Source organism: Gopherus flavomarginatus, chromosome 9 (assembly GCF_025201925.1).
Source record: "Gopherus flavomarginatus isolate rGopFla2 chromosome 9, rGopFla2.mat.asm, whole genome shotgun sequence".
Lineage (NCBI taxonomy): Eukaryota > Metazoa > Chordata > Testudines > Testudinidae > Gopherus > Gopherus flavomarginatus.
The window spans coordinates 3,413,641-3,818,170 of record NC_066625.1 but is presented as its reverse complement, the minus strand read 5'-3'; the positions used below and the strand labels follow the sequence as shown (position 1 = coordinate 3,818,170).

The 404,530-nt window shown below is 51.8% G+C and overlaps 3 protein-coding genes, 1 long non-coding RNA gene and 2 other non-coding genes across 12 annotated transcripts; 2 read left to right on the top strand and 4 right to left on the bottom strand.

The window, feature by feature from the left end:
* The first annotated feature begins 37,103 nt into the window (after nt 1-37,103).
* RAB26 (RAB26, member RAS oncogene family) lies at nt 37,104-270,888 on the top strand. Its single transcript, XM_050968623.1, has 9 exons — nt 37,104-37,375; nt 43,006-43,116; nt 191,294-191,335; nt 194,860-194,926; nt 207,267-207,319; nt 264,280-264,345; nt 267,556-267,612; nt 268,197-268,273; nt 268,906-270,888. Exons 1-9 carry the CDS (start codon nt 37,154-37,156, stop codon nt 269,006-269,008), a joined length of 798 nt encoding a protein of 265 aa, XP_050824580.1. The 5' UTR covers nt 37,104-37,153; the 3' UTR covers nt 269,009-270,888.
* Nucleotides 270,889-274,648: 3,760 nt separating this feature from the next.
* LOC127058508 (uncharacterized) lies at nt 274,649-276,154 on the bottom strand. The gene is made up of 3 exons (XR_007776391.1): nt 276,103-276,154; nt 275,393-275,424; nt 274,649-275,064 (listed from the first exon to the last, which is right to left on the bottom strand). It is a non-coding gene; the product is annotated as an uncharacterized LOC127058508 (long non-coding RNA).
* LOC127058688 (small nucleolar RNA SNORD60) lies at nt 275,225-275,309 on the bottom strand. Its single transcript, XR_007776439.1, has one exon. It is a non-coding gene; the product is annotated as a small nucleolar RNA SNORD60 (small nucleolar RNA).
* LOC127058690 (small nucleolar RNA SNORD60) lies at nt 275,490-275,570 on the bottom strand. Its single transcript, XR_007776441.1, has one exon. It is a non-coding gene; the product is annotated as a small nucleolar RNA SNORD60 (small nucleolar RNA).
* Nucleotides 276,155-276,525: 371 nt separating the features above from the next.
* On the top strand, nt 276,526-324,600 carry TRAF7 (TNF receptor associated factor 7). 5 transcript variants are annotated; one of them, XM_050968586.1, is made up of 22 exons: nt 276,526-276,636; nt 279,006-279,099; nt 293,388-293,506; nt 293,753-293,810; nt 295,346-295,437; nt 300,780-300,896; nt 302,793-302,885; nt 305,772-305,805; nt 307,451-307,634; nt 308,392-308,526; nt 309,527-309,744; nt 314,500-314,573; nt 315,867-315,915; nt 316,170-316,297; nt 317,963-318,045; nt 318,946-318,985; nt 319,655-319,771; nt 320,924-321,046; nt 321,850-321,969; nt 322,319-322,450; nt 323,262-323,381; nt 323,767-324,600. In XM_050968586.1, the coding sequence occupies exons 3-22, from the start codon at nt 293,426-293,428 to the stop codon at nt 323,779-323,781; spliced, it is 2,013 nt and encodes a 670-aa protein (XP_050824543.1). In that variant the 5' UTR covers nt 276,526-276,636; nt 279,006-279,099; nt 293,388-293,425; the 3' UTR covers nt 323,782-324,600. The 5 variants fall into 5 exon arrangements, with proteins under 5 accessions (XP_050824543.1, XP_050824541.1, XP_050824542.1 ...); XM_050968584.1 differs by lacking the exon at nt 279,006-279,099; XM_050968585.1 differs by lacking the exon at nt 276,526-276,636 and having other exon boundaries at nt 279,003-279,099.
* An 8,162-nt stretch (nt 324,601-332,762) lies between these two features.
* On the bottom strand, nt 332,763-389,330 carry CASKIN1 (CASK interacting protein 1). Of its 3 annotated transcripts, XM_050968544.1 has the most exons (20): nt 389,284-389,330; nt 376,510-376,607; nt 375,715-375,860; nt 374,662-374,757; nt 373,590-373,720; nt 367,929-368,037; nt 366,686-366,794; nt 365,682-365,776; nt 364,234-364,351; nt 360,258-360,476; nt 353,113-353,220; nt 352,698-352,816; nt 351,536-351,623; nt 348,895-348,992; nt 346,348-346,458; nt 344,640-344,741; nt 343,484-343,622; nt 338,476-340,668; nt 336,057-336,450; nt 332,763-334,255 (listed from the first exon to the last, which is right to left on the bottom strand). In XM_050968544.1, exons 3-20 carry the CDS (start codon nt 375,856-375,858, stop codon nt 334,159-334,161), a joined length of 4,470 nt encoding a protein of 1,489 aa, XP_050824501.1. In that variant the 5' UTR covers nt 375,859-375,860; nt 376,510-376,607; nt 389,284-389,330; the 3' UTR covers nt 332,763-334,158. The 3 variants fall into 3 exon arrangements, with proteins under 3 accessions (XP_050824501.1, XP_050824502.1, XP_050824500.1); XM_050968545.1 differs by lacking the exon at nt 360,258-360,476; XM_050968543.1 differs by lacking the exons at nt 332,763-334,255; nt 336,057-336,450; nt 389,284-389,330 and adding an exon at nt 336,935-337,175 and having other exon boundaries at nt 376,510-376,601.
* Between the last annotated feature and the right edge of the window lie 15,200 nt (nt 389,331-404,530).

Here is a 404,530-nt window from a genome sequence, read left to right as displayed (position 1 = left end):
GGAGAAAGAAGCAGCTCTGCCCGGCGGTGCCGTGTGCCCCAGATCCCGTCTCTCCTGTGGGCTCCACAGACCCAGGGCTTCCCTGTAAGAACTAGACCCCCCCCCCCGCCCCAGCCACACACACACGCTCCCCTATGGCCCCTGAAAGCAAGAACACGTGGAGCGTAACCTCTTAGGGAGTGACAGTGCAGCTGTGCAGCCCATCGCCTTGGCATCCAACACTCACCGTCTAACATAGATTGGCGAGAGCCAGGGCCTATAAGACGTCAAGGAATCTGTGGCCCTTCTCTCTTTTTAGGACATCAGAACAGCTGTACCAGGTCAGACCAAAGGTCCATCTAGCCCAGTATCTGTCTACCGACAGTGGCCACTGCCAGGTGCCCCAGAGGGAGTGAACCTAACAGGTAATGATCAAGTGATCTCTCTCCTGCCATCCATCTCCACCCTCTGACAAACAGAGGTTAGGGACCTCATTCCCTTTTCCTGGTGTAGCTACACTGGTCGGGTAGGTGGGGAGGGCTTGGGCTGCCTAAAACCCCCAAACTTCCATTTTTCCCCCGAGTGCACAACTGACTGGACCCACCTGCGAACAGACGCACACTCGGATTTGCAAGGCATTTGGCAGCTGACGTCATGGAGCTGACGTCCATTCTACAGGGCACCTACAGGTCTCTCCTGCAAAACTCCCAGATTGCAGCTGGAGTGCTGGGTTAGCGTGTGTCATAGCTCTGCAATTCATTAGGCATTTCAGACCGTGCCTGGAAGCAGGGCTCAGGTACTGCATGGAAGTGGTGAAATGGAAGGGTGTTTCCTTGCTCAGTGCTATGTCTGAAAAACCAGTGACAAAATAATCCAGAGCTTTGAACACAATTTACGTGTTGCTGCTCATTAACGTAGCAGATAGAAACAGTGGGGAACTGGCTGGCCCAGGGTATTAACAACTAAATAGACTTCTCAGCATTGGGTCACTGGTTCAGATGCAGCCCAATTCAGTTGAAACTGAGCCCTGTCAGCATCTGATGATTGTACAATGGCCTGTGGGACTCATGCCAGTTCCTGGGGGCACTAAGGGTCTCCATTAAAAAAAAAAACCAAAAAGCCGTCAAATAGCGCTAATTATCATCATGAAGGCATTGCTGCACAAAGCCAAGGAAGCTGAACTAACGCCATATCTCTAAAATCAGCTTGCCAGGAAAAGGGTTGAAGCACCTGTTTTGTTGCTCTCCAGGTCTGTCAACGCCAGCCCAATTCAAAGCACACCGGGGGCCGGGGGGAGAATCATAGATCACATCCTCCTAGTACCCTAATGTTAATGTGGGGTTTTAGGCCTAACCTTCTGTATGGTGGTAAACAAAGAGGAAGTCTTAGGTGTCGGAGTCCAGCAGGATATAAGAAAGCCTGCATAACATAGAGAAGGAAACTCTAGCTACTGGAAAAGCCCTTCTTGTTCCGTGCCAGAGCGCTCACTCTGGAAATGAGAATCCTTATTCCCAGTCCAGCCCAGCAGGAATTCCTCACTGTAAACATAACAAATGTGTATGTTTGTTGTAGTCTCTGGGAGAGGTTAGCACATGGCTCGAGCTCACAACCTGAGGAAGCCTGCCTGACCCAGGAAAAGAAAGAGGAGACTTAGCAAGTATCTGTGGTGTCTTCCATAGGGGCACAACGCTTTGGAACACAAGTAGCATGTGCAGGCGTGATGGGGCAGCAGGGAGGGCAGACAGCAGCCTCTGTGGGAAGTGCAGGAAGGGAACTGCAGAATCAGATGGACCCAAGGAGGTTGGAGGTGGAGAGGTCTCATAGACTTTTAAGGCCAGAAAGGGCCATCATGATCATCTAGTCTGACCTCCCGCACACTGCAGGTGGCAGAACCACACCCACCCACTCCTGTAATAGGCCACTAACCTCTGGCTGAGTTACTGACATCCTCAAATCTTGATTTAAAGACTCCAAGTTACAAAGAATCCACCATTTACATTAGTTCAAACCAGTAAGTGACCTGTGCCCAACGCTGAGAGGAAGGTGAAAAACTCCCATGGTCTCTGCCAATCTGACCTGGGGGGAAATTCCTTCTGAACCCCAAATGGCAATCAGCATGTCGGCCCTTGAGCCAGACACCTGGGAAAGAATTGTCTGTAGTAACTCAGAGCCCTCCCCATCTAGTGCCCCTTCTCCAACTGTTGAAGGTATTTGCCAATAGAAGTCGTGGATGGGCCTCATGCCATTGTAGGCAGTCCCATCACACCGTCCTCTCCACAAACATATCAAGCTCAGTCTTGAAGCCAGTAAGGTCTTTTGCCCCCACTGCTCCCCTTGGATGGTGTTCCAGAACTTCACTTCTCTGTGGTCAGAAACCTTCCTCTAATTTCAAGCCTAAACTTATTGATGCCCAGCTCATATCCATTTGTTCTTGTGCCAACGCTGGTGCTTAGCTTAAATAACTCATCTCCCTCCCTAGTATTATTCCTCAGATGTATTTACAGAGAGCAATCATATCTCCCCTCAGTCTTCTTTTGGTTAGGCTAAACAAGCCAAGCTCCTTAAGTCTCGTCTCATAAGATAGGTATTTCATTCCTCTAATCATCCTAGTAGCCCTTCTTTGCACCTGTTCCAGTTTGAACTCATCTTTCTTAAACATGGGAGATCAGAACTGCACACAGTATTCCAGATGAGGTCTCATCAGTGCCTTGGATAATGGGACTAACATTTCCCTATCTCTACTGGAAATGCCTCACCTGATGCATCTAGGATTGCATTAGCCTTTTTGACAGCTGCATTACATTGGTGGCTCATAGTCATCCTATGATCAACCAATACACTCTGCTCTTTCTCCTTCTCTGTCGCTTCCAATTGATAGGTCCCAAGCATATAGCAAAAATTCTTATTGTTAGTCCCTAAATACATGACCTTACACTTTGTACTGTTAAATTTCATCCCACTTCTATTACTCCAGTTTCCAAGGTCCTGCAGATCTTCTTGTATGACATTCCGGTCCTTCTCCCTACTGGCAATACCTCCCAACTTTGCATCATCTGCAGATTTTATTAGCACTTTTTGTGCAAAGGTCATGAATGAAAATGTTAAATAAGATTGGTCCCAAGATTAATACCTGAAGAACTCCACTTGTAACCTCCCTCCTGCCTGACAGTTCAGCTTTCAGTATGACCTGTTGTAGTCTCCCTTTAAACTAGTTCCTTATCCACCTTTCAATTCTTTTATTAATCCACATCTTCTCCAATTTATATAATAATTTCCCATGTGGAACAGTATCAAATGCCTTACTGACATCCAGGTAGATTAGATCTACTGCATTTCCTTTGTCTAAAAACTCAATTATCTTCTTAAAGAAAGAGATCAGTTTGGTCTGGCATGATCTGCCTTATGTAAAACCATGTTGTATTTTACCTCTATGTTCTTAACTACTTTCTCTTTCAAAATTTGTTCCAAGACCTTGCCTACAATTGCGGTCAAACTAACGGGCCTGTAGTTTCCTGCACCACTTTTTTTCCCCCTTTCTTAAATATAGGTATGACACTACGCCCCATATTGTTCATAGAGATATTGTTATGATATGAATATGGCATAACTAAGATATGTTTTATGCAAGATGGATCATATGAGATATCATTGGAAAGACTATGATGTACTGACTATGATTGTCCTATTTGTAGGCATGTATCATTTTTGTATCTGAAGTTGGGAATATTGTCTATGTACCTTTTACAACTGTGTTTACACCTGGGGAAATGTCCCACCAGGCAAAATGCAATCAACCTGGCTGGGCCATTAGGGGAACAATAGGACTTTGAAGATGCTAATCTCCCACCTTCCTGAGAAGCTTCCTGGGATGTTGCAAACAACCTTTGACTCCTGGCTGCTTTGAAACACTGCAGAGACATGTGATCATGTCGCCTGGTACTGTATTCCATTTTTGGCTACTTGTATTTTTCCACTAATAAGGGATGGGGATCAAACTGGGACACAAAGGATTCCTGCCATATGTAAATCCTATTTAAGGTGGGGAAGTGAGTTAATCTTGGTTCATTCTTCACTGAATCCCTGCCCAGGATGGCTGCTGGAAACATCTAAGAAACAAAGACAAAACAGCGAGAAGAGCTGAGGCCAGGCTGGAAAAGGTGCCTGGCCTCTGAAAGAAATGCCAAAAACAACATTTAGGGTGAGAAATTACTACTTGGAACCAGTTTCTTTTGTGTCTTAAATTTGTATTGGGGTTTTTGTTTTATTTGCTGGGTAATCTGCTTTGATCTGTTTGCTCTCCCGTATAATCCCTGAGAATTTACCATTTGTAGTTAATAAACTTGTTTTTGTTTATTCTAAAACCAGTTTGTGGATTTCAGGACTGGGGGGCAAAAAGCTGTGCATATCTTCCTCCACATGGAGGGAGGGGGCAAATTTCCTTACCTTACAGTGTATACTTTTCTATGCAGTGCAACACAATACAATTTCAGGTTTGCGCTCCAGAGGGGGAGTGCACTTGAGTGCTGGGCAAATCCCTAGCTAAGTCGTCCCATGCAGAGCTGATTTCAGGGTCTGTGTCTTTCTGCGGCTGGGCGTGTCCCTACCTGTGTGTGTGCTGGAGGAGGCTTGAGAGCCTGGCTCAGCAGGGCAGCATGAGGGAGCCCAGGCTGGTGGAATAGGCGGGCTCAGTGGCACCCCAGTACATCAGTTGGCACCCCGGAGTGGGGCATAACATGTCACAATAGGCAATTCTCCAGTCATAGAGTACGACCCCCGAGTTTACTGATTCATTAAAAATCTTTTCTATTGGGCTTGCAATTTAAGGTGTCAGTTCCTTTAATATTCCATGGTCACTGTGATGGGACAGGAGAAATCTAATAGGATATAGGCCCAAGGTGCTCCTGGGTTCAAATTCAGACGTTCCCCAGAGTGAGGGGACTGCTCTAGATCTAGCGTTCTGATTCAAGTCTTCCTCTAAATTTCCCCAGAGACAAAATCAGCTTTGTTTGGAGTTCAGTCTCTACGCTCAAACCAGCAGCAATTTACTGGAATTGCATTTGCAGCTGCAAACTTCTCATCACGACTGGCTCTTGTCTGGAGAACTGCAAATGGTCTGAGACTGCTGATTGTTGTTGCAGGTGTGTTCAGTGGGAGAGGGCACCAGGGGGGCAAGTGACATGATTTGTGGCCACTTGTCCCACTTCTGGTTTCAGCAAACACCACACAGACTTTCATGAAGCCAACCAAACTGAGTCTTGCTGCAAGCTCACAAAAAAAGTCATGCATGAGACAGCTGGGTTCAGACTAGCTGGAAAGTCACGAGGGCTCAAGCCCTGAATCTGTGCTGCTGCAAAGCATTTGCTAAATGGCTTCAAATCAAACCTGGGAAGAGTTTGCTCGGCTAAGTGAGATCCAAACCCTTAGCGGCCGCCGAGAGATTGCAAAGCTTCTGGAACTAAGTCAGAGGGACCATAGCTCCCTCTGGGATGTCTCTGGATACTTCTGTGGCATCAAAGAACATCTACCGTGGGCGACAGAATCCTCTTCCTGTGAAGAGAGGGGTTCCCTCAAGCCATTTCAAGAGGCACAGATAGATAAATATTACTCTCTGGGGCGGCAGACTTTTGTCCCGCCAGCTATGTCCACTGAGCCATATCCTGAAATCCCTACGTGAGACTGGTGCCACTGAGGTCAGTGAAGGTTTGATGACTTGGTGGAAGTCCAAGACTCTCAGTTCCTTGCGTGATTGGCCCTGCCTCCGACTCCTTATCAAGACAAGTCTTGCAATGAGATTTTTGACTAGATGAGGATGGCAGTGTCTGGCCTACAGTCTCTCTTGGCTGGTGGGATTCCATGAGTTTTACTGTCCTCCCTATTGTATAGTAAATAATTAACATGAGAGCACCAACGAGCCAGTGACTGATGCACAAAGGGTCGAATGTGGGAATGGTCCCATTGACGGCCATGAGACTGCTTCTGTGCTCTGCTGGATTGGGGCTTTTCAAGCGCTTTACAGATGCAAACTGAAGGGTCCTCCAAGCCCTGCTGCGAGGTAGAGAACTGTATCCCCACTGAACAGATGGGGCTGGCAGCAGATCCGCAGGTGGGTTGTCAATGGGCACTTTCTCAGTCCACGGGAGAAGGGGCCTGAAAGCTGAGTGACACTGGTCCCAAGCCCACTGAAGTCAGTTGGAATTTTTCCCCTGGCTGTAGTGGGCTTTGGATCATCAGGCCAGCTGTGAGCATACTCCTGCCCTCTGCAGTGGTCTGTCCATCTGGCAGGCATCTCCTCAGAAGTATCAGGAACTGATTAGCAAGGGATGGGGCCCAGTAGGTCTCTCGGGAAATCTGCCTGGCAGCTGTCAAGAAAAAATCACAAGAAAAGAGGGAGTGGGAGGAGAGAAATGCTCTGCAAGCATCTGACCAGTGTAAAGAGCAGGCAGACAAAGCAATTGGCCAGGATGGTACAGGAAGATATACTCAGAGGAATAATGGAACCTATGCTGCCTCTTTCCAGGGGATAAATTGCAAGGGGAGGGAGGAGATTTCAGGGTTTACCTTTCTCCAAGACGAAACTCCCCTAAAATGGTTGTGTCTCTCTAGGTATGGGAGTAGGACATCCCAACTTCAGGTTTCTTGAGTTTCTGTGCACAGTTTTGTTGCCAACTCATGATTTTATCGCAAGTCCCATGCCGTTTTGTATCGGTCTTAAAGCCCCAGCTTCTGGAGTCAGGTGAATGCCTCTGAATTTCAGATGTCATTTAAAAAAATAAGTTTCTAGTGCCTCTTCCTTGTAGAGAAAAACTTGAAAATGCAACTCTCAATAGCTTAAAAGAAAAAAACAGAAGGCAAATAAAAATAACCTCTGTGTGTTTTATCTCATGATTTTTTGGGGGGCTGGGAAGACTCATGATCTTTGAACCGGTGGGGCTGGCATTAGAGTGTGTGCATTTGTGTCCGTCCGTCATCAAGCCAGGGCCATTTACACTATATTACTTCTATAATCTATCTATTCACTATCTATCTAATCTGCCTGTTGAGACACAGGGCTCAATCCTGTAAAATGCTAAACTCTGCCCGCTCTCCAGCAAAGCATTTAAGCACATGCTTTATCCAATTGAAACCAATGCAATGCCAACTGACAGTGACCAAGATGCTGGCTTTTCATGTCTAAAGCACTGTGCAAACCTTAACTAATGTCACAGCACCCAGTGTCACTCCTTGGCAGGATATTCAATGTATGTTAAATTTACTCTGTGAAAACATTTGTGCCTTTTGTCACAAATTCTGCCGAAATACACAGCATCCATCAGTGCTAATTGCATGATGAATAGGGCCATACATAACACAGTGTTTACTACTTCCTTATTTGACTGCAAAATTTTATCTCTGTTTTCCCCAGCTGTAAATATTTCTTTCTCCAACCTTCCTGCTTTAACATCCATATGTTCCCCGTCTCTGCTTTCAGATATCAGCAAGGAGAAGAAACCCCCATATGGAAGGACTGTATCATTATTAACAGATCAGCTAGTTTGCTAATGTGACCCAACAGATGATGGGCTTGCCAGGCAAATATGAGGATTATAAACAAATCATTACTCAGGGGCCTGGGCAGGTATATAGGGAGGCTCACGAAAGTTTCAAGCGGGTAACTCTTCACATTGATTGATTAGTTTTGATATTGTAGGAAGGTCTCATTACCAAGTCAGAATATATTCAGGAAATAAAAATGCAAAGCACAGAAAAGTATGGAGGGGAAAAATGCATTTTGGGGCTGGGATGTTATTGCCTATTTACTGCCAGGGAGCGGGTGGATGTGGAAAAGGAGATTTTTCTGTCTCCTCACCATCAACAAATTGTGAATTTCTCAACACTGTTTAAACAAACTAAATTAACATCTGGTTAGATGGACACCATGACTGCTCAGAACTTCAGTGACAGCATAGCTACAACCCAGAATCCTCTGCTCCCAAAGTTTCTAGCACTCAGACTCTCCTGGCTAGTGAGGGCATATGACACCTAGTTGAGCATTTCTTCTCTATCCAGTAGAGGGCAGTGGCGCACTTACACAGCCTATTCATGATGCTGTTTATATTGCAGGAGCTGTTTTTCCTGGCATTTCGCAGAATGTTTCTCTGTTAATAAAGAATGCATACCCTAGAACAGGTGCTTCAGCTGTGAAAGAAAATAAATCACCTTAATGCAGTAACAGAGAGATGACATGTAAAACGTAATCACTTTTATCACAAGCACAATGCGCACTTTCTTTTGCTATTACGTGAGGCCTCCCAGATTGGAGAGTGGGTTATTTGATAATGGTCACATGGCTTGAAGTTTACCAGATTGCCATCCCTCATGATTTTATCACAAGTCTCATGATATTTGTTGTTCAAGGCCTAGATGTTGGAATCGTGTTATTAGCAGAGAATCTCAGTTTTCCTTTTTAGAATGAGTTTTTAGCTGGTGTGGTTGCAGAGAAGAGAGAGAGAACATGACCCCTAAGGCTCCAAATAAGGGGGCCAGTAAAAAGAACCCCAAATGGGTTGCCAGAAGGGAAGAAGAATCTAGCACCTACCTAGCCTCTCATTTGTAAGCAGGTATAAAGCAGGCAGCCTTCATTCAGTGGCTGTGTATGCTGAAGCAGCTGTTTTGGTAGGGTGTGATTAGCCAGTGTCCCTGCATTTGGAGCACGGCTTCCTCAGATGAGAACAACTGGAGAAATAATAACAAGGCCAGCAAATATTGCTCTTGGAACTGTGGGAGTCACCTTTATTAGGAGCCAGCCCGCAGCTCACACAATCTGTTGACTGTTATTGCTGCAAAGTGGAAATGATGTCTGGATAAACACAATTAATCAGTGTTTGTCATTTTGCTCTTATTTGTCTACTGAGAGTGACCGCGTCATATTTAAGAAGGAGAACTGATTTTCTAATGCCTCGTGCTTGCTCATTAGCTTTGCCTCACTGTGGTCTGTGACCCTGATCCTGCACCATTTAAGTCAAAGGGAGTTTTTCCATTGACTTCAATGGAGGTTGGTTCACACAAGGGAGCTGCAGAGAAGTCTGCATACACAGAAGTGGGAGTTGATACACGAGGCGAGAGAGGAGATCCCTAAGGGTACAATAGAGGATCCATCCCTTCAAAGAAAGAACCTGGGCTCTCATCTTTCTTCCATTCCAAACTGTAACCTCATCATTCAGAGAGCTGTGTGGTTACCCCATAGTTGCTAGGGTGTATCACCCAGATCTGCCTGGAAAGGTGAGAGAAAAGTGCCAAGATGTCAAGGAACGGCAAACGTCGCATCGCATCCGGATGAGGTGTTGTGACATGACAGCCCAGCTTTGTTGTATAATAGTATACGCTGTGACACATGCAGCCTGGGCAGGATGATAAAATATCCCCAGGTGAATCCAGCCATGCAGTGCCTTCCTCGTGCTGCACGTCTCAGGGTGCTGTACTGTTGCACAATGAAGGCTGTCGATGCTGCATTGCAGCAGGATGATGTGATGATCTGCGGTCTCATAAGCAAGACATGGTGACTGAGGGGAAAAGGGACAAGCTTATGGCACAGTTCCTAAGGATTCAGTCTTCCACTTGGAAAGTTGCTGCACCTAGACCCATACAGATCCAAGTCTGAGCCTGACGCGCAGTAATGAGCAGAATGCACAAAAACGACCATGCCACTGGGCACATGATAGGGCCACTCTAGGAGCTGGGCACCAGATGCAACGACTGTAACTGTCCAGCCTTGTGTTAGCAGGGCCACTTGGGGGGGGGGGAGTGGGGCAATTTGCCCCAGGCCCTGGGCCCCACAGGGGCCCCACAAGCCCTGGCTGAGAATCCCTTCCCTGTCTAGAGGTGCCTTTTTCATTTTTACTCATCTGGTGGCGGTCCAGGTCTTTGGCGGCACTTCGGCAGCAGGCCCTTCACTCGCTCCGGGTCTTCGGCGGCACTTCGGCAGCGGGCCCTTCACTCGCTCCGGGTCTTCGGCGGCACTTCGGCAGCGGGCCCTTCACTCTCTCCGGGTCTTCGGCGGCACTTCGGCAGCGGGCCCTTCACTCTCTCCGGGTCTTCGGTGGCACTTCGGCAGCGGGCCCTTCACTCGCTCCGGGTCTTCGGCGGCACTTCGGCAGCGGGCCCTTCACTCGCTCCGGGTCTTCGGTGGCACTTCGGCAGCGGGCCCTTCACTCGCTCCGGGTCTTCGGTGGCACTTCGGCAGCGGGCCCTTCACTCTCTCCGGGTCTTCGGCGGCACTTCGGCAGCGGGCCCTTCACTCTCTCTGGGTCTTCGGCGGCACTTTGGCGGCCTTCAGTGTTGCCAAAGACGCGGAGGGAGTGAAGGACCCTTCGCCGCCGAAGACTCGGAGCGCCGCAGCGGGTGGTGTCTTTTTTTATGTCCAGTGCCCCGCTTTCCCGCTTTGCCCCAGGCCTCCTGAATCCTCTGAGTGGCCCTGTGTGTTAGTGAAGACTAACTTTGTTCCTGGGGAAATAAGAAGAGATTCTTCCTGATGAACATTGGTAGGTTCTGCTCACTCAGATCCCACTTTGGGTGAACACATGAAACAAACTAAAAAGGAACTAGAGTCTCTTGTCCCCTGGAACCTCAAAGGAGGCCTTCCCCTACACACAGGCTCCTTTCATCTCACTGCTCGCAGGTCACCGGCCATCGCTCAGTTTATGAATGGACAGCGCCCTCTAGCACTTCATTGATTTACTGTTCGAAAACATTGTTTAAAAACCTGGGTCTCAGTTGTCTCCCTGTAAGCATGCAACTGCTACAAACCGCTGCAAAGTGAGAGTTCCAGGTCTAACAGAAAAGGAGGAGTCCTAACCCCAGCTATCGCTGTTACACACAACATACAGTACGTCACGTGGGAGAGGGAAGAGACCCTGAGCTTCTGCCACATAACTGAAGTCACAGAAATATGACCATGTCCGCCTGTGCACAGACACAGAGCATCTAATAATCCAGGAGAAGTGAAGAAATCATTATTACGTCTATTATGGATAATGCCACGCAGCTCTAATAGATCATGATCAGTGCTTAGATGCTGCATTGGCATTTTTACAGCACTCACCGAAGATCGAACTCGGCTCCCCCACCATCAGGCTGAGAGAGCAAAGGATTTCACACCGTGCCCTGGAGGTCAACAGATTCTCTCTCCATTGGGTGAACTGAGGAAACCAATTCCAAAGTCAAGGATCCTCAGCTGAGATTGCTCTGTCTGGAGCCCTGCAGATGTTCAAATCTAAGGACCACTAGTATGGGGTTGTGGATGACCTCAGCTGTCGCAATGGTGCCTGGGGAGAGAGCTGGTGTCTCTGGTAGCTGAGACCCAAATTATATGGGACTTTAGGGCACAATCTAATTTCTGTTGAAGTTAATGGAAAGGCTCCCATAGGAGTTCAAGTCTCATTGACTTCAGAGGGAGCTGGATTGACCCCTTAAAGAGCAAAACATGCCTTGTGTTGCACCCGGACATGCAGTCATTGGCCTGCTAGTATGACATGCTCCTTAGGGACCAGGGCTTTCCCCTGACATTGGTCAAATCCACTTTTATTGAAATGTTACAGGAAAGGCAACTCCAGCAGCACATTATTTCTTCCTTCCGTGGTGCCTGAAGTTAAACTTCAGCTGGCAAAGGGAGTGGTTGACTTTCAGCGTTGACTTTTCAGATGCTCTAGCCAGGGCTGATTTCATAATCCCCTAGCAAGCCCCTGTAGGGACATTTGACTCTGTCTGAATTATTTCTGCACAAGGCTTCAGCTCAGGAAGGGAATTAATTCATAGCAATTATTTTAAAGCACTTTTATGTTGTATGACTGCAAAAAGATTATGGGCATTTAGCCATCTCAGGTGATATCTTTTTATACTCAGTAACTAATTGTTCATGTTCTAGTTTCTATTCACCAAATAACCTTTTTTAAGCAAACAAGTTGTCTTTGATGATTTCCCTGGCTACAGTATTTTGAGCAGTCCAAAACGTTCTCCAGCCTTTGGCGCTCAGGTCTGAAGTCAGAACTCCTGGGTTCTATTTCTGACTGTGTTGCTGTATGTGACCTGGGCTGAGAGCAAGTCATTTAAATTTGCATTTTCAAAAGCGGCCTCTAACTGATGCCTCAGTGTTGGGGGACCCAATATTCAACACCTCGGTGTCTAAAGTTGGACATTTAAAATCAGAGTCCAATTTTGGCCTTAACTTTTATGTCTCAATTATCCATCTGTCCAATGCAGATGGTAATACTTACCTTCCTCCAGCGATGTCATGAGGCTTCCTCAACTACTGGTGATAAATTGCTTTGAGGTCCTCCAGCTTTACTGGCTGGCATCTCAATTTCTGTTGCTAATTCGCATGTGGTGGACTTCTGAAGGTCTCACTCTGTTTTCACTCAGGTTTCACGCCCAGGCTTTGAACACTGTGGTCCAGATTCTCCATCGCCCTATGCCAGCTATGCCATGTAGCATTCAAGTGTTGACAGTTGCTTAGTGGCCAACTCTCTGAGGCCCTTGATCAGTTGTGACTCAGGCTTTACCCAGGCAAACCCTCGACTGAAGTCAAAAAGGCCTGGCTGGAAGCTTAGCAAGGGCTTCGGGATTTGGCTCGTGGTTAAACACTGTTTCTCTTGCTTTCAAAAGGATGGTAGCTGCACACTGATCTGGAGCTCTGGAGAATTCCTGCATTAGCAGCTCCAGTGAGATCAGTCACTGAGATCACCTCTCAAAGCTGCACTCTTGATCTTGAAGTGAGGGGGACCCGCAGCTCATCCGTCGATGCCCAGCGTGAGCTGGAGCAACATCTCCCTTGCTGTGGAGAGCGCTCAAGGCATGGGTTGCTCCCTCAGGGAACTGGAGAAGGGAAGACAGTTCTGATGAGCTGAGACGCTACTTGCTGTCCTCCAGGTCAGACAGCCGTATGGAGAGCCTCACTCCTGTCATTTAGAGGGGAGCGTCTGCAGTGCCTGGAAATAAAAGGCTGGATTTTTTTCAGACCTAAGGAAGTTGTTACTCTGACACACTGCTTGCTCCCTTGCACGGCTTTCCCTAGCTAATCTGCATGGTCCAGTCAGGACTGGCCTAGGTGGGATATTGACTAAGCCTCCCTGGGAGTCTGAGCAGAAGGAGGGGACAGAGGGAGCTCAGAGAGCAGATTCTTTAAAGGCTCCTCTCACACAAACTAGGACTGTCTGCTGCATTTAGCCCTTCCCTAAGGATGCCTAAGGAACCCATATGAATTGAAGGAATCAAAGGCTTCGGTTATCAGTTAGGCCCTGATGGTATGTTCAGTGCTATATATGAGACCAAACGGAGACACCCTGAGTCCTTCAGAGCAGGGGCTATGTCTACACTGCAATGTAAGCCCAGGGTTCGAACACAGGCTTAAGCCTAACACCTCCTTTCGTCTACACAGAAATCATGCTACCCCAGGGCTTGGACCCAGGGTCCCAGAACCATGTGGGGGTGGAGAGTCCAAGCCTGAGTCAAGTCAAGATCCAGGGTTCGAGCCCTATTGTTTTGCAGTGTAGACCCAGCCCCACCTGACTTGTGCTCCGGGAGTCAGGCAAAAGTATCCCACAATCCCACAGGCTGACTTCCTGTGTCCTCTGGACAGTCCAGTTTTCCAACACTGGACCACAAACAAAGGGCTGAGTGGTCACATTTTGGGAGGGCACTAGGAAGTCTGGGATGGGGTGGCTGGACTTAGGCCCACATAATGCAGTGTAGACACTGGAGCCTCAGGTTGGGACCAAGGGTTCAACAATTCCACACCTGGGGTTACAAATGAGTGTAGATGCTCAAGCCCTAGGTTAGCAAACCCAGTGTCTGCTAACCCGAGTGCTATTAACTCTAGGTTTACGCTGCAGTGTAGACAGACCCTTGGCTATGGAGCCTGAGCTCTGAGAAACTCCCCACTCATGGGGTCTCAGAACCCAGGCCTGAACATCTACCCTGAAATTTATAACCTTGCAGCCCAAGGTCTGTGAACCGGAGTCGGCTGACATGGGCCAGCTGCATGTGTTTTATTGCAGTCTGGACGTACCTTCAGAGGAATCTGAAAACCCAGCGTGCTGTGAGGCGCCCAGCAGAGGGGATGAGTGGGCTTTTCTGTATTTCATGTATTTCTCGGTGTATTCTCATTGTGGGCACCAGGGAAGAAGTGAGTCTTCAGGTGGGATTTGAATGAGGGCTGGGTTGGCTTGGTGACTGCCAAGGGGGAAGGTATTCCTTGCCTGGGGGTCAGTGCGGATGTTGTCTCAGGTTTGATCTTCTCATATCGGCACCCTCCCACCTGCAGCTCTTGTTCCTGCAGGTTTTGGACACAGGACACCTCTCTCAAAACTGGCACGGGGCAGGCAGCAGCAGAGGAAACAGCCCTCACCCCACCCGGAGAAGTGCTTCATACTGAACTGGGGAGACCAGCTCTGGGGACAGGGCGCAGCTCAGTCTCCATGGCCCATTCACACTTTGGCTTCTGACGAGGCTGCCCCCAAGGGTGCTAATCTCAGCACTGCTGAGTGTGGGCCGAGGCCACTCACTCACATTGCCTCGGCTTCCCAAAGCTGTCAGCCGTTGACTCCCTACAAGTGCCGCTGAACTGGGTCACATTCAGGCCATAAATGGTTTCTTAGTCTGCTGCCAGGCACCTGAGTCAGGAGGCCCCCAGACTTCCCTTGGTGTTGTCTCAGCTGGGCCTCAGGTGGGATACAGCCCCCATCAGCAGGTGGCCACCTCTCTGCAGCATTGGGAAGACATCAGCTCCTTCAAGCCCAGCTTCGCCATACCCACAGAGAAGGGACAGCGCAAACGTGGTGATGTGGCACACACTCTACTCTGGGTCAGGTCCATTATAAAACTGCTCCCATTCCCCTCTTGCTGTGTATGAATAATGAGTGCATATGGAAAGAGTTAGATGCCAGATATTTATCTTCTATCCCCCCTTTTGACAACTGTGGCAGAAGATCAGCTGGCACTAGAAAGTTAGCTCATTATACAGGTTGATCTCCTTAGGGGATAATCTTCTCTAATGTGCTGCTAGCTCAATAAGCACATGTCATCCCCCTACACAGAGAGGTTTTATTTTTGAATCGCTATAAATACAGTTGTCACTGCATGCATGAAAAAAATGTTGCTTCCACTGAATCATTTAGATCCATCTACAATTGATGTTCTGATTTATTCTCTTTAATGGGAGGCTGCAGGACACCCGTAGCTTCTCTGCCTCCACTCTTACTTGGCAAGCCAAATAACATAAGTCAGAACAGTGTCAGCTACCTCTGCATAAGTTCCTCTCCTCTTACAGGGAGGCAGTGTGGCATAGTGGATAGCGTACCAGGCTGGGAGCAAGGATCAATGGATTTTAGCTCTTTCTGGTCTTGCTGGAAAAGTCTAGAGGGGGGGTTAGATGGTGAACTTGGATAGTGGACTCTAGAGGTTAAGGATAGTATTGTCTTTGTGTCTATACAGCGCCCAGCACAGTGCCTGGCTGGAGCCTCTGGACACTGCCATAACATAAAGAATAAGGGTGAGACCGTACCACCATTGCCACCTGGAGCAGCACCTTCCTCCGCAGACTGTCTCATTCATTGTAGTGACGCTCTTTGCAGAGTCAGCCTGAGTAAGGGCAACAGAACCTGGCCTCATCTAATGCTGATTAATGCATTTGCTAGCATGCGTTCAGTGGTTGTGTCCCAGGCACTGCTGTGTGGTAAGTGCTGTACGCACAAGCAATGAGAAAGTTGTGGTGGATCACACCTTCAACACGAGTCAGCAATGCGACGCTGCTACAAACAAAGCAAATGCATTTTTAGGTTGCGTTAGCAGAGACATAACATGCAAGTCATGGGAGGTGATGGTGCTGTTCTACCCAGCGCAGGTTAGGCCTCAGCTGGAGTACTGTGTCCAATTTTGGTCAACAATGTATAGAAAGGAGGTGGAGAAACTGGAAAGGATCTAGAGGCTAGCAACAAAGATGATCAAAGGGATGGAATGCAGCCAGATGAGCAAAAGCTGAAGGAACTGGATGTGTTTAGTTTGGAAAAGAGGAGATTAAGGGGGGATATGAGAGCGGTCTTCAGATACGTGAAAGGCTGCTCCAAAAAAGACGGAGAAAAGTTGTTCTCTCTTGCCATGGAGGGCAGGACAAGAGGCGATGGGTTCAAACTACAGCACAGCAGATTTAGATTAAATCTCAAGAAACACTTCCTAACTGTAAGAACAGTTGGACAATGGAGCAGATGCCTTGGGAGGTCGTGGAAGCTCCTTCACTGGAGGTTTTCCAAAGGAGACTGGATAGAATCTGTCTGGGATGGCTTAACACAACAAATCCTGCATCTTGGCAGGGGGGTTAGACTAGATGACCCTTTCAGTCCATTCTAACCTATGGGTCTATGGTTCTATAAAAGACAGTCCCTGACCCAGAGAGCTTACAGCTGAAGCACACGAGGAGAGGCATGGAGGTGGATGTTTACAAACCGCCAGAGGGAGACAATGTGACAGTGACATGATCATATCTAGTGTAGCAAGCAGCAACTGCAGCACACCAGCTTGCTAGCAAGACAGCTTTTCCTAAGTTCTCGCTGCGCTCTCCGGGTTAGTTACTATAGTGATGACGAGGTCGCAGTACAACTTAACAAGCATTTCTCATTCAGGTTGTTAGTATTTGTTTCCTTCATTTTAAAATGATTCTAAGTGGTTATTTTCATTTTTGTAATGCTGGTGAAAGGTGCCCCCGTGAGCCCGAGATCTCTGTTTATTCCCAGGACAGGTGCTCCGGGGTGGAGGCTCTCCCCCCCACCCCCATCCCATCCCACTCATCCACCAACCGGCCACAACCCTGACCTGTCGTTCTTCTTGTGCTGAATAGCACCTAGTATAAAATCCCACCTGAAGTGGGGTGGGAAGCAAAGAGTAGCCCTAATCTTGGCCCTCTCTCGTTAGGTGTTGGAGAAGATGTTTGACAGCAATCTTGGATTCAGGGGTTTGAATTCCCCCTCCCTGCCCCACTCTGGCAATTCTTGCTGTTTTGTGCAATTTTTGCAGCCTCCCTTCCCCACCCTTTGTTTTGTTTCCATTTGTGGCTATTTTTGCATTTGAAAACTTGAAAAAAATGGGACTCTTCACCTCCCTTTGATGAGAAAACCATCATCTCGCTTCAGAAATGGGCCCGGCTTGGCTCAGGACCTGGGCCCCTTTCATGGAATGGTGTTGTAAGACAAATGCACACTCCTAAGCAACACTCCCACAAAACCAGACTCCAGGGTCAAGTGTGCAATGGGGTTTTGCATTTTGCTGTGGATATTTCACACCCCTCTCATCAGGGCCTTGCTCCCCTGGCTGACACGGGCACTGGTGTCTGAGCAGCCTGTCACAGCATCACTGCTCCGGATCCGTATTGGAAAGAGATACAGTGGAATGGTGCTGGAATTTAACGATATTCCAGGGAGTTCAGGTAAAGCAGTCGCTGGCACGATACACGGGCTGTCTTGGTTCCAGCATTCATGGCATCACATGAAAGGACTGGAGCTCTCCTCTGGGAGATCTGAAATCACTCGAGGGCTGGAACTCAGTTCTTTGAAAAAGAAAATGGCTGTGATTGATTCTTCAATACCTCCACTCTTCTGTGTTCTAGAGCCCCCTTCTCCCCCACACCTTTTCACATGGATGACAATGCAGCAGAAGGTGACCTTGGATGCTAGGGGATCTGAGTAGCATCAGCAAGGAGGTACAGGCATGGAACCCTCTGCTCAAAAAGCCCAGGGCTCAGATGCTGGATCTAACCTCTCTCCACGCTGACAGAGCATGAGACTCTGGAATGCTGCAGGCAGCCAAGGAAGTGTGGGGAGGCACTTCCAGAGCTGACACATAAAGATCTCCTTGAAAAGCCAGGACTGCAGCTTGGGTTGGGATACATGGCGTCCAAGACAATAAGTCTCCTTTTTAAAAGCCAGCTCTGAGAAGTTGCTAGTCAACAGCTGCTTGCTTTGTACAGAGCTGGTTTCCCTGCTTCCTTAGGGCCTAACTCTGTGATCACTGATACAAGGGAATAACTTTTCTCATGTGATTAGTGCCTCTGATTTCCATAGAGTGACTCACATGAGTAAAGTTATCTGCATGCCTAGGTGTTTGCAGGACTGGGCTGTTCATGAGCTTTGCGTAGGGCAGTGGGGATTCAACAACAACAACAAGGGAGAAAATTTTTTAGAAACTGGGAAATATTTGAATTGTAAGACCACGGACATTGGCAGAAAGGTTCAGGGGCAAGAGGAGAACCTGGAAGTGCTTTGAACTAATTTATCAAAACTAGCTAGATTTCAAGTCAACAGTGTCTTTAAACTCGTGTGTCTGTGGTGCTGTCCAGTCAATTAAATAACAGTCCCCTAAAGCTCAGAATCATCAGTTGCCCACACCTGTATTAGAGTTTTGCCAAGAGGGAAAATTAGAATTGTCCTGGAAAACAATAACGAGCACTAAAAAAAAACAACCCCAAAGCAAACAAACAAAAACACCAAACAGCATCTTCAAGCTCTGGATCTGAATGAACGGAATCGATACCCGCTGCCTGCAGTCCAGTTCACATAAAAGTTACAGATGGCAAGAGAAGACACGGTGCAATGCAGGGAAAGGAGCAGAAAGAAGGAAGCAATTAAGAACATAAGAACTGTCAGACTGGGTCAAACCAATGGTCCATCCAGCCCGGTGGCCAGCCCCAGTGCTTCAAGGGGACTGTACAGAACAGAGCAGTGGAATGTTTCACTCCTCGCTTCCTCTCCTGGCTTCTGGCAGTCAGAGGTGTAGGGCCACTCTGGGCATAGGGCTATATCCCTGACCATTGAATAATAGCCTCTGATGGATCTATCCTCCATAAACTTATTTCATTTGTTTTAGGCCAGTTATACTTTTGGCTGTGACAATGCCCCATGAAAAAGGACTTCCTCTTGCTTGTATTAACCGTTCCCTGTTCATTTCAGTGGGTGACCCCTGGTTTTGGTATTGTGGGAAAGGCAAAAGAGTGCTTCTCTATTCGCTTTCATGATTGTATAGACCTCTATCATCAGGGCCGGCTCCAGGCACCAGTGGAGGAAGCACATGTTTGGGGTGGCACATGCGAAGGGGGGCGGCATTCCGTCCATTCTTGGAGTGGCACAGTCTGAGCGCCTTTTTGGGGGGGGGCAGCAAAAATTGTAGAGTCAGCCCTATCTATCATACCCCCCTTAGTTGTCTCTTTTCCAAGCTGAACAGCCCTCATCTTTTTAGTCTGTCCTTGTATGGACACTCTCGAAACTCCGGATCATCTTTGTTGCCCTTCTCTGAACCTTTTTCAGTTTCACTATGTCCTTTTTTGAGATGGGGGGACCAGAACTGGACACAATATTCAAGGTGTGGGCACACCATGGATTTATATGGGACAATTGGAACATCTTTCTGTCTCATTTTCTATCATTTTCCCAACAGTTCCTAACATTTTGATGGCTGCTGCTCATTGAGCTGAAATTTTCAGAGAACCATCCACGGTAACTCAAAGTCCCAGCTGATCTTGGGACTTATTAATATTGTTAGGAGAAAGGCTGCCAATGACTAATCATTGTCCTGTTGCCAAGGGATTTGCTCTGGACTCTGATGAATTGCTGACAAAGCCTAGCACTTAGATACTGTTTCTCCCCAGTCATCTGGAAATGCAGATCATCCATTTGCTAACCGAATGGATGCTGGAAAAAGGGTTGTGCAGTAGCACTGTGGTGCTAACCATACTGTGCAGGTTACTGGCTAGCCAGATTTGTATTGTCCTACGTAGGACTTGCCACCAGACCAGGGGTTCATCGAGCCCACGATCCTGTCTCTGACAGGGGCTCGCACCAGATTCTTCAGAGAAAGATGCAGAAAACCTCATAATAATGGACAGCTGTGTAATAGCCTGCCATTCATGGAAGTTTCGCCTAATCCCCTGCAGTTAGCGGCTGCTTTATGCACTGAAACATTAGGCTTTATAACACTTATACATTTTTATTCAGGCTTATTACCATCGCTTATTATTTTACAGGGCCCCAAGGTGTGCTAGGTGCATTATGGAACCGTGGATGCTCTTAGCCAGATAAATGTCTAATCCTTCATTGGCTCCTGCTAAGCTCTTGGGCCTAATGATATCTCCAGATCTGTGTTTTCTGTGCAATTTCAGATGTGTTGTCCTTTTTATTCTCACCTGCTATCCCCTTGTTCTGGTATTCTGAGGGTAAATAGAAGCGCCCTATCTTCCTAGCTACTGTCTCAATCGAATTCATTATTCTGCATACATCTAGCATGTCCCCTCTTATCCCTTTATCAGATTTAGCCAACCGCATGCTTAACGTTCAGCACATGCTTTGCTGAATTGCACATTGCTGTCTAACCCGTGCAATCTCCCCTCATTTGGCAGTCTTTCCAGGCCTCTGAGCACTTCCCTCACCTCTCTCTCACCATTCAGCTTCGCCATAGCTTTCCTTTTTTTTGTGAATGGAAGCTTGGAACAAAACGCAGCAATCCAGGTGAATTGTTATGGCCCTCTAACAATCTCAGTATTGTCTATTTCATTCCTTGTACACGTGATTTGCTTTTATTTTGACTGTCTCTCTGCATTAAACAGCTGTCTTCGCTGAGCTATCTTTCCGTGGGGCTTACAATTAATTCAGCGCCAGCCTATCTCATCCCATGTACTGTCTCTGCAGCTGAGCTCAGTAGGGGAAGGATAGACCACTGATTAGGATGTTAGGATGAGAGACCTTGATTCAATTCCATACTCTGACAGAGTTTCTGGGTAACTTTGAACAAGCCCCTTAGGGTATGTCTACACTACAAAGAGAAACCAAGTCTCAGAGCGGTGACAAGTCTCAGAGCCTGGATCAATTGAGGGCTCAGGCTGCAGAGCTCAAAAGAGCAGTGTAAACATTCCTTCTTGTGCTGCCATCCACCCAGGCTCTAAGACTCTTCCCCGTGCCCAGGTTTCAGAGCCCTATGGCCCTATCTCCCCAAGTCAGTTGAGCTGTGCTCTTGAGACTTGATGCCAGGGGTTTTTCTTTGCTGTGTAGCCATACCTTGAGTCTTTCTGTGCCTCAGTTTCCCAGATGTGCAGTGGGGATGAGAGCACTGCCCTGTCAGGATAAATTTATTACAGGTTGGGAGGTGCTCAGATGTGATAGTACTGGAAGCCATATGTACCACTGATAGCTTTGTTTCTCCATGGGTACTAGCTTATAAGGCTCAGATTTTTGGTGGGGGATTCTCAGGTCTGAAACACCCTGTTTGTTTTTAAGTTGATATTGGTTCAATAATTTTTTTTCCTTTAAAAAAGATGCATCTCTGTGGCCAGAGACAACTGTCATGGAAGTGCTTTGGCCTGGGCTTTGCAAAGGGAGTTAGGTACCTAAATGGCCTTGAATTTCAGCAGGATGTGGGTGCCTGAGCACCTGAGACTCCTTTGAATTTCCCAGCGCTGCAGCAGCAGGGCTCGAGCCTCACAAGCGCATTGACTGCAATGGGAGCTGCGGGAACTGAGCACTTCCAAGAGCAGCACAGGGCCTTGCCACGTCCAGCTCTGAACAGGTATTTGGCAGGAGTCAAATCAAGGTTTTGCTCCAGTTAGCACTGCAGATAGCTGAGCACAAGGCGGCTGTGACAGGGTGTACTTACCCCGCTCTGGACAAGGAGGGGTTAACCCCGTACTCTGAGCAGAGGAAACCACACCCCCTCGCCCCTGCTGGGCATGCTCCATCTGGAGCCTCAGTATAAAAGGGAGCAGCCCAGCTCAGTTAGGATGGAGGATGCTTGTTGCAGGCTCCTGGGCAGATACCCGGCTACCTGTGCACACCCAGGAGGTGTTGGAACCATCAGAAGCTTCACAGGCCAGAGACCCAGGGGACCGGTGGACCATGCCATGGCAAGACAGGGTGGGAAGTAGCCCAGGGAGACTAGCCAGTGATCTGGTCTTAGGTCCGAGAACTAAGTCATTGTGTTTCAGTCTGATCCCTGCTGACCCTGTGGTTAGTACCACTCACTGCTGACAGGGCCTGGGCTGGGACCCAGTGGAGTAGGGAGGGCCTGAGTACCCGACCCCAGCCACCCCAGCTTGGGTGTTGGCCCATCCCCTCTGGCCATTGGGCCACACAGCCCTGTGAGGGTGGGCAGCCTATGACTCGGGCCAGTGGGCCCTACTCCCTTGAGGCTGAGGTTAGTCAGGTGGACTCAGTTGTGGGGTTATAATGCTCCTTTCCCTGCCCCAAAGCGGGGACAGGCTGTACTTGGCCTGTGGCGGCAGCCATGATCCCTTCTGCCTTGTGTATTGTAAGGCAGCTGGCTAAGGCGTTGACCCGGCAAAGCACTTCAGCACATACATAACTTTTTAAGCACATAACCAGTTCCGTTCATTGACTTCAGTGCGACTACTCACGTGCTTTGAGCGATACGCACCTGAGTTGCCAGAGCTGCTATTCAAAGTGGCTCGGTTTAACTTTGGTGGATCTGTTTGAGATGGAAGTGGCTGACTTGCAGATAAATATGAAACACGGAGGTGACATTTTTACAGCTGTTTTTATAACTGCAGCCAGTTAATCCTTCTCCATCATGAAAGGTGCCTATATCTTGCTACCAAAAGTCTCCTGACAATTTTAAGCTATGGTTATATATGTAACACTTGGTGCCACCGAGACACATGGGGAAAAGCACTGAAAATGCCCCAATGCTTCAGAAAATAACTTCAGCCCTTGCATTCAGGGAGCTGAATAGTGTCAGTTTTCCACTTCCCCAGCAGCCAATATTAAAAAATGACACATTTTAAAGACCTTTTAAATCTCCTACTCCAAATCTCTTTCCCTTATTACATTTTTGGATCTCTTAGGTCATAAAAGTGGAGGTGTATAGGAACAAAGTAGATTTGAAGGCTAGGTGCTGAAGGGGTTTTTTGCTAGCTCCTCACTGATGGAAACTTTGACTCACTTTTGTCTCTGTTCATGAGCAAAATTAGTTTGCTGGCCTCCATCTAATCCTGGCCCCGTTACAGTCTGGCAAGATTAGCAGCCTTTGCTGAGGCGAGCACAAGGAATGGGAGGGTAAAGAGACCAGGCCAGGAGCGACGTTGTTTGGAAGACATCTGTGGGGAAATGCTATTTGCACAACCTCCCACCCACAGGCGGCAGCACCTCTCAGATCATGGCACATACTGAATCACAATGTAACTGTTTTCTTTTGAAAAGAAATCAGTAAAAAGTCAAATTCTATAGATTTGTTCCATATCAGAAACGATATTGGCGTCCACCTCTGTTTCCTTTTCAATCATCCCTAAGTTGCACTCTCTCCTGACTCGATACCAAGGTGTGGCCTCTTCAGCCTGGAGCCCTATATCTGGCAAATGGAGATCCACAGCTGCCGTTTATTGCAGGAGCTTCAGAAGGTGTGGTCGGAGCATAGGACTGGGAGCCAGGAGCTCCTGATTTCTAGTTGCTCCTGATACTGACCCACTGTGTTGCCTTGGTCAAGTTATGTCGCCTCTCTGCCCAGTTTCCCCAGTTATAAAGTAGGGAATAGGCCCAGTAATACCTGCCACACCGGTGTATCGCGACGGTTAATCAATGGCTGTATTTTGTATAATAGGAGCACCGAGCTCAGGGCTCCATTGTGCTAGGTGCTGTACATACACCCAGTACAAGAGTCCCTCCCTGAAGAGCTTGCAATCTAACTAGACAAGCCAGACAATTAGCTGGTATTATTGTCTCCATTTTATAGATGGGGACCTGACGCACAGAACGGAAAATGAAGTTGTCCATGGTCACAAAATAAATCTGTGGCAGAGAATGGAACTGAACCAAGACCTCCAGAATCCCACTGCTTTAACCACAAGACCATCTGTCAAGTGTTAAGTATTGTTATTAGAAGCATTTTTAAGGTGTTCTGATGAAAATTGCTGTGGGCTCAATCCTGCCAGGTGCTGGGTGCTTCCGAGAGGTGTTGAGCACTCTTCGCCCCAATGAAAGTCAATGTGTGGAGGGCACGCGACATCTTGCAGGACTCAGCCATCTGTAATATCGTATGCTTCGAGTGCTCGCTCATGGCCATTGCATTCCATGGCTTGGGTACTACTACCCTGACTTTGACAACTGCTAATGCATCACCTTATCTGTGTTGCTCGGAAGGAACAATGTTGGGAAACCTATAGAGTAACACTGATCTATTTTGTAGCCAAAGGAATGAGCAGCCAGCACGGGGACTGCAAAAATAGAGAAACCACCTCCTGTTTCAGAGGAAACCCGGCATCTGGGAATGTGCTAATTCAGCAGATTCCACTGTACTTGGGACGCCTGGAGAGTGATGCATTGGAAGGAGTGAGAGTACCCACCAGAGCAGGGGTGGGAAAGGCGATTTGCAGGAGAAAGGACGGGCTCTGCTGTTGTGCATTGGAGGGGAAGAGGGCTAGGCATGGTGTTTGATTAATACTAAGCTCTGTTACTATTGACTTCCTGAGACTGTGGGTGGATTTCAGACTTAGTCTTCTAGAGAAGTAAGCTCAGGGCAAGCACTATACATGGCGTTCTTTCCACTGACTTCAGGGATCTTTGGATAATGTCTTTGAACTGTGAGCAGTTGCGGTCAGGGGCCTCAGGGCTTATCTGTTTGGGACATTTCACCTCTCATCTGGTCTGTGTGCCTGACCACTGTGTCAGCGGTAGCCAGTGCAGAATCTCAGCAGCATTTAGTTGCTAATATTTTCATTTCCCTTGCCTAAATGGCAAGAGGAGAATCCCACTGTGGAATCTAGGGGACCCACTAAGGAGCCCATAATGTGCTGTGCAAGCCCACCAGAGATTAACCTCCTTAGGTACAAGGACTGAAAGCTAGAGGCATGCCACATGTGTAGCTTTCCTGTTGAACATGTTACAACCAGCCATTATATTAAGGGCGGAGAATGTAAAATATTTATCTCTTACCCTGGGTTTTAAGGAGGAAACTCAATTGTATCTCATCCCTGTCAGCTCTCTTTAACTGGCGACTAACTTGGCTGCGCTTACTCAGAGTTTAGCAGTTGCCTTTAATTGGCTTGACCTTGCAGACATTTCAGAAAGCCCTTACCTCAGATCTGCTGGTAGAGGCTACTTTACCCTTTGCTTTGTGGCTAGCTTGTTTTCCTGTGTCAAAAACACAGACCTACCCTCTGCAGCATCATTCCCTGCACCCTTAGGGAATTATGCATTTAGACTGGAACAAAGCTGTGGTCATTTATGATAGGACTTCATGGCTGTTGCTGCGCTTCGTGCCATAGCAGAGTGGAACTTTGACAGCTTGGCTAGAACTCAGCTTCTTCTGATTGGAAAACCCAGCCAGAGCTTCCATTTGTAGTTTGTGGCGTTACTAATCTCTAGGCTCTAAGGGCCCGAGCATGTGAGATGCTGAGAGCCCCTGGTAGTCACTGCGCAGAGAGCACTCAGCTGCATATCCTGCTAGTTGTGTGAGTGCAGCAGAGCTGGTGTTCCCAGCTGTGAGTACTGGATCGCCCCCCTACCTTGCACTTCTCACAGATGGGAAGGCCAGAAGGGACCTTTATGATCATGTAGTCTGACTTCCTGCCTCACAGGCCTGAGGACCTCACCCAGTGGTTCCTGCCTCCAGCCTAATAACTCTTCTCTGAGCCAGAGTGGGTCTTTTACAGCGGGAGACCCTCAGTCTTGATGCAGAGACTCCAAATGACGGGGGACTTTGCCGCACCCCTGCCATCTCCAGTACACTCCAGCCATTACGTGCAGGATTTCCTGTTGAATGACGAGTCGTTTCTACAGGGGACACAATCTATGGATAAGATCGTTCGGCCTTTACTCACATGAGTAATCCTTACTCCCCTGAGCGGTCCCTCTGAAGTCTAGGCATCTAGACGCTATAGTGATTGACGGGAGGATTGGATTGCTCAGAGGAGTAATGTCTGCAGTAATCAGGTCCTGCAACTATTTAATCCTGGAAGGTAGATCAATGTCATCACCACCATTTCACAGAGGGGGAAACCAAGGCACGGGGAGGTGAAATTCTGTGACCACACACGGAGTCAGTGGCAGAACCAGGGTTAGATCACAGCACGTCTGAATCCCAACCCCAGCCCTTGTGACTCTCATCCCACAGTGATAAATGTCAAGCAACCGCCTATTCCTTTACACAGGCTGTCACTGTTGCAGATCCAAGCTCCGGTGTCTCATCGCCTCCCTGACATTTCCTTTCGCTAGATTCTCTGGCAGAATCATAGGGCAAGGGCCCTCCTTATGCTTGAGTGGCAGCTGGAGACGGAGTTTATCGAGAGAGATGGATGGTTCTTAGGACACATTATGGCAAGGAATGAAGGCCCAGATCACAAGGGGACTTGAGCATTGCGACACTAAGCACAGGGGTGCCTGAATTGTAGACACTGGTGTGAGTCCAGTTACAGACCAAGGTGCTGTAGCGCCTCCGATGCAGTTTCCAGTGTAGACGTGCTGCTGTAGTGTAGAATGGGCTGGCGGCTGGGACAGTGTCTTTGCTCCAGTACAAATACATGGCAGTGGTTCCACTGGTGCACATATCCCTAAGCTAGACAAGCCCCAAATGGTGGCACAAGACACAGGCCTAAGGTTCAGGCAAAGGGTAATGACTAAGGGAACCGTTAACTAGGGAAGGCAACTGAAGCCAAGAATATGAAGCCAATCCAGCTGGCAAGCTCTACCTCACATGGCTCATTAGGACTAGTCATGTGTGTAAACATTTTGCAGGATCAGGCCGTATCAGAGGTGGTGTTGCCTAGTGGATACTGCATTGGACTGGAACTCAGGAGATCTGGATTCTGTTCCTGGCTCTGTCACTAGCCCTCTGGCTGGCCTTGGGTAAATCACTTCATGGCTCCGTGCCTCAGTTTTCCCATCTGTAAAAGGGGGATAATGCCACTGGCCGCCTTTGTAAAGTCCTTTGAGATCAACAGAAGAAACAAGCTCTGTAAAAGCTCGGGATGGTTATGTTGCTGAGTCCAAGCCATTTTTAGTTTGTTTCAGGGATGGATGGGACAGGAGTAGTAGGTTTTTCCTTAAGAGCTTGTCTTCACACACTCTAGTTAAAGCAGTGGAAACCCCTGGAATGGATACAATTATGCTGGTATAAAGGTGCTTTTACTGAAACAGCTTATTCTTCTGAACGTAGGAGAATACGTTACCTGGATAGTGGCAGATAGCTGCATCCACACTAGGCGTTGTACCAGTTTAACTATACTGGTAAAAAAATTACCCCCTAAGTCACATAGCTAAATCAGTGCAACAACTGTAGCCCAGGACTTGGCTGATCCTTCCTGCCGGACAAGCTTGTCCCACTGCAGTGCAGCTCTGAAAGGGGGAACTAGTTTAGTGCGGGCGGATTCCACAGCGACAGTAGAGAGTGAAGGCTCTGCTTTCCCAGAGAAGAGTGCTAGGAGGCAGCTGTCGTACTAGCATACCTCCATCCTGAGCTGGGGTGAGGGGAGTTCAGGCTCCATGACCTCGCCAGTCCCTGGCCTCTCTGCTGGCACTGCCAGGAAGGGGCCAGTTTTGATGCAGATGCCTTTATCCATTAGGAAGAGGCTAGAGAACCCAGTGATTCATTTCAAAAGCTGCCCAAAGAAGAACTGAATATTGGTCTGAGCAGGGGTGTTGGTTTAATGCTCAGCTTATTGGGTGTGCCTCGTGTGCTCTACTGCAAGGGTCAGAGCAGATGGCGAAGGGGTAATGAAAACATCCAGACGTGTGCCTGGGGGAAAAGAATCTAGCCTGGAAACGCAATATCAGGGGCAGGTGAGCTCGACTGGAAGTCGGTGGGTGGAAAGTTTGAAAACCCAAGCGTTACTGGGCTTGAATTCTGTGTACAGCAGGTGAGAAATAGTAAAGGGAGGAGACGGGGGTTGGGGAAGAGAGTAACGAAACGCAATGAGTTGGTGGACAGGAGAATCCTCCTGGGAGAACCCAGTCTGCATCCTCCATCTCAGGCAGCCACCTGCGCCAGCCAGCTCTGGCGTGGTTCTGTACTGACACCATAGGCCTGATTCTCAGCAGGGGCCAAGCACCCTCAGCTCCAAGTGAAGTCAGCTGGGCTGCAGGTGCTCAGCAGAGCTGAAAACCCTTTCTCCTTGGCTACAGACACATGTTGTTACTTTTTTAAAATAGAATTTGCCTTGCAAACAAAATATGTGTTTAAATGCCAGGAAAGGAAGACTTGGCAACCAGCCCCCCTCTGCTTCCCATCCCAAGTAGTCTGAGATGTTGACTAAACCCCTCTGATTACCCATGTATCCGTGCTCCAAAGATAACCCAGCAGATCCTGTTAAGGACAAAGTGGTGGGGGGGAGCTTGTAGGGAGAAGCTGCCCTTCAAGACTGATGATAGAAATAAGCCAAGGACCCTAAGATCCAAACCACAGGGAGACAGAAACTAAAACAGAGACAAAGGAAAGAGGCTTGGATTGACCTGACAAAATAGGAAAGGGAATAAATAGGACAGATCTTCCAGCAAAATTTTGGAATTGAAATGTTCACAGCTGCAAAAAGAAAACAGTAAATTCCTGCCTGAAAATAATTGATGGGCTGCACTTGAGGAGCTGATGTTTGAGGAATTTCAGTGGAAAACCAGAGTGACACTGACAAAGGAAATGAGATTGAAGTGTGAAAGGGATGTGAGCAGTGGGATGGAAAGGGGGAGGAACAATAAATGGAAAAGAATAACGGCAGCTCAGAACTGTGTGGGCTGCTGCATTTCCAAGGAGAAAGAGACAAAGAACTGTGTATCGTCAAGATGCCAGAGTGCTAGAAAACTAACTCTCTTCCCCACCTTACCTCTGCACAGGCACTCTGCTAAATTCATGTCTTCGTGCATATGCACTGCTATACACAGGTACCTATGCACATCACCAAACACACATGTCTCTGGGCATTTATACACCCCTAGCCATGCACATATATATCAAGGCACATTTAAAAAATTGCTGCGTGAGAAGAACATGTTCCTTCTGGAATATGACTTAGCGCTCTCATCCTCCTGGCAGACTCAATGAACTTGCTTGTCTTACAGACCTTGATTCTGATTTATGGAAGCCGCTCCCAATTCATCTTAATCACCACACAGAAGGGGAGGATGCACTGGTTAGGCTAGCAGAGTTCACTCTGACTGTTGCTTTGTGAAAGCCAGGTTATAAAATTAGCTTTTATTTACAAACTCTTTTCAGGCTGGGCCCAGTCCCAGCTCTCATTGAATTTCAATGGGCTCCTTTGCAAAGCTGAACCTAAGTGACTGATGAATAGATCAAGGACTACATTTACAAATTTATTGGGGAACCTAAAGATGCAGAGAGGAGCCCAGAGGGTCTTACAAAAGTGCCTAAGTGACTTAGGCTAGCTCCCATTGACCTTAATGACTTTAAGTCCTGCAGCTCAGGGCAGCCTTCTAATCCTTCTCTTACATTTTGGCTAGAAAGTTTCAATTCAATTGCTAATTGCCAGAAGGAAGAGAGCCTGTTCGCTACAGAATGGTCCACGGGTTTCGTTCCTAGCACTTCTCTGAATGACAAGCCTGCTAGCTCTCAAAGCCATTCACAATGGCAGGTAAAACCTTTATCCCCATTTCACAGCTGGGGACAGTGAGGCGCAAAGAAATTAATTGACTGGCTAATGTCACAAAGTAAGTGTAGGGCAGAGCAGAGAATATAACCCGGGTTTCCTGAGTCCAAGGCCTAGCCATGCTCACTGCCTACCAAAGAGACCTCTGGAAATAGGAGCAGTGGGATGAAATCAAGAAAAGGCTAGTTAGTGGGAAAGAGTCCTGACAATGAGCTGTATTCGGCTATATTTATCCCTGATCTCATTCCAGTGGAGCCAGGGATGCATTTGGCCCTAAGGCTGTAGCAGAACAGGATCCCAAGGGAAGTGGTGGACAGGACATGTGCAGTTAGACGGGGCAGAGCACTAGAGATGGTAGGGCTGGGCGCTGGCTTACCTCGTTGAGGGGAATGGTCTGGTTTTCTCCTTCCCAACTCTAACTTCTGCAACTCCTGGGTCTAATCTCCCCACTTGTGTGATCAAAAGGAAGTCGTGTCATTTCAGCCCCTTTGGAAGAATTAAATTCCCCTTCCACACTCAGGTTTAACTAAGGGCTGGTCCACACTAGGAGGGGGAAATCGATCTTAGATACGCAACTTCAGCTACATGAATAATGTAGCTGAAGTCGAATATCTAAGATCGGATTACTCACTCGTCCACACAGCGCGGGATTGATGTTCGCGGCTCTCCATGTCGATTCCGGAACTCCGTTGGGGTTGATGGAGTTCCGGAATCGATATAAGCGCGCTCGGGGATCGATATATCGCGTCTACATTAGACGCGATATATCGATCCCCGAGCAATCGATTTTAACCCGCCGATACGGCGGGTAGTCTGGACGTGGCCAAAGAAGTTCACATGGTACTTGCTGACACGTGCAAACCCTTTGTAATGTAAGAGGAAATGAAATTGTCCGTGATTCCTCAGCAAATGAGCTTGCAGTCATGTTAACAGCTTGCTGCCGCCAGTTACTAGCTAAGTTCTGTGCAAAGCTTCTGGCCTGCCCCAAATTGCAAAGGATGTAATAGGATGGATTTGTAAAACCCACAAAATCCCTCCCGGATTTTTACAGAAGTGAAATTGAACTTGGAAAATGCAGCCTATGAGCAAGAAGCATTGTCAGCAAGAACAAGGGCTTGTGGTTCCAAGAATTGCGCCAGAGCTTATAGAAAGGAAATCAGGAGGGAGCAGCGAGAGGAAAACTGGAGTCAGGAATTACATTCACTGGGTGTGTGGGCTCTTGGCAGTGCCTGTGGCATGTTGCAACAAGGTGTATAAACAATGAATTACCTGGAGAGCTGAACTCTCTCTGCAGAGAGGTCAGCGGTGAAAAGGTATCGGGTTTATTTACAGCCAGCAAATACTCTACTGCATAGAAAGAGGCCTGGGTTTCTTTTTATAAGGCATTTGTTGGAGGATGGGGCTAGCATGTAGCATCACTTCTCTGTGTGAAATGCTCTCCAGAAACTGTAGTGCATAGGTTCTGCCAAAGGCTTACGGGGCTGATCCAAAGCCTACTGCAGCCAGTGGAAAGTCTGCATTGACTTCAGTGGGCTTTGGATCAGTAAGAGCCCAGCACCACGAGACCCATTGACTCATGTGAGCCTGGCTTGCAGGATCTGGCCATGTGAGGCTATCTAGGAGGGCATGTAGAAATGCAGGGTAATACGGACAGCTGGGTGACTGATGGGTCCTGTCTAAGAGGTGAATCGCTCGCCTCTAGAGAATACATTTGACAATAACAAAGAATGTGCCAGTAAATCCTTTAATTCTTGTGTGAAACAAGCGTTGCAGGACTGACTTGCTCTGGGCTGGCAGGATGGGCTATGGGCCCTCTGACCTCTAGGCCACTCGTTCCAAGCTTAGAAAAAGGAAAAGTGAGAGATCGCCCCAGGCTTCAATAGCAAGTGGTGCTGAAGGTCGGGATTGTACAGAACAGCCAGGACTGGGCTAATAGGGGGAGTTGCAGGTTAGAGGGAGGTTGGGGGTGGGGAAGACTCTGACAGGGTGGGGGCTGGGCCTGGAATAGCCAAGTGAGAGAAGGCCACTAGCAAAGCAGTGAGAGAACTGAGGTTGAGAAGGGAGCCTCAGAGCAGGACTAAAGGGTGTTGTTAGAGATCTCTGGGAGAAGCCTGTGTTACGCTTACACCGTGAATGCAGTTACAGTTACCCCTGGTGCCTTGGCCAGCAATCAGGAAAATTAATACGTCTCAAGACTGTGCTGCCAGTGCCGTGTACAGATGTGTTTGATGGGAATAGATTGTCCTTGAAGCTATCCAGCCGGGAAGTACCACACTCCACATCAGGGCAGGAAGGAGATTGGTTCTCTTTTTCCACACATCCCTGTGGTCATGGCTCAGAAGAATGGGTATGTGTAGAATTATACTCATTAAGGAAAACAATTGGCTTTAAAATCCTTCTGTTTGTGCTTGTGTGTGGACAGAACAGTTGTCCAGATCCCAAAGTATTAATCAGCAGCTCTCTATCCAGTGCATGTCTCTGCTAAAAGGAGCAGCTCCCCACTTGTGCCAGAGGTGATGGAATGCCACGCAGTCAGCAGGTGGCACTTGCTAATTAACTGTTTAATAAAGGATCCAATGAATATTTCAGCTCACACGAGAGACTTCGCTGGTACGCTCAACACTGTTATTGTTACGTGCAGCTGGCCTCAAGAGGGCACCCTCACAATGCGATGCGCCTCTGTGCTGGTCAGGAGATGAAGCAGGCCGGAGTGTTGGACTTATCAAAATCTTTGCTTGGGAGCTGTTGTTGCCCCGCTTTCTAGTTTGCCTAAAATCCTACCTTTTACCAAGGTATGTTGGCAGTGCCCTGCTTTACATGTGAGGGGATGTCGCTGCACCTCAGCCTGGCAAGGCAAAAATACCAAATATGGGGCGCTACCTTTGAAATGAAAGGAAAAGCCCCAAAGGGGCTGCTGAAAGCTGCTTTTGAGGGCTCGATCCAAAGCCCACTGCATTTAAAGTCCTTCCAAGAAGATGCATGAAATTTCTTCTTCAGCTTCGTTTTTATTACAATATATTTGTTGATTGTTTCCTCTCCTGTTCCAGGAGAAAGGTGGCGTGTGTTTTCCTGAACTAGGCTGGATTTTTGATCCAGTGACACAGAAGTAAAGGCTATCGTAACATGCAACCATTACGGAACGTCTGGCAACTCTGCTGAGGTCCAGCACATGCATCCCTCTAGCCTGAAGATTGAGTTGCATTTCCCCCCAGGATTTTTCTTGAACAGAATGCTTCACTTTTGCTAGAAGATTGTAGTGTCCACCACATACACACTACTAGTTAATTGCAGATGGTCAATTACATCATAGGTCTTTGTCATCTAGCAAGACCAAGAATGATTGAACAACACATTGAAAGCTCCCAGCAATCTGCTCTCATGTCTTGACAACTTTACCAATCCTTCTTTGACCAATGCTGGCAATAGTGGCTTCTAGGAAAAGTTCCAGGTGATCTGTTACATGGCTGGGGTAGCCAGTAATGCACTTAGGCTGCTCCTGGGTTATGAGCCTCAGGTCTGGGCTCCTGATGTGAGAAGTCTGTAACAAAGCCACCCCTGGCTATGGAGCGCCCCATCTCTGGTAAGGAGAAAAGGCAAGAGCAAAACATGAGATGGCTTCAGTGCTTCCCCCACTGCTGCTCTTGCTAACTCACTGCCCCAGTTTCAGGAGCGTTCACCTGATGTGACTGTGAGAAGCTGCTATCTTTGTTTATTTAAGCTTGTGAAGCCAGTCAGGTAGATTCACATTTTCATCTCCTGCAGCTGAGACAACGGGAACGTGTACTTGCTGGGGCATGGACCACACAAATATTACAGAGATGAGGCTCTGGACCACTTTTCTCCATGGGCTGCTGGTGCCGCTAATTTCTACCGATGTGCTTTGCTGTCCTGTGTCCTACCTTCCAGGCTGGGAAGGGACGTAGTCTATTGGCCTGATCACAAGCCTGGGAACCAGGAACGCCTGGTTTCTCATCTCAGCTCTGTCATAGCATCCGTTGTGGCCTTAGCTAAATGACCTAATTTTCAGTTCCCTCCTGGTATTACAGTTATTTTGCTCCCCTCCCCGGGGCGTTACGAATGTTAAAGGGCCTGATCCTGCAACCCTCTGCTCACACAATTCATCTGAGTTCAGTGAGCCTCTGTGAGCAAGGATTACTCAGATAAGATTTCTGGTTTCAGGCTCAATGAGCTTTAAAGGTGAACTGTGCTGTGTACGGTCTAAGGATTTGTATGCATTAACATGACAATGCATTTCCTGCCCCCTCTTTAAGAACTTAGCCCACCGATGTGCCACCTTGCACACAGATCTCTGAAGCATAGGCCATGATCGCTCACGTCCCCGCCTGCCCCTCCTCCACTCGCTGCCTGCAGCGTGGAATCATTCCTCCTGCTGCTTCATGCTGCAGTGGGGCTGACGCAGGCTGGGTGGGGGAGCGGAGTGGGGAGTAGCATCCCTATGTTATGGGCCAGCTGGGGTGGAAGCTTCCTGCAGTACCTGGTCAAAGGGGTGTGACCTATGGCACCAGGAGTAAGTGGTAGCAGGTGATTGCACACCCTGCTACTTTGCTGTGGGATAGCTGCTGTGCAGAGGGGGCCACACACAGGATCTGTTCTAGAAATACTAAGATTCCACAGCTAACTCCGGTGCTGCTTTTTCCTTATGGCCTTGACCTCCAGTGACCTCTCACAATCAAATCTTTAGTGTGACCGAGGATTGGATGGGCCAGGGAGGGATCCGTATTAAAAGCTTTTGCTGAGGCCGTTAAGATAAGGGCAGCGAAACCAATACCAAGTACTTCAGTGATGAAACCCTGAACGGGTCAGGTCGTGGCTTTCCTTCTCACCAGCATTAAAGGGTGGTGGAAGCAGGGGGTAGGAGTGGGGGTGGGGGTTCATTGCACAGGAATACACAGAGATACGGTGCTCGGAGTTCCCAGTTTCTCTGTCTTGTTTATGATAAATAATTGCAATGAACAACAAGTGGTTTGCTCCCCATTGGGAAGCCTCCATGTGGCGTGATCTAAGAAACCATTAAACAGAATATGGTTGCTGGAAATGGTACCACAAAGGGCTGTTTTGGACAGTCAGTTCATCCCTTTCCATCCCAGGATCTTACAGTGCTCTAAACATACCAGTGATTGGAGCCTCACACCAGCTGTGGGTGGTGAGGCTAGTACCATCCTCCCCATTTCACAGAGGGAGAAAATGAGGCAACAAGAGAAGTGATTTTCCCAAGGTCACACAGCGGGGCCCTGATGCTGTGATGTGGCAAGCACCCTCAATGCCTGCTGCTGAGGGCAGGATGGTCAGAAAGGTTCAGTGTCTGGGGCTGAGCCTTCTTGAAAATCTATCCTGCAAAGGCCAGCTCAGGGGTCTGCTCCCACTGCAGCCAGGGACAAACTCCCCATTGATTGCAAGGAGAGCAGGGTCAGCCTCTTTGATGGGGAGATGTCTGGGGTTGGCACTTTGCAGGATCAGGCCCAAAGCTTGCACTAAACCCCAATTCATCTGCCTCCCAGTGTTGCTCTTGACCCATCAGCTCCTGGTGGCCTGATCCAGCACTAAAGGAAGCTCTATTGCTTATTTGCATCATCCTTGTCTGTCCAGTCACCCTTTCACTAGAGTAACTGGCTGGCTGCTGCCAGGGATGGGAACCTGTAGCAGGACCAACTGTGCCAACAGCCTCTTTTCCAAGGGCTGGAAATGTGTCAGGAGAGCTGCACCCACTGGCTTCAGCAGGGCCCAGCTGGAGTTCTGCAGCTGACATCTCAGTTGCACTGTCACAAGGCGAGAGGGAGAGAAACAAGGCTTCTCGGGTAATAATCAGTGACCCAGGGCACACTGGAGATCGGGCAGGTTGCCATTTGAAAGAGAAATGTCACCCCAAATAATTATTGTCCGTGGAGCAAGAATGGCTTCTCCTCCGCCAATATTCATAGGTTACATTTATGGACAGGGAGGATGGCCTGCGAGCCCCAGCTCTGGGACTTTTCCTCCCCCTTCCCGGGTGATATACTGCCCGCAGCCCCGACGTGGTCCTAAAATCCCCTCAGCGAATCAGTGCAGAAGGCTCCTGCCCCAGTCCGTCCACCCCAGCCCTGTCTCCAGTGCTAGAGCCCGAGCGCATTTACATTCCAGCGCCGGCCTGCAGGGAGGCAGGTGCCAGTGTGAAGCGAAGCGGATCTCAGAGCAGGCTGGGGCTCGCCTGGCAATTGCAAACCCGGCTGCGGCTCCCATCCCGGCGGACTCCCGGTCCATCTGTCAGACCCGGCGCTGCAGCGTCCTTCGCCTGCTGGATTGTAACAGTAAAACAAACACAGCTGCGCCCTCTGATTCCGGGCTGTTTCACCTGCAGGACCCCGCCCCCGGGCAGACCGATCCCAGCCCCCCCCCCGCCGGTGTCGGCTTTAGGAGTGACGTTAGCTAGGGATTGAGTGTTTCCTCGGCAGGATTTGAATGAAGCCCCACGTTGCTCAACCCGTGTGGAAGGACCCACGTGTGCGTGCTGGGGTGGGGTGTTACATGCAGGGGGGAGGCAATCTGGACTGCTCTCGGGGGGAGTGTGTGGAAGTCAGTGTAGGATGCACTGCTCCCGGGGAGGTGGGGGGTGCATGGTCTAGTAGTGGAAGGGGATCCGTGTTACTTTCGGGGCGCGGGGGTTAATGTCATTCTATGCCTTGTTTTCCGGAGGGGTAGGGGGTGTCAATGGATCATGCCCTGCTCCCTGGGAAAGTTCATGCAGCACGCGCGGCTCTCTGGGGGGAGGGTGGGGGTGCAAAGGCAGCACGCGCGGCTCTCTGGGGGGAGGGTGGGGGTGCAAAGGCAGCACGCGCGGCTCTCCCGGGGAGGGTGGGGGTGCAAAGGCAATAAGCGCGGCTCTCCCGGGGGGGGGGGGTGGCGGGGGTGCAAAGGCAGCACGCGCGGCTCTCCCGGGGGGGTGCAAAGGCAACAAGCGCGGCTCTCGGGGTGGTGGGGTGCAAAGGCAGCACGCGCGGCTCTCCCCGGGGGGCAGGGGGGGTGCACAGGAAGCACGCGCGGCTCTCCCCGGGGGGCAGGGGGGGTGCACAGGCAGCACGCGCGGCTCTCCCGGGGGGGTGCAAAGGCAGCCTCGCTCCACTGCGCGCCCGGGCCAGGGGCATTTTCCCCTCCGAGGGGCAGCGCAGCGAGGCGCGCAGTAACTTTTGGCGCCGCGCTCGCAGGCAGAGCCGCTGCTACCGAGGGAGGGAGGCGGGTCAGAGCGAAGCTGCCCGGCTCCCTGCCCCGGCGGGGCGCATTGCCGCTGGAGCCCCGGGGCTGGGTCCCGCCCCTGCCCGGCTGCCATTGGCCGCCTGCCCCGGCTCGGGCGCTCCCAGTGGCTGCCGGAGGTGCCCGTCAGCGGGAGGCTGCCCGGAGCCGGCAGGGGCAGAGCTGCAGCCCGGCGATGCGCTGGGGCCGGCGCGGTGGGGCCGGGGCCGGGATGCTGCGCCCGCTCCCCTGCAGGCGGCTGGCCCAGGCTGCGCGCTGAACGCGCCGCTCCCGCCAGCCCAGCGCGCCCGAGCCGGCTCCGGGAGCCCGGCGCTGCCCGGCCGGAGCATGTCCAGGAAGAAAACCCTCAAGAGCAAGGGGGGAAGCGGCTCCTCGCCCCCCGCCGCGCTGCCCCCCGCCAAGGAGAACGGCCAAGCCGGCGGGGCGGCGGCGGCCAGAGCCAAGGGGGGCAGCAGCCGGCCCCGCCCGGAGCTGCCCCTCAACGGGGCGGTGCTGCCCAGCCGGCCCTCCCTGAGCAGCAGCGGGGAGTTCTACGACGTGGCCTTCAAGGTAAGGGGAGCGCCAGGGCTGCGACCCCAGGGCGGGACCCTGGAGCCCCGAGAGGGGCGCACGGAGCCCGGGGCTGGGGAGGGGACCCTGGAGCGCCGGGAGGGGCGCACGGAGCCCGGGGCTGGGGAGGGGACCCTGGAGCGCCGGGAGGGGCGCACGGAGCCCGGGGCTGGGGAGGGGACCCTGGAGCCCCGGGAGGGGCGCACGGAGCCCGGGGCTGGGGAGGGGACCCTGGAGCGCCGGGAGGGGCGCACGGAGCCCGGGGCTGGGGAGGGGACCCTGGAGCCCCGGGAGGGGCGCACGGAGCCCGGGGCTGGGGAGGGGACCCTGGAGCGCCGGGAGGGGCGCACGGAGCCCGGGGGAGGGGAGGGGACCGGACCCCTGGGCCAGGGCGCGCAGCCCGCAAAGTTTAGGGGGAGGACTAGGATGCTTGGAGGGAACCAGGGTGCCGGGTTGGGGCGCACCAAGCCCGGGGCTGGGGAGGGGAGCCCGGAGTGCACGGACCCGCTACTGCTGGGCGGGTCCCGGCGCGCACAGATTCAAAGGGGGTCGGAGGACCCCAGGGCGATATGTGTGGGAGAATTTGGCCCCGGAACTTGGAGCGCGCTGGCCCACCGGGAGAGCCCGACTCCGGTAGCGGGGACCAGGCCGCCCCCCAAGTTTTAAGGCGCAGGAACCCGGCGTTGGTTGGCGCGGGCTGTTTGGGGGCTCAAGGAGGCTAGAGGAACGACCCGGCAGCCCCAGAGACCAGGAGAGGCCAGCGGGGTTCAGGAATAGGCTGCAGCACGAGGCCAGGGTGTCCTGGCACACGGCACAGCCTCGGGGGAGAGCCCTGCGCTGGGTGCCGGCTCGGGGTGCCGGCAAGTGGGGTGCAGTCGGGGTCCGTCCGGGAGTAGGGTGCAGAGGGTCAGGCTGTGGCTGCAGACAAAGGGAGCCGGGGGAACCATCTCTATGGGGGAATGGCAGCGGGGTACATATGGGGGCGGGGTGGCTGGACATGTTAAATGAACCACTCCAGAGACCCCCCCCCGCCCGCAGTCAGGCCCCTGGCAATGGGTCGGGGAGGCTCGAGGAAAGGGAGGGGATCCGCACGGGGATCAGCAGCTTCCCAGCCGGGAGTCTCCGCTCCAACTTTGATCCCAGGGAGGCTGGGCAGGGTCGGAGACGGGTGGGAAGGCGGGGCTGGGACCGAGCCCTGCAGCTTCACTCTGGCGGTGGAATAGAGCCCGGGAGCTCGGACTGAGAGCCGTGCAGCTGCACCTTAGCAGCCGCCGGGGAGGGGGGGAGTTGGGCTGGATACAGAGGAGGGTCTCCCTGGAACCAGGTGGAAAGGGAGTTAGTTGAGAGGGTAAGGGGCAGATCTTCGTGTCACCCCCACCCCAAACTTGACCCCTGGCACCCAGCCTGCTACTGCTATGACTTCCACCTATAAGGCTCCAGGATAAGTTCTCCTACTCAGCCCAGAACCCTGGCTGCAGTGAGCCCTGCAGGGCAGAGATTTCCCTTTGTTTTTCACCTACACTTTATTTTACTCTGGACATCTGTGCTAGTGTGTGCAGCAACCCCTCTTGGCTCGCACGCCCCCCCCCCCCCCCCCCCTGTTAGGCAGTTCCCAGCGTGGTGCCCTGCTAGCTTCCAGGCTTCTGCAACCTCCCTGGCCCTTGCCCCAATGGGTCTGAAAAATGGGGTTGAAAAGAAATAGTTGAAGATGTTCCTGTCTTAACAGCCTGGTGACAAGATAACTAGTCAGTTATATGCCATAGGGAACATGGGCATTAAGGGGTGCAGCGTTACCCTTTGTGATCTTGTAGCTTTGTGGCTTTCACTGGAACGTTAAAAAGTCGGTGTCCCCCTGTGTACAGCAGCTGCTCTTCCTTTGCCTCTTGAATTCTGGAAGTGAGCTGCATTCTCTGTAGGGCAGTGGTGCCTCTTGTCCCCAGGCACTGGGCTAGGTGTGGTACCAAGAGAAAATTAGAAACCTGCCCACAGTCTCTTGTGCAGGCGGCTACTGCAAATACAGTTCTTCTTTGTGCTTGTGGGGGAGAAGCTCCCTGAAAAACATACTTTGAAGGGGCACTGTTCAGATAATCTCGCCTCTAAACTCCGAAACATGCTCATTTCTCTTCTGATTCTTCATCCCTGGGCTGCAGCAGTGAAATTAGATTGGCCAGTTTTGCTCTCTGAGTCTCAGGCACAAGTGACTGGGATCCAGCAGGTGGTTTAAATGCAAATCCCTTCCCACCCCCCTTAAAAATCCTCCTTTTCTACTGACCTTTTACAATGACGAATCCAAAGCTTTCTGTTCCAATTAGGTATTGGAACCCTCTGGTTCCCCCTTAACAACATCTAAACTTGGCTTCTAAACCGAGATGACAGTGTTCCTCTAACCAGCTGCAATGTGCTGATTCTGCCTGCAGCTGATGGAATTTCATTAGTTTGTACCTTTTGCCTGGTCTGCGTCTCCGTATTTCTGGGGCACCTATCACCACTGGATCTAAATGTCAATTCCAGTGTAGTCACAGGGCCTTCTGTTTGCCCACCTTGGAGCCCCCTGGTTTTGTTTGGCCTGAATCTGTAATTTCTCATGACCCAGCCTGCTCTGAGCCTTGCCTTAACCCAGTTCCCTCTGGCGTTGAGGATCAAGCTGTGTGGAAGCCAGTGCGGGTTGCAGCAAGGTGCGAACCTTGGCGCAGTGTATAAAGAGACTCGGTGCCTTTGGCACCCTGCACAGCCAGGACATGATAGAAATTCAGTGTGTGGCGTGACAGATCAATTGCCTTTGGCTGAAGTGAATTCAGTGCTCCTGACACATCCGCAGCCCTGGAGCCTGAACGGTTCTGTTTCCTCTCCAGAGAAGGTGCAGCAGAGGCAGAGGCAGCAGCTCAAGCTTCCCTACGCTCAGCTCTAGCTTGCAAGGCTCCTCTCTTGCTATCCATCTCTCTGACCCATCCTGTCCTTGGTCTCTGCCGAGATGGCCAGCAAGAGGGCCAGGGACTGTCCGTTACCATGCTTTTTCCTGACTGGGACACCTGCTCCGTTAGGAACTGGATAGAAAACATCAAAGAGCTGCCAGCAAGAGCTACCAGCCTCTGATTGAATTTGGTCTGGCTTCGTGTTTGAACGAGTGACAGAGATGAATGCCCCCGCAGCCCATAAAGAGCTGATTTGTAGGACTCTTATTCCCAGTCACTGGAGGGCTCTAGTCCTCATCAGAGATCGTTGCTGTGTACAGGAGCGCAAGGCAGAGGCTACACTCTGACCTTTAATGCACTAGTGTACAACGGGCCTCACTTCAGGTCAAACGAGCGATGTCAGCATATAACCTGAGATCAGACTCTGACTCCGTGGACCTTCCCCATCTCGCATTCTGGCATCTGCCCAAGATGATGAGAAACTCAGTGCATCTGTCCGAATCCAAGTGACTTGCTAGCGAGCTGGTGTCTGTAAACCTATAAAGATTAAGCTCTTGTCCTGTCCTGTCCCCAGTTAATGAGTGGCACTGGTGCAAGTCAGATTTGTCCTGCTTGGCCGTTTGTTGTGAATAACAGCCCCATGGGAACGTTGCTGATCCCACTAACTCCCTGCATTTGGGCACACTTAGAATTCCAAGGCTGGAGTTGAAAAGTGAACTTGGAGCTGGCCCTCTTGCCAGACATCTAGACCAGAACTCCCTCCTGCTATGCAGGCAGCTATCTTAGCCGGAGAAAGAAGATTGTTTATTACAGGACACCAAGTGAGACTGATTTGCAGAGAGCTAATCTTTGTAAGGGAAGCCATCTGCTGCCTGGCTGGATTGACAAGCTCCATTTTTAAGGTTATAGTGCATATAACATTGGGGTGTGTGTGCGTGTATCAGACCTTGGAACACAATGCTTTTGGGTACTGTTATGATTTACATACTAAGTCATAAGAGCAGGATGGGGGTGGGGGTGGATGGGCTGCTGCTCAGGCACAGAGCTCCCAGGATGAAATCCTGGCCCCGTCAATGGGAGTTTTGCCACTGAATTTGCACCCCTGGTTTCTAGTCCATCTTTGCCAGTGTCCCCACCGAGTGATCCTCAATAAGTCAGTTGTGGCCTGATCCAAAGCCCACTGAAAGCAAAGCTAGTCAGTCGGCTCACTTCAGTGGGCTTTGGGGCAGGCCCGCAGAAGTACTGGGCATCCACAAATCCCAGTGAAGCTAATGGAATATGCAGGTGCTCAGCACCTTTAAAATTAGCCCACTGACTTCTCTTGGCTGCATCCTGCTCCACTGAAGTGAATGAAACCTGAGTATAGCTGTTACCGTTCCCCTATCTGTAAAACGGAGACGTGGCCCAGATCGTCCAAAGCTTTCAGGCCCCGTTACTGACTTGTGCACATGCTGCTGTTAATAGTGTGTAGCATCTAGGCTTGAGGACAATATCTCCAAACCGTACATACTGGCTGTACGTCGTAAGAGCCCCCTGAGGATCTTTCTAGGGTTATTAATGTGTATTTTAAAAATTGCCTGGTTACATGGCACGTCTGGTTAAATAACATACCTTTGTACACGCAGAATAACTAGGGGCCAGATTCTGTTACCCTGTTACCCTTACTCCTCCTGCAGTCCCAGTGACCTGCATGTAATGTAGGAATTGCCATAATGGATCAGACCCAAGGTCCATCTACCCCTGTGTCCTGTCTCCAAGAGTGGCCAGTGCCAGATGCTTCAGAGGAAAGTGGAAGAACCGCACAGTAGCAGATATGGGATAATCTGTCACCCACATTAGGTGTCATCCTGGTCTCTAAAAGTCAGGGTTTGGCTTAAATCCTGAACTATTAGGTTTAATGTCGCTAACAAAAAATTTGGAAGGATTAATGTGTCAAAATATAACCGATCCCTTTTGGAATCTTGCTGAATTCTTGGCCTTAACAGTTGGCAATGATTTCCAACGTCTAATTACATGGTGGGTAAGAAAAAAATAGTCACTCTTATCAGTTTTGCATTTACCACCGTTCTATTTCATTAAATGGATCACTTGATGATTACCTCCTCTGTTCATTCCCTCTGAAGCACCTGGCACTGGCCGCTGTGGGAAGACAGGATTCTGAGCTAGATGGACCTTTGGTCTGACCCAGTATGGCCATTCGTATGTCGCCTTATTTTTGTTTTATAACACAAGGAGAACAGAAGCTCTCAAAGCATCTCTCTCTAATGAAAGTGGTTGAGGTTTGTAGCATACTGTCTTTTGCCAGGGTCCTAAAGTTATCTGCTGTAAGTGTCATGTGAGCAGCAGCATTTGGCCATTGCAAGGCAGATTTGTGGATGTCGTAGCAATCCGTACAGGGGATTTTTCTTCCCTTGGTCTAAGTCAGACACCAAGGGGGTGTCTCTTTAATCTCGGACAAGTGATAACTTTTAATAACATTTTTTAAAAGTAGAAACCTTGTTCTCACTCCTGGCCTTGAGGAAAAATGAATCTAACTGTAGCCCCAAGCCTGCAAAGATGGAGGCATGTGTTTAACTTTGAGTGTGTGAGTTCCCGTTAACATCAGTGGGGTCTTTGGTGCTGGGACCAGTCTGGGTAGTTAGGTTTCCCTAAGGAAAGCCCTCCTCCTCCTTTTTACAATAATGTCTAACTTGCGTTGCACTCGGTTTTTTGTCATAGGTGATGTTGGTTGGTGACTCTGGGGTTGGCAAAACCTGCCTTCTGGTGCGGTTTAAAGATGGCGCTTTCCTGGCCGGCAGCTTCATTTCTACGGTTGGAATTGACTTCAGGGTAAGGTGCTGTTGAACAGCTTTATACAATGTTGCTTTTTCGTGGTGTCCCTCCCTCCCCTGACCCTCCTTCCTGTATTTAACTATTCCATGAGTAGCAAATGCCAACCTCCAAGTTCTCAGGGTGAGGAAGATTTCCTCCCCAGCTGCTGCTAAAGCACCGTCAGGGTTACAACACATGTGCTTTGTAAAGCCGTTGCTTTATCTGCTCTAGTGGAGTTTCAGAATGTGATGTATTGCCATCTCAGGGTGTGGGGAAACGGGTTTTCTGTTGCCATACGCTAGTAATAGCCTGGGAAATTCGGATGGGAGAAGCGGAAGCTTCATATTTTCTGTTTTAAGATGCTGCTTTGATGTATGTGTATTGGGATGTCATAATCACAGGCATATGACCTCACTGCAGGGTCCAGCATGAGTTGAAAACCTCAGCGGGTAGGAGAGAGCTTCATTCAGACCCATATAGCTAGGCTGTTAACAATGGGAGCAGTGCTTGATGTGTGCCAACGCTGAGCCCCGGCACCTCTGGGCTTGGCAGTCCATAGCCCCGGCACCTCTGGGCTTCCTGCGTAGTTATGAATGTAAAAAAATTGCTTGAGCTGCAGCACCTCATCCGTTACAAATTAAGCGCTGAGTGGTTCATAGGAAAATACTGGCAGAGGGAATGTTTCGTTTAATCTCCACCCTCCCCACTGCTTGGGGGCAGTGCTTCCTTTTCGGGTATGCCTGGTGTCTGTGCAGTGCATCAGCCCCAAGCTGTGGGAAGGGCTCTCTGATATGCAGGAGGCCGCATCTGAAAGTGTGTTTTGTTTGTCTGTGTTACAGTGTGGGTTACGCTGCAGCAGCCACACCACTTTAGGCTGATCTCAAAAGCAAAGTAGAATCAGGCCTGGTCCCATGGCATAGGGACCCACCGGCAAAGCAGACCAGGGCACTGCTGGAAGTGATGTTGCTGACACCGGGACATACTTGTCCCTCCAAGCCTGTGTGACCCTGGGTCCTAGCACAGTTCTGGGGAGCCCAGGTGCTGATCAATATTGGCTTCACAGAAGATCTGAAACTGAGGTCCTGATTATGCATGGTTACTAAAGGGCCACATAGCATCCTTCATTCACAAATTTCTGATAGTGTCTTGGGGAACTACATTCTATGTGCCTGCATTCCTCCTATTATTTTAACTTAATACAGTAGCTGCACTCCAGGAAGTCATGTGCTTTTCAGTGGACATTGATCAGTGAAATTTGTCCCCAGATTTAGGTTTTATATTATAAGCTTTTTTTAAAAAAGAAAAACAGAAAACCAATCAAAATATTTCTATCGATATTTAAAAAAATAACTTAAATGGAAACTCTTTTTGCAAACAGAAAATTTGCAACCAGAACTCTGCAGCACTGTGCTAGTGCTCGGGAGTGAAAATTAGTGGGAATTGACTGTAACTCTCCAATCTATTTTCTTTGTCTGAGCTGAGAAATGCAAAAAATAAAGAGGCAGCATAAATTGTGCCTAGTTAATGAGATGTGTAACATTCTTTCAGTTTTAGTAATCCAAGGTGGTGTGAGTAAGAGAGAGGAAGAAATTCCATTCCCTTAATAGTATGATTATTATTTTTAGACCTGACTGTCCTTTTAAACAGCTGCTACATTTCTCCTCAAAGGTGCTTGCATTTGTATGGTGTGTATATATTGATTGGCAAGAGGTTCCTGGGCAATGTGCAGTGTTTCCTATTGATATAGTACTTCTCATCCCAATCCAGGATATTAAAGAAGGCCTCCTGTTTTATAATGGGTCTTCCTTGGGTTCGAAATCGGGGGTTCACAACCACCTGCCTGTCCCATGTTGCTAAAGGGGAGGGCAGTCCCAGCTAGAGCCTGCTACATGGAGTTGAAGGGCAGCTCTGGCGGACTCTCATATGGAAAAGCTTGCGCGTCACTAGCATATCACTGTATCAGTGGGAGCAAAGCCTGCTCGAGCAGGTCAGCATGAATACAGAGTCCTTCAAGGCTGGAGGGGCTGGGAAAGGAGCCCGCCTTGGAAAGGTGGCTGGTAGAGCTGTCGTTTCTCAATGCGCACATCCCCTAGTCACCCGTGAGACGCCCAGCACGCAAACGGAGCTGGGATACTTTGCTCTCCTGCAGCCCCACCTCTGGAGCCTGAAAAGAAACGTGCTGCGTGAGCCGCTCAGCCAAAGATACCCTCACTGAGCCCATCGGTATTCCAAACCTGTCGTGTCAACAGCCTGGATACGAATGCGAATAATGAGGGAATGAAATGGATTTGTCTCCCCTCATTAGCACCAGACATAGTGTTTACCTGAATGTTAAACGTAAATAAACAAGAACCCAGCAATCCGAGAGAAGGGCTGATGGCAGCGCGGGCAGCGTGCTTTGGTGAGATGGAGCTGGAGAGCATGTTGCAGCAGATCCTGTGTTGGTGCTTATGGCAGCCTTGTGCTGTTGAGTTGCACGTTTCCTGAGTTCTCTCAGCATTTCAAAGCCCCTCGGCTCCCTGGTGCATTGACTTGGCGTATGCCAGCTCCTCAGCTGCCAGCTGCATTCTTCCCGTTCAGGACTGAGAACTGCCACCACAGGTACCCCCGTCTAACTCAGGCTTGCTGCTAAATTTCAAGGAGCCCTTTCAACGTGCCACCGCACAGGCCCAGCTTTCCAAACAGCCAGCCAGAGAAAATATGTCTCTTTAAACGTAATAGTTTGTGTATGTTTCATGCTGGTGACAGCCCTGGAGGCTGGAGACCTCAGCTGATCTGCAGAACAGTTAAACCACGGGCAACCACAGCGCACACGTGCCATTATGTGTCTGCTGTTACCTGGACGTGACCAATTCAGGGAGCAAGGGAGGTCAGCGTCCGTGGCCCACTCAGCCTCTGGCCTCCTGTAGGCAAGTTGCAGCCTGGACAGGTGGTAGCGGATTCTTTCCAAACACCCCATGTTTCTAAGTGGCAGTTGTGTCCTGTGAAGACACTCTCTGTTGTGAAGGGCTTGTTCTTTAGGGGTGACCATACCACGCTGCTGGTGAGCCGGGATCGAGCTCCTGAAGGCTGGACGCCCATCCAGCATGAAGAGGTGAGTAATTCTCTTTGGCATTAGAGATTTGTGCTGCCATTTCTCGGGGCAGCCCCCAGGACGTCAGCTTCTTGCCACCAGGGCCCTGCCTGTCTCGAAAATGACCTGTTTGTATCATTTCATGTTTTGTTTAAGGGACAGCAGTCCAGAGAGAGAATACAAGGCTGTGGAACCAACTTTTTATGAGAGAGTAAATGCCCAAGAGTAGCCATTTAATGGCATTTGGCTCCGTGAACGTTGCAAGGAAAACTGGTTCATGAAAGTTCTTAAGCATGTTTTTGTGTCCTGTTGACATCAGTGAAGTGGATCAGGCCCGCGGACAGCAATTCCGGTCCCCAGGCAGACTAGTCAGTGGGCCCCCATGCACGTACAAGCCATGACCGCACGGACGTGGTCCACCTGGCATTTGGGAGATGCTGCATGTGTGCTGGCTGGTGCCACTTCCGCCTTGATTCGTTAGCACTGACCCCCTCACTTGGTAAGGCAACTCCCATCTTTTCATGTGCTCTAATGCATATACTGCCTACTGTATTTTTCACTCCATGCATCTGATGAAGTGGGTTTTAGCTCACGAAAGCTTATGCCCAAATACATTTGTTAGTTTCTAAGGTGCCACAAGGACGACTCCTTGTTTTTGCTGATACAGACTAACACGGCTACCCCTCTGAAACCTGTCATGAATGCTAACCCTGTCATAAGGTGACAAATACAGGGTCATTTGCTTAAAAAAAATAAATAAATAAACAGCCTTATCCAAAATAAATACAATATAACGCATTCCAGCAACTACACACATCTACATACAAAAGAAAACAATATAAACCTTATTGTCTTACTATCTTTGTACTTATAACTTGGAAGCAGAAGATTAGAAAGCCAGGAGGTAGAAAAATCACTCTCATAGCCTAGAGGGTCAGACCCAAGACAAAGAACTCGCACCCAAAACTTCCCTCCACCCAGATTTGAAAAAGTCTTGTTTCCTGATTGGTCCTCTGGTCAGGTGTTTCAGGTTACTCCTTTCCAGGTGAAAGAGACATTAACCCTTAGCTATCTGTTTATGACAAACCCATGATGGACTACAGTCATTCATGTACTATTCCTGATTTCTGCAGGGGTATTTGTTGTTCATAAGGACTCTCCAGGCTCTGGATTGTTTGAAATTCATGTTTCTTGTTGTGAGATCGGTTCTCAAACTCGCACAGTTTTGTGTCTACTCCTTGACTGAGTGAGCCGTTTTTTTTTAAACAGCAGAACAAGATATAATGAGCTGCTGGTTTGAGTGTTCAGACATTTGTATTAAACATTGTAAATCTGGGATTTGTGAAGACTTTCACAACCATGTAGCAGTCTCGTGAATAGCTGATAGCTCTGTGACCAGTAGCATGTTGAAATTAGTGCTTTATCTGTGAATCAGTTTTGCTGCTTGACTAGCTGTACTAACAGCCTGGACTTGGGGTATATAGCACCTTTCATAGCATGATGTCCCTCCTTTTGCATCACTGTAACAGCAGCTTTTGGGCCTGTTTTTCACATTGCTATGCTGAGTGATATATCTCGCTGAATAGCGATTGTGACCCTATAATAAATCAGTGACCTGTTCTTTATCTGTTACCATCGTACAACACCTTTCCTGCTGTGCCTGTCTGCACCTTCCTTTTCTTTTTTTGGTAGGCAGTAGCTCAAAATGTGTAAGAATCTTGCCCTAAGTGTAGATAGAAGTGTTAGGTACTTGCTGTGCCTATGATCCAAACCAAGCAAAAATATGTCCTTGTCAGCTTTGTAGTGTCCTTAATGCCTCGATCCAGCACAGAGCATTTAGATTCATTCTGTAGCAAACATGCACTTTTCCTCTAATAACTTCTTTCCCCCCTGGATTCTTCTCAGTAGTTCCTCAGATCTCTTCTATTTCTTGGAGCATTGCCATGAGATCAATGTTCCTTTCAAGCTGCTAGTAAGCAGGTGTATGAACAATATCTTTCTAGTATTTGCCTTTTTCTGGTACAGTGCCTAGGATAAGACATAAAAGGATTGGTTCGAAATCTCTGTGGAAATCCCAGAGATGGTGCTACCTGCAAATAGAGTAGCCTTTAGGGACAGAGCAGGTGGATGAGTTTTACATAGCTGCCAAGTTACAGCTGGATTTGTAAAACCAAATTTAAGTTATGGATTCAGTTTTGCTGAAAGTAATTGCTCAATATTGTATTTTAAAATGGAATGTGTTTTACTACCCAATGCAGTGCCTAAAACACTGACTTTTGATACTGAAGTCCGATGAATTATTCATTGGAATGCCTTCTGCGTTTTCTAGTGCCGGTAGAAAATCAAATTATGGTAACTCACTTCTCTAGCATATCAGTTTATGCAACATATATTGAGTAGTCATGTGGCGAAACAATACAAAGAAAACTATGTAACTCTGCTGAAATTTATTACGGATTTTGAAAAGAACTAATGGGTTTTGGACATGGAGATGTACAGCCAGAAGACTGTCTTATCTGCAGCAACTGTGTAATTGTACATCTCTTATAGTTTGCATTGCAGGGCTGCTGAGTCTGTCACTTAATAAGATGGGAGGTTTTTGCTGCATGAGTGAATGTGGTTTTTAATTTGTGTTTTGTCTAATAACAAAACCATTGCATCACAACTTTGTGTAACCTAGGGATTTGGCATCAAATTTTCTGACTAAAGTAAATTAACTATATATTGTTTTCAGTAAGCTATAATTAAGGGACTCTATACTGACAAATGGTGGGCTATCGCTGTTTAATGAAAAGGGAAATCAATTAATTTCATGGTAAGGCTGTTGTAAAGTATCTTGAGATTCAGCTGCAAACGTAAAATGTTGTTGCTGCTTCAACGGAGGCGCTAAAACTCTACAAAATTAAGCCACTCGCCAACCTGTGAGATAAGTACTGTCTTTCATTGCACAGATGGGGAAATCTGAAGCACAAGAGGGTAGGAAACTTATCCAAGGTCACAGCTGGGGTCATTGGCTGTTGAGAAGAAAACCTAAATCCCCATGACGCAGAGCACCAGGTCTAAATGCTCGCCTCCGCTAAGGTCCAGAAAACCAGACCAGAGGTCTGCTGGCGGCTTGGTTATACCCTCCAAAGCTAGAGATTCCAAGAGAAGGCAGCATGTCCGCCTAAGCCATGCTGATGTATCACCTGGGGTGGTTAAGACTCTCGGGTTTCTGGGGAATTCTGCATCCCGTTTGGATTGTAATAATCCAGAGGTGGCCAGACCACGGCTCACGAACCACATGTGGCTCTTTAAGTGTGGCTCCCTGTTATGTGTCCTGCCCACCACAATCTCCGCCTAGCAGACTTGGGGAGAAGAAGCTCAAGGTTTCCACCCTGCGGCAGGGCTTCTGCCAGAGACGACTGGTACCTGCTGAGAAGGGGTGGGGGGCACAACATGAAGATTTGCCTGCTGCTCCCAGGTGTTAGCGCTGCCTGTGGCGAGGCAGCAGCGAACAGCTGGGTGCTGCAGGGAGGGGCCACTGCTTTAGCTCCAGAACCAGCAGCAAAAGCAGCGGCTCTCTCTGCAGCTCCCAGCTGTTTGGTGCCACCCTTCCCCAGGGCCACAGCTCCCAGCTTGTCAGCTCCAGCAACTGCTGTGCAAGGAAGGGGCCTGGCGGCACCATGTGATTGAGTGGGGCCAGCAACCCTAGCAAAAATATGTGGGGGCACGTGACCCCATGTGCCCTCCCCAGGCATTGCCTCTGGCTTCTGCCCAGCAGGGAGGGGGGCCTCAGGGCTCCAGCCCCCTGGAACATGCCTGCTGGGGCTCCCAAACTTCTGCAGATCGTTGTATGTGGCTCGGAGGGCCACTAAGTTTGCCTGCCCCGGTAAATAATCAATGAGTGATGCACTTGTACATACAGATGTCACAGCAGGGAACTCAGCTGCATACAGAGGAGCAAAGTCTGGGACCGGTTGTTCCAGAATTCCAGGCGTACCCCACGAGCGCGTAACTAAAATCTCCTCCTTTAGGTACCAGTACAATTACGACTTATGTCCACTCTGCAGCCGGCCCATAGTGAATGACAGAATCGCCCAAACTCCGGAGTTGGTCTGAATCCACCCAGCAGAGGGAAGAGGCTGCAGCCGATTCCTCAATGGGACCTTTGAGTCTGCATCTCTTTGCAAAGTGAGCGCCCAATGCAGTGGCAGTTCAAGAAAGGCCTCGTGTAGCCGAGTGCGTCTGTGCTGTCGTGACTGCCCAGCCAGTCCTCCTGATTGCTGTCTCTGCACTGTGGAGGAGTGGTGAAAGGCGCGCCAAGAGCAGCTTTGCAGAACTGCTCCGCTCTGAATCAGTGCCCCCCTTCCCCTCACAGGAGAGCAGAGATGCAGGGCCGGTCTAGTAAGCACCAGAGAGGTGCTGGTCCTATGCTGAATCGTACAGCCCTGTCCTCGCTGTGCGTGTGCCGGATTGCGTCTCTCTGCTTAATAAAACACGATGAATAAACAGTTTGTTTATGTCTCTGTCTGGCATGCAAGCCCTGCAAACATACCCACGGTGTCTTCCTGTACAGCTCACCCTGGCCAGAACAGCAGCTCGCCAACAGAATGGACAGTCTGCAAAGTCCCTGCTGCTTCTCTCTAAGGAGGAGCGATCTGTCCAAGGTGCTTCCGTGTACCCAGGTGGCTGCCTGTAACATTTTTCATGCAGCATCCAAGGCCCTCTCTGGCATCTGATTTCAACACTACATTGGAAGAGAGGCAAGATGATCCTCTCTCCTCCCAAAGAGGATGAGCTATGGGGCTACGGTCTAGTGGTCCCAGCCGCTATTAATTTCAAGAATATTAAACCGTTAGGTCTCCACAAAGCTATTTTGTAATGGTTTACATAATACTGAACAAATCTAAATGAATGAAACCCTTTAAAATTAATCTGGCATTGTCATTTCTAATGGACTATTAGTTTTTCATCATTCTGTCATGTGCACAGCCCCTTTGCCAGGTTTGTTTTTTAGAATAGTCTCTGAGAACAGTATCCCTTTGAGTTTAAATACATTGTGTGAAGTAGAGCTGTGGTGATGTAGAAATACGAGTGGCCCAGCAAGGATTCAGTTTTTCACAAAATGCATCAAACTGTGTCCATTAATTTTTAGTTTGGGCATAGAAATTATTTCAGCATCTTTTCTTTTTTTAAGCTGATTTTATGGTGGGAGCATTTTGAGTCCATCAGAAAAGACAGCGATCGTCTCCTTTTAGGTGGGGAGTGCCAGAACTCTCCAAGGCTCTGTACACCCTGGGGTAGCCAGCCCAAGGTGTTTGGGTATGGACGGGGGCTTATGAAAACTGATCCTTTACACATCGCTGTTGTTAATGGTAGAGCTGCATCTAAAACAAATCCAGAGCAGAAAGTAAGTGTGTTTAGCCTGATCATTTGAAAGGACAAAACCCAGTGGCTTTTATAGATACCATTGACTTTCATTAAGTGACAGAAATGTCTGTCCAAATTCCTATGCTATTTTCTTGGTTTCCTTCCAAAGGATAGGCCTCCCATCTTGTATTCTAGTTCATCCCAATAGGCTCCATTGGTGTCTCTTTAAAAAGAAATTAACTCTTTCCATAATTGAATCTACTGTTTCCTCTTTTTAGCTCAAGCATTTAGTTAATTTTGGGGGTCTTGCCAGTTGTTTCTGCTAGGAGGAGAAATTGGCAGTGGTGTCAGGTATTTCTGTGGTGCGATCCTGTTTACTTACAAAGAATGTACAAAGTTCTGTTTCCCTGAACACAGTAGGGATCAAACAGGGGCCAGTTTCCTTACGTACCTTTCCAAGCCTGCCTTTCCAGCCACCACTGTGACCAAAAGCTGTCTCTTTGCTTTCTCTGAGTCATGCTATAAATTCTTCTTTCGTTGTCTCCTGACTTTCTGCTGCTTTCCACCAACTTTCTGGCTGCCTCTGCCTCGGACATGCAATCAGATCAGTCCTGAGCCCTGGCATTGGCATTGTTTTGTCTATGGGTGGTAGCTTCCATTTTTTCAGCTATCACTAACCAAAGGGGCATTCACTACATCCCTCGTTTTGAAAATTGGCTAGAAAAGCCAGCAGCTCGATAGATCCAGACATGCTTGGTGAGGGCCATGCATCCTCCAACTTAACAATACTATAGGGGGCAAATCATGGATTTGGAAAAATCCTGTTAGTTCTGTTGCTCATCCTATGACTGACAAAATTCTACATCAAGCCCCCCTTTTTAAAATGTATATGTGCTGGACTCTTTCTCATGGTAACTGCTGGTGCGAAATCGGGGAAGCAAAACAAAATCCCGGAGTTTAAATTGGAGCTGAGGTGAATTTAATTACTTGCTTATTCAAGATGTGTCCTCCACCCCCACATCTCCCTCCTTTTGTAAATTGTCCATGAGCTGATCACGTTCCCCCAACCCCACATATGTTTTAATGGTTAGTTGTTAGAATGTTGCTTGGTTGTTCCGAGTATTCACAATCTGAGCTGTGTGTGCACGTTCTGTTCTCTGGTGGGTTTAACCTGACTCATGGAATCCAGTCTGCAGTGGGATCCGTGCAGGAAGTGACTATAACATTTGCATTCTGGGATAAAATTCTCCTCCGTGCAGAACGCTAGCAGGAGGCCTATGCACCATTTAAGGCCAAATTGGAAGGCTTAAGTTGCACCTGGACATTGTGCTGTTGCTTTGCACAGAGCTGAATTTCACCCTCTCTGCATACCATCCAATACTGGCTTAACATCTGCTGTTTTCATGGACATTCTGGCCTGAAAAGCCTTTTCACTAGAATATTCTGAGGATGTGAATATGAGGATACTGAATAGAAATAAAGCAAATTAATTTAAAAACTGGATTGACCGGTCATGGAATTTTAAATTATTTTTCCAGTTTTCACCCAGCTCAATTTTCTCTTTTCCCACTGCTTGCAACAATGACACCTTCTCTAATTATGGAGCTTAACAAGCATTGTCCGAGGTTGTTCGTACTCCAGTGGTCTCTGAGATAAGATTTTGTGTGCTGTGTTGATTTGAATGGCCCAGTACTTACCTGTTGCATCTGAAATTGCTGGTAACCATCTTCCAGAAAACCTCTGGGTACTCTGCCCTTCCATCTAGAGGCCCTGGTGCCTCCAGCCCAAATGCTAGCGTGTCCATCTGTTTTCTAAACCTTCATTTGTTTGGGGTTTTTAAACCAGATTATCTTCTTCCAATTTGCATCATTTTAGTTATGGATGCATTGCTTTCAGAGATTCCTTGCTCCACTGTGTTTGTTCCGTTTCTAATTAGACTGAAAGGGGGAAGAACGTCCCGCGATTCCAGCTGCATTTCCCCCCAGTCTTGCTAAACAACTTGATCCCAACTCTCTTCCCATAAAAGCTCACACCAGACCTCCAGACTTGGGGAAAAGGATTGACTCTGAGCTGTTCCACTTGGGCTCACCCCAGTTTCCAGGGCAGGAGACAGTTTCTTCCTCTGCCTTAGGCATTTCTCTACCTTTGTGATTTTCACTCTGGGCTTTGGAACTCCAGAGCTGTAGAACGGGTTTCCGCTCAGGATTTCCAGCCTCCTTAGGAATATTCAGAGCTCTTTGATTCAGAGCTGACTGCCATTTCTCTGTGCAAAGCCTGTCTGTAGCGCCTCCTTCTCCCTCAGTTCCTGTCGGACCGGGTGTTTGTTCCATTCCTCTGTGATCCCACCGTCTCTGTCACATGTTGCTCTGAAGGGAGGGTTGCACCTGTTCACGCTCTCCCCCTTGCCTGTTTATCTTCAACTTCTCTGAAGCTCCTGGATTTCTGGCTGTCATATTCATGTCCAAACTTCCCCTTCTGAAGGGCCGTGGTTGGCTTGGTTGGGTTCATAGCAATACAGCATTGTCTTTCCCCTCTAGGTGAGCGGTAATAGGAGGGTGTGAACATCTCTCAGCTGTTTGTGGGTCTGTGCAAATTGCAGAGGGGGTTCTCTCTTCATAGTGTAGAGGTGCATAGTGCATCCTTAAAAGCTCTCACAAATGTCAGCGATTGGCATCATCTGCAGAGCCCTCTCCTCATCCCTAGACACGAGGCATCTTCCAGCCAGTCTTGGCTGACACTGATGGAGCAATGGGCTTGTGGTGCCACTGCCAGGGCTGCACTTGTTCTGTATCTAAATAAGACTCTGGCCTCAGTGTTGTCAAGCTGGCAACCTTCCCGGGTCACTTAATATTCTGAGCAGGGCAAGCCTGCGTCCTGGTGATTAAGAGTCCTGAGAAGATGAAATTTAAGTGCCTCGCTGTAAATCAGAGGCAGGCGTCCTGCACCACACAGTGACACTGCGCAAGCAGCATCGTGGGGGTAATTACAAGAACACAGTGAAAACCCTAATTGAAATGAGAGCTCCATGCTTTGCTGTAGTTCTATTTCATTTTCACAGCCAGCTGGAGGGAGAGCATCATACCAAAGCCATAAAGTCAAAGGGCCAGTTAATTCCCAAGTTTATTCCTTTTTAGCTGATGGGAGTGATGCAAATGTTCTAATTTGGCTTTCCTTTATTCTGTCCGATCCTCTGTCCATCCGAGTGGCTGAATCAAGCCCACTAGCATCTCACTTAACCAGTCTTTGAATTGTTGGCTCCTGGATCATGAGGCTCTTCAGAAACTGTATCTTGCTTCTCCCTGTGAATCTCAGTGCTAATTAGAAGCTTATACCTTTGTGTTTTCCTCATGCATTTGCCAAGTTGTGCAAATTAAGATTTTTATAACTGGACCTGACATTTTAAAAGAAATGCAGCTTTTTAAAAACTTTTCTCCTTGGAACTCGCATTGTGATAAGAACTTGTCTGTCTCCTTGCATTAGCAGAGGAGATGCTTTCCATATTAATCGATGTTCTTCATCAAGAAGGTGGTGCTCTCCTGGCTGAATTTGGGAGAAGAGCTTTTTGGAAGCCCTTGTTTTTCTGAGCTCTGTAACTGGACGCTGTCCCCTGCATCCTCTTAAAATTTTTTTGCAAACCAGACATGTCCTGTTTCTCTCTGGTTCTGTGGGAGAATGTGGCTGTGATGAGAGCACTCGGCTGGCCAGCATGAGCTCATGTTGTAGGGATATATTTCATTGCAAAACCCTATGCCAGTGGCACCCCTCTGCGCCTTTCCCCCATTTTGCTTAGGGAAGATCTAAAGTGCAGTGAAGTGCATGGTGCAGGGCTACAGACGGAATCGGCATCAAACCCAGAATTGAGTGCTGGTGACCCTGACTCCCAGTCCTCTGCTCAGGCAACTGGGCCTTGTTTCCTGTTTCTGTAGCCAGCCTGCCTTTGCCTTGGCCCAGGAATCCATGTGCCTCCTTTCAAGTAAAACTTCAGCAGAGACGTCAGCTGTCGGATAGAGGTGCTGTTTCCCAAAGGAGCTCCTGCTCTGAAAGGACCCTGCCCAGTGTCCTGAACAGCCAGGCTTGGTGGCTTTCGCTGCCTTCAGACTTTGCAATGACTCGAGTGAAGCCTGATGGGTGTCAGACTGTACCCTGGCTTTTGTGGCATGGCCTTAATATGCCCAGAACAGATTGTTGCATGTGAATAATAATTCCCATTGAAATGACTCTACTCGAGCTTTTACAGCAGAGAGTCCTGGGAATTTTAACTGGTTTGCACGGAAAGCATTCCTGTCTGCATGCATTGTTGCACCTGGGCAGTGTCTCTAGCTCTGAGACACACAAGCTGTGATGTCTATGTGTGGGCACAACACTGAATCCCATTAAGCAGGCTTCTCGGGGCTGGTAAGTTGAGTTCATAACGAGAGCGCTCTTTGCTTTCGCCTTGGCTGTGCAAGGGAACTGTTGCTGTACACCATAAATAAAAGCGATTGCTTATGACCCTAAACTGTAAAGGCTGTTGATTTTCACTGCCCCCTTCTCCTTCCTAGAGCCAAAAGAGGCTGCATTTAATGTGACTTTGTTGATTTTTTTTTTTAAAAAAGGTGCAGTATGTATCTTTCCTCAGCAAAATTGCTGATGCAGTGTGGATGTATGACTATCAGAGAGAGAGACTAGCATTGCGAGGAACATGATAGTGTTTATTCCAAGCGCACAGGCTGTGCAGACTAGGATTACTGACCTTGCCTCAGCTAGCCAGAGCCTGGATTTACCTGAGATAAGGGGAACGGACAGTGTTGGCAGATGAACGAGCAGCCCCAGCATGGATCCACCTGTTAATATAAATTCTACATATTGAGCAGAACTTGTACATTTCCATTGCAGGTGACACTGATCTGCAGTGAATGTTATTTGATTCTCTCTCTCCAAGGGCTGTGTCAGGGTTATGGGGCTAGCTGCACCTCTTTCCCCATTCTGGTCTGAACCCCTTCAGGGGTTTGGCCTGTTGCTCTTACTTGTCTCAAGGTGAGATCTCACCGTTCTTCCACTCTGACTGGAGCCTGAGGGCATTATCCTGTGCACAGCAGACGCTTGCACCCTGCAGGTCTAGGTGGAGGCAAATCTACACTTAAAACACTGCTTCGGTCCTGGTGCAGCTGCGCTGCTAGAGTGCTTAATAAAGACGCTCTAGGCCAACGGAGGAGAGCTTCTCCCTTCAGCGCAGTTAATCCACCTCCCCTAGAGGCGGTAGCTCTGTCTGTGGGAGAAGATCTCCTGGTGACATAATCCCCCGGGGTAGATGGTGCTAAGGTAGGTATAATGACATCGCTCAGGAGTGTGAAAAATCCACACCCCTGAGCGACGTAGTTATAGTGATATAGGTCTGTAGTGTAGACCAGACTTGCATTTCAGCATTGGAGTTTTTTCCTCCTTTGGAAACCTGAGACCAGTGAGATAGTGACCAATGGCCGCCTTCAACCAAATCGTTTTATTTAACGGTTGGAACAATGTATTGAAGACAGAGGCTAACCACAGCCAAGCCTGCATGCATGGTTAGTCTCCTCTATTCTTGCACTTCTCCGTGAGCTAAGTAAGAGAGGCTTCCCTCGTGAGCTACCGGAGCAGAACAGAAGCAATTTACATTCTCCTGGCAAATGGTCTGGGAGCACAATGTAGTAAAATCTCCTTCTGTGAGCAAAGTAGTGATTGAAAGAACAGGGAAGTGGCATTTGATTCATAAAAATCTACAGAATCAGAGTTTCAGAGATGTCATCTTCTGCTGTGTGGTGGGGGAGGAGGGGACTCACTCCCCGCCCCCCCCATCCCTCTGGTTCCCTCTTCCAGGTCCTCCAGTTTTGATAATTACAGTGTTATTGGAAATGGGTCAAGTTGGGTATCATTTGAAAACCCTTTCTCCCATGAACACCGTGGTACAAAACATGTACAGTTATGAACAACTACATAGCTGTGTTGTTTGGAAAAACATTGAAAAATCAATGGCTTTTTAATTCTACTTTGATACAGGGCTGCATTGCGTACATAAAAAAGGCATTGATTGTGGTTGATCTTAGGGACATTAGTCTTGACATGTGGGACTGAAAACATTTATTCATCAAAGTCGTCATCATCAGGGTTGTCTCTGCCTAGAGCCCTGCTGCTCGATGCATCACACTGATCCTCATGCACGCCGCGCTCACACATCTCCGAACGAAGCAGACTGTGCTGGCCGAACATTGGCCATTAGCTCTGTAACAGCACCTGCCACCCCACGCTACTTTCTTTGCATTTGAGCACAGCCTTAGTCTGTTCTTCTTGATTGGAGCCTCCGGATTGATGTACCCTTGGTTAATTCTTTGGGTTTTGAAGGCATCAGACAAGTCACAACCCAAAGTATCCATTTGACTGACTCATAAGAACTTAAGAACGGCTGTACCAGGTCAAACCAAAGGTCCATCTAGCCCAGTATCTGTCTACCAACAGTGGCCAATGCCAGGTGTCCCAGAGGGAGTGAACCTAACAGGCAATGATCAAGTGATCTCTCTCCTGCCATCCATCTCCATCCTCTGATAAACAGAGGCTAGGGACCACATTCCTTACCCATCCTGGCTATTTCATCACGGAAGACTGCTTTTGTCATGATATTAATGAACCCGTGAGCTTTACACGTGGCCCCAGACTGAAAGTCCAGATCCTTTTGTGTCTGGGACTCTGACTCGGGGGGAGGTGCAGATAGGTTTGGGCACTCTGCATGGTGGCAGGCAGGATCACTGAGGGTACATCTGCACAGAAGGGGAAAAAAAACCCTGGCACCAAGTCTTGGAGCTCAGGTCAGCTGACTCAGGCTTGCACTGTGGGGCTAAAAATGGGAGTGCGGACGTTCCCGCTCGAACTCTGAGACCTGCTGAGGGAGGGAGGGTCTCAGCGCCCAAGCTCCAGCTGAGGGGGATGTCTGCACTGCTACGTTAAGCCCCTTAGCGCTAGCCCGAGTCAGTTGACATAGGCTCTGAGTCTTGCTGCAGGTTGGTTGGTTGGCAGTGCAGCCGGACCCTAAGGCGCCTTGCTCTGGCATTGTTTCTTAATGACCTTTTTAAGCGTAAGTCATTAGGCAACGGTTAGAAGGGGACCTCCTTCTGCCTCCCTAGGTGCAGGGCTCTGCTACCTGCACTGACTCTCAGGATAAGATACAGGCAGACCGTGGCGGTGCCAGGTCCAGTTATGGTGGTAATAATCCCCAAAGAACACCCCCCTGTTTGTCACACTCTGGCCCCTTCATACCTGGCCTCACAACTTCTAAGCTAAGCAGAGCTGGGGCTGCTCAGTGCTTGAACGGGAGACCTCCTCCCAGGAAACCTCTTGTGGAGTATTGAGGGTTCTCCCTGGGTTGCCTCCCCCGCTGCCTGCCCTGCACAGCAAAGTTCGCTGTCTGTCAGCACGGCCTTGCATTGTGTCCACGCTCAATTTTGAGGCCTGCCAACAAAACCTTGAAGTGTTGCCAGTGAAGTCACACCAGTTCCCCGAGTGACATAAACCCCCCATCGATACAGTCTACAGCACAATGCCTATGTGGACACAGCAGTATCTGTATAGATACAGCCAGTCCTCCAGCAGCAATCTCAGAGTGTAGCATTGAGACCAAGAGACCTTCTCCGTTGGATCATATGAACTGGAACCGTAAACTCCCTGAACATTAAATCTCACCAAATGAGGGTCAGTCCATCCTCCTCCTCATATCTACTCATACTCTACACCCGAACATAACCACTTTATGAACTTCATACCATCATGGGGGAGGGACAGCTCAGTGGTTTGAGCATTGGCCTGCAAAACCTGGGGTTGTGAGTTCAATCCTTCAATCTGTCTGGGGATTGGTCCTGCTTTGAGCAGGGGGTTGGACTAGATGACCTCCTGAGGTCCCTTCCAACCCTGATATTGTATGATTCTATATCTCAATGTCTGTACTTTGACCCATCAACCTTTTACCCGCAATCAGGGATATTGCAGATTATGTATTCCTCATGCCACCCGATATTAAACCAAACTTTGCACCCTCGGTAATCTGTATGTTGTTCCCGGATAACCAGAAACGTCTATGCTTAAACTCTACCGTTCACTTTTTTTTTAACATCATCTTAATACATTTTTTAAATCTGCTCTGGTTGAATTTTTGAACTCTGCTGCCCAGGGATCACAGGGACCCGACGCCTGCTCCCCAGTTAAAATCTCTAGCATGTTTTGGGAAGCTTTGTTCCAATTAGTCCACCTTTGCGAGTGCAGCAGTTTGACATAATTTGTGTAGTTTGCTTAGGAACAAGTGAAGTTGGCTGCCATGTTTGCAACCTGGCCACTGCAGCCTTTGGTGTCCTCTACTCCATTACCAACTCGTCTGTTTCCTTTGCCCAGAGGAGAGCAGTGCACTAGCAGCCTGACAATGGAAAGTGACTGGATCTGTTTAAGCTTTCCCTTGGAACGAGGGAAGGTGCTAGTGGGAACACAGGGGAATATTTCCTGAAGTTCTAACTGTTAAGATGACAGAGTCGTTAGCTGCCCCTGCTTCCATTTTCCATGATGGGCTCTCAAAGGGTGAACAGGAACCATTCTCCCTCAGGGACACCCTTTATTTTCAGCTGCTGGGACACAGCTTCCCCTCCCATGAATACCAAAGCCTTTCATTTGCATGCAGGGTCTCAGTTGCCAAGTGATGCTGAGAGTGGAGGGCTGCTTCCTCCCTTGTTCTCATCTGCTAGGATTTTATTCATGTCTCTTTGGAGCTTGCATTTGGAGAATATCAAAGCTTCTGGATGTCTCCTAATTCTGCAGTATGCCGATAACGTGCCAGTGCATGTGTGCTGCCCATAATCCCCCTGAAGTCCTAGTGGGGAACAAACTCGCTTCCTGACTCAGGCAAAGAAGGACTTGAATTCATGTCCCCAAAGTCATAACATACCCAAGTTGTTCTTGCTGCCTGGTGAGAGTGGGTCCGGCCTGGCAGTCCTGCGGCTAGTGCCTTCTTTTTCCCCACAAGCTATGGAACCACGGACAGGGCTGTATGTGAGGGTTGAACCTCAGTCATGCTTCCCCGTGCCAGTGAGCCTCGCCCCGTCCCAGGGGGCTCCCCTCTAGGATTGAATCTCTGTGGCCCATTCAGTCCTTGGCCTCCTCGCTGACACGTTTCCAGCTGAGATACAAGACTCACGCCCATTCTGAGAGGAATGGGTCTGAACGCAATCCCATGCATCACAGGAGTCATCTGCTCATGGGGACTTAATTTTGGCAACTCCCAGGCTGACCAAGACTTAAATCGCTGTCCAGGAAATGAAAAAAGCTCCATATCCCATTCCTGAGTCCACCAGCCTGTCCAGTCTTAGCAAACACACTGACAGTGGGGATCTCAGAGAGGGAACATGTGGCGTATCAGCCTGCATAAAATCACACGCGGTCTGCAACTCGCCACTCTGTGTGGCACTTTGAATTATTCATACGCTGAGTGCTATAGGAAACCAAACTGTGTTCTCTTCTGTCTGATTGACTGCGATAGATGCGGTCACACCAACGCACACTTGGAATAAGTAAGGCACAAAATGCGGAGAAATTTCTGCATAACTAAGAAACCAAACCTGGGTGAATTAGCTACAAAGTGGCTAGATATTGAGACAATCTGGGTTTGATGTGCTCTTGTACCATCCCAAAAACTACCCTATGGGGAAGCTGAATGTTTTTTTCAGAGTTGCTCTCATGGGGGAACGAATGGCTTGTAGCTGTCACCTCGGCTTGCTGATGCTTGGGCTCTACTCAGAGCATAAAACCACAGGGTTTTTTATTGTGCATTTTGTAGGATGTATTACTTTGCAAACTGAGCAAATCAAGCAGGGTAGAAAGAGAGAGGAATCTCTATCGTCCTGCCAAAACCCAAGTGTATCAGTGCATGGGATGGCCAGGGGATTATCTGTATTAACATTTGTGACGAACTGGGAAAGTTCTTAATGTTTTCTCTGAATACTGTATTGGTGCCTCAGTGTCCCCATGGCAGTTCTTAAGTATCTGGCAGAGCCAAGGGCCAGTGCACCTAAATGCCTGACCCTCTGTCTCCTAGCAACGGATGGCCTGGGCCCCTCCTCTGCAAAGGTGCCAGCTGAAGGTGTTGGAGACAAAGGGATCAGGTGACCTCCTGGCCCGGGAAAGGAGCTGAGGAGAGAGGAGGGGCTGGGAGGGGTTGTTAGTCTGGAGTTGGCTGGGGACGAGGAGTGAAATGCAGACGTGGGGGGGTCTGGCTCACTCCCCCCCCAGAATGGACCCGGCCGAGGGGTCCGGTTCGCTGTATCTACAAGCTCTGTTTTAGACCCTGTTCCTGTCATCGAATAAACCTCTGTGTTACTGGCTGGCTGAGAGTCACGTCTGACTGCAAAGTGGGGGTGCAGGACCCTGTGGCTTCCCCAGGACCCCGCTGGGGTGGACTCGCTGTGGGAAGCGCACGGAGGGGCAGAGGATGCTGAATGCTCCAAGGAGAGACCCAGGAGGTGAAGCCGTGTGAGCTTCTTGCCCTGAACAAGTCTGCTCCAAGGGAGAGGAGGCTCCCCAAAGTCCTGACTGGCTTGGTGGGGAGCAGTTCCAGAACATCGCCCGGGGACTCCGTGACAACTGGTGGCAGCGGTGGGATGTACTGCACCCCGTGAATGGCGCTGCTTGCAGTAAGTGACTGGGGAGCAGTAAAATAAAGGAGGGATAATGAGGACCAGGCGTGCTGAAGGCTCAGAGAGGGACGGTTTCAGGGGGCAGTTAACCTCTGGGAGTGTGTGACCAGCGAGAAGGACTGTTGGAGTAACAGGGTCCCCCTGAGGACTGCAGCCAGCAGTCTCAGGGGCGGAGGAGCTTGCCGCTCGACCCTGGGAGAGAGAAGGATTTTTGCAGTAGCAGGGTTCCCCGGGGGATTGCAGGAGCAGTCCCAGGGGCGGAGGAGTCTGCAGCTCGACCCTGGCAAAGAGGTGGTGATCACGAGAAGGGCTGGCACACCAGGGGTTCTTCCTGGAAACCATGGGGGAGCCAAGAGCACACAGGCCTGTGAGTCCATAGCCACTTGGGAACGGTGAAGTGATGGCCTATCACCATCTCCTTGAGAAGGACATTGTGATCCTGTGCACAAAGAGAGGGTTACGCATGGGGAAATTCACCAAGGCACAGTTAATCGTGCAGTTGGAGGAGAAGCACCGCTCTGAGGAGCAGATTCCTGGCCCAGATGGGGCTACAAGAGGATCTGAGAGCAGCTGGAGCATCAGCCAGGCATCCCCGGGAGTCTGGTCCCCAATCAGACGAGGGTCTTCACGATTGGGTTCCCCATCAGGAGATTGGAGACGGATGGGATGGGAGCAGAGCCCGAGAGAGCGAGAGGACCATGAGAGAAAGGAAGAGCCCGAGGAAAAGCTGCAGAAGAAGCAGCAGCAGCGTGGACTGGTGATGGTGGAGCAGAGAGACATAGGGGGCTGCCCAGGGGTCAGTGGGGAAACACGCCTGCAGGGGCGAGACCCTGGGACAGAGAGAACTGTGGTGGTGCAGCCCCAGATGCTGAGGGACTGTGGGACCTGGGTGCAGTTCCCTGGGGTGAAGCCCCTCGCCCTGCCTATGGCCCAGATCCCTGTGCAGACCCAGAAGGGGTCGGGCTGGCTGGTGGTTGGGGTTCTCCAGGATATCGGCTGGGGGGCCCTGTTGGGGGGTGACTGTCTCCCCATGGGACAGGATCCAGGCCCCGCTCCTGTAACGGCCGAGGGTTTGAATTCAAATCCAGGGAACCAATTGGCTAGGATTGAAATGGTCAGTGAAAATGCAAATAACCTGGCTGGCAGGGGGGAGGGGCTGCTGGGCTCAGGATACCTGCCTACCTGTAACCAGCCCCCTGGGGCTGAGTGGGAGGGAGAGATGCTCCCCGCCCCCCTGCACACCGGAGAGGGGGCTCACGCTGGCTCTGATGCTGTGACCAGAGCAGAGAGCTCGCTGCCTGCCCCCACTGGGACAGCAAGGGCAGCGCTGAGCACGGGGGGAGCTGAGACCCCAGCTGAGTGCGGGGACACCCAGGCAGGGCAGGTCAGCTGCCAAACAGGTTTGCCTGGTCCAGACGTGCTGCTGGGAAGTGATTACACAGCAGGAAGGGAGCTACCAGGGACAGGGCTCAGGGGGGCTGTGACCCCAGGCCCAGCCAGCGAGAGGGAGCAGGTCCCACTCCCTGCCCCAGCTGCTGGATCCCAGACCGAGCTGCAGAAGGATCCCTCCTTGGAGAAGCTGAGAGAACTTGCTGGCCACAGCGCTGCAAACCCCCTTGGGGAAGGCTGCAGGGACAGAGTCCTGCAAGAGAAGGGATTCCTGTACCGGGAATGGGCTCCCCAAGGGGAAGTAGAACTGGGGGGAATCGGGAGACAGCTGGTGGTGCCCCAGGAATCCACAGGGTTCTTCCCTTTCGAGCTGCTGGATGGGAGGAGAGTGAGGGGACCCCTGAACCTGGAGAGAGAGGTCAGGGATATGCTGGCTTTAGATGGGATCCAGCCATTTTACAGCCCATGGGCCTCACCCGTGGGGCTGATCCCCAAGCGAGACAGGATGATCTGGTTTTATGGGGGCTATCAGAAGCTTAAAGCCATCACAGTGTCCGATGCCGACCCCATGCCTAGGCCTGGGGAGATTCTAGACAAGCTGAGAGGGATGGAGAACTTGGCCCTGGCAGACACTGATAACATGTGCATCTTTAGCCAGACCTGGGAGGAACAGGTGTCCCAGGTGAAGAGGGGGCTGGGCTGCCTCAAGGAGGTGGGACTGACGTTAAAAGCTGGAAAGTGTAAGGGGGGGACGGCAGAGGTGTTGTGTCTGGGCCACAAAGTGGGAAGCGGCTGCCCAAGCCCAGAGCTGGCAAAGGCCAAGATGGGGGCTCTTAACCAAGGGAGCCCGAATCACAGACCAGAGTGCTGGGAAAAGACCCAGTCCCAGCTTGAAGCCCAGGGGTACTGGGGTGGCAAAGGGTGTGGGCTGCATAAACGTTCCCACATGCGGCCTGCAAGTGCCATCAAGCACACCGACCTAAGGGAGGGCGTAAGACTGGACTGTCCTGGTGTAACTCAGACCAAGGGATGGGAGAGATGCTGGGGCATCCATGGGAACCTTGGTGGGTTCGAACTTCCCCAGGTCACTGGCTGGAGTGACCTCGCTCAGTTCGATCTCGAAGGGGGGAGAGATCTGACGAACTGGGAATGTTCATAATATTTTCTCTGAATACTGTATTGGTGCCTCAGTGTCCCCATGGCAGTTCTTAAGTATCTGGCAGAGCCAAGGGCCAGTGCACCTAAATGCCTGACCCTCTGTCTCCTAGCAACGGATGGCCTGGGCCCCTCCCCTGCAAAGGTGCCAGCTGAAGGTGTTGGAGACAAAGGGATCAGGTGACCTCCTGGCCCGGGAAAGGAGCTGAGGAGAGAGGAGGGGCTGGGAGGGGTTGTTAGTCTGGAGCTGGCTGGGGTCGAGGGTGGAGGGCAGACCTGAGGGTCTGGCTCACTGACCCCCAGAATGGACCCAGCCGAGGGGTCCGGTTCGCTGTATCTACAAGCTCTGTTTTAGACCCTGTTCCTGTCATCGAATAAACCTCTGTGTTACTGGCTGGCTGAGAGTCATGCAAAGTGGGGGTGCAGGACCCTGTGGCTTCCCCAGGACCCCCGCTGGGGTGGACTCGCTGTGGGAAGCGCACGGAGGGGCAGAGGATGCTGAATGCTCCAAGGAGAGACCCAGGAGGTGAAGCCGTGTGAGCTTCTTGCCCTGAACAAGTCTGCTCCAAGGGAGAGGAGGCTCCCCAAAGTCCTGTCTGGCTTGGTGGGGAGCAGTTCCGGAGCATCGCCCGGTGACTCCGTGACAACATTCTCTTAGGTTCTATTTATTTTAAAGATGGACACGTTTTAATCTTACTAAGAATGGCAAACATTAAAGGCCCGTGCCCAGCTGGCAAAGGCTACTGAAGACCCAAGTCTGGCCATGTCATGAAGTGAAACCTGATTAAGGTGGTTATGTGCTGACTCAAAGGCTAGCCACTCCTCCGCTCCCAGTCATATGCTAGTGAAACGTTGAAGTAGAAAACTCCCATCATAATAACTGACTTGGTCAACTTGAAGCAGATTCCCCCAGACCTTCTGTCCTTGGAACCCACGGCGTGATTGCATGGAGCACATTGGGAACCCATATATAGGGCCCTATCAAATTCACAGTCTGTTTTGATCAATTTCACAGTCTTAGAATTTTAAAAATAGTAAATGTCATGATTTCCCCTATTTAAATCTGAGATTTCACAGTGTTGTAATTGTAGGGGTCCTGACCCAAAAAGAAGTTTTGGGGGGGGTGGGGAGTTGCAAGGTTATTGTAGGGCGAGTTGTGGTACCGCTACACTTCCGCACTGCTGCTGGTGGTGGCGCTGCTTTCAGAGCTTGGGGCAGCTGGAGAGTGGCGGCTGCTGGCCAGAAGCCCAGCTCGGAAGGCAGAACCATGATCATGGCATGGCTTGGTATTGCTACCCTTACTTCTGCACTGCTGCTGGTGGGGTACTGCCTTCAGAGCTGGGCACCTGGCCAACAGTTGCTGCTCTCTGGCCACCCAGCTCTGAAATCAGTGCAAAAGGGATAGTGGCAATGCCGCAACCCCCTGAAATAACCGTGTGACTCCCTGCAACTTCTGTTTGGGTCAGTACCCCCGATTTGATGCACACTGGTCTCTCGCTTGAAATCTGTGTAGTACAGGGTAAAAGCACACAAAAGGCCAGATTTCATGGGAGGAGACCAGATTTCACGGTCCGTGACATGTTTTTCATGGCCGTGAATTTGGTAGGGCCCTACCCATATATGAACCCTGTTTTTCTACATCTCAAAGATAATGTACAGAACACATTCACTGTTTAGTCTTGGGCTTGAAATCTTGGCCACACTGCAGCCATCTGCAGAACTTTTAATAACTTTAACAAGGCCAGGATGTTACCTAAGGTGCTTATGAAGTGCTAAATCACTGGGCTCTAATTTCTAGGCCAGCTGGTTTTAGACATGACAGCATATTCTGTGGTGCTGTTTTGTCTGTGGCAGTCTTGAGAAATGTCTCTCTTAAACGGCCTTGTCCTAGGCGATCTTGAATAAAAGGTTTAATTAACTTTTGCCACAGGATGGAAGGCCTCAATCACTGATTGTTTTGGGCCCCGGAGGAATTTCAGAGTTGGTGCATAAGCATTTTTTAAAAATTACTCATAAGGTACTAGCAAAACCCCATCAAAAATGAAAGGGATGGGACTATTTAGGAAACCAAAATAGATTATTTCAGTGGGATTTAACGATAATATTGTACATGGGGCTATCTAGCTATTGACTGATGTGCTCATTAAAGCTCTGAGATTGGTCCCCATCCTTACAATGACTTTTTAAACAATGTGATGGAAACTAAACAGGAAAATATAAAGGAAAAAATGTGTGTGCTGCCTATTGAGAATAGCAAAGTTAATTTGCTGTTGCTGATTAGTTTTTTAATTGCTGCTACTGCTTTTTCTCCTGAGCACTAGCCTGACCCTCTCTTCCACTTTGCAACTCATGAATGGCAACCCACAAGGGTGCAGAAGGAAGTGACTTCTTTACTGCCCCCTATGGTACTGTTCTGCATATGTGGGACGTGGCCATTCATAATGGCTGAGCTCAAGAGGTACTGAGTTGCCTCCTTTGCTAGCCGGGGGAGAGGAGACTGCTCAGCACGCTACAGAGTGGGATTTGTAGTGTCTTTGTCTCCCACCCCGGGGCAAACATTCGAGAGAGTCCTGGAATTTACATGCTACGCTTCATCTTGATGACGATGCCTGGAATATCTAGTCCTTGAGCTTAGCTAATTCCATGTGCTGGACAGAGAACAGAAATTTCATCCCTTGTGACTCATGGGGGCAGGTGGTCCAACCCACAACCAGTACAGGATTTGTCCCAGTAGCGCACATTCCAGCATTTCATCTGCATATCAATCCTACACTCATTACTATATGATTCTCTGTGTGTGCGTGTTTGGGTGTCTAGGAAGATAAGATTTGCTGTATATTTATTTCCCATAGTCTGATAAAAGCCCATTTCCAATAGTGCTTCTAAAAATTGTGGGATGATACACTAGGGGGTGACTGGAGATTTGGGGTTCCTTCCTGACCTTTCCTGTTAAACAGCATGTTTTCATTCTCAAGCCTGAGATCTGACTTGCTGGGTAGCCTTCACTCCCCTTCCCTTCCATAGCTAATAGTCATATATTTTGTCTAGCTCTTCTTGAGTTCTTCTCTTGCTCAGACCTCATGGACCAAATCCTGCACTGACTTTATACCCAGAAGCAGTTCTTTGCAATCAGTGAACTTGTACAGACTGTCAGAGCGGGAAGCATTCATCCCCGTGTACTAACTGGAGAAACATTAATCTCTGAAACATATTTCACTTCTCCATTTCAGTGGTGGTTCTGTGTGGCTTCTATGTAACAACTCTATTTTATATTCAGTCTTGTGGGGCTTTCAAGTTTTATTTATTCTTCCCTAGTGTGTTGTAACTGCCAAAGACTTGCAAATGAAAACTCTTTACGTAAGGTCTTAAACTCTGCTTACCAGCAGGGTCGATGTGCTGTCGTGTTGGGTGCTGCGCAGATCTGGATGTATGGTACAATACCATGGAGGATGCCGATGTTGAGCTGATTGGCTGAACCTAAACTCCTTGGTGTGATCAGCCGCTCCACGATCTCGTGTGCTGTAGTCTGGGTAACGTGGCTCTGGTAGGAAGGCTGCTGCAGTCAGGTTGCTGCTGTTGAGGACCTGTCAGCATTTCTCTTGAGCATTGGGTCCATGGGTTCTGTACTCGGTTCTTGGGGCAGGCAGATCCGAGTGTCACCTTGTAACCTGCCCTGCCTCCAGCAAGACATGGACTTGCCTATGGTAACCGAGTGTCAGCTCCCTCACACCACCAGCCTGTCAGCCACTCAAGCACTCACCTCTAAGCTATGCCTGCCTTGGCTTTGCCTTGCGGGTTAACAATAGGGATACCCAATCCCTGAGTTCCTTTGAATCGTTCCTCTGGGATATCCAGCCCTGGCACTAGCTACTCACAGGAATCCCAGCTTCTCTGCCCCCACAGGAGCAGCATGCCCTAGTTTTACTGGTTTTACCTTAACTCACCACAGAGAGTCCACTAGAAACAAGGGAGCGTGGTGGAAACAAATGGTTACAATAGAAAGCAAAATCTAAAATGTGAACTAGGACCTACACTTTATTAATAATTACCTTTTCCTCTAATAAAGTAGATTTCCCCCCCCCCCGAAGTGCGGTCTGTTGCAGGGCTGGCTGGGTTCACAGGAACCAGGATCCAACCTTTTTTGAGAACACCCCTGCTCCACAAGATGTTCCCCCGGTGAATGGATGCAGAGCCTCTCTCCACCCTGTGACAGACTGAAATAATCTTTTGTTGTCTTATCCCCTGTCTGGGTTAATATTCCTCTTACCTCCAACTGGTTTTGATTGTTTGCAATTGTCTTTTGATGGTTTTCCATTGACTAGTGTGGGATGGGGCAAGGGAAGGCAGTAGAACTTTGCATCACATCACTGGCTGACCAGAGAGGGGTGACAACTCCCTCCCACTCGAATGGGCCATCACAGACACATACAATTGCCTGGTAGTGATGACTATCCTTTATTCCAGGATGATGAGGGCATAGTTGTCAGCAGAGTACTTTTATTCCTTAAATAGTCCCCGTACACACATTTCACAGTGATTATGAGTATTGATAAGTTACAAGCTTTCAATAGAGACCTCGCATGCTACCCTTCATGAATAAATGCCATGAGTGGTGCATTAGGTGTAGTGAGTTTGTCAGACAGTTGCTTATAAAGAACATGGACTGGCACCAGTGGACCTCTGTGTCATACCGTCTTTCACCAGGAATGTACAGAGATAGCTAGAGTGTCTGTCAGTCACTGGCCTGAGGGGAACCCTCTTCTTCTCCAGAACGCCATCTGCTCAGAGCCCCCCTGCCTCCAGAGCAGCCCATGTCTGGCATCTTTTCAACGAGTGCGAGGATGTAGCATGGGCCAACCTGTGCTGTGCCACCTGGCCTCCTGCCGTGCAGCATTCTGCGCTGCGCTGTCTCCCTCCGTCTCGCAGAGAAAGGCAGAACACGAACCAGTGGCTGGACACAGAAACAGATAAATTCCTATTAGCAAAAAGGCACAAATTGTTAACAGTGAGGGTGATTAACCATTGGCACAAACAGCCAAGGCATGTGGTGGATTTGTCCATCTCTTGATGCCTTCAGATCCAGATAGGAGGCCTTTCTGGAAGTTAAACATGCTGTTGGACGCAGGACCGGGGTAACTGAATGAAATTTAACGGTCTGTGCTGGGCAGAAGGTCAGAGTAGGAGTATGTCCGAACATCAGCGGGGCGCTGTGTTTCCCAGCCCGTGCAGACCTTCATGCAGACCTCTGCTTGAGCAAGTGCATTCAACATACCAGTGTGTCAAGTGCAATCCTGCCTGACCCCCCTGGTGTGGACTCAGCTGTGTAGCTTGAATTATTCTTAGCATGCTATGTTTAGCACAGTAGTGCCAACTGGGAATCAGACCTCCCACTGCTGGGTAGATGTACCTCCAATGATCTGATGGTCCCCTCTGACCCTGACCTTAAAATCTCTGACTCTAAACTTCTCTGTGCTGTTGCTCTCCTCCTTTCACACTGTGTATCACAACACATGTGGGTGGAATCTGCACACCAGGGCTGAGCCCTCTTCTTCAAGGGAAATGTTGGTTCTTACTGGCTGATTTCTTTTCTCTGAGAGGCTGCTTTCAGCTTCTTCAACCAGCCCCGTTGCAGGACTGTTGACTGCAGCCAGTAGCTGGAGCCCGCTCTCTGAGTCATTCATGTCCTCAAGGTAAAATATTTGTTGTTTGAAGTTCTAGTGCAAGACAGATTAAGCTAATGGAATTCTTTTTGGGCCCGTGTGCACTGGGGAAGTTTGTACCACTGGAGCTGTCCAGATGTCACCAGGTCATGTTAACCCCCAGCATATATACCCAGCACTGCCATCAGATGGGGTTTCCACCCACATCTGTGCAGCACTTCACCCTGGGGGTTTGCAATGGTGTAGCTGCACCAGTCCAGCCATCCCCCAAGTAGAGGGCCTCTAGTTCCACTTTGGAAGCCGAGGGGTTGGGCCCCTTTGTCCAGAGAGCTCCAGGTCCACCTGCCTCCTTACTCTATGGGGGAAAGGGGAGATCGGTTTGGGAGGAGCAGACCAAGTACATGGAGAGAAATTTAATATGGCAAGAAAAAAATGCTGGTTTTTTTGTTACAAATCCCCATTTCAGGGGCCTCTTGCTCTGCCCAGCATTCAAACGGGGCACAGAGAATTGGTAACTTGAGGGTGCATTAAACACTTACTTGAAGCCTGTTTATTTTTAGATGTACAAAATGCAGGTTTCCCTGATTCAGCTCTTCTGTGTCTGGGACACAAACAGCTTAATTCCTGAACCTGACGTTTTCAGGCTCTTGAATCTAATTTATAATGGGAGCTGGCCTGGGGCCAGGAGGAGCTTTAAGACTTGGCCACTGTGCACGGACATTTTATTCGTCATTGAAGCTTTTGCATAGTACAGATGGAGACAATGCTGGGCTTGGGACAGAGGGCTGAGGTGAGAGCTGTGACACAGCCAGTACAGATTCTATCCATTGGGTGACACAGCATCGTCGTCCTAGGCAGAGGCTCAAATGTTTCATTTTTAGCTTCCCTGTAGGAATCCAGCTGATCCATTTCACTCTTGGATAGCTATCATTCTATTAGGTTGGGGGTGGGGGGGACACTAGAAGTAATGCTGTCTATCACAGCCCTGTCCTGACTGGGAGTCAGTCTGGAGGACCTAAAGGATCTAATGTGTATGATTCTGTTACCACAGGTCGGGCTGAGAGGTCCAATGGAAGTTATGGAGAGTTACCCACAGGTTCTAATCTTAGCAGGGTTGGCTTGTCCTGTCATCCTTTCAAGGCTAGATCAGTTTAACTCCTGCAGTTTACTTGTGTGTCGGTCTTTCAAATGAGGCCTTAAATCTCACCTTCCCAGAGAGCGGAGAGAGCTTCGAAAGATCCCTGAATATCCCACAGCTCAGTAGTTGGCTGTAGTCCTCCACCCCAGAAGTAGCTGCATAATTCCTCTGTGCTTATAGCTGTGCCTTAGGGAAGAAAAACGTGAGCTACAGTCATGAAGTTGTCTTTTTAAGGTGCCCACTGTGCCTTATAGAATTACAGGATTGACTGTGTTTGGACATGACCCAGCAAAGGCAATTTAGTTTTATATTTTCTTAAAGAAACACAGATGATCAGTTACATTTGAGCTGGGAATTATCAGTAGCGGGAGAGAGGGGAATATTACAACATGGATGCAGGCAGCCACTGAAAATTGTGCCTTAAGCCTGAGAAATATTACTGCATTGGTGCTCAGGATTTCGTCTTTCTCCGTGAGCAATTGATCCATGGTGTATTCTAAATCACTTGCTTACTTCTCCAAACCTTTCTGATTTACCAATGTGCAATCTCTGCTCCTTGTATTAACAAATTAAACTTGCTTACAAGGGGGTGCCCCAAAGAGTGATGTGCTTAAAAAGTTTTAAATTTCTGTGAAACAGTCTGCAGCGATGTTATTGAGAGCCTATATTCTATAGTGCATGCATTTCAGCTGTGCGAGCCTGGTAAAGGGGAGGGCTGGACTTTGTGCTGAGATGATTCTTTTAAATGTTTGATATTTTAAATTGTTGATCCTTTGAAAGTTGCACTGCTTGAATAATGAAGAGTTTAAATTCCTTGGGGGGGTCTGATGGGACGGTGTTTAAAGAGCCGTGTTCTGTACGGTTTGTGAACGGTGCAGGCAGATGTTTAGCAGCGAGGCAGCTGTTCTGCCTTTGTATTACCGAGCTAGGAGCTGTACAAACAATAGGAAGCCCACAAAATGCAGTTGCCCTGACCAGTTCCCTGGTTAGAGAAGCAAAGTAGCAGGTTGCTTTTCTTTGGGATTTCTTTGATGGCAGTTGATCCAGGAGTCCTGATTCCTGCTTTCTGTCCCTAGCTGTGAGAGACTGTAGAGCAGCCCAGGGATCTGGAGTCGGGGCTCCTAGATTCCATTCTCCACTCTGCAACTGGCTTACTTTGCAGCTTGGAGCCACCGACTTACAGCCAAATGGCCTGAAGTGGCCACTGATCTTGGGTGCCCAGATTGAGATTCATAGACTTTAAGTTTAGAAGGGTCCATCATATTCATCTAGTCTGACCTCCTGCGCATCGCAGTCCACAGAACCTCACCCACCCACTCTTGTAATAGACCTCTGACCTCTGGCTGAGTTACTGACATCCTCAAATCATGGTTTAAAGCAGGGGTAGGCGACCTGCGGCACGGGTGCCGAAGGCAGTACGTGAGCTGATTTTCAGTGGCACTCATGCTGCCCAGGTCCTGGCCATTGGTCTTGGGGGGCTCTGCATTTTAATTTAATTTTAAATGAAGCTTCTTAAACATTTTACTTTACATACAACAATAGTTTAGTTATATATTATAGACTTATAAAAAGAGACCTTCTAAAAATGTTTAAATGTATTACTGGCATGTGAAACCTTAAATTAGAATGAATAAATGAAGACTCGGCACATCACTTCTGAAAGGTTGCCGACCCCTGGTTTAAAGGCTTTGTTACAGAGAATCGGTCCCCACTGTTTAGAACTGGGAGCCTTACCCTCCCTGGGTATGCTGCGCCTCCGTCAGATAGTGTCACGTTGTCAGCCCTACAGGGTGGGGCGAGCAATAATTATTTGTAAAGTGCTCTGAGGCCCGGGGATGAAGGCCATAGAGGAGTGTGTTTAGGTGCTTTTGACAATTTTATCCACATCCCAAGGGGTTTAGATTCTTAAGTCACGGAAGTATTTTTGAAAACGTTAGCCTCTGTTGTTTGTTTTAGTCTGTTGTGGTGGGCTGGTCATATTCTGGTATAATTACAGTCCCTAGCTCTTCGAGGGCCTTTTTCATCATAGATGTCAAAGCACTTTACAAAGGAGGTCAGCGTCACTACCCCTATTGTATAGATGGGGAAACTGAGACACGGGGCGGGGAAGTTATGTGCCTGTGTCACCCAGCAGGCCAGTGGCAGAGCTAGGAACAGAACCCAGATCTCCTGACTCCCAGTTAAGAGCTCTATCCACGAGGCCTCAAATCATTGTATTTTGCTTCCATAGAGACAAAGCCAAACCCACCATGGTCTTTTGGGAATGTTCCCAGCCTACTGGAACATGGATTAGGTTACATTTTCCAGATTTCCTTGTTAGCCTATGACCTCCTCAGGCTAAAACAATAGCCTCTGGTCCCTGTTTGAGGATATGTCTACACTACAGGATTATTCCGATTTTACATAAACCGTTTTTGTAAAACAGATTGTATAAAGTCGAGTGCACGCGGCCACACAAAGCACAATAATTCAGCGGTGTGCGTTCATGTACCGAGGCTAGCGTCGATTTCCGGAGCATTGCACTGTGGGTAGCTATCCCGTAGCTATCCCATAGTTCCCGCAGTCTCCCCCACCCATTGGAATTCTGGGTTGAGATCCCAATGCATGATGGTGCAAAAACAGTGTCGCGGGCGATTCTGGGTAAATGTCTTCACTCATTCCTTCCTCCGTGAAAGCAGCGGAAGACAATCATTTTGCGCCCTTTTTCCCTGGATTGCCCTGGCAGACGCCATAGCATGGCAACCATGGAGCCCGTTTTGCCTTTTGTCACTGTCACTGTATGTGTACTGGATGCCGCTGACAGAGGCGGTAGTGGAGTGCTACCCAGCAGCATTCATTTGCCTTTGCAAGGTAGCAGAGACAGTTACTAGTCGTTCTGTGCCGTCTGCTGTGCCATTGTAAATTGGCGATGAGATGACAGTTATCAGTCGTTCTGTACCGTCTGCTGCTGTCATGGGTGCTCCTGGCTGGCCTTCGCTGAGGTCAGCCGGGGGCGCAAAGACAAAAATGGGAATGACCCCCCGGGTCATTCCATCCTTTGTTTTATCTAAAAATAGAGTCAGTCCTGCCTAGAATATGGGGCAAGTGAACTAGAGAACCAGTGTATCAGAGAACCAGAGAGCTCAGCTGCGCCATGTCAGATCCCGCAGAAATGATGAGCTGCATGCCATTCACGGGGGGTGCCCTTGCAACAGCCCTACCCGTTGCTTCCCTCCTCTCCCAACCTTCCTGGGCTACCGTGGCAGTGTCCCCCCATTTGTGTGATGAAGTAATAAAGAAAGCAGGAATAAGAAACACTGACTTTTTAGTGAGATAAAATGAGGGGGAGGCAGCCTCCAGCTGCTATGATAGTCCAGGCAGGACAGAATCTTTTCTTTAGACATGAAACTGGGGGGGGGCTGATGGAGCTCAGCCCCCAGTTGCTATAATGAGGACGGTTACCAGCTGTTTTGTACCATCTGCTGGGAATGACCGGGAGTCATTCCTATTTTTTCCCAGGCGACCCTGGCCAACCTCACCTGAGGCCAGCCAGGAGCACTCACGGGTTGATGATGAGGACGGCTATCAGTCCTTTTGTACTGTACCGTCTGCCACCGGAGACAGGAGGGGAGAGGATGCTGCTGTCCAGTGCCGCAGCACCGCGTCTACCACCAGCATGCAGTAGACATACAGTTACATTGAAAAAAGTCAAGAAACGATTTTTTCCCTTTTCTTTCACGGGGGGAGGAGGGGGGTAAATAGACGAGATATACCCTGAACCACCCCGGACAATGTGTTTGACCCTACAGGCACTGGGAGCTCAGCCAAGAATACAAATACTTTTCGGAGACTGCGGGGACTGTGGGATAGCTGGAGACCTCAGTCCCCCCTCCCTCCCTCCATGAGCATCCATTTGATTCTTGGCTTTCCGTTACGCTTGTCACACAGCACTGTGCTGTGGACTCTGTATCATAGCCTGGAGATTTTTTTCAAATGCTTTGGCATTTCATCTTCTGTAACGGAGCTGTGATAGAACAGATTTGTCTCCCCATACAGCGATCAGATCCAGTATCTCCCGTACGGTCCATGCTGGAGCTCTTTTTGGATTTGGGACTGCATGGCCACCCGTGCTGATCAGAGCTCCATGCTGGGCAAACAGGAAATAAAATTCAAAAGTTCGCGGGGCTTTTCCTGTCTACTTGGCCAGTGCGTCCGAGTTCAGATTGCTTTCCAAAGCGGTCACAATGGTGCACTGTGGGATACCACCCGGAGGCCAATTACTGTCGATTTGCGGCCACACTAACCCTAATCCGACATGGCAATACCGATTTCAGCGCTACTCCTCTCGTCGGGGAGGAGTACAGAAACCGGTTTAAAGAGCCCTTTATATCGATATTAAGGGCTTCGTGTGGACGGGTGCAGGATTAAATCGGTTTAATGCTGCTAAATTCGGTTTAAACGTGTAGTGTAGACCAGGCCTGAGCAATGCTTGCCCTGCTTGTGGCAGAAGGTGTGGAATAAAACGAATACTTTGTAAATCCTAGGCTGCCTGCTATGTATGGCTTGTGATGTAAGCCAGTCCTCAGCACTGCCAGAGTGCCCAGCAGAGCTGATGGTTAGGCAGACATTGGCATTGGCCATACATAGAATTGGATGCCACGTGACTTCAGTTTTCCAGCTCAGGGAGAGCGCGGCTCTAAAATGCTTTTTGTCTGTCCTGCGTCACGGAAGGGAAGAATGCGCTTGGCCCGCGCATGGCGTCACTGCAGCTTAAGGTGAACGATGCAGTGGAGGTACCAGCTCTTTGTAAATGGCAGCCTGCTGCCCCATCTGCAAGGCACGATTTTCCTCCTCCCAGGTGCAGCCAGGTATCTAATAATATCAGCCCTTGCACATGTGAAGAAAAGATTGAGACACTCTCTCCTTGAGGCAGTTATTGTTTAACTCACTTTCCTTTCACAAAACACCCGGGGTTTTATTTAAGGTACTGACATGACAAGCAAACCTCCTGTTGCCCGGGGAAATAGCTCGATAAAAGCACCCTTTGCTGGTATAACTGAGTCTACACCACTGCTTTTGATGGCAGAGCTATGTCCTAAAACCCACACCTCTAATCTCTATAGCTCGACTGGCACAACCTCGAAGGATAGACCTGACTTCAGTGTCAGGTTGAGGCCCTTGCCCCCGGGGAAGCTCTTCCCACAGAACTCTGAGGCAGTGACATCCAAAGGGGTCGGAAGCCAGGAGCTGACATCTGAATCTGCTCCTGTTTTCAGGACCCGAGAACCTAAAACGCACGGATCCAGAGTGAGTTTAAACGAAGTGAATATTTAATAGGATAAATTTGGTGCAAATCCATTTAAATCATTTATTTGCCATAAAACACTGAGTTAAGCTCCTCAGTGTGGGAAATGGGTTTGATCCAGGCATTGCTCGGGTCCTTGGTGAATGGTTACATGGGGAGTGTGGGAGCGCCCCCCTGTGCCTGCCAGGGACCTGCTTTGAATTGTGACTGCTGGGACGTTACCTCCATCTCTTGTCCAGAACCCAGAATGCTCCAGCTTTAACCAGCACCAGCCCTTTGCGAGTGTCTTTCCTCCTTTGGCCCAAAACAACTCCCCGCTCCTACCCGAATGCGAGCCCATAGCTCTGTCTATCAGCTTCCTAACTAGAGACCCCACCCCACAACCCCTCCCTGCTGGCAGTTGTGCAGGGGGCCCAATGCGGGAAGTGGCCGCAGGCCCTGTTGAACTCTATGTGCCTGTGACCAGAAACACATGCTCCAGCCCCCTGGGGAAGGTCTGCAGGATCAGGCCCTGTCTCAGATAAATGAGTTCTCTGGACAACGTTCACGAAGCTGCCTTCAATATTTGTCCTTGAGCCTTCTCCCCGATACATTACTGAAGCCATAATGAACCCACTCAGGCTTTTAGCAGCAAGTCAAGAGGAAGTCTCTAGTATTATACGTAGAAATAAAGACCCTTTTTTATTGCTGAGTGCAACCTCTAAGGAAATTATGTTCCAGGACGGGGCTCTATCAGACCACATTGCAATTGTGGCCATTGATTGATTGCATCTTTATGTGTACGCGCCTTGGCAGCAGGCCCGGGAAGAGCACGCAGTCCATCAGCCTGGGCCTGTTGCCGTGACGGCCATTCCGGACGCCCTTATCTCGTGAGGGTTCTCTCGCCTGTTCTCAAGTGCGCTGAGATTTATTTCTGTCGCAAGTGTTTGTGTTGGCAAACGGAAAGGAAAACATTCATTTAAAAATGTTCCCAGTGCCCTCAGAATGCTTTATGGCGAGCCCCCTGCCCATTTCACGGACTCATCAGAAATCCTTCGTCAATGAGAGGCAATGCAAATTCAGTGTGAAGATAAAGCCATCCAGATGAATTCATCTCTGCAGTGAGAGAGGTGGACTTGCATTAAACTCTGAAGTCAGAGGATTTAGTCTGGATTAGCACAGGGCTTATGGCTGCAGTCCATGATGGAGCAGCTGGGCTGTCAGGGGGACTCTAGCCTCAGATACTCACTTTTCAATACTGTAACCAAGCCGGCTGAGGGAGTCCTGGGGAGAGCCGGGGGATACCACTCCTCTGGCCACATGTTCAGAGGCAGACGCTGTAGTCGCTCCATGCACTAAGTCCTTAAGGCTCTGGCTTCGATTGCTGAGTGATGAATTACAAAGGCTGCATTGCTGGGACTGCCACAAAGAAACAGTGCAATTACACTGTGCCCGTTGGCTTTCGGGATTAACCTGACACATCCCAGCTCCCAACCCATCCTTTACCCACTGCCATCTACAAGGGTGTGACTCTGCCTGGTGCTGCAAATGTTTACTCTAGGACCCCCCTCTCCTGGTGGTGTCACAGCGGCCAGTTGCTCTCCTAGTCGGAGTCCGGTTCTTACGTCTGGCACCCCGTAGTCTTGCTCAGACCTGTCTGCATGGCCACTGTTTGCAGGCCATATGTGGCTGTCCGCCTGCCATGGCCACTGCTGGCCCCTGTGCCCACAATAGGCAGCTTTCCCCACGTCTGTCCTAACGTGAGAGTTCCCTCTTTAACGCAACTCAGCACTACAGAGAACTGATGGGGAGCGTGGAACCAGCAAAGCACTGTCGGTGGAGGATGCTCCAGCTAAATGTGATTGAAGCATTCAGTTACCAAAGGATGTGCCACCGGATCACAGAGAGGAGGGATTTCTCCCCTAAAGTGGGAAACTAGCAATACTTCCTCACTCGGAGCAACTGAATTGCAGCCACTTATTTCACACTGGTTTGGTTTTTTAAAAGCAGGATAAAATGGTGAGAGAACCAGCCTACAGCTCCTTCCTGACAATTTGAGGGCGAGGGTCAGTCCCATGTTCCTTAACTTAGTGGGATTTCTGCCCGAGGAAAATCTGCATGATCTGACTTGCAGTTATTCCCATGGGTTTGTGCAGTACGGCATTTGCAACTTGCATTGCTTTGCGCAGAAAGAAAATGCCAGGATTTGCCCATCTCTAGCTAGACTGCCTGTAACTGCACGCCACACCCAATGTTATAGCCAGGCATCCAGACCTTGGGACATCTAGTGCCTAGGTGAATAGATCAGAAACTCAAACCTGATGACAAAGCAACATGGCCCCAAACGTTCCAAGATCAGAGTGAGAAATATGCCTAATGCCTCCTCGAAATCCCATACTAAAATCACTTGCAAAGCACAAAAACTAGGGAGGCAACAGCCTTAATGAGCCTGGGGCGTCTCTAACCAGAGGAAACTCTATTTGTTGATGCGCTGTGTGTTTCTGGTGACTTCCCATTCCCACCATCTCTCTCTCCCCTACAAGCTGTAATTCCTAAGGCACCTCTGTCTCCAAAGCTTTCGGGACTGTGTGCGCTGGATTCCTCGTTGTGATGCTGCTCATAGAGAAGATGCACACAGTGTGTTTCAGCAGGAGCTGCAGTTGGTTTGTCATTATCTGCGAAGGTGGCATGGAGGGAAGCAAGCCCACCAGAGAGATGAGGTTGGAAGTTGCCCACCTGTTCCACGCAGGGCTCCACGGAGCCGGTCTCTTGTTGTGCTTTAGATGACAATGTTAAACACCATGTGACAGTCAAAAAATCACTCTGCTCTTTTACTGTGCGAATCTGCAAAAGGTCAGGAGATGGCCCTGAGAGATGGAGATAATCACCTGGTGAATGTCTCAGTCATCGGGCTGTTGAAGTGTCCTACATAGATAATATTGAATGGTAGCAGAGCAAATGGAAAGGTGTGTAATCAGTGTGCAGTACTGGTCTGGGACTGGAGTAGGAGTGTCTATCAAAAATCTTTCTCTTCCTTTAAAATATACACTCGTGCATTCAAACTCTGTCCATAGACTGCCAGGGCTGCCTGAGTCTTGCATGTTTTTGCCTTGCTGTAGCATCCATGTTCATACAGTACCACTGGTTTCTATGGTAATGGTGAGTTTAAAGATCAAGTGCTTGTTTACCTGCAGAAACTTGCCTCCAGGAGTCTAAAAATGATGCAGGTTGTGTTGTGGAGGGGTAGGGGAGAAATAACCCTTTAAAACAGAAAACTGCTGGGCAGTTTGGAAGAGGATTGCATCCCCCATGATGCATTGCAGCACAGGCTTCCTGGCCCAGTGAGATGGAGCAAGACTTCTGTTGCAGGTGGCTACAGAGAGGAGAGCTTGTGGGTGGGTTTCTCTGAGCACCACGAAAGGGGAGGGGAAATGTCAGAGTGGGTCAGCTCCTCTTACTATAGCTCAGTGCTGAGGGCACTAGCCTAGAGCTTGGCAGACCCAGTTTCAATTCTATGTGCTGTCACAGAAATCCTGTGTTACTGGGGGCAGCCTCCCATTCCTGAGTTGTCCAACGGCTCTGCCGCTCAGGGGTGGTGTGGGAAAAATGGTGTTCATAGACGGTGAAGCGCTTTGAGGTGTATTGATGACCAGTGCTCGGTACAGGTGTTACTTGTCTCTGGGGAGGGATTTCAATGAGGGATCCTGGCTATATTGTCCAAGCACCGTCATGGCAGTAGGGACGGCTTCCTTCCCACTTCCTTGCATATTGTGAGCAGCATAGGGCTCACAGAGTGCCAACACTCATTGGATGATGGGAAATGTTCCCTCACCAGCATCTTACTTTCCTGTGGGTCTTTCCCCAGCCTCCTTCAATAAGGCTGCAAGAATTGAGGATTTTGCACCTGGCTTCCCTGGTCGTCTCTCTGCTAATGTGCCCATCCTTGTGGCCTGAAATATTAAGCTGCTGCTGTGCTGGTGGGAGAGGGAAGGGCTGTCCATTAATTGCCACCTATTGGCTTATCCTGCATGTACTGCATCTTCTGCCAACTCGGGCAGAGTGAGATTGCAATTCCCTGCCTGTCTATGCCTCCAGCCAGGACGTGGTGCTGATGCTGTGTCTCAGATGGCTCTGGGTAGCCGGGTTCTTTTGGACTCAGGCTCATACTATGGTGTCCGTTGTTATTTCTTCAGTGCTCGGCTTTTAGAAGGCAGTAGCTGGATGCCCTGGTTTGTGGACAGATTCTGTGTACTATTGGATTAGGAGGCATGGTCTATCGCTTGGGAGCCAGGAACAACCAAGCTGTTCCCATGGCCCTGCTAGGAACTTTCTCTGTGTCCTTTTGCAAATATCCTAACGTCTCTGCATCTGCAAACCGAGGGTGAAATCCGCTCCAGAGTGGTGCTGGGTGACAGGGTGCACAGGCTCAGATGTAGAAGGCTGTATGATTGCTGCAGGTTGTTGGTTTCTGTGGTACCGATTGCTTTCTAAAAGGCTGAGGTTAGTACAGCGATCGCCATGCATCTTGAATATTAAAAAGCCAGCCTTTCCTATCCAGTGTATCCAGCTCTTTGGAGCAAATTGGTAGCAGCAGTATAGGGTCGTGCCGAGAGGCCTCACCAATAGCACGGACGCATTGTGCTAGGGATGGAGCAAACAGAGTGAAAGATGTTCCCTGCTGCAAAGAGCTGGCAATCAAGGCAGGCAAAGGGGGAAAAGGGACGTAGTACTTGCTCTGTTTTACAGATGGGGAACAGAGGCCTCAAAGTTATTCAAGTGCCTAATAGCCGCTGAAATGATTAGGAGTTAGGTGCCTAAACACCTGAGAGGATCTGGGCCAGAGAGACTAAGTGACTTTCCCAGAGTCGCACAGAAAGCCAGTGGCAGAACTGGGACTTGAATAAGATCTGCTGGGTCCCAGTCCGGTGCCTTGACAGCAAGATCATTCTTTCTCTCTTCTTCCATTCCAGTGACAATCCAGAGCAAATTAGCAGCCCCCCTACTGAAAACCCGGAGGGACTGGAAATCTGATCATACAGCACGTCCACACACGTGCATAAACCCCTCCATTTAACTATATGCTGTAGGGAACAATCTTATCCTGCCTAGGACATAGAGTAGGGGATTCACTCAGGTTCCAGAATGTGGTTCTGGTAAAGCATTAAGAGGTTGATCTTGTACCAATGGGGACAGTGAGGTTTTGCTGTTGACCTGAGCGAGAGCAGGTCCTGTGATCCGATCCGGAGTTGGAGAATAGTTACCAAATATCATCTCTGTTGCCAGCACTGTAGCTGCTCAGTAGCTGAGAACAGAGGCGAGGCAGTGATCCTCCAGCTTCCCTTATTTACTGCTAGGCATCTTCAGCTTGGAGAGAGGTGAAGCTGCCAGCATTCACCCCTCTAACTGATCTCCTAAGGAGGAGTATAATTCATCCAGCTTTGTTTGTCTGACAGGAACACGATGTAGCTTCAGTCCCGGATAAGCACCAAATCATCATCATGAAGGATTGCAATACCCCTCGAAAGCAGCACCAAATGGTGACGCCTATGGTGGAAAAGAAATCTCCCCAAACACCATTAAACGCAGGCAGGAACCTGGTGTTCCTTAGCCTTTCAGTGGTGATTCGTGTCTCCTCAGACCTTGCAAAATCTGCAGAGATACGAGGCTGAGGAGTGGGGTGGGGGATACTGTAGCAAACTGGCAAAGCGTGACCAGAATAAGGAATTGAAATGGAGGATGTCTCAGGTGCCTTGTCTCTCCATCAGTTGGGTGAGTGACTTAGTGCTTAAGGAACTTGAGTGGGCGTATTAAATAATTGCTACCTCATTGACACGGCGCTCTTTGCTACAGCCCCCGATGCAAAGCAGTAAATGCTGAAGTCTGTAAAAACAGTCAGTGAGAGCAACGTGGGCTAGTCCTGAAAGCGAGGAAAAGAGAATGCATGTACATTAACATGAGTAGCAAAACCAGAACGCAAGTGAACAGCACGGTTAACGGACAAGCTGTAGAAGCAGTAGGTGAATTTATTGTCTGGGATCATATATATGTCCAGCCAAGGAGGCTGCTCTAAGGAAATCCGAAGACGAGGGGTGGCTTGCTCAGGCATGGCCTCCCTTAGGAAAGCATGGGAAAACCGTTGCAGCTCGAAACGTACAAAAGTGAATTGTGAGAAGTTAATGCTGCTGACAGGGATTGAAGCTTTTAGAATGTGGTGCTGGTGAAGATTCTTGTGTATCTCCTGAATGGGGAAAAAAGTTGAATACCTGTGTTAAAAGTAGTGTTGGAAAGCAGCAGACCCTGCTCTTGGAAATTGGCAGATGCAGACTTTTATGTACTTTGGTCACATTTGGCATATAGATGGAAATAACCTTTAGAAAGTTTATTGTGGAAACAGGCACTGACTTTTATTTTTCCCTGTGGGTGCTCCATCAGGGGCAACTCTAGCTTTTTTGCTGCCCCAAGCACAGCAGTCAGGCAGCCTTTGGTGGCGCGCCTGCAGGAGGTCCCTGGTCCCATGGCTTTGGCATACCCGCTGCCGATTGCTGCCGAATCCACGAGACCAGTGGACCTCCTGCAGGTGCGCCGCCAAAGGCTGCCTGACTTCCATCCTTGCAGGGACCAGCAGGACACCCCCCACGGCTTGCCGCCTCAGGCACGCGCTTGGAGTGCTGGTGCCTGGAGCCACCGCTATGCTCCATCCTTGCTCATCCTCAATGCCCCATCCATGCGCTGAGGCCCTGCCCCCACTCCACCCCATCTCCCAAGGCCCCACTCTCACCCCATTCTTCCCACCCCCCTCTGCCATTTGCTTCTCTCTGCCCTCTCCAACTGCCTGCTGCCAGTTGCCAAACAGCTGATCGGCGGCTGGCTCCGGTGCCCCACCCTATAGCTGTGGCTGGTGAGTGAATACCCCTGTATTTTTTTTTCCATGGGTGCCTGAGCCCTGGAGTACCCACGAAGTTGGCGCTGATGATTATGGAAGGATTGGTGGAGGGTCATCCTAGTAGGGGATGACCAGCGGGGAGATAGATGGATGATGTGGAGCAGATCACTGGAAGATCCGTTGCTGAGTGCTCAAAGTTAGCGATGGATTGTGAAGGCTTCTGAAAATTCTGCTTCCATGTCCCAGATATCCAGACATGAATAAATGGATTTACTTACTTCATCTCACCTGGCTCATTTATTAGTTCAAATGTGAATGTCAGTTTTGAATGTAATACATGGAAAAAAAATTACCTTCAGTCTAATTTAGAGAGAAGCATAGTTTTAAAAGGATTCGGTACCCAAAATGTGGGGCATGTTTCTAGGAATCACCAGGCTTGGGGCTGAGTAGAGCTGGATGAAAGTTTTCATTGAAACTGTTTTCCTATGTCAATCTGGGTCTTCAACTATCCAAAATCTTTCATAAAAAGTTTCTCGTCAGAAAATTTCAGTTTGTTGAAAAGCCAAAGCCCCGAAGCTGAAATTTTGGCATTTGAATTTCTGATGAAATATTTGAAATTTGTCGGTGGAAAACTTAGACCAAAATGAATTATTTCAATCTCAAATTTCCAGGGGGAATAAAATCGTTTTTCGACCATCTAACATGAGTCCTTTTGACTATCTAGCCCCAGTTGTGGGTGCCAAGCATTATCAATATGTCCCATAAGCTCCTTGGAAATCTGTCCCATAGCTACTCCAAGGGAGTGGCACTCAACCACACGTCCCAGCAGGAGCACAGCAGCTGGGGATGAATTTTGTATGCCCGAGCAATCTGACTGGAGGGCTGAGGTGTACATAAACTTTGCAGCAACCATGGCTGTTTTATCTGTCATTGTTCAAAGCCTTAATAAGCACGACTGTGCATTTTGTAAATAAAATTACATTACGATAGAGTGTCCAGAGTCTATGGCTACTCGTTTCTATCCCAACAAAGAACTGACCTAGCAACTGACTTCTTGATTGCTCAGAATCTGGGACAGTATTAAAGCCAGCTCCTTCTGAGAGCTCAAGGGATGACATGGCAGTGGTCCTTGATAGGCTATAAGGGTATAGATGTTTACTCTCAGCTTGGTCTCTATCCCTGCCTATTATAGGCCTAATCTTAGCGAGCACGTGCCTCATCATGAGTCCTGCATGTCTACACAAACACTGACTGTGTGCAAACGGGGTTGTAAATCTGTGACTGGCAGGGAACTTATGTTCGTGTAAGGTTTGTTCACGGTGGAGCTTCTCCTGTGAACCAGGTCGCTGGGTTGTTAATGAGTAGAACTAGTTGGAAGTGGAAAGGAAGCTGCAGAGAGGTGGAGTCACTTGGAAAATGAAAGCTCCAGTGTGTGGTTAGCCATCTGCTTCCCCTCATGTCCTGCCCGGGGTGGGAGAGGTTTGTTCAGTCTGGGACTCTCCTTATTAAACAGAGCATACAAGAAAAGTGCTGGGCAATAGAGAGATTGCTCTGTGACCAGGACCCATTTATACCTACCTCTTATCTCCCCTGGACTTCGCCCAGAATGGATCATAGTGTGGCCCTGGCCTCATACCTCATTATTGCCCATCATGGGACTTGGCTTTAACTCTGGGCCACTTCCGCTTTCCCTCTGTGTTGGTGGCTCCAGAATTCCCTAGGGCAGAGTTTCTCAGTGGCCGGTCCCGGACCGGCACTGGTCCTTGAGGTCTCCCTGATACAGTTTAGGAAGGCAGCAAGCTGGTTGGTCTCTGGTATCAAAAAGGTTCAGAAACACTGCCCTAGAGGGCTGATGGTTCCTTTTGGACTGCAACGCTGTTTCGGGAGGTGTCGTGAATTGGGAGGGACTCCCTCCTTGGGGAGATGCCCAGGCTCCAGTGGCCTGAGGAGTGAGAGACCAACTCCTGAATTTTTCTCTCCTGTGCACCTGTTTTCTTATGAAATTCAGTCTCTGAGGTCCTGTCATAACATTTCTTCCCAGATCTGGACCTTAGCGTCCAAAATATGGGTGTTAGCATGAAAACCTCCAAGCTTAGTTACCAGCTTGGACCTGGTATCGCTGCCACCAGCTAGGGATTATACAGTGCCTAGCTCACTGTGGTCTCCCCAAAACCTTCCCAGGGGGACCCCAAGACTCAGATTCCTTGAGTCTTACAACAAAGGGAAATAACTCCCTCCCCTTGTTTCCTTGTTATTTCCTCCCAGGCTCCCCTCCCTGGACGACCCTAGGAGATTCCCTGCTTCCAGTCCTGGAAACACAAGTACCGAGAGATCTAATCTCTCTTCCCCCTCACCCAGAGGGTATGCAAAGTCAGGCTTAGTAAATCTAACACAAAGAGATTTTCCCCCTGACTTCTTCCTCCCACCAATTCCCTGGTGAGCTGCAGACTCAATTCCCTGGAGTCCCCACTAAAGAAAAACTCCAACAGGTCTTAAAAAGAAAGCTTTATATAAAAAAGAAAGAAAAAGACATTAAAAATAGTCTCTGTATCCAGGTGACAATATACAGGGTCAATTGCTTAAAAGAAAAATGAATAAACAGCCTTATCCAAAAAGAATACACTCCAGCAACTACAGACATGTAAATACAAAAAAACAATATAAACCTATTGTCTTACTATCCTTGTACTTACAACTTGGAAACAGAAGATTAGAAAGCCTGGAGATTCCTGTGGTCACTCTCAGAGCCGAGAAAAAGAACAGACCAAGAACAAAGAACTCACACCCAAAACTTCCCTCCACCCAGATTTGAAAAAGTCTTGTTTCCTGATTGGTCCTCTGGTCAGGTGTTGTTTGTTACCCCTTTCCATGTGAAAGAGACATTAACCCTTAGCTATCTGTTTATGACAGGTCCACCCCCCGCCCATGAGCCATGGCACGCTGAGTTTTCACTCAGACATGACTCCTGTCGTGTTTGCAGATGCACAGTGACATTTTTCAGTAGCACAGCACTTACCAGCTGAGTTTCTTACTGCTCTGCAGCTACTAAGCCTGCCAGCAGCAGCTGGGGTAGGTAAGTAGCTCCTTTCTAAAAAGGAAGGTGAGAGGAACAGAGGCAGGGAGAGGTGAGGTGACTTGCCCAGGGTCATGAGTGACTCGGTAGCAGGGCTGCAGCTTGGGGGCCAAGCCCCAAAGATTCACCTTCCCTTGCCCTGTGTTGATGACTGGCCCGTGTCCCCTCCAATCAACAGTTGCCTTTAAAGCAGAGGCTTTCAGGCACTGCTGATTATTACCAAATTGTGGACTTGACTATTTCTCTCCCACAGGCTAATGCAAAGAATCCCTCCTCCACCTTGGTGCTAATGGAGGTCATGAGTATGAATAGACCGGAGCATGTGCCGTCCAGCAGGCAGGAAAAGGACTTTCTTTAATGGCAGTAAGGACCAGCCCTATTGTGCAATCGAGTGCTTAGCTGAGAGGGCACTAAATTTAAAAAACAAAACCAAGCAACCCCTCCCCGCCAGCACCTAAATGGAAGTAAAAGATTCCTGCTTGCGTTCAGCCAACCAGACTCTCAGCAATGCTGTGAGGACACTAGCCAGTTCCAGCAGACCCTGAGCTTTGCACCTTCGTGAAATCTTTGTCTCGGGGTGTCTTGTGTGTGTGCATGTTGTTCCCCCCCATCAAGCCGCAATGATCATATACCCAAGTGACACATTTGGGAAATGGAGGCTTTTGCTTTTCCAGCATTGCTTACGCCAATGTCTCTATGGAAACCACTGAGCTACCTTCCCCTCTCGGTAACAGGCTCTTTAATAGAGTTGTTCTAAGTGAAAAGCTTGTCTAACCTGCACCATTTTACAGAGCTGAAGGCATCATTAGTGAAGCTCTGCCAGGTCTGGTTTTCTTTTTAAATGTTTCTCTTTTCTTTTTCTGTTTTTAATGAAAGAGAAATGATTGAGCTGCTCCTCAGCTAATCCCACTTGTGCTCGTGCCCTGGTCTAGTGCTGGGGTCCGTCCCGTTGTTACCGATTTCCGGTTGTATCAATCTTTGGTGGCACGTCACAGGGTGTTCTACCCCTTTCCAGGGTCAGGGGCCTGTGGTCAGCCAGCCCTGGTAATTATCAGTCCCAGCTGGGAAAGGAGTAAGTGATTCTGAAAGCCAGCAAGTGGCTTCCTGGAGGGGAAGTGCAGGGAACGCTTCAGGAAGGGACAGGCTTCTCCAGAGCAACCTGAGCCAGGGAGACTGCAGATGGCAAGCCCTGTTAGTCATGGCTGAGTCGAAAGCTTTCGACCCCACCTGAAAGTCCTGCTTTCCTCTTGTCAGTTTGTGGCCATTTGAACAGGCAGTGGAGCCCAGAACCCAGGGCTAAAGATTTATTTGGTGAGGCCAGCAATTCCCCAGGCTTGTAAGGAAGCCAGCACCTCCCGTACGGCGGGGAATGCAGGCATAGCAATTGGCGCAATACAAGGGGAGAGTGCAGTCAGTTGTGGGTTTAAACGAGGAAACTGAGGCACAGTGCTGCATAACCGCTCCAGGCCATGAGCTGGTGCAGGGATGGTCCACACATTTACCAGCAAAATACTTGGGGTTGAACTAAAACCAGCTCCTAAGGTACTAATGTTTTGGAAATTGTTTCCTGCATTGTGAATTCCCCAGCTATCCTGCTTGCATTGGCCATAGCCGTTAAACACCCCCTGATTACAGGTTCCTTTTGCTGGGCTGTTCTGCCTAGACCCAGCTGATAATGCTCTGCACGTCGGCTCCTAGAGCCTGTCCTCTGGAGGAGCTCAGAACCCAAGATCTTTCAAGCCTCTTCACCCTTGCGTGGCACAGAAGTGACTCCCATTTTAATGGGAGATTCTGATGTGTTTGCTAACTTTGAGTAGAACCTGACTGAATGGAACTAGTCATGGAGGAAGATATTACTCAGTGACAGGTTTCAACAGTCTAAGTCGTTAGGTGACTTGCCCAGGCCTGCCTGGGGAGTCCCCGGCAGAGCCAGTCGTAGAACCCAGGAGTCCTGCCTCCTAGTCTCTTCATCTGACTCTAAGCAGAAGCTCATTCCACAACACCCACTCCTTTGCTAGTGCTCCCTGGGGTTCCCGACGGAACTGTGTCTCTGGAGTATGGGGCTACAACTGGGAGGGGAAAGAAGCTTCTGTGGCAAACTACCCAGGAAGGAATCTTCTTGGGCTGGGAGGCTGCGGCTTGTGGAATTGAATGGAGATGCCAAGTGTTGGGTGTAAGCATTTCACGGGTTTCTCTCCCTGTTCTGTTAGAAATCTCACTAGGTTCGCTGTGCCCAAAGCGCCTTGCTGTGGTGCCACTCCCTCCAACAGGAACAAAGTCAAAGGGAGAAAAGGAATTGCTCCCTGGCTGGATGAATCATAAAGGGAAGTTGACGGTCCATGGAACCTGTCCAGGGGCTCTCCCTGTGTGGGTCCCCTCCTTGGACAAACGCAGTCCCTGCCTGGAACTCGGATGGTTTGGGGTTAATGCATGGACCCTTGGGGATCCGGTTTCAATTCCTGGCTGTGCCATGGACTCCCTCTGTGTGACCTCAAAGGAGATCCTGTCCTCTTTCTGGGCCTGTTTTCTCCCTCTTACCCTTTGCCTGACTTCTCCAGGTTGTGAGCTTTGCAGGGCAAGATCGGTGGGGTGTGCGATGCCCTGCACACAATGGCTTTTCATTTGGGGCTACTAAGCCCTACTGTACACAAACAACAATAGTGAATGTGGGGTCTGTGTCCCTGGGACATCTCTAGCGTGTAATGGGGAGAGCCTCCCATGGCTGCAAAAGTCAAACTATCCCCATGGCAGAAGCATGAGCACCAGGAAATGTGCTCTTAGTGGATCGCCCTGGGTGGAAACCTTTGCTGTTCTCGGCGGACATGTTAATGAGCAGCGATGTCTCCGCTGGGGTTGGCTAGGATGCTCCATGGCACCTGAAGGCTGGGAATGCAGCCCTGCTCACAGATCAGGGCACAGTGAGAGCGCCTATGCTGACCTCCCCTTGGTTGCTGTCTTACGTGGCTTGTTTAAACAAATAATAATCTAATTTCCAAGCTCTTGATCTAATGCTCATCATCAATAGAACTCCAAGTGCCTTACAAAGGAGTTCAGTGTCATTACCCCCATTTTATAGATGGGGAAACTGAGGTACAAATTGGGGCAGTGATGTGCCAAAGCTGGAAATAGAACCCCAGTCTCCTGAGTTCTAGTCTTGTGCTCTATCCCCTAGGCTGTGCTGCTTCCCATATTCTCAAATGCCTTTTCTGTGATCCTGGGAAACAGTTTCCTGGAGAGAGGTTGTTTCTCTGGTCCTCTCATCGTCGCTATTATTTCTTTTGCCTTTTCTACGGTGAAAGGGGTCAGCTGGGCTTGGGATGGAGGAAGCTTCTGGGGTCTGTCCCACCCACTCACTCACGGCTGCCCATTTGGGAGGGTTGGTGCCAGCACTGCTGTTTGGGGCAGGGAGGAGCTATGCCACTTCCTTCCCAGTTTGCACACCAAATGATCCATGGGGCAGGCACAGCACAGGTGGCACCTTGGGCCAGCATCCCCCGCACTGCCCAGAGTGCCTCAACCCTGACCTACTAGGGCCACCCGTTGGCATCTAGGAGAGTTCGCTCCTTGTCTCTCTCCAGGGACTGACTGTAAGGGGAACTGGGCATGCTAGCTATGGAGGTCGGTTTACTTTTCAAGTGATGCAGGCCCTGTCCACTGGCAACTGGACTGAAATAGCCGAGCCATTCCCCTGGGGTCACTGCGTTGGCTCAGCAGCTGAAAACAGCATTCGCTCTGCACTGGCCTGGATTTGAGCAGGGGGCTTGGCGGTTGGCTCTGGTTCCAGTCCCTGAGCCAACCCCTCCTGTTGTAGCTCCTACAGACCTCTTTGTTGTTTAGCCCCGTTGTCCGCAAACCGTGGCCCCTGGCGGAGGGGCTGGGGGCTGCTCTGTGCATCTCGTCTGGAAGCAGAGCGCGAGTTCTGGCAGCAGAGCTGCCATCCCACACACAGCACAAGAGCGCTCGTCGTCTCTCAGGAAGGACTTGTTGCTCTGCCAGCCTCTAAGGAGATGGGGAAGGCGGAGGCCACGGGCGCTGCGCAGCGAGGTGGCAGTGTGCCACTAGGATATCTCCCAGAGGCAGCGGGGGTATGCAGCAGTGACCCTGGCCTAGGCAGGAGCAGCAAGTCTATTGTGTGTTCTCCGATTACTGCCATGGAGGCAGAGAGGGACAGTTTGAAGATGTCCTGTTAGGTCTGTGGCAGTGCCCTGCCTGGTTCTGGCACTGGTGTTTTTACAAAAAGCACGACACTGCCTTAGCTTCTCACCCTCCCACACTCCCTGCTGCAGTGAGCAGCGAGCTACTGCAGAAGCCTCCTCGCCGGTATCGTTGTCTGTCTACACTGCAGTGTGCGCCCAGGGCTGGTAGCGCCCAGGGCTGGTAGCACTCGGCTTAGCAGACCCTGAGTTTGCTAACCTAGGGCGTGAGTGTTTACGCTTCTTTGTAACCCAAGGTGTGGGATTGTTGAACCCTGGGTCCCAGCCAGACGCCAAAGCCCCAATGCTGCATTATGCAGACCTGAGTCCAGCCACCCCAGCCCTGACGTCCTAGTGCCCTCCCAAAATGTCAGCGCTCAGCCTTTGTTCCTGGTGCAGTGTGGGAAAACTGGACTGTCCAAAGGACAAAGGAAGTTGGTCCGTGTGATTGTGTGATATTTGTGAACTCCCAGAGCACGAGTCCAGTGGGGCTGCATCTACAGTGCAATACAATAGGGCTTGAACCCTGGGTCCTGGCTTGACTCAGGCTCAGACCCTCCACCCCAGTGGGGTCCTCAGACTGTGGGTCGGAGCCCTGGGTTAGTGAAATTTGTGTGTAGACGGAAGGGAGAGTCAGGCTAGAGCCTGAGTTTGAACCAGGACTTACACTGCAGTGTAGATGTACCCATCGGGCTTGTGGGAGGGGAGGGAATGGCCTTGCTCGCGCTGTTAGATCTGGCAGCGCTGTTCAGCTCCCAGCTGACTCCCCACGAGGACCTGGCAGGATCATGCGGAGCACAGAGCTGGCTTCCCCTTGGACAGAGCCGCAGGGTTTGTGACAGGCACAGAGTTCTGCTCTGTGGCCTTACACTCCATCCTTGCCCCATTGTATTGATTGTCTGTATTCAATCCCCGGGGGAGCCAGCCACGCACAGGCGGTACACAGCTCCACGACTCTATCGCATCAGCACCGCTCAGCTCTTCAGGGGCCTGAGCGACAGAATTCCCCAAAGAGCAGCTGAGTGAGAACCGGAGCCCGTGAAGCTCGGAAGCGTTGGCCTCACGCCTTGGTCTTAGAGAAGCCCCCCACCGGCTGTAAGAGCTGGGCCTGCAGCTTGTCGCACCTGTATTTCTGCTCTTCCTGTTAGCTGTCAGAGTGGTGGTGTGGCTGGCTGCTGCATTGTTACAGGGGCTCGCAGGTGGGATAGTCAGTAACTGACCCAGAAGTTCAGTGGCAGAACCACGAAGAGAATCTCAGTCTTCTGAGTCCCAGTCCAGTGCCTTGGCCCTGGGCCACACTGCTGTAGGCAAGCGTCTGGATTGGCTCAGTACCTCTTCTAAATTACCCACGATGACTTACGGCTTGGCCTCTGCACTGCGAGATTGGCTTTCTAACGATGCGCCTTTAGTTACTGGCGTGATGGATCTTTTAATATTGACTACATGATATAATGCCTGGGTGGGTTTGGCCTTCGAGTGGGCCAGATTCTCAGCTGGTGTAAATCAGAATAGCTCCATTAAAGTCAGTGGAGTGGTGCAGATTTACACCTGCTGAGGATGTGCCTGGCCAGGGGAGGGAGCGAGAGTGTGTGTGTGTGTGTGTGAGAGAGAGAGAGACAGAGAGAGAGAGAGCGCGTGAGCAATTTGAAGGTGTCTGAAAGCATTATGCTTCTGGCGTGGGCTTTTCAGACTTGTAACTTAAATGAGTCAATGATTTCTGAAAACTGATTGAAGAAAATCGTTTCCAAGCCAGAGATCATGCAGTGCAAGTTTCAGATGAGTGGGATTTTTCATTTTCCTTTCGGTGCCAAGGTGCACAGTCTGACACTGCCTCTGAGCAGTGTGATACCGAGCAGAGAGACCGAGGTGCTGCGGGTCGTCTCCTCTCACCCTTCTGCCCACCTTCGGTTCTGGGTTGGCGTCCCGCTGCTCCTCCCTCCACCTCACGCTATGTGCCTGCCCGCCCGTCCCGCCATCATCTCTCACTACTTGCAGTTTGCTGACGTTGCTTGTGGAATGAACCCGTGGAAATGTGGCTGCATTGTGATGTGGTTAGAGCAGAGGACAGAATCAGGCCCTCTTGGGTTCTTACCCTGGTGATCCCTCGCTACAGGCCTGTTCCCATGCACTTCTTGGTCTTTGCCCCAGTTCAGCGAGGTGACCAGCATTCTGCTTCCTAGAAAGCCCTTTTGTGGATTTGGGGCAGCAGATTAAACTAGGCTGCCCCCGGCAAACCTGCTGCTAGATAGGAGACGTAAGGTGTTGCCATGTGAAGGCAAGAATGAGGGAAGGATGATGCTGAAAAGGCTGGGCTGCCTTTTCCTCTTGACTGGAAGCCAAAGTTATTTGATGAGGCAGAATAGGGGATTGCAAACCAAGCACTGATTTAGCAAACTCCTTGAAGATGTGGCTAAGGTTTGTGATTGCAGAGCCTCAAAGTCGGGCACAGTCTGAGTGGGGATGAGGTTCTTTGCAAATATCATGAGTCCTCCCTCTTTGGGTCTTTCTTTTTTTCCCATGTCTGTTTAGTTCTCACCATTTTCTTCCTTGCTTTGCATGCAGGGGCTTGGGATAGACATTGGACTGGGTGCTGGACTCCAAATTACTGAGCAATTTGGTGCTCAGCAGTGGATGCTCAGGAAATTGATTTGCAGAGGTAAAGGGGCCTGATACACTTCTGTGGGGCTCATGAGTATTAGGATCAGGCCCAGAATCCCTTGCCCTGTGTCTGCCTCAGTTCCCCACCCCAAGAAATGTCTAGTGTGTGTGTATCTCCATGAGGATGCTGATCTTCAAGCCCTTTGAGATCCTTGGATGTGGGATGGAAGCACCAAGTGTCTCCTACGAGTTCCTATCTGACAGCCTGGTCAGGAGACCGTTCTGCGTCAGTCCTGTTTACTGGTATGTTTCTAGCACTGGTAGATGCACGCCTAGCAATGCCAGCGGCAGCAGCCATGGTCCAGGGAATATTTCCTTATTTCAGCAGGTGTGTCTTGCCTAAAAGAATCTGCCAAGGAACAACTGTGTTGGCAGCTTTTGAGCTGAGACTCCTGCATAACTGTCTGAATTTTGTTTCTTCTCGGGATACGGTTTCTCCCGTGATCAGTGTTTCCTCTGGGGAGTTAACTCTGGCCTCAGTCAGGCTGCTTTCAGGCATTTCTTGCTGTGTGTGTCAGTCCCAAGGTAGATTTCCCTTTTCTTAAAAGCAAGGGAGTGCGAAACCGGCATTGGGTTGATTATACTATTTATAGAATTGCTCATTGTCACGGACCCCCTCTAAGAGAGGGGAGCTTTTTAATCTCTGTATTGTGTGCAGAGAAACCAAGACGGAAATGCTGAGTGACTTGCCCAGGGTTGCACAGCGAGTCAATGTCAGAGTGATCAAAACTGGTAGACTTCAAAACCAGAAGGAACCATTGTGATCATCCAGTCTGACCTTCTGCCCATCGCAGTCCACAAAACCTCACCCACCCATTGCTGTAATAGACTCGGACCTCTGGCTGAGTTACTGATGTCCTCAAATCTTCATTTAAAGACTTCAAGTTACAGAGAATCCACCATTTAATCTAGTTCAAACCAGCAAGTGACCCATGCCCCAAGCTGTAGAGGAAAGTGTCACGGAGTGTGGGGGAGTCCGGCCCTGCACCCCTCTTCCTGGGACCCACAGTGACTCTCAGCCAGCCAGTAAAACAGAAGGTTTATTGGACAACAGGAACGCAGGTTACAGCAGAGCTTGCAGGCACAGTCAGGACCCCTCCACCGAGTCCTTCTGGGCTTTCAGGGTGCTTGGATCCTAGCTAGGATACCCTGAATTCCGCCCACACAGCCCCAAGCCCAAACTCGAACTGCTCCCCTCCTGCCACACCCTTCCTTTGTCCCCTTCCTGGGCAAAGGTGTTGACCTTTCCCCTCCCTTACCTAGCTCAGGTTACAGGCCCTGGCATTGTCCATCCCCTAAAGTCCTCCGCTGCTCTCCCACTCCCCACACAGACAGTCCCTGCTGCATCACAGAAGGCAACCCCCCACCCCCAGGTCTCTGCCAATCTTACCTGGGGGAAAATTCCCTCCTGACCTTAAATATGGTGAACAGCTCCACTCTGAGCTTGTGGGTGAGCCCCACTAGTCAGACACCTGGGAAAGAATTGTCTGTAGTAACTCAAAGCCCTCCTCATCTAGGGAGATATTTGCTAACAGCAGTCATGGATGGGCCTCATGCCATTGTAGGCAGTCCCATTGCACTGTCCCCTCTATAAACGTATCGAGCTCAGTCTTGAAGCCAGTTTGGATTTTCCCCCCACTGCTCCCCTTGGACAGAGTTCCAGAACTTCACTTCTCTGATGGTCAGAAACCTTCGCCTAAGTTCAAGCCTAAATGTGTTGATGGCCAGTTTCTAGCCATTTGTGCTTGTGCCAACACTGGCCCTTAATGTATGTAATTCCTCCTCCTCCTCCTCCTCCCTGGCATTTACCCTTCTGATGTATTTATAGAGAGCAATAATATCTCCACTTAGCTTTCGTGTTGTTATGCTAAACTATCCAGGCTCCTTGGGAGGTCCTGACTCCCAAACCTACACTCTGCCCACTTCATCATGCTGTGCTCTTGTGATGCCCGTTTAACCGGGGACTCTGCTGAAGTCTCTGGTTTGTTTTTTGTTTTTTTGCAGTAAAACCCCCAAGACTGAATGTTTTATTTGCCAGTTAGCTCCGCGTGTTTGTTTGAACTCAGAATGGGGAAGAGAAATGGGCACAGAAAGTTGAGGACAGACGGCTCCACTGGAAGAGCTCCTGGTGGGGTGTTGGGAGCATGTTACTGCATGCAGCCCATCTCAAGATCAGCACCTAATATGCTTAATTTAGCTTGTGACAAGCAGCTGAATTTAGACTGAGAGAGGTCACGCTGCAATGTGGGTGTGCAGTGTACCGTTTTCATAGCAGGATGAATCACGGATTTTTACAGAGTGCGTTCAGACCCAGCTATCTAACTATGCAATGGCCCTAAACCCCTAGAAACTGAGAAAGGCTTGGATCCTGATTTCAGACATATGAGATTGGGAGTGCTTGGCTCTGGGATTTTGGTTCATGCTAATCTTTAATAATTACAACCTAAAAGCTTTTGAAATACGTTACCATACAGTATTTATAAATGTGCGTGAATTAAAATGAGTGTTTGAGAATGCTTAACATAACTTGTCCTTGCTCCAGGAAGCACTAATGTGTAGCTTAAGGGAGATGATGTGCTCTCCTCTCCTGAAAAATAGTGAGGTCAAGTGGCTTAAATAGTGTTCGCAATTGGACCCTGCAGAAGTGTTGAGGGATAGTGAAGGGGGAACTGGAGAGGTGGGGGGTATAGTTTTCTTCGCTGCATTCTGAAACTTGTCTCAGAATTATCAGCTCTCTCCTAAAGTACGATTGTCCCTTTTGGCCCAAGCGATTTGCCAATATTCTGGGTCTCGCAGGGTTGTGCCTGTGAAGATGAGAAATCAGAGATACCAGTCTGGTCTGTTCTTTGGTGCTATCTTGTTTGTGTGTGCACACGGTCCTGTTTCCCTGAACAGAGTAGAAACAAACAGCAGCAGGCAGTTTCCTTTCTCTGAGATCCCCATGTCTGCTACTCCAATGAGTCCAGTGCCCAAGAAACCCTGTGTCGCTGCTTCCTCTCAGGGTCGTGCTCACAGCTGCTTCTCCTGGTTTTTCTGCCTCTTAACGCACCCAGGCAGCATAACCAGTCGCCTAGCTCCTGGATTTGCTGTCTGGTAAACCCTTCAGCTCACACAATTTAGTCCTGACCTGTCATGTGCCTTGGCCACTCCCCCGCCAAGGCAAGGAACGAACTTGTTTGCGTTTGGAAGAGTGCTCAGTGCAGCTATCGACTTCAGTAATGAGGCTGGCAGTTGTCTTTGGGTCAAAGACTCACCTGATGGCAGCCATTAGAGCCTTTCAACACGACAGTATGTTCCAGGCCACTTATTTTATTGTGCGAACCGTTCATAAAGCCTGCAAGCTTTTCTTCCCAGCGGGCCCCGTCAGGGAGGTGATTGTAGAGAATACCCTCGCCCCAGGTAGTAACAACGGCTGAGATGTTTAAAAAGAAAAGCAGTTTTAAAGACTTCTTTCTCACCACTCCTCCTGCTTTGCTTACCTCTTGTACCTCGCTCTCCGGCACTGACCTGCTTAATTGTATGGTCATTTCACTTTCTGGTTCCCATAGCAACAATGTTGTTTGGGTTTCTGCCAGTGCAGGGGAAGGTTTAAAATCCACGACCAGGTGAGATGTATTTTTAAATCTTGAAAATGTCTCTACTTGTATTGCGGTTTGGAGCCCCTCTCTGCCCCCCACCTATCAAGGAATCTACACTCTGGGCCGAAGCTGCTTGACGATGCCCTGCTCATTTCCCCTTCTAAAAGAAACAATGGAAGGATTTTGTCATTTAATTTTCCCTCAAGGCTTGTCCACCTTAGCTGCTTTCCTCTGCTGTCCAGTCGACCTGGCTAGAGATTTGATGCAACTGATGCAATGGAACCTCACCCAGCTGCTTGGGAGAATGAGCTGTTAGCTTTTAATTAATTGTAATTACACTGTTTCTTTCAAGGACTGGGTCTCACCATCCTATTTATCCTCGTGTGTCATCTGTGGAAGAGAGCTGGCTTTGGTGAATGCAGAAGTGAGGTAATCAGCTGCTCTCCTGTTTTACACACATTCAGAGATCCTGCTCCAGCACTCTCTTCCAACCGTCTTCCTCATTTTATTATGGCAGGTGCTGGCTTGGAAGAGCTCTTTAAGAACATGGTAGAGCATCCCCTCGTGAGGGCTGACGAAGGCTGGCTTAGAGCTGCCTGTGGAAAAAAAATCACGTGGAGGAACACAGATGTGTTTAGCTTTGGGGTGCTACAGGTGGTGTGTGCACCTAGGTGATTGGTTCTGATATGAATCAAACCTGTTGTTTAACCTAACTAGTGCAGCTTTTACCTATCTAAGAATAGATAGAACAGGTAAAAGATGCCAGAGTTTCAGCTTTGGAAACTGAAGTCTTAATGTGCACAGAACAGCTGCAGAATAGGCAGGGGCAGTATAAGCTCTCTAATGCTAGGGTGGATTGATTTAAATCTAAGGTGGGAAATTACCGATTTAAATCAACAAGCAGAAAACCGTGATTTAAGTAATTGATTTTAGTCTTGTTTTGCCTAAGGAAAGGTTGATTCTCATTGGTTGGTAACCATTAAAACATGTTGATTTGCAATTAAAAAGAGCCTTACACTAGATTTGGTGCTTCTTTTTGCTAATGAGAAGGATACACTATATCTATATACATTTATTTAAGCTAGTATATTGCTTAACTTATTCCGATTCTAGATTTTTACATATTTGTGTATTAGAAAATGGAGAATGGTGAACTTTTTATTTACTAGATAATTTTTTGTTTTTACCAAGCTCTACTTGGATGAAATTAGCATTCAATTAAAATGCACAAAAGAGCAATTTAATTTTATCAGTTAAATAAAACAACTTTAAATGTGATACAGAAGAAAAAAATATCAAAAGTTTATCAAAACATGATTTCCTTTTAAAACTGTTGATAAATAGTATAGTCAATTGCTTGGTTTGTTATGAAGTACTGCATATTCAAGAGGCCAAATAACCAATATCAGTCAAGTTTATTGCTCGAGCCAATAATAACATAGTACAGGAAGAAGGTTCTGCGAAATACCAGTCTCTGGGAAACTGTCTCGTGCAGTAATGTTCTGTTCACCTTATGCAGAAGGTGTGTTCCCAAAGTTACACCCCTAAAGTTCTCTTTATTCCCCATTTTTTTGCCAGTAAAAGGTACTATACATGTCATCTGAAACTTGACTTAACCAATTAGCTTTTTACCTGGTTTTTCGGGTACTATGGTGTACCGTTATCTTTGTTCTGAACACGTACATTTCACATACTAAGGGGCGTGCAGGCACCTCCTAGGTCTGTACCAGAATAGATTGGCTCATGAGGGTAACTCCCTTTCTGTTGCTATGATAAAATAATCATATGTCCTGAGACTAACAGTTCTCCTATGTACTTAAGCCAAAACTTACATCAGATAATTCAGGGTGTTATGGGATATGTAGCATAAGTGAACAGGATTGTAATAAAGGCATAGGCCAATCTGAGCTATATAACAGCTATATTTATGCTTAAATATTTGTGCTGAATGTGTAATATATATGGCACAGATAATACATATTATCTGTATAACATATATGTGTGCTACCCAGTGTATATTGGTCAACATAACTGATTAATGAAACAAAGGAACCATTAACAGTAGTCAGTGAATTGAACTCCTTGTGATTTGAAACATTGTCCTTCAAGATCTTAGAATTAGTAGATCTCATCCTCCCCCATCATGGATTGGAAGAGGGAAAACAAGCTTTCCTGCTTTTTCAACTCCCAATCGATTTCTTAACTTTGAATGAATTAGTCATTGAACTGAATTAGTTGAATAAACTGAAATGTAGAAATTAATCTCTCTGTACCTGCGGAAGAGGCTATTGCTGTCAAAAGCTGCTTTAGCACTTCAACAGACTCTGATTCCAGCTGCTCAGTCAATGACTTCCACCAGCTCAGTGGTTTGTTTCTTTAAAACTTGGCTGTGAACATCTATTGCTTAATATCAATTTAAAAATTGAATTTAAACTATTTAATAGCTATAGTAAGTTTAACAGTTGTCATAATTTCAAATAGGATTATTTAAAAAAAAAAATAGCCCCAATCCAGTACAGTAAAAAGTTGTTTTATCCAGCATGTTGGGGGAATGGGGAGTGCCAGTAAGTGAGAAATGCCAGTTAACTCAGAGGGAGGGAGTTTGGGTGTGGGGCTGAGGGTTGGAGAGTGGGAGGAGGCTTGGGGTGTGGATGCCACAGCTCCCATTGGCTGGGAACCGCTGCCCCGATCCCCCTCCAGAGCCTGCGCTCTGCACTCCCTCCTGCGCTCCGGCCCCACGCTAGCCGGACTATAAATCGACATTTCAATGAAGATCAGAAAAACCAGTTTATAGAGTTTTCCGATTGGTGAAGTTCTGGATAAAACCGCTTTTACTGTACTTACTGTCATTTGTTTATCTGATTTTATTCATTTATTTTATTTTGAAAAAATAATTGATTTTCTTTTTTTAATCCACTCTGCCTAATGCTGACCAAGGAGAACCACCTCTACCAGCGAGTTCAGTCTCCGGAGCTAGCCAGTCCTTGGCTACCTCCAATGCTTCATTGTGATGATGACTTGTGTAGCGTCTGCTAGGGACCAGACAGACAACACTCGAGTCGTTTCATGCTGGTCACTGAACAGGCATGAAGAAGTAATGACTTTCAGTCACTACTGACTTCGACAAGACTCAGAGTGTGTCCTGGGGTGACAGGCTGTGTCACTGCCAAGCCGTTAAGGGTATGTCTACACTGCGATAAAACAACCACAGCTGGTCCGTGTCAGTTGATTCACTGGGGTCAGACTACAGAGCTATAAAATTGCTGGGTAGATGTTCGGGCTGGCTCCCAGGCTCTGGGGCCCTTGTTCCTACATGGCAACTTTAGAGCCCTGCAGTGCAAGCCCCACGAGCCAGAGTCAGCAGACACGGGCCAGCCATGGGTGTTTCGTCACGGTGTAGACGTACTAAGAGAACTCCTGGCTGCAGATTTGACCTTTAGTGATCCCTTTTCAGGACTATTAACAACGCAGGCATTGCTGCGGGAACCTCACCCAGCTTCACTGGCCATCAGTAAGCCTTTAGCCAGCATAAAGCTGAGATGCTTGAGCTGTTAACTCGTTAGCAATGTTATTAATCAGTTTTAGTTATTTGTAAGTGCTAGGTGGGCGCTTCCCTATACAGTGGGGGGGGGTGTATGTAGGGGCAGGAACTTGTGTCCAGGGCTCCCAGTCTAGATGTTGCATTAGTAATTAACTCTTTCAGTGGTGCTGTAGTGGGTAAGCGTGCACTGCAGCTCCCCACGCTGTTCCTGTTACCAGTGGCCCAAGGTTTAGGGCAGTAGCCTTGGAATTGTGAGACCTGAGTTCAGTTCTTGCTCTGCTGCAGGTTCCCATCTGACCTGGAGCAGTTCGTTTAGTCTCCGTGTGCATCAGTTCCCCATGTGTAAAGTAGGGAGAACAGTGCTGCCCTGCCTCACAGGGTGTTGGGAGGAGAAGGGGTTCGCGCTCAGCTCCCATGGGAATAGACACTTGGATTAGGCTCGTTTACAAAAAGGATCCCCACCGTTGTCACAAATTAAAGCTGTTCCTGTAATCAGATCCATCCGTGTGGAGCCCCATCGCAGTCACTAGGGCACTGCACAGACACATGAGGATCAGGGCCTAAAATCCATCACCATTTCTTCTTTTAAAGAATAACTTTTAACACAGTCTTGATAGCAAAGGCTCTCATGATTCATCACTGAAGCTGACTCAGTATCTGCCACGTTCCTTTCAAAATGATTGACTGGTTTGGGATTGTTAAGGCAACATTGCTTGAAAGTCGAAAGCGAGTACAGGACGTTTTTAGCATTGTATATTTTGGAGGGCACGCTGAGGTGCTGGATTGGCAGCTTGAGCACAAACTGCAGCGATTGACAAGATCAAAACAAACCCTGTAATTAGAACTTTATTATGGTAAATAACAATATCTAGCTCTTGCATGATGCTTTTCATCAGTTGATCTCAAAATGCCTTGCAACGGAGGTTAGTGTCATTTATCTCCATTTTACAAATGGAGAAACTGAGGCAGTGAGATGAAGAGACTTGGCCAAGGTCACCCAGCAGACCAGTGGCAGAGCTGGGAATGGAACCAGGTCTCCTGAGTCAGTCTAATGCTCTACCCATTAGACCACACTGCCTCCCTTTATAATTTATAAATAAACATCATTTATTTATTTATTTATTTATTTAAGAAAAGCTTCACCAGGTACTGAACCAGCCTAGGTTTTGTGCAGCTTGAGGACACCTCAGCGCTCTGGGCAAACAAAAGCTTGCAGATATGGCTGAAAATTGGATAATTAAAGACAAGGGGGTTAATTAAAGGAACATAAGAACAGCCAAACTGGGTCAGACCAAAGGTCCATCTAGTCCAGTATCCTGTCTTCTGACAGTGACCAATGGCAGGTGCCCCACAGGGAATGAACAGAACAGGGAATCATCAATTGATCCATCCCCTGTCGCCCATTCCCAGTTTCTGGCAAACAGAGGCTAGGGACACCATCCCTGCCCAGCCTGGTTAATAGTCATTGATGGGCCTATCCTCCATGAATGTATCTAGTTTTTTTTAATCCTGTTATAGTCGTGGCCTTCACAACATCCTCTGGCAAAGGATTCCACAGGTTGACTGTGCGTTATATGAAGAAATACTTCCTTTTGTTTGTTTTAAACCTGTTGCCTATTAATTTCATGAGGTGATCCCTAGTTCTTGTGTCATGAGAAGGAGTAAATGACACTTCATTATTTACTTTTCTTCACATCAGTCATGATTTTATAGACCTCTGTCATATCCGCCCTTAGTCCTCTCTTTTCCAAGCTGAAAAGTCCCAGTCTTTTTAATCTCTCCCCCTAGCCAAGAGGGGGTTAAAGAGTTGCAGTGGTCACAATCTCCCCAACCTGCTGCACCTGTGGGGCTTGGCGAGCCCCTCAAAGAGAGGAGCCAAGCCCACTTAGTGTGGTGTTGTGAACAAAGCAGACCTGGAGCATGGGATGCTGGGTGCTGGCTGCTCACTGAGGAACGGCTTGAGACTGCCTGAGCCCTCTGAGGAAGCAGACATACTGGGTTTTGTTCTTTTGTTGGACTGCACACAGGATTAGCTGAGGCTTCCTTTGTTCAGGGATCTAAAGACTGCTTCCCCTCCCAGGCGTGTGGCTGCGGGGAACTCAGTCTCCTGCGGGTGGTGAACATTGGACTGTCCTGTCCCCTTGTGGACCCTGTCTGGGATGCAGCCCGAGCGCCTCACCTCAGACCCCGGCACCAGTCCACAGGACAACTGCCCATCAGGAACGGGTGAATGAGGTGCCCGTCCTCTCCGCAGGGGGGGAGCCCGGGAGACATCTCTTTTGATACCCCCTCAAGCCTGCTGTGAGACAGGGAAGGGTTAAAAATAAGTCTTGTGAATGAAAATACTTGTTCATTAAATATTGTGAGGGGAGGAGATGAGCCTGCCAAAGGAGGACTGATCCCCTGTGGCGCTCAGGTGCTCTGAGCGCCTGCCACTGCCTCCTACAGAACAGCAGGGCCTGCTGCGCCTCTGCCCTACATCGCAAAGTCAGAAAAAAATCCTCTCCCCTTTTATTTATGAGCAGCTGGAGCTTTTCTATCTGAATGTCAGCGCTCAGATGCCTGATAGGCAGGATTATAGCTGTTAATTGCCTCTGAGGTTTTCAGAGATGCCAAAAATAAGCACCAAGAATAGGTTGTGCGCGCCCGCTGCGTTGGGTGTGAAGTGCGAGCCCAGCAGAGACAGGACAGTCTGATTTTTAAGAACACTCCTTCTTGTCCCTCTTGGCTCTGGAGCTGTCTCTCATCCGGCTGCCCGTTGGGTTGTGAGCCGGCCTGGTTCTGCAGCAGCTTGTAGACATGTGGTTTGGTTTTCAGTTTGATCAGCATGGGTACATAATAACAAACTCTTCCGAAAGCGAGGAAATCCAGCTGGCAGCACCTTTATGAGAGAGCTGTGTTCGGGGAGATGTAAGGACCTCTGAATGTTTGGAACCATTGCAGAATCCATGGTTGGGATGTTGACTCCCAGGCACTGTTAATTCTATGTATCTAACTCCCTTCAGTGTTGGTGGCTTGGAGTGGTTCTTTATTTCCTGTTCTATTGTATTCAACAGTTGCCGTGTTCTCCCACAAAGGTGGTCCAGCTCCACCCTTGGCTCGTTGTGCTCTGCCAGTTCTGACCAGTGAGGTCCTGTAAAATGTGCTCTTGCTTCCATTTGATGTGGTCCTCTTCTGAGCAGAGTCTTCTGCTGGGTTGCATTGGGTTGCCTCTGGTTGCTGCTGACAGAACAGGGTGGTTGTAGATTCTGGATTAGATCCTAGTGCAAGTGGATAAGGAAACTTGGGTATCTGTTTTGGGATTTTTATATCTCCAGTTAAGCAGAGGGTAGGACTGCTCCTTTACATGATAGCATGGTGGTGTGATGCTTCTGAGTGTCAATGCATTGCCCCTCTTGGCTCACTCGGATCCCAGCAGCTAGAGCAGGATTGTTATAGCTCTCACCAAGCAGTGGAAAGGCAGGTCCCATCAGTAGCCTGGACATCCCGCAGGCCTCTTTTTAAAATTAACTCCATTACTTGGTTTCTCTCTCCTCGTTTTTCTTTCAGCCTCCCAAGATCGTGGCAGGCCGCACAACTGAACACAGTCACGTGCAAGCTTGTGTCTTCAGGCTCAGTTGAGCTTACCCGGTCCTACTTGGAGGCATAGAACTGGTGTGTCTTTTATGGGATCAGTGTCCTGTGGTGTCAGCTGGTCATTGTCTTGAGCTCACTCCATGCATGAGAGTGTCTAAAACTTCTTTAATCAGCTCTAGTAATCACTGAATTATTTGGAATTCAATTATCATTCCTCACAAGTCTGCTCATTCCTGTGGTGCCGCATGCTGTCAGCGATGGATAGATGTCACGATTTGGGGTGTAAGCTGTCCTCGGCCACACGCAAAGGGGCCACATTTTAATTTTTGTTTCCAGCGTAGTCTGAGCCCAGAAATAGACAGTCAGCACAAAATCCACATAACAGCAATAACACTGTAAAGTGGCAGTTGCAAGTCTGTGAGGATTTGCAACGCTCATTTCACGAAGATAAATGGGTTTGCAGACGTGTTGTTCTGAGCCTGAAATCTAGTTAGGCAAGAAAATGAGATTGCGCATAGCACCAGCTCTTTTGCAGATGCCAGGCGGCCCTCTAGCAGATTTTCTCTTGTTTCCAAAAACCTGTTTGGGGCCTGGACTAAGATATTGGGTAGCCTAGTATCACCTGCTAGCTCTTCCGTGTGCTGTAGAGAGACACTTTTTTCCCCTGTTACATATTTTTTTCTATTTCAGTTGCTATTTCAAAAGGAGGAGGGGGAAGGAAAGGGAGCTAGTTTTATGAAGTTTTTCAGTAATTCTGTAACTTAATAAAGAATTTGCTCCTATTGTGCTATAAACACATGTGAGATGCAGTTTACTGGGAAGGGGGGGAAATTCTAAAAGATCAAAGACAGCACTTTAATTAAAATATATCGTGACATTTGATAGTGCGCTGCGCTCAGCTTAGCATTCATGAGAATTCATATTTTCAGGCCTTTTCTTTTCTGTATAATCAGGCGCTGGTATTGAATTTCAGCCTCCGTGGCTTGGCGCGCTAAGTCTAAGACACAAGAACTCTTTCTAATATTCTGGGTTTATCCAGAGATCTGGCTGAGGTTTATTTGGGCCTTGCTCCTCTGTTGTGTACATAGATCTAAAGTGGAAATGGTACGGAGAACACAAACACTTTTGTGCTGTATGTGTTTTGTGAACAGTCTCAAGCGCTTTGTGATGAATTTACTAGACAGCACAGAACACACTGTCCGTAGTTTGATGATTAGGTGGAAGCTCAAACAAGCTTAGACATAGGAAAGCATGCTCCAAATAAGCATTTCATTCTAGATGGACAACAGTCTCTTATTTATCGGTGGCTTTCCCCTAGCCGCCACACTGGCCCCTCAGTTGGAGTTAGGTGTCTATTGTCTCCTGACTGATCCAGCTAAAACTCTAACAGTCTTTGGCTGAAGTATTTCTATGTGCCTTAGAGATGGATCAGAAGCCCAATGATGCATTTGGTATACCCAGATGATACATGATGTATCGTTCGCAACATTTTGATGGAATTCTCTTCAGGAACTTGCACAGGATACAGGAAAATATCTGCTTGGAACTGTTTCAGTATCTTTAATTTTCTGCTTCTCTAAATTCTCCCTCTTGTAGATTCACTTGGCATGGAGCTCTTCACTTCCTGTGTTTAACTGTTGCATGGGAGCTGATAAACTGCTGCTGCGTTCCACCCCAGAGCCTTCTGCGTTTCAGTGGCGGGTGAAGTAATTTTATGTGAGTGTTAAGCATATCTATATAATACTTCATATGCTGCCATACAGTAATTTGTTAAAGTGCTTTGGGATTTCTTAGGGATGAAAGGTGCTCTGTAAGAGGGTTGCTTTCCAAACTGCAGTATGTTCAGAGAATTTGCTCTGATTGCCGGAGACCGCTGTTTTCTAGCTATTCAAACCCTGATTTTTAGTTGGAGAGTCAGCCTGACCTCCAAAATCGTTGGCACAATTGCACGCATTTAGATACCTAACTACTGATGTGCAGTCAGGCAGCAGCTTGGTACCGACGCAGTTGTGATGGCAGGCCTGGCTGATTACACCCACACTGGTGAATGTGTAGGTCTCAGATGGTAGGCTTTGAGAGCTGGATTCCAAGTTCAGTGGCATCTGCATCAATGCGGGGTGACTCCATTGAATTCAGTGGAGTGACACTGCTATAAGGGAGATCACTTCCAGGCCATGTGACTTTGTCTTCCCAAGTGGCTGGCTTCGGAGCTCTGAATAATATTTTTAATCAGTTTCTGACTTCAGCAGGCCAAATAGAAAATGACTAGCAAGGACTGCGCATGACCCCATGAAAAATTAATCCGTGCTAATTGCCTCCAGTGCCTGAAAGCTGCTCACATGTTTGAGTGCTGAGCCAAGAAATGGGCCAGCTTTGGAGCGGTAGAACAAACCAAAGCAGAGTTACTGAGCTGAAGGCTTTCTACAGCAGGCTGCTGCTTGATGGCTGTTTCTCTTGGCAAACCCAGCCAATCTCCTGCTCTTTCTGGTGTGAGCTCAACAAGACTTCGTATGAACTCAGAAAACAACGTTTGTGTTGTAAATAGTCCAGATGCAAAAACAGTCCAAGTGTGACTTTCAGGTACGTTGATGTCTGTCATGGCATAGATGGGCCAAACCCTGCTTCTGTCCCCCAGACCTCCTCACACGACAAAGAAAACGGGATTTATAACTGTGTTGTGCTGTTTTTATAGGAACGTAGACCTTGCCATCCCGGATGAAACCAATGGTGCATCCACTCCAGTATCCTGTCTCTCTGATGCCAGCCAGACTCCAGTGCCTTAGAGCAGGGGTGGGCAAACTACGGCCCCGTGTGCCGGATCCGGCACATCAGGGCTTTGGATCCAGCCTGTGGGATTGCCATCCCTGTGGTGCTGCGGGCCCCACACCGCTCCTGGAAGTGGCCAGCACCACGTCCCGAGGGGGCAGGGAGAGGGCTCTGTGTGCTGCCCTCGCCTGCAGGCACCACCCCTCACAGCTCCCATTGGCCAGGGGCCTAGGGGCTGTAGGGACATGGTGCCAGCTGCTTCCCAGAGCAGCGTGGGGCCAGGGCAGGCAGGGAGCCGCTCCAGATAAGCGGCGCCAGGCTGGAGCCCACACTGCAAACCCCTCCTGCACCCTGTCCCCAACCCCCTGCCCCGAGCCCCCTGCCGCAGCCCTCCTGAGCCCCCAGCCCCCTGCCATGAGTACCCTCCCATCCGTCGCACCCCTCCTGCACCCTGCCCTGAGCCCCCTGCTGCACTCTGCACCCCTGCCCTCAGCCTCTTCCTGCACACCGCACTCCCTCCCGCACCCTCTGCCCCAGCACTACATTCATGGCTCTGCATGCAATTTCCCCACCCAGATGTGCCCTCGGGCCAAAATGTTTGTCCACCCCTGTTTTAGAGGGAGGGGCGTGACACCCTGCTGTGGGCAGTTATGGATTGTCTGCTTCTCGAACATCCCATTTGATCTCATTCATCTTTGAAATGTGTTATGAAAACTTTCTGAGGCTGCCTAGGAATGATCAGAGAATGGGAGTGTGGTTGGAGATGCTAGGAAGGCAGGTTTCAGATCCCTGGCTTTTCTGGTGGACTGACGTTGTTGGCTAGCTCTTCTAAGCACCTACCAGCACACTCTTAGAAATAGCTTTTCTACATTTTCTTTTGACATCCCTGTGATTAACTGAATGATCTGTTTGGGGAGTTCTTCGTGTCCCCTGCCTTGTTAGGATTCGTCACCATGCCAGATGGAGTAGGAATGCCGCTGTCAATAGGTAATTATACCTTGTTAGTTTGTTCCTGATGCCCCTCAGACGCGCTTTCTAGGCATGTGGTTTCCTTCGTCCTGCGGCTTCTTGGTTGGTTGGTAGAGAGAGGAACTTCGTGTAGCCTCTTGGGTGCTCTCCACGGGAATCAGTAGAGCTGGTCTGGTCAGTTATTATGGCAGATGGTGTGTCCCCCGTCCTCCAGCCCTGGTTCACAAATAATTGGAGCAGGAACAGATGACTAGATGGAACTCAGGAGTCCTGTTGCCCAGCCTCATGCTCTGAGCACTAAGCCATATGTTTTTCAAGGCCGTCCCTGGGCTCTCCTGGGTGGTGCCTTTTCTTCTTAGACAGATGTTTATATTGACTGCTAGGCCTTAGTATAACGCTCAGCTGTCTCAGTTTGTGGAGCAGGAGCCATAGCCAGCTGGGTGACAGAAACCAAATCCAGAGGTGGAGCATTCTTGCAACACCCTGTAAGTTAACCCTTGTGAATGAATCATACCAATTGTTGTACTCCAGTGAACAGAAGGAAATGGGGGCCGGCAGCACAGCATAGCCGAGTGACGGGCGCCTTTGCCAGCGTTATCTGCTCAGAGAACTTTAAGGTGTCCAGCAGTCAGTTACTGCCGCAGTCCAGAGCTGCTGTTGCAGTGGAGGAAATGGAAGTGCCTTAATGAACAGATGCTGTCTACCTGGGTAGAAAGTGCTTTCACCCGAACTTCTGCTCTAGTCAAACTCCACCAAGTATACAGGGAATTTGGATACTTTTAAAAAATCTTCCTCTATTAAGGATATGGAGCCCTGACAATTCAATAAGTCCCTGCTAGTCATGGGTCTTGCCTCGTGTGTTAAGACACGTTGGTATGTTATTGAGGCCCAAATTTAAAAACAAATGTTGCCTTCCCTAGGCCAGCACAGCTGCAAGGATCAGCGAGTAAAATCATCAGGGTTTCTGCTGTCTGCATTCGTGCTTTGGGTCCCTCGTGAGGATGTTGAACTCACTTTGGTCATATCTGAGGGTTGCTGAAGCATGATCTGCAGGACACATGGCTCAGGAGCTTCAGTGGTGTTCAAAAATTGTCAGCACCTCCCCTCCCTAGTCATGAGACTGGCTTAAAACCCATGAGATTTCGGTAACATCATACATTCTGGGTTCGTTACTTACCCTTTGGCATTTGAGTCTTTAGGGGTCACGTTTTCAAGGTTTTTCCCCACAACCATGAAGGCTACAAGCTTGAAAGTGGAGATTCTCCCATCATCACATGACTCAGGAGCTTGGGCTTTAAGATAAACACCAACTATAATGACTCATCTGCAGCCACCCTCTTCTTCATCAGAGAACTGTGGCCTATGGAGAGAACAAGGCCCAACATGCTATGCTATTGTATTCTGAGCACCCTGCAGGTAGGACTGTGAGCTGGGAGACTGGGTTTCTATTCCTGGGTCGTCTTGTGTGATTTTGAGCTAGCCACCTAACTCCTCTGGGCCTCTGTCTTCCCCATCTGTGACATGGGGATAATGTCGATCTTCCCTCACGGGGGACTGAGAGGCTGAACTTGTAATATTTGCCAAGCGCACTTTGAGATCCTGCTAGGGAAAGATCCAAGTTTCCCCAGCCCGAGAGGTCAGCGGTGATGGAGTGAACTAGAGAAGATGTCCCTGAGTGCCTTGTACTGCACCAACCACATTGTCAGCGTAACTGGTGAAGCAACAACACGTGCAGCTCGTTTGGTATCAATTGCATGTTTACAAGATCTTCCAAGGAGGAAAGTAAATAGATGCCATAAGGCAAAGGAACTGTGAAGCAGGTTATATGTTCTAATATGAGACGAAAACCCCGGCTAATTGAAAAAGAGAGCCTCCAATTCCCCCCATTAGCACCTCTGTCTTGTTTCCAATCCTAGGAGCTGTCATTTGCCTAATGAAGAGATTGAAAGTGGAAGAATAATTCTGGGAAATTCTGAAAGATTGTATTTTTTTTGGGGGGGGAGGGGATGACGTTAATCATAAAAATGATGGAAGATTTTATTTCCCTACAGGGCTAGTAAATGATTCACTACATCACATTAATTTATGACCTATTTTTTTTTCTTTTATGTAGCATTGATAAACACTGTGTGTACGGTAACTGAGAAATTAGATCAGAATAAATACGCTGTAAAGCTCCTTGTTCTGGCTGTCTTGACAGTGTGTCCTTGATGAGGAAAATAAATATGTAGATCTCTGAATTATTTATTCTTTGTATTGACAAAAATCAACACAAACATCTCCCCCGCCCCCAGTTTCCAAGGCTGCCTCTTTTAGGAACACTTATTTGCTTTATACAGAGAAGATAAGATTTCATGAGTGAATAACGTAGCTAGAGCTAGTTAAGCTGAAGTGAGCCAGTTCCTGTTCTCCATCTCTGGTGAGGGGAGCAAAAAGAGCCGGGGGGGGGGTCTGTTGCTGATTTTCAGATGCAGGGCGGGGAGCCCTTTTGGGCCAGATACAGATCAATTTAAAAAAAACCCAAATGTCTGTATTTTAAGTCCTGATCCTGCAAAGAGTAAAGCAAGTCGATGGGGTTGACCACTTTTGAAAAGTTAGGCATGTGTGTCGCTGTTTAAGGATCGGGGCCTTATAGAACATTGTTCATCAGGATAAGAATGAGAGAGAACTTTGCAGAATCCTCTTCCTTGACTGTTACCTGCCCCCTAATTGGGAGTGTGGGGAGGGGGGCTAGGAGAGGGCGTATCCAACCTGTGTTAATACTTCCCCCTCAGCGTGGAAATAGCCTCACTCCTTTATAAGCTAAGGACATTGTAGGGAAAAGCTATTTGCTACTTTTGCAAACTCTTGCTTTAACTTAGTGTGTTTTTAGCGCCTAGCTCCGTGGGGTCCTGCTTTCCACTGGGGCCGCTGGATGCCCTGGTAGCTTGCTGCTGTAATGCAGGTTGATAGATTCTAGTCTGACCTCCTGCATAGCACAGCCCATTGCATTTCCCCCAGTTCCTCCTCTGCTGAGCCCGAAATGTAAGCCCCGGTGCTGCAAAGACATACATGCTTCCCCATGGACGAGCGTGGCTACTCACGTGCATAAAGCCAAGCACATGCGAGGGTCCTTGCAGGATCGGGGCCCTCGTGGTCACATTTCAGCAAACTAGCTGGAAAACATTGCACAGCTCCTGCTTAGGGCATGTCTGTGGCACGGCATGCCCATGATGGAGCCACGCTCTACAGCAGCAGACAGGGTTTTTCCATGGCTATAGGTATTCCACCTCCCTGAGCTAGGCTGACAGAAGAGTCCTTCCACTGACCTAACTGCATCTACCTGGGGTTCGGTTGGCTTAACTCCAGCCCTGTGGAGTTTGAATTTGTTACGCCCCCGAGTGACCTAGCCAGGACAGTCTCCATTTTAAGCGTAGACCAGGACTCAGTGCCTGCTTGCTGCATCCCTTACTGGGCTGGGATGGGGGTGGGCAGAGCTCTTGCAAACTTCAGTGCACTGTGGTTTTAAAAACGCTCTCCTGTCTGCATTGGCTTAGATGAACCATTCCCTTCATCAGGACCGACGATGTTTCAGCTAAACTGCCCTTGGCGTTTCCCAGCGGTGCTGATTAACTCATTAAAGAGAGCAATTCATACTGGAAATGGAAATATTTAGTGATCAATAAGCGCTGGGACTCTTAAGTTTTTATTATTCCTTTTTTCCACCCTTTCTTGCACCAAACTCAGCTGAAGAGCTGCTCAGGCTGCTGGGCGAGACCTGCAGCGGGATTTGCAGAGGAGCTGAGTATGACTTTATTTAAAAAAATATGATCCTGAACAGATCCTCTTACTCCTAATCCATCAATAACAAGCGGTTCTGTATCTGTTGCCAGAGAACCCGTTTATGCATAGACAGATGGGAATAGTAGAAGATAATTCACTAATATCTTAATCTATCCAGCCTAACAAGAGAATTGACTTTTATCTTGGACAGGGCTTGTGGTCCTGGGAGTTATTAATGTTGCTTTAATGCAGCATATATGTTTCTTTGTAAAGACTAACAGACCTACTTGTTTTCCCTAGATTTTGAGTGCTGCAAACACCAGTCAGGTGCTAGAAGCTGTCCTGTTTGTTCTTTACTCCTTTTCTCCCTCCAGGTAGGAAGGTTTTGAAATGGCTGTTTTGAAAATAAGAATATTGGCAAGGGGCCAGGAGCTGTAGGTCTCACAGTGACAAAGGGATTTTATAGAATCCAGTTGTACCTGTAAAGCTGCCAGTTTATGTGATCCATGTGGCTTATTTGTATTAGGTCTTTTGGGGAGGCTTGTGCAGTTATATCTAGTCTTACGCCCACATCCTTTATTTCCTATGAAGTTAGGCATGCGCTGGGACTGACCCTTAGGTCTGCGTTTCCCTTTGCAGAGCACAATGGCAGGGATCTCTCGAGTGCTGTTCTGTAGCACGACTCCCAGCGAGTTCCTTGTTCTACTGTCTGCGGAAGGTGCATTGTCCTGATTCTCGTGGTGGTTCAGACCTCTCTTTTGGGCGTCATGAATAGACTCCATAGATGTTAGTGCTGGAGAAGACCTTGTTGATCCACTAGCCAATGTAGGATTGTTCTCTTCTCTCTCTCAAGTTCCCCCAACTATGCTCTGACTTTCAAATGTTGCTCTTTAGCTCTGTTGGCACCTTGGGAGCTTCCAAGCTGCCATTTTCACAGGTCTGTTTTGATTATCGCCAGGCCGAGCCTCCCAAGAATGAAGCTGTCTCTGCATATAAGTTGGCTTGGAAGGATTAGATTTTTATTGGTAAATGTCAATAAATGTCAATTTCACCATACACACAGAGAAAGTATTTCCCTCAGCAATCACTGAACCGTGCAGCTAGGCAAAGTAAGAAAAAGGCTGCTTGCGAACGTATGTATTCAGGTTTGGTTTAAGGCTGTTTACTTTGTGCATCTTGACACATGATACTGAGAGTTTGTGTTTTATTGGTTATAAAACTTTCACTTTTTGAAGCCCAACACTTACTGTTATTAAATAGTTATTGTCTGACCCTCATTTCCTGACTCCCCCCATAATTTTGTGCAACTGTGAAAATTTAAATAGATAAAAACTGAAAACAATTCTTAAAGAAACATAGATATCACTTGAAATTCTTTAAAACAAAGAATCAATCACATTCTGCCACAGCTGCATATAATCCACCCACTCTGAAAGCCGTCTTTGTTATTTCACTGGGCAGTCCCTGGAGAGGACTGTGTGGGAACAGCTCCCCAAAGGGAGCAATGGGGAGTAGAGAACCGGTGGTGTTTTGGTGAATGGGAAGGGGAGTGAGAATTCTAAGGAATTAGTTGGCCCAGGAAATGACTTCAACATGAGCTGTGTTTGCACGACCTGTTGTTGAGTTGGGTAGCAGTTGTTACACACTTGTTTCTGAAAGGCTTTTGGCACTGGGCATTGGTCAGTCTGCTCTGAAGTTCATCTGCTGCTGACAGGAGTGCATGGGTTTTTAAAAAACAAAGCATCTATTTTTAGCTGCAGAGTGCAAGTGCACAATCCTGCTGAGAGAATAAATCAACCTGCGCTGGAAAATAAATGATGCTTCTCCCTGCAGAAAGTTTATTGGAAGAATGTGGGAAATTATCTGATTTATATGTGAGCTGAGAGCACCACCAGTGTGCAGTGGGAATCCATCATTGTACCATATATATTAGGGCTGTCGATTTAATCGCAATTAACTCAAAAAATTAATCACGACTAAAAAAAATTAATCGTGCTTGTTCTCAGTTTTAATCACACTGTTAAATAGAATACCAATTGAAATTTATTAAATATTTTAGATGTTTTTCTACCTTTTTGCACATACTGTATTCTGCGTTGTAATTGAAATCCGTGTGCGTTAGTTTTTATTACAAATATTTGCACTGCAAAAAGGATAAACAAAAGAAATAGTATTTTTCAATTCACGTCATACAAGTACTGTAGTACAATCTCTTGCTCATGAAAGTGTAACTTACAAATGTAGATTTTTTTAGTTACATACCTGCACTCAAAAACAAAACAATGTAAAACTTCAGAGCGTACAGATCCACTCAGTCCTTCTTCTTGTTCAACCAGTCGCTCAGACAAACAAGTTTGTTTTCATTTACAGGAGATAATGCTGCCCTCTTCTTATGTACAATGTCACCAGAAAGTGAGAACAGGCATTCGCATGGCACTTTTGTAGCAGGCATTGCAAGGTATTTACGTTCCAGAAATGCTAAAAATTCATATGCCACTTCATACTTTGGCCACTCTTCCAGAGGACATGCTTCCATGCTGATGATGCTGGTTAAAAAAATAATGCGTTAATTAAATTTGTGACTGAATTCCTTGGGGGAGAATGGTATGTCCCCTGCTCTGTTTTACCCGCATTCTGCCATATATTTCATGTTCTAGCAGTCTCGGATGATGACCCAGCACATGTTGTTAGTTTTAAGAACACTTCTACTGCAGATTTGACAAAACACAAAGAAGGTGCCCAACGTGAGATTTCTAAAAATAGATACAGCTCTCGACACAAGGTTTAAGAATCTGAAGTGCCTTCCAAAATCTGAGAGGGACGAGGTGTGGAGCATGCTTTCAAAAGCCTTAAAAGAGCAACACTCTGATGTGGAAACACAGAACCCGAACCACCAAAAAAGAAAATCAACCTTCTGCTGGTGGCATCAGACTCATGATGAACATGCATTGGTCTGCACTACTTCAGATGGTTATCAAGCAGAATCCGTCATCAGTATAGAAGCACTTCCTCTGGAATGGTGGTTGAAGCATGAAGGGACATATGAATCTTTAGCGCATCTGGTACATAAATATCTTGCAACTTCTTAATGTCTTAAGCTTGTAAAAATGCCAGAAACAAGGTTGCATGTGCACCCGTAACTCAGTCCCTTGTGCGTGGGCATTCTGACACAGCCTTTAATTCCACACTTACCTGAAGTTGCTCAGAGTGTACCAAGCAGATGGGGGCATTAGACCGATGACCACGTACCTTTTTAAAAATGTCCTCAAGTTGTGACCCAGAATGTGACCATCAAAATGGCAGTGGACCCGCTTGGCAAGTGGGGACTGCTGGTTGTACAGAACTAGCTTTGAGATGTCCAGTCCAAGCACTGGCCGTTCTTGGCCTTTCTAGGCGCCTGTGGATTGGGCAATGGAGCAACACCACCCATTGACCGCAGGTGTAGCCAGTGGAGTGGATGAAGGACGTGTGCTCTTCCTCTGTCTCCATGCCCCTCCCCCTTAGAATCCACATATCTGCAAGGAGCCCATATATAAGCTCCCTGAAGCCTTTATCAATGAGCTTGGTATTTTTCACGTAAGCCCAAGAGTTTGCATGCAGCACTAGGATCGTTTGATTAACAGTCTTGTGGTTTAAAAATGAAGCCATGGCTACAAACCCAAGTAATTGCCATTTTATTTCCCCCAAAGGCTCAGCAAGATTTCTGCTAAAAGGCCTATCCCCAGAGAAGTGGAGTACCTGTGCCAATGCACACCAGTTTAATAGGGAAAAAAAGCTAGGGAAGTTTACAGGGGAGATAAAAACAAAACAATCCCATCAGTGAAGAACAGACAAGCATACAAATCTGTGAAACCTCAGCGTAACAGCAACATTTGTCATTATTTACAGCTGCACAATCTCTGTCTGAATGGCCACCATACTTTTAAAAAGACTCTTACCCTCTTGGTTTTGTGAGTTTTTTAAATAATATAGCCAAGGAGAATGAGTAAATGCCAATATGCCCTCAGTCAGTCAAACAAAAGTCACTATCTGCCTGTCTGGGGAGTGCGCAGTTTCCTCTGGGAAGAATGCGTGTATATGTAGGTGGTCCCATCTCCGGCGCTTGGAGAGTGTTCTTTAAACATCAGCTGTCCTGCCAGGTGGACTAGACCTGATGTTCTTCTGGAAGGGAGGTTGCTCAGTCTCTCTTCGTAACTGAATTCCTGTGGGTTTTTTTTTTATATTCCATACGACTGTTGCTGTAGGATAAATTTGATATTAAAGAATTAGAGTTTGTTTAAGGAAATATATGTTCTGTAGAGAGAGGCCCTGGCTAGCTAGCCGAAGGAAGGCCTTGAACATGGAGTTGTAGGGCCAGAAGGAATGGAGTAGGGAGGATGTCTGGTTCACAGAATAACCAATGAAATAAGAGGAAGTTTCTGAAAAGGCCCCTGACTGATAGGGGTGACTGCAGATGGTTTTAAATAAGACACGGAATCGGTCTTGAAATGAATCAATATGGTGCTTGCCAGCCCACATATCAGTATAGCTCCTATGTAAACCCAGGTGCAAAGGAAAAACGGTTAGTCGGCCAGAAGGAGGGGAAGAAACAGAAAGGAAAGGCCTTGGGGAGAAGGGAGGTTGTAAATCCTTGTCTGGATTGAGACAGGAAAAAAGGGCGAACTATCTGAGCCTTGGTTTTTAGCTGAAGTTGGTAATAGGCAATGACATCACCTGTTTGTTAAAGGGCATAAAAAGTAAGTTCTTCAAGGTTTCATTGCTCAGACCAGCCTGAGCCGGTGGGAGCTGACCAACCAGGGGCGGGGCTAAGCACCACTGGCTTTAGCCTGTTTGTAAGTCTCTTCACTGAATGCTTATAAATGTTTTTTTAGAGTTTGGATGCAGTAAATTGCTTATTGTTTAGGCTTTGGGGGCATGTTTAGGGCAATTGTAAACATACCATTTGGCCTTTAGATTTAATAAAGGAATTGATGGTTAAACTGCTGTCTGGTGGTTTCCCATATTAATAATTTCTAATATTATTAATAATTCCAGCAGTTGGCCCCCGACGCTGCTACTTGCTGCATGTGCTCCATTTGCTATAGCACTGTTTTCTACCATCTGAACTCAAGTCTCTGTCCGTCCTTCTGGCTCACTTCCTACATCAAATGCTCATTCTCATGTATGAATTATTTTGCTGAATGAATTTTGATTCAAACGATAGTTTCCTTATAAAGTCCCTGCTTCCTGCTCTTCCTTTCCATTCTTCTTAGCATGAATTCATATGTTCTAAATCAGCTCCTGCCTACCCAGAGAGTCTCTCTGAAAACGATGGGGACTGCTCTTTGTTTTAAGGCCAGACGTAGTTTATCAGTTCCTGGGTCGGGCTGATGGTTTCTGATCAATCCTTCATACTGGGTGTGATGCAAGTGACTGAAAGGAACAATTCTTTAGCCTGCATGGTCCTGCTCTCTGTCATGTCAGCTTTCTGCTCCTGGCGAGGTGATGCCTCTTGGCTCTTTGCAGCTTGATTGTTAATTGTTCCTGTACCCGAAAGAAGGCACAGAGGAGGGTGGTGGGGTGAAAATCAGGCTGTGATGTTGTATTAGTGGGTTTGGTGCTTCCATGCTGTACCCGTCTCATCGTTCTCCTTAAGGACACCTTCCTTCTTTGGCTTTCTGGTGGTTTGTGCCAAAATGGGTTACACAGGTGGTCGTGGGAGGTGGTTGGTGAGCACCTAATGGTGCTGTTCTGCTCTCTGGCTTGTGGCATATTTCCCATGTGTATCTGCTCTGTGGCTGATCTCTCTGTGCACCTCATGCTCTCCCCTTTCTTAAAAGCAGCAAAGAGTCCTGTGGCACCATATAGACTAACAGACATATTGGAACATGAGCTTTCGTGGGTGAATACCCACTTCGTCGGAAGCAGGTTTCTTTTCTCCAGGAGTAACCCCTAGGAGGAGGAGAATTTGGGCTATGGAAACTCACGGCTCAGTATGCTTCTGATCAGGGAGTCGGCCGAATGCTGTCCCCACTAGCAAGCAGATGTCCCAGAACCAACAAGAAATGTCACTGAGCCCAGAAATGGGTCATTTAAAGAGTTTTACTCTGGTTAAAACCGTCTCAGATTCCAAGGCCTCTGGGTAACGCTCCTTCCTGAGCACTGTGGCACCAAGTGAAGTGCTGCTTCAGGTGGCTGAGAGGCCACCTTTCCTGGATACCTTCAGACACGCGGTCGTTAAGAGCACAGGGCATTGATCGTCGTATTCTGCAGGACCGAATAAGCAGCAAGTGGGTGCTGCTGCCTCGGTGACTTCGACTTTGAATTCTCAGAGCAGTTGGGGGGCATCGGCATAGGAGGAATTTTGAACGTGTGCAAAGGGGCCCTGGATTGATAGCACGGTCGCTGCGCACAATATAAAGAAGGGATGTGCGCACGTGGTAGGGAGAAAGTGGAGCCAAAAGCTCGCCCTGCAAAATGGTCACTTCTCTTGTCACTGGGGCAGTAGTCAAGGCTCCATATATACAGCAGGTGGATTTGGAAGCCTCTGATATCTGTGGTATTACCGGGGAAGCTGTTAGCTTCTTAAAATTTGCTTGAAATCCCAGGCTAATTGATTTGAGATATTCAGCTTGATGAATTGCAAACTAGGGGGATTTCATACGTGTATGTTTCAACAGCTGCTTATGGGGTGGGAAAGGTTCCCTGATGTATGTATTCTGTGAAATGCACAGGGCATCAATTGGATTGCCTGTCTAGGGGTTCAGCCTAGCCTTAGAAACTGGCTAGCACCTATGGCTCACCGACAAACTATACAATCAAATTCTGCTCTCAGCAGAACAGCTCAGTTAAGGGGGTTTATTGCTGCAACTCAGCAGAGAGGACCAGGACCGAATCACACATGGAGATGGGACTTTACTATGTCTCGTTTTAGTTTTCACTAACTGCTGCTGTTGCAAACCTGTAACGGGAGACCCAAGTGATCCTGGGCAGAGTGTCCAGTCTGGCGGAAGCCTGTGACTCTGTTGTAGCTGTTGCAGAACACCTCTCCTCCCCTGCAGCCTTGATCCTTTCCTGTTGCTATTGGTGGCCCACGAATCCCCTTCTGCATCAGGTTTATACGCTGCTCCTGCATGTGATCGCAGCTGTCTGCAGCCTCGCCAGCCCCAGTCACTGCTCTTGCTGCCCCTGCAGACCCACTCCCCACGGGTTCCGTCTGTCTCCCTCGCCCCCCCTACCGCTCACCTCATAGGTTCATGCGCCTTCTCCTCCTTTGCTTGTCTCATGAGCCCGCCTGGGGCTGATCTCCCTGCTGACTCCAGTGCTCTGGCCTCCTGCTTGTGGATCCGTTCCCCTGGGTACTGTAGCTGTCTGAATTAGATTCTAAGCTCATTAAGACAGGGAGCTGCATTGGTGCCGTTGTTGTTTAGCTAGCTAGAATAAAGCCACCTCTCGTGTGTCTCTCCTGGCTGCATTCACACCTCTGACCGCAGTGTAGGGTACTCTGAACAAAGGGCTAGAGGGGAGGCTGAGCCTGGAAGAGGGGAGGTGAACAGGGCCAGACGACGTCTATGGGGCTGGCAGGCGCAAGTCCATGGAGGGATGTAAATAGAGGGAAAGTGGTCTGGGTCATTGTTGGCTGCCTCCACTTCATGCAAGTTGGGCAAAGACTTAAACAAAAGGGATTTGACTCTTCTACTTCCTTTCTGCCTCCTTTCCCAGGATTCTTTGTTTGTTTTGCGGGGGTGTTTTGCCGATAGCCCCTTTACTTCTGTTGCCTTCGTATCTGAAGCTCCGTCACTGCCAGGGTATCGTGTGCAAAGCTTATTTGCTGCCCATCCCCAGAGGTCTACGCAAGGCAAAACGCAACTCTAATCCTTGAACCTGCATCCTAGTCCAGGTGTCTGCCTTGACGGAACGGTTAGCTGGTGTCTCTTGAAAAGCCCAGTGGAATGACACCTTACCAGGCCGCGGTTGTCACGGAGTGTGGGGGAGTCCGGCCCTGCACCCCTCTTCCTGGGACCCACAGTGACTCTTAGCCAGCCAGTAAAACAGAAGGTTTATTGGACAACAGGAACACAGGTTACAGCAGAGCTTGCAGGCACAGTCAGGACCCCTCCACCGAGTCCTTCTGGGCTTTCAGGGTGCTTGGATCCTAGCTAGGATACCCTGAATTCCACCCACGCAGCCCCAAGCCCAAACTCAAACTGCTTCCCTCCTGCCACTCCCTTCCTTTGTTCCCCTTCCTGGGCAAAGGTGTTGACCTTTCCCCTCCCTTACCTAGCTCAGGTTACAGGCCCTGGCATCGTCCATCCCCTAAAGTCCTCCCCTGCTCTCCCACTCCCCACACAGACAGTCCCTACTGCATCACATCTCTCCCCCCTTCGAGACTGAACTGAGCGGGGTCACTCTGCCCGGTGACCTGGGGAAGTTCAGGGCCCCCTCTCCGGGACAACGCATCCGCTGTCAGGTTGGCACTTCCCTTCACATGGACCACGTCCATGTCATAGTCCTGCAGGAGCAGGCTCCACCTCAGGAGCTTGGCGTTGGCTCCTTTCATCTGGTGCAGCCAGGTCAGGGGAGAGTGGTCGGTGTACACGGTGAAGTGTCGCCCAAAGAGATATGGCTCTAGCTTCTTAAGGGCCCACACCATGGCCAGGCATTCCTTCTCTATGGCCGCGTAGCTTTGTTCCCGGGGTAGCAGCTTCTTACTCAGGTACACGATGGGGTGTCTCTCCCCCTTTTCATCCTCCTGCATTAACACCGCCCCCAGTCCCGTGTCTGAGGCATTGGTGAACACCATAAAGGGTTTGTCAAAATCTGGGTTTGCCAGAACTGGGCCACTAACCAGAGCCTCCTTCAGTGCCCGGAAAGCCTCCTGGCACTGCTCAGTCCAGATCACCTTGTCTGGCTTCCCCTTTTTGCACAGTTCAGTGATGGGGCCGGCTATGGCACTAAAGTGGGGCACGAACCTTCGATAGTACCCCGCCATCCCAATAAAGGCCTGGACCTGCTTTTTGGTTTGGGGAGCAGGCCAGTCTCTGATCACCTCCACCTTGGCTGGTTCTGGCTTCAGGCAGCCGCTCCCCACCCGATGGCCCAGGTAAGATACTTCAGCCATCCCTACCTTGCACTTCTCAGCCTTTACTGTTAACCCAGCCTTTCGGAGTCGGTCCAGGACTTGTTTAACCTGGGACATGTGGTCCTCCCAGGTCTGGCTGAAGACGCAGATGTCATCAATATACGCCACGGCAAAACTCTCCATCCCCCTCAGTAGCTGATCCACCAGGCGCTGGAAGGTGGCCGGCGCTCCCTTGAGGCCGAAGGGCAGGGTCAGAAACTCATAGAGCCCCAGAGGGGTGATAAAGGCCGATTTCAGCCTGGCATCTGCATCCAGCGGCACTTGTCAGTAGCCTTTGGTAAGATCCATAGTGGTGAGGTACTGAGCACCTCCCAGCTTGTCTAGGAGCTCGTCAGGCCTGGGCATAGAGTAGGCATCAGATACGGTGATGGCATTGAGCTTTCGATAGTCCACACAGAACCGGATTGACCCATCCTTCTTGGGGACCAGCACCACTGGCGAGGCCCAAGGGCTGGAAGACGGCTGGATCACCCCCAAAGCCAGCATGTCCCTGACCTCTCTTTCAAGATCCTGGGCAGTTTTACCAGTGACCCGAAAACGGGAGCATCTTACAGGGGGATGTGAGCTGGTCTCCACCCGGTGGACAGTCAAATTAGTGTGTCCAGGCTGGTTGGAAAACAGCTGTCGGTATAGATGCAGCACCCCCCTGATCTCAGCGTGCTGGCCCGGGGTCAGTTGATCAGAGAGGGGAATCGCCTCCAGGGGGGAACCAGCTTTTGTCCCAGGGAATAGATCTACTAAGGGGTCATCTCCCTGCCCCTCCCAATGTCCACACACGGCCAACACCACATTCCCCCTGTCATAGTATGGTTTCATCATGTTCACATGGTACACCCGACGGTGATGTGCCCGGTTTGACAGCTCCACCACATAGTTTACCTCATTCAGTTGCTTGATAACCTTGAAGGGCCCTTCCCAGGTGGCCTGGAGTTTGTTTCTCCTCACGGGGATGAGAACCATCACCTGATCCCCGGTGGCGAAGGCACGGGCTCGTGCTGTGCGGTCATACCAGACCTTCTGCCTCCTCTGGGCTCGGGCCAGATTCTCCCTGGCCAGGCCCATGAGCTCGGCCAGTCTTTCCCGGAAGGTCAGGACATACTCCACCACTGACTCTCCCTCGGGAGCGGCCTTCCCCTCCCATTCGTCCCTCATCACGTCTAGGGGCCCCCTTACCCGCCTTCCATACAACAGTTCAAAAGGTGAAAACCCGGTAGATTCCTGCGGTACCTCCCTGTACGCGAACAGCAGGTGAGGTAAGTACTTGTCCCAATCCTGCGGGTGCTGGTTCATAAATGTTTTTAGCATCATCTTCAGCGTCCCTTTGAACCTTTCTACCAGCCCGTTGGACTGGGGGTGATATGCTGAGGCCCAGTTGTGCTGGACCCCACATTTCTGCCATAAGGACCGGAGCAGGGCCGACATGAAGTTGGACCCCTGGTCCGTTAAGACCTCCTTGGGGAACCCCACCCGGCTGAAAATTGTCAGCAGCGCATCTGCCACTGTGTCTGCTTCGATAGAGGACAAGGCCACCGCCTCGGGGTAGCGAGTGGCAAAATCCACCACCACCAGGATGTATTTCTTCCCTGACAGGGTCGTCTTGCTGAGGGGTCCCACTATGTCCATGGCCACCTTCTGGAAAGGTTCTTCTATGATGGGTAAAGGCCTCAAAGCCGCTTTCCCCTTGTCCCGGGCCTTCCCCACCCTCTGGCAGGGGTCACAGGATTGGCAGTACTGTCGGACATGGGTAAAGACCCCAGGCCAGTAAAAGTTCTGTAGCAGCCTCTGCCTGGTGCGCGGATTCCCTGGTGCCCTGCGAGAGGGATGTCATGGGCCAGGTACAGCAGCTTGTGACGAAACTTCTGGGGAACCACCAGCTGCCTCCTGATCCCCCATGACTCTACTTCCCCTGGGGGAGCCCATTCTCGGTACAGGAACCCCTTCTCCCACAGGAACCTCTCCTTGCAACCTCTCCTCATGGTCTGTACCGCACTAAGGTCAGCCCGGTCCCTGTGCTTCCGCAAGGAGGGATCTTTCTGCAACTCGGCCTGGAACTCAGCAGCTGGGACAGGGATGGGGACCGGTTCTCTCTTGCTGGCTGGGTCTGAGGCTGCAGCCTCTCTGAACCGTGCCCCTGGGCATTCCCCGCTCCCTGGGTTAGTGTCCTGCACCTCGGGTCGAGTACCTTCCCCGTTTTCGGGGTGCAGTGCCCTTCGCCGACTCTGACTACGAGTCACGACCAGGGCACTCTGGGTGTTACTAGGGCAGTCCTCGAGGTCCCCTCCCATTAACACGTCAGTGGACAAATATCGGTGTACCTTCACATCCTTGGGGCCCTCCTTAGCCCCCCATTTCAGGTGTACCCTTGCCACGGGCACCTTGAATGGGGTCCCGCCCACGCCCATCAGGGTTAGGTAGGTGTCGGGTACCATCCGATCTGAGGCCACCACCTCGGGCCGGGCCAGCGTCACCTCTGCGCCCGTGTCCCAGTACCCAGTGACCTTCCTCCCATCCACTTCCAGGGAAACAATGCACTCTTTCCGGAGGGGCAGCCCCGCGCCCACCCGGTAAACCAAAAACCCGGAACCGGGAGCATCCACAGGCGGTATGTTGCCAACCCCCCTTTCCTGGGAATGTAGCCCCTCCTCCGATTGGGTTTTTACCCAGTCCACCCTCTGCGGGTTGGGTCTGCTTGGTCTGTCCCTGAGCTTGGGGCACTGGGCCCATATGTGACCTCGTTGGCCACAGCGATAGCAACCCATGTCTCGTGGGTCCCCTTGAGTGGGTCGGAGGGACCTGCCGCTGGATGTTCCCCTTTTGGGGGGGTTCTCCATAGGCCCCCTTTGGGAGGTCCCATGATGACTCTCTCTCTGCGTTGAGGCAGGCCTGCTCCTTCGAGACTCCTCCCTGCCATCCCCTGCCCGACTGTCCACAAATTGGTCGGCCAGCTGGCCTGCGGGTTTTCCGGCTTCTGGTCCATCAACCACAGCCTCAGGTCGGACGGGCACTGCTCATACAGGTGCTCCAGTATGAATAGGTCAAGCAGGTCCTCTTTAGTTTGGGCCCCAGCTGTCCACTTGCGGGTATACCCCTGCGCCCGGTTGACCAGTTGTAGGTATGTGACCTCACGGGTTTTACGCTGGCTCCGGAACTTTTTCCGGTACATCTCAGGAGTCAGCCCAAACTCGCGGAGCAGGGCCTGTTTGAACAGTTCGTAGTCCCCTGCCTCCGCCCCTTTCAGTCGGCTGTACACCTCCACGGCTGTGGAGTCCAGTAAGGGGGTGAGAACTGCGATCCTGTCTGCAGGGTCAACCCTGTGCAGCTCGCAGGCATTCTCAAAGGCCGTCAGGAAGGTATCTATGTCCTCCCCCTCCTTACGCCGGGGCAGCAAGTGCTTATCAAAGCTCTTTGTAGGCTTCAAGTATCAGAGGGTAGCCGTGTTAGTCTGGATCTGTAAAAGCAGCAAAGAATCCTGTGGCACCTTATAGACTAACAGACGTTTTGGAGCATGAGCTTTCGTGGGTGAATACCCACTTCCTCAGATGCATGTAAGCTCATGCTCCAAAACGTCTGTTAGTCTATAAGGTGCCACAGGATTCTTTGCTGCTTTGTAGGCTTGGGTCCCCCCTCACTCACCGCAGCCGGGGCCTCACTTCTCCTCAGCCGGGCCAGGTCCAGCTCATGTTTACGCTGTTTCTCCTTCTCCTCCAGCTCTTGCCTCTTTAACTCGAGCTCCTCCCGTCTCAGCTCCCTTTCATATTCCAGCCGCGTCCGCTCCACGGATGCCGAGCGTTACCGGGAGGATCCCCTGCTGGGGGGTGAGCTTCGCCGTGAGGCTCCCCTGCTGGCCGGGGGTGTCACGGTGCCCTCGGTATACACTGGGCTCCTCCCCGCCCTTCCCCTACGCCTAGGAAGGGGGGGTCTCGGGAAGCCCTCGTCCGCCGGCTGATCACTCCCAGCGGGGACAGACACTGGTGCCTGCGCTGTATCTGCCCGGCTGCTTCCCTCAGAGACAGGGCTCCGTTCATTCACGTGGTCTCCCTGCTGCAGCTGGGCAATCAGCTGGTCCTTGGTGCGTCTCCCCGGGCGCAGCCCCCTCTGCTTGCACAGCTCCAGCAGGTCGCACTTGCGCCGCTTGGCATACATCTTCCTGCTGGCCACTCACAGGCCGGGGTGCTCGCCGCTCCCCATGGTTTCCAGGGGGACCCCTAGTGCACCAGCCCTTCTTGAGGTCACCACCTCTCTGCCAGGGTCGAGCTGCAGACTCATCCACCCCTGGGACCGCTCGCTGCCATCCCCCGAGGGACCCTGTTACTGCAAAGTCCTTCTCACTGGGCACACACTCCCAGGGGTTAACCACCCCTTCGTTTTACTGCTCCCCAGTCACTTACTGCAGGAAGCGCCGTCCACGGGGTGCAGTATCTCCCACCGCTGCCACCAGTTGTCATGGAGTGTGGGGGAGTCCGGCCCTGCACCCCTCTTCCTGGGACCCACAGTGACTCTCGGCCAGCCAGTAAAACAGAAGGTTTATTGGACAACAGGAACACAGGTTACAGCAGGGCTTGCAGGCACAGTCAGGACCCCTCCACCGAGTCCTTCTGGGCTTTCAGGGTGCTTGGATCCTAGCTAGGATACCCTGAATTCCGCCCATCCAGCCCCAAGCCCAAACTCAAACTGCTCCCCTCCTGCCACTCCCTTCCTTTGTCCCCTTCTCGGGCAAAGGTGTTGACCTTTCCCCTCCCTTACCTAGCTCAGGCTACAGGCCCTGGCATCGTTCATCCCCTAAAGTCCTCCCCTGCTCTCCCACTCCCCACACAGACACAGCGGTGAGAGCAGAGGAGAGCAGATGAATAAGCCGCTTGCTTTCCTTGCTTCATGTTTGGCTGGACGTTTGCATACGATGACGTGCTGACAGTCAGAGGTCATTTGTGTAATGGTAGTGTCTATGGGCCCCACTTGGTATCGGGCACCCCCAGTGCTGGGTGAGTGACATGCAATCACTAAGAGCTCAGTCTAAATAGACAAGCAGGCAAAGGGTGAGAGAGGAAAGGTCTCCGCAGGTGGGCAGAGTTAAGGGTAGAACCCAGGCCTTGAGTCTAGTTCAGTCTTCTCTCTACTAGACCATGCTGCCTCCCCAAGGTCAGATATTACGAGACAGCTGGGAAAGCTTTGCGGATGAAATGCAAGCGATGACTGGACCCAGGTCAGAGAGCATGGGATGGAAATCTAGAGAGAGGATGAAAATGTCGCCCACTGTGTGTCACCAGGGATGGATCCTTTAGCTTGCAGCGGGCCGTGTTTCAGGTTGCAGCGACACAAGCCTGTGGAACTGCCTGTGCGGTGACTCTGGTTTCAGGCGTTAGCCCTCTTGAGAGTCTAGGGAGTGAGGAGGGATTGGAGGTGTGAACTGAGGCTGACTCTGGTCAGCATGTTTATTCTGCTCCTCTGACTGTGAGCAAAGCCCTAGGTTTGGGATGTGGCAGGTTCTGTTCTAGCCACAACATCATATCCTCTGTCCAGCTAGGGTTGCCAGGTGTCCGGTTTTCGACAGAACGCCTGGTCGAAAAGGGACCCTGGTGGCTCCGGTCAGCACCGCTGACCAGGCCATTAGAAGTCTGGTCGGCAGTGCAGCGGGAGCCCAAGGCTAAGGCAGGCTCCCTGCAGCTCCTGGAAGTGGCTGCCAGGTCCCTGCGGCCCTGTGGTGCATGGGGAGCCAGAGAGGCTCCGCGCACTGCCCCTGCCCTAGTGCTGGCTCTGCAGCTTCCATTGGCTGGGAGCTGCGACCAATAGGAGCTGTGGGGGTGGCCCCTGCAGTTGTGAGGGCAGCGTGCGGAGCCTCCCTGGCCACTCATGCGCCTAGGGACTGCAGGGACTTTGCGGCCACTTCCGGGAGCTTCAGTAAGGGCTGCTGGGACCCCGCAGCCCTGCCCCAGTCCAGAGTCTCCTCCTGCACCCCAACTTCCTCCTCATCCCCACCCCCACCCCAGAGCCCACACCCCCAGTTGGAGCCTTTATTCCCCACCCCCGCACCCCTGCCCAGAGTCCCCTCATACACCCCAAACCCTTCATCACTGACCCTACCCCAGAGCCCATACTCCCTGCCACACTCCAGAGCCCCCTCTTGCACCCCAAATCCCTCCATGAGTCCACACCCTGCCCACAACCCAACCCCCTGCCCCAGCCCGGTGAAAGTGAGTGAGGATCGGGGAGAGTGAGTGACAGAGGGAGGGGGGATGGAGCGAGCAGGGGGTGGGGCCTCAGAGAAGGGGTGGGGCAGGGGTGTTCGGTTTTGTGTGATTAGAAAGTTGGCAGCCCTATAACCAGCGTTTGCCGGGCTATGCTACAATTCGTTGGCAGGGAGGTACTATGACTTCTGGGCACAGATCGGTGGCCGCTCTGCGCAGACAGGCCGGCTGCAGGCAGGGGATAACCTCGAAGGGGACCATATGTTCATGCCGAGTTGTTGTCACACTCTCCGAGCTGTACAAGCTTGCCAAGTTTCCACATAGATGCTATAAATAATTCAGCATTGGAGGATTAGACAAAAAAACCCTGTCAGTTTCCTATTTTAATGATACATATTTAATGTCTGACATTTTGGCCATTTTCTACCTTGCTTTGTTCCTCTCCCTCTCTTTCTGCCCCTCCCTGTGTGTCTTGCATATTTCAGTCCCTTTTTACACCTAGTATTTACTAATTGCAGATGGCAAGTCTAGCACATTCAGATCTGCCAATCCCTGACCAGACTGTGAATCAGCACCTATTGCGCAGTAATTCTTCTTTCCCTTATGCGGTGGGGCGGGACACGAAAGGGACTGAATGGATTCAAGGCACTGGAAGTGGGATACCCAGCCACTGATTTCCCCCCACCCCCAGCACGGTTACTAGTTTTAACAGAAAATGTCTTTGAGGCTATTTGAGCTTTCTTCACATCTCCCCATCATTCGGTGGCCTCTGTGGAACGAGTTGGTGCACGCGTTCTGCTGAAACGGATGACCGTGTTGTGACTAAACCCCCTCGCAGTTGGCATGCTCGAGCAGAAAGGCCAAATGCTGGGACAGATGCACAAATGGAGTTTTACAGGCCAGATCCTCACGACTGTTAATTGGTGCATCTCAACTGTAGTCAGTGGAGCTCTGCTCCCTTACTCCAGTTAATGATCTGGCCCTGTGTGGCTCATTTGTTCCCAATGTAGAGCTCCAGCTCACATGAGTCAATCCCCAAATTTACACATTCTAGATAACATCATCTGTGCTACAAAGCAGGCCTGGTGCCCTGCCAATCAGAAAGGATTTGGCAGCCCGCCTGGCTTAGCGTAGCCTTTTCCTTCCAAAAGAGAATGGAGTGTTTTTCTATGTGATGGAACAGTTTGTGCTAGATAACTGAAAGACAGGTATTACACTAAGAATCAATACTGCGTGTGGGACTCTTTTCTAAATGAGGTTTGCAGTACCCTGGGGCTCTCAGCATAAATGGATTTTGGGTCATTAATTAAAGAGAGCGCTGAGCAAACTGTACACCTGTGTCAGGAAGGAAATGGGCACATTCCTCTGTCTTTATTTTGCCTTCCTGATCAGGCATTCCTGTAATCATTCTGCAAACCCGCAATCTCGAGAGGAGCACGGCATGATGCAAACCCTGCTCACCTCCTGCTTAATAAACTTGTACAACACTTTTAAGATGACCCTGGAGGGGCCTACTGCATACGATCTAATGTCCTGGGAATGATTTCTCAGTGAAAGGCCCCTTGTATTTTCCAGGGATCCATTTGTCTGACTGGGGTACATCGACAGTTGGAGGAGGTTGTTGTTATTTATTTAATGTTTCTTTCATCTGAGGTAGTTCTTGGCTAATATTTTTGTACTCTCTGAGGCAGGCCAGACTTACCCAAATCCCTTTGAAACTTCAGCTCAACATGCCAAATTGGGGGGAAAGGTCACATGGGATTTATTTTTTCCTTGTAACAAGTATTAAAGAGGCGTTGGGGTTAGTGAAGGGGTTTGTGATTCTGCTTATTATACAGCTCCAATCAGGATGAAAGGACATAGCCATTGCAAGAGTCCAGAGTAGCAAACTCCTCACCTTCTGCTCTTTCCTCCCTCTGGTTTTCTCTGGCCTCAGAGTTGGTGGATCAAATTGAAGTCAATAGGAATTTTGCCATTGACTTGATTTGGTGTAGGACTTCATCAGCATGGGGAGCACAGATAGGCAGATACTGAATGTGTGTTAAATTGTTCCCCAAGTTACTGGGAGCATGGAGACTCCATAATGAAGTCAGTAATTGTGCTGCAAGCTTTACTGGCTGTCTCCTCTGCATGGGTATCCACACTGTGCTTTCTGAACTCCCCAAACTCTGTCCCAGCATGCACTCGGGTCACCAGGATGGATTCTTCACAGGGCAGGTTCTTCAACTGGTTGTTCCCAAATGCTGGTTAGGAACCTGGAGGGGGTGTTAGATGTCACACAGCAGCTCAAAGAGGGGCCTCTGAAGAGGGAGACACTATTTCAGGATCATTCAACCCAGGACAAAGTTATTGAGGGAAAGTCCAGATACAGAAGCTAGAATAGCCAGGTGGGTAGTAGACTACACCTAGCAAAGACAGAGTGGTGGTCAATGCGTAGAGAAAACTTATTGATTTAGTCCTCAGTGGAGCACAGGATCTGGTGCAAGAGGTGGATAGAGCTCAACCACTTGGCTATAGCGACCATAATGTAATTAAACTTAACATCCTTGTAGGGGGGAAAATACCAAAGAAACCCACCACAGGAGCATTTAACTTCAAAAAGGGGAACTACACAATAATGAGGAGGCCAGTTAAATGGAAATTAAAAAGAACAGTCACACGAGTGATGTGTCTGCAAACTGCATGGAAACATCTTAAAAGCACTATAAGAGAAGCTCAAATTAAATGTATACCCCAAATAAAAAAAAATACCCTCAGAGGACACCCACCTCCAAAAAGGTCCCCTGGCTAAATTGCAGAGTAAAAGGCATTTACAGGTAAAAAGGCATCTGTTAAAAATGGGAAGTTAGATCCTACTGTGGGAAATAGAAAGGAGCATAAACTCCGACCAGGCCAAAAAAGAATCTAAAGAACAACTAGCTTAAGGGATAAAAACAGCAAAAAAAAAAAAAAAAAAAGACACTCCCCAGCCCCCCCCCTGCTTTTTTAAGTACATCAGAAGGAGGAGGGCCTCATCAATCTGTTAGAATTCTTTCAGGGTGTCAACAAACAGGTGGACAAGAGTGATCCAGTGGATATAGTGTACTTGGACTTTCAGAAAACCTTTGACAAGGTCCCACACCAATGGTTCTTAAGCACAGTAAACAGTCATGGGGTAAGAGGGAACATCCTCTCATGGATTGGTAGCTGGTTAAGAGATAGGAAGGGTAGGAATAAATGGTCAGTTTCTGAAAACTTTATTTTCAGAATGGAGAGAGGTAAATGTTGGTGTCTCCTTGAGGGTCTGTAGTGAGACCAGTCCTATTCAACATATTCATACATGGGAAATTTAAACCTGGAAAAAGGGGTAAACAGTGAGGTGGCAAAGTTTGCAGATGATACAAAATTACTCAGTATAGTTAAGTCCAACGCGGACTGTGAAGAGTTACAAAGGGATCTCACAAGACTGGTGACTGGAGAAGAGAATGGCAGATGAAATTCAATGTTGATAAATGCAAAGTAATGCACACTGGAAACCATAATCCCAACTATGCATATAGAACGTTGGGGTCTAAATTAGCTGTTGCCACTCAAGAAAGAGATCTTGGAATCATCATATATAATTCTCTGAAAACATCTGTTCAGTGTGAAGCAGCAGTCGAAAAAAAAAAGGCCAACAGTGTTGGGAACCATTAGGAAAGGGATGGATACTAAGACAGAAAATATCATAAAGATACTATATTGAGCCATGGTACGCCCACATGTGGAAAGCTGTGTGCAGTTCTGGTTCCCCCATCCCAGAGAAGATGTATTGGAAGTGGAAAAGGTGCAGAGAAGGGCAATAAAAATGATGAGGGGCATGGAACCACCTCCGTATGAGGAGAGATTAAAAAGACTGGGACTGTGCAGTTTAGAAAAGAGATGACTAACGGAGGGTAAGATGGGGGTCTATAAAATCATAGATGGTGAGCAGAAGTGACTAGGAAAAAGTTACTGACTCCCACTTAACACAAGAACCTGGGGACACCCCATGAAATTAACAGGCAGCAGGTTTAAACAAACATCAGGGAGTACTTCTTCACACAATGCGCCGCCAATCTGCAGAACTCATTGTCAGGGGATGTTGTGAAGGTCAAAAGTATAACTGGGTTCAAAAGAGAATTAGATAAGTTCATGGAGGATCACTCGAAAATGCCCTGTTCTGTTCATTCTCTCTGGGGCACCTGGCATTGGCCACTGTCGGCAGACAGGATACTGGGCTAGCTGGACCACTGATCTGACCCAGTGTGGCTGTTCTTATGTCCTAAGACCACATTAGGACCCTGGCAGAGAGAAGTCATACACATTGCTGCTATTATGGCTCCCTGCATTTCTAGTAGAAAATTCTATGTTCTCTGGTTTTTTGCTCTGCTATAAAAATGTGCCCCCTGCTGAAACCCAGCCAAATGAGGATCTCAGCCAGGAAGTGAACACTCTCTTCACTTGATTTTTCTCCACAGTGTTGAAAATAATGTGGTTGGCTATTGTATTGCTTTTATTTTAGGGAGTAATGCTCAGAGGACAATGCTGTGTGCTGAGGTAGCAAGGGGGAGGGGGCTTGGGGCAATATTACGTACAACTTCCTTTCACTCCTTTTCTCGGTGAGGACTTTTCTGAAAGTTAAGGGCTATTGTCTGTAAAACCCTGATAAACAGGTGCTAACAGTGTCCAGTCAACTTCAAAGAGAGAGCACCATACTGTTTCCTAGCCAAACATACATTTAATGCACACAGAAAACATAAATAGTATAAAACCTTGTAAATAGTATTTGGAATCCTGTGAGTAGCTTTGAAACAAAAGGTGTTAGGCAGTAAATCTACTGGTTTCTTTGTACAGATTTCCCCATTTTGTTGCTGTTTTGAAGATCTAGTTCCAACGTAACAGTCTATAACTCTCCATTTTAGTGCACACATCCAAACGTGTTCCCTTCAGATCATCTCGGAAATGATCTCAGTCTTGATAGCATGGCCACACTATGTAGCGTGTCTCCATCCTCGGCACCTGAGACGAATGGCAGTATCTCAGAGCTTTCAAACAGTCTGCGCCCTGTCAGAGAACAGAGAGTCTCCCCAGCTAGCAGCAGGGAGCCCTTGCCTGCAGAGTGGACTGCTCCTCTTGGCTGCTGGTGAAACAGCAGTCGGTAGCCTGTATGCACCCTGGGACAGGAGTTGGGATCCATTCCCTGCTTCCCTAAAAGGCTCTTGCTCTACAGGGCTTTGTCTTCTCCCAATAAGCCCAGCTGTCAGGCAAGAATTTATAAACTTTTGCTTTGCTGAGCTCTGCCTCAGTCCTCTCTCTAACCAACCGAATCCCAGTGTAAAGCAACTAATTGTTAATTCTTTAACCTCCCAGCTCTCTTGCAATGGATGAGATGTTATCCTAACTGAGAAATAGCACCAACCTGTGTCTGACATGATAGAGGGATTGGGACTCCGCCTTCATAGCACACCCATCTTATGGCCTTGCCTTAATCAGCAGCTAAGTGCACTGCTGTCTTTAACTCCTGCACTTATAACTGTTCCCCCCTCCGCACGTTCGCGCTCTGATTGGCTTAGCTCTTGGAGGGTGGCTGAGTGTGTGACCTGCCAGGTGGATTGCCCACAATAAAAACTTCCCATACAGCTTCAGACTCTATTTCTGAATGTTTTTAGGGCCTTCTCTGTGAGCTGCCCTGCCTTCCACATGTGTGCAGAGCCAGAGTATCCCCCTGGAGCCCATGTCTCCTCTCCGGCGTTCTCGCCCTTTTGGGGGCCAGATAAAGTCAACTGCAGCAGTATAAACCAGGTAGGTTACGTGGACCTAACAGAGCAGGGTTTGCTTTTAGGAGCTGGAATTTGGCAGGCAGATTGGCTTGCCTCTGGGTCGAACCGACTTCCTTTTGGTATTTAAATGAAATTAGGCAGGATATTGAGGTGTGAACATCAGCACGCTATGAGGGGGAGAGGGAGGGTATGTGTAATGGAAAACTTGTTCAGGATTTTTAGCGAGCAGGTTTTGTGAAGAATCCTCTCTTTTGGGGGTGTGCCAGATGACCCAATAGCCCATTCTGGTATTAACTTAAAAGAAGCCATTTTAGGGGCGCTCCCATGTCAGCACTTTGTGTGCACTTCCGTGGTAAGTTTCTCTCTGAAACAGTCTAACAGGAGATGCACAATAGAAAATATCCCACTTCTCCTGTGCAATCTGCCTTCTGTCAACACTAGGTGAAAAGGTGCAGCAGCAAACAGCCTTCAGAAGGGCCACTAATACAAATGTGGTTTAGATACCTAGCGAGATGGGATGTCTTGTTCTTTATGGGATCTCCCAGTGCAGGCAGGTGCTGTCACAAGCATTTTACTGGCTCCGACTGTATTGGTTGGTACCTGTGCCTGGGGCGAGGCCTTCAGCTCAGCTTGATATGGTGTTAACACTGTTTAATATTTATAGAACCGTAGCTTACAGAGCCCCGATCAGGATTGGGATCCTTGTGTGCTAGGAACTGGACCAAGACCTAGAAGGATCCTCCCCCAAGAGTTGAGTGGTTTCTCCAGGAAGCCACACACGTTGCAGCTGACTCCAGGAGTGAACCCTGCCCAGCGTGAGGGTTCCTCCAATGCAGACTTGCCTGCTGCAAACTAGTGGTAAAGGTTTTTCACTTTGTCATCTCCTCCAAGGACTCTGTGATCAGAGAAGCAACCTGCCCCTCGCTTCCCTGTGCTCTAATCCATGTGCATGTGAAATACCAACAAATGAAACATGCGGGTTACAGGAACTGCAGTGCTAACTCTCTGCAGGGTCGGAGCTGGGCTGCCCGACTCGAGCAAGGCTGGTCTATTACTCTTCCCTCCTCTCCCCCGCTGTAAACAATGGAACTTGCCTGAAGCATGGCTGCTAAAGTCCTCTGCATTTAATCTGTGCACCTCTGCCAATAACTCTGGCATACCGTGGCTGGGGTTGCTGCTATGTCCCCTTCCCTGGGGTGCACTGTGTACTTCTCTCTGTGGCTAATGAGGCTTTGCTGGCAGATGGTGCAGGGCTGGGGCCTGGCCTCCCTGTTCTGTCTGGGGAGGCGCAGACACTTAGCCCCTCTTTATGCAGTGGCTGGTTATAATCTCGCCTTTGAGTGTCGGAATCAGTTGTGGCTGCTTCCCTTTCAGAGAACAGGAGCAATCTTCCCATTCTATTTCTGCGCTCTCGGAGACAAACTGGCAATGGCAGACAAGCAAATTCATGTGTTCTTCTCCTGCGTTTCCTTTCTCAATTCAGGACCGTTTCAGGTCACCTGTGGCTGGAGGTCTGAGAGTCGGTGTTTCCAATGGGATTGCTCTGCCTGGGGGTTGACTCTCTCACTAGTGCTTATCTGCTCTCTGCAAAGTGAATGAGGCCGATGCTCGACATGCTGTTGTTTTCCACCTGGGTTGGTATTTGAAGACTTTTTCTTGTTTTTCTAGAAGAATTAGCAGTGTATCTTCCAGGGTTGTGAACGTGCTTGGGTGTCCCCCATGCATCCGCTCCACTAGTGCTATGGGACAGCAAAAACAGTCATTTTCTTGGTTTGGACATAAACTGTAGCAGTCCCTTCTTGATCGTGCTACATCAGTGACCGCAGAAGAGGGAAAGCATCTGTAAATTACAAATCATCTCCTGGCTTTTTACCTACAGTCAGTAACACCTGCTGTGCCTACAGGCAACTCAATGCAGTTGCTTAAAAATGGCTATTAGATCTTGCTCCTCCTGGATCACTGATTGCTTTAATTAGTTTCAGGTTAAATAAATTGTCTCCATATAAATGAATTAGTTTCAGCACATGCTATAAATCGCCCAAGCAGCCTGGTGCTGTCATGTGCTTTTTTAAGCTAGAGCATTAAAGCAAAATTAATCTTAACTGTTAGCTGAGCATGTGGCCCCTCCATTGACAGTCATGGGTTCTGCCCACTGGCGAGAAACGATTCACCCTTTGGAACACGGCCCGTTTGCCAATGTTCTCTTGCGTGTGCATGCGACGCTCCTGCTGATGGACATTAATATGAAAGGAGGGTACTTAGGATGCAGGCTCTTTGGGGCAAGGATTGTCTGTTCTATGAGCAACGCTTCGCACGCTAGAGTCTTGCTCCATGACTGGGGCTTCTAGGGGGCACCACGATACAAACCACGATGATGATGATTTACCCTTCTGCATTGCACAAGGATACTGCTTCTGTGTAGTTTTGCCTGCAAAACAGAACAGCCCCGCCCCACAAAAACGTCCAGATCTAGTCCACGCATAATGTTGCAGTAGTAGTGAGGTTTGCAGCCAGATAGAATATTGTCCCTGTGCCGTTACGTCTGGCAGAGGGAGCTATTGTTACTGGTCATTAGCTCAGCAGCTGCCCCACCCTCCTTAGCCTCTCTCACCTATGCTGTTCATGCACCTTTTCTTGTTTTCTCCTTCTGTGGGTCTTGCAAACGCACCCACATTTTCATTCATTACCAAGCTGCCAACACAGATGTAGGATACTCAAGGGCTTTAAATCAGAGTCATGAAATCTGGCATTTTCCCTGCTTCATCTGAAATAGATGCAGCAGCAGCAGCCATAACACCGCCCCCAACTTTTCGGCTGACTGCCCCAGTTCTCATGGACAAGACACTGCCATGCTAATGGCAGTAGCAGATGTACAGTGGTTGTGCTAACTTCCTTCTTCCCCTGCTGTCCTGGCTCTACTCTGACAGGGAAATCAATTATCCCCGGAAAAACTCTGGGTTTCTATTTGGTGTGTTTCCTTCTGTTCACTCTGTTCTGACGAGCCAGGAAATAATGGAGATGATTGAGGATCTTGCTCACAGCTCTTGAGCCTCCTTGTACCTCAGGCAGCCACGTCTCCCTTGAAGTCTCTCTTCTGATGCCATCCTCAAGAGGTAGGAGAAGGGGCAGGAGATGCCCAGCAGATGACAGCATTTCAGTGTCGGGGGGTGCCCAGCACCCTGGTGCTGCAAACTTTGGGTGCAACAGGCAGCCTGTGAAGAAGCTATGTCTGCAGACAGTTGCTGGGTAAATAGCACATGCATGGGGAGGTGGGATTAGAGCCCTTCTCCACACAGCTTTCTCGTTGTAGTTACAGAAGAATGCTGGTAGCTAGCATTCCTCGCTGGTGCTGTGTTCTCTCTGTGGGCCCCACCATCAGAGCGCACCATCGTCCGCTCATACACAGAAAAGAGGCGTTTGCGGCGTCCATGAGCTGTGGGTCTATTTCCCTCGTGTCCGCTTTTCAACCCTCCCCCACAAGACAGTGCACTTGGAAATGCTGGACTGCATGTTCACACCTGTGCTCTAAGCCAGCGGCTGCAGCAGCTCTCATTTTCAGACAATAGAAATGCCCGCGCGTCCGAATGCAAATGGAATTAAAATGGGGTGATGTAATGTGCACAGAAATCCGAAAATTTGATGCTGAGCTCCGACGTCTCGTGTAATTGGGAACGTCGTACACGTCTACTAAGGCATTAAAGTTAGCAACATATCCAGAAACAAAGAATACCACGTATGTGCAAGGGCACCGGGACGTCCTGACCCTGACTCATGAAGAACCTCAACCAGCTTATTGCATGAACATAACTTTTTTTCTTTTTTGCATTTGATGGAATTTAACTGCAAACAGCTTGGACAATGGCCACGCGGAAGGCTCAGGCCATAGAGTTACCTGGAACATAATGCTGAACATATGTTTGATTAAAGAGAGATGCTGGAGCAGTAATAAAGTTAACGAACAAGGCTTGGTATTCTGATTTAACTGGCAGTCTTCAGATTTGTTGTGAAGCCAGATTTGATTTTTTGTTGGCGCCTGAATGGGTTTTTCTTAGAAGCTTTTGATTTGTCAATTTAATTATGAGCCGAGTTAATCCATGTATCTGGTTTAATTCTTAAGGCTTTAATTAATGAGCTAATGTGTGAAAAGCTGTGAAGAGATCCAGAGCCATGAATTCTGGGTCTTCTGTGCCGTTGCTTCGTGCATCTTTCATTGGAGGCAGATTTGGTTACATAAAGAGTTAATCTACGTGTATCTGTCCCTCTAAAGCACCTGCTCCTGGGGTGTGTATGCAGGTAGCAGTGCTATATATTGCACTGAGTTTGGTTTATTGGTAATGTGAGTATTTTGTGGATTTGTAAAGTTAGATTAACCAATTAAAACCCTTAAAACTAAGTTTAGGAGACCAGCATTTAAAAATTGTCTGGCAGTTGTGATGGGAATTGGAGCCTCTCAGCACCAAAGGAATTGTTGGGTGCCTTCAGTAGAAGCTGGTTCCAAAGTACAGATCTTTGGGGTGAAGTGGGGACACACACAGGCTGCTGCCATGGGCTGAGGAAAAGGACCAGTTCCTGGCTGTGGCATGGTGGGCTGTACACTGCTGCTCCATTCTGGAGATGGTCTCTTCCCCACAACTTGCTAGGGGAATGGGATCTGCCTTTTTTTTTTTTTTTTAAACTAAGACTGCTTTCTGTACCGTGCCTCTGATTGTCCGGCAGGAGGAGCCAATTCCCTAGCGTGCCCCCATGCCCTGCAGTCTAAGTACAGAGCGCGCTCAGCAGGGATCCCCTCTGTCCATGCAGACATACACATAACTCCTTACCTAGTCTCTCTACATACATCTCACAATGGTATTAATGACCCTGGTTGTCATATGAGACCTCACATGACATTCACGTGACTTGGCATGACATTCTTTGGTAAACCGGTATGTACCTATCAGAGTCAGGACATTCCTGTAGCCCCCTGGCCAGCTGGCAGGGAGGGGTTCTTGGGTCACACACTGCCATAGTGTTTGCTGCCCAACGTTGTGTATGTTCTATCTCTTTCCCTATCTGTGTCTGTCTTGTCTATTTACATTGTAAGCTCCTTGGGTCAGGGACTCTCTGACTCTGTCTGTATAGCTGCTAGCACAAAGAGCCCCATTCCCAGTTGATCACTGGGAGTTACCCTGATACAAACAAAATTGATCATCCAAACTAGGCTGAAGTCCTGTTTCTGATTTGGGATGCCAGCCTGCCTGTTGTGCTGGGTGTACCATAATGTGTATCTCAGATACGGCGTCTCAGCTTGCATCATTGATCAAAGCAACTGTGTGCCTGAGGGCAGAAACTGACCCTGGAAACTGTGTGCATCCACCCTGAACAGGAACAGAGGCGTGTGCTGGTGTAAAAATGCATGGCACATGGCATTCTAGCAGGTTACTACGTCTGAGATTAGTCCCAGTGCACTAGTTGTGTATGGCCTGGTATCCTAAGAGGTTCCTTCATTTCGTTTCATGTAGGAATTCAATTTTAAAGTAAATGAAAATAACTTAGCACCATATGGAGTCCAGCATCTATTTCCCTCCACCCCCAACTCCCTAATCCATCTTGTTTCTTTCCAGTGCCACCACAGACGACGTTCAGTGGCCCATCTTTTCCCAGTGTGCTCTCTGCTTTGACATCACAGCGCTTCAAAGGAGCAGGATGGATGGGACTGCAAGTCCAGGGAGAGTTTTGTAAATCTAAAGGGGTCTTTTGATTATTCATCCCACAGCATAACAGCTCCACTGTGCAAAACACCAAAGTGTTTGGTGCCTTCAGTTGGGTAGAAATCTTCCCGAGTTGTTGCCCAAGCCTCTGTCTCACTCCTTAGAAATGCTGAGGCATTGCAGCAGAGCAGAGAATTCTGGGAGTGTTATTCCCACAATGCAAAATGGCCTCTCAAAAGGCATCCAGCAATTGTTTGGGGCTTCGTGCATCTGCGAGCCCCACGTCTAGGCTGCGTATCCATAGAGGAGGGGCAAGGAGGGACTGGATGGCTCCCACAAGTGTTCCTTGGCAAAGCCTCCTGTAAAAGGCAGCACCAGATCTTGACCCAAATATAAAAGCATGCAAACTCCTTACCCGCTCCAGTTGGCATGTGCAGATCATCTAGCGGCGGTTACGCTGACTTGCATGGAGCTACAAGCCCCAAAAGCAGTGGTGTTTCAAACAGGCTTGCAAAAAAAAAAAGGTTATAAAGAAATTCTACTGAATGGGGACTTCAGTTTCTCTGGTTGTGGCAGTTTGCATGAATAATAATTTTTTTTAAAAAAGGTCTTTGCATCTCTTCCCCAGCCTCAGCCGATTTGCATGAAGAGAATTCTGGGCCATGTTGTTGTCTCTGCTATTGATAGTCTGACCATGACTCTGTTTCTGGAAGATTGAAGCTGGCAGGATATGGGTGTGCTGGGAGATCTGCACGTTAATCGTAACCGAGTTGGAAACTCAGTTCAGGAGCTGTGTGTATCATCTCTGCAAACACAGTCATAGTGGCACCTGCAAAAACCTACTGATTAGATGTTAGACGCTTGGATGTTTTTTAAAAAGTCTCATTATGAAATACGTGTGTTCGACAAGATGTGTACATCTGCTTGCCATATTCCACACAAATGCTTGAGTAATGAGCAATTTCCTTTGCTAATTCTCACCTTTGCAAATTTCCTAAAATTCTGCTGTGTCCCATGAGCTTTGGAGAGCGAAAATGGCTTTAAGTAAACTAAGTGCTCCAAGGGTTGTTGCTACAGGGGTCCCAGGTGCTAATCACCACTTAGCAAGAGTGTACGGATTTGAATGGATTCCCAGGTGGGAAGAAATCCATGTTCACAAATAGGGAAATTGCATGTTTTCAAGTGTGTATGTGTAGTGTAATGGTAATTCCTTATCTTAATCATACAGAACAGGGCATGGCTTGGCTGAGCCGTCATCCAGGGGTCAGAGATGTGGAGTGGAGTTCTCCAGCGCTGCAGTGGCCGGAAGTGCTGCAAGTTGGTGAGGGGTCAGAGTTATGTGGCATACCAGTTCCTACCGCACACCAGCCCTACCCCGCCATGTGTAAACGTGATCACTGATCCTGAGGGATTAGGGCTTGGTAGGTGGCGACACTCGGGCTGGATTATATATACATGGTCTGGGATTTTCTTCCCAGGAGCCAGAGACTAAGATGCCCAGAAAGCACCCGGGGCTACGTTTTCAGAAGTGGCCCGTGATTTTAGGTGTCTTCATTCTGGGGTAGCCCACTTGGGACACACAAAGGGGACCTGATCTTCAGAAAGTGCTGAGCACTCACCTTCCAAATATCAGGCCCCTTTAAGGCATCTCAAATTGGGCAACCAAAAGCACTGGTCACTTTTTCAACTGCGGGGCCCTGGTCATCTTCCTTCCAACCATGTCTAATGTGAAGAACCTTAAAGTAGCATCTGAAAGTAGCCGTCTCTTTCCAGTGCCATCGAGTAACTGTCCAGTTTTGCCCCAGACGCTGGTCTGTGGCTTTGCAGTAACAGCTAGACCGGGTGCCAACCACAGCAGCAATGAAAACAACACGCTCCAGGATCGGGGTGGGGCTGATTTTTCTCTATTTCATAAACCTGCAGCAAGCTCTTCTGGGCTCTGTTTCTGTTCCACCCACAGTAATAACGGCTGCAACATTCCCAGCAGCTAGTACCCAGTAAATTACACTCCCCCCCCGCCCTGCCCCAAACCTACTTGTGCTAAAAGTTCTGCTTCATTTACCTCTGTTTTAGGGAGGCACCAGACCAGGGGTGGCCAGCCTGAGCCTGAGACGGAGCCAGAATTTACCAATGTACGTTGCCAAAGAGCCACAGTGATACGTCAGCCGGCTCCCCATCAGCACCCCCGCCCCACCAGCATCTCCCACCCACTGGCACTTCCCCTCCCTCCTTGGGCGTCCCAATCAGCTGTTTTGTGGCATGCAGGAGGATCTGGGGGGAGGAGGGGGAGTGAGGGCACGGCAGGCTCAGGGGAGGGGGTGGGAAGGGGTGGAGCTGGGGGCAGGGTCTGTGGCAGAGCCAGGGGTTGAGCAGTGAGCACCCCCAGGCACACTGGAAAGTTGGCACCTATAGCCCCAGCCCTGGAGTCGGTGCCTATACAAGGAACCGCATAGTAACTTTTGAAGAGCTGCATGTGGCTCTGGAACCAGAGGTTGGCCACCCCTGCACCAGATGATCAAGGGCTCAGTCCTGCAAAGGGAGCTGCAGGAATTCTCAGTGAATTCTGTCCCTTTGGATTCCTTTGCAGGACCTGACCTAGGGAGCACAGCCAAGTTTAACTGCCACCTGCCTTTTGTATTACCCGAACCTCCCAGCCCAGCCCTCTGAGCCTCCTGCTCAATCGTGCGAGGGAACCCTCCACCCCAGCTCATTGGTGAAGCCATTAAAATCAGATTGTGATACAATTTGTAACCATGCGGCTGTTTTAAAAGCTGCAGGTTGATAATACTGCCCCTAAATTTGGACCCAGTAATTTCATTTTTCTCTGTATCTGAGAGATTCTGATTTTAATTCTCCAAACACCATAAAATTGTTTAATGTATAAGGCACCTCATTCCCCCTATGAAGGTGCTCAGGCTACTGTATTATAATACATACTTAAAAAGTGGCAGAACTGAGGGTATAATGCAGGAGTTCTGATAGCCCAATTGCCCGTACTGATCACGAGATGACACTGCCCGGTTGTCTGTCCCACATACCAGTTTCAGAAGAGTGCGCGGCTCCCTTTGCATTGTGATCCATTTGTGGAAATGTCCTGGTGTCCCCTCAATAGAGCAGAGTCTTCACATCTTGCACAGAATCTCAGCTCAGACGCTCTGCAGATGTTCTGGGCTTTTTTCCCTTCTCCTAATTGGAAATACCCACTTACCAGAAGGGTTGCAAAAACAGATGCAACAAAAGGGTGTTTGGGGCTAGCTCCTGGCTTTTGCACAAGCTGGGGCATGGGCTCATGGTGGAGCCATGTTGCAGAGGGGATTGCTGGATTCTCTTCTGGGATCTCCAGAGAGGAGTGCAGTCTGCAAGCAGTGTAGAGTCAGCACCGGCTGGTGTGGAGCCTGAACGTATCCTCATTTTGGGGGGTTGGCATCTGCAGGGTGCTAGCGGAGGTCAGTGCTTGGATTGTGGAGGGGCACTTGCATCACGTCACTCTCTGCTGAGCAGGGCTGGCTGCCACTTTGGCATTTCAGAACTTTGACACCATTAAAGCTACATGGGCCAGTAGGATCCTCTCCACTGCCTTGGCTCGACTGGCTTCTGAATGGCACCAGGACAAGACTGTGCTCCATTGCTCCATGATGAGCTTTCTGGCCTGGCTTCTTCCATTCATGGCATGCCCTCGCACACGCCTGACTTCATCATAATGTCCATAAAATAAAGGGGCAAGAGTACCACAAATGACTCTTCCGGGGAAGGGGCACCTGGATAGGATTTTATTGTCAGGAAGTACTTAACAAAATATGCATTATTGACTTGCAGCTGCTGAGTCCAGCCTCTGACTGTGATTTCCCAGTAGTTCTAGCATGACCCTCTCCTCTAATTTCCACGTCCGTGCGGTCTCAGCACATGGGAATGGGATCTTGGTGAGTCATGGAAGCCCACAGTCATTTCACCCCACCCTGCGAGTGCTACGTCCTTGCCCTCCAGTCTCTCTTCTTGGCCAGGGGGTGTTGCTGCCTGCCCGCCCAGATTGACACAGGACCTGGCGTTTGCAGGATTGTGCTGTGTCCTGCTAGACCATCTGGAAGGAATCCGAGAACTCCCATGCAGCAGGCAGTCCTTGCAATTCCGTGTGCGCCGTGACACCGCGACGGGTCCTTGGGTCACTCTGAAGTGTCATGAAAGTCCATTTTTGCCCTGGGCTGCACTGGAACTGGTAGCGGTGAAAGGCTTTGTGTCCTGTTGCCACTCCCCCTTCTCTTGGTACACGACTGGCCCTCAGTTGAGAGCCTGAGTCACTCCGTGCTCCAGTCTGCTCTGAACTGGACCTGTTGCCCGAGAGTCCCATTGCCATCCTGTCCTGTTGCTGTTTATGTGGCAGAGGCCACACTGCTGTAGCCGGACCAGCTTGGTTCCGCCATTCAGTATCCTAGGAGACCGCCCAGTGTGAGGTCCCCCGGTGCCCAAGGCAATGGGGGAGGAGAAATAAGAGAGTACGCTATTCGCAGCAGTGAGAGGTGAAATAGTTAACAACGGGGGAAGGAGAGGGTGCCAGGAATGAAGGAAGAATGGAAGGGTGATGTGATTGCTGCAGAAACCATTTGCAAAGCTGCTTCAATTTTAGATGCAGCCTCTCCGGATTTCCATTCTGAAGTGTCATTTTGCCAATGTGAATGAGAATTCTCTCTGCAGAAGGGGCTCTGAGCTCCTCAGGAAATGTACAAGGAGGAGGGAGAGAAAAGAAGGTCTTATTAAGCGCTAAGTGATGAGGGATTGTGCCCGTGAAGTTGTTTGAAGGCAGATTAGATTAAAAAGCAGCTGCCTTGATAATGAAGCGGCATTAGCTCTCATGCCACATCAGTTACCAGGACCCCAAGCCCAGATTACTAGCCCACTCAACATAGAGATCGTAATGTCAGAACTAAGAGCAACGCCAGTTATAAAGGGCATGGAATAGTGCTTCCCTCGGCTCCAGACATGGTTGGCAGAGTCCATAGTCCCTGTGTGTCACGGAGTGTGGGGAGTCCAGTCCTGCACCCCTCTTCCTGGGACCCACAGTGACTCTCAGCCAGCCAGTAAAACAGAAGGTTTATTGGACAACAGGAACACAGGTTACAGCAGAGCTTGCAGGCACAGTCAGGACCCCTCCATCGAGTCCTTCTGGGCTTTCAGGGTGCTTGGATCCTAGCTAGGATACCCTGAATTCTGCCCATCCAGCCCCAAGCCCAAACTCAAACTGCTTCCCTCCTGCCACTCCCTTCCTTTGTCCCCTTCCCGGGCAAAGGTGTTGACCTTTCCCCTCCCTTACCTAGCTCAGGTTACAGGCTCCAGTATCGTCCATCCCCTAAAGTCCTCCCCTGCTCTCCCATTCCCCACACAGACAGCCCCTACTCCATCACACTGTGTGATCCCAGCCGGGGCACAATTCTGGATCCAGGGCCTACAGAAACGGAGCTGCGCTGTTGGAATGGGAAACCCAGAAACCTAAAGTGCTGGGCTGTAATCCTGGCCCCCCTGATGTCAATGGCAAAGCTCCCATTGACTTCCCCCTCCCGCTTCTGATGTAGCAAATAAAAGAAACCAGCACGTGGTGGGGGGGGGGTGAGGTGCCCCAGCTGTGACCAATGCTGGGAAAGGGACGGGCTCCCGGAAGGGCCGGTTGCTGGGTGGACCTCCCAGCAGAGGTGTGGAGGACAGAGAGGGAGAGGAAAGTGTCCCTTTGCCGGAGCTGAGTCTGCACAGAGAGGCCCCTGAAGGTGACAGCCGATTAGCAATGCGGTGCCTAATCTAGCATTGCTAAAAAGCAAAGTCACACCGTATGCAGGCTGACTGGTCTCCCCTTACCGAAAACACCAGCTGTGGTATTGTACAGTAAGAGCGCACAGACCTGGGCTCTTGTCCAGCGCTGGAGAGCGCTCTGGTATTTTTCCTTATAAGGGTGAAGACAGACTCCCCTGGCAGTGCATTTGCACACCAAGACAAGCTACACTGAACTCAGAACTCCTGTGTGCCTCATGTAACCACTCTCAAGCCGGACTGACCTCGCAGGGGTGCCCGACGTGGAGGTCTGATTGCAGCAGTGGGTGCGAGGCGGCCCAGCCATCCCCACAGTGGGAGAGCGTTCAGAGCCCATGGTGCAGTTTGGTTGAGGCTCAGGAGGATTTGTCCCCGTGTGCAGGGGAAGGTGCTAAGAGTGCTTGCAGTAGGTGGTGGTTCTTGTGCAGTTTGGCCCATGGGAGAAGTGTGCGCCCTATGTGGCTCTTCCTGTGTGTTTTGCAGAGCAGACGTTACCTAGGACAATGCACAGCTCTGCCCTGTGCATTTCCTTCCCCAGTGATGCCGTCACACAGATGATGCCTCTGGTTATTGCACCCAAATACTATTCCATGGCTTGAGACCCTTCAGTGCCTTAGCTGTCAGGCAGGTGAGGCCACAGCACCCAGCTTTGAGAACCGTCATCTCCCGCAGGTAGCAGTGCAAGGTCCATCCCCAGAGTCACTCTGAAGCTGACCTAGGCAAAGCACTGGAGGGACCACTCCTGCACTGGCCAGGAAGCTGGGCTGCTGTGAATGATCTGCTAGGATTCCCCTTTGTCATTTTGGTTTCAGTGGAGAATCTTTTATCCTGCTGGCTGGGCAATGAGACTGGTAATTCACTGGCCTTGCAGAGGGTGGAGAGAAGTCTTTGTCGCTTTTCTCATGTTGCTCCAGACTCCAATACAAAGGGCCCCAGTATATGACAAGTGCAGACTTCTATCATCTCCTCCAAAGGCAGGTTAACGTTTCCTCCCGGTGGCACATGGATATCAATCTCTCCAGAGCTCATCTATGATCTAGAGTCCCATTAGCTCTAGAGCAGGGCAGACTGGGGTCTGGATTTGGGCTGAAACTTCTGGTCAGACCCGGCAATCTACAGAAGCATAGTCATTAGGGTAGAGCACAGAGCAGATGGCCCTAGGAACATGGAGATGCTTCTAGGGGAACTGAGATGTCAAAGGGACAGAGGGAAAAACAGGAATCCAGCCCTGCTTACCCCAGGGCAGAGCTCACCATAGTGAAAACCATAGGCAGGCAGGCAGTAAGGATTCACTCTTTGGAAACATCCCCGCTGAGTGCACACCTTGGCAAGGGGCGTCTGGTGTGGTGATAACCTGGGTGTGACGAACTGGGAATGTTCATAATATTTTCTCTGAATACTGTGTTGGTGCCTCACTGTACCCTAGACAGTTCTTAAGTATCTGGCAGAGCAAAGGGGCAGTGCACCTAAATGCCTGGCACTCTGTCTCCTAGCAACTGATGGCCTGGGCCCCTTCTCTGCAAAGGTGCCAGCTGAAGGTGTTGGAGACAAAGGGATCAGGTGACCTCCTGGCCCGGGAAAGGGGCTGAGGAGAGAGGAGGGGCGGGGAGGGGTGGTTAGTCTGGAGCTGGCTGGGGTCAAGGGTGGAGGGCAGACCTGGGGGTCTGGCTCACTGCCCCCCAGAATGGACCCGGCCGAGGGGTCCGGTTCGCTGTATCTACAAGCTCTGTTTTAGACCCTGTTCCTGTCATCGAATAAACCTCTGTTTTACTGGCTGGCTGAGAGTCACATCTGACTGCAAAGTGGGGGTGCAGGACCCGGTGGCTTCCCCAGGACCCCGCCTGGGTGGGCTCGCTGTGGGAAGCGCACGGAGGGGCAGAGGATGCTGAATGCTCCAAGGAGAGACCCAGGAGGTGAAGCCGTGTGAGCTTCTTGCCCTGAACAAGTCTGCTCCAAGGGAGAGGAGGTTCCCCAAAGTCCTGACTGGCTTGGTGGGGAGCAGTTCCAGAGCATCGCCCGGGGACTCCGTGACACTGGGCAAATCAAAGAAAGCTAGAGTCTGACAGAGGTGCCAATCAGGTCTGCAGGGAACACTTGCCTGGAGGGAAGGTCCATTGTCTGGTATGCTGCCAGGCATATTTTCCTTCTTCCCTGTAATTACATGGGTCATGCCGCTCTGAATGACTCTTTGCAGTGTGACAGATGACGTTTTATGCAGGCGGCTTATTATTTCTTTGGCTTTCGTATGATTTTTTTCCCCTGGTTCTCAATTAGTCTTGTTTTTCTACAGCGCATGTGGCAATGGTCTCTGATTTGAGAGCATCACAAAAATGTCTCCTTCAATCTCTAGGGGTAGGCAGTGAGGAAAGGTGGCCTGATGCCTGTGTCGCTTGGGATTCTCAGGCCAGAAGGCTGTGGTTGGGAAATTTGGTTATGTGATTTTAACCTGATTCAGGTAAGCTAATTTCAGATCCCATGGGGACATTCTTAAATTGATGTAACCCTGGTTTATGTTGTTTTAGTTTGCTTTGGCAAATTTCCAGAGCTCTAACCAGTTTGAAAGAGATCTAAGCACATCCGTGAGGGGCTTACACTTGTTGAACAAAATCAGTTCTTAAACCAGTTTTAGTTTAACTGGTGCAATTCCAGTGTGCAGGCAAGGCCTTAAAGGGCCTTTCCCAGAAGGTGCTTCACTGAGCCACCGGTGTGGTCTAGTGGTTGGGGCCCTGGACTGGACCTCAGGAAATCTGGGTTCTGTTTCTCACTCTGTCATGATATTCTATGATCTATGAAGCATCTGTGCGACCCTGGCAAGTGACTCCCCCTCTCCTGGCCTCCATTTCCTGCCCTGCCTGTGGGCTTATCCATAAACTACATAACACACTAGTGGGTGGCTCCATAATTTTGCATGTTGGTTTCAGCGTTCCAAGGGGGCAGGTGGATCTTGAAAATCGTCAAAAAATGTGTGACGTAATGTGTGGACAGCCCCTTTTGTCTGTCTTGTCTATTGAGCCTGGAAGCTGTTCAGGGCAGGGGCTGTCTCTTACTATGCGTGTGCCCAGCACATAGTGCAGTGAGACCCTGATCTCTGTTAGGGGCTCTTGGCTGATACAAGTAATAATAACCGCGGGCCACAGTTCTAATACTGCCTAGGAACGGCTGGTAACTGGAATGAGGACACAGTCTGTGGGGCGTAGGATGGTGGGCTCAGTCTGGTGCCTGTTGCTGCCACATGGCGAGTAAACCCAGGGAGACCACGGTAAAATAAGAGTCTGCAAATATTAGTCCTAAAACACCAATATACTTAACACTGAAAGCCCAGAGGGTCTAATTTTTCATGTCATGGTCCAGTGGCAATAGGATCACGTGCTGCTCATTGTTCTTTAGGATTATAATTAGGTTTCAGTAATTTTTTTCTCTGTGCAATGTAGGTCAGTGGTAATTAGCGTAAATCCCATTGCTCCTCGCTTCCCTTTTAACTAAGCATCTCTGGAAGACAAATGCTGCAAAAGATATGATGCCACCCTTGTAACTCCCATTTCCTGATCGTGGACAGATGCTTTCCCATTGGTCTCTGCTGGACGTGTCTGTCCTGTTTGTCCCGCTGAGACAGACAGGAATGCACTACGTTCTGCTGAGCCGGGTCTCTCATTGGGGAATTAAATGTTCAAGCAGTCGAAGCCTGTATCTGGAGAGCAGTTTTTGTTCAGCCATCTTGTGAACTGTAATATTCTTATTTTTTATTAATTTTTGCAGGCCATTACATCTGCCTATTAGCTCAGTTAAGTGAGATAAATTGCATTGTCTCCTTCTCCCCTGAAGCTCGTTGGCTTATGTGACGCTAGAATATCCACTTTTTGAGAGCAAACAGGTGCACAGTTCTGCAATCCCAGACTTTTTCTTTACAAATCTAGGCTTGCTCCTTGGGCTGCAATTCTCCCCCTTCCAGGGGGCCTGCACAATGCTTAGGTGCTTCTTTTGCCTTCAAAATAGGGCTTACGTGGAACTTTGTGTGCATAGGGTCCTTGCACAGGGGTGAATTCCATCCTGGGAGAACAGCATCAGAAAACATCCACCCTGGTGTCACTCCGTTGAATTCAGTGGAACTCCACTAGGGATGAAGTTGTTTTATTGCTCTTAGCTGCAGAAATGGTTTGTAAACACCCAGGACTCTATTCTCCCCTTTGTTAAATGCACAAAACACCCATCAACATTGGTTGGGGGTCACTTGCTCAAAAGTCAGTGGGAAATTGATCCTCCTGATACACATGTAGGGGAAACCAGCCCCTGGTTTTTGGATTATCTCTGTGTGTGTCATCTTGGAGTTTAAAGACTCGATGAATTTTGATGCTAGTCTCCTAGTATCTTGAGTCAAACGGTGACCCTTTAAATTGGGGTGAACCTGACACAGGAGATTATTTGGACTCCAGGAATGAGACATGATTCTGATGAAAGAAACATCATGAATCTGGGGCGGGGGAGTGCACTTTAGATTTTGGAGCCATTCCCTTTGGATACAAGGTTAAATCTTTCAAGGGGTGGGGCAGGGAGAGGGGGATTTGTGTCATGCTTAGTTTTCTTTTTTAACATAAGACAGTAAGTCCCTGTGTTTAGCAGCCCTAACTCATTTGCAGCTCCAGAGCTGGATTAATTATCCTTGTCATTCTATCTTTGTGGCAGTTTATTTCAGTAATTCATTTTTGGTGACTATTGAGATTTCCAGCACAACCCAGAGAGCTGCACGCTTCACCAGCGCTGATCTGTGTCTGCAGCATGGAGTTGCTTAGGGAACATGCTTTCACTTGTCAGTTTCAATCGTTTTGATTTGTATGGTGTCTTTTGGCCGAGAGTCTCTCCCAGCCCCCAATTGATTTCTCCCTCCCCGTCCCGCCCTTTCTGGGCCTGGAATGATGTTGTGTGCGGTTACTGAATTGATGGCCCGTCCTTGGAGAGCAGGCTCTAGGATGGAGAGCTTGTCTCTTCCTGCTGGAAGTGGCCTGTGCTTGAGAGGAGCCGAAGAACAGCGCTCTGCTAGATTGGCGCTCAGCAAGCTGCACTGTATCAAATCATGAAAAGCTCCCGACACCGAGCTGGACAGGCAAAGCGTTTCTCTGATCTCTGCATCTCCTGGAACACTGAAGCTCCGCTGAACAGCCAACAAATGGGAGTGACGTTTGATCACCACTGATCTGGGGATGGATTCAAACCAGAAACCTACAAGTGAAAGGCCCTATCAGGCCTCCTATTGTACAACAGGCTTTAGGGCCAATTTCTATGTCCTGCCTCCTTATCCAACCTCCAGAATAAGGCACATGATGGCCAAGAACTCATCAAAGTTTGAAGATGGATTGGACTGTTCCATGGACAAAGTCACAGGCTGTGCTGGCCTGTTAAGAGAGTTTGGGCTGAGACTCACCTATGCTAGGGCTAGCCCACCCCCTAGGTGGAGGGAATGAGTCCAGGGGTCATGTGAGGGGAGCATGTGGCTCAGAACCCAGCCAGCTGGAAGACACTGAGGGCAGTTTGAGCTCTGAAATGGACTCAAAGGAGCAGGAGAGCTGTGGGAGCAGCTGACTGCTGGCATTGGCCCGGTAAGTCCCCTGCCCCAGAGAACAGGACTAGTCACACCTTTTACGCTTAACGCTAATAAGTTTTGAAAGGAGGGTGGGGGCTTGTGACAGGGCAGGTTCCTCACTGCCGTCTTCCTGCATAAATGGCTCTAACACCACCTGGCATTTGGAGGCTGCAACGCTACTGGAAACTTGCCCTGCCATAGATTTCCAGATGCCAGATAAGCTCCGAGTATTGTTATTAAGATGGACACTGGAAATGGATTTGAAATGGAGGGCGAAGATGAGGGAAGAGTCAGGGGCCATCCCGTTTGTCTTACATATTGTCTCTCTTGCTCATCTTGGTTTTACCTTTCTGCCCTGAGCCATCCCGTCAGGGGCAATGGCTGATGGGCTCACTGCTTCCATGGCCTGAGAGACTGATCCTGGTTGATCTCTAGGTGATTAATAAACAATGCCACACTTTTGCACATACGCCCTGCTGCCTTCTCCTCAGCGGGGCTGACGGCTGCTCCCCAGCGCCATTCCAGGCAGCAGAGTTAGTGAATCGCTGTGGAAGAAACTTTAATTTTCTTGATTTAGCCCTGCTCATTTAAACCAGGTGGAAATCTGTCCGGCTTCTCCTTTGGAGTGACTGGCCTGCTGGGGAATAGCCTCAGAGCTCATGCTTGCTTTGAACGGGGATGAGAGAAGATTCCCAAGAGAACCCAAGAAGCCTCTGCATTTATCCGATCAAATTATAATGTGAGGAATTCGGGTTTTGACTGCCTGAAATTACTGTCTGGATGCAGCATGTTCACTCCCAGCCCGAACCTGTTATGTTGCGGTGTGCTTATTCCATGGCTGTGGTGGCTGCGTTCAAGGGGACAGTGGAGTAATTCCCTTGGATACAGTTTAGAAAGCGCTTTGGGATCTTTGGGGATGATAAATATTTAATTACTTAGAGTTTTATATGGCCTGTCCCCCCCGCACAAGTGTCTGAGCACTTCACACACGTCAGTAGCTCCCGACGCCCCTGCGAGCTAAGGAAGGGCTCTTTGCCCCATTCTAGGCACAGGCAGATGATGTAACTTGCCCAAGGGGACACAGGGAGTTTATGACAGAGCTGAGAATTGAGCCCAGATCTCCTGAGTCCCCGTGGGGTGCTGTAACCACAAAGTCTTCCTGCACCTGTTGCTATCTTCGCTTTCCTGCCCACCCGAGTTATATTGATCTTGTACCAGGTCCATCTCTGGAGAATATAAGCATACCTGTAACCCTATTGCTTCGGTTATAAACTTCCCTGAATCCCAAGCGCCCCTGGACAGCAGGCTCTGAAATAACCACAGCCATCCCAGATGGAATATTGGGCACATTCACCCACCAAGACAGAAGAACGAAGAAAGCAAGAAGCGACGCTTGGTGAAATTGAAATTGCCAGTGGAATGAAACGCAGATGTCGGATTTTGTGTCTCCCAGATACTGTAACTGCTGGAATGGAGATAACTCCAGCCAGAGGGCTCCTTTTCCCAGCTAGCAGGAGCAGTGGGAGCCCTCCTATGCCGTTAGCTCTCAGCTCTAACATTGAATTGAGGGTCTGATAGGTGCCAGTGCTTTGGTTAGGATGATGCTGATTTTCTGACAGCTCTTCGTTAACTATGGGGGGGGTGAAGGGGGAGGGGAGAGATCCTGTCATTGGTCCTCTTCCTAAATGAAAGCCTGGTGCAAACCACTTCTCTGAAAAGGTATGGCTGCGTCCTGTTTGTTCCCATCGTGGAAACGTCTCCTGGGAGCTGAGCCTTCCATCTGTATTGAAGAGGTTCAGTAGGAAAGTGATTGAACAGGCCGTAGACTTTCATTTCTCCAGTGATAAATATGATGGATGAGCAGCAGAGCACAGGGGTTGGCAGGGCTGGTTGGCTGCAGATTTCTGAGTGTCTGATAGGGTCTCAGTCTCAGCACCAAGCCTGCTCTGCCCAGGTCCTCTTCTGAAAGTGCATGCCCCTTACGTAAGGGGCTCTTCTGGGACCCATTCATTTTTTTCTGCTGCGTGGGGTTTTTTCACCATGAAGTAGCCTGTTGCGGGGTTCATACTGGGAGTGACAGGAGCTCTGAACCCTGGAGGGGAAGGAGGAGTGCGGAAAAGAATGGCATCAAAATCTAGTTGCTGATTAAGGAATGTCCTATTTAAAGCCCTGTCTGCAAAGACGAGCATGTGAGTTTGGCGGGGTGGGGGAGGAATGGGCAGACTTAGTTTACGCTAGTGGAGCACCTTCGCCTGACACATGTATCTACTTTGAGAGCAGCCCTGCACTTTCTCCCGAATTCTTGAGGCACAATGCAGATTTTTCTAGCTGCATCGGACATGCACGTTGATTGGTGCCAGTCAGGCTTTTCCTCGTACTTCAGATACTTACCACCAGCTGCAGTCAGTAATTTCCACTTGCCATTTATTTTTGAGTTCCCCAATGTACATCTGGCGTGAGCCCAGCGTGTGTCTAGAGGCACTGAGGTTGGAAAGCATCGAAGGGTTCTTCGCAGTGGCCTGTAATCATAGGAAGCATGTCATGCAGAATATGCCTCCCTGACCTGCACAGATAATTTGTGCGATACGCTAGGAAGGAGCTATCAGTGTCTGAGTCATGGATAAAAGGTACAGATAAGTTGTTGGTTCCTCCCCAGTTCCTCTTCCTTGGAGAGGAAGCTGTCGGCTGCATTGACTGAGTGGTCTGTACTGCAGGGTAGAGTGCAGGACCAGTGACTTGTTAGGGGGTCTGAAAATGGCCTAGAGCAGGAGTAGGCACCTATGGCAAGGGTGCTGAAGGCGGCACGCGAGCTGATTTTCAGTGGCACTCGTGCTGCCCAGGTCCTGGCCACCGATCCGGGGGGCTCTGCAGTTTAATTTAATTTTAAATTAAGTTCCTTAAACATTTTAAAAACCTTATTTACTTTACATACAACAATAGTTTAGTTCTATATTATAGACTTATAGAAAGAGGCCTTCTAAAAACTTTACAATGTATTACTGACACACGAAACCTTACATTAGCATGAATAAAGGAAGACTCGGCACACCGCTCCTGAAAGGTTGCCGACCCCCGGCCTAGGGCATCACTTTTATTGCCTTCCAAGTCTTGCTCATGTGCCACGAGAGAGCCGAGATGCAACGTCAGTACAACCTGCCCCGCACGCTTTGAGATTCTTGACGGCTTGGCTGCAATAAGGGCTACAGTGGCTCGGCATACAGACAGAAAATCTGGCAGCTTTTCAGCTGGGGAGGTGCTGGGCTGCCTGCTGTCCTGGGGATCCCTAGTGCGATCTGGGACAGATGAACAGCTTCCTTGCTTGTCCTTTCTTTAAAGTTTTCCTGCCAGTCCCGGCTTTGACAGGGCAGCTCGCATCCTGTCAAGTGCCGTGGGCTCACCTGTTGTGATGAGACACATTAGGGCTGCATTGGGTACTGCACAGACGCCGTGCTCCTCCTTTTCCTCTTTGTCTCCAAGTCCTTCTTGGCCTGTTCCTCGCTGCCGATCTGGTTTGCTTGCTGGTGTCTGCACACGATGCATGTTTAACTCCAAGTCGCCTCTGCCCAAGTCACCAATCACATGGCTTTTGCTCATCACTTGCTCCAGCTTCCCTGCAACAATACAACCTCCTGGGGCAACACTTGTATGTGTATCCTCGCAACAAAGACATGGATGGTATTATCTTGGTTCCCTTGTGTTTCTAGTATTGGTGATCTGTGTCCAGGCAGGGGGGTGAAAACACAACCACCCTTCTGTCGAAATCAGTCTGGAGCCCAGCAGCTTGCAGCAGGCCATCGAACGCGGTGCCTACCTGAACGGGCCAGATATCCTGATGCTGGGTGAGCTCAAGCCACCCAAACAATCTGTCCTCTCTAGTCCCTTGTGACAATTCTGTTTGAAAAGGTGATCACCGGACAGGACTGGAAGTTGAGACACGACTTTCACTGCTGGCTGTGCTGCTGGTTCCATCATTCCTCATTGCCTCCGTTCCCCATCTGCATCGAGGGAATACTGCCTGCCTCACAGCAGCGTTCCCCATCTGCACGGAGGGAATACTGCCTGCCTCACAGCAGCACTCTGAGGCTGATTTAATTCATGTCCATAGGACGCTGTGAGATCTCCAGAGGGAAGGCATAAAGGAAGTGCAAAAGGTGTTGATTTGATGATGATTGTTACATTTCTCATTTATTAGTGCAAAAACATAAATAATTCACGCTTCTTTCTTCCAAGCTTGCTAGGTCTGAACACCTCTGTGATCTTTCCTCTGAGTGTCTTCAGATTTTGTGTTTTAGCTGAGACTTTATAGTGAAATCTGCTTCATGGCTGTCTGATATTTATCTACACAGCACTAGCCAGTTTAGTATGGCAGCATACCAGGACCAACCAAGCAGGTGACCCCAGTGTGCCAGGTGCTGTACAAAACCAGAGTTGTAGATGGCCCTCGCCCCATAGGGCTTCCAATCTACATAGACGAGACAGACGCAGGGTGGGGGACGAGACATCACATACAAAAATCTTCTCACTGTTCCTAATGACTTTTTTAATGTGTTTTTTCATAGTGTTTCCTCTGTCAGAAAAATTCACTCCACAACTTCATTAACGGATAGTTAGGGTAATAAACACAGACTCTGAAAGCCGGCTGGGGGAATGGCTAGAAAAAGAGTCTGTCTAGACTAGAGCATCCTTCCTGTTTGCAGTAGAGGCATACTGCCCGCATAGTTGCGTCTCTGCTCCTCCAGGAGTCCAGCTCCCTGGGAGGGGCCTGATCTCTGAGTACAATTAATTCTGGTCTCTCAGCGTCGGCATCTCGGGAGGTTCTGCTCCGTAATGCCCAGAAGGTAAAACGGCATTCATAGGAGGTGTTTATCACTTTTGGGAAGAGCAGGTGTGCAGTGGATACACTGACTCATCTCAGCCGTAGACCCACACCTGAGGCTGCCTTTAATCTAGATCCAGTTGCTTCAAAAATGTCTTAATTTCAGTAGTTTCAAGTCAGTGCCTTTCCCTGCATTTTGTCCAAGTGAGGATCAAGCCAGAATTAAACTGACAGGAAGTCTTTTCTCCAGGAACCAAGTGTGTGATTTACAGTTTAAATATGCAAATAGCCTTTCCTACAACACTGTGTGGGTTTGTTCTAGGTAACTCCATGGCCTGAGAGCCAGATCCCCCTCTCGCTTACATGGCAGCCAGGTGATGGAGTAACTCAGGGGAGTTGCACTGGTGCCGGTGAGTGAGATTTGTCCTGTTGCAGGAACGCTAAAATAACATGGCCTATCAAGAGGTTGTCAGGAGTTGTTGAACCAACAGGAACGCTGGGTTAGCTGCATATACTTGCAACTAGGAATTATAGGCCTCAGGGAGCTGGGGAGCGTGTCCAGGGATTAGAACTGGGGGACAGGAGGGATTTATTCCTTTCCTCACTCTCAATATTGGCCTTGACCTTGAAATGAGGCTGCAATGTGACTTTCAGGGAAGGGGTTTTCTTTTACTACATGCCTGAGTTTCTACAGATAACAGTACTCATCTACAACTGACACCCTGTCTTCATCGCAGTCTGAAAATACTGGGTGAACAAGGCTGCTGCTGTCATTACTACTTACGTTACTGTAGCCTCAGTTGGACTCAGGGATCAATCTTCTAGGCCCCGTAGGAGGCACATAGGAAGAGACAACTCCTGCCCTAAGAGCTGACGATCTGAAGAGTCAAGACAGACTAAAGTCACGGGTGATGATCCCCCTTGTACAGATGGGGGAACTTGCCAGTGGGTTCCACACAACTGCTGCTGCTGTTTTGTTTACTAAGAACGGGAGAAACAAACTGGCAAGGCAGATATCACTGTCTGGATGCCGATGGCAAATGCGGCCCTTTAATACAGCCAATGATTTTCTGCCATCAACAAGCGGTACTTGTGACATTCGAGCACCTTCTGCACCCTGTCTTGTATTGCTCACAGGCTTCCATGTCTAGCAGAAGCTGCCGTAAGAGTGAAAACCCCGTAAATGCTGAAAAGTCGGCTAATTAATATCCAGGCAGTTGCTCTGAGACCGTGTGCTTTTTACGTTTGAATGCACGGGTCAATAATTCAAACACTTACCGGCTTTGTTCCAGAGAAATGCACTTTCCTAAAAAGATCTTTGGAGATATTTTTCTTTTTAGATGTTAAAATACCAATAACTGTGTTCAAAGGGAAATGCTCAACTTAAGCATTGCATTTCTTGCTGAAGATATTATACCTTGTACTGCTACAAGTACACAGCGAATGGCTAGAACCTAAAAAGATTAGAGAATTTAAAACAAAAGACTCTCTCATCAGTTTGCTTATGTGGGCCCAATTCAGAATACTTAAGTGCATTCCCAAACTGGGGCTTGGTGCGTTTGATAGCACTCTGTACATTGTCATTTCTGTGTTGGGGATAGAACAGGCTGGTCCCGAGGGGTCTACCAGGATCCCACCGCAGCAAAACTGAAAGTGACCAGGCAGGGGTGCGCACGGGGAGAAACGGGAGGTGGGAGCAGGACTGAGCCAGAAAACGCTTGGTGTTGCCACAGCCTTTATCCAAAAACCCTTTAAAGCATAACAGAGGAGCTCATCTTTCCGCTCCTTGGTGCAAACCCTGGTGTTTGCATTTAAAATGAATAGCCTTCACAGCCACCATATAAAAGTGATGCTGTTAATATGGGAAATATTGTTTAAAGGCCCTTGCAATCTGGAGGAAATCTGTGACTTTGTTGTTACAGGTTTCAGAGTAGGAGCCGTGTTAGTCTGTATCCGCAAAAAGAACAGGAGTACTTGTGGCACCTTAGAGACTAACAAATTTATTTCAGCATGAGCTTTTGTGAGCTACAGCTCACTGTAGCCCATGAAAGCTCATGCTGAAATAAATTTGTTAGTCTCTAAGGTGCCACAAGTACTCCTGTTCTTTTTGTTGTTACAGCCACTCCAGAAAAAGACTTGGAGAAAAAAAATTTTTTGCATCCTCTGGAGTCTGGAGATGAGAAATTGTTCCTAACAGTTGTGCTTTTAAAATCTGTTATTTTTAAATGCAAACAAAAAAATATATCTCAACCTGCAATGTGTTTCTGCCAAGCACCAATCTGCTGCTGCTGGCTGGTAGAAAGAAAACCAGACCTCTGGAACATATAATCAACTTCACTGTGTGACTGACTGAGTCACTACCGAAAGCTACCCTCGCTCGCACAATCAGTATGCCGGGCTCAACTTCCACGCAGCACTCAGAATTATATCGTTGGGCCCATTTAATAGCAGTGAGTGCTGATATCAAATCACTGACGTTAAATGTGCTGTGTCGCTCTTGCGGTTGTTAGTACATTGATTCCTGAATTATGAGGGACGGTGTGATAAAGGTGTAAGTGGATAAGATTAGTGAGTGTGCATTGAGGAACAAAGAGCTATGTCTCCCTGATAGCTGCCTTGCCTTGTTCAGAACAATCTTTTGCTGATGCATTTCATACTTGGATATCACAACACTGCGTTTCATGTGTTCTTAGGGTTGGATTCCATCAATTGACAGCAGCGAGAGGTGATGTTGGTTTGGGCTCTGCCTCTCACCTGGGAGGTGGGTTGAGTCTGACTCCCGAGCTGTGTGAAATTGATAACTTTCTTTTGCTGGGAGTTTGTGGAGAGGGGAGTTTATTCCTGAGAACACACAAACGTCAATATAGGGACAGACTTCTTAACTTCTGCTGGTGAGCAGAGCTTTTGATTGGACGTCTCTCCAAAAGATCTGCCCAAGCGAGTTATGGGCTGGAAGTAGGAGTCACTGTTCAGCTTAGAACAGAGACGACTTGGGGGAGATCTGGCAGAGGTTTATAAAATCATGCGTGGAGTGGAGAAAGTGAATAAGGAGTAAATACAGCACAAGAAATTTGTGTGTTTTGAAAAGTGCTGCCCCCTGCCCATGGCCTTTGCCTAGATCTGAAGGGACCACAAGGCCTGAAAGAGAATTTTTTCCATAGCCCACTGCTTTGTACTGCCAAGATGGAACGAAAGGAAGCATGGCCCCAATAGTTAGGGCAGTAGCCTAGGAGACCCGAGTTCAAGTCCTTACTCTGGCACTGATTTCCTGTGTGTCACTGGACCTCTGTGCACCTCAGTTCCCCATGTACAGCCCCACCTTGGGGTGTGTTGAGAGGGTAAATACGTTAAAGATTTGGATATTATTTTTAAAAGGAGGAGGGGGGCTCAGATGGTGGCTTTAATAAAGTGGATGCTGGCTGACCCCATGTGGCTGGACTGTGACCCCCCCCATTCTCATTCGACAGAACCCTGGGGACAGCCACCGCCTGGTGGGACTATGCGGCATTGAACCTGAGCAGCGACAGTTTCCCCCTCCACTTATGCAGCTTTCAAGGATGCTTTGAGGCCCCTCTAGGGTCGGCACAGCCGCATCTGGTTTCTCCTGCCAAGTCTAGCTTGTAAGGCTTTAGGTTGCGTGCCGCCCAGTCAGGCATCGATGCAGGGAGAAAACAAGCAGACCATTTTTTCTGCTGTAACATCAGCAAGCGCACGGATGATGGGGCTCACTCTTGGGGGCGCTTGTCCTTGGGTTCTGTTCCATTTGTGTTAACAGCAGCAAGTTGGCAGCTGATGTGTAGCCACAGGTCTAGAATGCTGAATTGGACCTGCAGAGAGCGACAGGTGCTATCCCCTTTATTTCCCAGGGGAAATGCACATGCTGTACGTTTGACATGGCCAAGCGGGACAGGATGGATCAACTGACAAAGACAAGGTTTCCTCCGAGACTTACAGAAGAGGAGTTAGGCCCCAGTTCAGCAAAGCACTCAAACAGGTGCTGAATCAGGGCTTCAGAGAGACCCTCTGGGATTAGTGAAACTGCTGTCGGAGGAGATAGATGTAGGTAGGACCAAGTGTGTCACCTCCCACAGTGTCAGCGAGTCCATAATGGTTTGGGCTGTGCAGAGCAGCTACAGGTGGTGTTGACCAGATGTCCTGATTTTATAGGAACAGTCGTGATATCCGGGGCTTTGCCTTATATGCATGCCTGTTACACCCCCCCACACACACACAGTCCCTGCCCTGATTTTTCACACTTGCTGGTGTGACTGGTCACGCTAGCTACAGGGTCCCTGCCATGTTGGCCAGCGCAAACCTGAGCCTCCTGTTGTTTATTGTTTTGTCTCTTTTTGCAAAGTTTGTGTCGCTGCTGAATGGAGAATGAGCAGAAAACATTGGATTTGGGGAGGAAGAGTAAGGTTCATCCACAGCCCTGCCTAGCAAAGGGGGTTTGATGCCCCCTCGGCGCTATATGATGGCCCCAGAGAGTTAAATTCTTTATCCACAGATCACCTGGTCTTGAGCAGCAACCACAATGCAAGTGGCCTGCAAACATGCCTCCGCCCTCCCGTGCAGTAAGACCCTTCTTTAGGGATGAGGAGGGGAGTCCGGCCTCTTTGTATGCTCAGTGTGGGCCTCTCAGGTGAGACTGCCAGCAAAGGGCCCCCTTTGGTTTCGGCTTTCGGAGTGAGCCATCTGTCTCCTTGGCAGTGGTCTGACACAACCAGCATGTTTTGCACAGGCCACCAAACAGCCATCCGTTGATGATCATTTTAAGCTGCTTCCAAACTGGGCTAGAGTTGAAAATGAGCCTCTGATGTAAAAGATGCCAATGCCCAGAGTTGCCCCCTTCCCTGGCACCTGGCGCGTACGGGGGTCCTTTGCTGATGCTGAACAGGGGTCCAGAAAGCAAGAGGGTTGCAGCTGCCTAGAGAGGCTTCTGCTGTGCTCAGGAAAAAATAACGGCATAGGCAGCAGCAAGCATCCCTCTTCTGAGAAATTATGTTCAAGTGCCAATAAAGATTTTCTTCTCTTCATCGAGCAATTAGGTTTGTGTTGTGAAATATTTAGCGGGAATCAGCTGTCCTTTGTAATTTGTTTACAGCCATAGTTTTGTTTCGTTACAGATCTGTCTATCTTTTCGTTATTGTTGCAATGACTAAAGTAATTAAAGAGAATACTGGCTGGAATGAATTCAGCAGGGTAGTGATTTGTAGGGAGAGAGCCCATTCTTGTCTAGGAACTACATGTTCGTCTGTAAGTAGCTGTGCTAGATTGCAAGTAGTCTGCTCCTGATTCTCCTGGGACTGACTCCTGTAGGCCACCTTAGCTGGCACATTGGTTTTTGTGCATTAGGAGTACGGTAATTCACTAAATACAACGTATGTGCTCTGTACAACTGTGCATTATCATCTCTTGCAGTAGTGCTCATTTAAAAAAAAATCCTTGTGGATCCAGACAACAAGCTTGCTGCTGATTGCTCCTTCCGGTAAAGGATTTTAAAATAAACAATGGTTTGGGTAAAAATGATGCTAAAAAGTAGTAATGGGGCCTAGATGGAAACTCAAATCCAAAAGCCTTTGAAATGTGTGTGGGGTTGTTAGCGTTCCAGTCGCTCTACAGATATAAAATTGCTATAAACGTTGTAATTTTAAAATAAATGTGTGTACTAAGACGGGGTGGGAATTTTGTGCACGTGCCTGTTCATGCTTATTCCCGGAATTCATGAGCGTGAAATGTAAACAGACTGATCTGTAAAGCTCATCAGGTGTTGATGAAATCCCAAAGCTAGGGAGCTGATCATGTATTGGGTTAACGAACCTCCACAACCCTCCCACTGAATGATTCTCTGAGCAGCTCAGGGTGAGGAATTGAGCCCTCTCTTCCTGGGAGTGCTCCATACGTAGACATACTTTGTGTGTTTCATCCTAACTGATCCTGAGCATTTAATGAGCTACCTACAGATACTGCCCCTGAAACGCAGCCACCTTGGGGAAAGGCAGCAGACTCATAAGAAAGGGAGATTTTGGCAAAGGCCGTCATAGAAGATCAGGGTTGGAGGAAACCTCAGGAGGTCCTCTAGTCCGAACCCTGCTCAAAGTAGGACCAACCCCAGCTAAATCATCCCAGCCAGGGCTTTGTCAAGCCGGACCTTAAAAACCTCTAAGGAAGGAGATTCCACCACCTCCCTAGGTAACCCATTCCAGTGCTTCACCACCCTCCTAGTGAAATAGTGTTTCCTAGTATCCAACCTAGACCTTCCCCACTGCAACTTGAGACCATTACTCCTTGTTCTGTCATCTGCCACCACTGAGAGCAGCCTAGCTCCATCCTCTTTGGAACCCCCCCTTCAAGTAGTTGAAGGCTGCTATCAAATCCTCCCTCCCTCTTCTGCAGACTAAACAATCCCCAGTTCCCTCAGCCTGTCCTCGTAAGTCATGTGCCCCAGCCCCCTAATCATTTTTGTTGCCTTCCGCTGGATTCTCTCCAATTTGTCCACATCCTTTCTGTAGTGGGGGGCTCAACACTGGAAGCAATACTCCAGATGGACTGGACTTCCTGGATTTCTTCCTCTCTTAGGAGCGTTCAGATCCGGAATAACTGAGGCTCCTTACCCACTCAAAGCACAGCTGGGCTGCCCTTTATTCAATAGCTTGCCAGGGTTTTCCTACTGGTTTTGTGCCGTGGTCCATCGATTTCCACCACTCATCCTCTGAACTGAGCACTGTGTTGTCCCCAGCATTGTTCATGGGCTCAGTGAAGCCAGGCCCAGCCCTAGTCATAAGCTTTAACTTGCGCTCTCTCTGTACCTGTTTCCTCTGGAGCAGAGGAGAGTATCGGAGCGGCAGGGCTCATGCTCACAGGGCAACAGCTTTGTTTTGTGCTGTTCTTTGCTGTTCTAATTTCTTGGAGGACGTTCCTGGCCAGATTAGATCAGTTCGGCCCTACATGCCTTGAGCAGTGTCTGTCCCTTTTAGATCGTCTGATGTTCTACCAACTCATTGCAGTCTGTCAGCAACTAACTCTTGGCACCTAAGATGACATCTCTGTCATGCACAGACTCCAGCTGTCCATTGCTGTGAAAACACTAGACAATACAAGGTACAGAACAATCTTGTTTCGGCAGGGGAATGCACTGCATGACCCAACAGATGACCAGTTGATCTACTTCTTCAGGGCCAGCCCAGGGCTTCTAGGGAGGATCATGGAGCTAAATGGCTAGTCAGAATGGGTGATAGCAGCTCCCCATCTCTTCGCCTTTGCAGTTGTTGGGCAGTAGCTGAAAGGGGTCTCTGTAAGGGCTTATTTCCTTCTCCTTCCTGATTATTGTTTTGTGGTCGTGCCCAGGACTGCTGCGAGCTCCTGTGGCAAGGCACGTCCTGGCATTGGGGGTGGAGACGACTCTTGGACTGAGATTTTCAAAGCTGCCTAAAGGGATGTGGGTGCCCAATTTCTATTTAATTTTGGGTGTCCAACGCCCTGGGAAATGTTGGGGAAATTACAGCTGCTAGGTATGTGTCAAGGAGGGAGAGGGAGCAATTTTTAGGGCTTTGTGGCCCAGTTGGAATGAGTTCTCTGCGGATGAGTCCTCTGGAGGTGGGACTGCTTCCTCAGTCAATTGGATGGGATATTTCTTTGTTTGGCTGCCTTGAGACACCCGAGCCCATGGAAGCCTGGTGGTTCCCATGCAAACAGCAAGCAGGCTTTGGAAGCAGTTTTGAAAGGCCTGCTTTGCTCCAGCCGTAGTCAAGTCTCTCTTGATGAATTTAATCAACGCTTACAGAAAATGCTGGGATTGGAACAGTTTCATGTGACTTTACCCTTGAATTTATTCCATTTTTAATCAATGGAAAGTACCTGGTGCGGCCTGACACGTGGCTGTCTGCACTGATGGCTGTTTAATTGACTTTGGTTCAAGACTTTTTTTGTGATTCACGAGAAAAGGCATTTAAAAGAAAATACATGAGGATCCTACTTTGTCCTGTAGGAGATGGGAGAACAGTGGACATAACTGGATCTGTGTGCCCTAGTCCTAGACACTAGCTGGTTTAAAGACAACATTTTGCATCTTTGGGGAACTCAAACTTGTCAGGGGGGTTATTTGTGCCTGCTGGGTTCTCAGAAACTCTGCTCATTATTAGTAATTCAAGCCACCTACCTGCATTTAATCTGAGCAGAGTCATCTTTCTCACCTCCTCAGAAACAGAGCCCCAGCCCCGTCACTGCCTGCATGCCAGCAAAAAACCGGCTTGATTTATTCAGCCGCAGAGTTAGTCTTTTGAAAGGTACTTCAGGGAACTTGGAGGGAATCTTGCTGGGGTTTGAGCTGTCTTGGCTCCTTTCCCTGGATGGGGAAGGGTCAAATCTCTATTGATAATGGAAACCCATCACTTTGGAGCTAGCGCTGACCTGTGCGGGTCTGATCGCTGGCTTGGGACTCTTGTTCTGCAGCTTTTGGTGGCGGGAAGCCCCGAGTGTTTGAAGGCCTGGCCTCTACTGCCAACTTTCTGGCTTTGCCACATGTACTGCCTCCCTCCTGCCCTTCAGCCAGCCTCCACTGCTGCATTTAAATCCTTGCTAGCCTCTGGAGTCTGCACTCAGATGGCCCCACAGCTCCCATGCATGTACAGGTAGTAATAATGGAGAAAATACTGCGCTATTGAAAAGTGCCTTCCACAGCACCACTGCGAGGCAGGGACAAGTGAGGCATAGGAGAGATGAAGAATTTACTTGAGTGCCTACAGCTGCAGAGCTTGAGCCCTAACACCCATTTCCTTACTCTAACTGCTGCAGCCCTCTTTGCCTGGCTGGATAATCTGTGTGTTCTCTAGTCTCCTGCTTGCCTAGCTCTGAGCACATGGATTCTGGTATCTAGACTTGAGGTTTTCTGTAGCTCCCCATTGCTCTAGTATCCAAGTTCTGCACAAGTAAATTCGATCTGAACTGGGATCCAGGGGATTTCTATGCACTCGTTAGCTAGGAACTGAGCAACGATTGTGCATTGTTGCAGCTGATGCTGTAGCTTGCACAATGCCTCTTTAATTTGGCTGGTGGCAGAGGTGTGGGAGAGCTAGTAGTGAGAAGCATGTGCCTTGTAGGCTGATGAAACTGCTCTCTTTTCCTCTGGCACCTTGGAATTTTCCTCTGTGTTTAAGTGGAAGATGACCATTTCTTAAGAGAAGTCAAATGAGTGGCTTGTGTTTCTTCAGTATACCCTGCTCAGAGTGTGTCTGTCCTGCAAAGACCAAGCTCCTCTCTCTGTCTGAATGTTCGTCTGAGAGCCTGGGGCTGCTGGGGATCACAAGGACTCATGGGAGAGAGTCTGCTGTTTCTAGTGTCCCAAACTCCTGCGTGTCGTTCCATGAGCCACCACTGGCCCTTCCCTATCGGTCTCCATTATTTTTCTAAGCATCATTTCCCCCCCTTCACCACCACCACATACTTAATGTATCATCCTCGTTTCAGCAGTACCTTTAATATTTCTAATGCAGTGAAGTATCTCGCTATACTGGGAACAAAGCTGTATTTAACTAGCTAACATAGGAAGGATTATGTTCCTGTTTCTTGAGGACCCTTGGTGTTTCTTGGTTTGACATGATGCCCATATAGGCATCACAGCTGCTCCTTATGTTTGTGCATGTGATATATTTCTTGCTCATATTTGGCTGAAAGTTGGGGGTTTTTCCCTTAGAAATCTCAAGGAATGATAATTAATCATGATCTCATATGATGGATGTGGTAACGGCTCAAGATTGTATTTATTCTGGCTTGATACTGCAGGCAACAGAGTTTAAGTGAGCGTTTGAGATTTTCATCAGGAAATGTTTACAGATAGAAACATCTGCGCAGGGTTTGGTGAAGACAGACTGCTGTAGTGAATTCATGAGAACACAAAGGAAAGCCGATTACCCAGGATACATTAGCTTTAATGCTGAACAAAGGAACAGACTTGCTAATCAAGACATGCTGCCATGTTATTGACTCGTTTTTCTGCTCTCACTTTGGGTGCACGTTCATTTTCTCTTCAGCCCGTGGAACATTGTGGGGGCCCTGGAAGTTCTGCAGATGGCAGATGGGATGCAGAATATTTTCCACATACAATAGCTCACTGGATGAAGTGCAGCTCAGGGCAGGGATTGAACATGGCTGTCACCTCACGTGGCTTTGGCGGCCTGCGTGAAATGGCATTGGTGGAGATTGGTCCTGTGCTCAGTGAGTCAGAAGTTCAGAGTGCCAGGGAGAATTAATTTGCATCTTCTGGTAGTATCAGCAGAGAGTCTAATGGAGAAGGAATTTCCTTTCCACCACCCCTACAGGAGGGTGAGAATTGAGATGTGGCAAGGGGTGGGTGGGCGGGCAGGGAAGCTTGCACTGCTGCTGCCTGCAGTTATAATCCAAACCTCTGAGGATGTCAGTCTCCTGGGCTGATGCTCAAATGCTTTTGGACTGCGCTAAATTCATGTATGTTTCCAGGAAGGAGAAAGGGCCTGTCTCCTAGAGACCCAAGTTGTGACCATCCTGTTGCTTTCCATTTCCATGTAAAATTTGAAAGTAAAATAAGAAACTGTCTGTTTAGGGAGATATAAAAGCACTGCTCTCTCTTGTAGCAGATTTCTCAGTGTTCTAGTCTGAAAGGGCCCAGTTTTTCCTCCCTTACGTTGATAGAACCATACGCTCACAGTAAGGCCTGGGTACAGGCAGCGAGATTGGCTTTCATGGGGTACCATGGGTTTGAGCCTGCATTTTAAAACATAGTTTCTGGATTTGTGGTGCTTCCATTTTTAGATGTCCAGCAGAAGTTATCTTGAGTCTTATTTCCAGGGGTGCTCTGGTGTCAACCGGAGATGCAGCCTTTGAAAATCAGGCCAGAGGGGTCTGGAGTTATGCAGTTAAAATCAACGGTCACTCTTAAAAATGGTTGCTTAGCTCTTGGGTTTTACAGCTGGAAGTACTTCCTCCCTGACAGACACCGCAGGATTTATCGCTGACCACATCTTACTAGCTGGCTTGGCTGTCACAGTGAATCTAAAGAGACAAGCCTGTTGTTAATGTCGGCCTCATTTTTTGGTTTTTGTTTTGTTTCAAGCACATCTTAGTAATGGAGAGAAAGCGCTGATGTTAATTTCCCACTGCGGAGCCTGTCTTGTTGCTATGCACTGTGTGTGATGGGAAAAGAAGCAGGAGCCCTGCTTGTTTTAGATCCATGGGACTTTTAAAACGCTGGGAAACCCGCTTCTCCAACCGGCCATCTTGGAGGGGAGTTTCTCGAGGGAACCCGGGGAGGGGGGAATCAGCATTCTGGCAAAAAAAGGCTTAGCTGATATTTAGGAGACAAGGAGCTGAGCCAAAGGACTGGTCCTTGCAGCCCTACTGAGTGGATGGGTCTCCTGGCATTTCCCCCTGACTTTATCTTTGCACACGCATTGCTGGAAGGGCCTCCCACGCTCTCCCATTGCTGTTCCATTGTTGTGTTGCTCTAGCTTCTGGGAACTTGGCCTCCTCCTTTGTTTTAGTCCATTACGTCTTGAAGAATGCCCGTGATCATCCGTCCAGAACCGCCCCCATCCTCTCTACCATTGCTCTTTAGCATTGCATAGAAACCTCTTCAGCAGCAGCAAGACGTGATGACCCTGCGGTGATGCAAGTCTGTTTTAAGCGGTCAGATTAATCAGTGTGCATCACGCATCCCGGCCTGCATCCTGAGCAGGAAGTGGCTGCTAAGAGCATATCATGCCCATGCTCCCACACTCTCTATTCCCTTTTCTCCCCATCACTCCTACCTATAAGTCAGGGACCTGGTCCTGATCTGAAAGGCCTTTAACCAGGTCCTAACCCAATGTGCCTGACCCCGGGAAAAGGGAGATTGATGGTGTTGTGCTGCCCAGTGACCTGCTACTGCATCAGGGATGGACAGTAATGACAACTGGACATGGGCCCAGCCCCCAAAGACATACAACCCTATCCTAGCGGGTCTTACCCCGCCCAACTGATACTTGTTGGTATCCTGCACTTTGGCAACTCTTGAATGGCTTACGTAGTCTGTACAGTCTCTTCTTGGATTGGTTTGCCGATATTTCAGGTTCTAGCTGATTAACGAGCCCGGACTTCAGATGTGACATGTGGGTGGGGGGCATGCAGGGTCACGTGCCCCCCTCCCCGCTGTGCTGTTTGGCTTGTACGGGGAAAAGAGCATGCTCCAACGGGTTCCCACCACTGTCCGCTGGCCCGGGTCGTCTCTGCCAGACGGAATGTGAATATGAATGCCTTGGTGTCTGGTGCGGACTGTGAATGTCAAGGCTGCATCCTTCAGAAGAGCTTTGCTTGTATCTCTGTGTTTAAAGAGCCATGTGAGACGTCCTTGTAGCCACCCATGTCTGGCACGTGTCCCTCTTTGTTCTACTCAGACCACAGGGGGAAGTATTCAAAGCAGCCTAAAGGACCCAGGCACTCACCTTCCATGTTTCAATGGGAATTGTGTCTAAATCCCCTAGTCGGCTTTGAAAATCTCCAGTGGAGACTTTGACCTTGCTCTCTTGTCCATCCTTCCACTGGAGAGAACAGCGGGAAAGAGCTTTCCTGGAAGGGGTATGTTCCCCCACCCACCCCCATGAGAATCCTCTCTCCTGACCCTTCGGGGGGGGGGGGGCAGAAGACAGATAGGGATGGCACCAACTCTTTCAGGAGAGCCGAACCATCCAAACGTAGCCTAACTGTACTGAGAGCAGCACTGCCAGCTTTGCAGGAGTCTGCAGACCTCATGCCGTTTGCAAAAAGAGAACAGACCCCAGAGCCTGTTACGCTCGCTTGAGTTTGAGCATGTGGGTCAGGCTCTCAGCAGTGGCCCCTTGGCTCAAGGTGGAGCATTGCATGCTGGGTGGGGCCTGGACGCCCTGTGCTAAAGGTGTGGGTGGCCACACTGTAGGAATTAGAACCTGTCACTATGCTATGGAGGCTTGGTCCCATGGAGGGATAAGCCTCTCTCCCAGGGAAATCTCCAAGGTACACCTGGCATCCTCATGTTAGCAGTAGAGGCAATGCTATCCTAAGCAGACAGCGGCTGATCTGTGTACTCTTAGTTTCCCTCGCTGATAAACTGTCTCTCCGGTCCCTCATACCCTGCTCTGTCTTGTAGCGTCAGAGGGAAACAAGAGATTTGCTGCTCATCTGAGACCCCAGCCCCAGGGGCTATTTTCAAAACCGTCCCATGTATAAGCAGCCCTCCCAAAACTCACCTTGGCATTTGGATGAAACTTTCCCTGCTTGTACACAAGTCTATAAGGGGAAAACATCAGCTGTCATCCCTGCGCAGCCTGCAATGAGAACCTGCAGCAGAAACACTGCTGTCCCCCATCAGTAATACGTTTAGAATAAAAAACCGTTTTCTCAACCTGCTTTCAGATAACAGAAACTTCCTCACATTCTCCCTGTGTTTTCCATCTTTTTAGACTATAAATGCCATGTAGCCCAGGCCGGGTCTTGTACAGGGTTAGGGGAGTGTGTATAGAAGAGATATTATGTGTACAGGCAGCTAGTTAATATAAAGAGCACCATCTGCCGGTGCATAAGCAGCATTGTTCATGAGTTCAGAGGTTCCGTAAGGCTGTTGTTACATCTGGCCCATGAGTGGCTTCCTGAGTCCAGCTCCTACAGTTGCAGGCAAATTATACTGACCCATCGTAAAGCCCTTTCCCCACTCTGATTCCTGAGAAGGGAACACATGAGCGTAGGACAGCATGGAGCAGCCCTTCTCTGCAATCCCCTGGGCACCACTAATAGCTGGAAGAAACTAACTGGACAAAGCGAGTTCATCGGTTCAATGATACAGTAGGCTTCAGTGATCAGAGGAGTCCTGATGCTACACCATCCCCCCACACCAGAGGTGAAAGAAAGTTAAAGGACTTACTCGTAGGCTGGAGTCCTGAGCAGGGGTGTGGCTTCAACCTTAAGAGACGGGGCCTTTAAATCCCCAGGCACTTTAAATCAGGATTTAAAGGCCCCGGGGCTGGGGCTGTGGTAGTTGCAGCTAGGAGCCCCAGGGCCTTTAAATCACCCCCGAGCTACCAGCTACAGAGACGGCTGGGAGCCCCGGGGTTCAGGGGCGATTTAAATGGCCCGAGGTTCTGGACATCACTACTGCGGCGGAGCTCCAGGCCCTTTAAATTGTCCCCGAGCCCCGCTGCTGGAGCCCTGGGGTAGCGGCAGCAGGGCTTGGGCAGCGATTTAAAGGGCCTGGGGCTCCAGCCGCTGCAGGGAGCCCCAGGCCCTTTAAATCGCCAGCCTGGGGAGCCGGTCTGGTCTAGCACAGCATACTGGCTCTTGCCAGTCAGCCGTACCAGCTTCCTTTCACCTCTGCCCCACACTAACATCTCGCTGTGCGGCACATCTCCCTTGGGAACTGGTTCCTTTTGCTTTAATAGGGTTCAAAACTTTCTCCCAATATCTCCCCAAAACTTTTCCTTCCTTTTTACCTTCAGGCCAGTGCTCCTATTTTAACCAGCTTCCGAGACTGTGAATCATTCCCTTCCCTCGTTCAGATAGCCGCTTTTTGAAGGTATTTATAAACTGTGAACATACTCCCCTGCGTCGTCTTTAGTCTCTATAAATTTAGCTCTCTCATTCACTCCTTCTACGTCTTCTGCTCCCAATCCTTTCTCTCGCTTTTCTGCGCAGATGTGTTTGAAATAGAAGATGAGATACCACTTCTGCTCTAATTAAAAAATCAATTACCCTACCGGGCCATGTTCTGAGGGGAATGGTGTTAAATGCCCAATGTAGGGGTGCCAGGTATCTGTTATTCACTGTCTCTCTCTACTCATCGTTGATTAGGGTGACTTTTCTATGTAGGAGATGCGGAAAACGTGAATTCTTTTCCTTGGCCTGTCCTAGTACTGTGAGATGTTTCCCTGCAATGATAGGTTACTTTAATTGATGTTTTATTTATCTGTATGTAAAATGCAGAGAGAGAGAGAAACTACAGATCAGAAAAGCACAATGAGCAATTCAGAGCAGGGGTGTACAGGCTTGCATTGGCAAACTGCCAGGAATCTAAATGCTGTGCCTAATAAGCAATTGGGGTAAGTAAAATTTACTGAGCTATATCAAGAATAAACACAAACAGCCCTGTGCTTTGCTAACAGTAGCCTTCAGCATTGCCAGTTCTCTAGATTTTATTGCGAGTCTTGTGATATTTGGTGTTTTTTTTCTTAAAGCCCCAGCTTCTGGAGTCCTGAGGGTTACATGAGACTCTGCTTTCATTTAAAAAAAGAAGAAGTCTCTAGCCCTCATGGTTGGGAAGAACAGCTCAAAAACTTGATCCCCAAAGGCTCAAAAACTAGAAGGCAGATTAGGAATACTTGGGGTGGTGGAACAATGTATATAGTGGGAGTGCTGAGAGCCACTGAACCAAATTGTAAACCTTGTCTATGATGAAAACCCTGTCAAACCACGGGGTGCGGCAGTATCCCCAGCCCCCCTAGTTCCAGCACCTATGAACAGAAACCCACATTTGTGAAGTCTGCCAGGACACCTCCAGGATGAAAGGTGTACACAGGCTGAGGGCACAGAGGGCTCTATCTCTGGGTCCCATAGCAGAGGGGCTGCTGATTCTTAGGCTGTGTTATCCATGGCTTCACAAAGTCCTGAGATGTCCTCCTGGCCCTGACAAAGAAAGCCATCCATCTGTTCGGGGGGAGGACTCAGGAGGGGAGATTCGCTGTGACTAGGGCCTTTTTCCACTCCTGGGTCAGTGCCTGCATTCGCACTGACTCCTCAGAACAATGGGCCTTGTCTAGGGGTCTCTACTCATACCCCCTTCAGGTTCTCTCGCTTTGACCCTGTGATCTGCAGCTCGGTCCCTATTTGTTCATTTTTTTTGGTCCCTCTTACTCCATTGATGTCTGAGTTCCGTGGCTCCGCCCTCTCCTCAGGGGCGGGCCTTCTGTTGTTTTGGTAGGCTCCTCCCACCAATCCCAATCACCATCAAAAAGGCTTAGACAGCATCTCTCCTCTTCTCAGCTGGGGATAGGGAAAGCTGCAGGGCAGGGCAGTGCCTCCTGTAACATCATGGGCTCTCGCCAAGATCCTCCAGCTAAGAGGGACAAAGGGAGACCTGATCGTATTAATGGGTTGAAACATGGGGAAACACCTCAACAAATACAGGCGTCTCCATGAAGCCTAGAGGAGCAGGGAAGGGCAAAATAAGGGAATGGGTTTTTTTGCCGTTACAACACGGCTACATACTGGGACTCAGAGACTTCACAGCCCATGTAATAGGAAAAGAGGGAGCAGCTGGGGGTGGAATAAAAATCAGACATAAGGAGAAAATGAAAAGGAGGGGAGGACAAAGAGCCCTTTCATATCTGGAGCAAGTACAAAACAATGCCTTACACTACGTCCTGTAGAAACCCTCCCCCTGCTCAGTCTGCCCCTGTGGGTTTCCTTGCCTGGCAGGAGCAGTGTACTCATTAGCTGTGTGTCGTGTGTTCGGCAGAGAGATGACCGTGGGATATCTGTAAAGGCTCGCCCAGAACCGAGAGGATTACTCCGATGGGAGGCTTGACTGCTGGGCTCCCAGATGGTGACAGTATATGATGGGTTTTTAACTGGTCAGCTTCACATGCTGCAGTTCAGCAGCCCGAAGCCCACAGTACCTAGGGGGAACACTTCACATTTAAAGCCTTTCACACCGTGTATAGAAATCCGTCCTGACCCTCTGCGCTGGTTCCTGTCACCGTTTGAAACACATGAACTTTTCATTCTATTCCTCGTATGGAAAATGACAAGCGAGCGGTTTCTGGGGGGCTGACAGTGCCCATGGGTTCCCAGGGTTCAGCTTACTGCTCCAATGTGTGGTGTTGCCTGACTAGAGCTGGGTGGCTAAGATTCATTATCAGAGCCCTTCACTATTCCATTCCCATGGACTCCCTTGCAGGCCCAGGCATATTCCTCCGGACGATTTTTAGAGGCCTAGGAAGACTATATTACTCCAGTTGTTCATTAAGTGCCAGATCTCTCACTGGTGAAGCCACACCAGCCTAATTCAGCCTCCTCTACAGAACCAATTAGTGCATGAAAATTGTATCACGAGATCTCTGTTTCCTAACTTGGGATGCCGGCGCGTGGGCTGGGAGGTCAGGACTCCTGGGTTCTATTCCCAGCCGGAGCTTGTCCCAGCTTTATCATTAGTTTGCTACCCTGGGCAAGTCACTGACTCTCACTGGGTCTCTGCCCATCTGTACAATGGGGATTACAGTTTATTTATCTACCTCCTAGTGGGGTTGAGGTTTATTAAAGTTCTGTGTGTAAAGCTCTCTGAGATCCTTAGGTTAGAGCTGTTGTTTTTATAATCCTAGAAGCTTCTTAAAGGAGCCTCCAGGAATTAGGTACCCAAATCCCAATTATATTCACTGGTGATCGGGAGCCCCTTTGAAAATCCTTACTAGAGATGTTAGAGCTGGGGGAAAAAACCCTACTGGCTTCTAGGTCCTGCTCTAAAGCTCAGAGGTCACTGGGGTTTGGTTCAGGCTCCCGGTCAGGGCAGTACTGTGCCCTACATTACACAGTTTCCCCTAGTGCTTTATCCATTGTTACCTAAGCCAAGGAATGGGGCTGCCATCCTGTCTCTGAGGGGAGAGCGCCCCTCACCTCACACTGAACAAATGACGTTTAAATCATGTCACTAATGCAGCATTAAATTGCTATGCAGAACCATCAAGTCCTGTGTAATGAGGCTGGTTCCTTGAGCCGGTTCCATCTGTGCGGGGGGTGTCTCTGTTTGAAGTCAGCAGGGTTATGCCAGTGCGGATTTAGGGTCCCTTGTCTCTTTCCCTTCTGTATTCAGGACTGTGCCTAGCTGTAAAAGCAATTCCATCAGAGCAGTAATAAGGCACCTTGAAGTGCTGTCTCTTGTGGGTTTGTGTTTAAATTGCAATCTTAGAAGGTGGAGCATTAACATGCATGGAACTGCCTAGCTGCTCTTGGGATATTTAGTCAGAAAGAACAAGCAGACAAGACTGATGTCGGTGGACAAACTGCACGTGTTGGTTTTTTGTCTGTCCTCGAACCCAAGATGTATTCCTGGCCACTCGCATGCTAGGTGGACTTTTTCTTACTCAGAAATGGTGCATCGTGATTGCTTAGAGTTTTTTTAATGACACCGTAATTGTTACTGCTACTAATTTTAGTGACTCTAGTGGGTAAATTAATTTCCTCCTGGCTCTTTCCCTTGGGGTTTTTAAATGTTGTTCAGGATTTTATTTGTTTGTTTGTTCAGTTTTTAGAGAGATATGTTTAGCATGTCACATGGTTGTTCACTACAAAAAGTAACCGGTTCAGAATAGACACTCCCATCCCCACTCTCCTGTCAATGAGATGAGGATGCGTGAGATAGGGAGTGACTTTCTGGCCCCAGAGAAGTCAATGGGAGTCTTGCCTTTGACTTACTTGGGGCCAGGATTTCACATTGGATGCTTATTTGAAGCTTAACCCAACTCCTTGAAGATTCCCTCTCTTCCAAACTCAGTCACATCCTCCTCTGTTTCCCACAACTTCAGTCCTCTCTCCCTTGCATCCCAGATCTTTCCTTGACTCCAGCTTTGCTGATATCACATCTATGGGTTGAGATCTTTCACTCTCTCCAGCTCTTGAGCAATCTGTTTTACATCTTTCTGGATTTAAAGGTGCCCCAGAATGCAGTGCTTCCGCTCCATTCCCACCAGCCCTAGGTCAACCTAGAGCTCCTGTTGTATGCAGAGAACATCTGGCCCAGTCCAGCTTGCTTAGATCCAATGTGACGATGAAATGGACTTCAGGGAAGGCTGGAGACATCAGGAAGGGAAGTTGAGAGGGAAGAGCATGAAATGAGGACTAAATTTACCTGAACTTTTCCAAATTACAAACAAAAGTTTGGGCTTAGCTCTAGTCCGGTATTTTCCCTGAATCCCTTCACTCAGCCCTTGTGATGGAGTAGGGGCTGTCTGTGTGGGGAACGGGAGAGCAGGGGAGGACTTTAGGGGATGGACGGTGCCAGGGCCTGTAACCTGAGCTAGGTAAGGGAGGGGAAAGGTCAACACCTTTGCCCGGGAAGGGGACAAAGGAAGGGAGTGGCAGGAGGGAAGCAGTTGGAGTTTGGGCTTGGGGCTGTGTGGGCGGAATTCAGGGTATCCTAGCTAGGATCCAAGCACCCTGAAAGCCCAGAAGGACTCGGTGGAGGGGTCCTGACTGTGCCTGCAAGCTCAGCTGTAACCTGTGTTCCTGTTGTCCAATAAACCTTCTGTTTTACTGGCTGGCTAAGAGTCACTGTGGGTCCCAGGGAGAGGGGTGCAGGGCTGGACTCCCCACGCTCCGTGACAGCCCTATAAGTGGCATTTGCCAGAAACCCCACTAATTCCCTTCTGGCTAGTTTATGCTGTTTGCCTAGTGGGTCCATATGTTGACTGAGCTCTCTAATGCTACTGTAAAACAAATAATTAAACAAAACCTAATATGAACAGGAGGAAAGAAAGAAAAGCTCTGTGTGTGTGTATTGGTGTGTGTGTCTAAGTAATTAGAGCACATGTAATGAAGTTGTTGGAGCAGAGAATTTAAAATAAAAAAAGTTAAAAATCACTTGATCTCTCCTATCAAATGTAAAGCTTTTCATTGACTCCAGGCTTACTCCACAGATATTGTAGGCGACGCACAGTGATTTATCTGTGACCTCAATTTAAAAAACATAAAAAAGTCAGCAAATCCAATTCTTCGTAATGGGCATTCTCATGAGTTTCCCCATCAGCTCAGATTGGGCTTCACACAGAGTCATTGTTGCAGGTCAAATTGGCCACACAGTAGGAACAGACCTTGGTTTTTACTAATCTGTTCACTTTCCATAACTGATGGATGGATGGACGGACAGTGGGTTATTCCCCAGCTGGTCACTTCAACTACTCTTTGTGTGATTGGTAACTTAAATCACATGGTATCATTTCCACTTCCTAACTTGGTGACTGGAACATGTTTTGAACATAAGAATAACAAATATTCTTCCTTCCACATGAGCAGAGCTGCTCATGTGAAGAGAAATCGGTTCCCACTCGTTTGTGCTAAGGGAAACCATTTGTGTGAATGAGCACAACAGCAAGGTACAGGAATATGGTCAAGTCGAATACTCGGGAGCGCTTTTTTACAGTGTTTAACCTGCCCTAGGTTTACCTGTCCTCCCCCTGACTTCCTTGTGTGCTTGCTAAACATCAGCAACTGACCAGGCCCCACGGAGACTCTAGTATGGTTTAGTGCATGTCAGCTACAGCTGCCATGATTGTCTACCATCAGATCCCATTTCCAGTTTACTCTGAGTGCAAAGCAACTGGCCTGGTTGAAAATACGTCTTGTGGTCACAGGGTCCTTCGCCCGGTGCTCGGTGTTAGGGAAAGGCTCTCCCCCGATTTATATAGAGACAAACAGAAATGCCATTTTTGTTTTCCGAGGCTGTTTACGTCTTGGCATCCAGTCAGCACTAATAGTTGCAGAGCATCTCTTGAGCCCCGCGCCGCACCCTGATGGGGAATGGGAGAGTCAGACATCTGGTGTGCACAGCAATGAATTCCCTCATGGACTTGGGTTAGAAGAGACAATTCAGACAGATGCTCCACAGACCTGAACCCACCTGGGCAAGCCAAGCAGGAGCGGCAGGACACTTTTATTCAAGTCCCGGCAGTTTGTTTCCAAGAGAGCTGCATGAACGTTCGGTACGCAGACCTTAGGACTAGGTTTTTGATCCCCTCAGTAACCACAGTGAATTCAATTTAGCTCCTTGGTTATCCACCAGAATCTGGGAGGCTCAGATGTCTGATATGTTTTAGCCTGCCACATTAGGGGTCCAGACTGGCAGCAGTAGCTATGCCACTGTAACCCCGTAGCGTAGACACAGCCTACAGTATTGGAAGGCATTTTTACCGTTGCCGTAGGAACTCCGCCTCCCTGAGCGATGGTTGCTAGCTTGGTGGAAACATTCTCCCGACAACCTAGCTTTGTCTGCACTGGGCATAGCTACGGTGCCGAGGAGGGTGGATTTTTCATACCCCAGAGTGCTGTAGCTATGTCAACCTAAGTTTTAAGAATAGATCAGGCCTCAGTCTCTTCTCCAGAGCTGGAAACCCTCTGCACTGGCCAGCTGGGAGCTTCAGCGTGTAGGTACATATGCTTGGAGTGTGTGTGATTTTTCTCTTTGCAGTGCAGAGGCCACTTGTGTCTACTAGTTGACCCTTTGCTTTCAGCCACGCATACCAACCTAGAGAGTGCACCCCACAAATGCCTGGGGGAGCCTTGCTTTGGCCCTGTGTTGGGAAGGAGAAATCATTCCGAATGGCTGAGGTTTGGTAGCCTTCCCCAGCTCATGGCTGAGTGTTGCCTTGGCCTTCCACACACGACAGGCTCTAGTGAAGCCCAGCGATCAGTTAATAACGAGCACCGCTGGTCACTTAATGTGGCAGGTTATTTGCTGCTCACGGTTCATTGGAGAGGCTGTGACAGGGCAAATAATTTTGTATTTTTTTAAATAAGGAAAAAAGGATGCTTTGTGGCCTGTGTAGCTTGGATTTATTACAGCCTTCTTTGCCAAGTACAGAGGAATCCTTGAGGAAGAGCAGGAGGAGTGGTAGTATGGCCTAGTGGATAGGCTGCTGGATTGGAAGTTAGGAATCCTGGGTTCTGTTCCCAGCTCTGCTACTGACCTGCTGGGCAAGTCTTTTCCCCATCTGTGCTTGTTTCTCTCCCTCACCCCCCAATGTGGCCTGTCTAGTTTATTTACAGTGCATGCCCTTTGGGGTTAGAGGGACCATGTCTCCCTATGCACAGCACCCACACAACGAGGACCCCATCTCAGCCGGAGCCGTTACACACTCCCACAATATACATAAGAGAAAAACAGAGGCAAGTCTGGGATAGGGTTCAAAATGAAAACTCTTGTCTAGCCCCTTTGGGCAGTGAAATTCCATGTGCTGGGGGTGTCTCCCCTGTAAACCATCCCCAAGCAAGCAAACTGAAGTCAACAGAGCTCTGCCTCTTTGTTACCAGCCTCAGCACAGGGGGAGGGACTGGATGACCTCTTGAGGCTCCTTCCAGCCCTATGTTTCTGTAATCAGCTGAGAATCTGGTCCAAAGGATGGCCAATGTAGGTTAAAATGAGCGGACGGAAAGCCAGGGAGAAGACAAGGGCAGAGAAAGTATGACCGTGTAGTTGCTTTGTGGGGCAGTAAACGTGATTACGCTGATTTTTACCATATCAGTTTACAGGACTAGATTTAATTAGCTTCCTTAAGTGACTTGACTTTTGTGTGTGTGGGCACATGTGCATCTAAAGGTTGGTTCCATGCAGCGATCAAGGCATATCTGAAAAGAGTTCAGTGGTGAATAAAAGTTACCTGCCCTCAAAGAGAGAGAGAGAGAAACGCTTTTGTCCTTCTCCCTGGGGAGACGCCTACCATAATGGGAAGATGCAAGAAACTGCTTGATGTAGCGCAGGAAGTTTGGCTTTGAAAAACAAAAGTGAATCAGTCAGTCACGAATGCTTGACTAACTTCATGAATCTTGTCTGGGGCTATTCATCAGAAAATAAAAATTGAACTTTCTTTTCCATAACCTGCTGCGTCTAATGTCCCAGTGAGAAGCAAACTGGTTTTGGATAAATAATTTTCCTCTCTTTAGAGCATGCTTCATCCAGAGTCCTCAAAGTGCTTCAGACTTTAGTCAAATAAATGCTCACCGCTCCCAGGTGAGGTAGGTAAATATTTCCAATCCCTATTTTAAAGGTGTTGAAATGGAGGTTCATTGTCATTATGGGACGTGCTGAGGGACACAAGGAGCCAGTGGTAAAGTTTGGGACATGTCCCTGGAGTCCTGGTTACCAGTTTGCTCTGCTAACTGCTAGATGTTGCTTCATCATAGACCTGAACTTTCAACCCAAGATTCTGAGTCAAGCCTTGGGCGTCTTCTGAAGCTCAGACTCATTGGATGCGCTTTTGGGGCCATGTCCAGGCCCTGTGTGACTCGCTGTGTAGCTCAGCTGGAGGTGAATTAGGATTTTATTCATTTTCATGCACTTCTCCACTTCCTGCCTTTCAGCAAGACGTGAAGCCACAAGTACCAAACTACTACAGGGGGGTAACTGCTGCAGTGTTTGTGACCTGCATGGAATGGGAAGCCAGTAAGAAAGGAAAATCAATAAATATTTGTAAACTCCACTGGCAATAGTTCTAAGAATTCTGAGATCCAAACCCTCAAGATCTTAAGGTTTGGAAAAGGGCTATTTAAATGGGTGAGAACATGCATAGTGACTTCAGTTAGGATGAAAATACAGAGCAGGTATATAAACCCCACCCCTTTTGGGGCGTGAGCCAGCCACTCACTGTCTGAGGAGAGGAAGAAACTTCCGCTGTAGGCAGATTACTCCGTAATTGTCCCTTATGGGCCAGATTCTCAAAAGGGCTTAGCATTGGAGCGTGCTGAATGCTGAGCTCCTCTGAACATCTAGCCCTGAAAAGCCATCCTTGTCCAGTTCTGGTATCTTCCCTGCAACATCTGGTACTGGCCACCACCAGAGACAGGATCTCAGACTAGTGAGGCCCCTGGTCCATATTCTGATTCCTTTGTTCATGTGGGAGAATCCGCACCCATGACCAGGGGCAGCTCTAGGTGTTTTGCCTCCCCAAGCACGGCAGGCAGGCTTCCTTCGGCGGCTTGCCTGTCGGAGGTCCCCAGTCCCACGGATTTGGTGGCACGCCTGCGGGAGATCCGCCAAAGCCGCGGGACCAGTGGACCCTCGCAGGCAAGCCGCCGAAGGAAGCCTGCCTGCCTCCCTCGCGGTGACTGGCAGAGCACCCCCTGTGGCTTGCTGCCCCAGGCACGCGCTTGGCGTGCTGGTGCCTGGAGCTGCCCCTGCCCATGACCCTGATGCACAGGTGACCTTGGACAGTCAGGAATCTAAATTTCTACTTTAAGAGAACCCCTGTGGACAGCTGCCCGAGAACTCTTGCAAGATTCCCTCCTGGCTAGTGCTTTTGTGGGGGATTGTCAGTAAGAGGCGCAGAGTTAGACAACTGCAGAGTAATGAGTGCAACCAGACAGCTGCTTGTTCTCCAAGAGAGAAGTTTGGCATTGTGGGGTTGTGAATCTCACTTGGACTTGAATACAGCAAATCTGCGGCGAAATCGCCCTGTGCCAAAGACACAGAACAGGAGTTTGAGGGACTGGTTTCTTTGCCAAACGAATACATTTATTCTCTCTGTCACATAAGAGCAAAACAGTTTCCCTGATTAGAACCAGGAATTGCTGGGAGGTTACATACAGCCTTGCACATGTTGTTCTGCCATGCCAATATCCACAGTGCAGAGTCCCATAAAGCCAATGCATGAAAACACTCCCATAACCCCGAGGCATGAAATATACAACTTAATAACGAATAGCATTTAATCTTCCTGGAGTTGCTGACTCGTTCACCACAAGCAGAAGCTATTGGGATAAATTTGAGCCTTTTAAACTGATAAAACTGCAAAAGTTGTGAGGCCAATTGATGGTTAAGGTGGCTGGCTGGGCTGCATCTCACATGGATACTGTTTCCAATGTGCAGAGGAATCCTCCCACATGAGCAACCTTGCTGTGTGCTAATTCAAACCATTGCTCCCAGAGGAGGAATTACTTCGGAGAGCTGCTTGGAGCAATAAGGACTCCTTTGCATGCTTGTTACTCTTGCCTGAAAACATTATCCTGGGGCATAGCATGGCTCCATTGTGTCCCATGAAGACCTTCACCTTTGGCCTCAGGCCATGAACAGAGCAGGATTCTCAAAGGCAGCACATGGCACCCAGCTCCCATAACTCTGACAACCTCTCCCAGAGCCGGCACAGCTGCAGATTGCTTGGCGGGCCCTATACAAAATAAAGAGTTGGTGTCAGTGACGTTCCTAGCATGCAGCAGCCCCTGTCCTACAAACACGTTCCCCACTGGCTGCTTTGCTGTCAGTCTCAGCAGGGAGGCCAAGGACCAACGCACTCTCCCACCCCTCAGGAAGGTCCAAAGTTCCAGGAAAGGCTGGCAAGGGATGTCATGGGGGAAGCTTTCTCCTCTTGCTGGCCCTGCTCTCTGGACCCACAGGTCTCGAGTGGCTCCAGCCCTCAATTTAAACTAAAATGTGTTTAGTCATGCAGCACCTTGGCACACTGATGCCTAATTACGGCTTCCTTGGCTTTCCCATCAAGGGGTCTGTAATTAATACCAGCTTGGTTCCAGGCCAGCAGGGAGAGTGGAATTGAATCTCCCAGGTTAGTTCCTTTCGGAGAAGGCTTAGTGTAGTGCAGGGGTTCTCAAACTGGGGGTCCGGACCCCTCAGGGGGTCACAAGATTATGTGGGGGGGTCATGGACTCCATCTCAAACCCCACTTTGCCTCCAGCATTTAGAATGGTGTTTGTTTTTAATTTGAAAGGGGGGTTGCACACAGAGGCTTGCTATGTAAATGGAGTCACCAGTATCAAAGTTTGAGAACCGCAGGTGTAGTGCAAGGCTCCATTCAGCAGAGAACTCCACGGCTCTGTCTCTCCAGGTTCCCTTTGACCTGCCTTTCCCAGCTCCCGTTAGATCTCGGGGGCATATCCAGCCACTCTTAGTGCACGGAAGGCCAGGTCTGCCTTAGCAGCACGCTGCCCCTCGACACACTTCTCCTCTCCCTCCCCCCCCCCATGCTAAAGCATCCTACTGGTTCCTGCCGGCCCTAAGGGGACTTTTTAATGGCATGGATAATAGCTGCCTCCCTGCTGCTGGTGGAGATGGCGAGGGGTGGTGAGCTGGGATTAACTGCACACTTGATCCATGGCATACGGCATGCAGAAATGATGCACATGAGCGAGGCAAAGTGAGACGATAGAAATTCCTCTAGCTCTCCTAGGGATCGTGGGGAATAGCTCCCAGATGGGCATTGCCAGGGCCAAGATAATGCTAACTGGCACGCTACGGGCACTGAGATCCTGTCTTTCTCCTTAGGCCAGGGGCACTCAATGGCAGGGCACAGTTCTGACCCCTCTGCCCTTCCCATATGGCTAGATGGGAGGGGGGTCGTGGTGGTTACTAGGGGGCTGGAGTCTGTTATTGAAAAGGGGCCCTGGTATGGAGGCACTTGAGAACCACAGTCTTACTAAGCATTGGGGAGGAATGTGGCACTGTGGAGACTAAATTGGGCCCAATCCGATATCCCCTACTTGTGCTGTAGCCCTGTTGGAATCGTTGGCTCCTGAGCAAGCCTGCAGGATTGGGCCCAGAGTGCCAGCTGTTGCCTTTTGAACGGTCTGCTCGGGTTCTGCCTCCTTTACGGCTGGGCATGCTGGAGCTCTGTGGCTGGCTCTGAACCGGGCACTTCAGATTGTGGTCCCTGTAACCTCAAGCGCCAGCATCAGGGTTAAAAATGGGAACAACTGCTATTATTGTTACTTGCAGCAGCATGCAGATCACCTCACCATGCCCATCTGGCATGGTGCTGCAGGTGATCCCCTGCCTCAGTTTCCCTTCACCTGGGGTATAAACAAGTTAAAGTCGACCTTTCCAGTATTCAGGCGCGCCCTCTTGAGGAGGTCTCATTTATTTATCAGAAGAGGATAACACAAAAACCTAAACAAAAGCAACAGTCAGCTACTCCTCTGGATTAATCAGCCTTTCGTCTTGGCCCGGAGCCGAGAGTCCTTGCGGGCTGAATGCCCCACTTGCACCTTGGGCCTTTGCTGGGCATTCGGCCGGACACCAGGCTTCCCTGACAGTGTGTGGCTCTTTGCTGAGCTAGTCCCTAGCACCTTCCCTGGCAGGGCAGTGCCCAGTTTATTCTCTTGGGCTGCTACGGTCCCTTGCCTGGGAATGGAATGCTGGCTGTGGGTCTGCTCCTCTCGCCATCAGCCTCTGCTTGCCAGGGAGACCTGGCTGGGAGTAGCCAACCCATTTCCCTGGGGAGTCTCGCTCCGCAGGTATTTCCCCTATTTGGGCTTCCTCACTGCACTCTCCTAGGCCCAGGGGTTCCCTGACTAACTGCCACCCAGGCATTAACTACTCACCAGTGGGTCTGGGTCAGCTCACTCTCTGTCGCGGAGCTTTTCCCAGGTGTGGGGGGGTGCCTGAGCCCCTCTCGGCCAGCAACCCTGTGCCATTGTTATAAGGCTGACAAAAGGCTCTGGCCAAGATCGGGCACCGCACATGCTCGCTGCGAGAGGCAGTCCCTGCCCTACAAAATTCACCTTCTGCACAGACAAGCCCAGCAAAGGGTAGGAGAGGAAGGGACTTGCCCAGCATCACAGAGTCGGGAATGGAACCTAGGTGTCCTGACTCTAGCCCAGAACTCAGGCCACTAGGCCACACTGCACCTCAACTAATTGGCTTTCTGCTCCTGGGGCTGGGCAGGGTGGTGGTGCCCAGGATGTGTGTGGTGTGTGTAGTGACGAGTAACAGTAGCTCTGCTGACCTTTGCTCCTTCAGAAGCTGGGGGACAGGGGCTCACGACGTGTTTGTCCGTCCAGGATTCTTGCATGACGAAATGCTGACTGGCTTGCAAGGCCGTGCACATGGCGCTGTGTGATTCCTGTACTGCTCTTCTTCTTCCCTGGCAGGCAGCCTGCTGTTGCCAGAGGGCATTTGTCGAAGAGCTGTGCCAGCACCTTGAACATCTGTATGTCCTCCGCCAACATGCAGCCAGCGGCTCTGCTTGTTTATCAGAACAACACAAGGCTCGAGATTATGGTCCATCCTTGCAATCCATCCAGAAAACAATTGTTACTAGAGTCAGTTAATTGGCTGAGTGGTGTGTGATTGCTTTAGCCGACAGAACATCATTACCAGGCAATTATGTTACAAACACACAGAGAGAAAACACCTTCTCTGAGAAATGAGTGAACTTGTCCTCCAGCAATCACGGGGCCCGGAATAGACTCTTCCAGAGAGCTTTTCACTGAGGCAGCTGTCTCCTCCCCATCCACTGTGCTCTCTAAATGCATGCAGGATTGAAATGGAATTCCTGCTGGTTATTGTGTGTGAAGCCAGCTTATGTAGCCCTTTGCCCACCTCGAAAAAGGAGGCTGCGAATTCACAATTTAAATGGGAAACTTGTCATCTGCCTCGGCGGCCCACGTTGCGGCTGGAGAGCGAAGTGTCGCCTTTTCAAGGGGATCCATATGCTAGCAGATTGCTTCTCCTGGCACTTTGCTGTGGAGCCAGGGTGACTGTTAGAAGGGGCACTCTCAAGACACAGCTGATGCATTACATTATTAACGAGGAAAGATTTTTTTTAAAAATCAAAGGCGCTTCTCACTGGAACTGAGGTTCACCTTGGTTTTCTATTTGCGAATAGTTCGCAAACTGTTCCTACTTTCCATAATGGCATGGATGGTCGCGATGGTCCCTTCTGGCCCTATGAATCAGTTTAAAAAAGGAGGTACCAGCAGGATGGTATCCACCAGTGCCCTCCACTTTGAATCCTTTTCCTCCCCTTGGGCTGAACTCGCCCTGGTTTGTTTCCCTTGGGGGCATGCTATGTAAACTGTGATATGTAACTTCTATGCAGGACAAAGACTGACTCCTTTTTGGGGGGAGGGAGGGGAGCTTTGTCCTTTTGGAGACTGGGGGTAAATAAGCTGCTGCCTTTGGTCCACTGGATAGTGCACTGGGCTGGGACCCTGCAGATCTGGTTTCTGGCTCTGTTACTGACCTGCTGTGTGACTGTGGGCAAGTCATGTCGTCTTTGTGGCTCAGTTTCCTGTCCTGAGTCTGTCTGTCTGTCTGTCTTTTTGGAATGTAGGCTCTTTGGAGCCGGGGCTGTGTTTTGCAATGCCTAGTGCAATGGGACAGCGTCTAGGTGCTGTGCTACCAGCCAAAGGTGCCCAGAGTAATAGAGATTTGAGGGGGGTTGCATGTTTTTATTATAAATTTAAATAAAATCTATTGACAAATCCCAGTCTATGGGCTGTTCTAACCTTTCGCTTGGGTGTGACTTTGACTTTTCATTAGATTCATTTGTTCATTGCAGTCAGAGCCATAAAGGGACCATTATAATAATTTAGTCTGCCCTCCTGCATGCCCCAGGCGTAGAATCTCACCTGTCAACCTCATAACTTCTAGTTGAGTTATATGGAACTTTACACAAAAAAATCCATTCTTGATTTAGAGATTTTAACAGACAGAAAGTCCACGCCAGCCCTTGGGAAGTCATTCCAGCAGTTAGTTACCTTCACTGTCAAAAAATTGTGCTTTATTTCGGAGTCTGAATTCGTCTAGCTTCAGTTTCCAGCCCTTTGATCTTGCTCAGCCTGTGTCTGCTACATTAAAGAACCTTCTGCTAAAACTTCTCCCCGTGTAGGTACTTATGACCTGTGATCCAGTCACCTCTTAGCCGTCTCATGGATAAACTATATAGATTGAGCTTTGCGGTTGTGTGGGTTTTGAATCGTTCTTGTAGCTCTTTGCTGATTCTACCCAATTTTTCAACAAGGAGATATCCCCACCCTCTTTTCTGTGGGCTTAATGGGATTTTAAGGTGCCAGGTCAGTGCAGAGTCATATTGTGGTGACAAAGATATTCTGAACACATTTTTCTGGATTCAGTCTCTGGATACCGAAGGAGATTCTCTCTTAGGTATTAGTATTTTTCATAGGGTGTGATTGATTTATCCAGGACATAGGTAATCTGGACGTAGGACATTCTGCTCTTTGGTTCCAACTGGTTCTTTTTCATTCTTCTCCTGATTAAGGATCAATAGTGACTAACAAGCGCCCATCTGAGATGAATCCTTCTTTGGACCATTGTTGGCTGAACACTCCCAAGCACTGAATAACAACAGCAGAGCAAACCAACCACGCTGTGTTTTATCAAAATCACTTTTTCTGCCAGCTCTGCTTCTCACTGGTTAGTCTGTTGATTTTACTTGATAATCTCACCCATCTCGAACTGTGCTCTGCCCTGAGGTTGTTTCCGTCTTGGACGGGCTGCTCAGAGGGGCTCTGAATTCTAGGCACTGGTCTCTGTGCAGCTCCCCCCACAGCCCCGAGATGCTCCTATCTTCTCTGCTCCCCACTCCCTGCACATCTGTGACTTGCTCAGCACTGAAAGTGTCCAACTGAACAGCTGGGGCAGGCAGTGCAGAGGCTGGTGCTTCCCCTTCCCAGAGGCAATGGGGGCAGCGTGGGAAGGGAGCAGGGCCAAGGGGAACTCCCGCCAAGCAAGGGAGGGATGTAGAGCAGGGCTTGGGGTGCTCCCTGGCCCGTTCCCACAGGCAGCCCATCCTCAGCCGGAAGGAAGAGCATCCATTTTCCTTCTGAAAGCAGCTCATTCCTTTCATACGTGAGAGGCAGTAATTGAGACTCAGCCAGTCACCTCCAGTCATCCTAACCTCTCACCTCCTGGTGCCTCCTCTCCCTGGGGATCTCAAAGCACTTTACAGACTGAGTCCTGGGAAGGGGGTTACTTTCCCCAGTGAGTCAGAGGCAGAGATGGGACTAGAAGCAGGTGTCCTGGCTCCCAGTCCCCTGCTCAAACCACTAGATACACTCCCTCTTCATAACCATCAGGCCTCTAATGGGGAGCTTTCGCCCTCACCCTCTCTCTCTGCAGAAGTGATCTGACAGCAGGCCCTTGAGGATTTGTCCTGCTGCTGCATAGCAGCCAGGAGAGAAGCAGAACTGCACCGCTGGGCTGGCGTGAGCTGCCCCTTCCCACCAGGCAGTTTAGATGTGGAGATAAAGTTGTTATGGGTTTGTTGATTTGGTTGATCAGCATGGCACAGGGTGAAAGCAGCAGGGACTGCCATAAAAAGGAAATAGGAGCATTAGAGTCTTGTTAATTGCTAGGATGCATCCAAAAAAATGGATAGCGGTGATGCAGCCTGTCTGCTGTTGTGTGCAGCAATAATGTTTGTGTAAAGGGAGGGTTGGGAAGGTGTTGCTAACCTGTGCGTCAAGAGGAGAGCGGAACCGCTGCTCATCAATGCAGATACAGCACAGCCAGCAGCAATTCCGATCCACCCTCAGCTCAGTATGTTTATCTACCTTGGGTACCAGAGCATCTGTGCACCTCACAATCGTCCTCTCAGCACCCCTCTGCTGTGCTGTTCTCTCCATCCTCTATGGGGGACAGGCTGGATTGCCTGTCTGGTCCCAAGTCTTGCAGGTCTTTCAATTCCCAAACTAGCACCATAATCTCTGGCCCATCCTTCATCTCCTGAAAGTTCTGTCCAGCACAAGGGTAGTATGGAGAGACAGTGCAGAAAGTCTGACTGCTTCATCTCGTTTTCTTATTGATTTTTATGGTCCAATCATTTAAAACACAGACAAAATTAACAAAAAGGGGAGTGTGTGTGTGTGTGTGTGTGTGTGTGTGTGTGTGTGTGTGTGTGTGAGAGAGAGAGAGAGAGAGAGATCATCTCTGTGAAGAAAAAGCAAAATTGACAGGAAAAGAAGTGATTTTTACGTTTCTAAGGGTGGTTACTAACTGGATATTTGTAAGTAATTGGCTGTATCTTTTTTAAGCCATTAACATTGCATACTGTAGCTCATTAATTTATTTCCTGAGGCCCTCCAGTCAGAGCTGTGCGCAATAGTATAAATTAGCACCAGTGATACTGGAGTTTAAATTGCCAAGTATGTACCTTGCAGTAGACATTCACATTGAAAATGATCTTCCAGCTGCACCACAATATACATTGTTTCCACGGGTGATTTTTATATAAGGGAGGAAGTTTTTAAACAAGTGCTGAGCACTTATGAATAAGAAATAACGCCTGCAGCTAGGAGAGCCGTTCCCAGGACTCCCCATTCTCATGCTTCAGGGCAGACGTTGATCAGCAGCTGGAATCAGGGAGAAATTCCTTCTCCCATATGGTGCACAGTTAGTGCATTGTAGATCGTTGATATCGTTCTCCAAAGCATTTGTCATTGGTCGCTGTTGGATGCAGGTTCCTGGGCTAGTTGGACCATTGGTCTGCTTTGGCACAATGGAAAGTGAGATACTAGGGCTTGGGATTTTGAACTAGCAGGTGTCAGTCTACTCTGGTAAAACTCGGGGAGAGGGCAGGCTTGATGGACCGTCTGGCTGTTCTGAAATGGCAGTTGCTAGGTTTTTAAGAGCTCTGCTAGGTGTCGGAGATGGATACGAAGGGATGTTTTCACTTGTATTCAGACCTCCATGCCTCCCAGGATATCCATCTATTTTAAGAAAGAATCAGATGAGGGCCTGTCAGAATCCCCCGGTCGGCATTAGACACAAATGATCCTCTGGGTTCAGCCTGTCTGCCAGTCCCTGCTGCTGTGACACCCAGAAACAGACACTAGTGCTGTCTCTGGAGGGCTTTGGTTTGAAGGTGGGAATTTTCAAACTCTGGGATGGGCCTTGCTCCTTGAAGGGGGTCACTAAACTTATGAGCAAACTTTCGCTAGCATTGCCCCACCAGGTGGGGGTCATATTGAGAGGAGCTGGAGATGCGTATACACAAGGGCAGCATGAGTAAAAGAGAACTGTAGGAACACGAGTCTCGTTTGTGAAATGTTTGTGTGTCACCTAGCCCGACGGGGCGGGGGCTGTAGGCGCTAGCTCAGTGCAAATACAGAGTAGCATCACTCTAGGTAGACAGGTCTGTAATCACAGCCTTAAGCAGTGAAACCCATGCTTCCAGTTATAGCCCCCTGCAGACTCCTTGTCCAAATAATGATGAGGAATCACTTGAAAATAGTCTCTCTCTCTACAGTGCTTGTGGGAAAGAGCCACCTGAAGGGCCATAGGATTTACCAACTTCCCCCCAACCCACAGTCGAGGGGAGGGTGGAGAGCTGACAGTCCATCCATACCTCGCTGAGAACTTTCCAAGGGCGAGGTCAGGCCAACCCTCCAGCCCCTCAAGCCAATGGGCTGGCTCTGACCTCTTTTAAGTGGCTCTACTCCAAAGACGTCGCCCCTGATTTGCACCCTCTCCAGTGTCCTCTGCCTGCCAGCTAGTGCCCCTCAAGATGTGCAAAGCCAGGTGGCATTGGTATCTCTGGTCACGGGGGGTGAGGGGGGCTGTGGCAGCTTTGAGAAGGGCTGTCAGGGAGGAAATCACCAGTTAATTTCCAGAGCCCTAGAGAGTGGGACCAAATGGGCAGGTTGGAAATGGAGGCCTCTGAGCCCATCAAAGCAACATTTTATTTGGGGGGCAACAGCGGCACGGTTAAAGTCGAGCAGCTGCGTGTGGTCACACTTTAGGCAACTTCCATCCCAGCAGTCCTGGGGAGCCTCTCCAGAGCAGCAGCGCCCCAAGCTGCCACTGGATTTCAGCTGCATTTTGCTAACTTGTGGTCAGGGAAGCTGCAGCTGGAGTCGCACTCGTTTCCCTTTTCCTTATGGGTGGTGCAAAGTGCCTGCTGCTATGAGACATCCCCAGGGATAGGCGCTTGCGTCCTGCTGCAAAGCCTCTTCAAAGGGGATGGTCAGAATTAATCTGTCTCGACAACGTGCCCGTCTGCTTTAGCGGCTGCCAGTAGGCTGGTTGGGTTTGTCTGTAGGTGCCCAAGACTGGCACGGAGCTGGGGTTGGTTTCCTCTCCGATGCATGCATGTCCCTGCTGCTGAAGGAAAGTGCCTGGATTCGGGTGGAAAACGATCATTTTTCATATTTATTCTCCTGTTGCAGTACGAATATCCCAAGAGTGACTGTGTCGCTTCTGACACGTCTGTCAAGTTTCCTAATCATAACTAAGAGACCTCCCTACACTGGGAGCTGGACATGACTTTGGAATAGCTCCTAAGATGGGTCTGTTCCATGGGGGAAGTGCTGATGAGCTCTGCCAGGCTTTTGCGTCGTGGAGGCACATTCTGAGCAGGGCTGGGCGAGTTGCAGATCTCACTCTATGGCAGAGGAAGACGGAGGCCGTGTCTGCCTGCAGTGCAAGGTGTGGGTCAGAACACTCCCAAGGCAGTGAGAGAGGGAGCAGGGCCTAGCACTGTCTATACAGACCCGACATAGCTTATATGTAGCCATTAGCTGCACAGTGCACTCTGCACCTACTGTCATCTTAACTACAGAGATGGTGACCCGCAGAGACTCCAAAATCCAGGGTGCAGTGCTGTGTCTTGATTTGAGCAGCCAGGCCTCATGGCATGCTAGGTTCTGTAGACTGAGGACCCTCACCACCATACTAAGGACATGGATTTGTTCTAATGACAGGTTTCTAATGCATCCATTGCCAAGGCACCACCGTACCCCTTCTTTGGGCATGGAGAGAGCATCCATGATCTATAGGACAGGAGGAGTTCACCTCCAGGATGCCCGTGCAGGCCTAGCCTTTGGGACTAGCCGTCCAATCTCTCCTGTTCTTTAAAGGCAGGTGCTGAAGTCTTTGGATTCCTGGCCAATGACTTGAGGGGAGACTCATGATTGACACTGCTCCTCAGATGGTGTCATAAACAGATAGCTAAGGGTTAATGTTCTTTTACCTGTAAAGGGTTAACAAAAAGTGACCTGAAACACCTGACCAGAGGACCAATCAGGAAACAAGACTTTTTCAGATCTGGGTGGAGGGAAGTTTGGGTGTGAGTTCTTTGTTCTTTGTCTTGGTTCGGTGACCCTCTCGGCTCTGAGAGTGATCTTTCTATCTCTAGGCTTTCTAATCTTCTGTTTCCAAGTTGTAAGTACAAGGATAGTAAGACAATAGGTTTATATTGTGTTTTTTGTATTTACATGTGTGTAATTGCTGGAATGTGTTAAATTGTATTCTGTTCGGATAAGGCTGTTTATTCATTTTTCCTTTTAAGCAATTGACCCTGTATATTGTCACCTTGATACAGAGACCAATTTTATGTCTTTTTCTTTCTTTTTATATAAAGCTTTCTTTTTAAGACCTGTTTAAGTGTTTTTCACTGGTTAAGGCTAAGAAACGAAGGGAGGGGGAAAATCTCATTGTGTTAGATTTACAAAGCCTGACTTTGCATACCCTCTGGGTGAGGGGAGAGAGAGATTTGATCTCTCGGTATTTGTGTTTCAAGGACTTGAAGCAGGGAATCTCCTAGGGAACCCAGGGCGGGCAAATCTAGGAGGAGGTAAAGAGGGGGAAGGGAAGTGGGTTATTTCCCTTGGTGGTGAGACTCAGGGCATCTGAGTCTTGGGGTTTCCCAGGGAAGGTTTTGGGGAGACCAGAGTGAGCCAGACACTGGAATTCTGGCTGGTGGCAGCGATATCAGATCCAAGCTGGTAATTAAGTTTGGAGGTTTCATGCTAGCTTCTCATGTTCTGAACTCTAAGGTTCAGATCTGAGTAGGAAAGTTATGACAGATGGTCACTAGGACATCACGGCTGCAGGTCTGACAAGGTTATGCCAGTCTCTCCTGTGACCAAACGTCTGAAGGTGTCCTGTGCCTGTACTTATGGAGTAAAAGGAATGAGGAGGGCTTGGGGCACCTTAGAGACTAGCAGATTTATTTGGGCATAAGCTTTCGTGGGCTAAAACCCACTTCATCAGATGCATGCGGTGGAAAATACTGTAGGAAGATCTATATACACACAGAGAAGCTGAAAAGATGTGTGTTGCCATACCAACTGTAACTCTTACGGACTGTTTTCACTGACACGTCTCATTTGTGCCCACTTCAGCAGCTAAATTGACACATCTCTGTATCTTCCCCCAATGCAACACCCCAGCAAAGAACATGCAGCCTCTGACGGTCGTGACCTTGTTTGTAGCCTTGCGTTTAATATTATGCGTTAACACCATGGACTGTGCTGTAGAGGCAGTGCTGGGGCAGGCTTACCAGGAATGGAAGAAAAACTTCCTGTTGTGGCTGCAAGGACCTTACTGAGAATCAAATCCGACAGCCCTGTGTTGGCTGAAAGCCGGTGTAATGCAGATGTATTTGCTGGTGTGCTTTGAATGCCCTCTAGCACGTGTTCTCTAGCACACAAGGCACCGGAGGAATGTGTAATGACTTAATCCCTCCTGCAAAGAAGTTTGGTATGATCTCCCTTTTGTAGATGGGGAAGCAGAGGTGTGAGAGCAATGGGCCGGTGGCTGAGAACCCAGAACCAACTCGCAGAATGTGCTGCCAGAAACAGTCTTTCTTTCAGAGGGGTTAAAAAATCAAGGTCCTGACTGCTGACGGCCTTCATAAGGGTCAGTAACCCCACTGCCCTGCTAACTTCTACACTGAACAATTACATTCTGCCTCCCTAAAGTTCTCTCTACATTATTGTGTGGGGTTGACGTACACTGCTAAACCATTGCTGTGTTCTTCTCCAGCACTGGCTGCAGCGATCTCTCTCCAGGCATTAGTTGATAAAGTGCTTTGGATGAAAGGGGCTGCATAACTGAAAGGCGGCTGTTCTTAGTCAACACAATACGGAGATGTGACAGTTACCCAGGAAAATCTGAAGTATTTGTTGGCCAGTTCTGTACAAACTAATAAAATGTCAGTGCAACAAAACAAGATGAGGTAAATCCACTGCTGTCGTAACTCTGTCTAAATCTGTTTTGTACAGAGGATACATTTTTTTCATCATTCTTCTGTTCTCTCTTTCAGAATAAAGTCTTAAATGTGGATGCAGTGAAGGTAAAGCTGCAGGTAAGTCCCTGACCCCGTGTTCGTCTGCTCTGCGTGAACCTGACCTCGTCCATGTCAGCTTGTTGGCTGTGGGACTAGTGCTGCTGGCTATGGTAACTAGAACCCTATGAATACCCAGGGTTGATTGAGGGCTTCATGAAACCCCTTCTGCACATTAGTTTGGGTTGGGTTTATGTGAAAGGAAGCTTGTTTGGGTTGTTAAACATCTTTATTAATTACCTGGATATAGGACTAGAGAACACACTGATCACATTTGCGGATGACACTAAGCTGGGGGTGTTGATAACATTTCGGAGGATAGAGCTAAAATTCAGAGGGATTTTGATACATTGGAGACCTGGGCTATAGACAACAAAATGGAATTCAACAAAGGCAAATGTAAGGTGCTGCACTTAGAAAAACCTAATGCATAAATAGAGAATGGGAGATAATTGGCTTGGCAGCACGGCTGAGAAGGATCTAGGAGTTGTGGATCAGAACCTCAACATGAGTCTGCAATGTGATGCTGTTGCAAAAAAAGCAAATGTATTTGTAGGTTGCATTAACAGAGGCATAGCATGCAAGTCACAGGAGGTGATAATACCACTCTACTTGGGGCTAGTTAGGCCTCTGTTGTCGCCACCACAGCATAGACCAGGAGACCATCAGTCAATCACAAGTATGCTGGCGGAGAAGGACATTGCAGACCTCTGAAGTCATGTAGTGGGGCTGAATTCAGATCTGCTCAGGCTGAAGAATTCCCAGCAAGTTGACTTTTGTATCTGTTGGGCTTTCTTAACTCGGTTCCCCAACATATGGTCTCCCCAGGGAATCTGTAAGGAAGGTACCAAAGTGCTCTCTCCCGTCTGCAAGCGACTTTCAAACGTGCTGCAGGGTAATGAAATCAGCAATATCTAACACCAAACAAAGGCTCAGCCACACGCTGGGGAGCAGCAGTTCGCGGAATAGCTTTGGCAGTTCTGATTTGCATTAGTTCCTCTCCGTGTCTATATACCTGTTTCTTTATCTTTATAATAGCTTTAGTGGGAATTTCCCTCAGCACTGCTGAGCGGCAGCTCTGGAGACAGGCCTCTGTGCGCCATTAAACAAGTACAGCGTAGCTGGCTGCAGTGCAAGCTTCCCTTGCCTTCCATGCTAATGCCCCTCAAGCCTGATTGTGAAGGGTTCCTTGGGGAAGGGAGGGGAGGCGAGTCTCCATGGTCCTTGACCTCCCTGCTGGTTATTCTTGTGCTGGGGACACTGGTCCAAACCCAGCAGCTCCTTTCACGTTGGTGACTGAACTGCAACTGGGTGAGAATGAATTCTGATTGGACACAGCCCCGATTCAAACCAGTTACTTGGATCTTGTCTATGCTTGGAATGAGCCTTGCTTTCAGCTACTGATTTAATTCACCCATGCAGACAAGGAAAGCCACAACTGAAACTGCTAGAGGCGATCCCGACTTGAACTTGTATATTTAAAAACAAAAAGCCTACCTTAAAACTCTACCAGAACAAGACAGTTCATTGTACCCACCTCTCCCCCAGGGAGAACAAACAACAGGTGACAGATGTGTAGTCATGTTGCTTAATACACTACTGGAAGATGCTCAGATGTTATGGTGATAAGCTTTTGGTATAAGAACCTATATAGAACAGAATAGAAACCAGGGCTCTACTGCTCTAGATCATGTCTTTCCTTATCTACAATGGCAGTGCATTATGATAACTGAAATCCAGACTAATTCCTGGTGCAGACAAGACCCTCAAAGTGAAAGACTCTATGGTGAAAGACACTGTTACCTGGTCCCCTGCTCCATCCCAGCCCTATGATACCTCAACTCAACATTTTCAGTTCTAAAGAATCTGAGCTGCTGGAATGCTTCAAGGTCTGGCTGTCTTCTGTGATCTCTGTGCCGGAAGCTAACTAATAACATTAGCTCTCCTTTCCCCCAGCAGGATTGTGTGTTTCTGCATGAACACATCACTGCATTAAAAACTGCTAAATTCAATTAGTAGGTCCCCACAAATCCATCCAGCAAATAGATTTTCGATTATGGAGGCATTGTAGGCCATTTGTCAAATGCCATCATTTCTGTATTCAGACATGCTGAAGAATGGTGATGCGCCTCTTAAATATTTATTGTGCTTGTCGCTTTTTCTATTCTTATCCCTACAAACATCCCCTTGTTGCAAATTAATCATGTGCAAATACATCAGACTATGAATTGTTGTTGAAATGAAACGTTAAAGTCATTTTCTCAGGAGTGCGCATTGGCACTGGATTTTATATTTATTTTTTGAAAGCATATCTGGTTGGGTCTTAATTTTTCTCCCTTCGTTGCTGAAACCCGCAATGCTTCCTCTGTCGCTTCGACAGCTGGTGTTGCTCACATGTGAGCAGACTGCTGAACTCCCAGCTATGAGTCACTTCAGCCTGTGGTACGTGGCCTGGCAGGACATGAAGCCATCAGGAGCTGAGTGAACCATTTTCCACGGTGCTTCTCTTGGAGGGATGGAGACATGGAACAAGTAGCTTGTGGTGATAGCATGAGTGAACCAGAACCTGCCTGTGGCCAACACCTAGCAAAGAGCTAATAACTAATAGAACTAACTGGCTAGATCTGCAAAGGGAGATGGGCTGAAAGGAAAGAGATTCTGATCACTAAGTACAAAGAACAAATCTCTGAAAAAGTGGCTTCCATACTATTATGGGTTGGGTGTGACCACAGCCCTTCACTGAATAGAGTGGTAAGAAACAATTAAGTTACCAGGTAGCTGAAACAATAACAATCTCAACCACATACACAGGCCCATGTCACCACCCACAGAAAAGGCACTTGGGCAAAGGGGGTTCACTGGCTATTGTTTTGTGAAGGCACATGTGTCTGAGAAAGCATCAGAAAGACCAGAGAAGCTGAGTGATAAGAGGCAGAAAAGCCAAGAGCAGTCACACTGGGACTGTGGCACTGAGAAAAGTGGAGAGAGCGCTTTTGGGCAGAGTGTTGTCTAAAAGAGGCTTGGAGCAATGAGCAAAGACATGGTCTCCAGTTGCTTGATTCCTGCTGCGTTCACAGAAACAGGACTTCGAATCAGGTGCTCCTTGGATGCAATCCTGTTTCTTTACAAAGGATGTGCAGTCATAATTTCTAACTGGACCGACCCACAGGACACCAACATTTTTGGCTAACCACTTGAGTCAAAAGGAGTAACGTTATAGTAGAATTAAAACAATAGTTAGCAGTGCAATCAGAAGCTGCCATCTTGATAGCACACTGGGGCAGGGATGATTTGGGGACTGCAGGTCCCTTCTAACATTTGACTAAGCAGGAGACTTCCAAAATCCTCATTCTATTACTTCTCTGGAGTCCTCGGATCAGCTCCATCCAGCCCCTCCCCCTTAATTCATTTTAAACTTAAAAGAAACGAAACATCTTTAAAAGGAAACCAAAGGAGCCCGGTGTATCCTCCCGGCTCTTAGAGCAGCCTGGGCTGGTTTGAGCATCTAGCATTGTCTGATGGTGTCCTGTCTTTGCCCTTTTCAGATCTGGGACACCGCGGGGCAGGAGAGGTTCCGCAGTGTCACTCACGCCTATTACCGAGATGCCCATGGTAAGAGCTTCTCTGCGTTCGCTTCTTTCTAGGTGGGGGAGGGAAATAAGAGTTTAAAGGGACAGTGTCAGGAAAATGTCTGTTGTTCTGTGGGGCCTTAAGGGCTCCCAGGATCATGGATCCACACAGAGCATCATGCTCCTTTCTGGTCCCTGTTGCTGCTGTTTGAGTCGGGCTGGTCAGTGAGTCTAGTCAGCTCTGTGTTACCATCACTTTCCCCTCCCGGTTTCTGTGCCCCAGCCTGCTGCTGGTGTGTCTGGGGCACAACTAAGGTGACCAGATAGCAAGTGTGAAAAACTGGAACAGAGGATGGGGGATAATCGGCACCTATATAAGACACAGTCCCAAATGTCAGGACTGTCCCTGTAAAACCAGGACATCTGGTCATCCTAGGCACAGCATGGCAGGAAGGGAGTCCATCATTTAAAAAAAAAAATCTCCCAGAGACATTTAAAATGAGCTTCTCTATACTGTCCAGCTCCTTGGTGACTGAACAAATCTCACCCCTCGCACGTCGCTATTTTACGGAGCTGTTATTGAAAGAGTGTGATGCAGTAGGGACTGTCTGTGTGGGGAGTGGGAGAGCAGGGGAGGACTTTAGGGGATGGACGATGCCAGAGCCTGTAACCTGAGCTAGGTAAGGGAGGGGAAAGGTCAACACCTTTGCCCGGGAAGGGGACAAAGGAAGGGAGTGGCAGGAGGGAAGCAGTTTGAGTTTGGGCTTGGGGCTGTGTGGGCGGAATTCAGGGGATCCTAGCTAGGATCCAAGCACCCTGAAAGCCCAGAAGGACTCGGTGGAGGGGTCCTGACTGTGCCTGCAAGCTCTGCTGTAACCTGTGTTCCTGTTGTCCAATAAACCTTCTGTTTTACTGGCTGGCTGAGAGTCACTGTGGGTCCCAGGAAGAGGGGTGCAGGGCCGGACTCCCCCACACTCCGTGACAATGGGCTGCTATCGCTGTGGCCAACGAGGTCACATACGGGCCCAGTGCCCCAAGCTCAGGGACAGACCAAGCAGACCCAACCCACAGAGGGTGGACTGGGTAAAAACCCAATCGGAGGAGGGGCTACATTCCCAGGAAAGGGGGGTTGGCAACATACCACCTGTGGATGCTCCCGGTTCCGGGTTTTTGGTTTACCGGGTGGGCGCGGGGCTGCCCCTCCGGAAAGAGTGCATTGTTTCCCTGGAAGTGGATGGGAGGAAGGTCACTGGGTACTGGGACACGGGCGCAGAGGTGACGCTGGCCCGGCCCGAGGTGGTGGCCTCAGATCGGATGGTGCCCGACACCTACCTGACCCTGATGGGCGTGGGCGGGACCCCATTCAAGGTACCCGTGGCAAGGGTACACCTGAAATGGGGGGCCAAGGAGGGCCCCAAGGTTGTGGGGGTGCACCAATATTTGCCCACTGACGTGTTAATGGGAGGGGACCTTGAGGACTGGCCTAGTAACACCCAGAGTGCCCTGGTCGTGACTCGTAGTCAGAGTCGGCAAATGGCACTGCTCCCCGACAACGGGGAAGGTACTCGACCTGAGGTGCAGGACCCTAACTCAGGGAGCGGGGAACGCCCAGGGGCGCGGTGCAGAGAGGCTGCGGCCTCAGACCCAGCCAGCAAGAGAGAGCCGGTCCCCATTCCTGTCCCAGCTGCTGAGTTCCAGGCCGAGTTGCAGAAAGATCCCTCCTTGCGGAAGCACAGGGACCGGGCTGACCTTAGTGCGGTACAGACCATGAGGAGAGGTTTCAAGGAGAGGTTCCTGTGGGAGAAGGGGTTCCTGTACCGAGAATGGGCTCCCCCAGGGGAAGTAGAGTCATGGGGGATCAGGAGGCAGCTGGTGGTTCCCCAGAAGTTCCGTCACAAGCTGTTGTACCTGGCCCATGACATCCCTCTCGCAGGGCACCAGGGAATCCGGCGCACCAGGCAGAGGCTGCTACAGAACTTTTACTGGCCTGGGGTCTTTACCCATGTCCGACAGTACTGCCAATCCTGTGACCCCTGCCAGAGGGTGGGGAAGGCCCGGGACAAGGGGAAAGCGGCTTTGAGGCCTTTACCCATCATAGAAGAACCTTTCCAGAAGGTGGCCATGGACATAGTGGGACCTCTCAGCAAGACGACCCGGTCAGGGAAGAAATACATCCTGGTGGTGGTGGATTTTGCCACTCGCTACCCCGAGGCGGTGGCCTTGTCCTCTATCGAAGCAGACACAGTGGCAGATGCGCTGCTGACAATTTTCAGCCGGGTGGGGTTCCCCAAGGAGGTCTTAACGGACCAGGGGTCCAACTTCATGTCGGCCCTGCTCCGGTCCTTATGGCAGAAATGTGGGGTCCAGCACAACTGGGCCTCAGCGTATCACCCCCAGTCCAACGGGCTGGTAGAAAGGTTCAACGGGACGCTGAAGATGATGCTAAAAACATTTATGAACCAGCATCCGCAAGATTGGGACAAGTACTTACCTCACCTGCTGTTTGCGTACAGGGAGGTACCCCAGGAATCTACCGGGTTTTCACCTTTCGAACTGTTGTACGGAAGGCGGGTGAGGGGGCCCCTAGACCTGATGAGGGACGAATGGGAGGGGAAGGCCGCTCCCGAGGGAGAGTCAGTGGTGGAGTATGTCCTCACCTTCCGGGAAAGACTGGCCGAGCTCATGGGCCTGGCCAGGGAGAATCTGGCCCGAGCCCAGAGGAGGCAGAAGGTCTGGTATGACCGCACAGCACGAGCCCGTGCCTTCGCCACCGGGGATCAGGTGATGGTTCTTATCCCCGTGAGGAGAAACAAACTCCAGGCCGCCTGGGAAGGGCCCTTCAAGGTTATCAAGCAACTGAATGAGGTAAACTATGTGGTGGAGCTGTCAAACCGGGCACATCACCGTCGGGTGTACCATGTGAACATGATGAAACCATACTATGACAGGGGGAATGTGGTGTTGGCCGTGTGTGGACATTGGGAGGGGCAGGGAGATGACCCCTTAGTGGATCTATTCCCTGGGACAAAAGCTGGTTCCCCCCTGGAGGCGATTCCCCTCTCGGATCAACTGACCCCGGGCCAGCACGCTGAGATCAGAGGGGTGCTGCATCTGTACCGACAGCTGTTTTCCAACCAGCCTGGACGCACTAATTTGACTGTCCACCGGGTGGAGACCGGGTCACATGCCCCTATAAGATGCTCCCCTTTTCGGGTCACTGGTAAAACTGCCCAGGATCTTGAAAGAGAGGTCAGGGACATGCTGGCTTTGGGGGTGATCCAGCCATCTTCCAGCCCTTGGGCCTCGCCAGTGGTGCTAGTCCCCAAGAAGGATGGGTCAATCCGGTTCTGTGTGGACTATCGAAAGCTCAATGCCATCACCGTATCTGATGCCTACCCTATGCCCAGGCCTGACGAGCTCCTAGACAAGCTAGGAGGTGCTCGGTACCTCACCACTATGGATCTTACCAAAGGCTACTGGCAAGTGCCGCTGGACGCAGATGCCAGGCTGAAATCGGCCTTTATCACCCCTCTGGGGCTCTATGAGTTTCTGACCCTGCCCTTCGGCCTCAAGGGAGCGCCGGCCACCTTCCAGCGCCTGGTGGATCAGCTACTGAGGGGGATGGAGAGTTTTGCCGTTGCGTATATTGACGACATCTGCATCTTCAGCCAGACCTGGGAGGACCACCTGTCCCAGGTTAAACAAGTCCTAGACCGACTCCGAAAGGCTGGGTTAACAGTAAAGGCTGAGAAGTGCAAGGTGGGGATGGCTGAAGTATCTTACCTGGGCCATCGGGTGGGGAGCGGCTGCCTGAAGCCGGAACCAGCCAAGGTGGAGGTGATCAGAGACTGGCCTGCTCCCCAAACCAAAAAGCAGGTCCAGGCCTTTATTGGGATGGCGGGGTACTATCAAAGGTTCGTGCCCCACTTTAGTGCCATAGCCGGCCCCATCACTGAACTGTGCAAAAAGGGGAAGCCAGACAAGGTGATCTGGACTGAGCAGTGCCAGGAGGCTTTCCGGGTGCTGAAGGAGGCTCTGGTTAGTGGCCCAGTTCTGGCAAACCCAGATTTTGACAAACCCTTTATGGTGTTCACCGATGCCTCAGACACGGGACTGGGGGCGGTGTTAATGCAGGAGGATGAAAAGGGGGAGAGACACCCCATCGTGTACCTGAGTAAGAAGCTGCTACCCCGGGAACAAAGCTACGCGGCCATCGAGAAGGAATGCCTGGCCATGGTGTGGGCCCTTAAGAAACTAGAGCCATATCTCTTTGGGCGACACTTCACCGTGTACACCGACCACTCTCCCCTGACCTGGCTGCACCAGATGAAAGGAGCCAACGCCAAGCTCCTGAGGTGGAGCCTGCTCCTGCAGGACTATGACATGGACGTGGTCCATGTGAAAGGAAGTGCCAACCTGACAGCGGATGCGTTGTCCCGGAGAGGGGGCCCTGAACTTCCCCAGGTCACTGGGCAGAGTGACCCCGCTCAGTTCAGTCTCGAAGGGGGGAGAGATGTGATGCAGTAGGGACTGTCTGTGTGGGGAGTGGGAGAGCAGGGGAGGACTTTAGGGGATGGACGATGCCAGAGCCTGTAACCTGAGCTAGGTAAGGGAGGGGAAAGGTCAACACCTTTGCCCGGGAAGGGGACAAAGGAAGGGAGTGGCAGGAGGGAAGCAGTTTGAGTTTGGGCTTGGGGCTGTGTGGGCGGAATTCAGGGTATCCTAGCTAGGATCCAAGCACCCTGAAAGCCCAGAAGGACTCGAGGGAGGGGTCCTGACTGTGCCTGCAAGCTCTGCTGTAACCTGTGATCCTGTTGTCCAATAAACCTTCTGTTTTACTGGCTGGCTGAGAGTCACTGTGGGTCCCAGGAAGAGGGGTGCAGGGCCGGACTCCCCCACACTCCGTGACAAAGAGGATGCCGTTAGCACCTGAAAACACCCTTTATTCCTAGTGTTAGCACTAGAAATGCAGGTGATTTTAAATGGAAAGAATTTTAAAAGATCAAATGGATTCCTTTTCAGCCTCATCCTGCCTCTGTTGGAGTCAGCGAGGAAACCCGTGTCTGCCCTTCTCCTGGGGCAAGGGACATAGGCTGGTTAGCTTCATGTTTAAGATCCTCTGCTGGTGGAAATCGGCGAGGCTCCATTGAAGCCTGTCAGGGTGAACTGACCCTTTAAGGGAGCTGGGGGTCATCCTCACCTGGGCTGGATTATCTTGCTCCTCATCTGAAGGAAAAGAGCCCTGGGGTCATGTCATGGGAACACATGACTGCTGGGGAATATAAGGGCAGCTGAGAGAGTCCAGAGAGTAGGTGAGGGACCTGCGAAGAACAGGAGTCTGCTGGGGGATAAACTTCAGCTGAGGGACCTGCTGGGTGAGAAGCCCTGGCTAGGAGGGCCCTGAGCCTGGAGGGAGGGCGCTGATACCCACTGAAAACTGAGAGGAGTAACTGAACCCGGGGGGAGACTTGGAAGGTGCTGAGTGTTTATGGTAACATACCACCCCCAGAAGGGCAGGGAGCATTGTTGTGAAAACACCAGTTGTGGTTTCATTGATTAGTGATGGAAGGTAAACTGAGGCAGTGGACAGGCCTCAAGCCAGGTCGCATCAGCCCTGCTGCAAAGCCTGGAATTCTGAGCGTTACGGGAGGGGGACGTGTTGAGTTATTTACACGCTCTGTACTCACTGCGATTTTTTTCTTCTAAGTGGTTCCATGTGAGCAGCAGTTGTGAGGGGGAAGCTGTGGCTGGGTCTCTGTCTCAGACGCCCTCCTGCTGGCATTTATAGAATGGATAAATCAGCAATAAGCAGATCGGGTGTTTCCCAATAGAATGCGGCCACAAAGTAACCAATAGTTTGTAGAGCAGAAAGAAACTCCACGAGATGATTATTAAATATCTAACGAGCAGTTCGCTGCTTGCTCCAGAGCATCTGCTGAGTCACAGGTAGCAGAAATGTGGCATTCATCTTCCAGGGTGATTGATTATCTGCCTCCTAATGCCCAGCATAGCCCCAGCCTGAGCTCTTAGCTGGCTGGGGTATTTTATGGTTTGACCATTAAGCTCTGGTGACTGAAATGGTCCTTGGAAAGACTCCAGTGCAGCCACCATACAAGATTTTGTCTTTCACACTCATAATCCAGGCTTTGCCAATGGGGCTCCTCCCCAACCCACGCTAGTAGGGGTGGATGTTTAACAGCTCCAGTCAGTTCTCTATGCCCTGTGGGCAGGGCTAGTGGAACAATTTGTAGACTTGGGGTCCTGAAAGCCATTGAACAGAACAGTAAACACCCCATATATGATGGAAGCCAGGCATTCAGCTGCCATTATTCCTTCAAGCCACCCCCTAGATCCAGCATCCCTGCCTGTGGGTCTCAGAAGCACATCTCGCACCATTCTGTAGTGACAAAGTCTCTGCGGTAACTAACAGCCAATGAGGATAGACCTGGAAGAAGCTGTAATGATTTGGTATGCTCTCCCTTTGAGAGTTTCCTCTGTCAGAGCATCCCAGCCCTCCATTAAGCAATCTCCAGGACGACCCTCTTCTCTTCCGGTTCTGCACCGGGAGCTCCAGTTAAAGTGAATGGAGCTTCGTAGATCTGTCAAGAGAAGATGAGACACTGGTAAGTCCCTCCTGGGAAATGGTTACCGAACAGGCGGTTCCTGTAGCTCCAAGTGAAATGAGCTGTAATAATGACAAGAGACATTTATGCAGGTCCTTTCCTTGGGGACGACCCAAAAGTGCTTGACAAACGGTATATGCAGGAATCTCCGGGGAGGCTTGGGAGAACGCAGCTGTTGCTCAACATTTCAGGGAAGAGATGAAGGAGAATCCCAGGTCTTTGCAGAGGGATCTAAGACAGGAAAATGGAATCGCCCAAGCAGGAATTTGGGCAGTACCCTGGGCTCTCCTGCCAGAGGATGTCTAAAAAAAATCATATTTTTCACATACACCATCTCAGGCAGAATACTGGCTTGAAATTTTTCAGTGTTTCACAGGAAAATTTCAAAATGCAACAGCTTTTGTCATTAAGAAATTTTGAAAGACTTAAAATAGTCTCCTTTTTCTTCCCAGTTCTTGTTTTCCTCTGTTGCCAGTGAGTGCAATACAGGGAATGCTGATTGGTATTTCCTTCACCCCTTTTTCCTTTTTCCACTCTGTAACATTTCCAAAGTTGGAGAAATCTTGGAAAATTCGACTGGAAAATGGGAAATGTGCTGGGGGGAGGGAAGGAGGAAAGCCCTAGCTATTGCCAGCACTCATTGTATTGCACTGAAAGGTGGAAAAGGAAAAAATGGAGAGGGGAGAACGAAAGCCTGAAACTTCCAAAGTTTTGGGGTGATTGTTTTTAAATAATGAAAAAAAAATTTCAATTCCAAACTATGTTTAATTTCAAAGTTTCCAAAAAGGCTGATTTTCAATGAAACCCCATTTTTCCATGGGAAAACTTTGGCCACCTCTAACCAGAAATAGTTAAGGCCCCAAGTTGTGTGCAAAAGGGAAGAGGCAAAGCCCCAACAGTGCTGTGCTGGGGCAATGGCTCAGTACCAACTGGGGGCAAAGATTCTATGATTCTCAAGCCAGAAGGGACCATTATGACCCTCTAATCTGACCTCCTGGGTAGCACAGGTCAGAAACCTGCCCCTAAATAATTCCTAGAGCAGATCTGTTAGAAAAACATCCAAGCTTGGTTTCAAAATCGTCAGTGATGGAGAATCCACCGGGACCCTGGGTAAATTGTTCCAATGGTTAATTACACTCACTGTTAAACATTTATGCCTTATTTCCCATCTGAATTTGTGTATCTTCAGCTTGCAGTCCTTAGATCATGCTAGACCTTTCCCTGCTAGACTGAAGAGCCCAATATTAAATGTGTTCCCCATGTAGGTACTTATAGACTGTGATCAATCACCCCTTAACCTTCTCTTTGTTAAACGAGATCAGTTGAGGCCCTGGAGTCTATCACTGTAAGACATGTTTTCTAATTATGCTCATGACTCTTCTCTGAACCATCTCCAATTCATCAATCTCCTTCTTGAATTGCAGACACCAGACCTGGACACAGTATTTCAGCAGCAGTCGCACCAGTGCCAAATGCAGAAGTAAAATAACCTCTCTGCTCCTACTCAAGATTCTCCTGTTGATGCATCCCAGGACCACGTTCGCTCTTTTGGCCACAGCATCATACTGGGGCCCTGTGATCAAATGATCATCCACCACAACTCCCAAATCTTTTGTGCAGAAGCACTTATTTACTGAGCCACCAACACCATTTCCTACGGTTCCTGCTGTTTTCCTGGCAGGTCTTCCACCCACATTCTGAACAGGGCTGACTGCTTGGGTTGTGAGAGCTGACAAGTTCACATCCCTAAGCCAGTGTACCTGCAGGCTGTGGGCTTAGTTTTATCTCAATGCCTCTGGCTGTTAGGTGGTATCTCAGGCGTGCTTTCTTTGGAGGAAAAGCCAGATGGCTTTAAGTGCATTGATCGCAGCAAACTGGAATGCTTCCTTTGCAACCCAGTGATATTTACAGACACTTTCCTGCTGTGAAATGAAGATTAACCTTCCCACACTGAGCAATCCATCTGACTTCTAAACAGTCCATGTATAGTCAGCACCTTTATCCTGTTCGACACTCTTGGGGGACGGTCTCCGGAATTAAGCAGACTTGTGCAGAGGGGGCCCCATGCTAGTGAAAGGGCAAGAATCACATGTAGCCAGTGGAAGGCCTGCAAAGATCACGGTGCAATGCAAGGAACATGCTGACCTAATATCCCAGGCACCATCCTTGCCTTGGCATATCCTGTACCTGTGGTTCTGGTGCTTTGCTGGCATGCGGGTGGTCTTTTCTTGGCAGAACTCCCCATTAGCCTATGTCTTGAGTAAGGATTTGGCTTATGGATGTCACTATTTCACTGCGAAAGATTCTGAGTGCAGCCAGGTAGGGGATAATGTTATAGTTGCTTTGCTCTGATGATAGCCAGTGTGTTAGGAGAACATTTGCTGTTACTTGCTGTGAAATTTGGAATCATGTTAGTGACTTACATAGGCTTTTATTCATTTATTCCGATCTACTGTAGCTATTGTGTGCTCAGTCACAGAAATAGAGCACAGACCTTTAGAGGAACTGGGTCGTAATTCTTTGCTGTAAAGCTTTGGCTCTCTGAACAGTCTCAGGCCAATATTAGATGTACCCATGAACGATGCTGGAGAAAGGAGCGGCAGCTCACTTTCCTTTCAGAGAATTGATTTCTTGGGTAAGATACAGTGTCCTTTTTATGTCGGGCATGTTGTACTTTGGTACTGTATATGTTAGTTATAGATGCAGGTTCCCAACCCTGTAGTCAGAGCATTAAAGTGTACAGTAGAGATGCATCTGAACCAACCCCTGCATCCAAGCAGTCCTGGACTTTGGTGAAGTTGAGATCTTCATCCAGACTTTGTGGCCCCAGTGTGTCGATTCTAAGTGCAGCATCTGTAGATGTGGTTGAGCAGGGGCAGCCAGGGGAGGACTGGCTGACGACTGGCCCTAGAACTAGCCTTCTTGTACATGCCCTTGTTTGGGACCCAGGGAGGGCGGGGGGAACTGGGGGCATGAGAGGAGTGGTGGAGAGGCAGGGTTTGAGTTTCACTTTTCAAGGGGCATGGGAGAGTTTTCTTGTTCTTCTCTGAGAGGGAACGGAGCAGCACACCGCAATAGAGAACAGGGATGGGGGAGTGTCAGGGCAGGTCCCCCTGCCTCAGGCTTGATTTTTATGTTTTAATCTGCGAGGCTGAGGTTAAAATGCAAAAGCAAGTGGAACTCTGGAGGTTGTGTTTTAATTCTGTATTCGTTTAAGACAGAACATGTGACTAAGCCAGGCACTCGGCATGCGCTCCACAGGGGGGGGCGTGGATTTACCTGAAAGGCCTCAATCCTGCGCCAGCCAACGCTCTCCTGCCTGAAATGGGAGTTGGAGCCAGCCCCTAGGACTTGTGAAGGTTGCTGGATTGAGACCCTGGCCGCTGAATTCTCTGCCTGCAGATGCAGCAGGAGTGTAAGACTCTCCCGCACTGCACTGCCCTTGTACCCCCATGTGACCCTGGAGGGGACCCCATCTGAGAGGACAGTCTCCATCTCCAAGGCCTGTAGGTCCATGGGACCTCTTGCTCAGTCCTCGTTCAAGGGACCAGTTTGTGATGTGCAAACATAAGCCACTGAACAGCCATTAGCTAGGGATGGGTTTTGGTTATTCGCCACCGACCTGGCCAGGATTCAAACCAGTGTTTAGCAATTGAAGGCTCGCTGTCGCATTCTCATTCTCCCCTGTCATCCAGTCCGCTGTCGTCTTTGCACACTGAGGTACCAGGCCCCCGGACGTATAGCACACCCCTGTTGTTCTGACTGGTGCACTGCGCTGGAGCAGGCTTGTCCATTGGGGTCTCCCCCAGGGGATTGTAGTAGTTTGGCCTCTGCTATTTTTTCCCCTTATGTTGTGCATTCTTCCACTTGGTTCATGTGAGAAATGAAAGAGGGAGATGGCCCTTCTGCCCCCAGCATGAGCTGTTCCTGTAAGATTTTCCCTGAGCGACAGAGGAGCATCATGGGAAGAGGTTACAGTCTAGGCGAGAGAGGCATTTGCGTAAACCATTGTGATAATGCTCAGGACGCTCGGCTCCTGAATGAGATGTGTGGAAAGTTCCCATTCTTGCCCTGGGTCATTTACAACTGAATAATACCTAGAGAAAGGGCCTGAGTCTCATTAATACGAAGGCCCCTTGGCCCCCGTCGGGCAGTCATGAACGAGTACACGTGAGAATCAGGCCTAAGGTGCTGTAGACCAGACTGTGAAGGCGCTTTGCAGATGTGTCATCTCTGTTCATCGTCCTTACCATGATTTTGGTCATTTCTTTCTGGACTCTGACTTTCCTGGATCGTAAGCACATTCCTGTGCCCCACACAATGTGGCCTCGGGTGCTACTTTATTGTCAATGACAATTATCTAAAATTGCTTTCCCAGTCCCCAGCTGCCTCCCCGACCAGCGAGAGGGGAGCTTGCATCCTGCGCCTGGGGTGTTAATGTCTCCTTAAAAGGACAGGCTGCATCTTCAGTGTCTTCCCCACGCAGTGCTGTGGCAGGGAGAGTTCAGAATGCTGCTTGTCCTGATACTTGCTGCTGGGTCTCTCAGGCTCTCTGGAGACGGTGCAATTCCCATGCAAGTTTGGCGTAGCTGAGAAGGTTCCTACTATGATGTAAATTTACAAAAAGAAGACTGTTCTGTGGAGGCTACCTTCATGATTTCCTAACCCATTGTGAGAGATACCAATGATTTCAGTAAAACACATAATACAAGTACAAAGCTTTTGCTTCTTTGCATGAACCTAAGAATGTAAGAGCGGCCAGACTGGGTCAGACCAATGGTCCTTCGAGCCCAGTGTCTGTTTTCTGACAGTGGCCAATGCCAGGTGCTTCAGAGGGAATGAACAGAGCAGGGCAATTATCGAGTGATCCATCCCCTGTTGGCCAGTCCCAGTTTGTGGCAGTCAGAGGTTTAGGGACACCCAGAGCATGGGGCTGCCGCCCTGACCGTCTTGGCTAATAGCCATTGAGGGACCCATCCTCCGTGAACTGATCTAATTCTATTTTTAACCCAGTTATACTTTTAGCCTTTACAACATCCCCTGACAACGAGTTCTGCAGATTGACTGTGTGTGGTGTGGTGTGAGGAAGTACTTCCTTTTGTTTGTTATAAACCTGCTGCTTGCTTGTTTCATTGGGTGACTCCTATTCTTGTGTTATGGGAAGGGGTAAATAACACTTCCTGGCTTGTTTTCTCCACACCAGTCATGATTTCACAGGCCTCTTTCATATCCCCCCGTAGCTGTTTGTTTTCAGAGCTGAACAGTCCCAGTCTTTTTAATCTCTCCTTACATGGAAGCTGTTCTGTCCCCTTAATCATTTTTGTGGCAGTTCTCCTTACTTTTTCCAATTCTAATATGTATATTTTTAGCTGGAGTGACCAGACCTGCACGCAGCATGAAATGTGTGGGATGCTGTGGATTTATATAGTGGCATTATGATATTTTATGTCTTATTATTTATCCCTTTCTTAAAGGTTCCCAACATTCTGTTCACTCTTTTGGCTGCTGCTGCACGCTGAACAGATGTTTTCAGAGCACTGGCCACGATGACTCCAACATCTTTCTTGAGTGATAACAGCTAACTATAGACCCATTCTTTTGGGCTTATGTTTTCTAGTGCGCATTACTTTGAATTGCTCAGCATTCAGTTTCATCACCCTGAAAACACCTTGCTGTAAAAAGCAAAACAAACCAACAAAACCCCTTTGACATTCAGCGAGCAATTACTCGCATTAACTGTGTCTTTTCCTCTCTCCACAGCTTTGTTACTGCTGTACGATGTTACAAATAGAGCTTCGTTTGACAACATCCAAGTAAGTTGGACCTGGTCAGGTCCCATGTGGAACGTGATGAGAATTTAAGGCAAATACTTTGTGTTCCTTGAGTTATGGTGTGCAGGTTGGTTGGCTGGTGCTGATGGCGTCCTAGAATTGTTTTGCAGTTTATAAGATCCTATTGGCTGGTCTGTTCTGCCTCATCTTAAGAGCAGGGTTGGTGAACCAGGTCCCATAAACCAGGACAACTCTTACCTCCCTGTAGCTCACACTAAGCTCTTCAGTCCAAACCTTTCTGAAGTCTGATTCATTGTTTTCAGCAGTTGTTATTTTGGCTGCTGTCTCAGCCTTTCAGGGCTCCAGTCTGGCGTGGCAGGGCAAAGTCTGGAATACCTGAGCACAGGCAGCTGTCATGCTAATTCTGGCCAGACACGAAGTAGGAAGTTCTGGGGAGTCTCACAAGACCATGTTTTGGCATGATCTGTAGCCTGTTTTTGCAGACCCAAGAGACTTCAAGAATTAGAAGATGCTTGAGCAAAAGCTTGAGTTTTGCATGCTCCTCTGTACTGCCAAATCTTCCTGCTATCTGTGAGTGACTGACTCGTCTTGAGTTCTGAGCACGTGCTTGTTCTGCTCTCTGCACTCTTGTTTCCCGGATTGCATTCCCGAGGCAAGTCCACTTACAGAATAAATTACTGTGAACAATTAGGACCTTGCGAGACACGGAGATTTCTGTGTAACGCTATGGAGCTTGAAAAAGAAATAATCACAGTCTGGTTTCCAGGAGACTGATTCTGTTGACACCAAAGACTTGCTAGAGTATTGACACTTGCTGCTGGGTAATGGGAGCAGCAGGGAAGAATGTCTTCAGGTACGTCTATATTACGGGATTATTCCGATTTTACATAAACCGGTTTTGTAAAACAGATTGTATAAAGTCGAGTGCACGCGGCCACACTAAGCACATTAATTCGGCGGTGTGCGTCCATGGTCCAAGGCTAGCGTCGATTTCCGGAGCGTTGCACTGTGGGTAGCTATTCCATAGCTATCCCATAGTTCCCGCAGTCTCCCCTGCCCCTTGGAATTCTGGGTTGAAATCCCAGTGCCTAATGGGGCAAAAATCATTGTCGTGGGTGGTTCTGGGTAAATGTTGTCACTCATTCCTTCCTCCGGGAAAACAACGGCAGACAATCATTTCGCGCCCTTTTTCCCTGGATTGCCCTGGCAGACGCCATAGCACGGCAACGATGGAACCCGTTCAGCTTTTTTTTTACTGTCACTGTGTGTGTACTGGATGCCACTAACAGAGGCGTTACTGCGGTGCTACACAGCAGCATTCGTTTGCTTTTGCATGATAGCAGAGACGGTTATCAGTTGTTCTGTACCGTCTGCTGCCATTGTAAATTGGCAGTAAGATGATGGTTATCTGTCGTTCTGTACTGTCTGCTGCTATCATGGGTGCCCCCGGCTGAGGTTGGCCGAGGGCGCAAAGGCAAAACTGGGAATGACTCCCCGAGTCAATCCCTCCTTTATGGTTTCTAAAAATAGAGTCAGTCCTGCCTAGAATATAGGGCAAGTGTACTAGAGAACCAGTGTATCAGAGAGCACAGCTGCTCTGTGTCAGATCCCGCAGAAATGATGAGCTACATGCCATTCATGGGGGTGCCCCTGCAACAACCCCACTCGTTGCTTCCCTCCTCCCCCAACCTTCCTGGGCTACCGTGGCAGTGTCCCCCCATTTGTGTGATGAAGTTATAAAGAATGCAGGAATAAGAAACAGTGACTTGTTAGTGAGATAAAATGAGGGGGAGGCAGCCTCCCGGTGCTCTGACAGTCAAAGCAGAACATTAAGCAGTGCGGGGGAGAGGAGCCCAGCATCCCGCTGCTATGCTAGTCCAGGCAGGACAGAATCTTTTCTTTACACAGCAAAGGGAGGGGGCTGATGGAGCTCAGCCCCCAGTTGCTATGATGAGGACAGTTACCAGCCGTTCTGTACCATCTACTGGGAATGACCGGGAATCAATCCTATTTTTACCCAGGCGCTCCCAGCCAGCCTCACCTGAGGCCAGCCAGGAGCACTCATGGGCTCATGACAAGGACGGCTAGCAGTCCTACTGCACCATCTGCCACCAGGGAGGAGAGAGGAGCGGATACTGCTCTTCACTGCTGCAGCGTCGCGTCTACCAGCAGCATTCAGTAGACAGGGTGACATTCAAAGAAGTCAAGAAACGATTTCTTTCTCTTTTCTTTCACTTTGGGGGGGGAGAGTAAATTGTCGGGCTATACCCTGAACCACACCGGACAGTGTGTTTGAACCTACAGGCACTGGGAGCTCAGCCAAGAATGTAAATATTTTTCGGAGACTGCTGTGGACTGTGGGATAGCTGGAGTCCTCAGTACCCTCTCCCTCCCTACATGAGCATCCATTTGATTCTTTGGCTTTCCGTTACACTTGTCACGCAGCACTGTGTAACTTGGAGATTTTTTCAAACGCTTTGGCATTTCGTCTTCTGTAACGGAGCTGTAATAGAACAGATTTGTCTCCCCATACAGCGATCAGATCCAGTATCTCCCATACGGTCCATGCTGGAGCTCTTTTTGGATTTGGGACTGCATCGCCACCTGTGCTGATCAGAGCTCCACGCTGGGCAAACAGGAAATGAAATTCAAAAGTTCGTGGGGCTTTTCCTGTTTACCTGGCCACTGCATCCGAGTTCAGATTGCTGTCCAGAGCGGTCACAGTGGTGCACTGTGGGATACTGCCCAGAGGCCAATGTCGTCGATTTGCAGCCACACTAACCCTAATCCAATATGGTAATATCGATTTTAGCGCTACTCCTCTCGTTGGGGAGGCGTACAGAAACCGATTTAAAGAGCCCTTTATATCTATATAAAGGGCCTCATAGTGTGGACGGGTACAGCGTTAAATCAGTTTAACGCTGCTAAAATCGATTTAAACGCATAATGTAGACCGGGCCTTCCATTCAGATACAGGAGTCTGATGAGAAGGGGTGTATATATCACTATCTCCCTAAGAACATTGCATGATGCTTCTCCTGAAAACTGGCCCTTGCAACCAATGCAAGTAACTTGCATGGTGATACAATACTGGGTATGATGATCCGCATCCTCTAATCCTGCTCATTACTGCCCTATTGTCAATTCCTCTCGCTATTATTTTTACTGATATTATCATATAGGGTGACCAGATGTCCCAATTTTATAGGGACAGTCCTGATTTTTGGTTCTTTTTCTTATATAGGCTCCTATTATCCCCCACCCCCATCCCGATTTTTCACACTTGCTGTCTGGTCACCCTATTATCATAGCACCTAGGAGCTCTAGTCACGAACCAGGTGGGGACCCCATTTTACAAACATAAAACGGAACAACAGTCCCTGCACAAAGAACTTCCAATCTAAGTGTGAGACACAATATACCAGATGGAGACAAACCGACCAACAAGGGAGCACACAGAAACAATGAGGCCATATTGGTCAGCACAACCAGCTGCGGTCTCAGCCCACCAGTGGCCTGACAGTTGTTAAGTTTTTTTGTTGCCATCCCAGCAGAAGAGATTTGAAGGAAGGATTTGCAGGAGGACAGTGGGGTGGCTTGGCAGATGTGGAGGGAGAGTGCTGCCCAAGCATGAGGACAAGGCTGAGAGAATGCTCGTAGGTGGTAGTTTGAAAATGTAACACGTGGTAACTTAATTACAAAAGGAACTAAACTTTCTGAGCTGGCATTGAGAAGTGGGTTGCTGTAAATTATTTTATATCAATGTTGGAAAGCTTTCATTTCCAAATGCATGTTCCGTTGCCTTTCACTAAACGGTACAAGAAAATATCAGGGCTGTGCACGAAATGCTGTGTCTGTGAAAATCGTACCTATTTTGCATTTGTAATACAGTACAGAAAAACTCAAATGTTGGGGGGATTCATGTTTCACTACAAGTATTTCACACACCTGTGTTCTGCTCACACACCAGGGTGGGGGGGCAGAGATGCACAAACACACTTCACCCCTTGCTGTAATGCAGATGAGCTGTTCTCTGTTACACTGTTGTAGCCTGTGTTTTGTGTGCATGTTGCATCTTTCTGATTAGAGCATTTTCAAGTCCACTTCGTTTTTGGCGTCCTATGTGAGAACTGTTTAAAAAACCCATAAAGCATCACCCACCATCCCACTGACTGCTGAAACTAGAACTGGTTCCATTTCTTCTGCAACAGAGTATGATACTAGATGGGGACAGCTTTGAGTTACTACAGAGAATTCTTTCCCCAGTGTGTGGCTGGTGGGTCTGACCCACATGCTCAGGGTTTAACTGATCACCATATTTGGGGTTGGGAAGGAATTTTCCCCCAGGTCAGATTGGCTGAGACCCTGGGGATTTTCACCTTCCTCCGCAGCTTGGGGTACGGGTCACTTGCAGGTTTGAACTAGTGTAAATGGCGGATTTGCTGTAACTTGAAGTCTTTAAACCATGATTTGAGAACGTCAGTAACTCATCCAGAGGTCAGGGGTCTATTACAGAGTGAGTGGGTGAGGTTCTGTGGCCTGCGATGTGCCGGAGGTCAGACTAGATGATCACGACCGTCCCTTCAGGCCTTAAAGCCTATGAGTCTCTGATCGTCACTGGCCAGGCAGCGGAATTTTGGCTTGGTGAAATTGAGACTCTACTTGGAAGAAGCACTGGGAAGTAGCGACTGTGGTGGCGTCTGATTCCTGCCTCTTGCTTCCCTGAAGGGTCATGTCCTCCATGACCTGCAGCATTGGATGGATGCTCCAAGTGGGCTGATGGCAAAACAATGGTGAATCTCAGCTGGGCAAACGCCGTCTCCCAGGCCTTTCCATTTGTAAGCGCTGAGTTTAGGGGGTCACATTAAAGTCCAGGAGTATCCAAAGCTCGCATAATAGTGAGGTGCGTGGCTCATGGTAATATTACTACCTTAATCTAATCAACTTGCGCCTCCTGGGATTGTAAGGAGATGACAAAGGATTAAAGTAAATCTTGCTCTTACCCCTTCCCCACCTTTCCTGCTCCAAGAGAGGGCAGCATGTGGCGAGGGGCTCGAGTTGTAGAGTTCTGACTGGAATTCCTACCTAGCCCACAGCATCTACACCGCACCGCGTATCTTCTCCTTTGCAAAGGTCCATCTAGCCCAGAGTCCTGTCTTCCAACAGTGGCCAGTGCCAGGTGCCCCAGAGGGAATGAGCAGAACAAGGAATCATCAAGTGATCCATCTTGCTCAGGGCATATCCTGACATCTGCGGGTTTGGCCCTGTGTGAATTCCAGGCTTGACTTGATGGTGACTCCATTTGTTTTCCGTCATGTAACAAGGCTGACTGAATGGGTGGCCGGCACCCGCCATTTTGGATGAGAAGGCCCTGCTGCATGTGAGTCTGCGAGGTTGCCTTCTGTGGTGGCTGCGTGAGCCCGTGTGGATTGGGTCAAAGCATCCCAGCTTGTTGCTAGAACTCCCGGAGATCCCCCCACATGAGCATGAGTTTAACCCTGCCTTCATGCCCCATCCCCTCACATCCCAGGCCAGGCAGTACCAGCAAGGCTCACTAAGCCTGACAGTCTGGCAGGTCCAGCAGTATCTTTGCATGGTGTTAAACTGCAGGAGCCGAGCTCTAGCTTCCCCCCAAGGCCATGCAGCTGATACGTTCTCTCTCTCCCACTGCTCCTTGGGGATTTCAGAATTTGTCCCCTCTTGGTGCTTGGTTGCCTGGCCTTTCCCTGGAACAGTGCTATGGTCTCCAAGGGCAGTGGCACCAAACCCTGTGTTGTGTGGGAGAGTCACCTGTGTTTGGGGTTCTCCTTGTAGAGCAGTCTGTTGTTTATAGGGACCATCTAGGGCTCGGTTGGGCAAAGGGAACTGTGTAGATGGACCCGTTGCCAAAGCTGGGGCCAGCCCTGTCTCCCGAGCAGTTGTGCTAGGCTCAGAAGTGCTTCCGCTCAGGGGAAGGCTTTCCAGTGGGGACCCTGCCCCGGGATATTCTGTGGGGTCTGTGTGCCTCTACTGCTCTTCCCCGTTACCCGCACCAGCACAGCGTGGCCATGACCCATGGTTCTGTGCCCAGTGAGCATCTGCTGAAACCAGGGCCAGCGTTAGACATGCTGGGGCCCAGGGCAGGAAGCTGCAGGCCGAACCCTGCTGAAGCCTGAGCCCAACAGAACACCTTAGCTTTGTGGGGGCCACTGTGGTGTGGGGTCCTAGCGCTGGCTGAAACTGGGCCCACAGGTGGTGGACGTGGCCTGAGTGTGCAGGCAGCCTGGTCACTGTGTGGATTGAGATGGGAGTGGGCCATTTCTCCCATCCTGGGCCTAGTCCCTGTGACAGAGCTCTTTGCAGGCCCCTATCGGGGAGAGGTCCCCAGGATGGCTCCCGGTCACACAGCCGTACTTGCAAAGCCCTGGGAAGCGGCGAGAGAGGTTTTCAGGAAGAGCGAGTAAGAGGCCCTCAGAGAGCTTCTGTTAGGCAGTCCGAGAAGGTGCCACAGGGCAAGGGCAGCAGTTTAGCATAGAAGTAAATGCAAAGCTAAATAGAGGAGCTTGTGTCTGTAATTACTGCGGAGATGGGTGGGTAATTTGCTTTGGAAGCAAACGTCCTCTCTCCCACACAGACCTTGTGCTGGCTCCAAGCCGAGGAGCCAATGTGAGGCTGCAGAGAAATGCAGAGACTCGATCTGAACGAGCCCTGGGGTTCCTTTCTGGGGAAATGGAAATTGCTCGCTGGCGGGATCACTGCTTGCACTGGAACCTTCCTTTGCTGATCGGGGATCTGGAGATCTGGCCTCTGCCACTGATGCCCTGCACGGCTGTGAGCATGTCCCACAGGCCAGGCTTCCCCACAGTGTGCTCGAATCCTGGGCTGGGGGCCGAACTCAGACACCCAGCCCCTGATTTTCACATGTGCTGAGCATCTGCAGCTCCAGCTGTTGCCAATGGGATCTGTCCGTAAAGTGTTTTCCATCCGTCTGGCAGAGGGTGAAGCACTTTCGGTTGTTGTTGGTGGGTTTATTTAGTAGTTTGTGAATTGGACCGAGCCCTCCAGGGTTCGGCGTGTTTGCTGTTTGATTCCCTTCGCTCTCCTGCCAGTGCTCGCCCATGCTGCATCCGGTCACGGTCCCAAACTTACGTCTTAAGCAGATAGCACGAGGCACCTCTAGCCTGCATGATTGTCTCTATACTGCACAATTCAGACTAGGCTGCAGGAATCGCTCCTGGGGAATCTTGCCCTCTGGACAGCATGGGGCTAGCCACTCTCAGGACATTTTCCTTTGGCATAGACAGCCTCGTTCCCAAGCAGAAGCGATTGCTACAAGCAACCCACTGGTGCCCATGCTTGACGGAGCCTGTCACATGCTCCGAAAGCAGCTGTGCCCAGAGAAGGAGCCTGGGATCTGCTGCCCCCTGGCATAGCACAGGGTAACATGGAGCCCATTAAAATGCAGCCCCTTACCTCAAGTACCATCTCAGAACGTGGACTTCATTTCCCAGCCTTTCGTCTCCTCTCCCTCTGCTTTCATCTCCCTTTGGAATTGGCCTCAAAATGAGACCAGTAGGACATGAGTCAGCCCTTGCTATGTTCTCCCAGCCACCCTGCACCAGCTGAGCCCCCTCTCCCGCCCCAAATGTTTCCCTGGGATTTCTTCTTCTGGTGTCGGATCAGAAACATGGCCCAGACAGGCTCCTGCCTCCTGGTTTTCTTCCTGTGGATAATCCTCATTGGGATGTTCAGGAGTGGCGCCAGGATTTTTGGCCCCCTAGGCGCAGGGCCAGCTTGCCGGTCCTGCGGCTCCAGTGGACCTCCCACAGGCGTTCCTGCGGACGGTCCGCTGGTCCCGCGGCTCTAGTGGAGCTGCCGCAAGCGTCCCTGCGGATGGTCCGCTGGTCCCGCGGCTCCGGTGGACCTGCCGCAGGCATGCCTGCAGGAGGTCCACCGGAGCAGTCTGCCGCCCTCCCAAATCCTGGCTCCCTAGGCGACCGCCTGTGTCGTCTAAATGGAAGTGCTGGCCCTGGGGATGTTGATCAAAGGCTGGATTCGCAGCCTGACAGGGGTGCTGTGGATCAGACCTGTAGGAGCAGCTGGCTACACACACAGTGAAGGGCCAACTGCAGCAAAACCCCAGGGAAGCTTTTTCCCCCACAGTCTCTGTCTGTAAGGAGCCACGAAGGGAGTGGTAGTGCGGGGGGGAAGGGGGTGTGGAATAGACCACCCCCTCGGGATTGTGTCCCCCAGTTAGGCCTAATTTCTGACACACGGACTCTGACTGATTCATTTTTGGCCTCTTCGTTTGGACGAATTCAGTTTTCCTTTCTCGCTTTTCATGCCTTTTTCCTATTGACGAGTTGTCGTCATCATAGGTGATTGTGATACGCTTCTTACGCTCTCTTTTTCCAGCTAAGCTTACAAGTGGGGTACATCTGTCAGCACGAGCATGACACCAGCCCTGTCACGTTGGAATCGAGGTCCCTTCAGGTCAGCGTCTCACCTGCCAAACATATCTCTGGATGCCTGCGCAGTAGGTGGCACACGTGAAACGAACTGGTGGGGGCTCAGTCCTGCTGTTAGCGAGCAGAAGCCCACAGCAGCGCCATTTCAGCTGGCACTAACTAGTCCCTCCTTACCCTCTCTCTGTCCCCATTATGAGCCATCTTGGCAGAGAAGCCAGGAACTGAACAGGTCCCGGAGACTGAGCGCCTGTCTCTTTAGTAAAGGGGGCCCTGCAGATGAGGTCTGGGCCGGTGACAGGGAGGGGAAAATTGCTCCCTGTTGCTGCTCTTCCTGTACCTGCTGGGTCAGCAAAGGGCTCCCGGCTCCAGGGATGTCAGTCCTGCCCCTTTCACAGAGCTCCACTGCCTTGCTGATGTCTACAACAGAAGCAGGGGGTGATGAGATGAAAGAAGAAGGGAAAAGTCTGAGAACAGGCTGCCGGCAGGGCAGGATCTAACCAGACCCCACTTGAAAGCTTTCCGCAAGGCCTTTCAACTCCCGAGATGAAGAGTTTTCCCCTGCACTTGGCATCTGGAGCCCTGAGCGGTGCACAGAACACATGGTGTCGCTTCAGCCCTCTTCAAAGGGGAGCCGGGGCCATTCCCCTCCACCACACGCAATGCAAGGGCTTGGCCTTCGCTGTACACTCAAACGAGGGGCAGGGAGGTCTCCAGGTGCAGAAGTCGGACCGGCAGGTCGTCCTGCCTCCACTCCGTTCCCCCCGGGGTGCAGGACCTGCTCTGGGGAGAGAATTCAAAGCTGAGCTCCCTGGCTCAGTTCACTCCCTCCACAGCCCTGTGGTGGTTCCAAGCCAGCCCTGCTGGCACACGCCCGGCTCACCCTCCTGTGCCAGGCCAGCTTGAGAGGCAGAAGCGCTCAGCTGGGCTTGCTGTCTTGCGGATCTTCTTGGCAGGGGATATGGGACTGTGAGGTGCTATTTGGCTTTGCCTGCCACGCTGTCAGGGAGCGGACTGGTGTGCGTCTCCGGCTCCTGGCTTTGCTGGGATTCTCTGTGAGCAGCTCCTTGGGGCATTAAATACCATGGAAAATCTGGTGTGCAGATGCTTGCTCCCCTGGGAGAGGCTCCCTCTGAAGCTGATCTGTGTCCCTGCAGCCTGTTCAGTCTTCCACCTCCTGCACCTTGTTCACAGCAATTATTCAAACAGCTAATGAAGGTGGATTTTAAAAATCCAGGTGCCTGGTCTGTTCAGCGCGCGAGTCTCGGGGCTCCTGCTGCTGGCGGAGAATAGCCCCGTATTCAGAACTCCTGATGCTGCACCTGCTCCTTGCACTGAGTGGGCCCTGGAGCCGGGGCTGATGGGGGTGCTGTGGATCAGCCATTCCTGTGACTAATGCACGCAAATTTCAGGCTTCTTATCCCTGGAGACTCCCGCTCAGCATGGGACTATGAGGAAAAACAATGCATGGCAGCCAAATCCATCCCTGGAGAACGTGGTTGAACCCAGTGGCATTCGTCCAGGGATGGAAATGGCCCAGTTAGTTTAAAAGACGAAAGAGAGGGCTGCGTCGTGACAGGCTCTCAGAGCCAGGACGGGCATGCTCCCTGCAGTGCTGGTTGAACAGTACAGCGAGCACCTGGATCACCCTTGTCATGGTCCCTCCGCAGAATGTGAACCCTGGACCTTCAGGACCAAAGCATAACCTCTGCCGTTTGAGCTTAGGCAGTAACTCCATTAGCAGGGAGCGGTAGTAGGCCGTTATCCTCTGAAGTCAGGATGCACATTTTGAGTGTTACTCTCACAGATACATGCCCAAATAGGATCAGCTCTGCTGACTAGCAAGGAGAGACAACAGGGCCACATTCCTTCTTTGCCCTTTTAGGAGCTGGTGCTCGCAATCCCGGACTTGAGCAGAAGTTGGGGCTGGACAGGGTATAGGGCTAGCAGCTAGACTCTGAATGGGTGCTGGGTTGGGCACAATCTCACCCACCATAGGAGAGCTCCTCCGAAATGCACACTGCCTTTCCCTGCCTCTCTCGGTCCTACTGGGCCCTGAGGCCCCAGCGGTGCAGCTGACGATGTGCTGGCATTTCATTATGAATATATTTTGGCACCATGTGGCTGTGCTGTTTGTTAGTAATGTTCGATGTTTGTCAAGGGGGCTGATAATTACAGCTCTCTCCCTAGTAAAATAAACATATAAAATAGTCATCTGCTGATTTAAATATTTGTCCACTCTAAAATGAAAATGTAATGACTTAATAGCATCTCCGAGAGGCTCTCTTGCTGGTTGTTTGGCTGTCCTTGCCTTTCCTACCTATTAACTTTAAATGTCACGGCCGCACTTCCCTGTCATTCTTCTGCCCTGGGCTGACTGTGCAATGCTTGTGGGTTGGGTAGTGAATAGAAACGGGTGGTGCCCACAACGCTGGGAAAGGCAGGTCTTTGCCATTTGTACCTTTTGAGTGTCTCAGTGAATTCCTTCCTCTTGAATGCCGATGTCTGCTCCCAAAACGTGTAGCTGGGATCATTGCATCATCTGGCAGCGAAGGAGTTAAAGATAGAAGGTTTCTTTTTCCTTTTTTCTTTTTAAAGAACATGGTCAAGATGAAATTCATGCCAAAGAAAAAGTGCTTCGCCACCCTCGAGCCCCCATCCCCATTCCTAGAACCACCTTTGCTTGTTAAAAGGGCCAAAAGTTTAAACCTCTCCCTAGAGAGGGCTTCCCATTTTCCCCAGCTAACGCAGGCCGGTTCCCCATTTATCCCCAGATTTAGTGACTGGTTCCTTCTGCGCTAGCACAATGCTGCTCTGATATGTGTCCTCAATGCTACAGGGGAATGGTTCAATCCAAAGGTTCGCTCCATGCTTTATTTTAAAAGAGCGGTTCACGTCTTATTCCAGAAAGTTGGGGTTTTTGGCATAGATCCTGAATTCTAGCCCTTGGCTAATTTTGCCCCTGTTTGAATAAAAAACAACAACAAAGGTTTTTAAAAGTTTGTTGTTATGTGACGACCACCCCCCCAGGGTGCCACTTGGAACTGGGGTACCAGTGAGCCTGCCTGACCCACCTGCCCAGGCTCCCTTTACACTGTGTTGCTGATTCAAGCCAGCCAAGCCCTTCCCCAGGCTTCAGACTGCACTTTAGCAGCATGCATGCAGGGAGGGACACACCCAGATCCTGAGATGAGCTCTGCATGGAAAGGCTCAGCTGAGGGATTGCCCAGCACTCTAGAGGGTAAACCCAAAATTGTACCATCTTGCACTGCACAGGGAACTGTACAGAGTAAGCTCCTGAAATTCACTCCCTCCCTCAATGTGGAGAGAGACGTACACAGCTTTCTGCCCCAAGTTATGATTTCCACACAGTCTGGTTTTAGACAAAACAAACACAAGTTTATTAACTACAAAAGGTAGATTCTCAGTGATTATAAGGGATAGCAAACAGATCAAAGCAGATTACCCAGCAAATAAAACAAACACGCAAACTAAGCTTAATATACTAAAGAAACTGGTTATAAGTAGCGAATTCTCACCCTAAATGTTGTTTTAGGCAAATTGCAGAGTCTTGAAGGCAGGCTACACTTGCAGCTTAAAATTGCAGATATTCCTTTCACAGGCCAGACACCCGCTAGCCTGGGCTCAGCCCTTCTCCCTTAGTCCAGTCTTTTCGTTCTCAGGTTTCCAACAGTCCTCTTTCTTGGGCAGGGAGTCAGTGAAGAACCAGGCACAATGATGACACTCCCCTGCCTTAAATAGATTTTGCATAGGGCGGGAACCCTTTTTATCCCAGTGTGGTTCCCACCCCTGGTTACTGGAAGAATACTAATATTATCATGGAGTCCAGTACCGGGTGACTTGGTCAGATGCCCTGCAGCCATAATTGGGAGGCTGTTTGTAGCATCCCCAGGAAGCCTTCCCTGAGATTAACATCTTCAAAGACCTATTGGTTTCCCTACTGGCCCTTCCCAACCGGCCATCCAGACTGATTGCATTCTGCCTAGTGGGCATTCTCCAGGTGTAAACACATTTGTAATAGAGTCATAGACAATATTCCTAACTTCAGATACAAAAATGATACATGCATACAAATAGGATAATCATCTTCAGTAAATCATAATCTTTCCAATGAGATCTCATGTGACCCATCTTGTAAAAAACACATCTTAGTTAAGCCATAATCATATCTCTATGAAGAATATGGGGCACAGTGTCACAGTTAAATTGAGAAAAATTAACAAAAATACTTGAAGTGTCTCTCTTTCATCTTCAGTCTTATTTGCTTTTTGTTCCTCCGCCTGCATAGCCACGTGCTAGGATCAGGGAAAACATCCCTTTCTGATGTATTGTAGCAAGGCACGGTGCAGCATGATATTGGATTATCGTGATTTTTTTGTTTACCATCCTCTGAAGAGTCCAGCATTTTCCACTGTTAGAGACAGGGATCTAGACTAATTGGAGATCTGATGTGCTCTAATGTGGCTGGGTACCGTACATGCCAGGCCGGTATTCTGCTGCAGTTCTGCAGGAGGCTGTTAACACATCAGAGGGATCAAATGATCTGATTCTGTACAACAGGAGACTAGAGGGACCCTTGGTCTGCTTCATGGTGTCAGTTGCTTTATTCTTGCCTCTCAAGGGTCAAGAGAAGGCACTGCAGCTTTTTCAGGTTTGCTAATCCTGATTACAGGTAGCTATACAGGAGACGTAAGATTTATCACATGCTAGGCTGAAGTTCGATATGTGTATGCATCAGTTCTCTGAATTCCTTGCTGTAAATCATTGCTGGTAAAAGGGAAGAAAAGAGGATGGGGATTAAAAAGCACCTCTAGCAAGACCACCTGGGAAGATTATGTAATTAGGCACAAGGAGACTGGTTTTGCAGAGACTTTTCTTCCTTTCTTACAGGCTCTGACCTCCCTGCCGACTGGTTGCTGTTGCAGGGATTTCTCAGAGTGGCCGTTTCAGAACTGCTGGGTTAGAACGCTCTCTTTGCTGACAGTTTCTCAGCACCTAGAGTACAGCTGGCCATGCGACCTTTCACCCTCTATCCTTTAATCACAGGTTATCAGCGAGCAACAACTGGAACATGTGAGTAGAGGACTTTCCCAAATGAGAGACCTGTTTCACTCCAGGGAGTTTCTTCCATATATATACCTGCCCCTGGAAATTTCCACTACATGTGTCTGACAGAGTGGGTATTCACCCACGAAAACTCATGCTCCAATACGCCTGTTAGTCTATAAGGTGCCACAGGATTCTTTGTTGCTTTTACAGATCCAGACTAACATGGCTACCCCTCTGATACTTTCTTCCACATGGCGGTGGAAATGTAGCTGTTCCCGATGGGAGGGTGGAGCAGGGCTTACTGCATAAGGTTACTTGTGTGGAAAGTGTTGGCAGGATCAGTCCTGTGCCTGCATTTTTAGTTCTTGCTGTATTCTAGGCGTTTGTCTGGCTGCCCATCATCATAAAATCAATAGAAATAGCCAAGTTCCCAGTGGACAACATGGAGTCTCTGGCAATTCCGGCATTGGGGGCCAAATCTCTGCTTGGGGAAGGAGTTTTGGTTGAGTGTTTTAGATTTTGCTAATTTCTTCTTTGGGTGTTTTTTTTTAATTATTTTTTGCTGGTGGGGGCGCTGGGGTTTGGAGGTGTCAGTGTTGAGGTCTGGGGGGAGAAGGGTTGCAGGGGAAAAGGTGGGGGTCCGTGACGTGAGCCATTCTCCTAGCAGAAAGACTTTTTTTGAAGAAGCTTTGCAGCCTTTTGTGAAGAGGGTCATTACTTGTTAGTGTGTCTGGGCACTCTGTATTGTGCTCTTTTGTGATCCATTTTAATTCACAGCACAATAAAAGGGCAGATCCACGGTCATTCTCAGAGAAGGGATGTTGACATATGCAGTATTGCCTGTCCCAAGCATTCAAATACCATGAGTCAGGCCTCAGAAAACCATGAGGTTGTCTTAAAATTCATGAGATTAAACAAAGTAATAATAAAATAAAAATAAACTGATGGGTTCTTATTTTCCTTCTGGTTTTTTTAGCCTTTGGGATGCAAGTTTTTCTTTGCAACTAGAAGAGCTAGAAACTTTCTTTTTTTAAAATGAAAGTTCAGATTCTCACATAATCACAGGACTACGGGAGCTGGAGCATTAAGAAAAATACCAAATGGTGTGAGGCCTTTGCAATATACTAGTGAGGACTGGCAATGCTGGCAGACTGCTCACATGTGTCGGTGTTTGCAGGATCAGGCTCCTAATAGGTAATTACATACTAGTGTTTGGGGGAGGAATTTGAAAGACTGAACTTCCCTTGTGCCTGGGGCATGTTTTAGTGGGCTGTGTGGGGTCCCTGCCGGTCTCCTAGAGCATGTGCTTTTGTTTCAAAGTTGTAGCCAGAGGGAAATTTTACCTTGTAGCACCAAACTTTCATCTGGAATCCAAGGGTTTCAAAGTCACTGGGAACTCACAGGTTGTGAGGGGCTGCACTGCTGGATCCTGACCCAGGATCAGGGCCTAAAATGCCATATCTATAGCCCAGATCCTTCTCTCTGAGATAGTTCTGGTGTCTTCCAGGCCAATGCAAACCTGTGTGGTTGTGCTGTGCAGGGATGCAGGCCAGAGAAGGCCCAGGTTGGGTGAGTCTGTGTAGCTAAGTGCTGTGAAGCTTTGCTCTGCAGATGCTCTGTGTGTGTGTGGTGGGGGGGTGTCCTGCTGGGGAATTGACCTAGAGTGGAGGATTCTGTGCTGAGCCCCCCACATCCGTCCTCATGGCTCCACCAAACAAGCCATGTGTGTGCAAAACCTCATTTGTGCAGGGAGGGAGGGTTTGGCTGCATAAAGTGGTGGCTGTTGCACATCCAGTGACCGTTGCACACCTGCTGATCAGCACAAATACAAGGCCCAGTTTAGGATATGTCTTTTATTCAGTTACAAACCTGCCAACTTTGAACACTGCGATTTGAAGCCATTAATTGGCTTGCTGTTAAATCATTTTAATCCCATAATTCAGGGCAAATCTTTGAAAACTGTATCTCCCTGCAGGAAAATGACACCAATTGTGTCCCCCTTCACTCCTGCCCTGTATTGTTAATATCAGCACCATCACCATCTGCTGACTCCTGCCATTGATAGAACACTTCCTCTCCTTCAGTACGTGCTTCGAGCAGATAGTTAACTGTTAACACTCTAAAGCATTGGAGTTAGCAGTTCATACCTCACAGCTATTGTTTCATGCTCTCTGCAAACTCAGACATCCCAGTATCATTTTCACAGAGGTCACATTTTTTTAAGTTTTTCTTTGCAACTAAACTAACTAGATTTATTTTTTTTAATGAAAGCTGAGACTCTGCAGAACAATTGAGAGGTCTACCCAACCCCCCATGGCTAATATTTTGTGCTTCCTGACACTGGGGAAATACTGATTTAGGGCTTTAAATGTATTTTCAATTATTAACCAAAAATATACTAGAAAGCAAGGTGTTACTATAACATGAGCTCCAGTCATTTACATATATACAGTTAATCTTGACTGTGTCTCTTTCCAAGTGTTTATATTTATGAAGATGTTAGAGGACTGACAGTTCACATTTTCTCTCAGCAGTGAGTGAAAGGGGGTGACAGGTTAACTTGAGCAGCTAATTTATGCTCTGTGTAATGACAACATGGGCTGGGAAACATGTACATGGTAATTTACCGCAGCCAGCTTTATGGGGAGGCTGTGAACTCCGGAACATATGTCTCATTTATTGTCCACTGCCTCTAAATCATCCTGATTGGTAGGATTTGAAATGGCGAACAAAAGCTGCCACTAACGAAGCCCATTGCAATCTCTTAATGGCCCCACTGTGGTGTTTTTGGTGACTTGCGCTGGTATATTTCACCCACGTGGATTTGAAGTTCACAGAAACTCAGGCCCGTTAATTATTGTAAAATCTCTGCGCATGATGGAAATATGAAGTCCTTGGTTGCTCTGTGACCTGTCCCTCAGACGCAGAAGGGGAGAGCTGCTGCCAACTTGATCCTCCGGATGGCAGGAGAGCGGGACGAGTGAGCAAATAAAAGCAAGCTCCTTGGGGGAGAGGGAGGCTGCTGGAGCCCCTAGGAGAGGAGGGATGCTTCCTGCCTTCCCCATCTGGGCGTAGTTCCCATTGCCCTGAGAATCAGTCCTCATGCTTCGAGGGGGAGGTGATAGCCAGCTGGGGTCAGGAGGGAGTCCTTCTCCTTCCCCCTGGGGCCTTGTCATCAGTGGTTGGGGGAATGATGTGTTCTTGTCTCATGGGAGACACCTCACGGTAAAATCACAAGCGAAGACCAGGCAGCTCGTTCTGTTCATGTGAGTTACCGAGGTGAGTTAAAGCGTAGGGTGCCCTCGACCGGGTGTGGGCAGTCTGGCCTCGTGATTCAAGCAGGGGCGAGGATCAGAGCCAGAGTCAGGAACTGAGCACCGGAGCAAGACTGGAGCAGGGCAAGGAACAAGTGGGCCCAGGAGCGATCACTGCTGTGGGCGTAAGCACTGAGCCACCAGCCATCTGCTGCTGCTGGGGTTAACATACTGTCTGCTGGCTCCCCGAAGCCGGTCAGGCTGGTCAGTCAGTCAGGCGGTTCTGCAGTAGCTCCTCTGGGTTCATGAGCCTGCCTGGAGACTGAGGTCACTACTCCCAGGCTCAGCGGCAGGAATTAGCTCCCGACACAAGGCGGCCTCTCCACACAAAGCAGCCTTTCCCTTGAGCGTGGCGGTGCTCCTATCTCGAATTCTTGGCTCATTGGGGTACAGGCCAAAGCTCCAGTTAGCACAACTTGTCGTCTGTTAACACACCCACTGTGTAGTGTGGACTCAGGCTAGCTCCACTCGAGCGCTGCTAGTCCTCCAGTGCCTTCCCACAATTCCCCCCACGTGCCCAGAAAGGTCAGCTAAGCTCTCCCACAATTCACTGGGGAAGAATTCATAGAGCGGTTCAAAGGAACGGGGCTGTACCCCCAAAGCTCAGTGTGACTGCAGCAGCTCCAGGGTTCTCGCAGTGTGGCTGCTCTCACTCGAGTGGGGCTGACCCGAGAGGAGTAGCTGGAGCACCGATAATGGCAGTTAACTTCTCTGTGCGGGTGTGTCCATCGTCAACTCCACCTGCTAACTCGAGTGAAAGCTGCCAACTGCCTTGTCTTCACTAGGCTTTTACCTGGCGTTAGCTAGCTCTAGCTGAGTGCACCTTTCTCCTTAGTGTCATATGTGCGTTATTTCAGAGTAAGGGGTCACGTCCTCCCCATGATCGGAGTTTGTCCACTGCTGGAGACAGGATTCCGTGGCACGGGGACCACTCGTCTCTTCCCTGTGGCACACCCCTAGATTTTTTTTAGCTAGGTCTGGTTTACACTTAAGAGTTTTGCCAGCATAAATCTGTGGGTTAGCAGTGTGCAGGAATCCACCTCCCCCAAAGGAACTTAGCTGTGCTGGCAAAAGCCCTAGTGTTGATGCTGTTTCACTAGCAGAAAACTGCTTTTGCGGATTATAGCTTGTTTTGCTTGAGAGCCTGGTATAAGCTGTACCGGCAAAAGCAGCCTTTCCAGTTTACGCTGCATCTCCACTAGCAGGGTTTGCTGCTACAGCTGTACCGGTGGGACTGTACCAGCAAACACCCTCTAGTGCAGACGAGCCCCTACCTGTTAATTGCCAGCTGACTCTGAGATGGCTCAAATGTTTGTATAGATGCTCACCAAACAACTTGTTCTGTGCCCTCAGCAGGCCGCAAGTGTTAAACGCCAGTGTTTGTAGGTTGGGGATTCGTAAGTAATTAACTGGAGGTAAAGAAGTCCAGTGCAGGAAAAGCCAGTGAGGCCAGCACATTGTTACCCAGTAAGCGCCCCTCGATTGCAATTGCACGCTTGCTGCGCGCTGCACAACTGTAGCAATAACAGTGAGATGCCTCTGTCCCTGCAATGCCACCAGCCTGTGAGCTCCATTTGTACTTCGTGGCAGGGCAAAGAGAGAAGCCTGAGATAATGAAAGCTTCCCCTTGAAATCCTTCCTGCCCCAGCCAAGATAAGGGGAGCAGGGATTGCCCCTTGGGAATGGCCCTCGATGCCAAGGGATGCTAATCAGGGCCCTGGCTTATCCTGCTCCTCTGAGCAGAGCTGCTGCCAACAAAACATGTCTCACAACAGGTGGCTGGCAGGGCTCCTGGCTGGCTGCAGAGCCCCAGGCAAGACAGCCCTCAGAGCACAAGCATGGTCCAGGCCGCCTGCCACATGATAGGGCAAGAGGCTTGGGAGGAGCGTGTGCATCTGCAGGAATCCCAGGGCTCTGCAGACCCGGAAGGGACAGGAAGTGGCCGGTAGCCAGGCTTTGACAGCACAGGACTGACTGTATGGACAAGACTTTCACTGTATAGCGGCCTCTGTTGTCTCTGTGGGGGCCCAGCGGCAATGCCTGCCATGGATCCTGTTAGGAACCAGCGTCGCTCTGCACTCTCCAGATGTCCTCTCTCTACTCCTGTCCTGACCAGCTCAGACGTGCAATAGCTTTGTCGTGCTGTGATGCTCCCCTGGGCCAGGAAGGGGTTGTGTCACCACCTGCCCTGGGACCATAGATATCTCTGCTGGGTACAGCTTGGGTTCAGAGTCCTGACACCAACAGCCTGTGTACAGTACAGTGACGAACCCCTGGCGTCCACCAGCCGGTTACTCCTCCCGAGGTGACACCAGCAGCCCCCAGTTCTGCCCCCAGCACGCCTTTCTCCACCATGCTCAGCCTCTCTTCTGTAGCACCCACAAAGCTGATCCGGCTCTCTGCACCTGGGTAACGTGCTGGTTACAGTGCACAGAACTGAGCAACTTAACTGGGGTTGACAAAACCTCCCCACCAAGCAAAGCACTTACGTGCTTTCTGGTAAAAGTGAAACACGTGTCCCAAGAGACAGAGGTTTAGGTGATACCAAGGATAAGGAATCGGGGTAGAAATGGTTACAAACAAAGAGACATAAACATCCACTTCGAAGACTAAATTCAGCTTAACAAACTTGAGCCTTTTGTTCAAAGGTTTTCTCCCCTCGGATCAGAGGGGGAGCCACAAAAACAACAAGGAGGCCGGTGGCACCGTCAAGACTAACAGATTTATTTAGGCATAAGCTTTCGTGGATAAAAAACATCTGAAGAAGTGGGGTTTTTACCCACAAAAGCGTATGCCCAAATAAATCTCTTCATCTTTAAGATGCCACTGGACTCCTTGTTGTTTCTCCCCCCAGTCATTCTTCCAGCCTGGCTGGTCTGTTCTCTAGCCAGGACCCAGCCCACGCAGCTTAAAGTACTTGGTGTCTTTGACTCCTCAGGTGAAGGATGGCTCAGCGCTTCTCTCCTCCTTTCTTGGTAGCCCAGCAAACATGGAAATGTTTTCCTCGGCGATGTATCCCCTGATGGGCTTGGATGCCGTGCTGGCTGCTGTGTACGCCATGCAGCCCTTTCCCTGCTTGTGATTTTTACAATGCAAGTGGTCTTCCCGCAGTCAAGCAAATAGCCACTGTCCTTGGCCACACCTGGCTTAAGGTGCTGGCCCTTTTCTTCTGTCTGGAAAAACCTTTAGCAGCTTCCCCTGATGTGCCTGGTGTAAACCCAGCTGAGTCGCCTATTTCCAGCACGTCTGGATAATTCTTCGTAGGCTAACCATGGCGACGTCATGCAGGAATGTTAATGATCAGTGAGTTATTAGCTCTCTGGAGAGAGATTACATGCCACTGTTTGGGTCTATAGCAGGACAACAGTGTGTGAGATGCACTGAGTATGTCAGGCCTGATGAGAGCGGGTGAAGAGTGAGCCTCTGTGTCACAAGGTGACACGTTGTCTAGATGGGCCCTGGCAGGAGTCCTGCCCAATATGCTCGCAGCCCCTCAGTGTGAGACACCTGCCCCGGGGAGCGAAGGCCGCTGGGTGTCTGTAACGGCCCTAGTGAGGAGCTGCCACCTGCTTTCCAGGGCAGCCCTGGCCAGGAAAAGCAAGAGGAAGCCACTTGGGAATCTGCCCCTCTTTGTAGGTTAAATTTTCATCACTACAAAACAACACTGCCTGGGTTTTCCACTGGATGCCTCAGTGAACTGAAGGCAGCTGTCAGTGAGAAGGCTCCTCAGAGCCTCGGGAGACGCATCAGATCCTCACAGCTCTGCGCTTCCGTGGAGCCTGTTGTTTGACTAACGCCAGTATCCTTGGATGAGCTGCTGCCATGGACACTGATGACAGGTGCAGTCCTGCAACCCCTACTCACGGGAGGAGAGCCTGAGGTCAGTGATTCTAGTAAACATTACTCGTGTAGGGGAGGGTCAGGATAGGTAACAGTGGGGAAAAACCTGCTACCCTCCAGGGGTGCAGTCCCCAGCAGCTCCACAGCCAATTAGCCTGGGCACAATTCAGTTCTTCTGGCTTTGTACAATGGGCAGAGGTCGTGTTCATGTTTAGCATTTGTTCAATTTTATTGAGTTAAATTTTCAGAGTTGCACTAAATTAGGGGATTTACACATTTTACATCTTCACAGTTGTGGGAAATGATGGAGGGGTCAAGCAGCAGGAGGGCAGGCAAATAATCATTTCATGATAGTAGCCACTGAGATTCAGAAAGTTGAAGCTTTCTAATGGGCAAACACAGTCACCATCGTATGTCAGAATTTGAGCCTGGAATCAACCTGTAATAAGGCCTGAAGCAGCATTGTTTTCACTCGGCCTAGCTGTACATTTCCATTACTGATAAAACGTTTTTGTCACTTTGGGTGCATACGATGAAATCAACGTTTATCAGCATTTACCGAGAAAAATCCTCCCCCTCCAAACCTACCAGTTACCCAGATTTGAGGTAAAATCCAGGTCACTCCTGGGGACCTGACTACGTCTGAATTTTGGGAGTTTGTTAGGCATCCAGCTCTCCCAACAAAACTCCCGCTGGCATGGGTCAGCGAAATACCAGGGGCTGGGCAGCTCGTGGGAGCTGGTTTTGCATTTCCAGTATGCTGGTGGGGTAGTCTGGGAACTGTTCCTGCCTCAGCAGGATTCAGAGTGTCATGTCCTGCTGCAGCTGTTGTTTAACCTTGGTGTTTCATATCCCCCGCCCCCCCCCAATGCCTGGCCCTGGCGTGTCACTCTGACCAGTAAACGATCTCTCTGCTCATTACACTGTTTGGTTTCCCGTGCTGCTGCAGGTGTTGCTAGCAGTTCGGTGTTTGCTAATTCATAGCAAACATGGCCTTGGAGCCCGAAGCAGCTGATATTTGCTTAGCAACCCCAATGAAGCACATTTATTTGTTTGATTTTCCAAACAGGCTATTTTTTTTTCTAGTTGTGGCTGCTAATGGAGCAGAGGAGGGTTGTGTTTTCCCTCCGATGAGCCTTTTAAGGCAGTTAGTTTGTGCAGTTTGATTTCGGGGATGACTGAAGAGCAATCGGGGGTTAGCAAGGCTGTCTATAGACTCTGTGCCCAGGGAAGCATTCAGAGGTCGCAGCTCCATCCTTGTTTCCCAGCTGTGTTGTAATCAGGTTCAGCTGGCTCCTTGTGAGGCCTGACACCCACTGCTGGTTACAGATGTGCTCTCTGCAGGTGGTTGCTATGACCTATGTCACAGTAACAGTCTCCTCTCCTTTCCCCTGGTCTGGGCAGTGCCACCCCGCTCCCTGCATCTCTCCCTTACTGGCAGCCTCCAGTCTGGTGTCTGTGGGGGTTTTCGGGCAGGTGTGACCAGTGACGGAGCCCAGGGTTCTGTCCTGGAGCACTGACCCCCATCAAAGCTGCTGCCTTCCTCCCAGTTGATTTCACTTGGCTTGGAAAGTGCCTTTGAAAGCTCTAGTGTGTGTAGTGCTTCCCATCTGGGGCTCCAAAGGATTCACTGTTGCATTTGCTCTACGCTGTTGTTAGCAGGGAAGGGAGAGGCTCATGGGTGGGGGTGGGGACTCAGGGGCGAGGAAAATCCTGCCCAAATTACACCCGTAGCCACCCCGCCTGAGGCTGCTCAGAACTGCCCTGCTGAGCCAGGAGAGGCAGATGGAGCCAAGATTTGAAGACCTCCAATGGAAATCCAGGGCTTTCAGGAGCCTCATCCGGGAGGGGGTACTTTCCCCTGAATCGGTACTGCCCCGGCGTGGTGCTAGAGGACACTATGCCAACCCTCCAGGATTGTACTGGAGTCTCCAGGAATTAAAGATTAATCTTTGTCATATGATGAAACCTCCAGGAATACATCCAACCATAACTGGCAACCCTACGCTGTGCTGTCTGTCAGAAACTCCATGAAGCTGAAGTGCCAGCTCTCTCTGGCCGTTAAAGATCCGGAGCCTGTCTGTTAAGAGTATGGATGTTACTGTTAACTTCGGTAACTCATTCCATATCTCTGAACTGAATACAGCTTTCCTCCCTTCCTGACCCAGTCTTCCTGTGTGCTGCCTAAACAGCTGCTGCTGTCCCATCTGAGGTGGCTGCATTTGGATGAGGTGTGACTCGATGGACAGCATATAAAGGGTTTTCAGATTCAGCAGGAGGAAAGGAGTTTAGATAGCAGTACAAAATCTGAGCCAATTCTTGGTTTAAACGTTGGAAGAGAAAGTCGCTTCTTCTCGTTGGGAATTAAGCTAAGTGTGAGTCAGCCCAGCAGAGATAATCCTGATTTCAACCTTCACATCCAGCTTTGACTTTTTCTTTACTGGATTAGGATAAATCCGAGTAGTTGAGGCGTTTGCGGGTGATGTTTTTGAAGCTGAAATTGTACATTTTGTTAATCTGGGCACCTGTGATACCTCCAGTAGCCTGAGGAACAAATCATAATGTGTAGCTTTGCAGCACCTAAGCTCTTCCTGATTAAACTTGTTAAAGTCTCTGCCTCTTTGAGAAATGCAGTTTTCATATCTCTCGACCCCACAGTCATCCTGGCTGTCACTTTGCTACAAACGGTAAATCGCAACATTTACAACCAGAGGTGGCAAAACAAAACCTCAAGAGCGCAGCTGAAAGGGAGACGGGCTGGAGTGTGGCAAGCCCAAAGTTTGACCCTGTCCTAAAGTTTGTGTTTTAAAATGTTGCCCTGATGAAAGGGGAAAAGTTAAGAGCCCTTCCAGGCGGTGGGAGCAGTATAGAAAGCCCAGCTGTACAGATCTGCACCCACTGCGGACAGCCCGAGGCATCCTGGCACGTTGGGTTCCTTCACCATACACCCATCGTTAGCATTCGTATTCCAGGAGCATGGCCAGGTCCCACCATGCGTAGGCCTGGTCTACACCTTAAACTTAGGTTGACTGATCTGCGTCACTAAGGGATGCGAAAAAGGAGATTGCCGTTAAGCTGAGCTATGCCGCAGTGCAGCCACTGCTAGGTCGACGGAAGAATTATTCCGTCAACCTAGCTGCCGCCTCTTGAGGGCATGGATTTACTACAGCGATGGGAAAACCTCTTCCATCACTGCTGCAAGTGTTTCCACTCCAGCTCTGCTGCCGTAGTGCTTGTACCATAGACGTACCCAGAGTGGGAGACGAGAGCCCCTGCCCCCATGAGCTCGCAGTCCAAATGAGCAAGACAAAAACCGGTAGAAGGAGGGGTGTATTAGATCCCCATTTCACTGACAGAACCTGGGGCACAGAGTTCTCAGCTCAGCAAAGCACTTGAGCACATACGTTATCGCTTTAAGCAAGAGATGGACAATTCTTAATTGCTCTGCTGACTTGGGATGAGCACAGTTAAGTGACTTGTCCAAAACCATACAGAGAGTCAGTGGCAAAGCCAGTTTCTTCCAGTGCACCACTAGTTCCTCCTTGCTTTCCAGCATCAGGCTGCCCTGGGCCAGCTCCCATTTTGTAAAGCTGGCAGGGACTTGGCACTGATGAAATTCCTGCTCCCCCAAGAGCTAGAGTTACCCAGCCATGGGTGTCGCTATGTATCAAAGTGGCTTGGGCGGTTGTGCCGATGCCAGCACTCTGGCATGGGAACCAGCTTCCTCACCTTCATCTCTCCACTGACTGCATCTTCTCCTGCCCCTCAGTACAAAACTCAGTTTGGCTCAAACCAATCTCTTGCCAATGTCCTTTTAAAAACTAAAATGGAAAGCCCCTTTTCCTAGTGGGGGCCGCACTTCTCATGAGCAAACCAATGGCCAGCTCCAGTGAACCAGTTGCGATATGACCATTTGACAGTGCTCCCTGGGCCAGACCTTACTATAAACAGAATTTCAGTCCAGAGCAAAAAACAATTTACACCAGACATGTGAATCCCCTTCATAGCTTTCTAATGGAAGTGCTGAACTGCACTGGTGCAGAAAGAGGAGCTCGCTAGAGAGGATAACAGCAGATTGTACCCGTTAGCGTGTTCCTCGCTGCAGAGCGGTGCAGGATGCAGCAGTGGCATGTTAAAGCAAGAAGAGCCTTGATTCTTCGCAGAGCTCCCATCTCTCTTGTCTGCCTGCCTCTCTCCACACTGATATTTGCTAACAAAACAGTGGCTTAAGTGAGGAGTTAATGGCTAGTCTGAAGCAAAACTATTATACGCTGATGGCCTTAAAAGACAGAAGGGGCATTTGGCTTATCTGGCCTGACAAGCCGGAGAACTTCCCCCACTGATTTCTGCATAAGTCCAATAACTTGTGCTTTCAGAAAGAGCCATCGGCCTTGATTTAACAACCCCAAGTGATGGAGATCCCACTGGGCCAATTGCGCCGAAGGTAATTACCCTCAGTGTTGAAAATGTGCAGCCCAGTTCCAGTCTGAATTTGTCTAGCTTCAGCTTCCAGCCATCGGGTCTCGTTCTGCCTCTGGCTGCTAGATTAGAGAGCAATCTGCTATCAGAGATCTGCTCATCATGTAAGCACTTACAAACCACAGTCAAGGTGCCTCTTAACCGTCTCTTCGATACGCTAAATAGAGCGAACGCCTTAGGTCTGTCAGCTGTACAAGGCACATTTTCGGTCCGTGATTACTTCCTGGGCACCGAAGAATGCAGGAAGATTTGGCTTCAGTTCATGGCAATGGTTCCATTCCTGTGGGTTTGAAGGGCCTGGACAGAGGGCAGAGGTTGCCACTAGTGAGAGTGGATCTTTAGCTTCATTTACATGCTGCTTTGGGATCTGCAGGTCGCTGGCTCAATTCCCAGCCATTAGAGGTCCCTGTAATGGATAGAGCATCTCACCAATTATAACTAAAAAAGCCCATTTTACCCACCCCTCCAAGCCATGCAGGAGTGAGTGCTCCCTGTGGTATTTTATCCAGGCTGGTTTCAAACATCTCACACAATGGTGCTTTCACTGTTGCCCTGGCAAAACCATGTCCTGGGATAACAGCCCTGCAGAGCTGGCCCTGAGAAGCAGAGCCGCCCCCAGAGACACATGGATACCCCCACGGTAGGTGCAGTGGGAACCCAGGGAGATTAGAAAACACCCTTCAGTGTCAGTTGTGGGGCTCTCTCTGGTCCCATTGCAGCTAAAACCACTGCCATGCATGGCCATGAATGAGCACCTTGATGACAGCCCCAGCAGAGAGGTCAAGGGCTTAATGGGCCCTGAGACCACAGGCCTGGGGGCAGCTGCAGTGGAGTCCAGCACGAAGTGACCCCAGTCAGGAGGCCTGGCTGGGCCTGGCTCATTCACTGCATGGGGCTAAGGGTTAATGTCTCTTTCACCTATAAAAGGGTTAACAAACAGTGACCTGAAACACCTGACCAGAGGACCAATTAGGAGATAAAATACTTTCAAAACTGGGTAGAGGGAAGTTTGGGTGTGAGTTCTTTGTTCTTTGTCTTGGTTCGGTGGCCCTCTCGGCTCTGAGAGGGATCTCTCTATCTCCAGGCTTTCTAATCTTCTGTTTCCAAGTTGTAAGTACAAGGATAGTAAGACAATAGGTTTATATTGTTTTTTTGTATTTACATGTGTGTAGTTGCTGGAATGTTTTAAATTGTATTCTTTTTGGATAAGGCTGTTTATTCATTTTTTCCTTTAAGAAATTGACCCTGTATATTGTCACCTTGATACAGAGACCATTTTATGTCTTTTTCTTTCTTTTTATATAAAGTTTTGCTTTTGAAGACCTGTTTGGTTTTTTTCCCCCTTGTTGAGGCTCGAGGGAATTGAGTGTGTACTTAACAGGAATGGTGGGGGAGGGTGGAATCCCTTTGTTTAGATTCACGGAGCTTGAATCTGTATATCTCTCCAGGAACCCGGGGAGGGAACACCTGGAGGGGAGGAGGGGGAAGGGAAATGGTTTATTCCCCTTTGTTGTGAGACTCAAGGAATCTGAGTCTTGGGGTCCCCCAGGGAAGGTTTTGGGGAGACCACAGTGAGCCAGACACTGGAATCTTCTGGCTGGTGGCAGCGATATCAGATCCAAGCTGGTAATTAAGTTTGGAGGTTTCATGCTAGCTTCTCATGTTCTGAACTCTAAGGTTCAGATCTGAGTAGGAGAGTTATGACAGGGGCAGTTTCCTAGATGCAGAGAGGACGCGGCAGGTTCGCTGGTCTGGGGGAGTGCACTGGGAGCGTTCGGGGCTGTTCCTTTCACAGAGGCTGGCAGCACTCGCCGCTGGAGAGGCGAGCCGTCCCACAGCCATTTCAATAAATACAGTCAGACAGTTTTATGAGGCCCTGCTAAGCAGGAGGCATTAGTCCTGAATAAATAGGACATAATTGCTAATGTTCCAGATGTGGAAGTACATTGTGTACGTCTCTGAGGGGATGATCACGCTCGGCTCCTTTACTTCTGCAAAAACATTGCCTTTAATAGTCTGCGGCTGACTGAAACGCAGTTAATATTCCCGGCCCCAGTGAACTGTAACCGCCAAGGACCTGCAGAGAGCCCTTAGGAGACAATCCCATTGTAAGTCAAGCTGCAGCCTCCCAGCTTCCAAGAGGGTATTTTTCAGCAGATGGCTTCCGTTTCTCCTCCTTAATGGAGAGATTCATGCCCAGAGGTGGCTGAGATGCACCTCATCTCAGTTTGTAGAGCGGGAAGGGTGGGGTGAGCTGCAGGTGGACTGTAAGCAGCGAGGCGATGCTGCTTGCACAGAAGACTGTAATTATACCCTGAAGGGGGTGGAGAGAGGGGTGTGGCAGGAGGCTGACGGGTAAAGCAGAGCCTGAGTCTGAGCTTACTCCTAATTTACACCCCTGGGTTAAGCAGGGGTAACTGATGGTCTGATCTGGCCTGTAGAACCTGTGCCAGATGCGGCACTGAGACCCAGCGAGATTCAGCGACTTACCAGAAGCCACCCAGGGAGTCTGTGGCAGAGCTGGGATTGGACCCAGACAGGGCGGGGCAATTTTAAATCAAGATAATTAAATCATGATTTAAATCAATCAGCAGGCTGAGACGTCATAAAACTAATCTGAATATTTTGTGCTATTGTAAATTCAGATGAAAAGTCACAACAAGCTGAATTCTGAATGTTGGTTTTTAAATGCCACTGCTGGCATGGGATCTTATCTGAATGTTACAAAACTTGTTACAGCAAAAAACAAAAATCAGAGAATGAAGGCCCTGATCCAGCAAACACATAAGTAGGTGCCTGACTGAACTCTCATGGAAGCACTACACATGTACGTAAGTGTTTACAGCATCAGGGGCTAAATTGTGTTTTTATTTAAAACTTTTCCCTTAGTGGCTCAATATCTTTGTCATTTCAAAGCAAAATTGCTGCAGTGTTGTTCAGAATTGAAATACGCAGATGCGACAGTGACCTTTTTATATGTGCTGGGCAACATTTTCAGAAATGGGAGGCTCAAAGTAGGCTCCTAAACCCGTATTTAGGCACCTAGTGGTGGATTTTTAAAAGCGGAGACTTGGGGGCACAGCTCCATTGCCTTCCAGTGGCAAACCTGTTGGAGAGCCATGTCTGCTTGGAGCACTGTGACTGTGACACCTTGTGGAAGTTCAGTTTATTGGAAGGTAGTGTTGGTTGCAGATGTATCGGGGCTATTTGCGTATTGATGAGGTGTTGGAGTTCACAGGGAGGGTGATGTTGAGACCTAGGACTTGTCTTTTTCAGCATTACATGAGCATTTTAAGTGTGAAATTTCTTACTTAAAGAAATCTCTTTGTGATCTGAAATTTCACTAGCAATTAGGAAACTAACTAAGCAAGTACAAAACATCTGCTTAGCAACTCAAGGCTGTAAAACATGAAGAGTAAAGAGCTAGAAACATGGCAATAAACCATTGATCTAAGTTTTAAATCATGATTCAAATGAAATCCATTTTTAATGTTCCTGTTTAATAAATTCTGATTGTTACCCCTCCTGAACCTCAGATCCCCTGAGTTCCAGTCCAGTGCCTTATCTGTTAAACCGTCCTTCCTCCCTTTTGTCAGTGTGTGGGTTAGAAGGGCTAAGTCAGGTTCCTTCTCGTTGAGCTAGGATTGATATATCCATAGCAGCGATCTCAGCTCGTGCCTGCTTAGCCATTATCGGCTCCCAGTTTGCTTTCGAGCAGGTGATGGTGCTGTGGCATCCGCTCAGTGGTTTCATCCTCCGTTCCAGCTCCAGAGTGACATTTAAAAGGACGTGGGAGAACTCTCTGCGAGGAGGTTGATAAATAAAACCATTCTGTCTTTAAATGGTTTGCTGCGGCTCTGTCTAGTTTATTGAATACACGAACTCCTTGAGGGCTATTGTAAAGGGCTTTTATTGACTTGAGAAATGAACCTGAAACTCCACTCTTCACGATTACCCATTTAACTCTTCATTTTGCCGGCTGGGTGACCGAAGGTGAGTTTTCTAGCTGTACTGATACGGAACAATGAGGACGCCCCGTCTGGTAACAATGCTGCTGTACCTGCTGATGGGAAGATGGCTGCTCGGGCAGACTTGGACAGCACAGGCTGTTTTGTGGCGATTTTGGATTCCACTCCAGTCTATAATTGTTGGCTGCCTCTCTACACACCTTAGCCAGAGTGCGTATGATCTGTGCTAGGAGCTGGGAGACACGGTTGCTAGTAAATCTCAGACTGTCATTGTCTCATGAATACTGCAGTGCAATCCTGGCCGTGCCTCTCTTTGCTTCTCTGTACATGGGGGGATGCTGCCTGCACTCCTCTTTGGCAGGTGTTTGAAATCGCCCTGTCACTGGGTTTCTCTTTGGGGGCCTCTCATATTTTTCTCTCCACCGTGTTTGCTTCATGTTCCTTCGTTGCTGGGAGCCAAATGAATGTCCCTGGGAAAATCAATGGTCAGATTAGATTCATGCACACGATTATCGTCTAATTGCTCCCATTAACCGAGGCTCACGGCAACATCGCAGAGGTCACCAGATGGAGATTGTAAGGAATGAGAGAGGCTTTGGCAGGAAATTAATCGGCTAAGACATCCCAGGGCCTTCTCGTTTTCCTTGAGCTAGGGCTGAGTTTGTAACTTGCCATTTGGGTGGCAGTTTGAACGATGCCCTGGGGACTGGCTTTCTTTTGTGTTAGCGTTTTGGTGATGGAAGAAGGGGCTGGACTGAGACCTGTGGGGTCTAACACCCTCTCTGGGCCACCAAGCAGGCCGGCCATAGTGCAAGCTTCCCACACGCTTCACTGCAACGGTGCAACCTCTGAGCCACCTGGTAGCAACTGCGCTAGGGCAGATAGCACCACTCGGGCACCGCGGCTCATTCGGCCCTGGCTTCTTTGCTACAATGGCCAAGCAGGCAGAGATGGTGTTAGTGCCAGTGGTCTTTGTGGTGTGCACCCCCGGCCCCCAGGAGCTGGCCTGCGACGCGCCCAGCACATGCCATGCATGTCTCCACCCAGCGCTCTGATGGTGTCCGCTCACAGCTGCTGCCAAACTGGGCTGGATTTCAACAGGTGATGTGGAACCATTCCCCAGTCCCTTCTGCCTACCTGACCCACCCCTCAGGCCTCTAGCCTTTCAGCTCACATGACCGACCTGCTCCGATATTCTGCTTTTAAGGGGGAGCAGTTCTTTAAATCTTTGCGCAGGATTTGGCAGGCAAGGGGAAGCCATGGTTGGAGGTAGCAGCTAATCAGCTGGCCTTCAAAGCCAGGATAGTGGAGTGATGTGCGAGGAACTCTGCTGAGCCTGCTGCTCATTCGAGGTCAGGAAGGGCTGCCAGAGATGGGAAGGGGAGGGGCTGAGCAGCAGCAGGAGAGGGAGGTGAAAAGAAAGAGGCAGTGGTGAAAGAACAGGGCTTACAAGCTCCTGGAGCAATGGGAGTATGAAATGCAAACCTCTTATCCTGAAAGCAGCAAGCTCAGCCCCTGGGTGGATTGGGCAGCAATGAGTGGAACTGTAAAGCTACGAACCCCCCTCGTCCCCCACAGAGCCCGTGGATCCCACGGCAGTGCCCTCTCTTGGGCCTCTGGCACCCTTTCATTCAAATAGAAATCAAAGAAGCATGGGGAAGAACTATACCCCTACTTCACACGGACACATGTGAGTGCCGCTCCTGATCCAACCGGCTGTGCAGGGGAGGTAACCCCATCCCAAGTGACCTGTGACACCTTTGGCAGCACTGACAATCCATGATGTTAATTTGTCTGTTGTACGCTCCTGCCCATCGCAGCTTCTCCCTGTTGTATTCAGTGCAGATGTTCCTCAGTCTTCCAGCAGCTTCCCTCTCACAATCTCTTGTTGGTCCTTTATTGCTCCAGTGAACTCATGCGTCCCTCTGCTGGGGGTGAAGTAATAAACACGAACGCTGCTGGCTGCGCTCACCTGGAGAAACCTGCCTCCCCACCTACTGTCCCAGTGCACGAACTGCGCTCTGAGCATCACTGCACCTGAAAGGTCAGTGCAAGGGTGCCGGGAACCCGCTGCTTGCTGTGCACATGGGGCAGCAGGAAAGGTACTCTGTTATGTCAGTGTTGTCTCCGATTCTTCCTGGAGCAGCTCCTGCTGGCAGGTGTCTGTCTGATTTCGCGCACCAACATCTGTCTGGCTCGGCTTAAGCCCCAGTTCGAATACCACCAGCCTTACTGCAGTCCAGTACCACCAGGAGACCAGTTCTGCCTCCCAGAGTGTCCAGAAGAAACGGTGGACAGGAGCTTTTTGTGCATGCAGGTGACAGAGCATGAACAGGGCAAGTCGGACCTGGAGTGAATGAACAGTGGGGGTGGGAATGTCCCCTGAATCTATTCAGCTGTGTCCATGGGAGGGGCCGTGCCTGGGGCACTGCTCGCTACTGCAGCCAGACACCCTCAGAGACCCATGTGCGCCTTTCCTCCTGTCATGTCTCTTGGTGTTGTGGTTAGATGTTGATGGATGTTTGGCTGTATGTGTACGTGTTCCCTCTGTGTGCTGCCCCAGTCCTCCGCATACAGCTGGCACGGCAGACCTCCCAAGTGAACCACCCAATGACCACAAGATCTGTTAAGGGACGAAGGCACCCAGCCAGGTTTATAGTCGACAAAGCGTGGTATTAGTATCCCACAAACTTTACCGGTCCACTAATACATGTATGTCTATAAGAATGGACTAGCTCAGTGAATGGTGGGACTTTCCATTCCTCCCTAAGGCCTGACAGATATTCCCTCTGAGATGCATCTTTATACTCCAATACAAACAAGTTAGTACTGCCCCGTGACGTCACTAGTTATTACCCATTATCTTGTACATGTTGCTTCGATCAAAACATCTTTATTACGTGCTGTTATCCGGACCTTGTCTTTCAGGAGGGGTCAGTGTGTTCCTGTTGTTCTTTGGGAATGTCTTTGTACCATTTTTGATATCGAGATGTTCTGGTACCACATGATATCGGGATGTGTTTGTGTGAGTGCTCAGTGACTAGCACTTCTTAGGAATGTGAATTTCTGCATTATCAGCCCCGTTCTCGCCCGATTCTGTGAGCAGGTCCTGCCTCATACCAGGCCTTTGATACAAGGGCTTATGTCTCAGGCTCTCTTCCTACTACAAGTGTCTCTTCCGAGATGGGCTTGCCTGGAACCCCAGCTACAGCTCCCTTCACCCTGGCTTTGGGAAACCAGATCCCAGCCCCTCTCTGCTGGACCCAAACAGGAAGAGCTGCCGTATGGAGATGAGTTGGATCAGGGTCCGAGCCAGGTTGGATTGGGGTCAGAGCCAGTGACTTGGGCCCATCTCTTGGTTAAAAGAATGAACTTACATTTCCCATATCAATTTCACTTCTCGCTAAGAACCGTCCAGCTCATTCAAAGTCTTCGTTTTAAATAGCAATCACTTTCTGAGAGGGGTTTGTTCAGGCTTTTCCCCGCTGTGTCTAGTTATTCCAGTGTTCGAGTAATTATTAGCCTTTTCTTCAAATTTCTGAGTTTCAGCAAATGTCTGAGTGAATTCAACGTGAATCAGTGCGAGAGCCAGGCACTGTGTGCAGACACTGGGCAAACACACACCTCTCCCGACACTCCTCAAACCCGACCTGCAGCCCCTCAGCCCTGACTCCCCCAACCCACAGCTCTGCTGATGGATCTCACACTGGATCTGCAGCATCCCTGCTATTTCTTCCCTAACGCCCTCAGCTCTGCCGATGCCCTTCTCCCCAGCCCTGCACCCTCCCCCCCACCTCCCCTCCCCAGTCATGGGCCACACGCAGTTTGTCTGTTTACTTTTGTAAAATGTGCCCATCCGGCTCCCAGAGCACCTGCAGCCTGGCTCTGTAGGGCAGATTTTGCTTCTGGTTGCCCCCTCTCCCCCCAACAATCTGGCTTTTCTCTCCCATTTGAGAAGCGAAGAGGAGCCTCCAACTTTAGTTTTGTCACTTTGAAGCAGGAAAATAACCTCTCCCCAGCTTCAACGGGCTCAGGGATCCTGCCCCGCTGCACAGGGCCCATCTCTCTATGCTCCCCCCACTCGAGGCAGGACCCCCGTAAGCTGGCACTTGCGGCACCGACAGCCTTGGTTGTAGCAAACACCCTGAGAAACCTCCTCAAAGCCTGTGTCTGGGCTAGGCATTAGCGAGTGTCTGTGGAAGGAGAGGGGCCTGTTCCCTGCGAGAAGGGGACGGGGCACCTGAACAGACAGCTTGGGAGCCAGGTGCTCCTTGTGGAAGAGCAGATGCCAGGCTCACCAGCTGGTCTTGAGCGCGTGGTGATGGAGCATCAGTGCCTCCTTCTTAGTCTGCGCGTCCATGTGCCCCATCTGCTCTGCTGCTCCGTCGGCATCCCTGGTCGGGACAAAGTGTTCCCACAGCTGGCTTGTAAAGCCTGCAGTGTGGTGAATTAGAGATGAGCCTCTCACGCTGAGCTAAGCGGGCGGCAAGGGGGCCTTCGGGGGGCACAGTGGGAGGCTGTTTCCATCTTCTCTTCGTTTCCATCCTCTCTTCGCCTCTTGACAAGTGTTTGCAAACAGCATCTGCCGCAGCCTTGGTGTGTCTAGGGGTTTAGGCCTCACCATATTCTCCGCCTCGGCGTGCTGCTGACAGGGTCTGTTTAAAAATAGATTTGCTGCTAATGCTTCGGCTGTGGTGTCAGATGGGCATGAGTATGATCCCCCCCACCTGCCCAGTCGGAGGGGTGTGATTTGCCCAGCCCCCTGGAGGGAGGAGGCAAGTGCTGGCTTTGGCACCTTACAGCCATGTCTCCTCTGTCCCTGAGAGCCCTTTGCTGAGCTGGTCATCCCAAAGCGCCTTCTTCACAGTACACACTCAGCAGCACTGAAATGCAGCCACTGCTGGCGTGGGACAATGGGAGTCGGCTGGTGCACAGCACAGTGGGAAACTTTGTCTCAGGACGCAGGGGAAAGCTCTTTTGGAAAGCAGCCAGAAATCGCTGAAGCCCCTGGCCACAGCTGGCTTGGCTGGTTGCGTGCGTCTTTGCTGTCTGCGGAGGGCAGTTTTATCTGGGTTCTGTTCTGTGTTCTCGCTCGGTGCCCTGGGCCCCTGCAGAGCAGAGGAGAGCAGGGGAGGCACGTCCCTTGCCCACACAACTACATCCAAACTGCCCCCTGGCACAGGCAGCCCTGAGCCCTTCCTCGTGCCCCACCTCCAGGTCTCTCACGGCCCCCTGAGGCTGTGGTGCCTCTGCTGAGGCTGTCAGGAAAAGGCAAAGGAGACCCCCGCGCTGGGGTGGTCTTTGGCCTTGGCTTCCCTAGGATAAAGGAACTTTCTGAACTCGAGTTAGCCCTGCTCTTCCCAGGGATTGGCCCCCACTGGCTGGAAAACACACCTGTTTCTCCTACTCTGGTGTGGCCTTTACAGGTTGGCATCTTCTTTTCAGGAAGTGGACAGACCTTTGGGTCCTTCAGCCTTCTCCAGACGTTTGGGGTTTCTCCCGCCTTTGACTGGAAGGCTATGCACCCTGGCCCTGTGCAGAGGGCGCCTGGGATGCAAATCCTGTCTGAATCTCTGAGGCCTTTCAGCGCCATTATCCTCCATGCCCCTCGCTCCTGCTGGTAATTTCTGTAAGCTGGGATGAGGAGGCCCTGGAGGGTGGGTCTCTGGAGAACATGGCACTGAGTTACGCTCCCTGATGGGTTAGGTTGCGGTTGGTAACGCTGGTATTTTGTCCCATTGCTGCTCATCTGACGTTCCATTTTCCAGCAGCAGTGCAAAGTGGGGGGGGACTGCGTCCTCCATAGCCAGGTGCCTGACTACATCAGAGACTCACCTCTCTCCCTATATCCTGCCATGGTACCTACCAGGAGACTGGCGGAGACGCTGGTACCAGCTCCTGGAATGTGCAGGCTGTGCCCACCCTTGCTCCCCCACTGAGGCCAGGGCTGGGGCAGGAAAGGGAGAGTTTGGGGGCATCAGGTTTTCTACCTTGGCCCAGCTGGGCTTTAGGATGGACTTGGAATTCATGTTTTGCCTGCATCTCGGAGCTATGGATGGTGATCTCTGCCTCTGGCACAAATTCAGACAGTGTTTGCAATTAAGGTTATACATCTCCCTGGCCGGCTGCTCACTCAGCGGATCTCTGCATACTGCCCTTCCCATCCCCCCGGCTCCAGAGGGCAGGAATCACTTCTCTTGATCCTTCAGTTTTTGCTATGAGGCCTGGCCTTAGTGCTGCCCTCCTGAAAAGGCCCAGTAGGTGCAGCAGAGCGAAGAGCATCAGGAGCCAGCAGGGCCACGTGCTTTTCGGTGACCCTGAATGGCTCTGGCTAGGCCTGCGGCCTTGCACCTCTGAGGAGGGAATCCAGGAGAGTAGCTGGCCTGGACAGGGGGACCCTCATGGGTCTGTCTCTGGAGCAGGCTCTTGGCAGAGATGCAATCATCAGCCACTGGCATTTCACTTGCTGCGTGACACGCTCTCCAAGCTGGTGCCAGGTCTGGGTGCATTTACTTCTAATTTTTGATACTGTCACTTACTTTGTCCCATTTCCTGAGGCGGCAGCAGCTGGAGCTATTTATGCCTCTCTAGTGCCTTTCATCCAAGCAACTCAAAACACTTAACGAACCTTAATTAAGCCTCACCTAGAAACCCTGTGGCGTAGGTGAGCGTTCGCTCCTGCTGCTAATGAAGTGCAGCCACTTCTGGGGTGGGACGCTGCAGTTGTGTGCCAGGTTAGAGCAGACAGATGAACACCCTGGCCAGTGGAAATGGCACTGGGAGTGTAAGGAGCAGAGCTGGTGAGAAAACTTTCAGCCTTTGACATATTTCAACAAAAAAAAAGGAACAGTTTTTTTTGGTGAAAGCTTTTGGGGAAATGTCCTGTTCGTTGACGAGCTCTGAGGAGGAGGGATCTGGGTGAGGACCCCCGGGTTAGCAGCCCAGCTCTGAGAGAGAGGCACCGAATTGTTAATGATTGAGCCCTTGGATCTTGCTGTACATCAGCGTCTCCTCCTTAGCATTAGATCTGCAGGAGCCATTGAGCATAGGCAGGACTCTTTCTTAAGGGAATTCCAGTGGATGAGGAGGAAATGTTTTCATTACCCCGGGTCCTTTTTATGTGCACAAGAAGCAAAAATGCGGCAAAGGTCTGTGAAACCCCCCCAAGGAAAGCAGCCCTGCCATTTGCACATCACTGTTCAGAGAGGCGGCGTGACTGCCAGTGTAGTTCTGTGAAATCACAACCAGACATCAGTGCGAGAGGAGAGTGGGGAATCATTTAACTTCTCTCCTTTGCACTCCCTTTTTCTAAACCATCAGTGCTGTGTAACAGCAGCGATGGGCTGGTACCGGGAAGGCGGGAGGACGGAGAAATGAGCTTCCCTCCATGCATAAATCTTGAATGAAAGCTAACGATACGAGAGCCCTGGGGGAGCTGTTCGGTTCTTTGCGACTGGCTCAGCTCTTGGGGAAGAGGCTTGCCTCAGAGCTGAGCGTAATGAAGGGTGTGAAGAGGCTTTGTAGAAGGCTCAGTGTGCCCAGTTAGCATCTTGCTCTTGATGATGGGCTGTGGCTGGATTTTCCACACTGCTCCCCAAAAAGTGAGAGCTATGTTGGCCCCTCTCTTCTCAGGCTGCCACTTGCTGTGATGGTTTGGATGATTTTTGGAACCTGGCTACGATGAAATGGAGTGAGACCCGACAACTCATTCCACAGAAAACCGCCAGCCAGGAGCAGCTTCACTTTACTGCTAAGCTGGGTTGGATTAAAATCTGTTACCTATAACAACCCCTCGCTCTTCTATAGAGCTCCTTAGCAGCAGCTTTCAGAGTGCTTCACTGTCTCTAAAGACCACATAGATTGAGCAGGATCTGGATTCAACCCTGGGGCTTCCCAAGTCCCATGCTGGCATTCTAGCCACTGGGCCATCCTTTCTCCCTAGCGAAGTAAAGTGCCAGCGTCCCTGAGCCATTTGCTCTGGCACTGTCCCTTGTTTAATTTCCTTTTCGGATCTGCTCATTGCTCCACCATTTCTCTTGACCAAAGTGAGGGGAGAAAAAGAACATAGAAAATTAATAAAAGATTCTATGGCCCATCTTGTGCTGAGACTGTGTAGAAATGAAATCACATTCAGGCTAATGGCCCTAATCAAAGACGTTATTAAACCGAGGAAATAAAGAGGAACCAGCGATTAGTGGCAGTGTTTCCTACCCTCATTAAATTGTCCATTCGCCTGGTTTGTTTGTGAATGAGGGATTTTGAAGGCCCATGACTGGCCTGGGGAGACGCTGTGTAGGAAGTGGCCTGCAAGTGCAGCTGTGTCAGGAGAGCACAGTGGATTTGGCTGAGGGGTCTCCAGCCAGAGGGCCTGCGGTGAGGAAGCACACACAGGCATTAGCATCTTCTTGGCAGGGTGGGACGCGATCCTGAGGTCCTGGCCATTGGTGGTTGCGCTGCCACTGTCTGGGATGTAGGTGCTTCTCCCCTCCCCCACTTACTGGACTGGGAGCGGGTGGGGTGGGGTCTAGGTCAGCCCCCAATGGAGCACCTACCTCAGCGAGGGAGATCTTAACTCTAATAACAGACACACAAACCGAGGGGAAAAGCCACCCCTTCACCTTCCCTGCTGCCCTGTCCTCTCCTGCCTGGCCATAACTAAGCTCCCCGCCCTCGGTAGCAACAGCCCCAGCGGCAGAGTTTGCATCTTTGCCCTTTCCCAGGTTTTCATTCTCTAAAATCCCCAGATCCTCAATATTCATGGTTTTAAAAGAGAAACGTGGGTCGTATTCTTCCCCACAGCTTGATCCCACCCTTAGATCTGGGAGCACCGTGACTTTGAGCTACCGAGGAGTGTGGTTTAGTTTGAGCGGCCCTGCACATCTCTGACACGCTTTGGCTTCTGTCATATCTGGGAGAACTATTCCAGAGACTCCCTCGATAACGCCAGCCTTGGCAGTGAGGCGTCAGGTGTTTTTATCCTGTCGGTTCTTTATTTCCAGCTTTGAGAGCTGACAAAACCTTTTGTAAGTCAGGTTCCTTGTTTTTCTCAAGTACTGCTGGATGGGCTCCAGCTTAACCACTTCCGTGCATTCAGAACTCCCTTCCCTGGAAGCAGGAGACTTTCTACAGGGAGGGGGTGATGGCTGACTCTAGAGTCAGTCCTTTTAAGAGGGCCCCTAAGTGGAAACAACTGGATTTGGGGAGCTTGTGCCCCTCAGCTATTCTCCCACCGACGTGCTTGAGGATATGGTGGTGTTAGCCCAGCAGCCTAAGCCCCAGTCGGTGGATGCGGGCTCTGAGACTCCCTGCAGTGGGTCCTATCCTGCAGTGTAGACGTATCCTGAGTGTCTGAATGAAACACTGGACTAAGCATCGTTAACGTTCCCATTAAGAAGATGACCAGCTCCGAGCGTCTGTGCTCATTCTTCCCAATCCTGGGCATTACGATAGAGCCTAGGGACTTGCCACAACAGAGGATTAGGTGGTCCCAACCCCAAAGTGCTTCCAGTGTAAATCACTCACGTTTTCTCTCCACTCCAGCCTCCCCTCATCACACTGAGCACTTCTCCTCCCACTGGCCTGCTCCTGGCAATCACAGAGCAAGGCGTGGTTCTCCCGCGTAAGTGGCGTGTCTTGGTCGGACATCTTGTAGTTATAATTTAAAAAAAAACAAACCCACCACCAGCGGGCTTAGCATGTTTTGTAGAAATGTCCATTGTTTCGCTCTGTCGTTTGCTGGCTCAGAACCGTCGCTTCATGCAAAATTCCACTCTCAGATCTGAAAGGTTTGCCTGTATGTAGAGTGAATCCATTTAATCTGAAAGGAACCAGAAAAATCCGGGCCAAGGAAATCTTTGTGCCAGTGTGTTTGCTCTTCTGCGGATTCCCACCTCCAGCAAACACACGCTAACCTTTGCTCTTCCTTCAGGTTTCCTAGAGCAGCGTGTTCACACTCACTGCAGCTTTACTAGACGCATCAAGGCTCCTTCTGCTGTGACAAATGGGGCACAGCGGTTGAGTCTCTCTCTATGCAGCGCTTGGGATGAAATGTTTCTCCCACCCTCCCCCGGAAAGCCTTGATTGGAAGTGACACATCCATTAAAAGCAATCCATGTGTAGCCCCCCACGCAGGATTTTCTTTGGGCTGGTTGAGGAGCATAGTGTAGCAACAACATTGTGCAGCCAGCCTGAAAGCGACGTGGAGAAGCAGGCTTGTTAGAGCTATTTTGCAACGACTCGCCCCGGCCACAGTTAATCTCCTGGAGACAGTGGAGCCTCTCAGTAACCTGCTTTCTTTGGCTTGCGTCTGTAACACTGCTGCGGCGTTTAGTGGCAGAATAGGGGGTTTCCTGGTAAAACATCAGCCCAGTGAATTCCATCTGCCCTGCCTGCGTTCCCACTTCACCTAGTCTCTGTGTTCTCACCTGCAAAATGGGGTTAACGGTACTCGCCTGCCTTGTAGGCCCCTAGGCTTGTGCAGCCTGTTGTGAATACACGGGTGAGCTGAGTCTCATCAGCATCACAGGCTCATCCTGGAGTTTCACAGCTTGTCCAAGTGGAGCCGGCACTGCCTATCTAGTGCCCACATGCCAAGCGCCCTCCTTTAAACCCCGCTGCTCTAGCGCTGCCTCGCTTCCTCTTTGCAGCAGCAGGGTGTCCCGGCTGCCTGGCCTCTCAGTTGTCGGGGATGTGACTGGGACACTCCTGGGGCAGGGACCTGGCCTTCAGACGGGTTTGGTCAAATGCCATAAGCTCTGTCGTTGATCATAAAGTAACAGGCCCAGAATAGTTCTGCGCTGTTCATGGTTAAAGCCCCCGCTTCCTGCTTAGAAATAACACACTTGCCAAGCAGCGACTTCCGTTACCTTGTCTCCCTCCACAGCAGCTTTGCTGCCGAGTCAGTGACATGGGGCGAAATACCTTTGCTCCCATACTGTTTTGCAAACATGGTAACTTCTCACCACTCCAAAGCATGCTACAGAAGGGGCAATCCAGCTGCAGTTCACTCCCACAGCTGCTGGGTCAGAGAAACCAGTCTAGGGGCAGCATCTTTTCATTCTGCTTCTCACCCCCTAGGGGAAAGATCCTGTCTCTAGCCCAGCTCTGGGACATTTCTGGTGAGTAGGTTGGGCCTGCTTCATTGGCTTCTGTTGCTCAGAAGGCTACAGACTTGGCTTTAGGCTGGGTCCATTGTGGACTCGTTCAGAGATGTTAATTAAGGCCAGAAGGTACCATTAAGCCGGCATAACATAGGCCAGAGAAGAGAGAGGATGCTGAGGTGAATCTAAAGGTTGCTGGGGAGATCCCAAGACCTCAGTACCTCTCCTATGTCTGCTGCCTGGCTACAAAGATCTGTGGGGCGTCCTCACCTGTGGTCTTCATAAAGTCTGCCCTGTGGTGGCTGGCCAGCCATGGAATGGACTCTGGGCTGCATTGTCGAGCCCACAGATGGCTAAAATTGTAATTCTTCTATTCAAGTACGTTATTAGCTCTCAGCCTAATGCGCTGCAGCCAAACCCTGAGACTCTCCTCTGAGCCAACAGCAGCAGCTGATTGTGTTGAATACTTGAGAAAAAACCTTTTTGGTGGAGGTGGCAAATTGATTGCTGGGGGTGGGGGTGAGGTAGTAAAACCAAGCTCCACACGCAAAGGAATTTGACAGGCATGACTAAATCCCTCCTCAGAAAAATCCATTTTTTAGAACACAGTGTAATGCTGCATCCTCTCCGGCACTGGAATACACCGATTCCCTCTTTCCCTGAGGTTTATCATCCATGCAAGCAGCCCATTTATAGCCTGCGAAATTGGCACTGACTCGAAATCATAATTTTGTCCTTAAATTGTTGTGTTCCAATTAAAGACTGTTGATCCAGGAGCTCCCTCCGAGAGTTAATCATTTGGCTTTTCCTGTCACCTTTTAAAACATTCCTTGACAAAGAATTATCCCTTGGCCCAGTCCCTTAAATCAGCAATTCTCACCCTTTCCGGCCTAGTGTACCTCCTCCAAAGTCCGGCAGTCCTTGGTGGCCCACCTCTGTGACTGTACTCACTGGATTTCTAATGAATTGCAGGCAGTGGCACAGCATGAGAACGGCTGCCGTTAAGCAGTATGTGTGCATCGTGTGCATTGCTGGGTTCGGGGCACGATGACTTTAGCAGACGGTTGTATTTGTATATAGTTTTGCGCACACAAAACTCAGTGACCATCTCTCTGAGAAAGGGGATGAGTGTTGCATTTATTGGCATCTTGCCTTGTGCCGTCTCTCCCTGTGTCATGGGGCCATCGCTCGTGCTGTGTGTTACAGACTTGGCAGCTGACAACCTGATGTATCTGCCTTTGCTCCTGACTCACTCTAACTGCTCCTGTCAACCAGTCTCTCTGGGTCACACCCTGACCCTGGTGATAATGAGGCTGTCGGATTCAGACAAGTGTGGCATCCGTTTCCTGTCCGTTCCTCTCTCACCTGTCAGCGTGCCGCTCGGGGAGCGCGTCGGCTGGGCTCTGTATGATTACCAGGCCTTGCCCTTCCTACCAGGGCAATTAACCAATTCATTAAAAACACTGCTAGACTCTAGACCTTGAGTGTACAAGTAGCAGTGCCTGAGGGAGCGGATCGTGAATTTGTGCTGGTGAAAGGGGCTGCACTGGCTGCCCCCCCCACCTCCTGCTCTCTCCCCAGGTTGAAGGATTCAGTGTAGCTGCAGCATGGGCAATAATACACTGAATGTCTCCCCCACAGCCCCCTGCCAGTGTGTCTCAGCCCTGCATGGCAGGGGGAGAGAATTCCATCTCTGTGGCCCACTCGCTCCTTGGCCGGCCCATTGAGGCTGCAGCATGTAGAGGAGCCTCTGAGAAGCACCAAGAAGAGGGACTGGCAAACGAGGAGCCTGCTGCGTCCCATTCCACACGCTCAGGAAAGGGAGTCAGTGATCCGGTGAGCTGGGACCCAGGGGGTGGAGGACCAGCTGACCTACAGGAGGAAAAGAGGGCAGAGAATGGGAGCTGTCACCCTGGCAGGTGAGGGGGCAAAGACCCAGCCCTTCCCCTTCTAGGAGCTCTGCGCCGGGGAGAGGGGAGACAGACAGAGGTGAGGTAGGGACAAGGCTGGACAGGCGGGAGTGGAGCCGGTGAGCTGGGGGGGTGTTGGTGGGTGCAGAAGGCTGGGGAGGGCAGGGAGGCAGGTTACGGGCAGAAGGCAGATGGAGAGGGGAGGGGTAGTGGCGGGTAGAGAGAGTGCTCTGGTGGGGGCACATGGTGTCTGGGACCATTCATGTTCATTAAGACCTCACAATGTCCCTGCCACTCCCACATAATTCAAGCACTGCCTAGCAGCTGAGTCTATTGTCTAGTCCAGCTGGGGGAAGAGTCTGTAGCAGGCCAAACCCATGCCCTGCTACACCACCCACGCAGAGCTTGCTTTCTGGGTCAAGCTCAGGGCCCCCAGGATGTACAGCACCAGGCCCACCTGAGTTGGAACAGCTCAGCCAAGGGCTCTTGCTGGCTATTGGCCTTTCCTCCCGACTCAAACACCAGGGCGCTAATAGCTCCATGCTGCTGTAGGTCAAACGCAGGAGTGACACCAAATCAGTTCCATTTTTTCCAATCCAATCTGCCACTTTAGCCGTCTGCCTAGAGCTGTCTGTCCAGGTTCTTAGATGGCACTCACCACTGTGCTATCCTGTCCCCTGGCCTGGGCCCCACTTCCCTGTCCTGCCTCCCCCCAGGCCTGTGTCTAGCCCCACTCCCCTGATCTGGGCCCCCCCAGGCCTGTGTCTAGCCTGACTTTCCTAGCCTCCGTGCCCCCCCCCCCCACCAGCCTGTCTCTCCCACTATTTGGGGTTTGTCGGGAACTGCTCTTCTCTGAGGCTGAGTTCAGACCAAAGTCCTGCTTCCAGATGGCCCCAAACTCAGAACTGAACTTGGAAGCTCTAGGTGGCAGGTTCCCCAGCTGTCTCCCCCTGCAGCCAAAGGTTACCCTAGACTGACGCAGGGGGAGACGGTCGTGTTCCAGCCCCGGGGGACGGGAAGCCCCCAGCTCCTGAGAGCAATCAGCCCGGAGAGGCTGGCACAGATCACTTCTGCCTGGGCAGCGACAAAGAAAGGGCTTTTAGTAGAAAAGGCTGGGTGCGAACGGGCTCAGGGCCTGCTCCCCAGACGGACATGATATCGGCCCCAGCCCTTGGAGTTTGGAAGCCTTTGCCTGCTATGGCCCCATGACATGGATGGGTGACCTCTGGGGAGCTTCTAGCACGTGTGTGGGAACTTCCAGGGGCTTTGTGTTTCTGTGGCAGGCTTTGACCATAGGGAGGAGGATGCTTGTTCACAGGAGCTGGAGGGTGATGTGTAACTGCTGGCAATGCACCGCCATAGCCCTGGGAGAGAGAACGACGTGCAGGCGCTGGCCGTCTGGGGAGATCGGGGAAGGCAGGGAGCTGGGCAGAGGGGAGTGTGACATGGGCCCCTGCCCAGAGACAGGTGATGGCTGGAAGGCTGACTGGGGCAGACCCCAGATGCTGACACCGGGACAGGGGCCGTGGCTGGTGGTTTGGGTTTCCCGGCGTCACTTCAAAGGGGCTGGCCTTGGGGCCATGCTGTATTGATCCAGCCACCGCCCCGTGTGCTTGCCGAGGCTCCAGCAGGGAACGGGGTGTCAGCGTCTGGCGGTGCAGCTGCCAGGAGAGGACTGATGCCCTTTCCCAACTCGGCCCTACCAGGCCTGGCAGGACAGTCACAGGGCAATTCTTCCCCAGTGCGTCCTCCACGAGGTCTTCCATGTCTCCAGCTCCATCTCGTGTCCAAAAGAGGCATTGCTCATCATACGAGCTGGTGCCCCATAAGCAGTGGTCTCCAACCCTTTTACGCCCAAGATCACTTTTTGAATTCAAGGATGACCCAGGATCTGTCCTGCCCCTTCCTTGAGGCTCTGTCCACTCACTCCATCCCCACTTTCTCCATCACTTGCTCTCCCCCATACTCATTCACTTTCACTGGGCTGGGGCAGGGGGTTGGGTTTTGGGGTGTGTGCAGGATCTAGGCAGGGGCAGAGGGGTTCGCAGTGTGGGAGAGGGCTCTGGGATGAGCCTGGGGCAGGGGGTTGGGGTGCAGGGTGTAGGCTCTGGGAGGGAGTTTGGGTGCAGGAGGGGGCTCCGGACTGGGGTAGAGTATTGGGGTGCTGGCTCTGGGAGGGGGGCACTTACCTCGGGCGACAACACAGTGGGGCTGGACCCCACTCAGGCACATTGGCACCTCCTCCCCATCACGGGCTGGGCCACCCTGCCAGCCAGTAATGCATCATGTGGCCATGTCACTCCCGGAAGAAGGCACGTGGCTCCGCATGCTGCCCCTCTCTGCAGGCATTGCCCCCATAGGCTGGAAACGGGGAGCTGTGGCCCAGGAGAGCGTGGGAGGAGTGGCATGGGGCAGTGGCAGGCAGGGAGCCTGCCTTAGCAGCATGCAGTCCCGCTGCACCAGCGCGGCCAGAGATTGACCCGTCGATTGTGATCGATGGGTTGGTGACCACTGCCCTAAAGAGAAGATGGTCTCTCTTGTCCACCAAGTATTTTCAATAGCACTCAAGTTGTTTTTCTTCATAAAGAGCCCAGTTCATCTCTGGCAAATCTAGTGGATTTACACCAGGGATTAAACTGGCCCGAGGTGCTTTAACCACCTGTTTTGATACAGAGAACGGGAGTCGCTGTAGAATCTGAAAAATAAAATAGCGACGGCACTCCAGTTCGGTGTGCTCTGGCTAGATTTCACATTTCACTTTCCATGCACCTCTTCTTGTCCAGGCCTGCAGCAGCGACCTCCAAGGGTTCACTGGGCTCTGGAACATACTGGGGGTGGCTGTGAGCCCAAGTGATCTGGTTGAGCCTGGCGTCACACAGCTTCAGAACGCTTACCTGAGCCAAGGTGCTGAGCCTCAGCTTTCACAGGCTGTGCAAAGCACCTTTGTGACCTGTCTTCAGCCGTCCAGAGAGAACAGAAGAGGAAGTTACGTCATCCCACTGGCAAGTCTCCCTATGGTGTTTCTGGTTCCCTGTAGTGTTGAAGAGGGAGAGAGTCACTCGGAGGTGGGATTTTGCCAGGCCGCAGAATGGCTGATCAGACTATGTGCGGGGCTCCTCTAGCAAGTCAGCCCCAGAGACGGGCGCCATATTCTTGCACTGTTCTTTTCCTTTGGGGGTGTTCGTCTGGGTTTGTCTTCCAGATCCGACTCTAAACCAGCCCCAAAGAACCGTCTGCCAGCCTGTCAAACTGGAGCTCTCCTGTAAGACTCCCTCCAGCTAAAGGGGAAAGGAATAAGGGGGTTGGATACCATTGCAAAGGCTTGAGTTGTTTTTCCCTTGTTTTCTGGATGGTTAAAAAGATGTTCAGGGTGATTGTTGTGATGGGAGTGACAGCACGGAACCCTGAGCCACACGGACCTGGTTAAAGCTGTAATAGTGAGCAAGGGCTTCATTAACATTGGGTCCATAAGACACCCTCCCCCGTGTCCACCCAGCCCAAGGCCTACCATGGCTGCTTGGAGCACTCTGCTGTTAGCCTCTTCCCTAGCCAGAATTCACCTGGGATTCCTGTCCTGTGCTTGTGCTCCCATTTCTGATCCTCAAACGCTCGTCACCTCTTACCCATTAAGACATCATTTCTTCACTGGCGAGTCGGGGGTGGCGGCTCCGTCAAAGGTCTTTTTGAAAGTCATTTCAAACGTGAACCCTCCACAGCTCAGCAAGGGAGAGTTTGAGAGGTCGGGCTCTGTGACAGCTCCTGTGTGTAAGAAGCGAGAAGTCGCACCAAAGTCTCCAGAATGAAAGCTGCAGCTCTCCTTCCCTGCAGCTGCCTCCCCTGCTGGAGTCTCTCATGGGACTGCACTCAGGGCTTGCTTGGCAGTAATGGCCAGAGTCTTCAAGGCTGCTGGATACAGACCGACCCTGTGGTTGACTCTGGCTCCAAGACTGATGGACACACCCTAGGATCACCCTACAAAGCATCTCCCTTGCTCTTGGCATGGACGCCCTATTGACTGTTCCACACCACCTGCTGGGAAACATGTGCTGCTGCTGGACCAGGAACCTCAAGGAGGACAGCGGCGGTAGCATGGGGAGGCTAGGCTCTCGCTGCTGTGTGAAGGGAGCACCTCCGAACCCACCAGCACAGTGGCTCAGCTTTGCAGCCAGTGCACGGAGCATTGAGAAGGCGTGTGCGCTTGGGAAGGGCAGGGTCGCATCTGCTTGCACTGCTCAAGTCAATCAGTAAATGACAAGAGTGTTGTCTTTAGCGCATGCGGGGAAGTTGACATATTGTGTTCCTTGCACCAAATCCCCCGACTTGTCTGTTTAACCTAAAAGTGGAATCAGGCTGCACAGACTAATGACACAGGGAGGAGGGTCTCTACAGGGCTGTTTATCATATAAATTGTTTTGGGGGCCCTGAAACAGGCATTGTTAGCGGGAACGGAGTGCATCATGCCACACAGCATTAGAAAGAGAGGCTCCCAGCCCATTACCATGGAAGATGCAAGTTGAATGGCTGATCTGGACAATTATGCAGAGCAGACAGAGAGCTGCGGTGCTCCCCATCCTGCTGGACAATGTGGGCTCGCCATCCGAGATCAGACTGAATTCCCGATGGTGCTGCGTGGTGCTGGCTGCCAGCCTTCATGCCGATAGGAAGAATTAGAATCTCAGGCTGAATCCACCACGACAACCACTGTCTGCTGAGGCCAGTGAAGGCAGTGCTGGGGCGTGGCATGTCTGACCTACACATAACCTTAACTGACTGATCCTTTTGGACAATGTCCCATTTCAATGTTGGTTTCTCACCATGGTCCTGATCCTGCACACTTCACTCCCCCAAGTACTCTCGCTGAGCAGGTTCCTGCTGTCCAGCCCGTTATTGATTCATGATTGTAATGCAAGTTGGGTGTCCCTTGAATACTGTTGCATTGGGCTAGGGACTAACTTACATTCTTGTTTACATTTATTTAACAGTCTGCTAGAAACTGAAGCATTTGCGTGATTTATTTATTTATTTTCTTTTTAAATCTGAATGTCAGCCATGAAACCAGACCCATCAGCTCCCATTAATTGGGCAGCTAAGGGGGTTACAGCTCCAGCCCCCGTCAGGACAAGACCCTCGTTGTTTGTTATTTCCTAGTGCACCACTGGCCTTTCATGCCATTGGAGAACCATCTGGAGCTCTCCCCTCCAGGGCTTGATTCGGACCTGGAGAGCCAGGCGAGGCAGCACTGATAAGAAGTCAAGATGGTCAAAAATGCCACCTCCTCAAGGAAAACAAAAAATCTGATTATAGGCCCCTTCTCGGAGGGAGAATGACTCTAATTCCAGCCCAGCCCTTCAGAGTGAAGTGAGATAAAACCTGGTTATCGAATTTACCCAGCGAGGGCCTCTGGGACAGGCTATTAAGAGCTTTAGGGATTTTAAACAACAGTGGAGCAAATGCGTTTCTGAAACAGCTGCATCAGGCAGTGCTGGGCTAATAATAATGTGTTAATGCTCCCGCAGTCTCCGGGCCATATTGGAGAGTGATGGGCACACGCTGGGAGGAATCACTTACTGAAGCATGGTCTGGGGGAGAGAGACTTTAAACAAGATCTGAAATTAAGCTCTGCTGGAAAATTAGAGACCTTGAGGGTTTTTTTCTTTTTGATTTGGATGGTGACTTTTTTCCCTAACAAAGCTGTATTCATGGACGCAAGACGTTAATTTCATCCTTTAAAAAAAGGCACAGGAAGACCAGCAGGGTAATAAGCATGTGACTCAAATGGCCACCAAGGTAGAAATTGATCAATTTAGTTTTAAAAAGGGGCAATACTTGTTAAGTGGCTAAGGGGCCCCTAGTTCTGAGGGACTGTTGTTAGACTGCATCAGAGGCAGGCTCAGAGAAGCAGTCATCTTAGCGTTAGGCCTGCACCCAGAGAGGAACAACCTGCCAGAGACTGTGTTCACTAACCTTTAGTAAGTTCCGTTTATACATCAGTGACGGGCCCCACTCCACTGGGAATCCAGCCCAGCTGCTCTGCCCTCTCCTTAACAGAGTTTCGAGCAAAGGGCATAGAGAGACTTAGCCTGGTACACAGCTGAGAGGGACCATGACATGCAGAGAGGTATGAGTCCTGGCCTGCCAGGGCCGGCTGTCTGAAGGCACAGTTGCCCAATGGTCAGCACAGGGGCTTGTGAGTCAGGACTCTTGGGTTCTGTTCCTGGCTGTGAGGCTGCCGGGGTGTGAGATCTTGGGCAAGTCAGACAGGATAGTGCTGAGGGTGACAAAAGTACTTACATGGCAAATGCCTGTGCTCGGTTACTGTCTGACACGTAGGTAACACTGGCAGAGGCAGGCGTGGAGCTTGAGGTGCCTCGGATGGAAGGTGCCCTGTATGTGACCCACTCCCAGAGGTGCTGGAACAATTTTTACAGTGTGGGTGCTGAAGGCAGAAACCACGTATTTGGGTTGTTAGCACTACAGGGGAGTCGCATCTCACGCGGGGGTTAGGTTCTAAAGTCAGCATGTGTCACGGAGTGTGGGGGAGTCCGGCCCTGCACCCCTCTTCCTGGGACCCACAGTGACTCTCAGCCAGCCAGTAAAACAGAAGGTTTATTGGACAACAGGAACACAGGTTACAGCAGAGCTTGCAGGCACAGTCAGGACCCCTCCACCGAGTCCTTCTGGGCTTTCAGGGTGCTTGGATCCTAGCTAGGATACCCTGAATTCCGCCCACACAGCCCCAAGCCCAAACTCAAACTGCTTCCCTCCTGCCACTCCCTTCCTTTGTCCCCTTCCCGGGCAAAGGTGTTGACCTTTCCCCTCCCTTACCTAGCTCAGGTTACAGGCTCTGGCCTCGTCCATCTCCTAAAGTCCTCCCCTGCTCTCCCACTCCCCACACAGACAGTCCCTACTGCATCACATCTCTCCCCCCTTCGAGACTGAACTGAGCGGGGTCACTCTGCCCAGTGACCTGGGGAAGTTCAGGGTCCCCTCTCCGGGACAACGCATCCGCTGTCAGGTTGGCACTTCCCTTCACATGGACCACGTCCATGTCATAGTCCTGCAGGAGCAGGCTCCACCTCAGGAGCTTGGCGTTGGCTCCTTTCATCTGGTGCAGCCAGGTCAGGGGAGAGTGGTCGGTGTACACGGTGAAGTGTCGCCCAAAGAGATATGGCTCTAGCTTCTTAAGGGCCCACACCATGGCCAGGCATTCCTTCTCGATGGCCGCGTAGCTTTGTTCCCGGGGTAGCAGCTTCTTACTCAGGTACACGATGGGGTGTCTCTCCCCCTTTTCATCCTCCTGCATTAACACCGCCCCCAGTCCCGTGTCTGAGGCATCGGTGAACACCATAAAGGGTTTGTCAAAATCTGGGTTTGCCAGAACTGGGTCGCTAACCAGAGCCTCCTTCAGCGCCCGGAAAGCCTCCTGGCACTGCTCAGTCCAGATCACCTTGTCTGGCTTCCCCTTTTTGCACAGTTCAGTGATGGGGCCGGCTATGGCACTGAAGTGGGGCATGAACCTTCGATAGTACCCCGCCATCCCAATAAAGGCCTGGACCTGCTTTTTGGTTTGGGGAGCAGGCCAGTCTCTGATCACCTCCACCTTGGCTGGTTCCGGCTTCAGGCAGCCGCTCCCCACCCGATGGCCCAGGTAAGATACTTCAGCCATCCCCGCCTTGCACTTCTCAGCCTTTACTGTTAACCCAGCCTTTCGGAGTCGGTCCAGGACTTGTTTAACCTGGGACACGTGGTCCTCCCAGGTCTGGCTGAAGACGCAGATGTCGTCAATATACGCCACGGCAAAACTCTCCATCCCCCTCAGTAGCTGATCCACAAGGCGCTGGAAGGTGGCCGGCGCTCCCTTGAGGCCGAAGGGCAGGGTCAAAAACTCATAGAGCCCCAGAGGGGTGATAAAGGCCGATTTCAGCCTGGCATCTGCGTCCAGCGGCACTTGCCAGTAGCCTTTGGTAAGATCCATAGTGGTGAGGTACCGTGCACCTCCCAGCTTGTCTAGGAGCTCGTCAGGCCTGGGCATAGGGTAGGCATCAGATACGGTGATGGCATTGAGCTTTCGATAGTCCACACAGAACCGGATTGACCCATCCTTCTTGGGAACCAGCACCACTGGCGAGGCCCAAGGGCTGGAAGACGGCTGGATCACCCCCAAAGCCAGCATGTCCCTGACCTCTCTTTCAAGATCCTGGGCAGTTTTACCAGTGACCCGAAAAGGGGAGCATCTTATAGGGGGGTGTGACCCCGTCTCCACCCGGTGGACAGTCAAATTAGTGCGTCCAGGCTGGTTGGAAAACAGCTGTCGGTACAGATGCAGCACCCCTCTGATCTCAGCGTGCTGGCCCGGGGTCAGTTGCTCAGAGAGGGGAATCGCCTCCAGGGGGGAACCAGCTTTTGTCCCAGGGAATAGATCCACTAAGGGGTCATCTCCCTGCCCCTCCCAATGTCCACACACGGCCAACACCACATTCCCCCTGTCATAGTATGGTTTCATCATGTTCACATGGTACACCCGACGGTGATGTGCCCGGTTTGACAGCTCCACCACATAGTTTACCTCATTCAGTTGCTTGATAACCTTGAAGGGCCCTTCCCAGGCGGCCTGGAGTTTGTTTCTCCTCACGGGGATAAGAACCATCACCTGATCCCCGGTGGCGAAGGCACGGGCCCGTGCTGTGCGGTCATACCAGACCTTCTGCCTCCTCTGGGCTCGGGCCAGATTCTCCCTGGCCAGGCCCATGAGCTCGGCCAGTCTTTCCCGGAAGGTCAGGACATACTCCACCACTGACTCTCCCTCGGGAGAGGCCTTCCCCTCCCATTCGTCCCTCATCAGGTCTAGGGGCCCCCTCACCCGCCTTCCATACAACAGTTCGAAAGGTGAAAACCCGGTAGATTCCTGGGGTACCTCCCTGTACGCAAACAGCAGGTGAGGTAAGTACTTGTCCCAATCTTGCGGATGCTGGTTCATAAATGTTTTTAGCATCCTCTTCAGCGTCCCGTTGAACCTTTCTACCAGCCCGTTGGACTGGGGGTGATACGCTGAGGCCCAGTTGTGCTGGACCCCACATTTCTGCCATAAGGACCGGAGCAGGGCCGACATGAAGTTGGACCCCTGGTCCGTTAAGACCTCCTTGGGGAACCCCACCCGGCTGAAAATTGTCAGCAGCGCATCTGCCACTGTGTCTGCTTCGATAGAGGACAAGGCCACCGCCTCGGGGTAGCGAGTGGCAAAATCCACCACCACCAGGATGTATTTCTTCCCTGACCGGGTCATCTTGCTGAGAGGTCCCACTATGTCCATGGCCACCTTCTGGAAAGGTTCTTCTATGATGGGTAAAGGCCTCAAAGCCGCTTTCCCCTTGTCCCGGGCCTTCCCCACCCTCTGGCAGGGGTCACAGGATTGGCAGTACTGTCGGACATGGGTAAAGACCCCAGGCCAGTAAAAGTTCTGTAGCAGCCTCTGCCTGGTGCGCCGGATTCCCTGGTGCTCTGCGAGAGGGATGTCATGGGCCAGGTACAACAGCTTGTGACGGAACTTCTGGGGAACCACCAGCTGCCTCCTGATCCCCCATGACTCTACTTCCCCTGGGGGAGCCCATTCTCGGTACAGGAACCCCTTCTCCCACAGGAACCTCTCCTTGCAACCTCTCCTCATGGTCTGTACCGCACTAAGGTCAGCCCGGTCCCTGTGCTTCCGCAAGGAGGGATCTTTCTGCAACTCGGCCTGGAACTCAGCAGCTGGGACAGGAATGGGGACCGGCTCTCTCTTGCTGGCTGGGTCTGAGGCCGCAGCCTCTCTGCACCGTGCCCCTGGGCGTTCCCCGCTCCCTGAGTTAGGGTCCTGCACCTCAGGTCGAGTACCTTCCCCGTTTTCGGGGTGCAGTGCCATTTGCCGACTCTGACTACGAGTCACGACCAGGGCACTCTGGGTGTTACTAGGCCAGTCCTCAAGGTCCCCTCCCATTAACACGTCAGTGGGCAAATATTGGTGTACCCCCACATCTTTGGGGCCCTCCTTGGCCCCCCATTTCAGGTGTACCCTTGCCACGGGTACCTTGAATGGGGTCCCGCCCACACCCATCAGGGTCAGGTAGGTGTCGGGCACCATCCGATCTGAGGCCACCACCTCGGGCTGGGCCAGCGTCACCTCTGCGCCCGTGTCCCAGTACCCAGTGACCTTCCTCCCATCCACTTCCAGGGAAACAATGCACTCTTTCCGGAGGGGTAGCCCCGCGCCCACCCGGTAAACCAAAAACCCGGAACCGGGAGCATCCATAGGTGGTATGTTGCCAACCCCCCTTTCCTGGGAATGTAGCCCCTCCTCCGATTGGGTTTTTACCCAGTCCACCCTCTGCGGGTTGGGTCTGCTTGGTCTGTCCCTGAGCTTGGGGCACTGGGCCCATATGTGACTTCGTTGGCCACAGCGATAGCAGCCCATATCTCGTGGGTCCCCTTGAGTGGGTCGGAGGGACCTGCCGCTGGATGTTCCCCTTTTGGGGAGGTTCTCCATAGGCCCCCTTTGGGAGGTCCCATGTTGACTCTCTCTCTGCGTTGAGGCAGGCCTGCTCCTTCGAGACTCCTCCCTGCCATCCCCTGCCCGACTGTCCACAAATTGGTCGGCCAGCTGGCCTGCATGCTGCGGGTTCTCCGGCTTCTGGTCCATCAACCACAGCCTCAGGTCGGACGGGCACTGCTCGTACAGGTGCTCCAGTATGAATAGGTCAAGCAGGTCCTCTTTAGTTTGGGCCCCAGCTGTCCACTTGCGGGCATACCCCTGCGCCCGGTTGACCAGTTGTAGGTATGTGACCTCACGGGTTTTACGCTGGCTCCGGAACTTTTCCCGGTACATCTCAGGAGTCAGCCCAAACTCGCGGAGCAGGGCCTGTTTGAACAGTTCGTAGTCCCCTGCCTCCGCCCCTTTCAGTCGGCTGTACACCTCCACGGCTGTGGAGTCCAGTAAGGGGGTGAGAACTGCGATCCTGTCTGCAGGGTCAACCCTGTGCAGCTCGCAGGCATTCTCAAAGGCCGTCAGGAAGGTATCTATGTCCTCCCCCTCCTGACGCCGGGGCAGCAAGTGCTTATCAAAGCTCTTTGTAGGCTTGGGTCCCCCCTCACTCACCGCAGCCGGAGCCTCACTGCTCCTCAGCCGGGCCAGGTCCAGCTCATGTTTACGCTGTTTCTCCTTCTCCTCCCACTCACGCTGGCGCTGGTTCTCCTCATGTTCACGCTGTTTCGCCTTCTCCTCCAGCTCTCGCCTCTTTAACTCGAGCTCCTCCCGTCTCAGCTCCCTTTCATATTCCAGCCGCATCCGCTCCACGGATGCCGAGCGTTGCCGGGAGGATCCCCTGCTGGGGGGTGAGCTTCGCCGGGCGGATCCCCTGCTGGCCGGGGGTGTCACGGTGCCCTCGGTATACACTGGGCTCCTCCCCGCCCTTCCTCTACGCCTAGGAAGGGGGGGTCTCGGGAAGCCCTCGTCCGCCGGCTGACCACTCCCAGCGGGGACAGACACTGGTGCCTGCGCTGCATCTGCCCGGGTGCTTCCCTCAGAGACAGGGCTCCGTTCATTCATGCGGTCTCCCTGCTCCAGCTGGGCAATCAGCTGGTCCTTGGTGCGTCTCCCTGGGTGCAGCCCCCTCTGCTTGCACAGCTCCAGCAGGTCGCACTTGCGCCACTTGGCATACATCTTCCTGCTGACCACTCACAGGCCGGGGTGCTCGCCGCTCCCCACGGTTTCCAGGGGGACCCCTAGTGCACCAGCCCTTCTTGAGGTCACCACCTCTCTGCCAGGGTCGAGCTGCAGACTCCTCCGCCCCTGGGACCGCTCACTGCAATCCCCCGGGGGACCCTGTTACTGCAAAGTCCTTCTCACTGGGCACACACTCCCAGGGGTTAACCACCCCTTCGTTTTACTGCTCCCCAGTCACTTACTGCAGGAAGCGCCGTCCACGGGGTGCAGTATCTCCCGCCGCTGCCACCAGTTGTCACGGAGTGTGGGGGAGTCCGGCCCTGCACCCCTCTTCCTGGGACCCACAGTGACTCTCAGCCAGCCAGTAAAACAGAAGGTTTATTGGACAACAGGAACACAGGTTACAGCAGAGCTTGCAGGCACAGTCAGGACCCCTCCACCGAGTCCTTCTGGGCTTTCAGGGTGCTTGGATCCTAGCTAGGATACCCTGAATTCCGCCCACACAGCCCCAAGCCCAAACTCAAACTGCTTCCCTCCTGCCACTCCCTTCCTTTGTCCCCTTCCCGGGCAAAGGTGTTGACCTTTCCCCTCCCTTACCTAGCTCAGGTTACAGGCTCTGGCATCGTCCATCCCCTAAAGTCCTCCCCTGCTCTCCCACTCCCCACACAGACAGTCCCTACTGCATCACAGCATGTAAGGCGAAAATCGTGTCTAGTCAAATGCCCATTGAGTGGAATGGCAGGCGGAATCACCCGCACTACAGGTACAGTATTTAAATTGTTTTTCTCTTTTTTGTTTTGTTTTGCCAAGCGCGTATAGTTAATATTGCGTAAGTTAAATGTGCCTATGATGTGATTCCACTGTACTTCACACCAGGGGGTGCGGCAGACCCTTACTTCCAGCATCTGCATCCCCTGCTGCTGTTGCCTTATCTAGTCGGCATGCAGAGGAGGGAGAGGCTTCTGGGGAGGAGAGTGAAGGCTGCCCTCCATATCCCTAAGAGAGAGGAGGCAGGAGGAGGCAGTTACTCTTTGCAAGCCTTCTCCCGAGGGCCATTACCCATAATGGGACACTGGCTGCATCGCAGGAAGATTGTATGAGCTCTGCCATTTTCCCCTGCAAATCCTTTGGGTGCAAAGGCATTGGGAATCCTGCTCCAATCACTCATTTCACCTCTTAAACAAACCAACCCCAAAGCCGCCTCCTCCATGGGTTATTGATGGGAAATGCAACTAGATGGAGCTATTATAAGGGGGGGTGCATGACTGGTTGGAAAACCGTTCCCAGAGAGTAGTTATCAGTGGTTCACAGTCATGCTGGAAGGGCATATCAAGTGGGGTCCCGCAGGGATCAGTTCTGGGTCTGGTTCTGTTCAATATTTCCATCAATGATTTAGATAATGCTATAGAATGTACATTTATAAAGTTTGCAGATGATACCAAGCTGGAAGGGGTTGCAAGTGCTTTGAAGGATAAGATTAAAATTCAAAATGATCTGGAGAGATGGTCTGAAGTAAACAGGAGGAAATTCAGTACGGACAAATGCAAAGTACTCCACTTAGGAAGGAACAATCAGTTGCACACGTACAAAATGGGAAATGACAGCCTAGGAAGGAGCACTGTGAAAGGGATCTGGGGGTCATAGTGGTTCACAAGCTACGTATGAGTCTACAGTGTAACGGTGTTGCAAAAAAAGCAAACATCATTCTGGGCTGTATTAGCAGGAGTGTTGTAAGCAAGACATGAGAAGAATTCTTCTGCTCTACTCCGTGCTGATTAGGCCTCAACTGGAGTATTGTGTCCAGTTCTGGGCACCACATTTCAGGAAAGATGGGGACAAATTGGAGAAAGTCCAGAGAAGAGCAACAAAAATGAGGGAAGATTGAAAAAATTGGGTTTGTTTAGTCTGGAGAAGAGAAGACTGAGAGGGGACATTATAACAGTTTTCAAGTACATAAAAGGTTGTTACGAGGAGGAGGGAGAGAAATCATTTTTCTTAACCTCTGAGGACAGGACAAGAAGCAATGGGCTTAAATTGCAACAAGGGCAGTTTAGGTTGGACATTAGGAAAAACTTCCTAACTGTCAGAGTGGTTAAGCACTGGAATAAATTGTCCAGGGAGGTTGTGGAATCTCTCTCACTGGGGATTTTTAAGAGCAGGTTGGACAAACACCTGTCAGGGATAGTCTCGATAATACTTAGTCCTGCCATGAGTGCAGGGGACTGGACTAGATGACCTCTCGAGGTACCTTCCAATTCTATGTTTCTATGGAAATTGTTCCTAGACACCTTCCCCCTCAACCCGGCCTCTCCACCCCGCAGGGTAAGTGTGCTGAGTGTGTCCCTGCTCTTGACAGCACTGAGCCTTAATGGCAGGGCCCAGCAGGGTCTATCTTGTTAGCGTTCCTGGTGTCTGCAGTCAAAGAGCTGCTCTCCGAGCAACAACAACATGCCCTTGTTGATACATGCCCTCGCAGCCAGAAATCTGTCTTTTTCCTGTAATGATGTAATCAGTCCCCCAGCCCCTTTAAATGTGGGGGGAGGGATAGCTCAGTGGTTTGAGCATTGGCCTGCTAAACCCAGGGTTGTGAGTTGAGTCCTTGAGGGGGCCACTTAGGGATCTGGGGCAAAAATCTGTCTGGGGCTTGGTCCTGCTTTGAGCAGGGGGTTGGACTAGATACCTCCTGAAGTCTCTTCCAACCCTGATAGTCTATGAATCAGAGGCTGCAATCCAGGGGATGCTCAGCTCCGCAGGACAATGTTACATCACAGAGGGTGATGCCTAGATCTACCCAATAAATTCTTCCAGCAGGTTGTGTAGCCTCCTTCATCATGGCTATAGGAAATGAATGCGCTATAGGGGACTGAGTCCGTCTCCCTGCAGGTCCCCTGATAAGATGTTAAAGGGATGCTGTATTTGATCTTAAAGGAAAGACCACCGTTATGTGAACAGCAAAACACGGCAGTCAGGTAGCAGGTGTGTAAGAAGTGAATGGATCAGATGTCTCCCACCGCTAGGGCTGGGCGTGTCCCGCAGGTGGCAGGCGTGGGAAAGGGGTAGCTTTGTGAACTGGCTCCACTGCGGCCTGCTCCCTCTCGGAGCTCTTCTGTCCGAAATTGTCTCTACCCATGTTGTGCAGCCTCTGTTCTGTTTCTCTTCTAGGCATGGCTGACCGAGATCCATGAATACGCACAGCAAGATGTGGTCCTCATGCTGCTGGGAAATAAGGTGAGTTGGGCCTGGCCACAAAGCCAAGATAGTTCCCGGACAGTCCCCCTGTCTCATTGCCAGTCAGGTCCAGAACGCCCCCACCTATGAGAGCTCCACAGTAGTGGGCATTAACCATCTGCAGATGTAGTTTCAAAGCCTAACATTGGCATGAAATGTTGGGGGCTCTTGGGAGCCCAGGGATGCCTCCATCATGAATTGGCAGGAAATCCACTTTGTTCCTTATGCTCTCTGAAGCAGGTATCATTCAAAGCTGGGGAACCTCCCCAGGAGGCTTCCGGTGCTGCTGAGCCCTCAGCAAGGTCTCTGAGCAAATGTAATCAGGAGAATTAGGCTATAGGGGGACGCAGACTGGGCTAATTGGCAGTGCCCTGCCCTCACTGTGCTGCGGCATTTGCTGGTCCATGGGCCTGACCCTTACAAGCGACTTGGGCTCCCTTTCTGAGTATTCAAATTACCAGCTGCGTGAGTGACCATAGGCCGGGGCACCCGGTTACCGACATGGAGGTGGGCGGGGTCCTGTGTCTGGGGAGGTTTGTGTTGGCAGAGCCTTGCTCCTCTGACTCAGCCCGTTTTTCAGAATTGGGGTGTGAGATATTTCTTGGGGGAAACTTCCGTTTCTTCACTTTGTTACATTGTTGCCTGATGTCAGCATGCCCGGAACCTACTGTACAGCATTAGTGACGCTTAGAGCATCTATCACCTCTTCTCTCCAAGGCTTTTGAGGCACTTTGCAGACCGTGGGCCCAATCCACTAACAGATTTTGCTGGCTTCCACTGGGGGAGAATGTGGGCCGAGAGCCCCTGTAGTGCAGGCCCTTACTACAGTGGCAGAGGTGGGTTTCCATCGCTGTAGTAAATCCACCCCCTGGTCAGTGGAAGAATTCTTCCGTTGATCTAACTGTGTCTACAGTGAGGTGAGGCTGACCTAATTACATCACAGCCCTGAGCAATGTAGCTACTTGACCTAAGCTTAGACTTCTAGACCTCACAGAACCATCGTCTAACCCACTGCGAAGATGCAGTATTTTTTGGGCCTCAATCTCCCAAGACAGACGGCTCCAGCTTCCTTCTGAAAACCTCTAGTGAAGGAGCTTTCATGACCTCCCAAGGCATCTGCTCCACTGGCTGACAGTTCTTAGTTAGGGAGTTTTTCTGGAGATTTAATCTAAATACGGTAGTTTGAACCCGTTGCCTCTTGTGCTGCCCTCTGTGGCAAGAGAGAACAACTTTTCTCCATCTTTTTATGACAGCCTTTTAAGTAGCTGAAGACCATGATAGATGTCCCCCCTTAATGTCTTCTTTTCTAGGTTGGGTCTGTGGGTTATTTCTTGGCCAGTGTTTGATTCTTGGGTAACCATGAGAGGTGCTTTCCATCGGTAGGCTCTGGAGGAACAGGGGCATGTTCGGTATGGAAGACGCAGGCCTGCCTGGAGATCTGCTTTACTGAGCTGCATGGGGGCAGGTTTCTTCCCCAGTCTACAAAGCAGGTCCTTAGTGGGAGGAATGAAGAGGTGTCTGTAGAGTCTAGATATATGTCAGTCCCTGCCTGTGGGGATCTAGTAATGATCATGCTTCTCTGAGGGTTGGTTCAGCACTTGCTTTCCGTCCTGAGAAGCAGAGATCTGGACGGACAGATCCTTGCCTTCTCTCTCCTTAGTGATAAACACTTGGGCACCTAAACTGTGACTGCTCACCTGGCCAGGTGTTAAAAGGCTGGACCCAACTCACTCGTAAACTAGCGTGGATCCCAACCAGCTGCATCCTCAACCTGGGCAGCAACCAGTAAGGCCAGGTGCCCTCTGGATCCAAGCAGCCTGGCACTTCTCTGGCTGCCCTGCCTATGCTCCCCTGGGTTTGACAGCGGGAGCTGCGCTAGCCAGAGCCAGGCATGCTTGTCAGATTCTTCTGATACCAGGCTCCAATTTTGTCGGCCTGCGACTGCTCTCGCCTTGGTGCTGTAAGAGCTGATTTGCAGGAACATTACAGAAGCCCTCCCGGGAATAATGACTTGGAAGCAAAGCTTTGGGAATGAACAGAATCACTCTTGTCTTCGTTCAGATCTCCTCACCTACAAATCCAGCCTTAGCCTTTCCGTTTCCCGTTACCGGGGAGGGGGCTGCTGCTGGGAACGAGAGGCCAACTCCAACGCAGTGCTGGTTGTTTCCGCTAACCTAAGCAAATTGCAGACACTTCTTGTTTATTGCATCATGCCAGCTGCTGGATGCTGAGTCTGATCGGGACCTGCATGCGTCTGCCTGGGTGTGCATGGACCAGTGGTCTATTGAAGGGCCTTTCTTGTGCGTTCCGGGGTGTCTCTAGGAACTTCTTTGAAGTGAATGCCTTGGTGAGCCCATCTGGAACTTGTTGAATTTAATTTCCATTCCAGCCTACTCTTCCACACCCTGAGGGTACATTGCTCTGCACCCCTGAGCCCGCGCATGGCTCCTTCCCTTTATCCAGAGATCAGTGACCCAGCGGTTGACCTGGGCTGATTGTATCTTTGCTGGGTAGAGAGAGAACATCAGATGTGTGCTTGTTTCCCTGTTGACTCGATTTAGGGCAGCCCTGCCACTCCATCCATTCATTGCAGGAGACTCCTTGGACAAGTGCAGCTTTAATCTCTCTCTGGGGCTGAAGTCGAGTGTGTGTCGATTCATTGCTTAGTTCTCCAACTCGATAACTCTAGACTTTCTGCCTTCTACTGGGCCATCATTCAAGGATCTCAGAGCATTCAACAGGCATAAGTTAATGCTGTCTCTCATCCCCCCTGCGACACAGGGAAGTATTCGTCTCTCCATGTTATAGATGGGAAATTGAGGCACAGAGTAGCTAAGAGGATTTGTTCATGGTTAAGTTAATGACAGAGCCGTGGATGGAACCCAGAAGTCCCAATTCTCTCTCTTGCTCTGAGCATTAGAACATAGGCCCTCTTTCATAGAGCAACAAATCATGGCACAGAAATTGCCCTCTTTGTGCTTTCCCGGCTCCAGCAACTCAAGCTGGTCTCCCCAGCACATATATGGGAGAAAAGAAGCCTCATCCTTTGGCCCAGCTCTCTGGTAAAGGAAGTGAAATGTGATTTACTGGTGGGGCGGGGATGCTGAGTGACTGTACTAGTCATGTCCATGTCAGCCTGCACTCCATAGCTTTGCCTGACATTGCTCTGCTGATCCATTGCAAATTGCTCTTTGTTGTTATCGCTGCTAGGTGGATTCGACTCAGGACAGAGTGGTAAAAAGGGAAGACGGAGAGAAATTAGCCAAGGTACGTGTCCCCTCGCAGCCCAAGACTTCGCTCAGCTAAATTAGCTGCTGCTTGCACTTGCTTGGGAAAGTTGCATTCACGGTTAAGCTGTGAGGCTACATCAGCTAAACAGTGAGCCTCCGATGCTGAAGGGTGGGCCAGGGGCCAGTCTGTAGTGGGAAGGAGCCTGCGCGGTGCTGCCTTGGATTGCTTGATGTTTTCATTTCTTGTGTTTCTTTCCCCTCCCTCTCCTGCTCTCTGCCTCTCCTTGTGCTTTCCCAGCTCCTCCTCACCCCTCACGCTGCCCTCACTTTGCCACCTCGCTGCTGTTTTCAGTGCTTTGCAGAATAACCCTCCTCCTGGTACTTTTCCCAGCAAACCCTCCTGTCCTCCCTGAGTTTCCCCTAAATGCCACATTCCCCTCGAGAACCCTCTCTGGCAGGGTCAGGTTCCAAAGCCTGTCACTTCGCACAGTCAGAGTCGGATGGGTTTGTTAGAGACTGGTGTCTGGAGCTGGGCTTTCTTGTACCAGGCGGACAGCAGGAACCCATGGCCTGCTCTGGGCCACTGATGGGTCTTGTACTCAGCCATGTCTTGTCTTGCAGGAGTACGGAGTGCCCTTTATGGAGACCAGCGCGAAAAGTGGCTTGAACGTCGACTTGGCCTTTACGGCCATTGCAAAGTAAGTTAACTGGCCTACCGCTGCCTCTCCTGTTGGAATGCAATCTGCACCGCACCCAGATCTCTGCTCCCTTCCCTCACTGCCACAAAACGAGTTCATTGAACATTAACCAATGAAACAAAAACTACCGCCTGCCATTGCTATGGTACGGCATGGGTCAGCTAGCTTCACCCCCAGCCGTCTCCTGCCATCAAGACAGAATCACAGCCCCCATCTTTAAACCAGCCTCTGGGGTTTGTTTCTCTTTTGTATAAGCGGGGGGGGAAAGTTCTTCGAAATGGCCATTTAAAAACCATTGAAGTTGACTCTGAATTCCATTAATTTTTGGTACAGTTGTATCTGAGGAGCAAGATGAGTTGATTCTAAGGCTCTCTCTTACATTGTCTTGCATCTATAACTCTGATTTAGGACAGCACTTAAATGTGCTTAACTTGATGTCTGAAACATAACTTCAGTGGGACTTTAACCATGTGGTTAAGTGCTTTCCTGAGTAGAGACACTTTCCTGAACCACAGCCTAAGTACCTAGCCCAGGTGAAGATGGCATCAGTAAAGGCTTTTCCTGCCTGTGATTTGCGGCCGGGGGTTCCTTTTACAGGCAAAGCGATAACCTCACGTCTGTCTCTCGTGCAGGGAGCTGAAACACAGGTCCATGAAGCTGCCCAATGAGCCCAAATTCAAGCTCCACGACTACGTGAAGAAGGAAGTCAGAGGCTCGGGATGCTGCAGATCCTAAAGTGCAGGCTCCAGGAGCCAGGGCAGCTGTACAGAGCCTCATGCCAAGTGTTCATGTGCCACACTCCCTCCTCGTAGACAGGATGTGCATGTGTGTTCATTGTCTGTGTATTCTCGTAGAGGTGAGCTCACATGTGGAGTGAAAGGAGCAGAAGAAAAGGGTCTTTCTTGGTCGTTCCGACACTGGCTCTGGAGCAGCCACGACATTCCAGGCACCACGGCCCAACACTCCATTGTAGTAGTAGTCGTTAATTACACGCTGTGATTGCTTCAGGTGGGGTGTAAAACTTCCAAGTTCCTGCCAGGGGGATTGTCTGTCCCACATCAGTCACTGGGGACCTGTCCATTCCTACGAGCTAATGGTTGCTAATCCTGACATGGGTTTGATGCAGACTTTCTCTAACGTGTCCAGAGAGGAGTTTGGTACTTGTCCGCATGCACACCTAGACATCAAGAACTCATAATCATGGTAGCTCTTGACATTTACTCCCTCTGTGGCCTTGGGCAAGTCATTTGACCTCCTTGTGCCTCGGTTTTCCTACCTGTAAAATGGGGATGGTAATACTTACCCAGCAGCAGAGGACACTGTGAGGATTAATGTTGGAAAGGCGCTATAGAAGTGCTAGGTGGTATTATACAACTGAGGGAAACTCCACCCTCCTACCCCCACACCTTTGTTTCTGGGCTACCCTGCTCCATTCCAATTTTCTTTTCCCACTCAAGAATTCAATTATGAAAACATTTTGGGCCAGGGTATATTTTGTGTGTATTAGAGATCTATAAACATGCCCAAGAAAGACCCCTGTTTTCAAGGCAAACATTTTTGTAGTCTCTCCCTTCTTACATATGTCAGTTTTACCATGTTGTGTAACATAAATTCCTTGCTAGAGGCTTCTCCCGCTCTGCCCTGCAGAAGACAACAGCTTAGCTGTCTGGTTTTGAGTAAGCTCCTGCAAACATACCTGTTGTACAGAGACACACTGACTGTTTACATGTTTGATAAAGGCTTTTGCTCTCCATTATTGCTGTTTCTAGTATTCTGAGTAAGTAAAAACCCCCAACATATTGCAGCTTATGCTAACTATCTTAACGTGGGTGATAGCATTTTCAGACTGCAATGCTGCTTTGATTTCTTTAAAACTCTCTTGGGCTAGATCTTGCTTTCAGCTAAAGAAAATCAAGGAGAATGCTATAGGTTTTAACTGTACAGATTTGTTAAAAGCCCTTTGCCAGCATTGTTCATTGGAATCTGTTATTTTTGTAATGCACTTCTATATGCAATGTTTGGGGGAGTTCAGAGACACTGTTGCCAAAAGGGGATTTTTAACTGCAGATAGTTGCAAATTTCATATTTACGACTATCAGGATTAACTGCACTGAATTTCCCAACCCCACTACAATTGTGAAATAGTTATTTTAATCAGCAAATCAAACCCCCACCAGCTGCAAGCAGGTTGGGGATTTACTTAGCTCATTAAAATCCACCCCCTTGTTCTGTTCAGCAGAATTGAGTTGAGTTGTGATGCTGCATTCTGTCCACACCTGTAACTTGCTCCTGCCAATGGGAGCATGGAGTTTGAAAGGAATGCAAAATTCAGACACAGCCACTGAAGCAGTGGCCTCAGAGTTACTTTTCCTCAACGAGCTGCTTTAAAGGCGAGTGCTGTACAAAGAATTGCAACTTTAAAAATAGAGATACTCTGTTAAGGTCAGTCTGATGCATTTTTAGTAGCAGCAGAAGGGCAAGGAAGAGTCATAAAAACAAAAGCTGCAATCCTGACCTAGTCAAAACATGGCAATTATTTTTTCCTGGAATTTTTCTCTTAAATTTCCCATTACTTTTTTTCAGATTTTTGCTTAAAAATTGTAAGCTTTTTTATTTTAATAAACATTTTTCTTCAAAAATATTTACCAAAAAATTTGATTGTGTCAAATATTTTGATGAAAATCTTTGGACAGCTGTACAGTACTGCAGCAGATACCTGCTCTAGATTCTAGTGCAACAACATATGAACCTTGGCCTGATGAGGGAGATGCTGATAAATCCCAGCTCTCTGCTATAAATAACTGACCCCCCCCCTCCCTCCCCGGCATGCTACTGGATAGGACTCAGTGTGCTGTTCTGCCAGTGTTTGCAGGCAATGAAATGCATCATGTGGACTGCATGTCCTGGCAGTTGTCTCCATGAAGCTAGTGTGCCCTGTAGCAGGGCCCCGTAAAGTGCAACTACTGCACTCGATTCAGCATACTCATCTGATCCCCACTCTCTCTGCCTCAGAGCTGTGTCTGGTAGATCACAGAAGCCACAGGCAGGGAGCAGAGTGGATTTTAGAAAAGATGCAAGTAGACAGCATGTTTTAACTGGCATTTGTTCAAGCAAAGCAAAGATGGTTTAAGATCTCTCCTACGAGCAGCTGTGCCTATTCTCTGGGAAACTATTTTGTGAGTAACTGCAGCACAAACATTGTTTCCTCACAAGAGGCTACCTTCTACAAATAAGGTACTTGCCCTCTGTGTTTGCAACAACCCTGTGAGTCACACACTAGACCACAGAACTATACACCCTAAAATTGTCTAATTTATGGCAGTTTTCACTTTTTGCAAGCAGCAGCAAGGGCAGAGTGGGAGTTGAAGATTAAGGAGATGAGTCTGGACAATGGCATTACAGCATGCAAGTGAGCTTTGCTGTTTCTGTTGCTAACATCAGTAGCTCTGTCCTGCCCACCCAGATGGCAACAGGTTTTTTCTTAGCTAGCCAGCCTCAACCTCTTTGGCTGAGAATATTAATGGAGATAAGTGGCACTCCTATTCATTGATTCTGCTGCTACTGGCTGTGTACCAATATTCTGAGTCAGTACAGTATTTTCAGAACTCATAGGCAGAGGTAGTTGTCTGGGGCTAGGAGAGGACCCAGGAGAAATATACATGGAGACATTAGAGCATCACTATGATTCATTTGGGCAGTGACAGTCTGGATCTGGCCAAAATTTGCCTCTGGAGCACTTCCTCCTCCTTTTGATCTGCTAAGCAAAGTCCTTCACAGAGCTTTCTGGTGGCTCCTAAATAAAGTACTTTCCCCTGCCTACTACTGAAAGAATACCAACTTAATGAGATCACCCATAAACCAAAAACTGTTAATTAGATTCTGCTTTTAAAAGAACTGCTTTTCAGGTGTCTCTAACAGCACCTGAATATTCTCAGTACTGAGAAGCATATGGGGATCCCCCACTGCAAGACATCAGTCTCATTCACTGTATGGAGAGGCCCAACAGTGATAACTAATTGCAAAGTCCTTCCAGAATACTTAATCCTAAAGTTCTGGCAGATTGCTGCCATTCTCCTAGCAGGGCATAATCCTTTGAGCTTTGCTGTCTTTGATAAACCTGAAAAGAACCCCCACCTCCGTTCTATTCCTGCTGGCAGATTGTAGAGAAGTATTTAAAAATCAGATATTTAAGTGAGCAAAAAAAAGTCAGCATCACTGCAGTGTGCTTTCCTGCCTTCCTCCCCAATTAAATCCCCCTAGTGTGAAGCAAACATTGTTTTACTAGCAGAAATTTAACAACCAGTATCAAATAGCTGATATTTTTTCTGGTTAAGTCTTATTTTTAAAGTCTAGGCTATCTCACTGCACCTGATTCAAGCCCTCTTTCTGCTGATTGACTTCTGCAGTCTCTCAAACTACTCTACTGCAGCACTTCCTGGGATTTGTATAAGTTCTTGGCATCTGCTTTTACTGCCCCCAAGCAAGGAAGTATTCAGTACAATCATAAACAAGCCTAAGAACCCTGTGTTGTGTGCACTAACAACTTGCTGTCACTTATTTTACAGTTTTTATGTTCTGTTCCTCTTAATAAATTTTTTTTTAAATGAGCCTCAGTCTTCACAACTGTATCTTGTTTTCAACATTGAGAGCACCCAGCTGAGTAGAAACAAAAATAAAACCCAACACCCTCAACTGTTTAGTTACCCTAACCACAAAAAAAAACCCCTCCATTGCTGTAGGAAGCATGTCTACTATTTCTGATCTCTCCCTTCCATCAGCACTTAAATTGACTTCACTGCTGGATTGAATTGAACCAGGGAAGAAAGATCACACACCTACCCAGGCAGGAACAGCTTTGCCAGGTAAACTGCATTTCAAATCTCCCCAACTGCTCTAGACAGAGTCCAATGTTCTGAGCAGAAAAATACAGGCGTGAACATCTACATTGTTTACTGCTGTAGGCTAGGCCACAGCTTCAGCTTCATGATAGGTATCTACAAAAAATTAGAGTTTTCTGCATAATTCCAAGTCAAGTTAAATCTGAGGTTTAACCTTCCACTCTTCTTTGGACATGCACCTCACCAACTATAGTGAATTTACTATTAAATCCTGCTAGTAACAGACTGGACAGTTCAGCTTAACCCCAGTGATGTGAAGAGACTATTCCAGGGGTCGGCAACCTTTCAGAAGCAGTGTGCCAAGTCTTCATTTATTCACTCTAATTTAAGGTTTCGCATGCCAGTAATAGTTTTTAGATCGCTTTCTAGAAGTCTATAACTGAACTATTATTGTATGTAAAGTAAATAAGGTTTTTAAAGTGTTTAAGAAGCTTCATTTAAAATTAAATTAAAATGCAGAGCCCTCCTGGAGCAGTGGCCAGGACCCAGGCAGCAAGAGTGCCACAGGTTGCCTACCCCTGGACTATTCTGTAACAATTTGCTTTCTCTCCCTCTAAAGCCTACATTGTCATTTTCCACCAAGGAAAAAGCATTGCATCCTACACCAACCTCTACTCCTGAACTGCTAGCAGAGCTTTTATATTTGATGTTCTGACCCATCCCATGGCTACCATGTTCAGGATACCATCAAATACCCACTGACTCAGCATTAGATGTTTGTCAAATGCAGAATGAAAATTTGAGTGCCATTCACTTAATTTTCAATGAGTATCCAGCTCAGAGGCCATTCTCAGATTCTCCTTGACTAACAAGATAGGTTGTTTGGTATTGCCACAAATTTGCCCTTATCCAATATAATCTCCCTGCTATTACTGAACTGTTTCCAGTTTTCTCCAGCTGTTTCTCCATGCAACTTAGTTTTTTCCAAATATCAAGACAGCTTTCTGTCCACTACTGAAGGCCAGAGTCGTAAACCAAAGAATTCCTCAGTGCATCAACTATGGCAGAATTAAACATCTGGCAAAAATGTGTTACCTAGCTTTTGTTAAGAGGGGTTTGTTTGGACTATATCTACCAAAACCATCTTTGAAAACAGAAGAATTGCTAGCTTTAGCTGTTACTTCAGAGGAAGTGTATTGAGATTCAGGACAGCTGGATTCTTTCTCTGCCAGTACCTAGATGTGTCCCCTAGGCACATCACTTTATAGTTTTCCCATAAGACTAAACAGGGCTAAATCTTCCCCCACCTCACAAGAATAAGGCTGAGGTTAGGGTTGTTGAAGCTTGGGCCAAAGCTACATGTTATAAAGCAGCATGGAATTAAGGACAGTCTTTTCCAGATAAATGTTTATTCTTGCTTCCACACCAGTGTTTTAACAGCATATTTTTCTGCTGCTTTTGTACTGCTTGTTAGAAAAGAGCCTGTGGGGGAATACAACTACCAGTAGTGGTACTATCACAAAGGCAAAACTTGCACTTCCTGTTTTAACCATTTAATGTATTATGTTCTATATATTATTATTTGTAAAGATAAAGTCAAAGAAATGCCCCCTGCCCTTGAAACAATAGTGAGTTTTATGGCAGTTTAGACTAGCACTCCAGAAAGTTCCATCTGCACAAACAACCTTCACCCAGGAGTGAACACTTATCTTTGACATGTTATGTGACTCAATAGGCAAGTCTCATACATTAAAAACAGCACAAATTGTTTCACTTTTTTAATAACTTACATTTCACTCATACATTATACCTTTCATGTTTCATTCAAAACGCATAACAGGTCTCACATGCTTTAAAGTAAATCCAAATTAAAGCCTCTGCATTTGAATTAATAAGCTTTACAGCTGTTTTGATGCCAACAACGGAAGTGAGCTCTTCTGGTCCATTTCATTCCTACAAAGGGAGACAGCAGCATTAAACTCCAACCAGTAAATACAAATAAAGTATTAAGCCAGGTTGCAAACTGACTCCCCTCCCCATAGACTATAAACTTCTCTATTCCAGTCCTTGTCAGAGGATTTTCACCCTTACCTGAACAAGATTTAAAACTTCTGAGCCTCACCCAAAAAAGCATCATCAAATACTGCAGGTACAGTTTTCAGGTGAGGTGTCAGAAATAATGTAGCTCATCACTGGCTCAATTTTAGGGTTTGCTGGCCCTACTGAAACATGCAGGTTCATTTTGGCCTCATTTTAACAAGAATCACTGGTCTAGACTTACCTCAACTTGCACTGACCAGAGCATCAAGTAACCTAAAAAACCAAACACACCACTTAATACATCTCAAACAAGTCATGGCAGTTACAAGTACAGTGTGCAGCCTCAGACACCAAGCATAATCAAGTACTGTTTGGGCAATACTCATAGGAGGTGTCAAGTGGAGAGCTCATCACAGGCTGCCCTCAGCAGGACGTGGACTGCAGTAGCTAACACAGCAGCAGCTTGTCTGCCCTCCGGGTCGGGCAGGCGCTCCTCAGTAACCGTTCACAGGAGAACGAACAGCCGCATTAGGAGCATGCTGGCCGGACACAGGCTGGAGCGGACACAGGGCAGCCGTGAGACGTGAGCGGGCCGGGGGTGCGGGTCCCCGGTTGACACAGGTACCCCTGCCCGCAGCGCCAAGCGTGGCCCCACCCAGCCGGCACGGGACCAGGCCGCCCTGCCCTGCTCGCACGAGGAACCAGCCTCACTCCCAAGGCAGGAGGCGTTGAACACGTGCCGGCCGGGGCCGGGCTGCGCGGCCACGCCCAGCGAACACGGTTCCAGTCGCCACTGGCCCGTCCACACTAGGGCTGGACACCGTGTTAGCGCCCCGCGTCCGAGCCCTTCCCCACAGGCAGGCCCCGCCGCGCGCACCCCACACCGGGGCCGGGCGGGTTCCGGCCCCGCTCACCAGGGAGCGCCCCAGCGCGCCAACGAACGGCCCTCACCTCAGCCACCGCCGCGCAAAAAGAACGTGCCTGCGCCCTCCCGCCCCTTTTATAGCCACAGCCGCCGGGCCGCCATTGGGCAGGCTCCCTCCTCACGCACAGCCAATCACAAATACGCTTTTCGGTTAATCCCCGCCTCCCCCGGCTCTAATTGGTAGCTGCTCCCCTTACGCGCCAGTCCTAGGAGAGACTCGTCTTTAGCCGCGCGATTGGACAATAGGTGTGACGAACGTACAAGAGTGACCAATAGTGACATGGATTGCAGCATAGAATGAGCAGATGAGCACCAATCAGAGAAAGGCGGCCTAGGGCTGCTGGGATTTGTAGTCCATACGGCACGGGGTTCTCTGTACAGCCGAAGGTCAGCGGGCGGGGGCGCTAGCGATGATGAACTACAATTCCCAAGGAGCCCTGGGACCCGCGCTTCCGGCCTGGCTAGGCAGGCCCAGCAAGCGCCGGGGCAGCCGCTGGACAGGCAGGAGATCGCTATGGGCCGGTACCGGCCAGCCGCGGTCGGGCCGCCGCCGCCGACAGGTGAGTGCGGGGCCGAGGCCGGGGCCGGATGGGGGTCCCGGCCCTGAGGCTGAGGGCCGGGGAATGGAGGGGGAGGGGCAGTGGGCGGCTGGATCACGAGGGGGAGCTGTAGGGCAGGTGGGGGGGCATCTAGGGGTAAAGGATCTGTGTCCGGGGGGGGCTCTGTGGGGAGACCCGGGGAGGGGCTATGGGGCAGGCTGCAGGTGAGGAGAATGGGGATGGGAGCTGTCAAGTGGCGGGAGGCTGTGGGGAGGGGGCTGTCTGTGTCCGGGGGGGCTCTGTGGGGAGACCTGGGCAGGGGCTGGGGGGCAGGCTGCAGGTGAGGAGAATGGGGATGGGAGCTGTCGGGGGGGGAGGCTGTGGGGAGGGGGCTGTCTGTGTCCGGGGGGGCTCTGTGGGGAGACCCGGGGAGGGGCTGGGGGGCAGGCTGCAGGTGAGGAGAATGGGGATGGGAGCTGTCGGGGGGGGAGGCTGTGGGGAGGGGGCTGTCTGTGTCCGGGGGGGCTCTGTGGGGAGACCCAGGGAGGGGCTATGGGGCAGGCTGCAGGTGAGGAGAATGGGGATGGGAGCTGTCAAGTGGCGGGAGGCTGTGGGGAGGGGGCTGTCTGTGTCCGGGGGGGCTCTGTGGGGAGACCCGGGGAGGGGCTGGGGGGCAGGCTGCAGGTGAGGAGAATGGGGATGGGAGCTGTCAAGTGGCGGGAGGCTGTGGCTGGTTGCATGAGCAGGGACTGGTGTGATCTGTCCCCAGCGCAGCAACAGGGGCGCAGTTTGATCTCCCCTGCACGGGGCGGCTGGGCTTGCTGCTCAGTGCTGGTTCTGCTGGGGGGGCTCATGGAAGAAGCTCAGCACCTCAAGGGTTAAGAGGCTGTTGGCCTCTATGCATGGGGGCACTCCTGTGGCTTAGCCTTGCCTGGGAATGACAAGTGTGACACATTATTGCAGCAGCTGTTCTGTGCTGCACCTGTGTTTAGCTAAGTGGTTGACAGCTGTGTGGAGGTGCTGAGAGCTGCAGTTGGCCCCTGGATAAAGCTGTGCACACGGTTCTCTGGGATGGCTCTCTTGATTGTTGTTTCCTTGTCTTTTATTAAAAGTTAAATAATTTATTAAATCCCAATATGGGGGTTGTGACTGTCCTGTGCACATCAGAGCCAGGTCTCCTTATGGGACACAGGCCTCAGTAAGTCTTGGCTGCCTCTCGCTCTCCATATCTCCTATCTCAATACCTTCTCTCTGCTAGGTGCTATTTTATGTACTATATCATACAGTACGTTTCAAATCTATATTGCCTAGTTGTATTGCATGTCCTGCCCGGGGCATGTGCTGCTGATTATCCTCTGTTTCTCTTGATCACCTTAAAAACCACATTTCCTCCAGGTTTGTGCCTTTAGCTTTCCTATTACTTGCCTTTCAGTGTTCATTTAGTAGTAAGATTCTGCAATTGCCTCAGACATATTTTGGTTACAGATCTTCCTCTTTGGGGCAGAGTAGAAAATTGCTCTTTGAATCTTTCATCTCACATTGGCTCTTCAGTTCAGCTTGATTTTCATGCCAACCTCTAGCTGCCGTCCATGTGACCAGAGCCACTTTTTCCTGCTTAATCAGATTTCAACTCACTGATCTTTTTTGTTCTGTGGAGCTGTGAAGCGTGGGCTCTCTTTCAATTCAGCTTGCCTTTGTGCTGGGATCTCATTGTAAGCCACTAATCGGGAACCTGTCTGCTGTATGCTGATAGACATGAAAGGAAAGATCAGTGTAGACATCAACAACGTTTGATGCACGTGTAACAAGTAAGGAGCAGGTTACCGTGTTCTCCCTGTGGAGATTAATGACTCTGTAAAGAACCCTGGTGTGGCACTAATGTATTTTCTGAACTTTGAAAATGGTACCAAATCATTCCTTTCTGCTCTGTTAATTTCAGTTTTTCTCCTTAAAGTCCCTGTGCAGTTTCAGTTCACCTCTGTCCTAACCTGATTAACATTCGTGGTAAGTACCTGTTGTGTTTCAGCACAGAATGGCTGCTGGGTGAGCAGTCTATATAGAGCTGGAGTATCTATGCGCTCTGAGTTGGAAGGGCTGTATAAATGGGTGAGGGCTGGACTGTGTCCTGGTTACCCTCGCCATACAGAATGGGGGCAAGCAGGTCAGCCATCTCCTGCCTGCTTCTCTGGATGGCCCTCTGTCTGTGCATTGCCCTTCTTGCCCTCCCCACTGGCTCTGGAGAGTTTCCCACTGACACTGCCAAGGGCAAGCACTAGCTGAGCACTGAATTGTGTTGACTGGTAATGGTGAGGGGACACACAAGGCCTCCATGCCCATAGACCAGTGTCCCTGCAGGATCCTTGCTTCATTCTGCAATTTCTCCCCAGCAGAAGAATGCAGAGAGATTCTCTCAGAGTTTCCTGGCCCTCTATGGGTATTACTGCCCGGAGGCACAGCTGTGCCAAAATCTCTCTCACGCATCAGGTGAGATGAAAGAATGGAAATATGTGCTAACTACTTGCCTCTCTGTGCATACATGCCCAAGTAAGTTAGGAATTGATTTGTATCCATATATGTGACAATGAATATTTATATACATTTACATACATAACTGCATAGGGTTGTTCAGTTGGCTAGAGATTTTAAATAATTCTTGTGTATAGATATCTACCTGCCATGGGGAGTGTGGGGGGTTAACAGTGCAATTTTCTGAATAAGGATTAAAAATGCATATAAAAATAAAACCTATCCATGGCCTAATTGATGTCCATTGAAGTCAATGGAGAACCTCCCGTCTACTACAGTGGACATTGGTTCACACACTGGATCTGCCTGCAGTAGGCATGCTGGCGTGTGTATGTGGTAACAGGAGTGACTGTCTGGTAAATCAGCTGTAAAACCTGTAAATCTGCAATAAAACTTATGACAGGCTGCACTCCTCACAGAGGAAAACCATTCTGGACCTAGCAGCTATTGCAGTGTCTGAAATAGAGTGAGCCATTGGCCCCCATTGAAGGGTCGATGTTGACTTCAGCTGGCGCTGTGGGATCTTGACAGTTCTGAAAATGTTGCCATTTGGTTAGTTGCCGCAATGTTGATTTCGGGCCTAACTTTCCACACCCAAGTTTGAAGATTTTGATCCCAAGCTCTCTGGGAAAAGCTGAATGTGGCTAATCAAACATTTGTGGCTTATGGCTGTAAGGCTTACCCAGGAATGTAGAAGGCTGGGTTTTGGATGCTTTGTTGACATGCTGACTATGTTCCTGATGCTGCTCATAGCAGAGCGAGCTGAGAAGTGATGCTGGTTTCAGGCAAGGCCTTGTGGGATTCTGCAGGGAATCAAGGAAGTGTGGGCTGCAAGACATTGTTTCCTATACCGGGTCTACCTGACATCAGGAGAAACTTGTGGAGAAACTGGAGAGGGTCCAGAGAAGAGCAACAAGAATGATTAAAGGTCTTGAGAGCATGACCTATGAAGGAAGGCTGAAGGAATTGGGTTTGTTTAGTTTGGAAAAGAGAAGACTGAGAGGGGACATGATAGCAGTTTTCAGGTATCTAAAAGGGTGTCATCAGGAGGAGGGAGAAAACTTGTTCACCTTAGCCTCCAATGACAGAACAAGAAGCAGTGGGCTTAAACTGCAGCAAGGGAGATTTAGGTTGGACATTAGGAAAAAGTTCCTAACTGTCAGGGTAGTTAAACACTGGAATAAATTACCTAGGGAAGTTGTGGAATCTCCATCTCTGGAGATATTTAAGAGTAGGTTAGATAAATGTCTATCAGGGATGGTCTAGACAGTATTTGGTCCTGCCATGAGGGCAGGGGACTGGACTCGATGACCTCTCGAGGTCCCTTCCAGTCCTAGAGTCTATGAATCTATGAATCATTACTGCACTAGTCAACTCTTATCACTTACAAGTTTCAGTTTAAATCCTATGCCCAGAAACCTGTTGTGCATCCATGTTGCTCTCCCATTTGTCCAGCCTTGGCATTCTCCCAGTCAGAGGAAGATGAGCGGTTCAGGAATGTAGAGGCAGCTGAACCTACCCAAAGCATGAAGGGCTCACTGATGTAAGTGTCAGCAACTGGGACAAGCTTGAACGTTTAAAAATAAATTCAGCTCCAAGTTCCTCCATTGTCAAAATAATTGCTGTTAAAATCCCCCCTTAGCAAATCGCAACGGAAGGTTCCTTCATCCACGGGCAGGAGCTGGGAGTTATGTTCCCATTAGTTAGCGTTCGTGCAGCTCTTGGAACATTGCAAGGTTGCTATTATGCGAGCTGCCAGGACTAGCAGAAGCCTGGATACACTTTCTTTAAATAGGAGATTGCAGCCGCATACAGTAACTTGCTAAAGAATCTCTTTCTGTTACAGGTTCCTCCCTGGGACTTTATCTGCCCAGTTTGTCCCCAGCAGGAATTCTGCTGGGCTTGGGAGCAGACTGTGGCTCTCTGTGACAGTCAGGGGATATGGAGGGAGGAGGAACATCTCACACCTTTGGAGCCTTGAGGAAGGGAGACAAAGGGCTCCTTGTAGCCAAGGCTCACTGGGCACAGTCTAAAGGGCTCCACATTGCCGGAGTCCGAGTGCAGACCCTCTGACACCACCCCAGAAAAAGAGTTTGCTCCATTGTAGCCCAGCCCTATTCTGCTCTGTAACAATCCCTACAGTGAAGGCAAAGATCTGGGCAGAGCAGGATTAACCCTTTCCTTACCAATCCATCCCATGCCATTTGTTTAACCTATCTGTAGCTATACCATTGCTCATCACTGGAGAAGCACTGAGGTGAGTGCATGGTGCAGTCAGCTCTTTGGAACACATTCAGCAGCTACCACTTAAAGAAATCTGCAGTTATCATTCTTCATGGTATTACTGTAGTGGCTGGAGGCCTCAACTGAAAATGGGTCTCCATTTTCCTAGGTGCTGCACATGTACATAGTAAGAACTGGGCCCTGCCCCAGAGATTTTAGAACCTAAATGAACAAGGTAGGAGAAAGGGCTTGGTATTTGACAGTGAGAAACTGAGGCCCAGAGAGATGAAGTGACTTGCCCAAAGATGTGTGGGAAATTGATGGCAGAGGAAGTAGATCCCATATCTCCAATCCCAGTGCCTTCACTCCCATGCAGTGGGGATGGAGCTTACTGCACTATTTCCCAGAATCGGACTGAGGAATGCCACAGTAAACTCAAATATGACAATCTGGAAAGGACTGGATTCACGTTTTGGAGGGCTCTGCACTGTGGCTGATCTTGCTCAGCTGCAAATAAAATGCCCCAGCAGGGTGTGGCTAGGAAAAGGTGAAGATCAGTTTCTCTCTGGTGAAATATTCCTAAGTGGTGTTGGGCAACCAAGGCCAAACGGGTGCACAAAGGGGTAGGTGGAAGCATTCAGTGAGTGAAAATAGCTCCAGGAAGGAAGCCTGAGAGATGTGGTGGTGTTAGGTAACAGTAGTACCTGTATTAATCCCTCCACAGCCACCAACGCTGCATTCCTGCTGCCAGGGTGAGAAACCCAGAGGCAAGAGGTCTGGGAGTTTGTTCAGTTCAGTTTGTTGTTCTTGCTTGTGCAACTCCCCATGGCTAGGACATGCTCTGCAGGAAGCTGTGTCATGGGACGAGCTGGAGGGGAATTACAGCGAAAGGGATTGTGAAGTAAATATGTTTACTTGGGACTGATTCTGAGTGGTGCTGAGCATCCTGCAACTTCCAGTTGACTTAGGGTGTGCTGTGGGTGCCCAGCACCCTCAGGATCAAGACTTCTTTTTATTATGTATGATCTTAACACTCCCTTCTGGCTTTAAAATCTATACATCTTCCACTGTGATAATGTTAGTCTTTCAGACTGCTTATGGCCCTTGGTCAAACAAACACATCTCCTCCATCCATGTCATCCGAAGGATGCAGAAGAGAAGATCCTCCCCAGTCTTCGAATATGAAAACAAGCAGCATTTTAAAAATCCTGTTTGCTTTTCATCCTTTTACGCTGCTTCCCACGCACTCTGATGTCACTTTGTTCTCGTTGGGCAAGAGATCTGGGCCTGCTCGTTTTCCCAAACAGGCAGAGTCCCATCACTGCAGCATTAGGGGTCTCCATGGTGTATAAGTGCATTAGAAGGTTTGAGTGAGAAATTTTCAAACGCTCTCCCCCCACTCCCCCCCAGCCTAGCTCGGCTCCCACTGAAGTCAAGGGTAAAATTCCCATTGATTTAAATGGGAGCTGCGTGAGGCCAGTGCAGGGCACATCTGAAAATCCCACCACTAATTTAAAAAGCAAAGCCAAAAAATGCGTCTTTGTCCAAATGTCACCGACAGAGTTCTGGTTCATTTTGGATATTGCAAACTGTCCTCTTCCCCTTAACGCAGCCTCCGATGGGCTTCAGCTGAGTCAACAGTGACTCTTAGGAGCTAGGATAAAACATAACTCGGGGTTTGATTTCAAAGTGATGGAGAAAGAGCCGTGTATGTTTCCCCTTGGAGATCACTGGCTGCAGCAGGGACAAACCTAAAATCCTACGACCTGATGCTTATCTCATTGGAGCAGGTTTCACAGGCCTGTAACTCCAGCGAGCCTTCTCCTGATCTACGTCAGTGTTAGCTCGTCAGACGGGCTCTCCACTCAGTAAGGTTCCCTGGGGCAGGCCAGAGTAAATCTGTGTGTGGGGAGGGTTTTTCTTGGTAGTCTAAATCTCTTTGGACTCAGAGAACAACCCAGACAAAGCCGAAATAGAGAGTTGGGATTGGCTGAGCTGTGGGATTTTCCAGCTGAATTTACATATCACCCACTTCTCTGCATGCCTTTCTGTTTACATCACTTAAGAGCCAGCTCACACAGATAGTGGAAGAGACATTTTGAAAGAGTAAAAGTCTGCCTGGAGCTGGAGCGCTTTGTCCTGGGAACTACTTGGCCAGCTTTGCTTCTTGCTTCCAGCTTGAGTAGCCCAAGTGAATTTCGTGCAAGGTAAAGCCCCAGGTAAGGAGTGTCCTGTGCATGTCGGCAGAGTTTCTGTTTGAAGCACAAGCGGAAGGTGGCTGTTGTTTTTTAGTAATCAGTGACAAGTGAGGGAAGTGTTACACATGTTCATAACTGTGTGCAAAGCTGAATAAGGAAGCTGAATGGAGCTAAAATTCAAGGATCGGGGGATTCTACATTTCCAAAATGTGTCACAAACGCTAACTAAGGAGGTCTTGTCTGTCAGCTACTCTTAAAAATGCCACTCCATTTGTAAAGTGCTCTGTGTTATTAAAGGAAGCGTTTGAATGGTTCATTAGTATGGGATTTGGTACATTTTCTATCTAAAAGCTGCTACTAGATTTCTGCGCTTACATTTGGAAATCACCAGTGTTACATTTATCTGAAGGAATCCAGGGTCTGTTCTCAAGTGTCAAAGTACACGGGGTTCCTAGGTCTGTTCATGGCTATCTTTTGCAACCCGTTCCAATCCCTGCTATCAGTAGTATCTATTTCCTTTGCTCTGATTCTAGTTGAAAGTTTCTCTAGCAGTAGTGTTGGCTGGCTTGCATTGCATCTGATTGTTTCTGTTTTAAGCAGCAAAGTTCAGGGAGATGGAGTAATATGAGCAGACAGCTGAAACACACTGAAATTTTTCTCTTCTCATTGCTTTTGTGACATTTCTAGTAGGAGGACAATGGTTGGCATATTTCAGATGAGTCTTTAAAGCAGACCAGTTGCACCCAGAACATGCGTTAAGCAAGTCATCCAATTTCAAAGCAGTGTAAAAAAAAAAAAAAAAAAGACGCTCCATATGCTTGGGTAGAAATTACGCCTTGTGTTTCTCGGAATGCCTTTCAGCCAGAAGAATCCCCGTAGGGTGCTTTAAAAAATTGAATTGCTGGACCCTGCCAGAGGAATGCAGCCACCATTAGGATGGAGCATAGTGGCTGTATAACAGCGGACAATAGCGGTAGACAGCAGTTTAGGACAGGAGGTAAAGAAGAAAAAGTCATCCAACTGGGGTGAGTTTTAGGGAGGCAGAATGTAATGTGCTAATTTTAGTGTTGAGGGTGAGGCAGGTTTTCTACCACTTGGCAACAGTTCCCTTGATATTGACAGGGATTTCTTTGATCACTTATTAAACTTTACCCCGGGTATTTTATGGTGTTTAAATCCCTTCGCAATTCAAGTGAAAGATGGCATTTAAATCCACTGCAACCAATGTGAGTCAGACACCAGAGGTTTGATTGATTGAGGACAGGTTAGTTTCTGTTCAGCTGCTGCTTTTTCACAGGCAAATTCCTCCTCCACAGAATATTTGAAGAGCCTGTGTATGAATTATGGGAGCTGGGCAAATGAGAAGTATAGGGGATGAGATCAGGGTCTGTGTCTGTACAGTAGTTTCCTGGATCCGTTATCACTACTTCTGGGTTGGTCAGCTAATTCTAACATCCTGCCCAGAGTAGACAGTTATGCTTTGTTTCAGATGTGTATTTCTTGTGCACATATACAACACCACTAGGGCTGAGGTTGGGGTGGATTCCTCCACACCCTGGCTCTGCTGCTGACTTGCTGCATGATCTTGTGCCAAAAGCACTTCCCCACTCTGTGCCTCAGTTTAACCCACCTGTGAAATGGGAGGAATACTTATCTACATCCCTGGGGTATGGCGTGGCTTAGCTAGTACATCTGCATAACTCTGAACATGGAAAATGCTGTGCACGTGTTCTGTGTTATTAGGTAAAGTACTAAACTGAGCATTAGGGTTTATTTAATTATGGCAGCGCTGGGACTGGTCTGCAATCAGTAACGTCCTGTCGGACGTATCTCTGGAGAGCCCTTGGTAACTGAAAATAGCTTCAGATTTCTTAAAGTGAATTGTGGGACCAATTAGTGCCAATTGAGATGTGATTTTTAATTCTATTGTCTGGTTTTTAAATGTCATCGCTCATGGTCATGTTCTGATTTTGAAGCCCTGACTTCCATTGAAGCTGGGGTCATTGTCTCCCAGTAATGAGAGTTGCAGGACTGGGCCCTTAGGATGTAACTCGATAAAAATGGACACCTCCAAAAAAGGGTCTAGATGTGATATAGGATACAACCCAAAAGAGTCCTGCAGCAAGCTGATCTCCTCTGACCGTCTGACCACTTAGTCAAGCTGAACTCTTGAAAATGTGGCCCCAGTTGTTGCTGGACCCTTCTGAATGTCTAGCCCCTTGAGTTTTATACAATCAGAAAAGCCTGTTTACCAGCGGAAGTTTTTTCCTCCCAGGTTTCCTAAAGTTAAGTCAGGGGAAAGTATCGTGAAACAGAGTTTTTGTTTTCAATGCTTCAAGATTGATTGTGACCTTTGACCTCTGATCTAAGCTGTGATGTGCTCTAAGGAAAAACTAGATGCTTTAGCCCCCTGAAAATGATTTTTGATCCAGTTGTAAGAATGTGTAGAAGTTATTGATTCAGATTTTAACACAAAATACTGCAAATAGTTGTCCATAACTAAAACTGATTATTTTCTAGAAGGGGAAACCCACTTCGGAGGGGCTCAGAGAAGAGGCATGATGTCTGAGTCCAGCAAAAGAACATACATAGACTAGAAAGGCTGATTCTGTTCCTGAAGAACAGAGATCAGTGCTACAAAACCTGCCGTCCTGAGTGGCAGTGACTGGGGCCCCTTTTATTGTACCTCTCTTAACAATATTTTGCATTTCTCCAGCACAGTCTGTTGGCGAATCTCAGCATGGTTTCTAGACTCTCTAAAAGACTTGCAGTAGCTCAACCAGAAGTTACAGGCTGCTGTGGGAATCACTTGGTGAATTCTCTGGCCTGTTTTGTACAGGTCAGACTAGATCATCATAATGGGCTCTTCTGGACTTCACAATCTATTAATTCAGCTTCACAGCCCCTGTGAGGTGGGTATTGTTATCCCCATTTGACACATGGAGAAACTGAGACCCAGAAAGGTGAGGTGACTCTCCCAAGGTCGCCTGGTGAGATTGTGGCAGAGCCAGGGGTAGACGCCCGTGAATCAGGTCACCTTTGTGCCTTAGCCACAAGGCTGCCCTTGCCTGCTTTTGTACCAGTCAAGGATTGAATAAGCCACAGAGTCTGAACTCCTCTCACAGTCGCAGAGAGACAGAGTCCCTCCAGGGCAGAAGTTGTGACCCATTGATAGTGGAAGGAGGCTGACACTGCTGATGGCTGCGCTGTCTCTGTGCTCTGTGCATAGAATTGCAATTTCTAGGGCTGTCTCTGTCACATACACACAGTTTAAGGCAGAGAGAGAGAAGGGTCTGCTGAGCCCTGACGTGTGACTGTCTTCGATTGTCCGGAATTCTTTATCTAGTAGAGAAGGTGTGATATCCCCAGAGATGTTCAAAATCCGCAGAGCTGACCTCCTGCTTGTTGTAACCAGTCTTTCTAGCTCTCCCTTGAATCCAAGAACCGGTTCTCAATAGAAGGTGGCTTTTCAGCTTGCCATCAGACAACGTTTTTTGACCTGGAAGTAAAACACGGACAGCCTATTCTTACTGCAGCTTGGCAAAGTGGACAAAGTTTAACCCATGACGGCAGATTCTATGTGGATTAACTGACCACCCGACAACTGACTCAGGGAAAAGTTCTGGGTATGAGGGAATGTGACAGAACCTGGGAGATACTCATAGTTACCGATTACCCATCATCTTGTCCACCACGTCAGACACGTCCTTCCCTTTCTGTCTGCATTGGGCCCAGCATGCTCAGCTGTTGAAGCAGCTCACCATTTATTTCAGGTTGTTGCCCTTTCTCTGCCCTGTAATATTCTTTCCTAGGCGCTGTGCAGATAAGCTCAGGAATGTGTAACCCTCTTGTACAGACTTGCAGAAATTGTGATTTTGTCATTAAAATACCTGCTATAAACTAAAGAAATTCTATGCCTTGGGCTCACTCGAGATACAGTAAGAGAAACCTCACTCCCCATGTCCATCCTCGCCACCGTTAGCCAGTGCATGGAGCCAGCCTGTGTTCTCCAGCAAATAGCCCTTGCAGCAGCATTGCATAGCTTTAGAGACAGCCCCAATGAAGCTGGAAGGGGGTGGAAGAAAGATACACATATGAGGCTTCTTAACTGGACTGTATGGACCATTCAGCACATAAGGCTGGGAGGTGGTTGCAGATTCCTTCGCAAGTACCAGACATTTTGCAGTATGAGGCGCCCCATCAACCAGGTCCTTCTTCTTAGGTGCAATTCTGTATCTAAGGAAATTCATTAGAGGGTTTCTGTCCCACCCCAGTGGAAGTATCCACATCACAAAACCCATCACTGCCATCATGCCTCTCAGCCTCCTATGGCCCAAACACAGAACACGTTAGGGCGCAGATCCAGAAAGAGAAACAGAACTGTATTCATGCAGGAGGATGGGAATGCTGGGAGATTCCTTCCCTTGGGTAAATGGCTCTGCCTAGACCTGGCCTTCCCAGTGAAAGGGAGGGGATGCCAGGTTTGTGTGGCGTCTGGGACCGAAAAGAGGGACATCCCTGGAAATGAGCAGATTCACCTTTCCCACAGGTGCATGAGAGAGGCCAAAGGCTAGACTGGCCGTAGGGAACACGCTCCCCTCTTACACGGAGGTGCTCCTCCTGAGCAGAGTTGAGGCATCTTGGCTTGGGAAGGGCAGAGTGGGAAATTCTCAGAGCTGCTGATTTTGCGGAGAGAGGGTCGCAGTCCCTGTGAGCTGTTAGCCAGACCCAGATTTTTTGGCTGGGTCACTTAGGCAGGAATTCTGGCACCTAACCGTTCAGGGTGAGTACTTGAATCCAGCCCACCTCCCTCACTGCATCTGCTTCCTGGCAGTCATGTGATTTAGTGAAGGCTGGCCCTACTGCTTCCTCTTTTTTATATTTTCTCCTGGCAAAAACAGGGAAGCTGCTTTAAAAAAGAAGCTGCATGGCAGAGGAGCTCTGCAATACCTGGATCTGGTCAGGCTGGCTAGCTGGCCTCTGGGTCTGCCCCTTTCCTAAGGTGTGACCCCCAAGGCCTTGTCCACTAGCTATGGCCCCTGGCCACGTGAACTGTTGAGACTTGCTTGGTTTTCTGGTGCAAAATGGAGATGTCCCTTTCCCTGCAGCAGTTGGTTGGATACCCCCTGCTCTTGTGGGAGCTGACGCTATAAAGTCCTGGACTGGAAAACTCAGAGGGGATCTCCAAAAATGAGGACTCTGGGGCCCTGTCTATGGAGATGTGAGAGGGCTGCTTGAGTGGACATCTAGGCCACTTGCTTTTCTAAGCAGCTGAAGGACATCGCAGATCCAAGGATATTGTTATTCCTTGTATATTTTTTATTCTGAAGGCTTCCTTCGGGATCACGGTGTGCATGTACTTTGTATAACACAGAATAGGTCGTGGCATTAATGCGTCATTGGGGCAGCCGGCACTCACAGCTCTTCAGGATGTGATTTTTGTCCTCCTCAACTGTGCTTGGAGGGGGAAAGTGAAGTGCTGCAGATTCATCAGGGGGTGCTCTTCCTTCAGGGCTAGAGTTGATTCACTGCCCCTGCTTGGCGTGAGGAGGATGTGGCTTTTGGATGTAAAATCAGAGTCCTGCCCACTTGTGGCCATCCAAAATCCCATGATAATTTTTACAAGAGTCGAAAGGTGCTAACCCTAGTGGCCAAAGCAAATTCCAGCTTGAGTCTTTGACATTCGGCCTCCCTGGAATTCCTCTGGTGTCATTGGCTGGGATATTCTTTGTTGTCTGTCAGTCCAGCAACTGTTCTGTAAGGTGGCTGCATTTCAGGACTTGGTGAAGTGGTTGCTAGGTCTGGCGGTTAACGTAGTCTGCGATGAAAGATGATATAAATATAAATCTGAGTTGTGGCTGCTGCTGTTCTGTGAGCAGCCGATATTCCACTCAGCATCCTGCCCATTGCTTGCATTGTGCTGCTCTGTTGTTCAGGGAAGACCTGAAGCCAACTCCCGTCTGCCTAGCTCAGGAGGGCTGCTCAGCCAAGGACATGTTTAGAAAGAAGAGTGGAAAATCCTCATCTTCTGGCCAACGTTCCCTTATGTAGGGTTGGATCTAAAGGCCACTGAAGCCAGTGGATGTCTTTTCGTCAATTTGAATGGGCTTTGGATCAGCCCCCAAGAGGGTGTGCACATTCCCCATCCTTAAAGTACCTGCTCAGTTCCCTTTAGAATTAAACAGCTATCTAGAGAGGACAGGGAACTGGGACCCCACATGTCATGCAATTACAGGACTGCACAGATTGCCCCTGATTGTCCCTCCTTTGACTAGTCCATCCCTGTTCCCCAGAACCAGAGCTTCCCTTTCCTTTGTGAAGTCTCCATCCGTATGGTGGCAAAGAAACCCTTCCAAGGGAGAGAGCATGAAATGGAATCCGCCTGAGTCTGCACACAGCCTGAAACATTCTCTGAAGAGGCAAATTGCCTCTCTTCATCTCAGGGGGGTGTTTGTTCACTCTGAGCCTAACGAGAACACCTTCAATGTCAGCTCTCTTCACTCCGCTCACCGGGGGAGAGCACCAAGCAGGAGTGCTGCTCCCCTGCTGCAGGATGACGTGGTGGGCACTGGAGTGGAGGGAGAGGGCAGGGAGCAAGTAGATGCTGCCAAGGTGTCCTAGGATGAGGAATCACAAGTTCAACCCCTTTTCCCCAAATTTAAGTCCCCTCTGCTCCTGCCCTAAAGGGTGGGAGAAAGGAGAAATCTCCCCTCCCCAACAGCAAGAATCTCAACTGCTTCCTGCTTGCCAAAACACCTCACCAACTGCCACACTTCCTGGGTGCCTGAGCCTCTACCCAGCTCCCTGATAACCACTCCAGTGGGCAATCGCCCTGCAGAATCCTTGCCCTCTCTGCTGGGGCTCATGCTATACGCTGGGACTCTGGGGGGCTGCACAAACGCACCTGAGCTGAACCTAAATCACAGGGGGTGCTCGGCTGTCTGCACTAGAGCTGGCACCCTGGCTGCCAGTGGGGCTGAGGTGGCGATGGGAACGGTTGGAAATGGGCATGACGGTATCCTGGCCTGGGCAATGGGGCCGGGCCATGCGTTTGCATTAGGAGCTATTAATACAGTAGCTCCAGAGGCCCCATTGTGCAAGGCACTATACAGCTACATAGGGAGAGATTGTGAACCATCTGAGCCAACTAGCCAGAGAGAGTCAGTGGTTTGCCCAAGGGCACACAGAGTGTCGGTAGCAGAGCTGGGAATTGAGCTCTGGTCTGCTGAGTCCCAGCCCAGTGCCCTAACCACAAGCCCGTATTATTTATTCCCAGTCTTTGTTATCTACAAAGATACTCATGACCAGTTGCCAGGCTCTTCGTGCTGTGCAGCACGGCTTTGACTCTGCTCATCTCTGGATTGAAGCAGCGCCGGGCTGTTCTCGAAACCGCTCCAGTAACTCATAACATCTCCTACGGGATGTGGCATTTGAACGTGGCCAGTGCACTGCTTCTAAAGAAATGGAAAATATTCTCCCACAATGGTTTTTTAAAACAGTCTCCGGTTTCTTGCTTTCTCAAACCACAGCCTGTTCCAAAAGTTTAGTTCTAGGGAACAGTTCTTTTCCCAGGACTGAACTATTGTGCTGTGAGTATTGACAGTTGTGTAACATGGAACCTAAAAACTTGTGCAGTGTGTCCTGTCAGGCGGGCCTGAGGGGTGTCCTTTTGGCTCACCAGCAGAATGTTTAATGTAAAACATGGCCTGGCATGATTGTCATGCTCGTGAGGCCTGATCTACACTTAACAGTTAGGATGCCACAGCTACCTAGGTGAGGGGTGTGAAGAAACCAACCCTCTGACTGACACAGTTGTCCCAACTTAACCCCAAGTGTAGATGCAGCTGTGTTAACCGAAGAGTCATTCGGAGAAGTGGTGTTCCTGCACCGATGGAAAACCCTTTCCGCTGGTGCAGACTGCCTCTGCTCTGCGCGGTGATGCCAGCCTAGCTACAGGGACATAGCTTTGCCAGTGTAGTCTCGGTCGCGCAGAGAAATCTGTAAGCACGCGGTTGTTGGGTGTGTTGTGGTAGCATGTGCGGCAGTCTGCAAACCTAGCACAGAGACAGCTCCTGCCCCAAAGAGCTTTTATTGACATAGTGCAGAAGCTGCATTGAGAGCCCTAGAAACTGAAGTCCTGAATGGAAGGAGCTGTCAGGGCAGGGGTCTGTCTAGTCCAGTCTCATCTTCAGTGGTTAGCACCAGCTGCTTGGCGGAAATAGACAAGGAACACTGTGCTGGCCAAATATGCAATAGCTAGCCACAGCAGATGTTTCTCCCTCTCTTAGTGTTGGCTCGTGCCCTGAAATAGGAGGGTTCGGCTCCCTGTTTAGTTTAATTGTTTTTGTCCTGTTTATTTGAACTGCAGATGTTCTTCTCTGTACAGATGTCTGATCATGCACTGAATCCTCTTAATCTTTTGGACTCTGTTATCCAGTGGCAGTGAGTTCCAAAGGATAGCTATGCCTTGTACAAACAGTTGGGTAAGCCTCTTGCCTTTCAAATTCAGCGGTCCCCTCTTTATCCACTGAGCAGATACAGCAATGCAAGCTTCTCTGCGTGGTCCATCCCCAAAGTGCCTCAGCCTTGACAAGGAAGGGGAAACTCAAGAGGGGAGCTCTATCCCCTGGGCCCCGTGAATCCCTGTCTGCTCTTCTGAAATTGCTGTGATGTAAAACTGGACTGAGTGACCCCTATGGGTGTTCCATGGTATTGCTCTGTAATGGCCCCACACACTGAAGTTTCCATCATTGGAGCAATTAATGTACAATACTGCAGGGTTTCTCTGTAGTCTGAGAAGCCTCCAAATAGCCATCAGATGGGTAACTAAAGTTCTCCACAAGCGGTGGTCTGAATCTGAACTGTGAGCTAGAGATGCCAGGCTCTGCATCTCATTCCCAATGACCTGAGACACCCAGTTCATGTCATGCACTTGTGTTTCCTACTTAACGTGCGTCTGTTCCACACCAGTCAGTTGTTTTGAATAGAATTTGGGATGAGGGTCTTGTAGCAACTTGGTGTGCCTGTTTATACTGCGAGACGGTGGGCCTGGAGAGCCTGGACTGTCTCGCACAATGCTTTGCCAGTGCCAAGCAACAAGCCCCTCCAGACGTTGTGATCACTCAGCCACCAGCATGCAGAGACACACCCAGCTAAGGTGTGTGACTGCTCTCTTGAACTGTACATAGGGAAACACTGGCAAGCCTCTCAAGTCCTTCTCCGGAGCAGGGCAAATGTATTACTTAGCTCACCACTTCCTCAAAGGAAAGCCTTTGTAACCTGAGCAGATTCCCCACGCACTTCAGACAAACTCCCTGGCTAAGAGAAAACATTATAATAAGTGCCTTAGCTACAGAAAGATAGATTGTCAGTTATTATAAGTGGTAGGTATAAAAGGTCAGAGGTAGTTACCAAAGACAATCAAAGGTAAGCGCGCTGTCTAAATCCTAAACCTTATTCGACTAACCAGTATTTGGATCAGGCAGTTTTTCACACCCCACTGGATGTTGCAGGTAGGTTAGAGTCCTTAATACACAGGCTTCCCCTTCAAGCCTGGGACCAATCTCCTCAGTTCAAAGTCATTGTCTTCCCAGAGTTTTTGTTGCTTTCACCATAGGGGAGGGAGGAGAAAGGTGATCACTTGGTGCCACTGTCCCTTATTTTATACGCTCAGTCCATGTATCTGGAAAATACTAGTCCAGACATGTCCTGGTGGGCCTTGCTGAGTCACAGAGTTGAACCATTTAGGACTAGAAGGAACGTTCTTCTGACCTCCTCTGCCCCTGCAAAAATAACCAACCCTCCAACTTTTTGTTGTTCCTCCAGAACAAACTTCCCATGACTAATAAATACTGGTCTAGATTATGAGCTCAAACAAGAGCGCTCGCTACAATCGCTTCTCCAGTGGCGCAGCAAACATCACTACTCCTGAGAACACTAACGGGGTAAGGAGCAGAGCAGGGGTGAGAAATGGGTGGGGGAAGGGGTATTTCTGGCCTCTTAACGCCCTCCTCTTTGTTTGGACAAAATAAAGATGATGAATGAAAATTTTGGGGCCACAACTGGGGCTGTGATCTCCACAAATAAAATCTTAGCAATCTTCTCTTGTATTTTACCAACCTTGGCTGACCAGCAACCCCCAATCTGTGCCAGATCGACACGTGGTGACGTTAATTCTGCCTTCCTTTCAGACGAGAATGGAAACAACTTTTGGGCCTGCCTATTCCGCTGTGACCACCATCACGAAAGGTGAGCGTCTCACTGCCCCGGAGCACGGCAGCCCTGCCAGAAGGGCTACTTACTCCTCCGATTGAATTCTTCCTTCGCTGCACAGATGGCAGTGAACCAAAGCTAGTCACTGCATGTTCGCTGAGGGACAAGCGGCAAGTCATGTGCGGCCCCAGCCAGCTTATTGTAGGGCTCTGATCACCAGGCAGGACAGAGATAAGTGTCCGTGGAGATGCTTTCCAATCAGACTTCCCAGTGCTGCGGGGGAGCCCCTGCTATGTCCAGGACTGCACAGCAGTGTCCGTTATCTCCCCAGTTCCAGTTAAGGTCCCCTCCTCCTGACCTGCCCAAGCGTTTGCTGTTAGGGCTGATACTTTCCATCTTTGCTCTCTGCCCGAATGTGAATTATTTTGGACAAGTTGAACAAAATCCCCTCCAGTTGTTTTGAGTTCAGCAGGGAGAGGACTGCGCTTTTCCCATTTTAAAAAGAAAAAAATCCTTGCCCTATTTTCTTCATTTAAAAAAAAATATGTGCACAGGATCCAAGAAAGTGAGTCCACAAGCACCCAACCAAAAGTCCCCTTTAAGAAGGCCCCCAAACCTACCCCAGCTGGCAGAATTCCTAGTTCTTACTGCTCTGGGAAGCAGGCAGGCTCGCTCCCTTTCCCGTGGGCATCAGGTCGGGGAAGGAGCAGCTTGCTGAGGCGCATAAGGCCCTTATCTCAGAGCCGTGAGTCAGAGCAACCAAACTTACGGTCAGCAAACAAAAGTCTAGGCCAGGCTGGTGCCAAGGGGCCTGCAACCCCCAGCATCCGACATGACTTCTGGTCCCCTGAGTGCTCAGCTCCCTTTTCCTCCTTAAAAAGCCCACTGCTAGGGTGGAGCAGGGTGCTCCTTGATTGCTCTCACGCTGCCTTGGCTGTAAGCGCCAGACTGTCCCTTAAAGGGGTCGTACACTCCATCTTACAGAGCTCCAGCCAAACATGGCATGAAGATAGACCTCACAGAGTACCAATGGCTTTGCTTGCCTTGACCACATTGCTTTTGGTTTAACAAAACTAAGACTCTCCTCCAGGCGAAAATGACGTAGTAAAAGGAACACACGTTATAATGCATACTCACAAAGGGGCGGAGTTAAGGTTATACGTGCCGCTGTACCTGTCGCGTTTCTGGACTTTTGAGTAGTTACGTTTACAACCTTAGTGTAAAATAGTAACAAACTGCTCTTTATATGAACATCTCCGCTTTGGCTATAGCAGCCTTCCGTAGTGCCCAAGGAATATCCATACCTCCCCAATATAAAAAATGTACAAGGGGGGAGGCTCCCTTTAAGAATATTTTAAGCCTGTAGCTCTAGCAGAATGTCCGTTTATCTTTCTTGCTGGGCCAGCTCCCCTCAAGGAAGCCCTGGTGATAAGGTATTGATTGCGCTACCCTTCCTGGGGCCTCCAGGGGAGAGTGGGGAAATCCCTATTCCTTTTCTTTCGCTTCTCCTCGAGAGCCCTCTCTCATTAAAGGTGGAGCGAAAAACCTGAAATGTTTCTTTTGCTTTAAAGCTGACGGGACCAATACCTTTAAGCAGCACCGTAGGACTCCCTCCTCATCCAGCACGCTCACCTACTCCCCGCGAGACGAGGACGATGGCATGGTACGTATTGCACAGGAGTGACCTTTCCGATGCCGCTCGCAGGGACTTACAAGAGAAGCGCGTTGTCTGATTATCCCCTTTGAGAGCACTCTGCCAGGCAAGTCGCAAGCAGGGTATGTGCAGTTCCCGGCCAGGATGGTAGGCACAGCTAGACCTGTCTGGCTTTACTTGGTTTAACGGAGATTCAGAGGGGTGCGAAGGTATGGGCAGGTAAGTGTCACTGTCCCTGTTTGGCAGGCAGAGAGGTGACAGTGCTCGTGGACAGTCGACATCGGAGTCCAGATTAGACCACCGCGTTCCTGGCTGGTGCTCAGACCGTGAGGCTGTGTGTCTGTCAGGCTCTAGCAGTTTGTAGCTGGGGTTCGATGTCTGCATGGGACTCTTCACGCTGCAGCCTTAGCTTTGGAGGCAATGGGCCTAATTCTTAAAAGCAGATGCCAAAGTTGTGCCTCCTAAATGTCCCTGTAGACCAGCTGCAAAGTGTGGGAACATTCTGCCCCGAGAGTCACTTGTTACCCAGGGTGGAGAAGAGCTTGAAACAAAACTGTTTTTCAAGGTTTTGGGGTCACAGCTGAGGCCTGCCAGTCTGAACCAGGCCCCTTTTCAATGATGCCAGCCGCATCAGTTGGATAAGTAGCTACTTCCTCAGAATCTTTTTCCTATTTGCACCTCTAGAGGGGGGTCTCTCACCACAGAATGAAAATCTGGAACCAGAATCAGAGCTAGACATGCCATATTCATCCCGTCCACTGGAGTCAGCCACGGATGACCTAGTGTGAAGTTCTTAAAACATTCCTGAGTCTCCAGGTAGCCTCACAAAAGGAAACCTTCTTGTTTGTATCTGGCTGACTGATTCGTCACACACATCTCTGAGTAACTTCCTCCTCAAGGATCAGGTGTTATCACAGGGTCTGAGAGCAGTGTGGTTACGGGGCAGTTAAATCAAACTTAGATTGAGGGCTTTTTGAAACAAACAAACAAACAAAACACCCACTTTAGTCTGAGTAGACTTTGTCAGACTTCGATAATGCTCAGTCCTGCCACGAGTGTAGGGCACTGGGCTAGATGACCTCTCGGGGCCTGTCCAGTCCTGCGATTTTATGATTCTTCATTCCGATGCAGATAGTTATGGGAGGGATTTAGGGCTTGATCGTTCACGGTGCTGAGGATGCTGGTGCTGTTCCTCCAAAGTGCTAAGCACACGCTTAACTTGGAGCATGAGAGTAGTCCCTTAAAGTTAAGCATGTGCTTCAGTGTTGTGCTTGGCCGGGGCAGACTGCTCAGCAGTTTGCAAGATCAAGCTGTTAAACCTTCCTCTCCATTGTTGTGTCATTGCCTGAGTCACGCACGGGCCATGATGCTTTTCTGAAAACCTCCACACCCTCTTGTCATTCAGTTTTAAAAAAACACACATGAGAGAATAGTTATTAATATGAGGCCAGATCCTCATCTGGGTTAAATCTGCATAGCTCCCCTGGTTCCCTGGATCTGGTCCATTATGCCTGCTCCACTGCCCTGCTCTTGAATCCTACGTTCTGAGCATTGATTTGACACGTTCCTCTAACATCTAGTGCTTTAAAAATCCTAACAATACACAGACAGAGGAAAAAGATCCCAGCTGGGATTTTCAGAGGAGACTAAGGGAGTTAGTTGCCTAGGTCCCCTTGCACGTAGGGCTCCAAACTCCAATCAAAAACAAAATTGATCTCTCATAAGAGATAGCCATGGTCCTCACCGAAATGTGCAACCAGTCAACCCTACAGTGCTACACATCAGTCAGCAAAAATAGCAATAAACATAACGAGCACAGGAAGCCACCTAGTTGGTGAAGAACTCTGGACGAGGAGAACGGCAGAGCCACGACTGCCTGAAATCCCAGATTGACTCTCGCTAACCCTTTGGAAAAGCGTCCTTTCCCTTCCCCAGAAGGTGCCAGAGTCTCATCACCCATCACAGAGCCAGCTGGAGGCAAACCAGAGCTCTCTTGGGAATAGGATCATTTTCTTTTAATTGCCGATAACGAAACCAAAAGTAGCCAAGTGCTGTCTTCATGCGGAGCAATTACTGCTGGTTGCCCTGCTGGGTGATGACCAAAGGCTGGAAAACTGCACAGTATGTTCCTAGCCTTGTTGGGCTCTGCAGGAATGTGACTAGGGTACAAACTAGGGGCCCGATTTTCATTTATACCACGTCTGCTCTACACCACTCTAGCAGTGGGTGAGTGTGCGAAATGTACCCTCTGTTAAGGCTTCCTCACCCTCCGAGCACAGTGTGAAGTGGCCTTGGTGTAAATGCTAATGGCTAACGTAGAGTATGCGGAAACACTTTCCAATGGTAGGCCTGTTTCTGCCCTGGGAGATGGATTCTCAGCTCCCCCCCCTGTTTGGGCGCTGGAGGTTTCACTGGTGTGCCTGAGGGCGGAATAATGCCTGTGAAATGTGCCAGGTTGTTAATTCTCACCAAGGGCAGTTGTGGGAGCTCCATTGCTCGCATTATCTGAAGATGGAATGGACAGAGTTTCGGAGGATCTTGGCTGAGGAGGGAGAGACTAAACAGCACCTCTGCTAACAGACCTCGTCCCTCCCAAAGCTCTGAGAGAACCAATCTGTGCCAAATCGGCACTGCTGATGGGCAGCTGGTCACCAAGCTCCTGGGCCAGGCAGTCCCTAGGGGTCATCAGCCTGTTCATTAAAGCCTTGCTCTGTGTAGATCTGTGTCTGTGTGCTTCCAGGAGACAGACGTTCTCGTTGTATGGCATGTGAAGCTCTTCTGTCGCCCTGGGCCCTGAGTTGTTTCCGTTTTATTGCTGTAGCGGCTCGAGGCTCCACCGGAGCCTGGCCCCATGGTGCTCTGTGCTGCACATACACGTAGTGAAAGCTATTCCTGCTCTGGGGTGTTCACAATCGGAATAGCCCAGAGCAACGGTGGGAGGGGACCTGCCCAGGGTGGTGCAGCAGGGAATAAAGCCCAGGTCTCCTGAATGCTAGGCCAGTGCTCCATGCTTTTGTATCGGCAAAACCGAGGGTGATATTTACCTTGAGGGGTCACCTCCCCAAACACCCGATTTTGCTCACTGTCGTTTTCCTTTCAAAAATTCTAAGTTAACTCATCAGTTTCTTGTTATTTCCATTTACACCACTGCTGAGCCACCCAGACCCCAGCCCTGAGTCTTCCGCTAGGAAAACTTTATTTCCCTACCTAATTACCCCATGTGCCCTCCTTCCCCAAATAAATCAGTGCAGGTATATTTTAGCCACACCCATCTAAATCTCAGACATGCAGAGTAGCACTGTTGAGAGACCTGCCCCTTCCAGTGTGTGTTGTCTGACTATACACCCTGACGTGAGAATGCTTGTTGGGATTACTCGTGGGAGTGAGGGCTTGTAGGATCAGCCTTTGGTGCAAGCTCTCCTTGTCCCTTCTGAATCATTGTTGAGCCAAGCTAGGCATGGGAATGTGGGTCTGGGAGGGACCTCGAGGGGTCATCTAATCCAGCCCCCTGTGCAGGGGCAGGACCAAGTAACCTAAACCATCCCTGACAAGTGTTTATCCAGCTTGTTTTTAAAAACCTCTTGTGATGGGGATTCCACAACCTCCCTTGGAAGCCTAGACCAATGCTTAACTGCCCTCAGAATTTAAAAGGTGTGAATTCTGTCTAACCTAAATCTCTTTTGCTGCAGATTAAGGCTGTTACTACTTGCCCGGCCTCCAGTGGCCATGGAGAACAATCGATCACTCTTTATAACAGCCCTTAACAGATTTGAAGACCATTATCAGGTGGTCCTCTTTTCTCAAAACCAAACATACCCAGTTATTTTAATCTTTCCTCATAGCTCAGGTTTTCTAAACATTTTAGCATTTTTGTTGCTCTGTTCTGGACTCTCTCCAATTTGACCACATCCTTCCTAAATAGCGGTGCCCAGAACTGGACACAGGACACAGCTGGGGTCTCACCGTGCGAAGTAGACCAGGACAATTACCTCCCATGGCTTATATATGACACTCCTGTTAATACATCCCAGAATGCTATTAGCCTTTTTCACAGCTGCATCACGTAGTTGATTCATGCAATTTGTGGCCCACTATAACGCCAAGATCCTCTTCCACAGAACTACTGCCTAACCAGTTATTCCCCATTTTGTAGTTGTGCAGCTGATTTTTCCTTCCTAAATGTAGTACTTTGCACTTGTCTTTATTAAATTTTATCTTGTTAATTTCAAACCAGTTCTCTGATTTGTAACACTCATTTTGAATTCTAAACCTGTTATCCAAAGTGCTTGCAACCCCTCCCAGCTTGGTGTCATCTGCAGATTTTATGAGCATACTCTCCACTTCATTATCCAAGTCATTGCTGAAAATGTTGAATAGTGCCGGAGCCAGGACAGACACCTAGGAGAAAACACTAGATATGTCCTTGCAGTCTGACAGCTAACCATTAGTAACAGCTCTTTGAGTACCATCTGTCAACCCATTGTGCACCCACCTTAGAGTAATTTCGCCTAGATCAGCTTTCCCTAGTTTGCATGCATAACACTTTCAGTTGTTCCTCCATCAGTCCATCCCTCCTGCTCCCTGCAGGTTTTTGTTGCTCCTCTCCAAACTCTTTCCAGTCTGTCAGTATTGTTCTTGTACTGAGATGCCCCACAGTGGATGCACTACAAGCTGTTCATTCCCCCTTGCTGGACTGAAGAGTTTTCTCCATTGTTGCTTTAACACTGAATTGGAAACACTAAGGACCATGCTGTAGGTTAATATTCCAGTGGTAAGATCCGCTGCAAAGCCAATCCCAAAGAGCCTTGCAGCCAGAGCGACCTCCTTGATTGGTGCATGCAAAGCCCAGTTAGCTCTCCCCTCCCAAACAGGAAGCAACAAAGCCAGGCTGTTCTTGAATTGAATTGGAGGAAGTCTCCATGCTTACGCAAAGCAATTTGGCAGAAGTTAGATAGCAGTGAAACAACAAGTGCTACTGCAGAGATTATAGAAACTGCAGAGCCTGGGAGCTGTCTCGGGGGCAGATTTACTAAGCTTTCTGCAAAGGATTCATTCTTAGCTACTGCACTACAGGGGCACGCAGTAAGTAACGGCACAAATGAACCCGTGGCATTTGAATGTATTGGGCCTGAATGAGGTGACCCATATTGTGTTGGCGATGAGATACCTACTGCTTCAGTCCTGGTTTACACTTGGCTAGGCCAAGCAGCCTGGCATGCAGGAAGATTTGGCAGGGCATGTGGGCCCCTGGAACTGCTAAGTTGCACGGAGGAGGATGGGAGTTGGAAGCTCCATGGGAGAGGTGGGGTTACTTGTAATAACTGGGTTGTTTTTTATCTTTACTTTGGAAGCCTCCAATCAGTACCCCACGCCGTTCCGACTCCGCCATCTCCGTTCGCTCGTTACACTCTGAGTCCAACATGTCCTTGCGCTCGACATTCTCACTCCACGAGGAAGAGGAGGAACCAGTAGGTATTTTAATGTCTTCTTTAGAAACAAAACGAGGACATTCAGCGTCAAAACAGCTTCTTTGTGTAACTTGCAGTGTGTGCATGTGGCCTTCAAATGGAAGAGCCCTTGTTTGGAGGGAATGTTGTCTAGTGGGTTGGTCAGGAGACTGGCAGGCAGGACTCTTGGGTTCCAGTCCCAGCTCTGCCACTGACTTGCTCTGTCACCTTGGACAAGTCACCTCATCTTGCTGTGCCTTAGTTTCCCCATTCGTAAAATGGAGGTGATGATAATCTTGACTGGAGAGCTGTGAGGTTTCACTGATTAACATCTGTGAAGTGCATGGAGATCCTAGCTGTGAGAAAGGGTGCTACAGAGGGGAAAGGGCTATGTTCTCATTCTCTCTGCGGGTGGCAGTGCCCGTGTAGGTCATCCCTGGCTTAGGCCCCCGTCCTGCAGTTAGCTCTACGCAGAGTCCCATTGATTTCACTGCAGCTTCACTGCCTGTTTGGAGTTAGTACGGGATCGGGGCCTTACTCTTAAAAGTGTTAACAGGAGCTGAGCCTGTGTCACAAAGACTGCATCCAGACTTAAACATCCCCCAGGCCAGGCCACGTCTGGTTCAAGGGTTGGGCAAATGTGTGAGTGACTCGTCCTTACCACAATCCATGGGGGGTTTGGGCTGAGTTTCACTCTTAGAGCGATATATATTGAATCTTAAGTGACTGATCTGAAATGTTAATAAATACTTACCCCTTGGTCTGCTTTGAGCTCAGAGGGTGTACTCCAGATAGCCTGGGAATACTGCTTCTGAGCCCTGAACTTCCCGTCTAACTGGAAAACTAAAGCAGAGCTCCCAGCCTGTAGTGACAGAAGCCAAGTCCCATGGATTGCATGAGGCAGAGAAATCTTTCCTTTAGGACATCTCAGATACACAGGGGACGTAGATATTGTTTCTAAATCACTTTTGAATGTCAGGCTTCAAATCAATAATTCAGAGTCCTTTTTGCCCAGAAGGTTTAAGCTGTCACTCCCTGCTTCAGTATGGCCATGATTCGGCAAGGTACTCCCACCGAGCTGAGCAGTCCCTAAGGACTCAGCCAGCCTCCTAAACTAGGGGCCAGATTCTCTGCTGAGCTAAACTGGCACAGCTCCACTGACCTCAGTTGAAACTAGCTGACCTCATTAGGGTCCTGATCTTGCCATATGCCGAGTACCCCAGGTTCCCAGTGAATGGAGTGGTGAGTGAGGGCCCCTGGCCATTTCTAGGCTCAGCCCCTAGAAGCTGGCCTATTGAAATTAAATTTCAGCTGGAGATATGGAAAGTTGAGTCCTGGCAGCCCTGGCAGTTGGTTAGGAAGCTTTGTTCTCTTGTCTCCTTGGTAGCCTTGGGCTGCATTGATGCTGTTTGGCATCACAGCTGCAGACCGTCTACACTACAGAGTTAGGTTGACACAAGGCAGTTTATGTCGACTGAACTTCAGAAGTGTCTACACTGAAACATTGCTCCCACTGACGTAACCACCCCACTATGCCGACTTCATAACTCCACCTCCCCGAGCGGCGCAGAGTCAATGTCAATACGGTGTCATTGTAGACACTGCAATACTTACATCCCCTGTTACTGGCTTTCAGGAGTCACCTCACAGTGCCCCACTTTGACAGTACAATGGATACAAGCTCTTCTGGGGAAAGCTCTGCACCACCAACACAAGGACACCCAGGAGCAATGTAACTACTGCGGCATCTGTATGCCAACCTAAGTTAGGTTGACTTAATAATTTTGTAGTGTGGCCTCAAAACTCTCACTGTACATGCTGCTTCCTTACTCTCTGCACCCTACAGTGCGGAACGGGGGCTGCACTGGAATTGTAGAGAAGCTCCTGACTTCACCGTTGGTCTTTGTTTGTATTCAGGAGCCCTTGGTGTTTGCCGAACAGCCATCAGTGAAACTCTGCTGCCAGTTGTGTTGTAGTGTGTTTAAAGATCCAGTCATCACAACCTGTGGGGTAAGGAATTCCTCTTTCCACATCACTACCATGGGCTTTGTGAATTAACGGTGTGGCTACCAGCTATGCCGCCTTGACTGGTGACCATTAGATCTTGCAAGCCAAGCTAGCTCTGTGCTTAAATGAGGGGAGACCTGCCAGGAAAACTCAGGGTGCTGCATGAAAGGTGTTGATGATTAGTAGGTGGCTTTGTCACCTGAGAGTCTGTTCTGAACCAGTGTCCCAGTGAGGTTAAAGATCCCATGACACTTTTTGTATTGCATATTCCAATCTTACTTCAGTTGGGTTTGTAGCCCTTCACTTCCTGTCTTGAAGAGCTTTGCTGTGCAGCGTTTCTGCATTCTGCTGTGTTCCAACCCAGAGGTGGCTGCATTTTAGTGGTAGATAGACTGTTCCCTATCTACCAAGTGTGGCGTGAGGCTTAATTTAGTTAATGCTTTTAAAAGTCTCTTAAGACCCTCAGATGAAAGGCACAGTGGAAGGGCAAAGTATTATTAATTACTTTTATATACTCCATTTTATTAATATTTTAATAGTAGCTGTATAAAATTCCTGCTTCTGTGCCACCTGCAGAAGGAATATGTCTTTATGGTAGTGTTGGGTGTATAATTCTCGAATGCTTGTGAAGTGCTGTGGGATCCTCGGTTGGATCTATAACTGGAGAAGCACAAGGCAGGATGGTTATTGAGGTAAGGGTGTTATCTCTCATTAGCTGAAGCTTGTTCCTTTTCAGCCAGCCAGAAAGCCTGCCTCTCTGTACACAATACCCGCGTGACTGTTCCAGCCAGAAACCTTTCATGTAGACTCAGAGATTTACTGGTTAATATGGAAAATAACCCTCTGCAGCAGGAAACCAACTGGTTTCATTTGCAGCTCTTGTTTGGCAGCTCTGGAGGGAGCCCGCAGCTGTGTGAGGCAGGAAAGGGAGGCCACAGCAGAGTTGCAGATAACATATTGCTGTAATAATAACATTGCAATTCTCAAGTGACGATGCCAAGTTGTGGCCTTGTCGCAGACTCCGGAGAACCTACTGAGTCAGATTAGAATCCTGTGAAACGCTGCAGAGTTCATCTTGCTCTTTTTCTGTCTATGAGCTTTGGCCTGAAAGTGAGTGTGACGGGTTGAATCACAGAAACCCCCTTGGGGCTGCCAACTAATGTGCCAAGACTATATCCCTGCCGTGGCAGCTTAGGACTTCAGTGCCCTGCCTGCTTTGAGCCAGACCCGCTAGCCTGCTGCAAACCCAGACCCAGGGTCTGAACCACGTCCCAATAGCTGGAGGCTTAACTGAAAGCAACGTACAGAAATGTTCCTGTCTTTAACACTCAGACGTCCAACTCCCAGTGGGGTCCAAACCCAAAATAAATCCGTTTTACCCTGTATAAAACTTACACAGGGTAAACACATAAATTGTTCACCCTCTATAACACTGATAGAGAGAGATGCACAGGTGTTTCCCCTCCCTCCTCTCCCCTCGGTATTAATACGTACTCTGGGTTAATTAATACGTAAAAAGTGATTTTATTAAATGCAGAAAGTAGGATTTAAATGGTTCCAAGTAATAGCAGAGAGAACAAAGTGAATTACCAAGTGAAATAAAATGAAACACGCAAATCTAAGCCTAATACAGTAATACAACTAAATACAGGTAAAATCTCACCTTGAGAGATGTTTCAATAAGTCTCTTTCACAGACTGGACAGCTGGGCACAATCCTTTCCCCTGGTACAGTCCTTGTTCCAGCTCAGGTGGTAGCTCAGGGATTCCTCATGATGGCTGCCCCTTTGTTCTGTTCCACCCATTTATATATCTTTTGCATAAGGCGGGAATCCTTTGTCCCTCTCTGGGTTCCCACCCCACCTTTTCAATGGAAAGACACCAGGTTAAAGATGGATTCCAGTTCAGGTGACATGATCACATGTCACTGCAAGACTTCATTACCCACTTGCCAGCACACACGTATACAGGAAGACTTACAGGTAAAACACACCCATCTGCAGACAATTGTCCTGGTTAATGGGAGCCATCAAGATTCCAAACCACCATTAATTGCCCACACTTTGCATAATTACAATAGGTGCTCAGAGTTATATTTCATATTTCTAGTTTCAGATACACGAGTGGTACATTTATAGAAATAGGATGATCACACTCAGTAGATTATAAGCTTTGTAATGATACCTTACAAGAGACCTTTTGCATGAAGCATATTCCGGTGACATTATATTCACGCTCATTAGCATATTTTCATAGTGAGTCGGTTGCTTTAGTTACTGCAGGTTTCTGTTGCACGAGGAGAAAGGTAGACGTTGTGGCTTTTAACATGGCTGGTTACAAGCCACCTTTCCATTCTTCTACCTGCACAGCTGTGCTTGGGACAGCCCTAAAGCTCTCCAGGTGGGGGGGGATGTATGTGGACAATTTGCCAAGTAGCACAGTCTAAGGGGGAAAAGGCCAAACTGTATTTTTCACCTTTGGATGCTTCTTTCATAAATTGTTACTTGTGTCATTTCTGTTTTGTAATTGGGATGGCTGGCAGGGAAACCTGGGGTGGTCTTTGTGGGTCGAGAAATCAGCCCAGAGGATTCAGAGAGGTGCAGAGCAAGTCTCACTGGATTCACTGCAGGTGCTCAGAACCTCTGAGGATCAGGCCCTGGTGTGTTTTTTTTGGCTGCTTGAACTAGATATTTCTGTTTTCACACAGCTTCATTTCTCATGGTATGTGTCTGAGTGGTCATAGGGGCATGTTACGGTAGCGAACAGGGAGCATATCTGCTGTGGCCCACAATCCGTGGGGCTCTGGCCTCTGACAGCCTGACCCCCGACCCTGGAATTATTTGTCTGATCGTGGGGAGTCTGACAGTGCTATTCCTCTTTGCCTCCACAGCACACGTTTTGCAGAAGATGTGCCTTAACATCTGGTAAGTACAGAACCATCCTTGTGCAATGCTCACCACTCCCTCCCGCGTCTCTGGGCTGTTCAGCCTGGCAATCTGTTCCTCTCTCCCTCCTGGAGAAACTGCAGTGCCTCAGTCTGAAATTCTGCTAGGGTCTAGAATGGACCCCCCCAGGCCCACTCCATGTGACCTGTTGTGCCCCAGGCTTCTGGTAGTGCCTCAGATCAAGGCTCATAGCTGTGAGCATTCTTGATCGGATCTCTGCTGCCTTGGCATCCCCACTGAGCAGATAATCTGCAGGACAGTAAATGACCCAAGCACCAGCAGTGCCAGACTAGTGCTCCCAGCCCCTCTGCTGGGGATAAGTGACATGAGTTTTGACAGAGGTGTCATAAATGCCTCCTTTCCTCCTATTGTCGTGTGCAGTGTTGTAGCCGTGTTGGTCTCAGGCTATTAGAGAAGCAGGGTGGGGAAGGTCATGTCTTTTACTGGACCAACTTCTGTGGCTCGAAAGCTTGTCTCTCACCTACAGAAGTTGGTCCAGTAAGAGGTATTACTGCAGCCAACTTGTGTCTCCTTTCCTCCTGGCATCCTGTTCATGCCAGCTCTTCTAGCCGCTGATTTACAACCAATCCAAAAGTTCAGCAACACGTCGCCTCTTTTCTTCAATTAACTCCAGTTCAGAAAGCCAGGAGAGGCTCTCTCTGAGATGGAGTAGCCAGCCCCTCTCTCACCTGCACACCACGCTGTTAAAACCCATCTTTCTCTTTGCTTGGCACATGAACACGAACGGCACTGTTCCAGCCCAAGGCCCAGCCATGCTGATTGCTGGCCTTCCCCCTCTTCCAGGGAAGGCTCCCCGAGGGGTTGAGTAAACAGCAGCTCATTCTGCCTACAGATGTTTGGCTTTCTAGTGAGAAGGCTCCCCCCATTGTCCTCGTTTGCTCCTTCCCACCCCAGGGCACTGCAGCAGGAGGTTTCCTAGGTGTGATTTGGCTCTTTGCTCTGGGGGCTGTCCATCAAACAAACGCACCAGAGCAGTGTATGGAAAGGCATCTGTTCCCTTTTCATCAGAGCTGGGGGGCAGATGTTTGTATTCTGTGCACACAGAGAGAGAAAAGAAACTTCCCCTGACTACCTCTGCCTGCTGAGACAGCAGAGAGGTGGCTGGAGCTGAGGTGGGAAAGAAGCCTAGCACAAAGCAATCGGGTTCAAGGCTCTGCTCTGTTGGATCAGTGACTTTGGAAAGCCACCTCCACCCCACCTCCAGTAACTGGGATTTGTGCTCTGGAGTCATGAGGCTCTTTGCAGATCTCTCCCTCGAGCCCTGCATGTGCCCGGGGTTAGCGGCGATCACAGCCAGCCATGCCCTAGGCTGTGTGACTGGCAGTGGTGCAGCTGACGCCTGTTTGACAACTTAAGCAATCGGCTCTGGTGCAAATGGCTGCACGAGAGGTTTCCCTTGTGTACATTACAGGCTTGCACTGATGCAGCTGTTCCAGGAGCTGGCTCTGAGGGCTGCAGTCAGGACTAACTCGCAGCATAGATGAGGCCTTAGAGAAAAAAACCTGCACAAACACCACTGAAAAGGGCCCTCCGGGGCCCAGCTGCCCTCTCTGCACTTAGAGTGTCTTAACTCACACCTCTCTCTCCCCTCCCTCTCTCTCAGAGAAGTGCCCAGTGGACAACGCCAAACTGACTGTGGTTGTTAACAATATTGCTGTGGCCGAGCAGATAGGGGAGCTGTTCATTCACTGTAAATATGGCTGCCAGCCCGCCGCCAGCAGCAAGGCCGCTGCCTTCGAGGTGGACCCCCACGGATGCCCCTTTACCATTAAAATGAGCGCCCGGAAGTAAGTGCCTTGTGAGCAGGAGATGAGCTCTCCAGGGCGGGGCCTCTAGTGCCCGTTTATTGCTCTGCGTTTCCAGCATTATAGGGCTCCTTGCAACAGTTCTGCTCCCGTGGTCCTTCTGTCCAGCGCTGTGCTGCTGGGAATTGGGTGGGTGCAGGAGGGGACACCCTCTCCTGTCTTAGTGAGGCGCTAGGGGTGCTATGTTGCAGTAGCAGGGTCAGAACCGCCCCAAACATCCCTGCACCGGGATGTTGTACTGTTGAATGTGATGCCTTTCAGCTGAGATCTAAAACTGAGGCTCTGGCCACCTGTGACAAGGACCACAGGCTCTCCAAGAGATGGGGCCTTAAATCCACTCTCCTGCCTCCATCCCCTGCTGAAGAATTCCCATCCTGCCTCCCTAATCTGCCCCCTGCCCCATGCAGCATTTCATTTGCTTCATGTCCTCAGCTGTTGATCAGCTGCCATTTCATCTGTCTGTGGAAGGATTGATGCAATTGGAGAAGTTGGCCAGTGTGTGGCCATGTATGTGGCCTGTGTATCCTCCAGCAATTGCAGCCGTAACATTACTGCAAATCTGGTTAAATGGCTGTTCAAAGATAGCTTCCAGCATCAGAACAAGAGTGGGGGAAGGTTTTGATTAGCTGGAGTTCTCGTAAGGGCGGCTTTGTTCCACGCCCTGTCACGCCACGTGGTTTCCCATCCTCTCTGCCTGTCGGTGACTTTCTGTCCTTTGTGCCTTTCCCTGCATGCACAGAGATCACGAAAGCAGCTGTGATTACAGACCAGTTCGCTGTCCCAATAACCCCAGCTGCCCACCTCTCTTGAAAATGAACCTGGAGGCACATCTCAAAGAGTGCGAACACATCAAGTGCCCTCATTCCAAATACGGGTAAGCAGTGGGGCTCCAGGGACTGACACCGGGAGAGCTGGCTGGGCCCTTCACTGCTAGGGGTGGTTGGACTCCATTTCTGGGCTGTCTTTCAGACACCGGGTTCTTGAGCTGTGCTGGGCAGGGCCCTGAGACCAAATCTGGTGCTCGGTGTCACTCTCCGGGGCCAAGAAGGTCTGCAGAAGCGAGCACGTTGAGCTCCCCCTGAGGAAGCTAGGCCTATGCTGCTCTGGTGTGACCACTGCTGGCCCTTCGGGAGTGTCCTGAGGAGACTTCAACGGGAGAGCCTGCTAGAGAGAGTGGCAGAATCTGTCCAGGGCAGAACTGATACAAGGATAAGGAAAGTGCAGCTGAGGCGGCTGCTGTCTGTGCTGGAATCCCTGAACAGGACGGTTTCCTGGTCTGGGAAACACCCTGCCTGCAGGACACGAGGCCTGAGGGCACTGGCATGGCTAGGACCCAGTGCCAGAGGTGGAGGCTGGAAGGTGGCTGTTGTGTGAGGAGACTTCCCTCTGATGTATGAGTGCAGAGCTCAGCTCTACTAGAACAGCTGTAATGCACAGACCAGCCTCGGCAGTTTGCCAGGAGCCTGGGTGCATGCGTGAGGCCCAAGCCAGCACCCACTGTGCCAGCTGGAGCTTGCCCCTTGACTTTAACGGCTGTTGCACAGGGCCTTCGCGGAGCATGTGCACTGACATAATACTTTGGATTCTGCCTGGGATCTGCTTGTTCTTGGAACTTCCTGGAGAGAGGAATCGGGCAAGTTCCCCAGCAGGACCAGGTGCAGCTGCTCAGCCTCAGCCTTCTCCTGTGGTTACAGGGGATGTGTGGCTGCAGCCACGATTAGCCTTTGGGCACTGCAGCACCATAGAGATCCCTCCAGAGGGGAGTGGGGCGTGAGAGCCTCTATCTGTCTAAATGCCCAGCGCAGGAGCCGGTGAGCACTAGGCCCTCCCAACAGAGCCTGGCTCCAGCCTCCATCTCTCCCCCTTCCCTCCAGGTGTACGTTCATAGGAAATCAAGACACCTACGAGACTCACTTGGAGATGTGTAAGTTTGAGGGGCTGAAGGAGTTCCTGCAGCAGACAGACGACCGCTTCCATGAGATGCAGGTGGCAATGGCTCAGAAGGACCAAGAAATTGCCTTCCTGCGCTCAATGCTGGGCAAGCTCTCAGAGAAGATTGACCAGTTGGAGAAGAACCTGGAACTCAAGTTTGGTGAGTCTCTGGGCCAAGGGCATGGCTCCTCCTTCAGGGCTTTACAGATAGGTGGTCACGTTTGTCAAGTGTTTAAACTTCCCATTCACACCATAGTGAAAACTAGCTGTGGACAAACCTTGGGAGGGTCAGGGATTCCCTATGGCTGAACAAAATTCAGCTGATCTTCAGAGCAACCTGGATTTCTTGGGTCTGCATTAAGGTTTACCATGACTCAGCTTCCACACAAAGTGTTCCTTTATTAGTCCAAAGGCACACGCGCGCACACGCGCGCGCGCGCACACACACACACACACTCTCGCTCTCGCTCGCTCTCTCTCTCTCTCTCTTTACTCAGCGCAACCAGGCCTGGGAGATTCCCTTGGGTTAGGAAAAGGCTCTGCTAGAGAAACATCTGCAGGCCTTGCTTTTGATACCCCAGACCGAACAAGTGATGTTCTTGCTGGTTAGTGAACGTTAGCCAAAGACACACTAAGGAGTCGGACCTGAACCCTGCACCTGGGGCCCGATTAACCAGGGTGTTTATATTTCTGTTAGTTTAGCCCCAGCCTTCAGTAAGGTACCTGCAGGTATTTCCAGGGTCACAACAAATGTAACACAAACAACCCGTATCTGTGCAAATACCCTGGGATAGTGTCACGGAGTCACCGGGCGATGCTCCGGAACTGCTCCCCACCAAGCCAGTCAGGACTTTGGGGAGCCTCCTCTCCCTTGGAGCAGACTTGTTCAGGGCAAGAAGCTCACACGGCTTCACCTCCTGGGTCTCTCCTTGGAGCATTCAGCATCCTCTGCCCCTCCGTGCGCTTCCCACAGCGAGTCCACCCCAGCGGGGTCCTGGGGAAGCCACCGGGTTCTGCACCCCCACTTTGCAGTCAGACGTGACTCTCAGCCAGCCAGTAAAACAGAGGTTTATTCGATGACAGGAACAGGGTCTAAAACAGAGCTTGTAGATACAGCGAACCGGACCCCTCGGCTGGGTCCATTCTGGGGGGCAGTGAGCCAGACCCCCAGGTCTGCCCTCCACTCCTTGACCCCAGCCAGCTCCAGACTAACAACCCCTCCCAGCCCCTCCTCTCTCCTCAGCCCCTTTCCCGGGCCAGGAGGTCACCTGATCTCTTTGTCTCCAACACCTTCAGCTGGCACCTTTGCAGAGGAGGGGCTCAGGCCATCAGTTGCTAGGAGACAGAGTGCCAGGCATTTAGGTGCACTGGCCCTTTGCTCTGCCAGATACTTAAGAACTGCCATGGGGACACTGAGGCACCAACACAGTACTCAGAGCAAACATTAAGAACATTCCTAGTTCGTCACATCTCTCCCCCCTTCGAGACCAAACTGAGCGAGGTCACTCCAGCCAGTGACCTGGGGAAGTTCGAATCCACCAACGTTCCTATGGATGCCCCAGCATCTCTCCCATTCCTTGGTGTGAGTTACACCAAGACAGTCCAGTCTCACACCCTCCCTTAGGTCGGGTGTGCTTGATGGCACTTGCAGGCCGCATGTGGGAAGGTTTATGCGGCTTGAACCCTTTTGCCACCCCAGTACCCCTGGGGTTCAAACTGGGATGGGTCTTCTCCCAGCACTCTGGGCTGCAATTCAGGCTCTCTTGGTTAAGAGCCCCCATCTTGGCCTTGGCCAGCTCTGGGCTTGGGCAGCCGCTTCCCACTTTGTGGCCCAGACACAAAACCTCTGCCGTCCCCCCTTGCACTTTTCAGCTTTTACCGTCAGTCCCACCTCCTTGAGGCAGCCCAGCCCCCTCTTCACCTGGGCCACCTGTTCCTCCCAGGTCTGGCTAAAGATGCACATGTTATCAGTGTCTGCCAGGGCCAAGTTCTCCATCGCCCTCTGCTTGTCTAGAATCTCCCCAGGCCTAGGCATGGGGTCGGCATTGGACACTGTGATGGCTTTAAGCTTCCGATAGCCCCCACAAAACCAGATCATCCTGTCTCCCTTGGGGATCAGCCCCACGGGTGAGGCCCATGGGCTGTAAAACGGCTGGATCCCATCTAAAGCCAGCATGTCCCTGACCTTTCTCTCCAGGTTCTGGGCTGCTTTCCCAGTGACTCTGAATGGGGAACACCTGATGGGGAGATTGTCTCCCACCTCAGGGAAGAGATCCCCCAGGGGGTCTTCCCCCTTCTTCATCCAATCCTCCCTCTTCAGGTTCAGGGGTCCCCTCACTCTCCTCCCATCCAGCAGCTCGAACAGGAAGAACCCTGTGGATTCCTGGGGCACCACCAGCTGCCTCCCGATTTCCTCCCAGTTCTACTTCCCCTTGGGGAGCCCATTCCCGGTACAGGAATCCCTTCTCCTGCAGGACTCTGTCCCTGCAGCCTTCCCCAAGGGGGTTTGCAGCCCTGTGGCCAGCAAGTTCCCTCAGCTTCTTCAAGGAGGGATCCCTCTGCAGCTCGGTCTGGGATTCAGCGGCTGGGGCAGGGAGTGGGACCTGCTCCCTCTCGCTGGCTGGGCCTGGGATCGCAGCCCCCCTGAGCCCTGTCCCTGGTAGCTCCCTCCCTGCTGTGTAATCACTTCCCAGCAGCACGTCTGGACCAGGCAAACCTGTTTGGCAGCTGACCTGCCCTGCCCTGCCCGGGTGTCCCCCCACTCAGATGGGATCTCAGCTCCCCCCGTGCTCAGCGCTGCCCTTGCTGTCCCAGTGGGGACAGGCAGCGAGCTCTCTGCACTGGTCCCAGCATCAGAGCCAGCATGAGCCCCATCTCCAGTGTGCAGGGGGGCGGGGAGCATCTCTCCCTCCCACTCAGCCCCAGGGGGCTGGTTACAGGTAGGCAGGTATCCTGAGCCCAGCAGCCCCTCCCCCCTGCCAGCCAGGTCATTTGCATTTTCACTGACCATTTCCATCCTAGCCAATTGGTTCCCTGGATTTGAATTCAAACCCTCGGCCGTTACAGGAGCGGGGCCTGGATCCTGTCCCATGGGGAGACAGTCACCTCCCAACAGGGCCTCCGAGCCGATATCCTGGAGAACCCCAACGACCAGCCAGCCCGACCCCTCCTGGGTCTGCACAGGGATCTGGGCCATAGGCAGGGTGAGGGGCTTCACCCCAGGGACCTTCATCCAGGTCCCACAGTCCCTCAGCACCTGCGGCTGCACCACCACAGTTCTCTCTGTCCCAGGGTCTTGCCCCCACAGGCTTGTTTCCCCACTGACCCCTGGGCAGCCCCCTATGTCTCTCTGCTCCACCATCACCAGTCCACGCTGCTGCTGCTTCTCCTGCAGCTGTTCCTCGGGCTCTTGCTCTCTCTCACGGTCCTCCCGCTCTCTTGGGCTCTGCTCCCACCCCATCCGTCTCCAATCTCCTGATGGGGAACCCAATCGTGAAGACCCTCGTCTGATTGGGGACCAGACTGCCGGGGATGCCTGGCTGATGCTCCAGCTGCTCTCAGATCCTCTTGTAGCCCCATCTGGGCCAGGAATCTGCTCCTCAGAGCGGTGCTTCACCTCCAACTGCACGATTAACTGTGCCTTGGTGAATTTCCCCATGCGTAACCCTCTCTTTGTGCACAGGATCACAATGTCCTTCTCAAGGAGATGGTGATAGGCCATCACTTCACCGTTCCCAAGTGGCTCTGGACTCACAGGCCTGTGTGCTCTTGGCACCCCCATGGTTTCGAGGAAGAACCCCTGGTGTGCCAGCCCTTCTCGTGATTACCACCTCTTTGCCAGGGTCGAGCTGCAGACTCCTCCGCCCCTGGGACTGCTCCTGCAATCCCCTGGGGAACCCTGCTACTGCAAAAATCCTTCTCTCTCCCAGGGTCGAGCGGCAAGCTCCTCCGCCCCTGAGACTGCTGGCTGCAGTCCTCAGGGGGACCCTGTTACTCCAACAGTCCTTCTCGCTGGTCACACACTCCCAGAGGTTAACTGCCCCCTGAAACCATCCCTCTCTGAGCCTTCAGTACGCCTGGTCCTCATTATCCCTCCTTTGTTTTACTGCTCCCCAGTCACTTACTGCAAGCAGCGCCATTCACGGGGTGCAGTACATCCCACCTCTGCCACCAGTTGTCACGGAGTAACCGGGCGATGCTCCGGAACTGCTCCCCACCAAGCCAGTCAGGACTTTGGGGAGCCTCCTCTCCCTTGGAGCAGACTTGTTCAGGGCAAGAAGCTCACACGGCTTCACCTCCTGGGTCTCTCCTTGGAGCATTCAGCATCCTCTGCCCCTCCGTGTGCTTCCCACAGCGAGTCCACCCCAGCGGGGTCCTGGGGAAGCCACCGGGTTCTGCACCCCCACTTTGCAGTCAGACGTGACTCTCAGCCAGCCAGTAAAACAGAGGTTTATTCGATGACAGGAACAGGGTCTAAAACAGAGCTTGTAGATACAGCGAACCGGACCCCTCGGCTGGGTCCATTCTGGGGGGCAGTGAGCCAGACCCCCAGGTCTGCCCTCCACCCTTGACCCCAGCCAGCTCCAGACTAACAACCCCTCCCAGCCCCTCCTCTCTGCTCAGCCCCTTTCCTGGGCCAAGAGGTCACCTGATCCCTTTGTCTCCAACACCTTCAGCTGGCACCTTTGCAGAGGAGGGGCCCAGTCCATCAGTTGCTAGGAGACAGAGTGCCAGGCATTTAGGTGCACTGGCCCTTTGCTCTGCCAGATACTTAAGAACTGCCATGGGGACACTGAGGCACCAACACAGTACTCAGAGCAAACATTAAGAACATTCCTAGTTCGTCACAGATAGCGAGTGAGTTTCCTGGCCAGGCGGCCCTGGGGTTGACGGACCTGCCGTTCTGTCGCCCTAGATGTGCTGGATGAGAACCAAAGCAAGCTGAGTGAGGACCTGATGGAGTTCCGCAGGGATGCCTCCATGCTAAATGTGAGTCCTTTGCATGATACAGGGCGCTGGGGAAGAGCCTGTCCATTGTATTCATCAGTGGTTCTGATCAGCAGGGGTTTCTGGTGACGAAAAGGTTAACAGCATGTACTTGTGAAGCTGCTCTTCCCGTGGGCCAGGGAGACCCCGGTTACGGGTTCAAAATGGCCGAGACCTAATTCCCTCCGCACAGGCTCTGTTCGCCTCCCGTTTTGTGTTTGCCATAGCCAGGCAGGGATCCTGGTGTGTACAAGGTGGAAACGGCTTCAGAGCACATCTGGAATCTGGCCCCGTGGGCAGCCCGGCTGCCTGCAGAAGCCCTTGGGATTGGTTTGGAGGCCTTAGGGTGCCTCAGCCTCTCTGCAGGCTGGAGTCAAGCTGTGGTGCAAGAGCCCTGGGCTGCTGCCAGCAGGACACCTGTTGCAAATAGCCAGGGCTTTGCCTGGAACTCTAGCACTCCTGCGCCTTTCGTTGCAGCCAGGGGATCGGCCCAGAGCTTGCACAAGGGTGGCTGGTTCTTTGGGTCTTTACCGCAGTTCTCTCTTACCACTGGCAAGGGAATTGTGCAGAGCCACAGTAATTGTCTAGTACTAACACGTGGCAGCCCCTTCTGGCACTTCTCAGGGCATTGATAAGATCACCTTCCAGCCAGGGTTCAGGTGGGACACGTCCCGCCAGCAGCACACACCCCAGCTCTGTGCATGCTGCTCAGGACTGAATGCGGAGCGCGCTAGCCCTGACTGACACAGATACAGCCAGCAAAGCAGCTCCGTTGGAGATGGCAAGGCCCGGGCCCCAGAGCACTGTGTCAAGTGACACCTGCAATATTTTCAGGCAAAGTGGATGTTGAAAGCACTGCAGAATGAGTAGCTCCTCATGACTGCCTGGCCCTGCCCAGTGTCGGTTTTAGGAAGAGGAAGGATCATACATTTTGAAAGGTGTACGAGTGTCCACGTCCAGACCCTGATCCCAGGGAGACCTGGGCTCAGCCCTGTACCCACAGGAGGGTGAAAGCAGGTGCCTGCTCACCTCTGCAGAGACAACATGCGTGGCTATAAGGAAGGTGCTGCCAGACCTCCGCTTTCCCCTGGCCAGAGAACGAACCCCCTGGGTGTGCACTGCCAGGCGCTCCTGTCCTCAGTCCGGAGGATGCTGGCTGGAGTGTTCCGCGTTTGTAGGGCGTATTAAAGCAGTGGCTCAGACTCCGTGGGAAGCCTGGTGGAGGGCCTGCCAGTGCCAGGGCTCTGGATTGATTCGAGTTGCTCTGCTTCTAACCCCGCTTGGTTTGTTTTTCAGGATGAACTGTCCCACATCAACGCCCGCCTCAACATGGGCATCTTAGGATGTGAGTACACACTTGATGCTCTCTCCCTCAGCTTGCCCCAGAATGCTAGGCTTGTTGTTAACGATTTCTCAGCAGATCCCTCTCGGAGCAAAGCATCAGCTGACTCGTATTTCCCATAATGCATTTCAAGCTAGTGTAACACACCAGCTCTTGTCAGTAGAACCCTCCCCTCTGAGTTCCATGGCCGGTTCTGTGCTGGCAGGGCTTAGCGTCATGGTTCCCCTAACCCCCTCCTGCCTCTCCTCACTCCGCAGCGTACGATCCTCAGCAGATCTTCAAATGCAAGGGGACCTTTGTCGGGCACCAGGGCCCTGTCTGGTGTCTGTGTGTTTACTCCATAGGAGACTTGCTTTTCAGTGGCTCCTCAGACAAAACCATTAAGGTAAGAGCCCCGCAGCATGTGCGCACTTTAGACAGGACCATCCACCCTCAGCTGGGCTCAGAGTGTAGCTCCACATCCGAGTTTACCTGCTCAGCCCCAGGTTTGAGCTGAAATGGCTCTTCCCAACTCCACCTTGGCCGGAAGCATTGTTCAGTTATCTGCACGAAGATGCCAGACCTGCGTGTCTCATCTCAGGGACAAATACAGTCTTCAGAGCTCTTCATGAAACCCTGATCCTGATCTCATGCCTGCTGTTTGTGTTTTCACCTTGTCCCAATTCAGCCTTTAGAGAGTGTTTCAGCTGCTATTTCTTTATTTTCCATGGTGGCTAAAGCCCTTTTAGAAGCTGGAAAACAAAATAAATTTTCCCTACAAAATGTGTCCATTTTACAAACATTGTTTGTTTGCTTTTCCTTGTCCTGCGTTTGAATAGAGCAAATTGACAGTCCAGCCAAACAACAGTTTCCAATGTTATCCTGGCCAGATCAGTGTCACGGATGGACGGATGTCAGCAAAGCTCTGGGAATTGTGAATTTCACTGCTTACTAGAAAACAGGGTGCCTATAGACACGTACATAAACAGAGACTGTCATGGTTTAATCTTGGTTCTTTTTGGTTTATTTATTCAAGGGCTGGGAGCCAGGACTTCTAGGTTCCAATCCTGCTTAAGCTGCTGACGCTCAGATCTGGGGCAAGTCACCTGAGGCCTGATTGATCGGATTTTCTCCCCGGGGAGCTGAGCTCTCTCTGCTCCTACTGACACTAGTGAATGCTGTGCATATTCAGCACCAATGGCAATTGGCCTGGTCATCCATCTGGGCCTTGTTTACCCATCCATACACTGGGAGTAGTTCTTAACTACCTCTGGCCAGTCTTAATGCATGGGACGTGGCAAGTGCTTAAAGATCTGAGGCTGACAAAGCATAACTCTTCTGGTTTCATTTGTCTGCATTTTTCTCCCAGTGCTTTTGAATTCTGAGATGAAGGACCTGGTTTCCATTGGCTGGAGCCACAAATACCAACATGTAGGCATAGTGGGGTATCTAGTCAAGGAGGCCAGGTTAGAAAAGCAGGCCCAATCTTAGTTAGCAGGAACCTCCCTCTTCTCTCTACCCATGTCCTGCTCTCCCAGTATGGAAAACTGTTGCTGTATGGTTGGTTTTGAGGTCACTTGTACTAAGAGCACATAATACTCAGCAGCTGAAATCCCCATGCAGCAGGAATGATAATGGGGAACACAAATTCTTCATGCTCAAACACTGGGAGTGGTGAGAAAAGAAGCAGGAAAAGCTAGCACTGTGGTGACTAGCACTCACCGCCCATATGTTTGCCTGATTCCATCAGGGTCCCCCAGCTGAAACTTCCAGGCATTTTCGTACTACGGGTTTTAGGAAAGTTTGTTGTCTGCCCTAGTGCTGTGGAGCTGCTGTGGCTGCATTTCAGTGTTTGGTGTCCCTTGGAAATTCAGTCTGAGCCTGCTTGCGAAATTTCCTTTCCTAGATGTGCTCATCTCTGCCGGTCAGACAGGAAAACAGGTGCACAGAGGACACAGGAAACAGCTGACTGATTTCCCTGCTCTCCTGGCACAGCTGACTTCCTGCTCTGATCCCCAGCTGCTCTCTAGTGCAGGCATGTGATCTCCTGCTAACTTGTCTTTCCTGTTAGGTGTGGGATACCTGCACCACATACAAGTGCCAAAAGACCTTGGAGGGCCACGATGGGATTGTCCTAGCTCTCTGCATTCAGGGGTGAGTGGAGCAGATGATTTTTGTGCCACTGGTGGGGGAAACGGGGAATTGCGACGAGAGGCTTGTGGTCTGTTCTCTGGCCTCTCCTAATTAGTGAATTATTAGAAGAGGGACTTAGATGTTAATATCCTTCCTAATTCTGGCGTGCGCACGAGCACCAGGCTTCTACACACATGTACATGTGGATTGGAGCGGCCAGAATCCCACATCTCCCCGTTTAATAAGCCAGAGTGTGAAAGTTACTGGTGGCCCCCTTAACAGCTTACAAGCAGCCAGTAGGGAAAAGCAAAAGCCTCACAAACACAGGACCCTAAACTTTTAAACTATCTTTTCTGCTTCTGCCTTAAAGCAAAAAAAAACTTGCTTCAAACCAGTTTTTCCTAACCAAATAACAAAACTATGGTATTTAACACCTACCAATCAAATGTTAACACGCAAAAGTCTTTGTCTAAAAATATATAAAAAGCTTGTAAAATTTGTATAAAATAAAGCCTTTGTACTAAAGTACAGGGCTCTCCTTTCTCTGCAAAATAAAGCATTTTTCCTTATCCCTGTCAGGCTGTTATTGGCTCTCAGCTAGGTAGACCCGACATTTCGGTAACAAGAGGGACAAATGGACAAAGTTATCAGAGTGAAAAGCCCCTTGGTCCCACCCCGCTCACCACAGCCGCACCAGCCCTGTGCATCTGGGAGATGATGAGCAGAGTGTTTTGTTTGGGAATGGGGGGTGTCGCCCTGGCTCCTTTCCTCTGAGCAGGTAGGGACAGGGCACAGACGGTCTGAAAGGTGCAAGAATCCTGTTCCTGTTCTTGTGTCCCGTGAGCAGAGAGCCCCAGGGACAGACAGCTGGAATCCCAGAGCTGGCTCTCCCTTGCTGACACCCTGTCATTGATGTTACAGGAACAAGCTGTACAGCGGCTCTGCTGACTGCACCATCATTGTGAGTATCCGGCGTTGCCCTGGTTATAAGTCGACACATGGGATGTTGCAGGGCACAAGAGCTTGTGAAAGCAGCACCTCCAACGTCCTCTTGGCTGGGAATGGCCGGAGAGCGCAAGAGAACGAATGACTCTCTTGCGTGTGGTTTCCCCATCCCGGGGATGAATTTGTTTGGGTTTTATAGTAATAAAAGGGGGGCATTTGTCTCCTTCAAGTGTCCTAGACTTGACTAGACACCCCAGTGCAGAGTGGGAAGTCAGGGCATTGAATTGGCACTGGGCTGCCCATACATAGCTTGGAGTAAATGACAAGTTCTAATCCAGCAGTGACATCCTGGGAAGACTCTGTCCTGTCCTCCAGCTTCTGTAGCCAGCCTGGGCTGGGAGTCTGGCACACAGCCACTGAATCCTCGCCCCCTCTTCTGGCTGATTAATAGGAGGCTGTGTTAGTGTCTGGGACGAGAGTCCCACTCAGGAGCCCCCCAGTTGAATCTCCGCCCATCAGAGAGGGGCTATATCCTCTGACCACAGCTGCCATCTATCCTATGTCACAGCTGCCCTTGCTGTGTTTTCCTGCTGGGGGTATTTCCAGGGCAGATAGGCGAGGGGGGGGACTGCATGGGGTTTCCAGAGCAGGCCAGTCCCTAACCGATTTTGTCTTCCTTTTTGAGGTCTGGGATATTCAAACCTTGCAGAAGGTGAACACGATCCGAGCGCATGACAATCCTGTTTGCACTTTGGTCTCCTCACACAACATGCTGTTCAGTGGCTCCCTTAAAGCCATTAAGGTAAAGGGCTGAGAAGGCACCTGTTGGGGTTGGGTGGCCATTTGGGGAGAAGTTCGCTGGCAAGAAAAGGCTCTTTTGGGCCTGCGTGGGTATGTCTGCACGTGGTCTGGTTAGCGTTGCAGTGTGAGCTTAGGGGGAGACAGACACTAGGAGGGATGGCTAGTGCTCCCTGCGGCCGAGGCTGCAAGATCGCCAAGATCGCTACAAGGGAGCAGTGATTTCAGGTGCCTCTGGTTTTGGGTTTCCAACCTGAGAGCCCTTCAAAGGGGCCGGTTTCCAGAGGGTGCGTGCCACACAGTCTGGCCACTGGGGGCCATTCAAGGTGTCTGTGGTTGGGCACCCACAATTGCAAGTCCTTTGGAAAATCTTGGCCAGCTCTCTTGGGTTCTGTTTCCAGCTCTGCTGGCAAGTCACCATGTGATCTTGGATGAGCTGCTTAGCTTGGCCGTGCCTCCATTTCCTCATCTGTTGGGGTCTCGCGTGGCTCTAGTGCTTTGGGACTTGGAAGGCACCAGAGAGCTGTAATTCAAACAACCTGAGTTTTTAGTAAACATACATTTAAAAGATAAACCTGGCTCCCTGTATGCCCCGTGAGTGGAGCAGAGATCTAACACCTGCTTCTGAAGCTGCTCCAGTGTCCTGTCCTCCTGACGCACATGCCTCAGTGCTGTGCCCCTGCATTGCTCCCTGGCTCTGCAGCTGCTGCTGGATTGCTCAGTCGAGGGTTCTGGGGACGCTGTATGTATGTTGTATTGCAGCCCCTTAGCACAGGGCATGCGAGTCCCAGGCAGAAAACGTTCTCAACTGCAGTTGCTTCTGTTTAAACTTGCAGGCACGTGGCTCACATTAGTGACGGGCTGTAGTGTATCTGTAGATCAGCAGCTCCAGCGGATCATCCCAGGGCCTGACACCGCCGCTCTCACTTCTCCCCCCACATGCAAGGGCCAGTATGGGATCAAGGCCCCGCTTCCACCCTCATTGGGGACCTTGTGTTGTCTCTCTGCACAGAGGTGGATGTTGTGCAGGAAGCAGCCCTGCAGAGTTAGTCGTGGCCATTTGGACTGGTCTTTCTGACCACAGTGGCCCTGCTTAGCAGCGTGCAAGCTGACGCATCATGTCCCTTTCTGATCCCTGTGTGTGTGCCTGCCACAGGTCTGGGACATCGTGGGCACCGAACTCAAGCTGAAAAAGGAACTGACAGGTCTCAATCACTGGGTGCGAGCACTTGTGGCTTCTCAAAACTATCTCTACAGTGGGTCTTACCAAACAATCAAGGTAAGTACACTGATGACGTGTGTGAGTAAAGCACCTTCCAACCTCCAGCACTAACTTCCTATCTGTGCAAAACCAAAGGCGGCCAGGAGCACTCTGCAGCGTGCTTTCACAGCTGTTGTGTCCCTGACACACTAGAGTTTACTCAGACGATTGTGGCTGGTAGGTTCCCATCTTTGCAGTAATATCAGAGTTTGACAGGTCCAGCTGCTGGGACGTTGTCGTCCATTCTCCGACACTGACCCTGCTGCTGCTAAGAGAAGAGGGGCAGTGTCTGGGCTGCAGAATCACCATCAATCTGCATTTGGTTCCTGTAAGAGTCTTGTCTTTGTTGGCCCAGTCCCTGATGGTTAACTTAGCAGCTGGTGTCTGGACTGTGGTGGAAAGTTGGGGTACATTGTGCCCGGCACCCCCTGCTCCTGCCTGGCTCTGCTATAGCACGCTCTCCCCTCCTGTGACATTGGGGCCACCTCCCCTCCCCTTCCCTTCCTGGGACAGGACCAGGCTCAGGCCTGGTTCTGCTGGGCCCAGTTCTGTATTTTGCTGCCCGTCAGACACTGGCTATGGGAGTGGTGCAGCTCATCCCCTGATAGGAACTTGGTCGAGAGCCTTTCCACCTGTTGCCGGCCCATTGGCCCTGCCTGGGACAGAGCCACTGGCCCCAACAGGCCTTCCAGCCGGTCTGGAAAGGCACCACCGGCTACGCACTGAGAGGAATCCAGTGTATCGTTCTGGGGCTCACTCATTCCTCTTGAACCTGGGCTGCTGCACCGGGGCGACGCTGACTTGGACGGGGGCTGTTTCAGATCTGGGACATCCGGAACCTGGAGTGTGTCCATGTGCTGCAGACGTCAGGGGGCAGCGTGTACTCCATCGCCGTGACCAACCATCACATTGTGTGTGGCACCTATGAGAACCTCATCCATGTAAGAACACGGCGTCCGTGACAGGGCCACTCCCTCCCTGCAGAACAGGGGCACAGCATGGCTAGCCATGCCGGAATATCCCCAGCATCTGCTGTGCCAAACGGTCCACCTCCCTCCTGCCCAGTGGGCTGCCGGGGCACCCCTGGGGATAAGAGATGGACTCCATTGAGGCTACCCAGGCAGTGTGCTTTCCCATTGTCTAGGGGCTGGCCTGAGACCCACCCTCTCTGTGCTGGGGGTGCCAGGCAGTCAGAGGGTGCTGTTACCCTCTCTGGTCTCGCTCTGCTCCACACCCTTGTATGTTGGCTCGGTCACTGTGAGCCGTCTCTCTCCTGTTCTCCTCGTTCAGGTCTGGGATATCGAGTCGAAGGAGCAGGTGCGCACGCTGACCGGGCACGTGGGGACGGTGTACGCCCTGGCCGTCATCTCCACACCGGATCAAACTAAAGTCTTCAGTGCGTCGTACGATCGCTCTCTCAGGGTACGTGCTGCCATGGGCTGGCCTAGCTGGAGGAGAGGCTCCCGAGGCTGAGGGGGAAGCAGCGTTGGGAGGCTAGTCCCCACGTAGACCTCGCACCCTTCCCTCCCCACCTGCAGCCCGTGGGGCAAACGGCTCTCCATTGCTTTTAGCTTCTCAGTGTCAGGTAAGGAGGGGACCACTGGCTGCTGCAGGGGACTGGGAGTGAAGGGTCCTGGGCCAAGTCCCGACTCCTTGTGCCCTCCCTCTGTGTGTTGCACAGTCCCTTTAGCTGTAAAACGGGGCTAGGTGTGGCCCTGTGTGACGTGTTTGGAGAGCCACTGATGCAAGGTGCAGAGCTGCTGTTCCCGGTGACGGTGACTCGTGATGCCACAGTGCAGAGCCTTCCCAGAACCTGTTCGCTACAGACCAGTCTGGCACTGGCCTGGGAGGGGAGAGCTGGGGTTAGTTAGTACCCGCCTGTGGGGCACTGTGCCACTGAACTGAAGGAGTGAGAGGCAGACAGATGTGGTGGTGCTGGGACCATGTCCATATCCTGACAGCTGGGACGTGGTGACGCAGAGAGACTCTCAGTTCAGCGCCCCGGGCCTGGCTCCTGTAACTAACCCGGGTCCCCAGGAGAGTAACATGGTCCCCGAAGGGCAAGGGAGGCCTCTAGGCTGGGGGTGGAGAATTCTTTGGTCTTTGTTCGCACTCCCAGGTTGTTTCCTTCCCTTCGTGCCCAGAGCCCTCTCCTCTGAGCCCCCTTGGTGCCTGAGCAGACAGGCCTTGTGGTCACCAGCTTCGCATTCACACACCCCTGATGTGCTTCCAGGTGTGGAGCATGGACAACATGATCTGCACTCAGACGCTGCTGCGGCACCAGGGCAGCGTGACGGCGCTCGCGGTCTCCAGGGGCCGCCTCTTCTCCGGCGCTGTGGACAGCACTGTTAAGGTCGGTCGCCCCTGGGCTTTCCCCCTGCAGAGAGAACCCAGAGCCCAGCAGCTTGGCCTGGCGGGAGGGGGCAGGAGCACCAGCTGAGATTAGCCTTGTGAGCCCACTCCTGGGGGGGGCTGCAGCTTGGGCCAGCAGCTGTTGCCCATGACATGTCCACTCTTTGGGGGGCTGTGGCTTCAGGGCTGGGGTTCCTGGGCAGGCCAAGAGCTCCCCTTTTCTCCTGGGTCACTAGAGCAGCAGCCGTGGGTCAAGGAGCACAGCAAGCCCTGGCTGGCCAGCAGGGATCACCATGGGCTCAGCTTTGAGAAGGGTGAGGAAAGAACCAGCTGTGTTCCCTTGACTGATCTGGATCCTGGTCGCCCGTCCCTCCCTGCCTCCACAGGTCTGGACGTGCTAACGGCAGCAGCTCCACCAGTCCTGCACCCCGAGCTACCAGAATCTCCTTCTCCTCTGCCGGCCTGTTGGATGATTGACACCGCTCTGAAATAGCTGCTCAGCACCATCACCTGCTGCCTTCCATCGGCCACAGCAGCTACGCCCTCAGCATCGCTAGTCCCTCCAACCTGCCGTCGCCCAGGGACGCCCCAGAAGTCAGCCATGTCCCATGAACTATGTGGGAGACCTGGCCCGCTGCGAGGGCTGGTAGGTCAGTGCTGTTCTCCGTGCTGCACACAGCACCAGGCAGGGGCTTGTTACTGTAGTGTCACCACAGCAGAGCCTGGCCCAAAGGCTCGGCGCTCCAAACGGGACACCTGCTGGCTGGGCTGGTCGGGCCAAGCACGGCACAGCTGGCGTGGACGCCAGGCGGCAATGGGACAGCACAACTCAGGTGGTCGCAGCGGAGCCTCTCGAGGAAGCGAAGAACCAGGAACGAGGTCACTGCAAACAGGAGAATTGAGCTTTGGCCTTGTCCTCCACTCGGGTTCGCACGGGCCCCTCTCTGTCGCTCTTGTATTTAATGTGACTGCCCAGACGACAGCGAGCTGTTGTTTGGCCTTTCAAGAGGAATCTTCCTTGTGTAGCCAGGTACGATTTTTACACCACAAGCTAGTTCTCTGATCAAGTAACACAAGTGATTGGTTCACCCTCCCTGTAATTACAGTCTCCACATTAAAGAGAAAAAGCCTCTGTTGCATTTTTACTCACATTTTCTACGGTTTTTAAGATTGTAATATAATTGGATTATTTCTTCATTGACAATAAAAGTGGAAAGAGCTGTTCCAAGCACGTGTGAGTTACTTGGGGGGGCTTGCTGGGGGAGGGCCAGCTGCCACCCACCTGGCCTTCCACAGGCACGCACTTCCCAACCCTGCACACCTGGGCAGGGGAGCTCGTCCCTGCGTCAGGCCCAGCAGGTGTGGGAGGCCACTAGGGGTATGTCTAGACACCTGCAGCTGGCCTGAGCCCCGGGAGCCCCAGTCAGCCAAGGGCTGGTTCATTGCTGTGTGGACTGCTGGGCTTTGCTGGCTCCCAGGCGAGGGTCCCAGAGCTCGGGCTGCAGCCTGATCCTCAAAGTCTACACAGCCATGAACCAGCCCCACGGTGTGAGCCAGCTGGCAGAGGCCAGCCATGGGACTTTCCTTGCAGTACAGACCTAGGGTAAGACGAGCCGGGAGAAGGGAAGGGTGTGGCACCCGTGGGCATGCAGTGAGTTCTCCCATTGGCATAGGTGCTTTCCCCTCCGGACGCTCGCTCAATAACTGCTGCAGCGGCTCCGGGCCACGCAGTGGAGGAGAATCGGGGTGTCTCTGAGCCAAGGTGCAGATCGGCTCCTGGCAGCAGGAATGACGTAACTGGCAGGAGCTGGCTCACTTGCAGGCCAAGCGAATCCCTGTCTCCCCCCGTTCCCTTCACTTGGTATCAGTCCGGCGCTATCAAAGCAGAGCACTGGGCTTAGGGCTAGGTCTGCCTCACGGCTGTGAGGGCCTGGCCGGGGCCACTATCAACAGGGCTTTGAGCTGCTTGTGGCCCAAAGGTGTTAGAGCCTCTTAGCTGAGGGCAAAAGCCCTGGAAAACCGTCTCCTACCATGGCTAGAGCTGCACCCCCGGCCTTGCAGAGCAACAGCACTGAGTGGGGGCTGAGGAAGAGAGGCCTTGGGGTGTTTGGAATCAAGGCGGAGGGGTTCATATGGGACTAGCACTGCAGCTTCTCCTGGGGTCTCCAGTGTCTGTGGCCCCAGAACGAGGCTTGCCCCGATGAAGGAGCAGGGCTCCAAGCAGACTGGTTCAGCAGCGGTAGGTTATACCCATAGCGGGGGGGGAGGTGGGGAGGAGAGCAGGCCAAAAGCTGCACGGGGAGGCGCTGACCCCTGGTAGCTGAGCAGCACCTGAGATGACAAAGTGAGAGAGCTGCTCGGTCTGCTGGCTTATGCCCTGCCCCTGCCAGACACGGAGGGTGCCTGACTGAGCTTGTGCTGCTGGGTACTTGTCACCCTTGCCAGCAGGCCTTGCCCTAACCCTGGGTAAGGGCACCCGCAGGCCAGTTACACAAAACGGGTGCCTCGCAGTCTGGGCTCCTCCAGAGCTTTGGGGGTGCTAACCCCACTGTTCGAAAGCAGCTCAGATTCCATCTTTCATTCATAACCTACACGGACAGCAACATGCACCTAGAGAGCCATTCACACACCTGCTGGCTCCGAAGAGCAGAGTCCAATGCCACAGCCGCACAGGGTGCGTGGAGGAACCGGCACATTAATTCTGGTTTAAATCTCACACTGAACATACCCAGATTAAGTGGCTGCTGGGTGTGGCCGCCCCATTATCCAGCTGGACAGGGCTCAGAGAGCCAGGACTCAACCCCCTGGGCTGACTTTAGTCAACCAAAAGGTTTCTCCCACTATGCTTAAATGCTGCCACCACCTTTGCTCGCTGTCTAAGCTAAGTGAAAGTGGGGGAATGGGCCCACTACGGGGGGAACTTTGCTGGCTTAGACAGTACCCTGGTGACATGGGCTTGCGAAAGGATCTGAGCCCTCGCACCCACTCCCTTTACCCAGAGGCCTGCCTGAGGTCGAGGGCTCAGAGCAGGGGGGTTGGGGTGCAAGAGGGGTGCAACAGGGGACTAGGGGGCTCAGGGCAAGGGGTGTCTGGCCAATGGGAGCTGCGGGGGAGCGGTGGCTGGAGGTGAGGGCAGCACATAGAGCTCTGCATGCCCCCACCTCGCCAGGGGCCGCAGGGACCTGGTGCCAGCTGCTGCCGGGAGTGGCACGGGGCCAGGGCAGGCAGGGAGCCTGCTTTAGCCCCGCTTCTCTATGGGGCTGGCAATCCTGCAGGCAGGCTCCAAGTCTCACCTGCAGGGCCTCTTGGCTGGGGGTGTCTCCCTGCCCTGGGCCCGCTGCCCAGGGTCCCCCTCGCTCAGCCCCGCCCTGCTGCTCCGCCTCCAGCTCAGCTCAAGCCCCCCAGCTCTCCTCTTAGCTCTGCCCCACTCCTGCCCAGGCAGCCCCAGCTCAGCTGGGACTGCCTCACTCCCTGACTGCTTTGTCAGTCAGGCTGATCTGGCATGTTGGCTTCGCCTCATTGGCTCGGGGTGGCCTGTCCATCACAGGGGACCTGAGGGCTCATTGCCCCTTGCCCTTTGGGACTGGGCGCTAGCCAACCCAAAACCCAATAGGCCCCTTACCTAAGCTTGCTTGGGTTGCCAATTTTCTAATAGCAGAAGACTGCACACCCTGTGTGTGTTCGTTTCTGATTGGTACAAGCAAAGTTTACACCAAGTAGGGGAGCAGGTGCCTAAAAGCCCCCGCCCCTCCCCCGGGTCACTCCAGTTCCCTCTCCTTGCTGTGCTCGCTCTCCCCCACCCTCGCTCCCTTTCACTGGGCTGGGTCAGAAGGGTGAGGTCCAGGGCTGATGGGCTCAGAGGGTGGGATATGGCTGGGGCAGAGGTACCTGAGGGGTTGGGGCGCCAGGTGGCACTTATCTCAGGCAGCTCCCGGGAAGGCAGGCAGCAGCCGGCATGTCCGGCTCCTAGGCTGCAGCACATCCCGGGGGATCCACGTGTTGCACCCTGCAATCACCACCCCCCACAGATCCCATTAGCTGGGACTCACAGCCAATGGGAGTGCAGAGCCTGGGCAGGGACAGTGCACCAAGCACCCCCCACACACACACACACCTCCACCTACAGACATGCTGGCCACTTCCTGTCTTCCCCAGAGCCAGGCAGGAAGCCTGCCTTCATCCCACTGCGCTACCCGCCAGACTTTTAGTGGCCTGGTCCCTGGTGCTGACCAGAGCCACGAGGGTCCTTTCTGACCAGGTGTTCCAGTCAAAAACCTGATCCCTGGCACCCCTAAAGCGTGGCAGGGCCAAGCCTAGCTGCAGACATCACCCCCCCACACACACACACCCACACACTCTACTGTGTGTTGTGGCTAGTAGGAGGGGCCCTGCCCCGCCAGGCCATGGGGGTTGCCTTAGTGCCCAAGGAGGACAGCACCACCACCTCTGCGTTGGTTCTGGGTGCAAGTCCCCTCTCCCTTCTCACACACTTCGGGACACCCTCCCACCCCTCGCTTTACGCTGCCTCCGGCAGGTCCCTCTTTCTGCCTCCCCCAAGTGCCCAGTGTGAGTGCAGGCCCAGGAGAAGCCCATCCCCTGCTCCAGCTGTCCTGGGGCCCCTCCTCTGAGCCCAGCTCAGGCATGGGGCTGCAGCAGCTGCTGAGCAGTGGGAAGGGGGTCTGCTGCCTGGGCCCAAGCAGCCAGGTGGCCCTGGCCCCTGGCACTGCAGGCTGGGCCCTTGGCCGTGCACAGGCTGGAGTTACACATTTGATAGCCCCTGATCCCGTCCATAGCGCAGCCCCATGGCCCGCCCAGACTACCTGCAGCATCCAGTGATGACGTGGGCGCTAGCTCCTGCTCATACCGGACGAGAGCAGGTTGGCTAAACCCTGAGACAGCCCCACGGCCAGGGAATCTGAACCACTCCGCTCCAGAGGGGTTTCACATTCTTGCTAAGCCTTTCATCCAGCACCTGAATCAAATGGGGGAGAGTGGGGGGGCACAGCTGCTGCTATAACACGGGCATCCTGAAGAAGCGAATACTAGGAGCTTTGCTTGCTTTGCTCTCTCCGGTAACAAGGCGTTTTGAGCTGGCTGACACCATCCTGTCTCTTGAGCCGTTTCCTCACCCACGCTTTCAATCAAGGAGAGTTTTTTTAGGAGTAACGGTCAAGTTTAGCATCAAAAGCCTTCAAGTGTCTTGCTGGAGCCAGAGCCACAGGAAAGGGTGTGACCTCAGCCCCAGCTCCTTCACCTGGTGCCAAAACCATTTACCTCGTCTGGGCCAGGCCAACGCATCGAGCTTTGGGCACACCCCTGGTGAACACAGTGCAGCCAGGGGCCAGGCGCTCTGCCCAAGCCCCCAAGCTACAGGACCAGCTCTGGGTGTTCTGCTTAGGGCAGTTCCAGTTCCATCCCAATCTGCCAATTTGCAAAAGGTGTCAGCATTGCATGTGCTTGACCTGAGCCAGGCAGCAGCCAGGCTGGGGATTTCACACCCTGGCAGGCTCAGCAGCTGTGAAGCAAGCAGGGAGGGTTTGGTTTAATTGTCCCGCAGCGCAGTGACCGTGTCAGTCCCCATGTCCACAGGTGGCTGCCCCAGTTTTCCGTGCTACTTGGTCACCCCTATGCTCCTGGGAGGGTTAGGAACACCTGCTCCTCCACGCCACAGTCACTTCTGCTAGGGTTGTAGCAGAACACCCAGGCCCTGTCTGGCCGCACCCCCCCCCCATTAGTGACAGCAGCCAGGCCTAGCAAAACAAGAGGGGCGCCCACCTTGAGTTTTCAGACATTTATTGAGAGCCGATGGCAGTAAATGCAGTCAGTCAAGCATACCACTGCCACATACCTGACAAAAAATTACAGTATGAGTCAGTCCATCGCAGGGGACCAGAAGGACATATACACACACTGTACAACCTGGTGCTTTAGGAATGGTTTGTACCATGGAATTTTTTTGGTTGGAGTTAATTCCCAACACTAAAAATAACATTTGTCTCTTTTACAATTAAGGTTGATAAAGGATTTTTGTTTTTTTTTCCCTTTAAATATTTGTTGCCAGACTTTTTATAGGAGCAAACGTCTTCAAAGCACCACGAGCCATTTAATATTCAGAATAGTCATAATAATATAGGTGGAACCGAAGCACAGAAGAGCAGGGAAAAGCACCAAGATGCATAGCTTTGACAGAATGGGAATACAATACAGATTCCATAACTTAATCATAAAAAATATATATATATATATATGTATATATCCATCATGTAGAACTTTATGGATTTTTTTTTTAAGATACATTTTTTTCTTTACAACAGATAGTTCTAGGCTTTTTTTTAAAAGAAATTTCAAAGTTGTGCCAAACACATCTGGATCAGCAAACACAATGGGAGAGAGAGAGAGAGAGAGCAGTTTGCACTTCTCAGAAAAAATATTACATCAACACATTGTTTTGAAACCACAAGCAAAATGTATTCATCAGAATTCAAGCAATAAACCAGATTCCAAATCCTGTTTATACATGAATATACAACTGTGTATTCTCGAGAATATGCGCGCGCGCGCACACACACACACACACACACACACACTCACACACAAAAAAGAAAAAACAATCCTGAAGACACCTAAGAAAAATAAAACAACCTCCAGATCATAGTTAACAAAAACCTTCATGAAACAAGGCACATCCTTTGAGTTTCTTAAACTGTGTACAAATAAAGGAAGAAAACGGAATTCCAACAGAAAAAGGAACCGAACGCTGTTTGCACAGACCTTCTAACGAGATAAAAGGTACCTTATGCTTGTGCTACTCTTAATATGATCTTGCCACAAAGACATAGTTTATTGTAATCTAATAGATTTTCTCAAGCTAAAATCCAGTTCTCTTGATTTTTTAAAAACTTTTATTATATAAGTGATACTATTTTTAATATTTTAAATATACATTTGTTAAAGTTTTTTTTTTTTTAATTTCTGGGGGAAAATATCTGTCTTAAATCTTTTTTTTCCCAATAAATTAATACTTCTTTATATAGCTTATTATTTCTTCATCCCTTATCACCCTCCACAGAAAGAGTTTTTGTTCCCCAACTAGGAAGTGTTCACAACACTTCACTGCAGCAGGGCATTGTCCTAAATACAGGCCTCGCTCAGCCATGTGCACCACTGCTCTGCCTGCTTCGGCTAAGGCCCTCTTTCCTCTGCAATGAGCTCAGCACATGTAATAAAGCTACGGGGATACAGAGCGAGCTAACAACCTTCTTGGAGCAGGAGGCTCAAGCCAGAAGTGAAGGAGCTGAACCCACAGGCTGGTCTGAATGCTTCTAGCCCAATTTTGGATCCCCAAGGACATTGGTTTGACAAAGGAGCAGACATACTGGGATGTGACGGGGGAAAATCACTGGCACTTGCAAGAAGCAGGGAAGCCAATCCCAGCCCCCTCACTCACACATGGCGACGCTGACATCCATGGGCCCAGGCCTGCGAGTAACAGCTACCTACCTGGGCACAGGCTGCAGGATGGGAGACCTCAGAACTGGAGCCCTTGGGAGACGGGAAATTCTGGTCTGTTAAGAATTTGGAGGCAAACCCTGACAACACATCAGCCGCTCGGCCTCGGCCCTGCTGGCCAGCCCGAGGCATTGATGCTTCCACATCAGTGAACAGTTCCACGGCTGTTTGTTAGTTCTGGGCCGGGTGTCACCCCTGCTTGTTCAGACACAGCAAGGGGCAGCGAGGAGGGAGCCAGGTTCTAGACATGGGGCAGGACATTGAGACTTTAGAAACTGATGAATAGTTTGGGATTTCCCAGACATGCCTCCCTCCCCCAGTCCCTTGGGCCAGCATCGCAGCGCATGGCTCACCTGCCCCTTGGAGACTTGAAAAGGGACTAGACATTTCTAGGGGGAATCCAGCAGAACCGGAGTTAGCGTAACTAACGGCAACACACACATGGGCAGGGACATTAAATCTCCCGCGCCAGGGCTGTAGCCAAATGCTCATGGGTAGGGCTTGTCTCCATGGCCCTGCGGTGCAAGCCAGAGGGGTGGGAATGGTTGAGCACTCTAACTTCCCCCTGTAGATCGGCTGGCATGAGCTAAAAGGTACACAGTGCATTGTAACCTAACGGCCACGCTGACTCAGACCAATGGTCCATCCAGCCCAGTGTCCTGTCTTCTGGCAGTGGCTGGCACCAGATGGTTCAGAGGGAATGAAGAGAACAGGGCAATTATTGAGTGATCCATTCCCTCCTGTCCAGCCATCAAAGGACCAATCCTCCATGAATTTGGAAGCCAGTGTACTTTGGCTTCACCACACCCTCTGGCAATGAGTTCCACAGGTTAACGGTGTGTTGTGTGAAGAAGTCCTTCCTTCTGTTTGTCTTAAACCTGCTGCCTCTTCCTTTCAGCTCTATAATTCCCGGCAGTGCCCTGCAGACAAGCCCTAAGAGACCAGGAGGAGGCCTAATGAAAGCAGAGGGGAATTATACTACATCTGCCACTGCGGCATTCTTACATCCACCCGTCTCTGCTGCATCTGGAACTGGCCCCTCGCTGAGGAGGGACACTGGACTAGCAGGAGCCCATGGGCCTAGACTGGAAACTGGCAGCACATTTCTAGGGAGAGCGGCTCCCGCCCAGGGCTGGGCTCCCCACGGACGGCGGGGTGTTCAGAACACCGCCCGGAGCAGTGGGATTAACCAGCAGCGTGCGGCACCTGCTCTGTCAGTCAGTGGCCCAGGGGGGAACTGTCGGCCACACCTGTCGTTGCAGCAGGGCTTAGCCGTGAGGCTAACCTGCCCAGGCCGCGTGCTACGGGGTTATGCACGTGTTAGCTACTGCGGCTCTCCAAGGTCACGTCTGACACAAGCTGGTCTCCCGGAGGGCAGGCAGGGCTGGGGCGCAGGGTGGGGGACGTAACAGAGCAGTCCCAGGAAATGCTGCTGGCTCCCCATGCAGGGCTGACTGGGACAAGGAAAGGGATTTGTTCCCTGACTCCCTCTGCTCCAGGGGCATTAGCGCTGCCCCAGCCCTGCCCTCTGGGCTGGTGGGGGGAAGGAGCAGCAACACTGGAGCAGTGAGGCCTGACCGGCCACTTGGGAATCCATCACTAGGGACTCCTGTATTGTGCTTGTATGAGGGGTGCTGCAGCCCCATCCCTGGCTCTGAATACCCACAGGCTGGCGCCCACAGCTCTCAGAGCACTGACCAGCCCCTCGGCTCCTGCCATCGGAGCCCCTGCCCTCAAGCAGCATCTGCAGGAGGATTCTCTGCCCCACTCCCAGCACAACTTTCCAGGCCTACCACTGCTCACCCCCTCCACAGCCCAGCTCACACCATCCCCAAAGGGTGAGCCCCAGATCCCCACTTGCACCGCGTCCCCCACAGCCCCTCTGCTCCAGGGACACCCCACCATTGGGGCCGAACGCACACAAGCATCCCTTTCAATGGAGGCCTCCCTCCGGGGCCCCCAGCCTGCTGCCACGGGCGTCCACCAAGCACAGCCAGGCCCCCGCGGCCAAGCTGCGACTGGCTGTCACTCCAGCAGAGAAGCGGGACGAGGACGGGCATTAAAGGCTGAACAGTCCAAGTCAAGGACAAAATCTTTGGAAGCCAAGCGGTTGTGAGTGGAGAACGGGGCAGGTGATGGGGCTGTGCTCAGATTTCCAACAGCCTTTTCTGTGTAGTGAAAGCCACCCGGGAACCACCTCCTCGGGCAGCCGCCAGGAGCCGCCCCAGGAGGGATTGGTACGTGGGGGGGGTCTTTTCTATATTTTTCTTTTCTTGTCATAACACTGTCTCAAGCATGCAAACCTACAAAGCTTTCTCACGGTGCCAGCGCAGAGCGCTGCTTCCCTGGCAAGACGGCCCCCAAAATAACCAGAACACAGAAAAAATAATCATTTTAAAAAATGAAAGAGCTAATTGGTCAAACCGGACTTGTCACCAGAACAACGTCTCACAGTCACAGCTTCTCAGCACCAGGAAAGAACAAACAAACACCTTCCGAATAAAACAAAGCATGCAGCTAACCGAACGCCAGCGGGCAAGCCCCCATCCTGGCACCCACAGCAGGCGGCCCCGGCCCACCACTCCTAGCATCTCCCAACATCAGCAGACGGGGGCATGGGAATGCAGACGGCGGCACACGGGATAATGGCAGTGCTCGGTCGAGACACGATAGCAACACGGCGTCACCAGAACAAGAGTCTAACCCAAACCGAACGGAGAGGAAAGCCGATGGATCAATACTGATTCGGGCCACGTTTGGCTACACACAGAGTTGTCACATCTGGGAGTCCGGTGAGAGAGAGAGGACGATCAGTTCAAACTAAAAAGGTGGAAGTTCAGCTAGACGGCACAACCGGAACAGAACCGTTCTCGCTGGATCTCGGGTTTGGCCTGGAGAGGCGAGTCAGGGGACGAGCCCCACCCCACTGTGTTCTTGGCCTGGCAGTTGGGTTTCGATGGCATTACGGGCACCATTATCCCACGGTCGCTTGCTATTTAGATAGGGAAAAAAACATAACAGGGCTTTTTGTTTTTTTGCTTCTGCAAACCCACTCCCGCCAAAAGCCTGCCCCAAGCGCCGCAGGCCACGGTCTGTGTGAGCACAATCCTGAGGTAATCTTTTCTTCTTTGTGCAAACCCCGAAGGATGGGCTAGTCGCCGAGGGCGGACAGGCTGTACAAGGGGCAGGGAGGGGGCTGGGAGTCAGGGGATCGTTGTGCCCTTGTACCCACGGTAAATCCTGAGGTTAGCTGGGGTTCTCCTCGGGCCTCATTCCAGCATGGCGTCCAGCTGGTCGGCCAGGTCGTCGAACATGCTGCCGATGTCGTCCAGGATGCTGACTGTGCTCTTCGCTTCTGTGGCAGAGCTGCGGGTGCAGAGAGCGTCCGTTAGCATCGGCAGAGGGGCGTGGGGGTGGGCTGCACCCCACAGGACCGCTCCCCAGCTCGTGGCTGATGTGGGTCTCGCCCAGAGGGAACATGGAGGCAAGAGGGGTGTCACACTGAGCAGTGGGGTAACTTTCCACCCAAACTGCAGGGAGAGGACCCAGGCCCTCAGAGCCCAGCAAGCCCTTCCACCCCCCCCCCCACAGCCCATGGCAAGGTAACTTCCCGCCTGTCCCCCCATCTGTACAGTTCTACTCCTCAAACACCCCTCCCCAAATACTCCTCGTCCTGCCCAGGGTGCTCCTCAAGCCTGTGTCCCACCCAAACCCTCCTCCATAAGGGCCCCCTCAAGCCTGGATCTCCCCAAGAACCCCCAATACTGCCCCTTGCCCCCCACACACCTGTGTCCCTCTTTCAGCTCCCCTTGGGTCCCCCTCAGAACTGAGCCTCTTTCCTTGGGGAAACAAGGAGCTGGAGCTGCAAGGGAGCTGGGCTCTTGTCTCCCCTCCTAGCTGTGGGGTAATTGGGGGTCTCAGCCAGCTCCACAAGGAGGGGGCCATGGAGCAGCCCCTAGAAGCATTGTCCTTCAAAAGCTGAAAGGGGGGTAACCTGGGGAGGGGGGGTAGGAGGCAGGAGTCTGTATCTATTAGCGCATATGTCCCTAAAGAACCCGGAACTAACCCCAGGAGTCCTGCAGGCTTGTCGGCATGGGAGCTTTTCCAGTGATACCAGTATAACTCTACTGGTACAGCTAAACCCCAACAGTTCTCCTGGGCTAACCCTAACCCTGTTCCAATACAGGGGCTTGTCGACACTAGAAACTCTACAGCTGCACCGCTGCCATCGATGGGAGTGTCCGCCTCCCCGAGAGGCTGGAGCTAGGTCGACCTAGTGCAGTCTTCATAGGGACTTGGATTTTTCCACCCCCCACCCCCAGTGACACTGCTCGGCCGATCCTAAGAGTAAGTTTTCTCAGCGTAGTTTAAATCATTTCCCGAGCATAAGCTAAACTGGAAGTAGGGCCTCTTGCACCAGAGTAAGAGCATCCACACAGGGTGTTATAACTGCAAGGCTCTGAATTCACACCCCCACCTTATTCTGCTATCACTTCCCTAGGTGCACATGCCCTGCATGCACCATTCCTTCGCGGCCTAGCAATCAGCTGTGAAACCCACTGGCCGAGTGCGCATCCCCACCCCTCTGGGAGCAGGGCCACGTAGAAGATAACAGCCTTCTACTGCTACCACTTATTTGTTAGCTTACATGGCTGAGCCCTGCTGACAACCCACAACCCAAGACCGTTTAAAAAACCTAGGGAATTACCTAACCCTCCCCCCCTTTACAAGCACGTGAAGGGCTGCAAAGCTAAGCACTGGCAGTACCTGAATTAAGGTTGTCTGCAGTAAGTGCCGTCACACTGGGCTCTGTAGAAGGGAGCCCCTGCCCTGAGGAACTTAGAAAGACTGACCCAGTGGAGACCAGACTCACCAGGAGACCCGCAGGAATGGGGACAGCTGAGCTTTGTCTACACTAGGTGAGAAGGGACTTTTTCCAATGGAGCTAACCTGGCTAAGCAAACAGCTCCCGCCTGACACCGACAGGGAGTACCGTATCCCTGAAGCATGAGGAGCAACAGCCCTTGCACCCACGGACTCTTTCCTAATTGCCCTGCTGGACTCTCAACCCGGACACTGTCCAGCAGCAGTGAGTCCCAAAGGTCAGTGCCCCTCACAACCAAGGCACAGCCCCGTGCGCATGCGCATGAGGGAGCGGGATCCTTACTCTGCTGCCTGCCCGTCCTCCTGCTTGATCTTCTCCTCCACGGCCTGCAGGGCAGCTGCCAGCGAGGCGCTGGTCTCCTCCAGCTTCTGGTGTGCCATCTCGGGGCTGGCACTCTCCATCGAGGGCCCGGCAATGGAGGAGCGTGGCGGCTTGACAGGCACCTGCTGGGGCTGCCCGCCGGGTGACAAGGGCTTGGCGGGGCTCGAGCAGAGCGAAGGCGGTGTGCTTGAAGGCTTGATCGTGGTGGTGAGCTGCTTGGCAGGGGATGGGGTGGGCGTGGAGCCCGCGCTCACTGACTGAATGGCAGCGTGGGGCTTGGGGGGCTTGGGTGCCGTCGGGGGTGGTGGGGGCTTGGGCGACACCGGGGGTGGGGTGCCATGGACTCGCTTCACCTCTGCAGGAGAGAAGAGAGGAGAGGGCTGTGAGGGTCAAAGCCATTGCTGTTAACATGGGGAGGCTGGGATCTGGGGAGGGGAGGGTCGCCCCTGCCCTGGGTGAGAGGGGCTGGCATCAGGGGGTGGGGGGTCGCCCCTGCCCCCTGGGTAAGAGGGGCTGGGATTGGGGGGGGTCTCCCCTGTTCTGGGTGAGAGGGCCTAGATGAGGGCAGTCACCCCTTTCCTCTGGAGGGGGCACACTAATTGGAGCCAGCATCAGGCCTTTGGGAAGCTTCCCCACAGTCAGCAGCAGAGCCGGGAATAGAACCCAGGAGTCCTGGTCCCCACCTCAAGGCCAGCCCTCCCCACAATGAACCGCAGTTAATATGAAACCCAGCCCCTCATGGGCTAATGAATTTTTGCAATACAATCCAGCTAAAGAAGCAGGCAGCCAGTGACACAGCTGGGGGGGCTTATTCCACAGAGCTCCCAAACCCCAAGTGGCAAAGCCTGCTCCCAGGCGCTGGAGGGTTAGCAGCAGAGCATTAAAAACCACCTGCCAATGGAGCTCACCCGGCACGCATGCACCCAGCCTTAAACACTTCTCCGGCTCCAGCTCACACCGGGCCCTGGGCAAGGATTATTTCGCTGGGCTGTCGCCCAGTGGGCCCTTGAGTTCTGCCTGCAGATCAGCCCTGCGTTAGGAAGAGCCAGCATCCACGACCCGCGGACATGGAGACCAGGGCTGCAGAAATTGTTCTGTTAGCGCTCCTCCCTGGATGCCACTCTATCCACCTGTAACCCAGCGTCTAGAGACCAGTTAGTGCCACCAGCTCGCAGGACCAGGCCACAGCAGTGCTGGGCAACCTGTGGCCACCACTTCCCGCAGCTCCCATTGGCTGGGAATGGCGAACCACGGCCACTGGGAGCTGTAGGCATTCGTGAAAATGTAACAAACTGTCTGGTGGCCCACCAGTGGCTTACCTTGACGGGCCACAGGTTGCCCCTCACTGCCATAGAAGCTTTTACTCCTAGCTCCAGAGCTACAGTGGGTCCCCAGACGTGCCACGCTAGGACTCTGTCGTGGACTCCAGTGAACGTGCCACTCCTCTCCCAGGAGCGTTAGGAATTATGGGGCCTGGCTGATTGCTGGGACAAGCCGCCGAACGCTGCACAGAATCCCAGCGGCTGTTCCCAGAGGGGTCTTTTCACTTCCCACTCATCCAAGGGGCTGATGCACAGCAGCTGCTGGCCAGGACCCGGGACCCGGCCAAGCTGCGCAGGATGGGGTGTGGGGGAGGTGGAGCATCCAATGGAGGCTGTCTGGAGGCAGGATGCACATGAGGCTGGAAGCTCTCTGGGGCAGGGACTGTCTTTTGCTCTGTCTGTACAGCACCTGGTGCCATGGGGCCCTGGGCCACAAGTGGACTTCTCGGTGCTACCACAATCCAAGCCATAAATGACAATGGGCAAGGCTGGAATGGAACTGATCTCTCACTGTTCTGCCCCAGCGGAAGGAGTCCCACTCTGCCCGCGGTGCTTCTCTCACATCCCTGTGGGGCAGTGCTCACCGAGAACAGGCTCACGCTACAGAGGGAGGCCCAGAGAGGCTCTGCCGGGCAGCAGAAGGGCAGGCAGGGGCTGAAGAGATGTCCTGGCCCACCTGCCAGCCGCCATGAGGGAAGGCTTCCCTCTGCGCGAGCCATGAGGATCGCTCCTCGTCAAGCCGTGTGGAGGGAGCCCAGCCTGGTGCTGGGAGAACTGCCAGAGACAGAGATGGGCTGCAGAGCTACCTGCCGCAGGCAAAGGGGATTAAACCCAAAACACCCTCAGCACATGCTTGGTTAGCACGGAGCCCCCATCACCGCACTCCGCTGCTGCCGTACGGACCACGAGGCAGGGCCCTGCGCCAGTGCTAGCACCAGCCGGCATTAGCCTTAGCGCTCTCCCAGGCAACAGCGAACCGACTCTGACCCCACTGAGCTTGTGGGCTCTCAGGAGCAGAGCTGGACTCCTGCCAGCTCCCTCGGCGGGACACCACCTACCTGGGCTGCCGGGGCTGGGGATCGGTGCCTTTTTGGAAGTGGGTGTGGGCAGCCCGGGGACCTTCTGTGCTTGTGGGGTTAACACGGGCTTGGGAGAGACCGGCGGCTTGAAGGGCTTTTTGGGCTCCCCGCCCACAGCCTGCGGCATATGTTCCAGCCTGTCCTGCCTGTTGCCTGCAGCAGGGCCCAGCGGGGGCGTCTCCGCGCCGCTCATCTCAGACGCCGGCCTCCGCTTGATGGTGCCAGTGCCATTCTGGTAGATGGAGAGGGGGGCTGGCTCCAGCCCCTGCTCCTTGTCTTTGGACTTCGGCCGTCGCTTGACCGTGTCCGACTCAGTCAGGATGAACTTGACGCTGTCCTGCTGGCTCTGTTTGGCTCGGATCCTCCTCTTGAGCGTGGCGCTGGCCTCCACCTTGGCCAAGTCCCCATGCCGGTGAGCAGGCGACAGCCCCTCCCCTGCCTCGCCCTTGGCCAGCCCCATCTGCCGGGGCCGCTGCTTGATGGTCAGGTTCCCTTCCTCGGCAAAGGGAATGTTCTCGGCCGAGCTGTTCTGGGGGGAGCCCCCATGCTCCGCACGTAGCCGCTCCACCAGGCCGCCGTCCTTGCCCGTGTCCGACCTGATGCTGTCAGAGCGCTCCCTTCGGGCGGCCGCGATGAGGCCGGTCACGGGGCCGCTGATGGTCCTGCGCCGGTTCACCACCTCCCCGTCCAGGCCGATGGCGTCTTTGTGCTTCACAGTGGCCAGGACGGCGGCTACGCGGGAATGCTCTGGGCTGGCCAGGTGCATGGCACCAGCAGGGTGCAGGTAGTAGCCTTCGGGTCCCTTCCCTCCTCCTCCTGGGTGAGGCTTCTGCAGGGCCAGTGCCCGGGCGCCCCCCCCAATAGAGGACATCTCCAGCATGGCGGCGATGCTCTTCACGCTGCCCGCGCTGCCTGTGTCCACGCTGCCCCCCACGTCGCTCGCGCGCCGCTGCTCCCGGTAACTCTCCTGCACCTCCTCATCCTCCCCGCCAGGCGCGTCCCCTTCCCCCTCTTTGCTGAAGTCATCGGCCATGTTGGTGCTGGAGATGGCGGAGCTGGAGCGCTTGGGGGGCGGCGGGGGTGGCCCCTTCTTCTTGGGCCTGACAGCAAAAGATTGGCTGCGGTTGACGTTCTTGTCTCCACCCGACTGTGCCCGCACCGAATGGCTCCTGCCCACCCGCCGCTGCACTGTGGCATAGGGCCCGGCATCCGGCACCAGCAGCTCGTCCCGCTCCTGCTCGCTGTCGGACACTGCATATCGGTTCAGGCTGTGCGCACGCTTCTTCGGCCTGCCCAGCTCCTCCTCTGCCTCCCCGTTCTGCGGCGGCAGGCAGAGCACGGGCACCGAGACTGGCAGGACTGGGACTCCTTGTGCCACGGGGCCCAGTGGGTGCCCGGCGAGGCTTTCGCCCTCCACGGGCTGCGGCATGACATAGGCAAAGCCCCTGTGGGTGGGGGACTGAGGCAGGGACCGAGGCGACATGGGGCGGTCAGCCTGCTGGAGGAGCTGTGGCGTGGGCTTGACCTTGGCTGTGGCGTGGGGCACGATGAGCGTCTGGGGCGAGGATGGCCGCGGTTTGGTGGGCGTCTGCGGTGGGGTGAAGCGCCCTCCGGCCGGGGGGAATGACTGCCTGGGCTTGCCTGGCACTGGGGGCACGCTGGCTCTCTTGACGGGGTGCCCATGCCGTGTGGGCCTGACCTCCTTGGGCATGCTGGGGGGCCCCTCCTTCACCTCCTCCGTCAGGAACTCCTGGCTCTTGGACATGGCTGTGCTCGGCCCCTTGGGCCCGTCCCCCAGCAGCTCCTGGGAGCTGCTTATGTGCTTGGCCCGGCCGCTCAGGCTGTTCTCATGCACATGCCTGGAGGAGGGGCCCCGGTAGCCTGCTCCGTCCCGGATATGTGCCACATGGTTCGCCTGCTTCTCCTGGCCCTCGGATGCCTCGCCCGTGCCCGTGAGGGCCACCTGCAGCTCATTGCTCAGCTCGCTGTCCTGGAAGGTGGTCATCTTGGGAGACTGGCACTCGGCGTTCTCCTGCTGGGGGGACTCGATGGCCAGCACGTCCAGAGACTGGGGCGCCTTCTTCTTCAGGGTCCCTGACTCGTACTTGACGTACTCAGCCTTCTGGATTTCTGCCAGCTTCTTCACCGCCAGCATCAGCTTCTTCTGGTGGCCTGGAAGGGGGGGAAGGGACACATGGCACAAGGGGGCATTAACCAATGAGGAGCAACTCGTCCCACCAGCAAACCCACAGGCCCTGGTGCTGGCCTGTGGATAATGATGTTTTTTCCCCCAATCCAGCCATGCCCACACCCTGAGTGAGCGCTCGTCTCCCACGGAGCATCGGGGGGGCCTTGGCAGCTTAACCAGGGCTGTGTATTTTAGGGTGTTTTCACTAAAAGGAGGCTGCCAGGTTAGAGACACATGGGTGGGGGGGGGTTCTTACTGGTGTCAGCCGAGTTCTCTGGAGTTCCCCTGGTGACAGGAAAGCAGATGTGACCCAGGTGGCCAGATTTGAGCCAACACTTCCAGCCCTTTAACTATTTTGTTTGTTTCCCGGCTGTGTGGGGACTATTCCTACTGGGAATCACTGCGCAGCACCCAGCGGCTAGGCAGGGGGAGATCTGGGGCGAAGCAACAACCCCCTAACTGAAGCAACTGGTGGTTCTGGTGAGCAGGAAGGCAGCCAACCACAGGGGCCCTTGACAGGAGAATCTCTCCCAGCAGAGGGGAGGCTGATAGGTTTTCTAGCTCCCATCTGAGCTAACAGTGCCACCATTAGCTGGCTTCTCCGGGAGCTACACACGCCCGCTATCTCCAGGCATTGCTCCTTTACGTGCTCCAAGCGCTGTTATGAATCCTGATCTCTCCTCCATTCAACCCCCAGAGTCTCTCCTCACCCGCAAACCCACCTTGGCTGCCTTGCTCAGTTTGTTTGTTCCTGGCCTCAGCCGTCCTATCGCCACATGGGTGCAGAGCGTAGCGATCCACCCAGAGCTGGCCAGGACAAGAGACCTCGCTCACTACAGACTGCATCGCTACCTTACTTCCTAAACCTGAAGTTACTTGCATGAATATGTCAAAAAAGACTCAGGGACTTAACCCGCCACCAATTTCCACTAACAACCAACTGCACGTGCTCTCTGCACTGGTGGCTTTAATGTCACCTTTAACATTGGAGAATCCACCACTTCCATGCTTAATTGCCCTCACTCTGCCTTATTTCTAACAGGAACTTGCCTGGCTTCCAGCCACTGTTTCTTGCTCTGTCTTTCTCTGCTAAACTGAAGGCCCTTTAGCCACTGGTATATTGTCCCTGTGAAGACACTGAGCTGATGCTGTAACCAAATCACCTCTTGACCATCCTGCTGTAAGCTAGAGATTGAGCTCTTGGAGTCTCTCGCTGTCTGGCATTCTCTCCACCCCACCAATCCGTTTTGTGGCTTTTTTCGGCCCCCTCTCCAATTGGTCAACATCCTTTTTAAATTGGGGACGCCCGACCTGGGCTCAGCATGCCGAGATCGGTCTCACCAATGCTGCTCACGGGGGTAAAACCACCTCCCTGCCCCCCTGTTTCTCCAGTCAAGCGTCACACCAGCCCGTTTGGCCATGGCATCGCACTGAGAGCTCACATGGCGTGTCTTGTGCGTTATCTAGAAGCCAGCAGTGTACAATCTGGGGCTTGTCTATATAAGGAAATTGACCAGCATTGCGACAGTGGTGTAAATACATGGCTACACAGCTCTGGGCCAAGTTCCCCCGTGTGACTTCAATGGAATTGTGCCCAGGCTGCGCTGGGATGTCAGCCAAGTTGACAGGGTGCATGTGGTAACCAAGATACAAGGGCATCTGTCTGTTTTCCTCCCTCTACAGCAAGGGGCCCCATTCTCCAGGTCCCCTGGAGGCACAGCACACATGCTTCAATAGCATCCACCATCCCCGGTCTTCACTGGACATTCGTGTTCTGACCGCGCACCTCTCGCTGACATGAGCACCTGGGGCAGGGAAGGAATCAGTCACCGCACGCAGAAATGTCAGGCTGCAAAAGTAACCACAACGGGAGGGGTGATTCCTGCATGTCACCGCAGCTGCAGTTGGCTCCTGATTCATGGCACCAGGAGCAGTGAAGTCCAGGCACCGGCTCATGGCACACAAGACCCCCAGGAGGTCGGGAGGATGCCAGAGCTAGGGAACATCCTTACGTGGCCAAGCAGGAAGGTGCTGTGAGCCCTGCAGCTGCTCTAAGAGACAGCCTGGCCCTGCTTTGGACGCTGAAGGCTTTGGATGTGAAGCGAGGTATGGCACACCAGGGGTTAACAGAGCACAGCACAGGGTGAGAGAGGTGAGGCCTACGTGCACCCCAGGGTGCCACAGCATCCTCTGAGCCTAGCTTCTGGCATGAGAATCCCCTCCCCACCTGGCGGAGCCCTTCCGTTCCAGGGCAGTGCTGACGTCATGGCAGCCCTGCCCTGTCACAGGCGCCATCAGGCCGAACCAGCCCATCTGGTCCCAAATGCCCAAAGGCTCTGACCAAGACAGAGGCCTAGGACTAGGGTAGCCGGCGGGGGCTGCAGGGTCACCAGCGGAGGGAGCCCAGGTTTGGGACCACAGGGGGCTGTGGATCAGAACTGTGGGCGTGCCGTGGGCTGCGTGCAGTGAGCAGGTCTGGAACGGGACAGCTGTGGGGCTGTGCCTGGGCAGAGCTGGGTGAGGGAGGGCTTCAGGACTGAGGTGGGGGCATGCTGAGTACGGGCCACAGTCAATAGGAGCTGAGGGTGCGCCATTAATGTCCCTTTACAGCTAGCGGCAGAGCGGCGCCTGCCCATGGTACCTTGCGCAGTCTCACAGCGCTGGCACCTTGCGGCAGCTGTCAGTGCCCATGGGTGTTGCAACGGTGCCGCTTTCTCCTCCTGGCCAGGAGGATGCCACGAAGACCCGCCACCCCGTGCAGCGGGCACTGCCCCATGCCAGTGCCCGGCCCCGCGTTACCCAGCTTCGTGATCCCGATCTCCTGCAGATCCTCCCACGTGATGTCCGTGATGAAGTCAATGTTCTCGTAGCCGTTCTCCACCAGGACTTTGTAGTACTGGGCCAGGCCGATCATGGAGAGCCAGAGAGCCAGGTTGGCCTACAGGGCAGGAGGCAAAGGGAGAACGGTGCTTTGGCCCTGACCCAGCACCATTTAAAGGGACAGCGTGGGGGTAATACCTATGCCATGGTCTGGCATTAACGTCTCCCCCATCCCCTGAGGTTACTTCAGCCGAGAGCTTTATAATCTAGCCAATGACGATCCTGCCCCTGGCACCGGAGTCTCCTGTGCATCCCTGTGCACAGGCACCACGTGCCAGTGTTCAGGTCTGTGCATTTGCCTTGCCCGGCTGAGAACTGCGCCCCAGGTGCCAGGCTGTGGTGAATCGGGCCCCTGGCCTCTCAGGATACCCTGAGCCAAAGGCGCACAACAGCAGCGAACTGGGCCCAACAAGCTCAGCCTTGCTGCAAGACCCTGCCCAGGCTCCGTTCTCCAGCACATTCTTCAGTCTAGTTCAGGGGCTCCCACCCCTTCCTGTGGGAGAGGACTGCACCACGAGGGGCTTTCCTCAGACTCTGCCGAAACTCTCCCTCTCCTCCCAGTCCCAGCCTCATGCTCCATCCCCCTCACTTGGAGATGGCTTAGCCCCTGGGCTCCCCCTCCCTAGGGATGCTGACCAACCCAGCACCCCGGAGCCATTTCCCCTGCATTTCTCAGGGTCCCCTCCAGGACAGGGCACCCAGACCTGTGCTCAGAGCTCGGGGGAGATCCAGGCAAAGCTCCTCTCTTGGGTGGACAGCATCCACTGCTCTCTGGGAGAGGACTGGAGCCTCCGAATGCGCTGGTAGAGGGCCCTTCCCATGCTGCACCAGGACGCAGTCCCAAACAAAATAGGCTGCAACACGGGGACCAGTCCCCACAGAGCAAGGAGATAGGGTCCAGGCCGCACCTATCTCCAGCAGCTAAAGAGCCACAGGCCATCCCAGGGTGGGAGAGGTGAGCCCTAGGTACAGCCCGGGGTGGTTAGCCCGGCGACCCCATGTCCCACAGGGAAACCTGCCAACAGGCCAACGCTGACAGGCAGGGAGCATTCCAGGGGAGCTGGGGGAGCCTTACCGGCTTGTACTCCGGAAGCCACTCGGGAATGTTCAGGCTGTTGATCTCCGAGGTGATCTTCTTCCTGTGTCCAGGTTTGGTCACGCCGATGGCAGTGAGGTCCTAGGGCACAGACAGACACCGTCACCTTCACTGCACAAGCAGGGCCCTGCTGCGCGGCGCTGGCAGCCCCCACAGAATATCGCAGGCTGTCAGCCTCCACAGGCCACCTCTCCGTTACAAGGGGTGTGGGAGCAGGCTCGGAAGGCTGAGGTTTTTAATCGGTAAATCGCTGTACACCCAAACCCACAAACTACTTCCAGTGACCCCCACGGAGAGCAGCAGACAGGAGAAGTGAGAACAATGCGGCTTGAGAACTCGTTAATGAGCGCGAGGCTAATGACTTGGTGCACGTGGACATGCGATGTGTTGGCGTTTTAACAGTTACAAAGTTTTAACTTTTTGGGTCTCAACAGCTATTGCCATTCAATAATTATGGTCTGAGCCCCTCCCCCATTGCCTGACCTCTACACATACCCCCTCCCCGATAATTCCCCCCAACTGCGAAAACTTAAAATCGATACAAATGAAAAAATGCTTCACAATAAACATTGATCTTCTCCGTGGAGATGAGAAACCAATCCAAATGGCATTCTCCTAGTGGGAAGGAGGGCTCTGGCTTGGCAAAGCCAAGGGCACGCTCTGCAGGGCAGACGTGCGTGCATGCGTGCGTGCGTGTGTGTGCGCGCACGCACGCCACACCCAGAGCAGAGGAGTCCCACCCACAAGAGGAGTGAACGAATTGGGCCCTGTGGCATTCCCCCAACATCACACACAGGTGGACTCCAGCTGGAAGGGCAGAGCTCAGCTCAGCCGTCCCTTGGAGCCAGGACACACAGCATCAGCATCTCTAAAGCTGCTCCAGGTCCGAAGACGAGGGGAGGAGGGCTAGTTCCCTAGCCCCCGTGTTCTCAGAGCAGGCTGAGTCCTCCCCCAGTCCCCCCCAGGATCATGCCCCAGGTTCTGGCGAAAACGGGGAAACGCCCCCAGAGCTGCAGCTGGAGTAGCTCTGCCATGTGCCATCCCACATCTCCAGGCCGCTAGGGGAGTGCGGTGGAGCTGGGGGCCTCAGGATGGGGCTTGGACCCAGCTGCTCAGAGCTCTCCTCGGGACCAGTCCCAGCCCCACCACCCCCATGCACAGCTGCCCTTGGACGCTCCCAGCACTCCCCACACGCCAGCTCCCCACCTGGCCACAGGCCTGTGCCGAGGGTTGGGGGAGAGACACGGGTCTGTCCCAGCAGCTCTGGGGAGCTAAGTGCCGAAGTGAGGATCTTAACTCGTCTGCAAAGACGGTAGCTCAGCATGGATTTGCCCATGAGCGCCGCACCCGCCCCAGGCCTGGCACAGCTCCCAGCCCCCCTCCCCCGTACCACTCAGCTGGGTCTGGAACGATCCCCATTCCCTTTTACCGTCTAGAACGCCGGGAGCCAGCAAAGCTGGATGTGCCGCCCACGAGTGCCACTACTCGCCGTTCGATCCAGGCCCTACATCCCATCACACATGGCTGAGCCTCGGCAGCTCGAGGCAGGGACCTCCCAGCCCATCCTGCAGCCCCTCCTCCACCCTTCACCTAAGGGGGCTATGGTCTCTCTTTGGGTCCGATCCGTGCCACCGCAAGGAGCGCTCAGGATCGGGCCCCTTGCTGTTCAGCTCCCCCCCGGCCTCACCTCTGGCGTCATGCGGCTGATGGTGGGGACGTCGTACCCGGCGTTGATGAAGTTGGCTGCGTACAGCTGCAGCTGGAACTTGCAGAGCCACTGGTACACGGCCTCGGAGCTCTGGGGGCGAGACAGAACGGGGGTCAGGGGCACTGCCACGCCATACGGCAGCACGCGCAGTCAGTGCCAACCCGGCCTGCACCCAGCCACCCCTCGTGCAGGAAGGAGTCCTCCCTGGCCCCAAGCACTCGGGGGTTGGCCCCACCCCACCACCCCATGGACTGCCCCCCTAGACCCAGCAGTTGGGGGAGAGGGAGCTGCAGTCAGGCAAAGTCCAGAGGCTCCTGGTTGTCACCCCCGCCCCATGGGTAGGAGAAGCGAGAGCCCAGCCACCTGCAGGATTTAGCAGGGAAATACCCTCCAGGGTGAGTCTGTGACAGGTCCCTAACCCCAGCTTTTCCCGTGGAAAGGGACAGGAGCCTGGGGAACTCCCTGGGACATGGAGGAGCCTGTAGGAGATTTGCCACATGGTACCCCCTCTGCTGTGGGGCCTCACAGCAAGAGGCAGGCGAGTCATTCACCCCGTCACCAGCCCCAAGAATCACCCCACCAGGGAGACAGACCGAGCAGCATTTCCTCCCCCTCACTCAGCCCAGCACGGCGAGGCCCTTTGGAACCCCACAATTCCCCAGCGCGCCCGAGGGCCCTGCCCGCCCACGCGCTCTCTGCACCCCGCCGCGCCAGGCTCCTTGCAGCCTGTTCCCGTGCAGCTGGCAGCGTCCCGCCGCACCGGGAAGCTGTGAAGCGCAGGTGGCAGCACAGTGAGGGAAGCTGTCTGAGGTGCTCAGCCAACATGCGACTCTCGCCCTGGGTGCCGGAACAGTGGTTCCGGGGAGGGGACCCGCCATGCCACTGCCGAAATGTGACAGCTGAGCTGAGGGCTGCAGACAACGGAGTCTAACGCACTGCAAGCTCGGGGTCCGGAGCACAGAGACGCAGTTGGCACATGGCATCCCCCTGCCCTGCGCAGAGCCAGCCCCCACCTGCATTCCCACACTGACAGCCGCTCGCAGGGCTCCCTTCCTCTCCAGAGCCCCCTCGCCGTGAGCAGTGGGTCAAACTGCCCCCCCCTCCCTGCAACACCAGAACCTCTGGAGCTGCCAAAGGGGCAGATGTAGCGATTGGGGGGCAGAATTGCTGGGCTGGGGGAAGGGCAGATGTGGGGCTGGGCACATAATGAATTAAGATGTGGGGCTGGGGAGAAGCTGGAAGCTCTGCACCCCCAGGCGGCAATTGACAAAGGTCTGTGTGATTTGATCTGAGTTGGGTTCCCCAGCGAGAACCCACACCTGGGAGAGGGGGCAGTGCTGCGACCGCCCCACACCCCCTGGGGGGGTGGCAATCAGACGACAGACCCCAATACACTGTCATTTTGCAATCTCATGATTTGGGAATTTGGCGGTTGGCCATGCTGCGTGGGTTCTGCCCGGTGACCCTTGACCTCAGTGGGGTCACCTGTGCAGGGGATGGGGGAGCCACTGCCATTAGTAAAAAATAACTCCAAGGTGAGAGTCGATGATAAGCCACTCTCCTGTGACACCCGAACAGCATCTAGAGCCGCCCACTGGGCAGCCGCCAAACCGCACGTGAACTTGAGTGGGGAGAACGCAGCAGAAGTGGCCCACGGGACCTTTGATTTTTTGCAGCCCTCATTAGCTCCCACAGCACCGTTCCCCAGCTGAGGTCACGGTCCTGGGCATGGGCCACTGCAGAGAGAGGACCTTGCTTCCAGGAAAAGGGAGGCGGTGAACGCTGGGCAAGTACAGGTCCTGCTTCGGAAAACTAGGGGGCAGAACTCGCTCAATGCAGCACCCCCTGCAGGCACATCCACTGTGCCCCGGGCCAGCTCGCATCTTCCGCAAAGCAAGTGGCCCATCCTGTGCGCCGTGCGGGGAAGGTTTTTCCTCACCTGGCTGTCTGAGAGCCCACTCTGGAGCCCCAGTGGGCAGATCGCCGGCTGCCTGGTCATGACTCTTGCAGGCGTAGGATTATCAACCCTCCTGGATTGGCTGGGAGTCTCCCAGAATCGGCATCTATCTCCCAGTGACTACTGAAAGCCATCCGGGAGATTTTAACAGGAAGCTAAAAGTCCGGTTGGTGGTGCAGTAAGACAGGCTCCCTACCTGCCCTAGCTCCACGCTGCTCCTGGAAGCGACCGGCAAGTCTGGTAGGCGCAAGCTCAGCCGGGGGTCTCTGTGCACTGCCCTTACCCTGAGCACCGACTCTACAGCTCCCATTGGCCAGGAACCGCGGGGGAGGCGCCTGCAGGCAGGTTCGCTCCCCCTGTCCCAGCCCGATGAAAGTGAGTGCAGGTGTGGGACAGCAAGGGAAGGGGGATGGTGAGAGCAGAGGCGGGCGAGCTGAGCTGTGACACTGGGCTGCCAGTCCCTTCCCTCACACCGAGCGAGCCTGGCAGATGGGGGCTGCCTCATTTGAAAGGCCCGTTCCCCCTTCCAGCTGGATTCAATCAGCTGCCAGGGGGCCCCTCCCTCTTACCTTCCCTTCTGACATTGGCTCAATCTTCTTCAGCTGCTGCTCGGCGGGTGGCTGCCCGGCGTAGGGAGAGCTGGCCAGGCTCTGAGTCCGAGACGACCCTGTTGCAAAGCAGGCAAAGGAAGCGGTCAGAGCAGCTGGGAACGCTGCACTGGCAGGCCCTGCAGAGGCCCCGCAGGATGCAGACAGTAAAGACCCCACGGCACTTCTGTCTGGGGTGTCAGCCTGGGCGTCCTGGCCCCAGGACAGTACGGGAGACCCAATTCCCCTGTAGGTCCAACTGGATGAGGAACAGTCTCTCACTTGTCCTAAATTGTTGTGCAGCCTGGCTGCCAAGCTTCTCCCCATTTCAGCAACGGCCGTCTTTCCTGAATAACTCATTCACGTCGGTGGGATGCCTGGGGATCCTCCCATGAATGGGGAGATCTAGAGTGAGAGCAGAGTGCAGCTTTTCCGTTTGATGCCACCCTCCTCTGAACGTCGTGCGGGATGCCCGCATGCATGCCGGGGGCTGTCCCCCCTTGGGGTTCTCGGGCTCGCTTCCTGCCACTGGGGCGCTGGCATTCCTAGCGCCTGGGGCTGCCCCACAGCAGCACTTTGCAGCCTTTCACTGTGGCAGCCCTCAGGACTCAAGTGGAACAGAGGCAAGAGGCCGTCAGCGTGACGCGGTCTGGAGCAGCCAGGCCGTATCCTGGGGCAGCGATGCTCAGACCTCGCTGGGGCAGGAACCAAATAAGCCCCCAACATCCCCAAAAGGGCCTTGGTCGTGTGAATTCGGTGTTTCACTTCCGCCAGTGCTGCAGATTCTCACAACGTAACCACTGCCCAAGGATGATCATTTTATCCACTACAATTGGTTAATAACACAGTAAAAGCCTCCTGACTGAACGATTAACCAATCCACGTTATTAACCAATCACACAGCGGTTTAATGTCACGTGCCACTTGCCTCAGTGTCCTAGGCCAAGTCAGGACAAGACATTAACCCTACAAGAGCCAGGGTGCCGGCCTGCCACGGGTGCAGTGCACCGCCCTCTGCCCTGGGGACAGCCGTGTCTCAGACCCTCGAACAGCCCGGGTCCCTGGGTCTGATGCTGCTCTTTGGACACTGGCCCTGGACCAGAGGCGCAAAGGCCAGGACGTTCCGACTGGAAACTGGCCCTTCTCCAGCCCCATTACCACGGCGGTGCCCTGCTGGGGGGCTCTGCTCAGCACCCCCAGCCTGGCCCTTTCCTCAGCTCGGCTCCCTTCGGGGAGCTCCAGGCCCAGAGGAGGGAGCGGCTCTGACCCACCAGGATTACGGCATTTGGCTTAGGGCTACTCTCCCCTCCCCCTGCGTGCCAGCAGCCAGACGGGGGAGTGCCCGGGCCTGGCTGAGAACTCACACTGCTTGTCCTAGCAGTGCCGAGGGGCCGGCAGCCAGGGCAGGGGAAGGAAGCCAAAGGGTTTAGCGGCTCGGCCGAGTTCCCAGCCCTTGGGGAACCTGCAGCCCAAATTAAGCACTTTGCAATCAGGCTGGTAAAATGGCTGGATGCTTCCAGCATGGAGGTGAGCAGCAACACCCCCCCCCACCCACCCACACACCCCAACCACCACCACCACCCCAACTATACACACACACACACACACACACACACACACACCATACGCACCCCTCCCAACCACACACATACCCCAACCACCTCACCCACAACAATCATATACACACCCACACACCACACGCACCCCTCCCAACCACACACATACCCCAACCACCTCACCCACACCAATCATATACACACCCACACACCATACACACATACCCAACCACACACCCAACCCCCCAACCATTGCACACACCCCAACCCCACCATCCACACCAATCGTATATACACACACCACCATGCCACACACACACCAATCACACTCATATGCCCACACCAATCACACACACCACCACGGCACACACGCACCAATCACACACACATGCACACCCCAACCACGCACACCTTCAACCCCCCCCACATCAATCACACATACACACACCGATCATACACACACCACCCCCTCAGTCCCACATACCAATCATAGACACATCACCCCCCCAACCCCGCATACACACACACCAATCACACATGCACCTCAATCATGCACACCTCTAACCCCCCCATCCCACACATCAATCACACACACACCACCACCCCAGCCCTGCATACACACACACACACGCCAGTCATACACACACCACCCCCCAACCCCGCACCCATACACACACACCAATCACACATGCACCTCAATCGTGCACGCACACACACCAGTGGTGCACACACACCACACATGATGCTGCTTGGCACGCAGGGACCGGCGACCAACAGACGGCTCCGGCAGCAGTGCCGAGCCGGAGGGTCGCCCGTGGGCGGCCCTTCACTCCCTTGGTGGGCGTGGAGATGGAGCACACACCAGAACACCCCCTCACCCTCCCCAGCCCCCCGGCCCCCGACTAACCGAAGCAGGAGAAGGCCTGGCAGCAGCAGAAAGGCGAGAGCGTCATTTTACCCACGCGCTTTCCTCTTGGGCAACAGGAGCAAAAAACTCAACGCCAAGCCCTCGTAGGTACCAAGGGTCAGCCCTGCTCCGAGCAGCCACGCAGCCGCCAGCCACGCACCTGCAGCAGCCTCCAGGGCCTTGCCCGGCCCATCACCCACCACAGACTCTTGCACCGATGCCTTCTGGGACAGGACCGTCGCCAGCAGCTGAAAAAATACACCACCCAAGGGTAAAAAACGGGAAGAGGAAGGGGGCCTGTCAGGAGCCAGAGACTCTGTGTTGCTAACGCTGCGGCAGCCGGAGCCGGAGGCGCGGGCGGGCAGGGAGGGGCGCAGCAGATTTTGGATGCAACAGGGAGTGTGTGAGAACACAGCTCACAGCACAGATGGTGCTTCGCCTCCAGCAAGGGATGGCAGAAGCTGCAGCTCCATCCGGGACTCCCCAAGTCCAGCCTCACGCACACCTAGCCCCAGCCCCCGCAGCCACGGGGAGCAGGGAGAGGTCCCCTCGGCCTGATTACCCAGGAAGACACAGAGCATGGCCCCCTTGCCTAGTGGTTCCAGAGTACTAGGAGGAGGGCAGGCATCTGGAGTCAGGGGCCGAGTGGCTGAGTAGAGACAGCAGCAGCCTGGGGACCCTCTGCCCCATGGAGGAGGTGCGGGGAAGGGAAGAACAGAGCACCCCACAAAGGATGGATCTCCTACCCCCAAAGTCAGCCCTGGTGCCACTCCCAATGGACAGCCTCAGAAAGGGGCAGGATCTGTTGCCCCCACCACGGGCAGGCCGGCGGGATGGAGGGGCAGGATGGTGCTGGAGTGCACAAAGCCTGTTAGGGGAGGGCTGCAGCAGACAGAACTGGAGTGCAGCTGGCGGGGTGCCCGACCCCCAGGCCCAGAGCAGGCTGCAGGAGCACAATGGGGATGTGCAGGGCTTAGCATCTGCCCCTGCTGGGCTGCAGACCCAAACACAGAAGCCCTGTGCAGGCCTTGCCATCCAAACTGAGCGAAGAGCAGGAACATACCCAGCGTACATAGGGCAGAGCACAGGGGCAGGTCAGAGGGCTGGAGCGCTCTGGCCATCTGGCACCCAGGCAGGGAGTGGGTGCCTGGCGAGGGACTGGCTGTTCGCGTTACATCAGGTGTGTACACTGAGAGCATCTCCAGGGTGGGGGAGGATGGGAGACCATCTCACTCCGCTGCCAGCTCCCCACCAGGCAGGGCTCCCTGGGGAGACAGGGGCCGAGGGTTACCTGCTGCATCCACAGACCCAGCTGCCTTTACCTTGACCCCTTCGGAGCCAGCATGCAGGGCATGGCTGCCACTTCCTGTACTCTGCCCGCTCCCCGAGCTCCGGGCACTGGCCACGCTTCCTGTGCTCCCCAGGCTGCTGCGGTCCCCACCTGCCAATGGAGAGGGAGGGTTAGATGGCAGGCAACGGTCGTCTGTCACCACCTGGCAGGGCACTGCTCTGCACACCGTGGGGACCCCCTGCTGCTGGGCGTGGCCTGGCTTTGGGGCTCCAGCACCAGCCGGTGTTTCGGAGCCTCCTGTCAGCACAGATCAGCCTGCTGACGAGACCACCGCAGGGGAGTCCAGAAGAACGCCAGCCTGCACTGGGCAGCAGCAGCAATCAGCATCGGGCCGAAGCAGCGGTTCCCAGGGTGCAGGGGCCAGAGTGATGCACAGTCAGCTGTACCTGCAAAGGGTTTGCGCAGCACCCAGATCTCTTCCACTGGAGCCGGCGTGGCAGCAGATCCGCCCTGCGATGGCGACAGATGCGACGGGCTGTCGGAACCCCGGGAACCTTCGGAGCAGAGCGGAGAGAGTGGTGGTGAGAAGGGGGGGTAGCAGTGCAGACCAGTGCAGTCTTACCCAGACATGCACCCAGGGTGAGGGGGAGAAGGGGAGCACTTGCTGAGAAGACAGGCTGGCGACAAGGGAACAATCTCAGGCTGGCGACAGCTGCATGACCAAGGGGGTCTGGCTGGGCATAGCATGGAACCACTGCACCGCCCCACCCCGAATGGCCCCTTCCACGGACCAACCCCACTGGCCTCCTGGGGTGGCCTCCCAGGGTACCTACTGCCAGGCACTGCGTCCACGGGCATCACAGGCCCAGGGAGGAGATGCTGCCTTGGCATGAAGTTCCAGGGCAGCACCACTGAGTAAGGCCTTGGAGAGGAGCCGGGGAGCCCTGTTGGGGTGAACCGGGCGGTCAGTGATAGCCCATTGCCCTGGCGAGCCAGATGCCTGCCCAGGGAGGCTCAGGACTTGTGCGTTCCCCATACGGAGGCTTGGAGGGTGGCTGCGATGGGCTGAGGGAGGGTGCCACCTGGGACATCTCCGCAGGGCAGCTGCCAGAGCTCCTCCCAATGCTCTGATCTGCTCGACTTTGCTTATGGGCTGGGGTGCCAGTGCCCCCTAAAGGGGGGCCGGACCCACAGTGCTTGTGGTTGGCCAGGGCAGCAGGGCCCCCATGCCCCCGGGATGGGCTCTGAATAAGAACAGACGAGTCACGACCCAGAGACATCAATGCTGTCACACCCTCCCGCCAGCTCCAGTGCTGCCCCCTGACTCACACGGAGCAGCCCCTCCCTGAGTGCATGTGTAACCCACACGGCATCTGGGGGTGGGCTGCTGTCCCATCCAGTGGCACTGAGCACTTAAAGAGAGTTAAATCAGTCCGCTCTGCAGCGCTGGCTAAGAGCCAGCTGGCTTGTAGCTCATGCTGTAGCAGCTCCAGAGGTCCCTGGTTTGATCCTGCCTGCCGCCTGGGGTCTGTCAGTGCTCCCCAGGGACTGCCCACTGCCTGTGTGTGTAGGGGGAGCTGAGCCCAACCCTGGGGCAGCATCTGGGGTTACAGGGACCTAGGAGCCGCTGGGAAGTGACAACGCAAGGCCAAGCTCCTCATCCGCTGGCCTTCCCTGGGTCTGTTTTGTCCGAGGAGTCGCTCGCTGTGCTTTCCAAGGCCCAGGCAGTGACTCGCTCAGCAGTTCCTCGGTCCTAGGAGCTGGGAGAAACCCTCTTCTCTAGCTCTGAGTCTGAGGGAGCGGAAGGGAAGGCAGCTCCCTTTGCACAGATGATGTCAAAGCGTCAGCTCTGGTGTGATGCAGTAGGGACTGTCTGTGTGGGGAGTGGGAGAGCAGGGGAGGACTTTAGGAGATGGACGAGGCCAGAGCCTGTAACCTGAGCTAGGTAAGGGAGGGGAAAGGTCAACACCTTTGCCCGGGAAGGGGACAAAGGAAGGGAGTGGCAGGAGGGAAGCAGTTTGAGTTTGGGGCTTGGGGCTGTGTGGGCGGAATTCAGGGTATCCTAGCTAGGATCCAAGCACCCTGAAAGCCCAGAAGGACTCGGTGGAGGGGTCCTGACTGTGCCTGCAAGCTCTGCTGTAACCTGTGTTCCTGTTGTCCAATAAACCTTCTGTTTTACTGGCTGGCTGAGAGTCACTGTGGGTCCCAGGAAGAGGGGTGCAGGGCCGGACTCCCCACACTCCGTGACAAGCTCCCTTTGCACAGATGATGTCAAAGCGCCCAGCTCTGGGCACCACAGTGTTTGCTGAAGAGCCGGCGGGGGGAGCCTGCTTGTTATGTAAAGCAAGCCCCACTTGCGGCTGCAAACAGATCACTCAGCAGCGAGGGAACAGATCTAACAAATGGGTCACCATGGAGCAGGGAGGTTCAAAGTGGGTCACACTGGGGGCGTGTTCTGCCACTGAGGAAAGCAGCCCTGTGTAGGGCACAGGCGGCGTTTGGCTGTCAGACAGGAGGACTGAAACAAGCAGAGCCATTTCCCCATGTGCAGGGCGACACAAGGGGTGTGCAGATTACACCAGAGAAACAACTCAACCCAACTGCACATTTCCCTGGGGATTCCTGCAAACAAACATGCATTTCTTATCCCCTTGCCAACCCCCGCGCCAGGAAAACCAGTTAAAGGGAAGTGGCTCAGCAAACTCTTTCCTCGCACCTGAAAGAGAAACAGAAAGGCTGGTTGAAAAAGGAAATGGAGAAAACTGGAGATTACTCAGCATGTCTATGGCCTGGTAATGCCCTGAACCAGCTGGAGAGACTGCTGGCTCCCATGGGGAAGGGGAAGGTTTGTTAAGAGACCCGCGGGTACGATGCTGATGCACCAGAATTTAAACCTTTCATCTGCTCCTGTCTCTATTAGCCCTCCAAGAGGAACAAACATCACTGTCATTTGTTTGCAGGTGGGGTCAGTGGCCCGATATCCTGTTTCTTGGAATACCCAGGACCTGGAAAACCCAACTGTGGCTAGCTATAGCCATAACCAGGGCTCTGCCAGACCCATGGACTAACTGCACGAGACTAGAACCAATCAAGTCAGCAGCCCAGCCCAGGGAGGGGTTTCCTGCCTAACCCTAGCAGCAGAGCCCTGGTGCATTTCATCCTAGCTGGTGTTGCTGCAGATGCTATCTGAATGCATTAAACCACTCCTGCAGTTTGCACACAGGCTGCAGCGCAAGGCAGACTGTGCAGGGTGACAAAGCCATTGCAAGGGCTGGATGCTGAAAAGAGAGGACCACGGCCTTTAATGAAATGGAACTTGCTGCTCTGCATTAGCCAGGACTTCATCAGCGTTCAGGCAGGCCAGCAGTGCGGAGTAATGCCCAGTGGAAGGAGAAGGCAAAGAGGGAAGTGCAATCTTCCTGAGATCAAACAGAGGGAAAATGACAGCCAGCTGCCTAGGCATGCACCCACCCAGCTAAGGTGTGGCACATTGACCTTTCCTCCACAGGATTTTATGGTGAGTTCTTTCTGCACTTCCTCCCTCCATACAAAGCAGCATCGCAGCCTCCTCGCCTTGGTTCTTCCCCGATGAATTCAGTGACAGACAGATGTCCTCCATGCACAGAGTCGACACGGCCTGGGTAGAAGGGCACCCTCCCACCCACGGCACCCTCGCTCCCTGGGCACAGTCCGTCCTGGAGCTCTCTGTGGGTTAATGTTCAACCAGAGGGTGAATTTCTGGAGTCATCTCGGCACTGGCCAAAGACATGACATGTAAGGTGCCAACAGCTGCCAGCATCCCTGCCACCCTGGCGCAGGCACAGTGTCGATAACGGAGCAGGTGGGGGACAGATGAGTGGGACATCCAGTGGTGGGGGAAATGACCAATGAGCAGTGAGGACAGGGTGGCTGGGCCCCAATATTAAATATTTGTTCCCCTGGTAGGTGCTTACAGACTGTAATCAAGTCACCCCTTAGCCCTCCCTAGGCTACACTAGATGGAGCTCCTGGAGTCTCTCACTATCAGGCAGGTTTTCTAATCCTTTAAATGTTCTTGTGGCTCTTCTCTGAGCCCTCTCCAATTCATCAGCCTCCTCCTTGAACTGTGGCCTCCAGAACTGGACACGGGATTCCAGCTGCGGTCGCCCCAGTGCTGAACACAGGGATCAAACCACCTCTGCTAGGTGCAGCCACAACCCACCCAGCTGGGAACCCGGCCTGGGCCAGCAGCAGAGAGCACGCACCCGAGAACATCCCCAAGAGTGGCAGGGAGAGGGTCTAACAGGCAGGCCCATCCCAAGGTTCCCCGCTGAGCATGGCACATGTCACCTGCAGAGAGAAGAGGCTCTTCCCGTGCTACCATCTCACAAACCAACCAGGCAGATTAGATGGATGTAAAGAGCTTAACTGGCCAAAGAGAAGGGACATGAATACACTGCTACTGCGCCCGACAGCCACGCTGCCTCCCACGGGGAGCCAGCCAGAGGGCCCTGGAAGTGCTCGCAGGGGAGACCCACGTGGCGGTGCCCTGGCACGGTGCTAGGGGCGCTACTTTAAGGAGCCATAAGACTAAGGTCTGGACCCTCCATGTGTATCAAAGATCCCAGGTCACAAGTGCTAGACTCATGCCCCGGGCACACTGCAGCTGGGGAAATGACATGTGCCCTGCCTAGAACTGAGGGGGGGGGGGGGTGTCTCGATTTCCTCTCCTCACTGTCTGCAGGGCTGCTGAGTGCTAGCGGTCAGAGGTACACAGTGAGCTCACCGCAGCCACGACCCGGTCACCGGGCAGCCCCCCGGCGGGGGACACAAGGGCACAGCCCAGCTTGCAGAGAGAAGCAAGAGCCACCGGCTCAGGGGGAATTTTGCTCTGCAGAAGGGACCGACGCGCTGGAGTGGGATCAGCACTCACCAGCACAGCTTTCGGGAAACCCTCCTAACCCCGGGGAGCACCTCCAGCAACCCAGCACTGCCTGCCAAGGGGAAAGTGCGACCTACCGCCTGGAGCCTCTCATGCAAGAGCTAGCCCGACCCAGCCCAGCTTAGCCAGCGGGCCCCGGCTCCCAGCACAGGGCGGCTGGAGCCTTGTGTACAGCACCGGGCACAGCGGGGCCCTGGTCTGTGATGGAGGCTCTAGGCGTTACGGTGATACAAATACTAAGTACCGGAATCCTCCCAAGATACCCACAGACCTGGGCGGCAACTGCCGTAAGAGGCAAACCCAGAATCCAACTCATGAGCCTGCCAGCCAAACGCTGCACCTTACTCCACTGCCCGCTCCTACCGGCCTGTCTGGCCCTGGAGGAATTGCTCCAGTGCAGCATTGACCCCCCTCAGCCGCATAATGGTTCTACCACACACACCCCCACCACGTCCTCACTGCCACGACATCCCAGTGCCACGCCAACCCGCAGCTGCAGCTACTTGGGCCCAACTAGCCCTAGTCAGTGCTGCTCTAAGCGGGTACCAAGCTGCCTCCAGATCAGGAGAGTATCAAGGCACATTTCCAGTCACCTTTGCACCCCACCTCCTCAGTCTCGGGCCCCTTAGATCTCAAATTACTTCACCGGACTGTTGAGAGTTGCTTCCTGCTTCGCTGTTGAAACATGCACTTGAAGGCTCTCTGAAAAAAGAACTAGCAGCCCATTGGTAAGCAGGAGAGATCCCACAGGCCAGTTGGCTTTCCCTTTACTGCTGCCACATGCCCTGTCATGCACCCTACAGTGCAGTCAGGACATTGCTGGGTGAGTCCCTGCACATGCTGTCCTGGCAGCAATGCGGAGAGCAGAGAGCTGTGGAGCGCAGGAGGGGGATGACAATGGCCTCAGAGCAGCAATGCAGACCCTGTGATGTTATCACATGCTTGCAGTGTGCCAACTCTTGCAGTATTTGGTGTCTATCTTAAAGCCCCAGCTCCCGGAGTCATGGGATTCTGGGAGAGTCGCAGCTTCCATTTTTAAAAAGAAAGTTTCTAGCCCTTGTGATTGCAGCCTGGAAATGTGACCTGAGTGAACCCCGAGGCCTCTGAAACAAGAAAGCAAAGAAACCCCCCGACATTAAATATTAGCATCGTTCAATCTCCCGATTGCAAGCCAATCCGGTGACTGGGAGACATGCCTCCGGATTCTTAACACAGGGGTTAGCTGCATTGCCCATTTATTCTTGTGTCTCAGAACAGGCTTTCAGCAGAGAACTCCCCATTCCCTCCCCGGGTCACTAGTGACCCTGAAGACTGTTCCAGCCCGAAGGGTCAGAACAGCCCCCATTGTGTACGTCCCTCTTGTGCGTTTCTGTGACTCCGTGTGCTTCCCTCAGCCACGGCAGTGAAAGCGGACGGTCAGCTTCACCACCTGGCTCTCCTGCTGAGTTAGCCCAGTGCTGGTGCCTTCGGCTTCCCGGCACTGAAAACAGAAGGGTTTGAACTGATCTTTGGTTTGTTTTCAGCCATAACATCATGTCTAGAACTTGGCTTCCGCAACACCCCTCACAGTTCCAAGATCTGCACCTTGGGGCCGCTTCTTGCTGGCGATGGGCCCCATTCTCCACTGCCGGGCCCCTCCTGTGTCCTTTACACCGCAGTGCAAGGTGGGTGCAGAACAGACGGGCAGTGCCTGACACTGGTTTGGCACAAGGAGCAGGAGGATGGCACGCCAGGCACAACGGCGGCAATGCAAAAATCTCCAGGGCTCGGTTGTTTTGGTTGTAATTAGACAAGCTCTTTAAATGTTTAGCATGGCTCTTAATTAGGAGAAACTCCAGGAGCCCAAGTATTTGCTGTGCTGGGCAGCCCGCGACACACACCGATGTCATCCAGTCGAGGGGCTGCCTGCCTGGCATTCAGAGGAGTGGCTGGCACTGCGTGTACTGAGGAGCTGCTGCGGTATTAGACACAGCGCTAGGCTGCAGCTGGTCCCACTGAGCCAGCGGACCCATGGCAGAAGACAGCCCCACCGGCTTGGTTGCTGGGTCATCAAACAGGCTCAGAACAAGAGCCCTGCCCAGGACCTCCTGCGTCCCATGGCCCTCTCCACCAAACAACTCCCCGTGACCCTGCTGCGTCTGGGCAGCAGCTTGACAGGGAACCCCAGCAGCTGTACCTAAGATCTCAACTGTACCAGGCCGTGCACACTAGCGCCTCCAGCTGGCGACAGAGTGCTGTTTGCCACCATGGCGCTTTGACTGCCCATTGCAAGCCGAGGGGTTGGCGCCTGGTGGAGACAGAAGGAGGAGAGCGTTTGCGGGGATCCCCCCTCTCAGGCCCTGCCTGCAGAAGCGTGGCGGGGTTCTTTATAGGGCAGAGCGCCGATGACTGAATGGCCCAAGAGTGGGGACCACTCACAGAGGCCACCCTCCCACTAGGGAGTTCTGCAGCCTGAAGGACCATTCGGGACGTGCCCCCCACACGGGCGGGGAGTGACCGTCTCACATCCATCATGTCACACTCACACCACAACGGCTCTGGAAAGGAAAGGGGGGGTTGGGCAGACACACCTGCTCGCACACGCACCAGAGCAAGCCGAGGGGGAGGGGAAGGCAACCCAAAAAATGAACACAACCCAAATGAAAACCCATGAAGCGAGCGGCAAACTACCTGGTCCATAAGGCAGCTCCTCTGCAGTGCTATGGGAGAGCCTGTGATAGCCAAAGGAACTGAAAAGAGGCTGATGGGAATGTGGTGGAGGAGGTGGAGGTGGAGGCAAGAAATGGAACGGATGGGACGAGGAGTCACCGTTAAGCACAGCCACCCTAGGCGCTGGGAGCGGGATCTTTTGGTAGTGGTGGGGAATGGTGACTGCGCCCCACGGACCTGCTAAGAAAAACATAACAAGAGACAAAATGAAAAAGAAGCAAATAATCAAGAGACACGTAAAGCCACCAAAACCAACCGGCCAAAACGAAAGCAAAACCAAGCCAGGAAGGAGCCTGAGCACAGCGCCACATCACACCTGGACCGCTTGGGAATCCAGCGCCTCCGGGCTGTGGGGACTGGACCCAACCCCAGAGAGCAGATTCCAGCTCCCCGCCAGGAGAGCCTCCCCAGTGCCGCCTGGCTGGAAACCAACAGGCCACAGAACTTCTCGGCGGCCTCTCTCCAAAACCAAATGGAGCAGCAGGGCTGGGACCACACGGGCGCCAGGTGGCAGAGAGCAGAACCCGCTGTGCCGAGCACTCTGCCTCTTGGCTACAGGATGGGCCACGAGCGCCAGCAGGGCCCGAGGCTCAGGGGGACCCTCAACTTGCCCTGACGTGTGCATGACCTTGCAACCAGTGGGGGGCAGCGGTGTGCAGACTCCCACTAGCACCTCCCAGCCGGAGCCAGGGTGGCAAATCGCTCCCCCAGAGCCCAGCACCGTCCTCGGAAGCGACACGAACCCACCCTCCAGAGCGGGGCACGGCCGTCACCACAGGCCAAAGGGTTTGCACACACAACCACCTCCCTTGCTGGATACGCCCAGGGACAGCCAGTGACTGGGGCAAGTGAGACTCCAGATCCCGCACAAGCAGGCAGCAGCCTGGCCCGTCACAGCCCAACACACACTCTGGGGCCAGCAAAAGCCACCTGATCACCGTCTCCCGCATTCACACCCCAGGAAGAACTCTCCCCGCCCCGCTCCCTGCACAAACGCCCCAGCCCCTGGCCTCCTGGGCCAGCCATTAAGGCTGGTGTGTTTTCCATCCTTCGGGAGCAGGGCTCAGTGCTCGAGTGTGCTGGGGAGCCGGGGGAGGGGGCGTCTGTCTCTTTCAGCAAAGCCTGGGGAGGCACCTGGAGAACCAAGATGGCGCTTTGATCAGCGGGGCATGAAGGCTCCAGCACTGCATGGAGCACCGAGGCCTTCACCTCACCATAAACACGCAGCCCCCAAGGCTACCGTAGGACCTCGGCAGCTGCCACTCCAAGGCCCTGGCCGGCTCCAAGGCTCAGAGCCCAGCATGGAACGGCGAGAGGACAAAGATTTACAGAGCAAACGAACGGGATGACTTTCCTCGCAGTGCCAAATGAAAAACACCCACCATAGCCACGGCTCACCGCGCTGAGTGAAACGGATCTGCGTCCCTGCCAGGGAAACAGCCCCCCGAGCCATGGCTGGGGGGGTCTCACTGCTTCGAGGAACCCGCCTGCTTTCTGCAGCTTGTCAAACTAGAGACAAATCTCCTGTCCAGCCGCCGGAGGGACCAGGGTCTCCCCGATCTGCACTGATAACCACACCTCTGGTACAAACTGATGTTCCATCGGCGCATTTCTGTGCCCGGGTGCAAAAATCAGCCCATAACAGAGCCTCTCCCTGCCTTCCTCTCTTCAGACGCCCAAAGAATAAAAGGGGACCCATGCCTGGCTTGTTTCAGCTCTAACGTGAAGGCTGCTGCCCCCTGGACTAAGACCCCACAGTGACCGTGGAGCCAGGTTAGAACTCGACAGCAGATGGGATCCAGTCAACACGTCACTGGACACCGCCCCCATGACCATGTCACTGCGCTGAGCCTGGGCCCACTCCCTGCAGCAATCCTGGATCCCGCTCCCAGGACAGTGCAGGACACTGATGGCATGACTCTGGCCCTGCAGCTCCATGCACGGGACAGAACTAAATGCTAGAGGGGGCCAGCAAAGCCCCAAAAGCCGGAGGCATCAGCCTAGTGCCCGAAATAGATCCCAGCACAGGAGGAGTTAGAGAATGCACAATCGCCAAGATAACCAGAGCCTTGGCCAATAAAACCTTCAGAGAGCCCATCGTTCAGCAGCTCCTCGTCTAACGCACCACGTCACCACGGCTCAGCCAAAGGCATGCCATGAGCAACGGGACAGCCCTGGCTGAATCGCTCCCATCCCATTCCTTGGGAGGGCGCCCAGAAGAGCTTTCGAGTGTGGCTGTCTGAACAGTGACCCGGAGTTGGCAGCACCGGGCACTTTGTCTCCAAGGACTCCAGGGCAGAGGCATTCAGGTTACAAATCAGGAGATGGCTTTTCCAGCCGTCAGCCCTGCAAACAGCCTGGGATCTGAGAGCCAAGCCGGGCTGTGCCTACAGCACTCATCATCCCCAAGAACAAAGGTCTGCCGAGCCACAACCCCTGCCTCAGGAATCCCACGCAGCCCCGTTCCTGTGCCCGGGTTTGCCCTGGTGTAGCCAGTCAGGACTTGACTCTGCCAGCAATGCGCAAGAGGGAATGGCTCCAGCTCAGCCCCCTAGGGCCGCACTTCCTCTCCGTCCCCGCCTTGCGCTCAGGTGACGCTGGCGGAAAGGATGACAAAGACACCAGGCAGGGGAGGATGAGGGCCCCAGGGCAGGTTAACAGGGCTGGCAGGTGGGGAAAACATTTCACTTTGTAAGCTGAGCGAGTTGGATCTGACACCCCTGAGGGCAAGGTGATCATGGCAGCCCGTTCTTAGAAACCCGTTCCGGAGCACAGCAGCCTTCCAGAGCGTGGGAAGGAGGCTCTCTGGGCTCTGGCAGGTCTCCAAGCTCTGAGCTGAACTCCTCTGACACGCTCGTTTTCACCCCTGCTGCCCGAGCCAGGAGCCGGCTTCCTCCACAGGAGCCGCAGGCATGTCAGGACCCTGGTCAGGACCCACACGCCATCCCGTAGCGAGAGGCAGCAGACGTCCGTGTGCGTTCGAAATGACCGAGCACAACCCCAGCCCTCTCTAGGAGCAGGGTCAGAACCCAAGAGCCACCCCAAGAGAACGAGACATGCTCCAGCGCAGAAACCTCCCCCGCCCCCGGCACCCAACCCCTCTCCACCTTGCAGGCGAGCCCCTGGCATTGGGCCCCAAAGAGGCACACCCAGTCCCATGCAGGGCACACAGCCCAGAGGGGAGATCGCCTCCACTGCCAGCGTGCCCCTGGAAGCAGCCCATGAGAGCTGATCTCAGCCGGCAGGGAGACAGCAAAGGGCCGCATCCAGCCTGGCTGGCAGTGGGTGCCAGGCCAGCACAGAGGGTGGGCTCTGCGTGTCCCCATGACAGCCAGGTGGCTGCAGTGCTCAGCATGTGCCGAGCTTTCAGGCTGGTCAGCCTGCATAGTCTCCCTGCCGCCGGGGCAGGTTGCCACAAGCCAGCCGGTTACTGCTCCCCTGCAGGGTGTGCACGGGAACAGGATCGTGGCCCCTTGGCAGCTCAGGTCCTTGGTCAGTGCTGTGACAACCAGCTGCCATGGAGAGGAGCGAGGCCCTGGGGGAGGGAGGGCAGATGGGCCCCTAAGAACAGAAATCCAGGGCCAGATTCAGAGCAGCGGTGCAGGGAGGGGGGCAGTCCCCATCCAGGGGCAGGGCAGCTATGACCCGCCCCATAGGAGCTCTGCCAGCTGTGCAATCAGCTCTGGCCACGCCCACCTTTGAGGCCACGCCTCTCCCCGCAGGCCCCACTCCCATCTCCGCTGGGGGTCGGAGCGGGGCTCCCGCTCTCAGGGCCCCTGCTCCCGGCGGCTGCTGGCAGGGCCCCTTGTACCCTCCCACGCTACCCATGGGGCTTATGGGGCTCGCAGGCCCAGCCGGGGAGACCCAGCCAGGCCCTCTGCCTGGGTGCTGGGTGCGGAGGCGGCAGGGGTGGGGCTGGGGAGGGCCGGGTATTTGCCTGTGCGCTTGCTGATCGCTTCCACCAGGCTGGACGGGAAATAGCCCACACGGTCATTGCCGGTCCGGTTGTCATGGATACAGCCCTTCCACCTGCCGTCCGCATGCTGCTCCAGAACCTGCACGACAGAAAGGCCCGGAGAGGGGGGCGCTCACTGGCGGGACGGGGCACGGCCGAGGGGACGGGAACTGCAGGCGAGAGCCAGCCGGCAGGACAGGAGGGGGCAATGTCCTGCTGCTAGCTCCTGCCACCGCGGGCTGGTACCCCAGGTGGGCGGCTGGTGATCTGCTGCAGCCAGCTCGGCAAGGGGGCAGGGGCAGGGACTATAGGGAACAGCCCAGTGCCGACCAGATGGTGGGGGGGCAGGGACCGTAGGGAATGGCCAGGCGCTGGCAGGGGGGGCATGGACCGTAGGGAATGGCCCGGCACTGGCAGGGGGGGCATGGACCGTAGCGAATGGCCCGGCACTGGCAGGGGGGCAGGGACCGTAGCGAATGGCCCGGCACTGGCAGGGGGGCAGGGACCGTAGCGAATGGCCCGGCGCTGGCAGGGGGGCAGGGACCGTAGGGAATGGCCCGGCGCTGGCAGGGGGGCAGGGACCGTAGCGAATGGCCCGGCGCTGGCAGGGGGGCAGGGACCGTAGGGAATGGCCCGGCACTGGCGGGGGGCAGGGACCGTAGGGAATGGCCCAGCACTGGCAGGGGGGCAGGGACCGTAGCGAATGGCCCGGCGCTGGCAGGGGGGCAGGGACCGTAGGGAATGGCCCGGCGCTGGCAGAGGAGGCAGGGACCGTAGGGAATGGCCCGGCGCTGGCAGGGGGGCAGGGACCGTAGGGAATGGCCCGGCGCTGGCAGGGGGCAGGGACCGTAGGGAATGGCCCGGTGCTGGCAGGGGGCAGAGACCATAGGGAATGGCCTGGTGCTGGCAGGGGGGCAGGACTAGAGGGGCAGGCAGATGGGGCAGCCCGAGTCCATCTCTGCCCAGGCATGACTTTGAAAGCGAACAACAACGCATAAAGGGCTGAACTCCATGACCGATGGCTCAGATGCGGGGGACGAGCCTCCTGCCAGCCCACGGGTTCGGGTGGGAGCCCCATCCCCCAAGATGGGGGTGGGCTGCTCCCATCTCTGTGAGCGCTAGGTGTGGCTTGGGCAGCTGCCTCCCTGCCCCGCCCCTGGCTACGGGGGCAAAGGCTTCTCTAGCCCTTTCCCCTCCCGGCTAGTCCTGCCTTCTCCAACCAGGCTCTTTCTACCTGCCAGCGGCTGCCCAGGCAGCTTGGTGCCGGTGGAAGACTCCTGCCTTGGGGCACTAAGGGGCAGTAGGCTCCTCCCTCCCCGTGAGCAGAGGGGACCGAGGGGCAGGCTGCTGGAGGGAGGGGACTTGGGTCCTGGGGGCCGTGAGCCCAGCCCTGGCCTAGCCCGCCGCTGCCGGCACTGCAAGCAACTCACGGTGATGACGTCCCCGGCTTTCACATTCAGGCTGGTCAGGTCGTAGTTGTTGCAATAATCTTTAACAGCCCTGACCTGCAGCGCCGCTGAGGCATCTGCCGAGAGAGCAGGAGGGAAGCGTCGGAGAGAAAGCCCCACAAAGTCACCTCCCTCTCCCGCCCCGCAGCAAGAGATCTGGGCTCCCTGGCAAAGAACAGGGGACAGGAGTTCCCTGTAGCTGCAGCAGCGACGAGAGAGCACCCACTGCTCCAGCAATGAGCCGCGCCAACCAGAACCTGAATGCAGCGCTAGACTGTACTATCCTGTTCAGCCATGAGGAGGCGCCATGCGTAGCCGGAGCTCAGCCAGGCCAGGCAGAGCATTACAGGAGCCTAGGACGAACACCGTGGGTGTCTGAGCGAGATCTGTGCCCTGTCCACATCTGGTACAGAGCCCCTGCCAGGAAGCCCACAGCCCTTTGCAGAATCAGAACCAAGTCCCCTGCCACTGACTGACAGCCACTTCTGGGGCAAAACGTGGCGGCTGTTTAACACCAATACCCCTGAAGGGCTGAGGATGGTGATAAAGGACATGACTGCCCTGGAGAGGGAGTTAGGCCGGGTACCAGGGCTAACAGCCTTGTGCATGTGCCCCAAGGAGAAAATGCTCCAAGCAGCTCGAGTTGATGCACTTGACCTTCATAGGTGGGTCAGAGTCCAAGCCCCAAGCCCATCAGCTGGCTGGGAGCTCCCTGCATGTGGTGGGGTGGAGCATGAGGGGCCACGGTGTGAGCCCAGGACTCGCCCCCTACACAGGCCAGAACTCACCTCCCACCTCAGGGCGACAGAGCAGCTCAGAGCAGCTGGGAGTCACTGCCCTAGCCGTGGCAACAGCAGGGCGGGCAGGGACTCTGCTCCCGTCAGCACGGATGGCAGCCCACATCAGCACCAGCTTCCCCATGCTGGTGGGATGTGAGGGGACCCCGGCCATCCCCAGCACCCGCCCATGGAGGGAACCCCCCATACCCCGCAGCATCTGTTTGATCTCCTTGCTGGCTTGGGTGGCAGTGAACTGGTGGACGATGTCCAGCGCCGTCTGGCTGTACGTGTTCCGGATGTGAGCGTTGATCCCGCTCTGAAATAGAGACATACTGAGGGGAGGGGCGCTCAGGGCTGGCCACGGCAGCCACACCCAGCTTGCAGGCAGCTCAGGGATGCCACAGCGACTCCAGCTGGGACAGACTCCCATGGGCTCTTGGCCTTGTTAGCCCCTCCGCAGGCCAGCACCACCCAGCCAGCTGCATTGTGGGAGCTCAGTGGAGACCTGGGCCCGGGACTGGGGGAGGACTGGGCAGGACCCACTGCATGGGCAGCATATGCTCTGTGGGAACCAGTGTGAAACTCACTGGGTGATTGGGGCAGGCTGGTTATTGGGGGATCGGGGAACACAAAGCCAGTGGGAGCCAGAGCCTCCCTCCCCTGCAGTCCAAGGTGAGTCAGTGCCCACTCCTGACTCTGCCCATGGGGGAGGAGAGCCCAGGAGGGCCCCACTTCTGCAGGGACGCCCCCTGGACATGACAGAGGCTGAGCAGATTTGCACACTGGACTCACTCTCTCTCTCAGCCCCGCTCCTTCCCATTCACTTCCTCTCACTCCCCCATCTCAGTGGTGCATCAGGCAGCCGCAGAGCCCCCCAGTCCAGAGGGAAACCCCCTTCCTCGGCACTGGACTGGAACCGAGACCCAGCCAGCTACCCGGACCTGAGCCCGGACTGCAGCGTTCAGGCTGTGAGCGAGCGGCTCCTGCCGACAGAGCCGGGACAGGGGGCACAGCTGCCACGCTGGCTGGGTAACTGGGGCAGGGGGTGAGGAAACACGACACCCAGGGGTGCCCCAGCCCTAGCACAGCCAAGCCGCCCTGGGGACAAGCTGTCAGTCACCTGCCTTCCCCCCAAAGGAACGCCCCAAGGAGGGTGCGCTCCAGGAATGATGCTGCAGCGCCACTCGCATTGTCCAGCGCCCCAAGGACATGGGGGCAGCTGGGCAGGGGGATGCTCATTTCACAGCCCCCTTGCAAGCCAGGCCAAGAGCCCCCTGCACTTGGGGGGGCCCCCCAATACCCTGATCCTGCCCTGGGAGAGCTGCCAATGGGGAACAGACCATGCCCTGCTCCAGCGCCAGCCCTACTACCCTAGGACAGGAGAGCTCCCCCGGCTAGTTCAGCAGTTTCCCGCCCCCTCGCACACGCAGCATGACGCAGGGGCCCTTACGTCCAGCAGGAGGCGCACCACGTCCGTCTTTCCACACAGGGCTGCCTCATGCAGGGCTGTGCCCGCCTTGGTTTGCCGGTTGATGTCAATGCCAGCCTGTAGCAGGAGCCTGCCAGGAGCACATCAAACGGGTTAGCGACGTGGGCCAGGGGGAAGAACAGGGGCAGGCGGGTGCAAGCTCCCCACATGCAGCTGTGCCGCCATCCCTCACTTCTGACCCACAGCCCCCTGCCAGCCCAGCCCTGGGCTCCCCCCAGCTCTGCTGGTGCTCCTCACTCCCGACCCGCAGCCCCCTGCCAGCCCAGCCCTGGGCTCACCCCAACAGCTTTACCGGTGCCCCTCACTCCCGACCCACAGCCCCCTGCCAGTCTTGTCCTGCCCCCAGCTTTGGAGCTCCCCCTCAATCCCGACCCACAGATCCAGGGCAGAGGCTGCTGCTTATGCCAGATTCTGTGGCGATTTTGTCCAGCACCCCAGCCCCTCTCGTGGGGGTTTTCCCTAGACCCCGAGTTGCCGAAGCAGGAGACCTGCTGCGCTTGTCCCATTGGTGCCCATAGTGGGCAGGACCCAGCTCGGAGGGACACAACCCCCGCCTCACCCAAATTCTAATGCAACAACGACTAAAATCCAAAGGGCCCCTCCCCTTTGGGGCATGCAGCAGGGCTCTGTTCCCCGCACTCTGCACCCCTGCCAACCGGCTGGGAGGTAACCCGCAGTCCCCCTGCCCACAGACACCAGACGAGCATGTGACTCCAGCCCTCCCCCTCCATGCTGCAGGGCCCGCGGCAGCAAAGGACAGGGGCTGGGGGTGAACAGAGAGGCAGCTGCCTCCATCCAGGCCACATCTGCAGCAGCTGGGAGCACACCTGGCCAAGGTTACAGCACTGCCATGAGCCAGTGCTGCAGGCGGATGGCTGCGAGGTGCAGAGCCAAGGGGCTGGGGGATGGGGTCCTGTCTCAGCTGCACTGCCCAGCACCGCATGTCTGGACCACCTGGGCAGAGCAGCACCCACCGCCGGATCCCACCTGGGCATCACCCCACAGGACTCTGCCACTTCAAAGATACTGCCTGGCCCTGCAGCCTGGCCATGAACTATCACCGAGGGGCAATGCTGAGCCACGGGACCAACCTGCAGCGGGCAGCCAGAGTCAGGGCATGGCCCTGCGCTCAGTGGGAGCAGAATGCGCTCAGAGCATCACAGGATTGGGCCCACAATGCCAGTTCTCCCAGGTTGGGTCCGTTTTCCCCTTCCTCTGAGGCCCGGGCAGGCCAGCACAACACACACACACACTTCCTGGGGCCGTCAGCAGTGACAGCGCTGCGATGGCGGGCACCCGCCCCCAGCCCTCTGACCAGCCTGGCTCCCTGCACGTGCTAGAGTCACATCTGCTGCCAGACGCTGTTCACTCCCTCGGAAGCACCTGGCACTGGCCTGTCACAAGACAGGACACGGGGCTGGCAGGCCCATCGGTCTGACCCTGTGCAGCCGTCCGTTCGTTCCAACAGCAAAAATCCATGTGTGCTGCATCTGGCCCCTCCTGCCTGGGAACCGGGAGACAGAATCCAACCTGGCTCGTGCAGCATGAATATCATGCCCAGTCCTGGGGGCCGCGTTTTAAAGGGGGCGAAGAACGACAGGGAAGAGCCACAAAAGTGCTTCAAGTGCTGGAGAAAACAGCCGAGAGAGACTGAAAGGGCTCGGCCTGTCCAGCTTGGGAAAGCCAGACTGAGTGGCTAGGCCGTGCCCTTGGTGGGGAGACGGTAGGGGGTGCTAAGGGGCTCTGGGACCCAACGGAGATGGGAAGAACAAGGGCCAGTGCCTGGACGCTGAAGCCAGACAAATTCCAGCTAGAAATGAGGCACAAACTGTTACCGGGGAGGGTGGAACGAGCTGCCCAGGGACATGGTGGATTGTCCATCCCATGAAGGCTTCAGATCGAGCCTGGGAGACGCTTTAGTCAAACCCGAACTCTTGGACTCGGTGCCGGGGTAACTGGTGACGTTTTCTGACCCGGGCGAGGTTTAGACGAAATGAGCGATGCTTCTTTCCAGCCTTCAATTCCATGCAACAGCAGCTGGGTCCAGCCCCTGTCACTTCTCTCCACCTACCAAGAATCCCACGGGTGGCCCAGAGGCTAGAATTCGGTGGCAGGACCTCATCCCGGCTATGCCGTCAGCCCAGCATGACTCTCCGAGCTCCGGGGAGAGTTTGCGAAGACGCCAGGGAGTGAAACCTATTGTTCATCCCTTGGAAAATGCACCCAGCTAGCCAGGAACCCCTGAGCTCCAGCCACCATCGGGCTAGTGGCTTTAGCAGAGGATGCTAGAGAAATGTACATGGAATCCATGCTCGATTTACTGGAGACACAAGAACACCCAGCGCGGGAAGCGGAGCAGCCTCATTGCAGTGAGTGAGACGCAGGAAGCAAAGGCCAGAGAGCTCTGCTAGCTCTGCCGGTGGAGCGATAGAAGGGGCTGGTGGGGAGGAAGGGAGTTATCTACCCCTTCCCTTAACACATGAACCAGGGGACACCCCATGAAATGAACAGGCAGCGGGTTTAAGACCAACAGAAAGAAGTGCTTCTTCACACAACGCACCGTCAACTTGTGGCACTCCCTGACGGGATGCTGTGAAGGCCAAAAGTATAACTGAGTTGAAACAGTAATTAGACACGTTCATGGAGAATAGGTCCATCGATGGCTATTAGCCAAGATGGTCAAGGAAACAACCACACGCGCCGGGTGTCGCTAAATCTGCCAGAAGCTGGGACTGGGTGACGGGGGATGGATCACTTGATGATTCCCTGTTCTGTTCATTCCCTCTGGGGCACCTGGCATTGGCCGCTGTCGGAAGACAGGACACTGGACTGGATGGACCATTGGTCTGACCCAGTGTGGCCGTCTGTATGCAGTAGCCCAGAGGAGAAGGTTCCTGGGACAGCGTGTACCACACTTGCCCCGCTGAGCAGTAACTTGAGGGCGTACGCCTCAGGGTTTTGTGACCAGCACTAACCAGCGTAGCCCCCCAGACCGGCCCTCTCTGTGCAGCAGAACACAAGCTATATCCGAAACGAGGCTTGGAACAGCTCCACCCTAGAACAGGGAGTTACCATGGCGGGAGGCACTGATTTAACTCCACCAGCAGCCCTGCGGGGCACTGCTTTCCAAAGTGCCATGTCGCTGCCGGGGGAGCCAGAAGGGCCAGTGGTGGAGTGGAAGTGGGACACAGCTGGCCTTCCTTAGGTCTCAGCCCACCCCTCGACTCTCAGCGGGGTCAGACCTGCTGAGGTACCTGGGCTGTGTCTCCCCTGCACTGCCTAGGAGTGGGGTGCTTAGTGCCTTTGCAAAGCCCATGCACCAGGCTGCACCAAAGCACCGACGGGATACGATGCCAGGGGCTGCTGCTGGCACCCCAGGGCCCCCGCCTCAGGGACTCAGGACATCTCCACTTCCCATGGCCTGGTTGAACCAGCTCCCCCCCACATCTACACCCATGTGCCACAGACGTTTCCCTTTTCCCTCCAACCCCTTCCCCTCGCAGGCTCAGCTCGCCCGCCCCGGCTGGTAGCAGGCTGTACACAGCCCCCAGGTGCGGGAGTCAGGGCTCCACCCAGTGACTGGCAAGGGGCACAGGTTTGCTGGAGTGGGTTATTTTCAGTGAGCTGCCCAGCCCGTGGAGCTGGTGAGCACCAGGCCGCGCTGCCCACGATCTCTGCAGAGTAGGCGAAGGAAGAGGGGACGGCCAGGCCTTGGAGTGAAAGAAACTCTCTCTGGAGGACGCTGACAGCTGCTCGCCCTCCCCCAGCCCCGGCATGCCGGAGCTGCACTGCACCTCCGCAGGCTAATGCCATCCGGAGATGCCCAGGAGGGTGGGGAGCTCGGCATTACCACTGCTGAGGTCAGGAGTCAGATCCAGCAGGACAGCTGCTGCCAGGCTCAGAGATTAGCCCTGCGGAGAGCTAAACCCTGATGAGAGGGCGTCAAGCCACAGGCAATTTGCTAAGTGACTCCAGCAGCCGGGGGAGGCCTTGCCCCGCTCTGCTGCCCCAGGGAGGTGCTGGGCATCAGGGATGCATCCCCCAGCCCCTCGTCACGCTACCAGCCACCTCCACTGCAATGCCACAGCTTCTCCAGCAGGTGGCACCAGTTCAATGAGAAACCTGCACCCACAAGCCCACTGCAGGGCCCCCAAGTGCCCAGCCCTGGGGCCAGGTGCTCTGCACCCTGAGACCCCCCACCAAGGGCCAAGAGCCCCTCACCCTGAGCCTAGTGCCCCTCACCCTGAGCCCAGCACCCCAGGCCGGGTGTCCCTGGGAGACAGCAGGGGAGCTCAGCCCCTCACCCTGAGCCCAGCACCCCAGGCCGGGTGTCCCTGGGAGACAGCAGGGGAGCTCAGCCCCTCACCCTGAGCCCAGCGCCCCGGGCCGGGCGTCCCTGGGGGATAGCAGGGGAGCTCAGCCCCTCACCCTGAGCCTAGTGCCCCGGGCCGGGAGTCCCTGGGAGACAGCAGGGTAGCTCAGCCCCTCACCCTGAACCCAGCGCCCCGGGCCGGGCATCCCTGGGAGATAGCAGGGTAGCTCAGCCCCTCACCCTGAACCCAGAGCCCCGGACCGGGCGTCCCTGGGAGACAGCAGGGGAGCTCAGCCCCTCACCCTGAACCCAGCGCCCCGGGCCGGGCATCCCTGGGAGACAGCAGGGGAGCTCAGCCCCTCACCCTGAGCCCAGCGCCCCAGGCCGGGCGTCCCTGGGAGACAGCAGGGGAGCTCAGCCCCTCACCCTGAGCCCAGCGCCCCGGGCCGGGCGTCCCTGGGGGACAGCAGGGGAGCTCAGCCCCTCACCCTGAACCCAGCGCCCCGGGCCGGGCATCCCTGGGAGATAGCAGGGTAGCTCAGCCCCTCACCCTGAACCCAGCGCCCCGGACCGGGCGTCCCTGGGAGACAGCAGGGGAGCTCAGCCCCTCACCCTGAGCCCAGCGCCCCAGGCCGGGCATCCCTGGGAGACAGCAGGGGAGCTCAGCCCCTCACCCTGAACCCAGTGCCCCGGACCGGGCGTCCCTGGGGAGACAGCAGGGGAGCTCAGCCCCTCACCCTGAGCCCAGCACCCCGGGCCGGGTGTCCCTGGGAGACAGCAGGGGAGCTCAGCCCCTCACCCTGAACCCAGTACCCCGGGCTGGGTGTCTCTAGGGGAGGGCCCAGCGCCCCGAGAGGGGACACACATGAACTCAGCCTCTGACTGCACCAGGAGCGGGTGCCAGGCTGCCCGTAACAGCCCAGCTTGGGGGTCCCACAGCCACGGACCTTGTCTCCAGCCACTGTGGCCAAGGCAAAGTGAGCATCGTCCATGCACGCAGCCCCCCAGAGCTCTCACCCGCCGCTGCCTGCCAGGGTGGGCGGCTCATACGCCATTCGCCTGTGCACACACCCAGCGGCTGAAATCTGCCAGAGGAGGGGTGCCAAAGGGACAGGAGGGGGCAACGCACACCAGGACAGGGAGCCCCGGGCACCACAACCAACCACCAGCCCCATCAGACCAGGGACTAGCCGGGGCCGGAGACTGGTGTCACCAGCTGCCAAGGGGGCGTCTCTCTCCAGCAAACCCTCCCCCCCGGCGCCCCCCACTGCGGCAGCAGGAGCCCTCCCCCAGGCGGGGCTGGTGCTCACCTGATGATGTCGATGTGCCCGTTCTTGGCTGCCAGGTGCAGGGGGCTGGTGCCGTTGGGGTCGGTGGCATCTCCTGGCTTGGGCTCCAGCAGGGCTGTGCACATGTTGCTACTCAGGAGCAGCTGGACTACCTGGGACACCAGAGGCGGAAGGGACACGGCTGGAGAGACAGCTCAGCTCCACTGGAGCCCAGATCCCAGCCCGAGCGAGGGCGGGACATGGCCCAGCTACACAGTGCAACAGCACGCGCTGGGCCACCCACCCCGGCACCGGACCCATCCACAGACCCTTGGGGTACGGAGACGCCTTGAACCGGATCGCTGGGCAGGGCACGCTCTGGACCCCAGGACAGGGCAGCCGGTTAAGCTGTGGCCCAGGGCCTGGGCTGCTGAACAGACAGGCCGGCATTTTTCAGCGAGCTGGAGAGCGTTCTGCCCTGGCCAGGAGAGCCCGGGCAGGAAGGTTTGTAAAGCATCAAACTACCCCCTGTTTCTTCTGAGCCCCTGGGGCCATTTGCCAGGCAGCCTGGCCCAGCGCCCCCAACCGAACGCTGCCCCTGCCAGGGGAGCAGACCTGCAGCCTGTAGCCCGCCTGTCCTGCGGCTCCCAGGCACTGGTCTGGGATGGCCTGAGCTCCACCCTGCCTTCGGGAGCAATTCACCTCCCCCGGCTCTCCGCTCCAAATGGCAGGCTGGGCTCTGGGGGTGTCCCAGCCCCCGGCTCCCTGTGCCCCCCACCCTGGGCGCTACATGCTGGGTGCAGGAATGCAAGGGAGTATTTTTCCAGTCTCAGCCAATGTGGAGCAGGAGGGAGAGCGGATCCTGCCCTCCATCTCCCCAGTGTGACCAGGGCAGCCGGGGAGTGAAGCCAGATTTCCCCCGCTCAAAAGTGAGAGCAGGATCCCGGGAGTGGAGTGGGATCCTGGGCGGGGGCAGGGCAAAGCTCCCCATGCACACGTAGCCCCAACCATGCCCAGGGAGAGGGTTGCCAGGCCAGCTGAGGCCTGCAGCAGGTTCCACTGGTGCTGCCGACTGCGTCGTCGAAAGGGGACTCAGGCATCTGGATGGACTTACCCCGACCCGGCCAAACTCACACGCCAAGTCCAGGGGCGTCTTCCCGCAATTGTCCACGATGCACGGATTGGATTGGTGCTGGAGCAGCATCTCCGACTGCGGGGCAGACAAAGAGGGCAGAGCTCAGCACGACGCCCCACGGAGCTGGCACAGCACACGAAGCCCGGCCCACCCCTCGGAGCAGAGGCATCAGGGCAGCGTCAGCCAGAACAGGAACCCATCCAGAGTACGTGGCACCATCCCGGGCTGCCAGCTGGAGACTGCAGTCTGACACTGGCTCTGCTGGTGCCCCTCAATCCCTGCCCACAGCCCCCTGCTAGCCCAGCCCTGGGCCCCACACAGCTCTGCCAGTGCCCCTCAATCCCGACCCACAGTCCCCTACTGGCCCAACCCTGGGCTCCCCCACAGCTCTGCCAGTGCCCCTCAATCCCTGCCCGCAGCCCCTGCTAGCCCAGCCCTGCCCCCCACAGCTCTGCCAGTGCCCCATAATCCTGACCCACAGCCCCCTGCTATTCCGGACTTCTTGCAATGCCAGTTATGCCAAACCGAACGGTGATTCTGTGATAGGGAGAAATGTCCCACCAGGACGAGAATGAAACCTACCAAGCTCCTCGATGGGTGACCAGCTGCCATACACATGGCCAGGCCTCCAGCCCCAGCTGCTATCCCAGCTCACCCTTCAGTCCCCGGCTGTCTGGCGGGGGCACACCCCCTCTGCCCCTTACACACAGCGCGCCAGCCAGCCAGTGCCGACTGCCCATGTGAGCAGGCAGATCCAGGAGCCTGGGCAGGGCTCAGAATGCCCAAGGGAAGAAAGCCAGCTCAGGGCGGGCAGCTGAGCACATGGGCTTGGCCAGCCCCCGGGAACAGGGTCCCCTCCCAAGATGCTCCTCATCCTCCCACGCTCTCCAGTCTCCCCCATGCTGCGGAGCCGCTGCCGGCTGACCCCGCTGCCAGCAATGCCAGGCCAGTGCCGGCCCACCAGGACCTGACCCGGTGCCCAGCTCGTGGAGCAAGCCACTGGAAGTGCTCAGCGAGCCCGGCCCCCCTTACCACGTCATAGTGCCCGTGCTGCGCCGCCAGGTGCAGGGGGATCTGCCCTTCGTCTGACTGGACGTTCACGGCTGACCCGGCTTTCAGCACCATTTTCATGGGCTCCTTCTTGCCTTGCCAGGCGGCGTAGTGCAGGGGCCGCATCCCTGCAGGGGCGGAAGAGGAACGGCCGGCTGAGCAAGAGGTGCCCCCCCAGCCAGAAACCCGGCCACAGCCCACACGGGGCGCCTGGCTGAGTGGGCGCCTCCCACCTCCAGCCCTGTCCAGGGAGGAACCGACGAAGCAGCTTCCCCAGAGCCGTGTGGCCTCAGGCTAGGGCCAGGAGTGGAAGTGTCCCGCTGGGGGGTTGACCCGACAGGGAAAGGAGGGGGCAGGGCAAGAGGAGCAGGATGGGGCAGCTGAGGAGACAGGTTCTGGGCAGTATCCCTGCTAGGGCTGGGGGGTGCCTAAGCTACAGGGGGAGCCCGGGAACTGCTCACAGCCAAGGCAGAGTCAGGCTTCCCGGCTTAATGGTGCTGCTCAGGCCTGCCCGTGTGCTGGGGGTGAGGGTGCTGGCACTGGACGAGCCCTGAGCTCCCAACCCAGCCCCAGCGGTGGGTCCCGCCAGCACGCTGGCTGCCCAGCTCTGTGGCTAGGGGTCTCTAGGGCTCCAGGCTGGCAGCATGGAGAGCCTGGGCCGCTGCTGGGAGCAGCCAGATGGGCACGGCCCAGGCACCGCTGCTGTCACCAGCCCAGTTACGGAGCTCGCTGGGGTCACACTGAGCTCCCAGCCCCTGGCAGGGACCCGGCACTTGCCTTTATTGTCCTTGATGTCCACAGCGGCCTGGGCCTCCAGCAGCAGTGAGATGAGCTCTGTGTTTCCATTGAGAGCAGCGTGGTGCAGCGCCGAGAACCTGGGGAGAAAAGGCACAGGGTTAGGCCATGACCCTCCCGCCGGGGTCCCAGCATCTCGGGCGCAGATTAGGGCATTAGCACCAAGCGGATGTTTCTGAGGGTCTGGGGACCCCACCGCCCTCACAGTCAGCCCCTTCCCCACAGAGCGCAGGCAGCGCGCAGGAGAACACCGCAGAGGGCGCAGCACGAACCAAGCCGCAGCCCAGGCCTACGACGAGGGCTGGGAGATGTGGGATTCGCCCTTTGGTGCGGAACTCGATTGAGATTTCCCCCTGGGTTATAGCAGCAGGGTCCCTGCCTGCCTTGCTCAGCCCCTCCCAGCCAGGCTCAGCAGGAGACAGCAGGACAGGCGCTGACCTACTTGCTTCGGTAAACAACCCAGAATCCTCTGCGCCACGACAATGTTCTCCGGCTGCCTGCGTCCCACAGCGCACAGCTCCTTACCCGGGAGGAGGGTCTGGGCAACCAGCTGCCCGGGGGTGCTGCTCGCTGGAGGGGGATTCGGGGGAAACCGTTAGCTAGAGCGCGAGGGCTCAATCTGAGCTGCTGGCTGGAGCAGGGACCGTGCGGGGAGCTCCCCGGGGGCTCTGGCTCAGCCCCCGTGCTGCCTCTAACAGCCTGAGCGTGCTCATGGGACGTGCCCAGCAGGCCCAGGGCAGGCCTAGAGAACCCAGATCACTCAGGCTTAGCTGCACTCGCTATCTCCGGGAAGCGCCTTCATTCCACGCGGGAGATTGTGTCTATGGCCATCGTGTTTGTGGCTCTCTCTCTGCAGCCTGCAGGGCTGGTCGGGGTGACAGACTTTGCATACCATGCTGAGCCCTCCCAGCGCTGCAGCAAGCAAACAGCCCTGCCTGGCCACGCAGGGGATCTGTGGGGCGAGCCAAGCCAGCACCCCACGCAGTGCACTGCTCCCTCGCCCCACGCTGCACGATGCCAGGTCAGAGGTAACCAGCACAGCGAGAGTCCCAGTGACGGCTGCGTTTTGCGTTGTTCTCAGGAACGCAAGGGACACCAGGGTGCTGTCAGCAAGCCCCAGCTGTGGGCCAATGGGCCAGGCATGCCATGTGGGGAAATACTGCCTGTCACGGAGTGTTGGGGAGTCAGGGCCCTGTACCCCCGGCTTCCTGCGATTCACCAGGACTCTCAGCCAGCCAGTAAATCAGAAGGTTTATTTAGCCGACAGCAACACAGTCCCAGACAGGTCTTGCAGGCACAGACAACAGGATCCTCCCCAGTTAGGTCCATCTTGGGGTCCCAGGAGCATCACAGCCCCCTTCGGGGGTCAGAGCCCTGTCTATCCTCCCCTCCATTCCTCAGTCAGCTCCTGAAATCCTCTCCCTCTCCAGCCTTTGTTCAGCTTCCCAGGCAGAGGTGTCACCTGGCCTCTCCCAGTTCCTGGGTTCTCACGTTACCTGCTTAGGTATTTTCTCTCCAGCCAGTCTCCCATCCCCCAGTGCAGATCGTCCTCCCAGGCCAACACTCCCCACTCAGCATTCACAGACCACAGTAAGAACAGTCCCAGTTCGTCACACTGCCTGCCCCACTGGCCAGGGCTATCGCGGGTCGGCTGCCTGGCACTGCACCCTGCATCCCCATTGCAATGGTGCTCGCATTGTCCATCACCACCCAGAGGTCAATAACCCCTCTGGCTCTCTCTCTCCCCTTGCCACTGTCTGTGGCACACAATTTTAACAGTCAGGTTAGCCACCAGAACACTTTGGGGGGTGGGGGGACGTCGGTCTCTCTCTACGGGATCTACTCGCGCAGAAGTTCTGAGCTCAAAGCAGGCCTCACAGGGGATACGGGTCCCTTCTGGCCTTCCCATCACTGAGTCTATTCTCCCTGCTGTCCCCCTGCAGAAGGGAGACGGTCACGGAGCAGGGAGCGGGGGCACCACAGAACTGGGCTGTAACCAGCAACACAGGCGCCACTACGGCTGGAATAGTGGGTCCCAGCAGTGACCGTGCTCAGCTGCATGATTCCAGATACATCCCCCAGAGATGGCAGCCGCTCCCACCCTGCTCCCTTGGAAACCTCCACATGGAGCCTTCCTTCTCCTGCAGCCCAGCCCCACCGCAGCAGGAAGCTACTGGGCTCATGCCGTGCACGGGAAAGCTGGGGCGCCCCGGCAGGTGAGCAGGACCCACGTTCCCCTTCTCACCTGGAGAGGTCTCCCCCTCCCTTACCCCGGAGCATCCCACCTAATCCAGCCTGGCTGGTTCTTTATTTCATTTTTAATGAAAATGCCTGTAACTTCTGCAGGGAGCGCGGGCGCTAATCCTGCCAGCTTGGGAGCATCGCAGAGCAGGGCGGCTTCGAGCGAGGGCCCCCCCCCAACAGGAAGAAGCAGGGCGGTGCTCCCCCATAGCGTTGGCAGACAGGAACTCATCTACGAGTGTGAAAAACCTGCCGCCCGCCTCCAGTGCCTGTCGTCGCGGCATGCCGGGCACTGCAGCCCAGCAGTACTGTCGCCTCCATTTCACAACTGGCAACACCCATGGACGGGTGGTGGGGGGGTGACCTGCCTAGGGTCACACAGCCAGTCTGCAGGAGAGCTGGGAAAGAACCCAGGAGTCCCGACCCCCAGCCCCGGCTCTAACCACTAGACAACGGTGCATTTGACAAGAACCTTGCTCCTCTCTGCCATGCATTACAGCAAAGGGAGGATCTCAAACCTCCAGTCCATACCGCAAGCCAGCCCCTGCCCTAGCCTGCACACCAACCCATGTGCCGGCCCATTAGCAGGGAGCGCGGCAGGCGCTCAGACACAGTGGTGACAATGATGGTGCGACGCGAGAGCTGGACATGACATTTCCCATTCACCTCCCACTGCCAGCCCAGCTGGGGGAGAGCCCTGGAGACGGAGATCCCTTGGGTGCCTGTCTCTGCGTATCCCTACAGCAGCTGCCTGCGGGAGTGCCACCCTCCCCTCCGACACACAGAGAACTGCCCCAGGGGGCCTGGCCAAAGCTCCCTGCCTGTTCACTGCAGCACAGGACAGCCCTCAGATCTGCCTCCAACTCCAGCCAAGCCCAGGGTCTGGCTGTCCCATGGCACCGATGAGGGGCCCTGTCACGGAGTCCCCGGGCGATGTTCTGGAACAGCTCCCCACAAAGCCTGTCAGGACTTTGGGGAGCCTCCTCTCCCTTGGAGCAGACTTGTTCAGGGCAAGAAGCTCCCACGTCTTTAACTCCTGGGTCTCTCCTTGGAGCATTCAGCATCCTCTGCCCCTCCGTGCGCTTCCCACAGCGAGCCCGCCCAGGCGGGGTCCTGGGGAAGCCACTGGGTCCTGCACCCTCACTTTGCAGTCAGACGTGACTCTCAGCCAGCCAGGAAAACAGAGGTTTATTCGATGACAGGAACAGGGTCTAAAACAGAGCTTGTAGATACAGCAAACCGGACCCCTCAGCCGGGTCCATTCTGGGGGGCAGTGAGCCAGACCCCCACGTCTGCACTTCACTCCTCGTCCCCAGTCAACTCCAGACTAACCACCCCTCCCCGCCCCTCCTCTCTGCTCAGCCCCTTTCCCGGGACACGAGGTCCCCTGATCTCTTTGTCTCCAACACCTTCAGCTGGCACCTTTGCAGAGGAGGGGCCCAGGCCATCAGTTGCTAGGAGACAGAGTGTCAGGCATTTAGGTGCACTGGCCCTTTGCTCTGCCAGATACTTAAGAACTGCCATGGGGACACTGAGGCACCAACACAATATTCAGAGAAAACATTAAGAACATTCCTAGTTTATCACAGGCCCCTTCTGTCTGAATCCCTCTGGGGAGCCACCCAGCACCTGAGCCCCTGGCTCCCCCGACCGGACAGGCAGCAAAGCACGGTGGTGGGCACAGAGCGGGGCAGTCAGCCGGGATCCGTGACCACGCGAACACTGGGGGACGCTCTGGCTCCTCTGGGGGCTGGAACATACAGGCTCAGGGGTTCAATCCCCTGCTACTGGCGACCCACCGAGGGGCCTGTAGGACTAACAATCCAGAGGCCACGAGAGACCAGGATGGCAACACCTGGCAGGGTCATTTACATGGGAGGCAGGTGCTGTGCCACCACAGCAGACTGCCCTAGGGAGGGGATCGTGCCCGGGGCATGCAGGGGAGCTGCCCATGAGGCCAGTCACTAGGAAGAGACGAAGGGAATCAACCCAGGAACCAAAGCAACTCAATGGGAACCCCTGCCTGGAACCCACCCAACTGCCCGACTGAGTTCTCCAGCGGTGCCTGCCCACGCCCCCCACCACTGCAGCTGGGCCCAGGTCTGCCTTGGTGCCCTTCCCACCCTGCTGCCCCCCAGCAGCCATTTGCTCATCCCACGTGGCTCAGGCAGGCTGCAGCGCCTCCCATGCAGAGCCGGGTCATTCATCTGCACCGCTGGATGCTGCAGCCAGCCTGCTCCTTCCCCAGCCAGGCCAGGCTGCCTCGGCATCTCTCTTGCCTCTCGGCTGTCAGCTTCTGATCCAGAGCACGGCAGGATGGGAAAGCCCTGCAAGGTCTCTGTGATGCAGTAGGGACTGTCTGTGTGGGGAGTGGGAGAGCAGGGGAGGACTTTAGGAGATGGACGATGCCAAGGCCTGTAACCTGAGCTAGGTAAGGGAGGGGAAAGGTCAAACACCTTTGCCCGGGAAGGGGAACAAAGGAAGGGAGTGGCAGGAGGGAAGCAGTTGGAGTTTGGGCTTGGGGCTGTGTGGGTGGAATTCAGGGTATCCTAGCTGGGATCCAAGCACCCTGAAAGCCCAGAAGGACTCGGTGGAGGGGTCCTGACTGTGCCTGCAAGCTCTGCTGTAACCTGTGTTCCTGTTGTCCAATAAACCTTCTGTTTTACTGGCTGGCTGCGAGTCACTGTGGGTCCCAGGAAGAGGGGTGCAGGGACGGACTCCCCCACACTCCGTGACAACTGGTGGCAGCGGTGGGATATACTGCACCCCGTGGACGGCGCTTCCTGCAGTAAGTGACTGGGGAGCAGTAAAACGAAGGGGTGATTAACCCCTGGGAGTGTGTGCCCAGTGAGAAGGACTGTGCAGTAACAGGGTCCCCCGGGGGATTGCAGCGAGCGGTCCCAGGGGCGGAGGAGTCTGCAGCTCGACCCTGGCAGAGAGGTGGTGACCTCACGAAGGGCTGGTGCACTAGGGGTCCCCCTGGAAACCGTGGGGAGCGGCGAGCACCCCGGCCTGTGAGTGGTCAGCAGGAAGATGTATGCCAAGCGGCGCAAGTGCGACCTGCTGGAGCTGTGTAAGCAGAGGTGACGCTGGCCCGGCCCGAGGTGGTGGCCTCAGATCGGATGGTGCCCGACACCTACCTGACCCTGATGGGCGTGGGCGGGACCCCATTCAAGGTACCCATGGCAAGGGTACACCTGAAATGGGGGGCCAAGGAGGGCCCCAAGGATGTGGGGGTACACCAATATTTGCCCACTGACGTGTTAATGGGAGGGGACCTTGAGGACTGGCCTAGTAACACCCAGAGTGCCCTGGTCGTGACTCGTAGTCAGAGTCGGCAAATGGCACTGCTCCCCGACAACGGGGAAGGTACTCGACCTGAGGTGCAGGACCCTAACTCAGGGAGCGGGGAACGCCCAGGGGCACGGTGCAGAGAGGCTGCGGCCTCAGACCCAGCCAGCAAGAGAGAGCCGGTCCCCATTCCTGTCCCAGCTGCTGAGTTCCAGGCCGAGTTGCAGAAAGATCCCTCCTTGCGGAAGCACAGGGACCGGGCTGACCTTAGTGCGGTACAGACCATGAGGAGAGGTTGCAAGGAGAGGTTCCTGTGGGAGAAGGGGTTCCTGTACCGAGAATGGGCTCCCCCAGGGGAAGTAGAGTCATGGGGGATCAGGAGGCAGCTGGTGGTTCCCCAGAAGTTCCGTCACAAGCTGTTGTACCTGGCCCATGACATCCCTCTCGCAGGGCACCAGGGAATCCGGCGCACCAGGCAGAGGCTGCTACAGAACTTTTACTGGCCTGGGGTCTTTACCCATGTCCGACAGTACTGCCAATCCTGTGACTCCTGCCAGAGGGTGGGGAAGGCCCGAGACAAGGGGAAAGCGGCTTTGAGGCCTTTACCCATCATAGAAGAACCTTTCCAGAAGGTGGCCATGGACATAGTGGGACCTCTCAGCAAGACGACCCGGTCAGGGAAGAAATACGTCCTGGTGGTGGTGGATTTTGCCACTCGCTACCCCGAGGCGGTGGCCTTGTCCTCTATCGAAGCAGACACAGTGGCAGATGCGCTGCTGACAATTTTCAGCCGGGTGGGGTTCCCCAAGGAGGTCTTAACGGACCAGGGGTCCAACTTCATGTCGGCCCTGCTCCGGTCCTTATGGCAGAAATGTGGGGTCCAGCACAACTGGGCCTCAGCGTATCACCCCCAGTCCAACGGGCTGGTAGAAAGGTTCAACGGGACGCTGAAGATGATGCTAAAAACATTTATGAACCAGCATCCGCAAGATTGGGACAAGTACTTACCTCACCTGCTGTTTGCGTACAGGGAGGTACCCCAGGAATCTACCGGGTTTTCACCTTTCGAACTGTTGTATGGAAGGCGGGTGAGGGGGCCCCTAGACCTGATGAGGGACGAATGGGAGGGGAAGGCCGCTCCCGAGGGAGAGTCAGTGGTGGAGTATGTCCTGACCTTCCGGGAAAGACTGGCCGAGCTCATGGGCCTGGCCAGGGAGAATCTGGCCCGAGCCCAGAGGAGGCAGAAGGTCTGGTATGACCGCACAGCACGAGCCCGTACCTTCGCCACCGGGGATCAGGTGATGGTTCTTATCCCCGTGAGGAGAAACAAACTCCAGGCCGCCTGGGAATGGCCCTTCAAGGTTATCAAGCAACTGAATGAGGTAAACTATGTGGTGGAGCTGTCAAACCGGGCACATCACCGTCGGGTGTACCATGTGAACATGATGAAACCATACTATGACAGGGGGAATGTGGTGTTGGCCGTGTGTGGACATTGGGAGGGGCAGGGAGATGACCCTTTAGTGGATCTATTCCCTGGGACAAAAGCTGGTTCCCCCCTGGAGACGATTCCCCTCTCTGAGCAACTGACCCCGGGCCAGCACGCTGAGATCAGAGGGGTGCTGCATCTGTACCGACAGCTGTTTTCCAACCAGCCTGGACGCACTAATTTGACTGTCCACCGGGTGGAGACGGGGTCACACCCCCCTATAAGATGCTCCCCTTTTCGGGTCACTGGTAAAACTGCCCAGGATCTTGAAAGAGAGGTCAGGGACATGCTGGCTTTGGGGGTGATCCAGCCGTCTTCCAGCCCTTGGGCCTCGCCAGTGGTGCTAGTCCCCAAGAAGGATGGGTCAATCTGGTTCTGTGTGGACTATCGAAAGCTCAATGCCATCACCGTATCTGATGCCTACCCTATGCCCAGGCCTGACGAGCTCCTAGACAAGCTAGGAGGTGCTCGGTACCTCACCACTATGGATCTTACCAAAGGCTACTGGCAAGTGCCGCTGGACGCAGATGCCAGGCTGAAATCGGCCTTTATCACCCCTCTGGGGCTCTATGAGTTTCTGACCCTGCCCTTCGGCCTCAAGGGAGCGCCAGCCACCTTCCAGCGCCTGGTGGATCAGCTACTGAGGGGGATGGAGAGTTTTGCTGTGGCGTATATTGACGACATCTGCGTCTTCAGCCAGACCTGGGAGGACCACAAGTCCCAGGTTAAACAAGTCCTAGACCGACTCCGAAAGGCTGGGTTAACAGTAAAGGCTGAAAAGTGCAAGGTGGGGATGGCTGAAGTATCTTACCTGGGCCATCGGGTGGGGAGCGGCTGCCTGAAGCCGGAACCAGCCAAGGTGGAGGTGATCAGAGACTGGCCTGCTCCCCAAACCAAAAAGCAGGTCCAGGCCTTTATTGGGATGGCGGGGTACTATCGAAGGTTCGTGCCCCACTTTAGTGCCATAGCCGGCCCCATCACTGAACTATGCAAAAAGGGGAAGCCAGACAAGGTGATCTGGACTGAGCAGTGCCAGGAGGCTTTCCGGGCGCTGAAGGAGGCTCTGGTTAGTGGCCCAGTTCTAGCAAACCCAAATTTTGACAAACCCTTTATGGTGTTCACTGATGCCTCAGACACGGGACTGGGGGCAGTGTTAATGCAGGAGGATGAAAAGGGGGAGAGACACCCCATCGTGTACCTGAGTAAGAAGCTGCTACCCCGGGAACAAAGCTACGCGGCCATCGAAAAGGAATGCCTAGCCATGGTGTGGGCCCTTAAGAAGCTAGAGCCATATCTCTTTGGGCGACACTTCACCGTGTACACCGACCACTCTCCCCTGACCTGGCTGCACCAGATGAAAGGAGCCAACGCCAAGCTCCTGAGGTGGAGCCTGCTCCTCCAGGACTATGACATGGACGTGGTCCATGTGAAGGGAAGTGCCAACCTGACAGCGGATGCGTTGTCCCGGAGAGGGGACCCTGAACTTCCCCAGGTCACTGGGCAGAGTGACCCCGCTCAGTTCAGTCTCGAAGGGGGGAGAGATGTGATGCAGTAGGGACTGTCTGTGTGGGGAGTGGGAGAGCAGGGGAGGACTTTAGGGGATGGACGATGCCAGGGCTGTAACCTGAGCTAGGTAAGGGAGGGGAAAGGTCAAACACCTTTGCCCGGGAAGGGGACAAAGGAAGGGAGAGGCAGGAGGGAAGCAGTTTGAGTTTGGGCTTGGGGCTGGATGGGCGGATTTCAGGGTATCCTAGCTAGGATCCAAGCACCCTGAAAGCCCAGAAGGACTCGGTGGAGGGGTCCTGACTGTGCCTGCAAGCTCTGCTGTAACCTGTGTTCCTGTTGTCCAATAAACCTTCTGTTTTACTGGCTGGCTAAGAGTCACTGTGGGTCCCAGGAAGAGGGGTGCAGGGCCGGACTCCCCCACACTCCGTGACAGTCATGCAGCCCCCAGGGAGCCAGCCCAGGGTCGTTGCTGCCAGCAGAGCCCACAGCCAAAGGCAGGGGAAGGGAGCAGCTATTCATTTTCTTTTCAGCTCCGGCTTCCCAGCATCTCTGTTGGCCCTGCCTGCCCCAGGCAAACCTGTGTGCGTGGCTCTCAGAGGGTTAGGAGTTACCTGGCAGAGGCAGAACAGATGGCTTCTGTTCAGCTCCAAGGGATGAGAGAATAACCCAATGTACCAACTTCTGGGCTGCTGTCAGGGCACGCCTGCCTCTCTGAGCCGCTCGCTGGCCATTGTTTAGGGCTGGGGCTGGCCCACCGGGCTCGGGGAGATGGCCAACAGCCACGGCCATGAGCTCTGTGCCATCTGCATGAAGCCCACACTCATGCAGAAACCAACATTTGTCCCTAGGGATCTCACTGCAGGAAGGCTTGGGGCAGATCCCAGAGCGACCCAGCCTGTAGAGAGCTTTGGAGGATGGGGCGAGTGTGTCTCTCTGTGCCGTGGGGCTGTGTGTTCAGCTGGCTGTGTCTGTGCCTCTGAGTTTGTTTCCAGAAAAAAAAAATAGCTCTGAAAGGTGGTTTTGGAAACAGCTGCCCGCCCCCCAGGGCTCCAGCTCCCCGGCATGCCACCATCCCAGGCCCAAGAGCCACTCGGTGCTACCTCCTGGCAGGTCCTCTGCCCCTCCAGGGCACTGTGATCTCAGGGTATGTCTACATCTACAATTTTGCAGCGCTGGTTGTTACAGCTGTATTAGTACAGCTGTATAGGGCCAGCGCTGCAGAGTGGCCACACTTACAGCAACCAGCGCTGCAAGTGGTGTTAGATGTGGCCACACTGCAGCGCTGTTGGGCGGCTTCAAGGGGGGTTCGGGGAACGCGAGAGCAAACCGGGAAAGGAGACCAGCTTCGCCGTGGTTTGCTCTCGCGATCCCCGAACCACCCTGCAAACCACAGGGAAGGAGACCTGCTTGCTCGGGGGTTCGGGGAACGAGAGAGCAAACCGGGAAAGGAGACCAGCTTCGCCGCGGTTTGCTCTCGCGTTCCCCGAACCACCCTGCAAACCGCAGGGAAGGAGACCTGCTTGCTCGGGGGTTCGGGGAACGAGAGAGCAAACCGGGAAAGGAGACCAGCTTCGCCGCGGTTTGCTCTCGCGTTCCCCGAACCACACTGCAAACCGCAGGGAAGGAGACCTGCTTGCTCGGGGTTCGGGGAACGCGAGAGCAAACCGGGAAAGGAGACCAGCTTGATTACCAGAGGCTTCCTCAGGTATGCTGGGATACCTGCTTATTCCACAGAGGTCAAGAAAAGCGCTGGTAAGTGTCTGTACTTGATTACCAGCGCTGGATCACCAGCGCTGGATCCTCTACACCCGAGACAAAACGGGAGTACGGCCAGCGCTGCAAACAGGGAGTTGCAGCGCTGGTGGTGCCCTACAGATGTGTACACCTCCTAAGTTGCAGCGCTGTAACCCCCTCACCAGCGCTGCAACTTTGTGATGTAGACAAGCCCTCAGAGAGGTATATGGGGGAGGAAGCAGAGTCCAGGCTGCTACTGATGCTGCAGAGAGCAGGAGACGGGAAGATTCTGCTGTGAAGGAGAGAACAGGGGCAACAGGCAGTCCTGAGCACTGGCCTTTGAGCCTCTGGATTTACGTGCCCCTGCCCAGCAGCGCTGCATAGGACCGTGTGTGCGCACTGTGGCCTGGCACCATCCATGGGAGCGCCCTGCCCAGCAGCGCTGCCCACACTTGCGTGATGTGGCCGAAGATCCAGCTCAGGAGCTGCCGGGACTCAAACAGAGCCAGTCCAGAAGCTGCTAATTGAAAGGAATCAGTGTCCTGTGGAGGCACCTCTCTGTCCCCACAGCCACTCAGCCGCTGCTCTGAGCGGGAACAGCAGGGCCCATGTTTGTACTACAGCGTAATGAGATCGAGCCAGGAGCGCAAGGGAGAGTGTCTCCTCCACACGGCCACAGGTCCAGAGCGCCCGCAAGCCAGCCTGGCGCAGTCAGCCGGGGCACAGCCTGGCCCTTCCCCTGGCCTGAGCTCCAGGCTCTGCACTCCCCCTTTCCTCTAACATCTGGGGCGGAGCATCCCCCCGCTAGCTGGGTCCCGGAAGGCTGCGGGTGGAACACAGACCCCTGCCTACAAAATATCCCCCGTCCCTTTCTGATGGAGTTACTGTTGACTGTGCAGCTGGCCTCGGGCCGACTGCGAGGCCAGGCGGGTTTGGGCCGTTATTTACAGGGAACCTTTAATCTTGAAAACTGTCTCGGAGCATCGGCGCCAACTCCGTGGGTGCTCCGGCGCTGGAGCACCCATGGGGAAAAATTAGTGGGTGCTCTTCACCCACCAGAAGCCAAGCTCCCCATAGCCCACCTTACCTCCTCCCCTGGGCGCACCAGATCCCTGCTCCTCCGCCTACCTCCCAGCACTTGCCCCCTGCAAACAGCTGTAGCAACCTCTGGGAGAGAGGGGGCAGGAGCAGGAACATGGCACGCTCAGGAGAGGAGGTGGGGCCGGGGCGGGGACTTTGGGGAAGGGATTAGAATGGGGGCGTGGAGTCAGGGCGGGGACTTTGAGGAAGGGGTAAGAATGGGAGTGGAGGGGTGGAGTCGGGGTGAGGACTTTGGTGAAGGGGTTAGAATGGGGGTGGGGGTGGAGTCAGGGCGGGAACTTCGGAGAAGGGCTTATAATGGGGGTGGGCTGGGGTGGACTTGGGGGGGGCAAGGGGCAGAGGGGGGTCAAGCACCCACTGGCGTGAGCAGAAGTTGGTGCCTAGGCCTCGGAGGAAGCCGGGCCTAGAGAGGAGCGTGGTGGGGTGGAGACAGAACCCCTGGGCTCTAGTCTGATTTTAGACTAAGCTTTTGGGCATAGAGGCTGTCGTGGAAAATGTCTTCCCAGTGTGGGTAGCACCTAGCCCAGGTGGGGTTCCCACAGGGGGGGAGCCCCAGTTTGTGGAACTGCAGCTTGCTCTAGCCCAGGGCTTTGGAGCCGGCCAGGGGCAGGTTTCAAGAGCAGTTTAGGCAGTGCTGGCTTCTAAGGGACAGAATGTCATTATAGCCAGTGACTTCTCTGCATCCTGTGCCCATTTTCCAGACCACGCAGGCCTGGTCTGAGGGAAACACGGCAGAGCATTAAATCCAGCCCACGGGGCGGGAGCCAAGCCTGGCTTTTCGTTCCACCAGTGTCTGCAAAACTGATTTGGCACGAATCACAAGGCCATGCCACTGAGGCCTGTTAGATACAAGGCTCCACACCTTGCATTCCCCATGGCAGGCAGCGCTCCCCTCTGCCGTCCAGCGAAAACTCAGGGGACACGGTGCCAGCTAGGGGAGTCTGTCTGGGGCTAACATGGAAACTGGAGGTTTTGGAAACTAGCTTTTCCCCCCAGCTGTTCGAATGCAACAATTAGCAACCCCGTGTCCCAGAGCAAGGCAAGTAAGCAAAGCTGCTGGGCAGAGAGATCCTAACAGAGAATGCTGGGGGAGCTCAGGGCGTGGGGGAGTGAACGCTGCAGAACCAGATAGTCTGTTCCCTCTCCCGAACTCTGAGACGTCTCAGAGCTGGGCTTGGCAAAAAAGAAGAGGCCCTTGTAAACCAGGGGGAAGAAATGCAGGTGCCAACAGACCATAGAGAGCAATTCACTTACAGAGCAGCCCAATTTCATCATGGAGCTTGGAGGACTCTCAGACACCTGAGATACTCTTCTACTAGCTCCATCCAAGCAGCAAGCAGCCCCCATTCACACGCTCAGCTGGTCACCGGGACATGCAGGTGGCACCTACTTACCCATCAGTGTCTTGGAAGTTGACATTGACTTTCTTTGCGGACCCGAGGAGCTCTGGGGGAGAGAGAAAGCAAGTGTTAAACAAGTGACAAACAGGGACATTCACGGAGTGTGGGGGAGTGAGGGCCCTGCACCCCTCTTCCTGGGATTTACCGTAACTTTCAGCCAGCCAGTAAAACAGACGGTTTAATGGTCAGTAGGAATGCAGGCTACAACAGAGCTTGTAGGTACAACCAGGACACCTCAGTAAAGTCCTTCTGGGGGGCAGGGAGCTTAGACCTCAGCCTTGGGGTTCCCTGCGTTCCACCACCCAGCACACAACTGAAACTAAAAACTCCTCCAGTAGCTCTCTCCCCTCCCCCCAGCTCCTCCTCTCCTTTGTCCAGTCTCCCGGGCAGAAGGTGTCACTTCTCCCAACCCCACTCCTGGCTCAGGTTACAGCTCAGGGATCTTCCTTCAAGGGAAGACCCCACATCCCCAGGTCAAATCCGCCCCGCTCCCTGTTGCGTCACACCCAAGCTCTGACAAATGCCACTTTGTCCCTTGCTTTGCAAACGCCGTTTTACACTAATTTAGGGGCCCCTGCAGAACCACGGAATGGGGACAGCCCTGAAAGCAGCAGGGGAGACTCAATCTTGCCTTGGAGGGACCCCATCCTGGGATGGGACAGGAGCTCATTCAATTCATGGTCCATGCAGAGAATCCCAGCAAAGGGCCTAGCCATGGCCAGCTGGGGGGGGGATTTCAGGACATGGGCACTTTGCCACCAGGAACTGGGCCGAGATGCCCAGTTCATCTGCTGTGTGCCATCAGCCTGGGCAGGATTCGAATCAGCACCTCACCAGAAAGAAGCACCATAGCTCAGGCCTCTAGGCCAGCCAGACTTCTGCACTTCCTACAGCGTCCATTTCCTTCACGTCAGGGCACAGGGAATTGGGGACAGTACGGGATGTTACAGACATTACAGCCCAGAGGGCTGGCTGGGCATCTCCCCCTGCTCTGACAGTCTCAGGGTTCCCAGGCAGCCCAGGCTGGGGCCCATGCAGATGAGGGCTGGCAGGATTTCATGCTGGGCCACCGCATGGAAGTGGGGATCCCGTCAGAATCCTTCCTTTCCCACCACAGCCAGGTCTCCTCAAGCCCAGGAAAGAGCAGAGGGACACCAAGGCCTCGGCAAATCACAAGCCCCCCTGAATAATCCCATCGCATGGCTTGGGGTTACTCACACCTGGAAATGCTTTGCAGAGTCAGGGTTTAGAAACGCAGGTTAAACCCACACAAAATAAGAGGCACAGAAATCTGCGATGAGTGCCACTGGCTGGGGTGGCCATGCTGCCCAGCAGTGCTGGGACGAGGAGTGAGACATGCTGATGGTTCTCCACCAGACGTGGCAATGGTGATAGCAGCACAGACAGGGCAGGTGTTTTAACCAGGGTCAGGTGACATGATGGTGAAGACCCCAGCGCCCTGCCCACACTGCAGCATGCTGCCCTACGCCCCAGTGGAGAATCCCAGCTCTAACGTATCAGCCTCGTGAGCCCAGGGACGGGGCCCCCAGGGAGGACAAGGCTGCTCTGCACACGGAAAATAGGGGCCTCGATTCTCCTCCTGCCCAGGTTGCTGCTAAGTGCGAGTGAGGGGAGCAACTGCCCTGCTTTGAAAGCATCTCCAGCAAACCTTTTTGCTCCTTCTCCGATCAGGTCTGTTTGAAGCAGGGAGGGGGTGAACAGGCCGGGCCGAGAGCAGTGGTAATTATAGCAGTCTGCACCTGGAAGGTGTTGCCAGTCCACCTATCCTGCCAGGCGGCACCGTACCTGCAGAGCACTGCTAGCCAGGCACAGCTATACCAGCAAAGCTGGGCTTTCGCTGACATTGTGTATTTCAGCCCCCTCACCCCTCCCTGCCATGGGCAAATAAGTTGCACTGGTAATAGCACAGCTCCGCCAGGATAACTGCGTCTGCACTAGGGGCTTCTGCCGGCACCGCTGTCGCTCAGGGTCTCACCTCTGCACATGCCTGGCCGGGATAAGTGTATCACAGCCCCTTACATCTCTGGAGAGGAGAACAAAGCACCTTCCCCAGGAATTTCTAACTTCATCCTCCCCTGAAATGCAACTACCTCTGGGCAAGACGCGGCATTGCCAGCTCTTGGGATTATCTCGTGATACACGGTGTTCCTTTCTTACAGCCCCAGCTCCTGGAGTCATGTTATTTTGACAGACTTTCAGCTTTAATTATTAACAACAACAAAAGTTATGTTTCTGGCACGGTCACCAAGGAAGCCGGAAAACATGATCCCTAAAGGCTCAATGCCCAGAAAAAAGAGAACCCCAAACTTGGTATTTTTTAAAATCACATGGTTTGGGGGCCAATCTCATGACTCTTTGGGGCCTGAGTCACTTTTTTTTTTAAATGCTTGGGGTGGGGCGAATTGAAGAGTGCTCAGAAAACCACATGGGACAGGGGCTGTGACGAGGAATCCTGTCCCAGACAGCACGCCCGGAGAGAGTCCCACGAGGCAGCGTGCAGAGACCCGGGGCTCAGTGCCCCTGGTGCACAAAATGGGCCATGGGAACAGGTGCTTAATGCCCACGACTGACCCGTTCTCTGGAAGGCTGCTGCCCCTCACACACACTGGGGCGCTGGGTGCAGTAGCTTGCGAAGAAGAGCACCCCCTACTGAGTTATCACCACCATGCCCCTCCAGTGCCCTGGCCTCTGCTCAGAGCTCTCCTGCTGAGCCGCCTCACGCCCACTGAGCGAGCGGGAGGGTGGAGAGCCCGACCGACGGAAGGATCACTCTTAACAAGCTGCAGAGTCAGAGCCTCCTCTGGCCAAAGAGCCTTGATAAATCAAGGCGAGATGCTCGAGAAAGGGAAAGGAGGGGAGAGAACTGCGAGTCTATCACCTTCTACAGCTGTTCCTGCCTTGGCCTGGTTGGCTGGCAGGATCCCGCCAAGCCCAGTTCAGCCTCATCCCTTACCCTTGGGGTCAGTGACACGGGGCAGCCAGACCTCATCCCCGCTGAACTCTCCCCCGAACACACACGCCTGCACCATGGCTTGTGCTCTGGCAGTGAGTGCTGTGCTGTTTCCAGCGGGAGGCAGGGAAGGCCGCTGTGCTCTGGCAGTCTTGCCCCTGCTTCTCCCAGGATGCCCCTCGTGCCCTAGGCCGTTCTGTGCAGAACTTTCCCACAGGCATCTTCTCCAGCCTCTCCTTGCTCTGTCAGGGTGCAGGGGCCTCCCCCACCTCCCTGGGGTCTCTCTCTGTGCCGAGCAGCTCTCCGGGCTCAGGACGCCGGGGCAACTCGGTGGAGCGCACATCTGTAGCATGTCCCTTTGGAGAAAGAAGGGACAGCTCAGTGTGACACCTGGCAGGCAGCCACAGATTATACGGGGAGGGCAGGGGAGCTCTGAGAGGACCCAGGAATTCGGTTCCTTCCCTCAGTGCAGGACTGGCCTCCATCAGCAGGTCCCCAAAGCCCAGCGGCTGGGCTGCTCCATGCTCTGCCGTCACTCATGGCCCCAGTGGGATTGCAGCAGCGGGTTAACGCATCTGGGCAAAGGAAGCAGGGGAGGGGGAGATTACGCTCTGCTTGCTGGAGTTGGGCCCAAGTGCCAGGAAAGCAGCACAGGTCATCTCAGGACAAAGAGAACAGAGCTTTCCAGCAACCTGACTTCATCCCTCTGTCTGCACCTAAGACACTCTATGCCAAATCCCTGCCCCCGCCAGGCCACTGGCCCCTAGCAGCCAGGAGACCTGGGCAGCCACTGAGGCAGCATCCAGAGCACAGGGCTTGGCAAGCAACCCTGCAGTGCACAGACATGAAACCAGGCATCATCTTCCTTCCGCCCATCCCATTGGCATACTGTCCTGGCTGCACCGCCAGTGGGCCCATGCACACCCTCCCTGCCCCAGATCCCTGCCCTGATCTCGGCAAGGGTCCTGCCTCTGTGGCTGGTAGCTACCCAATGCTTCAGAGAGAGGTGAGAAATTCTCTGACACCCCGATCCAACTGTGCGAGGGGCAGGGTGTTCTTCTCAATGCCTGCAGGAGCCCTAGCTCAGATCCATGAGACATGCAGCCCATATGGCAGAGACAATGCCGAAGACAGCTCCCTATTAGGGCTCTGCTTGGGGCAAGTGCTCTGTGGCCACCACTGCCGATGCCCTGTTTGTTCACCTTTCCCATTCACCACATGTGACACCGGAATAGATGGCCCAGTAGTGCCCTCTGACATGGGAGGAGGCCGGATCCTGGAGCAGGCCAACCTATGGCATTGGCATGGTCCGATCACGGAGGTGGGATGCCGGACTCCAGGGTCTGTCTAGGCCAGCAGCCCTACCGAAGTCTGTGACCCAGACCAGCAGGAAGCGTGATGCCTCCATTGGACACACGTTTCCAGCCATTACCTGACCTTTCCCAGCTCGTGATCTGAATCTGCATCTCTCAGCTGCAGAGCATCACATCAGCTAACCCCTCTCATTTCCTATGCCCAGAGGCCCGGCCCACCTTCACCCGAGTGCTGTCAACAAATACAGGGTCCTGGCTGACATGTGCATTCATCTCCCCAGTATCAGAGCCCGGCGCACAGATGAAATCCCCCAGAGATCCACATACATCCGAGAAAGCGTTTCCTTCAACAGAGCCACTGCCACCTCTTGGTCTGCGGCTCAGGCAGAAAAGCAGCAAATGCTCCTCCTGATGCTGAGAAATACTCCAAGCAGCAGAACGACTGCAGAGCCCCGAAATCCTGCTCCTCCTGGTCTCCTCAGCCAGTGCTGGCCTCCCCTATGCACTGTCCCCAGTTCCAGTTCAGTAACAGAGGTATTGCTTCAGCCGTTCCCACTGGGGGATGCAGCCTAGGCAGCAGCTCCTCAGGACGGAAGGCTACGTCCAGCCACGCTGGGGCAGTGCTGGTAAGACCTGATCCAGTGCTGGGGGACGTGTGGTCCGCAGCAGCCTATAGTGGGCCAGGTAAAATGTCAGGCCATCCAGCTCATGGTCTGAAACATCACAAAAGTGCGACACACAGACACAAGGCACCATCTTTCCAAGGAGAGACGGAGCCACCTGCAGCCCGGCTCCAGGGCTCTCGCCTGCAAAGGACTTCGGAGAGATGCTAGAGAAGGAGTTTATAGCTCCAGAACAATGGTAAGAAGCAGTGACGAATCGGGGTCGGGACATGTAGCTGGTCATCACTGTTATACCCTGGGGGGGGAGGAAATGCCCCTTCACACATCCAGCCTTCTCCACAGAGAGATTCCCGGCAGCTTGGAACCCCAGAGCAGAACAGTCCCCAGCGGGGAGTGACAGCAAACCGGGCTGCGTGCTCAGAGGGTTAAAGGGGCCTGTCCCGGCCAGGCACTCATCCCAGAAGGGCTAAACGGATTCAGTGAGGAGACCACCTGCTCAGCTGGAGCGATGACACCGCCACTGCCCAACCACCTGCGGCCCCCAGCCACTCCCACTCCGGCACACTCCAGAGCCCTGTGCAATCAACACCCACCACTGCAGCTTCCACCGTGCTCCCCCCTGCCACCGGAGGCCTCACATCTGAGCCGGCCTCATCCCCACTAGGGCAGGACAGTTCCCTATGGCAGATTCTTCCCAGCACTCTCTCCAGCCCAGCATCACTCGGTTCCAGCGACGAACCCTCCCCGGCGAACACAGCCGACAGCTGGGCCCTGCCTGACCCGAGAGCATGGGTCCTGCCCAACGCATCTGTGCCCGAGCCAAGGCCAAGTCCTCTGCTCTCCCCAGGGCACAGCAGCTGCCTGGGGCAGCTCCTTCCCGCTTCTCCAGAGTTGCAGCCTTTGACGGCGCTTGGCGATTGCTCCCCCTTCGGCAGCACCCAGCCCCTGCTCCTGCCAGCTGAGAAGACACACGGCCCCTTCTGCAGGTAGTGGTGCGCCCCTCCCCAGTGCCACTCTTTATTCCAGCTGGAAAAAAGGCAGCCGCAGGTCGCAGGTGGGATGTGGAGCTGTTTTTACACCAGGCTGGAAAGTTGGCGGTGCACTGCTGGCTGCGTCCCAAAAGGTGAGCGGCTCCCTGCATCCCAGCACCCGAGTGCTGAGCAAGCTGACAGGCTAAGGAAGGCTAGGGGCTCACCTGGGGATGCCCTCTCCCCCAGTAGCCACCTAGGCCCTACACACCCATCGTATGCCTAGATGGCTGTGGGAGCTCCCTGCAGCCAGCACCGTCCCACCCAGGAACCAGCAGGGACAAGGAGCAAGAGAGGTCGGGTCTCTCCTGGTCCTGAATCCACTAATGTTTTGCCCTGCCCCAGACACTGGAGCACCTCTCAGCTGCTGACTGGCCACAGCCCCCAGATACCCTGCACCTGCAGGGTGAGGGTGCATCTCCTCCATCCTGGGTGCAGGCAGACAGCCGTCTCTGCTGTTGACGGAGGGTCCCCTAGGGTCCTAGGCCCCAGATCTCAAGGCTCTCCAGCACTGGAGGAGATATCAAACAGGGGCAAGAGGAGCCCTTTGAACTGGATGCCTTGGCAGGCAGCCCAGCATCTGCACGAAGTGTCTGTTCTGACTTGGAGAAGTGACTTTAAAAACTAAATTTGGGCTGGAAAAGCACATACAAGAGTGGCTAGAGCCAAGGGAAACGATCACAAAGGCGACTTGATCTTCATTTTTTTTTTGTCTGGTTTTGGCAAATTCTGTATGAAAAGACCAAAATGTGGAGAGTTTCACACCATACGTCACACTCGGTTAGAAGTCACGTAGCCCCTTGGCACTACCTAAGGAGAACGTTTGCAGACGCTGTCCGGCTCAAACAGAGGTCAGTGGGATTCCCTGTAGTTGGGCTAAACAGTTCCCTGGGAGACATCCCAGCTAAACAGAGCTCCAAACGAAGTGAGTCCCCGACAAAGCGGTGCACACAGTAAACAGTGACACCAGCTGGGCTCTTATTTACGCCATCCGTTGACACGCAGACCGGGGAGAACACAACAGCCTTGAAAGGTGACAAGTACAAAGATGGATAAAACACATTATCACTGAACAAAATCTGTGATTAGCCTGCAGAACTCTCTGCTGCATAATTCTATTGAGGCAAGTAGGTTTAGATATTTATACTGATAAGATCAGCATCTGTAACACACTAAGTAGGGTACCTATTTTAAGAACTCACTCCTCATACTGCAGGGTGAAGATGATCAACAGTCAAGCACAGGAAGCAATCTCCTGCCTAGTGCAGGATTGCACAATTAGCTGGACTGAGGGATTTTTATCCTTCCTCAGAAGCATCAGGAATTGGCCCACTGGAGAGTGGTTTCTGAGGAGATGGCCCATTGGCCTGTGCTGGCAGAGAGGAAGGAGACTGGAGCATACGGACCATTGCTCTGTTCCAGTACAGGAACTCTTATGATCCTAACAGCTGCGTCTGTTTTTCAGCAGAGACCAGAATGCAGCTGAAATTGACAATGAAGAATTAAGAGACTCTTTGAGCAGGCAGAGAAGGCAAGAGACAGGATAAATGGAAGCAACAGTGAGGGATCTGGTACCGTCAGAGCAACTGAGTTAAAACCAGTGGCTGTAATGGATGCATGGCCGTCACAAGGTGCCTGGCCCCTGTGATTAAAGCAGGTTCAGCTCCCCTGCACCAGAGCCTGGGCTCCTAGCGGGGTTAGTTAAGAGGGAAGGGCAGCACCTGGACACCATAAAAGATCTGGAACAGACCCAGTGAGAGGCGGGCTGGGAATGAACGTCACTAGAAGCAACATAAAAGATGAGTGTAATTCAGATCTTTATGGAGAACACGTGCATGTCATTAATAGTTTTAAATTTCTGGGCACACTGTTTGACAAACTTACTCGGAAGGGTCACACAGAAAAGTTTTACAAATAAAGGGTAGGCTTAATCTATTTACAAGCTCTGCTGGGATTAACCAGGGAGCAGATAAGAAAGTACTGATGATGCTGTATAGAGTGTTAATAAGATCAGGCGTAGATTACGAGCATCAAGCTTTAATTCTGCATCTAGACCAGGGCTTTATAAATCTCAGTCAATTCAAGACCCAAGCACTAGGTGTCACGGAGTCACCGGGCGATGCTCTGGAACTGCTCCCCACAAAGCCAGGCAGGACTTTGGGGAGCCTCCTCTCCCTTGGAGCAGTCTTGTTCAGGGCAAGAAGTTCACACGGCTTCACCTCCTGGGTCTCTCCTTGGAGCATTCAGCATCCTCTGCCCCTCCGTGCGCTTCCCACAGCGAGTCCACCCCAGCGGGGTCCTGGGGAAGCCACTGGGTCCTGCACCCTCACTTTGCAGTCAGACGTGACTCTCAGCCAGCCAGTAAAACAGAGGTTTATTCGATGACAGGAACAGGGTCTAAAACAGAGCTTGTAGATACAGCGAACCGGACCCCTCCGCTGGGTCCATTCTGGGGGCCAGTGAACCAGACCCCCATGTCTGCCCTCCACCCTTGACCCCAGAAAGCTCCAAACTAACCACCCCTCCCAGCCCCTCCTCTCTGCTCAGCCCCTTTCCCGGGCCAGGTCGTCACCTGATTCCTTTGTCTCCAACACCTTCAGCTGGCACCTTTGCAGAGGAGGGGTCCAGGCCATCAGTTGCTAGGAGACAGAGTGCCAGGCATTTAGGTGCACTGCCCCTTTGCTCTGCCAGATACTTAAGAACTGCCATGGGGACACTGAGGCACCAACACAGTATTCAGAGAAAACATTAAGAACTTTCCCAGTTCGTCACACTAGGAATTGCATGTGGTGCATTATGACACTGTGTGTAACACAGGTAGCTATTTGAGAAATGCCTATCAGTTTAAGAATGGAAATGTTAGGTCTGGCACCTTGGTTTAAACTCAAGGGAAACACAGCAGATAAGAATTGTGGACAAACATATGATGAATGTTGGGAATTATGCAGCAGGAATGTAGGCAATAAACTCCCTCATGCTCTTTGGGTTAAAATGTGAGAGACTGAAGCGAAAAGGAAAGTCTAGAAGAAATTAAGATCGATAGCTCTGCGGCTGTAATTTATACCTGGCAAATCATCTTTCTGGATGTCGATTTAGAATTGTAGAATAAAGTAAAGAGAAAGACAGAGTCATTCTATATGACAGATAAGGTTTAAAGGGACCGGGTGGATGAGGTAATATCTTTTATTGGACCAATTTAAGATAAAGTTGATGAGTTTATATATGGTAAATGGAGTCACCATTGCACAATATATTCTGACAGATCTAAAGATGGGGAAGAAAAGGTAGAGTGGGAGCAGCCTTTTCACTCCTGAGATTGGAGTTAAGAAATCTAAAAGAATATCTAATTTTGCAGCCAGGCTAACGGGTGAATTGGTGGGAATCATGTTAGCATTAAACTGGATATGGGATGAACGGCCTACCACAGCTCTTCTCTTTCTGGATTCATCATCAGGTATCCTGCTGGCAAGTAAAAGGGGTATAACAAAAAGCCAGAGTGATTTAATAAATGAAATATTGTGTTTGGCAACAGAGTTAGCACGCTCAGGTAGGGTGACCAGATGTCCCGATTTCATAGGGACAGTCCTGATTTTTGGGTCTTTTTTTTTAACATAGGCTCCTATTTCCCCTCACCCCCATCCCAATTTTTGACACTTGCTGTCTAGTCACCCTATGCTTAGGTGCAAACAGAGCACTAGCATGGATTCCAGCACCTACTGGACCACCTGGCAATGAAATGGTGGATGAGAAGCAAACAATGTTTTAAAACATGGAGAAACTGAGTAAAGATTCCTTGAGTAAGCAGGAATTTCAAAGTTTAGTTAAAAGGGATTGAAAGAGGAACAGCAGGAATTGTGGGCCATGGAGAAACATGGAAGAACATTCTATGAAGTGTGCCCCAAACTAGAAGATAACGAGGTACTCATATTTAGAATAAGTGGTCAGTGGTTTGAATAGTACTTTGTGTTTATTGAAGAGACACAGAGTTGGGGTGGGGAACAGCCGTAAGGATAAAGAAACAGCTGACCACCCAACATGGGAATGTTCCCAGGAAAAACAGGCCCTTTCGGAAGCAGACAGACACATTCAAGTGACAGACTATACTAGGAGGGGGTTACTGAGAGTGATGGGAATGAGGGGGATCATTAAAAAAGCTCAACTACGTTTTTTTAAGGCACTAGAGCAGGGAGTGCAGTGCAGTGCCATGAATGCATGAAGAATATAGTAGGTGGTGGTTACGGACTCAGTAGATGAGCCTGCTTCACCATAAAGCAGCAGCAGCAGCAGCGAGAGCCAGTCAGGAAAGGTCCGGAGACTGGGGGAGGCTGTCTCTGGGGAAAGCTGTAGAGAACAGGACGTTCACCGCAGGCCTGCCCTGGGAATAGGGAGACATTGGCTAGGAAATGTTTGGGACCAGGAGAAGCCTAAAGACAGGAGAGCAACTAGAGGGGTTTGCTGGCTGGCATCCCCAAGCCAGAAAGCCACGGCGAAGAGCCAGAGAGGGCTGCAGGCAGAGGAGCAGCAGAGAAGCTCACCCACTGACATCTCCAGGGCTGGAGAGAAGGACCCGAGGAACAGTGAGAGGGCCAGGGAGCATGAGGACTCAGAAGGGGGGAAACTGAGGCAAGTGTGCCTTTCACACTGCAGCCAGCTGCAGGAGGGTGCTCCAGGCAGGGCCACTCGACCACAGTGCCAGAGAACCCATAAAGTCCCTCTAAGAACCCCACCCCTTCTCTGCTAGAGGGCACATCCCGCCTCTGATCAACCCACTGCCGAGCTGACATAGAAATACACATGAGTAACCAATACATTCGTAGATACTGCACCCGACCGCTTTGAGCCTCCCAAAGGCCTTTTCAAAGATGGGTAAATATTATCTCAACCTTAGAGAGAGAGAGAGAGAGCGCAAGCATGAGGGCTTTGCAGAGTCAGGAGTAGAACGGCCACTGGACCACACTGCTTTGATAGCATCTTTGATCCCAAAGGAGCCCTATGTGCTTTACAAACTACAGAATGCCTACGCCTACCACTGGATGGCAGCCACCTCTGGAGTGGAACATGACTGCTGTTTAATCGCGCATAGCAACACGTTGGCAAAGTTGGCAGAGGGTGGGACTTTCCTCCCGCTAAACGGCAGAGAAAATAAAATACTGGGAATCAATCCAATTACTAAAATTATGACAGATTTTGTAAGATTTACATAAGATTTACTCACTAATACAGCTAAGGCTTTCAATTAAAGGGATCTTCATCCCAGCCCTGGCACAGCCGCAGTATGGGAGCAGGGGAAGCCACAGCACAAAGGCGCAGGGCCAGTGCAAACAGAGCTGCCTGGGTTTGAATTACAAACCGTTCTTTGACACCCTTCGGCGGGGGCAGAGAGTGCTTGAGTAGGGACTAGATGTTTGTCCTACCATGCTCTAACCACCAGTCTGATCTTCCCCTGCTCCTACCCCCAGTGGCGAATTATGGGTCTGAATTTTCCCAGCATAGCCAAACAGAGTGTCCCTCCCTGGGACAGTCCTGAGCAGAGCCATGGTCGAACCGCTGGGCTGGGACTCAGTGCAACTGGATTCCACCCCCAGCTCTGCTCCTGACAGCCTGCATGCATGCCCCTGAGCACGTCATCGAATCTCATCCCCCTCATGCTATGGGAGGCAGGTCAGCTCCCTGGATCTCTGCATGACTCAGGCTCTTTGCTCATTTGGGACATTTCCCCAGAGTCTCCTGGCAACGACCGTGCTGCTAGCCTGGCAAGACCAAACATCTGCGCTGGCGTCGTGGAGCTGAGCCGTGTGCCCTAGAGTGGCCTGATAACAGGGTCTCACAGGTACTTAGGGACTTCCCTTCTGAAGGGCCTCACTGCACTCACAGATTACAGCACCCCTGGGGGGTGCATGGCCATCAGCTCACCAGCCGCACGTGGAGGGAAAACACTGGCCAGGCAGAGCTATGGGGTTCTGGAGAACAAGGCAGGACCTCGGTTTCTGAAAGTCCTCTCCAAACAATCCACATGTGGCTCGGGGCAGGGAGTTCACACTAGCCACCACCTAGGAAGGAGGGAACCTGAGCCCACACTGCTGGTGTCCCTGCAGCTAGCTCTTGAAGGAGGCTAAAGGCACACAACTGGCAGCAGGCTCTGGTCCAGTCTCCCCACTGGTAACAAAGGAATAACACCCCTGCCCTGCCCTGCTCCACATCCGCTTGGTCTAAGCCCCTGCTCTCTTGGTGTTCATCATCGTTACTGGTAACACAGCTGGGCAGGGTGACCACCTAAGCCAAGGGGCCACACCCCAGCCCAGGACGCCGCTAGCCCCACAGCAATCTCACTGGGTTGCCTGTCTAAGAGCAGGCACCAGCCAGCACCATGCCAGGCAGTGACTGATGGCATCCGGCAGAGCAAGGGGAGGGCGGGTGAAACTGCTCTTTGCAAGGAGCATCCTCCCAGAGCCAGAAGCACTCCACGCACACATCTGGCAGTTACCATGGCAACGCCAGGTCTGTCTTGCAGGGATGAGGCAAAGCGGAGGCTGCTGCTGCTAGCAAGGGCCTGGGCCTTGTGGCTCTGGGCCCAGACAGAGGTTCCCAAGCGGGGAGGAGGGCGGGATGGGAGACACAGATGAGGAGAGCTTCTGCCAGCGAGCCGCTCGCCGCTCTGGCTCAGCCGCCTGTCTCAGCGCCACTGACAAGCCAACGCTGTTCGGAGGGAACAACCGGGGTGAGGCTAACGACCCAGCCTGCGCACATCCCAGCGGGCAGACAGGAGCACCAGGAGTCACTGCATGCTGGACAGCGGAGGCGGGGCCGGCATGGTTAGAGAGCCCAACACTGGGGAGGGGACGTCCCTGGGAGGCAGGAGTCCTTCTGCCTGCCACCTCCCCAGCACTGGCTCTAAAGCACTTCAGAGCCCCTTCCACTCAGCAGGCTGTCTGCTCCTCGGCTCAGTTCCCTGGCCTCCACTTGCAATCACGTGAGAGTAGGCAGCTCTCATCTAGCCCATTCCAGCAGCAGGGCCATATCACTACCCACACTGTACAGCAGGGGAAACCGAGGCAAAGAGAGGGATGGCGCTCCCAGCCAGCCACTGGCAGAACCGAATAGACACAGGTCTCCTGAGTCCCAGTCCATTGCTCTATCATGTAGGGCACCCTGCCTCTCTCTTTCTGTTAATTTCCTTCTATCACGGAGTCCCCGGGCGATGCTCTGGAACTGCTCCCCACAAAGCCAGGCACGACTTTGGGGAGCCTCCTCTCCCTTGGAGCAGACTGTTTTCAGGGCAAGAAGCTCACGTCTTCACCTCCTGGGTCTCTCCTTGGAGCATTCAGCATCCTCTGCCCCTCCGTGCGCTTCCCACAGCAAGCCCACCACAGCGGGGTCCTGGGGAAGCCACCGGGTCTTGCAACCCCACTTTGCAGTCAGACGTGACTCTCAGCCAGCCAGTAACACAGAGGTTTATTAGATGATAGGAACAGGGTCTAAAACACAGCTTGATGGTACAGCAAACTGGACCCCCCAGCTGGGTCCATTCTGGGGGGCAGTGAGCCAAACCCCCAGATCTACACTTCACTCTTCATCCCCAGCCAGCTCCAGACTGCCAACCCCTCCAGCCCCTTCTTCTCTGCTCAGCTCCTTTCCCGGGCCAGGAGGTCACCTGATCTCTGTGTCTCCAACACCCTCAAGCTGGCACCTTTGCAGAGGAGGGGCCCAGGCCATCAGTTGCTAGGAGACAGAGTGTCAGGCATTTAGGTGCACTGGCCCTTTGCGCTGCAGAAATCACACACCCTGATCCCACCACCTAGATACGTAAGAACTGCATAGGGGACACTGAGACACCAACACAGTATTCAGAGCAAACATTAAGAACATTCCCAGTTCGTCACAACTTCTCATTACACCAGAAACTAGAGCCCATCCAGCCACTAGTAACCCAGGGGCACCCAGACTGGGCAGCGCCTAGCACCATGCTGGCACTGTGCCAGGAGCCCAAGTGGTAACAGGAAGCAAGTGGACCTGCACTGGTTTCTGCAGGAGGCAAAGCCCCCTCTCCATCACCCCCAATCCCCACCAGGCTCAGGCAGCAGGTCCCAGTATCTTCCAGCCCAGGCTGTGCAATTCCCTTCACCCCCTGCTGCTGGGCGCCATCTGTCACGAGCGCCCAGCATAAAGGCACCTGCCACTGTCTCTCCTCATCCCTCCGCATGGCCCATCTCGGTGCCCAGCACGGGAGCCTGGGCAGCCTTTGAGGAGGGACCCCAGTGTGCAGCCTGAGCAAGGCTGCAAGACACAGCCTATAGCTGGGCCTTCTGTCTCTTCCACTCGCCTGGGGCGGTGCTGGCCTTTTCTGCAGCGAGAGCTCCCCTCCCCTCGAGTGCCATACCCTGCCCCCGCTTCTCTCTGTCAGTACTCTGTGCCCCTCTTGGAGCTCTAGTCATGCTCAGCGAGCCATCCTTTCCGCAGCCATCTCTGCTCAGGGCTGGTCTTGAAGGCAGCGGAGTAGGGGAATTGTCCTGGGCTTTCCACAGAGGGTCTCCGAGAGCTTTACCGAGAGCCCCCCCGTAGGAATGTGGTGCCCAGAGGGATTGCCTTACTCACTGCTGAAATGCAGCCACCTCTGGGGTGGACTGAGACAGCAAGGTAAGAGCGTATAGTCCTGCAGGAGACCAGTCCGGGGCAGGCCGTGAAGTGAAGGAGGCAGAACACAGCGTGCCAGATTTGGGATGCGACCAGGGCACCCGAACTAGCACCCGGGCTTTAGTGAGAGGGGCCATGACATGATCAGGAGCTCCCTTGTACGTGTCTTTAAGCATAGCACTCCTCACAACATACACCCCCTTTCACCACCCTGGGGTAACGGTGAACACGACCCAGAGGGGAGAGCGCTCCCTGCAGAGCAATCCACCCCAGAGACTGCAGGAGGTGTACGGCTTTGCTGCCTATTGGGCTTGGTCCTGCTCCCACTGAAATCAATCTGGAGGGTTCCCGGGACTCGCAGGCCTAGTCTGGGATCTCAGACTGGCTCTAAAGAAAGCGTTTTTGTTTCACTTCAAAGATCTATTTTAAACCTCCAAGGGAAAAAATAAACCTAGTTGGAGAAAAGAACAGTGGCTGGGAAAACGTCAGAAGAGATGGATGGATCTTGGAGACAGGGGAAAGCTTCCTGGATCCGAACTCAATGCTAGAAAATAAATACATCACTCCTGCAACCACAGTGCCAAGCAGCTGAGATCTGGACCCCACTACACGCACATAGTCAGAGGCAGTCCCTGCTCCAAAGACCTCACATCCAAAAGAAAGGGTGGGAGGGGG

What these genes read in the sequence shown, in the direction of transcription:
- TRAF7 (XM_050968584.1), top strand. Translation starts at nt 293,426, where the DNA reads ATGAGCTCAAACAAGAGCGCTCGCTACAATCGCTTCTCCAGTGGCGCA. An exon ending in CTCCTGAGAACACTAACGGG is followed by an intron (nt 293,507 to 293,752) that starts GTAAGGAGCAGA and finishes CCTTCCTTTCAG; the next exon opens with ACGAGAATGGAAACAACTTT. An exon ending in GAGACGAGGACGATGGCATG is followed by an intron (nt 295,438 to 300,779) that starts GTACGTATTGCA and finishes TTACTTTGGAAG; the next exon opens with CCTCCAATCAGTACCCCACG.
- CASKIN1 (XM_050968544.1), bottom strand. Translation starts at nt 375,858, where the DNA reads ATGCGGCCCCTGCACTACGCCGCCTGGCAAGGCAAGAAGGAGCCCATG. An exon ending in GGAGCTGCCTTATGGACCAG is followed by an intron (nt 353,221 to 360,257) that starts GTAGTTTGCCGC and finishes TCTGCTCCGAAG; the next exon opens with GTTCCCGGGGTTCCGACAGC. An exon ending in GAGGACGGGCAGGCAGCAGA is followed by an intron (nt 334,256 to 336,056) that starts GTAAGGATCCCG and finishes CTGCACCCGCAG; the next exon opens with CTCTGCCACAGAAGCGAAGA.
- RAB26 (XM_050968623.1), top strand. Translation starts at nt 37,154, where the DNA reads ATGTCCAGGAAGAAAACCCTCAAGAGCAAGGGGGGAAGCGGCTCCTCG. An exon ending in TCTACGACGTGGCCTTCAAG is followed by an intron (nt 37,376 to 43,005) that starts GTAAGGGGAGCG and finishes TTTTTGTCATAG; the next exon opens with GTGATGTTGGTTGGTGACTC. An exon ending in CAGTGAAGGTAAAGCTGCAG is followed by an intron (nt 191,336 to 194,859) that starts GTAAGTCCCTGA and finishes TGCCCTTTTCAG; the next exon opens with ATCTGGGACACCGCGGGGCA.